We start from the raw sequence: 566,659 nt of genomic DNA on the forward strand, positions 1-566,659 counted from the left end.
TGCTTTCAATGGTGATCTTTTCGTACGGAGTGAGCTAAACGATGTAATCGTGTCCTGATTTTTAACCAAAAATAGACAGCTGATATTTATGTTAAGAAACACCAGGTAGAACTCCAGTACTCTGTTCTTCAAGAATTTTTCCAAAGTCTAAAAGTCGAATAGTAGATAAGCCTACCAAAGGCTTCAATCTTCAAACACATTCCGTTCCCAAAGAAAAATGCAGTATCTTAGGTGGATCGATTTTTTCGTCTTGCTCTGTGTGATCTTCTCCAACCAGAAGAACTCATACACCTTACGAACCGTTGCTGACATACAACGTTTACGAAGGGGTAGAACAGTGCGAGCGGAACACACAAGCTGGCTTTTCAAATCGATTCCTTCTGCAACCCCCTTTGGTTTCGGTTTGCGGCGATGCCGAAGGAATGATGCTTTCCCAATGCACCCATACATACATCCACAACAGCACAGTGTACCGAGTGTGGTGAACCGAAGTACGGCCCACAGTGCCCAAGACATTCCCGGTTTTTCACCGTAGCAGGTCCAACGGCACCAACACAACCGTACGGGGTTGATCTTTCTTCCGTCTAGTTCTGGCTTGTGCAAACACGCCGTTTCGACTCCTGCGGGAGTGAGTGTGCGATCGTGAGCTGAGTATTATTGCGTGTGTTGGTGTACTGATGCCAGGTTGCGTGTCAGTGCTCCGAAACCTGAGTGGTTTGTGGCGTTCGGCGAGAGGAAAGGAACGATTGTCTTTTGCTGTGAGAAAATATTTTCTCCAGCCTGCGGTTCAGTAGTGGTCCGAATACGAAGGTGTTGAAATACCGAACGAACGACGTTGTGCACGCGGAGCTACGTTTTGTGCAATTTTTGCGTCCTGCAGATCTGACCGTGATTCGTCAAACGTAGTTTTTGAGTTTAAATTTTTACAACAGCAACATTTGCCCTACCGTTGACCCGAGCAAGGGGCATTTATTAGCTATTGCTAGTGAAATAGTGCCACAAAAGATCGATAAATATCGATCCCCGTAAGAAAAAAAGGTGAGCAAGGTTTACTGCAGCGCAAACGAGCGCACGTCGTGTCGCGTTGTGTGGCATAGAGCGTGTTCAATAGCGAGAGACTTCAACGATACGTTAGCCGACGAACTCGTGCGCGCGGTTGTTACATCCGGTGCCTGTAAAGCCTGCGAGCAACGACGGGTAACGGGAGCCGATAAACTAGAAACAGGCTGCACAACTTATCAAGGAACGTCTGTGTAAATAGATTGAATCTAGTTTGGTGGTGTGGAGGGAAAAAAGGTAAATCCGTGAGCCGTGATACGATCTCATTAACCGTTGATGGTGATAATAGCAAGGATAACCTCGATTTCAGTGAATGACAAGCAATAGGAAATTTGTGTTTTGTAGTAAAATTCATATAAATGTGTCACGGTTTGTGTTTTAGCAATGTGTTTTTGGGTTTGGGAAGCAAGTGACAGAACAAACAAAAGTTTGTAAACAGCACAGATGAGGCACAGGAAGGCACGAAATACAAAATACTCGCCCATTCGTTGTACATCGTCTGCCAGGTTGCTGAACCGTGTGCCTGCATAAGGCAACACCAACAGCGGCTGCTAACATACCAACCGAGACTTGTCCGGCGGTCCGAAACGGTCGGCAGGCAAGCGCAGGGAAGTTTGGTGCTGAAATTAAGGAAAATAACCAACAAACAAAAACTCATCGCAGCATCGGTGCAGAAATGCGCCGGGATACGATACGAAACCATGTGCTGCAGGCAAAGTTGCATGCAGCCAGAAATACCAGCATTGGCGAAGAAACGGCCACGTTGGGGCCGCGTTGAATACGGGAAAGAATTTTTTAAAAGGAAATTTTTGTAGCTGCAAATAGGAATTTTAATCACAAAATTTTTCGGATACATTCTGATTTTGCGTACGTTTGATTAAAGTGAAGAGTGAGATTAAATTTATTTTTAGTATTCTTTCCAACGCTCTGCTGCCATCCTTCGGGCACCGGTTTTTTTTTTGTTTAATTTTTTTTTCTCGCAATGTTTTTTGGTCCACCGTTCGTTCTTTTGCTTGCGTCTTTGGTTGCATCTCGAGTTGCTTTCGTTTCGTTTTTCCTTTTCCGTTCCGTTCCGTTGTGTGCTGTGTCGCGCTTTTGGCGCAAGTTATTTGCAGCCGATTGTCACCGAAAGGAAGAACGGACGGGTTAAGGAAGAATAATAAATTGGCCAGACCACGCTCCAAGCCAGTTGGCTTGGTGATACGTGCGTGCAGTAGCAGTAGCACCAGCATCACCAATGTAAAAACAAGATAGAGAAAAAAAACGGGCGAAAGAGAGCGATAGATCGAGAGAGATCGTACGCGTGAGAGTGGTGTATGTGCGTGGTTTGTGTGCAAAATGGGTAACCGCGGCTAGCCAGCATCAGGCAGCACAACAACAAAAAGAAGCAAAATAGTGCGGCTGCTGAAAGTTCCACTTGCTGTTTTCAGGTTTGAAGCTGATGTTGCCGTTGCCCAAGGATGGGTGAATGAGTGGCCAAACCCGATCGGTTTTTGTGTACAGCGACAAAGCAATGCAAATGGATGTGTGAAGTAAGTGGTTGTGCGGTTTCGGTTGCAGCGTTTGTTTAGTGAAAATCGTAGTGTCGTAGAATAGAAGTAAACCCAACCCAAGCAGTAAACCTGCCCGCCGTGGTGGATCGGGAACGTGCATTAAAAAAAAAAAGGTGCCAAATCAAAGAAAAAAAAAAGCATCATCCAACATACAACGGCCGGGTGAGTGTGCGTGCGTGGTTAGTGGTTGAAGTGCCCTCGAGATATGCCCACCCGATTGCCACTAGTGCACGATTGAAGATCACGATCTTCCACGAAAGGGCGGTGGAAAAGTCGAGGTACGATTTGAAACGAAAGGCTAAAAATGATCAGTACCGGATGGCATGGCACCAGCGTGTGCTAGTGTGTGCGTGTGTGTATGTGTGCATTTTTGCTTAAAATGTTGCCATTGTTGAGTGCCGGTAAAGTGTAAGTGTTGTGCTGATAGTGTTCCTTGCAGAAAGTGGTATCAATCGGCAACCAAATGTAAGTGCGAAGAAAGGCTATTCTAGCTAGAAAAGAAAAAAAAGTGCTCAAGTGATTGCGCTCCCATCCACGACATAGTTCGAATGCTGTGTAAATCCGATAAAGTTTGAAAGGAAACCAAAATTGTGCGACACATAATATTCCTTTGCCAATATTAAGCAGTGTGGTTGGTGTAATAACATCTGTGTCACAGAAAGAAAAGTAACACAAACGAGCGCAGACAACAAAAAAAGGTTGAAAATTGTACGAAAAGGTAAATAATTATGTAATTTCTCTTGCAATTGGCACACACGGGGGGAACATGCACACCCTGCGAAGACATGCTGCGATCATGCGAATTGTGTACGGCAACCGTTGACTTCACGCTGGAACGAAAGACTCAACGCACAAAAAATAAGCGACGAACCTTGCAGCAAATCTTTTGCACCACTGCCGTGGTCTGTTTTCATCAACTGATCATTTACTGGGAAAGGACCAACCGGGGTGATAGTTTGCTGCTATTGCTCATACACAACAATGTAACATTAATCCACGGCTTCCGCGGCATCCAAAAATCGCCCTGGGAAAAAGAAACAGTCACTCCACTTACACAAACACTCATCAGGAGCGAATGTAAAAGGCGCTGATGCGCTGACGAACCTGTTTCTTTGATATGTTGTTTTTTTTTGTTTTGTTTTTGGTATACAACCACCACCCATCGGACAGCAAATCTACCTATCTTTTCGATACGACAGCATACAACCGACATGTGCGGTACGTCCTAATCGACGGGCAAGATCGCGCGCGGCTCATGGCGTACATTTCCGCTCGATCGCTACGCCACGTTCAGTTTTGTGCCACGGTGTGCTGGGCATATTTGAGTTCACCTGTGCGCTGCAGCTGATGCTGACAAACGCCAACATTGCCTTTTACTGTTTGGCTCTATTTGTTTAGAGCCTCACTTGCAACCGGGCAGCCCGGGCGGCCTGAAGAAACAGAAGGAAAAAAACAACCCACGAGGTAGAAACCGCAGCGACTGCGGTGGATTTCTCTTGGGTAATCGTAAATTTTATGGTCCATTCGACTCTCCCGGCTATCCGATGCACTTTCCTTCCCATCGATGCACCGCGCTGGCCGTCCGTTGATTGCCGCCCTTCGCTGATTTTAACACCGGTGTGTCCAGAGCGTGCCTAGAGCGAGGGAAGTTTACCAAGCGAAGGCTGCGGCATGTTTGCCCATTGCCCTGACAAACGTCACCCATGTGTTTGTTCGCGCGGCTTCACCTGTATCTTGCGATTGATGCCGGATTGCAAATCCAGTTGGGTTTTTGCTTTCGGTAACTACCGAAAGGGGCGCAAGAAATCATTCGATCGTACACTAATTAGTCAAGTGTTTTGTCCATTTAGCGGGGCAACATTTGCGATGACCCAACATGGTTTAATGAACGGCCAAAAAAGGGCTTTCGCCGGTAGGAGATGCAACAACTTAAGAGACCAATGATTGTGATTTTTGGAGGGAGGGGGGGGGGGGGGGGGGTAGGCTTTGTGGGGAGGGAAACCATTTGAAGATAAAATTGAGCGCTAAATGATATTATGCGCATGGACGAATGGTTCGATGCCGTTCTAATTGCTCGATCGATTTGGAATGATCATTGCTACGTTTTGCCGTCGGTCACTGACGAACGTGAACGAGTTCAATTGCTGAATGAATCATAGTTGTTGGGTGAAGCCCCTGCACTCGCTTGGTTGGGTTTCGAGCGTTATGCTCATACTCATGTGCATGTGCTAGAAAAAACGCATTACATCACCTGGTAGCAAACATGAAAGGTGGCTTGTATAGGAATGTGACAACATCCCTCGGTAAAAATTTTTGATGGAAAATAAACGTTGAGAGTTAGGGAAGGAAAAACGTGAGAAATAAGAAATGCATTTTTACATATATAAAAATTGCTTCCTGGATGATTCTTTATTTAATTCCACGCATCTCAGCATTTTACTGAACGAAATAAAGGAATCAAATGCTCCCCAAAGCTCGGTTATACATACTCGAACCTCAGCGACAGTGAATTATCAACCGCCAATTCACGTCACGGGCCAACTGTTACAAGCATTTTTGATTGTTCTATAATTACATGGTCCAATTCTAGCTTCGCCATGGTGGACGAAATTCCAACCAGACGAACTCCATGCTGTTGCGTCCAGCGGGTCCCAAAACCATTGCCGGAGGGTGCTTGGCCAAATGTGCTCAGTTTCTATTAAGTGCCGGGTGCCTTGTGCTTTGTTCACCTTCCGGTACCACGGGAAAAAAAATTCGACGATCAAGATAATGAAGATCCTTTTTGATGCGTTTCACGGAGGAAACGGACGAGGGTTATATTTCCTCTCGAAACAAAATAATCGATTTCCGAGAAAAAGAAGCAAGGACACGGGTAAGACAATCATTTTCATCGTCCGTACGATTCAGGTGAGGCGTTTCAAACGTATGATCGGATGTGAGAAAGGCATTGTGGAGGATTTGGTAATTTTGTATTGTACAAAATGTCTGTTTCAGTTTTGTATCGCTCGATAGGATGAATGTGCCGGGTGTAATGGATCAAAAACTCAACCGAAGGGAGTGAAGATTATGATTGCAGATCATCACTTAAACGTTAAGACAGTGAGGAATAAACAAAAAAAAAGCACGTTTGATTGCAGTAGAACTACAATTAGTGCCAAATTAGTTCCATTTCAGGTGTTTGCATCATTTTTATACACAAATTGCACTCTTCGCTAGTCCTGCTTCAAGGTTTTTAAGCGGTGCTGCTCAACCCTCATCTTGTTGACGTTTTATCTCCTGCACGAGGATAATTATTTTCTAACATAGGGAAAAAATATGGAACAAAAAAAAAGGTTCAAAATTATTCTTAACGTCTTAACGATTGTTTTTTTTGTAGCTGTTGCTTGACAGTTTGATTTTATCGTCTTCAATGACCCTACCATACCTGATGGCATACACCCACCGTATTCGTGTCGTTAATTTCTAACAACAATTATGTGCATCCTTTCCGGTTTCGATGAATCGTGCACCCGTCGTCGTTGTGGGAATGGAACTTCTATTCAGATCTACGCTATAAAAATTAACTTCGAGTACTCTGTAGCTCTTTTCTTTTAGGTCTCTCTCCTTTTTCTATTTTACATTTTCCAATCGGTTTTTCAATGTACTTGATACCCTCAGGAACATGAATCTTCAACAGAAAATCTGGATAAGCGAAAATCCAGAGGACACTGCGTCATGTGATGGTTCGCTTCAACACACGCTAGAAGATATTTTGTTGCCGTAGGTTTTTATTGTTTCTGCGTAAAAGTATTTTCTAACCATCATCATCTGATCGGATGACGATCGTCCCACCATTCGGTCGGTCAAAACACCTTACTGCAAAAGGGTAAGGTGCGTAGTTTACTAGACCGCGCAAAGGTATTTAACCGTCGAAAGGGTGAAACGAATGAAACTTTTTTTTAATGTATTTTTTGTTATTTTGTGTACGCTTTATTCCTGTTGATTCCACCAACCATCTTCCGTGCGTGAAGGTGTAGTACATTCCATGCGGTCTCGCCTAGACCGCTTGCACCGTGCGGCAACGAAGCACCGCTGGTGTACGATGATGAAGAATTTGTAATATGATGTGCAGGCTCAACGAGGGTTTGTTTTTTTTTTACGATTTATTAACGACGGTCCGACAGCCACCTTCTCCTTGGATTCGCTCGGACCCGACGATGTTGCAACGTGAGCAGCCAACAATTGCCAGAGTAGGGCCACCAGTTCCCTTGGTTCTTGTGGCTTGCTCTTCCCGAGAATTGGGGAAAAGAGGAAAAAAAATTAATTTTCGATTTTACGACCCATTGTGCGCGAGACACAACGTGCATGTGTTTCTTATTTTATACGACCGTTGAAAGGTGGCCTGTCCCCCCCCCCACCGGTTTGCCTGGTTAAGATTAGTACGCTGAGCAGCCACACTCACTATCAATCGATGGCGAACATCTCTCATATCTACTCACTGACAGACAGAGTCTGCATTCGCAAAAGGTCACATCGGAAGGCCACCATAACGTTTGGGACGTGCCGTCGAATAAAGAATTCATCTTTCTTCCAGTTCGGTGGCACACGATTAGAATGCGTCCACCAAAAACCACCGTTCGCAAATGTTAGGCAAATCAAAATCATTAGGAAGCAAAAAGGGTTGCTTTATATGGGCTTTTAGCTAACCGTTCCCATCGTTTCGCTAAAATGTATTCCGGTTTTTACATCGTAAAATGCGTTGTTTATGTCTTTTTGGTTTGAGCAGTGCGGGAGGCATACGGCATTTCGGGGGACACCATTCGTCACGCTCAACATACCGAAAGCATGATGGAACCAATCACCATCAACGGTGCGACCGTTTTGGCATCCGTTTTTTTTTTCACCCATTCGCCACCAAATCATAGGCCTTGATTGCTCAAGGGATAAGGAAAGTTGATGGCGACAAATGCCAACTCAAGCTGGTCGGCACATTTCACCTCACGGTGGATAAAGTTTTATTTTAAATAAATAAAAAAACGATATTTAGCTTGAATAACATGAGCTTTTCGTTCTGATTAGGATCTTTACAGGGTTTTCTAGTAAAGGTGGTAAAGATTAAGAATTTTTTGGGTTTTTTTTAAATGATGTAGATGAAAATTCTTTCAAGCTTTCCCAAGTTTTCTCAAGGATTTCATCTTTACAATCCGATATGACAATTCTGTCGAGAAAGCTTTTATAGCTGAAAATTGGAAAGATTTCAAATCGACCTCTACATATTCAAGTTCAAATTGAAAGGAATACGGCCCTTCAAGGAATAGAATACCAAGGAATAGAGGACCTTTAAGAATTTGTTGCCTTAAAATTTCTATAGAAAACTTTGAGGACATATTGGAGCCATTTCTGGAAATTCAGATTAAGTTGAACTTGAATATTTAAAGGTGGAGCTGGATTATTTCCAACTTTTGCAAGCTTTTGTGAGATGATATAACAGATGTTCCCATCCTCAAAAAATGGGAAGAATTTCGCGTCCCCAGGAAACCCAGAAATAGTTCTAATTTGCAACTTTCAGCTTGAGCTAAGAAACCCTGTAACGTTTTGATTAAATATCTCCAAGTAGACATTTCACATAAATTCCTAACTCCTCATTCAGGTCTCATTCAGGTCTCTCCACTTACTATGTGGTGAAACGTTTTGTTTTTAATGTGCCAAGTTTTGGGTCTCTGGAACAAGAACAATCAAATATTATAAATAGGACGATAAGCAGCACAGAGAGAATATCGTGAAAGGGCAGACTGCCAGTGATTGTTTTTCGTATGCTCCGTATAAGTAGTTCGGTCTTGTGCTACAGAGTTGTGGACAATAGAAACATCCACCATAGCATTCCAGCGCCTCTTGAGCCGATAAGCGGATTTTTTTTTCTTGAAGAGAATTTGTCTGATCTCAAGACAAATGGTTAATACAATAAAGCCTGCACCACCCCCAAAGTGTCGGGCATGGATTTTCTTGTTAGAACAGTTTCCGATGTAGATGTAGAGTATATCACTCGAAGAAAACCGACATGGATCGCTTTCGATTAGTGAAGGAAAATGTTAGAATTTAGCAGTTTCGTGCACGCTTTGTATTGCATTTTGTTGTTTTGTGTGCCTTTTTTGTTGGTACCCCTGTTAGGTGAAACGAATGAAGAACGCGCGTGGTTTTCCTTCTTTCGCTAACGAAATTAAACGAAAACGGGAATCCTTCCTCCACACACACAGACACGGTCCCGGGTTTGTTCGTCTGTTGATCAAACCCCATCAAGTCGATAGATGTTGTCTGGTTGTTTTTGCAACACGATTCTCCTTTCGCCAAACGCGAACGCAAATCTAAAGAAACACGAGGAAATGTTCTGCACATCGGTATCGGTGCGCAGAACAAACCCAGCCAGCTCCGAGCGAAAAAGAACAAACGCCGAACGAGCTGATCGGTACGAACACTACCTACCTCCGTCGTCTTTAGTTGTTTGCCACACCGACCTCCCCTTCATGTCCGATCACCACGATCGTGCGTGGAAGATGCATGCGGAGGAAGACGACCGAGATCTACTCCGAATGCTGTTGTGGCTGCTGCGGGCGGACCCAGCACCCAGCGCAAAACCCTCCGATGCCAAAGGTATAAAATATTACAGTCACATTTGTTATTTACTGTCTGGGATTATATATGTTTATTTATCGCTGCCGCTGCGCCTCACTGCCATATGGCCTATGGCCTGTGCAGCAGGGTTTTGCTAAAAGAAAAAAAAGCGGTTCGTCCAACGCAACGTCGATCGCGACGATCCGTTCATCCGCTCGTTACTACTACTGCCGCTACTACAGTACCACTACTGCTATCGCAATCCTAAGGTTTGCCGCAGCACCTCGACGCCTGGATCGTAGACACCGAGCGCCAAGGGGTGCAACCGCGAAGGGATGTTACCGATTTCGTTTCTTTCGGCTCTCAATTTCCATTTTCACTTCATTGCTTGAATCACAAAACACCCAGACCCACACGGGCGGAATGGTGGTCGAATGGTGTGCGCCGGCACCAGGAAGATGAGATAAGCGGAATGCAACATGACAGATCCCTTCGGTCGTTTACTTCGCGCTTGTTTGACGCTTTGTTTGTGTTTTTTTCTCTCTCTCGTATGGCCCGGTTTGCCGGTTGCGCTGCTGGTGCGCTAGTCCCGTCATCAATCGAGTGCCACCGGTGACATTTCACCACACTGGTACAGATTATCGGATGCCTTGGTGCGGCTCCATCGTAACGGTGTCAATTAATGAAAGATTGCACTCGAAGGCATCGTTCCGGCGAGATGAGGTTTTGGGAGGAGAAGGGGGGTGAGGGTGGGGAGGAGAGGGGACAGTGTTGTTTTATGCTTCTGGCCAATTCCATATCCCTCACAGACACATGCGTGTGCGAAGGTTTGCATCTTCCGAATTCCGGTACGATCGGTTTCATTTCCGGCTACCGATTGACGTGCGACCCTGTGAGCGTGGGCCACCAGCTTGTCTTCAGTTTCATGAGGATGTTGGTGTGTGTGTGTGTGTGTGTGGTTGCCACACAGAACCGGATTAGATGGCGATGTTGAGACCGAAACACGCTGCTGGGGAGAAAGCGTAACGCGCCAACAGCGACGACAAACGACTAAAGTCGGCGTTACGATGACGCTCTTAGCTACGGGGAATGATGAAGATCGTTTGCGTACGGTTCGGCTGCTTCGGTGGTGCCTGCTGCAGGAAGTGATTTATTTCTTGTCGACTTTTTGAAGATCCAATTACGCGATGGCCTGCGGGACGCGACCAACTTAAAGACGGTTGTGGGAAATCCGGTCCAGGAATGTCGCCGTGGGAATGTCACTGTATGCCGAACTTTTCTGCCGTGCAATAGGTACGAAGGGGGGTAATTTTCGGGAATAGACACTTCCCGTCTCTCGAAACGCACACGCAACAGCACATCATTTCCAACAGCGCTACTACCCCAAAAGAAGAGCGTGAGCTAAACGTTTCGACATTGATCCCCACGTTTTAGACTCCATCCATTTATTTTGGACATGCACGCAACGCAAGGTTGATCTATTGCTTTGTTTTCTGACTCGCCCGGGAAAAGATCTATTGCGCCCTACGGTACGGCAGGGAAAGCGCATTCATTTCGATACACCGAGTTGCGAGTTCATTTTTCCCCGTTATTTACCCCCCCGGCCGGCCGGTCGGTGCGATGCGCTAGGGTCCGATCTTTTACTTACGTAGTCAAACGTGGAAAATGTATCACCACCCGAAACTAGACTCAAAAGCTTAGAATTCGGTTTCGGAAGATGTTTATCGCTGGCTGGAGATTTATTTATCCTACCAATTCAAAGTGTTCAACGTGGTCGAGCAAAAAAAAAATGGGTGATCGTGTGTCGCAACAGCAACCAGTCTGCTATCTGTCAACGTACATCTTTCTCATCGGCGTCGGTGTGGCCTCCCGGAAGAAGCTATTTTGATCATTTTTTTCCTTCTCCCCTTTCTCCACCCCAGTGTGTCCTGTGTTTGTTTGGTTTTTGTTTCTGCAAACACTATATCGCACCTCAAATGAGAGCAGAAACTCCACCATACCATTCGTTTTGGGGCAATTTTTCACTTTAATTACGGGAAGGCTATTCAAATTCGTCCGAACGGTATTTTCGACGACACAGAGAATGATGCACGAAGAAATAGAATTATTTATTATGACACATCCTTCTATGCTGCTTTTGAGATATTTTTGTTAAAAATCGCTATTGCTGTAATATAAAAGAAAAACACATTTAGTTCCTCCCTTCTTAATATGCGCGTGTCAGAAAACCTCAGGATGAATTTAGAATTCATTGAAGAATAGTTGAGTTCACTACACTTATCTGGATATTCGCCTCCATATCTTTTCTAGCCCGGTTCTATTCATAATTATTACCTACCAACGAGTCTTCATTAATTTCATAATCTAATTTTAATTCTAAATTCTAAATAAAACATCTAAGATCTCAGTTTAAATCCTATGTTTACTAAAAAGGACTAAAAAAGGATTATTTTGAAGTGATTAAAGACAGATATCTGGTTATGTTGTTGAACAACTTCATTCACTTCCTACTTCCTATCAGCACCATATGGTAAGCTTTCGTTTAATCTTACTTTATTCGAAGGATCATAAATTCCTTTTTTGTAAAGTACATTTTATTTACTGTATGTTTAAATGGTCATTTTTATGTTATGCAAGTTTACGCAAGCCAAATAAAATTTTTATTTAAAGTTTTTTCATATCATTTCTACTATTCGTCCCGGCAGGTGCTAAACGGAAGCTTGCAAAAACATACATAAAAACCTCGTTTGACACCACGACAAAATATCACCCACAGGCAAAGAAAGGTGTTGATAATGTCACAAAATTGCCATCCCTTGTCGACAGCACTTAAAAACTTACTTTTTGCGTATTGAAGGATCTCCCTCCGTAGGGGGAAGGCAAATTACGCTCGAAGGGGAATTTACCTTCAGGATAAGGGGACGGCTACCGAAGGCTACCGATTAGCCTGCTTGTTGTTCACCAAATTGTGTTACTACTGCACCAGACAGGTAGTAGGCATTATGAGAGGAAAAAAGCACACATTTGTACGCCAAAAACGGCACATTAACCTATCACCGGCCGCCGTGTGCTGACATAAAAGCGTTGACGTCGTCACGCCAAAAGAAGCGACAGCTCACTGGACGGTTCAAAGCATCTGGCACTTACACTACCTTTCACCTGCACAATTGCCTAGCAGCACATTCCATCAGTCGGGGTGGAGAGATTTATTCGTGGGAGCGTTGTCGGTGCCACAGACAACACTGTAAGCCGTTGTTTGCCGTTTGGAAGTTGCCGTCCATCTACCATTTGGCTTCCTAAAGTCATTAGGGTGCCTCCACGCTTATGAACCTCCATAATGGTTAGTGGACGAAGCCCAAGCTTCGCTTTGTTTTAATAGGAACAGTCACTGTACACCAGCAAATGCTAGAATAAATTCAATCCTTGATCACCTGATATAGTACGCAGTGGGTAGTATCGCTTCACATAAAGCGTACATTATTTAATCATTTTTCTCTCCAAATTTTTGGAAACAAAGCAACCTCATTTTCGTTGCATGAATCCTGCGTAATGAGCTGTCCAAAAAAACGAACCAAGCAAACGATTGCGATGATCATCCTGTTCGCATTAGAGTTAAGGCCAGAAAGCGGTGGGAAACAAGAGTTGGTTGGCGCGTGTGCTGCTGCTACGGCGGAGCTTGGAATTGAGCTCGGCGAAAGGCTTAGTGAAACACCCTAGAAACACCCTAATGCATTCGCTCTCGGTATACGCAGCCCTACGCTACGTCGTCGCCGGGTTTCGAGTACTGCGCGCCGTGGGCTTCATCAATCTTTTTCGTCCGATCGTCTAAAAACGATCGACACCCATACCATAACATCACTTCGGTGTCTACCCAAAAAAAAAAAACGCATACACACATTCAACAAAGAAAGGCACATTCTTTAGCTCGCATGGTGCGTTATTTTGTTTTATTGATACTCCATTCCACAACTCCTTGAGCTTTCGTTGCTTCCAAGATGTATTGCTTCTTCCTTTTTTTTCTTGGTTTTTCTTCTGCTGTTGTGCAGGGAGATTCTGGTTCTCCGTTAATAAAATCTCTTAATAAAATTTTAATTGTTTCTCTTTCTTTCGCTACCACCTACCACGTCCACCCCCCGGGGGTGGGGGTTGCTGCAACCCCCACAAGTTTCATCCCAAACCGTATGTCGAATTGGGAAGCCCTAGGTTTGTTGTTGCTGTTGTTGCGGCTTGCTGCTTCATCATCATCCTTGCTTCCTGTGTCTTGCCGCACGAGTTTTTGTTTTAGAAAGAGGCTAAAGCTCCCCAAAAATTAATCGCCACGTTCCTCATCTCAAGCGCACTAGTTCGCTTCTTTACACTTATTAGCTTGCTCGTTATCGCTGTCCCGCTCTCTTACAGCTTCAGGCCAAATGCGTCTTTGCTTCGAAAACATTCGCAGTCATATGGTTGTTTTTTGTTGTTGTATGTTGTACCCTATTCGCGTTTGTCGATGCGTTATGTTTCGTTTGAAACATATTTCCAAACCGAGCGAAATCGGAATCGAGACTGTACCGCCCTCCATTCCAATCACTGTTTAAACGATTGAAGTTTTTGTGGTATAAAAAATACTTAAATTTGGTAAAAATGTGTTTGCAGCAATGATTTCTTTTAAAAGAGGTGAAACAGAAAATACTAAAAAAATTCAGTAATAATACTAATGTTGTTGATGATGCAAGTGTAACAAGAAGCTTATGCTACGAATAGTTCATGCTGAAATACAAACACATTCAACCTTAGTGTAACGTCTTCGTACCATCGTATCAGCCGGGAGAAGATTTTTTTTTGTTTGTAGCTGCCAATTTCGCCTTTCGCCCCATCGCCCCACTTTTCGACCAGTGGGTAGGGGGTGCATTTACCAAAAAGCAAACTAGACTCGAGAAGAAACGAGACGAAAGGTTAAAATTTCTTTCGCTAAGGAAAGCGTTCGGCTCCAACGCCTATATTTCTCTTTGCTGTCTCTTATGTGCACTCAAACTCAACAAAAGCGTAAAGTCAGCACGCGGTAAAAGCCACAACACCACCATCAACCGGGCGGGTTAAGAAAAAAAGTACAAAAAAACGGGATAAGAAAAGAAACGGCAAAAGTTTTTTTTGTTGTTACCATAATATGCCAGAGCAGGACAGACTCGAAAATGCTCCAAGATGAAGAGATTCGAGCGTCCATCAAAGTCTTTTATAGAGAAACGTAGACAAAACAGGAAAGGGGTGAAAGGGGGCGAAAAAAGGGTGAGGAGAGGGGGGGTTTGAATTCTTCCCGCAAGCAGCTAATGATGTTTTCCCGACTACTGCCCTCCTTCCTATGGAATGGAATATTTCTTTACTTTTTGTCTATGGTCTCCACTCCATGGGTCTCCACATAATCGCACCGACCATTCGGTCTGTCAATGAATCCCGTCTGGGATCTTCCGGAGTTGGGCTGGGTGGCGATCGTTGTCCCATACGCATAACATGGCCCTTTGCGTTTGTTTTCATTTAATTGTTAAAAAAAATTAAAAAGTTGAACGTGTTTCACATAACACTCTTGGAATCTTTTTTATTCAATTTTTTGCGATTTTTCGATTGATAGAAAATTGTCAATCAATATATGTATAGAACATAAAAGCAACATCAGTGTTATAGAATTTATTTATTGTATGCTTAATTTCCTTTGTGAAACTATAGAAAATAAAAAAAAGTAAACAAATAATTCACCTTACGCACGACCGCTTTGCTTTGTTTGGCCTAAAATTTGTTTTTCGTGTTTCCTTCATATTTTGGCAAGCAAAAAAAAACCTTCACTCACGAGGGTAATGTGTTACGCTGATTGCAAACAAATATTGCTCTACATTGGCATGTTCGAGCTCGGGCAAAAGTGTTTGAGCACTTGAAACCTACTTACGATCGTGTTAATATATAAAAAAAGGGAAGCAAATAAGCGCTCATTCATGTGGCACGATCACAAGGCAACGCCGACACGATCGCGATTTTCCGATATTCGATCGACGGTCGCTGTTGTGGATTGCAATCACTCCTTGCAATCGAATTCCCCCCCACACATATGAAGCAACATAAGACCGTACCGAGAAGGGGCTGGGAGGGATAGGTCTTTCCACCCACCCTTCCATATGGGTTTCCGCCGAAAGGAAAGTGAATGGAGCCCTAATGAACGATATCCAGCCACCCCCCAGGCTGCACCCCCGTTTGCTCGGAAGGCATTCGTTCGGTGGCACTCGTTCGCTTTTAAACGAAATGTTAAATGTTTTAATTCTCGATTTTCGATTTCAATTTCGCCCCTGGTCGGATCGCGTCCAGCCATAAAAGCTGACCGGCAGGCCGGGATCGAAGCTGATGGAGATTCAAATTTCGAAAGCAGCAGCCGTTTTGTTCATTAAAATTAATTTCAACCATTTTCGAACGGCCGCACCAAACTGGACGGTTCACTCGGCAAGGGAGTGAAGGAAGGTGAGGTGACGTGCGGTTCACTAGGGCTAAATATTCCTCTTTTGCCTTTGTGCAATTTGCCCGTCCATCAAATGCCCGTTTAGCAATCGGTACCGATTGCTCTCTCTCTCTCTCTCTTTCTCTCTCTGTCTTGCTGTGACCTCATCCGGAGTTGCCGAACCAAACTCCCGCCTTGAAGAAGCTAGGAGTGAGCAATGGTGAAGGAGATAGTGAAAAAAAAACCAAGAAGGAATGTAATTGTTGCCGGTGGCCTTCCACCTTCCAGCGATTGGGGGGGTTGGGGGATGGGTTTTTTTGGTGGGTTGGGGAGGGAAATAAAAATATCTCTAATGTGTATCATTCGACGATGGGCATTCGCAAATGAATGACGATCGATCATTGGCGCATTTGAAGGGAATGTAACGCCGGGATGGTTTTTTTTTGCGGGAGGAAACAATGTTCGAGAAAGTGTTAAAATGATACTTTCCACCCGGGGGGAAGTCTGTGTGTGCGTGTTGGTGTGTGTGTTTTGAAAAAAAATCTCGCCATTTCCTCACACGTGTGTGTGTGGGTCTGTGTGCACACGTTGGAACAGTGGGACGCACGAAAAAAAACCCTGGCGACCGTAATGATGGCCTTCGTGGCTGGCGCTAATGGAACGCATGATGGAAGTGAAATTCTTCCTCACCACGTCTAATGACACCGTTTGCTGTGTCGAGTTTGTTGGCTACTAGGCAAGGATCGTAAGGAACCCTTTTTATTTCTCATTTTGCCAGAAACTGACCGGCTGCACCATTGTTACACCACCAACCAAACAATCCCCATGCACGTGCACCCGTGGTCACGATCTTGCGGTTTAGGGTTACGAACACCAGAACGTGCAGGACCGCCCTTTCAACCAGGGGGGACTGCAATTCAGACATTTCTCCTACAAAACCCCCTCCGCTGACGGACCGAATCGGTAAAACGGTTTATTGAAATTAAATAGCTTCTTTTGTGATACAGTTGAGACCCTTCAGAAGAACGATCGTAAATCGACTTCTTGCCAAAGGGGCAGCCTCCCAACAAAAAAAACTTCCATTGTTGTCCCGCAGACAGGGCTAAACCCATCTACCATCGCTAGCTGGTCCGAAATTCATTTACCAAAATGGAAGTCTGGCTGCCGCATCCAACAAACCCTATCATTGCAACTAGACAGTCGAACGGTACCTTGCCGGACCTTGTCGACTAAAGTTCCAAGTGGACTTCCAAAAAAAAAAAAAAAACAACAAGCCCCCGAATTAAACTATTCCTGATTGTAGCCTAACGACTAAGGCGTACAATGTGTTTTTGCTCTAGATATATCCGCAGCAAAACAAGGATAAAAAGAGAAGACAAGAAATGGGTGTTAAAACCGTCGTTTCTTTTTTTTCGGGTAACCCGTACGTACTATAGTTGCGCCATACGAACGTTAGCTGGAAACGCTTGAAACGCCGGGTAGCAGTGGCTGTATTAGAAAGCCAAGCGAAAAGCCCACCACCACCACCAACCCGCGTGCAACCCGTGCGCGTTGGTAATTACGAAATAAAATAAGTATAAATTATATGTTTTTAATATAGAGTTGATTAGTCAGCAGATTTTCAATCAAAATTACTTTTCCACCGCTGCTGCGTGCCGCGGAGCACGGACCCTTCCGCGCCGCCGAGTAGCTCATCTTCGTTCTTTCCAAATAATGAAACGTTAAGGCTTACAGAAAAGAAGCGCCCGCCGACTTCTGTGCTCCCAATTCCTTTCTCGTGTGTCTGTGAGTGCGTTCCTTTATTCATCATTTCCTTCCGCGCCGTGCGTTGTTTTTCGATTGTTCGTTTTGAAAACTCGAAACGGTTCTTAGCATAGGTTGGGATTTTCCATGCCATTTTAATAGATAAAAGTGTTACAATAAGAAACTATTAAACTAAACCGTTTCATGTGATGCAAAAATCATCTCCAAGAGATAATCGTATGCCTTTTTGTTACATCGAAGTAAAAGAAAAGAAGCTTTTTTTCTTCCTTTTGCATTTCGATCATTTGTAGTTTTTCGGGAATACTTGTAACGTTACTACCTTTTGTTGCGTTCGCTTTTCCTGCTGGAATTTAATCAACTTTTTGTGCTAAAATAATTCGTTCATTCTTTTTACCTTCAATATCGAAAAGCCACACTTTTTTTTAAAAGCATGATTGAGTGTAGTTTCAAAAACAGCGGTTATCAACGGCAAGGAAAACTTTTCGCCCAATTTTCGCCGAACCACGCCGAAGGTGACGCGAGACGAATCACCATCGGAAGAAGGAAAATGCTTTGTTACGATAATCGAACGGCCGCACCGGGTGTAAGCAATTTTCTCGCATGAGTCTCTGAATTCATCGAAACCAAACGCCATGATCGTGCAGAACAGGAACATCTCATACACGGTTTGGTTCATCCACATTCTTCTTAGATTCATCGTTTCGCCCATGTCAGGTTCGATCGAGCGATTGGCTTGCACTGGGTCTCACCGTGCGATCATTCCTACCGTTCCGTCGAACGACGAAAGACTTCAATGCTGGTGACGACAAGGAACCTTTAAATAAAAAGGCACAAACCAAGCGCATTTGCAACAATTTTCCTTTCTTTATTACCAATCGCTCATGGGAAATGTGCTTTTCGGACGTAATTGGCAACCGTGACTATTTCATTGTGTGTGCATTAATGTGCACAGAAAAGGGATCTTTGGATGTTATCCGAAAAAAAAAATCCTCCCGAACAAGTGCACACAAGCTTATCACATCGGCTGATGGTGGCGGAGATCGGAGGTTTAATGGCAGACACCACTTTCCTTTGGTGATGTTTTTCTCTTTTATTATTTTTTTTTTTTTGGACAAATTGCATTCATATGCACCCACCAGATGGATAGGACTTCAATGGAAGGACCGAGATTGTGTCGTTTTTTTTCATTCTCCTTTTATTGTCTCCCCATTCACTTCGGTTGGGTCAACTCTTAACTGCATCTTTTTTGCTCATCATCATCAGTGCAATTTTCCGGCACCATTCTCCTTGCCGGGAATCACTTTTTAGGGCTGTAAACTACATATTTGCTCATCTTTACGATTTTTTTTTTAGCTCCGCTGATTCTCTGGAGCTTTATTTCGTGTCCATTTTCTTCGGCCAAGGGTAGGCAGCCGATGAAAATCTTTAATTTACCCCGTGCCCGCAGAAGGGAACGGGTTTACAGATGGGATTTATTTTATTTCGTGGGATGCATCCATTCGGCTGGGATGCATTCCGGGCGGTGATAAATTGGCCAAATGTTCAGAAGTGAGAAAAACCATTCAGCCGCAGATGATCGCGATTGCATAAATGGAGGCGAATAGTAATTTATTTATTTTTTTCACAACAATGCGAACCATTCCGCGTTTGTGCAGACAGACGCGTTGATCCGAACGTTCTTACTGCCTTTGCCGTAAGTTGATTGCGAAAAGAGGATGCCACAGGATGACTTCTCTAGAAAGTATCCGCACTGGGCCGCTAACTTGTCAAAAGCAACAACAAAAAACACATTGCGGAACAATTTGCTCTGGAAATTGGGAAATAACGAGCACAAAGTGTGAAATTTCTTTTCCCATGGTACCCAACAATGCACCGAAATTTTTATTGTGGGACGTATCACGCCTTTCGAGTGTGACTTTAATTAACCAACGACAGTGTTGATGGGCAAAAGTGTGTTTTCAAACTTGCAAGGCTCCAGCGCAGAATTGCACGACCGATCAACAGTATTTTGTGCAGCGAATAAATAACTGGTCAGAACATATTCGCGTTGCGTCATCGATCCACTTCATCCGACAGGGATTCTCTACCAGGGTCACCTTTAGCATCAACATCGGACGCGAAACAAAAACAAACTTTCCCCTCTTCCTTCCCGCCTTCCACGCGGGCACTTCTTCCAACACTTGAAGAGCGATCTCGAGATGATCGCGGAGCTGCATTTTGCGCGAAGCCAAGTGAGCGATCGTGAGTTTGCTGCCTGTCGTTTGTCGTGTTGTTCCGTGAACCGTTTTTTGCTGCTCTTCCTTTTTTTTAATGCAATGACCTGATGCTTGATGGGAGGCAGTTTTTTGCATTGTTTTCGGTAATCATTTCATCCCCGTAAGCCCAACGAAAGCCGCCAGATGATGAACTATCATCATAATCGGTAAAAAAAAGGGGAAGACACCCCAAGCACGTGGCTGCGGCAAGGTGCAGGGCATGGCAAAATAACTGTCAATTTAGCAATTAACGAAGCGCACCAACAAAATACAAACACTCACAGAAGCACGGACGGACACAGAGCCTCCAACGTCCATATCCTAAAGGGCACTCACTCGGGAATCGCGAGTCAGTTCGAACGTCATCCACTTCGGTAAAGATAAAGTGATGCAGCGAAGATAAACAGTGGTTGCGGGTGGTGACAAGGATATGCGGGTGGTGGGAAAGGGGTTGGGGCGGGATGAGTGATGACGGTTTGTCACACCGCACGAACGATAATGACCGCTAGAGGGCAAAATATCAATCTCAAAATAATAAACATCGCGGCTACGGCAAAACGAAATTACCGGTGCCCATCCGTAATCAAGCTGCTCCGGGGTGTCTGCTGCCTGGGCTGGATGGAATGAGATGACATGATTGAGCCGGACTTGCGACTTGTGCACATTGGGCTGGAGCTTCGAAATCTCATCAAGGCGCATCGGTCCGAAAGATATGATGAACGAAGTAGCGACAGTAGCGATTCCATTCCATCAATTCGTCGACGACAAATAGCGTTGGCAAATGGGTCAACCGGGATGAAGCTTTCGGGCGGACTTTTGTTGGATCGTTTTGAAGCGAAGCAGTCGAAACTACAGGAAATCTCACGTTGATTACTTAGTTCCTGCTTTCCGCAGTTCCTGATGCTAAAGATGGTGTGTGTTTTAATGGAAAAGATATTCGAAAGCTTTCTAACTTTAAGGTATTTTTAGCGAGAAGGAAGAAAAACCAAACTAACTATGAAATATTTTGCGTAAATGAAAATTTTTTCATAGTAGACAACCCAGTATTTCCAATATAAAACTATGAATGAAACCATTCTAAGGCAGATGTACAAAGGTTGCTACTAAGCATTGCAAACGTACGGTTAGTGAAGAAAGCACTGTCCATGTTTTGTCCATGTTCAGCACACGCACACACGAATAGCGGAAACTGGAAAATAGCTAACCAGCACAGGCATGTACAAGCGGGAATCGCATTAGTATGCGCCCGGTTCTCGACCAAGGTCTCCAAGAAAGCTTTGCCAAAGCGCTCGGCGAAGAGAAATGAGCTCCGGTCATCCATTTCGATTATAATTATGATCGTTATTAGTCATCCGCCTTGCCGTACAGCCGCATCAGCAGCAGCAAACCTGGCACACAAAGCGGTTTCGTTCGGCTTCAAGCGAGTTGCTGCTCCAAGGCAGCCTGTGTCTCCACGTTCGTTCGCATCCACCACGCGCCTTCCGCTCTTCCGCCCGAAAATCTGCTTGCGGTGCTTTAAAGGCGGGGCCCAAATCGGGAGCCAGCAGCCGACGGCTCGTTCCTTGCGCTGGGGGCAGCCATTTTAGCCGCCATCACCCATTGTGGTGGCCGGGTTCGTGTCGCGCGCGCTGTCGTTGAGGGTCCGCGCACAGATAAGACGAAAATACGGCAAGTTGAAAAATGCTTTTCCTCGCACCCGTTACCCCCCCAAAAACGGACACGCACACACACACGCGTGCAGCTTCTGATGCCGGTGCGTTTTACGATCGCGCGAATCATTCGGCATTCGTTGGTTTGGGGCGTTGAGGCGAAAACCCTGCGCGAAAGGTAAAGTCACACAGGCACCAAAAGGGTACGGCGCGCGGGCCGGTCGGTCGATACCGTTCGACAAAAAACCCACCTTCCTTAAGCCGCTAGCCGTTCGCGAGATCTCGAACAAACAGAAACCATAAACACCCCTTAAAATATGAATAAATTTAAATTATACTCCTGCTTAGCATTCCATTCCGCCAAGCAGACGAGCGACGCACTCACCCGGCCCCGCGGGTGAAGGGGGGTTTTTTAACCTATTCCGGGGTTTGTTGTGTTTTTTTTTTTCTTCTTGCTTGCTGTCAAACGATCGTTCTTGCACGGTATCCATCGGTAGCATTTATAGCTTGACGCAAGGCTGCAAGTCGCGTTCTGCAATAGAAGAAGATGCTGAAGGGTGCTTTTCATGGGGTAGCTCGGACTCTCCCAATCATCCACACATTCTGGATTGTTGAGGACGGAAAATACGAGAATTGACCAGGATCTAAAAAAGAGAGAGATAGAGAGTGAGAGAGAGAGAAGAAGAAAAAATCAACACTCCCACCTTCCAACGGGAGACCTCTTGAGCGTAGCAGCCACGGTGGCTAATGTGTGCTAATATTGAGAATAGGTAAGAGGATAGACGATCGTTACGATGATGATGATGATGATGATGCTCATAAGAATTGTCTCGAATGACAATGTCCAAGCAGCAGAAGTGGTTGTCTGTGGTGACTGTGGATTAGCGTTGAACACCCTGAATATAGAATTACAATGCCAAACGTGTGTACAGAGTGCGCCTAGAAGTCGTTTGACAAACATGCGCTTCAAACAAAGAACATACGAACTTGTCGCATACCACGAACAACGGCCAGCGTAAAGCAAAGTGCTACGTATGTAAATGTTATAGCTACCAGAGGGTAGAATACTAAGTAAGATAGTAATATCTCTTCAATTATTCTGCCGGCACAATCAAACGGAATCAGTCGGAACATGTCTGTCAACCGTTTTGGCTGCGGTTCGATACAAACATGTAGAGTTCAGTTCTCTCTCTCTCTCTTCTCCTACCGAAGGATTCTATCGTACGTGACTTCCTTTACGACTAGAACTCATGTTTCGACACTTCCTTACACAGTTCAAACGAGCATAGGAATTTAAATGAGAACAGACGAATACTGTATTTGAAATCAATGGTTGTGTTCTTAGCTGCTCTAAAGGATCAAAATCCGCAAATATTGTCTATAACCCTATCCACTATCGGTGGGTGATTCCAGCGCGCTAATTGTACCCCCTGAGTAGCGCATTCAAGTTCGACCACGGGATCATTCTCCCCAAATGATGCAAATGAAGCGAAAGTCATCTCACGACCGACCGACGTTGGTTCGCAAGAATGGCATAAATAGCAACAAAAAATAACAGGCAAAAACACGGCCAAAGAAAGACTGCCTGGTGCTGGCACACAGTCCTATAGGGGTTTTGTTTCGAAGCTGTGGAAACGATCTCACGATTAGCGGCCCCCGCAGGGGGAATAGAGTTAGTAATGTGGTGCAAAATGATTTCGAATAGCTGCCCATATCTTTCCGAACGGTTGGACTACGGTCCGACACGGGACCGAGAACTATAGCTTCGCATTTGGCATTTCGCCCAGAAGATGGACCCATTCTTCTTGGCGTTCTGTCTCATCCGGAGCGTTCCTATTGCTTTCCCATTTTTATCTTTCATGGTTTTGCGTTTATTTTTTCATTCTATTAAGCTATATCACGATCACCGTACGGAACATTGCCGGTGAACCTCTTCACCATTTGCTATGGTGTGTCCGTTTTTGACCCCTTTTGGAAAACTGGTCGTATCTTGTTGTGAAACGATCGTGATTAGACCGAGAGCAATCGCGCGAGTGTTTCGATGTTCGCCCATTTCACTATAATGAGACGAAATTTATTCATCACAGCAGTGGCCAGATTGCAACACCGATGAGAACCAAAAACGGTGGAGACAGTTGCTGGGGAAAATTGTTGCAGCCCATCGGCAAGGCAGAAGAATTATAGCGGGAGTTACGCTCATAATTCAGCTATGCGTGTGGCGTACGATGAATGATTGTCAAGGTTATAGCTAACTTCAACAGACATGACTTGTGCATTGATATTAACTTTTTTTTTGCCTAACGGCTTGATCGCAGTAAAGTGCCAATATTAAATCTATTTTTAAAAAATCTAATAAACCACAACTAATTTATTTTTTTACCCTTTTTATGTTACTCCTATCTGTCTCATAGGTACAGCATAGTAACCCTTGTGAACAATGGACCAGCGGGGTGGTCATAGTACAGTGTACCGTAGTGACTGCGTGCAACAGGAGCTTCGGTGATGATTTTCTTCGTGAAATCTCACACCTCCCAAGACTACCGACAGGTGACAGGTGCAGGAGCTGCACCTGCAGCAGGACTCCGCAGGGACAGTAGAGCTGCGGAGGTGCGGTAACCCTACCGCTTCTTGCTGAAACAAGTGAAACAAAACCCCCATTACAGTGCAGTGCACCCAAATACACCTACACACATACACACAACCAAACAACACACACACATCCATTCGGCCAAATTATGGCAGAATGTAACAGCAGGCACGGTTACAGTAGCTGCAGTAATCGACACAGAAAGATGTCCTTGCTTTGGCTATTACTGATGATATGTGCCTTCAGTGGGGACAGTGGTGGAGGAGGTGGCCCGGGTACCTTCATACGGATGGCAGGGGCGGAACATGTGCGAGAGCTTGAAGTGTCGGAGGGCGTACCGATTGGACATCAGATCGGTTTCATCGGGGAGTTTGTGCACGATGAGAGCGGTGACAGTGGACCACCGTACCTGATCGTGCCGGTACCGGGTAGTGCGGTCGATACGGATCTAGCCATCGACCATACGACGGGCGAAATTCGCACCAAGGTGGCGCTGGATCGTGAAAACCGGTCGTCCTACTCGCTGGTGGCCATTCCCCTGAGCGGCGAGAACGTTCGCGTGGTGGTGCGAGTTCTGGACGAGAACGATAATGCACCCACCTTTCCGACGCCGATAATGAGCATCGAGTTCCCGGAGAACACGCCCCGGGATGTGAAGCGTACGCTAAATCCGGCCCGTGATGCTGACCTCGGGCGTTACAATACGCAGCGTTACAGCATCGTTTCGGGGAACGTTAACAACGCGTTCCGGTTATCTTCCCACCGGGAACGGGACGGAGTGCTCTATCTCGATCTGCAGATCAATGGCTTCCTGGATCGGGAAACGACACCGGCCTACAGTCTGGTGGTGGAAGCGCTTGATGGTGGTAGTCCACCGCTGCGCGGTCAGATGACGGTCAACATTACCATTCAGGATGTCAACGACAATCAGCCAATTTTCAACCAGAGTCGATATTTTGCGACCGTGCCAGAAAATGCAACGCTCGGCACTACGGTGCTGCAGGTATACGCCACCGATCAGGACGCGGGCGAAAACGGTCAGGTTGAGTACGCGATCAACAGGCGGCAAAGTGATAAAGAGCAGATGTTTCGCATCGATCCCGGCACCGGTCTTATCTCCGTCAACAAACCGCTCGACTTCGAGACGCGCGAACTGCACGAACTGGTCGTGGTGGCAAAGGATCGTGGCATGCAACCGCTCGAAACGACGGCATTCGTATCGATACGGGTGACGGACGTGAACGACAATCAACCCATCATCAACGTCATCTTTCTGAGCGATGACGCGACGCCGAAGATATCCGAGTCGGCCCAACCGGGTGAATTTGTTGCACGGATCTCGGTTAACGATCCGGACTCGCGCACCGAGTACTCTAACGTCAATGTGACACTGTCCGGTGGCGAAGGACACTTCGGGCTGACAACGCGCGACAACATCATCTATCTCGTGATCGTTTCGTTGCCGCTGGATCGTGAAATTAAACCGAACTACACGCTGAGCGTTATCGCGACAGATACCGGCAATCCACCGCTCCATGCTGCCAAGGACATATTCCTGACCGTCACGGACATTAATGACAATGCGCCAGAGTTTGAGAAGGACGTGTATCACGCGAATGTCATGGAGGTAGCAGACCCGGGTACGTCCGTTATCCAGGTGACGGCTGTCGATAGGGACGAGGGCAACAATTCGGCCATTGTCTACTCGTTGCTGGACACGCCGGACACGCATTCGCACTGGTTTCAGATCGATAGTCACTCGGGATTGATCACGACAAGGGCGCACATTGACTGTGAAACCGACCCGGTACCACAGCTGATAGTGATGGCTCAAGACAACGGGCGGCCACCGCTATCCTCGACCGGTACCGTGCTCGTTACCATACACGACGTTAACGACAACGAGCCAATCTTCGACCAGAGCTTCTACAACGTATCTGTTGCTGAGAACGAATCCAAAGGACGCTGCATTCTGAAGGTAAGTGAATATCTTGAAGTATTACTAGAATGTTGGGAAACATTTCCTCTTGGTCGAAACTGCTAAGAGTCGTCCACAAAATTCCCCATTCCAATATTTAGCATCCACCAAATATCTGTAGCATCTCACACGTGATCTCTCCATAAGAACTCTGGGATATTACGACCACTCTTTCCATACTCCTGAAGATCAGCTCGTTGTGTGCTTTGATTGCACACCTACATGCGTACAGAAACGCATCAACAAACACGATGATAATGACTGACCACGGCTGATGGTGCCCGATGGCAGGACCGGAGCTACTGGTTGTTGTTCCGAGCGATTCCGTTACTACTCGTTCACCCCCCAAGGCTGTGGGTTTCTGCAGATTGTTTACTCGTTCCGTATCCACCATACGCGTACACGATCGTCATCAGGTTTGCCTTCTTCGACGACCGCTGGTCCAATGTCCTGGCCGTTGTCTGATGGCTTCGGGGCAACATTTAGATCTTCGCTTCATCTCTACCATGTTACGTCAATTTGACCAGCGCGTCGAGAGCGATCGCGGTCGATTTTGATGAATTGGTTCTTATCGTGCAAATTTGATGGCCCATTGCGCACTATCGTGCGATAAAATTAACATGATCAACTTAATCTTCTTTCGTTAAGCTAACATGAAAGCAAGTTGAACCGCCTTGGGGAAGGACGGGTTTGGCGGGGGATAAGTTGTTATTAGATATAGTATTTTTATAGCAGCTCTTCACTGAACGCTGCTATAATTGATTGATCCATGAAGCTCGATCGATTTACCGAATGTTTGCATGAAGTCTCTTGACCAACCCACTGAACTTTGAAATTCCGATCTACTAGCACCGCTAGATCGTACAGTTTTTCCTACATAACGATTTGAAGAACAACACAACCGTTGAGAAAGAAGAAGCCAAAATAAGACCTTAGAAGATTGTTTTACTCATGATCTTTCTCTCCTTCTTTCTCTCGCTCTCTCTTTCTCATTCTCTCTGTGTATCTGTATCGATGTACAAGCTTGTAGACAGTATGATTGAGCTAGATGAGGTATAGCAACAGACATAATGTAAATGTGTTAATGCTGCGAGCGAACGAGGAGAGAAAGCGATATCTCAACCTTTGGTAAATGTGTTAGTGAAGGATGTATAATTTGTGTGTGTCTGTGTGTTTTTTTTCATCTTTCCCTACAACCCAAACATCATCCCCCAGGTGGGGGATACAAAAACACATACACAAACATGCAACGATCATGCTACTGATCGTATACTAACACAAGCGCAACATTCAATAGGGGTTGGTGAGAATGGTGAAAGAGGGTTTCTAGCCTGGTGCCTAAAGATCGCTGGGAAGAGAGAAACTCGTTTCTTTTTTTTCCCTCATCCCTCCAAAAGCGCAGTTATTCGTTCGGGCAGTTTGCTCTCGGAACATTCCCTTCACACTTGGTTTACACGGTTCGGCACCAGGAAAAATTCTACTCTCGTGGCCACCGGCGAGATTGGTATCGGTCTCCTTCCTCCCCATAAGCCCGCCGTCCTCCGTCTTTCACATGTTCCCCATCATTCCATTCCTATTACTGCCCCTTTCCACTATTCGCCAGCTTTTCCAAACCCTGCTCCATGCATCACGCTCATGCTGGATACAAACACTATCAAACGAGGGAAGGATTGACCTCAGCCACCGTGTCCCAATCTAGACCCGTGGTACGGTTTCTGTGTGTGTGTGTGTATTGCTCTGCCGGAGCTTTTTAATGGTACGTCCACCAGGTTAGTTCTCGCTCTGTCTCCCATTCGTGATCGCGCTCGCGTTGGCATGTAGCATCGACATCAGATGGTCCGATGGGAATGGCGCGCAACGAAGGGGAAATGCGGGTGGGGGATGTAAGGAAGCCCAGGAATGGGAAGAGAAACGAAGCGGCCATCTATCCCGCGATGTGCTGCGATGTGCCACCTCACATACCGGAGGATTCCGGAACCCCCGATACAGGAAAAATTACCTTTTATAACAAAACCCCAAGCAAACGTGTAGCACGTTATTTCGTTCAGCTCTTTTACGCTCTGCCTTCCTTTTGCCCGAGCGCAGACTGCTCGTGTTCGTGTTCGTTTTCTCCCGCAAACCAAACTCATGCTCTGTGCCTTTTTTTTTTCTTTTCCAATTTTTTTTGTTGTATTTGGCTGTTTTGTTGGCCTTCTCATGTTTTCTCGTTTGCTCGCTTGGGACCCTTCACTCCATTCTTCGGGGCGCACTCCATTCTGTCCACAGCGGCAAAACCGAAGAAACCGTCCTGCGAGCACCTTGCCCGCCTTCAACAAGATGCGTTGGTTCTTTTTTTTTTTGCCTTCATTCTTCTGTGGGCTTTTGAATTGTTGTTCACATTTTTTCGTTTTGTTTCCTTGCCACCGCTTCGTTTCCCTTTTTGTGTTGATACACTACGCGCACGGGCAGTGTTTGAAAAGCGAAAAAAGGGCAACGAAGCGACGGGACCGTATACATGGGGACGAAACTTTTCTTTGCCGTCGGGGTGCTGGGCACTGGGTACCGAGCGCTGAAGGCTACTGATCGCTCGAGACAGTTCATCTCTTCATTGCCCTCTGGTACAGAGGTGTGACAATGCATTCGAGCACGCAAATCGAGAAATAGATAATGGAACGGTCTTTGCAGCAAAGCTCACATTTTTATTATTAAAATTCTTTAACTTTTATTAAGCTTACCTTTAAATACAAGATATCTTATTTTATTTGAGCTTCAAAGTGAAGAAAAACTATTGTGCACATGTTTCTTCTTCCTAATAACGAATCACGGATACAATAGACGACAGCAGTCATTATCGAGGGCACACGTTTTTGTGGGAAAACACCCAGCAACAGTTAATCTGCTGCAAAAATTGGACAACCATTGGGGAATGGGGTAAACCATCTAGGAAAAACGATAGCGAAGAGATGACAAAATGTGAAATTTTTGCTTCCTCACATACCATCACGCGGTCGCATACGTTCGCTACTCAGTCACACCTTGCGACCAGCCGAGAGGCTTACGGATTCCTTTTTCTGTTCCTCTATTGCGAACGCACCGAATGTCACCAAAAAAATCCTCCCCATTCCCAGCACTTGGGGACGATCGAGGTACAGCATCAGGGAGTGGAATGAAGCTTGTGCGAGCAGAGTTGAAGCCGGGATCAAGGAGTCCGTTTCAAGATTGGTGGAGTCCGATTTATTTAGTCCTGTGTGTGTTCTCATTCTGTGCCCAGTTTTTCGTTTGTTTTGTTCTTACACGTCTCTTCCTGTGGTTTGCTTTTATGATTCTGATTTCTCGTTTATTTCGTCGTTTCATCGAGCGAGCCTCGTCTCGTCGTTTGCGATTGATGCCACTACGTCCTATCCGATCCGCGCAGCATGGATGAAGGTGAAGCGAAGTTGCACAACATTTCGTTTGTTTCGACAAACCTCCAAAAAGGTTGTCCCATAGGATTCAGAAACCCCTGGCGCAAGAGGATGAAGTGCGCGGTAGCAGAACACAGAAAACGCAAGAACAAATGGAACTCACTGCCAGAGCCACAGAAAAAAAAACAAATATATATATTCTATATATACATATATATGGAAAATACATACACTTCAGAGGCCCGATGATTGGCAGTAAAACTGTTCGGGCTAATGATGCTTGACTTTTCCTTTTCGTCAACCCGGCAAACTGTGTGTCGCGGCGACGAAAGATTTCCAGCAGTTGTGGACGAGGGCTGGCAACCTGCAGGACACACATAAATATAACTATATGTGTGTGTGTGCATGTATCCGGGAGATTGCAGGCATCCGCGAGACCGGGATATGGTGACATGAAGATATGAAAGGGACTCCTGCCGAACCCATGTCATCCCATGCAGTCCAGTGTTTTTCGCTTTTGTTTGCCACATTCAGCGCTGTGGCCGGTTGCGATTATCATACCTTATTCGTTGCCTCGATTTGAAAGGTGAAAATTGGCCACCAATCACCAGTTCAAGCAGTCACACACACACACGCTGATCCGTTGACCACGTCCGGGTGCAGGCGTGAAAATGGAACGCAGCTCAGAAGGACCTCACAGCAATTCGATCCCTAAGCGTACATGAGGAAGCGCGAATGAACATTTTAATGATGGAGATGAGACAAATAACAGAGAGAGACAGAGAGAGAGAGAGAGAGAGAGAGAGAGAGAGAAATCATACAAAAACCAATAAGTGAGGGGTTCATTCATTTCTAATGCCAATGCAACTATGCAGTAGATGCAGTGTCACGCAGAACCAAAAAAATAAAAAATAAAACAACCATGTGACACCTACGCAGCGTACAATTCTATTTGTTGGCCTTGTTAACGAGCCTCACACCGGGGATGGAAAATTCTTCCCTCGGCATTCTACTTTGTAGCCCACGTGGTGTGCACGGTTCGCCTAGCGGGTGCGCACCAACAGTTTGGCGGTTCGTCGCTTACGGACGAAAACGAAAGACATCATCGCACACGGTTACGGTACAGGCGAATGTGTAGACGCCCCCGGTTCAACGGATTCAGGCCATCGATCACCATCGTCCGTTTTTGTGTCGTGTTTGGCTGTTCGTGTGTTCCGTACCCTGCTACCTTACTCCCCTTCGCCCTGCTGCTAGGATCCCAACTGCCAGCAACCCTGGGCCTGGCTAAACTGTACCTTGTTGCGTCTGCACGGTCTTTCAGTGGGGTTTGTGCACCGTTTCAGCTAGTGCTCCAATGATGCATCCTTGTAGTGCGGCGCTGTACGCCCATATTGAATGTTTTTTTCGTTTGTACAAAGCACAACTACACCGCATCACCACTCTAGAGGGTTGGAATGTACCTGATGATTTGCTCCCTGTCGGAGAGTATTTCTAACATCGAACAGTTCACCGCGCCACAGACTTAATCCCAATGGTCGTAGAAATGGGACTACACGGATGGTACCGTAAACCAAAGAAGGTATTCCGGTAACACATCTTTCATCCCGATTTCCTGAATTCTCACTTCAGTAGGAGTAGTTTTAAAACTGTATTTAACCACAGCAGTACAAACGTACGGATTATGATTCAATCATACCTGAAGTATTGCAAAACAATATTTGTATCTTTGATCGTGTACGCGAATAAAGCGAAACGAAACAAGTTCACCATCAAGACCGCCGAACATCGCCTGTGCCGCCCAATATGGGCAAGACGGCCGATGATCGTAGAGCAGGACGAATTATGAAGTGATCTGGAATACTTCCCAGTGCAGTCCAGACGCACCGAACCGATAGCGATTTCATTTATTATTCCATCGGGCAAACCGTGGCCCATGTTGGCCGTTTCCCGATTTGCGTCTGAATGACAGCTCTCGATGACATATTTTGGTATCGGTACATTTCAACGACATTGTTGTCGTTTCCCATGGGCTAGGCAGCATCCAGTGCCGTTCTTAAGGCGATCCGATTTTGATCTTCGCTCTCTCACCCTTCCCGGTTTTGCACTCGGACCAACCCCTCGCACGGCTCGGCAGGGGGCATCGAGCAAAAGGAGCAAGGCAACAACGAACGAAAAAAAAACAAGCTTGCACACACCAAGCTGACAGGACGAACGAGACGTTTGTGGAGCGAGAAGGAAAAGGGCCGCAAATGCTGACGACAACCCCAAAGATGACGACGACGCCGGTGACTGGGTTGGGTGGGATTTTAATTGAGCGTAACCCCACGGGTTCCACCGCAGTACCGTGCTGCTGCACAGAATCTCGAAGCGTTTGGGAAGGGGTTGCATGTACAACTTATCCCAATGGTGGTTCGCTCGCTGTTCGCCCAGTTTTGCTTCAACCGTTCGAAGCGCGGACCTGATTACAATCGAGCGATAGGGCGCTGAGACGCGTATCCATGAACATCCGAGCCACAGTCGCGTCAACTATCGGGAGGGTGGTTGTAAAGAAAAACTTTCCAGACCCATGATAGCACAGCAAAAACGAGGATATAGATTCTGTGGCGATCTGAAAATAGCACAGCGAAGAAAAAAAAATACCTTCAATGAGTCAGGCGACCCTAGGCTTTACAAGGAAGTATTCAACCCGATGAACGAATACATCGGGTCGAATCAAAGCTACAAATGTGGCCTTTTAAATGACACAACAACCACCAGCCCGGTACCCTGTGCTCGAATGATCGCGCGAATCTCGACCACGATCCTAGCGAGCGGTGATCGATGAAGGCGACAACGATGTCAATCTGTTGTGCAGGACGCTGTTGATAAAATAGTTGACATGCCGACGATCGGTCGATCGACACACGAACGTGTACGGTCGCCTGGTACTCGGAACGGTGTAAAGATGAAAATGTGGAAGAGTTATTCGCCAGCACCGGTCCGAGTCCGGTTTGGAAGATGACATTGAAATTGTCAGCGGGATGCGTCGCAGACCCACATCGCACACGCAGCGATCCTAGAATCGATTCGATCGGTGCATTCGAACGTTCAACGAAGCAACGACCACTAAGCCCAGCATCGGTGCCACCACGCGGTGAAATAAGTCGATATATCCGAGAGATAAATTTATAATCATTTATCCATCATCTTCGGGATTTGATGCCTGTTGACGGTCGATCGATCGATCGATCGATCGATCGGGGCCAACAATTTGTGGTCACCCAACACGAAACCCTGTCAGACGACGGAGGGAAGACCTTCGGCAGACGTGCGCCTTTGCTGTTAATCACTCACAAACCGACCTCTACAATAGATTTCAATGCAATAGAGTCGGTGGTCGTGCAAAGGAAATTGATACGTTGCTGTGCTGCAATCCGAGAGCCGTGCTATCGCAGACCGGGTGTAGTTCAACAAACTTCGATTGAGTTGCATTCAATTTTCGGTACGATCGGAATATCTATTGACATTGCCATGAGTGTGTGAATTATTTCATCAAACTCTATTTGTTGCAAATAAGCGAATGATTTTTTTAATCACAAAACTTTCATTATCCAACTAGGATCATCGGCATAAAAAAGGAGAGCGGAAATTTAAACGAACGTAACGAATGTTTTAAAAATGTTTCGCACACACACACACACAGAGGACTACACATTGTTAGCCGTCCGTTTCTCTGTTCGGAAATCAACATACCAAAACAGGGTTCGTCGCTTCTACAGCGTTTCGTCTCTTGAGTGACTTTGACATGCAAAGAAGCAACAAAACGATACCGACAGGCGGCATTGAAAGCAAACCAACCTCGCCGTCGTCTTGTTCATTATCGTATTTTTACCATCACCATTTACACAGAAAGTTTGCAATTTCCCAGGGAAAATTTGCCTTCGAAAAAAAAAAAATCTGTACTGTCGTACAAAAAAAAACACAATCCCAACCATTTTGTTGAAAGCAGCACCATCGTTAGGGTTTGCGATCGAGTTTCCAGGAAACAAGGGGAGAGATCGCCAACGAAACGAACCGTTTTGTGGTAGTGCAGCCACGTCCGTGAGCCCAGGAGTCCAATTAAACGTAAATTGCAATTCGAAAATGAATTCACGAAACTGCACGCGCGCACACGACGAACCGAAACCGCAGAAGAATGGGATTTGTCGGGATGGACACAAAAGAACAGCCACCGAATCCTTTTTCGTTCTTTTTTTTTGGTTTGTTGCTTCAATTCCACCATTTTTCGGCCGCCTCGGAGCAGAGATTAGACGTGGTAGATAATGGGTACCCCTCCTCGAAGGGCCTGGTCCCAGGCAGTCCAGCGCTGGGCAAAACCGATCAAATCACACGCTCGTCAAGCTGGCGGACAATGCAAACCCCGCGAAAACGCTTACAGGGGCGGTACGATGCAAGAACTCCATTCAAAAACGTCCAGCATTCGGTTTCCGCCCGCACTTTTACGCGGTTTATCGCGTGTATTTTTCGCCCCGAAAAGGACCTTCGAGCACAGGAGGCACACACGGGGACGGTTCGGAGGAGATATGACGACGTACGGACCTTCAAGCCACTGGTGCACTGTCCGCGGTGACGGTGACGATAATTTATTTACTTTTGGCAGCGAAACCTATCACGAGCAAACGAAAAATTTGAATACATCCATGGGAAGATCGTGTACGGTGAATGGGGTTTCCATCGCCATCCATCCGGGCCCGGAACGTTCTCCTTAGCGTCGGGGGACGTATATTTTGGGACTGTCAACAGAAATCGAACCAAGGCGAAACACGGTTCCGCCAGCCAGTAGAATCAAAAGCATGTGTGCACAGTTGCTCGAAATTGATTGGTATTTTGCGTTACCCGGTGCAAGGAAGAATCAAGACGACCGCGCACCCAATGCTTGCCGTTCCCGTGTGTGTTTGCCCGTCAATTGACAAACAATCGAAATGATTTGACTTGCAACGGTAACCACGAAGGCAGGGATTCTACCCAAACGATCCTTTCGTTTTTTTCTGCTCCGCTAAAAAACGCTCACAAACGGGTGTCGGATCTTCGACGCTACAAAACCTCCAAAATCCAGACGAATTACGCAAATATTTTTGTGACCCCTTCCTCCCTCTGTCTGTTTGTAGGTTCGTTTATCTGTTGGTTTGCTCCCGTTTTTAACCGCCCGAAGGTATTTTCTACTTTGATTTGTTTTGCTTTTGTTTTTGGACCAGCGAGACCAGGCCCGGGCCTAATAGAGCATTCGAAGGGTCGATGCTGCCATTTGCATGCAGACTAGCGAGTTCCGTGCTTTCAATTGAAATTGTATTTCGTCAGGATGCCAAAAACCAAAATTTCCATACGTATCAAGCGGCTCGGATCTTGCGATTTACTAAGCCGCTAGTAAAGACAATGTTGAACTTTCCATGCCCGATGATCAAAAAGATGTTGCCCCTTGCACGTCAGCAAGCTGCAGCAGCCACAGCATCACGTACGGTAACGATGCTGGAAACGAAATTGTACAATCGTACGCAAATCAAACGTACTTGCGGCAGAACGACATTTTTTGGCAACAAAACCGCTCCGCTCTTTGACGTGCATCCTGTTGTGCATCCTGATTGCATGGTTCCCATTAACATACGATGGATGGGAAAACAACGGTTTGCCACCAGCGACGATAATGCCATGAAAATGAATTATTTTACATTATTCAAATAAAAATAAAATTTTTGTGAATGATTTTTTTTTGTTGGTTAAACATGCTTCATTTGATTAGTGATAGTAGACTCAATGTAAGCTCAGAATGATTAATCCAAACGTCTGATTGTTCGCAATCGATCGCCAAGTTTTCATTGCTCCGACCAAGTACTCTTCATATCAGGCAACTAAAAATCGGTTTTGCACCGGTGTGTTGCGGTATGTTCTCGATCCTTTTGTAGCACTCTGATGCACCGATCGCCATTTATTTATTTAGTATTTATAACGTTTCTGCTGTAGTTTTTCCAGCACGATCGAAAATATTGATGTGTCTTCTTTTTTTTTTGGCAAAGCTCCAATGTTTGAGCACGCCTTTGACTGACTCGTACGTTTGCGTTCGATTTACGATTGACGTTGAAGATAGATTTCACAAAACCCCATTCCCATTCTGCTTCATCAAGTTGGGTACGTTTATATACGTATATATGTATTTATTTCTGTTTCACGATTTTTTTTTATTCGTATACTGCTCGTGGCTTTTTGGCTTATGTCAACCGCGCTGTAGAACTTTGCTTTCGTTTCCGGTTCGATTCTTCCCCCCCGCCATCAGTTCCACGGTTTCTCGCGAATTTGGATGTCACATTTTTTTTTTGGTGTTGTTGTTCTACCATCGCTCTTGGCCAAAATGAACTGCATACGCTGCATACAGCCAACCGCCGTCACGATAGGTCGTATCGTGTTCGTTGCCTTCTCGCACTTCCCACACGGGTTTTTTTTGGCGTATTGCGAGCGTACATTTCCTTTCGATAATTTTGCTTATTATGCTACATTCGCGAGATGTCAACCTGGACTGAACGATTTCGATGCCGATCTGTCCCCATCACGGGGACCCGCGTAACAGCGATCTGCAGGCGTTTATCCTGAAACATTTGCTCACCACACGTACGTCTGATCTCCGCAACTTGGAATTTCTTGGGGTTCCTTCGCTTTGTGACTCCTCTCGGGTGTAAGTTTTTTTTTCCATTTGTTTTAGTATGTTTGTTTTGTTTTATTTCCACCATGCCCGATCGAGGACGACTTTCGGTTTGTGGTGCGCCATTTTTTTATTTTTTTTGCTGTTGTGGCTTTAAACCACCAACTCTTATTTTCCTGTCGCGCGCAAATCACCATTTTGCGGCACATTTTTGTACACTTGAATGCATCGCTGCAATGTCGCAATTGCGTACAATTTGGCGAACGGTAGTTACATTCAAATTGTGTATCGTACGCTAGAAACTGCGTACAAATATTCGTAAAGATGCTGCAGTATATTTTCCAGCGCAAATTAGACAATTTTTAATGGAACAAGTTCGGCTGAATTGTTTTGCGTTTTTAAGGGAAGAATTTAAAGCCGTGTTGAGTTGAATAGTGCACATTTTAGGTTCACGACACAGCAGTAGAGGTACAGACACCAAAGCCTGTGAACCGAATGTAGGAACAAAACAAAATTGAATCAATCGTTCGCATCAACTGGAAGCACCTAATAAAACCATAATACAACCCGTTAAGCCGTGCAAGAATAAAGCTAAAAACGAAATGTATTTGCGGCCAATTTCAGAAACATGTCCCATGCAAAAGTCGATCAACTCGATGGTATGACAGCTGTGTGTGTGCGAAACAAAAACAAAAACATTGCTCATTTCGACGAAACATTTTTGAAATTGTTTCCAGTAAATTTTCCACTCGCATGCCACACATTCTTTGCGGCTAACAATGCGACCCTTTTTGGCCAGTTGCAAAACGTAGCTCCCGGTGCGGATTAAAGCCATTCGTCCTGTTTTAAGTACGTGATAATTTTAATCGGCCCTAGCCGAACTTCTTCCTTTAAAAAAAAAACTGAAGCGCCCAGAAGCGATGAGATTATAGGTAGTGTAATCGATTGCGTAATACGTTCGATCGCTCACGTAATGGTTTGTCGTGTAGATCGGGAAAAAGATCGTGGAGCAAAATTAAAATAGCTCCAAGCGACGAACACAACCGTACGCGTCGTACGCGCAACAAATACGTACGCGCGCGCCCTCGTACACATACGCATCAGCGAGCGCACACACGCACACACACGCACTGGGTAAAGTAACCAATAAAAATAATTACAATAAAGCAGCAGCATATCGGCTTCTGCTATCGAAATCGAAATGACTCATTAAAGCTCTGTTTATAATTCACCCGAGGAGAAAACCCAGCGGTTGTCCATCCGATCCCAATCCGATACGATCGAACATGATCGCGGAAAGGTGAGAATGGTCGCGGAACATGGAAACGGTGGGGACGAAGAAATAGCCACCGCCACTCGGTAACAGGTAGCGATCGCAGGACGTGCAGGGCTGAAGAAAAGCAATGTGCGATAGCGATCGAAATCTTGCGTATGATTTCCGCATGTGTATAATTTGACAATCGTCAAGTAATCATCAAATTCTGCTTTGATACGCCATTGGTTCGCTCCTGCTGTTACTGTTCATCACCGCAGCCAGCGGTGTGCGGCGAGGGAGATGAAAGATATCGATCGCGAGTATAAACAGAGTGCAGCCTACTGCGTGTACTCGCACGATTGCGTACGGATTGTTCTGACAGCTCGTCTCGCGAGGATATGCATGTGTGGCGAACTGCGTTTTTTGTTTTGCGCGAGTTTTTCTCAAAACTTTTTTTCTTTCTGCCGTCTGGACCCTTTGCCGTATCAAGAGGGTTCGGTTTTTTTTTTTGGTTTGTTAACTCATCAAGGAGCAAACAGGGGAATGATTTCAGGCATGAACGTGGCTGACGATCGACTCCGGGCCATTTTCGTTCCTTCGCGCCATCTCGAGTTCCTCGCGGCTTTCCACACACGGTTAGTTTGCCTGGGGATTCGGCTCCGCGGCTACGCATTATGTTGCTCATCCCGCCAGGTCCGTTTTTGGTGCGTGTTCGGGCATGCCTGATACGTTACCCGGCACGGAATGATATTTCTCCATCAAGGGTTCCGCTACCCTAGTTCCGCTTCTCATTTGCTCTGTCCTACCGAAACCGATCTTTGGCCATTACCTTTGGCGACGTATCCCTGCAGGCAATACGCTCTCGCGCGGCTGCTTCGGCTCGGTTTAGAATGAAATCACCGCGTGAAACGTAAACTAAGAAGCAAAGAAGTAATAACTACAGGAAAAAAAAACATGTAATTTTAATATACATCCTCACTCTCATTTTAAACCATTATCTGATCGGACAGTGTGTCCGTGAGCATTCACATGTTTGCTCCTATCTATTGCTTCTTGTGTTCTGATTACAGGTTGAAGATGATTCTTCGATCCCCATGTACCGATCTTCAATCGAAACACACATCTTAATGATGAACAAGGCTCGTTGAGCAGCAGATGCATTTGCTCCTTTTTGGGGGGAGGGGAAAGAGATATTTAAATATAAAAAAAAACTGTAACACGAGCACCAGTGTCGTGAAAAACATTGTATTTTATTACGAGCGACAATTGATTTTAAGACACACGCTTTACAAGAATACTGCAAGAAACACACCAACAAAAGCTGATTCCACACTAAAACAATTGTAATACGCACTCTGACGCATCAAATAGCTGCGCCAGTTTTGCACGAAGTTCAAGTTCGTCGCCTTCGCTTGAATCTAAGTCTTTCGTGTGCTTTCTTTTCCATGCCAGATCACGTTTCGCAGCGCACTACGAAACCGCGTTTCAGATCGTGTGTTCAGTTTGGTGTTTTTTTTTTTGTTGTTGTTGCTTCGATTCTCTTTCTATCTCTTCTTTTTCAATCTTCATCCCACAACGTCTGGATGTACATGGTACACCATCAACGACTCACTGCCGAACAATGTGCCGAGTTCGAGTTCCATTCGACCCGGCGCGCTTTTCACGTTCGGTTCGCATCATTCCAGCCTTTTGTTAAGGTTTCGACCGAAAAATATCTGTGTGAGTGTTTTAGCCTTTATGTGTGTGTGTGCGTATCGTAAACCTAGTAATCACCTGGCCGTACGATGCTTGGCGAACAGAGAGTGTAAGCAATCAGGACGAAATGGAAGAGAAAATTAAAACCTAAGCAACTGAATTCCGACCCGAAAGACAGTCGACTCATGCTCCAGTCGTTTGGTCGGGGGTCACCTATCATTCTTCTGATTTCCTCTAAATGTTCCCGGGATAGGTACGATTCTTTTTTAAACGCTTTTGTGCCTCGTATACAAAACAGCATTCCCTCAGACAAGCTCTTAAAAAACAAACAATATCGCCAAATTTGTCACATGACTTTGTTCTTTCATACATTGACCCACAATTTCTAAATATTTATTTCTAACGGTACTGAATTTTGACATTTTTTTAAACAGTTCTTAACATTTTTTCCATGTCGCTGAAGTTAATTGATTTTATGTGGATTAATTTTAATAAGTAAAATAAACACACACTCAGAGAGAAAGAGAGATTAGTAATCGATGCCCCAAGAAAACAAACGATTCCAATCGCACCAAATACCTTTTACAAATTTCCGCATGTCCGAAGTTTCCATGTCGACACGTGCTCTATTACCGGCGTTTGTGTTTAGTTTTGCGTCGGTGTTGCCTATCAAACTCATCCATCTATCGATCGGCATTTTTGGGCCGAGGGGCAATGCTGCACGGGAAGCGAATGGGGACGAGGGATAATTTCTGTTTAATTTGCGCCAACGTTTTGGTCCAGCCACGTTAAACGTGTTGGTAATAACTGTAAATGATCGACCCCAGGACCAGGAAGGGTAATTTCCAATCCACTATTGAAAAGTTGGGTCGAACGGAGCATAGCAAGCGGAATGAAGCTGGGAATGGTAGTGTACAAGAAGTAATAAATCATCGTATCGCCAGCACCACCGTAGCGGCTGACACGAGCACCACGATCGTACCGAAAACTCGAGAAGATCACCTTTCAGGATGCCCAACGAAAAAAAAAAGCTTGGAAAATGCACGCAAAAACACATCCTAGGTCGCGTCTTGGACGGTGTGGCGAACTAACGACTTTTTTGGACGATTTGAAACGAAAAATTGCACGCCTGTCGGCCGTAACCGTACGGTTCTGCTTCAAACGCGATTCACCTACTTTAGCAGGTCGGAAGTGTTGAAGCCAATTTTTGGAACGAGCCCGGATCCGCGAGAGACACATTTTTTCCGCATATTTCCAGCATAAGACCTTGAGAAGCGGCCGAGCAACTTTAACGAATCATCCTAGACAAGAGAAGGCGTACCGTTGCGTACGTTCATTGGGCACTCGAACCCAGTTTCGTCGGTGTGTTTGGCGTGAGAAATGAATTTTCTAGACCCCCCCCCCCCCCCTTCTTTCCTTCCAATGCTTTTCACCACGGGCACAACGTTTGAATGAACAACGGTCCGCTTGCGAAGTTGCGAACCTTTCGGCATCATAATTTACTCCGAACCATCCGTGACGTATGTTAAGAAAGGTCCGATACGCCATCTCATCGGTGCACAAGGAAAACTTCCAAAAAAAAACCTGTATCTGTGTAAGGAATGGGAAGTCTTTGCTGGCTAAAATGGAACTAAAAAATTCCTTCCAAATTCACACTCGTTCCGTACACTTGCATGGACGCGGTATAATTATGAAGCTTTTACCAAGTCACGACAAACCGTGCCACTGCGGTTTCGATCACATTCCTTTTATAAAGTAACGCTTTTTTCCCAAAAAAACATGTCCCATGTCGTCGATGGCATTCCGCTCGTTTGCTAGGCTCTAGCGTGCATGTTAGGGAATGAGTAACTGTTTTGACAATTATATCATTCCTACCTTTTTGGTGTACCTTCACGCGCTTCTAAGACGGTTGTACAGTTCATCTGGCCGATCCTCGGAACCAATCGGAATCGATGATCGTTTATTATCTTGCTGCATTCAATTGCGTAAGTTTGTGACAGCTACATACTCTTATACCTAGCGTATTGCAAAAGTGTATAATTAAAATAAACCATCACATGCGTTGGATTACTTTTTTGCACCTTCGTTCGCATCCTCGGGGACAACAGCTTCCAGGTGGACATATTTATCTAAATTAAACATAGCACGATCGGAGCCTACATCAAATACCTCATTTGCATACCTTACGAGATGCATTAGGGAGTGCACTCTTCCATTCACACTTCTTGGTCTTAGGGCGAGTGTGGAGTGAAAAAAAGTGAAAACCCATTTGCTCGTACTGGGAACATCACTAGCGAAAGAATTACGTGTGAATTTTAACTACCTGCAAAATCCTAGAAGACACCAAAGTCAAAGTCCCATCGGGGGAAAAAAAAACTAGCAACTCGCCATTCACTTGCCATCTTTTTAGCGTGCCAGCTACCGAAACTTGAGCCGCACACATGTGCAGCAGCAGCAACAGGCATGAAATGGCAGAAGTATAAATAATGAACACTTTCTATCGCCGACAAGCAACTCGGCGGCTAGTAGTGGCGCGCGATCCTTTGCGGGCGCACCAGGGGCCTACCAGCTGACAATCTGCGACAGCCCTCCGGGGGCCTACCAGTGTCCAACAAGTGGCGGTTTGCCGAGATCAACAAGTAGAAAGTCGACTTTGTCATCGTCGCCTTGCCAAGTTCCCGGTTTGACCGCACGAAGATCATCCGTTCGCTGTACGAAAACCCCAATCGCTCCCATCCCCTTTCGTTGGATGTGGTTTGCCGTTGGTCTACACGGTGGTTTTGCAAATGCCGATTTTATCCAAAGTTCCTGCGAAGTTGTGCCACCATATGTAAACCTCATCCCTCCCTTCGTGTGGCGCGATGGGATGGCGGAAGAAGTATTCGCTTGTCGTCTGTTGGCGATTTGTCGTCCCAGCACCGCCAGAAAAACAACAAGAAAAAAAACCGGTCCGGTGGTTTTAGTTTTTCCTGAGGACGGTTCCTGATTTATTCAGCCTTATGTTAATATGATTACGCCATACACACCGCACACCGTTTTCGCTCTCTTTCGCAACGGAGCAGCCACATAACGTGCGGGAAGGATTCGTGGACCAGTACGATTGCCTCCAGCACACGACCGTTACCAAAATAGTCAAATCGCAATGATGGACTCCCCATCAACGGCAAAGTTCTGCGGTGGCCGTAGTTGTCCGTACCGTCCGTTTTGAAAATTCCTATCCCTATTTGTGGGCGAAAGTGCTTTCCATTTTTAAAAAGCTTGCGAAGCACCCCCTCCAGAGAGTTCATGCTCGTGTGCTTGTTCATATTATCATATACCTCCAGTATGCTCACCGCGGGAAACATAATACCTGCCAGTGTGCCGTCTCGGAGCCTAGCTTTGCACTTCCCATTCTGGTGTCCGTCCGTTTCCATCGGTCGAAACCACTGCACTGAACGCACCAGAGTGCCTTAACACCTTTACACGTTAATTATCCGATCGATGATAATGTGTCGGACAAGGATTTGAATTCGCTTTCTAATGCTCGGCAGAACTATCCTGTGGAACGCGTGTGGAACCTGTTGCGCCTGTTCATGCAATTATCGGTACGGTCGTCCAGAAAGAGAAAGTCCCGCCAGCACACGCTCTTTCAAACTGGTGTAACAATGTTGTAAACCATAAAAGGTATTGGACGACTCTACGGTACGGGATAGAGATGACAACAGAATAAAGCTGCATTGTCATAGACGTAAATGTCGATTCCTTGATGATTTTGAACTCCAAGTTAAAGGTTGCTGTAGCTATGAAAGGGATAATTATTGAAGATAGAGGCATGTTTTATAGCGATTAAACGTTTATTGAAAAAGATTACTAAAAGATGTTTAGCTACATGAATTGATTTTTGGTGATGAAACTACAAAACAATAGCAAGACAAGAACAAATCGATAAATCATCCGACATCCGACAATCACATCCGACATCGAACAAAACAGTTGTAGACTTTTTTTTAAATAATTAGATTTTAAATATACAGAATTACACATTTCAACTTCCTCTATAACTGCAATCCACCCTTAGCAAATCATCTCCCTTCACTCAAATGAAATGGTCACGATGACAGGGCGGACAGTCGTCGGCCTTTCAACAGCATCACCCGGCACATTACGAATCACTTCCGCTGGCCCATTTCTCATTCGAACAATGTCGTCCAAAAATGTTTTCCTCCCATGCCACTTTCTACCCGTTCGCAAAACTCTCCAGGCAGGGTGGGGAAAGAAATAAATGTCTCAAAAATGGTACAGTTCACTTCTTTTTTTTTTGGTTTTGCTCCCAAACCCCCCTTTAACTTCCAAGTTTCCATTCTTACGGGAAGTTCATGGGAAAGCAGCGGAAACTGTTGGCATTTTTGATGATTGGCTTTGTCACATTGTCAGCTACCCCTGAAACACCCCGGCACAGTGCAATGGACGTCCACGTGAAATCTATTGACGATCTTTGATCATACCAGGCCCGGGAGCGTGGGGTGTTACTTGACACTCTATAAGTTTTTCTACGTTATTAGCCGCCTAGAGACGCCAACCACCTTTCACCAGGTTTTTTGTCGGCTTTCTTCCAGCTACTGGTTTTTTCTTTTTTTTCCTTCCAAATTTATGTCGGAAGCGACGGGAAATTGTTTTCACCTCTCCCTTGCTTATTTTCTCGATCGAACCGCACACACTAAACAGCCGAATGTGCGCGGAAGGTCTCCAAACGTTATGATGGATAGCCGCACGGATAGGTGCACCGCTGTGTTAATTAGAAACGCGCATGTTTATACTTCAATTAAAACCGTTCGTTCAAACGTGTGACCGCACGTCCCAGCACGCTCTGTATGGTATGGCTATCAAAGGCCCCAGTTCGGTCCTGGGAACTTCTGGCGTGTGCTGATTGATGTTCTGGCGCGTTTCTGTTTTTTTTGTGTGTGGTAGAAAGCGTACAGAGTTTTCAAATCGTTTCGGGCGTACATTCATTAGAGCGATGCGTGTTCATTTCTGTCTTTGCCGTACAGAAATGGCGCCCATTTCACAGACGAATTAAATAATTTAACGATAAAAATCATCTTTTAATGCAAACGCGCAGCAGTGCAGCAATCTAGCGAGTGACAGAGAGAATCACACAACAAACAAAAAATAAAAAATAAAAACCCCTCAATCTCAACTGCGACAACTGCACCGAAACCATTGGAGCAGGATCGTACTGGAAGGGATTTTATTGCATCCTGCTGTGTGTAGCCGGCACTCGCATTCTGCCAAGTGAAAGCCTACCGGTCTTGAATGGTCGGTGAAAAGTTCGGCAAACAGTTTTTGGGAAATCAATCCAACCAAAAACCCCCGAAGCGCAAGAAGCAAGTTCATCAGTGCGGCCAGTTCCAGTACGTAAGGTTTGTGCGTTTGTGAAGCCTCGAATGTTGCGCCCGTTTGCTTTAAGCCGAAAAATCAAATAAACCGACCGACTTCCGTTCGCGAATTTTACATTCCCGTGAATGCCTTCTTCAACCTTCCCAGGCGCTTGGCGGTAGGAAGCGAAGCCGGGGGCGGGTGAGTTTTATGTCCTTTTTTAGTGCATCAAACCGAGGCTGGGTAGCAAAATACACGGAAGCACCGGCAATACCACAATCAACACAATGCGAGAAGGGCAAGAAGGGATTATAAAGGAATGGCGTTTGTGGAACGGTCCAGAATGACCCGACCCGACATTTCGGCTTGACTGATTTCGAATTTACCCATCAGCCGCATTTTGGGGGGAGGAGGGAGGTTTGGGGGTTCCCTATCCGAACCAGCAATAGGGACGCGCGATCGCGATCTCGCGATCGCAAACCATCGGCAACCGTTCGCAGCTTGCCGATGGCAAAGATAAAAACGGCGCGCTGCCCGCTGGCGGTAGCGTATAGCCGTCCGTACAGCGCAGACCCGAAGGGTTTATTCGAAACCCGCCGATTGTCCGCCATCTCTTACGCAGCACTGACTCCGTTTTATTGTGGTGCCGTTTTTTTTTCTCCTGCCGGTTTTTCATTTCACCCTTTCTTGCAAACATAACCCTAGATTATGGCGCTCTTTTTGCCTATTTCATTCTTTCGATGGCCTTTTACCTTGGCATTGGCATTAACTTTCCTTCGACGTGAGGGTTTTGTTGGAAGCGCTGTCTGTGTGTGTGTGTTTTTTCTTCTTCTTAGTGCTCTTTCTTCAGCTATTGAGCTATCCAGGTCATACGGGCCGAAAAACAATCGGAAGATGGACCTTTACTGGGTTGAGCGATCATCTCCGTTGATCTGTTCGCTGCGTGCTTTTTCGAAATAGCATCACATTAAACTTGTCATCACGCGCTGCCCGGAAGGAATGTACCCGGAGCCAAAATGGCGTTGACGTTTCACATCAAAACGGGGCGGACACCACGACAATGTCCATGATTTCGATCATCATGATGCTGCCACTTTTATTCGAAGCGGAAAACGGGAAGCTCACTCAGGGAATGGAAACAAGCGTACGAACCGAGGATCTTTTTGGGGAAGCGAGAAATGGGGACGAGATTGCTACTGATTTAGAGATCCCCACCAAGCAGACCAATGATCCGTAGTTACAAGGCCCCAAAAATGTTAATTAATTAAATTTTAATATAAATAAAACAAGTCGACTGTAATAAAAGTTGCGTTACAAGAAGAACAAATAAAAAGCACACGCGGCATTCACCTGTGCCTTTGGCAGAGCACATTGTCGTTATAGCCATTTACAATTTCCCGGCCAAGATTGCAAATTTAAAGTGGATTTACTTAAATTGTTGCCCACTGGATTAGGCAAGAGTCGGTGAATTGTTCGGGACAGGATTGTTTGTCTCCACTTTTGGTCCCAAAGATGCCCGTCCATAGCCAGCTAATTAAGCTAATTTTATGTCGAAAGAGAACTTATTGCCACCCTCCTTCTGGTCTCTCTATCCCTCTGCCGGCAAACGTTCGCCTAACCCCTTAATGGTGGGATTGGGAACGGATCTGGAAACGAGCGTCAGCGAATAAATGTCATCGATCGACATTGAAATGGTATGTTACTGGGGATGCGGCGTGTTCTTTTTTTTTTTGGTTTAGTTTCAAGCTGTTTGCCTGGCCAGATAATAGAGGCAAAGGGGTAAAATAATACCAGTATAGAAGAGAAGAGCTTGTACCCGAAGTGCTTCCTTTCTTCGCGTACGAAACAACCGAGCGACCGAGTCGTAAAGTTGTCATTTGGTTTATCCGTCGTATACGTGTACCTGGTTTTTTTTTAACGTTATGCCTGTGTTAAACGTTTAACAGGCACTTATCCAAATAATCAAATCCCTCACCAATTGGCCATTGACGTCGCACCGAGCCAAGCTAGATGTGAGAACCGGAGGGCACATAAATCATTGGCATTTATTCGAAAAATTGCATTAATAAATACCGTCCCGGTGCCGGTACTGTTGACTGGCGACGCATCACCGGCTGGCAACGATTGTCCTCCTCGCCGTACACGCTTCGAAGGTATCTGAGATCATCTCTAAGCGGGCGACGGATGGATCTTAATTCTCACCGTCACAAGAATCCCACGACGTAGCAACGCCGAAATGAGGAAAAAAAGCAATACTTGCGACTCGCGGGTATATTTCACCCCCCCACATTCTACCCCTGCACCTGCCCACCACCCCACCCCAGAACGGTTCCAATCTGCCCAACAATGGTGCGCAATTTTTGGCGGGTATTAAGAAAATTGTTTCCTTCTTTCGGTTAATTAATATCGACAAAAGCGCGAGATCGAGGTAGCCGCAATCTTGCCGGTACGATCGCGATCTGTTAATGGATACATGGTTGGACTACGGCATTTTGGGTTTTTGGTTCCCGTGATGGCTCTCTTCGACCGTGCGGCTCCCATTCCCAAACTAACGATTATCGATCCGAATTCTCAGGTCGCGGGGAGAGGGGTGGGGGGCGGTAAGAGCGCCTACTGGAAGAAAGGAAGATAGTACAATGAGTGGAGGGAGCGAAGCACCAAAGAAAAAAAAACACAGCCCCCGTACCGTAGCTCGCAAGATCCATCAGTCAGTAACTCAAACACCATTACCAACGACACGAGAAACCCTCGATGGCTGACCGCCTATATCTCAATCCCACTCAGCCAGCCGAGCCCGACATTCGACTGGCCGGTAATTTCACAATTCTCACTTAAGTGTTAAAAAATCTTTCCATAATTTTACCCCTTTGGCATGGCGTCTTCCGACTAGCGTTCTGGCCGGGTCCATGTCGAAGGGACCTGACGGCGACGACGGTTGCGCCAGAAAGCGTGTCATTATGGCGAAAATAATCCAACGGAATGTTTTTTTTTTGTTTCTTCTCCCCGTTCCTGTTCCCGTCCATTGCCTGCGTTCATCCGTTCAACCGCAAGCCGATGGGGAGGATCATCGACACTGGCCTCGAACAGATTTCATTAACAATTTTCATTGCTTGTCAAGTTCGATCATACCGCTCCCATGGTTATTTCGAGCGCTTGGACGGAACTTGCGCCTTTTCGGTGCACGAAATCCAACGCAACCATGCTCCACAGTTCGAAAGAGGAGATGAATGAAAACAAGAACAAGAAGGAGTTCGAAAATCAGTTAGAATCTTCACGTTACGTGGTATTATAGGCACAAAACATTTTCTCATTATTTGCCAGGCGCTTTTCTTTGTGACTCATCAATTGTTTCCATTGTACAAAAAAATCTGAACGTTTGACAGAACAGAGATTTCGAGTTCCAGTATGACAGTTGAGACAATTGTGGGTTTCCTATCAAGTTGAAGTAAAATCTGTAGATGTGAAATTTATAGATGGTCTGCTTATTTAAATCTGACTTCCAGCAATACCAGCAACAATTAAAAAACAAAACTTTGAAATAAATGGAACTCTGCAGTTAAGTGGAAGTTGCTGCCTTTTAAAGGTGCCTTAAGATCCTCAGAAATTTGGATTCTTTTCTAATTGATCTGAATGCCTAAAGGATATTTCCCTTTTTGTTGAGCTTTTGCAAGTGACAGCTTTCCGATATGACGGACGAGAAAGCTTTGAACATAATCAAAATATTTTTCAACAAGATCCAAAAACGTAGGAAACAACTTCATATAATCTCGACGCAGTTCACTTCAACTGGAAACTGAAACTGGATTCAATAATGAATCCAAACCATGAAGAATTTGTCATTTTCAGTAGTTTCTTCAAGGTTTTTGTCTTTTGCCATTGAATATTTTGCGATGGGTTGTTCGTTGATAGTACAATGTTACATGTTGACGCATGTCCATCGATATGGCACATAGATAACAGCCTGCGAAACAGTCTCTTAATGCGGTAAGGCATTTAATATGACGCCGCTTCACTAAACATAGACTCAAACTCACGGACGGTTCGACCAAAGCAAACTCGTCCCAAAACGACTAGAATAGGATCGTGATCTGCGGATTGGCCACACATATAGTGCTCGGTTCTCTGACCCCGCGGTCGTATCGCGCCGTTTCCGATGAGTCCGGACGACAAGAAAATCGATTTTGAGCCTATCAGTGCGCGTTGAATAATAATTGAAAAAACGAGGGGGGAAAAACGTACAAACTTCCACGCATGGAACCGATCCCGTACTCATCAGGACCGTTCCTGGGTTGCTGGCGGCTTTTCGTTGACGAAGAAAAAAAAGGCAATCGTAAAGTACTCGTGTGATTTCCTGCAGATTGCATCGATCTTATACATTAACGGGAAACTCATTCCCTATCGCAACTCGATCCTGTACTGTGGGTCCAGGCCGCAAAGAGCTCCTTTTTAATTTTCTTCACCCCTTTCTACTGACCGCTCGGTGGCAACCATCGACCAGCTCCGGTCAGCTCTCAGGTGTCGTGATCGTGATCTCACGAACAAAAACACTAAAAAAACGAAGATGGCTAGAAGGTTTCGGTGGGCGGATTTCGGACTTAATCATGCTGGAACATTATCAGCCGAAGCGCGCACAGATACCAAACCGATAGTGCGTTCGTTTGCGAAATGAGCGTTCATTTCCCCCCGTGCATCCTTCGCGCGGTAAGGACAGGATCGTGAATGGGAAGCACATTGCTACGGTGGCTCTTCCGAGGTGTTGATCTTTCCCTCAAGGCATGGGCTGTTTGGTTTTGATGTATCCACCTGGTTGCTACCATCGGTGCGTACCAACGGGTACAATCGGTTCGTCAACTGGAACGGACGTTGCGATGCCGGACCGCTTTTAATGGAGGGACAATACAAGGGTATCATGCTGGGTTAGGCTTGTATAATGTTTACCTTCGATAATTTCCTTTCCATCGTTTTGGGGTCGAATCCGATTCCAAAACACAGTGGGACGGGAAATGCATCTTGACCGACTACCAAAGGCCAACCGAGTCGATCGAGATTTTTTTTTGTTCTTCTTTAAAACGCATTTTTGTACACAGTTTGCTACTTATGATCGGTAATCGATCGAGCTGCCTAGTGCGTACAGCCAATCTCTGTGCGCTCCGATCCCACAAATGAAGCTGCTCATAATCTTCTAGCAAATGGGCTTCACCCGGTACCCTGCGTTTTCCATTACCGGTTCTAGCGCTGGTAAGGAATGTGGCATCCGGCAGCCAGGATGGTAAGGCTTACATGGTGCGGGATAAGTGCGCTACATGTTATCATAAAATTAATATTTTTCCTTCACTCGCTCATTCCTTCCTGCACTGTGGGGATGGTAACGTAAGTGCGTCACGATCAGCTCCATTTCGCTCATCTTGCGGCCCTGACTCATAATCATATCGCCGGTCCGCCAGAGCCTGCCCTGGCCTTATTCATCCATTATCCTTCTTGCTCCGCACCATTTCCTTTTTGTTTTTATCGATTAGCCATCCAATAAAGTATAATATTAAAACTTTATAATGATGAAGAATTATTTTGCACTTTTATTTTGTCTGCCTTTTTTTTTCTTTCTTTCTCCCGTTTGGCTCCACCTGTGCACGACTGCTGCGTTAATTTCCTTTGGTCCCCGATCCACGATTCTGCTGCATCGGCGGGTGTGTGTGTGTGTGTGTGCGTTTTTTTTCGGAAGGCAGTACAGTGGCATTGGCGCAAAGCCTTCATTAAAGCATTGCACCACCGTTCGGTACAGGAAAAGGGCGTACTGTGAGGAGAAGCTTATAAGTACTGCCCGGGCTCGATATTACATTCTCCATCTGCACTTTCTGCTGCACTCGCACTTCAATTGGCGCAACCGGCGATGATCGCATCTGATTGCAATGGCGGCAGCAGTTTCGCGTTGATGGGCTTTTTTTTCTTGCTCCTCATTTTTCCCCGAAGGAGGAGGAGGCCCTGAAAAACGTGCAATGCTTCTTGATAATTCTGTCGTCCCATCAAACACATCGCTTTTTCTCTTTCGTTTCATGTGCCTTTTTTTTTGTTTTTGGTTGTTGCTGCTCTTTGTTTTGCTCCTCTGTATCATAATGTTTTGGGAGGCCGCGTTTTTTTTTGTGTAATGTTTCTGCGGGCTCTTTCTTACATTGGCATATGTCGTGTCGTTTTCTCGACATTTTGCAAACGAAAAAGCCCCTGAACAAGTGGAAGCAACAGCGGCGGGTAATACGAATGATCTTGCGCTTGGTTCCATCCCTCTCACCAACATGGCGCTGGCATCGGTCCGATGCCTGATACTGATAAACGTAGCTGAAGCATGGCGAATTCCCTTCGTGTCAAAAGGTGCGAATGTGCGCGAACTGAACCATAACCGACGCGAAGGAAATCGCGCAAGGTGCACGACACAGGCATGACCTCTGAACTACTTCGCCGGCAAATTCTTCATGGCGGAAGTGTAAATGAAACACTTTTTCGTTTTGTTTGGGCGATATACTCTAAAACATTAGTTCTGGTTTAGAATTCAGTTAAGTCACAAACTGGAAATGAAAATGGAAATCAGACAAAGAAACATCGAAAAAAAGGAAATGTTCAAACACCTCCATCCATGTATCATGGACGACAATTTGATTCGCCATCTTTGTTGGAGAGCAAAAATTCACACAACCTTGTCGCTATTGTTTCACCTGCAAGTGCAAACACACTTCAGACGAATCACAAACACATGCGAAGCTCATTCTGCTTTCCTTCGCCAGGGCCAGGAACGTTTTAACCACCCAAGGGAAAAAAGGTGGACCGTCACCCCATATCTGTACAATGCTGCAAGTTCGTAGTTTTCCTTCTTATTTTCTCATTGTCTACCGGTGGCTCCCAACTTCTCGCACATGAAATAAAACAGCCTGCGCAAAGAGCCAATCATATTCAATGAGTATTAATTGCACAGGATGAAATATTAAATATTTCGCAGCGCCTTGCAGCACCGGCGCGAAAAAGCGGGGAAAGATCGCAACTCCGATCACATTGCAATGGACGATCACATTCAGTGTGACAGAGCCATCACAATCATGCACCTAAACGAAGAGAGAGGGAGAGAGAAAGAGAGAGAGAGAGATTGTAAGATAATGGCATGGACACAAAAACTGACGAGCAACAAAGAAAATTACCCAGAACGCGAGGTGTAGCAAGGGCTGATAGGGCGAGAGTGGGTGTTTTAAAAAACAATATGGTGGCCGCTTGATAGTCGCCATCATTGGCGGATGAAGAGACGATGCACGACAGTTAATGAAGATATCGCAGAATGCGCTCAATTTGAAGCGATCCCGTCCATCATTGGCCGGCAGGATCGTGCATACACCGCTTTGGGGTCCAGGCAGTCGGAAGGCGTTGGATAGATTAGCCACAGATAGTCGTCCATCACCGTAATCGACCGTTCTCATAGCAAAGGGCTGTTCGATAGATCATGCAACTGCAAGCCAAATAAGCGGCCGCAAAAGAGGATGATCATAATCTGCGGCACTTGTTCGCATGTTGGGTATGTTATTGCTAGCAAACATCATCTAGGCAATGGTGAGGAATCTTGTCCAGGTGCCACTGAACCGCACGAAACTCTGGGAGTTTTAAGCACTTTTTAATGGGTCGAGAATTTCCATCAAACACTTGATTGTCGGCTAAGTTTAATACGCTATTTACTAAATTAACTTCGGAAATGAGAATATTTCAGACCTGATAACAAGATTTCCCAGAGTGGGCAAAACCTTGGAAATCCTAATTACATGTAAGTGATATGATTATTTCTGAGTCTGGAACGGGACTTAAATCAAATATACTTAATTTCCTGAAGTTTTCATGTGCTGTCAACACTGCTGTTGAGCATAATTCATTAAACTATCCAATTGCTATCCTCAAGCTTTGCCCTGAAAAGAACTGAAAATCGAACGAAAAGAGCCCAATGGAAGGGCATGACTTTAGTGGAAAAAAGGAAAGAAATTCACTTACATATCTTATCGAATATCAGCCCGAGGTCAGCTTGACTGCTGATAACAACACTAGCGTAAGCTCCGCTATTCTACCCGTCTGCAACAGGTGCTCACCAAGTGCGACGTTGATAAGCTTCCGTTCATACGGTTCCTGTTAATACAACCGACCACATCGGAGTTAACGACAACGGCAAAGTGCTTCTTTTGACCAGTTTACCTTTGTTCGACTGAACCCATGAAGATGCGCGCTCATTTGGTTGCGGTATCGTTCCTGGTCGTGGTACTTGCACTGCAAACCACCCAGGTCGAGGCAGACATCTATTCGGAAATGGCGACCTGTGCGTGCCCCCTACTTTACCGACCAATCTGTGCGAGTAACAACGAGACCTTCTCTAACGAATGTGTCTTAAAGTGTGCCATCGATACACCCACCGGTCGTTCGATCGGGCTGCATAAAGTGAAGGAAGGTAGCTGCAATGAGGAGTTCTAGCATTTGTTAACGTATGGACCGTAAACTGTTGCAACACAGCTAACAAATGTTGTAAAACCAATTTCTTCAAATACACCTGTCTGTGAATGTTGTTTTAAATGCAACCAAGTGTTTTATATTTATTACCAGCGTATGAGCAGCTAATGCGTCACCGAATGTTTCCATTAGATTCTTATCACTGATAAAACTCAAATCAAGTACAGTTTTATGATAGATCAGAAGCGACAAGTACTTTGACAGCTTGTGAGCGCGTGGCATTGACAGGCACTTGGAGCGAAATATTCTTTGGAGAAAGAAATAACAAACAAAGAAATGCTTTATGCTTTGCTACATGTAAAACCTTGAACTTCATTCAGATCAACGCATTTTAGCCAATAAAGTGATGAGTGATATAAGTTTGTGGTGAGTAATTGTTTTCATAAAGAAACGGAATTAAACGTCAAGCATTATCTCAAACCTTTCACAGGTTTCTTTCTTATCGTGCATGATTAAAACTGTATCGAAATCTCTGATTTGTAACGCACGTCATCTTGGATTTACCGAGATGTGTAAGCAGCACTAAGCATGATGATACACAATCAGCTTCTAAACGCTGTTTAGTCCATACAATACTTGCACTAACCCCTATCTGCGCCATCGCACAACACCTGTTTGCCGGTATGTGTACGGACAGCACCACTACAATACAAACTTCCAACGAATGGGAAACACATCACCAGCGAGCTTTGTTACCGTGATAACACCCATATCAGTTGGCAGTTTTTTTATTTATCAGCCACAAAAGCGCATTCGACTGATTCATTGCGTTGTGCGATTTCTACTACAGCTGACGAAATAGTTGTTCTTGTGCCTGCAGCTTGTGTTTTCTGAGCTTCTTTCGCGTGACTATCGGCAAAACCCCGTACAAAAACATAAAGCAAGATGCGATTCTGGAGTGTTGTGATGCTGTTGGTGGCCGCAGTACTGCTTCTTGGTGGTGAGGGCGTCTACGCAAGACGTTCCGCTGATGGAGTATGCGCCTGTCCGCGCATATACGATCCGGTGTGTGGCACTGACCTTAGCACGTACGCCAACCGTTGCCTGCTGGACTGTAAGGCCGAAGAATTGGCTGGCCGGTCGATTAATTTGAGAATTTTGCGCCACGGTGCCTGTGACGAACCGATCGAAGAGCCCATGGAGGAACAACCGGAGGAGTGATTTGGTCCAAGAAAGTGGTCTATCTGGACAACTCAACATCTGAGTGTTATCATTATGGGATAAAATCAAACTTTTATCAATCAATAAAGGTCTTATAGTAAATCATTCATTTCACCGTGTACAATGTTGTTGGGAAAATGTCTTGGAAAATGCAAGTAAATCTCTTTTTTGTCTACCTGATATGCAACGACATAATGTAGCTACTCTTGTTTTGTTGAAACTGTTCAATACATCCACTTGTTTATCAGGTAATTTTCCTATCGCAATCGTAATCTTCCTCTTCTGGATAGCCGGGCTCGTCTAATCCTCGGCGGAATGTCTTCGAGAGCTCTCCAGTGCAAACCGAACCAACGTTAAGCACTTCACTATTTCACCTGGAACACACATATTAGCAATGTCTGCATGTACGGAACGGGCAGGAAATGCAATCATTATACTACCACCGCTGTCACTGGTTCAATCAGTGATTGGCTCTGATCGAACATGACATTTGCACACCATTCCGATGCATAAAGTGAATACCTCGTCGCATCTTTGATGTCGATATTGCTCATGATGAGCTGATCCTGTTCCTTGTTCCTCCATCTCCCCAAAGTTCCCTCCGTCTCCGGTACTTCGCCAAAACTGAAGATACAAGTTTGCAAAGCGTACGATCGTACTGCAATGGAATGTGTGCAAAAACCTAGCGTGCGCACGTACGAGCTAGCAGGCAGTGTGCACCGCAGAGCCTCACCATGTTGCTCGCACACGGATGAGTCTTTAATAAAATCATCCCCTATCTTGCTCCGTTTGCTACATTCCTGATGGCAAATTAAAAGCCATCGCATCCAATACAAGAAAAAAGCATCCATAACCCTCGGTGGGAATCGTTGGGGATGAAATCACCACGTAATGTTGCCTATATTTATTACACCGTTCGGCATCGATCGGTTGTTCTATAGACGATGGTGTTCGATCTACTGCCGGTTGCGGTTTAAAAACGCTAAAAGTCTAACCCGAAAGAGATGAGAGGCAGGAAAGCGCGGCACGCGGAACAAATATCGTCCGGGCGGAGTGAGGATTATTGGTTATTAATGCAACGATACTGTGCCCGGGCTGTGCTAGAACCGCCGCTGAGTTGAATCAATGTTGGTGATTAGTTAAGTTGGTTGAAAAATTAAAATTGTACTTTCTATCAAACTGCATCGTTCGTAGAATCGTCTGTTTTTGCCTTCTTACTTAGTCTCTTCGCTGTTTTCACATTAATACTGGTGTCTTCATTTTAGTATTTTAGTGAAGATTTGTTGAGTGAATTTTAAGTTTGAATATGCTTCAAACACAGCATGTTTATTCGATGGACTTACAGACTTCTAGATTAAAATTCCATCACTAAAATGTTTTTGTCATCAGGCTTTACAGTTAGATAACTTCCTTTTAGAACATAGCACGGGTAAATCTTCCTATTACAGAAAATTCTCGCAGCTGTGCAAATCTCTGTAAAGCGACTGTGCCGCCATTTGCTTTACCATCCATTTGACCAGCCAGTCTTCACCAACCAAGGGTGCGGTGCGTTTTGTAATTATTTTTTTTTCTTAAATTTTGTCGATGATTATTAAATACACTCCCGTACCCGCTAGCCCTAGCCCGTCCAGTTCGGTCATGCATTCACTTGATCGCCACCCATTTCCGCTCGAAGACGACGAATCATGTTCGCTCCTCCCTGCTGTTGCTGCTCTGTACCAACCATCGATCGCAAAGTGATTACAGTGATCGCGTTCGCTGATCATTCCTCCCCGGTATCCCCGGTATCGGGGCAGTGCTTGCAGGAATCGTAGAAAGCGTCCAAAACGGTGGAGCAAGACAACGCAGCGAAAGGCACGGAATGAATGGAAAGCCGCTGAAAACGGGAACTCACTCACGCAATCTCGCAATGGCTGGTGCTCGGGTTTTATTATCAAATAATTATCTATTTCTTACCATTCCTTTCCACAATGTTCTACACACGTTGCCACGGCAGTTATCCCTTCCATCGAGAGAAGAAAAGAGAAATAAGCGACACAAATACAGGGATGCAGTCATACCTGTATGGGCGATCATTTTTATTCACATGCGACCGGGGCACACAGGATTTTAGCGTAGCAATTCGTCTCCAACTCCATCTGGGTACTATCGGGCAAAGAACTCGTGATGTGAAGCTTCCTCGTCAACGTGAATCACATTTTCAGTGCGATCGAACATACGTTTTCCTCCCCTCGTTTTTGCACCGGGAAACCAGAAATTGAGTTCATTCTTAAAACGCGTGTGGATCTCCGAACCGTGCACGCCATAGCGTCTCATCCCGCTCAAGTCGTTCCGTAATTAGATACGCGCATAAGCGTATTTGGCAGAGAGTTTTGTGAATTTTCCTGCAAACTGTATAATTACTGCTACTATTCACCTCTAACAATGGGAGGTGAAATTCAGTACCTTTTGCGATTGTTTCTGTCTTGATGGGAGACATCAAACGGTTGAGATATGCGATGTATATTTATGGAAAGATTTAGAAGCACCAAAAAATTTCATCGTTTTTTTTTCAAAGAGCATTAAAAACATAAAGTTTACAGTATTTTTTGGTAGACGTAAATATAATTTAATATTTTGTGGACCTCAACTTATGGACATACAACTTATAACAACATGGCGGACGTTTATAGTTGAAAAAAGCGATTGAACTGGAATATGAAGAAGTAAATCTGGAATCTTCCTTTGACGTTTATGAAAACTGTTTGACGTTTATGAAAAAATTTTGACGTTTATGAAAAATCTTTGACGTTTATGAATTTTTTTTTGACGTTTATGAAAACTCTTTGACGTTTATGAATTTTTTTTGACGTTTATAAAAATCTGTTGTGACTTAATTTATACTAAATTTTCTTCTCTTTCTTATTTTTCCTTGCAGGTATGTAACCGATGACATCTAAACCACTTGGCAATCTTGGCGACTATGTTCAAATAAGTATAGATAACCCTTTATAACGATTCGATTACATGTAACTTATAAATGTTATTTCAACGCTGCCAAACTGGATGAAGAAAAATAACCAAAACCTCAATTGTTCATAAACAATTATGATCGTAGGGCATACGGGGATATGCCAGGGAATCCGATAGAAGAGAAGCACAAAACTTCTCTTGTGTACAAACGGTGTACAAAATTATATAAAGATAAAATGCATCGGAACCATAATAAGAAAATAATAATCACATCCAGCAGTTGCAGCAGCAGTTGGCCCCGGCTAAAGCTAACAAGTCCAGAAATCGGCAAAACGGTAGAACCACAGAAGTGGCCATCTCCGTCATGGGGAAGGGAACATGCAAAGGAAAGTTCATCATCTTTCGTCCATATCTTTTGATGGATCATGATGAATCTCTCGTACGCTGTACTCCGCTTCCTCGCGCTGCCTTCCTTTTCCCCCCCTGGTGGTGATTGCTTGATGTTTGCGGCTTGTCGCCAACTCCAGATGAACCCCCTCCGTCCCCCTTCCCTTCCCTCATGGTATATCATGGTTTTCCGCCATTGCAACTGTACACGCCACGCAATAAACGTGGCGCATCCTATGGAAATCGAACCCGATCCGCTTTTGTTCCCCATTCTACCAGTGTGCGGGAATCGAACAGGATCGTCCTGCCCGGACCACTGTTCGGTTGATTGTACTCTCATATGTATATAAAGCTTTTATTTTTTTTTTTTGGCTTGTTCTTTCCATCGGCGCCTTTACCTATCATCATCATTCCCGATACGCGGATCCTTGCGCAAACGTGTACGCAAGCAACAAAAAAAAACGAAGCAACTCGTACACATGCACGGAAAGGAAAAGGATACCGCTCGTGCAGCAACAGTTGCAAACAGCATTTCCTTTCCGTACCGCATGCATGCAACGCAGCAATCAAGAAATTCGAATCTTCCGTCCGAAGCAAATTTAGCGAACCGAGCAACAACCGGGGGAACAGGGGCGAAGCAATTTTCCACCACAATTTGCTTCCACACTTGGCTCCGTTTCCCTTCGGGGCAAACTCGTGGATGAAATGATCCCGGGGCACCCTTCGGGCCGAATAGGATCGGGCCCAATGGTGTCGAATGACCTGTCCGCAGGGCATTCTTTTCACCACCGCAAAACGCGGGCGCGCGCACACTCGCAAAGAACAACAAATTCGCAACAAACCGAAGAAGATCGTGCCAGATGATGCACGGATGCATCTCATGGAAGGAATGTTCGTTTTCCGCTCGGCCATCGTTTGACCGTCTGCGGTGATGGATCCGGTCACGATGGTGGTATTGCGGGACAGGCGGGACGACCGGCAGCCAAAGTGCATTATGATTGCGATGCTATCTCATTTGCGGATGATTTTCATTCAAGCCGTGTTTTTTTTTGTTATTTTTGTTTTGCTGTTCCTGGTGCTGTTTTGTTTTTGTTTACCCGCTCTACATCTCCCAATCAACCAGCAAGTAGTTTTTCCGTCCCCATGTTTGTTCCGTCCGTCGCAATTGCAACCACCATTCCTGGTCCGGTGTGCGGAGCGGAATCGATCCGATGCGATGTGTTTGCTGCTGCTGAAGTTTTTCGCTGATTGAAGGTTTGCCGGGATGAAGATTAGGGTGCATTTTCGCTCCGTTTTTCATGAAAGCCACAAATGCAACCCGACCGGACACACTAAAACCAATCTGCCCCCCTGCACCAACGTACCCCGGGACGATGTTGTACGGTTCGCGCCCTCACCAACCCCAAAACCCCCCCCAAAAACCCCGTATTGCGAGACGGTCAGATCGAGCGCGTAATGATGAATTTGACGGCCCCTGGTTCGTTGTGTCCGGTGCATTTGCGATGTGGTAAAGTATATGCTTTTTTATTATCCATTGGCTCCATCCATGAAGCAACAACAACCGGGCAGCGAGGATGATCATCGCACCGCAACCGGAGGTCCTTTTTTTGCGTTTCCTTCCCCCGCGGTATGGCTTACGTCTGTTCTGCCATGAACCAAACCAAAAAAAAAGAAGCAATATAAGCTCATAGTTGGCAATTATTTTGGGCAATCTTTTCTGCAACCCGGTTCCTTCCTTACAAATCTTCCCGCCAAGCGGCCAAACGGCCAAGTGCCATTACGTGACCACTTTCACGACTCCCGTAACCTCCTGCGATGTTAATAACTAAAGGTTCAGCCAATGAGCAGAGCAACAACAAAAAAACTCCCCGGCAAAAAAGGAGTAACACACTCGCATCCAAACTCCACCTCGAGAATGCACCCCGATAAGCAAAGATGCATTACTTCCCCGGGAATGGATGATAGCTTCGCTTCAAATTTCGTAGCTTCCCAAACAACGACAGAAAAACGTTGAGTAAGAGAAGCAACAACAAAAAAGCATGATAAAAGACCAGAAAAGAAAGCGCTACATTCGGTCGGTTTTTTTTTATTTTGAGCCCCGCCGAAGCAGTTGATTCCAGAACGGCAGATAAATCATTTTCCAACTACCAAACCAAATGGGAGAAAAGCCCCGTAAAAATCGTACCAAACACGCAAAAGTACGAATGGCCACCGGATAGAGCGCTTCCTATAAATCACGGCATCCATCGAAACTTGCCCTGCCATCGTACTGGCAGGGCAACCCAGAAGCAACCTTTAAGCTGAGTAAAGCTTCATAAATTTTCATTTCTGTGTGTTGTTGTGTTTTTTATTTTTATTCTACAATGTTGTTAAAAATATTAACTTTTACTCCCGATACATTTTGCACTGTTATTGTTCGGTTCGGTTAAACGCTAAAAGTTCATGTTTTTATTACTTTATTTAAAGAAGGGAGAAAAAATATTCTGTGCAAAGTATTCTTTTTCCCATGGGGCTGTCGAACATTTACGGCTGCAGAATGGATGGACGGATAAAACTGCATTCCAATGCGTTATATGCGTCACTCGTTAGTCATGCTCGATGCTGACTGCAAGCATCATGCATTATGTGGGCGAACTTTGCCCGAAAGTGCATCGAACTGCCACGATGTATGTGCAACCATTTCTTTTCCTAGTCAAACATCTTTTTTTATAATTTCTTAAAACTTAAAATCATAAAACAAAGCTAAAAGAATGTGCAGGGAGATGAATATTCCTCAAAATTGTCATCACCTGGTGGGATAAGTGTATAAATGCGAAAAGAAATGTGAAGTCGAGAAAACAAAAGCTAAAAAAAAAATTAAGAAACACAATAGCAATAACAATAAGAAATATGAGAAGTTTCGAAAAAACACAACAAAAAAAACCACACAATCAAACAGACGACATCGACAGCGCAAAAACGTTGACGATGGATTCAAATGTAGCAAGAAAAGAAGAGAAACAACGAAATAGCAAACGCACACAAACAGAGAGAAGAAAAAAACAGAATCGGTATGACTGAAATATGTAATGGGCAGGAGGTGGCTGCGATCAGCCCTCAAGAATAAAATAAAACGACAACCTCGCCTCCGAGTCGCGGTCTCGCGGGACATTGGATCAAACGAAACCTCCCTTCGGAGACGCATCGAATGTATCGACGAGCACCTTCAACCACGCGGGGAAAATGGTATTGCAAAGCGGGGAAGGGAAGGCGAATGTACCGTGCGGAAAGCGAAAGCTTACGTTAACATTCTCAATAATCTTACATTTGTCGCTCAACCGTTGATGGTGGGGCTTGCATGATTGCTGGTCGGACGGGCAGGATCGCCAAAAATGGAGGATCATCGAAATAAAGCCCTCCAAGGCGACGGGATATCGGGAATCGGATGGAGGAGTGCGCGCATTTGTGTGTGTGTGTTTGTCTCTTAAACATTTTCGACCATGTTTGTCGCCAACATTCCTACAGCCTAACCTTGCTGCAGTCGTGTACTCTGTCCTCACATCAACGATTACCGTCCACATATGCAAACGTTTATCGCGCAACTTCGATCGCGCGACTTTCCTCGGTTAAATGTCGTTGCATTCAATCCTCATTCCATTCGAACGGTCGATTGTTTTTATTATTTTTTTTGCTTGCTTTGTTGCGCTGTTGTAACGGAAGGTTTACTCTTGTTTAAAGGCTCTTTAAGCGAAATGGTAAATTAAGCATCACGCAGATGAATCGCGATCGACACATCACGGTGGAAAACGAAAAAAAAATGGCTACAAAAGACGTGGAATGCGCGTGCCGAACAATCACCGTCCAGTTTGGAAGGATTTTCGAAGCAGCGGCTCCAGAGATTCAGATCAATCCTCAAAAAGGAACCCGAAGGATTTGGCTTGAGTGACGCTTGCCCGCGTTGTGTTTTTTTTTTCGCTGTCGACATTAAATGTCCTTTTTGGCTTCTGGTTTAGAGATTTCCGATGTTTACGGCGTGAACGGCTTTACCGTTCACACCATAAACCAACATCCGGCAAGGGGGATTCATTCATCCATCCATCACATCCCAAATCGTGCCCTGGAACGTACATATCCCAAACCGTCACCACACCATCAAACGCAGTCGGAAAGCGACCAAATACCTTTTACGGCACATCGATCTCGTTTAATGCGAAACGTTTTTCGCGCGGTTTTTGGGGTGATTTGCGCTGTAGACATTCGGCTGTATCTCCCTGGGTTCCTTTCTCTTGAACGGTTCGGTCGCTACCGAAAATCCTACATCTACCTGTTATGCTTCGGCTGCGTTATTCGTTGCCTACGGGGCTGGTACCGCAATCCACAAAACGGTCCAATCGAGCGATCGATTTGCCGCTACCTAAAGCCAAAGCACATTTTTGGGTGAACTTTTCGGCAGTGACATTATTTATTTCATATATACATATAAATTAATGTAAATGTGCTTACCGCCGTGTAGTGCGGTGTCTCCTCAATCCTCAAAATCGAACCAACCCTTCGACGAAGACGTTTCTTTTTTTTTTCTTCAAGCGAATTTTGCCATCTGTTCGCTGTTCGCGCCCTATCTGATTGTTGATGGAGTTTGCTGCCTGCACACTCGTCGAGCTCGTTGATGGGGTTTCGTGTGACCTGCATTCAAAAAGGACTTTCGTGGATCAGATTTTTGCATAGACCCCTCCTCCCCTCTGGAGTCCGTTTCTTCAAGTCAAGTCAAGAGTCTTCAAGAAAACGCCGGGAAACGGACAATATGCAGATAAAGTGAAGCAAAACGCTTAAAATGCTTTACCAACTCGTGAAGGTTAAACCACCACGCTCGATGATACCAGACATAGATACGGGGGTTTTTCTTTCTTTCTTTCTTTTTCTGGCAAGAAATTCCTCCCACCAACTGATGCCCGTTTTGCACGAGCTGTCAGCCGTGCTGGACGCTATTTGCAGGACGTACTTAACCGTTAATTGGATTAAGGAGCGTCTGCCGAAACCGCATTCGGTTCGGAGTGGCTTACGATCGACAGCATCCTTTTTGTTACACAAGGACAGATTGGACGAACACCATACACATACACCAAATGCTGGAATGATGCATACTGCCTACCTCGACCAGTCGCGGTTCCGTCTTATCGAATGCAACAAAATTGAGCTACGATTTACGACATTCACAAAACATCCATGCCCTCCCTGTTTTTCTTTTTTTTTGCGTTTTACTTTTTGCGATCGCGAGTCCTTCGCCTCGAGACTTCGCGAGTGCCAACATTAAAACTGTTCGGTTGAATGAAGGCAACAACAACTAAAAAAAAAGCGCGCGGAGTAAACCCGCTCCACAATATCACCGCGGCACAGAACGCCGCAGCCGTTAGCGCTTGCCGTACGTATGGGGATGGGCTCAGTTTCCGAAAATTTAATTTATGAAATGAAATGAGTAGATAAGGCTTCGGTTGAAATAAATCTTGTCACCCCGACAGACTTGCGCTCCCGTGTCCCGGTACACGCCACCGCCCCCCCCCCCGGGTTCGGTTTCGCCATCGGCCTTGCATATGGTGTTTGTTGGTGTAAAAAAATCTGCCATGTTTTTTGCACTTCCCTCTTTGTGTCCCCGATTTGGTGTCGATCCTTCCTTGCTGCATCATACACTCATACCTGCGCAATACGGATCAGAAGGGAAGGAGTGGAGTGGTTTAGAGGTCGAGGGGGACATGCAGTCATCCACTGAGGGTGCGCTTTTTTGAGCAGGACCTCTTGCGCACACCTTTGCACCTTGCTGCAAACCGTCTACGTTCCGCAGGACGCTTCCCACCGCAAAAAAGGTATCGATTTTTCTCACCCAAATGGAAAGGGAAGCGAAATTAATGTGGCGTTGTTCGTTTGATTGCGAGGTGGAAATGGCGATCAATTAATCTGAAGCGAGTTCATATATCGTACAACTAACCCAAAAGGTTCCGGGTTGGTCTGCCCAGTTCTCGTTTGCTCGGAAGGGGTTTTTTTGCAACGAAAAAAACAAGCTGATCGGCTGAGAAAGACATTCTTCCACAGGTTTTTTGGGGTCGTACAGTGTGCAGCAAAAATCTCTCTTATTCCTCCACCGACCCCTCCCTTCCACGTAAGTGTGTTTCGCAACTAAAGACGTCGCTGTCGCTCGATGCCTCAACAAAACATTCCTTTTTGTAAATCCGGGGCTGTACTGACCCTTTTCTTCGACCAGAATTGGAAATTAACACTCCGTTTTGCTGATCTACGAAATGGTATGGTTTTCGCCCTGATTTGTGACCCGATCGAAGATTACGGTACGCCCCTGGTGAGGGAAATGAATTCTCACCCCGCCTCCCCTTTTTTCCTTCTCCTCGATTCCTTTCGAGCGTCGGATCGAGCACTTTGCCAGATGTTGTGTTTTTTTGTTTTGTTTTGGCAACATCTTTGCACTAGAAAATTGACTTAATTGGGTGAAATGTGAAGCATCACTGTACGTACGGTACATTGAAACCCACCCCAAACCGAAAAATGTTCTGTTCTAGTGCGGGAGCTGTCTTAGTACGTCCATCGTGTACCACCACCGTGCATAAATCATCGCTGTTTCCATTATTACTTACCCATTACCTACATCAAACAGAAGCCGCTTCAATTCATCTAAATTAAAAGCTCAAACGCAAACAAACATAAAACAAAACCCCAAAAAAACATCCCCCCAAATGCTACTGAGAACAAAGAAACACAGGTGCAATATAAGGCTGACTGTCTGTCTAGCTTCTGCTTACTCGTGTTACGAGTTCCTTCGAGCGGGAAAATTTGAGTATGCATCTGCTGGTTCGGCTAAGAAGAAGTAACAAAAAAAGTAGTGAAAAAAAAAGAACAGACGAACAGTCCATTGCTATAATATATTTCAAATGGATTCTCACCAACGATTTGTACGAAACTCCGCTAGCTTCGAAGATTCATTTTTCGAATTAAGTTTCATTTGCATCGGGGAATATGTGCATCCCACACTAATTTGCACATTTATAATCTACCGTTCGGTTCAATTCGATTATATCGAAGCATTCGCAAACTTTGATCCACCGAGAGCATGATCATGTTTCCATCGCACTCGAATGGATTGGTCGAATTGTCTTACCAGGCATTGATTTAAGCAGCAAAAAAAAACTCCACCCTCAAGCCGCTGTATTTGATATCTTTCACCCACAACCAGCACGGGCATGTGAATGAGTGCCCGAACGTTGCCTCCCGTTCACTTGATCATCAAAGAACCGAACTCCGGGATACGTATGGCAATAAACATAAAACCCTTTCACACGTTTCTATCCCTCGCTGCCGTTGGCTGCCGGTTGCTTCGAGGTTTATAAATGCGCCAACCGTTGGAAGTGATGGTAGAATCACTCCCATCTATCCAAACACAGGCGAAACTACGGTCGGCCAGACTAGAAAACAGGCGAAAAATAAAAGCAAGTTGATGGCAGCAAACAAAAAAAAACGTACTACTCAGACATTGTTTGTTTTGCTGCATGAAAAGACAAACGGTCCAATAGCGAAGGGAGAAAGGGGAAGAGTGAAGAGGGGAGGAAGGTGAAGGGAACCGGGTGGGGATCGTGTGTGCGTTAAGTAGTGAATTTTATGAGCACCCTCAAAACGGTGCAGTCTGAATAGCCGTGCGCCAGCATGGCAGGCCGGTTACGATCACGGTACGATTCGTTTCGTCGCTTTAACCGGCACCCAAGTCTTTTATACCGACGAGCGTGATAGCATAGAACAATGCTCGGAATTTCCAACAAACGACGTTCACTTCGGGATGTTTTTTTTCTTCTTGATTTTTTTTTTTGGTTTCTAATGCCTCGTCCGGCAAGTACGATGGTCAGCTTCTTTTTTTTTGCGCGCCCGCGCGGCAGACGCGCATACACACATAAGCACCCTAAACTCTATCAAAAACCGCCCCTCGTTCATAGGCTGGTGGATGGTTCGCGTAGAAATTGAGCGAAAGGCAGGAGAAAAAGGAACAGCATTAGACGCGTTTTAGGTCAATCAACAAAACGATTTCTTCGTCTGTTCCATTCTTTCGCTGCGAGAACACCATCCGTTCCTCCCTCCCAAAAAAAAAAACGCACACGCAGGAAAGGAAAGTCTTCCCGAAAGAAAAAAAAACTACAAAACACATCGGAAACCGGCCAGGGAGTATGGCCACGAAAGTCACTGCGCAGTTTTATGAGCCATCCAATGATGGAATGAGCCATCGCAGCCCAGGTGACCAACAGGACGGGACAAGCCCATCGTCGTGCAGGCGTCTGGCGTCCCATCACACAAAAAAGGCTGCCCCTTGATGGTTTGTGCGGTCCGGCACACCGCATAGACGAAGAAGCCTTTTAATGTATCACACGGGAATAATGGCGATAGTGATGTTATTAAAATATAATTAGCTCACAATGCCAACCCATTAATCATTCTTCTGCTGGCGTGCTTCGGTTTCGGTGAAATGAACCACTTCGTTCCCGCCACCCACCGGCAGCTAGAGCGGTGGCGTTGTCCACCGGGTCCCGGTTTGGCCTTTTTTAATCGCTGCTCCAAATACCAAAACCTTCGCGCGGGATCTCGACCTCGCGCGGATAAAACTCCACTTTTCACGCTCGACCTTCTCAATAATCGTGGAATGACGGGGTCATGTGTGCAAGTGCAACGTCAAGGTGCCGTATAGACGACCGTGTACGATCGAGAGAGTTGGAATTAATGCAAAAGAAGCTTTGATTACCGGCACTACTACTTAAAATATTTGTTCAAAACGCTTCCGTCACAAATAACACAAATACTTCGCATTTTTTAAATAAATGATTACAAACAGAACCTTCTGAAGTTTATCTCAAATGAATCAAAAATACAAAAAAGTGGTCCACGTGTCCACCTAAGGAAACAGATGGAAGAAAACAAAGCAATTCCGAGAATGAAAAAAAAATCACTCAATCTCCCGCAATCGATCCATCTCGATATCGTGGCGCGGTTTTACGATCGCTCATCAGCTTCTCTAATTGAGCAACGTTAGCAACTGTCCACCCAATTAAAGACTGTCTCAAATATGGCGCAGAACGAGTTGCAAAACTTGCACGTTCCTTACCGTTGCCACATTCCTCTCCGTCACGAAACCTTTGCCGTTGGAATTTCTCGCAACCTGAAGCGACAGTGTTCGTGTTCGGGATTTTACACAAACTTACTGCTGGAAGGTTGCTCATTTCGGTTCGATTTGAACGATACTCTCATGTGCTTTCATTCTCAACCTCTCTAATCTTTAAACCTTGCCTAAAACTATATCTTTGTTCAATCTCGCGGATTTCAGATAAGTTTCATTCCGGGTTTGGACGCTGTTGAAAATAGTAATCGCTTTGTTTGTGGTGTGGGTAGACGTAGAAGTGATTTTGAGGAGATTAACCAGTCCGTTATTTGTATAAACAATTTTCTTATCACAATTGTTCTATCCTCAGAAGTAAGGACGATCGTGAAAGAATGAAAATCGATGATAGATGCGAGTGGAAAATTGAGTTCAAAATACGCGAATAGCAAAATTTTGTGACCGATTTTTCAAACTCCCAACCCATCATAAGGGAAAGTCACAGTCGACACAGCACACTACGTAGGAACGTTAGAACCAGAATTGGGACTATTGCACTGCTCACACAACGGGACGAACCATACGAACTGGTTCGGGTCGGTGGTTGAGTCACCCAAAAAAAAAAAGAAGGGAAGGAAATAAAACGTAAATTTACTGTCCAGATAACTGCTCGCAGCCTCCAACGGATTTAATGAGCGAATGAAAACTAATCGAGGGAAGCAGCTGATGATGCTGAGTGTGAGAGAGAGAGAACGCAATAGCGCGAATATGCTGAAGGCCACCGCGCGCTGGTAGATCTCCCGGATGATGGGAAGTGAGCTGAAATGGACCCGATCTCCAGAGCACAAATCGTATCCACGCAAATGTCCGTCAACAACTGGGTCCTGATGTGAAGGAACAGAAGAAAAAAAAAACTGCGTCGCAGGCGCCTTTTGGAGACGAATGACGTACGTCGGGCGGACACGAGAGTCGGTGGAATATATTTATTTAATTAGAATACGCAGGAGAGTTCATTACGATACTCTTTTTTTACCATTAATTATAACATTTATGCGTGTTTTTTTTGTTGCTCCCTTTCCTTCTGGGTAGTTGATATTTATTTCACATTCTTTCGCGTTGACTCCGTTTCGATCGATTGCACTAGAACGCGTATCGAATGGTTTTTTTTGCCTTGTGTGAAAAGCTTCCCCCTAATAAGCTGGCCTAATTTTGTCCACCCGGTACGCCCTTAAAAATCGTCAGCTCGGAAGTAATAGGGTCGAGTTTTCCAGGGTTGCTCAATCTGGTACGAAAGTGAGACAAAGGTTGTGACCTTTGCAGCAGTGGTCAAACACACACACACACACACGCCCATTCATTCACGTTCACAGCTTTCAATGCATTGGCTAGTAGGTCGATTTTCCACTTAAAATACTTAATTCGAAACGATCCACCAGTGTACGATCTGATCTGCGGGTGAAACTGAAACATTCCTCATTCCGCTTATTGGTGTGTGTGCGTGGTGGACGACCTGTTTCCCGGTTAAATTGCACATGTGCAGGAAGCGCTTAGGCAAACCAATCGGACTCCAAAATAGCCCACCGAAACGTTTCCCACCGCCACCCCCCAATCCCGAAGTTCCCGAAGCGAAACTGTGGCCCAACCGTGCAGTCCAAGTGTAGTCGGTGCAGGTTTCGAGATTAATTGATTTACCACAAGATTTAGATAACCGTTTTAATTACAATTAGATAAGCTTCGTTCGACGTTTCGAGAAGCGTTCGCAGGGCTAGATCTCGAAGCGCCTGGTTACGGGCGTTGAATGCTGCGATGGAAAAAAAAGCCAATGGCAAAGCGTACCCCGCCTGTTCGGGGTCTTCACGTACTTCACTGGCCGTATCTCCATCGCCGAGCGTCGAAAATGTCAACCCGAGCTGTCGTCTCTGCTGTCTTCTAGTAGGAAAAGAGGGCTTCCCCAAACCCATCTCCTCTCAGGTGTGGACCGAGGATGCTGTGGATCTCACCGTAGCACGAAGGCACTCCTATACCGAAAGCGATCTCTTTCGTTTTGCACCCTTCAGCGTACGGGATCGTGTTTTGTTGGAAACTTTCGTTAAATATTCCCTTAACGCAAAGCAGGGACAGCAAAAGCTCCACAGCAGGGCGATGGCGGACGTTCTTGATTATCCTTTCGTTATGTCTTTTCTCCTTCATTTTATTTCTCGCTTGTAAGTGTGTGCTTTTTTTCTTTCTTTCTTTCTCTCCGTGCGTTTCGATCTGTCTATTGAATTGCCTTATTTCTACTGTCGGTTTTTTTTTTGCACTCCACTGCTTTTTGCTCACTGCTTCTTTAACATCCAGCGTTCCAGGGCAGAAGCGCGTCAGCATCTACATAATACGTGAACGCGAATATATACATAAATTTATTTGGATTGCAAATGAATACTGCAAAAAAGATCGGCGTATGATAACAACCGTCGGCGCGTCGTCGGTTTGGAATTGTCGGCCGAAGAACGGCCCTCGCTGCTCAGGGTTCGCCCGGCTCGGGGCTCAACCGTTTTTCATTCATGCACTCATGCCTCATTGAATGTTGGCTGATGCTGCAATTGGTCCACGAAAACCGTCAGCACCAAATCGCCATACTCGCTAACCCACCCCGTTGGTGGTGAAGGGAAATGAAATTGTTACACACACACACTGCACAAGAAGTGTCATCCGTCGCATGCAGAAGCGGCAGTAGCAAACCGTACCGACACGTATGTTAGGCATTTGTGGGTTTATGCTTCTGGGAGGCTGAGCGCACCGAAAAGCTTTGGCAATTTTTGCGATGACCGGATCGTGTGGTGGTGGGTGGATTAAAGCACTAGCTGCACCGGTGTGGGCTGAAAACCAGAAAATTGCTACCAAACGGTGCTGTGGAGTCGTGGAAATGAAACGGTACAGTACGCGGCCTATGAAATTAGGTCGCAATGTCAATTCATTATTTTTCTTGTGAATAATCGTGAATTCTACCATCGGTAATATCAACTTCAGACATTATTTCTATAAGAATCCTTGATTTTTAAAGCAAAGAATTCCCTACAAACGACCAAAAATGTCTCCGCCTAAAATGCGTACAAAAATACTTAGAAATATGTCCCAGAGATTTCTCCAGATTTTTCATACACCCATGGAAAATGCGTCCGAATGCAAAAATGCATCCGCTGGCTTTGCTCCTGCTTAAGCTTGAGTGTTGCACGCGTAATCGCAAACCCGATCACCACCAATGCTAAACGTGGCTACGAGGTCTTGCTGTTTCGTCATCTACCAATCCACCTTCTGTTTGTCCCCGCTTTTTCGGGGACACACAGATGCACGGCGAGAATCTCGAGGCAAGGATCTCGAGGTGCAGATAACGTGTTGCGATCGCATAAGATCGTGTTAGCCCTCCAGCAAGCACAACACCGTTCAGCAGGCACCTCGCGAATGGCACCTCGTTGCTTCCGTTGCTCTCCCACAACGTGCCGTCATCCCACTGCAACCGAGCGAACCATCTTGGGTCGCAAATTGATTTATGATCCCATCGAATTAATCTTCACTTCGAATTTAAATGATAAAAACCCATGCACCTGATTTGATTAAAACCATCCGATAGGACGGTTGGTTGGTTAAATTTGCGAAATGCGATACACTGTTCGGGTGGCAAGTCGTTCCGTTCTAACCGATTGTGAGACGCATGAAAAATGCACCACAGCATCCCAAAACTTACTGTCGAAAGGTGCAGCAATACTGTCGATTGTTGGCGGTATACCATTTGGTGTCATCATCAAATATGCCGTTGTCAATGGCAGCGGTTTGTGTTTAGTGTATAAAGAAAAGAAAAACCGATACACAACCAAAAAAAAACCTTAAGCCATTGGAGAAAAATCACACGTCCAAAAGCAAAACATGCCACTCGCTGGCACACCAAATCAGGAGAAAGGACTTTTGCGATCCTTGCTTTACCACTCGTTTAAATCTTCGTGTGTACGCCTGTGTATGCGTATGTGTACATATGATTCACTGTCACCCTCACGTGTCCGATCGTTATCCGCACCGGAATGCCTGGATCACCAGGATCGGATAATATGCGGTAGCGAGACACATCGGCACAGAAACGCATCTTTCAGAAAATCATTAAAAATAAAGGATGAAGGCTCATTTCTCTTCACAGCCAAGAAGGCAAACCATTTTAGAGTGGTTGTTTTTTTTCGCTTGCACATTTGTCGTTTCTGTTTTTTTTGTTTGTTGTTTTGGTTTTGCTTTAGCGAATTTTTGGAAGATGATTTTCGTCTTGTCTCACCACCTCATTCGTTGGCTTGATTTGTTCGAACTGTATTTTAGTTTGGTAGTTTTTTTCTGCTCTCCGTCTCCCTCTCTCTCTCTCTCTCTTTTGCTGCAATCACCATTACCCAGCTACTGGCCGTGTGCCGGTAAGGGAAAATATATATATTTTCGAGATAATAATGAAAATATGTAAGCAACAGCGTTACGGACAGTGAAACTTAAAGATTTTGGCTTGTCGGTTCTGCTGTCCGTTTTTGCACAAAAGTCACATCATATGGCCCTCGGAGTCTAATCGCCCAAGCTCGCCGGAGCATTAAATCAAGACGCCAGGAAGGACATCAACGCTTCGGGAAGGCGAGACTGGTCGAAAGTTCCAACATCCACCGCTGGCTGGAGTGCAGTGCAGTCATAAAAGATAACAGGCCGGGATAAGACAAGAAAACACGAATTACGAATATGGGTATTTTATGTGACTCTCCATCTTCATCTCTGAGCGTTGGCAGTAACCTGGGACACACACACACTCATACTACATCCAATGCAGGACTTCCACAATCCAAGATTCGATGAAAGGGGAGAATAAACACCAATTGGGCATTACTCTTTTACTTCGCCCATTTCTGTTTCGCCCTCATCGCAATATGTATAGTTCCACGGTTATTTTTTTTTGTGCCATTTCAAATCGGGTAGCATGGGTGGGTTCTGGATTTTTACTTTCGCCTTTCTCCAACTCGTAACACATCTACCGAACGGCAGTGATTGTTAAGGACATTTGCGAAGGATTAATTTTATTGACTACTGCGGTGGTATTAAACGTAAACTCGACCATAATCGTTACGGGTAAGATCTTAACCGACCACAGTGAATGTTCACACGGCCATCCAACTATTCTGCCACTGTCCAACACAAATCTGGAACGCAACTGGACGAGAAATTCGAGGAAGACACTGTTGTCCATTCGTTCAAAGATCAGTCACTCATTATCGTATGCGCGTCATATGTAAATATAATACAAAACTCTCTCGTCCACTAACGTATTGAGTGAAAAGTTTAGCCTCTGTCGCTAGAATACAATGTTTGCCTTTGGTATTAGCACAATTTAACGACGGATGTATTAAAGGAAAATACGATCGCTTTACGATCAATCGAATGAAATCCATTTCATTTCAATAACGCTTACTTATGGCACCCACATAAAGTAACAAGTGGAACAGCCGAACCAACCCGTACGGGAAAGTTGGCAACTTCAGCTCAACTAGCGCAACTGGATGCGCACATGGAACGCACGCGGGACCGATTTCACGGACGGTTCCATGGAATAATTATTATTAATTTAATTCCACATTAGGCCGCACCCGAAACCTTCCACCGCGCCACGATCCTCAACCGGTAATGGCCGATGAGGAACTGGTCGAAGATCAAAGAAAGCGTACCGACGATACAGTGCTCGATCAATCTTTCATCTAAGACACACGGACGTCGGTTGCGCCAATTGCGCCACGTTTGCGATAATCAATGGAAACACGTGTACAGTTGCCCGAGCGCTTAGAATTAATGATGGCCGAACCGGCGGCCCATTACCGTAGCCATAAGGGAATGGGCAGGATTTAGATTTGTTTCAAAAAGTCGGCATTCTAACCTATCGTTTCGTTCATTTGTTCTTCCCTTTTTCTCGATCATCGGCTGGGATCGATTCGGCCCGTAATTACAGGTATCGGCTACCGATCCGGACTGTGGCGTTAACGCAATGGTGAACTACACCCTCGGCGAGGGATATAAGAAGAACAGCGAGTTCGAGATCCGACCGAGCACCGGTGAGGTGTGCATTGCTAGCGAGCTGGACTACGAGACGCGCAATTCCTACGAGTTTCCCATCATAGCAACGGACCGAGGTATGTGACAACTGGGATATCTTCAACGTTTGCCGTAGTCCGTACATGCTGCTAACGGGTGGCACTGAAATGTGATTTCTTTCTGCTTGTCTTCTCGTTCCACAGGAGGTCTCAGTACGACCGCCATGGTAAAAATTCAGCTAACCGATGTTAACGACAATCGGCCGACGTTTTACCCTCGCGAGTATAACGTATCATTGCGTGAGTCAATGCCGACGAATTCGCTCTTATCTACGCCGGTTGTTGTGGTTGTGGCCACCGATTCGGATTCGGGTAGCTTCGGTACGATCAGCTATCGCATCGTGGCTGGTAATGAGGCCGGCATCTTTCGTATGGATCGTTTGACGGGGGAAATCTTTGTCACGCGCCCAAACATGCTTTCGAGTCGGACACAGCCGTACCATCGGCTAAACATCTCCGCCAGCGATGGCGGTGGTCTTCGCTCCACGCATGACGCGGAGGTGTTCATTAGCGTCATTGATGCCACGCAGCGACCGCCAATCTTTGACAAACCGCGCTACACTTACTACGTCAAGGAAGATGTGAAACGGAACACAGTTGTTGGTACGGTATCGGCAACAAGCAGCAACTCAGGTAAGTCACTCAGGACGCTGCCTTATAGTGTACAATGTGAAGCTAATAGGCAACGAAACGTTAACCATCGTAGGAAATCGCGGATCACTTCGATACTTCATCTACTCCGGAGATCCTGACGGATTCTTCGCCATTGATCCGGTATCGGGAAACATTCGGGTGGCGAATGCTTTAGATCATGAAACCAAACCCCAGGTGCTGCTAAACATCCAAGCGACAAGTGGCGATCCACCGGCATACGGTCACACGCAGGTCAATATCGACATCGAGGACGTGAATGATAATCCACCAGAGTTCGAATCGAATACAGTGCGCATCTCTGTTCCGGAGAATGTGGAGATCGGTTCACCGCTGTACGAAGCGAACGCGCAGGATAAAGATTCTGGCATGAGCGGTGTCATAACGTACATGTTGGCGGGACAAGGAAATGCACAGAGTGGTGGCAGGACCAGTTTATTCAGCATTGATAGCCGTAGTGGACATCTAACCTTGGCGCGTCCTCTCGACTATGAGTCCATGCAACGGCACTCGCTAGTAGTCACGGCATCCGACTCTGGAACTCCATCTCTTTCCACCAACCTTACCATTCTGGTGGAGGTACAGGACGTAAACGATAATGCACCCATTTTCGAGAGGAACGAATATGCCATCACGGTAATCGAATCAACACCCAGCAATTCACAGGTAATCCAAAGGAACGACATGTTCTGGGAGTTTGTATTACATACTTTTCCCTTCCACAGATCCTTCAAGTCAGTGCAACAGACGCCGACACGGGTAATAATGCCCGGCTGACGTACAAAATTCTTGGCGAGGATCACCAGCGTACTGGCAAGTCTACGCAACCTGCGTCACCTGACGAGCCGGTAGCGGAAATTTTTGGTATCTTCCCCAACAGCGGTTGGATCTATCTCCGGACAAGGCTTGATCGAGAAGTGAAGGAGCGATACAACATCACTGTGATAGTGAGCGATAATGGTGTGCCGACTCTTACAGCGACCGCTCATGTAATCGTCACCGTTCTGGATGCCAACGATAACAGTCCCATTTTTGCGAAGAGTTTGTACGAGTTTGAAATCGAGGAGAATATGCGTCGCGGTGCCATGATCGGTACCGTCTCGGCTTCAGATTCCGATGCGGGCATTAATGCTGTTGTGCGATACAGTCTCATACCGAGTAATACTAGCTTCCAGGTTAATCCCGTCTCAGGTAAGCTGTAAAGTGAAATATTCCCTTTGAAACATCGTACTAATGGGTATTGAACTATGTACTATTCCAGGTGAAATAACTACAAGGGATTCGCTTGATCGAGAAATAAAAGCTTCCTACGATCTGGTGGTAGAGGCACGTGATCAAGGTACTCCCTATCGAAGCTCACGAGTTTCGGTCCAAATACAAATACTTGACGTCAATGACAATGCTCCCGATATTGTCGACCCGCAAGAGGATGTCGTTAGTGTACGCGAGGAACAACCTATTGGAACCGAAGTAGTTAAAGTTCGAGCAATCGATCGCGACCATGGGCAGAATGCTTCGATCAGTTACTCCATTCTCAAGGGCCGTGATTCTGACGGGTACGGTATGTTCTCCATCGATCCGATGAGTGGTGTGATACGTACTAAAACGTCGTTGGATCACGAGGAGAAAACAATCTACCGATTAGCGGTAGCCGCTACTGACAACGGAAAGCCACCTAAGCAAACGGTTCGTCTGCTTCGGATCGAGGTGCTAGATCTCAACGATAACCGGCCTACGTTTACCAGTTCCAGTTTAGTGTTTAGAGTAAGTATAAAATAACAAAAAATCATTTGTAGATTCTCATGAATTTATCGTTGTTTTTTTCCATATCTATAGTTACGCGAAGATGTCGGTGTTGGACACATCATTGGATCGATCAGTGGCAACGAACAATCAGATATGGAAAATCTCATTTCGAGCAGCAACGATTTGCACATTACCTACACACTCACCCCGCTAACAAACGATGTAACCGAAGGTGCTTTCGATATCGATCGTAACACTGGCAAGTTGGTCGTCGCTAGACAGCTCGACCGAGAGCAGCAGAGCGAGTATCGTATGGAGATACGCGCACTAGACACGAGCGCTAGCAACAATCCTCAGAGTTCCGCCGTCACGGTGAAGATAGAAATAGCCGACGTGAACGACAATCCTCCGAAATGGCCCAGCGATCCGATCAATGTCTACGTCTCAGAGGACACCCCGGTTGGAGCAATCGTGTATAATTTCACTGTACAGGATAACGATACCGGTACCAATGCGGAAATTAAATATAACCTCTCCAAATCAGCCCATCCTGCTCAGAAAGAGTATTTCGCCATCGACTCGCTAACGGGATCACTCACCTTACTGGCACCACTTGATCATGAGGATATTCAAGAGTTCCTGTTGATCGTGCAAGCGACCGATCAATCATCAAACGTTACCGAGCGCCTTACCACTTCGGCCACGGCGCGCATCATGGTAACTGATGTCAATGACAACTCGCCAAAGTTTGTGATCCCACAAACGGCAGACGGTGTGGTGTACATTAGCGATTCGTTAGAAATTGATCAAATCGTATCGCATGTGGTCGCTATAGACCGTGATAGCGGTGAAAATGGTCATATCGCGTACACCTTCGTCGGTGGCAACGAAGATGAACGTTTCACGATCGATTCGAACTCCGGCATTATCCGGCTAGCCAAACCCTTCAGCAGCAACTTCATCATGGACAGTGGAAAACGAAACTCCGTGAGTGGCAAGTATCAATTAGTAATATCTGCCAGCGATCACGGTTCACCACGATCGCGAGAAGCCAAGATTACGTTACAAATCGTTATCCAGAACATGACGAACAATCCGCCGCGTTTTGTCGAACCAGTGTATTACGTCAACATAACGGAAAATGTTCCGAGCGGTAGTTTTGTGGTACGCGTTTCGGCCAGATCCCACTCGGATGCTGGTTCCGGTGGTTCGCTCAATCTTACGTACGAAATACCGAAAGGCATCGGCGACGATCACTTTGCGGTTGATCCGGTTCGTGGAATCGTCACGACACGTGGCACATTTGATCGGGAATCTAAGGACATCTACACCATACCAATCTACGTGACGGAAGGTGGTCGTTTTAAGAAAGCATCTACAGCTTCCGTTTCCAGCCAGGAGATGGCACAGTTCGATGTAGCTACTCTTGTGGTGCGCATTACTGACGTGAACGATCACGCACCGGAGTTTGTGCAAGGTTCATGCTATCCACTGGCAGTTCCCGAAAACAGTGAACTCTCGGTTATACACACCGTTGCTGCTACCGATGCGGACGATGGGTTGAACGGTGAAATTACTTACAGTATCTCAGGTAAGTGAAGCATCTTTCAAGAAAATTTTCATAAAAGTGTGAAATAAGCTCACATTACTTAATCTTGACATCTTGCTCTATCCCTCGCACAGGAGGAAACATGGGCAACAAGTTCAGTATCGACCTACACACCGGTACCCTGACGGCTCGTCCACTAGATCGTGAAGTACACGCGAGATACGTACTGCAAATTACGGCGCAGGATCGCGGATCACCCGTATCTCATCAGGGACACTGCAACATCACCATACGCGTGGAGGATGAAAATGATAACGATCCTAAATTTGAGCTGCAGAAATACATCGCTACGATCGATGAAGACGCTCAAATTGGAACTACAGTGCTCACTGTGAAAGCTATCGATGCAGACGTCGGCATTAATGCTCGTATCGTATACTCACTGGCCAATGTTACCGAATGGCTGTTTAATATCGATAGCAAAACTGGAGTCATCACTACTGCTGGGTAAGTACACTCTATACACCTTAGGAGTCTTTGAGCAATTTCTTCCAAAACATCAAGCAAATGTGACAAAACGCTCCGTTTTTTTTTCTACTACAGACTTTTCGATCGAGAGCGCCAAAATGTGTACAACTTTATGGTAGTAGCAATGGATGGCGGACGGTACAATGCACGCTCGCAAAACGTTCCCGTCCAGGTCATCATAGCAGATGTGAACGACAATAAACCCGTGTTTGATAAGTATCCGTTTCGGGAGCAAATCGGTGCACTGGTACAACCGGGACAAACGCTCTTGCACATCTCAGCTACCGATAGCGACCAAGGTAGCAATGGTGAAATCGTCTACAGTCTGAACGAAAACGCAAGCACTGGCAAGTTCCGCATCAATCCTACGACGGGTGCCTTAAGCGCAACCCAAAGTTTGGCCAGCGAAAATGGTCGCTTGCTGCACATTGAGGTTACGGCACGTGACAAGGGCAATCCACCGCAGATAGCGACCGGGCTAATCGAACTGCGTGTCGGTGAAGTGCAGCAGGAGCTACCGATGCTGCGATTCCAAAACAGTTCCTACCGCGTAACGCTTTCCGAGAACACACCTGTCGGTCAGCCGGTATTGCAGCTCAGTGCCGTACGCAGCGATGGTCGAAGACAGAAGATCATCTACAGCTTCGGTTCGGGTAACGAGGACGGTACATTTTCGATCGATGCCGTAACTGGCGAGATTAGAATTCGAAACTCGCAAAACCTCGACTACGAACGTTTCAATCGTCTCAAGAGCGAGGGCATTGAACTGGTCGCTGTAGCTCGTACCGATGGTACACCGCTACTGTACGGCTACACGTCGATAGTCGTGGAACTGCAGGATGAAAATGACAATGCGCCACGGTTCACACAACAACAGTACGCGGCCTCCGTCTGGGAGAGCAACAGCAAGGGCACGTTCGTGATCAAGGTCGGTGCGTTTGATTCAGATCAGGGAGCGAACGCACGCATTCTCTATCACATCGTGGATGGAAATCACGACAATGCGTTTATCATTGAACCGGCATTTAGCGGAATCGTCAAGACGAACATCGTGCTCGATAGGGAGATACGCGACAAGTACAAGCTGAAGGTGATTGCCACCGACGAAGGCGTACCGCAGATGACGGGAACGGCTACGATCAACGTGAACGTCGTGGATGTCAACGACAACCAGCCAACCTTTCCACCGAACACCGTCATCAGCGTCAGTGAAGGTAAGGCAATGCACATTCCCCCATCCACATTACGCGATCGTACATGCGGGGTCAGGAATTTAACTGATTACTGATTCTATTTTTAGGAACAAGTGTCGGAACGGTACTGACAACGATCACAGCTAATGATGTGGATACCAATCCACCATTGACGTACAGTTTCGCGGAACTGAACGATGACGATGCCACAAGCTACTTCGCGATCGATCGCTACAGTGGGAAAATTATTCTAATACGCCCGCTAGACTACGAGGAACGGCACGAGTTTCTGCTACGACTGCTCGCTTCCGATTCGGCCCATGTTGCTCGCACCACACTGACGGTGCGCGTTGCCGACGTGAACGATAATGCGCCGGTGTTCCAGCAGATCACCTATCACGCTATGCTTTCCGGTAAATATACGTTCCATACGACGCAACTGTCAGGTAATGAAGAAGCTGTTCTAAAATACACACTCCACTACTTTTCTTCCACCAGATCCAACAGATGGTAGCAACACGAACGTGATGATTCTTTCCGTCAATGCAACCGATGCGGATAGTGAACCGAACGCGATCGTTCGCTACTCGATCGTCTCACCCAAAGGATCAGTCACCAGCGGGTTCACTATCGACGAATCAACTGGCCAGTTGTTTGCAAATATTAGCCAACTGTCAACGAGTGGTGTCGGTGGCACACTCTATCTTACCGTGAGAGCAACCGATTCTGGTCAACCCGCGCTATCCGCCACCACTACGGTGCGATTGGAAATGAAATCGAAAGGCAAAGCGAATCCACAGTACGTGCAGAGTCAGTACCGGGTATCAGTAAACGAAGAAGCAATGCCTGGAACAACAGTCGTCAATTTGATCCCCAAGTCCATACTGCAGCAACAGTCCGGTGTAGAGTCGGCAATAGCATTTGAAATTATCGACGGTAACGAAGATTCCGTGTTCGATGTAACGTACCCCGATGGTGCTATTGTGCTGGTCGATCGGCTGGACCGTGAGCGTGTGGACTATTACGAGCTGAAGCTGGTAACTGTGGAGCCCGGTACGAGGCACATTAACAGACCCGATGCAAATCTCAGCACGATGGTGCGCGTCATAGTTACGGTGGAGGATGCGAATGATAATGCGCCCGAATTTCAACCGGGCAATTACGAGGCAACGATCGGTGAGTTGGCACCGATCAAGCACTCCATCGCCAAGCTGTCCGCACTCGATGCCGATCAGTCCGGGTCGCCCAGCTCGGAAGTGATCTATCAGATAATATCCGGTAACGACAGTGGCATGTTTTCCATCGATCTGGTATCTGGATTGCTGTACACCAACAAATACCTGGACTACGATCACGGCCAAACGCAGTACAATCTCGTGATACGGGCGTGCGATAGCCATTCGGCACCACGTTGCTCCGTACATCCATTCTCAATCGCGCTAACGGACGAGAACGATAATGAACCACAGTTCCCAGTGCCTGAATATCTGGAGTTCGTGGGCGAAAATGAACCAATTGGTATCAGTATTTTCACTGCCCGTGCCACCGATATGGACCGTGGACCGTTCGGTATCGTAAACTACACAATCGACAGCGTACTGTCCGGGTCGTATTCCGGACTGGACGATAGTTGGAAGCTGTTCAAGGTAGATCCAACGAGTGGCGTCGTCAATTCGAATGCCGTGTTCGACTATGAAGAAAAGAACCGCTATGCTTTCGCACTGCGTGCCACCGATACGGGTGGCAAATCCAAGACGGTACGTGTGAAGATAGTGATCGAAAGCAGGGATGAGTTCAGTCCACAGTTTACGGAGCGTACGTACCGTTTCGTTATCAAGACACCAGAATCAGGCCAATTGCCCGTGGGCTATGTGGTGGGCCATGTGACGGCGACAGATCGTGATCGTGGACCGGACGGACGTATCGTTTACCAGCTCACGACTCAACATCCGTACTTTAAGATGAACCGTACAACGGGTGCCATCCTCATCAAGAAACGGCTAGACAACGTAGCGACAATGTTGGATGCGGGCCGTGACATCAGTCTAGTCGTGACGGCCGGTTCCGGCAGACAGGGATCGCTCACCAACATGACGGTGGTTGAGATTGCGGTCGATGCGTTGGGACATCTGAAGGGTAACGAGTTGGGCAATGGGGCTGGCATTGGTGGTAGCTATGAAAACTCTCAGTCGGTGTCTGCTGGTGGCGGATTCGCGAACTGGGCAGTCGGGCTTGTCATCTCGCTGCTGCTTATCATAATCGGTGTCGCGTCTGTGTTTCTCTTCCTGCACATGCGTAACCGTCAGCAGAAACATGTCAACAAGACCGGGCTTAGTTCCGAATCGGTCGGCCACTCGAACAACTACGTCGATCCAAGTGCGTTCGATACAATCCCCATCCGTGGATCGTCCAGTGGTGCAGCAGGTGCTGGCCAGTTCGCACCACCGAAGTATGATGAAATACCTCCGTACGGTGCAAGCTCTAACTCGGGTGCCGCCACCACGTCCGAGCTGTCCGGCTCGGAACAGTCGGGCTCGAGTGGGCGCGGTTCTGCCGAGGACGATGGTGAGGATGAGGAAATTCGCATGATCAACGAAGGTGGTCCGCTGCAGCGCGATGGTCTACAGCTCGACGGTCGCCTATCGGACGTGTCGGTACAAAACACGCAGGAGTACCTGGCACGACTCGGCATCGTTGACAATGGTACCACCGGGAATGCGTCCAACTCGTCGCGCCGCTGCTCGGAAAGTATGGGACTGGGTAGCTCCAAAGATGCCATGCTACATACGCTACCGATCGATACGCTGCACATGTTCCACGACGACGAACACCACCGGGAATCCGACCTTACCAATCTGATCTATGCTAAGCTGAACGACGTCACCAACAACAGTGATCGAGCGAGCAGCGTTGATGAGACGGTTACGAATGCGGGCAGCATCGGTGCGACGGTCGATCACGTCATGATGGGCGGTTACGGTGATGTACCGGTCGTGGGCAATCAGCAGGGTATCTCGATGAATGGGTCGCTCAGCTCGATCGTGCACAGCGAGGAGGAGCTAACGGGTAGCTACAACTGGGACTATCTGCTCGATTGGGGCCCCCAGTATCAACCGTTGGCGCATGTATTTTCGGAAATTGCCCGCCTCAAGGATGACACACTGTCCGTGCAGAGTGGCAATAGTGGAACGTCCAGTGCCAAGAGCAAAAACTCATTACATCACACGGTAAAAACGCTTCCACCGCCACTGCTGACGAATGTGGCACCACGGTCGATCAATGTGCCCGTCTTTGCCGGCCGTAACAATCCCGGCAATCATCATGGCGGTGCACCCAACCAGTACCTGTTGCCCCGCTCACCCATTAGTCATGATTCGGCTGCCGGCTTCAGTACCTCCTCCGCCATGTCGCCCAGCTTCTCGCCGTCGCTTTCACCGCTCGCGACACGCTCACCCTCCATCTCGCCGCACGTCGTGTCGACGGGTATGCCTACCTCCCACCATATGGTTTCGCTGCCACGACCTCCACAGCAACGAGGGCCCGCTGGACAGAGGAAACCGTACTGAAACCCTCGTTCCCTGTCCTTCGGCACCAAATTTCTTTCCCTTTTCGGATGGCTGTGTAGGTCTAAGGTCCCTTTCCAAATCAAACGCATCCAATGTCCACGGAACGGAACGCAACTGAACGCTAAACGTCTTGTAAATAAGTATTAGTCAGACGTCTGACTGTCCAATAGCTAGTACAGACAAACGTTCGGGATGAAGTACCGATGCCGTAGTGTACGTAAACGAAACACATTTTAGTGTATGTGTGTGTGTATTCTTCAACAACGATTGTAGTAAATTTCTATTCGCCTAAAGTTCATCTCTCGGTGCGATTCAAAACCACCTTCAAACCAGGATGTGACAGGTATTAGACTGTATATAGTTAGTGCTAAGTGTGTAAGATGAATGTTCACGAAAACGAATGAAAAAACGTAAAGCCGCATCCGTTTCTTTGTCCGTCCATCCCAAAATCATACCGTTGTAAACGCGTTTAGGCGTAATTGTACAGATTTTAGTAGCATCGCTTACAGTACTGTAAATACTCTCAAGTGAAAAGTAACTTGGCAAACGGGTGGGGCAGCCAAAAGCACCCACTGGGCGCTATTTGTAAATGCCAGAGAAACTTAGTGGTAGTGAAAACCTGTTCGCAAAACGATGGCGTACGCACAGTAGTAGATAGGGGAAGTATTAGGATTAACATCTCGATTCGCATTGAAAGGTTCGCTTTCAAACGAATCACACAAGACTGCAAGGCTTTAGGGCTGTATCCCAATTTTAAGTAAAACCGGCAACACACATTTTTTTTTAATTATTGTTAACGTGTAGTGAACGGTTTTGTGGTTTCAGCTGAATGTGGCTGGAAAACCAGAGCCGCGTGTCGTCTGCATTTACTCACCCCGCCTCGGGGAATATCGGTCACGAGCGGGAAAAGGATGAAAATTTTTAAGTGTTTTTCTTTTTTGTTTGTTTTACCCTTTTTTAACCAAGCAGCCACTTGTGTGGTTCCACTGGTAGGCAAGCACTAGACTATTTTTTTACGTTTCGTTTTGTGTACAGATGAACAACCGCGAACTACCTAATGTGTAACGTTAAGGACACCAAATTTGACGCACAAACAGTGTGAGTCATTTTTTTTCTTCTCTTTTCTTTTCTTCGATGCAACTTCAGAACGCTATGGCCTTCACATTGTTTTCCCTCTTTAAAGAAATAGTCAGTGTTCGCGCGTCCGCGAGTGGGTTTTTAGTACCAACAACACTAAAAACCACCAGGCGTCTCCATCGTGGATCACTACATGCTGGCATGCTAGTATTCGTACTTTTTAACGATCGTACGATCGAAAGGCAAATTTTAACCCCCGTTACAAAACAAAACAATAAAAAAACACATACATCACCAAGCCACAAACAAGCAAACTGCGCAACTGCCATATATTAGAGAATGAAAGGTGGAAGTAGCTGTATGTAGGAGCGTTTAGAGGCGACAGTGTTTTATAAATGCAAGAATGTGTCTATATAGGTGTATTTTAGGTGAAATAAAAATATGTTTTATACTGAAAAATAAACACCTTGTACCGCTGATTAGTACATCCGAACCCACGCGACATGGTTTAGCTTTTATTTTCCCCTCCGCAAAACAGTATACTCGCGTGTAGATTACGCCTAGCGAGTGTGGGATAGCGAGTATACGAAAAACGGCATTATATATATAACCAAAAAACCATCCTAAGTGCTGGAAACAGGTGTCGATACTTCTACGTTTAAAATCACAGAATTGGGGAAGGATAATTTCCGCTTGCCGTTAACATCCTGCTCACACTGGTCGTCGGACGTGACGTCGTCGTCCTTGTAGTACGCATCGATGTCGGAAATCTTCAACTCGTTCCGGGACAGATGCTCTACCACGGCTGCAGCATAGCAATCCCCTAGCAAATTGTTCGTCGTCCGAATACGATCCCTGCAGGAAGGAGAGAATAAATCTTATCATCCACAAAGGAAAAGAAATTGCTTTGAACAAAACAAAAAAACGTACACAAACCAATCGATGGCAAACAGCACCGTGGCATTGTTGATCGGTGCATCGATCGCGGATAGCGCGATCAGCAGCAGTACAAGCGCTGCCGATGGAATACTGGCCGAACTCATAGAGGCGGCTGTTGAGGTTAGGATGACAGTTACCACCTGCCCGACGTTCAGCGCCATGTTGCTCATCTGAGCGATAAAGATGGAGGCGACCGCAATAAATAGGGCCGTCCCGTCCATATTAATATTACAGCCAATCGGAAGCACAAACCGCGTGATGCGCGAATCAATCTTCAGCCGCTCGTTCATGCAGCGAAACGTTAGTGGTAAGGCTGCGGCCGTCGATGCCGTTGCAAAGCCGGTCAAGATTGGTTGAACCAGCCCCAGATAGAAGCGGAACGGATTTTTACGCAAAAACACAAAGTAAATCGCCTGCAGGATGATCCACTGGTACAGAAATACGCCGAGCGCAATGGTAAAGATAAACCAGGCGAGCTGCGTCATTACGAAACCGATATCGTCCACGCTCAAGATTTTGCCAGCGATCACACTGCTGATCCCGATCGGTGTAAGCCACATCACACCGGTCACCATCTTCATAATGACGTCGAAAATGGCGGAGAAAAATTGTACCACCACATACCCTTTCCGACCGATCGTTCCTAGCAGTGTGCCGAACACTAAGCAGAAGAAAACAATCCCAAGCGAGTTAGTGCCGGAACGGTACTCGACGATTCGTGTCCATTCTACATTTTGCTCCGACCAGTCGACAAGATTCACGGATGTGGACGTAACTGGAGTAGAGGTTTGTGACAGCTCTGTACCATTTCCCAGCATTCCCGAGGGTTCTTTTGGGACGTACACGGTGTGGGCTTGTTGTAGTGCTGCCTGGAAAATATTGTCCGGAAAAATATTCCTAATATGGTGAAGATAAAAAATGAAGTTGTAAGTGAGTAGCCTTGGAACTTTTCGAATATCTTGCGCTTACCGTCCAAGATCCAGCACACTATCCATGAGGCTCACCGTTTTCGCTTTACTAAGGGAAGTATCTCTCAGCAAATCGGTATGTAAAACATCTTCCGTCGTTGGATTGCCCGGATGTATAATGAGTGCCAGCGTTGTTCCAAGGATGGCATTCAGCAGCGAAGTCGTCAGAAAGTAGACAAAGGTGCGCAGCGCAATTTTGCCGTTTAGTTTCGCATTTAAGCTGGAAGATCCGCTAATAAGACTCGCGATGACTAGTGGAAGAATCATCAGTTTTAGTACACGCATAAACAACTCCCCCGGATAGGCGATCAGCATCAGCGAGTCACTTGAGAGACCTAACGGTCGAAACGTAAATCCTGCGAAAAGCGAGCAAAACAAAGAAAAATGCTGTCAAAGGAAGCCATGTTTTCTTTGCGGAAATACATTTTTGTAACGATGAAGTTGCTTGAATCCAAGCAACTGAGCAGGCTGAATACTCTATAACGACTTCGTTCTGTTCAGACGCGTTTTGGTAGTTGCTCGGTGAAGGATCCTGTAAAGAAGTGTATCGAGAATTTCGAATCCCGTTCCTTGTTGTCGCAAAGTAAACACTCAAAATGTTGTCTCTCTTCGCTAGAAGATGTTTGGGAACCGTGGGATTCCGAGTACTTCCCAAGCCGTGTAATTATTCTACGCAAATTGGAGAAAACCGAGCTGACGTAAGTAAAGGAAGAGTCAAGAAGAGCTTCATGTAGTTGTTTGACCAAATTTAAACATTGTTAAACATCGCAGAAAGGGCTAGTTCTTGGACTTTACGAGCAAGAAATCGACACCGAGGAGCCTCGCCTTTCCCCGACCGCCATTCATTTCGATGCGAAAACCGATGGGCAACTTTTGAACCTCATCAAAGAGTAAGTGGATGATATATGCCTTCTTGGATTGAACAAATGTTCACATGGGAGGGAATTATCTTCGTCTTTGGTTAGATGCAACTTGAAGGGAAAGTTGGGCAGCGTTAAGGTGTTCAACAATCTCGACCCGGAAATCGGTTCCATTGCCGTCGTCGGTTTGGGCATCGAGGGTGCCGGCTTTAACGAGCTCGAAATAATAGACGAAGGTATGGAGAATGTGCGCATTGCTGCCGGTATCGGTGCGAAACAGCTAGCGAACGAAGGCTGCACCCAGATTTACGTGGATCCGATGGACTATCCGGAACAGGCGGCGGAAGGCAGCGGTCTGGCAACATGGCGTTATCAGGCCAACAAAACGAAGAAGGATCGTAAAGCCATACCGAAGCTCGATCTGTACGATTCGGCCGAGGTGGATGCGTGGACGCGCGGTCTGTTCAAGGCGGACGCCCAAAACTTAGCCCGCAGCCTGTCCGATGGTCCCGGCAACCAGATCACACCGACGTCATTCGCGCAGGCCGCGGTCGATGCGCTCTGCCCGTGCGGTGTAAACATCGAGGTGCGCAACAAAGATTGGGCGGAGGCGAAAAACATGTCCTGCTTTCTGTCCGTCGCCCGAAGCTCGTGTGAGCCACCGATCTTTCTCGAGATCAGCTACTGCGGTGACGATAAGTCGGGCCGTCCGATTCTGCTCGCCGGCAAGGGCATGACGTTTAATAGTGGCGGACTTTGCTTGAAGCATCCGGAAGATATGGCCAAATATCGGGCGAGTATGGCTGGTGCTGCTACGGTCGTTGCTACGATCCGTGCCGCTGCTGCGTTGTCATTGCCGGTCAATTTGGTTGGATTGATTCCGTTGTGCGAGAACATGCCGTCGGGTATGGCATTTAAGCCGGGCGATGTTATTACGGCCATGAACGGGAAGACGGTCGCAATCCACGATACGAACAATGCTGGTCGCCTGATGTTGGCTGACGCTTTCATCTACGGACAGACCACCTTTAAGCCGAAAATTGTTGTCGACGTAGCAACACTTTCGGATGGTATCATCCATGCGCTTGGTGGAGCGGCGAGTGGTGTTTTCTCAAACTCGGACTTCTTGTGGTCCCAGGTACAGAAAGCGGGCGCGATTAGTGGAGATCGTGTATGGCGTATGCCACTGTGGCAGTACTACACGCACAAAGTCACCGGTAAGTTAGAGCCTGCCTTATATTGTGGATTGAGATTCTAACATTCGCCTGTTTTGGTTCTCGTTTCCAGAGTACAGCAACGTAGACATCAGCAATGCAGGTCGTGGCAAGGGAAGTGCCTGTTTGGGAGCAGCTTTTCTGAAGGAGTTCGTCCCGTGCGTCGATTGGGTACATATGGATATTACCGGTGTTGGCATGCTGAAGCGTGGAGCCGGTATTCCGTATCTGGAAAACGATCGCATGACAGGCCGTCCCACACGAACACTCATCCAGTTTCTTTACCAACTGGCTTGTCCCGAGCAGCAGAAGCAAAGCCTTATCGAGAAGAAGGTTGGAATGTAAGTCGGAGAAATTCGATACTACTTACTAGAATGTTCAGGCGATCAGTAAACATCAAAATGCTAGCAAAAAATTGTATTCCACCCAGCTCCCAATAAAACTCACCTCTTCAAAAACCCTTACTCACCTATTATAACACCCAACAGTACGCCACTGAGCGTGATGAGTATAAGTTTGTTGTCCGCCAAAACGCGACTCCAGTTTGCACGATGGTCGGTCATTTTGAGTAGCGTATCTTCCCGACTCAGGTTGCCCGCTTCTTGTTTCAAAAAGCTCTGCTGACTTTGTGCCATCTCGTGCACCAAACACATCCGCGGAAGACGTTTGTTGTGTCTTAAACAAAAGGTTTGAATAATCGTTAGTTTATGCCGGGGCGGACATGTGATCGTTATCTCATGATTCGTAACAACAACAAAAAAACAGCCTCATGTGCGATAACTTGGGTCGGTCATGTGTACAACTACTGCTTAATCTACTGCGTAACCTATTTGCATCTCAGCAAATGTCCTTAACGAATTGAATTAATCAAAGTGACGCGCCATTGCTGGATATAAAGCAATCGCTCAATTGAAACCGTGCAGCTGCACGAAACCATCAGTCAAGAATCGGCTGTTTGCAGGTTCGTCTTATTTAGATGAGGCCTCCCGATATCAACGCCAACGAAGGTCAGCAATCAAGATGGGTACACGATTCATTTATTCCCTTCATTGCGCTTATGTAAATTGTGCTATTGCTAGTGCACTTCACCTTTCGCCAGCCCAGTTTCCATTGCAATCGAGTGCCGAGTAATGCCTGGGGTGCATCATATGTATAATGGCATCATGCTTCGTAACGGTTGGTCTCTGTGTGTGTTTTTTTCTTTTGCGAGCCTTTCCGATTCGATATCGATTTTCTTTTGCGTATTAGCAGCTCTTCTTTTTATAATTGATGGCGAGTCGTCCCGTGGATGCACCAAGGCAGCATACCAACGTAAGGAACGTAATACCGACAAGTAAAGGGCGCTAATAACCTCCGCCTGCGACCGAGTCAATGCTCCCCTCGCTCTAAGTGCATTTGCAAGAGCTATGAATAGGGAACACGTTATGCCGTTTGAGTAAACGTCGCGTCGTATGTGCAACCAACACAACTCGTTTACTTTTCATCAACATAACATCCTTTTTTTTGTATTATTATTATTGAAGAGTCATTTCAAATTTGAACATTTATAAGCACACACGATTTGAACGATATGCTAACGCATTATGCAACGAGTGATAGTACTGATAGTTAAAGCAAGCTAAATGAATTGTGTAACAAAGCGTTTACGACCCATTACATGGACGGTTTTTGCCTTGTACCGCATGGGAGTGTTAATTCTTTACGATCAATTTAGCAATCTTTGCTAGTTGAAACCAACATTAACCATATCATCTTTCGCCAGGCACACAAACACCAAGTGTCCGGAAGTCGTAACAATTTAAATCAATTTTCAAGTGACTCTCCTGGTGTCATACACCATGCGCCTCCATTCCATCGCGAAACGTGATGATTGATGGGGTTTTTTGCAAGAAGTTTTTGCGTTTTGGCTTAATCTTTAACAAGAAAAGTTCGCTTGCTGGGGCTTAACTTTGTGAAACAATGTTTTCGGTTCAAGGGTACTGGAAACTATTTTCGGGCATCACCTTGTTAGCTTCGCACCAGTTCACTTCCACGGGTAGCCACAATCAGGTCGCCGTTGCCCTCGAATCAGGGTAAAGTTTCGTTGTTTACGCCACTACAACAACTGCACGAACCGCGGCGACATTCGCAATCGCCTTTGATAATCCTTTTAGTGTGAAGACTGACCGACAACAACCAACAACAACCGTTTGCCATTACAGGCCGCGTCAAACTGTTAGCACGGTGCGCTGCGAAGGTGGGAGCCCCAGTTTCCCAGTTGCTTCTGTACTGAGCAGCTAACGAACCACACACACAGCGCACACTGCACAGCAACAATACGTCCAACCTGGTTCGGATGCACAAGCAAATTAAACGCAAAGAAAGCCCGAACCGAACCGTCGACCCCTAGGCGGATATTTTCAAGCACATGCCTCTCTTGCGTGCACGTGAAAGAAATGCAACAACGACAACAGCCAGTCTGCCCCAGTAGACGATACGGACAGATTTCTATTAATACGACCATTTCTTCGCAATTTAAAAATTTGTGAATTAGTTATCGTTTAATCTTGTAGTTTTTGAGAAAAGTATTACAGTAATTGCTCCAGTTTTTGGCAGGTGTATAGTTACAGACAATTTATGCACAAATGCGTTATAAATTGAAGACAAATGCAATTGATATTCTTCAAATACGAAGTTTAGCAGCCTGTAGATAAATATTTACTTAGATATCGCAATTTCCCAGCATGAAAACGTCAAAATCTTGCTGGCCGAAACAGGCAGCATAAAATTACTTTTTTAACCACCTTGAAGCAACAAAATCATCCAAATTAGAGTGAAAAAGTGTTTCAAATTTAATTTTGTTACCAACGTTTACGTTTATGCGGTTATTTTTTTTTATATTGCACATAAAACGCGAAATATTGCACGAAAATGAATAACCAGAAAGAGACTGCGAAAGTTTATGAACCGAAATAACATCGCTTTCAAACACAAAGATAGCATATCATAATAGTTGCACTAAACTGTTGAAAACTGGAACAGTTACTCTAAATTACCATTTGTTTACATTCGGCAGCGTTGTTTTTAGTGTTTTTTCAGCAATTGAGATCCACGTCGATTGTCGCAAACGACCATCACGAAAAAGAACTCTTTGCTGAATGTTGGTACTAAGAGAACATACTTCGGAAGAGGTAACACTAATCCTGGTGCGCATCGTGCGCTATAAAAATTAATATGTGATTATAGATGGCGCTAAAAGCAGTACAGAGAAAGAGTTTCAAACAATAACCAATAGATGGCGCACCAATGTGGCATTTAAAATAGTTTATTTTAGCGTCGTATAGATGTCGCTAGTAGATAGATATTTCGAAACTGTGAAGAGAAAAATGCCAGCTCGTGCTTTGGATGCTCTCCTGTTACCCCGTCACAACATGCTTAGCAATTGTCGCGTTTGCGAAGGAGATTTTTCAAATTTAACGATTTTATTTATTTTTTAACATTTTTTTATTCTTTTTTTTATTTAAAGCATTACTTGAGTGAAAAGAAACACATTGCAACCAATTGGCATTAAAATAAATCAATTTAATTTTTTTTGCAAAATTTCTCAAAAAAATCGTAAGGGGTAAGCCTTATGAAATTTTCGAGTTGAAAATTTTTTAAATTTTTTTTTCTGATTTTTTATTGTTTTTCTAATTGAAAGCATTATTTGAGTGAAAAGAAACACATTGCAACAAATTTGCATGAAAATATATCACATTTATAAATTTTGCTAAATTGCTCAAAAATGAGGAAAATTTTACATTTTCTCAAACAGGGTAAGGAACTTGGTTCCTCGAATAACTTCTGGCACAGACATCTGAGAGCATGGCTGTCCAAGAAGAAAATGTAGCCATAGATGCCATCTATTGACCACAGGTTAAAGATTGGCGATCCGTTGGATACCGACCGAGTTATAGGCAAAACTTGATGCAGAAATGAGCCTTGGTAAATTTAATTTTTTTAATTTTTTTATTTTTTTTATTATTTTTCACTCTTTTTTTTATTTAAAGCATTACTTGAGTGAAAAGAAACACATTGCAACCGATTGGCAGTAAAATAAATCAATTTAATTTTTTTTGCAAAATTTCCCAAAAAAATCGTAAGGGGTAAGCCTTATGAAATTTTCGAGTTGAAAATTTTGAAAAATTTTTTTCTGATTTTTTATTGTTTTTCTAATTTAAAGCATTATTTGAGTGAAAAGAAACACATTGCAACAAATTTGCTTGAAAATATATCACATTTATAAATTTTGCTAAATTGCTCAAAAATGAGGAAAATTTTACATTTTCTCAAACAGGGTAAGGAACTTGGTTCCTCGAATAACTTCTGGCAGAGACATCTGAGAGCATGGCTGTCCAAGAAGAAAATGTAGCCATAGATGCCATCTATCGACCACAGGTTAAAGATTGGCGATCCGTTGGATACCGACCGAGTTATAGGCAAAACTTGATGCAAAAATGAGCCTTGGTAAATTTTAATTTTTTGAATTTTTTGATTTTTTATTATTTTTCACTCTTTTTTTTATTTAAAGCATTACTCGAGTGAAAAGAAACACATTGCAACCGATTGGCAGTAAAATAAATCAATTTAATTTTTTTTGCAAAATTTCCCAAAAAAATCGTAAGGGGTAAGCCTTATGAAATTTTCGAGTTGAAAATTTTTTTTAAATTTTTTTCTGATTTTTTATTATTTTTTGAGTTTAAAGCATTATTTGAGTGAAAAGAAACACATTGCAACAAATTTGCATGAAAATATATCACATTTATAAATTTTGCTAAATTGCTCAAAAATGAGGAAAATTTTACATTTTCTCAAACAGGGTAAGGAACTTGGTTCCTCGAATAACTCTTGACATAGACATCTGAGAGCATGGCTGTCCAAGAAGAAAATGTAGCCATAGATGCCATCTATCGACCACAGGTTAAAGATTGGCGATCCGTTGGATACCGACCGAGTTATAGGCAAAACTTGGTGCAAAAATGAGGAAAATTTTACATTTTCTCAAACAGGGTAAGGAACTTGGTTCCTCGAATAACTCTTGACACAGACATCTGAAGGCATGTCCGTCCAAGAAGAAAATGTAGCCATAGGTGCCATCTATCGACCACAGGTTAAAGATTGGCGATCCGTTGGATACCGACCGAGTTATAGGCAAAACTTGATGCAAAAATGAGCCTTGGTAAATTTTAATTTTTTGAATTTTTTGATTTTTTATTATTTTTCACTCTTTTTTTTATTTAAAGCATTACTTGAGTGAAAAGAAACACATTGCAACCGATTGGCAGTAAAATAAATCAAATTAATTTTTTTTGCAAAATTTCCCAAAAAAATCGTAAGGGGTAAGCCTTATGAAATTTTCGAGTTGAAAATTTTTAAAAAATTTTTTTTCTGATTTTTTATTGTTTTTGTAATTTAAAGCATTATTTGAGTGAAAAGAAACACATTGCAACAAATTTGCATGAAAATATATCACATTTATAAATTTTGCTAAATTGCTCAAAAATGAGGAAAATTTTACATTTTCTCAAACAGGGTAAGGAACTTGGTTCCTCGAATAACTCTTGACACAGACATCTGAGAGCATGGCTGTCCAAGAAGAAAATGTAGCCATAGATGCCATCTATCGACCACAGGTTAAAGATTGGCGATCCGTTGGATACCGACCGAGTTATAGGCAAAACTTGATGCAAAAATGAGCCTTGGTAAATTTTAATTTTTTGAATTTTTTGATTTTTTATTATTTTTCACTCTTTTTTTTATTTACAGCATTACTTGAGTGAAAAGAAACACATTGCAACCGATTGGCAGTAAAATAAATCAATTTAATTTTTTTTGCAAAATTTCCCAAAAAAATCGTAAGGGATAAGCCTTACGAAATTTTCGAGTTGAAAATTTTTTTTAATTTTTTTCTGATTTTTTATTATTTTTTGAGTTTAAAGCATTATTTGAGTGAAAAGAAACACATTGCAACAAATTTGCATGAAAATATATCACATTTATAAATTTTGCTAAATTGCTCAAAAATGAGGAAAATTTTACATTTTCTCAAACAGGGTAAGGAACTTGGTTCCTCGAATAACTTCTGGCACAGACATCTGAGAGCACGGCTGTCCAAGAAGAAAATGTAGCCATAGATGCCATCTATCGACCACAGGTTAAAGATTGGCGATCCGTTGGATACCGACCGAGTTATAGGCAAAACTTGGTGCAAAAATGAGGAAAATTTTACATTTTCTCAAACAGGGTAAGGAACTTGGTTCCTCGAATAACTCTTGACACAGACATCTGAGAGCATGTCCGTCCAAGAAGAAAATGTAGCCATAGATGCCATCTATCGACCACAGGTTAAAGATTGGCGATCCGTTGGATACCGACCGAGTTATAGGCAAAACTTGATGCAAAAATGAGCCTTGGTATATTTTAATTTTTTGAATTTTTTGTTTTTTTATTATTTTTCATTTTTTTTTATTTAAAGCATTACTTGAGTGAAAAGAAACACATTGCAACCGATTGGCAGTAAAATAAATCAATTTAATTTTTTTGCAAAATTTCCCAAAAAAATCGTAAGGGGTAAGCCTTATGAAATTTTCGAGTTGAAAATTTTTAAAAAAAATTTTTCTGATTTTTTATTGTTTTTGTAATTTAAAGCATTATTTGACTGAAAAGAAACACATTGCAACAAATTTGCATGAAAATATATCACATTTATAAATTTTGCTAAATTGCTCAAAAATGAGGAAAATTTTACATTTTCTCAAACAGGGTAAGGAACTTGGTTCCTCGAATAACTTCTGGCACAGACATCTGAGAGCACGGCTGTCCAAGAAGAAAATGTAGCCATAGATGCCATCTATCGACCACAAGTTAAAGATTGGCGATCCGTTGGATACCGACCGAGTTATAGGCAAAACTTGGTGCAAAAATGAGGAAAATTTTACATTTTCTCAAACAGGGTAAGGAACTTGGTTCCTCGAATAACTTCTGGCACAGACATCTGAGAGCACGGCTGTCCAAGAAGAAAATGTAGCCATAGATGCCATCTATCGACCACAGGTTAAAGATTGGCGATCCGTTGGATACCGACCGAGTTATAGGCAAAACTTGGTGCAAAAATGAGGAAAATTTTACATTTTCTCAAACAGGGTAAGGAACTTGGTTCCTCGAATAACTTCTGGCACAGACATCTGAGAGCACGGCTGTCCAAGAAGAAAATGTAGCCATAGGTGCCATCTATCGACCACAGGTTAAAGATTGGCGATCCGTTGGATACCGACCGAGTTATAGGCAAAACTTGATGCAAAAATGAGCCTTGGTAAATTTTAATTTTTTTAATTTTTTGATTTTTTTATTATTTTTCACTCTTTTTTTTATTTAAAGCATTACTTGAGTGAAAAGAAACACATTGCAACCGATTGGCAGTAAAATAAATCAATTTAATTTTTTTTGCAAAATTTCCCAAAAAAATCGTAAGGGGTAAGCCTTATGAAATTTTCGAGTTGAAAATTTTTTAAATTTTTTTTTCTGATATCTAATGTTTTTCTAATTTAAAGCATTTTGTGAGTGAAACACATTGCAACAAATTTGCATGAAAATATATCACATTTATAAATTTTGCTAAATTGCTCAAAAATGAGGCAAATTTTACATTTTCTCAAACAGGGTAAGGAACTTGGATCCTCGAATAACTCTTAACACAGACATCTGAGAGCATGGCTGTCCAAGAAGAAAATGTAGCCATAGATGCCATCTATCGACCACAGGTTAAAGATTGGCGATCCGTTGGATACCGACCGAGTTATAGGCAAAACTTGATGCAAAAATGAGCCTTGGTAAATTTTAATTTTTTGAATTTTTTGATTTTTTTATTATTTTTAACTCTTTTTTTTATTTACAGCATTACTTGAGTGAAAAGAAACACATTGCAACCGATTGGCAGTAAAATAAATCAATTTAATTTTTTTTGCAAAATTTCCCAAAAAAATCGTAAGGGGTAAGCCTTATGAAATTTTCGAGTTGAAAATTTTTAAAAAAAATTTTTCTGATTTTTTATTGTTTTTGTAATTTAAAGCATTACTTGAGTGAAAAGAAACACATTGCAACAAATTTGCATGAAAATATATCACATTTATAAATTTTGCTAAATTGCTCAAAAATGAGGAAAATTTTACATTTTCTCAAACAGGGTAAGGAACTTGGTTCCTCGAATAACTCTTGACATAGACATCTGAGAGCATGACTGTCCAAGAAGAAAATGTAGCCATAGATGCCATCTATCGACCGAGTTATAGGCAAAACTTGGTGCAAAAATGAGGAAAATTTTACATTTTCTCAAACAGGGTAAGGAACTTGGTTCCTCGAATAACTCTTGACACAGACATCTGAAGGCATGTCCGTCCAAGAAGAAAATGTAGCCATAGGTGCCATCTATTGACCACAGGTTAAAGATTGGCGATCCGTTGGATACCGACCGAGTTATAGGCAAAACTTGATGCAAAAATGAGCCTTGGTAAATTTTAATTTTTTGAATTTTTTGATTTTTTATTATTTTTCACTCTTTTTTTATTTAAAGCATTACTTGAGTGAAAAGAAACACATTGCAACCGATTGGCAGTAAAATAAATCAATTTAATTTTTTTTGCAAAATTTCCCAAAAAAATCGTAAGGGGTAAGCCTTATGAAATTTTCGAGTTGAAAATTTTTTAAAATTTTTTTCTGATTTTTTATTGTTTTTCTAATTTAAAGCATTATTTGAGTGAAAAGAAACACATTGCAACAAATTTGCATGAAAATATATCACATTTATAAATTTTGCTAAATTGCTCAAAAATGAGAAAAATTTTACATTTTCTCAAACAGGGTAAGGAACTTGGATCCTCGAATAACTCTTGACACAGACATCTGAGAGCATGGCTGTCCAAGAAGAAAATGTAGCCATAGATGCCATCTATCGACCACAGGTTAAAGATTGGCGATCCGTTGGATACCGACCGAGTTATAGGCAAAACTTGATGCAAAAATGAGCCTTGGTAAATTTTAATTTTTTGAATTTTTTGATTTTTTTATTATTTTTCACTCTTTTTTTTATTTAAAGCATTACTTGAGTGAAAAGAAACACATTGCAACCGATTGGCAGTAAAATAAATCAATTTAATTTTTTTGCAAAATTTCCCAAAAAAATCGTAAGGGGTAAGCCTTATGAAATTTTCGAGTTGAAAAATTTTTTAAAATTTTTTTTCTGATTTTTTATTGTTTTTGTAATTTAAAGCATTATTTGAGTGAAAAGAAACACATTGCAACAAATTTGCATGAAAATATATCACATTTATAAATTTTGCTAAATTGCTCAAAAATGAGGAAAATTTTACATTTTCTCAAACAGGGTAAGGAACTTGGATCCTCGAATAACTCTTGACACAGACATCTGAGAGCATGGCTGTCCAAGAAGAAAATGTAGCCATAGATGCCATCTATCGACCACAGGTTAAAGATTGGCGATCCGTTGGATACCGACCGAGTTATAGGCAAAACTTGATGCAAAAATGAGCCTTGGTAAATTTTAATTTTTTGAATTTTTTGATTTTTTTATTATTTTTCACTCTTTTTTTTATTTAAAGCATTACTTGAGTGAAAAGAAACACATTGCAACCGATTGGCAGTAAAATAAATCAATTTAATTTTTTTGCAAAATTTCCCAAAAAAATCGTAAGGGGTAAGCCTTATGAAATTTTCGAGTTGAAAATTTTTTAAAATTTTTTTTCTGATTTTTTATTGTTTTTCTAATTTAAAGCATTATTTGAGTGAAAAGAAACACATTGCAACAAATTTGCATGAAAATATATCACATTTATAAATTTTGCTAAATTGCTCAAAAATGAGGAAAATTTTACATTTTCTCAAACAGGGTAAGGAACTTGGTTCCTCGAATAACTCTTGACATAGACATCTGAGAGCATGGCTGTCCAAGAAGAAAATGTAGCCATAGATGCCATCTATCGACCACAGGTTAAAGATTGGCGATCCGTTGGATACCGACCGAGTTATAGGCAAAACTTGATGCAAAAATGAGCCTTGGTAAATTTTAATTTTTTGAATTTTTTTATTTTTTTATTATTTTTCACTCTTTTTTTTATTTAAAGCATTACTTGAGTGAAAAGAAACACATTGCAACCGATTGGCAGTAAAATAAATCAATTTAATTTTTTTTGCAAAATTTCCCAAAAAAATCGTAAGGGGTAAGCCTTACGAAATTTTCGAGTTGAAAATTTTTTTTAAATTTTTTTCTGATTTTTTATTATTTTTTGAGTTTAAAGCATTATTTGAGTGAAAAGAAACACATTGCAACAAATTTGCATGAAAATATATCACATTTATAAATTTTGCTAAATTGCTCAAAAATGAGGAAAATTTTACATTTTCTCAAACAGGGTAAGGAACTTGGTTCCTCGAATAACTCTTGACATAGACATCTGAGTGCATGGACTGTCCAAGAAGAAAATGTAGCCATTGGTGCCATCTATCGACCACAGGTTAAAGATTGGCGATCCGTTGGATACCGACCGAGTTATAGGCAAAACTTGATGCAAAAATGAGCCTTGGTAAATTTTAATTTTTTTAATTTTTTGATTTTTTTATTATTTTTCACTCTTTTTTTTATTTGAAGCATTACTTGAGTGAAAAGAAACACATTGCAACCGATTGGCAGTAAAATAAATCAATTTAATTTTTTTTGCAAAATTTCTCAAAAAAATCGTAAGGGGTAAGCCTTATGAAATTTTCGAGTTGAAAATTTTTTAAAATTTTTTTTCTGATTTTTTATTGTTTTTCTAATTGAAAGCATTATTTGAGTGAAAAGAAACACATTGCAACAAATTTGCATGAAAATATATCACATTTATAAATTTTGCTAAATTGCTCAAAAATGAGGAAAATTTTACATTTTCTCAAACAGGGTAAGGAACTTGGTTCCTCGAATAACTTCTGGCACAGACATCTGAGAGCACGGCTGTCCAAGAAGAAAATGTAGCCATAGATGCCATCTATCGACCACAGGTTAAAGATTGGCGATCCATTGGATACCGACCGAGTTATAGGCAAAACTTGGTGCAAAAATGAGGAAAATTTTACATTTTCTCAAACAGGGCAAGGAACTTGGTTCCTCGAATAACTCTTGACACAGACATCTGAGAGCACGGCTGTCCAAGAAGAAAATGTAGCCATAGGTGCCATCTATCGACCACAGGTTAAAGATTGGCGATCCGTTGGATACCGACCGAGTTATAGGCAAAACTTGATGCAAAAATGAGCCTTGGTAAATTTTAATTTTTTTAATTTTTTGATTTTTTATTATTTTTCACTCTTTTTTTTATTTAAAGCATTACTTGAGTGAAAAGAAACACATTGCAACCGATTGGCAGTAAAATAAATCAATTTAATTTTTTTTGCAAAATTTCTCAAAAAAATCGTAAGGGGTAAGCCTTATAAAATTTTCGAGTTGAAAATTTTTTAAAATTTTTTTTCTGATTTTTTATTGTTTTTCTAATTTAAAGCATTATTTGAGTGAAAAGAAACACATTGCAACAAATTTGCATGAAAATATATCACATTTATAAATTTTGCTAAATTGCTCAAAATTGAGGAAAATTTTACATTTTCTCAAACAGGGTAAGGAACTTGGTTCCTCGAATAACTTCTGGCACAGACATCTGAGAGCACGGCTGTCCAAGAAGAAAATGTAGCCATAGATGCCATCTATCGACCACAGGTTAAAGATTGGCGATCCGTTGGATACCGACCGAGTTATAGGCAAAACTTGGTGCAAAAATGAGGAAAATTTTACATTTTCTCAAACAGGGTAAGGAACTTGGTTCCTCGAATAACTTCCGGCACGGGCACCCGAGATCATGGCTGTCCAAGAAGAAAATGTAGCCATAGGTGCCATCTATCGACCACAGGTTAAAGATTGGCGATCCGTTGGATACCGACCGAGTTATAGGCAAAACTTGATGCAAAACTTGGTAAATTTTAATTTTTTGAATTTTTTGATTTTTTTATTATTTTTCACTCTTTTTTTTATTTAAAGCATTACTTGAGTGAAAAGAAACACATTGCAACCGATTGGCAGTAAAATAAATCAATTTAATTTTTTTGCAAAATTTCCCAAAAAAATCGTAAGGGGTAAGCCTTATGAAATTTTCGAGTTGAAAATTTTTAAAAAATTTTTTTCTGATTTTTTATTATTTTTTGAGTTTAAAGCATTATTTGAGTGAAAAGAAACACATTGCAACAAATTTGCATGAAAATATATCACATTTATAAATTTTGCTAAATTGCTCAAAAATGAGGAAAATTTTACATTTTCTCAAACAGGGTAAGGAACTTGGTTCCTCGAATAACTTCTGGCACAGACATCTGAGAGTACGGCTGTCCAAGAAGAAAATGTAGCCATAGGTGCCATCTATCGACCACAGGTTAAAGATTGGCGATCCGTTGGATACCGACCGAGTTAAAGGCAAAACTTGATGCAAAAATGAGCCTTGGTATATTTTAATTTTTTGAATTTTTTGTTTTTTTATTATTTTTCATTTTTTTTTTTATTTAAAGCATTACTTGAGTGAAAAGAAACACATTGCAACCGATTGGCAGTAAAATAAATCAATTTCATTTTTTTGCAAAATTTCCCAAAAAAATCGTAAGGGGTAAGCCTTATGAAATTTTCGAGTTGAAAATTTTTAAAAAAATTTTTTCTGATTTTTTATTGTTTTTGTAATTTAAAGCATTATTTGACTGAAAAGAAACACATTGCAACAAATTTGCATGAAAATATATCACATTTATAAATTTTGCTAAATTGCTCAAAAATGAGGAAAATTTTACATTTTCTCAAACAGGGTAAGGAACTTGGTTCCTCGAATAACTTCTGGCACAGACATCTGAGAGCACGGCTGTCCAAGAAGAAAATGTAGCCATAGATGCCATCTATCGACCACAAGTTAAAGATTGGCGATCCGTTGGATACCGACCGAGTTATAGGCAAAACTTGGTGCAAAAATGAGGAAAATTTTACATTTTCTCAAACAGGGTAAGGAACTTGGTTCCTCGAATAACTTCTGGCACAGACATCTGAGAGCACGGCTGTCCAAGAAGAAAATGTAGCCATAGATGCCATCTATCGACCACAGGTTAAAGATTGGCGATCCGTTGGATACCGACCGAGTTATAGGCAAAACTTGGTGCAAAAATGAGGAAAATTTTACATTTTCTCAAACAGGGTAAGGAACTTGGTTCCTCGAATAACTTCTGGCACAGACATCTGAGAGCACGGCTGTCCAAGAAGAAAATGTAGCCATAGGTGCCATCTATCGACCACAGGTTAAAGATTGGCGATCCGTTGGATACCGACCGAGTTATAGGCAAAACTTGATGCAAAAATGAGCCTTGGTAAATTTTAATTTTTTTAATTTTTTGATTTTTTTATTATTTTTCACTCTTTTTTTTATTTAAAGCATTACTTGAGTGAAAAGAAACACATTGCAACCGATTGGCAGTAAAATAAATCAATTTAATTTTTTTTGCAAAATTTCCCAAAAAAATCGTAAGGGGTAAGCCTTATGAAATTTTCGAGTTGAAAATTTTTTAAATTTTTTTTTCTGATATCTAATGTTTTTCTAATTTAAAGCATTTTGTGAGTGAAAAGAAACACATTGCAACAAATTTGCATGAAAATATATCACATTTATAAATTTTGCTAAATTGCTCAAAAATGAGGAAAATTTTACATTTTCTCAAACAGGGTAAGGAACTTGGTTCCTCGAATAACTCTTGACATAGACATCTGAGAGCATGACTGTCCAAGAAGAAAATGTAGCCATAGATGCCATCTATCGACCGAGTTATAGGCAAAACTTGGTGCAAAAATGAGGAAAATTTTACATTTTCTCAAACAGGGTAAGGAACTTGGTTCCTCGAATAACTCTTGACACAGACATCTGAAGGCATGTCCGTCCAAGAAGAAAATGTAGCCATAGGTGCCATCTATTGACCACAGGTTAAAGATTGGCGATCCGTTGGATACCGACCGAGTTATAGGCAAAACTTGATGCAAAAATGAGCCTTGGTAAATTTTAATTTTTTGAATTTTTTGATTTTTTATTATTTTTCACTCTTTTTTTTATTTAAAGCATTACTTGAGTGAAAAGAAACACATTGCAACCGATTGGCAGTAAAATAAATCAATTTAATTTTTTTTGCAAAATTTCCCAAAAAAATCGTAAGGGGTAAGCCTTATGAAATTTTCGAGTTGAAAATTTTTTAAATTTTTTTTCTGATTTTTTATTGTTTTTCTAATTTAAAGCATTATTTGAGTGAAAAGAAACACATTGCAACAAATTTGCATGAAAATATATCACATTTATAAATTTTGCTAAATTGCTCAAAAATGAGAAAAATTTTACATTTTCTCAAACAGGGTAAGGAACTTGGATCCTCGAATAACTCTTGACACAGACATCTGAGAGCATGGCTGTCCAAGAAGAAAATGTAGCCATAGATGCCATCTATCGACCACAGGTTAAAGATTGGCGATCCGTTGGATACCGACCGAGTTATAGGCAAAACTTGATGCAAAAATGAGCCTTGGTAAATTTTAATTTTTTTAATTTTTTGATTTTTTTATTATTTTTCACTCTTTTTTTTATTTAAAGCATTACTTGAGTGAAAAGAAACACATTGCAACCGATTGGCAGTAAAATAAATCAATTTAATTTTTTTGCAAAATTTCCCAAAAAAAATCGTAAGGGGTAAGCCTTATGAAATTTTCGAGTTGAAAAATTTTTTAAAATTTTTTTTCTGATTTTTTATTGTTTTTGTAATTTAAAGCATTATTTGAGTGAAAAGAAACACATTGCAACAAATTTGCATGAAAATATATCACATTTATAAATTTTGCTAAATTGCTCAAAAATGAGGAAAATTTTACATTTTCTCAAACAGGGTAAGGAACTTGGATCCTCGAATAACTCTTGACACAGACATCTGAGAGCATGGCTGTCCAAGAAGAAAATGTAGCCATAGGTGCCATCTATCGACCACAGGTTAAAGATTGGCGATCCGTTGGATACCGACCGAGTTATAGGCAAAACTTGATGCAAAAATGAGCCTTGGTAAATTTTAATTTTTTGAATTTTTTGATTTTTTTATTATTTTTCACTTTTTTTTATTTAAAGCATTACTTGAGTGAAAAGAAACACATTGCAACCGATTGGCAGTAAAATAAATCAATTTAATTTTTTTTGCAAAATTTCCCAAAAAAATCGTAAGGGGTAAGCCTTATGAAATTTTCGAGTTGAAAATTTTTTAAAATTTTTTTTCTGATTTTTTATTGTTTTTCTAATTTAAAGCATTATTTGAGTGAAAAGAAACACATTGCAACAAATTTGCATGAAAATATATCACATTTATAAATTTTGCTAAATTGCTCAAAAATGAGGAAAATTTTACATTTTCTCAAACAGGGTAAGGAACTTGGTTCCTCGAATAACTTCTGGCACAGACATCTGAGAGCACGGCTGTCCAAGAAGAAAATGTAGCCATAGATGCCATCTATCGACCACAGGTTAAAGATTGGCGATCCGTTGGATACCGACCGAGTTATAGGCAAAACTTGGTGCAAAAATGAGGAGAATTTTACATTTTCTCAAACAGGGTAAGGAACTTGGTTCCTCGAATAACTCTTGACACAGACATCTGAAGACATGTCCGTCCAAGAAGAAAATGTAGCCATAGGTGCCATCTATTGACCACAGGTAAAATAAATCAATTTAATTTTTTTTGCAAAATTTCCCAAAAAAATCGTAAGGGGTAAGCCTTATGAAATTTTCGAGTTGAAAATTTTTAAAAAAAATTTTTCTGATTTTTTATTGTTTTTGTAATTTAAAGCATTATTTGAGTGAAAAGAAACACATTGCAACAAATTTGCATGAAAATATATCACATTTATAAATTTTGCTAAATTGCATTTTCTCAAACAGGGTAAGGAACTTGGTTCCTCGAATAACTCTTGACATAGACATCTGAGAGCATGGCTGTCCAAGAAGAAAATGTAGCCATAGATGCCATCTATCGACCACAGGTTAAAGATTGGCGATCCGTTGGATACCGACCGAGTTATAGGCAAAACTTGATGCAAAAATGAGCCTTGGTAAATTTTAATTTTTTGAATTTTTTGATTTTTTATTATTTTTCACTCTTTTTTTTATTTAAAGCATTACTTGAGTGAAAAGAAACACATTGCAACCGATTGGCAGTAAAATAAATCAATTTAATTTTTTTTGCAAAATTTCCCAAAAAAATCGTAAGGGGTAAGCCTTACGAAATTTTCGAGTTGAAAATTTTTTAAAATTTTTTTTCTGATTTTTTATTGTTTTTGTAATTTAAAGCATTATTTGAGTGAAAAGAAACACATTGCAACAAATTTGCATGAAAATATATCACATTTATAAATTTTGCTAAATTGCTCAAAAATGAGGAAAATTTTACATTTTCTCAAACAGGGTAAGGAACTTGGTTCCTCGAATAACTTCTGGCACAGACATCTGAGAGCACGGCTGTCCAAGAAGAAAATGTAGCCATAGATGCCATCTATCGACCACAGGTTAAAGATTGGCGATCCGTTGGATACCGACCGAGTTATAGGCAAAACTTGGTGCAAAAATGAGGAAAATTTTACATTTTCTCAAACAGGGTAAGGAACTTGGTTCCTCGAATAACTTCTGGCACAGACATCTGAGAGCACGGCTGTCCAAGAAGAAAATGTAGCCATAGATGCCATCTATCGACCACAGGTTAAAGATTGGCGATCCGTTGGATACCGACCGAGTTATAGGCAAAACTTGGTGCAAAAATGAGGAAAATTTTACATTTTCTCAAACAGGGTAAGGAACTTGGTTCCTCGAATAACTTCTGGCACAGACATCTGAGAGCATGGCTGTCCAAGAAGAAAATGTAGCCATTGATGCCATCTATCGACCACAGGTTAAAGATTGGCGATCCGTTGGATACCGACCGAGTTATAGCCAAAACTTGGCACAAAAATGAGCCTTGTGAAATTTTTAAAATTTTATAATGTTTTATTTTTTTATTATTTTTGTTCTTTTTTTTTATTCAAAGCATTATTTGAGTGAAAAGAAACATTTATATTCTCTTAAACCAAATCATCGTGACAAATACGAATTAAATCCAGTAAACAGTGTCTGTTTTTAGTATTTTATTTTTTTTTTATTTTATTTTAGTATTTATTTTTACAATATCATACCATAAACAAATTATTGTTCTAAATTATTGTTTAGATCAAAAGTGTTTGAAGCAAGGATTATCCACTGTCCATTAGGCTTCATCTTTTTGCACCAAGAGGGCGCTACAGTGGCCCCTGGTCAAACGTTGAACTGTCAGAATTGTCACAACATACCAAAAGTGCAAAAAAGAAATAAATTTTCTCCTCGGTACCCAAGTGCTTGTGAAGTGATTATGAAAAGCTAAAACATTCAGACCCCTGCTAGATGCGTTCGATAGAGAAAACGTGAATTGTTTCTTTCTGCTTGTCGCGCCGTGCAATCGCGATGGAAGGCGACATGTTGGCGATATACAATTTCAACGAAAACGAGATGCCCGACGTAAGTATCGTATGCCAGCACCCCTCTATCTCGTCTCGCACGTACCAATCGATCGATCGATTGCGTCGCTTCTTTGGTTGTGTGTTGAAGAAAGCAAGTATCACCACAAAAAAACTGTGCCACAAGCATAAGCGAAATTGGTTCTGTGCGAAGGTGTCACTTTCTTTCCAAACAACACGCAAGGGAAGCTAGTGGATTAATTGTTGAATAAGTGCTTGTGTCGTGTGCATAACTATGTTTGGACAATAATTTTCTACTACCCCATTTCCACTAGTTTGATGTAAGTGACCCGCAAGCAATGCAAGCAGCCCACACATTAATTACCCATCCAGAAAGGGGTAGCATGAACTGCAACGCGGGATGGATTGTCGACCATCAAAAAGCACTGCCAACAGAAGCGACTGATTGGTCTGGCTAAACCATGCGCAATTATTATTACAAACTTTCCCCCGCCACTTGACTACCGAGCAGGAAATGTGCCAATCTGTACCCGTGGTTTCGATCGCAGGATGAACACAGAACTGCCAGGATAGCGAAGGAAGAAAGGACACCGTGCCCGCTTGCTACGATCCGTCCATTTTCTCTCTTTCCTACTGTTTCTCATGTTTCGTTTTATAATCAACCATCAATGTAATCATTCCTTCATACTGCTCACGCTCATTTCCGATTCCTCCCTCCGGTGTAGTGTGTTAAAAGATAATTGTCATCCGAGATTATCGTATCGACCACACTCGTATTGATGGTGATTTCCTTTCATTGAGCCAAGTAGTTTCAATTCTGTTGAACCTACCTAACATGCACTGGAACAATGATCTGCTAAGCAGCAAAATAATCATATTGCACCCTTTCGATCATTTCGTAGTCACGCCACATACACACCATGTTCAATGTTTCTTTCACAGGGGAACAATGCATTAGAATTTCCCGATCTAGATTTTATTTATGCGGATGCGGATACTCATGCAAATGAAATTGCGGAACTGTACAGCTATACCGAGCAAACAGAATTTCAGCACAATGTTAAGGTAATTCTATTTTTTGCGACCCTTAAATCACGCGAATACTAAAGATTGTTTCTTTTTCCAACAGGCATTTGAAGACCAAATGGAGCTATACAAATTGCCACCGAGCTGGCAGAAGCTGTCGGAAAGTGAACAGAATGGCATCATACTGAAGCTACTCGATCAGCTTGACATGTCGAAAAAGGGTCAACGCATGAAGGCCGCCCGTTGCATATTGTACCTTGCGCAAGGATGCTGGGTAGAGGTTCAATCGGATCAGGAGCAACAGGCGTGGGCACGGAAGAACGTTATGATGTTGTACAGTGCCGGAGTGTTTGGGGCATTTGTGGAACTGTTGAATTTGGAGATTGAGTAAGTATGCGGCATGCGTTCACGAACAAGCTTAACCACAACACGCGCTTTATTTGCAGCAATTCCTCCACAGCCAACCTGGCTTTGCGCAAAATAGCAGTGTCACTGGCCGATTCGATTGATTTGCGTGTGATTTTATCCGTGCTGTACATTATCACCGAGGTGATGAGAGCGGAAAAGGAGAGCAAAAATCAAGAATACTCTTTGCTGGTATCGAATTTCGTAACTGAAATAAGTAAGCCACGGCAACTTTTACTTCGGGTACCGAGATGCCCCTTACGTACGATTATTCAATCTCTCGTTCTAGCTTATCCGATCGGCGATGAACTGCTGTCCGTAAAACTGCTCGGGATGGTCACACACTTCTGCTCTGGCATGGCGCCACATTTTCCAATGAAAAAGGTATTACTGTTACTGTGGAAAATATCTCTAGTGTCCTTGGGAGGCATGGATACGCTAAAAGGTCTGAAAGGTAAGCGACGACGTAATGCTGCAACACACATAGCACAATGCAATGATGCTAATTCGGGCGTACTGTTCTTACACTGGTTGCAGATAAATATCGAAGTGCGGCTGGCCTTTCCCAGAACCGGGAGGACACACTAGAGATATCAAAGGTGATGCGTGCGAGTTCGCCACCTATCACGGCACCATCAAATGATGACAATCAGAACGCCAAGCGTAGCAGACCATCCCGAAGAGTATGTACGAACCCTAGTCAAACGCAAGAGGTAGTGAAGCTTTCTTGAGTCTCATCTTGATTTCTTTTTCTTCCCTCCTCTTTATACTTCCCTGGTCTCTTTTTTTATAAGTTTTATTTGTTTTTTTTTCACTTATTCTTTGCCCCTCCCTTTTTCTATTAATATCTACCACCACTTTAGTATTTTACTTACTAACTTTCTTACTTACATACTTCTGCCCAAAATATTTTTCGAAACTTCTCACCCTTTTTCTCTAATAATCTATCTGTCTCACGCTGTCGTTTGGCAAACAAATGTCTTTGTTGAATTTTTCATCGTCCAAACATATACCTTTTTTTTCCTTATTCTTTCCTCTTAACTTGCAACTGTTTCTCACTGTTGACTGCTCTCTCTCTCTCTATATATTACTGCCAAACTGTTAAACTTTTTTTTATGTTCCCCAAGTGCTGCAAGGTTTTTTTTCATATTTGCAATCTTTACTCTCTTTTTTGGTTTCTTGTATAATTTCTTCTTCTATTAGCTCGTTTTCCACTTCAACTAAACTTTTCATCTCTACTGTCAAAATTGTTTTTTCTCTCTTTTTCTCTACACTATATCTGCTATACTGCTGAAACTTGTTTGGCCGCAAACTTTTCCTATTCTCTACAAGCGATGAATATAATTGATTTGTTTAACTTTTTTTTGCAAGATACAAGCTTCGGAAGATCTCTAAACACACTCAAAATACATTTCCGTGCGATCAGAATGCAAATGCAAAGATAAGGGAAAACTGTACCACATCGCGGGTGCGCACTGTCTGTGCGTGTGCAGACCATTTGCTGCGTAACGTAACGCGTAACGCTACCGACAGATAAACATTTGTTTTGCAAATTCAAACAATCTCCATGTGTAGCTCCATCAGAACTGTGTTGTCCCTTTAACAGGCGAATCAAGCAAATCCTGCCTACCACTGGACACTGTTGGTTCTCGTCCGAGAGATTAGTTCTACACCTGTAACCGGTGGTGTGTTTTATCTGCCGCTCAAAAAAAACTCACCAAGCGTATGAAGCGTGTCACGCGGACACCGCGGATACGGTAGAGGGATTTCGTTTTAATGCGCTGCTTACGGCACTATTGCCCCGAACACCGATGCCATATTTTTATTTTGCGTTCAGTACTACCCCCGATTTGATTTTGATTTCTTCTCATTTGTTAAGTTGTGTCTTTCTCTTTCCAAGAACTCAGGAGAGCTAAATGCTACCACTTCGCCGCCACATATCGTAATCACTGTAATCGAAATGTGACCTACAAGAATGTAAAAAAAAGCATCCCTAGCACACACACACACGAACATATACGAACATAAAACATCACACATCATGTTTGTTGTCGATCGAATTTAATCCCCACACTCGCGGAGTGTATCGCCATGTGTTTGTTTTAGTATTCGTCCTTTGCCTTGTATTGTGTAGTTGTTGTGCGTAGCGAATGTTAACACTTAATGATCGTGCACAAACGGGGAATATTATGCGCGTGTGGTTAACATGTAACGCGTGTTCGTTTTTGTCTATTTGCTACCATTTCTGCTAAGCTATCGATTGTTCCTTAAACCGTTGTTCGTTTTGCGATTTGCTTAGCTTTGTTGTAGAAGATGAACCCGCGGCTCTATACAGTAATGAACGTGTTGCGCTGATCTGTTTCATGTGAACCACGCCGTTTGCCATTTGCCTGATATTCCTATCTGTGCCACTGTATCTTTAGGTGTTCCGTCGTGTTTCTTGTTGTTAGTGCTACTGGTAGTATCATAGCGGTGCTTTGGCCTTGCTGTACAACTAACTATCACATGTAAATAGAACGCATTTCAGTTACTTCAGTCCTTCTCTCTCTCTCTCTATCTCTTTATCTCGGCTTTTCCACACTGGCAAAATGCTTTTTAATCGAACGTGCGTAAAATAGTGCACGCATTTTGTTTTTTTGTTTATTGTTGTAGTTTGATGTTCGTTTGAGTTGTGTTCCTTTCGTTATTTGTCACTTTTCAAACTACGGTTAGACAACGTGTTTTCATCTCCTCGCTCAAAACATTGTTCGTCGTTTCGATCATCCGTTTCTTTTTAGTTTCCGAAGCTATTCGTCTTTAGTTTCAAACATGCATAATTCGAGACTATCCTGACTGCCTGATACGATGATAGATCGCGTTTATAAGTGAAAGAATTAAGAGTAAAATATTTTTGATGAAGATTTATTTTTCTCTTTCTGTTTTTGTTATTTCTTATTAAACATAAACAAATTTTTGAATGTTTTTTGTTCTGAGAGCGAACTAAATTTCTCCTGATTCTCCTGAATAACTTTATCAAAGCGATGATGCTAATAATATTCTAACGTATCGTGTTATGACATAGTAACCATTAACTCTGAAGCCTCCCATTCCTTCGACACTCCCGTCTTCGTCTCTATGCTTTATCACGTCCATCTTCATGCACTATAGAATCCGCCAGGAATCCGACTCTGTTAAACGTACATTCCCTTTCACAAGATGGTTGGTTCATTATCTGCTTCTCAAAACACCCACTTTACACACGTACACGTAAATACACGCGACCATGATCATTACCATTGCATTACCATCAGCATTAGAGAGAGAAAAAAAAGAAACCATTCATCTGTCACCAGTCAGCATCTCTCTTAGTCCATGTTTCGAATTGCATTCCCGAACGAATTCACCTACGGACGTATCTAATTGCTTTCCTTCGTTGCTTTTCCGCGATCCGGACCCGGCCCAATCCAGAGCTTGATCAAGCAAAGCTCTCTGGACGAGCAGGAACAGTTGGGGCTGGAGATGGAAACAGCGGCAACCGAAAACGAGGAAGACATTTCCGATTACTTTCGCCAGTACGAGGATCCAATAAATGGTGCCAATCCAGCCGCGGCAGCTGGAGAGGAGGGTGCCGTACCAGCGACGGCTGCCGGCGAAAATGGTGAACCGAAGGATGGCGAATGTTCACCACCGCCGGCAGAACCTGTGGAAGAACCCCCGCAAGAGATTACGAATCGTTTGCCCTGGGCACCGAAGATTCGGCGTAAGGATATTGACGTGTTTCTCAACAATTCGCGTAGCAAATTTATCGGTTACACGCTGAAGGATGATCATGAAACAATAGCTGGACTGCCGCAGCCAATACAAGAAGGGTTCAAAACGTTGACAAAGGTAACAGCGATACATTAAGTTCTTGCCAAATACATGACAATAATGCTCTTCCGTTCATTTCTTTCAGCATATGTATGTGAGTCTTGCGGACGTACAGATACGCCGCGAGGAGGAAATAAACCGCAATCCGCTCTCTACGTCCGAAGGCGAAATACCGCTAACTCCAACGGAAATATTGTACCAAGCATTGCTACCCAATTTGTCCCAGTACATGATATCGCTGCTAAAGATCCTGTTGGCCGCCGCTCCCACTTCAAAAGCCAAAACCGAAAGCATTAACATTATGGCCGACGTACTTCCGGAAGATATGCCGTAAGTATCTCTCTCTCTCGTTCGGTATCGATTTTTACTTACTTCTCCCAACAGTATGACCGTACTGCAATCCTCGAAGCTGGGTATCGACGTGAGCCGGCATAAAGAAATCACGGTAAAGGCCGTGTCCGCCATCCTGCTGCTTTATCTGAAGCACTTTAAAATCAACCACATCTATCAGTTCGAGTTCATCTCCCAACATCTGGTGTTTGCCAACTGTATTCCACTGGTGCTGAAGTTCTTCAACCAGGACATCATGGGGTACGTCGGTGCAAACAATGGTATTCCGATAATCGATTTCCCATCGTGCGTGATTGGCGAGCAGCCGGAACTAACGTCCGAGTCGATGCTGGTCGGTGACTCCGGTACCTACTCGTGGCGCAACGTGTTCTCGTGCATCAATCTGCTTCGCATTCTCAACAAGCTGACCAAATGGAAGCACTCGCGCATTATGATGCTGGTCGTGTTCAAATCGGCACCGATACTGAAGCGCACGCTTAAGGTGCGCCACGCGCTGATGCAGCTGTATGTGCTGAAGCTGCTGAAAATGCAAACCAAGTACCTGGGCCGACAGTGGCGCAAGTCGAACATGAAGACGATCAGCGCTATCTATGCGAAGGTACGCCACCGGCTAAACGACGACTGGGCATTTGGCAATGATTTGGATGCGCGGCCGTGGGATTTTCAGGCGGACGAATGCGCACTCAAGAGCGGTGTGGATCGGTTCAACAATCGGCGCTATCTGCAGGTCAACAATGGCATCCTGGCCGGTATCGAAGGTCTCGACTATGATGATCCGATCGAAGGTATCGGTGGTATCGGGGGTGGCATCGGGGTAGCCGGTCTGGGCGGTGGTGTAGGTGGCGATGGGCTGAATGGTGGTGGTGCCGGTGGATCGCTCGGTGGGTGTGTTAATGGTGGTGCTGGCGGTGCTGGAGGTGCCGGCGTTGCCTCAGGATTGGGCCCATCAGAGCGTGGCAACGCTTGCTACGGCGGACTCGCCCGTAAACCGGAAGAAATCGAACTGAGCGAGGAATTCAAACAGAACTACGAGCTCTGGTTGCAGCAGGAGGTATATAACAACAACATCGACTGGGACGCACTGCTTTCCGTGGACGACTTTTCCTAGGCCGGATGTGCGCGAGCGCAAGTATTTGTGTGTGTTTGTGCGTCCCCCCAAAGTGAATGTATGTACTCCTTTGAACTACAATAAGAATAAAGCTAACACCCCATAGTGCACAACTGTTAATTTAAAGGAACGTCCCCAGCTCGGTTTTCTTCTTTCGCTCGCCAAGCTATAAGACATCCGAAACACATTTAACTGTACAGAATGTATCATGTTTCTCTTTATTGACTTCAACTTCGAACGTCGGTGCACCGCACATCCCGCAATTATAGCACTTTTCTGCAGCGTGTTTGATTTAGTTCTTGGGTTTGTAGTTGTTGTGGCGGGTGGTTGGTAGAATTATACATGCATTTTGTGTGTCTGTTGTGTGCCATCTTGCCTGTACCAGTGGTACACCCGCTGTGCACTAAACACGCACGCCATGCGCAACTTGAACGATGCTTCCATTTTCTGTCGTGTAAAAAGATTCCAACGCACTGGGCCAATTGGTGAAAAACGGCTAGCAGCTACCACCCGATGCCGCACAAATGCTGTTCTGCATTCACTCCATAAGTTGCAACGTTATTTTGTTTCTGTTTTAATAATTATTCTCCATATGTTGTGTGTTCTAATTAAGGAAAAATGGTTGGTTTTGTATCGTCGTATGTGTGTGATTGTGTGTAATGAAGGTTTTGTTTTTTTGTTGCTTCTAGTTACTACTAGCACCGGAGGAGCCTTGTTTACTGTTAATGCCAATAAGAATGTTTTGTTAACTCCGCGATTTATAAATACGTGTCGCTTGCGTCTTTTAGGTCTATTTATTTTCGATTTATTTCAACCGAGCGCTCTCCAACGGATGTGGGGTGTAATGCGTAGCATCATCAATTGCACACTATTGCAAATTTAAACGGCATGGTAATTAAAAGGATCTCATGGTGTTGAACCTTTCGCGGCCTCGGAACTGTGGGTTTTCGATTTTTCCTCTAATCTGGACTGAACCCGCCCGTACTAAGGACTAACTATCCAGGCTGCTTGATAGTAACGTAGTAAGTCTAGAAAAGCCTACGTCTGGATCTCTAAAACGCCTCATCGCAACGCTCGCACTGCATTCAGTAGTGTGAAGAAATCACACGCCATCCAACAGAGATGATACTCTCCCAAAAAACAACGGTTACGGGGAATTGGTTTACAAAAGGTGTCACATTAAACAACAACGAATAGAGCACGGAAAGTGTTGGATAGTACTTCTTTTGTTTTCCCTGTTTGTTTTACTTTACACAGTTTTTTTTTTGTTTCACCTAAATGTTGCCCACCATCGTTCTTAACTATATCCTCCAAATATGCAGCTTAGCGCACACAAAACATAAAGCTTTGAAAATGGTTTCAAAATGTTCAGATAATTTCTGCAAACCTTACTATAGTACAAAACTTGCAACTTGCATTTTGGGATCCTGTTCACTTATGTGTGTGTGTTTGTGTGTATCTGTGCACTGATTGACTGATCAAATTGTTAAATTAATTTAACCTAATATTCGTCTACCTTCCCAGCGTCCCATAGTACGGTATTGAGTTTTGTTTGATAGCTTTTCTTTCCTATGTATTAGCAACCATACCGCTCATCCAATCCGTTTCCATCACCTTACAAATTGTTTGCCGAAATGGAATTGATCGAGTTCGATCGTGGAGGCCGCACCCGAACATACGAGGCATTGGATCGTAACGATCAATTTTATTTCAAATTTTGCAAAATGAAATACATTCATATGCAAAACACCAGTAATCAAGCAAACGATCGTTAGTTTAACAAACGATTGACAAAACAAGTGAATACCGAACGTGGTAAGACATGTTTCATGTTCCATTTGCAAACAGCTCGCGTTAGTTGATACGTACGACTAAATACTTCTTGGTGGCACGCGTACACGAGACAAAATAAGACAAAACGGATCACATCTAGTAAAGAGTTGGATCACAAATGCAACAGAATTCATAAAATAAATAGCACTAGGCAGCTAGTGAACAGTATTGTTTTTTTTTTGTGTCGTCTATCGAAAGAATTTGTCACATGAACCAATGTTATGAAATAGGAAATTGAAGTGCACAAAGGTATTAGATATCGCTCGTCAGCAGTTGCACGATTCTGATCATCCGGAGCGTGATGTTGCATTCGTTATATTTTTGTTTGTCTTCTTTTCTTTGTTTGTTCGTCAATGGTGAGTTGAGTTCACAATTATTCTCCGCCAAGCGTACTTGGTACTTTACTGCGATCTGTGTTGCCAGTTGTTTGGTTTATCCGTTTTAGGTTTAGGTTGATAGGCTTGGCATGAGTGCCGCGTGTTACATATGATGGTATGCTTTATTTTGGGGGGTGGCGGCTCGTTGCTAGTAGTATAGAGTGAATATTAATATTACTATTATATTATCATTTCACCGCGTAGACTCAAATAAAATATCTGCTTTCTACACATCCCAATTAAACTAAACCGACCGGTGCCAGGAACCCCCGCTCATTCTGCACAATCTCTCCAACAATCTCAATCAATCTGATCCTGCAGCACATCATAATTTATCCTTCCACATTTGTTTACCTTAACTGCTCCATCAGCCACAATGCTTTCATGTGTGAGTTTTGTTCGTTTCTGCAGATGATCTTCTGTGTGTGTTGGTTTTTTTTTTTGTTTGATTTTTTTGTCCTTTTTGTCGTTTCTACATTTTTTTGTTTTGTTTTGTTGTGTGTATGTGTGTGTGTTTTTTTTCTTCCTTTAAATATAATGCTTTACTGTTTTCTGGTATGCCATAACTAGTTTGGAATCGGTCTTACTTCCTATCAATTTGCTCATCAGCTTTATCATACCGGCCGGCATTATCTTCACCACCGGCTTCAACATAACGATAATTACCATTATACAATTTTTCATGCAGCAGTTTTCACACGCATTCTTCAACAGTCCATTTGCTGGAAAGAGGGATACAAACAAACTGATCATTCGGAAAGAAAGATGCGAACGAAAAGAGACACTTACCTGCTGAATAACATCACTTGCTCACAGCACAGCAGCCGCTGTTCTGCCTATTGGTTTCGTTTTGCGTTGGTCTAATGTTTTGCTGCGGTCCGGCACCCTCGTTCTTGGGTAACTTTTTAGCTGATGATGAAGGTAATAATAGCAAGATGGACGATTAGAAACATTAAAGCTAAAGCATGACAACGTATCCAAGCTACGGCAGGTTGCAAATAGGATTAAATCAAACCTATGGTTGATATTTCTGGGGTCAGTGCAAACGAACCGGAATCATCCGGAACAGACAAACGAGCAACGGAACAGTATCGCGGGATCAAACTCTATGACGCCAATTGTGGCAAACAAATTAAGCGAAACCTTAGTAGTAACCTAGACCTAGAATAATCGATCAACCCTTTTGCAAACAGCGCACGAAGAGTTTTTACACTGTTTTTACGCTTCCTTGCACACCACCGTCAACAAGTGTTGATGGAGTGGCCAAACAACCATTCAGTTTGGTATGCAACTCACCACCAAAAGTAGGACCAATATTAACGAATGTTGTGTGTTCAAATTGAACTTTAAGACTGGAGTTAAAAATCTACTAGAATTCTCTCTCTCTCTCTCTCTCTCTCTCTTCTTGGTTTTTAACGACCGTACTGGTCACGTCGGCCATTTCTGGCTTACTAGACTTATTTTTACCACGTAGCCGGATAGTGAGCCCTTGCCACGGGGAGACGGTCCGGATGGGATTTGAACCCGGTCCTGCCGTGTGGACCGGCGCCGTTTATCACATGCACCACCGGGCCGCCCTAGTTAGAAATCTACTAGAGTTAATTACCGTCAAAAATCAATGTGTTTGAAGGAAACTGAAACATTTATAACGACTTTCTATAGTCTATAGTCTAGTGTTAAAAGTGGCATATTGTAAATTACGTTGTCTGAACAATTAAAAAGAAACCCGAAAGGCTGGCAACTGAAAACTAACTAGACCGCTGAAGCTGTCCGCTTACCTATTGCAAGGAATATATCATTCACATTGACGGCCGTCTTGGCGGATGTTTCCATAAATAGTAGCCCATTGTCGTCCGCGTATTGCTTGGCTTCCTCGTAGTCTACTACACGACTGTTCGCCAGATCGGCCTTGTTACCGGCTAATGCAATCACAATGTTTGGCGATGCCTGGACAGATGAAAAGAGCATACGTGGCCGCGTTGTAAATGCACAGATTCCGTGGGATTGAGACGCACACACACAAACTGTGTGTTATCGCTGGCGGTCTTACCTGTCTTTGAAGCTCCTTGACCCACGTTTTGGCCCTCGCAAAGCTATCACTGTTTTGAATATCGTACACCACGATCGCGGCCTGTGCACCTCGGTAGTACATGGGCGCCAAACTGTGATACCTGCAACGGTTGCACACAAAACGAAGGAAAAAACATAAATACATGAAGAAACCGTGCTTCAGCCCATTCCTTACCTTTCCTGTCCAGCAGTGTCCCAAATCTCGAACTTCACTGTCGTATCATCGATGCAGAGGGTTTGTGTGAGGAAAGCGGCACCGATCGTACTTTCCTGGTATTCGTGGAATTGGCCCTTGACGAAGCGTAACACCAGCGATGATTTGCCGACCGCTGATTCGCCCAGCAGGACGAGCTTGAACTGACAGATTTTATTCTGTGTGGCACCGTTTGGGCGCTGCGCTGCGCCACCGGCTCGCGGACTCGATGCCATCGATTCGATAGGACGAAACGCTACGCTAACCGATATTACAGATCCTTCCCTTTAGAACCTTTAGTACACTGGAGCTGCCCAAGGGTGGGTAATCAACTGAGCCACTGGAAATTCACACACTGTACTTAGTAACCGCGTGCAACAAGCGTCGAACCGTGCGTATTGTATTCGTGTGGTAGGATAACTTTATCCTACGAACTTTCTGCTGAAATGGAAAGAACAATAAACTCATGAGTGCGTACAAATTTTGGCAATTGGATCCATGTATGTCTGATTCTTCTTCGATATTTCACATAGTAGGCCGGAATGTATCTTTTTCCCCCACAAATCATTGAATATTGTACCTAGTGCGTTTTACGCATTCTCACCACACATACACACAATAAGCACACATTCGCACACAGCCATGAAGCATGGCTAGCGTGAATTTTAATCAGTGACTCATAATGAGCATACGAAAATGTGTGACACACACAAACAGCAAACGAAGCAACATTAGCTTTTATTTCCTTTTTGCAGACATCTTTGCTACGTCGGAACAAAGTCGATGAGCGTATTGGACTACAAATATGTTATTTTTTACACAAAGAAAAACTCCACAATTATGATCAGCATAGCATCGAAAATTAGCGGTGCTATCGGTCGTATGTTAGCCGGCCAGGATAAGGGAACGAGAGTGACCCCGCAAAAGACAAAGAGAAAAAGAAATTAAAACATGCACACGGTTCTTCTTTTTGTTTTCTGTTGTTTTTTTGCAAAGGACTGATTGCTAATCTAATTTTTCTCTACCATGCTAATGAAACCGTCACAACCGCGTTTATGCAGCACCTGTATACACCTGTGTCGGAAAATCCGTACATAACAGTGCAATGAATAGTCTCAAAAATTCGTCACTTTTGCTAAGGCGCACTTGTGTTGCACACCACAAACCAACCGCTCCACGATCACGGCCAACTTTGTCGACCCTTGGTCGAGGTTTTAAAGACTGATATAACGCCACTGATAAACGGTTGTATAATAACACGTAGCTCTTCATTCGTTCGTTGCGGTTCGCAGCACACTAGAATTGACTTAAATATAATACCCATCAATGTGAACCTTCGCAGCCCATACGTTATTGTACCGGACGAAGGATCTTCATCCATGCATTTCTAGTCCATGCCAAAACGCGATACACTTAACCGTGATGGATGCGTCAGAAACAAAGAACGGTCCAGAGTTCGCGCACGCACACACACAACCACCCACACGCAAGCAGACACAATTACGCAGCCACCAACGCATACACAAGGCACAATGTTTACAGTCAATATTTACGTTTACTACCCTTACTCATCCATCCCCCTACCGGTTACGATCAAAGAAGGAAAACGTTCTCGTGTAATGGAGAAAATTTTCGCAATCGCAATACTTCCCCAAGGTGCTACGCAATACGATTTGTCTACACATTAAAAGAAAACAGGAAATCAAAATCCGGAAGCTTCTGTACGCCCACTGAGCAGCATCAATCGATTGCCGGGGCTTGTGGATATTCTTGTGTTTTTGCTCAAAGTGCTTATCGTGCAACTAGCACACACTAGCGCTGGAATGTGTGTAGCTATTACCGTCGGGCGGGTTGCATTTTTCCCACATATGCGTACATAACCGTCCCTAGCAACAGCATAGAAACATACGAAAGGGGCGTTCTAGTAGGCTGCTCTGCTCGTCGCGAAACACAACTCAACCACATTTCAGGTGACGGCGAGATGATGAACGATGACTATTCGCACACACTGTTCGCAGCAACATGAAACGTCATCTTCATCACATGACGGAGGGCCGTAAAATTGTATCCCCGAAGCGAACGCAACGGTCTATCGCGGCACACAATCACGATCAATTATCGTCTGCCTTTATGCAGAATCCACGGTGATAAATATGCTCGCTTGAGTCTTCTAAACTTTTCCTAATTGTTGGTGGAAATCTATCATACGGGTTGATGTTACTGGTGAGGAAATTATTACCACCAGCTGACCAAGGCGGTGGAGAGAAATATGCTTGCTACTGCTAAACGGCACGTCGCTACGTCAAGGCCTACGGAAGATGGTGAAACTTTCAACGTGCAAGTTCGGTCTCGCGTCAACGTCCAACCAGCACCAAACCGTTTGTGTACTACACGGCCAACCCGAACGCCTACAAACAAAAGCAGAAGGGCATGATCGCGAACCATCGACGGAGGGGTTGCTGCGTAGTGTGTGACTGCTGCACCACCATCTAGTCGCACTCGTATGCAGGCACATGTGTCCCTTGTTTCGCTGGGCCCAGCCACAATCAGACCACTACGTTTTCCATCGATAATTTAATAAAGCAGAACCGCGACATTGTCGTCATCGTCTTGCACATTCATTCATGTTTCTCCCCGTCGTTCTTTTGGTGCTTCTTCTACCATTGCTTTGTCTTGTTCTATTCGTTCTTCTTCCGCTGACTGTAAAATTTAATGGAACCTGCTATGTTTCGCTCCGTCTTCCTGCACAATGCCACACTCTTATTCAAGGCCAGTTTTTCGTATCGAGCGTTATCGTTTTGTATCCATTCTTAACATTACTAGTGGCGTTCGGACACCGCTAGTAGCTGAAAGAAACATAAAAAACCTGATCACAAAACAAGCGGATTTTCAGAGATACTTGTTCTTCCTGCTGACACGTATACACGTAAACTGATTCCTATTGCGTTTCAGCTACCTTTTGCACAAAGCGACCACCTTTTTTCATCTTCTTCAATTTCCTTATCAAATTTTATCGCGCCTACTACTGAGTTGTGTTGCTGTTTTGCTTCTCGAAAGCTCGCATAAGATGATCACTTCCTCCCCGAATGCACTTTTAATCTATGCAGTGCAGAGACACTCTCTTTTGCTCTTGTGCTGGTTGCAGGGTGCATCAGCGCCCTATACGGCCATAGTGTTATGGCGCTTTATTGCTGAGTCTGCTTGCTCTGCACACTACCGTATCGATCGCAGCGTAATAAAGTAAGCTGGCTCCGTTACTATAGGTGATACAGGGTGTCGAGATTACTAGCGTTGCCGTAGTGTTAGTATACACTTGTTTCCGACATCCATTCCATTTGGACCTGCACCTCCAGTGACAGATAGAGCCTCTCTCTCACTCATACACTTGCTCGCGAGGCTATCTCAGCCTGTGGTTCTCTCAATTACTGCCAGATTTTGTCACCATGACCGTGGTTCAGTCTGTTGCTGTTTACGACACACAACATCACCTGTTTCGTGCTCTTTGTCCAGGCTACTAATTGCGATGCCCTACAACGGCCTTTACAGGAGCTGGCAAAAGAATCGGGTATCAATGACGCGAAACCTGAATGTTTCCGTTCTGTTCGGGAAAACCCCTGTTTGCCCTCTTTTGTTCTCCTGCTCTTATACGCATGCAAATACGTTCTCATTCGCTCTCTCGCACTCGCGCACGCACACACTCTACGTTTTTGCTCTCACTCTCCATCTCTTTCGGTACTGTTTATCCCAAGCAGGATTTTTTTTTGTTACAAAAATCCAGCCGAGATAGAAACTGCCGCACCCCTACTACAAAGATGGACCCATTTCTTTGCGACACTCGGTTGCTTTGTTCCTGCATTAATTTGTCCCACTTGTATCCAAAAAGCGTTCAATTTCCTTTTCCGTACTGTATCTCCTCCGCCATCGCGACGCTTAATCCAGAGGATCATCGATCAGCTTCAAATTTTCACACTGCGAATACTTGATGCTTACGCTATGATGGTGATTCTACGCACTATACGCACACTGACTTTGCATCCGAATGACTATGTTTCGTCGGTTGTGTTAATGCGAAAAAAATTGTACTTGAGAGCTGATGCGACGGCGACGACATACGCCAATTATCGCCGTCGGGCGGGGATGAGTAACACACTTCCAGAAGACGCACGGACACGTAAGCACACTATCTACGACAAACAATCCATTTAACTCGTTCCCCCTTTTCGACACTATGCAAAACACATTCCAATAGGATTCACACCAGAACCATACCACAAAAACCCAACTCTAACCGTGCAATTCAATGCTGTACGATGCAACAACCTTTAAATCAGCAACACGCACCTTTTCTTTTCGTCACGATGGTAAATTGTAGCAAAAATTGGTAATGAAAAAATTGGATCTTTGCGAAGAAAATTATGACGACTGAATTCTCTCACGCACTCACACACCCAGCAAACCAGTCGAGCAGCTGCTCGAACTTTAAGGCCTGTTTACACGAGCAGAATTATCACCAGCGCAAACAGCATCGTGCGTGCAAATACAATACTTTCTTTCATTTATCAAAGAACAGCAAGACAAAAGTAACCAATCAATAAAAAAAAAGATGGTTCATTGTTTCATCTACAATTATATCGTTAAAATATCGTGTCACTCTCACAATTAATCAAACCACATTTGAAGAAAATAAGGAATTCGTTGTCGGTGTAGCTGTGCATTAAGATTCTTCATTCGAGCATTTTTGACCATGCACACTGGGTATGTCGCACTTATTATGGACAAAGCGAAAAATGGAAAATTACATTAAAAGATCCTAAATTTATCTACAAACTTTTATAATATAACTTAATAACCAATTATTTAATGTAGGCTTCATCTGTAAAATCTATTTTATTCTTTTAAATCCAAAATAAAGAGCAACGAAACCGTAAAAATTTGAAACGGCAGTTGATGAAAATGTTGGGAAATATTATAGCAACGATTGTATAGCTATGCAAGGAGAACAACGAGCAACGAAAACTGTTGCTTGAGGCGCATTGTGTACGCAAATTTGAGATTCTTAACATTTCTAATCTTTCAGTTATGCTGTAGCTAATGTTTAAAGTAATGAAATGCTGAAATAACACAGTCAGTCACAGTCACACAGCCAGTCATAAAATCTATTGCTTGGCTTGACTAGCTAATAGTCCACTCTTGCATGTAGAGGCTGGTCCATATGAACGCCAAGATGTACAAGTTCCTGGAACCGGCTTAGGCTCATAAGATCATCATCATTGCTATCATTGTTCTTCGATGAAATAGTGCCGTGTTTGAAGCTTACGATGAATGGTAATGTATTTAGCGGCACTCTGCGTCTTCGCAGCAATGATCTGCTTACTGAACGACAATCTGTAAAGCAAGGTTTTTGAAAGTACTTATATTGAACAGTCACGAATTTCTTATGTGTTCGATAAAATACTTGTCATGACAGAAATGGTAGAATTCCCCATACTCTAGCCCACTGAGGAAGCTTAATACAAAAGCGTAGCAGTTATGGGTATTCTCTTGATACATTTCTCTACTCCACGAAGGATCGCATGAAATCTTCTCCAAAACCTCATCCCAACGATCATGCCACGATTCAGGTACGCTAGCAATCACAAGGCACTGGTCCCAATCGTCTGTGAGGAGTTTATTACTTTTGGGTGGTATTTTTGTTAAACCGTTAACGTCGAATTCTACTATGGTGCCGTTGGAGGATGTTAACCCAATGTGGAGATTGGTTTGGTTTTGAAAGGAGCTTGAAGAAAAATAAAACATACTTATTACATGCCGTATTCAAATAAAGGTTCCTGTCTTACCTTAGGAAGTCTCCCACGGAAGGTCGCAGTACAATGGAGCATGGATATTGGCATGCTCTGACAAATGGACAAGGTAGTCTACGTGAAGGAAAAAAATGCATATTAATATATTTAATACTTTGAACGTACACTTCCGAAATACGCTTACTTACGTGATCGGTGTGCTGTCCAGATTTTCACCCACAGATTTGCCACACAACGGGCACTGGGTTAAAATATCGTATGAGAATATCGTTTGATTGCAGTGGCGAACACACATCAAATCTTGGCTATAGATCATCTTTCTAATGGGAGAAATTTAAAAACAATAAATTAAATATAAATATTGCTGATTCCTACCACAGAAAGTGTGCAAATATGTTAACTTTGCAAATTACAACATCAACCTCAAACCTGGTTGGGGAAATTCATTTTGTTCGCCCAACACTTTCCAATAGTTTGTGCATTGTTTTCCTGTCGAAACTATTTTTGTTCTGTGGCATGTTGTACGCACCGATGGATTAGAAAAATAGCTGACACAAACGATCGTTGCTCATCCTTATTCCTGTGTATTGCATACCGGCAATAAGCGGTCACCATGCAACAAGGATATAATTGCATGTTTCAACATAATAAAGCGCACTTCAGTTCCGGGACAATCCAACGAAACCATGTGCTCTACATCATTGGAGTTGTTGAAAGCTTAACCTGCAGCAGGGGAAAACTTTCCCCCGTATAGATCTAAATAGCTCCTGCTGGATCAGCTGAAATTGGTTGTTATTTCGGTAACCGTTGGCAACCGAACGGATAGTTACGTGTGGTATGTGTTTTGGTCCCAGGCGACAGCGTTAGTCACACCGCCCGGACATGCTTTAACTTGTGGCCGGGGGGTGTGTTGGACGCAACGAAAACTATCGTACGAAATAGTACTTCCTCTTCATACCTTCGTACACGCATCAACCAGCGTGTAAGAGGGTCGGAAGGCAACGACTCTCTGTTTATGAACCGTAAATAGTATTTGGTGGGTCGTGCTAGAACGTGGTTCTCAAATGTGGAACAAAGTTTTAGTTCTTCGTTCTGCTTTGATGGTGTTCCTTCAAACATAGTTGCACTGGATTGTAAAATGTCTAAAAAGAAATAGTGAATCCAGCGGTCCGTGCTTGTGTGATCTACGAAAGATAAAGTGTGCTAGGAAAGATACAATTCCTGTGTACTTTTGCCGAATATTGGGTGTCATATTGTAGGGTGTCAAAAAAGTGTCCCGAATCCGTGCAGCAAATGGATAAAACAATGCGAAGAAAGTTTTTCAATGGCTCTAATAGGATGATAAGCCAAACTAACAGTTCTACCGAAAGGACACAGTGCGGGTGGTTGTTACCTGTATTAGCGCTGTGCCTAATTTCCGGTTCTCTGATGCACCTGACCGAAGCAGGCTTTGCCTGTCTTAGTAATCCGTGCGTTTATGGAGTGTGTATCGATGATCTAAATAGGTAATCATCCCAACCTACTCAGTGCTGTACAACCTGCAACATTTAATAAGTATCGCTCACGAATTGGAGTCAAAGTTCGAAGCAGGCTATTGGTTCCAATTCGTTGTTCCGCCCTTTGGCTCATTAAATATCGATCAATAGAAACTCGATTAATGGTACTGGCTAGAAGCTCACGTACGTGTAACACATGCTCGTTACTTAAACCGGACACTTGGTGTAGACGGTGGTGAAGGTTCAAAGTAATTCACCGCATATCCTGCCACTCACAATTACTGACACGCTTTCGAGTGGAACCGTTGTAAACGCACCTGCAGTCGCTGTATAATCGATATTGATAGTTCCCAAAAGTTAATGGTATAATTTACATCTTAACGCCATACCACCTGCCAACCCGTGTTGGCTAACTGCAAAGACCTAGGCCTTCCATTACATCCCATAATACAGGGTTATCTACCAACCACAGGAGGGAATGAATTATGCGCAAGATTTTATTAAAACTTCCCCATGCGGGGGTTTGAAGAAATAGGCAAAAACGTTCGCTTTTACGTTTGTTTGTTTGTTTGTTTGTCCGCCTCAATGGGGGCAGACAAATTTGTCGCGTAACCAGGAGATATGTTTACGATTGTATCAACAGCCTAAATGTTGATGGAATGGAATTATGTTTACCACCATAGCATTCCAGTAGAATCATTGATTGTCTCTTCGTTTTTTTTTCTTCAGCACATATTCCTGCTATTGTATCGACGGGTATACCGGTGTACATTGCCAGACGAACTGGGATGAATGTTGGTCTAATCCCTGTCTTAATGGAGGTATCTGCATCGATGGTGTCGCTTCCTACAATTGCACCTGTCCCGAAGGCTTCCTAGGTAATGTTGCTCAGTGTTAGAAACCAATTTTGAACCAAACTCTAAAACAACTTTGATGATTTTTTCCCTGCACAGGATTAAACTGTGAAGAAAACTTCAACGAATGCCAATCGAACCCCTGCCAGAATGGTGGCCTATGCCATGATAAGGATAATGCTTTCTACTGTACCTGTGCGCTCGGCTATGAAGGAGAATTTTGCGAGCTGGACATAGCTGTTTGTGATACCGGTGATCGGTGTCACAATGGTGCTGCTTGCATTGAAGGGCCCGGACTAGAATTCTCCTGCCGCTGCACAGAAGGATACGAAGGACGGTTGTGTGATGCTGAGATCAACGAATGTGCATCGTCTCCATGCCAGAATGGCGCTATTTGCATCGACAAGTTCGCTTCGTATATTTGTGCGTGTCCTATGGGTTTCAGTGGAACAAACTGCGAAGAAGAGATAATGGTCTGCGCTACCTCACCTTGCGCCAATCAAGCTTTATGTCTGATGGAAGAAGATTCGCCTACGTGCTACTGTGTGCCAGACTATCACGGCGAACGGTGCGAGTTACAGTACGACGAATGTCAGCTAGGACCAGAACCACGCTGTGTAAACGGTGCAACATGCGTCGATGGTGTGGATGATTATTTCTGTACCTGTGCGCCTAACTTTACCGGCGAAAACTGTGAGTGTCTCATACTGGATGAGGACGGTCAGATCGAACTGGACTGTAACTATACGGCACCCTTTACCAGTACCTCCGGAGAAATTACGGACAGTGCTTACTTCACGTCTACCATGGAATCATTTCCGTTTTCGACCGATAGAATTTGGAAAGTGACTGATACATCGTTAGAACGAAGCACGAGCTATCCCGTGTTTACACCTACCGTTGTGGGTGAATTTACGGATCCCTCCATGGAAGTGACATACAACGGAACATCCGTACAAGTATCTCCTACCATCTCAGGAAGTGATCCATATACTACAACTTCTGTTGGTGAAAGCGTTACAGACAATAACGCAGTTTCACGTGGTACTGTATCTCCAGATGAAGATAAAGTTACAAAACCAAGTATTGATCCTGGCGAAACTGACGCTACGAAAGATAAAGCGTCTACTCCAACTATTACGATGCCGGAAAATGGGACAACAGTATCTGCAGTAGAGGAAACACCGTCACTAATACCAGGCATTCCACAAGATAGTACTCAGGATATTTCCAGTGTGGACTATACAACTGCTAAACCACCGTCTAAATATCCTAGCACTGATGATGGTTCAACAGCTTCCGAATTTGTAACAACACCAGTGGACACATTATTTACAACTTCCGATCTACCCCGAGTGTCCACACTTACTCCCGAGTTGAGCTCATTCTTTACAGAATCACCAACAAATCGATCAACTACACCATTACAGGGTGAAGATCAAGTTACAGACACACCAACGTTCACAACGAATGGCATAAGCGTGCATCAAACGACACCCACCCCACTTACATCTATTGCCGATGACACATCTCGGGAATCTCCTGGAACCACATCTGCAGCTTCCAATGTACCACCCGTAACAACACGATCGCCGGAAGTGATTCAAGAGTGTGACGATACCGTATGCGCTAACGGAGGAACTTGCGCCATGACTCCGAACGGCATCCGTTGTCATTGCGATTTTCGCTACGCAGGACCGTTCTGTGATGTGCCGGTAAGCATCCAGAACGCTGCGTTTTCGAAGGAATCTTTTCTACGTCACATCATCTACCGTCGCAACAATTCGATCGATCCTGCCTACCAATCTGTCGATACTCTCAAACAGTTGGCTTCCATGGCGGTACGATTCAAAGCTAAGCTAACATCTCGCGAAGGATTAATTTTACTGGCAACGGCGGAAGGTGACGATGGGAATCATTATGTGGCACTTTTCCTGCACAAAGGTCTGCTACAGTTTCAGTTCTCTTGCGGATTGCAAACGATGCTTTTGAGTGAAATCGAAGGCACCGTCAACAATGGATATGAACTAAATGTTAAAGTGCAGTAAGTCTATGCGTGACCAAAGCTTCTGGCGAACGAGAACATGGCTCTTACCGTTCCCATTACTTTTTTTCTTCTAAGGTTAAATTTCAACGATCGCTACAGCCATTGTAATGCGTCGCTGCACGTAAACGAAACACTGGCAATGAGTGGCGAACAACCGACCTGGCTCGGAACTGTTCTCAGTACGAGACAGCAAAAGGGACAGGAAGGACTCTACGGAATTGCTGCTTTAGCTTCAATCAAGCAGAGCTGGCTCCATTTGGGTGGACGTCCCATTAAAACGATGTACACCTTGAGCCATAACATATCGCGATATCACGGTTTTACCGGATGCGTTTACGATCTGGAAATCAATGGCGCTCCAGTGGCCATCTTTGAGTAAGCGTTCAAAACACTTCACCACATCCAGCATTTTCGGAGATATGTAACGATTTCATTTAAATTACAGCAATGCAGAAGATGCGTACAAAATTTACGAATGTACCTCGCTGGCCTGCCTTTCCAGTCCCTGTCGCAATGGAGCGATCTGTGTAGAAGCGGAAGGCTACAGTTTAACGGGACGTTATGTGCCCACCATGACGCAACCAGACACTGTCGGTGCGTGGAGTTGCAAGTGCTCTTTCGGCTATATGGGCAAAACTTGCGAACATTCCGTGTGCGATAACAACCCTTGTCGGTTTGGTGGCACGTGTGTAACGTTTCCGGAAAGTGGATACCTGTGTCTCTGCCCGTATGGAAAGCATGGCCATTTTTGTGAGCACGATTTGGATATCTTACAGCCATCGTTCTTCGGTAGCTTCAAGGGCATTTCTTCCTACGTCGCATACCCAATCGCATTTCCGGTGGAAGATCGGTTTGAGTTTAGCTTTAAGATTATTCCAACAACAACGGCACAAATTTCGCTGCTTGCATTCATTGGCCAACCGTATGATCATCACGATCAAAGTGATCATTTTTCAGTCAGCTTCATACAAGGTTAGTTGCCGATGTTAGCGTATGTAGATAGAGAAGGATTCTTCTTCGAAATTGTTATTAATAATTGACGTTTTTTTAAAGGATTCATCCTCGTAACATGGAATTTGGGAAGTGGTCCGCGAAGAATATTCACGCAGCAACCGATACAAGTACAATCTTCCCGTCCAACCACGATCCATGCGGGCAGAAACGGTCGCACCGCTTGGCTGTCGATCGACGGAAAGGTGAACATTTCCGGCAACTCGCCAGGAAGCAGCAGAAAGCTTAACGTTTCACCACAGCTCTACATCGGTGGCCACGAAGGCGTTAACTTTTCCAGCTTACCGCACGATTTGCCGCTTCACTCCGGGTTTCAAGGGTGTTTGTTCGATATAAGGCTTGTGGCAGGACCGGTGCATATACCACTTCAACATATCGGTGGTATGCGTGGCAGAAGCGTTGGTCAGTGTGGTACAAAGGAGTGCCATCGGCATGCTTGCCAGAACAATGGTGCCTGTCTGCAGCATGGTTCCACGTTCACTTGCATCTGCCAGGAGGACTGGAATGGGATACTGTGTTCACAGAAGGTGAATCCCTGCGATGAAAGCGTCAGCAAGTGCGCATCGGATGCTACATGCTTTCCGCTGGTGTCCGGTTACGAGTGCGATTGTCCCTTCGGTAAGGTGGGCAAACGGTGCGAGTCTAATCTGAAGTATCTCAGTGACGTTTCGTTTTCCGGTCGTCGATCGTATCTCGCGTTACGGTGGCCCAACATTGGCACCGGAGACTGGATTGCTTCCTACCGGGAGAATGAAGTACGCTACGAAAAGATCGTTCAACATTCGCACATCATCCCGCACAACCATTCGATCTTGCTGAAATCCATCCGAGAGCTGGACAAGATTAACGATGTGCTAAAGGTACTTCCAGAGTCGAACGATACCGAACAATACGCGGGCCATTCGGTGCTTCCCCGCTCGGAAAACTACCGACAGTTGAGAATTAGACAGCTGACCATAGAGCTACAGGTGCGTCCACTATCGGAGAAAGGTCTCATTCTCTTCGTCCGTACTTTCGATTCCAATGCACAGGAACAGGGATTTATAAGCATAAGTTTGCAGGGTGGCGTGGTGGAATATCGAATATCTTCTACCCGCACGCAAACGGCGGTTGTGCGAAGTAACCATGTGCTTGCTACCGGTGAGTGGCATTTTATTCGCATTGTCAAGTATGGGAAACGGTTAACATTATGGGTCGAAGGAAAAAGTACCTCCATTATCGGTTCTGTTCGAGAGGAGTATGTGAGTCTTACGAAGAAACTATATCTGGGCGGGTTGCCGGATCTCTCGACGCTACCCTACGATGCCATATCTGGCTACCCCGTGTCTTTTCGCGGTTGTATCAGACACGTTAATTTGAACGGGACGCGCATCACGCTTAACGACAGCTCGATCGTGGCATCGCGGAACATCAACGATTGCGATGGTACACCTTGCGGTGGAGACATATGTGCGCATGGTGGACTTTGCTGGCTGGATGAACACTCCCAGCCACGGTGCAAGTGTCCCGAGTACTCGAAGGGTGTTAATTGCGAGATTCAAGAATCCTGCGAAGTTGTGCAGTGCCGAAATAATGGACAATGCTTAAAGAACGGTCGCTGCAGTTGCGGAGTAGGATGGACGGGTCACTATTGCGAGATTGCTACCACAAAGTATTCATCGCTTGGGTTTAACGATCGCAGCTACATCCTGATTCCATCGCAGAAAATTAAAATGAAGGACAAACGTAATGATGATAGTACCAGCATGGTTGGAAAGCTGCCATTTGGGTTACAAATTTCGTTCAACATTTCCACATTAGAAGACGGTATGCTTGCGTGGACTACTGACGAGGCAGACAGGTACTTTGGTATCGGCATCCGTGATGGGTTCCTTGTCGTCGTTAGTAACATGCTAAAAGAGGAGCCTACCAGTGTGGCGAGTGGTGGCGGACCTTGGAAAGCATTTGTGGCCGATGGCGATTGGCACAATGTGTTGCTCGAGACAAAATCACATCAACTTCTGCTATTCGTTGATGGTTACGAGCTAATCGCTGGTAAGCTCATCCCTAACTTCCGAACTATGCACTCGCAAGCATATGACAAGCCCGTTTTAAGTGAGGAAATCACATATTTAGGTTCGTTCGTATCTACAATGTAGAAAGTGTTGGGAAAGTGATACTCATGATGATCTCCGTTTCGTTTCCACAGGTGGATTTCCCGATGAGAATGTTTACAACCGCACACTGGGAAACTTTGCCACATCGTTCAAGGGATGCATCCAGCACATTCTGCTAGGAAACCAACTGGACGAGCTGGATTATGCTGACTACGATGGAGCCAACATCAATGAGTGTGCCGTGTAAGCGTCCATCGGAATGCAGTGTGTGCATGTAGTTAAAGTGAAACCCATTAGCAATCATCAAACAACTTCTACGTAGTCTAATTTTACCTCATTCCTAATCGGAGAATTTGAATCGTTCAAATTGCCACACATGTACAGCAAAAATCGTACACATTTTTTCCCTCAGAACCGATTTCTCCGCTCGAAACGGTTAACGACCGAAGGCGAGCCATTCAGCATTGGCATAGAACACATTTCCGAACACAATGTTTGTCAATCACTGAGCTAATGTATGAACATATATAGAATAATAAAGAAAAAACAGGAGACGAAGATGCTTACTGTTTCACAGATTCCGTTATTGTTCTTTTACTAACTTTACTGCTGTTTCGAATGTGTGCATCTGCACAAGAAATTTCTTTTCCTAGACAACACGGCAACCAAACGTTTGCTAACACAAACCGCTGTCAAATTGACTAGATGTATGTAAACAAACGTCCCCCCCCCCCCGCTCTGTTCTCTTCGAGCCCACCTGTTCGCCTTGAACCGTTCGCGTGGTACATTTTTGCAGTGTTACTCAACTGTAATTTTGAAGAATTCGTAAATTTATGAATCAACAATTCAATTACAAATTACAAAAGCACTAGGATGTATGATTGGGTTTACTGCATCTAATGATTTATTTCTTACTAGCAAACTATCATCATGGTGTCTGATTACAAATCCTGACCGTGAGCAAAACTGAGGCCTTCGTATAATAAATAGTCGCCACATAACATACAGAGTATCGCTGCCTGATGTGTCTGACAGACACGCTTTCAATTCAAATCTTTTCCACGTGTGGCCCGGTTAAGGGCTACACGCTATGCATGGAAGACCCTTCACGTCTGAGAAACGCACTAGATTACGCGTCAAAGCGTAATGCATTCTTTCCTACCAACTACAGCTAGAGAACGCTATCTGGGGTAAACAACATATGGGAGCTACAAACGCATCACTGTACAACGGAACTAACGATCGCAAAGTGTATGTATTCGCAGGTAATGTATTCGGATATATATGTATATTCGGGTACGTTTTGATCCGCGGTATTAGCAAAAACAGTAAACATATCTTTACTAAGCTGAATCAGCAATAGCGGCCGTTCGGAAGGGATCTCCTCCCTTAACGATGCGAATTAAGAAACAATCAACTGTAAGCAAAATGCCGCAATTAGTCTTATAAATGTAACTTATTTTTATACAAATACAGGCGCAAGCTAACAGAGTACTATCTGCCGGCCATATTGCTAACAAGGGACTGTAACCATTCAGCAGTCGGTTCTATCCCCTGGTTTTGCTGGTATTCATCGCTCTCGTTTACCCTAATTCGTCCATAAACTACGGACATGCAGAATCAATGTTTCAGATCTCCCGTGTATGTGAACGTAGGCAAAGCATTCATTCGGCTTGCACATTTTCATTCCTGCTTAACTCTAAGGAGTAAGGAAATGCCACCGCCCCAATGCCCACGCACGATGGCACTAATATACTCTGCGGAGCAAAAACCTCATTGCTGTGTTGAATAAATCGCACGCTTTGCTTGAGAAACAGGCACGAGTTGTTTTTAAGTTTGTAGGACAACACATTATGCCTACGATCACCTTGACGGGGACGATCGAATTCTATCCTACACCGAGAATATCGTGCACAGGCTAAGCCTAACGCCTACAGCTAATGTTGATGCGTACACTAACGAGCATAATTATCATCCGTTTGCTTCATTCCACCTGGCGTATGATTTGACTGAAAGCTATAAAAAAAGCTGAGGTTAGTACGCATCTATCGCTTGCTCCCAGACGCAACAACATTTTTCATTTCTGTTTTTGCAATGCTGAAGATACCTCACTTCCCTACCATATCTATAATCGATGTTGAATTCAACATGCTTATCCTAATGAGCTAATTATTGTCTCTCACTTACGGTTGGGTTTCAATAAAAAAAAGTATATAATTAGTTTCCAAAACAGCGTTCCAACGAAGCGCTTTTACACTCCACCATCGGCCACTGTAAGCGGATGTGCCGATAAACGCTCAGATACACAATTTCATCCATAGTTCATTAGCATTGCACAGAAGTTGGGGAAAAAATTATCCTCTACTACTTACACAGAAATAATTACATTTTGTTTAACGCACACGTTAATCCTTGCGATGACTCTTGATTGGTTGCTTTAAATTGCCGTGACTTTGGTCTTTTCGCAAGCTCAGAGACGTTTTCGTTTTGCACCGAACGCGACGACGTTCGATGATGTTCTGTGGGGTTCTACTAACTACGGAAAAAGGTAAAAGATTTCTCTGACGGTTTCAGTGTGGATGTTGTTCGCAGGATGAGTTCTCCTTTGCGTTATGCGACTGTGTTCCGGTGCCATCCATTTATTTATAGGTTGTGATTTGATATGTTATTTAGCAGTAGAGGGTCATGGAAACGGGGAAACTGTACTGTATCGAATGTTGCTATATCTTCGGGGTTTTGTTCTGTTTTTTTTGTCATAATCTCTCTTTAATTGGGAAATTAAAAAAAACCCTACCGAACGGAAGCGTTCACGGAATAAAGTACCGAGTGTGTTCCACCAGGTGGAGCAAAGTCAAAATGTAATAAAATAGTAAAATTCCATTACATTACATACGACACACAAACACTATGCCCCGAACGTATGGTTCGATCCCACAATCCTTCGTTAAGCAAACACTTTTAAATAATACATTTAAGTTTTACGAAACAATTCAAACCTTAATCGAACGCATGTGCACTTTTACGAGAATACGGCAGATCCATGTACACGCCTGACCTTACACACATACCCGTGTTCGTTAAGTACGCAACAAACACAAACTGGTCTAACAAATCTACCGAAGGGTGTGGCAGCATGTTTTCGACGTTATAACGAATAAATAGCAACTAATGTAGAGCCGTTCAGCTTTGAGGAGTGTGCCTCGAGGGCATCAGCAGCACAATTAAGAAATCGTTATACCATAGGTAATGAGCGGCACCATCGCAAAACGATACATATTGTAATGCACTTGGACGATACGGCTTTTGGTTCACTTTTGCGTTATAAGCGGCAGCTGCGGAGCACCGAAACAGGCCACGACGTACAAGATGCCGAAGAACAGATTCAGCTTGGCCGTTTGACGGGGCACCTTCTGCACGGTGCTTTCATTGCGAAACTGTCGCTCCAACGCGAATGCCTGCTTGAACGTTACCATTGGCAACAGAAACAGAACGGAGTATTTCATACCGAGCACCACAAAGATCACGTACGGCGTAAAGAGTAGCACGGCGTACAGAACGTACGAACACGTTCTGCCGATCAGGATGGCCAACGTGACAATGCCGACCCGCTTGTCCGACTCAGCATCCCGTGTATTGTTGCTGTGCAGAATTGCTTCCGTGTTGAGCGCGAGCGGAATGGCGTAGAAAATAGTAGCCCATTCGATGTACCCTGTTTGCGCCATGTAGGAAAATAGCACGGAGATGGGACCAAAAATGACCAGGATGAGCACATCACCGAGTCCAATGTACTTTAGGCCGATGCCACCGGTGTACAAGAAACTGGATGATAGTCCACCAAAGTATACCAGGGCAAGATGTTCCAGCTTAGCGGGCGATAGATATACAAGGAATCCGAATCCTAAGCACCCGGCTAAATATAGCAACACGCCTAAGGTGACGACCTAAAGCAAAGTGAAAACAGCTCTGTAGTCAACAATTTAACCAGCACAGAAAAAAAGCCCTTTTGATATTTACCTCATCCTTACTGAGAATATGATCAACCAACGTTCGGTCGTCTGCCTTGCGATCGTCGATACCTTTCACGTAGTCATAATACGTATTGACTAGATTTCCGGCACAGTGTACGGTCATCACCGTTAGCGCGGTGCAAAAGAACGTCCATAAGTTGAAAGTTTCATATCCCCGCACACGTAATGCGAGCGTTGCGCCGAGTAGTGTTGGCATCAAACTGGCCGACAGTGACCATGGTCGTAGAGCGGATAGGTAGGTTTTAACTTTCATTAACGGTGCTGTAATGTAACGAACGAAAAGGGAAAGATCCATTAGCTTACAGAACAACGGCTCGCATATGTACATACCTTTGATATGTGGTCTATCGCCCCGTATATTCGCGGCCACGTCTAGGTTGAAATCGAAGAGGTCGTCAAGTTTTGTACGATTAACGAAATCGGTCAATGTGCCATCGTTCGCTGCCATCGTACCGCTTTGTTTATCTTCGGTTGATTATTAATTTCGAGTCCCGCGGCACTCGAAACGGTATCCTTTACGTTCCCTTCCGTCCGGCGTTCTCGAGCGTCCCGAATGCCGTGCAGTCTAATTATAACCGGCAAAGAGCGTGACTTAATGTACTGTTTCTCTGCTCGCTGTTACGAAGACGTGCATCTGCACATCGTCATGCTACACCAGCGGAGGTGCTTCGCGTCAGCACTCAGTGCTGTTTGCCCATCCAGTTTCGGCGATCCACGTCGCGTGTAGTTACTGGAATCGTGGCCGTGTGCAAGAGTTTTGCATATTGTAAATACTTGGCACTATTAAGCTTACGTTTTCACTGCTCTGCTCACACGCTGTGTAGCCGATTGGCCGATACGTACTAAACAAACGGTGTATCTATATAGAGTGCGTGTTTTATCGCAGTGTACCGTTTCGGGTGCAGAAGTTTCACAGGACTTTGGTACAACTGGGGCACTGCGTCTGGCAAGAGGGTGGGAGCGGTCGTTTCCGTATGGCCTACCGTGCCAGCTGTGTTCAGTTTTCGAGATTGCTTTGAAGTTACCGCACCCCGGCCAGCTTAGATTTAAGATTTTTGGAACTTTTTCTCAAAAAAGTTGCTACTGCTGGCCAAAACCTGTCACTTCTTCCTCTTGTCACGTCATCCACTTTATGCACCGTGGGCTGAGATCTGGCCATCCCGCAGACATATCATGAAACGATTTTTTTTCTTCAACTAAAAACATTGAATCGTTTGGATCGTTTCATGTAAAAATGTTGGGACGATTCGTTGCGACTTTTTTTTATTTTAAAACCTTTCTTTTCTTTGCTGGACTTTACATTCGCTTCACAAACCCATTTAGTGAAGAAGAAAGCATACAAAAATCATTGAAAACTATAGTAATTTTACCCCGCAAACAGTCAGCGAAATGCAAATGATTTCACTCATGCTTGGTTTTAAGCTGCAAACAAAGAATATAAACAAATGAAACAAGAAAAAATTAAAACAATGCATGAAAAATAGAAACTTTTAAATAAAGTTGTCACAGCTGACATCCCACTGTGTTTCCATACCGACCGGTGTAACGGAATCGTAACGTGCGTAACGCTTCTTGTTGCAGTAGACCGTGCACCAGACAGATGCGTAAACGCATTTCATCAGATGCATACTGAATGTTTTAATTATGCTGCACAATCATACATGATTTAAATAAAACATTTATTTGAACATTTCAGCTAACAAAATTCTTTCATTTACATCAATGAATTGCACCTCTATTATCGGTTTCGATTACCGTTGAGTTAATAAATGTGATTACTATTTTACATTACTGTATTCCAATTGCTTTCCAATACAATCTACTGTTGACATTCTTATGCAGCGCAACATAAATATTTGGCAGAACATCCCCTACACACCTTCGCGTCTGGCACTCATGTCATTGTCAGAGCTCTGCCTACGCCGGTGCATACGCAGTTTCAGTGCGCTTTTGCTGCTGCCGGCGGTGATACCTGTGCTTGTCTCCTTGTGCGTGTAAACGGAGAGATAAAAGCTAGTGCCGTGATTCAACAGCATAACGAATCAGTGCCGCCAAGATGTCGGGCACAATATTAGAGAATCTAAGCGGCAAAAAGTTAAGCATTTTAGTGGCATCCCTTCTCTTTCTGCAATTCCTCTGTTTCCTGCTGGGTGGTCTCATTGGTAAGTAAAGCATCGGTCGTGGAAACGGCGTCGTCTGCAAACACACTCATCCTCCCACATAAGTACAACGTGGATCGAAAATCTGGCGGCCGAACAAAGGGACAGAGAAACGCGAAAATTTAACCCAATCAAAAGCAGATTCCTATTTCCGTATAAATGCTAGTTGCCGGTGCAGTTGGCATGCATTAAAAAGTAGCAATTGGTAGAGAAAAAACAAACAATTTCCAGTGTGCGTACAAACTAGAATGTGGAAAAATGTTCTTTTATAAATATCGCACAAATTTGAACAGAATGAAATGACTCCATATTTCTTTTCTTATACCCCAGCATCTGGCTTGATGAAGCAGAAGCGTTCTAGATTTTCTTTGTTTATTTAACCATCCCTTCAGAGCCGCGTCTGCGTTGGACAGTGCGCCAGCATGTGCGTGATTGCATGCGTTATAACAAATACCCTCTCCCTGTCTCTCTCTGCTCTGTGTATGTGTAGGTGTGCATTTTTTGTAATCGTTTTCCCCCATTTACCCATTCACAGCACCGGTTCCGGCAAGTGTGCAGACCATACTTGCCACTATTTGTAAAGATATTCCCGGTTCGCACAACGATACCTCAGTATGGTTGTACTCGCGGGGGGAAGATCGTTGCCAAAGCTTGGACCATTTCGATATCGAAAGTGACGACATGAAGATGGCCAATCAGATAGTGTTCGTCTTCCAAATGCCTCTGCCCCGCGAAGGCCGCCAGCTAGACTATTCCCGATGGCAGCAAAATTTGATAGGCGTGCTGCAGACGGACATAGCGTACGATGCGAACGTGCTGCACAAACCGCACACCAAGATCACTGTCGATGCACGGCTGGCATACCGGAACAAAGGTGATGCTGATCAGGACTGGAAGTACCTGGCATCGTCGCTGGAGGAGCGAGATCTGGACTGTACGGCGAACAATGTGACCGATGACTATCTGTACAACTGCGACACGATTCCACTTTTCGAGCTAGGTTCGCTGCATCACGATTTTTACCTGCTAAACGTACGCCTGCCGGTCGATAGCGAGCGTCGCATGAATTTGGACATTGGACATATTAAAGATTTGCACCTGTCCGTGATCTACCAGAACGGCGGGTTTACGAAGGTTTGGGTATCGCTAAAGACGGTGTTCCTTCCCTTCATCGTTCTCATCATGGCATGGTTCTGGCAGCGTGTCCATCTACTGCACCGAAAACCTGCCCTGCTAGAAGAGATGCTTCTGGCGCTGGGATGTGCACTTACATTTTTGAACATGCCGTTCGAATATTTCACACTTTTCTTCGATATGCCGTTTATGCTGCTTCTAAGCGACATACGCCAAGGAGTGTTTTACGCTACGCTGCTATCGTTCTGGCTTGTATTTGCCGGCGAACACATGCTGGTGAGTTCGTTATTACTTCCTATCGATTCCACCAGTTGGATGAATATAATGCGAAACTTTTCCTTCACAGATTCAAGAGACGGGCGAGAAATCGGGTCTTAAGACGTACTGGAAGCATCTAAGCGCAGTAGCTGTTGGATGTGTGTCCCTATTTTTGTTCGACATGTGCGAGCGAGGCGTACAACTGCGGAATCCATTTTACTCGATTTGGGTATCTAAGATTGGTGCGAACGTTGCTGTAAGTTTTACCTACTCCTTTCGCTGGCATCTGGGGCTACGATTCACGTTGATTTGCTTTTGCGTTCCAGCTTGGGTTCATCATTTTGGCAGGCATCTCAGCAGGACTGTACTTCTTCTTTCTCTGCTACATGATCTGGAAAGTGTTTTGCAACATCAACATCAAGCGCACATCGCTCCCGTCAATGTCATCCGCCCGCCGTCTACACTATGAGGGCATCATCTATCGCTTCCAGTTCCTGATGCTGGCGACCTTACTGTGCGCTGCTATGACCGTTATCGGTTTTATCATTGGGCAGGTTTCCGAGGGACGCTGGAAATGGGATGAAAATATCGATCTGGAATTTACGTCCGCTTTCTTTACCGGCGTGTACGGCATGTGGAACATTTACATCTTTGCCTTGATTGTGCTGTACGCTCCCAGCCACAAAAAGTGGCCCACCAACGAAACTACCGGTAAATACGCTGGAAGCACCGAATGTTTCTTTTTTCTTTAACGACGATAGTTTTGTTTTACTTTTCTTACAGAAAACATTATGAGCGAAGAGATAGAATTCAGCAATCTGCCATCCGATTCGAATCCAAGCGAAATTTCTTCTCTCACGCAATTTGCTCGAAAGGCAGCTCAGGACTAAACAGGAGACATGCCAAACGAGAATATTCACCGCCTACTAACCTGGCTTGTGGAACACTGTTTCAAAGCTGCTGGATCGCTTGGTTAGATTGAGTCGCCCCATCCCAGTACAATTCAAGGGGATTGCATTTATTCTACCAGCATTTTTGAAAGTACGATTTTAACGGATTTTTACACAACGATTCGAAAACTCCATGGCAACACGCAGCAAAATGTATCTGTAGTAGGTGTTTGTCTCAACGTCAACAGTATTAGCATCACAGTATCAGAATGTTTACCGGTGTACGAGTAAGGTAAAGGAAACATAAACACCTGCTCTTACCACCGCGACATTTACTAGATTATAGTGCGTTTTACATCTTTTCTCATATTTAACGTCTTGATCTTCCCGGTAGTGAATAAAATATGGACATTTTTTGTGTAATTCCAAACGTTTCACATAGTCTCTTTCGAAAGAAATCCACAGACCATACAACGGGTTTTCTGTTATCATAAGAAAATATATTTCGTTCCTTAAATATCCTTAACATAATTGGACATTGTACGATGTTGTTGCGTCATGCATTTCTTGTTTTTTGTTTTTGTTTACGTGGCCCACGGCCATTATTTTTGCTCTTGAGATACATGTTTAAAAATGGATGATGTTAATGTTCCTTACCGACTATAAAAAAGTAACAGATTCAACATGTGTGTTCGAGGATACTTCGACTACTCATTGAAAGCGGTAGCACAACGATTCGATTTAGTTTTGTTTCAATAATGTTCGGTCTAAGACCGTTTTGCGTTTTGATCTTCGTCATTCACCCGAAGCTGTCCCAAAATGTATTGGCACGTCTACATCTAATACTACGAGAAACTTGCTGTAGCTACTCCACGATTTGCTTACAGCGTTGTAGTCCTTCTTCGGAGGTTTTTTTTTCAGATTCTAATCCCCGTTCGGCATTAACAATTTGTGAAACTAAAATTTAAAATCATCCCAGACCTTTTTGTTCGAGATAAAATTAATATACGATAAAACAATAATACATCTTAGAGAAGTACAAAACGAATAAAAAAAAGACATTCTCGTGGGCAAAATTATTCAACACCGCACGATTCCGATCCTCGCACATCGTGGGCGCACAACGGTTGCCACTTTTCATTCGAACGTAGGAGCATATTTGTATAGTACAATTATACGTGCCATGCTCAGGGAGCGGATGCCTTTTGTAAGTAGTAAATAATAGGTCATGAACCGTTTAATTGTTTATCTCTTATTTTTTGTTGTTGTATAAGCACCATCTTGTTATAGCGGAGAGATTCGCTCTACCTTGCCGGTATACTAGTTAATAATATTACGTACAGCAACGAAGGCGTTGCGACGGACCTCTTCTCATCCTGTGAGTTTTAGGTAATACTTTTGCTTCACCAGCCATGGGTTTTGCCAACCGATCCGCATGGGGTTGTAGTGGAATAGGAGTATTAAAACATCCATATATTATCTATAAATCGTTGCGCAATCCCAGCACCTCGTACAGCGCAACACTCAGAGAGGACCAGTTTTCAATCACGTCTTACTGTTCATGGTAACGTTAGTAATGTCTTTCACAATCATCTCGGCCACCTGCCAAGCCAGCTCTTCCTGTGCCTTATCTTCCGGCAAATTGACAAGCTTTCGAACGGCTTTCTTGATTCGATTACGATTCCAACGATCATCTCCCGACGGCGGTTCCGCGATATCAAAATCTCGCTCGTAACGACCCAATGCATCGATCCGACCGAATGTTAGACCAGCAACAGGCGAGCTGCGTCGCCACAAAAGATCCGGATTATACAGTTGACGGGAATCGATCTGCATGATATCGCCACCAGCTCCACCACCTCCTGAGCCGCCATTCATTCCACCACCGGAAGTCCCACTGGCGGCGGCGGCAGCAAGTGCAACGGCCACCAAGTGCTTGCGGTTTCGCTGGTAGTTAGTATCGGACATGGCCAACAGAGTGTTTTGCGAAGAAATAAACGCGACCGCGTTTCCGCGTCCGCGTCCACCTGCCGCACTGCAATCACTCGTTACGTCGGAAAGCGTTTTCCGATGGCCACGTTTACCACCCCCGGTCACACCGCTCCGTTGTTCTGCCGTACGTCCACCCGGAAGTATTCCACTAACATCGTTGCTCGTGCTCGTCTTCACCTTGCCGAGCAGTTCGCTTATAAACCGACAGTAAAGTGGAGATTTGATAAATCCCGCAAAGTAACGCTGCTCGAGAAAGTGCTCAATAATTCGCACCGGAAGCTCGAAACATTCGGCCACAATGGTCGGATCCGCTGAGCAGATATGTTCTTCGAGCAGAAAGCGTATCTTGTCGCTTAAGCAAAGCGAACTGGTGGCCTGTAGGGAAAAGTATTTCTCATACAGGACGACGGCATCCTTTTGTGCTTGGACTTGATTTTCGAACGAACGCTTGAAGTGTACCGCACCCACATAGAACTCTAAATAGTGGCGCTTGTTTTGCTGCTCTAGGTGCTCCATAAAGTAGAACAGCGCCATTTCGCTTCCCAGAATGTCTCTCAGCGTAAGGTTATCGCTCGTCAGAACCTCCAGCGTGTACTTGCAGTAGAAGGAGCTCTCCAGGAATGGATTCAAATAGTTTTGTTCCAGCATCTCTAGCAGGAAGTTTTGAGCTTCGTTAAAGATAATCTCACTGCATGTCCCACTACTGCACAGCGCCAGCGAGATGTTAGACAAGATGGTCGCCGGCATTTCAATGTAGTGCGGTGAATTTGTGACCAAATATTTCCTATATATTCTCACGGCGTCCGAGTTGATGAGCGAGTTAAAGGGCCGGCTAACGGTCGGCGTTGTTAGTGCGTTTGCCTTCGTCATCGATGAAGCGGTCGTTGCAGTCTCCATCGCAGATCCTTTTCCAGCTTCGCAAATTTGTGTTTTTTCATCATCAGTTAACGACTGTCGCATGACCGTTATATCACAGACTTCGAGGTGTTTGCCTTTAGACTCTTTACCAACCTGATCCTGTTCCAGTATCGCCACGCCATCGTCGGACCCATCATCTTTGATGTCCACTTCCTCTAGCACTTCCAACGGTGTGGGTGGCGGTACCGGTGTACAACTTTGCGACGTACGAGAATCGAGTTCCCGTACATCGTCGGCCGACTGTGAGTCTTCGAAGGCATTTTCAGAGAACGAGTTCGTCGATAACGAATCACAGTCTATGCTAAAGTACGATAGACTATCGTATCCATCGGAGGAAACACTTCGGTGCAATCTACCATGAGCATGAGCAGAACCACCGGCCGGTCTTAGCACGCCTCGCGCACTTTCCGTTGCTGCCGCCTTGAAACTTTCCACCTCTAGCCAAAACTTAATCAACGAAAGAGCATTTTTCGATTCTAAAAACTGAACAAAGTAGCAGATGCAGCTCTGCTCCACCAGAATATCAATCATACGGCGCGAAAGTTTCGACACACGAATGGCAGTATCTGCGAAAGAGGTAAACCAACCGATTCATGATCAATTATTTACATACGCACACTTTTACACAAACTCATTACGCAGCACCATCATTTCTCATACCTCGTTTCTCGAAGCAATGCCGTTCCGCTAGTCTTAGCGCCTCCTCATCGGTTTCAGGTGATTTTGCACTATCGATGACATCATCAGATGTTCTGAGTGATGATGGTACCGTCGTTGGATCATTGTTTAGTATCGATGCTAAGGACGACTCATTGCTGTTGCCATTTGTGATAGATTTTCTTCGACCTGTAAAATGAATGCAAACGTGCATAAATCAGTACACTACCATGGATTCGCGTTTATACGTCAGTCCACTGGGTTTCCCCCATCTGCATCGAGGGGAAATCAAACGAGATGGAACATAAATAGCAACAATCCGCCCATTTCTCCCATATCGCGTTCCCTTCGCCCTAACAACTAGGTACATGGAGAAAGTTTGATCGTTGGAAAGCGTTGAGCTTCTGCAGACAACTTCCTCCTCTCGTGCCTGGTTTACCCTAGTACCGCCCTAGTACCAAACAATCTAAGTAACTACCGATGCACTGAACCACTTGCAGCAAATAAAAAGTAGTACAGGTTTGCTTGAAAGGAATGTCGCATTTGCTTTAGCAACGACAAACACAAACCTGTCTTCTTCAGAAATTGTAACATTCTGGTCGATTTCTGATCCGCCAGCGGGAGATGATACTACACTTGCACACGCACACGGCTTAATTCACTCGGCCTGGCTCATATGCCAGGCATTTCGTGTTATTTTGTTGTTCAATTTTTAATCTCCGCAGTTGGACTGTTTTCGATATCGGTCATGGTGGTGCTACACTGTTGCTGAAGTGGATGAAACGCAAGCAAACATGAAAATAAAGCAATGTCAAACGTCTTCGTGTGAATCGGTTGGCAAATGTCAATCTTGTCTAGATGCGAACTGTCAGGGCAGGTGGGAAAAGTAAAACATAAATAAACACAACCGTTCGTTTGCCGTTTTTTGCACCTCACTAAAAAAAATGTTGTGCAATCGGTTGCACAAAGCTGTATTTACACGCCTGAGGACACGTTTTCCAAGCACAGTTCGGCACTGCAGACTTATCCACAACTCTGATGGAACTATCAGCGAAAAACGGATTCGCAATATCGGGATACTGGCACACATCGATGCCGGCAAAACGACGACAACTGAACGGATGTTGTACTATTCCGGTCGCACTGATATGCTGGGCGAGGTAAAGTTAGGCAATACAGTAACGGACTTTTTGCTACAGGAACGCGAGCGAGGCATTACGATATGTAGCGCAGCAGTGAGCTTTAACTGGAAGGAGCATCGAATCAATCTGCTCGACACGCCTGGCCATATAGATTTTACGATGGAAGTTGAACAGTCGCTCGGAGCAGTTGACGGTACCATCGTTATCCTAGATGGATCAGCCGGTGTAGAAGCGCAAACCGTTACCGTGTGGGGTCAAGCCGATCGTCATCGATTGCCGCGCTTAATTTTTGTTAACAAAATGGACAAAGAGAGTGCCGATTACGATGCCTGTTTGCTGGACGTGAAGCAAAAGCTGTCCACTGTACCTGTGCCACTTCAAATGCCTATAAAAGAACGAGGAAAATTGGTGGGTAAGATATCGATAGAGATTGTTTTAGTACGTGCATAAAACCTTACCGTTTTCTTTCGCTTCGTAGGTGTAATCGATGTTCTTTCTTCGAGCCAGATAATCTGGGATGGTCAAAATAAGGGCCGATCCTACAAAGCTATTCCAATCACCGATGCAGATCTGCACGATCAAATTCAAGAGAAGTTGTACGAGCTAATAGATCTACTGTCGGGTATGGACGATAGTCTTGCACAAGCTATCATTGAAGCGAATAGTTTCGAAAACATTAAACTGAACCTTGTCCTAGACGCCATTCGAAATTGTACGTTGAAGCAGGTTAGTAGCACATCGTGTAACAAACATTGCGAATACTTATTTAACAAATCTCTCTTATAGCAAATCGTCCCCGTGCTGTTGGGATCATCGTACAAAAATGTTGGAGTGCAACTGCTGATGGACAGCGTGTTGAATTTTTTGCCTGCTCCAAGTGAACGAAACCAGATATATGACTGCTTCGGGTATGTAGCAACTATTACAATGAAAACCGTAAAAAAAATGATGCTATTCAACGCTTTTAGGACTGATTTTGTCGGAAAGGTGTTTAAGGTAACGCACGATAAGCAACGTGGTCCAATCACGATGATTCGCGCATTTCGAGGATTGGCGAAAAAAGGTTCAAGATTTATTACAGCCACGGGAAGTTCGGAGACGATACAACGCATCTATGAACCGCTTGCTGACGAGTACCGGGAAATTGACTCCTTTGGAGTAGGCAATATAGGACTCTGTGCTGGACCTAAATCGACCGTTACGGGCGACTTGGTGGTAGCAAACGCGGCTGCTTTAAAAAAAGCACTAAAGCGGCTCTCCTTGGTGGGGGATTCCACCGAAGAGACTGCAGACGACGAGCTGTTACTGGCCTCAAAGCTAGGCTTACAAACAACCATCCCGGATGCAGTTTACTTTTGCTCGATAGAACCCCCATCGTCAGGACAACAAACGGCATTAGATAATGCGCTGCGTGAAATTCAACGGGAAGATCCAAGCCTACGAATTCGATACGATGAAGCGACCGGACAGACTGTGCTGGGAGGCATGGGGCAACTGCATTTAGAAATTGTTAAATCTCGCATTTTGACTGAGTATCGAATCGATGCTGACCTGGGACCGCTTCAGATCGCCTACAAGGAAACGCTCGAGGAGCCCAGCCGTGGACATTGGGTTGCGGAAAAGGAAATTGCTGGCAGTAAACAATCTGTACACATGGATATGACCATTTATCCGCATGCTGTTGAGAGTAATGTGGAGCGCTTTGTACTGGATAATTCTGCCGAAGCGCAAGAAACGCTGAAACTTATTCGTCCAAGACAAATGACATATTTTCGTAAAGGAGCCCTCGGTGCCCTACAGCGAGGTCCAAAGCTGGGTGGGCAGTTGGCAAATTGCGCTATAAAATTGCATGCGCTTACGATCGGAAGAGGCACTGCTGATCCCTTTATTATGGCTGCCGCTGCTCAATGCATAAGTAATATATTGAAAAATGCGCCCTGCCGTCTTCTGGAACCGGACATGTTTCTGGAGATTGTAACACCAAGCGAATATCTGCCACCGATCCTAGCTGACTTAAGTCGAAGAAGGGCGCGTATAGAAGATGTGGCCCAGCGTGGAGCAGCAAATAAGGTTGTAAAGGTTAATGCACCGCTTGCGGAATTGGGGGATTATTCTACAGTACTTCGAACGATAAGTTCCGGAACGGCGAGCGTTTCGATGGAACCGAATGGTCATTCTCCCATGAATGAATTCGACGAATCGCAAGCAATGAGGCGAGCATTAGGATTAGAATAAAGGACGTAACAAATGTAAATATTTGGTTTAAATGGTAGGTCACGTTTGTTTCGTTCTTAACACAATTTACAAGGAAAATCCCATAGCTACTGTACCGTGTCTCACTGGTCATTATGCTTGCTCCAACTTTACATCTAGCTTTTCACGTTCTTTTTCGGTACCCTCGTAAATAGCTTGCTGTTGCAGTGCTTGTTGCAACTGTGCGGTATCGAACTTTTGCTTGGACCAATTGTACCGACACGGAAACCAATAGCCAATCGTCGTCGCCATAAACGTTCCAAATCCGATGTGTGTGGAAAGTTGTGGACGGGAAGTTTTTAGGAATGCCAAAAATCCGACTCCCATTCCAATGCTGATGCCATACAGAAAGCTGTTCCGAAAGCACGGTATGGTGCTTACATCTCGTCCAAAAATGATCAAAGACTGTAATCGATGGTACACAGGTCATTAGTTTATTAGTTCGCCAAAGTTCATCAGCTGATTACCCGTTCCGATGGTGGATCTATGTCGATATCTTCTGCTGGATGTACGCGACTTTCGGCCATCGTTGCTCGATTAGACAGATTTTGATGAACGCTTTATTACTTTAACGATATCGATCGTTTTCGTCTATTCATTTACCCGTAAAATGCCCGGTTTTGCAAAATCAGAATGAAAACAAATTGCTGTTATGAAATCAATTTGACAGCATGCAGCGCGCCAGTTGTCAATTTGGTAAAAGGCGATTTTTTTGACAACATGCCCGTCATGATGCAACCTCTCCCATTCTCATTTTGATGTGTGCGCTGAGAATAAAATTATCTTCTATCGGTAGAAGCATCCTCCGCCGAGGCGATACGTCGGAAAACTTAATTTCGTGTATGAATTTGCAGTGAAAATCGAAGTAAGAAGCAGAAAGGAGTTCACATTTCGTTAATTGCCCTCGACCAACAGTGTGCTCTCGTGTGATAACACAGAACGAAGCACGGAATGTACGTGTGCATGTGATTAGGCGTTTAGTGTGCTCGTCGTGCTTTGCGTTAATTACGCGTGCAAGAAACCTCTACCGCCGGAGCTGTAGCCTGCCGTTGCTGATGGTGCTTGTTGAAGGCCAATCGCACTTCTCTACGGCCAAAACGCAGTAAAGCCTGCTCCAGACCAGTTCCTGGCCTAACTGCAGTATCCATGTGCGGTATGTTCAAGTCAGGTTCGAAACTGACGAAATCTTAGCGTGGTTCGTAAAGTAGACGGCGCACGGGTACAGTTGGGGGAAAAACAACACACTCTGCAAGCAAATGATAAATGCCAACTTTTACATATAAGGTAAGTTTTCACATTGAAACTAATTTCTCGGCCTCGTAAGAAAACGGGCTGTGTAAGAATGTGTTCTGAGTGTGGCGTCTTTTTGCTATTTGGAAAAATGTGTCCATTCTTCGCAATGGACGGTTCCGAAAGGTGGGTGGAATATTTTCAAACCACTTCTAGTCGATCCACCGTTCTCATTCACTTGCGCTAGATTTCGATGCGGTTGTCAGTGGTGTTTTTCGTTCGTCGTGGCTGTACCACCTTTGAACGTTTTGTGGGCAGACGGGGTGGATAGGTGCAGCGAAGGGAGGGCGCAGAAGTGGCAAAGAGTTGATGTAACGAATTTCACACACACTTGCAAAGGAATGGCGAATCGTGCACGCACACAATCGCACCGCACGATCGTGTACGGATAAGGGCCGCTACCATCTGATGCAAGCAAAATAAAAGAACAAGAAAAATAACTTTCACGCGCCATTTTGTTTTTTCCCGGTTTTGCGGCGCGCAAGGTAGCAACTTTTATTTGGTGGAGACCAAGTCCGATCGGATGCATGCGTAATAAATAGAAAGATAATAATAGTCATAATGAGCAAGGAAGCAACGGGTGTGGAAGCTGGATGAAACGCAAAAGGGTGTAGAGGGGAAGGGGGAAGGGGGGTGTATTATTTCACCGCATCCCACAGCACCCTCTGATGAACCGTTCGTGCTTGAAGAATACTGTTGGAATTAGCTGTAGCGCACTCTTGGATCAACAATTTCTTACTCAACGGGGATAGTGCAACGTTGGTTCGATGTATGTGCATCTGTATTTGTGTGTTGTGTGTATGTGCATCCAAAACAGAACCATTTGCCAGGAGCAAATCGCTACGGAATCTCGTCAGCATGAGAAAAGGTATCGCCGTATTTGGCTTTTTTTCTGAAACATTGGCTTGGCCGATTACCCGATAACCGCGTATGTCATGGCAGTTTGTTATGTAAATTAGATTCTGCCTTTGTGTGAAGTGAAAAGATTGCATCCTCCATGTGCTAAACCCCGCAATCAAGATTAGAACAGCTCCGAAACCCTCACTCTGTAAACAAAAGCGCTTCATTTGTGTGTATGTTCTAGCAAAAGTAAGAAAAGTCCTGTTGCCAGTGTCGCGGTTTAAATCACCCAACTAATTGAAACGTTGTACAAAACTATGGAGTATATAGTTTGCTTTCGACATTGGCGTGAGGTGTGCCAAGTGCCTGTCGCCGCCGCCACCGTGGCAAATGGACAACATTAGGCAGCGCCCTAGAATGTGTGTGATTAGATATTTGATTATTTGTGTACACATTGTATGCCACACCACTGTAGTTTCTGGTGATAAAACCACGATTCGACACGAATTGGCATCCAACGGCGAACGGAAGAGCTTTTTTGTCCATCGACGCTGAATAGCTGATGGTTGCAGATTATTCGGACAGCGTGCGTCTTCTTTTGCCTCTTGGATAAAACGCATTTTTGTTGGCTACAAATTTCCTACGCGAACCAATGTTGCGCGTAGTAAGAAAACGAGCAAAAACAGTATGATACGGACATGGTTCGACAGCATTCGTTGAGTCACTTGAGCAAATGAAAGAGGAAAAAATAAGATTGACACACCGAATTGCATGTGTGTCGGTCAAAATTGTCAAACTCTTAATATATTTTTATAACGCCGGGTAGAGCGTCAAAGCGGCCACAAATCGGGGGGTGTCCCTTGAAGAAAAGGAAAAGAAAAGAAATCAAAAGATGATAACAGAATTATGCAAAGCAGGTATCACAGGCAGCAGTATTCTAGATAGTCGAAATTGAATGTTTCTACGCTTGCAGCAAATTTCGTTTTCATTCGACAAGGCATGCTTCTCGGTGTACGAAGTATTCCCGGACGTCACAGCAATGGCGTTACTGACAGTTCGCACTGTTCGCGTACGAGCGTGTGTGCGTGCTGGCGCACCCAACGCTTGAGCGTGTGTTGGTAGGATCTACGAAAACCCAGAGCAAATTCGCTGCCGCTCTGCTGGCCTTCGTTGTCATCTTTTCCGCAGTCGTCATCCGTCTTGAAAAGAAAAGAGCAGAGTGGCCAGCAGTAGCAGCAGCAGCAGCTTTTCGTCCGGCTGTTCGTGCAACCGAGACGCGTCGCGTATGCGAAGAAGAAAAGTCCCATTTTGTGCTCGCTCCGTGTGTCACCCGGTTTTAGCAGTTTGGGAATGGTGAAGACAACGTTTTGGAAATGTATTTTGCTTTGTGCTCTAAAGGTGCCAGTGTTAGCAGCAAGACATAATACTAGATGTGCTAGCGTCTACAATGCGTCTCTTCACGGCATTGTGCATTTCACAAAGGTGAGCTCCGGATTTGATTGAAATGCCCAGCCAGCATATTACCTTGTGGCCACAGTGTATTTTGTTGCTTTATGTACGATCAAGTGTCGGATGCGTGTGATTATTTGCCATCGGTTATAATAAACGTAATAATATTCGTGCTAGTTTACACATCCCATGTTCACGAGCGATGGTATAGTGGTGGAGTGTGTGTGCGCCAGCGGATTGTGTGGAAGAGAAAGAGGTATTTCCAGTCTGGCGGGCTTTATAGAAATTTATGCTCTGCGTGTGTTAGGATGTTCGAATGTGCGTGAAAATAATGTTGAAACTGTGAAGGACACAATTACACGGTTTAGCACACTCCCCAAACCCCCTTTTTGGGCATTATTTGTCCATGAACATTTTAATAAGTTTTTATTAGGCATATATGCCGTTTTCCCATTTTGCGACTCGAATTATTCCCCCTCCTCTTCGCAGTGTGACCCGCGCGCTGATTCGATCGGTTCCGATACGTTCAAATCGGTTTTTTTTCTTTCTTACTTTTTTTTTGTCCCTCAATGCCCCCTCGGTTTGTCGCGCAGAGGAACTACTTCGTTTTCTCATGACGCGTACTGTACCTCTTCGCATACAAATATGAGACGAAAAGGTGTGTGCGTGTAGTGGTGCAAGCGGGAAATATCGCGCGGGAGCGTGGACTGATTTTTGTTACACCACTACACTGACGGCTGTGTGCACTGTGCACCGTACGGTGCGTGTGTGCACACAGCCTGATGGTGTGATTCTAGCGCGTTGGTTATCCATTTCCTTCCTTTTTCGCGATACGCTTTATCGTTTTTGTGCATCTGTTTTGTTGGATGGCGTTTTTGTCCGGTTAAGGAAGGCAAATCACAAAACCGGTGGTACGATGGTGTGAAGTGCATTTCTGTGTGAGTAGTGTGACTCCGATGTGTGTGTGTGTGTGTGTTTGTGATATCTCTCGCAGTTGGAATGTAAAGCAAAAAAAACACCCTTAAATAATAAGGAAATGATCATCCACGCAATTACTAAAAGCACTTTATAATGAAGTGAACGTGAAACAAATTTGCATTATTAGTAATCGGAATTAGTATGCTAAATAGAGATGTTAAAATGTTGACAAAGCATCAGGGAAAAGCCCCTGGGGGTGATCGTTAATACCAATCGTAGACAGGCTTTTTCATGTTTTGTGTGGTGTTCTCTCTACATGTGTGTGGTCCAAATCTCTCCCCCAATCTTTTCCGAGCTGAAAACGGTTTCAACAAACTAGTAAAGAGACAACGGTCGTGTGCGTGTCCGTGCGTGTGTGTGCGTGTGTCTTGTCACTAACACATTCAGCTGCATACACACGAACACCACGCTATACCTACTCGGGGTGAAAACGTAATCGTAGTTCGTTATATGCATGTATGAGTGTGTGAGAGAGATACTTACGCACACACGGCACGGCAAGCATATTTTTCGTGACGCGCTGGTGTTTACCGCCTTGGCCTGGTTGGAGGCCAGAGGACGTTGATGGTGTTGGCCTCCTTCTCGACTTTGCGGTATTTGGTCCAATTGGAGGTGAACATTCTGGTTGTGTGGTGTGTGAGTTTTTGCATGAGTACAAGGAGAAAGACTTAAAGAATGGGAAGAAGTATTGGCTTGATTTGGCGTGTGCTTGCCTGGCCCCCGCCGTGTATGTCCCTATCATTGGATGTATGTTGGGGGCAGTGCTTATGCTGCAAGTTGCAGTTGAGTTGTGTCTAATCATTGATAACAATTTTGCACGATACATCCGTGCGTAAGTGTATGTCCATCTTCTTCCTAAATGAAAGAATTCCTTTCTTACACTGTCGTTGAAAATGTTCTTTGCTTTTTAACAAACCCTTTGTCGTCATAGTAACAAGTAACACGAACTTCATCTGGTGGAGTACGTTGTATATGAGAGTATGAATCTAGTTTTAAGATGTAGGTCATAAGAAAGTGAGAAAAAAAATACTTGCTACGCTGTCATCCAACGTCTAGGCTCGATTTTCTTATAAGCATCCTTTATCCTAGCCTCGCGTATTATACGCATATTGGTAATGTTGTGCTGTTTGTTGCAAAATGTTAAATCAATATGCGTAACACAAAAACAAAGCATAAACGGTTCAAAAAACTAAGCATCGTAGTATTTTTATTTATTTTGCGTGAGAGACTACTAGATCGTGTAATCCGCGCCTTTTTCTGGTTAACTGTGAAACCAACGTTATTACGAATGTGTGCGAACAAACTTTTCACACTCGTCGTATGGGTGTGTGGCAATCTGTGGCGTTTGTGTGCGTGTTACAGGAGCGTGCGAGCGAGCGAGTTTGTTACGGAAGAAGTGAGAGCGATGTTGAGGCTCAATGTATAAATCTCGTATAAGTTGTACTTTGTTATGCCACTTTTAATTTAGTGGAAGGGGGGATACATCGTTTAAATGATACAAGCAGCATACTGCGTTGTGATCGAGAGCGGTCCACGCATGGGGGAAAAGGACCAACGTAGCATCAAAAACTGACCGTAGATTAGATATGTTTTTTTTTGCGAATGCAGTATTATCTCTGTTTCTCGCAACAGTATATACAGTGCAAAGTTATGTTTTTGTGTGTTGGATCCGTTATTCCACCGAATGTAGTAAAGAGGTTTTCCTTTCTGCTGGATGACAAGTGCGTTTAACAGCACAGTTTTCCCGATTTATGCTAGGAGAAATAGTACTCTTTCCTTTTGTTTTTCTACGCTGTGGAACTTCAACTCACTCTTCATTATTTTCAATCATTTAATGCAAAGTATAGTAATATCGAATGAAATTGTATATCATAGTTCTGAACTCTTGCATTGGATATCAAGCACAAATTCAAAAAAAAAGTTATTTATAATTTTAGTTACACATGCCAACGTTCTGAAAATATGAAATGTTCCAAAAAAGCCCCCAGAGACCCTTTGTCATATCGAGAACAAATTTAATGATTGTGTAATATTTGTTGTCTGTTCGCCATCCACTATCAGGGAGGAAAAATGAACGGTTTTGCTCCAAAGATTTTTTTTTGTATAAATAGTGTATCGGCTCACAGACGAAAATTAGAGACGATCGCCCCCAACGATGCGCACCACCCAAAAATGCACATAAAAATGCACCGCTCTCCCAAGTTGACTGAAGTTGCAACTACCAAACACCCACCTACACGACGCCTTCACCTTCCATAGCGGTGTTTTTGTTCACCTAAAACCGCGCTTCTTCTGGCCTGGCTGCTAGTGCAGGACATGATGAACAAATAATGCAGTAAATACCGGTTCAATGGTTTTTGTGTGCTGTGTTTTTGTGGAAAGATGAAGAGAAGAGAGAAGGTTCTTGTGCTCTCAAAAAAGTCACCACCAACCGAATTTATGCTTCCCCTTGTGATATGTAGAAAAGGTGTACGCATAATAGCAATGTTTAGAAATTGTACGAAAAAAACATCAAATGCAAATGTCGCTGAAAGAACGTGTACATTGTGCTATCAAAATTGCAAACTTTTAACGTAGTCAATGTTGAAATAACCCTTTTACTCTCCCTTTATTTTATGCTCAACTCGCCCGGAAGCGGAAAAGGATGATTTTACTCGTAAATTCTTGTTTTACTGTGACCGGATACACAGATGCGCAAGTGCGCAGGCCCACAATGACATTCCCGGGAGTCATCTCCGACGTGTACTACTACTACTACTACACTACCTACCCCTATTTATTGTTGTGTGTGCAAGAAAGACAACAGCACCCGGCAAAAAGAGGGAAAGAAACGCTCTTGTGTAAATCGAAGCAAACGATTCGCATTCGAACAGATGTTTCGCTCTTATTTCGCTCACAAAATTAAAGATAATTGAATACAGGATGCCGCTCATCACAATTCGATGATAAAAACCCAATGTGTGTTTATGATGCGTTCTCTTTGGTTGATAAAGAGAAAACAGTGCGTCTATGTGTGAGCGCCACAGTACTGGTTACTATGTTCGGCTAGTCAATGAGAGCCGCAAGAGAACGCAACGAAGAAACAAAGAAACATTATTTTCCTTCCAAATGTTGTTAATCGAGTAACATAGGGGATAAGCATGTTTGCTGTGATGCAAAACTCTGCAAACGTTGGTGTTATTCTTTGTGTTAATCGGTACAGTTTTGCGGTAAATTAGTTGCACTAACGTAAGCTTTCTTTTTCTTCCTTTTCGACAGCATTTATCAGTGCGTTTTGTTCATTTATCGCCGTGCAAATGATTATAAAACAGCTCCATCATCATTGGGAAGGACTGCAGATATATTTGAATAGTGAAAGCATTGGCAAAAGTGTAAAAGAAAAAACAAACATTGGTACAGTTAGTGTTTAGGCGAGTAAAACCGAAAAAGAAAAAAAAAACGCGTGCAACCAACGGTAGTGTGAAGCTGTGTCTCTGTGTATGTGTGTGTATGTGTGCATCCCATTTTACGCATGAAGTGGGTGAAAAAGATTTGAGTGCTTTTCCTCAGCAATAGTGAGTTATAGCGTTGCGACAGCATTTTGGTTGGGATTTAACAATTTCAGCGAAGGAAGCAAAAAAACAGGAAACAAAATAAAAGAAAAATGAACCCATCATGAAGCGCGGGAGAACGGAAGAGATACAATTTGGGCAACCGCGGGTTCAGCCACCGACGGGTCAGCAGCGTATTATCACGACAACACAACCGCATAATGTCGCCAGCAGTACTGGCACGACGATACAGTATCAGATACCGCCGAACGTCATCAAGACGTCCACACCGCCAGAATCGGTCAATTCAGTGACGAATTTGAGCAGCCAACAGCAGCAGCAGCAACAAACGACCCAGCTAGTGCCACCTCAACAAGCTACTAGTGTACAGTACACGACCTGTAAGTAGAATCGAAGTTGTATTTTTAATTATGAAAAGCATATAAATTACTAACATCCACACACCATCTGTGCTCTGTTTCCTTTCGTTGACAGCTTACAATACGACGCTTGGAAGCAACTTGGTAAAAGCGCAGCAGGCGACAAATCCGCAACAACAAATACACGTAGTGAACGCGTCGAATCAGGTACGCGGCCAAAGCCACAAAAACGCGGTGGTAAATGCAACGGCGGTCGCAACGAACGCGGTTACTCCGAACAATAACATTTCTGTAAGCAGTGGTACCGGTAGCGTTACCGGTGGAGGAGTACAGCAGGTGATCACCACCAGTATGTCGCCGGGCGTTCTACCCGGCAGTGGGAGTGCGGCGCAAGGCCCACCGCCTCCTCCACCGCAGGGCCAAGCGCAGCTGCAACGGCTAAAGGTCGAGGATGCGCTCAGCTATCTCGATCAGGTGAAATACCGTTTCGGCAATCAGCCGCAGGTGTACAACGATTTTCTCGACATCATGAAAGAGTTCAAATCGCAAAGTATCGACACGCCGGGCGTTATACAGCGCGTGTCGAATTTGTTCCGCGGCCATCCGGAGCTGATAGTTGGATTCAACACGTTCCTGCCTCCGGGGTACAAGATCGAGGTGCAGGCAAACGATCAAGGCTGCTATCTGTTCCAGGTGTCGGTGTCCGTACAACCAACGGCAACGTCCGGTGCCTCGGTAGCACCGCAACCTTCACCACATAAATACAACACAATCTTCCAGGGTGGCGGTCAAATAGTGCAATCGACCGGAAGCGGTGGAACGGCAGCGGGAGGTTCGAACGTAGTAACTGCTAGTACGGGCGGGAACGCCGGGGGCGGTAGTGGCGGTGGTACGACGACAACCGGTGCCGTAAATCTTATGGCGTATGGCGGTGGTCATGCAGCCACGGCAGCACCAGGCGCTAGCGTACCCGTGCACGGTGGAACGTCCCTGCAGCAGCCCACGGGTGGATCGGTTGGTGGTAATGCCAGTCCGGCCACTGCCCAGAACGCGCAATCACTTACGACCACGACGACAACGGCGGGCGGTGGAGGAGTAGGAGCCGGATCAGGTCCACAGGTGGCACAAAACTTTTCCTCACGCGGCGATCATCACCGGGAACGGACGATATCGACCGGATCGGCCGCAAGCAATGCGAGTCTTCCTGCAGGCGTAACCGCATCGTCGACAGCCGGGGCAACGGTTGTGACGGCGGTGGATGCCTCATCGGCGGGTGGTACGATCGTGACGGGCGGCCAGCAACAATCACAAGCCACACCGTCGAGTATACATCGAATATTAACGCAGCAGATTATATCGCAACAGCAACAGCAAACCGGTGCTGCCGGCATTGGTAGCATGGTCCCGACCGGTCTCGTATCCGCACCGACCCAAGTACAGCATCATCAGCAAACGACCTTGCAGCAGGTGCAGCCACCACCGGAAGCCCAGACGGCAACCGTCACCACAACGGTGGTACCTACGCCGACCGCTACCGCGAACCAACCGGTCGAATTCAATCATGCCATTACGTACGTGAATAAAATCAAAAACCGATTCCACACGCAGCCAGAAAAGTACAAACGGTTTCTCGAGATTCTGCACACGTACCAAAAGGAGCAGAAAACGTACAAAGAGGGCGCCCAGAGCGGTTGCCTGTCGAACGCGAAGCAGCTTACCGAGGCGGAAGTGTACACGCAAGTCGCGCAACTGTTCGACAATCAGGAGGATTTGTTGCGCGAGTTTGGTCAATTTTTACCGGACGCGACAAGCCACCACAATCAGGCCGCGATGCAGCAGCACCATATGGCGTCGGGCAAGAGCAACTCGCACAATTTGGTGGTGAACGCATCGATGCACGATCATCAACATGCGCAACAGCAGCAGCAACAGCAGCAGTTAGGAGGTGGTGGTGGTGGTGGTGGACCAACGGCAGGCACGACCACAATCGTTGGTCTCGCGAGCGGTACAGCTGTGCCGGTTGTGCACGGTGGCAGCGGCAAGAAGTTGGGCAGCTCCAGTATCGGGAGCGTTGGTGCTGGTGGCGGTCTTGCAAATTTGAAGTTGTACAACAGTATGCAACCTTCGAACATGTCCCGTTTGCAGCAGGATCGTGATTATTCCACAATGGGAACAGACAGCGTGGGAATGCATGGTGCAGGTGTCGGCGGGGCTTTGACTCCGGGAGGTGGTGGTGGTATCCCCGTCGGCAGTACAATAAGAACCGCTGGCGGAAGCATGATCAGTACCAGTGCCGTCATGGTGGAGAAAGATCGTAACCATCATATGGGTAACGTAGGACCTGGTAGTGGTGCTGGATCCCTTGGTACTGGTGGTCTGAACGCTAAATATATTCACGGTGCGGGCATGTCCGCATTGAATGCTACCGGCGGACTTGTGAGCGGAAATGTACTACCGCCAGGTGGACCTAGTGTCGTTTCGAATGTAATGGCAAGCTTAGTCCCGGGCAGTGTTGGCAGTGGTGGCGGTGGTGTAAATGCAATCAAACGTTCTCCATCCTACGCGTCGCAGATTGGATTTGTAGGATCCGGTGGCCCTTCCGGGCACGGCAACAACATGAGTTCGGCGCGTGATCGTGGGGACGGTACGGGACCACCGCCTATTAAGCGACACAAACCGATCTGCCGCGATGTATCACTGGCGGAAGCGTCCAAGTACGGTACGCTGAACGATTACGCGTTCTTTGACAAGGTGCGGAAAGCGTTGCGCAGTCCGGACGTGTACGAAGATTTCCTGCGCTGTCTAACGCTGTACAATCAAGAGATTGTTTCGAAATCGGAATTGCAAACACTGATCACACCTTTCCTCAGCCGGTTTCCGGATCTGCTGAAGTGGTTCCAGGACTTCCTCGGTCCATCGTCCGGTACCGGTGGTGCCGGTGCGAACGAGTGCATACCACTAACGGCAGCAGCAGCGGCCGCCGCTCGCCAGGATCGGGATCGCACGCAAAGCGAACTGGCAGCGGATGTGGATTTGTCCACGTGCAAACGGTTCGGTGCTAGCTACTGTGCCCTGCCGAAATCGCACGAAGGTGTTAAGTGTTCCGGCCGGACGAGCCTTTGCCGGGATGTGCTGAACGACACGTGGGTATCCTTCCCGACCTGGGCCGAAGATTCCACGTTCGTAACGTCGCGCAAAACGCAGTACGAAGAGTTCATCTATCGATGCGAAGACGAGCGCTTCGAGCTGGACGTGGTGATCGAATCGAACAGTGCCACCATACGCGTGCTAGAAGGCGTGCAGAAAAAGCTGACGCGTATGTCACAGGACGAAGTGAGTCGTTTCCGGTTAGACGATTGTCTCGGTGGAACGTCATCCACGATACATCAGCGAGCGCTCAGACGAATTTATGGCGACAAAGCGGCAGACATTATACAGGGTCTGAAGAAAAATCCTTCCGTCGCGGTGCCGGTGGTTTTGCGACGAATGAAAGCCAAGGAGGAGGAATGGCGAGAAGCACAAAAGGTAATGAGCACGTGCGAGAGAGAGAGAGCAAGAGAAATTATTTTCCCTTGGCTTTTTTTTCTATTATAAAATTTCTAACATTATACAATTGCGCCCTTTTTCCACTTTTGACAGAGTTTCAACAAGCAATGGCGAGAGCAGAATGAAAAATACTATCTAAAGTCGTTGGACCATCAAGGTATCAACTTCAAACAAACGGACATCAAAGCCCTCCGATCGAAAAGTTTGTTCAATGAAATTGAGACACTTTTTGATGAGGTGAGTTACATGAAGGTAAACACGATCGTCCCCAGTTTTTTTTTCTTATGATTTTCTGTTTTGTCATCTTATTGTCGTTTTGTCGTTAAACTGTATACGGGGCCCGGAGGGGTAGAATGTTGACGAAAATTTGCAAGTTTTTCTTTTTTGTATTGTGTTGTGTTGTGTTGCATAGAGGTTGAAAGAGAAGAAGAGAAGAAAGTAGGAGTAGAATAACAACGATGTAATGTGCAATTGAGATGCAAACTAAAATATTTTGCTTCTAATTTATGCAGCGCCATGAACAGAACGACGATTCGGCTACGGTCCCGCAGGCCAGCGGACCGCATATGACAATACCGTACAAAGACAAGACAATACTGGAGGATGCAGCGAATTTGCTCATACACCACGTGAAGCGTCAGACGGGCATTCAAAAGCAAGAGAAAGCCCGAATAAAGCACATACTGCGACAGTTTGTGCCGGATCTATTTTTCGCTCCACGGCAACAACTTAGCGAAGACGAACGTGAAGAAGGTAAGGTGTCTTTGGATAACTCAGCGTTTATTGTACAGTGAATTGTCCCGCAACTAGTAACTATTCTTATTGTCCTTTTTTTCGCGCCAGACGATAAAGATACCGAAATGGAGCAGGATGAGGAAGTTAGCAGCGCGGGCAAATCATCTACCACCAGCGTTAAGAAAACTTCATGTACTGGTTCCAGCTTTTCTGGCAGTAATACAACGAGTAGTTTCAATCCATCCAGTAATGCATCCGCCGGAGGCTCGGGTGCTTCTTCCGAACCGTCAGCTACAGTTGCAGTAGAATCCGAAGGTGGCTCATCTAAAGATAGAGAAAGTAGTAAAGGTGGAGATGATACCACGACAGCAAAGGCGTCTTCTATCGGGTCAACCTCCTCCTCGGAGCTGCTATCACCAACGCCAACCGTTTCCACATCGTCACCGTTGTCCACGACGCGACCCGGTTCCGAAAGCTCCGGCGATAATAACACTTCAAAGGCGGACAGCAATGGTAACAGCAATGTTGGTACCGGTGGAAATGACGATAGTACTGCGGATAAATCGACAACAATAAAGATGGAAATTAAGGAAGAAAACGATGCATCTGCGATGCAGGATACGAGTGCAGCAACAGGTTCGACCACTGCTGGAACATCATCACCGCAGCAACAGCCACTGAGTCCACCACTGCCACCGCACGCCGTAAGCAAACATATCGTACGTAGCATGGCAAATGTTTCCTGTCGTGTGTAAACACCAATAGTTTTTACTCATTTTTATTTTGGTTTGTGTGGCTTTTTTTCTTCTTTTTTGCTCAACTTTTAGGAAGAAGCATACACGTTATTTTTCACCAACAACAGCTGGTACCTGTTCCTGAGGTTGCACGCGATACTGTGCGAACGATTGCGTACGATTTACGAGCGCGCGCAAATAATCGCCGCCGAGGAACGTGCGTACGAAAGCACGCGCAACAACAGCACCGCCACCGCGCTGCGATTAAAAACGAAGAGTGAAATTCGTATCGAGGATTACTACAACACGTTTTTGGAAATGTTGAAAAATCTGCTCGATGGTAATATGGAGTCGAGCAGCTACGAGGACACGCTGCGCGAGATGTTTGGCATACACGCTTATATCGCATTTACGCTCGATCGGGTGTGTAGTGTTGCTTCTTTTTCTTTCTTGAAACAATTTAAGGGCAAAATAAGAATCGTTTTTTTTCTCTACATTTCTCTACATTTTCGTGCAATTTGTAGGTTGTACAAAACGCTGTACGGCAGTTGCAACATTGCGTTACAGAGCGAGGAGCACTGGAGTGTGTGGAGCTGTTCCAGGGCGAACAAAGACGGGGTGGTGCGGGTGGCCTTTGCCGAACGGCTAACCGTCGTATCCCCACCGAGCTCGCGTACCAACGGAAAGCGGAAACGGCACTACAAGATGAAAATTGTTTCAAAATCTACATTGTAAGTAAACCAGCTCTTTTGTGAAGCTTAATTGGACGCAGAGTAATTCAATTTGATTGATCGTGTGTTTGTTTTTCAGTACAAAATCGATTGTCGGGTAACAATCGAACTGCTGGATACCGAATCGGATGACACGGCTACTAATTTCGCCAACGCGCAAGCCTACGGTTCATATGTGAATCGTCTCTCAAACCCCGCTGCCACTGGTACCGGAAGTGATAGTGGCGGAGGTGGTGGTGGTGGCGGTGGTGGTGGCGGAACTGGTAGTGGTGGCGCAGTTAGTGGAAGTGCGGGTGTCGGTGGAAGTGGTGGTGTGGTTGGTAGTGGTGGTAGTAGCAGTGGAGTTACGGAAACTGGTGTATCATTGAACACGAACAGCAGTAATAGTGCGAACAGTAGTAATCTCAACAACGCTCCCACCGGAACCAACACTAGCAGCAGTAGTAACACCGGCGGCGGCACAACAAGTGCCGAAGTCAAAACCGAAACTCCCGACGAGGAGCTGGTAAGTAGCAAATGTTTGAACGCTTTTATCTAAATCCGCAACAGCGTGTGCGCGCAAAATTGATGAGCGACAGGAAATTATGGTTTTCTGTGAAGTTGATTGTCGTTTTCCTGCCCTTCCCCTTTTAATTATGTGTGTGTGTGCTGAAAAATTTGTTTGTTGCACTTAAAAACAACTAATTTTGCCTAGTGTGAAGGTTTAAGCGGGTACCCATGGTGGGTGGGAAGAGTGTGGATGGCGGATTGGTGGGAACGCCAAGTGAAAAATGTACGCTTTTTTGTGTAAATATTTTTGTAACAACTGTTTTCTACGCAATTTCATACACGCTTAAATTGTAAACATTTTTGTTTGTTTTTTTTTAATTGTTTTATTTAACATTCATCATTTGGGTTTCGTTTCTATATTCGTTCTATTTGTCTTTCCCTCGTACACTGTAAGCACTCTACGATAGTGGTTTACTTACTTTTAAAATGTCCGATACACACACACTAAAGTTTATTCATTGATTTTTTTTTTTACTTTCGTATTTTATGTTCGTGTTTGTCGTGTCACATTGATATTGAGCAAAACCCTTGTGTTTTATGTTTGTTTTGTTTTAATTATCTACAAACAAACCTCTTTTCCATCCCCCCTCCGCTCGTTTTGCGTTTGTTACGATTGAAGATACATCTTTTGATAGTCAGAGGCGAGCCACCAATTTGCCATCGGTTAAAAGAACAGTTCAAAAAAAAGGCAGCAATAAAAATAACAGTTCAATTTCTCTACACCGCAATCACGCGTACATTACAATAATTGACTGTTTTTCTTCCAAATACGTTTGACTAATTTAAGCTTTTTTTCTTCATTACCTCTTCTTCTCTTTTTTAATCATTCTTTTTTCTGTGCCAGGTCAAACAAAATGTTTAAATGTCATTGCAAATTGAACCAAGCTTACATACACAAATGCGTTGCGCACAAAGTTGCGCGTATCAAATGCGATCTTAACGGGACGAACGTGACCAGAACCCCCTACCAACTTGTGTACCACTACCAAAAAACCTCGTGTTACTACTACTTCTTCTACTATCGCATACTGTATCCGTTCTAATCATGAATCCATCATTCGATCAGCATTCATTTTGAGCAGTTTAATAGTTAGGTATATATCGTGCAAGAACGAAACAGGAACAACCCAGACTTAGGAAGTTTATCTGTGGTCTTTCGAATCGATCAAATTCGCTTGAGCAGTGCTCATGTTTGCTGAAAGCTGTAGAAATTTCAGCACAATAGCGAAACCAAATTGGAAGATTCAGGTTTACCGTTCATGTTTAACGATCATACCGGGTGTGTGATGTTTTATTTATTTGATTGTTTTCTTCGACACATCCTTATGCTGCGTTTCTTAGATGATGCATTATGTTTACTTAATTGTTAACGAAAGGTGCACCGAAAAGGCAACCAGCCAGATGTGACTAAGTAGAGACAAATCAGTTCCTTATTACCAACCTTCTCGGAGCATATACGTGCGTCGAAAAGGGAATCGGGGCACGCTTGAGAGGTATTGTAAAGGTGTGAAAAAGATGTCTATTTTTGGTTAATGAAAGTAGGAAACAGCACAACAACTCTGTACAAGAAAAAGGAATCGTCAATCAAAGACGAACAAAGGTCCTTAGACCGACATATGTGAGGCAATATCATTCATTCGTTTGCTACTCATGCAGATGTTTTGATTACACCAAGCCACAGGAGTCCTTTGTGGAGCTTCTAATGTTTAGCGGGCAAGCCCCAGGGGACTGTGATTTTGTCTTGGAACATTCATTATATGTTAAAATTTAAGAAAGCAAAGCCCCATTAGAACAGACAGGTTGTGTTGCAGTGATCGTCCTTTTACGACGTTTTATGGGAAGAAATCAAGTCGAAAGGTTCTTACAATTGAACGCTTTCATTTCTTTCTAATAGCAATACTTTAATGCGCAGACAGATTTGCACACAAGAGTTAAGGGAGACGAACAGTGATGTATAAATGATGCGAATCTGTTAATGTTGCCATATGGAAACAATATGTTCCTCCGTAGAACAGAAGGATCTTAGCGAGAGAGGTATATGATTGCTGCTGGATAGCTTAAGTTGACCCAGACCTAGAAAGAGAATGTGAGGCAAAGGTGGCGACAGTAGGAAGTTTAGTTCTTTAGAAAGCTGAGTAGAAGAGTTTGAATCTGAGAGATGTATAATAATTATGTAAAGAAATAAAACGCTTACAGCGCTATTACACAAAGGCAGATCGAAAAGATTGTGAATAAGTAGAATCGTATCAATCGTAAGATAAAACAATCTCTGTACAATATTTGATGCAGATAATATTTTAATTTATAAAACACAGAAGAAGGAGACTGAGCGAGGAATAATATAAACTTAGTAATTTGTAAATAGTAGCTGAGTTGTTTACTTCTTAACTCTATTTGGACAAAATGTATTGTAGGATATGATGGAGCATATGGGTCGCGCAGTTATAAACAGTATTTTGCATAAATGTACACACGTACTTTCACGATTCAGTTTAAAAGAAAGAAAGTAATAGAAGAAGGATACGCTGTGCCATGGTTTGATGATCACGTGGCACAGCTTTATGACACACTAAATTAAGGTTCGCGAACATTCATGCTAATTCATCCTAAACACACAGCATGATAAAAACGACTTCGAAAAAAGAGGATACATTTCTTCCGTAATTTTAATGTGCAAATCGGCGACAAAGTGCAGCGCGCCCCAACGGAGATGGAAGTGTAAAGGAATAACCATTTAAATCTATATGAACAAAATGCAATCTAATCATCTACGTCTAAAAAGAGTAAGGAACGGAGGAAGTTGTATCTGATTGAATGTTACAACCAAACTTGAATGAACAATAAGAAAAGAAAACTTGCAAATATTACTTGCATATTAAACAAATATCAATCGTTTTTTTTACTCTTCACATGCGTGTTTTCTCGACTCGCATTGTACTATGGTTAAAATCATAACACCCGAAATCATAACGCGGAGCTTAGAGCTGCAAAATTTCGTTGCAATTTATTTTGTTTTTCCTTTTTTTTGTTTAAAATTATCTTCCCTATTGATTAGACTTGTTCAGTTGTTCATATTAGCAAATTTGAACATTTTGGTAATGCTTTTCTTTTGGGTAGGAATGATTTATTTTTTTCAAATCGTTCGAGAAAAGTAATTTTTTCTTAGACGCACACAACACACACCTACTGATAACGAGCACAGAATGACCACATCAAAGGGCTGTTCACAGAGGGAGAAAAAAAGGAGATCGGAAGGGGATAGAGAGAGAGAGAGTGTGCGAAATGGTTTGGGCCACTTAATCATTTTTGCAAATAGGTATGTTGACAATTTCTCACCAACACACAACTTCTTTAGTGTTTTTATATAAAGTAGATTTATCCTCGATGCGTTCTTTTCTACCTACATTTATCTAATTTATCATTATTGCTTGCACTGTTTCGTTTGACTATTTTGTATCATATTGTATTCTCGGTTGATTGTTTTTATGGGCAAGACTGTCTTGGCACTTGTAGAGAGACGCATTTTCCCAATTTCTTTTTATACTGTCCCCTTGATTTTGCAAAATTTTATTCAACTTTTGGGTACTGTTTGTGTATTATTATTTTCCCTTTTCAAATAGCTTGTAGCTTTAAAATGAAGTGTGCTTTTTCTCTCTTTAATTTTGTGTGGTATTTGTATCTACAGTTCTTAGGTAGTGTTGTACAATATACGTCGGTTACATTTATTATTATTAAAATCGTGTTTATTTAAAGATTCGGAATAGACTAATAACTTACTCGTGGAATTATTTTGCGCTACGTTAATAGCGCCTTATTTACCGTGATATGGGAAACAAATTAATAGAATTTAATGTTGCGTTAAAATTAAGATTTAGATCAAAGAATAAAATAAGTATTCCGTTTTTTTTTCTTAACTAATTTTATGTTTGACCTGGTACGAAGAAAAAGAAAATGTCTATCTTGTTCTCTGGGGAAACTTCCACAACAATTATCTCCTCTTATCCTTAACCGTGTTTGTGATCTCATATTCAAAACAGAGTCAACCTTCTTCTTCGTGTGGTGGTTGGGTATGAAATTATACTTTTTGCTTTGATATCTTGCTCTGGGTTTACGAAATGATGCATGTCTGTGTTTTTACTTTTTGATACATTTTGTTGCATAAAATTTGCAATTCTCACTATATGCTTCATTTTGCTTTATTTTATTTCTTTCTTATGAAGAGTTTATGCTTTTTTAATACACTGTTTGTGGTTGCGTATCGCTTTTTCCATCTTGTTTCGTTATCCTGTTTGATCTGTGACAGCTTACCTGAAAGTCCCCGATAGTATCGTGCTTCCTTTTTGAAAATTAATTTATATATTGATATCGCATATCATAATAGGCATTTAAACCGTCGTCACCATTGGGACGATGGTCTCCACCTGCTGTTTGCTCCTCCCCCAACCCCTCTCACATCTGCTTCCACAGACAGCCAAGCAATTAATGCGTCTCCATTTTCTTTGTTCTTTTTTCTCTATTTCTTCTATTATCGTGATTGGTTTCGGGGTTTTTGTTTTTGGTTATTGTTCGGAACCTTGTCACGGCATATCCAGAAATTGCGACCATTAACGGGCGCTGTACGTAAGGCTATGTTTCTACAACGTAATGCGAAGCAGCGAAGAAAAAATACCGAACGAACGGTTTCGGTGACAATCGATGGGAAATCGGTACCGATGGTGGAGCTACAATGTAGCGACGCAGAGGAAGTAACCGCAGACGATACCATCTCATCGACAGAGAACAAAAATGCATCGCCCGTATCAAACGCAATCGCAATTACGAACGCGTTGCAAAGTGCTGTCTCGCACAACTCGAAACCACTCACCTACAGTGGTAAGGAAGGAGATTCCATCCGGAAGGAAAATGATGGTCGTGATGTATCAAGCCCAAGAAAGTTGCAAAACGATGAGAATGTTGCGGCTGCTAGTACGACAACGGCGAAAGGAGAATTGAACCTTCTATCACAATCCATCACCCTTGCAACGATGAAGGATAATGGCGGAAGTATCACCACTGGTGGTAACAATAACAACAATGCGCACAATATAAATAACAACAATAGTGGCGGTAACAATAATCCGCTTTGGTTTGGTAGTGGTAGCTTGAAGAAGCCACCACCATCATCGGAACGCCATCTGCCGAGCATGAATGGTGCGGATCGCAATCTGCTGTATATCGACGATAGCGAGCAGATAAAAGTGACCCGCACAGGAAAAGCATCTCAAGGGCAGAAGAAAAATTTTACCATGTATTGGCACGGATCGCTAACGCGTTCGAGAAAGGTAAGCGTGTTGGGAAGCGAAGTAAATTTGTAATTGTCAAAAAGATATTAATTTGGGTGCGTTTTGCTCGATTCCAGAGTCACTGTCGAGTTACTACACGAATGGACCAGCGATTTAAGCGTGTCGTTAATCGGTGGTTAGATCAGCATGTTACTGACACGCAACGGACATCGTGCGTGGATTGGCTGCTCGGTAAGCGACAAGATCTAGTAAAGAGTACTACCTCCGTTATCGTTCAAGACAACGGGTTAAGCCGTGCTCCGTACGCACCATATAATAGATATAAGGTGAATCCAATAGAAATGGACTAGCGTTAGAGTGAGGACAGCAGCGGTACCAGTTATGGTGCTATTGAGGAAGTACTGGAGTAGTGTGACCGTTGTATCAATGAAAGAATGTTTTACTACAAAACTACTAAGGAAAAAGTGTAATGGCGCGGGCTAATCTGAAAAAAAAGATGCCAGTTCTATGTGCCGCATTGTTAATTAAGTTAATTAAATTAATTTAAAGCCCCCCCATTTGAACATGTGTACCTATAAGTATGACAATGTGCCTCTTAAGTCAAAATATTAGAGATAATGAACGAGTGGAGAAACTTTAATAATACTGTTTTATTTAATGTCTATGCTTAGTTTCTTTAAGTACTTTTTTATTTGTGTGGGGCCTCCACGCACTGTACCAATCTCTGTGTGTGTGTACAATTGTTGTGTTGGCCATAGCCTTTAAAAGGAATAGCGTTATGTGAGGGATTGTGGATCAGCATAAGGAATAAGTTGAAGTTATTGGTTTGCTTCAGGAACAACACATGTCGTGAACAAAAGACCCTTGTTGTCCACACTCCAGAGCGCAGGATAGAGCAATAGTGAATTTCTATTTTATATTTTATTTGATTCATATTGTTAAGCTTGTTGTAAAGCAGGAAATGTAAATAGCAAACATCGCGTTTTGTATTCCTTATCGTATAGGAAAAAAAAACTACACAAATGTATTGTGTTGACAAAGTGAACGTTTGATCATCCTTAGGCCAGAACAGATAGTAAAGAATCGTGGTTTATGAAAATTATCAATCTTTTGCCGTCCAACTGTTTCCAACGAGAAGAAATAATGCAATATAATCTAACTCAAATGTGAAAATGTAAAGTTTATATTTGGAAAGTAAATATGGATGAAATGTTCGAAATCATTTTAACCAAATGCCGGAATAGCAGCATAACACACTCAACCATAATAGTGCAAGAGAGGACTTCTGAATATCGTTCACAAAAAGTTGGCTGCAACGCGAAGGACAAACATTGTGGTGTGTGATAAGACTTTTTCCCCCTTAACGATTAACACCAAGGTGCAAATGAGAATCGTAAAATAAATCTGTAATACTGATGTGCTGATGAACAAAGTACAGCACTGCAAATGAACGCATTTACGAACGTTGAGATTTTTATTTGGACACATTCGAAAATACGACACAGAAGACGGAGAAACATTCGTATTAAAAATAACATAGTGATAGCGTCATGAGTAAAGGCCTTCGATTACAAAGTATCCTGTGAAACCGAACTTACCAGGCTGGGTCGGCCGATGTCTTTCGATTGAGGACAGTTGTCTTAGAGGTGTATATGAGTACTTTGAGTGACGTGGTGGCCATTATAAATACTCACAGGTCTGCTAAGCTTCCAAAGCAGCTCCTTGATGATCCGATGCGATCAGTGGATCTTCCATTCCCAATTCCCAAATAAACTCTTCTACAAATGATACATCTTACATCAACATAAGACGACAGAAGATAAATAGTTTGTTCTTCGAAAGGCGTTTGTTCCGTATTTTATTTTTCTATATAAAAGAAGCCGCCATATATTTGATCTAATATGCATAAAATTGGTAAAAACTCGTTTCTTAAGTATAGCGTTGCGCTAGGTTTTGCAGTTAGAAATCGGTTGTATACGATAAAAGAAATCTCATTAGATCCGCTGCTAAGGAAAACACAGCTTACGCGAACTCTCAACCAACTACTTACTATCAATATTGATAACTAAACAGATAACAAACATAGCAGAGGAAGGGATAAAAAACATATTGCGGGGTAGGGGTTTCCTTGCGTGCAAAATTTTAAAGATAAGCCGCACAAGCAAAAGAGTAAACAATTAACACGGCGTGCGTGTGTGTAAGTGTGATGATTATCGTAAAACGCGCGACGATCCACTTCAACCACGAGATCATTCATCGTTTCCTTTTTTTCTGACTCCCTTTGATGAACGACGAAGATTGTTTTCGCTGTTAAAACAGGGGCATGTTTCGGAATGTTTTGGGTCCCCGGGATCGTTTTTAGCTTTCGCTCTCTTTCTCTCTCTATCTCCCGCTTTCTATCCGTCTCATGGCAACACAAGCTGCCATCATGTGGATGCGTGTTGTTTTTCGAACATTAGCCAAATAAAGTTAAATGCAGAATATACACGGAAAGAAAAACGGGCCTTGGCTGCTAACGTTGTGCAAAATAATCGAGTTAATTGAGATACGTCGTCGTGAACGGAACTAGAAAGTACAGCTTTTTCGTGTCTATTCACATAACGAAAACAGGGGTATTGACGCATTTGAACTAAAAACAAAATAAAGATTCATAGATTTGAACAGATCAACTGATAGTAGCTACGTTTCGCGCCAATCATTGTCCGAAGGAGTACTCCAATTGTAGTGCATAAGCATAAAGCAGCATTCATCAACAGAAAAAGCTCATTATTTTGCTGCCGATACGCGAATAAGATAATTACATCTTTCGGTTCGATGTACTCTTGTTCCTGTTTTTTGTTTTTTGCTGCACCATTATTTTCGGTTTCAATGGTGGTCTGTCTGGACCCCCAGCAAAGAAGTACGCGATAATTCGATGGGAAAGCGATAGCAGGTCCAGTTATCGCGCTCTTTTGTTGCTTCCCATTGATTACGCATACATCTGCAGCAGCATCGCTTCTATCTGGCAGCGTGGATCAGTTACATATGGAATATTATTTTTAGCTCCTCGGCGTTAGTGCGGTTGCCGCTCGTCAGCGCCAGTCAGATGCACCGGACAGCGGAAGCTTTGACCGCTGGCAGCCGTCTCCAGACCTTCGCCCGCGTACGATAAGAGCGGAGAAATTTCGCAATCAAACGATGCGTCGGCAGCATCAAGCACTTCGGTTGCGCCCGCATTGATAAGCCACTTCCGGTGCAATCGATAGATGTCGCCCCGCACACTGGAAGGACAATCGATGCCAGCCGTGTCAGCATTCTTGAGGGCACTGAACTCTTCCCCCCGGCGGCCCTCCAATGCCACAAACCGTTCCGCTAGCGGAAATACGTCAAAGATGAACTTTTCCATCTTGATGCCGTTCGGTGTGGTGGGCTTGATCCGATCGCCGGTAGCCGGATCGACGTACGGTATCTTCTTCTTCGCCACGTGCAGCGGCATTGTCGTGTCGGCAATCCGTCGTAGAAAGTCAGTCGTGAAGAAGTGATTGCAAATGTTGCCCGCGTTGAACGTTAGCTTCCCATCGCTTGGATTGCGCCGGTTGGCCGTTTCGCTGGAAAGCTCACTGTATTCGACCACCTGGTACTTTCCCTTTACCTCACACACCACACCGACCGCTTCGTCCGGTTCTACCTTCTCGATCACCTTCACGCCACAGTCGGCACCTTTGCGGATGCAGTACCCGATGAAAACCGGATCTGCCACTTTAATTAGAATGTTGTCCACGCTATGGGCATGCAGGTACAGTACGCCCGCTCGCTCCAGCTCGTCGAGAATGCCTTCGTCCTTGAGGGCGCGATAGATACCGCCGTTACCGTCCGGTGCAGTGGCCAATTTCCATTTCTCGTCCAGCAGTATGCGGCCTTCGAAATCCACGCACGGCACACTACGCTGGCGGAACAACCGTATCTGATCCGCCGGGAGCCCAAAGTACTGATTCTCCTTGAAGTAGTCGAGCGTTTCCGTGTGCGTATGCTCGCTGGTCATTATGTACCAATTGATGCGACCCTCGCCCCCGGCCAACTGTTGCAGCTTCCGGATACGTTCCGCTTGCAGCTGGAATAGCGATTTACCTGACGGCAGGTTAACATTGTACGTGCCTTTCGGGGCGGTCGAACCAAGCCGGGTTCCTTGCCCACCGGCCAACAATATTACGCCCACCCTTCCCTGGCGGATCTGCTCCAGCCCAGCTTGCCGTAAGTCGTTCAGTTCGGTCTCCGAAGCCTCGGCCACCGATAGATAACGTTCTCTGGCGAGTGGTTTTAGCAGTTCGTTTAAATCCTCCTTCGTCGACGTGGCGGTTGCCATGGCGCAACGGAATGCTTCATCCAGCGAAGCACAATCGACGCTATCGGACAGCGAATCTAACAATCCGGCCCGTTGCTGCTCCGTCAGTTCGCCCCAGAACGTTAGCAGATGACCCTGGTGCCATTTGGCCAGTTGGCCTGCAATCGTGGCGTACCTTTCACCCATCCCGTACAAATACTTTCACACGCTCACACACGCAATGCGGATCTCTGCGACCGTTTCGTTGCACAATGAATGCCACACTACAATGAAACCACCATCGAAAGACTGCCGTTGCAGGGAACGCGACCACTTTCCGAACGGACCAGTTTTTGTGTGAGGCTTTCAAGAGGCCTTTTTGAAGGGTGGTGGGAGGTTGAACGGGAACACGGAAGCAATGATGACGAGACTCGGTTGCTATCTCAACATGACCAGGACGCCTGCTCTGTTTCACTCACGCCAACATAACACAGCACTATGCAGCGATTGTATCTGGGTGGGTGGGGAGGTGCCCGTGAATGTAAACAAGTTTCTGGTCGGCTAGCTCAGTGCCGATTTGCTTTGCCGCCTGAGTTGCACAACAGACTGTCGGTTCGATCCAGTTTAGTGAAAGGGCAACTAGCAGCAGCAGCGCTACCACGAACTGGATTTGGGTTCCGTATTACTTCGCAATGGAATACTCATTGTGAACTATGATTTTAGCATATTTTTATCATGGGAGACACGTTTACCAACACACACTTTTGACAGCCCCGCTGATAACGGTTTTGACAGTTCGTCCACTCAACACACAGTGGAGCGCGGAAAAAATCTCCAATTGGTGTAATATTTTTTTTGAAATCCGGGAAACTTTAAAAAATAGAAGAAAACGAATTTCGTACTTTTTAAAAACCACACTAACGACAACTAAAAACATACATTAATATCTTTGTTATTAAATAACGTTTATTGCCAATAGTAATAATCAATGAAAACTGTACGTCTCGCAGTATTTAGCCAGCTTTAATCTTAATGAAATGAAAACGAACTGGCTCACGTGGGCCCATAAGGGTACGATAGCAGAATAGCAGCAATTCACTTCTTATTGCCCTTCTTTTTTCCACTTGCGGCAGGAGCAGCCACAGGTATGCCGGTGAGAGTGGCCAGTTTTTGCTTTAGCGACAGCAGCAACGATACCTCCGGTTGCCAGATGGATTTATCCGAGTTGGATTCTTTCAACTTACGTACCTTACTACCTTGCTGTGCAATTTCTTCTTCTAATGCTTTTACATCTGCTGAAACGGGCGCCGTTCCGGGTGTAGCGGCCTTGGTCGCCGTTTGTTTCGAAACATTGTTTGCAGCAGCTTTTGGGGATTTCTTTTCTCCCGGAGCTACCGAAGCACTTTCCGATGTACGTGGTTGACTTAGGGATTGTAATTGCTTCTTGAGCCCGAGCAGAATGTCCACTTCCGGTTGCCACACAGAACGTTCGGCGCCACTCGATTTGATCTTGCGCACTTTGGCTGCCTGTTCGTCGACCGCTTTTTGGGCGTCTTTCAGCGAGGTAAAACTAGGTGCCGATGATGCTGGACTTACGGGCACGGGAGTTTTACCCGTTTGTTGCTGCGGTTGCTGTCCAGCATACTTCTGCTTCAGTTCCTCGATACGGGCATCCTCGATCTTGGTGAACAGTACGGCCGGCTTACCGATCCGATGACCGGTCGGTAGAAGAGTTCGAATAAGCGGTTTGCTGTAGGATTATAACCAGAAGAAACATTAACACAAATGCTTGCAATCCAATTCCTTCGTATTTACACGTACTCGGAGTTAATGAATCCACCACGAACATTAAGCTGACTGTACATATTTCTAGCCGTCGTAGGCATGAAAGGAAATATAAGCGTAGCCAGCAAACCTGTCAAATAGGGAGAAAAAATCCGTATAAGAAACATAACGAGCAGAGGAGATGTAAAAATGTCCACACTCACAGGCAAAGTTGCAGCACAGGGCAATGACCGTGCCGGCACGGGCCTTCTGATCATCCGTTCCCTTCACCTTAACCCACGGTTCCTCGGACTGCATCAACTGATTGCCGTAGCGAGAAATTTGCAGCAGATGCCGGATGCCGTCACGCATGCGAGCCTTCTCCATCTGGTTGACGTATCCCTTCAGCTCGCGATTTATTAGCGCCAGCAGTGTATAGTCCTCTTCGAGCAGGGTCATCGTCGGTATGGTGGAGTCGAAGAATTTCTCACAGAACACCAGCGCACGATTGAAAAAGTTGCCCAAATTCTTGAGCAGCTCGCTGTTGTTGCGTGCCTGTAGATCGCTCCAGCTAAAGGACGAATCTTGGCCCTCGGGCCGTGCAGCACCGAGATAGAAGCGCCACACATCAGCCGGAATGCCCGTATCTTGTGCATCGTTACCGAACACGCCTATACCGCGACTCTTGCTAAATTTCCCATCCTCGTAGTTGAGATACTCCGTGGCCATGATGTGCGACACGAGGGTGTATCCTTTGTCTGCTGCCAGCAACGATGCCGGAAACATAACCGAATGGAACGGCACGTTGTCCTTCGCCATAAACTGATACAGATCGACCTTCACACCGGTGTTGGTCGTGTCCGGTTGCCACCACTGTTTCCATTCCTTGCAGTAGCGACTAGTGATGGAAATGTATCCGATTGGGGCATCGAACCACACGTAGAACACCTTGTTTTCGTATCCCTCGAGCGGGACCGGAATGCCCCATTTAAGATCGCGCGTAATGCAGCGAGATTTCAGCCCTTCCTTCAACCAGGCCCGCGTTATCACCCGCGCATTGTGTGTCCATCCGGACTCGGATCGGTCCACCCATTCCCGCAGCGCTGGTTCGATCTTCGGGAGATCGAGGAAAAATTGGCTCGAATCGCGAATAACGGGCGAAGAGTTGCACATCTTACAGCGCGGTCGGAGCAGTTCTATCGCGTTTACCAGCTTGCCACACCCATCGCACTGGTCGCCGCGTGCATCTTCATACCCACAGCCAGGATGGGGACAGGTTCCTTCCACGAATCGATCCGCCAGATATCGATCACACCGCTGGCAGAGCAATTGTTCCACCGATCGTGTTTCGATGTATCCGGTGGCGTACAGTTCCTTGAATATTTCCTGCACGATACGCGTCTGCTCGGCGGTGGTCGTACGTCCGAAGTAATCGAACCCGATTCCAAACCATCTGTAGATCGAGTTGTGAATATCGAAATACTTATCACAAATCTGTCTCGGGGTGAGATTTTCGGCAAGCGCTTTTGTTTCCGTTGCCGTACCGTACTCATCCGTACCACCGATGTAAAGCGTGTTGTAGCCGCAGAGTCGTGAGTAGCGGGCGAAGATATCAGCCGAAAGAACACATCCGACAATGTTTCCCAAATGCGGAACGTTGTTCACGTACGGTAGAGCAGAGGTGATGAGATTGTTTTTCTGACCCGGCTTTGGCAGTACAATTCTCGGTTCATCGCGAACCGCACGATCGTCCACGTCGCCAAATGCTGCTCGTGCCGCTTCTATCTCTTCCCGCTGCACCGTTTCGGCAATGTTAGCGGACGTGTCAGCAAGCAGCTCACCTTCGAAATCGGCAATTTGCGGATTGAGCACGATGTGATGCAATCCACCGTAACGATTGCTGTACTGAAGCGACGCAAAGCTTAGATCCTTCAGCGGTAGTACGGCCAGCGCTGATTGAACCTCGGGCAGGGCCGAAATCTGACGATACCAGCGCAGCAAATTGTCGATATTAACCGCACCCTTGAGCGTACCGTCTGGAGCGAGCAGGCTCCATACGGCTACATCGGCACTGTTGATTTTATCGCCCGTCAAAAACGTGCTACTGCTGAGACAATCGTCCAGCATTTTTACCAGCGTGTTCAGGATTGGTTTCGTGTTCGGGTCGGCCCTTGTACCGACAGCCATGTTGTGGGTTAAAGCCGGTGCCAACCGCTTCGACGACCATTCAAGCCACTCGTCTCGCTGTACCACCTTCGATGCATCATCACCTGGCAGCAGATATTTGGCCGCCACGTCCGTGGAAAACAGCTGCACCCCACTGTTTAATTGCAGGATGGGCAGATGTTTCATATCTCCCAGGGCAGGGTCTGGGGAAGATGGAACAAAGCAGACACAGTTGAGCTGAACCTCTGATCAATGTGGCTAGACTCTTTCCTACTACATACCACCGAGCGTAACATGCTTAACCTCCACGTTGGTTTTGGCCAAATTTGCACAAATTAGCAGCTTCAACCCGAAAGGGTTACCGGTGTTAGTGTAGATAATCATGTCGTAAATACACTTCCTACGAACAAATGGAGCAGCGAAATCGAACGATTATTCACCAAGATTGTACTTTTTGTTGCAAAATTCCGCAAGCGAAATTGAAAAACCCCAGATAGAGAAAATCCCAATCCCGTAGAACGATTGTTAACTGTCAAAACACGAGGTGGCAATTGTTTTACGCCGGCGCTTTCCCAATGAGCAGAGTGTAGCATTAGCCAGTGGTCTATTTAAAACCAAGCGAAAATCTGTGCAACGTTCTATCGAAAAACCATGTTCAGTCTCCGCAATGAAGAACACAAATGTTGTGTTTATTGAATCTTTTGAAAAGAGTCATTCATATGAATCTTCAGTGAAGAGTCGTTCGAATCGTGAGCCGACTACTAAAATAATAAAAGAATTCTCATGAATTGGAACGAATCCTCAATGATTCACTGCCAACAGACTTATTGTTTCTGATTTCCCGAAACTCCTGAGACTGTCCCGAAATTGTAAGGATTCATGATTCAATGAGGATTCATGAATCTTCGGAGTAGGAATAGGAATGTTGAACAAAAGGAAAATTCGATATTCTTTACTGAAAAATCCCATAGTGCAAACAAAACCAATTTGCTTGAAAAAATATTGGCTTTAGAAGTTTTATCTGAACGAAGGTATGATTGTATTTGTTTTTATTTTTGACGAAAAATAATGACATTTTACTGCGATAATAACAACACAATGCACAATCTAAACAAAACAAGCGGAGATAGATTAAATATCTCATATTGGAGGTGAATAATCGATAAATACTCAGCTAAACGATCATCAATCAATTGAAACAGCCAAAGTGTCGACGACGAGAACGCTAGCTCGTGATTGCGTTCTTAAAATACGCAAATCTCGGAAAATTTCTTCTCGAAATATCTGTACAGCAGCTTGCCAAAATGGGAGAACGTAAAGGACAAAATTTGTATTATCCTCCGGATTACGATCCTAAAGCCGGTGGACTAAACAAATGGCAAGGCACGCACGCATTGCGGGAACGCGCCCGCAAAATCCATCTCGGTATCTTGATTATCCGATTCGAGATGCCGTACAACATTTGGTGCGATGGATGCAAGAACCACATCGGCATGGGCGTGCGATATAACGCTGAGAAGAAGAAGGTCGGCATGTACTACTCCACGCCTGTGTACCAGTTCCGAATGAAATGCCACCTGTGTGACAATCACTTCGAGATCAAAACTGATCCACAAAATCTCGATTACGAGATTGTGTCCGGTGCGAGACGACAGGAAAATCGGTGGGATCCGACACAAAATGAGCAGATCGTACCGGAAACGAAGGAAGTTCAACGTAAGCTGTTCGATGATGCTATGTACAAGTTGGAACATGGAGCGAAAGACACGAAGGCGGCCGAAGAGGCCAAACCCGTTCTAGGACGACTGTTTCAACGTAACGATTCCGTTTGGCGCGATGATTTCGAAGCAAACAGCCGTCTTAGAGCGCAATTTAGGGTATGTAGAATGGTGGTTAGTTTTGGTTCATAGCATATCTATCATGTTTTACATTTCCATCGTTAATTTCGATTACAGACACGGAAAAAGGAGCTGAAACTTCAAGAGGAAAAGGATAACGCATTGCTAGTACGATCCAGTCTTGCCGTAGCATTGCTTCCAGAAAGTGACAACGATCGACGTATGGCACAGCTAATGCGATTACACTCATCAAAAACGGTACATGAAAAGGACAAAGAACGGCGCAATGCTATCCTTAATCGTCCCGTGCTACCTTCGACTTCGTCGAACAAATCCGCAACGGTTACCAAGCTCACCGGTACTAAGCTGGAACCAAAGAGTTTGGGTATCGTAAAACGGTCAGCTACAAGCACTGGAAAGGAATTTACCGACCATTCGACGGAAGAAAAACGGCCCAAGGTGACAACGACTGAAATTCCGGAAAACAATGGTGAAGAAACGAAACCAACTAAGACTGAGGACGAAACCCGTCCTCAGCTGCTGCTGTGCAATTATGGATCCGGATCTAGCGATAGTGATTAAGACAAAACTACAAATAAATATAAGAATGGGTCAGCTTTTTTATACATCAGTCAATTTGAGTTACCATTTTATCGCACTTAAGTTTACAAAATAACATCTGATCGATATTTTCTGCAACTATCAATTTGACTTGACATTTCTGTGGCTGTCAAAATCAGCTTATGCGCGCGCGCATGTGTTTGTGTATGTCGATAGGGTTAATTTATGTGTGTGTATGTGCAAGTACAACAAAAAGTCACACGGCCTGTTCGCAGAAGTGAAAGACAGACAATATTCATAGCAAGGGTCAAACACAACAAGGGACACGATATTTTAACCCTTTCAACTCACTATTCCACCGTGAATAACATACGATTACTCACCAAGTGTTACGGGGTTTAGCCTTTTTATAAGATTTCTATCGTCAGCCTGTTACGTTCGGAATATGCTGCATGACGGCTTGCGGGTTTTACATAATTAAGGCAGTGTTTCGTGGTCCTGAATGTTGGTTTTAAGTGTTTCACGATATCGTCACGATAGAAGCAGGTTAGTGGGTATGTGTTTTAGTCAGCACAATTAAAAAGCTTTAGTGCGAGAACGATAAGCGGATAGAAACAGTGAAACAGGTCACAATAAACACCAGCCAGCGTGATGGTCTGTATAGCAACAGAAACACACCACAGCAAGCGAGGAAGAAAAATTCAATTGATTTTCTCCACGGCGAAGGTGCGAACCCATTGCCAGTGTGTGGTGGTGGTGCCTAGGTAATAAATTCGGGAACCAACCTAAAAACCCCCTGGTGACGGATCATATCTTGATGGTGGAATCATGCAGTAGTAGCAACGCGTCCCAGAACAACAGTACTGTTCCACATAACGTCACGAGTGGTCATTTGGATATCGGAAGGGTGACCATTTCTGAGTGCGGCTTCATTATACGGCAAATCTAGTGCTCCGTTGTTCGGTACAGTGTGTTTGGTTATGTTGTTTGCAATCTGGTGTCATTCCATAATGGTGTTCTGCGTTCATTGGTAAAGGTCCGGATGCAAACGTAAAGAAAATATTCAACGCCCCGTTCCAGCTCAGGTTACCCACCGTCAACGTCCATGAAAGTAGCGCTTTAGCGCCATCTCCGATCGTTCGAGAGAGGACGCAAAAAAAAGCAATCAGTGTTGAGTGTGAGAAAGTTAAGCTAGTTTGCGTTCGTGTAGTGTTCGAAAGTGGCCCTTTTTTTCTTCCCTCATGTAAAGGGCAGCACGTTCGTGCGTTTTGCGTGTTTTTGTGTGCATATTCTGTCTGTGTACGAGTTTTTTTTATACTTTGGTGCCAGTGAAATTGTGTTCCTTTGCGTAAGTTTTCTGTGCATCATCTCTCCCCTCAACACACCCACCCCCTACGGTTACACACACACACCCGCGTCTGTGGCATTGTCGTGGCAGATAGGCGAAATGGCGCTCTCATCCGATCCGTACGAGCAGAAGCTGTATCACATGTTCCAGTCCCATAGTACCGGCGATGGTACCGGTGGACTTGATCGCGATTCCTTGATCAAGCTGTGCCGCACACTGGAGCTGAAGGAGCGTGGCCATCTGCTGGTCAAGTGTTTGATGACCGGTTGTAAGACGCACGTCAGCTTCCGCGAATTTCGTGAAGGGCTTCTGCACATCCTTGGTGGAAACGAAGAATCGATCGCAGCAGCCAGCAGCGGCGAAGTGGACGGTACGTCGCCTACGATGATGATGGCGTCCAACAATAGGGCGGAAGAAGCATACGAAGTAGCAGCAGGTATGAATCGATATCGACCGGGATTTGCTCTAACAATTACCATTCTTCTCCTGCAGCATACAAGTGCTCCGACCCGTCGTTTTTTTGAACCCTGAATTCCCGTTGTATTTCGTCCGGGGCATTACTGGGGATTTCCAGCATGCAAATAACGCCATCCCCATACCCGCCATTGAAAGTTGTTAGCAACCCAAGGCAGGAAAACAAAAACATGAGCGCGAAGAGATCTAATTACGGTTGGCCGCCATAATTAACGCTTAAGCTCTAGCCGCCCGGCTTCTCTGTACGCTCCCTTAAATAATATGGGAGCCAAAGGCAAAGATCGTTCAACTTTATACGTTCCGCTTTCAGTCGTACGGAGAAGATGCTGGAAGAAATTCCTCCCAACGGTGGATGCATTTTTTCCCTTCCGGATACACAAACCGAAACGTGCGTAAATTTGGCGTCTTCAGCAGACGATGTGGTTCATAGCAACCGATCGAAGAAACGATTGCAAAGCTAGACTGTCTCTGTTTGTTATTTTTCATTGATTTGTCTTGCAAAAATCCGATAAAAGGCATTAGATTAGATAAAGCACATTACGTCCGGTGTACAATTCATCATGGTATCATTTTCTACAAAACATTGTGTTCGTGTCCGTGCTAAATCAATATTTTGAGTGATGGGGAGGCTCTAGAGAGATATTTATGACTGATTAGCTTACAACAAACTGCATTTGTTCCATTGTTTAATACCTTTGGTTTGGAGGGAAAATCATTTTCCTTTTTATGGTGACAAAATCACGAAAATAATCGAATTCGATTGACATGCTGGTAGTATTAAGCATCGCCCAGAAGCTAAAAGTCGACCATTAGACACTTTTAAATTATTTGCGCAAAGTGGGATTCAAAAAGATGCTCGAAGTTTGTGTGTTCCACCAATTAGCACCAACATTACTGCTAAACCATCTGCGAAATCTTAAACAAACGGATCCCATTTCTTAACCGGGTGGTGAATGTGGATGCGAAATGGGTCAAATACGACAATATTGTGCGAAAACGATTGTGGCTAAGCGAGGTGAAGTAACACAAATGGTGGTGGTCTGTCCAGGAATAAAAGTCAGACAGTTTATATTGAGTATTTGGATGGACTTGAAGGGAATAATTTATTACGAGTTGCTTCAGATCTCAACTGTAAACAACTTTGAAGCTAGCGATGACCAGAGCGAAACGGCCAGAATTGACCTACAGAAGAGGTGGTGTGTGTCATCAGGACAACCAAGAAAAAATTGAAACGAAAAGAAGAAAAAAAATTGAGAATGAATCGTCCTAATGTTTTGATCGATGATCATTTGAAGATTTAAATTATCCATTGCTGCTTTCAGGAACGGCCCAGTTGTGATTTGAACCCAACCCAGGAGCGTGTCGTTGAAACATGCATGCGTTTGACCGGTCCAGCAGGAACGCTTCCGGTAAAAGAAAATACAGAAGCAAAACCAACGATCGATGGGCAGCATAGTAGATTCTTATCACGTTTTTACTACGACCCGTGTCGCAGTACGACCACTTCCGCCCTATGTCAGGTGCCCAATTATTTCATTCTTTCTGTGGCTTCGGTCGGCAATGGTTTATGGCTTCATGGGAAGGGCCGCTCTGGGGAGTTTTTGCTTGCCCACCGATGGGTGCGGATACACGAAGGTGAAGGTGTTCACGCGTTCAGGAAAGGGAGCTAATTTAACTAAAAACGCCACATACGGAAAAAAACCGCGATGAAATAGAATGTTTGGTGAGTTCGGGACCTTCTGTGGTTGGTGTGAAGGTAGAATCGTTATCGCTGTTGTAGCCGAGCCTAGTTTCTTGGCGGTGAACCCACGGAATATCGATCGATTGCACCTTTTGTCCTGTTCTCCATAGGGAACGTTTCGTTCAGTAAGGACGCTTTGTCTAAAGGTGGGCGCAAAGTTAGGCATTAGGTCAACACATTTAACGCCATTCCAATGCCCCTGGTCGGTCGATTAATGATGCAGATGAAGGATGTGATGTATCGTAAAAAAGGTAAAAAGCAATGGCGGATTACTATAAAAACGCTTTAAAATTGCTATTGTTTTCATTACTTTAGAGCAATATTTTTACTCCGCATTCACGTAAGACGCGTAAACAATGTTTCGAAAAGTGTTTTCGCTCACCTTTGGCGTGCCGTGTTACGTCAAGTTCCCTGTCACTAATGTGGTTTGGGAGGGTTGTTGATCGTGGTACATTCCTCGCATATTTTGCTGTGTGAAGCGGAACATGCTCAATATTGTAATAGCGACAAATATCTCAGATGATTGATAGTCAAACGACTATCGGTTTGAGACCGTTAAAAATTAATGAAATGGGTTTTAGGGGCTAAAATTTAAATTCATTTCACAACCGACATTAACGCATTCCAACCAAATGCATTTCATCCATTGTGATTTAGTTTTTTAGTTTAAAAATTCAAGAAAACGTTCCTTATCCACTTCAAAAGTATGCATATTACTCGATTTTCCACCGTTGGTCTCATGCTTAAACCCCCGTTTGTAGATTAAATCAGTTTGTTTTTCTATTTTTCCTGTAGACTTTTTGTAGCCATCATAAAGCTCGCAATAACGGTGACAAACACACCGTCACCGTGCCACCGTACTGTGGTGCTGGCGTGTTTTGCGCATTGTGCAAATACGTTTACAATCCATCCGAACATCCCGAATGGTGTTGGGGGTTTGTACCGAGCTAATCAACCCTCCCTACCTATGGCTGTATTTCATGTGTTGACTGTTCCGCGGTAGCAAATCGCAGCAAAAAAACAAGCGAAAAATACAACATGAGTCCAACAAACGATCGAACAATCAGACATAAATGCGTTGGTTTTTGTCTTTGGTACATCGACTCAATCGAGCATTGAGTCAAATACCGGGTGTACCACATAAACGAAGTTTTTTCGCATAACTTTAAGGTATGTGACTAGTGTTGGATCAAGTAGCTCTTTTACAAGAGCGGAGCGCACCGCTCTCGCTCTCTAAACTGTGTTGAGGTAGCTCCGCACGGAGCGCTGCACACAGGAGCGATTGTGCGATGCGCACAATGTTATAGGTAAAACTTGGTGCAAAAATGAGCCTTAGTAAATTTTCATTTTTTTGAATTTTTTGATTTTTTTATTATTTTTCACTCATTTTTTACTTAAAGCATTACTTGAGTGAAAAGAAACACATTGCAACCAATTGGCATTAAAATAAATCAATTTTATTTTTTTTGCAAAATTTCACAAAAAAATCGTAAGGGGTAAGCCTTATGAAATTTTCGAGTTGAAAATTTTTTCAAATTTTTTTTCTGATTTTTTATTATTTTTTTAATTTAAAGCATTATTTGAGTGAAAAGAAACACATTGGCACAAATTTGGATGAAAATATATCACATTTATAAATTTTGCTAATTGCTCAAAAATGAGGAAAATTTAACATTTTCTCAAACAGGGTATGGAACTTGGTTCCTCGAATAACTCTTGACACAGGCATCTGAGGGCATGGCCGTCCAAGAAGAAAATGTAGCCATTGATGCCATCTATCGACCACAGGTTAAAGATTGGCGATCCGTTGGATGCCGACCGAGTTATAGGCAAAACTTGGTGCAAAAATGAGGAAAATTTTACATTTTCTCAAACAGGGTAAGGAACTTGGTTCCTCGAATGACTTCCGGCACGGACACCTGAGAGCATGGCTGTCAAAGAAGAAAATGTAGCCATTGGTGCCATCTATCGACCACAGGTTAAAGATTGGCGATCCGTTGAATACCGACCGAGTTATAGGCAAAACTTGGTGCAAAAATGAGGAAAATTTTACATTTTCTCAAACAGGGTAAGGAACTTGGTTCCTCGAATGACTTCCGGCACGGACACCTGAGAGCATGGCTGTCCAAGAAGAAAATGTAGCCATTGGTGCCATCTATCGACCACAGGTTAAAGATTGGCGATCCGTTGGATACCGACCGAGTTATAGGTAAAACTTGGTGCAAAAATGAGCCTTAGTAAATTTTCATTTTTTTGAATTTTTTGATTTTTTTATTATTTTTCACTCTTTTTTTTATTTAAAACATTACTTGAGTGAAAAGAAACACATTGCAACCAATTGGCATTAAAATAAATCAATTTTATTTTTTTTGCAAAATTTCCCAAAAAAATCGTAAGGGGTAAGCCTTATGAAATTTTCGAATTGAAAATTTTTTCAAATTTTTTTTTCTGATTTTTTATTATTTTTTTAATTTAAAGCATTATTTGAGTGAAAAGAAACACATTGGCACAAATTTGGATGAAAATATATCACATTTATAAATTTTGCTAAATTGCTCAAAAATGAGGAAAATTTTACATTTTCTCAACAGGGTATGGAACTTGTTTCCTCGAATAACTTCCGGCACGGACACCTGAGAGCATGGCTGTCCAAGAAAAAAATTTAGCCATTGGTGCCATCTATCGACCACAGGTTAAAGATTGGCGATCCGTTGGATACCGACCGAGTTATAGGCAAAACTTGCTGCAAAAATGAGCCTTAGTAAAATTTCATTTTTTTGAATTTTTTGATTTTTTTATTATTTTTCACCCTTTTTTTTATTTAAAGCATTACTTGAGTGAAAAGAAACACATTGCAACCAATTGGCATTAAAATAAATCAATTTTATTTTTTTTGCAAAATTTCCCAAAAAAATCGTAAGGGGTAAGCCTTATGAAATTTTCGAGTTGAAAATTTTTTCAAATTTTTTTTCTGATTTTTTATTATTTTTTTAATTTAAAGCATTATTTGAGTGAAAAGAAACACATTGGCACAAATTTGGATGAAAATATATCACATTTATAAATTTTGCTAAATTGCTCAAAAATGAGGAAAATTTTACATTTTCTCAAACAGGGTAAGGAACTTGGTTCCTCGAATGACTTCCGGCACGGACACCTGAGAGCATGGCTGTCCAAGAAGAAAATGTAGCCATTGGTGCCATCTATCGACCACAGGTTAAAGATTGGCGATCCGTTGAATACCGACCGAGTTATAGGCAAAATTTGGTGCAAAAATGAGGAAAATTTTACATTTTCTCAAACAGGGTAAGGAACTTGGTTCCTCGAATGACTTCCGGCACGGACACCTGAGAACATGGCTGTCCAAGAAGAAAATGTAGCCATTGGTGCCATCTATCGACCACAGGTTAAAGATTGGCGATCCGTTGGATACCGACCGAGTTATAGGTAAAACTTGGTGCCAAATGAGCCTTAGTAAATTTTCATTTTTTTGAATTTTTTGATTTTTTTTATTATTTTTCACTCTTTTTTTTATTTAAAACATTACTTGAGTGAAAAGAAACACATTGCAACCAATTGGCAGTAAAATAAATCAATTTTATTTTTTTTGCAAAATTTCCCAAAAAAATCGTAAGGGGTAAGCCTTATGAAATTTTCGAGTTGAAAATTTTTTCAAATTTTTTTTCTGATTTTTTATTATTTTTTTAATTTAAAGCATTATTTGAGTGAAAAGAAACACATTGGCACAAATTTGGATGAAAATATATCACATTTATAAATTTTGCTAAATTGCTCAAAAATGAGGAAAATTTAACATTTTCTCAAACAGGGTATGGAACTTGGTTCCTCGAATAACTCTTGACACAGGCATCTGAGGGCATGGCCGTCCAAGAAGAAAATGTAGCCATTGATGCCATCTATCGACCACAGGTTAAAGATTGGCGATCCGTTGGATTCCGACCGAGATATATGCAAAAGTTGGTGCAAAAATGAGCCTTATGAAATTTTCAATTTTTTGAATTTTTTGATTTTTTTATTATTTTTCACTCTTTTTTTTATTTAAAACATTACTTGAGTGAAAAGAAACACATTGCAACCAATTGGCATTAAAATAAATCAATTTTATTTTTTTTGCAAAATTTCCCAAAAAAATCGTAAGGGGTAAGCCTTATGAAATTTTCGAGTTGAAAAATTTTTTAAAACTTTTTTCGGATTTTTTATTATTTTTTTAATTTAAAGCATTATTTGAGTAAAAAGAAACACATTGCAACAAATTTGGATGAAAATATATCACATTTATAAATTTTGCTGAATTGCTCAAAAATGAGGAAAATAACTTCCGGCACGGACACCTAAGAGCATAGCGGTCTAAGAAGAAAATGTAGCCATAGCTGCCATCTATCGATCACAGTTTAAAGATTGGTGATCCGTTGGATACCGATCGAGTTATAGGCGAAATTTGGTGCAAAAATGAGCCTAGGAGATTGGTAAATTTATAGATTTTTTTAATTTTTTTTATTCTTTTTTTCTTTTAAAGCATTATTTGAGTGAAAAGAATCTTATTATAACAATTTCGCATGAAAATAAAACAAATTTTTAAGTTTTGCTAAATTGCCCAAAAAAATGGCAAGGGGTAAGCCTTATGAAATTTTCGAGTTAAAAATATTTTTTTTATTTTTTATTTTTTTTAAAATTTAAAGCGTTATTTGAGTGACAAGAAACTTATTTCAACCGATTCGCATTAAACAAAATCAATTTAAAAATTTTTGCAAAATTTCCCAAAAAACCTAGGGCTATGGCCTTAGGAAATTTTCAAATGGAAGCGCATCGCACAATCGCTCCTGTGTGTAGCGCTCCTTGTGGTGCGAAACTTCGCTTCTGGGAGCGCATCGCACAATCGCTCTGGGCTGTGCGGGAGCGCACACAATAATATGAGCGGAGCGATTGAGGTACCTCTTTCGCTCTTGACCCAACATTATATGTGACTGTATTAGAAACGTCAGTCCAGTAGAATATTCTCCTTGAACAACTTTATACATTAACATGCAAAAATTGTTTAAAAATTCAACAAGAAGTCCCCAATTGTACAAAGTTACATCAATTCTACAAAATAAACAAACTTTAAGGGATCATTTGGTAAAGATTGAACAAACGGATTGGCTGGATGAAGTTGAACTTGATCTAATTTATATTACCAACCTACATAATGCAACAAGTAGCACAATAATCAATAAACCACAACGTGCGATTGAATGGGAACTGTAACACAAACAACACGCCAACCGTTAAGCATATGCGAACGCCATAAATTTTATGTTTGTATGTAAGAAACGCCATAGCGCAAGGTTCCACCTTTCCACTTGTTAAGGCAAGTTTATTAGTTGGGTTTGGTTAAGATCGTAAATTAAGCTGACAGGTTAGTGCTGTAATTAAACTATCTTTCTCCCAATATAACTTCACATTCTGATGAGTTGATCATTAAACATCATTCCGTTGTATGTTACTAAATTGCTTGTTTGTTCTTTTAGGACACTCGAAAGAGAGGTACACGCTGTACCTGCCCGGGGGGGTGTTGTAGAAGAATCTGCCCCAACCCCCAACGCGATCTGTGTTTGATCGATGGTGATAACTGTGAAAAGTTGAACCTTACCACGCTTCAACCCACAAACGGTTTTGTATGTCTTATGACCTTACTTACTTGCCTCAAAGACATTCGAATGAAACAGCGACGGAAAAGTTTGTCAAAGGTTTTACGCGCGTATTAATATTTCACTGCGCTGGGAGCAGTGCACGAAAAACTTTCCTACAACCTTGAGGCTTGAGGTTTTATTTTTACAATCATGCGGACGAAGAAGAACAAAACCACACACCCATACTTTCGGGAAACAGTATTTTATGCGACGATGTAGAAACAGGTCTCTTAATAATTGCATTATGTTTTGTCTTTGGTTTGGGTTTCCCTTCGTGTCCACACATAGCGAGAGAGAGAGAGGGAGAGAAAGAAAGAGAGAGATAGGGCTGAGAAAATGGGTGTACAATAAAATGAATTGAAAATGTAAAATTATTTTCCTCCCGCTGTGCTTGTGAGTGCTTGGGAAAAGCGTGAAGTACGGTGAAAAATTAATTATTTGTGTGAAGCGTGTAAATACGGTTCGGTTTTTGTTTTGGAACATTAGTGCTTTTGTGACCACACGCACCATCATCGTACGTAACATTTGTGTAATAGTGATAATGCCGTACATGCAGACCGATTTTGTTTAAAAGCGAAGATTTAAGCGATGATGATGTAAGAAAGAAGGTACAGGCAAAGGTTTTCTTTAAAGATATTTTCCATATTTTAAGACAATTCAAATGTGTCCCGCTTTGAAAGACATAGCTAAGGTTGAAAATGGTTTCATTTTTCTCGTTGTGTTTCACTTATAAATGAAGTATTTTTACGTTCTCTTCGCTAACAGGTCATGTACCATAAATCTCGCGTATGCTCTTGGCTGCATGCTTGGTGGACTGGAAACACAATAGTAATTGAATAATATTAATGAAGCGCAATTTATTGTGTTGACGCTTAGTTGTTCTGGTGCTTCTGCTGAAAGCAGGCATTCCTAATAAGTAACTTCAACACGATCACTTCATGCTTTGATATATTTTTTTTCGATCAAATGTAGCACGTATTGAGCAGATCAGGATGAGTGTTGGAACAGGGAACAACGAATAAAAAAGAACACGCATAAACAATGTCATTACCCCAATCAACACCTTCTCAGGCGTGCGAGCGCGCGCTTGTGTGTACGTGAGTTCTATTGCTTCTATTGCAGCCAGCCTGTCTTCGCCGGGTAAGCCAGCACCTTCCTTGTCCTGGGTCGAGAAAACGATAGTGCTGGTTTTTTTTTTCTTAGTAACCCGCCCAACTTTGTTTTTTGTTCGTTGTGTTATGTTTTGTTGTTTGTTTCTTCGGCTGACTGCAGCAACTCACACTGATGCACCACGCGTTAGGTCGGCAAAGATACTAAACTAGTACGAAGTGTTCCTTCCACACGGACCATATCGTGCTTGCTGTTTATTACTATAGTGGCATCACGTTGAATATGACGCACTAAAAAGCAGTGTCCGTGTCCGTGCACGCACCAACACTGTGATGCCCCAACCCAACCGAACGCAACCGAGTCGTATGAACCGAACCGACCATAGACAGACAGCCCAACCAGTTAGGCCAGTCATCAGTCAATCAGTCTGCTAGGTTGTCCGCATGGTAGCGGCAGTGCGCGTTCGAAGGAGGCACATACTCCTGTGTGGAATAGCGGCCACTGTTTAGTAAGCAAGTTCGGGTCTTTTGTTCGAACATATCGCACCAGCGTGGCGTGAAGAGTGAGAGTTTTACCGTACGCACGCGATGAGCCGTCCAAAGATCCAACGAGGTTCAGGCTGATGCGTGAACGCGAATCGCGCGTCGTAATCCATTCGACCTTCCGGGGGGTTGTTTCGATAGAGGGAAAGGAAATGTGTGTTTTTGAGCTGTAAATAAACAGAGAGCGAGAGAACCGAAACACAGGCTGTGTTTCAGGCAAGCAGGTGCTATTATGGAATGGTGCTTAAACGTGGGTTTCTGTTAACAAGCAAACGCACCACGACTTGTGTCGGGTTTCGTCATCGCTTCTAGTCCGACTGGTTTGGTCGATCGCCTGTGCCTGTGCAAAAGGAGGAGAAACATTTTCTAGTCGATCTGTCAAAATGATTATTATACTATGTAATGTTGATCAATCTTTTTCGCACTTGTGGTACATTTTAATTGATTTGTGCTTTCCGTTTTGTTTTCTTCCAATTGTGTTGCAGACTCCGATCATCCAGATCAGCAGCAGGAGCAGCAGGAACAATTTGTGGTCCAACAGATGGATTCATACTCCTCACCAGGTCACTCGACAGTTTCTGGAAAACGTAATCACATCGATGGCAATGCTAACGGAAGCGCTGGTAGTAATAGCACATCGGGAGTTTCATCCACATCCGGCTCGCCATCATTCCATATTACGGGGAACAATGTGTCAAATGGCAGCAGCAGTAGCAGCAGCACTAGCAACACCCATAAACACCGAGCTCAGCGAACATCGACTTCGAAAAACGTACAACGTAAGGTGGAAACACTAGAGCACAACCTTACCAAAGCGAACGAGAAGCAGAACGTAAGCCTCTCGTCGTTAATCGGTCAAGCGAAGCCACAGCACGACAAGAAGAAGTTGTGCGATGATGGCGTTCCAGTCGATGATAATGAATGCATGAATCATCCAAACCGTACGACGAAACTTGTACGGAACGATGTCGGAAAGCTACCACCACCGGAAGAAGCCGCGTTAGATGACTTTTCCGATCGGGAAGTATCACCAAAGTTTGTCGTCGGTACAAAGAAGTACGGTCGCCGGTCAAGGCCACGGGAGGATGTGAACGGACTCGATTCATCGTCACTTTCCTCCAATTCGGATAATGAATCGGTCACGGTGAAATCAGTAGCGGAGCAATCGACAACGAAAAAGTCAGCGGCAGAGAAAGAGGGCGTAATCGTGGAACAGATTTCTGGTAGAACGCGACAAAGCTTCATCACCGCAACCGGGACCGTGGCCTCGTCGAAAGTGCAACGTTCCGCCTCTCAAAGTGACATCCATGGTTCCAAACGGCGTCGACCAGTAGTCGGAAGTGCGGGTGTACATCGGTTAAAACGATGTGCCTCGCTACCGACACACCGGCAGCGTCCAACGGTGGAAAGCAAACGGAACACCACCACGGTTACGATACGCGAGCAGCTACACATGGATGATGAGCGAATCGATCAGAAGATCTACTTCATGAACCTTTCGGAGAATCTTCGTGAGATTTGGAACTCGCTGCTGCTTGACTGCGATCGTCGGCAAGGAGACCTGCTCAATCAAGCACAACTGGAAGAGGTGTGCGAGCGCGTAGGTCTGCAGAAAGTGCCAGCCCGGTTGGCTGCCCAGGAAGTGTTTAACAAGCTGTCGTTGCAGCCGAGCGAGGGTATCGGATTTGAGGATTTTATTGCCCTGCTCGAAAGCAATACCGATCTGCTGCCAATGAGTGAAACCAAGGAACTGCAGCTAGGCGATTGCGGTGGTTCCACAGCCGCTTCGTCCGTTGTTACGGCGGAAGAAAGCACTTTCACACTTACATTGCCCCCGGGTACGTTTGATTGGCTTTGGCCAATAATTCTTCCTTCTTGTTTAAGGTGGATTGCGTGTTTTACCTTTTCCTCTACTTTTGATTGGGTGCTGACCCGTGTAGATTGGACATCGGAAATAGGATCGCTGGCAGCTTCAATCATCATCGATCTGTGGGAATCAGCTGGTATAGAAACTCCAGCCAATTTGTTACACGAGCTGGGCTTCAATCGGGATGTCATACATGTTGCGGATTTGGTGCAGGCGCTCGAGGAGGAACATCAGCGGCTTCTTAGTGGACACATGAACAGCAGTACCATCAGCAACATCAGCAATAACCCGTTCGATGATGCTGCACTCATCGTGCGAGTGAGTAAAATGTTTTGAAAATTGAATAACACAAAACTTGCAATGATTTTGGTGTCGGCACACAAGCGATTGTCATATGAAAATGTTTACGTTTGCTCTCTGAAGCCTTTGCGCAAAACCGGATGACGCATGCGTAGGTGAATGTAGTCAAACATTCGTACCGTTGCATCAAACCCACACATCTTCACTTGTTCGCTAATTGATCATAACCCGTGAGTGTCAATTTCCCATGTAAGCATTGGATGTACATGTTGGTAGTTATGAATATTCATCAACCAGTTGGCCTTCCTTCGGCGGCTGTATGCAACAACTCTATCCGATGGAACTCGGGTAAACCATATTCCGAAAAAAACGCTTTGAATTTCTTAATGCTTTATTTATAATGAATCAATTTAAAAAAAAACGTTAGCTTATTCTCCTCATATGAAATTTTCGATGCTTAGAGATGCTGCTTTTCTAATACCGTGAAAGTTATCTTATTTACTATCGTTTACAATTGTGACTAATGTGTGTTAACAAGATAAGAAAAGATAAGATGAAGCCGAAACTGTTGCCATTCTGGTTGTTGCAATGGACTTTATCTCATGCGAAAACAGCTTGCACCTTTTCTTAATGGATTTTCCTTTAGCTATCAGGCTATGGGTTTTTTGAGATTGGCTTCAATACGATTACGAATTTTAGTGATAATATAGGTGTTTTGTTTTTTATGAGCACAAATAAAGAGAGACACGCAATGATGGTCATCGTTCGTAATCGTCGTTTCGCCGTCATCGATTGATAAAAGTTTTCACCTTTATGTTTCCTCTCCTAACCATTCGCACCGTAGGCCTCGCTGGTACTGCACAAGGCAGAGGTGACTGCACTGCGTCAAGCGTTCCATCAGCTGGTGGAAGAGAACAAGAAGCTGTACGCCGACAACAAGGAGGTCAACCATCGGGCGCTGGTTCTTGCGCAGGAAGTGGATGAACGGCACAATTCGCTTGAAAACTCAACCCGCACGAAAATCCGGCTTCTGGAGCAGCGTCATCACGAAACGGTCAAAGAGCTTACCTCACAACTGGCCTTCGAGCGGGAACAACTATCGCACGCGAATGCGATGCTCGAAAAACGTATTCAAACGCTGGAGGCTGAGGAAGGAAAGCTGAAGTCGGAAATGTCCCGGCTGTCGGAGGAAAATGATGAACTGCGACAAGATCAGGAGAATCTTACGAAAGAGATTACCGATCTGTTGGAGAAAAATATCAAGCTCAACCGGGACATAGCCGAGCTGGAGGAAAACAATCGTAACGATTATGCGGACGACGATGATTGTGGCTTCGTGCGCAAAGACAGCGAAGAGGTGCTGGACTTGATCGATCGGATATCGTTGCTGCAGAACGAAAATACGGGTCTGCGCGATAAGAACGATGAGCTAAGTGCTGAGATTGAAATGCTTACCGTTGAGCTCGGGAAGTTTAAGCTCAAGCGAACCACTGTGGTGGTGGACGATTTAAGTGCAGCATCTGGCGATGGTCCGGCCAGTTCGGCCGCTATCAAACGGCGCGGTGATTCACCGAGCAAGACGAGACTGTCCGACGAAAGTCCCCGGCTGGGCAAATTTCGCCGATGCAGCAACGAGAACGACATCGAATCGGACTCTTCGTCCGGCGATTGGATGGCCTTGCATTCGGAACTTGGGCAGAGCATCCGGGGCGCTGAGGATACGGGCGCTATGCCTGCTAGCTGTGCAGAGCTGACTGGTGCATCGTCAGGAATTTCAAGCATGAACGAATCGTCATTGAGCCGTGACGATGAAATCAAAGCACTGCGCACGAGAATCGAAGAGCTGGAAGCACAGCTGCGCGAAGCGAAAAAAGAAATCAATGTGCCGGAAAAAGTACTTGCCGTGCAGGAGAATGTCGCTGCTACGTCTGGCACGGTGCCCTCCCCGGCCGATAAGCCGTCCAAGGATGAGGAATGCAAAAAGCTGACGGCACGCTGCGAGGAGCTCGAATCCAGTTTGGAACAGATGCGCAAAGAGTACGAAGACTGTGAGGATTACTGGCAGGCGAAGGTGAACGATGAGCGCATACTGTACGAGGAAGAGCAACGTATAAACGATGAAAAGTTCACGGAGCTGCTCAAGAAGGTGGCCGAATACGAGGAGCAGTTTGCGGGCAATTCGAAACTGGAAAAGGACGGCCGGCTGTCACCGATCGATGAAAAGGATGGCTTAGAGCAGCAGTATCTCGAACTGGAGGCCGATTTTGAGCAGGCACAGATGGCACTGGAGGAACGGACGGCCGAAGTAGACAAACTGCGCAGAAGAATACAGGACATGGAACAGATGCACAAATATCCTTCGGAGATGTTGCTGTAAGTGGGTTAAGGAAGAGGCGGTACGGGGGTTGGTGAGAGTGTTTCATAAATTCTTTTCTCCTTTCTTTTCGATACACAACGAGCAGTTCTCCTTCGCCGCGTGTTGAAACACCGGAGGTAGAGGATCGTCCAGCCAGCTCCCCAATAAGCTATCTGTGGAATCAAAGTACAATCCAGCGACCGGTTCGTGATTATCAAAATCCCAATTGGCGTCCGCCGGCGGTCATCCATGCAGTTTCGGAATGTGCTACTGCAGTTGATGACAAGTGCTCGGTAGAGGTGATGTCTGCCGTGCTAACTTCCGATCTGGCGATCGAAAAGGACGGTAGTGAATGTGTGGGTTCATCTACCGAAGTCGATGATATAGTGGCGACGAATTTCGATCGAATTATTTCACCGATCCAGAAACCAACAGCTGCTGTTGCGATCTTCGATGGCGAAAGCTCCGATGGGAAAGAAGACATCAATCAACACTGCACAACCGTGGCCGTGTTGGATCAAGTCGATGCGTCCGACGCATGTTCAGTTAGATCAGCGCGCAGTACGCACAGTCTCGCTTCAACGCACAGCATGTAAGTTAAACACGCTTCGGCAAGCTGTTGAACCTTGAGAAATTGATGTTGTTTTTTTCTGTTTTTATGATGCACAATTAATCGATTTTTTGCATAACACAACTCCTACTCCTACTGCCTTGCAGCCAACATTCTATCGCTAATTCAGAGGGAAGTGCCAGTGGAATGCAGACGAAGCATATGCGCTTAATGCAGCTACAGTTGCAGGATGAAATTAAAGATCTTACCCACGAACGCGACTGTCTAATGATGGAGCTGCAGCAGCTAAAGGAAGCCAAATCGGTTTTGGCTCGATCGTACGCAAAAACGGCCTCACATCCTAATCAGATACAAAAAATACAGAACCTGGAACAGAAGAATCGTCATCTGCAGCTAATGGTTAAACAGCAGCAGCAATACTCTGAGTCCATATTGCATCGTAAGATCTTCAGAGTCTAACTAAACTCAAAGCAATGGCAATTGACAATGCGATTTTTCTATGCTGTTCTTATCTATTTACAGAAATCTGGCAGCAGCAACGGAGCGAAATAAATGATCTACGTAATCGGCTGGAAGCGCAATGCATTGTCATATCGGATCAGGCGGCTCGGCTAGCCAACAACGATATACTAGTCAAAGACATGTATGCCGAAAATTCCCAGCTTATGTTGCAGGTACAGCGGCTCGAGCATCAATGCAATCGTGCCAACTGGATGCAACAGTACAGCCAGTCAAACTCGTCCTCGGGAAGTCACCACGGGTTGAGTGGTGGTATTATGCCGGGCCTACCGTAGCGTCGTTTGCTAACTGTCGCCGTACACCAGTAAACGGGGTAGTAAGGATAAAAATGGAGCCTATGTTTTGATGTTTTTTTTGTAAATCAGTCAGTATGTTTGTTATGGGCCGTTAAGATTTTGCCATTTTTCAGTGTTTGTATTTTTGGTCCCCGCTGTATCCTTTCCTGTACGGCCTAAATGTGGGAAGGTTAAATGCGTATATCGATAGTCTCGTCATTTTTATACGGTTGTTTCTATAAATATGATCGAAGCCCGCTATTTTATACTATTCTCTGTATTGTTTCCCCATATTTCCCATCGTATCTTTCACGAATACTTTTCTCTCGGTTTAGTTTTTAGTGCAGCAACAAGCAGACAGGTAGTTGGGCATGATGTTTAGAAAGGACACAACAAAACAAACTGAATGTATCGAATTTTAATGCCTACAAGAGTTGTGTGTATAGCGGAATGTGTAATAATCATGTTGTATGCCATTCACTAATTGGTAAATTGTACCATTTTATGGTTCTCCATTTTAACTGTGTTGTAAGATAAGCGCTAACTAATATATACGTACAAAGGTTGTTTTTTTGTTTGCGCACCGTGCGTGATATTTGACGTCGCGAATGGGGTTCTATTTATTGAATGTGTTAGGTACGTGAGGTGTAATTGTTTGTAGTTGTGCTTATTGTAAATGAAGAAATGAACCTGTGTGCTGTAACGAACCTAAACATACAGCTACCAATGCTGCAAAGTAATAGTACTAAATCCGTATATTATCGGGTAGGAAAGACATTATGAACACGTAATTGTTACTAAAGATCTGTGATTTGTAGTGGAAAGCAAAACCGACCTGTAGCCGGAAAGCACACACACACACGCGCAGCGAGCAGCCTGTTACACGAAGCTTCTATAATTCGTCAGGAATTGTATAATGTTGGAATTTTCGTTTGTACAGCACTGATTCGTGTATGGTGTGCAACGTTGCCTTAAGTTTTGCTTTGTAACTTCTGCTATTGCATCTAATGTAAACTTTCAACATGAGGCACTGATATGTTTTTTATCAACACGATCACGCGACAATCCTAGCCCATAAAGCTAGGTGGCAGCTGAAATACAAGCTAGAGTTTACGAAAGATAATATCAGTTCGTGTTAGATTATGAAATAATCTTAGGCTAGCACTTAACTAGCAGCACGCGCTAGTAATATTGCATGAAAGGAAAAACGAAAAAGACATGAGAAAATGTGTAAAAGAATAATAGGCTGATTTTAGTTTAGGTGTAGTGGATGTAAAGAATTATACAAACAAGAAAGAAAGAAAAACACCTAATCAACATAAAACAAACAGAGGATGGGATAACAGACTTGTAATTGAAAATTTCATACGTACATTGCATACAGCAACAGATATTCGTTACACCGAACAGTAACAGTTAAAGTAAAAGATAAATAACTCAAACTCTAACGAGTGGTCCTAAAACTCCCAATACCATCATTCTAAAACGTAAATACTAAAGCAGGAAACAAGTGGCACAATTAATGATGCATACAGTACTAAATGGCTAACAGAAAGTCAGACCGTTTGTTACAGCATAATTCTAATCGCATAGCTATACTCTGAACCATATTGTGAGGCGGTTCAGTAGAAATTGTAGAAAACAACTGAAATATTTATTAAAGATCCTGTAATGGCTTGAGAGACCATATCTTGAGTTAAGGAAGACGGGGAACACTACACAGAAGGTGGTTTGTTACAATTTTCGTCGGTAGTTACCGGAATAAACGGATAATTGAATTTTATTATCGTTTAAACTCCAGTCAAAGAAGATACAATTCGAAATGGTAGATTATCGATCGACTGTTAAACTGCAACTAAAACGTTATCATCCGATGGTATTCAAACGATTAGCTAACACAAATAATTTATTCTATTTTACACTAATCGAGAAAGAAGAATGAGATAATGTTCCTCAAAAGCAGAAAAAAGACAAACATCAGTCGAGTTTTCCATTTCGCCAATATTTTTGTCGGGTTTAATTTTATTTCTCTTTCTGTATAATTCTGCATTACTGATCTTTACTAATTACAGCACTAAGAATAAAATATTTTAAACCTAGCATTTTTTTTTAACCATCATCCATTCGGCGGAAAGAAACCAAATACAGCATATACAGCACGTATAACATAAGAAAATGGTACCAACAAGAAGCGGGTTAACCGTCCGCTGATGATGTTGCTTCGTTCTCAACGGGATCTCTACAGATACATGCCGTTAACGAGAAAATCGGCATCGTGCGCGTAGGATGATTTGCCCGGACGACGAATTCTTCGACGGGCGACACGCATCCGGCAGCTCAGCAGAATACCCATGGCCGCGGTCAGCAACACACCGAGGGTAAGGGACAACATAGCACCACCGGGACGGTCGGCATAACCATCGTGATCCGCGAACTCGATCTCGAGCTCCTTGTGCAGCGCCTTTAGATGCTCGTGCACGATCGGATCACTGCCAGTATGGTGGCCGGTGCCAATTTCGTGATCGGCCTGATTAGCCGCTTTATCTTTTTTGATAGTTTTGGTTTTTTTCTTCTTTTTCTGTTCCGTCTGTTCACTAGCACTGTCCGCATCCGAACCCGTACCGGCTTGCTTACCATGGTCATGATCGTGTTTGTGATGCTTTCGAACCTTTTTCTTCGGTGGTTCCGTTTGGGTAGGTGGTTGCGAATGCTCATCCGCACCGGCTACGTTCGTCGATTCTGGGTAAGTATCGTCATATGCATCTTCTTCGTACTCTGTCCCACCATCCGATGGAACGCTGGCAGGTGGCTTATGTTTTGCTCCACCTTGAGCTGCGCCAGCTGCAGAAGGCAATGATTCGTGGTTTGGGGATGGTTCTTTCATTGAGGTTTCAAGCCCAGCACGATTCGCTGAGCCGTCGCTAGCAGACGGAGTACCTGGCGGTGTTGGTGTTCCCGCCAACGCTGCCTGTGATCCCATTGTCCACTGACCAGCCGATGGGGGTGGTTGGTTTAATGCCGTTTGTTGCAATGTAATCGAGGAGGACGATGATGCATCCGCTCCGTTGGAAGTGGATTGCATGTCTGCGATCGAAGGATGTTTCTGCTGGACTGGCGGTTGTATGTATTGTTCCCTTGGAGGAACTCCATCACTGCCACTAGGTAAACCATCGCCCGGTTGTAATGGCCAGTTGGAGGCCCGCATATTGTTACTTCCCATCCACTGGGAAGGAAGAACGGATTTATACGGTGGCATCTGCTGTGGCGTTTGTTCGGCTGGAAACTGTGGTAACGGTTGTTGAGGATAGCCATTACTTCCGGCCATAGTCAGATATGACTTTCCACCACCACCTCGTATGACGGAGGAGGATGGCATGTAGCTCGATTCTGGTAGTGTTTCCTGATATTGCTGAGAAGGTGGTAACAGGTTGTTAACTGCCGATAGCTGCAACCCGCCCTTATGGTTAAAGATATGACTATCGGCGGAATCTGAAATCGAGTTAACAAAGAAAGTGTTGAAAATAATGGTCAGAATTGAACCTTAAAAATCTTGAAAACAATTTCTCAAAAATTTACTTCTTCTTTCGTGCTTCTGAGTGCAAAACATCTTCTCTTGAACGAAACTTACCGACATAGTTCGGCTCATTGATGGCTGGACGAGGCCAAGGTTTGGGAGCCGTCATCGGATCTTCGCGATTGCGGTGCATCTGCTGCTGCTGTTCCAATGACAACCCGAATCGATTGGGCGGCTGTTGGTAATCCAGGGGTTGATACATACGTTGGTCGAGTGGAAGCATTCCTTGTGCACCCATCCCGATCGGATTGTTCCCGCTGGTACCGCCACGTACCGAGGGTATCATCATGACGGGTTGATTCACCAAACCCCCGGTCATACTCGCCCTTCCGTGTCCCGAACCCTGCTCTCTGCCTTGCATCGTCGGTGAGGATATGATCGGAGCGGAACTCTTCTGCGGACATTCGGCGCCTTCATCGCTACCGTCCTCACACTGCGGGATGCCATCGCACACGTTGTACACCGCGATACATTCCCCAGAATGGCAAGGAAATTCGAAATGACCACACTGTTGCGCGGGCATCCCAAGCTTTGGTGTACTGGCGCTGGGCGTAGTCAGTATTTCTCCAAGCCGAACGCCCAACGGTGGCAAAGGCGTTGTGGATGAAGCGGGTGCAAAATTTGTGCCCTGCAGCTTACCGTTGCCACCGTCCTTCAAGCTGACCAGTTCCATTTCGTGTTGGGAGAGCAGTTTCGTAACACCACTGCTGGGGGCCGGTTGTGCGGCTAGCGATTGTATCTGTGCTGCTAGCGGTGCAGGTGGTGGAGGCGGTTGTTCAACAGGAGGCGGAGGCGGCGGCATGGACAGAACTGCGCTGGTGTAGTTCGAGTGGCGTGTAAACTTACAGCGGAAGTTTTCCGGCGGGCCACACTGGAAGAGGAAACACGTACCCGGACTCTGTGGACAGGTGTGAATGAAACGTGCATGGGAACGGATAATACAACATTAGAACAAAGCAACATTTAGGAAGGTGTAACGGTAAGTGAATTGACTGGATGCCGTTCCAGCCGCCCATCTGCAATTGAGTTTCAGTTGTGAAAATGTTTGAGAAGCGAATGGAGAGGAAGTTTTATATTTACACATAATAAAACCAGTGTATATTTGGCGCTGAGCAAGAAGAACTGGTGGGTTTGTGCTTGTAACGTGTGACGTTTTCTCACCTTACCAGCGTCAATGTAACACCTGCGTTCAGGTTCTTTCCTTATTCCTTTTTTTTTGTTCTTTTGGTGAATGAATGATTCAACCCCATTGTTTCAAATTAATGGACGAGGGTGGATGAGATCATTTAGGTGAGCTTTAACCTCTTTGCCCTCATAAAACTTTGAGGTTTTGAAAGACTATTCTTGATCCCGAAGATCTCTCAATGAATAACTGAAAACATATCATCAAACTTTACAGTTTGTTGGAACATTACTTACTTTTTCTTCGAACACGAATACGTCGCAATTTTCCGTTTCGCAGCACAGCCGTAGACACTGTTCGCGCGAATTCAGATCGGCATCGTCGAGAAAGCGTGCACCCATCGATCGCGATTCTTCCGTGCGTATGATGGTGTTAAGATGCACATCGAACCGGACTGAAAAAATGTTGTGTTGAGTATGCAAAAAGCGTCAAAACTCTTTGGTTCCCTGCCGGTTGGGAGCGGTCACTTACCTAAGCACGTTTCGATATTCATACGCTTCGCGACCGGAAACGTTCCCTCCGGTAGTGCAACCGTTGCACGGTACGGAACGATGGTGGCCAGCAGGAACAGAAGCGAAAGAATGGTGGAAGCCATCTTTCCTGTGGTGGTAATTAAGTTAAATTGCCTCCGGGTTAGCTCCATGACGGATTGTTTGTTCTACGCGTAGTGTGATATTTTTTTCCGCCCTGTTTTTTCGGCTGTCCGCTGTGTGGTTTATGGGATGCGTTTTTCTAAAATGATTAAGTAAATGATAGCACCATTCCTTTTAACGGTAAGCATTAATAGATGCACACCAAAACCACCGTGTTCGATTGCTTGTTGTCTTCTGGTGAACTTTCCGTGACATCTGTGACGGCCACTTCGCGTATGGTTTAAGTTTTCGAGTGGATTCGAGTTTTCCACCAGGAAAATTGTACAATGTTTACACCTTGCGCTCTACCAGAGATAAAGCGTAAGGGAACAACTTTTAAAATGTATCTTCTTCACCGTAATAATAGAAGATTTTCACTATCACAATCACTGTTACCCTAGCGAAATAGCGCCAATTAAAATGACGACCCAAAAGCGACGACACGAAAGGAAAACGCTTGCATGGATGTATCCACGAGTTTCTGTTAGTGACAGTGTCCTGAGCTCTCTACTGAAGGAAAAATCAATAGCAATTGCTCGGTTTTTACGCACACAACCTACTATTCCGCTCCCCAATGACTCCATTCCCTCCCCCCCCAAACAGATTACTCCAGTAGATCTCCTCAAAAACACAAAACATTCGTCAAGTTGGGGGAGCATTTTTTTTAACGAAACCATTTTACCATAACCGGGGGGATGCAAAAGGTTTTCCGCCGAAAAGCTCCCGTAATGCAACTTGTTAACAAAGCTCTCGGTACACGCACGTAATGAAAGAGCGTTAATGCGCCGGCGCCATTTTTGACGTACCCCAAAAACTGAAAACGGGGAAACTGTGCGCTGGATATACAGTCCGGTACACTAACAGTAACAAAACGGCAGACAAAACATGAGCATCTAGCATCTTCATCGGTGTGCGTGAATGTGCTGCTTCTCACCATATTAACAGCCGGGTGTTGCCGTGAGCGACAGTTGCACAGTTCGCGCTTGCTAGATTATTCTTGGCTCACTAGAACGGTGTCGTCGCCTTCTCTGGTCCAGTGTCCGTTTGTTTCCTTCAGTTTCCTATCTATTGTTCGGTCGGTGAGAGGTGCGTCAGTGCGTTTTTGGGGGATTGCTTTCTTTTCTGGTGATAAAATACATATTATATCTTACTCTAGTGAGTGGCTAACTTCAAACGCCATAGCTCTTCTTTCTTTCGCTACACTTCATCCAGTAGTTTCAGTGTGCGTTCATTTAGTTTATGGTTTATGTGCAAAAAAAGCATTAGTTGATCTATTACACAAGGATAATAAGTGATAGAAAACTACAAGAAAACCGCGAGCTCTCTTCTCACCAGAAGCAGATAAAACATCCGACGGAAAAGCTTCTAACGGAAAGGTAAGTCTTTAATCGCACGTCTTTTATCACTTGAACTATAATCTTATAAAAAGAAACAACGAGATTATGGATGTACACTGTATAACTTTGCTCAAACAGCTTCTTTGAGCTTTACATGTCGTCGTTTGCTTGCGGATGCACGAAAGCACGTGCAAAACAGCGCAGGTACAAAATGGCGATGAAATCACATCTTTGCTCTGCAACAGTTTGGCTACTCGAGCGTAAAGTGTGCATTTGTAGTTAGTTGAGGCAAATGTAGCAAATGGTTGGCAGCAAAATTATGCAGTCGCCCCCCCAGACATTTTGCGTCGTGTTTACATCCGAGGCATTTTGTCTATGTAAAGAAAATCTGCAAGATTTTCCGCCTGTTAAAAGGAGTAATGAAAGCAAGAGAGAGAGAGAGAGAGAGAGACTAAGAGATTAAATGCGTTATCGCAATACGCCACGAAGTAGATTAAAATTGTTTACAGCCATTGAGAGGCAAGTCGAGACTTGTGTGAAATGTCATCTTTCACCTGCAATTTTTTTCACTTCTCAGCAGGTGTCATAAGATTGTGTGTGGGCATTTTTTCTAGTTAAAAAATTCCTAAAAGAATATCATTTACAACAGCCTAGACTTGTATCATATTTACACCAAATCCCAAAATGTTTATTGCGCTTTTTTTCTTCTTGGCGTAACGATCTACTAGATCATGCTTGGGTCATAGCTGGCTTACGAGATATCATTTTACTATCGGTGGGAACGGTCCGGATGAGCTTTGGTAACGGTTCTGTAGTGTGAAAAAATAAACAGTGAATTTTTCTAAGATAAATGCTTTAGTCACTAGCATTCCGCAGCATTGGAACATTTACTATAATGTAGGAAATATTTTTATAATTCCACAAAACGTCCATGTTATACCAAAATTACATCTGAACAAAGTTTCATTTAGTATAATTATGCTATCAACTCCCCTTGTACCAGCCTGCTGAAGCCTCCACTTCCGGCAGAATGTTGGCAATGTCACCAGACGCCTAATTTATGCAATTAGGCGTTGAACGGGTCACTCATTTGCTCCCCTTTTTCCCGCTGTTATCGATCAATCTTGTGAAACATTTCACAGTTCATTACGCAAAACCATATCATGCAAAGTGGGACCGTTCAAAATCGGCAAGATTGTGCCACTTTGGTTTAATTAATTAGAACATGTTAAAGCATTATGGTAACGGGGTTTTATTGCTTTTTGTTTTGTTTTTTGCTTAAACAGTATGTTTAATTGATTTTGCTTCGATCTTTACATCACTTCGACGAAGGAAATTTAACAAATTATTGTTAAATTAGTTTCACTACCCTGCTTACGTGTTTTAGTATGTTTTTCTTGAGTGTTATTATGATTGTTTCGCAAAAGCAGCTTCAGGTGCGTCAGGTGTGTTATCCCATAGCGTTCAATCTAACAGAGTGGTTGCCTTTGCTCGTTTCGATGTTTTAATCGAGTTTAGGAAAAGTTCCAAAATTTTCCGTCCATCCTTAGGACATGTTCGTAGAGGCACTTTCCAGTGCTTTGCATCACTTTTCGGAAAAAGACCTTTCGATCGATCCACAGCGACACGCATAAAATCAATTTCAATATGATAGGTTTGAGCTATTTTCTAACGTGATTTGCAATTAACCTAAAAACCTGATCCCTTGTGTGCCAGTGGAAAGGTATGGGGATATACAAAACACAATTGTTCTACCCAAAATCCCATACTACCGAATTCGAAAAAAAACCCTTTCAGAATGTACGCTCTGAAGTGGTCTGGAATGAAGTGTTGGCGTTTTTGCATTTGTGGTGAGAATAAAACAAAAATGTCACCTCCATAAACAAAAGGACTAAAAATCGTCTAGCGTCTGTTTCAGTGTAAATTTACACTTTTTCGTTTCATTACGCTTCGTAATGATATGGCGTATTTTTTTAATGAGACCGAACCACTCCACCCTTAAAAATATAGAGAATTCGTTTTTTTTTTCCTTCTCAAATGTGCATGCAATCTAAAGGGTAACAAAAAATATAACACACGCTTAGGGCTGTATACGGTTGCTACCAACCAGGAAGAACTCAAGGAAACACATATTCACACGATTTCGCTAACGTCTATCCACGGTGGGTGGTGCAATTGCTGCAGACAAAGTGTTACCGTCCGGTTATGTATGTGTGTTGGACGCGATATCAATTTGTAGCCAAACGGCAGTCCCAAACCGATGGGCCCTACAAGCCCCTTCCCGGTGTGGTGCCGGTGGTGGAAGACCTTAAATGATTGTAAATATTCTGTTGCCTTCGTTGCGTTGCAACCGCAAGTTGCATACCCGGGTCCTTCAGTGTCTGACGATGAATCAGCATGAGGCCCATAACAGATTGTCTGGTGGACTCTTTGGACGCAGACAAGCCGCGAGTATGCGATAAGTTGGAAAGCAAATAAATATGCAAACGCTCCGTAATGTTGAGAATAGAGATGTGCAAAGTGAGTAAGAGTGAGTGGTTTTTTATTCTTTTTTTATTTAAAGCATTACTTGAGTGAAAAGAAACTTTTTTCAACCAATTGGCATTAAAATAAATCAATTTTATTTTTTTTTTCAAAATTTCCCAAAAAAATCGTAAGGGGTAAGCCTTATGAAATTTTCGAGTTGAAATTTTTTTTTAAATTTTTTTCTGATTTTTTATTCTTTTTTTAATTTAAAGCATTATTTGAATGAAAAGAAACACATTGCAACAAATTCGCATTCAAATATATCACATTTATAAATTTTGCTAAATTGTTCAAAAATGAGGAAAATTTTACATTTTCTCAAACAGGGTAAGGGACTTGGTTCCTCGAATAACTTCCGGCATGGGCACCTGAGAACATGGCTGTCGAAGAGGAAAATGTAGTCAATGGTGCCATTTATCGACCACAGTTTAAAGATTGGCGATCCGTTGGATACCGACCGAGTTATAGGCAAAACTTGTTGCAAAAATGAGGAAAATTTTACATTTTCTCAAACAGGGTAAGGAACTTGGTTCCTCGAATAACTTCTGGCACAGACATCTGAGAGCATGGCTGTCCAAGAAGAAAATGTAGCCATGGCTGTCATCTATCGACCACAGTTTAAAGATTGGCGATCCGTTGTATACCGACCAAGTTATAGGCAAAACTTGGTGCAAAAATGAGCCTTATGAAATTTTCAATTTTTTATATTTTTTTTTTAATTTTTCACTTTTTTTTTATTTAAAGCATTACTTGAGTGTAAAGAAACACATTGCAACCAATTGGCATTAAAATAAATCAATTTTATTTTTTTTTCAAAATTTCCCATAAAAAATCTTAAGGGGTAAACCTTATGAAATTTTCGAGTTGAAAATTTTTTTAAATTTTTTTTCTGATTTTTTATTATTTTTTTAATTTAAAGCATTATTTGAGTGAAAAGAAACACATTGCAACAAATTCGCATTAAAATAAATCATTTTTTTTAATTTTGCTGAATTGCTCAAAAATGAGGAAAATTTTACATTTTATCAAACAGGGTAAGGAACTTGGTTCCTCGAATAACTTCTGGCACAGACATCTGAGAGCATGGCTGTCCAAGAAGAAAATGTAGCCATAGATGCCATCTATCGACCACAGGTTAAAGATTGGCGATCCGTTGGATACCGACCGAGTTATAGGCAAAACTTGTTGCAAAAATGAGGAAAATTTTACATTTTCTCAACAGGGTAAGGAACTTGGTTCCTCGAATAACTTCCGGTACAGGCACCTGAGAGGATGGCTGTCCAAGAAGAAAATGTAGCCATTGGTGCCATCTATCGACCACAGGTTAAAGATTGGCGATCCGTTGGATACCGTCCGAGTTATAGGCAAAACTTGGTACAAAAATGAGCCTTGTGAAATTTTTAATTTTTTGTATTTTTTTATAATTTTTTATTCTTTTTTTCACAACTTGATTATCATTGTTCGTACGAATCGAAAGCATTTTTTGCTATTTGTGAAGTAAAATGCAATAAACTTTCATTATGCCGGTAGACAGTGGTCTGTGCCACTGTCCAAACCGACTTGGAACTGAACAACAGTGAATTGCTGAAGGCAGAAGCAGAACGTTCGTAAATTGTTGTTATTTCCCCCAGGATTTGCATGTAAATGTCTCTAGGAAAAAGTCGTTTCTGCTAGCCGTGCAAGTGTTGCTAAAGGTCTATCAAGGCGCCCCGTTTTGCACCATGTAAACGTACGTGAATGCTAACTCTCGCTGGACATACGGGCAAGTCATCACCCCCCATGTATAGTAATTAGAGTGGGGGATTGTAGGCCTCGAGTCTAACATTTCTCGCCTATGCCTTGGGGGGAGAAAAACAAAACATACGCCACAGTACAATCGATTCGGAACGGAAATTTGTTTACCGACCGAGAATTAAACAAAGCACAAAACCATCAAGGAAAATTCTACCAAGCATAACCACATACCAAACGAGCTATCTGCCTCGACGAAGCATAAATAATGTTGCTTTGGAAAATGGCAAACCGGGGTTGGGGGTAAAGGAATGAAAGATATGTTGCACGCGTAATGGCCACGAACACGCGGTGATGAACTTTCAAATCTATTTGGCATTTAGTTTTACGCCGGCCAGGCGCTTAAGACGCGAGGCCATTCGAATGTTTTAGTCGATGGGTCGATCGGTAGCTAGGGTTTGCCCAAAAATTGGTGACCATCAACGATGCTCCAATGCTACTGACATTTGCGTGTGAACAGATTGATCAAGGTGCTAAATTTATTTCCCAGTCACGATAAATGTTAACTCGGCGATGGCTATTAAATTAAAGATTTTATGGGTTTTATTACTGTGCTAACATAGGCTTTTGGTTCTGTTCAATATTCCATAATAATGAAACCATTCCTGAGTTCTTTTCTAGTTAAAATGGAATATGTAGAGTTTTTTCTATGTGAAACAGTTTCATTGTAAAGCTTTTTTGTCTCACACACTTGTAAAGCTTTCCAACATGGCGGTTGTGTCAGATGAGAAAGCTTTATACAGGATCAAATTTATGTTGAACATAATCCAGAAAGTGAGATGGATTCCTTATCTATATTAACTATCTGAAAGAATAGCAGAAATAGTTCAAAAGAAAAGATTTTGCGTGTGAAAGACATGTTTAAAAGTTCATCAATTTATGCTCCCTTATCCATCGCACACAACTTAAATTCGTCATCTATGACACAAAAGCTCAAGGACAAACGGTGTTCAACAATGTCATATCGTAGCTTGCGTTGCTGTTGCTGACAGCTGACACTAATGTGATCGAAATGTGTCACACTGCAGCTAATCGAATGATCCAACAAAATAGAATACGAAAAATTCGAGCCACGCTACAAATATCTTGCTGTTGCAGATGTTGCTGCTACCAAATTATGGTCCAACCTTTCTTCCTTGTAGCGAAATTTGCGGTTCACAGCCAAAAAGCTTTGCGAAAGGAAAGATCGTGGAAGCCGCACAAGTGACGTGTGCGGGGCATCGATGGAGGCGCCCGATGATTTGTCGGTTTGATCGGTTTGAATCCTCGAAATGAGTTGTCTGTTGTGTGCCGACATGACACGAAGCCCGGTATAAGCTGGCCAGCTTCGTGTCGATGAGCGGCATTTAAGAAGGTGTGGAATGTTAAGCAAAGCCGGCAAAAGACCATCTTCCAAATCCCTTCACTGACAGGGAAATCTTCCCTGTGCGCCATTCGACGGGAATTACGCAAAGCACTGGGTGGCGGCGAATGCGATAAACGGAAAGCCGAAAGCCGATTGTTTGTTTGCATACGCGTTCGGTTTCGGAACAGACGCCATAATATATACGGCCGTAGGTGATCCGGTGTGACGATGTGTCGAGGTCATGCGTTGGTTACGATCGGGCTATTTCCGTGCTAATCGCCTTACCGCACACGTATTTCCAGACGGAGAGTGAGAATTAAAATAGCCACCCTGGCCAACGTGTGGGTGGGAATGCGTTGGGAGTAAATTGTTTTAAAAAAAACATTTAAGCATTTGGGAACGTTGAGGTATGGAACGTTTGAAGCAGTGTGTTGATTATTTGTTGTAATTTTATTGTAACTATCTGCAAAGATATGAGTTTCCGGTGTACTAGAGATAGAAATACATCTCCGGTTTCGTCTTGTACACATTCTTCCATTTCCTCTTGAGTGGCACCTGGCCCGACGACGGGAGCAATTTAAGGGCCATTGCACCGTATGCAAATTGCATCTAACGCACAGCGCTGTGTCGATCAATTTACGATGCAAATTAGAATTTATAATCTACTTTCGGGAAGCGGTACAGTGACGGTCGTCTCGTTGAACGGGATGTCTCGTCGAACAACTCGCTGGTGCCGTCGAGCTATCGTACTCTGCTGCTAAAGTGCTTCGCCGCTCGTTGACACTATCTGGTCGTGTTTGTCGGCGCTGTAAATATGGATAAGGTAGCGACAACAACAACAAAAAAGTAAGAAATGGAAAATACATCACAAACCTGCTTCCCAATGGTACCAATGGGAATGCCCTGGAAAGCCAACCCGGATAAACTTTTGTGCATTGTGAATCCGGACGATGGTGGGCTGAACTGGGGACAAATATTTGTCTTCCTTGGAAGAAGTCGGGAATCAACTAACGCCACCCTTGGCACCGCTGGCCATCGCAGATGGATCTTTTCCAGTTGTGGCGCCACCACAACTCGAGTGACACATATAAATCCTCCTCGAGGATGTTCTTTCTCTCGCGCGGTTCGGCACGACGTGATATGATTTCAACATTCGCTTCTACCGGTGACGGTGGTCAGCCAGTGGCCTTTTTCGGAACGAATGGTTTTGCCAATTTTTCAGCTGTCTTTTATTAGATTTTTTTCTCTCCTCCGCCGAATTCGTGCTATTTGTTGTTGTTTAAGGAAGGGCGTGTTTCAGCGGAAGGCTTTTTGTTCCTTTTCCCATGTCCCTAATGTATTGCGTAATATCAATCTGTGTTCCGTTTACGAGATTTCTGTGTGATTGTATCCACCTATTAGTCATTCAATCATTCGGAAGGCAAGAATAACTATCTGATTGGAGGTTAAAGCGCGTTCTGAGTTTCTACACTAAAGTATAGGAAATTCTGCTCTAAATTTAAATTTAATTTGAATTGTTTGAAGACAAAACGGAAAAGACAAAATAGCTGATATTTATTTTAAAAAAAATTATCACTTAAAGAAATTGGACAAAGACTCGATACGTTGGGAAAACAGTACGAAACTTCTTGGAAGATTTCAAATACCAACTATTAACACCAATCTTTACTTACTTAAACGTTGTGGTACCTAGAGTCTCCCGGGAGCTTGTTGGAGAGATCTGCGGAAAGAATCAGAATGCTTCTCGACACGGAGCTTTGCTGCCCTAATTTCTTGTAAAATGCTTACAAGATAGCCAAGAGCTTTGGATGTAGCTCCATCCATAATCCAGCAGCGTAGAAAAATGTTGTTTTTCAACACGATAATGGCATTCAAGATATTCAAGGCTTGCGGGCATACAAGAAAAATGGAACTCTAAAGCTCAAAAAAGCAGTCTTGGGTGTTTTGGGAAGATTTTGTTTTTGATCGAAAGTATGTCTTCAAGTCTTCTCTTCAAGTTGTAGAAGGAGCTAGACAATCAATTCAATTTCTAAAACATGGCTGATGTAAATAGACACCAAATTTGAAGAAATATTCAAAGGTTTCGTTTACAAAAATTAATAATTCTCATGCCTTTCACCAACCAGATGTGTTTGGTGTAGATTTGAGATTTATAAGAACAGTTTTTTCTGCGTTTTTAATTTTTTTAGCCATGTGATACAAACTAGAATTCGAACAAATTGAACGTCATCACCGACTGGTGGTGAAATATGCAGCAAAGAAAATATCACCCTTCATCACTTGTTCATTCATACCCGGCTACGACATTGAGCCAGTTTTCTTTCCCATTGCCCACATTTTTTTTTTGTAAGCCATAATGCATTGGTTCATCTTGTTTTCTTTTGTACATGATGCAATTACACTACCGAGCTCGGGAGGGATCGGTTCGAAATGCCAAAGAAGGTCGAACATGCCAAGGAACCAGCAAATTCAATACAGCAACAGCAAAGAACCATTAAATGCTTCCCAATCAACCGATCGCGCAAAACGTTTGTTGCTGCTTGGCAACGGTTGCTGTGTGCCAACCACCAGCCAAATGCAAAACCCCTCATGCCGTGGCCGTGTGGCCCACTGAAGACGATACACTTCAAGGTTTCTGTTTATGAAAATCGACTCTTGTTTTGTTTTTTTTTTTGTGTCTGCGTGTTTTTTCAATCCACCGATCCTTATGCCGATCGAGTCGTCGGTCGGGTGATGGAAGACCCAGAGGTAGAAATTGCATCACGAGCGAACGTCGCGTGCACGCTTCGCTGATTTTCCATCACGAGCCAAACCGCATGGGCACCTTTCGTCATTCGTAAAGCCCCGTGGCGTGCAAACCGGCAAACGAATTCGAAAGGTTAGCGATGGTTCAGTTTTCGACGGGCCCCAGTTGCGCGACTCGCAACTGGACGGTTGCATAGTATATGTATATCTCCTGGATGGCAAACCTACTCTCTCTCTCCAGCGTGATCTACGGTTGAGAACGTTCCGCTGTAAAGTGGGGACAGCTTTCTTATCCCGACGGGAATTAGCCACCAGCATAATTCACACAATGGATGGACAAATGGAAAACAAAAAGGCAAACAGGAGACGACAAAGCCGATCAAAACAGGGCTGAGAGTCTCATTAGTCGCTTAAGCCATCAATCATATAGTGTGGACCAGTCTTCGGATTGCAATAATGATCCCGGGAATCGGGCCAAAACAAGACAGATCGTGACACTGTACGTCAGCTGTGTTGGGAGCTTTTCCACGTTCGTGTACCCATTACCGTTTTGGTGACGCAATTCGTGATGGGTTTTAATTTTCGGGTGAATTTTATCTGAATCTGTAAGAAATAATGGCTCGGTTTGTGATCGATGCTGTTACCGAAGAGAAGTGAATCTTGCCGTAGGTATGAACACTTCTTGTCATGCGATTTCACTGTACGGGAGGACAGACATTCTGCAACGATTCCAATTTGCCCGTACCAAATCGAGGTGAAAAACAAGATAACAAGACCTCAATTGTGTGGGGAAAATCGCTAAACAAACAAAAAAGACCTGTTCTTCTGCTACGCACAGCCCTATCGCCCCCGGTCGTTGATAGGCACGGTGTAATCACGGTCGCTTTTCCCTTACGCGCTTAGGCACAGGCTGCTTAATGGTGTAATTGAAGTTATTATCATATCAACAAGAGTATGGCGGGAACCGGGTTCGGAATCGGATCACGGACCCCGCGTCCACTAATGGTTTGCGTCCGTTTGGAAAGGTTGTGTACGCGTTTACACCCGGTACTGGTCCAATGCTGCTGGTGCGTGCGTTAAAGAACTCATCACCACAAGCGCAAGCCTCAAAATGGTTACCCCATGTTCCGCCATGTTTGCGTCGTTCGCTTCCCGGAAGATCAAGTTAAGGTTAATAAACGATTCTGTATTTTTTTTCGCTTCTCTTTTCCTCTTCCTTTTATTACACGTGGAGTACGTGGACGTGGTGGCTGCGTACTGTAAGCAAGGCTGATTTGCCGCAAGGAAACGGGAAGAAAGCAAGCTGTTAATGTCTTGTGTATCTTCCTTTCAACCCTCCCGATGCAACCCCAATACTCTGGTGCTGGTGGTGGTGCTTACCGGGTAGAATTGATTCGATGCCGCCGAAGGGCCTCATCAAAACCCTCATCGTCATCGCGATCCGCCACGGATCCATGCACTTGGATTGAATCGGACTCCTCATACCGCCCCGGTATGTTGGCGCAGTGTCCGCAGTTCCGAATCATTTAAAGCCCAACAAATCTCCTCACCAGGCCGTCGCCCTCACACCTACCGATTGGGCTGGTCTGTTGTTGCCGTTCAAAACCGCCGCTAGAACCCATGCGGTGTGGGAAAACATCATCTTTAACTAGTTCTTGTGGCGGTGTACACCGTAGAACCACACTTTCAGAGAGCGATGGTTTCTGAGCGCGTGTACGAGACTTTTTTTTCACCTCTTCCACAAGTTTTACTACCCATCCGCTTAGCGGTAGTCGCGGTTGTTTGTTGCTCCACTTGCATAAAGATGTAATTAACGATGGGCTTTGGGAAAACAGAGCTGTTGTGTTAGTAGCGTACGGACAGCAAAAAAAAAGGGAACGAACAAATAGAGGGAACTCCGTGCTACCTCCTTGGAGGGCAAAACCCGATGCTCGGATGTCTTGGCAGGATGGAGATCTTGCGATTGCCCTGGGAAGCGACCGTCCCGAAACACAATGTTTCTACAGCGGGTGCTGTGCAAAACCTCGCCGCGACCCACGGTGGAATTGTTTATGAGTCATCGGTCATCGTGATACATTGAGATTAATTGCCCCGAGCTCTTTGTGACGGTGAAATTGTGTGGTAAATTTTGCAATCGTAAAAATTGAAATTCATCCCCTTTTCGGGAGGAACTGTTTTTGTTGGAGTGAAACGGATGCACTGCAAAGTACTTATGGGATTTGTACACGAATTGGCGAATAATGAATGTAGTGTGTAAAGCTGGTGGATGATAAACGTGTGATCTTATACAACTTATCTTAAATTGTGGTCTAATTAAATACGCATTTATTTGATGAAGTGTTCCGATGGTTTACTTTCCTGCGGTTGCATATCATCCAAGTGGAAAGCTTAACGCAACTCCAATCTGGCCCAACCTTAGCTAGAATAATATGCTCTTGTTTAATGACGAACTGACGACAATGGGATAGCAAAGTGAGGTGTTATGACTGCGGAATTCCACCCAAAAACACACAACCCCCCGGTTGCTCCGGTTAGCGACGCAGCTCCGGCAATTCCTAGCGAGCATGGAACCATGACAAGTTGGGTTGGATCGTCAACGCACGATGGTTGTCCAATATTTACTGTGTTTTTTTGTTGGTGTCTCCGCAACAAACCGCACACGAACGCTCCGTGGGCATGAAATTCCTAACCAAAACGGTTCGGCAGAATGTGTTTGTTCAGCAGTTTCTTTGTGTTTTGTATTTCACATCACTGCTTGCAGGAAATGTTTACCATTTGTTCTCAGCTGAAGGCGATAGCAAAAGCATGGCGAAAAGATTGTGCTTAGGTATTCTGATTTCGATGCATATTTCCGATAGAATTGTTGATGCTATAGTTGACTGCATGTTTGAACTGCATTTGCTCTGGTGCAGTGGTCGGCAAACATCTTGGAGCAAAGTAACAAATATCATAGATAGTTGGGGATATCCTTATGGATATAAATAGAGCCAAGCTGTGAAATTTTGTATTTAACTTTCGAATATGTGTTAAAAAATCAAAGTGCACATGCACTGCACGAGATGCAGGCGGTACTTTCGGGCCAATCGGGTCTTTTGGGAACGTTGATATACTTCTTCTCCAACATTCTTATCAAGCCGCACATACCGATGCAACAAGAATCGACCCATTTCCATCGTGGACAGTTATCAAGCAGCAATATACAAACAACTCCAATTAAAAATGTGTGATGGCACGTGCCCGTTCCGATTTCTTACAGACAGCAGTATATTGTCTCTGTTGTTACGCCAAGCTGTGGCAATTTGGGCAGCATTATTGAAATGCATTTTTGGGTTTTATTGAAGTCATTGCCGTATAGAACTCTTCGATATTAAGTGCGTTTCTTACTCTTTAAAGCACTGTCGAGCATACCGGGTGTGTGTGTTCGAAGAATGTGTTATCGACAGGTAGCGCAATATACCGGCCTTGTCCGAAGAGTTTCGAGCTTTCTCAGTCGGCAGATGCATCGAAGTGTAACGCCCCTCCGAGCCTATCGCCGTTGTACAAGACGTTCGATATCGGTTTCGTATGTGCTGTTGCATATCTTCATATTTGCCGTTTTAGCTATGCCCCCTGCAGGTGGAGGCAGCTACAAGACATTTCCCGGGTGGGTCGAACGACGCCACCTTCTTCCACACACGCATACTCGAGCATTTTTGGGTTATATATTGCCTAGGCATGGCTCTGGCATGGAGGTTTAGGCTTTTTGTACAGTTTTCTTCATTCTAGCTTCGTTGCGATCGCTTTTGTTTCGTGTAATTGGATTACCTCACTATCCGGCAGGTATTTGTGCGGTGTGGCGTTTCTTTATCGGAGTGCATCTATCCGGCCACACCGCTGCAGGTTGTGTCATCGCAAGGTCCGCCGAGGTGGAAAGGAATGAATGAATTGTTGCAGCCACGGCACGCTGGTTTGCAGAAAGTTGCTTCCGCTGTTACACATGTTCGAATGACGTTAGTTCCCTTGCCTGCAATGAAGTATTTTATTGTTTACGAAATACTTTTATAATCGAAGATCAACAAGGATCAGACAGTTTGTTTTTTTGCTTTCCCACAACCCGGCATAGTATATGTGCTTTTGTGTATATTTTTTTATTTCTCCATTTACAATTTGCACCCCAATTCTTGACTCCCCATATTGGGTTCCTCGCGCAGACACAATTCCTCTCATTGATTGTGCGAGCGAGAGCGACCATTTTATTTCTCTCATATGTACTCCCCACTAGTGAAGATGCGTTCATCCCTTATATTACACCCCCCCCCCCCCCTGGGCTTCCCCTTCCACACACCCTGCAACTGCGTCTGCAACGCGTACTCTTTGTATGGCATGAAAACATATTTTCTTCGACATCACCCTGCAGAGAGCATTGATTGATCTCTCTATTTCTCTCTCTCTCTTTCTCTTTCTCTCCCCCATTTGCGGTTCTCTTTGTGGGGAGACTTCAACGCAGTATTTCTCGCACATATACTCTCGTTCGCACTTTCGGATGGGTTGCTTCGATCCCAGCAGCTCCCGGTTCATTCATTTGTTTTCTGCTGTTCGCGAGATTTAGTAAGCGCACGCACGCCAGCCGTCCGGACAGTATCTCGGTATCCGTTATTTGTGGTTAGCCTCTATCCCAGGTCCGGTTCTATTTTGTTTTTTTTTTTATCTTTTTGCACCACCGTGTGCGTGTGTGTTCTCTTTTTCGCTACGTTTCTTCGTTTGTCGGTGGTGATTTGTTGGTTTTTTGTTTGTTTGTTCCGTGAAATTCATCCAGTGTGCAGCGAGAAGAAGAAGCTGAAGCATATCATCTGTCTGCGTGTGGCCAGCTATCACTCCAGGTCCCGAAGTGGAGGGTTGTGTGTGGGTTTTTTTGTGTTTCTGTAGTGTAGTTGCCAGATTGGTGTGCCAAAGGTGAGCAAAATCTATTAAAAATCTCATACCGCACTTGCACGGCGATGCCGCAAAGTCTGTCTGTCCGGTCCCATCAGTGTTCTCAGTGCGAGTAAGAGCTTTTACACGGGGTGCGTAAGTCAACATCCTGGTGCCGGCAGCGACCAGACCATTCCGACCTATATAACAAACGGTGTCTGCCCAAGAGATTGCTGAGTGTGTAATAGAAGCTGTGTAGTAATGGTGCTGAAGTTCCACCAGACGTGCGTGTGTGAATACAACGCTGCTGCGCTCTTCGCATGTTGCCAGTGTTACCAACCCCGTACTGTACCTCAAGGGGTGGGTTTCAGATAAAACACTCCACACCACTACTTCCTCTCGATACGTTCGATTCGATAGCGCAGTAAAACGCGGAGAGTATACAGCGGAGAAAAGGCAAGAAGAAATAAAACATTCGGTCTTACATTGTACCACTAGAGATGTTCGTGCATCAGCAACAACAACAACAACAACCTTCGGCAGCATCAACACCCATCAGTTGAAACCCCCAAAGCGAGAAATAATCGCATCTTGGGGTGAGAGCAGTTGGTGTGCGAACGAGAAAGCGCTACCTTTCCCCTGACGGTTAGTGGTAGTGGTAGTTCATCGAAGGTGCAAAAGGCACAAGAATTTCGCTGCGTGAATATGTTTTTAAGCTGGGGCTCTGCTCACCTAGTGTGTACGTGTGCGTATATGTTTTGCGTACAAACCCTGCGAGATCCACCAAATTTGGCTGCGTGCGGCGCCCCCAGCTGTCCTGCAGGAATGTGGCGCAAGGTGTGCCGTGAAACCGAACCTCCGAAGGGCACCGTCAGCTAAGTAGAAGACAGAAAAAAAAACAATCAGCTGTCACCGTTCAGCAAAGGTGGGAAAAGATGACAAAGGACGAGTTACGCGCAACCCTCGCCCAACCCTTGTTCCATTGTTCGCGTTCGCCTAGTGATGTGAAGTTTGCTGTTGTTGTTTGTTGCTATTGTTGTTGCTTTCGAGTGATCAAAGAAGAACCTCAACCCCCTCAGCCGCAACGGTCAGAGAGCTGCTCCGAAGCCAACAGTGTACGCATCTACCGGAGGAGAAAGCAGCGAAGCTTGTCCGTCGGTTTCCTTTCGGTGGGCCAACTCAGATTCCCTTGCTTGGTGGACCGAAGGGGGGAAGTCGGAAGGAAGGAAGGAAAAAGAGGGGGGAGCGTGTTATTGTGTGGAGTGTGTTTTGTTGTGTGTTAGCCCGTGTTGCGTTACGATGGTGACGAGCAGAAAGAAGAAGAGCAAGCCGAGAGTGGGACTCCATGTGTGTATGTTGAGGGTTTCTCCCCCTTGTGCACGTCCGTGTGCCTGTGCGTTCATATGTGTGCGGTGCGATCGCGAATCACGCCAAGACGGCCGCACGGTGAAAAGATCTTTGTGCCTCGATGCTTTTCGTGTGTCTTGCATCCCGGTCGCGCAAACTGGCTGCTTTCAACCGCTCATTGGACTGTTGTTGATTCCAGGCTTCTGGCCACCCTCTTCTGAACGTGGAGCAAACTCCAGTCACTCCCAGAATCAAGCTTTCGTCGTTTGCTTTTCTATTTCGTGCTAGTGGTGCTGTTTGCTCTTCTGCTCGTTTCTGTGGGGGCAGTACGGTGGATCAAGTCAAATTCCGGTTTCCCGTCTTCCATAAACAGGAACCAGCGGGCCTCTCGTCCAGCAATGTGATGTCTAACCTGTTGGAAGGAAATAAGTAGGCTCCGTTGCGTTTCCGTTCCGCTAGTGACAGAGTTTTGCAGTATTTGCTTTGGTGGACAAAAATGTAGAAATACCCAAACAAAAAAAAAAGGAATGCAAAATTGCAACCGTTTGCACGATCGGAGAAAGGCCAAGAAATAAACCAATCCAAATCAGCAGAAACATCTAATGTTGAGACATTTCGGCACATCCAGCCAGAGTCAACATTAATCTTTCAGACGCCCTCGATCCGTCCGAATGGAAATGAGATACTCGACGTCCGCTCGAGATGCGAATTCAGGTTGATTAAGGGTTGGGGTTTTTTTTTTATTTGCAGCTGCATGACCTGAATGTTTGGACAGTATTTTTGGGTTTTCTGGGCCCTTCTCTCACAACTTTTGCCCGTTGAATGGACAACCATCCCAAGGACAGACATACTGTAGGAGATCTCCCGCCCGTTGACTTTTGCAATCTACGATCAATATGTTGGACTTGGATTTTGCTTCGACACGTTTCTCTGTTTTGGGGAATGATTTATTATGTTTCCACATCTTTTTGTTGTTGTGTAGCTATGCATAAAGTTTGCAAGTTTGTTTTCTTCTTTCCTTTCAAACTGTTCATAAAACTCTATCAACTATTTCTATTTGAAATACAGAAGAAATACTTTACTCCTTGCAAGAATTATTCCAACTTGCTACAGCGCCGAATTGAGCTGTGAAACGTTTGTCATGAAGTTTGTTAGCGTTTATCTTCACGAAATTATGCTGGCTGCAATGGAACGAACTCCGTATCTTGGGCTTGATCCGCTATCCTGAAACTGGGTCAGCCGACGCAACTCTTGACTCGGGGGCCCGTTTCATACCCGGAGTTCTGTGTTGTTTTGTTTGTTTCCCGATGGTTTGACGGTGTCTTTATCTACAGACGGTTCCAAACAACCAGCATTAAACTTTACAACCTTGCTGAATTCGCCATGTGAGACAAACACCAGTACCACCAACAATCCCGAGTAAAAGCGCACCGAATAGCGCGATTTAGTGTGGGGAATGTTTCACTCGGTCAGGCGCTTAAGTTGGGCATTATTCCCTTTTGGAAAAAAAAACACTGGACGAGGAAATGGTGCAACTGAATGGCGAGGCGGGGGGCAAATAATTAAAGACAATCCAACACTTTCCGCATACTGGCCTAGCTGCCGGTGCCGCCCGGAGCGTCAATCGAAAAAGGGGAAAATTGCAATCGAAAGCGATTTCAAACTATATTCGGGGGACAGCCAGTCAGGCAAGGCGAAGAACAAAATCAATCGCACCAGTGGACAGCGACGAAAGTTGATCGAATGGCGAATAAAAAAAGCGCCACGAGAATTGGTGAAATTGTTATGCTTTCTTGCATATTGTAATTGATTTGTTTCGGATTCCAGTACAGGAAATAGTTTTATATTGGTGTAATGTGTCTTTATAACGAGATAAATAACACTTTTTATTACTAGTTTTGTTCTGGTGTTCTCAAAATGCCGTGGCTTCATGCAAAACGATGCGATGCAACTTTCGTAAATGTAAACATTTTGTTTGGTTGATCAGCCGCATGTGGTAAACATGGTTTGAAGTGCAACATAGATTCTCTCATAATCGGAAAAAAGAGCATGCCATATGGTATTGTTTGTATGTTTGTACCAGAGTTTTGTTTATAGTTTTAAAGACCTGAAATACCCACGCAATACTAATCAAATTATTATTTCCAAAAACACAGTAGTTTCGTGATCTGCCTTTCCGATCTGCCGCCTTGTTTCTTCCTCCATTTCATTAGAGCTCGAAGTCCCCGTTGGCATTGATAGAAAACAATCTCAAGCACAAACCAAAGAAAGCTGGCAACTACTCCACTGATGTACAGATACCAAACAATTGAAAGATCACCCACTGTAAAGGCCTTCATGACAAACACTTCCCTCTTGTATTGCGAGGCGAGGTTAGTTTTGTTTCTGTAATACTGATCAAACAAACCTGACTCAAAGAATGCATGAATGAAGAATGGAAACATCTCGCGTATGAGAGATTTGTTATAGAAGTAGTACAACAGATGAAAGTTGTAAAACGTTGTTTCAGCGATTCGATAATTTCGGTTATATGCCTCAAGAGCAAACCGATCGATATGACGCATATTTTCTATCAAGAGATTAGTGATATGCTTATTATCACGACTAGTGAATGTGTAGCACATGCCCTCCGTGTGTTCGTTGTCACTTGTTGTTCGAAGGCTCAAATAATTTTTAAAATGTGTTTCCTCTGGGAATATACAATTGTTGCGTATGTCTATTGCGGAATCGATCTCTGGGTGGTAACGCGTAAAGGAAAGGTAAGAGATGATTAGCGACTGGTAGGAGGACACGATCACAATAGAAAGTAGACAGTAGTTGGTGATGATCTGGTTCTCAAACCAGCCTCCATACTTTAGTGACGGACCACCCAGAATGCACATGATCATCTCGACGACGACTTCCAAAAAAGTCAGTTTACTTAGAAATTCACCGAATAGTGAGAGTACCGTAGCCAGAACGAAAATCAAGACGAATAGTGCGATCCAGCTGTAGTAGTCAAACGGATCGATTAGTACCGCGATCACTGATTTTGGTTTGCTACGTGGAACTAGTATACTGACAAAGGTACTCCCAATAGCAATCATTTTGTCCGTGCCTTGGAAAGGTAATCCAATATTCACAACACCATAGTCCGTGTCAGTATCCAGTGTTGGTGCTAACTGGAATGATGCATTTCGCCGTCGAGCTATTGTCTCTCCGAGATAGGCGTCAAAAGAGATGACCTCTTGATTGCCATCAGGAACCGCTAGACGTAGCCTACGTCCGTAAAGATTCATCAGATCATTCGGAACGCGTATGTTAAGCGGATCGAGCTGTATGGTTTGGTTGGTGAAGAAATTCTTGTGGTAGATCTCAATTGCCATCCGGTTGTACAGAATGTGGTACGCCTTGTCGAGAATGTAACTATTTCCTCTGTTGAGATCATCCATGAATACGTTTTCCTCCAACTTTGTGTGGAATATAATGTACCGACCACCAAAATAGATAGGAGTTGTCGGCTGCATAAAGAAGAGTATTATTAGTTTTTGGCACATCACATTTTTATGGTTAGTCAGCTACCCTTAATCTCTCATATCCTCGAACCATCACAACCGCACAACGGCGATTCTCGAAAGTCCAGTATGTCAATCCTGTGGCTTCAGAGGATATGATTTTAGGCGGATCGTTTAGCTTCAATATAGCGGTCAAAATGTCCTCGGAAAGCGGTTCAGGATTATAGTTGAGAATGAACATTCTTTTGTGGCGCCAAGTTGGACACCACTGATTTTGAAGTTCAATGAATGCTCGCAAAATGAAGCTTATATCCGAATGTGGAGGAGTTAGTAGTGGAAATGGGTGTGTTGTATTTCCATCGACAACATAAATGGGGAAAAAAGCGAAATACACAATCACGCACAGTACAAGCAGAGGAGACATGATGAAAGCCATTCTAACTCAACAACTGACTTATGTTTGGGTTAGCTCAAACAACTATCGCTGAAATGTGTCTCATATGTGTTGGAAATCGCAGATGGAGCATTTAATGTAAATTTTTCATAAATTAAGAATAAATGAAGTTTCATTAGAGCTGCTGAAAATTTAATGGAATTGATGAAACTCAGCTTTCAACTCTCAACATCACAACAGTAGGAATGCATGATATACCCAGATATTCCATTTTTAATGAACTTGATAAACGAATGTTTCACTCAATGTTTTATACTAACACAAAACAAAAGAAGAAAGTGTCTATTACTTCACTAATGTACCAATAGCAGTGTCCACTATTGTTTGTATGTGTTTATTCCAGTTTTGCTTGTATTATCAATATCCCCAAACAAACATCGTTAAAAGTAGAGAATGGTACTTGAATTATTTCCAAAACTGAAGTCTCTTTGTGATCTGCCATGCGTTACTAAAACTTTGCGTCTTTTGCCAGTTTTTGAAAGATTGAAAACTTCGTTGGCAATGGTACAAACCAATTTCTAACATAAACCAAAGAAAGCTGGCAGCTACTCCACTGATGTACAGATACCAAACAATTGAAAGATCACCTACTGTAAAGGCCTTCATGACAAACACTTCTTGTTTGTAGTGCAAGGCGAGGCTAGTTTTTTTCCTGTAATACTGATCAAATAAACCTGACTCAAAGAATGCATGAATGAAGAATGGAAACATCTCACGTATGAGAGATTTGTTGAAAAAATAATACAACAGATGAAAGTTGTAAAACGTTGTTTCAGCGATTCGATAATTTCGGTTATATGCCTCAAGAGCAAATAGATCGATATGACGCATATTTTCTATCAAGAGGTCAGTGATATGCTTACTGTCGCGACTATTGAACATATAGCACATGCCCTCCGTATGTTCGTTGTCATCTGTTGTTTCCATATCCAAGTAATTGCCGAATACTGTTTCGAGTGGAAAGATACAATTATTACGTATTTCTGCCAATGAATCGATCTCTGGGTGGTAACGCGTAAAGGAAAGGTAAGAGATGATTAGCGACTGGTAGGAGGACACGATCACAATAGAAAGTAAACAGTAGTTGGTGATGATCTGGTTCTCAAACCAACCTCCATACTTGAGCGACGGACCACCCAGAATGCACATGATCATCTCGACGACGACTTCCAAAAAAGTCAATTTACTTAGAAATTCACCGAATAGTGAGAGTACCGCAGCCAGAACGAAAATCAGGACGAAGAGTGCGATCCAGCTGTAGTAGTCAAACGGATCGATTAGTACCGCGATCACTGATTTTGGTTTGCTACGTGGAACTAGTACGCTGATAAATGTACTCCCAATAGCAATCATTTTGTCCGTACCCTGGAGAGGCATTCCAATATTTACTATAGCATAGTCCGTGTCGGTATCCAGCGTACGTGCTAATTCGAACGATGCATTTCGCCGCCGAGCTATCGTCTCTCCGAGATAGGCGTCAAAAGAGATGACTTCTTGATTGCCATCAGGAACCGATAGACGAAGCCTACGTCCGTAAAGATTCATCAGATCATTCGGAACGCGTATGTTAAGCGGATCGAGCTGTATGGTTTGGTTGGTGAAGAAATTCTTGTGGTAGATCTCAATTGCCGTCCGGTTGTACAGAATGTGATACGCCTTGTCGAGAATGTAACCATTTCCACTGTTGAGATCGTCCATGAACACATTTTCCTCCAACTTTGCGTGGAATATAAAGTATCGACCACCGAAATAGACAGGAGTTGCCGGCTGCATAAAGAAGAGTATTATTAGTTGTTGTATATATACTTTCACAGCTTAGCTAATTACTATTAATCTCTCATATCCTCGAACCATCACAACCGCACAACGGCGATTCTCGAAAGTCCAATATGTCCAGCCGTTGGGTTCAGAGGATATGATTTTAGGCGGATCGTTTAGCTTCAATATAGCGGTCAAAATGTCCTCGGAAAGCGGTTCAGGATTGTAGTTGAGAATGAACATTCGTTTGTGGCGCCACGTTGGACACCACTGGTTTTGAAGTTCAATGAATGCTCGCAAAATGAAGCTTATATCCGAATGTGGAGGAGTTAGTAGTGGAAATGGGTCTGTTGTATTTCCATCGACAACATAAATGGGGAAAAAAGCGAAATACACAATCGCGCACAGTACAAGCACAGGAGACATGATGAAAGCCATTCTAACTCAACAACTGACTTATGTTTGGGTTAGCTCAAACAACTATCGCTGAAATGTGTCTCATATGTGTTGGAAATCGCAGATGGAGCATTTAATGTAAATTTTTCATAAATTAAGAATAAATGAAGTTTTATTAGAGCTGCTGAAAGTTTAATGGAATTGATGAAACTCAGCTTTCAACTCTGAACATCACAACAGTAGGAATGCATGATATCCCCAGATATTCCATTTTTAATGAACTTGAAAACCAAACTTTGCAATCACACTTGAAAGTTCTTGGGAAATCGTTACTCGAATGTATCTAATAATGAAAAGCAATTTTTCACCAAAGTCCTGCCAGCTGTCGTTTCCGGAGCGACAACAGATGTGTGCAGTCTGTTCGGTACCTTCACGTACACTTGCTGCGGTCATGCAACGTACTATACCTTCACATTTCCGAGGGCAGTATGTTTGAAGCAAAAATTGATGGTTTTCTTTTCAATGCTGCCAAAATAAAACGTGACTCAGCGCAACGTCACGTACCCGATTTCCTTCGTCATTTGAGCTGGTGAAAATAAGTATTCTGTGCTAATATGCAGCTCTGAGTTACGAATTGCTGTAATAAAAAACGATACAGGTCGCTAACACGGGCCATACTTTGCATCGATTATTGATTGTGTTAAGATCATTCATAGATACTGTGCAATGAAATGTCTCCACATATGAATGCATCTCTTCCTGTAACGATTATGCAGTCGAGAATAATATCAACAGTCGGTTTCTCAACAAACTGCTGTTATTTGTATTTTTAGAACAAAATTTTCAATTCATTACTTCTCTCTTCTCTCGCAGCTCGAGTCTGTTTCAATTGACTATTTTAAAACATTTGCATATGCTGCACTAAGAGGTTACATATTTTTACATCCAAGTACTATATCGGTACATCGTTTCACCTTTGAAAGTATTGTGCAATACCAGGGCCTTTGTGCGCTAATCGAAGATCGTGTCGTCACCGTCCATCTTTCGGCCGTGTTCCGTACGACGGAAGTGGCAGCGAGATGGAACGAAAGGCATGGTTGCGTCAAATGTACGGAAAGCGAAAAGCTTTTCCAACGACTGGCGACGCTTTTGACCATTTAAACCTCAGCAATGCGCAATGCGAAGAGTCGCCGGATGAGCACAAAGGATGTAGCGTCAGCCCCCATCACGACAAGCTCCCGTGACCAGGTTGTAACGTAATCTTTGTGAATCGATCTCGAAATCACGATGCGTGGCGACTTCTCGCACTCGGTTACCATCCCCCGTAACTGCCCTTGGCGGTGACTCCCGTCTGCTTTCTATACCTCTTTGCCACGCGTTTGGAGCTCCGTGTTGAACGATGATTTTAAGAAAATTAGCCGTGCGATGCCATACTTAAGGACGCATAAGCTTCATGCGCACATCGTTTCACTGCCTTTGTTGCAAATGTGACTCGCTGGGTGGTGTCTCTGTACGCTTTGTGGAGAACGAGGATATGGTTTTTTTTTTGGTGGAGTATCATCCAAAAAAGGTTGAGGGTTTTTTATGAATTTTGGCAAGAAGTCATTATACCTCGTGCCTGGAAATGGCTGCTTTCTTTGTGCGTGATTCGTTTCGAGGATGCTGGAGAAAGGTGGCATGTCACACTTATTGTAAAAATATGTTTATTTTTTTATGGATTCCTTTCATTTACCTTTGGAGGTTTGAGTGTATGCAGTCCATTAGCCTAAATAAAATTCCTTTTATGGTGGCTTATTACTGCGAGTTGCTTCACCGCTACAAAAAGCTATATTTTACAGGCATCTCGTTTAGGAGGTGTTCTCACATCGGGACGACAAAACGGCACTTGAAGTGAAGGCCGTTCGGATGGATGAAACTGAACCGATTGAACATTTCGGCTGCACTTCACGTGCCATCACGAGATTTTTCATCAAGTCGATTTTCTACGGATTTGGCCTTGATTTGCCAATTGAAAAACGAAACAGAATTCTTCCTCGTTTTGTTCAACGGAAGTGTGTTGGCATGATTTTAATTTAAATCAATTCGTCTAGCATAGATTGCGTTGATAATTGTTTTTGTTTTGCTGGTCAGTTTCTCTGCACGGTATGATCCGAAGGAAGAGGAAGGCAATCCAACATTTACAATAAAAATACATAATTGCTATAATCTGAAAAGGAGACTTAATTCTTGGATGTTTCGATCAACCATCGACTGAGTTAAATTAATTAATTATGCATTGATATTGTATTTTACTCAACAAATAAAATTCTATTTCTAGCTTTCTAGAATTAATGTTCCCAAAAAAATATATAACATCTTCTAAATTTCTATCTTTTTTTGTCTTTTCTTTTACAGATCAGATTCGTCGAGTTGAGCGGAAATTGTTGACTACTAATTGTATCTTAACGGTAAGGCTTATGCATAACTGAAAGATTACATTTTTCCTTATTATCGCATAACTGTGAGTGTTCAAGGTATTACTGCAAATCTAAGTTCCGTATGGTGATACGATCACATATTTGTGGATGTTTCGATAAGATTGGATAGTTTAGGATAGAAGAAGTGGTGGTAGCGAGCTGGTAGAAAATAGAATGTGACTGTGTGCAGAGCATTTTCGTACGTCACAATGATTAAACCAAGCGTAATGTTGGGGGAGAGTTGTTTTCCTCTGCTACTGATAACGTTAGTAACAGTACACGTAGGAGCATTGCTCGATTATTAATTCGCTCATCTATCTTATCAACGTCGTATTTCTGGTAGAAAGTGTCTGGTGGTCTATATTTCGAACGACCACGATATATGAAAGAGTTCCTGTTGCTTGCATGTTGTTTCGGGTTCAAGTGGCAAAGTTTCTGGATTCTGGCCTTGTAATTGTGATGTTTTCTGGTATTCTGATATTGTGAATGAAAAGCAAAAACAAGGTAAATAAGGAACTTCATCTTGTTAAAGGAATTGTTTGTAATTGTACTGTAACTCAGTTGAATTGGGTCATGCTCGAGATTATAAAGGTTGCCAAGAAGCAAAACCGATAGGCAGGTTGGGGTTTATTATTCTACTGGCTGGCGCTTTGCCGCTTTTAAGCACTTCGTTTATTTATCGATAAAGACTAAATCAGATAAGCCGCGTTGAAGTGTGACTTAACGATAAGCTGGTGTAAAATAATCCGATCGTTACCAATCACAATTATAAGTACGATGGAATTTATGCTTGAATGATGAGAACCAAATACCTTCTCCTGCTGAAGATAGAGTGTGGTGTGGAACTAATATGTATATTTTATAGCCAAAATTAAAATAAATATTTGTTCATATAAAATTAGAAAGCATAATAATGACAGTAATTATAAATGGTTGAGAATTACAAAACTTTCACTACAATTCCAAGGCTAATACTGGGAAAAGTTCTCACATACTTTTGTAAAAGGAGAAATTTGCTTTGGAGTTCAAGTGTTTTTTTTCACAACATACAAATGCTTTTCATTGTCACGCGCATTAGCAATTGTTTTGTACGCCTTTGTGTTGTATTTGAAATTTCCTCTTTTTGTATTGCAAACACATGGGTAAGTGATGAATGACTGAGATTGTGCATTTGCTGACGTTAAACAGTTGCAATATTGCCATATGCTGCTCCTAAGGTCATCAAAGGTCGTGCGGTGGTGGGAGAAATGTGCAGTTATAATGGCTGTGAATTGCATTCTTCTGCAAACTATGTTTTCGAGGTGGAAGATGACTGTCACCTTGTATCCTGAAGTCGTCGACTTCCAGGCACGCTTGTTTGTGGTGAGAAAAACGAATGTGAATGGTTCATTTGTTTGGCATGAAAGTTTGTTTACAACTCAACGAGTTTAACCGAGATACTAGGCACAACACAGTGTACACAAGTTGAGAAGAGACTAACATTTGCTGCAGTAACCCCGTCACAACATGCTTAGCAATTGTCGCGTTTGCGAACGCGACGCCTTAGAAGATTTTGAAATTTATAGATTTTTTTTAATTTTTTTATTCTTTTTTTTATTTAAAGCATTATTTGAGTGTAAAGAAACTTATTTCAATCAATTGGCATTAAAATAAATCAATTTATAAATTTTTGCAAAATTACTTAAAAAAAACTAAGGCTATAGCCTTAGAAAATTTTCACATTTTTAGAATTTTTTTTTATTTTTTATTATTTTTTGTTCTTTTTTCTATTTGAAGCATTATTTGAGTGAAAAGAAACTTATTGTAGCAATTTCGCATGAAAATAAAACAAATTTTAAAATTTTGCTAAATTGCTCAAAAAATGGCAAGGGGTAAGCCTTATGAAATTTTCGAGTTAAAAATATTTTTTTATTATTTTTTATTCTTTTTTTTACTTAAAGCATTATTTTAATGAAAAGAAACTTATTCCAACAAGTCCGCATTAAAATACAACAATTTCTTAATTTTTTCTAAATTACTCAAAAATAACCAATTGTTCGCAAACGCGACAATTGCTAAGCGTTTAGTGACGCGGTTAGAAAATGCATTGTTTATGTTTTGCTTAAAGATCCATTTTACTGGAGCATCCCGTGTGATCAGATGTTATTTCGTTCCCTTTTTGTGCGTTGTAAACCGTTTTATCATTTTATGGTGAAACTTTTGAACCAGAGATGAAGATTGTTCTCTCAAGTAGGATACGATGGTGATAAATGTTTGTGACAATAACAATGGAAATGGTCTGTAATTTGCATACTTTAGTATATTGATATTAATCCCACGGAGTGTACAGCACATCCCCATCGGCCATTCTTTGTGTCGTGAGATATGAACAATATTTTTGTTTGTTAATGAATAACGTCGTATGGACCTGGTGGAGTTTGTGTTCATGTGATTGCTAATTGCTGTCCATGATTTTTATAGTGTGGCTACTGTTTGGTTTTTTTGCATCGCTGTGACACTGTGTGGAAGGATAACTAGCCAAGAATGAAGGGCAAATCTTCCGAAATGACATGGGAGATTTATAGTATTATTTATAGCTTATCGCATGACGGCCACATCGGTAGGCTACAATAAATCTGGGTAATTTGTTCAGCCTATGCTAGACATTACATCCTGATGGATCGCTAGTCTGTGTGACTTCATCTAACAATGCTCTGAAAATGGAACCACCATAGATGCGTTCTTTAATAGAAGATAATAATGTGGGAGGTGATTTGCGGGATACGTCATTTATCATCTTTTAGGATGAAATATACGTTGGAGTCTTTGGCTGTAGTATTCTTAACAGTAGCTTATCTCGACCGTAGGATGGTGTATAATTAGCATTGAAATGCCTCTTTGACGCATACAGAAGATCAAATAATGTAGCATAATATGCGTCACAAATGATTTAGAATTTATCCACAATTTTTAATGGTCAATGTCAATATTTAATGTACCGGAGAACGCATTACCACGATCTACTCTCTATTCGTGTTTGTTGGTAAATTAGGCTAATAAAGTTGGTAACGAAAAGTGTTCCTGTCAATAATCACTGAAGTTCATTTATGAATGTGTTTAGCATCATGCAATATTTCGAATGCTTTCAAGATAAAAAAAACCTCACAGACATTCTCGTGATACGCGGTAAACGTTGCTGCGCTAAAATTGAGCGCGCTTTTGTAACATTAATTACCACTGTCCAGTGAGTGAGTTAAATATTTACTCGTTACTGGTTTGCGGGAGTTTGTCGATATGGTAAAGAAAAAAAGTTCGCGACAAGGAACTGACATCGTTAGCGGAGTGTGAAAAGCCACATCGAAACCAACCGACTCTGCAAAAGGTAGCATGCGGCAGGATTTATTTCACACTCGGGAGCTACTGATGATGCAATAAATTTGCCACACGCAATTGTGCTATTATGTTGTGTAGCGATCTATTGAGAGGAGTGCGTCGTTCGAGGATATTAGTGAAATATTTTTCACGCTATTACTGCACCTTTTTGGGTGTACGGTTAAACCACATCAACTGAAGATGTTGCCACTTATTGCACATTTTTTCTGTGTTCCACCTTTTGAGAGGGAAAATATAGTTCAAGTACAGACGAAGCTTCAAATGCTTTCGCAGCACATGGACTAGATGGCGGTAAGTCCGTAGCATTGCCAACATGCAATGGAGGAGTACACATCGAATGACGTAACGAAACATTGGAGGTGCTTTTTTTTCTTGTCCTCCAATTAGGACGCAAGTCGCGTTCGCCGTGGAGGGCTCAACTTGCGAATGTCGATAGAGCCCTCTAGCCTCCCGGAGGGAGTTCACCGATCGTTGTCGATCGCCGGGGCAAGATCTGATGCGACTTCAATAACCGGTTTCTACGATCGGCGGGACCCCATTGATCGGAGTGGGATAAAAAGAAACGCGAAGTCGTCTGCCAGTAGTGGGAGCCTACGGAAAGTGTGCAGCAGACGGGAAGGCTCCTGCTTGTGGCTCTGGGCCAGGGTTTCACGTTTCAGGTCGTCACGCGAGCGTCGTTAGTAGGTGACATCATTCTCTGGTTCAGCTTTCGCACCGACATTCTGGCACGTATTACTGTAGAGGATACTTGGGCAAACCAGCGTCAGCTGTTGAACGGTTTCTTTTCCACCAGAACTTAATACGATTCCATTCTCCTCTCTGGAACGGTGCTTCCCAAGATGGCATGGCAGGTACCTTCATTCGCATTATACGCACGGCAGAATGTAATTTTTCTCAACTCAATGTTCTTCAAAACCAAATCTTGAATGATTAACGAAAACTTTTGGAGCTAAGCTCGATACATAACGAAGCAACTTTGGATTATTGATTAAGATGAAGTACTCAATATCCAACGGAAGGTAATTTTTTGCGCCATGAAAATATACGATTCTTGGAAACAACTAGCGTTCTTTTTTGTTGACTTTACTTGCCATGAGCACTTCTATGAAAGAGTCTTAGCTCATCCGCTTTTATACAACTTTTTTTTTGCGGTAAAATTATGCGTAATGAATGAGGCACACCAAACTCAATGTACTGTTTATTTTCTGAACATAAACCATTCTTCCGCAATAGCAAACAAAGTTGAATTCTTGGAAACAAAGAAGATTTTTTCTTTATGCAAATGTGCTACGCACAAGCTTTACTGCTAGCTTTTAATGTATTTTGTCACTCCTCGTGGCGTTTCATCCCGGTGCGTTATGATCCAATTAAATATTGTCAAGTCTATGGCGCGTCAAAGAACCGGAACAAGCGCGCGAAGTGGCATAAAAAATCCTCTAATTATACTTGATTAAAATGGTCTGCGTTGGATGCGTTGCGCTAGACCGCTTTCCTCTTCAGGCAACCATATTCCGTGTTTTCAGACAATGCTTTATGGACCAACTCCATAAAGTGCTTCCGGTAACACCGGTTCCGTTGCTCGCCGACCTGTGAAAAGCCTGTGTTTGTGTGCAGCTGTATTAAGGGTGCAACGCTTTTGTACGACCCTGACTTGATCTCTACATGTGTTGGCGTTCTTCCATATGTAGATTTCAAGCCATTGCAGAAATAAATTTAACTGCTGGTGAACGTAGACAGTTGCGTGTTGGATGTACTACTGTCAGAATTTTACTTTCGCTGGATAAAACTTATTTATACTTTCAATAGTACCTATACATGTGTTTATTAGCTCGATATAGCATTACCTTCATGTCTAATTGGCGGGGAATGGAATCGAAAAGTTTACACCTGAAGCGCACTCAATCTGTGTGTTATGGTTCATTGCACCATTAAAGGGTGATTTACAAAATCCCAGACATTAGTGGTGCTGGTGAAACTTTATGAAACACCAGTAGTAATTCTATTCAATTATGGATTATATCACGCAAATAGTCGATTTTGTTTGCATAAGAACTCCTGTACAAGCAAAAACAATAATCCAGCAAGAGCGTGTTATTTGACAAAAAACAAAATGGCTTTACTTCGTGTGATTGTCAGTTCCATAAACAACATCAATAATTTATTTTTAATTACAATCACACAACTTTTCCTGCACGCACATCCCCAACAAAGACGATGGCAAGGGAAAATGGCCAGCAAACGTTGGGTAAACAAACGAATCGTTTGAAGAAGATGCACTGCAACAAAATAAATGCAAAAGAATATCAAATTTTAAGCTATTAAGTATCCATTCCCTTCTCAAGTTGCTTGCACAATGAGATAGTGAGCAATGCTTGAAATTCTTCAATAGTCTTTTTCAAGAAAGAAGAAAAGATTTTCAGATTTGTGTTGTCCTAGTTCCATAATTGGATCAGACACAATTTGAGACTGCTCTTTGCAGGTATTATGTTAATAATTTACCCTTAAGAAACCTCTCAAGTTTGCCAACTTTTTATAACAGTTTTTCGTTGCGTTTGTCAAAGAAGGTGCTTTGCACTGGACCATTTTTGAATATGAATGCAAAGGGAATAAACCACCCGTTCAATGCAGGTTATTCTTGTGGCTTGTAAGCTCGCGAAAAAAAGGCGCCCTCACTTCTGTTTCAGCTCAACCCTACATAGGATCGAATGGAACTGTCCATCATGGTTGGTTTGCCGTCAAATGGGTGCTCATTTCACATTCAATTAACTCGACGGTCGTTACGCACGATTCCCTTTGGTGTAAAAGCGAAGCCAAGCTGCAGCAACAGCGGGGACTGGTTATGTTGATCGAATTATGCGGCTCTAAGGAGCCACCAGCTTGTGGATGGAGGATGTGCACACACACAAGAAAACGCTGTCCGTGGTATCTATCGAGGGAGATATGGTTTAATGCTGGAAAATGCTGTGCTGTTATGTATCTTTATGGTTATAAATGTGTACACGTTAACGATGTTCGAATCGTGTAAAACGAGATGGGAAGCTTTTTTTTTGGTTTTGACCAACGTAAAGTCATCAGCGTGGTGTGGATCTGGTTTCGATTTCGCACGGAGTTGTGATGGTTTCGTAAACTGTCTTCCATTGCAATCCATGGGTGCAGGACGCTGCTCTGCTGTGAGTGAAAATAATTAATGCAATTGGCGATCGCGATCGTCACGACGACGTGACGTTGATGGAAAACAAATGTTTAGAACATTGAAGAAACTGCAATGGGAGAAGATGCACATTCACTTCCACCGGTCTGGCACCGTTGACGTCAGCATTCGTTTAATATATCGATTAACGATCTGGGAATGCGCATTTCGTTCATTGCAGATGCAAAGGATGCGTTTATATAGCGACATTTTCCAGTGACGTACAGTGTCTAACATAAAATAAAGACGAAAGAATCTCCAGAGATCTAAAAACTCCAGATATTCGTCCAGAGACCTCCAGAAATTCCTGAATTTCTGGAACCAAACCATTGCAAACCATTGAAATAAAAACAGCATAGTTAAGTCTCTTGGCTGAACAGTGCTGATCAGGTCTATAAAATGGAACATTGTGTATTGTTTTTATCGCTTCCGTTGTTTGCTGCTCAGTAAAATGAAACTGGCCATGGAAGCGGCACAGGTGTACAGTTATGTTACGTTGTGCAAGAGGACAATAGGAGAGTTCCTTCGCAAGTTCATCATCATTTCAAAGAAGTCGGCGCTTTTGCATACAATGAAAGAAGAGGAATTACTTAGCACAACAATCTATTGCCCCCGATGCTGTGGGACATGCACTCATGTTACAGTTCATAATCTGACAAAAGGGTGTGTACCACATAGATGCGACAGCGTGAGGTGGCATGCTTTACTAATGAAAATAGAGCAAAATACAAGAGAACATCACTGTCAAGTTTCCTCCTCCAGTCTTCCCAGTCCGGACGTCTATTACTTCGCATCCAAACCATGGGCAAGGAGAGTATTGGAATTACAACCAGGTAGCAAACAGAGAAGCACATGTTTTTGTGTACAATCTGCAGAAACGGTAAAAAGCTGCTAAACGGATGCCACTAGTGGTGGAAAGTGGAGCATAGCAGCATACCGGCGTGGTCTTGGAACGATGAATTGCGAACCTGATTCTAACCGATCGGAATTTGCATGCGAGATAGAGCACTTGAAGTTCCGTCTACTGGTGGTTTGATAATAATAAAATATCGATCATTATTATAGTGCACAACGAACCGACCCCAACGACAGGATAGTATAGTGTGTGATACTTGATCCATGAGACGTGGTGGAGAAAGGGCAACCCAAGCAAGATGGAGCAATGTATACATCCGATGCTGTCGTTCCACATTTAGCTCGTCACTCATAAAGACAACGGCACAAGAATGCAGTACTGTTGGCAGTGAGCATCAAACAATCAAGCTTTTCCGCATTGGCAATGATTGCAAAATAAAAAGCACACCTCCCTATGGCGACACAGAAACTCTGGCTCTTGGGTTCCTTCCCCAGCGCACAGTGTGGCAGGAGGTCTCTCGTCAAAATGTCGCGGCTTAATGGCTCCCTACCAGACAACTAGGAAGTTGGAGCTCATTGTTCTGATGATGGATTCATGCAAAAGAAAGGTTGATGCTACGAACATACGTGATTACATACGTTTACATTGAGTAAAACAAGAGCGAACTGGGCTTCAAAGCAGACTTCCGGTGGAGAAGGTGCATTAGGGAGACATTAAATATTGTTTCCCGGTACGGTTCGAAAATGATGAAGATGAGGATGATGGTGTGTAGCATCATGTATAACACTGCACGTCGCAAGAAATAGTATTTCTGGTTTGCTAGTATTTATTTACAACTTTCCGTTAATTTTTGTTGTTTACTGACGCAATTTTTCATAACCTCATTTGACAGCAGTGACTCTGTAAATTGGTCCTGCAGCTTAAAAACATTCTCCTGATCAGTTTGCTTGTTTAGACAACCTTTCGTCATGCTGATTTCCATTATCAATTTCTAAACATTGTGCTGCCATTTACACACATGGATGATTCAATAAATTGTTACAAGCCGTATTGCACTGTCATTTGCCATGGATGCGACATATTACGTGGCTGGTACGACAAGTAAATACATATCGTTGAGGAAACGATCGCTGATTGACGCTTCGATAGGCCACCAAAGTGATGGTTCTCAAATTTTGAAACTACATCGAATCCGACCGACGGATGAGGAAATGATAAGAAGAGTGTAATAAAGCATTTGCTGCGTAATGGAAACACATTGCTCTTTCTTATAAATAGCATATCTGCCGTTTTCTTCAACCGCATGTGATTCATACGGCACGCATCGTTTAATGGAGAACCGGTGTTATCACGTATCACGGTGCCTGTTCTTGCCTGTAATGATTAAATCCTAAAATCATCTTGACATGAAACGGGAACTGCTACTTTACATCTCGCTCACTCCTGCTATCTTTCTGGCAAATGTATAACAGATAGCAACGAAAAGGCTAACGATCACTGTTTCACACCTTTCCGAATCGTTTCGATCAGTCAATCACGCGACTCTAGGTGTCTGTGATATTGTAATGACGCTCGAACGAAGATCTTTTCGAGAAGAGAAATGGAAAATCCTGTCCAGTAACTATCCCAGCCCCACACCACAACGACCACAGGCGGTGGTCAAGTTCGGTGCGTTTGAAAAATCTGCCGCCAAAACGATGCCGACTTAAGTAGGGACATGATAAATAAGGCTTAATTACATTATCCCCGACGTGTGTGTATGTGTGTGTGTGTGTGTGTGTGTGTGTGTGTGTGTGTGTGTGTGTGTGTGAGTGCTTAACTAGACAGGAGAGAGGCCGAAACACTCACACACACACACAATGTGACAACGAAGCGCATCACGCTTTGAGCTATCAATTTAACGCTTAGTGTTATTAATTTATTAAATCCCACGTTTTCTTTCTTCTATCTACTTACAGACTGCCTTACGGTACGTGGAATATAGCTGGAAGGAGAATCGGGAAAAAGGGAGGAAACAACTTTTAAAGTTCGTCAATTTCGTGGCGAACAATCTCATCACCTCGGGCGATTAGAAGACGAGGATCCGGCACAGGTCTCACAGGCGACGTTCCGACCGACACAGATCATGCAGTGTAGCGTTGAAACCATGAACGATTGCGAGCGATCCCCCGGCCGCACTGGACTGCGCGTCAACTTTACCGAGAAGGGCGAGGTCAAGGAGCGCCGGGAGAAGTTCCTCACAGCAAAGTACGGTTCGCACCAGATGAGTCTGATCCGGAAACGGCTAGCGGTGGAGATGTGGCTGTACGACGAGCTGCAGAAACTGTTCGATCCTCCCGTAAGTCGCCGGGCGCGTCGATTAATTCCACAGCCAGGCCTTTCTGCCGGCAACGGTTGTTAATTAATACGTTTAACTTTTTGGTTCTGCTCTTGTCTTCTTTCCGGTTCTGTTTGGTTTGATACCTTTCCCGCAACCCGCAACGAGCACAGACAGAAGCAATCGACGTGGACATCGACGAGATTCTAGACATGGACACCGATGACATAAGAAGATCGCATTTGTTCGTAAGTATAATGGAAAACAGCACATCGTGATCCTCCTGACGTGTCCGTCCATTGCATGTGGAAAGGTCCAAAAATAATTCTTCTTTTGATTGGGAGGAGAAAAAAAAAAGAAACGATCTAACGATCTGCGGTCCGTACCGTACACATCCGGGCGAACCAATCGCTGCTGTTTCTGAAGATTATATTTTTAAATCCTATATCGTAACAATCGGATTTTGTGCTACCGGTTAAAAACCGTCCATGATGTTGCTGATGGTTGTATCAGGGGCACGGTATTACCCACCACCACCATCTGGTGGGTAGCGATGCTCGTCGGTGGTATAGACCGAAGGAAAATCTCATAAAATCGCAACCGACAAGAAATAATGAATAAGAGGTATTCGAGCTATGAAATCATTTTTTTTGTTCTCTCGTCGGCAGTTTAAACGTTTTGGGTTTTTTTCGTTTGCTACTGCTCAATATGGGTAGCTAAAAGATATGCGGAACTAAGACAACTCCTACCCACGGTATATGACATTAAAGGAGAGTTTGAAAATAGGAATGTACTATAGAAAGGTCGTTTGGATTGCTTTAGGAAGTGTCAGACTCCCAACATCTTTGGCACATGATGTTGACCTGTTTGGATGAAAGAGTGCTAATTGTCTTGAAATCGAAACTTTTTGCAATAAAATTATACTTTCGATGCAATACTATTATTAAAAGATACGGTTTCTTCAGATTTTTGTCGGGAACATTTGCGATTGTTTCACCTATTGCAGAACAGTTTCAGGTTGTTCGTTTGATGACTAAATTCATTTGCATTCTCTAGGTCAGAATTGATGGTGATTTGAGAGTAAAAACTCAGCCCCAATCGATTTCGACTGTTATGGGTTTGTGAAGGCTGTCTGGCCGAACGTGAATCGTAACCGATTCACTAATTCAGTGAACTAATTAATTGCACAATCTTTTCCCATTCGCTACCCAAAACACATGCCAGACGCACAACACCTACCGTAACTCCGTCGTCGTTTTTTTGCCTTATAATTAATTTACATATCCGTTTGCCTTTCTATCTTGCAGAGCCTGCTTTCCGCATGCAAACGACCACCGCAAGACATATCGGTAAGTTGTTTTGGTTTTTATGCATTACTTTCCATCAAAACACGAGTCGTTTTTGGATGTGTTGCTGTACTAAAATCTTGCTTTTTCCATTATCTTATTTTTTAATCTTATTTTTGTTTAAATTTCAAATATTACTAATTTTGAATCGTCTGTTTTATTTATGTTTCGAAGAAAAAAAAATTTCTCCTATAAATGAATGATTTGCTACATTTTTAATTGCATCTCTCTATGTATTTTTTTCCTCAAATTCTCTTTACAGAAATTCATTAGCGATCTTTTGGATAGGGCCAAAACACTCTGAGCTGGACTGGTCATTTCAGTTTAAATGTAGCGTTTAATTAATTTAATGTATTATCATTTAACGACGTCACCAACCTACCATTGCTGCTACCATGGCACAAAAAAAAACCCCGAGATTCCGAGGTCCTCCATCCATCTGTTTCTGTGATTCTGGCACAAAGCGTCACGTTACGGGGCTGCCGGTCCGACCGATCTAAGCTTTATTAGCGTGCGTTTTAGCAACAGTTACACGATTACATCAACATTGTGTAAGTGCATAAAATGTTAGCGAGACAAAAAACAAAAACAAAACTCGCCCCCGAACGTTGTGTTTCGTACATTGTATTGAAACTGTTTGGGCAATAGGGAGGATACATTATGGAACAGTTAAAAACGCACGATACACGTCTTTCGTTTTACAAGATACAAACCAGTTTAGGGACAAGGGTGTGTGTGTATGTGTAGGAACGGTATTAAACGATACAAAAAGTACAGCTTCATGCATCAGGCAGCATAAGAAAAAAAAATGAAACGCAACCAGAAGCAACGGTAGGATAAAAGTGTGGGTGAAGAGAAAGATTTAATTTTTCTCCAAAGAATACTTTAAACAAGCAACAAGCATAGACATAACCACAGCACGTGGGACAGATGTAAGGGAAACGTATGCTCGGACAGTTACGATACAAAAGCTAAAACTCTACTATAAAGAAGGAAAAAAAAACAAACAATAATAATGATCATAGACGATGATGTAGGAACAGAATACAAATTATGATGTAAGTTTAAAAGTAGTAATCGTAATCGTAATCGTTTTTTTTTGTATTTGGGTTAAGTTTACATCTAGCATTTAGTTTACTAAGGTTGTTAAGGAACCCTTTTTTTATTGTAAGATTCTCACGTTCGAGTTTTAATCCTTCGAAATCAAAATACAAAAATGTTCCGACACTTTTAATGGTACACTGCCAATTATCAGACCTTCAGAAGAACCAACTGCTCGGCAAGTAGCGGAAGAAGCGGACGCATGTTTTCCACGTCGTTGAGCTAAATCACGAGTTGGTTCAGGGTAGCATTTTGATTCTGTTTTTTGCGTTTATTGCTCAGTGAAAAGAAGACGAAATGTATTACATTTGCGTAAATTTATTATCACTTTTATTATTCTTACTTATTCGCTTTTTATTCGTTCAAATCTCAGTCAATAAAAATGATTAGTTACATCAATTCCGATAATAAAAGAACACCAACGTTCATTCTAATAAGAGTATGTCGTACTGTTGTCCCTTTTGTGCAGGTTATCTATGATCATAAATGTTGATCTATTGTTACTTATTCAACTTACAAATACTTTCGATCACTCTTCTGTGTTCGATAGTAACGTAATACTAATAGCCAATAGAAGCATGATCATGATCATTAATAACGTGCAAAAATTAGACAACTGTATAAAATACTATGGTGGAACACGAACGATGATTTAACGGTTCATTTGAATTTTTGACAATGACGTTTAGTAGTGACATACTAACAGCCAATTGACGATGATTTCAACGAATGGAAAGCGAGATAAAAAGGAAAGGATTCAATGCTGTATGATGTGATAATACATTTGCGTTGATAAGCATTTTCTTGTTTTGACTGTAGAACAACAACAAAGCAGAACTAAAATGGTAATACAATGTGGTGTGTCCTTTTTGGGCCAAAGCTTGAGCTTTAGTTTTCCAGTAATTTATCATGCGCAAGTAACTCCCGTGCACTGGCTCAGTAACACACTAACCCCCGGGAAAATAAATTATCGCAACATATTGGTTGTTCTGCAACACTTACTCTCACGCTCAAGGTATGCAAGTGGGTGGTGTTTCTATGTTTCATTCAGATAGACTTGCGACCAGAACAGACATAAACACACTCTTAAGTAAACTGTCGTTAGCACATTACAACATCTAATGCTTACACTAGGCAACTCAAATTGCTCAATCAACAATGTAACATGGAAGTATTATGCTGCAATGATGTAAAAAGTGTTGATAATGCAAGATGTTCAGTTGAGTATCAACGAGTTTGTGCACACGGAACGTATTCTAAGTAGAAACAAGATCGTTTAAACACAGTGATAAACCGAAACACGAGCGCCAGAATGTTTAGAGTAATGAAAACGAAATATAAAGAAATATGTTGGGACAAAACTTTTGAATGATAACGACAAAGCGATTCATTTTGAAAAAAAAACAAACACACAAACAAAATATTCAACATACACAAAATGTAGAAAGATCGCTGGATCAGACATAGTGGCGACAGCTTCATACTGACACGATGATTTAACGCAGAGCGCAATGTAGTAAGATTGTACTTTACTGGCATTAGCGTTGATTTTAGTACCGCCAAACATACGACACACGTGGCAGAAGTTTCATATCCTGTGTTTGCTCTCATACATATTATTCACCACAAGAACAGTCGCATACTCTCATCTTCATATCACATCATATCTTAAGAAAGCTGTTACACTATACTATTTGTTCGCGTTCGGACGTTAACCGTGCTGGGGGATGATTGTAGCTTTTTCTTGTCGCAATCTTAACTATACATCTAGAAAATCTTAACCATTACTCAAGTGTGTTGTTTCCTAGAATAATTTTCTTTCTGTAAGGCATGTGCACACCTAAATACACACGCGTGAACTATGTGTTTGTCCAGTAGAAACGATCGTGCAGACGATCACATAGCAGCGCATCAACCAAAATCAACGTGAGGTCGAACTCCTAAAGCAATCCTGCCGTGTGTTTAACGATGGTAGTTTACATTTTGTGAAACAGTGTAACAAAAAATGAAATAAAAGAGGAATTTAAACGATGTAGCGTCCGTCTACATTCGGATGTATTGCATATTATGCTTGGTTTTTTTTTCTCTCAACTGCATTACACCATTAGATTCTTCTGTCACGATCGCACGTAAATTGCAGTAGAACTCTAGCAGATGTGGACAAAAAGTGCGTAACATTGTATGTGCTAGAGTGCTTTAAAAAAGTGAGTTGCACGAGTAAAGGTTGTGTAGAAGAAAGATACATTTTGCGTCTATGTGTGTTCGCGTTCACCCGAATCGGAAAAGCAACAACGCCGCAAAACGCTAGTTATGCAAAACGTGCTTTGTGAACGAATACTTATTTCCTGTAGGGAATCCAAAACCGACTTGCAATCCTAATAAATGCACCGATCTTCCAATCTTTGGATGTTTGTGCTACGACTGGTCAATAGTGCGATCCTAGAAAAGACAGCCAATTTAGTTAGAGTAGGAAAGTTTAGCGCTATGTCCAGCAGCCAATATGCATCCTAACCACACATGTATGGACGAGTTGCGTAGATAAGGGACAGGACATGTAATAAACATTTACAGAAATGTGTTTGCTGCAGGCAGTTGTTCAATTCCAACATCCGAAACGATACGATGTTATGTTTGAAGAATGTAGCAGAGGTGTAATTATTTTCCCTTTTTTATTTCCTTTCAAATGCTTTCAAACGAAGCAGTTACTACTCTGGATAATGTTGTTATTTTAGATGATTTAAATAATTCATTTAACTACCAACTCGTTACGGTTGTTTACACCATGCACTATGGTTAACTTTCGCTTCTAGAACGTGTCTTTTGTCCTTATGCATAATTTGTAAGGAAAATAAGGGTGCAAATGCTTATCTATGATGAAATGCGTAAACGAATAAAATGCTTTTTTCCTTCAAACAACTAATCTTATTAATGCATTTGCCACAGACCTTCCCTCACAAATCAATTCCGAAGCGCCGATCCGTCCTCTAATGGCGCACTTTGGCTTGGCTGGTCACCAGAAAGACCATTACTGGTCAGCAGCTCATTTTCTATATTTGCTAGCACATTCTGATATTCAGTTATCTGCAGCGCCTCCCATTCTGCCTTGAAAGCAGCCTTCGGGTCTTGTGGCATGGCTACGGCGGCACCGGACATCTGATCCTGCATCGATTGCGTTTGATCGGCCGCTACGAGAGAAGACAAATAAATTAGTTTTTATTGCGCAGGCACATATCGTATATAGCACAGTAAATTACCATTGTTTTCACCAAGCACAAGTGTATAGATACTTCGCAGACCAAAAACGTTCAGAAAGTACCACGATGCGGACGATACCCAGGCAGCATCGAGTGAGGCAAGCTCGATACCTCTTTGTAACATCGGCTTGAAGCGAAGAGTTAGCGGGAATGGAACCTTCGTAGTGACAAACCCGGAAAACATCCAGTTAATCCATCCACCGATCACGATCATGGGCAACACGTTGATAAAATTTCCCTTCACCAGATCCGATAACATTGCGGTCGAGTTCGGGCTCGGTGGTGCTCGTTTCTGCGTCTTGAAGTAACCCGTATCTTCGTTGTTGAAGTAGTGCCGACGCATGGCAAACGATTGCTGCGTTAGGTATTTGCCATTTTCTCGTAGTAGCCGTGCCCGGATCATTGCTTGGCTGTCCTGGATCTGGGTAAGTTCTACCTTTTTCTGAGACGATATCAGAATGGAAAAATAATGTCGGATGATACCGACGAGAAAAGTGATTACAACGATGGGCAAAAACACCCAGCCACGAATGTTAGGATCAATCAGCAGCTCAGCCATCGTGCACAAAACGTTTTTTGCACGATAAATATACTGTTTCCGCAAGGAAATGCTAGCGAGCCAGAACTATTTCACACCAAATTTTCCAACTATGTGCCTTTGACAGATTAGACCATTTGACAGCCAACGTGAGTTGGTTGGTCGTTTCATCGAAAGTTTTTAACCTAGCTCGATTTTTCCCTTCCCGCCATCTTCGCTTTCGTTTCTTTCTATCGCTCATAGACCACAACAACACCACTTTTAGCTTGCTAACAAAATTTATTTATTGTGTATCTTCTGTAGTTCCTCCATTGCTTTTCTCGACTCGGTTACGATTTTCCATGAGAAAGTTCGCTAAATATTGCACTGGATCCTGGGGCCTTTCCTTGGCTAATACTTTCAATCCCTGCAGCAGGATAGGAATCACCGTCTGGTCCAAATACTGTCTGGTAGGCAGCGATTGTAGGTTCCCGGCTGGTTTTCGGCCATTATCTGCAGTCGATCCTTTATTGTCTCTCTCCATTGTGATAAGTTTAGTCCACGGTGCTTAGATATGGTGGAAAATCCTTTTGAACGTTTAGTTTCTTCGCGCTTGCCAGTGATTTGTTTACCGAGACGAGCTTCTTGGAATTGCTTACAAAGACGAAGAATTTTGACAACCGGTACATTTCGTTGACAACGTCGATGCATACTGCGATGTCAATGGTTGTGTTTGTAAACAATAGAAGGGAATTGATCAGCAAAAGAAAGCAGCATTCGCAAAAGTCTGGAGCTATTGATAAAATCAATTTGAACATGCAACCCGCCGAGAAAACTAAGCAAAAGCTACTTCCTGAACGTGGTCAACCACTGGCCACGGTTGGTATTCTTCAAAGTCTTGCACCGTGCATTAAATTTAACCGAAACCGCAAATAACCCAGCTATTCTTTCGATCCTTACAGATTGAAAACAAAAGTGCCATTACCTGTGCTTTTTGCGATAAAACCTTCAAATTTCAAGCGACACTTCGACAGCACGAAAAAGTTCACTACGGTATTAAGCAGCACGAATGTGAGACATGCCATCGCCGATTTTTGCACAAAAGCACCCTAAAGTGTCACCTTCGAGTGCACACGGGTGAAAAGCCGTACAAGTGCCCGCACTGTCCTAAAACATTCCGTGGACAAACAGCACTAAACTGCCATGTCTTTCGGCACACGAACGAGGGTGCTAAATGCCCCCTTTGTGAGAAGGTATTTGCCACGAGTTCGATTGTGAAACAACATCTAAAACAGGTGCATACGAATGAACGATCGAACGTATGCAATCTATGCGGTGCGACTTACAAACATCTGAAGAGTTTAAGAATACATATACGGAACCACCAGAAGCGGGTGTGTCCAGAGTGTGATGTAGAATTTAACAGTGTGTACGCTATGTTAAAGCATCGAAAGCATTCACATATCAAAGAAAATCTTCCATTCAAATGCGAACACTGTGATCGAGCATTTGAGCATCGTTCCAAGCTTGCTTCGCACGAAAACCTGAGAGGGCGACCGTTTCAGTGTGAACTATGTTGCCATAGCTTCAACAAACAGGTCTACTTGACCAATCACCAGCGTCGTATCCATTGGAGGGAAATGGGTCTGGAGCGGTTAAGAGTGGCCGAACCTCAGAACGGGTGGAACCGAAAAGGCGTCCCAAAACCAAAACGTGCAAAGACATCACCGAAAAGTGCTGAGACGGAAGATCTTCACAGCGATTATGGTTTAGTTGAGGACGAAAATGAAAAACAAAACGATCCGGCAATCAAGGAAGAACCGGTTACAGTAGTTAAAGAAGAATTGGATCAGTCTGTACGGGAAAGGACCGATGGATGTCATAAAAATGAAATTCAACTAGATCAAGCATATTTAGATGTAATGATCAAACAAGAAGATTTTGCGAATGAATCAGTACATAAAAATGAAGATAAATCGAACAACATGGTAAGAAGGGTCGGTACACCAGTCTTTTATAAAACATTAACAATTCCTTCTATTCCTTAGGCTGATGCGAACAATTCAGCTGACCAACCTATTAAAGTTTTAAAAGCTAGATACAATACATATGATGATTTTTGTTGTTCGTTGTGTGGAATTCTTTGCGATGGAGCAGCTGGTTTGCGGCATCATGAATGTGAACCTGTCCCAAAGAAACAACTTAGTTCAAAGGTGGGTGTCCCTACGTTGTGACGATTATATTGATCTATTTAACAGACCATTGGTATTTTTCTTTCACTGTGCAGAAACCGTTAATATGTGAAGAATGTGGAAATGTGTATGCATCGTTCGCAACCCTTTCCGTTCATCGTGTCAAACACCACCGCAGTGCCCGTTTTCAGTGTGATCAGTGCTGCCGATCCTTTGGCTTTCGTTGCTTCCTTGAGAAACATATACGAACGGAACATGAGCATGAGCGTATGCCATGTAAATTGTGCGATAAAACATTTAAATACGCTCAAGATTTAAAAGTGCACATGCAACATCACGACGATCCCAGACCGTTCAAGTGCGATCAATGTGCTTCTGTATTTCGGTTTCCTGGTGCACTGAGGTCGCATAAATTTTTGCACCAAATGAGGCTACCGTTCATGTGTGATACATGCGGGAAGCAGTTTCGTTTTGCAAATAGTCTACGTGTTCACAAACGACTGCATACCGGTGTAAAGCAATTTAAATGTGATATTTGTAAAAGAGAATTCTCGACCAAAGCTCCCCTGTTGCGACACAAGAAAATACACGATAGCGGCAGAGAGATGGCATGTGTGGTTTGCGGCATGGTGTATTACAAAAAGGTCGATCTAGAAATACATCAAAGCAAAGAACATCCCGATCATGCGTCCGTGGGCAAAGTGAAACCAATCTATAGCTGTGAGCGTTGTGGTAAAGAATTCACCAAGAAAAGCAATCTGAAAGCCCATTCGTACACACACGAGGAAGTGTATCGGTTTTCCTGTAAGTTGTGCAATCAATCCTTCAAACAACATGCAGGATTACGAAACCACACAGTCAATAATCACAAACCAGCAAAAGTGCCTACATCGGCGGAACTGATCGATCGAATCGAAAATTTGCAGCCAAATTGAAATACGTACGCAACTGCTTCAAAGTACGCAGCCTTCTCACGTTTGCAGCTTGACATCTGTCACTGTAAAGTAAACAAACGTGCAGTTGCTGCCGGATACACCAACAAAACGACGGGTGCATTTGCTGCGTAAATCGAACACAAAATGCCGAAAATATTCACCCCAACGAATCAGATCCGGCTTACAAATGTGGCCGTGGTTCGAATGAAGAAGGGAGGAAAACGCTTCGAGATAGCGTGCTACAAAAACAAAGTGCTCTCATGGCGATCCGGTGCGGAGAAGGATTTGGACGAAGTGCTGCAAACGTTAGCAGTGTTTAACAACGTCTCGAAGGGAGAAGTGGCGAAAAAGGAAGAACTGCAGAAAGCGTTCGGCAAAGATGATGTCACTGAGATTTGTAAGGAAATTCTGGCCAAAGGGGAACTGCAGGTGTCGGAAAAGGAACGACAAGATCAGTTAGATTCCATGTTTAAGGAGATAGCGACGACCGTTGCGGATAAGTGCGTAAATCCGGAAACGAAACGACCCTATCCGGTGTCGATCATAGAAAAATCGATGAAGGATATCCATTACTCCATCAAGCCACACCGAAACGCCAAACAGCAAGCGCTGGATGTAATCCGACTGCTCAAGGACACTATTCCACTTGAACGGGCCAAGATGCGGCTGAAGGTGGCCCTGCCGGCAAAGGAAGCGAAACGCCTGAAGGAGCGAATTGCGAAGCTAAGCTCGACGGTGACCGAAGGAGAAGAGTGGGAAGGCGATCGGCTTATGCTGACGTGCCTCATCGATCCGGGACACTTCCGAGAGATGGATGAAATAATTCGAACCGAAACGAAAGGTGCAGGCGCGTTAGAAGTGCTGAATCTTAAGGAAATCAAAGAAGGCGAAGAGGTTCTGGAATGATGTGCCGATGCTCCGTTTGCTAGGTTTGGTTGCTGCTGTTTGGTTGGTGGTGGATATGATCCACGTTATTTATTTTTAATAAAAAAAATCCATCCAACAAGGAGGAAAGCCATACAATTTCGCGTTGATAGTAAATAGTTTTGTCGTTTATTTCTAGGTAATATAAAATGCAGGTGGCCTCAATGTATGCGTTTTTGGTTAGCGAATTAGTGTCTACGAACATTACGCTCACGGTTTGGTGTAAATTGAAAAATCACGCAAACTACTTTTCCTTATCGGAATATTCGTGCAAGAGCTGTGTATAAAGACGGGTAAATACACGAAGCCTCAGTGAAGCTGGTAGAATATTGAGCGTCGCGGTCTGCGAAGAAAAGGTATGTGCATTTAAGTTTTAGAAAAAGGGCACTCGAATGAAATGTTCCCTAAAATCTTACCTGTATACCGTGTGACCAATGACCGGTGGTTTGATCCACTTTCGAGATACAGTACCCGGCGTACCGGATCATATCGCTCACTTTAACCAGTCGTATTGAGAAAGAGTTTTTCTTTCCATCGGTTGGCGTTAGGTACTCGGTCATACTCGTATGCACGTACCCGGGTGAGACGGTTTGACATTCTATCCCGTACGGGGCAACTTCTTCACGCAATGCCAAGGAAAAGCTTGTCATGTAAGCCTTCGTCGCTGCATAAACCGCCAGATAAGGTGTCGGAGCGAGCGATGATAAGGAAGAAATGTTTATGATAAGTCCACGGTGGCGCTTTTTCATTGCTGGCAGTGAAATGTTGCACAGGATTGTTGCGGCCCCGACGTTAATATTGATTAGATCCCACAGCAATCGTTTCTCCATCCGATCCAGCTGTATCGGCTTTTCGTTGATAACGCCCACATTATTAACTGCAAAAAAAGGGATTAATCACGGTGCCTACTGCGATGGTTACTATAGGTTCAGCTCACCTAAGATACCGATATCTAATGTACTCAGTTCCTTCTCAAGCCGTTCATAGATTTGCTCTCCTTGCGAAAAATCCGCCACCAGTATTTTGGTCTCCGTACCGTGTTTGGCCGTAATTTCCTCTGCTACACGTTTCAATTTCGCTTCATTGCGGGCGATGAGCAACACCTTCATGCCTTGGCTAGCCAAATAGTGTGCATAACCTTTCCCGATTCCGTCCGAGCTACCCGTAATTACTGAAAGAACGAAACAACCGATCGTTAATTACAAATATGTACAAACACAAACAGTGAACGTGTTAGCCTCACTCACCTGCCCATGGTCCGTAAGTTTTGGACAACGATTGTTGGCCACCCAAAAACAACTTTTTGAAACTTCCGAACAGTAGCAACAGCGGTGTACGCAGATTGTCATACAGCCAGCAGATTGTACTGTACACCCCGACGACTGTGATCAGCTGTTGTAGTACCATTCCGCAGCAAATACCGTAACCAAGCTACTCGCGATTCAAAACACAACTGATGATGATTTAGGATTCTGGCATGCATATGCGATGCTGACGCAATGGATGGACCGGCTAATGTTCGCCTAAACGTTTATCGGTTTCGTCTTCTACACGATTCGTTGCCTTCGTTAATGATGACGCACTGTGCGCGCCGCGTACTGTGCGGCTAAGCAGTAGAAATCCGGTTTTAGGGAATTTGCTGCGTATGGCAGCGTTATCAAGTTTATGTTATGCATGGTAGTGTTCGTTAGTGTTAGTGGTAGTGTTTGTTAACGTCTGTTAGAACGTTAAAATAATCATTTTCAAAGTAGACAAGGGAGGCAAATTGGTGCAGGTTGCATGGTTGAATTTGATAATGCCAGGTTAAAAGCTTTCTCATACTTCTATATACGACACATGGTGCTGTGAATTGTTGAGCTATTGCGAACGGTTAGCTGATTGAAATGAACATTTGCCGCTAGTTTTCTGCTTTATATTTCTCTTTATCGGAACTATTTTTCTAATAATAAACGAAATACTTTCATGGTGTCTTCTGTCTTTCTACTATCTCTTTCTAGGATGCTCTCTTTTTAAATTTTTAGAATTTTTTAATTTTTTTTCTTTTTTTTATTTAAAGCATTATTTGAGTGAAAAGAAATTTATTTCAACAAATTCGCATTAAAATAAATCATCTTTTTTAATTTTGCTAAATTGCTCAAAAATGAGGAAAATTTTACATTTTCTCAAACAGGGTAAGGAACATGGTTCCTCGAATAACTTCCGGCACGGACACCTGAGAGCATGGCCGTCCAAAAAGAAAATGTAGCTATTGGTGCCATCTATCGATCACAGTTTAAAGATTGGCGATCCGTTAGATACCGACCGAGTTATAGGCAAAACTTGGCGCAAAAATGATCCTTAGTAAATTTTCATTTTTTTTGAATTTTTTGATTTTTTTAGTATTTTTCACTCTTTTTTTTATTTAAAGCATTACTTCAGTGAAAAGAAACACATTGCAACCGATTGGGACTAAAATAAATCAATTTTATTTTTTTTTGCAAAATTTCCCAAAAAAATCGTAAGGGGTAAGCCTTATGAAATTTTCGAGTTGAAAATTTTTTTAAATTTTTTTTCTGATTTTTTATTATTTTTTTAATTTAAAGCATTATTTGAGTGAAAAGAAACACATTGCAACAAATTTGGATGAAAATATATCACATTTATAAATTTTGCTACATTGCTCAAAAATGAGGAAAATAACTTCCGGCACGGACACCTGAGAGCATGGCCGTCCAAGAAGAAAATGTAGCCATTGGTGCCATCTATCGATCACAGTTTAAAGATTGGTGATCCGTTGGATACCGACCGAGTTATAGGCAAAACTCGGTGAAAAAATTATGAAAATTTTACATTTTCTCAAACAGGGTAAGGAACTTGGTTCCGCGAATAACTTCCGGCACGGACACCTGAGAGCATGGCCGTCCAAGAAGAAAATGTAGCCATAGGTGCCATCTATCGATCACAGTTTAAAGATTGGTGATCCGTTAGATACCGACCGAGTTATAGGCAAAACTTGGTGCAAAAATGAGGAAAATTTTACATTTTCTCAAACAGGGTAAGGAACTTGGTTCCGCGAATAACTTCCAGCACGGACACCTGAGAGCATGGCCGTCCAAGAAGAAAATGTAGCCATTGGTGTCATCTATCGACCACAGGTTAAAGATTGGCGATCCGTTGGATACCGACCAAGTTATAGGCAAAACTTGGCGCAAAAATGAGCCTTAGTAAATTTTCATTTTTTTGAATTTTTTGATTTTTTTATTATTTTTCACTCTTTTTTTTATTTAAAGCATTACTTGAGTGAAAAGAAACACATTGCAACCGATTGGGACTAAAATAAATCAATTTCATTTTTTTTTCAAAATTTCCCAAAAAAAATCGTAAGGGGTAAGCCTTATGAAATTTTCGAGTTGAAAATTTTTAAAATTTTTTTTTCTGATTTTTTATTATTTTTTTAATTTAAAGCATTATTTGAGTGAAAAGAAACACATTGCAACAAATTTGGATGAAAATATATCACATTTATAAATTTTGCTACATTGCTCAAAAATGAGGAAAATAACTTCCGGCACAGACACCTGAGAGCATCGCGGTCTAAGAAGAAAATGTAGCCATTGGTGCCATCTATCGATCACAGTTTAAAGATTGGCGATCCGTTAGATACCGACCGAGTTATAGGCAAAACTTGGTGCAAAAATGAGGAAAATTTTACATTTTCCCAACAAGGTATAGAACTTGGTCCCTCGAATAACTTCCGGCACAGACATCTGCGAGCATGGCCGTCCAAGAAGAAAATGTAGCCATTGGTGCCATCTATCGACCACAGGTTAAAGATTGGCGATACGTTGGATACCGACCGAGTTATAGGCAAAACTTGCTGCAAAAATTAGCCTTAGTAAATTTAAATTTTTTTGAATTTTTTGATTTTTTTATTATTTTTCACTCTTTTTTTTATTTAAAGCATTACTTGAGTGAAAAGAAACACATTGCAACCGATTGGCATTAAAATAAATCAATTTCATTTTTTTTGCAAAATTTCCCAAAAAAATCGTAAGGGGTAAGCTTTATGAAATTTTCGAGTTGAAAATTTTTAAAAAAAAATTTTCTGATTTTTTATTATTTTTTTAATTTAAAGCATTATTTGAGTGAAAAGAAACACATTGCAACAAATTTGGATGAAAATATATCACATTTATGAATTTTGCTACATTGCTCAAAAATGAGGAAAATAACTTCCGGCACGGACACCTGAGAGCATGGCCGTCCAAGAAGAAAATGTAGCCATTGGTGCCATCTATCGATCACAGTTTAAAGATTGGTGATCCGTTAGATACCGACCGAGTTATAGGCAAAACTTGGTGCAAAAACGAGGAAAATTTTACATTTTCTCAAACAGGGTAAGGAACTTGGTTCCGCGAATAACTTCCGGCACGGACACCTGAGAGCATGGCCGTCCAAGAAGAAAATGTAGCTATTGGTGCCATCTATTGACCACAGGTTAAAGATTGGCGATCCGTTAGATACCGACCAAGTTATAGGCAAAACTTGGCGCAAAAATGAGCCTTAGTAAATTTTCATTTTTTTGAATTTTTTGATTTTTTTATTATTTTTCACTCTTTTTTATTTAAAGCATTACTTGAGTGAAAAGAAACACATTGCAACCGATTGGGACTAAAATAAATCAATTTCATTTTTTTTTTCAAAATTTCCCAAAAAAATCGTAAGAGGTAAGCCTTATGAAATTTTCGAGTTGAAAATTTTTAAAAATTTTTTTTCTGATTTTTTATTATTTTTTTAATTTAAAGCATTATTTGAGTGAAAAGAAACACATTGCAACAAATTTGGATGAAAATATATCACATTTATAAATTTTGCTACATTGCTCAAAAATGAGGAAAATAACTTCCGGCACAGATACCTGAGAGCATCGCGGTCTAAGAAGAAAATGTAGCCATAGGTGCCATCTATCGATCACAGTTTAAAGATTGGCGATCCGTTAGATACCGACCGAGTTATAGGCAAAACTTGGTGCAAAAATGAGGAAAATTTTACATTTTCCCAACAAGGTATAGAACTTGGTCCCTCGAATAACTTCCGGCACAGACATCTGCGAGCATGGCCGTCCAAGAAGAAAATGTAGCCATTGGTGCCATCTATCGATCACAGTTTAAAGATTGGCGTTCCGTTAGATACCGACCGAGTTATAGGCAAAACTTGGTGCAAAAATGAGGAAAATTTTACATTTTCTCAAACAGGGTAAGGAACTTGGTTCCGCGAATAACTTCCGGCACGGACACCTGAGAGCATGGCCGTCCAAGAAGAAAATGTAGCTATTGGTGCCATCTATTGACCACAGGTTAAAGATTGGCGATCCGTTAGATACCGACCAAGTTATAGGCAAAACTTGGCGCAAAAATGAGCCTTAGTAAATTTTCATTTTTTTGAATTTTTTGATTTTTTTATTATTTTTCACTCTTTTTTATTTAAAGCATTACTTGAGTGAAAAGAAACACATTGCAACCGATTGGGACTAAAATAAATCAATTTCATTTTTTTTTCAAAATTTCCCAAAAAAATCGTAAGAGGTAAGCCTTATGAAATTTTCGAGTTGAAAATTTTTAAAAATTTTTTTTCTGATTTTTTATTATTTTTTTAATTTAAAGCATTATTTGAGTGAAAAGAAACACATTGCAACAAATTTGGATGAAAATATATCACATTTATAAATTTTGCTACATTGCTCAAAAATGAGGAAAATAACTTCCGGCACAGATACCTGAGAGCATCGCGGTCTAAGAAGAAAATGTAGCCATAGGTGCCATCTATCGATCACAGTTTAAAGATTGGCGATCCGTTAGATACCGACCGAGTTATAGGCAAAACTTGGTGCAAAAATGAGGAAAATTTTACATTTTCCCAACAAGGTATAGAACTTGGTCCCTCGAATAACTTCCGGCACAGACATCTGCGAGCATGGCCGTCCAAGAAGAAAATGTAGCCATTGGTGCCATCTATCGATCACAGTTTAAAGATTGGCGTTCCGTTAGATACCGACCGAGTTATAGGCAAAACTTGGTGCAAAAATGAGGAAAATTTTACATTTTCTCAAACAGGGTAAGGAACTTGGTTCCGCGAATAACTTCCGGCACGGACACCTGAGAGCATGGCCGTCCAAGAAGAAAATGTAGCTATTGGTGCCATCTATTGACCACAGGTTAAAGATTGGCGATCCGTTAGATACCGACCAAGTTATAGGCAAAACTTTGCGCAAAAATGAGCCTTAGTAAATTTTCATTTTTTTGAATTTTTTGATTTTTTATTATTTTTCACTCTTTTTTTTATTTAAAGCATTACTTGAGTGAAAAGAAACACATTGCAACCGATTGGGACTAAAATAAATCAATTTCATTTTTTTTTCAAAATTTCCCAAAAAAATCGTAAGGGGTAAGCCTTATGAAATTTTCGAGTTGAAAATTTTTAAAAATTTTTTTTCTGATTTTTTATTATTTTTTTAATTTAAAGCATTATTTGAGTGAAAAGAAACACATTGCAACAAATTTGGATGAAAATATATCACATTTATGAATTTTGCTACATTGCTCAAAAATGAGGAAAAAAACTTCCGGCACGGACACCTGAGAGCATGGCCGTCCAAGAAGAAAATGTAGCCATTGGTGCCATCTATCGATCACAGTTTAAAGATTGGTGATCCGTTAGATACCGACCGAGTTATAGGCAAAACTTGGTGCAAAAATGAGGAAAATTTTACATTTTCTCAAACAGGGTAAGGAACTTGGTTCCGCGAATAACTTCCGGCACGGACACCTGAGAGCATGGCCGTCCAAGAAGAAAATGTAGCTATTGGTGTCATCTATTGACCACAGGTTAAAGATTGGCGATCCGTTGTATACCGACCGAGTTATAGGCAAAACTTGGTGCAAAAATGACGAAAATTTTACATTTTCTCAAACAGGGTAAGGAACTTGGTTCCTCGAATAACTTCCGGCACGGACACCTGAGAGCATGGCCGTCCAAGAAGAAAATGTAGCCATTGGTGCCATCTATCGACCACAGGTTAAAGATTGGCGATCCGTTGGATACCGACCGAGTTATAGGCAAAACTTGCTGCAAAAATGAGCCTTAGTAAATTTTCATTTTTTTGAATTTTTTGATTTTTTTATTATTTTTCACTCTTTTTTTTATTTAAAGCATTACTTGAGTGAAAAGAAACACATTGCAACCGATTGGGACTAAAATAAATCAATTTCATTTTTTTTGCAAAATTTCCCAAAAAATCGTAAGGGGTAAGCCTTATGAAATTTTCGAGTTGAAAATTTTTTTAAATTTTTTTTCTGATTTTTTATTATTTTTTTAATTTAAAGCATTATTTGAGTGAAAAGAAACACATTGCAACAAATTTGGATGAAAATATATCACATTTATGAATTTTGCTACATTGCTCAAAAATGAGGAAAATAACTTCCGGCACGGACACCTGAGAGCATGGCCGTCCAAGAAGAAAATGTAGCCATTGGTGCCATCTATCGATCACAGTTTAAAGATTGGTGATCCGTTAGATACCGACTGAGTTATAGGCAAAACTTTGTGCAAAAATGAGGAAAATTTTACATTTTCTCAAACAGGGTAAGGAACTTGGTTCCGCGAATAACTTCCGGCACGGACACCTGAGAGCATGGCTGTCCAAGAAGAAAATGTAGCCATTGATGCCATCTATCGACCACAGTTTAAAGATTGGCGATCCGTTGTATACCGACCGAGTTATAGGCAAAACTTGGTGCAAAAATGAGGAAAATTTTACATTTTCTCAAACAGGGTAAGGAACTTGGTTCCGCGAATAACTTCCGGCACAGACACCTGAGAGCATGGCCGTCCAAGAAGAAAATGTAGCTATTGGTGCTATCTATTGACCACAGGTTAAAGATTGGCGATCCGTTGTATACCGACCGAGTTATAGGCAAAACTTGGTGCAAAAATGAGGAAAATTTTACATTTTCCCAACAAGGTATAGAACTTGGTCCCTCGAATAACTTCCGGCACAGACATCTGCGAGCATGGCCGTCCAAGAAGAAAATGTAGCCATTGGTGCCATCTATCGATCACAGTTTAAAGATTGGCGTTCCGTTAGATACCGACCGAGTTATAGGCAAAACTTGGTGCAAAAATGAGGAAAATTTTACATTTTCTCAAACAGGGTAAGGAACTTGGTTCCGCGAATAACTTCCGGCACGGACACCTGAGAGCATGGCCGTCCAAGAAGAAAATGTAGCTATTGGTGCCATCTATTGACCACAGGTTAAAGATTGGCGATCCGTTAGATACCGACCAAGTTATAGGCAAAACTTGGCGCAAAAATGAGCCTTAGTAAATTTTCATTTTTTTGAATTTTTTGATTTTTTGATTATTTTTCACTCTTTTTTTTATTTAAAGCATTACTTGAGTGAAAAGAAACACATTGCAACCGATTGGGACTAAAATAAATCAATTTCATTTTTTTTTCAAAATTTCCCAAAAAAATCGTAAGGGGTAAGCCTTATGAAATTTTCGAGTTGAAAATTTTTAAAAAAATTTTTCTGATTTTTTATTATTTTTTTAATTTAAAGCATTATTTGAGTGAAAAGAAACACATTGCAACAAATTTGGATGAAAATATATCACATTTATAAATTTTGCTACATTGCTCAAAAATGAGGAAAATAACTTCCGGCACAGACACCTGAGAGCATCGCGGTCTAAGAAGAAAATGTAGCCATAGGTGCCATCTATCGATCATAGTTTAAAGATTGGCGATCCGTTAGATACCGACTGAGTTATAGGCAAAACTTGGTGCAAAAATGAGGAAAATTTTACATTTTCCCAACAAGGTATAGAACTTGGTCCCTCGAATAACTTCCGGCACGGACACCTGAGAGCATGGCCGTCCAAGAAGAAAATATAGCCATTGGTGCCATCTATCGACCACAGGTTAAAGATTGGCGTTCCGTTAGATACCGACCGAGTTATAGGCAAAACTTGGTGCAAAAATGAGGAAAATTTTACATTTTCTCAAACAGGGTAAGGAACTTGTTTCCTCGAATAACTTCCGGCACAGACACCTGAGAGCATCGCGGTCTAAGAAGAAAATGTAGCCATTGGTGTCATCTATCGATCACAATTTAAAGATTGGCGATCCGTTAGATACCGACCGAGTTATAGGCAAAACTTGGTGCAAAAATGAGGAAAATTTTACATTTTCTCAAACAGGGTAAGGAACTTGGTTCCTCGAATAACTTCCGGCACGGACACCTGAGAGCATGACCGTCCAAGAAGAAAATGTAGCCATTGGTGCCATCTATCGACCACAGGTTAAAGATTGGCGATCCGTTGGATACCGACCGAGTTATAGGCAAAACTTGCTGCAAAAATGAGCCTTAGTAAATTTTTGATTTTTTGAATTTTTTGATTTTTTTATTATTTTTCACTCTTTTTTTTATTTAAAGCATTACTTGAGTGAAAAGAAACACATTGCAACCGATTGGGACTAAAATAAATCAATTTCATTTTTTTTGCAAAATTTCCCAAAAAAATCGTAAGGGGTAAGCCTTATGAAATTTTCGAGTTGAAAATTTTTTTTCTGATTTTTTATTATTTTTTTAATTTAAAGCATTATTTGAGTGAAAAGAAACACATTGCAACAAATTTGGATGAAAATATATCACATTTATGAATTTTGCTACATTGCTCAAAAATGAGGAAAATAACTTCCGGCACGGACACCTGAGAGCATGGCCGTCCAAGAAGAAAATGTAGCCATTGGTGCCATCTATCGACCACAGGTTAAAGATTGGCGATCCGTTAGATACCGACCGAGTTATAGGCAAAACATGGTGCAAAAATGAGGAAAATTTTACATTTTCTCAAACAGGGTAAGGAACTTGGTTCCGCGAATAACTTCCGGCACGGACACCTGAGAGCATGGCCGTTCAAGAAGAAAATGTAGCTATTGGTGCCATCTATTGACCACAGGTTAAAGATTGGCGATCCGTTGTATACCGACCGAGTTATAGGCAAAACTTGGTGCAAAAATGAGGAAAATTTTACATTTTCTCAAACAGGGTAAGGAACTTGGTTCCTCGAATATCTTCCGGCACGGACACCTGAGAGCATGGCTGTCCAAGAAGAAAATGTAGCCATTGGTGCCATCTATCGACCACAGGTTAAAGATTGGCGATCCGTTGGATACCGACCGAGTTATAGGCAAAACTTGATGCAAAAATGACCCTTAGTAAATGTTTATTTTTTTGAATTTTTTGATTTTTTTTGTTATTTTTCACTCTTTTTTTAATTTAAAGCATTACTTGAGTGAAAAGAAACACATTGCAACCAATTGGCATTAAACTAAATCAATTTTATTTTTTTTCAAAATTTCCCAAAAAAATCGTAAGGGGTAAGCCTTATGAAATTTTCGAGTTGAAAATTTTTAAAAAATTTTTTTCTGATTTTTTATTATTTTTTTAATTTAAAGCATTATTTGAGTGAAAAGAAACACATTGCAACAAATTTGGATGAAAATATATCACATTTATGAATTTTGCTACATTGCTCAAAAATGAGGAAAATAACTTCCGGCACGGACACCTGAGAGCATGGCCGTCCAAGAAGAAAATGTAGCCATTGATGCCATCTATCGACCACAGTTTAAAGATTGGCGATCCGTTAGATACCGACCGAGTTATAGGCAAAACTTGGTGCAAAAATGAGGAAAATTTTACATTTTCTCAAACAGGGTAAGGAACTTGGTTCCTCGAATATCTTCCGGCACGGACACCTGAGAGCATGGCTGTCCAAGAAGAAAATGTAGCCATTGGTGCCATCTATCGACCACAGGTTAAAGATTGGCGATCCGTTGGATACCGACCGAGTTATAGGCAAAACTTGGTGCAAAAATGGGGAAAATTTTACATTTTTTTTGAATTTTTTGATTTTTTTATTATTTTTCACTTTTTTTTATTTAAAGCATTACTTGAGTGAAAAGAAACACATTGCAACCAATTGGCATTAAACTAAATCAATTTTATTTTTTTTTCAAAATTTCCCAAAAAAATCGTAAGGGGTAAGCCTTATGAAATTTTCGAGTTGAAATTTTTTTTAAAATTTTTTTCGGCTTTTTTATTATTTTTTTAATTTAAAGCATTATTTGAGTGAAAAGAAACACATTGCAAAAAATTTGGATGAAAATATATCACATTTATAAATTGTGTTGAATTGCTCAAAAATGAGGAAAATAACTTCCGGCACGGACACCTGAGAGCATGGCTGTCCAAGAAGAAAATGTAGCCATTGGTGCCATCTATCGACCACAGGTTAAAGATTGGCGATCCGTTAGATACCGACCGAGTTATAGCCAAAACTTGGCGCAAAAATGAGCGTTGTGAAATTTTTAATTTTTTTTTATAATTTTTATTCTGTTTTTTATTTAAAGCATTATTTGAGTGAAAAGAAACTTTTTTCAACCAATTGCCATTAAAATAAATCAATTTATAACACATGCTGCATGATTATACTAATGAGTGAGTAAACGAGAAAAGAGTGGCTCAAACTCCTCGTGGTGAGTGCACGATACTCTTTCAATATAACGTTTCAACTCATTATCTCACTCCTACTCACTTTGCACATCTCTAATTTTGCCGCGGAAAACGGACAGTTTTATCATTTTAAGTAACAGTAAAGCATCCCCCAAAGAGAATATCCCACTTAAGAATTGTCGCTAGAAATGACCGTGAGCTGGATTGGTTTTGCAATAAGAAAGATGATTAGCAGTACCGTTCGGAAATCGCGCTACACGTGCATCGGACTGTAGTCGTGCTTCATTTCCTATATTCCTGCAGGATAAAGGTCAACCGATTCGTACCTGAATGGATGCTGCCTCATTGAGGTAGTAATTATATTTATTTCTCACGCGTTTCAAGGTGCTGCCGTACTGTGTGTTTGCAAACAGTGCGGTGCCAAGAAGCACGATACAGCAATCAGATAGAATGATCGCTATCTAATAATTACCATGGTTGGATATCGATTCCGTGTTAATACACAACGTGTGCATTCGCTGTGGCTGCTAGATTAGTTAGCTCTCAGCATTCCGAACAGACGCAGGTGTATCGCACTCAAATGTTGTTCATTTATCCAATTCTAGCCCTTATTGGAGCTTACTGTTCTATTTGCTGGCTGTACGATAATCTCCGAACACCGATATCCCTTGTCGTATACGGGCTACTGGAGACGCTTTTGCCAAAACGAAAATTCAGAGCAAAATACGGAGAATGGGCTGGTAAGTTGCTTCAACCATGGTAATAATTAACCTTCAAAATTCATCCATACATTTACCTATGCGTTGTACTCATCCAGTTATCACCGGTGCATCGGATGGAATCGGAAAGGGCTACGCCGAATATCTTGCACAAAATCACATGGACATTGTTTTGATAGCTAGAAACGAGGAAAAACTAACTCGAGTGGCCAACGAAATCAGCAAAAAGTACTCGGTGAGAACGAAGGTACTGGTGGCAGACTTTTCCGAGGGTCCAACAATATACGATCATCTTGCGAAAGAGCTTCTACCACTGGACGTTGGCATCCTGGTGAATAATGTAGGTGTGTCCTATGAGCGTGCCATGTGTATGGACGAACTGTCAAAGAAAAGCGTATGGGATCTTCTTACCGTGAATGTGGCCTCGGTTACGATGCTCTGCCATATGTTGGTGCCATCGATGAAACAACGTCGCCGTGGGTTGATCGTCAACATTTCATCACTCTCGGCCGCAGCACCGGCCCCGTATCTAACCGTTTACTCAGCAGCCAAGGTTTACGTCCGCAACTTCTCCATGGCGCTGCGTGAAGAGTTACGCCCGCATCACGTACAAGTACAAACCGTCCTGCCAGGCTTTGTGGAAACGAATATGACCGCATTCGTTGCCAACGAGTATAAAGGACAGCAAGTGGCTAAACATCTTGTGCAGGTGGAACACTATGTGCGATACGCTGGATTCACGATTGGCAAAACGGACCGTACTTGTGGCTATTGGACACACGGTTTACAGTACGCTGGTCTTAAGCTCGTACCGGAATGCATCCGTATCTTTGTGCTGAAGACAATTTACAACAATTTGCGAAAGCCACATGGCGTTCACAAAGTTGATTAAAATGTAAATCTCACTCTCCAAAGAAAAACAAACGCACATTTTTATCCAATGCAAGATCAGTGTGATCTACAGCGTGGGAAAGTCGGATCGTCTAAGATAACACCTCATCCGACGGAAAAAATTGTCGCATGGACAAAAGAGATGAAGAGATTCGTGGCTTTCGATATTGGTGACGAAAAAGGAGTTATGCCGCCTTATCGAACGACAATTCTATGTTAAAAAATATTGTGATATTATTAAGCAATAAAGTCCGTAACAAAATCGGTTTTGAATGTTAAAGAAAACCCGCCTTTTATCGACAAATCTTCGGTAAAAAATATGCGAAGTTTGCATAAGCTTTCACTATACGAGTGAGGATTATTAGTCTTATCGCACCTTTTTCTGCTTCTTAACGTAAAAAACATTCCGTGCTCGCTTGTTAACTAGTCCCATTATGAACACTCGCGCAAACTCTGGCAACAGATAGAGGCCTGCTGTCTGTAGACCGTGTGACCAGTGGCCGGAAGTCATGTCGACCTTACCGATCGTGCATCCCGCGTACCGCATGAAACTATCAACATCGACCAAATATTTCTGCATCCGTGTGTCCTTCATATCCTTTACCAAGAAGTCCGTCATGTTGGTGTGCACAAACGAGGGGCACACGGTTTGAACCTCGACGCCGAACGGACGTAGCTCTTCCTGCAGTGCCACGGAGAAGCTCGTCATGTAAGCTTTCGATGCGGCATACGTCGCCAAACAGGGCGATGGGCAGACTGACGCGATTGAGGACACGTTCACAATGAGGCCACGTTGGCGACGCTTCATCGAGGGAGCTAGGATGTTGCAGAGCAGTGTTGCAGCGCCCACATTTACATTGATCAAGTCCCAAAGCGCAGTCTGCGGTATTTCGTCTACGTACTTGGGTGTATCGTGGGAAACGCCAACATTGTTTACTGTTGCAAACGAATTAGTGCGCAAATGTTATTGCTTACGCTTACAAAATTGAGCAAAACAAAATAAATGCTTACCCAGGATACCTATATCCAGCGGAACGAGCGCTTTTTCGAGATGGGGATAGATTTCGGGACCTTTGGAGAAATCGGCCACAACAATTTTCGTTTCCACAGCGTGTTTCGCGCTGATTTCGGCTGCCACTTTTGCGAGTTTGGCTTCATTGCGAGCTACCAGCACAATCGACATGCCCTGCCGGGCGAGATAATGTGCGTAACCCTTACCAATACCATCCGATGCACCGGTGATAACTACAACGAAAGAACGATTGGAACAGTTAAATCAAATAAACACAACAATGAATGAGCCATACTTACCGGCCCATTTGCCGTATCGTTGAGAGAGCTTCTGACGGAATATTAACTGTTTAAGGCTTTTCAGTAGTAGAAGTACAGGAGTACGAAGATTTTCGTACAACCAAACACCACCAACGTACAGTCCGAGCCAGGTTAGGAATGAGCAGAACATCTTGACGATAGAAGTTATTGCAGCCTACTAAGGTAGTGTAAAGTGTAAATGTGTAGACTGAGTTTGCTATATTTATCTAACGCACAATCGACCGAAACCGATAAGAAAAATACAACTCATAACGAGAAAGCTAGAAATACACGACAGCATATCGCGATGACGCGATACGATATCTTGATAAGGTTTACCACGCATGCCCACCGTTTAACCAACGCGGCATTGCATTTAGCTCCACGTAATGTGTCTTTTGCTTTAACGAATCACGCTGAGTGAGCTTATTTCATGTGATAAAACTACGGAAGGATGTGTGCCTACAGACAATCTATGCATATTTCTTCACATTTGCTGCATTTTTTGCGTGAAAAAGAGAATAAAGCTTAAAGCGCTTCCGCCATCAGGTTGTAGTTAAAATCTTTATTAAAGACAGTTTGTTTTTGTTTCGTTTTTCATTCCTGTTCCGACAACTTACGCAACTAAAAGTGGGTGAAGCATTAATTAAATTAATCGTCTCTGTTAGTACAGCTGCCACCCTGCTCAGTGTCTTTGCATCCTATAAACAATGACCATTACAGGTGGGCCGAATGTTTTGAGACAACAGTTCGGTGCTGATGAGTTAATTCGGCTTAATTCTATGCTCAGTCATTTTCGTACGCTGAAACTAACTTACTGCGCTACTGCGCGATGCAACGCTGATGCATTCGGCAGGTAGCGAGGTTTCAAAGGAAACGAGCAAGCATAAGAAGATGGATTGGATGGCAAATAGGGAAAAGGGAATTGGGACAATGGGCGACACAAAGTTTTGTGTGTATCTCTTACTTGCTAATTCTAAATCCTAGGTTCGTGCTGCATCGTGTACGTACGCACATTGTTTTTTTTTTTGCAGTTTGTGAATGTGTGTGAGTGATTTCCCTACCATCGTCGTTGGGCTTTCGTTAAAATGTTATAGCTTACTTAGATCTCTAATTGCAGTCACAGATGTTTTGAATTATAGTAGCTCACTGAATATAAATAGGGCTATGCTCAAACCAAAATACCGTGATTTGATGGAGCAAAAGTAGACGAAGGAAAGGAAACGTTTGTAGATGACAGGATAAAAAGGGTAAAGCATTCCGAGAGAATTGCTTCTTCAGTTCAGTCAACGGTACATACTACATGGTGACTCCTGCCGCACCCCGACGTTCGGATGCTGTCCGTTCCATCTGCTGATGTTGGTGTATCATGCGCTGCTTTTTGAACTCTCGCTGCAGCAGATACACGAGTGCACCGATCAGTATCACAGCCAAGCAGGCGGATATTAGAAGGCCCGTTGCATCAAACGCTCCACCGGAACCGCCCGAAGATCTGCGTTGCGAGTTGACCGTTTTCGAACCGATACCAATCACACCATTTCCTGCCCCATCCGCAGCAGCATCGTTCTCCGATAGATCCTGTCCATACTCGTCCAGCTCGTCGATTAGTCCGGTCCCTTCGTCCGTTTCGGTTCGCTGTTCGTTCAAGAGCCGTGCATAGTTGCCGGCATTTTTCGTACCGGGAGCACGCTGATTAGGCACCTGCTGTAACGTCGACAGTTCATCACTCTTCTCCACACCGGTTGCCTTCTTTTGACTGTCCGCTTCAACAGCGGGAAGTTCACGTACTTCAGCCGGTACACCCGTATCCTCTTCCACGTCATTGTGCTGTTCGGCTGCTAGTAGGTCCCGTTCGTCGTCGGTACCTTTCAGCACCAAACTACTTTTATCCACCATGTTGAACTGTCGGACACGCGCATTACGGCCATTTGCTGGCCACCATTCGGAGGCGGGTACGGGAGCTGCACCACCCTTTCCAGGCAGTGCCAACCGGGCCCGTACCGTCAGTGTGTCTGGTTGGAAGGTACAGACCACCACGAATCGGCGCGTACTGTGCGTCAAAATGCCCAGATTCTCCTGCACGGTGATGTACGTCTCAACGGTCAGATCCCGTGTGCTCACCTTGCTGCCACACTTATCATGATCAATGCGCATCGTATACGATTCCTGCGGGCTGGAAGCGTCCCCTTGTATGCCACAGTTGCCATTTTCCGCTGCAATACGGCCACCAAAGTATGGTCCCGTTTCTACCTCGATTTCGGACGCGTGCGGCAAACACTGAGTCGCATGGGCCGAAACTAAAATAATTCGAAAAAAGTACGTTACCATTTAAGTGAATGTGTGGAACTTTGCAGGGGACTAGGTACTACACTTATGCGAAAAAAAAACATATCACTTACAGCCCTTCGTTGGAATGATGATCGTTTGGCCATGGTTAACGGCCGGCGATGCCGCATTATGGTCACCTTCTTCGCCCTCATCAGCCCGTCCACTAGCACGCTGTTCGCTCTTCTTTGCTTGAGGTTTCACGTGGAACGAGTACTTGGTTGCCATGCGGAGATTCTTCACTAACAGCGAGTACTGTTTGCTTTTCCTGGCGAAACGGAAATATCAATTTTATTACATCTTCTCTCTTCCCATATGTCCCATCCCGCTGATGGATTTACTTACCCACTCACACCTGACTCATCTGTGACGATTTTGGACCGGCATCGATGAGGTCCCCAGTTCTGCAGCTCACAGTAGAACACGTTGAACGATCGTGGACCACGCGAGGTGGAGGAAAGTTTAACCGAGCGTCCCTTATAGCCTGCAGGCCGTCCGTCATCATCTTCATCCCCGTGTACGCTCTCTACCTCCCAGGTAAGGTTCACGGATTTGTAGTCCGGTTCGCCGGAAAGTGATCGAATCTCTGCAACAAAAAAACATGCCAAACGGCAAAGAAAATGCGTTAGTAAGTTTGAAGTGCTAGCTGTTGGCCAAAAAGGTGTGAAATCTTATAGATACTTTGTGTTTGGACAGTGTAGTGCCTACGTTTCGCGTTCCACTTCGAACAATCCATCTTCCTCTACAGGAACTTCAAGGTGTGTGGATCCCAAATTCGACCTATTTGTTAGCTTTATGACACGACACGGGCAAAGCAAAATAGGTTTATGGTATTGTGTTGTGTTTTGGTGTGTATCGTAGGTCGAAATATCGTAAGTCGTTCGCCAAAAACAAAACAAATAGCGTCCCGTTCTATTTCCCCCACGAACGGCAATAAACCATTATGACCCGTCGAATTGCAGTGATCGATCGTTAAAGAGATTTATGCGATCCACTAGAAACATGTTCAAAATCTCGATCGTACTATATGTCCGTAGGCACCGTGGAACATGGGATATGCAAACGAGTCATGGCAAGAAGAGAGAAACACGATCAACGTATCAACTGTCTGCAAATAACTGATCAAATCGGAATTGAAGATTTCATCTGCTAGAGATCCTCCGTCCTCCGATGCTTGATGGTTGGTACGGGAAGTACAGGTCACACAAGACGCCTATCGACCCGACATACTCACTGATAATCGGTTTGGCAACCGGTTCGATCGAAGGCACTGACGCATCAAAGAGAAAATTAAGATCTACGATGCTTTTTCCTTCTCGGTATGGTCATGCAGCGTGCTTAAGGCAACAGGCCATCATGAATAGTTCGTTATCGTTGTACTTAAGATTTATTTTTGAGGTCAACTGTAGTATGGCCTTTTGAGAGGGGTTAATCCATACCCTTCTCGTCTATGTTTGTTTAGTTCAAGCATTTTTAAATAAATCTTTTAAAAACGATTTTCTTTACACTCCTTCAATTCAACAATAAAAATCCATATATTTACCGTTATCAGCTTGCGTTTCAACCGTTATCAAATGTTTTCCCCAATTAGCGGTATCACTCTTATATGAAGGAAAATGTGGTAATTTATTAGCCTTACACCCACTAACAAGTGGCATTTACAGAAACAAACATTCTCCATCTTGTTCCATTGTGTCACTAGCCTGACTTAGCATACTGACATACTTTCTCGTTCCTATTCTACTACCAGAGTGGTACACGCTACACGTTTAATAGTTTCAGCATAATGACCTTGGGCAATGGAGCAACCGTTAGTTTTCGGGGTTCATTACACAACAATAGGATGCTCTTCCCGTGGGAGGACAGCAGCTACCTCTTTGGAAGACGAATTATTTTCTCCATTTTGTGCCCTTTTGTGCGAACAAGACGCCGAGCTAATCACTTCACAAATTTCTCCCACAACGCGGTTCAAATTAGGGAAGTCATGTTGGAAAACATGTTTGCTCACCCATTCAGTCCGTTGGATATGTTAGGTTGTTATTCCAGTTATGTTATTCGAGGAACCAAGTTCCATACACTGACTGGTATCGCATAAGCAGTCGGTAAAGCTAAACCACTGGTTTGGTTTTAACGACCATTAAAATTATCTACTCGAAATGGTATCGCCAACGCTTTCCATCCACCAGTCGTTAAAATGTAAACGACCATTAAGATTACAGATCGAGTAGTTAAACCATCTGTCACATTTGTTGTGTAATCTCGGCGTTGTTTACTAATTGCAACAGCTGTTTGCAACTGCAAGTCGCCAAAATTTGTAGTTAACATGTTAAATTCCTTATTTTTCCTGGATGAAAGTCATGAAGCGAACACAAATCTAGCTGCACACCGTAGGCAATTGCGGAAATAGCTAGATCCGCTTAAATCCGTCCGGAAGACGGAGCGGGCTATGGCTTACAGCAGGGATGAGCAACCTTTTAGAGCTTCGGGCAGTGGATTACAGGGGCGAGCAACTTGTTAGAGCTTCGGACCACATTCAAAATCAAAACTGGTTGGCTGGCCAAATTGCATGATGCATTGATAAAGAAATGATTGTAGTAAAGCTCTTTTTATGCGGTCTGTTTCGAACTACACGCATTGCTGGATTGTTGAAAAGTGAATTAGCATTTGAAATCCTTTTTTTCTTATTTTTAATGTTGTTTTAATCGGTTATTTTTCATTTTTAATTCTTAATAACATTTCATAAAATGAAGCTATTTGCTTGCAACTAGATTGCAATTAAAAATTAAAATTAAAAATTTTACTTTTTAAATATGGTCTACCATTTGCCACACGGTTGTAATGAATTTTTCGACAGCAGCATAGGTCGACAGCAGCATAACAGCTGTGCCAAATGTCTGCCCCGGTGGTGAAATAAAAACCGAAAAACAAATATAAATATATTAATTATTTAATTATTTTGATTCAAAAATACCTTTGCAATTCTCTTTTTAAACATTACATTGCCCTTACAAGACACCAAGCTCTCTAATCTTCTCAAAAAGTGCACTCTGTACCGTTTACCTACTGGGTGGAGGCAGTAGATAAATTTATCGACGATTATGGTCCAGTGGTTTCGTTCGCGATGCAAATTAAAGACTTTTTTAACGACTGCTCGACTTTTTCCTCACGATTTGTCCGGTTACCATGACAATTGTTTACACCGTTTTACAGGTTGTCAATTTTTCTGCGTTGCGATTGCAATCCGCCATGACAGTCTTTTAATTCGTCGATAAATTTAAAGACTGGTGGTTAATGTGTTTGGCGATACCTGTCACTGGCTGGTATCGGCAAAGCAGTCGTTAAAAACAGTGGAATCAATTCCACTGGTTTTACTATATCGACCAATAACTTTATCTACTCGAAATGGCATCGCGAACGCTTTTCACTTTCGGGTCGATAAAATCAAAGCAACCAATATGTATCTACCCATCTAGTAGTTACGCTAGTTGTGAAATCTAGAGTTTGCAATTATACATGTTTACATTTTACGACGCTAGTTGGTTGAAGAAAACGTGTAATGATTCGGAAAAGTGCATTAAAATCAGTTAAATGTTTTATTTTTCATGAGTGATAGTGATAATCTTGGGAAAAATCTGGCAGGACACCGTAGGCAAATGCGCAAACGGCTAGACTCGCTTCAATCATCGTATAGGGCGCAATAAATAGGCATTGTGCCTGTGAACAGTTGCGGATCAAGCTTCTCGGAGGCCCAAAGCTAAATGGAAGTTGGGGCCCCAAAACTGAAGATGGTAGCACTGTTGATAAATTTAAATCAACGAGGTTTATTTGGCATTCGTCGACTATATCCGTTCGCGAAAAGCCAAATTTTGGCAATACTGACCGCCTAGTGAACTAATTTCAAAAGTGCTGACCGGGCGATGGGAGTAATTTTTTGAGGCATTAACTCTCTCCTCCCTCCCCCAAAAAATACGATGACATACGCATCCCCAAGCATCTTCTCAGTTTTCGTTCTTACGGTTACGCTCTAAGCTATACGGTTAGCTTAATCTGCCCCTGACCAGAACCAATTCGTTTGAAACTTGAGCTCGAGGATTCTTCAAGACGGAGGTCCCACGCTGCCGCTTGGTCCGCTTGTACGAAAACCCGCTTTTGCCTGTGAACCTTCGGTAGTCGCTTAGAATGAATGGTGAAACAACTGACCTTATCGTTGGAACATACTCATTTCCTTGACTATTAAAACGTTAAATAAACCTGTGAACAATTTTTTGTTTGTTTTAGCAGCAAAATCTACCCGTGGTCGCTTTATAAGTATAACATATTTTTTAATTAAATATAAATTTAATTAATTACGTTGAAATTTCCATCCTTCCAATAGCATGGCACATAAATAATTCTTTTAAAACAAATTCAGCTCTCGAATCTCCACGTGAAATGAGCTTTCCACTGTGTATCTACTGGGTCGAAGCAGTAGATATTTATTTCGATTGCAGTGGAAAAAATATTTCTTTCCCGATACAAATTCGCCATTTTTTTATCTACTGCTCGACGTTTTCCTTACTATTTGTACGGTTGCCATGACTATTGTTCCCACCGTTTTACGGGTTGAAAAATGTGATGCGTTGCGATAGCAATCCGCCATGACAGTCAAGTTATTGGTCGATATGTTATTCCACTGGTGGAAAGATTGCTTCGCGATGAGTACCACTGTTTGAGAAAATGTAAAATTTTCCTCATTTTTGAGCAATTCAGCAAAATTTTTAAATGTGATATATTTTCATGCGAATTTGTTGCAATGTGTTTCTTTTCACTCAAATAATGCTTTAAATTAAAAAAATTAAAAAAAATTAGAAAATTTTTTTTAAAAAATTTTCAACTCGAAAATTTCATAAGGCTTACCCCTTACGTTTTTTTGGGAAATTTTGCAAAAAAATAAAATTGATTTATTTTAATGCCAATTGGTTGCAATGTGTTTCTTTTCACTCAAGTAATGCTTTAAATAAAAAAAGAGTCAAAAATAATAAAAAAATAAAAAAAATTAAAAAAATGAAAATTTACCAAGGCTCATTTTTGCACCAAGTTTTGCCTATAACTCGGTCGGTATCCAACGGATCGCCAATCTTTAACCTGTGGTCGATAGATGGCACCAATGGCTACATTTTCTTCTTGGACAGCCATGCCCTCAGATGTCTGTGCCAGAAGTTATTCGAGGAACAAAGTTCCTTACCCTGTTTGAAAAAATGTAAAATTTTCCTCATTTTTGAGCAATTCAGCAAAATTTTTAAATGTGATATATTTTCATGCGAATTTGTTGCAATGTGTTTCTTTTCACTCAAATAATGCTTTAAATTAAAAAAATAAAAAAAAATTAGAAAAATTTTTTTAAAAAATTTTCAACTCGAAAATTTCATAAGGCTTACCCCTTACGTTTTTTTGGGAAATTTTGCAAAAAAATAAAATTGATTTATTTTAATGCCAATTGGTTGCAATGTGTTTCTTTTCACTCAAGTAATGCTTTAAATAAAAAAAGAGTCAAAAATAATAAAAAAATAAAAAAAATAAAAAAAATGAAAATTTACCAAGGCTCATTTTTGCACCAAGTTTTGCCTATAACTCGGTCGGTATCCAACGGATTGCCAATCTTTAACCTGTGGTCGATAGATGGCACCAATGGCTACATTTTCTTCTTGGACGGCCATGCCCTCAGATGTCTGTGCCAGAAGTTATTCGAGGAACCAAGTTCCATACACTGTTTGAGAAAATGTAAAATTTTCCTCATTTTTGCACCAAGTTTTGCTTATAACTCGGTCGGTATCTAACGGATCGCCAATCTTTTACCTGTGGTCGATAGATGGCACCAATGGCTACATTTTCTTCTTAGACAGCCATGCTCTCAGGTGTCCGTGCCGGAAGTTATTCGAGGAACCATGTTCCTTACCCTGTTTGAGAAAATGTAAAATTTTTCTCATTTTTGCACCAAGTTTTGCCTATAACTCGGTCGGTATCCAACGGATCGAGAATCTTTAAACTGTGGCCGATAGATGGCACCTATGGCTACATTTTCTTCTTAGACGGCCATGCTCTCAGGTGCCCGTGCCAGAAGTTATTCGAGGAACCAAGTTCCTTACCCTGTTGAGAAAATGTAAAAATTGTACTCATTTTTGAGCAATTTAGCAAAATTTATAAATGTGATATAATTTAATGGGAATTTGTTGCAATACGTTTCTTTTCACTTAAATAGTGCTTTAAATTAAAAAAAAAATAAAAAATCAGAAAAAAAATTTTAAAAAATTTTCAACTCGAAAATTTCATAAGGCTTACCCCTTGCGTTTTTTTGGGAAATTTTGAAAAAAAATTAAATTGGTTTATTTTAATGCCAATTGGTTGCAATGTGTTTCTTTTCACTCAAATAATGCTTTAAATAAAAAAATAATAAAAAATAATTTAAACAATTTTAAAAATCTATAAATTTTAAATTTAAAAAAAAATTACAAAAAAATTTTTTTGTTCCATTCCATCAGTTGAAAAATTGCATTCTCTTTGCTTATGAACTACACGCTAGTGACATGTAATGTAACCCAGATACCGTGAAAAATACGTTATCATTCAAATTTGGGGCAACTGTTAGTACCTTCGGGGCAACTTCCTTATGTTGGTCACTACACTGGTTAGAAGTAGCAATACGGTGAATTACATGATCGCAGTGGGGCAGACGGTACATTACCTGCTATTCGAATGATCCCAAAAAAAAGGAAAACAAAAAACCCTCCACAGACGCACTTCAATCAACCATCAAATTTCCTCACTTTCATGCATCGATCGCGTCTGCTTGACGATACGCCCTCTAGTTCCCACGTGCTTTACAACCCACAAAGTGCCAATTTCCCATTAGTGGTAATATCGACACAGACCGGCACTCACCCACTCAAATCCCCAGTTCCGATCAGTTGGTCAGCCGGGGATGATTGCCATTTTTTTCTTTCTTTTCCTGATCAATTTTCGTTTTGTATGTCAGCACCGGCCACCTCAAGCCCATGTCTCGTGTGCACTTTAGTTTAGGTTTGTAACCGATATCTTCTCACCTTATTACTTGCAGTGCGCGCACCGAAGAAGAAAGACCCCGGTCACCTGGTTAGAGATCGGTGTCAGGGTTTTTCTTTTCTTGCTTTTCGGGGAACATTATCGGTGGTCACGGAAGTGATTCATTAGAAAGAGGTTAGACATAAGTTCTTCAGAGTCCTATACAAAAAAATCCCTTCCACGCCGCTTCGGTCTACACGATCACGATCATAAGCGAATCACAACAAGATGATCACTTTCGGATGCTCGATTTTGCGAGCTGATTTGAAATAAAATGGATACCTGATAAAGCAAAATTACACAGTACAGCCTACGGCGACCTACATCCGGAGCGGTTGGGAAGAAGCGATCGAAACTTGCCGAAAAGAATGCTTTGCTCTGGAGTATGGCGGAGGGCCAAAGGTAGAAAGATAATTGCCCTCGTAGTCTGCCGGCAACGAGATGTTCCCGCCCTCGGAATAAACTTTCAATCTCACCGATTGCGTTTGCGAATTAAAGCGGCAAAAGGTTGATCTTTTGATAAGGTGCGTACTACTGTGGACGTTGGAACACTTTCACCGAATGAGATGGACTTTTGTGGTATTGTAATATTTCTGCAAGTAGAGCACTCATTTCACTGCTGCTGCTGCTGCTAGTGTTGCTGTCAAAGGATCGTTAAAAGAATGTCCCCATAAACAGGAACTTTGAGCAATTTAAACCATGCCATTTCTTACCGGTGATAACTCATGTTACCTAATGACAAACACTTGCAAACTAAACCCCACACAAATTCTTCAATATTTGCCAGAAAGATCGCTCAATGGTTTCCAGCGTTAGTGAAGATTGCTGAAACACTTTGACATTTCGTCCGGAAAGCCAACGATCTCCAGAGGAGCTTATTCCGATGACCCGTTTCCGTATGGTAGCGCCATAGCCGAGAACTGGCTTCCGACCGACCGACCGATAGTCAGCCAACCAGATCAACTCAGCCGGGTGGATTATTCAGGGCACGTTCAAGGCTCGAACCCGGCGTGGCGGGTTAGTTGGCCATCGCTCGATCCGCGAGACTGGTACAACAGCCAGGAACGACTCAATTAGTAACATTAACCTATATCTACGCCGCGCGTGCATTTGCGAACGGTGGCAGCGAAACGGGATGAGAGCGTGAATAGGCCTCCACCAGCGAACCTGGTTGTGGCTTAGAAGCAACAGAAAGAAGAAAAAAAACTGCTATTCATTTCCTACCCATTTCCTTCCCGTTGCTCGCACAGAAACAGGAGTTGCAATGGGAGACTGCGCTTGTTTGTTTCAGCGCGGTTCGAAGTTGCATTTATACTTGCTGTTGCTGGCTCACCAACAGTTGAGCAGCAGCTCCGGTGGCCACCGAGGTTAAAGGTCCAACCGGATCTCGAACCTCGCGGAGGCATTAGCAACAGAATGGTAAAGCTCAACCCCCCGAACCGAGCAGCTGAGTACGAAATGGTTCGACATGGAAATCGAGGTTGAGAGTGCATCTCATTAGACTACTGGTTCGACCGATCGCCAAGACCCGAGGGTTCCTCTCCTTTGGCACGGAGCGTCTTCCTGCGAACCACCTCAGTGTCTCGAGTGTCGAAACCATTAATCAACGTCTAGCAAACGACACGACGAGAGGTGAACATTTTCCCAGCCTCGTTGGAAATCGACGTTTTGTGGTTCCGTCACATAGAGCGAATAGCGCTTCCTTCCTCATCTTCGAGATGACCTCGTGAAGTCGTTCAAGAATTGCATCCGGAATCTGCCAAATGCGAATCGTTCAAAGCGATCGCACGATTCACCCTTTTTCTGTTTTGCGAAGCCGTACCGCATCAGATATTGCGCCCTTTTCGGAGAAGAACGTTGATTTCAAAGATTTGCAATACTCGATCGTACATTATTTATATTCCCATTGTGGTCTATTTCAATGCAGTCGCACGATCACTCGTACAGCAGCACAAAAATTGGTTCATTTCGGAAGCATTCTCTCTTTCTTGCTGTCCATCATTCTAGGTAACGTGCCATCTAAGATGGTTTCGTCGCCGTATCCACTGGATGTAAAGGCAGAGTTGATTCATCTCTCCATTCGCTAAGCATACTCATATTTATGCACTTTCGCGTCGTGTGGTTCAAACCACACACTGCATTGTTTTGCGTTACCTTCCGTTTCTTCTGCTGGATCGGCACATTGTGTTCTGCTGGATGCATATTTCAGACCCCACTCGTGGGAGGTCCGTTTGCTTGAACAATCGATGCTAATTATCAGACCGACCCGCGAGTCTACAGCTACCGGGGTTGGTGTAAATTCACACCGTACACCGAGGGCCATCCGCGGTCGGTCGATGGCAGCGGTGTTTGTATGCCCTGTAATACATCCCACTCGTGGTTCGCGGGTGGAGATTGTACTTCGTAGATTTATTGATACGTCAGGCGGCCTGAATGAGTCGTTTATATGGCCGTGTGTTCTCTGGATGGATCATTGCACTCGCCATGCTAAACACCGTTTGTTTCAACGACTTTCACGTCGATGAAGCAACAGTACATCATGGAGAAGAGAGAAAAAAAGTGATGTGTTCACAGAGAAACAAAGCAGCACATAACAACATCATGAATATTTCTTCAGTAGTTTGTTACGTATGGTTAATTTATTATAACCAGTGCAAACCATCCAGCCTTGCATTCGGTATAGTATCTCTGTGAATGCGTACTTTAACCCTTTTGGTTAGCGTAACTCTTCACTTCTTAATCCTGGAATATCTTCACAAGAAATGACAAGTAACCCTGATCAAATTCAGGTGTCTATTTAATACATCTTGCATGAGCTGTGATACGGTCAAAGAACAGGAGTGCGTTTGCGTGCCTTCCGGCCGTTATTTAATTAAACATCGTTGATGCATGGCAACACACGGCCGTTAGTGTTGAGTAGTCGTCTAGTCGACTTATTCCTTTAAGATTTGTTCATTTCAGGTACAAATAGAGCATCTAAAGAACAGACACTAATAATTTCATCCACTATTCTAGTATATTATAGAGTTGTTTCCTTTTTATATGATGGGATTGATCGTGATCTTTCATCCAAAATGAATCCTTTCTGTCGTTTAGGTTCGTCCATATGTTTGCTTTTCTCCCGACGAGTAATGATCAATGATGACGCGTGAAAAAGGAAAAGCAATGTGGAATACTAGAATGGCGGATGGAGTTTCGTGGATGGTTTTTTGAGTATAAGAAGTCATGAGGTATTTTGTGCTTCGAGTATCAAACAGGGAAATTAAGAAGCTCGTAAAAGTTGGGCTTCGAAGTTAACTCATCACTGTGAACAACCGAAATGATCCATTTGACACAACACAGAACACACACCGTTCATTAATAATGCAACGAGCCCCACCTTCAATTGCTGTCTTACGTCAACGAACCAAGACCGTCGTTTGCGTGAGGCTACCGACACTAATGACGATAGTAATGACGGTTTGATGTATCAGAACTCAGCAACATTCTCCAGACGCATCGTTACTTCTTCAGTTTTTGCACCCGGACGTTCAGCTGTTGTTCGCTCGCTATAGTCAGCACTTTGTCTTCGCTTTAGCCCTGAGCGCCACCATCGCTCACGGGGGAACCCACCGCACCAAGACCATATCCGACCCAATTCATCTAACAAAGCGGACACCTGATGCCGGAGGTGCATTACGTTTGAACTGGGCAACAAACTGTGTAACTGTGCAGAGTCTGGCTTGAGGCACTTTGGGGATGAAAGCACAGCCCGGTTGCAGCAGATTCACCCGAGACCCGCGCCCAGGATCATTAATGCCGGGTGGAGGTGTAGTAGCGAGGGTATTAGAAAAGGTTGTACGTTGTTGCTCTGAGGCTCTGTTTGGCATGGTTTTAGCATGCACAATTATTATCCCATCCGTTCTTCCGGCCGTTTCGCATCGCTTATTGTGGAGCACGATCCGGATGGTATGATAAGACAGATCGGCCACGATCAGCAGACGATGAAACGACGAGAGGAGTGCCATAATACAATCACATGCAAGATTACAATCCTCACCGGCTGCGATATCGTGGTGGATCCGCACCGAGATTCTCAGCAGATCTAGGTAAACGATCTGTCAACCTCATTGTGTTGATTTTCCACTCGCCTGGTTCAACCGAACAACAACAAAAAACGACATGTTTTCTGTGTTTTTTTGTTTTGTTTGGTGAAATGTTGCTAATGCGACTTAATTATTCATTTTTTTATTACTCTCACACAACTCCACACTCCTCCTGTTGTTGGTATACAATTTTAAAACAAACAGAAAGCTGTTAATCTCTTTGGTGAGATGCAGCGGACTCGCCCCAAAGAACATACTTTTACTTTGCACCAGTTCTGCGAAAGATACAGCCGACTGAACTCAATCTCAAACGACCAGTGTTCCAATTTTCAAATCCTCACACGCATTTTGAATTTCCCTCCATTTTCTACAATGTCCAGCGCAGCGCAAACCCTTCGACTCCACTTGGCGAGCGTGAAAACGAAGCGAAAGGCGTGGATGCCTTTGACGGCTATAATTAATTGATGTATTATGTATACAGGGGTCCGTCGTACGGAGCCTCTACCACGGCCATGGTCAACGGGTAACCATGCTCCAGCACCCGATGGATAGGTAACTTCTTCAAGCAGGTCAATCACAGACCCTTTTCACTCTCGAGTAGATGCGGAGGAATTGAGTCCGCGCCCAACCAAACTGGTTCCGTGCGATGGCGTTCGAGCCAAACCCGCGAGGGACACACGGCTGGAATCCGAGCGATAAGGCGAGGAGGCGTGTAAATTATTATTTTATTCCGCATTAACTTCACTCGCTGTACATTGCCCTGGCATCGAAATCCGATCGCGAGACTTGGGCAAAAAGGTCGAAAAATATGGCCCGCTCTTTTGCGTGTGTTGCGTGTCACATCCTCGTGACGTGCCGGTATACGACGTGCCGAATACGATTATGGCTATGGCTGTGTCCCGTTTGGGTCAACGACGCTTGTCACTGAGTTTGCGTGCGCAACGAGTACATGCTGATTCGCAGTTTAACGGCCGAGATGCATCATTGGATGGCGTACATTATTGGAAACGGTGAAGTTGTTTTGCAGCCAGTTCTGCAAGTCTAGTTCCACTTTCTAGGACTATAATCCTCGATCTTTTCGCCCGGAGCATCACGTTTCGTACGTTGCTTTGTCGCGCCTGGAGGCGGAATTTCTAGTTGAATTTTAATTAAACTTCAGTTTCCTAAGCTATTCAGCCGGATCCCTGTGCTCTCTGGGGCAGGGGCGAGCTTTATGGGCGGCAAAACAACCCATCCCTATCGGTGCAGTTAGCAATCACACGGTATGTGGTGGTGATGATGCTGGTACAACCAAACGTCACCAGACAGCATAATGGATGGTAATGGATGCGTATTCGAGCCCGTAATCGAATCATGCAATAGAGAGAAGCACTGCTTCGCTGTGCCCAGCGTTGTGGAACGTGCCCGTCGTCTGACTGGGCGCTGTGCAGTCAGTCCGCTTCGTTCGTGGTATTTTACGAAACGGTTACGCCAGGCGATACGATCAGGATGACACACTCGGACACTCGCTTGGTTGTGTGCTGCTGGACACCTGGATGATATCTCTATTTTTCCGGTTCCATGGAATGGAGGTTTCCTGTAAATCATGGAAAGAACCATGTGGACCTCGCTCGGCTGGTTTTTGGAACACGGCCACGGTGGCCTCCACACATCATACGGCTGGCAGAATTGGGAAGCGATATACTTTCTAGCGTCACCGAAGCTGTGTGGAAGTTCGTGCGCGACTTTACGATTAACATTTATCAATTCCTACAAATCGCATTTGGAAGTTTATTTTTTCGCTTTCAAACCAGTTTGAGCGAACAAATTCTGTGTTCTCTGCCTGTTAATTCGGTGACACGCGAAGTCTGGAACACTGTCGGTGTCCTAGTTTAATATAAAAAAGAACTTATATTGGAGTAAAAACGTTAGAAGAAGAAGACAAGGTTGATTTTCAATAAGACCAGAATTGGGACCAAACAGTTAAGATGGATTTTTCGTGCAGAGTTCAATCCTGAACTTCTTCTGCGATCGTTCTTTGGGATGATTCTCCTACCTACCTCCCTATCGTAAACGTAACGCCGGAAGCATTACCACTCTATAATGTACGTACTAGCTAGGCCAACCTCTCATATCCCACCTCCCATCCTGTCACAAAACATAAAAAGGACTTTTAACAGGTTTTGTCATGCTAATGGACCTGCTCGATACTTTTTATTGGTCGTTATGTTATCGAGATGAGAATAACAAATCTTTTTAGTAAGTCAATTCATAGCGAATGAGTCGTTATTAGAAGTCAGCTCGTTTAACGACTCATTACGGAATCATAAAAAACCCAGCATAAACGTATAAGTCATTTATAAGCCTATAATCTTATAAAATTTCCAAATTTTTAGATTTTTTTCTATTTTTTTCTGAATTTTTATTCTTTTTTTTTTTGTTTAAAACATTATTTGAGTGAAAAGAAACACATTGCAACCAATTGACATTAAAATAAATCAATTTTATTTTTTTTGCAAAATTTCCCAAAAAAAACGTAAGGGGTAAGCCTTATGAAATTTTCGAGTTGAAATTTTTTTAAAATTTTTTTCTGATTTTTTATTATTTTTTTTTAATTTAAAGCATTATTTGAGTGAAAAGAAACTTATTGCAACAAATTCGCAATAAAATATATCACATTTATAAATTTAGCTGAATTGCTCAAAAATGAGGAAAATTTTACATTTTCTCAAACAGGAACGAGGAACTTGGTTCCTCGAATAACTTCTGGCACAGACATATGAGAGCATGGCTGTCCAAGAAGAAAATGTAGCCATTGATGCCATCTATCGATCAAAGGTTAAAGATTGGCGATCCGTTGAATACCGACCGAGTTATAGGCAAAACTTGGTGCAAAAATGAGCCTTAGTAAATTTTCATTTTTTTGAATTTTTTGATTTTTTTTATTATTTTTCGCTCTTTTTTTTATTTAAAGCATTACTTGAGTGAAAAGAAACACATTGCAACCAATTGGCATTAAAATAAATCAATTTTAATTTTTTTGCAAAATTTCTCAAAAAAATCGTAAGGGGTAAGCCTTATGAAATTTTCGAGTTGAAAATTTTTTTAAAATTTTTTTCTGATTTTTTATTATTTTTTTAATTTAAAGCATTATTTGAGTGAAAAGAAACACATTCCAACAAATTTGGATGAAAATATATCACATTTATAAATTTTGCTGAATTGCTCAAAAATGAGGAAAATTTTACATTTTCTCAAACAGGGTAAGGAACTTGGTTCCTCGAACAACTTCTGGCACAGACATCTGAGGGCATGGCCGTCCAAGAAGAAAATGTAGCCATTGGTGCCATCTATCGACCACAGGTTAAAGATTGGCGATCCGTTGGATACCGACCGAGTTATAGGCAAAACTTGGTGCAAAAATGAGCCTTATTAAATTTTAATTTTTTTGAATTTTTTGATTTTTTTATTATTTTTTACTCTTTTTTTTATTTAAAGCATTACTTGAGTGAAAAGAAACACATTGCAACCAATTGGCATTAAAATAAATCAATTTAAATTTTTTTGCAAAATTTCTCAAAAAAATCGTAAGCCTTATGAAATTTTCGAGTTGAAAATTTTTAAAAATTTTTTTTCTGATTTTTTATTATTTTTTTAATTTAAAGCATTATTTGAGTGAAAAGAAACACATTCCAACAAATTTGGATGAAAATATATCACATTTATAAATTTTGCTGAATTGCTCAAAAATGAGGAAAATTTTACATTTTCTCAAACAGGGTAAGGAACTTGGTTCCTCGAATAACTTGCGGCACGAACATTAGAGGGCATGGCTGTCCAAGAAGAAAATGTAGTCATTGGTGCCATCTACCGACCAGAGTTTAAAGATTGGCGATCCGCATTAAAATACATCAATTTATAACACATGTTACATGATTATACTAATGAATGAATAAAAGAAAAAAGAGTCGCTAAAACTCCTCGTGGTGAGTGAACGAAACTCGTTCAATACAACGTTTCACTACTCACTCACTCAAACGTTTCTCAACTCACTATCTCACTCTTACTCACTTTGCACATCTCTTTGATGTTATTTAAAATTATTATTACGTTATAATTGAGTAATCCCTTAGATGCATCGTGTTTTCCAATAATTATATTTTTCAAACCGAACTATACCAAACCCTAAAAACAGTATGGTATGAGAAAGTTAGACACCATCGACCCTAGAACACCGTGGCACCATGAAGCGTTTGAACTTGAGACATTAATCGGAACCCTCTTTTCAACAGCCTCAAATCCCCCCAGTAGAAGCAGGGTGAAGAAAATTAGAAACAACCCAAGAAACGATGCTGATTTCAGTTCCGGTCGATGACTAGAACACCTCGACAACATGGTGTTCTTGGCGGTGCTGCTGATTCTTTTGTGTTTTTTTTTTCGAAAAAGAAAAAGAAAACAAATGTTCTTCGGATGTCGGCCCCGTCTGGCTCGGATGGGTCGGAAAAATGGCCAAAAGAATGAAAAAATAAATAAAAGAATTACAAACAAAAACGAAGGCACAGGCACCATGCTGATCGCTGATGTGGTAGATTCTGCTCGCGCGAGTCTGGCGTAACACAATTATGTTTCGCCAAAGTTTATTGCTTCAGCTGCTTGGCTCGTGAGCAACAACTGACCGTGAATGATCGGCACATGCGTTGTGGTTCTGGTTGCGCCAAATTGCCACATGCCAATTGCACGTTGCAGAATAAAACAAAAACAGCAGGAAACAGCGAGAGAGAGAAAGTTCATTGAATTACACCGTCGGTGAACATTTTCCCCCAACCCCTACATTCGAAGATGGGGCGAAGTTTTAGGCTTTGTTTGATATGTCTCTATACGTTGGGCGGGGTGGCAAAGATTTTCACACCCGATTCATCCGTGTTTCCCCCCAAAACATCTCACTTCCTCGCCCCTCTTGCCATGTTTGCGATCGCTACGGTCGATAGAGTGGCATTTCCCATTGCCATCTGCTGTGGTCGAGTGCCTTTTTGAAGCGTACTTCGGCAACTCCTCAAGTAAACTAGACTATACTCTATTGCTGAGTGTACGTAGCTAAGGCACAGCTACCTGCCCCCGCGTACCGCCGTGATGTGATCATATCGTATCAAATTACACGATGAAAAGCGAAACTACAGAATATCGTTCACCGGTAATGAGTCTCACCAAAGTTTACGATGCCCGCTTCTAGCTCGTTTTATGATGGTTAAACGTGATCATCGTGCCCATCATGGGCACTTCATCACGCAGCATAGATCAACATCGTTCCGTGGAAATGTGGAAATGAAGAGCCAGAAACGATCACGTAGCCGGTAGAAGATTGTTGGATTGAAACGATCTGTTTCGTGGACTATCTCTTGGGATCGTTTACTTGGAATGTACTCAGCGCGAAGGTTAGGAAAGCAGCAAGCAGCAGGAAAAACTAGCTACAAAAGACCCAACTTCCGGCCCAGCACAAGTCATCATGGTCCGATCGGACTGGCATCAATTATCCGAGAGTTCTCGAATATCTTTTCAGCTCAGCGTGTAAGGTGTTTTAGTGGGCAAACTCTCGATCAACAACTCTTAGCGGCGTAAGTACAGAAACGCACTCACACCATACGTATGAGGCAGAGGTTCTTCGCGTACGATGACCCAAAACGCGAAAAATTACGGTAGGATAGTTGGTGAACCGAAAGCCTAAAACTGGCGGAATAATTGTCCGGACCAATAACCAAACCAATTTCCATATCTCAACCCTATTACTCTCGACCAAGTGTGTGTTTACCCGTTGGTCACCACATTTGCATTATTTCCCGGTGCGGGAACACACCGAATACAGGTCAACGTGAGATAAACGGCTGGAAGTAGTTTGTTTGTTTTTTTCTTCTCTTTCGTTTGCCAAACAGCAGCCTGGGAAGAGAACCGATAGATCGCACATCAGCTAGAAAACTAAACTCGGCCACCACTCGGAAATAGGTCTTCGTCAGCAAACGCAATCGACCAATCATCTCTAGCAGCGCTTCTTCCCACAACAAACACACGTTTCAGACAGCAAAAAGGTGGACAGGCCGAACTTATGGACACGCATCCATTTTGCTGGCCTTCCGACATCATCCCAGCTTGAAGCAGCCTCCAAAGATCAGGTCGGGTAAACGGTTACAAAAGATGAGAAAATGAGCTCCCATTAGTGAAGATTTTCGATCAAAACGTGCCAAAAACACAGTGTGGGGAAACAAATACACCGAAACGGTAGAAGCGTCAGCTAAAGGAGAAAAAAAATACGAACAGAACCGGTACCGCTGTACGGCCATATCGCCCAATTTCAGTTGGGTTTTGCTGCGGTATTTGGATTGGTTTTAATTATAAATCTTAAATACCTTCCCGATCGCGGTTCGAAATTCAGCGATCGACTAGCGAATGCGTGGTGCCCGATCGGCCATGAAAAGGAAGCGACTCATCGCGGTTCATTTCGCAGCACTGAAGCAACGTGAGCTACCGTTGAGGGAGGAAGGAAAGTGGCAGCGAACGGGCCACAAAGGTACCGAAATCAAAATTGCGCCATTTAACGTACGGCTGATGCCGGAAGAACCGGCCGAAGGGTGCCCAGAATTGATCGTTTACTTGTACGGCACGATTATACTTAACGGGTCGTGTGAGGCGTTTTAAGATGAACCGCAGATCGATCCATTTCACAGCATCGTATCACAAGAAGTGAAACCACCGTTTGGTCACAAAAGTTCCCCCCAACGTTGAGAAAAGGATAGGTGACTAAGGGCACGTGAAGTTGTGCCTTGCGTGAAGGGCCGTTGATTAACCGAAAAATTAATACCAATTCGTGCTGGGGAAGGTTTTTTTGCGCCACCCTTCGGTAATGTTTATCCATTCTTTCTTGCTTAGTTGTTGGAGAAAACAAACCCTTCTATTGAATGGTGAACCGAACCGTCACATTGTGTGTGCAGCCCCTTTTCACGAGTGTGATGACCATCTGTTTGCGGTGCGTTACACTGATTGCTTTCTTTTTGGGTCACGCTACCGCCGTACGGTAATGATTGGATTCGGAATTTCGGTAGGACATCGCCATAAATGTCTATTCGGTCGATTTCTAACTGACAGTATGCTTTCTCGCACGATCTATTACCTTACAATTATACGGTAATTAAGACATCTTAAGGAAATTAATCTTTTGAGAAGAGTATATCACGTGAATCTTTTGAGAAGAATCACTCGAAAAATGACTCGATTTTTAAAATGGCTCATGAATCTCTGAAGATTAGGCACATTCTACAACTTTCCGAATTCTAATTTTGGATTCCAAAAATGGAGATCTTCAATAGCTCGTTCTTACATCCACATTCTAACATAAATCATAAACCCAAATAAAAAATCATGTTCGAAATTTTAAATTTGAATTATTTTCAACTTTGACTTAAAAAAAACTCAATATACTGATGAAGTGATGAAGTTCCTATCGAACACCTAAGACGAAAAAGGAAAGGAATTACTACAACCTGTTTCGTGCACAAATTTGATTGAATTACGATACGTTTGTAATATGAATGTCACAGGAAGAAACAGATCAGTTGTACATCAATCATTATGGTTAAAGACAACAAGAGCCTGTGCTCTATAACGCTTGACTGGTGGTTGATCGCAAAACCCATCTGAAATGGCAGCTTAGTTGAGCAAATGCAACGACATCAATCATGCAACCAACCAAACAAACAAACAAACAAACAGACAGAAACACTCACAGTCGTCGCATCAACCGTCCGCCTCATCCATCCCGCTTTCGAGTTGCAATTAAAGACGACACCCTCCGTGACGGCTGGTGCACTAATAACTGTAATCTGTCACACTTATGCTGCATGTGCAGTTTGTCGCCTTTCGTCCACTTGCGTCGCGGTATGTGGTGTGCGTGAGAGCACGTATGCGTGGTTACCATTATTCAGCATCCACCAAAGACCAAACAGAACACAGATGATCATGGTACGATCATGTCTTTTTTTTACGCGAATGCGGAAAGAGACAAGCGACATGCGGGAAGGTACCTTGTGTATCAGGTGACGTGCACCAGCTAATTGTAGATAATTGAGTTTGTACCATTACTTGGGAAGACGGAACATTGCGCAATTGCTGCCATTGTAGCATACTTTTTCGTCCATTGTGCTCCAAAAAAAAGCGTTTATCCACAAATAGTGAAGATGCGGGAGAAGAAAGGGAGCGATTTCCCATTTCTTTCCTACTCCAAGCTCAGATCACCCAAGCAGATACTTCAGGGGGGGAAAAAACACTGCGCCGTTCGGTCTATTGCGATCGTGATCTTGGGTAAGTGTGTGTTTTTTTTTTAAAAGGGCGAAGAATTCAATTTTCTTCATGCGTGTCGAATGCCATACGGCAGCAGCTCGAATACCGTTGCATGAGAAATCACCCGGCACTTCTCGCACCCCAGAGGTGCGTGCATAAACATTGGAGTACTTGGGCAGAAAAAAAATACTTAAAAAAGATAAAACACGGACGGTCTCGTGGCACGCCGACAGATAAGTTGCGCGAAGAAGTTAAATCCAAACCCTCGAGAACTTGCCCACCGGGGTGTAATACCACACGGGAAAAGGGCACACGTGGGGAGGGATGGAAAATCGCCATCAAAAAGGTTCACGACCAACCGCCCAACTCCGTGCCGTCGCTAATCTGTCGAGTGGAGTGAAGTTCTTTCACTTCAAATGGAATGGAAACAAGTTTCTACACACGATCACCACCCACCGGGGGCTCACACACTTGCATTTTGCCGACAGTTGTTGAAGCTGTTCTCCACCTTCACAAGACCTCAAAAATATGATTTGCTTCTTGCTGGCTGCTTTCTAAACCCATCATTGCAGAAGAAGTCTTTTAATGAAAAAACAAATCCATTAAATGTGCTCTTTCGTGTGTAACACATATTCGCCGCAAGTTTCTGAAACAACAAACAGCGTCTTTGGAGATGTACAAGTGGCCAACGAAACAAGTGCAACCTTTGTGCCTGCGGTGCAGTAATTATTGTTCTGGTTGCCTTCTGCTACCGTACTCTGCCCAAGATTCGCGATGCAGATCATCCGCAGCATATGCAAAACATGTAACTGCTCCACAATCACACCATCATTAGTGCGTACGGGATGAATGAGTACGTGTGTGCCTGTGTGGGACTTGTGACTGGCGCATAATTGCGGTTACGCAACCGGCAAACGGCTGGGTAAATGCATCATCAACCGTCGCGCATCGGATGAAATGTTCTCGGTACCGCTACGCTGAGGTAATAACGTACGCCATGGGGTCATGACACAACGGGGTTTTTCGCTCTCCCGCTTCTCTGGCAAAAAAAAACGGAGGGAAGAATGCAAAAACTGAAACGTAACGAACGCTAATTTGCGTAACATCCAAACCCCAGCCCTGCCCCAAAAACTCCCGAATGGCCACTTTAAATCAGCCACCAGACAGCACACAAAACAAGACAACTTTACTTATTGCTGCCTTTACACGCTTATGGTTACGGTTGCAATTTACGGCAGATTTGGCAAGACAAATCATCATACAGCATCTACCATAGAGGGCAGGGGGACCTTCTTCCTTCTTCTCACCTTTTTGGAACCAGCGTTGGAAGCTAATGAACACAATACAATCGTACCCTCCGCCAGGCAAAACATGGGACCCTGTCACGGAGGGCGGATCTGCACGAGTTTTCATTCCCTTTGGGAGGCACACAACAAAAAAAATGAGGCTTCTATTATTCCTGGCAAACAAGACCTATTTTGCGTAATTACTAACCCAAATCTCACTCCCGGAAAGGTTACGGTTGCGGTTGCGTACTTCACGTACATTTGTGCGTATATGCAATCATCATCCAACGGGGAGGGAACAGAAAAAAAAAACAGTTCGAAAGCTCAACAGAGTATCGTCGGCCAAGTAACAAATTTGCAGACGCACGCGTGCGATGCTTTTAACTGTTGGGAAGGTTAAGAAGGAACGTTACAACTTTCTAACTGTTCATCAAAGATCAAAAAGATCACCAAAGAGTTCAATAAATCAAAGAGATTCGTGAATATTTGAACATTTAATGATCTCCATAATATAGACAATCAGATTCCACAAAAAATACATATATAAACCTTAAGGAAATAATTAAAATATTAACTCAAAACATACGTTTAACAATTGAAAAGCTTCCCGCAAGCTAGCCTTCAAGAAGACGTCGGTAAAAAATCTTTTGTAGAACATACTAAAGAACACAAGATGAAAGAATAATAACACTTGGCGGGACAATTCTTCTGAGTCAAGCTAAACCGCCCTTCTCCGCCAGTGTCAGTAAATAGATCGAGCAACAATGTGTCTGTTGTGATTGCGATTGTTTCGCCTGTTACTGTCTGGTAATTAAACTGCGTGTGAAACAGTTCCGCTTAGTCCCGTTGATTTAAACGCGCAGCACGCCCTTTTCGCTATGCTGAAGGTGCAACATTCTTTCCACCAGCTATATAATACACGATCGCAGCCTCCTTTTATTCCCTCACCCACCCTCGCTGCTCCCCTTCATCCACTTTACTTAAAAAGAAAGAGAAGAAAAAAAATCAAACCAATGAAAATTAAATTTTACGAAACAAAAAGAACCCAAAAAATCTCATCAAACTAGTTCAACTAGCCGTTAGCGACCGACCGGGTGTGTGTGTGCGAAGGTGTGTATAATTACGACAAATTATTTCACCACCGGATCGCGCCCAACCCTTGGTTGCACAAAAGATGCTCGGATCGTAACTGTGAAGCTGAGAACGGAAGGGAGTACGGTACGAGCTACGTAACGCATTCCAGATTAAATGTGTAAAAGTGTAAGAACGGCTTCACGGCTTGTTGTTTGTGGCACCAGCAAACTACCGGTTCACAATGGGCGCATCAACGCCATTTTTTTTTTTTGGCAATGTTAAGATGGCACAACTCTTTGCAACACACAAAGAAAATGCTTTACGAAAAGCAACGCAAGATAAAGGGGAATTCCATCAAATGAAATCTCTTTCGTTTTGTGCATTTTTTTTTCTTCTCAGGAACGTTCATTTGCTTATTTTCATTTCAATTTCCACCGGTAGAAGATAGAAGATTGATGCAGTCAGGTGTGAAATTTTGATTAATACGTTTTGCACCTTTTCTCGCACCGTGTGCTATGTGATTGTGGCAGATGCACAGTTGAATGAACACGTGTTTTCGTCGATCGGCATACGGTTCCACCTTCAAAAAAAAAGCCTAATTTACATTTACTAAGCCAATATGCTTTTGCCGAACCGAAAGAAGATTGAGTTTCCGCGGATGACTTTTACCAATCGATTTCCACCTCAATGGTTTGCTTGTGTTTTTTTCCTGCAAGCTTTTACTTCGTGTTAAGTAAAACACCTTCCATCCTCGCCTTCCAGTGGTAAAGGAACTTGCTCGATTTAATGCCTTTTTTGCCGAAGAATGCATAATTTGAATTAATGTTTCCCTGCCACTGATTGCTGGTTTCTCGAAAACCGATCCCAGGGTGCGTAATTGAATCATGGCGACGGGCTTTCGGGTGTTCCCCGTTGTCTGCCGGTAATCTAACGGCGATTGTAAAGTGGATAGAATTTTTCCGGCAAACCCCCGAGGAAACGCACGCCGCCATTGTACTGAGACTAATGACGATGCATTCCACACCAGTCCATCTGCAATCTACTATCCAAAAACCCCATTCCGGAAGGGCTATGTATAAAAAGGCTGAGAACATTTCACCTCCCGTGTTGCCCGCTTTCGTGTCCCCAGTGTTTCCCCGAGGGGAGAATTTACAACAAAAAAAAACACCGGAAAAACACAAAGAAGAGGCAAAAGGTCGTTCGAGAAGAATGGGGCAGGAAAAACAAACCTTCACCGATCCGATTAATTCTCCCTACTCTCCGGGAAAAAAAACAACCGGAAGGAAAGAACGATTCTACGGGCGTGTATTAGCGCATTGTTGTCCGCTAATTGTGACACTGACCGACGCTGACAATGGGCAGATTTTATTTAATGTTTTCACCCGGAGGGAACGCAGCAGAAAAGCAACCGTTCAATGACACTAAACAACGGTGGCATTAGAAAAAAAAGCCGAAGTTTACGTGTCCATCATGTTGCCAGTTGATTTTTGATCAACCAGACAGAACTGTCCGGAAAATTAATTCTAAAATGTTGAACGCCAGAGCTTGGAAATGTCATATTTTTCTCACACTAAATGAATCTTGTCTTTGATCGCGTTCTACAATTACCCATTCAAGCCATCATCTTCATTTCGGTTGTGTTACATCCCGTTAGCTTAAGAATAGCAACAACTCATTAGCGAGATATCAAATGGTTTGGAAAATGAATCGGTTTGATACCTAATAGCCGCTTCCTTTTTTTTTATTTTGAAGGATTATCTGCTTGAGATGAGCTTAATGGAAAATCACAATGATTATTGGCTACTTTGTGTATGATTATACCTAATCCAGCAACTAGATATGCAGTACTTTCCGCAGACGGATGCTTAGCCTTTTACCTGAAGTTTAATTGATACCTTTCCATATCCATTCGATGCTCTCGATTGTTAGAGTCTTATGAATGGATTGCAATTAAAGCCTTTTTTTTTGTTTGTGAGATGCCTTGTACGGATTTCCATAGATTAACTCTAAACAAGGCTCTCTGAACATCGACCCATACCCTTCCGAATGGTTTTAATCTATCGGAAAACAACAACGAAAAAACTTTACACGAACTCCAACATTTTCAAGGGCTTTCCTCTGTGTACCTTGAGCAACAAGGTTATGATGCAATGGAACTCAGAATAAAGAGAAATCGTAATGATCGGACGAGTTAAATCGAGGTTAGGTACTTACCGAAACCTTGAGCGTCCTCTTGACCGGAAACTGTCCGAGATGCCAGCGCTACCAGAGCAACCAGTAGTAGATGGGCTACCGTCTTAGAGGGTAAGTTGGGTCGACGAGCGCACCGATGCTCCTTGCTCTCGTTGCTCATCCACTCAGCGTTCAATGAGTAGAACAACATTTTTGGAGGGCAGACAATCTTCACCAGTAAGCACTTATTTCTTCACTGTAAACTCTGCACCGGAACGATCTGTGTCAATTGGCGTGGCAGAGGGCAGAGATTTGAGTAGTGTTTACCACTTTACCCCACACGGGCACACTTGCTTTGCCAGGGCTCGTCGTCTAGATCGTTGGCCTGCTGCCCATCGCTTTCGCGGTCCAGTGTGACGAGATTCTTGTCTAACGGGCTCAAGTGCAAAGATACCGGCACACCACACACAGAGACAGCACCAGCACCTGATCTAGTTCAATGGACTCGATCCATCCAGCATTGAACCGACGTGTGACGACGAGTTGATTATTTTATAGCATACCTCTATCGAAGCATACACACTTGCATCCTTTTTTGCTTCCTCGATACCACAAAACAAAAGAACGAATCAACACGAGCTCGCTTTTTTTATACTTTTCTCACTATTCTATCGCTTCACATAATCACACTAGCTGAAACCAATGCTACTGCCACACTCGCTTCCGTTCTGTTGCCGAACAAAACAGCCTTCTAGCAAGCGAACAAAACGAACGACTTCAACGGTGGTATACGCAACGAACCCGCCCAAAGATGGGAGCACAACAACCGACCGGTAATCAGTAATCGAACTGTTCCACTGGTTTGTGGCCTCTTCCTGCCCTGTGGTCTTCCTTTGTCACTAACGTTCTAGAACGGGAACGGTCGTCCGGGGTCCGGAATTAGCGTTAAACACACACACACAAACACACACGCACAGCAGCCGAGCGAAAGGGAGAAGATTTTTGATCCAACGAACAGCGAAGGCTGCACGAGATCTTCGGGGTGGCGTCTCTGGGTGGGAGCCAACGTAACCGATACACTGCTCCAGCAGGAACGCAGGAACGCTGTCAGCAAACAAATTGCACCCGTCGTTCGTTTGCCTGATCGCTGCCCTGTTGGGTGTTCCTCTTCGCCGCAGTACCGTGACTTGTCCCGGTGTACAAACGAGCGCCCACGAGCGAACGACGAGAGCCGTTAGAATCCGGCCTTTGGCAGTGAAAGATTCAGCAGCGACAACAACTGGTAGAGGGAACCGTCCGATCGAACGTTCATATTGCAACTAAACTCGCCCAGCTGCGCAGACCTTGCGTGGAGACCATCAAGCGGCGAACATGCGCGCGCGCGCCTGCATCATGTTCACTTCCGTCGACTTGCGTGCGTTTTTTCTCCATTTTCTCACTTTTCCAACCATGCTAAGTATCCACCGTGGGTCAATTTTCTCTTGCTCTCTCGTTGTGACCGTTCATTTTCTCTCATGCTTTGAATACTTTGAATCGTGGTTCATACCATTATTGATGCGTTTCGTGTAAGTTGTTTTCTTAAATTGTTTCTTTCTTTACTAAATCCTACCTACTGATGTGAAGGTTTCATTAGGATAACAACAAAAGTCCAAAGTCTTTACAAAAAAGCTTTGCTTCAATAATTGATGTCTTCTTTATGTTCCTACTTTCAATAACTCATCCGCAAGCACTTCTTACTCGAAGGAAAATGATCTCCAAATAGACCTTTTCTTGACAGACGATCACTTTGCAAGTACGGCCAATATAAAAGCCATTTATTTTCAACGCTTTTCCACTCCACTCCTGGCGTTTTTCTGCTTCCTTTTTCGCAATCTATTCACTCGTCCGCGATAGAGCTGCAGAAGCGCGGAATCACTCACAGCAATTACAGAATTGCTTCTAAGCTGACCGGTCGAGTGTTCGAGCATCATCAGTAATCCACTGTGGCCCAAGTAGGCCCAACCCTGTTGAGTTTATGATTGATATGATTTTAACTCTGCGAACCGTTCCAGCCATCAAATCAGCTGCTGCATGATCGAGCAGATCGATTACAGCGTGATTGCTGGAAGATATTCTGTGTACTTTAAGCGCCCCATGCAATTGTTGATTATTCCAGCACGAACAGCAGAGTGAACTGACCAACAATTGAATATGAGCATTATAGAGAAAGTATTCAACATCAGTTTCATACAATTTACTAAAAATGATTCTGTATAAATAAACACGAAAATTGTCATGTTTTGTGTAAAACGTTTAAAAATGCATTTGTTGAAAGTTTGTATTCGATTTGAAACCTTTTTCAGCGCAACTAAGCATGAGAGCAGTAACGCTCTGTCTATACGAGAGGAATTGTATAATTTACCACATTTTAAGATATACCAGAAATCGCCTAATTTTACAGGGTTTTCGAGCTCCAATTCCTAGGTAAAATTGGTGCCATTTCTGTATCTTGAACTTCAACAAAAAGGTAACTAGTTGTAACACGTCATCTAAAAGCTCCTGGAATAAAATTAAAAACACATTTTTAGTACAAAAAGACCTAAGTTTCCACTGCTATACCACTTCAACTTGAAAAGAATCAAGAAATGGTTTCAACTTAATATTAAATTTTGGAAACCCTGCTATATGTATTTTGTGCGTTCGATTTATATTCTTAAAACAATGTTTTATACAAGCAACAAAGTGAATTGAAGGTGGCAAACTTTCATTTTTCCTCTATTTTGCCAACAATTATAAACAGCCGGTCCATCAACTTTGAGCATGATGACAAGTGCACCATACCGAACCGACCGTAATCGTAGGCGTTAAATTAAATAGAACGTAAACTTTAATTAATTCACCATATTGCGATTTTCTGCAGCCCTATCGGTGTGGCTGCGAGAGCGAAAGCTTTCCCTTCAGCAGGATTTGAAAGTCATCAAGCATCAACGATAATGTTCAAAACAAAACCGATAAACCCGGCAGTTACCCGGGGAAAAAAAATGGTAACTGCGCGTAAACGGTTTCCCTGTCAAGGAAAGCGCAAAAGCATTTTTCACGCTACACTGCACTAATGCACACACATTTGTCTTTAAGATTCTTTCATTTTCAATTTTCTTTTACATCTGTATATTAGCCGCACGTTCCAACTCGATCGCTTCACCGCTTCACTAAACGATATGCGTCGACCTTGTGGTTGTTGGTGCAAACAAACAATATTCAATACATTTGTGACCCAAATTTAGATGACATCATAATTACCATCAACAGCAATCGAACGAGTGAAAATTTCCACCATTATTTCCCACTATACGGCAATAATTCAGTTGTTTTTTTACGACATTTCTACATATTTTCTTTCACCATCACTGAAGGACGTTATTGAAAATTGAAACTCCCCCAAAAATGGCTACGACGCGGTACAACGGGAAAATGTTCCCACATGGTCAACTCCCACCTCTGCAGCTTCATCTTCCTTCCCTTGTTCCAACCACGGTCACACTCCCTTCTCCCCACTGCCACGGTCAATTTTCGATGTAATTAAGAATTATGTATGCCAATGCGATCTCATCGTTCGGCGTCTCGCCGATCGGCGTTGGATCAATTTTCACTTTCGACAAAACCATGCTTCACTTTTACTTCACCGAATCCATCAAACGCCGGCGACTGTTCCGAATTGTTGAAATTGATCGTATCCCCCCACTTGGATGCGGCGGCGGCCACTGCCAAACCTTTGCTTACACTTTACCCTGTTGAACGAGTGGCAGGAAAAACTCTATTAAAAGCCTGTTGGCGGCACATGATGCTAAAGAAATGCAACCATCATTCGGTGGCCAGCAGCAATTCGATCGGTCAGTCGGTTAGCCGAAATGAGCTCGATGAGAAGCTGCGGTGGGAACCGGACGGATCCCAAACAAAACAAAAACTCTTCTGACAAACGATTGTTCGATATGTTATCACTTTCACGGACACACGCGTTTGCGTTGGTTGGTTTGGCCACACTTTCGACCTATTTTCTGGAGGTCCGAAAATTGAACATTTTTCGGATGCGAACACATTCCGGCACGATACAAAGCAAGTGGTTTGTTTTTTTTTGTTGTGTCTATTCTTCGTTTGTTTATCGTGCTCTGTTGCGCGTTGTTTTTTGTTATTTTGTTATCGTGGAAGGTTTTCACTTTCGATGAAATTAGTTGACAGCAAACGGAATTACTATTAATAGCGTCGGAAATAATTAGTCTAGTTGTAAATAGATGTGTTAATAAACTCGATTTCTCTTCTACACATGTAGTTGTCTCTTGTTTTCGTTGAAAATACTCGCACAATCCATTTTTGCAAAGGTAGTTATCGTCTGCTGGAATACACTGATTAATGTTAGTTCACTAAGGGTCGTATTTATTCGCGTACGCGTGTTTGCGGCACGACCATTTTTTGGTTCCTTCAGCATTTAGTGTTCGTCGCTCCGTACGTTTCCAGATGGCCCATAAGCACCTGCTGCAAATGACCACGCTGGGTGCGTTCCTCGGTGATCTGCAGCTTCACCTGTGCCATATCTTGCTGCAGTTGACGGACACTGATGAACAGTTGGCGCAAGGTTGGGGTCATTTCATCGAACTCAACACCTGACCGATCCGGCCGAAGAAGGATAAACCAAACAGGAGAAAGCCGACGGAAGGGTCGAACCGGAATAAACCATAAATAAAAAGAAGAACGAGAAAAAGGGAACAAAATATAAAACGATACAAACTAATCTTGCGGAAACACAACAAGGCACGCTTTACTACAAAAGGTTCAACTACACTTTAAGGCACGGCATCACAATGTTTTTTCTTGGAAAAACAAACTATCATATTACAAAAGCATTAATCCAGCACACCGTAAAGGAGAAAAATATGAACTGAAAACCAGCATAACGGGACAAAAGCAGTACATAATCAAAAACACAACTCAAAAGCTCCAGCAAAACTGACCCCATTATTGTACGAATGATTCAAAAAAACCAAAAACCATGCCCGATGCCGCCAAAAGAGGACAAAATCGGGTCAGTTCATGCCGGAGAGGTCCTCTACGTCGGCATCGGTTTTATGTTTAATTTGTTCACCAGCCTTCACGATGCATTTCTTTGAAGGTGCGCCCGGGCCCGGGCGGCCTGCCGTAGGCGTAATTATTCACACTTTTAGATTTAGATCGGCCCTTCAGTGTGGCCGCGACGACAGAAGCATCCGTCAGGCAGTTTGCTTAGCCATTGTTTTATGATTTTGGGTGAATAGTTGGGGAGGAACACACACACACACTAAACGACACCAAGAGACAGAGAGAAATGTAGTGTTCTCACAGCAACAGGGAGCCACCGTTCTTTTCGACCTCGAAACGAAATTACCCATTCATGAGCTATCTTTTTGCTGATAAAATAAAACGCTACCGCATTCAACCCATAAAAATAGAATTGAAACACATTAATTATACGTACGATGGTGAGCAGGGAAGAAAATTAGTGTGCAAACACGACTTTGCATAATCAGTTCTATGACACCTCGGTAGGTTATGCACTAGACAGTGAGATAAATCAATTTCTGTTTCCATTTTACAACGTTTCCTCATTTTCCTCGTCAATCATATCAATCATTGGTGTCGATCCTCTGTGTTACCAGTTGGCTGACGTAATAGAACGTTACTTCTCCCTTGCAATGACGCTAACAACACTGAAAATTGCTCCCGAAATCACGTCAGAGCACACAGGGCATAAAAATCTTAATTGACCAACCACAACCATTGGACCACAAACATTTCCGCGGTGCGCTGTATGAAATAAAGCGCAAGCAATATTTGTTACCGCTTTGGACAGCCGACGATGATCGCCCAGGCGTGGCAGCGATTCACTAAGATTGCAGCGGCCGAAAAAATCGAAAACAATAAGACTGCTCTACACACTGCTCCCCCCAAAAAGACGCCCATTTGTTTTACTGATGCTTAGGCCGAAAAGAAAAAAAAGGGAAAAGATTTATTTTTGTCCACCATGCCATAAAACACCAAAACACAGGCCAACTTAATCTTTTGTGAACACTTTTTCCTTCATGCATTTTTGCATTTCTATAGAGACAAGTTTCTTTTTGCTTTTGGGTCGACATTCTCTTTCGTCACTTCCACCCAGTCACTTTTTTTTCATTCAACTTTTAAAACAACCACACATTTGCTTTACACTGTTGGTGAAGATCTACTCGTCCGCCCTAATGGCCGTACCGTTGTAGAACTGCGTATGTCAGATATGCACATCACACTGCCCTTTCTTTCACAGAATTGCAATTGTGTTCCTGTCGCCTTTTCAATAGTGAAATAATCAAAGGGATTTCATTAATTTGGAAACGAATTTAAGATGATCTAAAAACATTTATCAATAAAGCTCATCAAGCAATCAGAAAGCAATAATAAATCTACATTTCTCAGCACATTTAGCTGCCTACAGGCATATACAGAGACTTTTTGCGAATAGAACATTTTACAATAATAAAAGAACACATCCTTTACTTCATCTAATATCACAACATTTTGTTATACTTCCCTCAAGAGGTGATGAGATTAAATTTACTAGTGATAAATGAAAGACCACTATATAGCAGACGTCTAACGATCAATGCTCTAACATGCTGTTCATGTGCTGTGTTGTATAGGTAGCGTATCTATTGTTTTATTTATTATCATCAATTTAACCGAAGGTTAGTTATCTGCCTTCCGCTGAATTTGGAAACCACGTCCTCAACCGATCCTACCCTTTAGGGCTAATTCTATATTGTATATATCCACAACAAGCAACACGGAGTATATGCAGTTTAACTGCTCAGTAGCTCTATTTTGCTAATTAGCGCCAATGAACCCAAACGGCCAATGGCGTTGCAAAAAAACAAACAAACAAAAACTGCCTTATATAAGGTAGGCCAATTTCGATGTAAGTAATAGTGGTATATGAGTGTATCAATTCCAAGTTTGCAAGCCTTGGCAAGCTGACGGATTAATAAAGCAAGCCCTTGCATAGAACACGACCCTTCGAGGATAGCACAGATCATTGCAACACAACTAATCAACAACAAAGATCCTATCAGTTCACACACACACATACACACATACACTACTATGTTAAATCGTTTACCCTGTACAACGTTCGGTTTTAAATATAGCGTATAAAATAGTGCATGATTGATGTGTATAGGGTCCTTGCAATGAGGATACTCCTACAGACGGATAGTATTGGTCGTTCACTATTACACAGTTGAATAAATGTGATCCAATTTAAGGAATATCCTTCGCTACGCGACAGGATAACAGCCTAAGTGTAAGTCAGTTCCATACGGCAACACATTTTGACATGGCACGAACGAAAAGCTTGTTACTGCTATACAGTGTATACTTCTGCTAGATGACTACAAAATCTAACGTCCCTATCGGTGATGCTGCCAGTAAAACATCCACAGCTTGTTGCAGCATGACACCGAGTTGCGCGACATGTCGTCGCGTAAGTTATCTTCCTGCATTGCCGAACCTCGTGTCCCTTCAGCATCGTTTTCTAAATCGTCACCGTTTAGCTGTGGCGTCGAACGGCGCAGTTGTGATATTTTTGAATTTCTCTTCAAACCTTGTGCCGTCTCGAACGATCGGTTCAAGCGGCGATCGTACAGCGACGAACTAGTACCGGTGGACGCGTGTCCCATTGGCAGATAGTCACCGATGTATTCGCCACCTTCCGGTGCGGGCGGCGGTGGACTGGTGTCTCTATCGGAAACGACCGCATCCAGTTCGCGACTCGTAGTCCGATGCCGGTGCCGATGGTGATGTGGCGCATGATGATGGTGCTGATAATACGAATGGTTTAAACTTGGTGCACCCGGGACCTGATTCGCATTCATCCACACGGTTTGTTGTTTCGATACGCGCGACAGCAGCGGTGTGTTAGTGTTCGAGTTCATGAAAATGTTATCGTAGTTCGAGCCCGATCGAGCGATCGGATTATGATAGGCTGTGGATGGTGATGCAGTCTTAAACGTGTTAATATTGCGCGCTCCACCATTTGCATTGCGACCAGACTCTTCCGAATGGGAGCGCCACTCGGTACTTCCGTAGCCACCGATCGAATACCTAGCGCGTTGGTTCTGTTGCTGGTGCAGTAGTTGCTGGTGCTGCTGTGACGGCTGAACACCGTTTGCTGTGTTGAGCGTCGCGATGGATGCAGCGTAAAGATTGAAACTGTTCGGACTGGCTTCCCGCCAGATGTGTGACGAGTTAATGCTGTTCGTCGATGTATGTGTCCTGCTGTTCTTGATACCGCCACCACTCGGCAGGTAGGATGAAAGTGAGGAGCACGTGAAAGGTAGTTGAGGATTGGACGAGGAAAAGTGTTTGCTTGTTTTTAACTTTCCTCCACGGATTGGTAAACACGGTGTCCACGGTAGCAGTGCTGTATGATGTTTTTTTAAGGAACGACGAGGTCAAATTGAGGGAATATGTATGTATGAAGGAATTTCAGGATGGAACGATCCGTTATAGATAGCAATTTCGTTTGATTGTGCCGTTATATTTTACATACAATCAATGGCACGAAAAAACGACGAGCGTCGTATGATAAGGACGCACCGTCGTACAGTTATGAGAGGATAGGAATGATAGAGCAGATAGGCAAAAAGGGAAAAGAAAGAAGACATAATACGATAATACAGTTTAGCCTTCAATTCTCAGATCTCATATCATGTGACTTCCAAAAGAAGCAATGCAAATCATTAGACATTTCTTGCCAAGCTTTGAGAGACAATTAAACACCATAAATTAAAAAAAAAGATGCAACATTTATAAACCAAATTGCATGCTCAATTAGCGTTGTAATAACGAAGTGATGAGATTAAAGTAGCAAAACTTGGTGAAAATAAATACACAGAAATTATAATGCGTATTAAATTAGGAGATCTCACTTTTTTCCTTCATATCGCTTGAATCGTTACAGTGAACCACTCCCACCATATCAACAACAACAAAAAAACGCTAAATTTTACCGTAAATGCGTGCGATGATTAAGCAACTGATGTTGATTATTCAGTGGTCGTAGAACCGTTAGCCCACCCCGTACTTATGGTAATATTATATCTGCAAAGTTCTTTTCAGTTAACCAACCTTTAGCTATACGCTGCAATGCGTGAAGAAAAGATTTTATCGCAACAAGTGTTCCACAAAACGCTGGGTTACATTTTAAGGCTGCAGCGTTATGACGAACTTTAATATTAACCACCCCATTAAAACACCGAGTGCGATTAATAAATAGCCAATTATTAGGAGACAGGTATTGATGGATCACTCAAATCTACGTTAACAAATACATAAATATTAAAAGCAACAAAACAAGCATAAACAGCTACGATTTAGAAAAAAATGCATTCTCTTACCTGAGTGCATCGTATTGCGTGAGGTGCTCTGGTAAGCGGCACAATATGCTTCAATGACGCGAAGAACTAATGCATCCTCCTCATAGGTGGGTGACACCTTCGAGCTGGAGCTGAAAGACAAACTGTGATGCACGCTATCGGAAGTGTTCAAAATAGTACTTCCTCCACCGCTGTTGCCACCACCGACACAGCTGGCCGCAGCACCTCCGATGCTTCCAGTAATGCTCGCCGTCGCACTGCGTCCTCCTCCCGTACCGCCTGCACCAGCACCACCAGCACTGCTGACGGCTACCGAGCTCAAAAATGCTGGACGCAATGAAGGTGCCGGTCTTAGGTTTGTAATATTCCAATTAGCTAAAAATGAAACAAACGATCTTCAGTTATCTTATGGACAAGCAGCATCACCTTTAAGTACCTTTTTCCGAAAAACCTTTTTGGTTTAGTGCCGCTTGATTTGCTTCGTGACGATTTAAGTTCAGGGAGTTCGGGGAAGCTAACAGACTTGGATTCGGTTGATGTTGCTTTAGTTGCTGTTGTTGGAGCTGTTGTTGCTGCTGAACTTGATTGTAACTCAGATGGTGGTTGAACGATTGGCTGCGTTTGTGTTGCGACATGTGCTGCACGATGCTGGACGTTCCGCTCCGAGACGGGTGGCTGTTTCCGGTTGTTGAGGGCGGTGGTGACATCTGTGTGGTAAATCAAGCACATTGATTAACGGTCAGGCTCTGGTCGGAATGTTTTATCGAATCGCATAAGCGCTCAATCACAAATCCATTTATCATTCACATTGAACCGACCGACAGCACGAGAAATTATGTATATACAGGAAGATTTTACTATGCTTAGAACTGAGCAGATGATACACACAACATTTTAAATAATAAGCTATGAAGTGCAGTGGATGGAACAGTGCTCGTAAAGCTAAAGTGAAGTGCGAATTATTAGTGCATTCTGCATTTATTTCGCTGTCACTATGAAAATGACATTATACTGATGGGAATGCTCGCTCACAGGGCTCAGGCAGGGTGCTTTGGCTAAACTTTATGTACAACAGCAATGATCGTAAACACAAACACACAAACACACGCACACACAAGCAAGCAAATCCGCATTCCTGATGATTCTGCCACATGTAACCATAACAAATCTAGTAAGGTACATTCAATACACTTTACTAGTACACATTTGCCAACAAACATCCAAACACTTGTCTGCAATATAGAACCTTTGCGAGAAATTTACTACTGTACTAAATGAGAAGAACGCAAGCAAAATAAGATGAGAAGGTAGAAAAAAGAACAAACAAATACAGAAAACACAACAAAGAAAACACAAATCAAAAAGCCAACTAAACCAAACAGAAGAAACACTCTTGCCTGAACCCAGAGCGGCTCCATCATTAGACGAAATATTGGGACGACGTAACAGAGCATCGCCATCACAAGGAATGTCGCCCGCTTGGCCGGTCGAGGAATTGCTACTTTTAGTACTACTAATCTTACTATCATCACCGATAAATGGAAACCGTGGTGGCAACGGCCGTGACAGTTGCCCAGAAGCCGGTGGCAATTTCAGCGACTCGTTACTCGTGACGACAAATATCGGTAACTTTTCCTTCTTCCACCAGTGTGCATAGAGGCCCGTTTTGTAAGTGATCTTATCAGCCGTTTTCTCCCCATACGGAGGAACAGTCGATTGTGTAAGTACGCGTCGCATAGCGGCTGCCGAAGAGCGATCATACAGATTCACTACTATACGGCTCCGGCCGGAATAATGACGCGGTTCTTCACTTGTATCGTCATCTCTATCCAACGATGAGAATGATGATAACATTCGATCTTCACTACGACTTCGCACCGTCCGATCGTGTCCTGCATGTTCGTGTAGCAGCGAATATCTGTTCGCTTCCTCGGACGGTTCCACATCTACCGATGTACTGTCCTCTCTTGAGACAGTGGATTTATTCTTCACCGAACCTTGCCGCCGACTATGAGACTGAGAATTATCATGAGGATGCTGATCATTAGGGTGATCGTATTGCCCACTATCAGTGAAATCGAACTCACTCTCACGAACGAGCGCAAATCGACCCAAGTTGTGACTGGAGCGGGATTGTCTCAAGGCAAAGGAGTGCGAACAGCATCGATTAACGCTCGCAAACATATCACTCGCAGGAACGCCATCGACAACATCTTCGCGAGTTTCTCGGTCGCGTAGCATCCCGTGAACAACATCGTTCTGTGCATGGTCAGCGTCCTCGTCCAGCGTACGCTGCTCTGCATAATCACAAAGAAGAAAATCACCGGAAAATTTAGCGGGCCCATCTGGCGACGAGATAGTACAACTACCGGCCATACCTGAATCACTCGAATGAGGACTGTGGCCCCGTGAATAGAAACTACAGAATCGACACTTATGCTCCGAACAATCAGGACAAACTGGCTGACATCCAACCGATATGTGCTCTGAATCGTCTTCTCGACGGTTTTTACCGGGTTTGTCGTGCTTTGCTCTATCTCCACCCGGCATGTTGTTGTTGGAATCGAGAGCCTTTGCTGATAGCGGAGAAGTGGCTTTTCTGGACAATTCCACGTACTGATAACTTAAGCAACGTCTGGCAGTTGAGGTTGGACCATCCGTAACACCTTGGCCTACCCTTGGATCCGACCCTTTGCTCGTATCATGCGAATCGTCCTTGTCTTTTCTACGATGATTTGGATTTAGCACAAGTTTTTTGTCAGAATTTATTGAATGCTTACGGAATGGTGATTGCTCCCGAGATAAACATCCTAGCACAGTTTTGTCGTGCACCGATCGGCCATCTACACCGACGGATACCGATGTCGTGGCGGTTGTGGGAAAGTTGTACAGCAATTCGGCCGTCACCGGGTCGGGTGCGGGTACAATGGCGGGTATGTCTAGCGAACTGGAATGTACACTGTTACGGTCGTTACTGCCCGCGCCATTACCTGCGCCGTTGGATGTCGTCGTGGGTCCTTCTCCAACCTGGCATTCGTCCTTCCACGAAGGAATGTATATTTCGGTCACGGACGAATTGTTGAATCGATTACCAACGAAATATGTCGGCATGCTGTGGCGTTCCTCGGTCACCGTTTTCTGCTGCAACGAGTGTTTTATCTGCATTGACTCGTCGAGATTAAGCAAATTTTCGCAAGCCATTCGTCCATGGGCAGCTCTATGTTCGAAGCTAGACAATTGCGACTGTTCAGAGCATTGCTGTTTCAGATCACCCAAAAGCAATCTAGCCGTGGATGTATGGATTCCCGATGATCGTCCAGCGTTTGATCGAGCGCTGTCATGCGCACCGCCACTATTGAGTGACTCGCGATCATTTAGGCGCAGGAATGGTACAGCAGCGGAACCAATCATTTCTGAACTACGCGTTCTACCGCTTTCGCAAACGGTTTCTTCCTCCTCCTCTTCCGGTAGACTATCTTCGTCTTTTTCGGAGTTGAGCGACGAAGTTTTCCGTCCATCGTTTCTATACGTGAAAGAACCACCCTCTGTAGAGTGTGGTTCCCCGTAACTTTCATACACTGTGCTTCCTTCACAACTACTATCCGGATTCGGTTTACTTTTGCCAGCAAAAAATGTTATCGTTTCGTACGCATCGTCATCCTCTTCTACAAAATCCACCGCATTCTGGCGCTCAAAATTTGATCGACTTCGGGAACAAGAAGATGACGCACACGATGAGGACTCTGAATCACTGGAATCATATGTATGGTGTGTAAATGGGCTGTTCTGCTCTTTGCCATCGTGTTCTGTCGCTTCTTCCTTCCTGTTCTGCGACTGTTCTGTGGCACTAGGCTCAATTTCACCTTGTTCGGGGACCACAACACGTGCTGCAGCTTCCTTTTCACGTCGTTGCATTCGTACTGTAGTTTTATGGCGTCGTCGTCTCATTACGACCTCTCTCCGCTCATAGGTTCGTGTTATTTGAGGGTACAGTAAAGCCTGAACGACATATCGTGACAGTTCGCCTGCTCGGAAGAGGCGTCGGAAATAGGTAGTCAGCTCGGCATAGGGAGCGGTAGGCGGATAGTTCGCTGGGGGAAGTGTTGCTTCAAAGTCGGCCCCATACATTCGATACCACTGACCACCGCCATCATATGCACATACCGATACGCGAGTACTGTAGCCACGAGAATCGAGTGCTAACTGTTTACTGCTCTATTGGCACAAACGGACATATTTATTTGTTCGAAAACAATCATTGCGGGAAGTGAAAGAAAGAATTGCCACACGCCACCAGGCACGGGTTAAAAATAGGATAGTGTTTTTAAAAGATAGTTAAACAAGAGAAAGAAAAAGAAAATAAAATTTAAACGATATAATCCAGCCTCCATTAGGATAATTCAATATGTACCAGTTACGTTTATGAAAATGTTTTCATACAAAAAAGTCCACAAAATTCACTTCACAAAAGAGCACCACGTTCCCACATTCACACATATCCATAGAAATGTAACATCCAAATAAATGATCATACTTACATGGGGTGGAGGTTGAGGAATATTCACTGCCGAGCTGCTAACGTTACGTTTCATGTCCAACGCTCCTGTACTGCTCTGTTCGATCACACCAGACTTGGGGCTAAGCAGTTCCACCCACCGGTTGGCCTCACTGGGACCTTGGCACACGGCAACGATACGATCAATCAATGTACCGCTGATTTCAAACGCATTCTTTATCTGATCTGTATCCTCCAAACGATTCACAGTTATTCCCGTCAACGGAAGTTTTCCTTCGTACTTGAAAGCACTCATCCGTTGGCTTACGCTTAATATTAGCAGCGTCTGCGGGAACAGCACCAAGTATCGATCCTTGTGTTCCGGACCGACAGCTACACTCCCCATGTGTATGATGTCACCGAGCGAACTCAATTCTGCACCCTGCCAACCGCGTACCGGCCCGGTCAATATCTGTAGCTCTAGCTCCTTCTGCCGCCGTGTAGCCGAACAGGACGAGGCAATGTCCTTGTACACGGCAATACTTCGCTGGGTATCACCCCTATCCGGGTGTCCGCTCTCCATGTGTCTTTCGAGTTCCTGCAGTATAGCGGCGTACTTGTCTAGACGCCGGAAGGGCTTAGACAGACCTGTAGTAAGAACCAGTAGACCCGGTTTGGCCGCACCTTGTTTTTCCATGAACACATTCAGTTCCTCCCTGGTGTGTGGTAGCCAAGCAGAAACCATACAAAATTAGAATGTCAAATCCTCGCCGTAGTTTAACTATTAAATGACGTGTTCAACTCTTACCGAAACTTATCAACTATTACTATGGCACGGGGATGGGCGGCACAATAAAACTGGTGTATTTTCTTCATCGTTGGAGCTTTCGATAAGAACACTTTCCCCACACGATCATTGCAGTCCTCCAGCGTTTGCAAAAACTCCTCATGCATTTCAACCACCTCGAGAAAGTTGCACATTAGCTGTGTATATTCGTTGGAAGAGAGTCTACAAAAAACAATGAAAAGTTTTAGAAAAGTGCGTAAAGTAGCTGTATTAACGTAGATATGCAAGCACGACATACATCTGGCTGGCTTCCAGGGGTTCCAGAAAGTTTTCTGCCAATCCCCGCAACTCGGCAACATGAGCTTTTTCACTTTCCAGCAAATCACGGAAGACAACCGATCGGAACGCCTGTATTTCCTCCGGAGGACGTATTGTTTCGGACAGTGGCAATGGTCCTGCCGGATACATAAAAAACATTTTTATAATATCTATGTTGTTGGTTAGTGAACAATATTCGCCCCAAAACCACAAACTTACCAACGTATTCCTTCACATAATTGCTTGGAAACCATCCCGTCTTGTCGCCCAACGTTCCTTCCCACCAGCCACCTTCCTCACGCTGTGTTAATGTTATGATATCGCCCTTTTTAAAACACAGCTCATCGTTGTTCGAACCCTTGAAAGAGTACTGTGCCTGTACGGTAATTATTGAAGCGTCCATGCTGAAATGCGTTGTTCGTTCTGCAAATAAATCAAATACATTTTTCGATCAAAACAAATCAACAAATTCGCACGACAAGTTGCTGTTGCCACTTGAATATAGTTTCTTATTCCAAATCGATTTCTAATGCCAATTCTCCCAAATGTGTATGGGTACACGTTTAAACCCTATCCTTTCTTTTGCAGATAAATCAGTCATGTGCAGATCGACAGATCGAATTCCACAAACTTAAAAATAGTCGCCTTGTATGTCTTACGGCTCAATGCTTGTTGCATATATGTACGGAAAAGGATGACGACCAGTAGCACATCATATACATGGCATTTACAATTTTCCATTTCTTACCAACAGCTCAGTATGACGCACGCACGTGGTTAAACCGAGGATAAACATTTGACACCCTGCTGTCTAAAATCGGTTAAAAATGGCTTAAAAAATAAACGAATGGTTTTAAATTTTACGATCGAACGTTCTTTCTCAAAGCACCTATGCTATCGCGATCGTTATTATGACTCATAACCAGTTACTCCGCCACAAATTACAATAACTGATCATTTATCGTAGTTCGATGTGTTTTTTGTATTATTTATTCAAGTCATCAAACCCATGCTCATTTCTTCTATCAAAAGTTCCTTCTTGTAGATCTTATTCTTTATTTTACATCGTTAAATTCAAATGCCCTTTCCAAAGAGGGATGAATGGAGGCGCATGACACCTTGCCATGACATATAACTTTCGAAAACAGCATTTCCGTTTCCTGTTGATTTTCGATCGAGAATCCATTTGGGATCTTGCGCTAACGACACTTTAAATATTGTTGATACAATAAGTTGATGTGAGTGTATGAGCTGAGGCGTGGTTCTATATCACGCTGCACAAAATTGTGTAATACAAGTGGTTTGTGATTATTGTGAAAATACGAACAGGTATATCAATATCATCACCATAATGATGTACCAAAGCAGAACAACATAATTTTGATGCATCGTCATGATCAGTGTGTTTGTCTGTTAGTTGATTGTTACAGAAAAATTGTTTCCGAAGCAAAACAAACGATCACACGAGCCGCTGGATCATCAATCTTCATAGGCTACAAAAGGAGGGCTGTTGCATTGCTGATTCATCTGCCGGGTCCTGCGCACGCTATCAAAGTTTCTGCAGCTTGCAAAAATTCTATAATTATTCTTCGGCTTTTGGCTCGCGATCACACGACTTCCCCCAGGAGATGATATTATAAACGAGCTCGGCGAACAGATTACGGCACTGTTTCTCGCTTTCTAAAGTATCTGCAATAAGTGGAACGAAATCGATATTTGATATATCCATCCAAATGTACCGTGTCGTGCACCGTCCGTCTACTTACGCTTCGGACAACACTGCGTAGACGTAGCGTTCAACGAAGGGCCAAAAACAATGAAACAACCACCAACACCAAACAGTGATCAGATGTACGAATGGGAAATCAACACAATACGCACACTACGCGGACAAGCAAAGGTGAGAGAATTTGTTTTCCGAGGGAAGGTGTTGTTTGGAGGCAAATAAATGTCTCGTCCACGGTAAAGATTATTATATCCAATGGAAATCGCAACAGAATACTGATGATTCTACACGCGTGCTAAGCACAGCACAACCGATTCGTCCCACTGCTAGACGGTGATAGGACATAACGAGAACTGCCAAAAACCATCCGCCCCAAAAGCCCCCAGAAAACGGTGCTCGCGGGATGCGTTATTTTCGAGTCAAATTTATTTGGCAAAACATATTCGAGAAAATAGTTCCTTAGTCTCCGCACGCCCTAGCTGACAACACAAGTGACAGCACCCGTCGCTTCCATAATGGCATTGAGGCATTAGTGAGAAACCACGCCACGGCACAGCATCAACTCGAGAAGCTTGTCGCCACTCAGGGAACGAAGATACATAATGCTGACATGGTTTAAAAAAAATACTACAAAGTGAGCTCTTTTACTACAACATGCACGTCATAGGAAGGGACAACAGAGCCAGTTTTACACAAATCCTTCACGATGCAGATAAATGTTGCTTCCTAAGCTTTATATACCTGCATTTCGTACGTTGCAATTTAAAACGATTTCTAATCGATTCACATTACCATGTGAATTGTGCGAAAATCACATCTAAAGAGCTAAATAACTCATCCCACTCTTAGTGAACACTGGCAATCGTCCAAACCCGGGGGAGATTTGAAAATTAGTCCTATAAACAATTCATCCACAAAAACCGACGATCCGTTGCTGGCGGCAATACGCTGGGTGTGGATTTATTGTACGCGCACATTTGCTGACACACGTGGAGCAAATGTGTGTTCGCCTATGGTACAACAGCAAATAGAAGGGTAATTCCGTTCCGCTGTTCGCGAAGTGTGAAATGCGTCCTTAGTGAGCGATAGACCGTTCCTTCCAGTAACGATGAAAATAGCGAGTACGAATACAAATTCTTTTAATCTACAAACTTACAAATATTTAGACAAAGTTTGGTTTGGTTTTTTTGTGGGTGGCCATCTATCCTTCACGCGGATTGTATGACATGTCGTTTACAACAGGTGTTTTCATTTTACTGAGGATACGAAACACATAGAGGGTTTTAGAAGATATTAAATGCTCACACCCTTGGTTAAATATAGAGAACAAACATTTGCATTTTGTCTAGCAAAACAGAATACTTTTACACAGATGAGTTACGACTAGCATTCTTCCCGCTCGGGATTACCCCGAACCCAAACCGTTCGATAGTATGTTCTTTTTTCTCTTGTCCAACACTCGCCCTGTTTGTGTTCAAGCGAAAGTGTTTATCGCATAAGCGCGTTTAAAGTGGATCGACGGGATTGATGATTTCACAGCAACACGGCAGAGAAATTATTATCCTGCACGATCGCACGAAAGGGCAATAAACCAGCACTCAGTGTTCGAGCTGTGAATTTCAAGTCTTGGATTCACGTGCATTTCCCATCCGGGTGGACGCTTCGTCGTGAGTCGTAGACATCTTGACTCGTACGGTGGGGCATTTTTGTAGCCCCCAACATTGATCTCCGAACGATTGCGTCGACCCCCGTGTTCTGCCGTTTCCGTGCTTATTGCGGCAAAGATATATCTCTGGTGGTGTTCAAAAGATTCATTCGACTCTCGATCGTTACTATAAATAGAAAAATAAATTTCATGGCGACACAGCAAATGTCCAATGCCGTCCGGCAACGACACCGAGAAACAACAACGATGATACGATCGCATGTTCGTCTGATCTTCACCTAGAACGAACACAGCATCATCGCATCGAATGGCCCCTATTTTTTCCAACGATCAATGCTATAATCTTGTTCGTTTTTGCACTTATCATCGATACACCTTTTTGCTTGGTTAATCATTCGAATCGTAACATGGGACGCTGCTTCTTATCGAAGGCTTTCGATCGTACGGTGCTAGAGAGAGAGATTGAGAGACAAAGTGAACCAAATGTGTTCCAAACAGGGGGACACTTTTGCTTGGCCTTAGACATTTAGGGTCCCCTGCCGTAAAGCAAAGCAAGCATAAAATATTCCTATACCCAGATTTATAATTAGCATCACTTACATGGGAAGAGGAAAAGTGAAAAATCTCCTTCAGTCAGTACGCTTTGCCACCGGCCACAACACCACAATCGTCGCCACAGCCTTCACCACCAAGGGACAAGATCACTGGCACCCAAAAATATTTTCTTTCCCCGTTTCTCTGCCACGCACGTTACACGATCTGTCCGACCATGCCCCCTGCTGTTCGTCGGTCGCCTTTACTTCCCCTTTTTTCTTAACCCGTTTTTGTTATGTTTCTTTCGCTCCCGGAAAACGGCGATCCGACAATTGCTGGTTCCGATGGGACTCCACACGCACTGGAGCGCACTTGTGCTTTTTTTCTCTTTCCTTCAGATGACGTGCGAAACGCACAAACTGCACGCCTTTGGGGACACTTTATAGAATTTTCAGGATTCTTTTGTTTTATGCGTATCACAGGCTAAACAAAGCCGAGCTTCACCGCCGAGCACAACCAAAACGGGACAGGAAAAACGCCCACCCGGGGTCACCGATAACCTCCGCTGCCGTTTTTTTATACTCCGGGGGACACACGGACAATAAAACGGAAAAAGAAAAGAACGTACCGCGTCGGCTAGGCACTAACTTTCATCTTTCCGCAAAGGGCGACATTTTACACGGAGACATTTCACACGAACACGGAGAAAAGTACGACACCGCGCGCCGTCTTTCGGTACCAAAAACCGACGAGCGACAGAAATTCTTTTGCTTTGCTTTGTGATTAATTTCTGCCCAGCTGCCTGTCAGATGCTGGCAGTGTTGCCAATGCCGGTTGCCATTCTTTCCAGATGCTGTTGACAGCTCGCGTTCATCTTGAAACAATTTGTTTATTTTCTTCCTCGCTAGCAGTAGTAAAAACTTCACGATGACCGCGATCGACAAAATACAGGCTTTGGATCACATTGAACGGGAACTGATCCTTTGCTTACAAAGTGCCGGTAAGTAAAACACAACAGACAAGCAACGAAAACGCTTCGAAAGATATTCAAACCTTTCCCTTTGCAGGAGCGGCACTGATGGAACTGAGCAAGGAAAAGACCAGCCAAAAAGCAACGGAAACAAACGTTAACCAGTTCCTTAAGTCGCTCAACAACGTAGAGACCAAACTGTCGGAGCAGATCAACTATCTCACGCAAGTGTCGACCGGGCAACCGCACGAAGGTTCCGGGTACGCATCGGCCAAGGTGCTGCAAATGGCGTGGCATCGCATTCAACACGTCAAGTCGCGCATCAAGGATCTGGAAGAATGCAAAATGCGCTACATACAGGCTAACCGAATGCAGAGTAACCGTGTTGGCCAGAACGCCTCATCCACTACGGCTGGTGTTATGCTTTAATGGTAAAGGAAAAACACAAAATTCGATCTAAATTATATTCAATAAAACCTGTATTTCATTCCTTTGCATCGTCGCTAACAGCAGCAGGATTTGCTTCGTTCGGTTCCCCTATACCAAAGAATTTGTTCGCCAGTACGTGTCGCACACACTGCAGTAACACGTTTCGTTCGTGTCGTATATCCGAGTCGAGCAATTTCTCCAACATAGTATTTTGGTTCGATCGTCGAAGCTTGGAATAGTCCAACAGTGGACGATTGGGTTGCGGCATCTTTTTCCCTTTAAACTTGTGCCCCTGTTTAGAGTTGTGCTGTCTAGTGGCGTTCGCTTTTGAAGATGAGCCAGCCAGAATACTTTTCTCCGGCGTTTGTGGAGTAGTAACGTCGGGGACATCTGCTGCTTGTTGCTTGGGAACAGTTGTGACGCTTGTGCTTACAGGATTATCTTGAGTATCAATTGCAGGCTGTTCCAACAGATCCGAACGAAGGTTTTTGTCAGTGTTGTTAGCCTCTTCATCATCAATTATTTCACCTTCGCTGAGTACATTTTCCGGCTGTACTACGGAATCGTTGATTAGATTGTTCGTATTAACTGTATTAACGATTTCTTCTTCTACATCTGATTCATTTTCACTACCGGATCCGTAGTCCCCGAGCATAGCAAGGGCACTCGCTGACGGATCTTTATAATCCTTTAACGTGGAAGTTCCTTTGAAAGGGATCCTACCCGTGTTTTCCTCAGCTATCGTTACCGCTACTGAAGCAGCTGATCTTTTTCTTCGCTTTGACCGTTTATTATTCCTCCCTTTCGAAGCCATCTCTCTCCATGGACCGTTTTCACGAGATTCGCATTTTGTGTCTAAATGTCGGTTCGGAAACCGATCCTTGCTCTCCTCAATACGTTCACCACGATTGAACCGTGCTTCCTGTGCATGCTGGCGCAGAATCACGTTCTGTTTTGTAGGATAACGCTTCCGGCGTTCTTCTTTCCACTGTTCAATCTCTTCCGATGATGGGCCAACGGAATCCTTTGCCTTTGCATCGTTCTGATGCGCCTGACGGTCGTGCCGCTTCATAATCATCGGATGCCCAACGAACTTACAGCCGGGCACGCTACACGGTGCGTGGTTCGATATGTGCTGCTGGTACTCTACTTCTGAACGGCAATTTACATCGCATCCTTCGCACCACAGCTTCCAGTCCAGAACAAGCAACTCGGGTTTAACCTCCTTATCAAATCCATTGTTTGGTGGCCGTATCGATTGATTTTTTCCACCAGCACTTGCATGCTTGAATCTAGGACGATAGTTGTTTTGAAAACCGCCTGGTTGCATTTGCTGATTGTTACCGCGGTCCGTTGAAGTCCACCCTGCCGGTCGTTTCCGTGAGTTTGCCAGGAACCGGGGTGGAACGGTAGAACCACGTGGTCCATACATCGGCGGCGGTTGTTTATCCCGCGTTAAAAGCATTCCGTGTGGTGTGGAGAAATGAGGATTCAGATGACGGCTAAAATTATCCAGGCCTTTCTGTACTTCTTCCTTAAATTTTGGTGGTGGTAAAAGAAACTTTTCCTCCGCCATAGCTATCTAAAATACGTCGATGATCCGCAGCAGACTTGTTTACAATGTTCTGCTTCTTACCCAGCAGTGTTGCCAAAAAGCATGTTTAGTTGTTACTTTTTTTCGAATAAGTTTTTATTTCTAGTTTCAAGAAAGTGTTTTATTTGTATGCCAATTTCTCTTGTTTTAACGTTTTCTATTGTTTCATTGTAATAAATTAAGTTTATTGCTTTTTGCTGAATATTTTTCAATTCGTGACACATTCGGTTGTCATTCTATTCTGACAGCAAGCTTCAACTGCGGGTAAAAGAAGCAGTGTGCAGACAACAGAGCGCAAGTTGTTTACGCGTAAATAGTGTGTGAAATATTCAGCTAAATATCTGTGCTAGTGCAGGAAAAGTATTATCTCTGTTCGCTGAAAGTTTTGCAAGTGCATTATCTCGCAATGCCCGACATCGAAGAACAGGTCGAAACAAAACCCGTCCTAGAACCGGCGATGGTTGCGGATGATGCAGCAGCAGCGAAACAACCGGATAAGGAGCGTTTGTCAAGAAGCGCCAGTCCGCCAGCTAACCGATTGAAATCTGTCGTCACCCGAATGAAGGACACGATAGAGGAAGGCGAACTGACTTCAGATCGTTCTCGCTCTAGATCACGTTCTCGTTCCCGATCACACTCCGACATCGATAGGAAATATGATTCCCGCAGTAAAAGGTACGAAAGACATCGACGTAGCCGTTCCAGAAGACGTACCCGGTCACGCTCACGGTCTAGGTCCCGGTCGCGTTCACGTTCCAGGAGTCGATCTCGTCGTTACGGCGGGAACCGAAGACGGCGCCGGTCTTATTCTAATTCGCGTTCCCGCTCCTATTCGCGATCCCGATCAAGATCTCGTTCACGTGATCGACGCCGCAATATCCGCAGGGACAATGAAACAGGCAGAGCGAGGGAAACTACAAAGGGTCATGATCAACGCCCAAGACCCGAACGCAAGGAGGAAGGTGACGAGTCATTGCTTCGCAATGAAAAACCAGCCATCCGCAAAACGGTGGACCTGTTGACATCCAAAACGGGAGGAGCGTACATTCCACCGGCCAAGTTGCGTATGATGCAGGCGGAAATTACGGACAAATCTTCGGCAGCCTATCAGCGCATTTCGTGGGAAGCATTAAAGAAGTCCATTCATGGGTTTATCAACAAGGTGAACGTGGACAACATTGGTGTGATTACGCGAGAGCTGTTGCGTGAAAATATAATCCGCGGACGTGGGTTGCTCTGCCGGTCCATCACTCAAGCGCAGGCAGCATCCCCGACCTTCACACACGTGTACGCAGCATTGGTGGCTATCATAAACTCCAAGTTTCCCAACATTGGAGAACTGCTGCTGCAGCGCTTGGTCATACAATTCAAGCGTGGGTTCCGACGCAACGACAAATCCATTTGCCTTTCGGCATCCCGCTTCGTAGCGCACTTGGTCAATCAACGCGTCGCTCATGAGATTCTTGCACTGGAAATTTTAACGCTGCTCGTTGAAAATCCTACCGACGATTCGGTGGAGGTAGCGATCGCATTCCTGAAGGAGGTCGGCCAAAAGCTGACGGAAGTTTCGGGAAAAGGCATTAATGCGATCTTTGAAATGCTAAAAAATATTCTACACGAAGGGAAGCTGGACAAGCGCGTTCAGTACATGATCGAGGTGGTGTTTCAAATTCGAAAAGATGGATTTAAAGACCATGCCGCTGTAGTCGATGCGCTCGAGCTAGTGGAAGAAGATGATCAGTTTACCCATCTCATCATGTTGGACGAAGCAACCGATACACAGGACATACTAAGTATGTAATCTTTGTGATATCTGTTTCGACTAGAACTAGTAGATTAAATGAAACGTTTTTATTTCTCTCATTTTATTTCAGATGTTTTCAAGGTGGATGCGGAGTATGAAGCAAACGAGGCAAAATATAAAGACATCAGTCGAGAAATTCTCGGCAGCGATGGAGAGGACGACGATGATGGTGATAAAAGTGACTCATCGAGCGGCGAAAGCGATTCTGGCGACGATGAAGGCGGCAGCGACTCCGATGAAGGGGATGATGGTAAGAAAAAACAGGACACCATCATCGATAACACGGAGACAAATCTAATTGCCTTGAGACGGACGATCTATCTGACGATCCACTCCAGTCTCGATTACGAAGAATGCGCGCACAAGCTGATGAAGATGGAGCTGAAGCCGGGCCAGGAGCAGGAACTCTGTCACATGTTTCTCGACTGCTGTGCCGAGCAGAGGACGTACGAAAAGTTTTACGGTCTACTTGCGCAACGGTTCTGCATGATAAACAAAATCTATATCGCACCGTTCGAGCAGATCTTTCAAGACACGTACACAACGACGCACCGATTGGACACGAATCGGTTGCGCAATGTGAGCAAATTTTTTGCCCATCTACTGTTTACCGACTCCATCGGCTGGGATGTATTGCAATGCATTCGTCTTAACGAAGAGGACACCACCAGCTCGAGCCGCATATTCATTAAAATTCTTTTCCAAGAGCTCGCCGAGTATATGGGATTGTTTAAGCTGAACGCCCGGCTCAAGGATCCAACACTGCAGGGACCATTTTCCGGTCTGTTTCCGAGAGACAACCCGAAGAACACCCGGTTTGCCATCAATTACTTCACATCGATTGGGCTTGGCGGGTTGACGGATGAGTTGCGTGAATTTTTGAAGCATGCACCGAAACCAATCGTTCAGCCATTGCCTGCACCGGTTGCATCGAGCGGTTCAAGTGACTCCGAATCCAGCAGCTCAGATTCGGATTCCGACAGCTCGTCATCGGATTCATCCTCTTCGTCCAGTGATTCCAGCAGCAGCAGCAGCAGCTCAGAATCGGAGGAAGAATCGAGCAAAAGGAAGCAAAGAAAGAACAAAGAGAAGGAAAATGCTTCGAGGAAACAGAAAAAATCAGAGAAGCAAAAACAAACTGATCAGAAATCAAACAATAAACGTGACGATCGCACAGATAGGAGAAAACAGCAAGAGGAAAAAGGTGATGTGACACGCGATAAATATGATCGTTCGAGAAAGAGCGAAAGACATCCCAACGAGAATGAAAACCGGCAGCACCGGCAGCGTGGTGGTGAGGACGATGATTACAATCGCAGCAGGGAACAACAATTTTCTAGACATCATCGTGATGAAGCGGTTCCAGACAAACGTCGTGAACGGGATCGTGACCGTGATCGCCAACTGGATCGCACACGTGATCGTGAATCCAAGAGAGATCCCGATCGCCGTGAACGGGATCACCGTGATCATCGTGGGCGCCGTTGAATGTGCATTCGCGTATGTACAACTGCTGTAATGTAATTGGTTTAGAAATAAATGTTTTTCCAAGTGTGATTTGCGTATTAACGCCTTTCTATTTCTTCTTCTTAATTAGTTTGTTACTTTTAGCATAGTGTTTTACCATTCCCGGTGTTTCTATTGTAGTAACTATATAGTTCAACAAAATTATCTTTCAACGAAAATGGGTAACAAGCGTAAGGTCGAAAGTACAAGACGTGGTTGCGTTGCTAAATTACGATACGAAAGAATATCATCAAACAGAAATATTTACATAAACAAGATTAAAAATTACGTGGTGATTGTGTCCAGCTGCTGTATAAAAGCTTTACAAGCATTTTCGACACATACATATACAAAAACACACGTAGGATATAATATATCAACTAAGAGATGGAGAAAACGCTTTTTTGCCAGTTTCCGGGACCCGTTTACCAGAATGGACACCATCCTATGTAGCACTGGCAGAGATTTTCGTTGCTCGTGGCTTGTTGAATCAACAAATCAATCTGCCGGTTGACGGCTACTGGTTCTGCTTTGCCAAAATCCTTGCCGGTCAATTTGTCCTTCACGCGGTCCACAATCGCACGTGCTTTCTTGTTCGTTACATCGACTGGATTTTGTAGCGCCGGGAAATTACCATCCGGGGCATCACCACCGGCAGGAACAGCTTTGCCAGATGCGCTAGGAATGGCAGGAATGGCAGCAGCTCCACTGCCGGAAGCAACGTTCACCATGGCTGATGCTTGACCAACCCCACCCGCCCCCGTTGCTCCAGTAGTTCCTGCATTTAGCTCGTTTAAACGTGCGTCTCTTCGGGCGCTATAGCTAAGAAGCGAATCCTCGTGTATGCTCTCCGATCCACTGTCCATTTCGCCCGCATTCTTTGAACGACGCAACCGGTCCGAATCCAGCAGACGCCAATTAAGCAGCGGATCGTACACGAATGCTTCAAGCACCGCCATCAGACTGTCTTTGTTGCGTCGCAACACGTGCATAACGCTTTCACAAGTGCGCCGATACGTTCCTTCGATCCCGGTCACCTCCATTGCGTTGATTAGCATTCGCGTCAATCGGAAAGGAATCTTCTCCGGGAATTTCTCTCGCGTCATAGCAACCTAAAGAAGGAAGAATGATGGAAAAAGAATATTATTAGTGTCTGCCATTTACGTCCCCAAACTTCAGACCAGAGGTACTTACCTCAAAACAATCGCCGAAATCAATATGAAGAATTTTGCCACTCAGCCGATCCAACATCAAGTTCGACGGGTGGCGATCGCCCAGTCCCAAAATGTAACCCACCATTGACATTACCGCCAGCGACCGGATGTAGTTGGTACGCCGATCAAACCACTGCTCGGAGGACGGACTTTTCAGCCAGAGCAATTTTGCCAAATCGTCACCCTTCGTCTGTTCGAGCGCATGCTCAAACACCTCCACCTTCTGCATCACCGTCAAGTGATCGTAATCCGGTGCCATACGCAGCATGATCCGGTGCTCGATGTTCAGCATCAGTTTCTTCGAATCGCGATAGTCGCGGATCAGCTTGTGCAGTGTGTCACAGTGCGGTACCCAACCGATCAGACCGGAGTTAGTGCTCAGCGGTATGACCGCATACCGCTGTATCGTTAGGTTGCGCCGGAACGTGTCGCGATCGTTCAGTAGCAGCGTGTTTACCAGCCCGAACAGCTGCATCACACGCTCATCCTGGCGCAAATCTTCGTGACCTTTCAATAGGAACATGTAGTTCTTGCCATTCGAACCACGGATGCACAGCTTCCTTGGGCGCTGTTTCGAGCTGATGATCGTCAGGTTCGTTTCGATGCTTGCGATACAGATCAATTGTTGACCGGGTGTATAACTGCCCGGGACTGCCAGTTCCAGGTTGCGACAGGCAAGCAGCTTCGGGCTGACGTATTGAAGCTCCAGCGAGGTAAGCTGCACCAGTTGACGCGAAATGCGCCGAAACACGTGGTAGTAAAGATCCCACGCTTGGTTTAAATCACGCACGTTTTTAGTACTCTGTCAATGAACAAGCATTATTCGCATTAGCAAATCGTACACGGAATTCAGAAGACACGATAGGACTCACCTTGTAGTTTCTACACCACTCCTGTGCTTCGGACAAATCACGCCCATACGCCTGATTGAAGGAGGACTCTTTCAAAGTTTGCGGACCACGCTGTAGCATCGCGTGCAAAGGTTCCAGTGTCGCAAACATGCCATCAATATTCTGTTCACCGAAGTACAGCCGAGACGCTTCCTCCAGCCCTTCGTGCCACTGTTCGTGCCAAAGAATGGCCACTCGAATCAGCTCCTCGCTGATCAGCAGCACCTGGTTGACCAGCGTATTTGAATGTTCACACATGTTGTTCAATATTTTGTGTGCTGCCTGCTTGCGCGTACCCGGTGCCGACTTTGACGCGACCGTAAGCGGATACACGAGTGCCTGCGGGTGCGTTTTGCCAATCTCCGTCAGCAGATAGTTGATCAGCTGCCCGACCAGGTTGCGCGGTGTGTCGATACGTGCGATCAGCTGTGGTATCACCTGGAGCCACGTGTTTTTATCGATTACTCGCATCCCTTCGACCAGCGCTTCGTAAACCTCCTCGTACTGGGCGTGATCAAACCAAAGGGTGAGCAAGCGCAGCGTGTCCTGCAACGAATTGCCCTGCGAGAGATTGATCGACTGGAAGAAACCTCGCACAGCCGGCACAGCGTAATGCTTGATCAGTGTCCGTTCCGCGGCACTGCCCGGATTTTTGGTGTATTCTTCTTGCTGCTTCTTTGCCTGCACTACTTCAAAGTTCATGTACGCCCAATTGTGCCACGCCTTGTACCAGTTCGGATCGTGCTTCGTGGCTCTGCTGTAGCACACGAGAATCCCATTCACCAGGTGTTCCTTCAACAGATTCCCACCGGTCGAGCTGCTCTGCCACAAACCGAGCTTCAGGAAACAGCGGGCCAACAGCCGTCTGTTCTCATCCTTCAAATCGTCCTGCCCACCAGCGCCGCTACTAGCGGTGAATGCCTGTGGGCTGAAAGACGCCACAAAGCGGTTCAGGTGATCGTAAGCTTCCTTCACGTACCCCGCCATATGTAGATGTTTCGTGTAGGCGAACGTTACGTGCGGTTTATCAATCGGCAGTGCCTCGCCCAGATTCTGCATCGGATCGTACTCCAGCAGCATGACAAGCGTCTTTTCCGACAGCTTCAACGAACCATTCTTGCGGCACAACGAGGCAAACTTCAGCCACGTACGGATGTCTTCCTTCGGCGACAGCACTAACGAATGCACCTGTATTACGCGCTGCCAGTCCTCGACGAGCCGCTGTCCGCCGAGCAGTCGATCCCACCACATTGACTTGATCGTTTCGCGCCGCTCCGGGATAAGCTTGTACTGGATCACTTCCTCCAGTTCAGCCAGCATCTGCACGCACACCATCGCACCGTACGCACGCTCGTACGACTCACCAGCCATTGCGGTCAGTTCCGTGTCGAGCAGATCGCGCGTCGAATCGATCAAACTTTGCGCCAGCTCGTACTGCTCATTGTGTACTGCCAGCACAGCGCGATAGAATGCGCCGTCCTGTGTGTCCTCTGGAATGCAGCGCACGAACCGATGCATTCCTTCCCAGTCCTGCAAACCCCAGGCGGCAGCAGCCGCTAACCGGCCCGCCTTGCTTTGTCCCTCCGATCCGAGGGTATCCCAGTTTTCCGTCGTTACAGTATTTAGCGCGGACCATTCACCCAACGCTTCCAGACAACGCATCTCACCGAGCCGGGACTCCAGATCGCTCGGGTTGGACTTCAGCTTTTCGGAGTAGAGCGTCAGTGCCTGATCCCAGCTGTGCAGCTTTTCGTACCATCGCACCTGCACCTTCATCTCCTCGGCACTGGAACGATGGCGTCCGGCATACTCTAGTAACCCTTCGGCCGCTTCCTTCTGCTGCAGCTTGTTGTTTATTAGGATCAGCGACTCAAACAGTGACTGATGGTGTTCCTCCGTCTGATGGAATTCTTCCTCTGTGTAGTGGAGGGCTTTCGCGTACGCACGACATTCCATCGCTCGTTCGCCCAAAATCTTCGAATCGATCTTGAGCGGATAGTTTTCGCAGTGTTCCATAAATTCCGCCAAATTCAGCACTGTTTGCGTAATTTCCGGCAAGTCCTGTACCATCAGCGCTTGCGTAAGACTGTGCGCAAGGTCCTGCTTCAACTTATCGGACAGATCCGACCAGCACGACACGAACGCGGCATTGAACAGATCCTTCAGCAGTTGCGGATAGTTCTGAGCCAACGTAGCGCACGACCGTAGCGCCGGGTTTTTCGACTCCTTCAGCAGAATGATGCTTAGCCGCCGTAACCATTCCAACCAATCGTCCTTGGAGACGCGCCGATTCGCTTTAAACATTGCCTCCAGATCGGACATCGATACGGGGAACTTTTTGATCGTGCTATCGCTCGGTAGCGATATTTCCCGATTCCGATTCCTCGCCTGCCGTATGCGGAACTCGTCGTCCATCGCAAGCGTACTGTTGTTCTGCAGCTTGGTCAGCAGCTTCGTGTATTCGACCGATGGTATCTTGTGCTTAATCATGACCCGATTCACCAGCGGCACAAACACCAGATATTTGCGCCCCAGCTGTATCATTATCGAGCAGAGCGTCGTCAGTGCCACCGGTCTTAGTTCGGGGTAGTTGTCGAGTACGCGAACCAGCGGATGTACGATGCGGGAAGAAAAGTCTGTAAAATCTAGCACCTCTGCAAGATAATTGATCGTTTGCAGTGCTGTAATGGAAACGTTTAGCGGAATGTCAAGCGGTTCGAACAGCTTCACAATCGCCGGTATTATCAGGTGCAGGTAGTCGTCCAGATTGTTGCCAAAGTTGCGCATCGCACCGAGCAGTTTCACCGTAACGGCGCGGTCCTTCGAGGTGTCGTGCAACAGAACGCGCAATATTTGCGGCATTAGCTGAGGTAGATACACTTTAAATTCGCATCCAAGCGCAATGGCAATCTTTTCTACCAAATTAATGATGGTCGGCTGCAACGATGCGGCCGAGGTTGTTGATGGTTGTGAACCACCGCCCTGACCACCACCGCTACCGGTGGTCCAGAACGTCTTTATCAGTTCGAATATATCATCCATAAAGCCAATAATGTGTTGCTTCACGATCGATATCAACGTCGAGAGCTGTTGAAACAGGTACTCCTTAAGGCTCATCTCGGCTGTTACGATGTTCCGCAGCAGACAGGGTAGCACCTGCGAGAGGTACGGCACTCCCTTTATACCGAGACTGGTAAACGTGAACGTGATTGCCTGCACAACGCTGAGATGGTGATTCGATAGCGTTGGATCACGCAGAATTTTCATCAGTGTCGATATGACCACCGCCGGATAGTACTCGTCTAGCTGCGTGCTCATATTAATCAGCATTTCCGACGTGGACAAATCCGTCGGTTCGTCACTTTTCGTGTCGACGGAAATGAGAATGTTTGCACTCGTCTGACTATCGATCAACCCTCGGTTCATCTTGTGCTTGTAAGGATCGAGTGCGCCAAGCAGTCCCAGCACGCGTATCGTTTCCCGGCGCACATACAGCTGCTGTTCGGTTTTCAGAAAGTTGATCAGTATATCGATCAGGTTCGGATACTTATTATACGGCACCACGACTTGACCCGTTGCACTAACGAGCTGCCCAAATGTCCACAGTGCAACAGCTCGCTTTTCCGTTGAACCCGCATCACTCAGCATGTCGAGCAGAAGCTGCAGCAGCTCGTCTGACCACTTTTGCAGCACATGATGGCCGCCTATTACTTCGGCCAAATCTCCAATGGCGCGCAGTACGTTCAACACGACGCTCGGATTCTGATCTGGTTCCTTTAGCTTTGGCACGAGTATCGTCAGTATCGGTCGCATGTAAGATGCTACCAACCGTGGCGTACTGACGATCAGGTGATCCAACATTCGCGCGCTCTGCTCCTTATTGCGACTAACGCCCGAATGTTCCAATTCCGTCAGCAGCTGGACCATCGTTTTACGAAGGCTTGGCATTACGTACGCTGGATTGATCGTCGACAGTCTGCCAATAATGATGATCGCAAGCTCGCGTATTTCAAACACCTCATCGTGGATGGTAACCAGCAGCGAGCTAAGAAACCACGGTTGCGCAAGCTGCGTATCGAAGCTTTCGTCCAGTGACTTAAGCACCCGCAGGCGCACTGCCGGATCAACGTCCGTGATGCCGACGACTAAAATTTTCTCCAACACCGAGCTAAGCGTTTGCGTTAGCGTTTCAGACACGTCGTTTCCGTTACTGTCGGCTGCCTGAAGCGCCAGCTTTAACAATAGCGTACATGTGTGCACGGCCTCAATGCGGATCTCTTGCTGTTCGCTGTTAAGGAAGTGATCGGCACAGCGCTGCACAAACTGTAGCAAGCTGCATCCTTCGAAGCTGAATGTACCAAGCGTTTGCAAAGCCAAAACGATCGTAGCCGTATCGTGGACTTGCTGCTGCAGCGGTTGGGGCTGAGGTTGCTGTTCTAGAGTGCTTAAAAAGGCTGGCGAAACTACCGAGTGGGACTTGGGAACGATAAACTGTGGCAGCGGACGGTTCATTAGCACATACGACAGTATCTTCAGCAAACCGGCAGTAATTTCGAGCTGTGCTTGCGGCACTGTTTCGCACAGCTCCCTTAGGCAAACTATCAACGCCGGGCTTAAGCCGGTTGACAGCATGGGGGCTATAATTTCCTTGATTTCATGGGTTATGCCACCTTTTAAAGCGTGCCCTAGCAGCATAACACACATGAACACCGACGGATCGACTGTGGTTTTCCGCTTGCTCGGCGTATCCTTCGGTGGGAGGGCGCTGCTAATCAACTCCATGATGCGTTTCGTGTTTGGCTCGATTTCCTTCTCCACCGCCACAGCAATGTAGCCGAGCGATATAAATGCAGCATTGCGTTCCTTTTCCTTGCTGCGCAGTAACGTTAGCAAGTAGTTAACCACTGTGCGCAGATGAAGCCTCACAAACTCCTCCCGATTGAACGCTGCCAAGCGGGGGAAAATGGCTAACAGGGTTTGAATAACGTACGGAGACTTCGAACTACGCTGATCTAGCACCGCCTGGCAAATGGTATCGTACTTTTCCCTCACCAACGCTCTGTACAGTGCCGACTCCTGCACACTGTTGTTCTGGCGGAAAAACTTTAGATCCGTCACGACATCGTAATAGCGCGAGCTGTAGCTAACAGAACCGTGCCCCGAATGGTTGCCGAGTTTCTCCATGAAGGGCACACGGATACGTGGCAGGAATCCACGCCCATCGTCTTCACGCTGGCCACGAATCGAACATTTCTGATCGACGTTTAAACTATCAAGCTGCACGTACTTTTTCTCCCAAGCCGCGTGCGAACAGCGCAGAATTTCTTTGAAAACAATCAGCGCACCATGTACACGATCATCGCGGTTTAAATTCTTTTCGCGGCCCACCGTATCCCGCAGGCATTCGAATGCCTGATCGTAGCAATTCATATGCCACTGGGTATTATTGTTTTGCTTCGTTCCTTCACGTTGCGACGTTAGGATGAGCACTGCCCTCAGTGCTTGACCAGCTCCTTCCCGGATGGCCGCCTTGGGATCCTTTATTGCGACGAATATATGATCAAAGAAGCTTCCGACTTGTTGGTAAAAAAAAGTTGGCATTGCAACAGCTAACTCGCGCAACACCAGCACCGCGGCCTGTCGCTTGTTTTCTACTCGGTCCTCCGACAGCCATTCGAGCGCACGTTTGATGTCGAATTCGAACGAACTGGCACCGTTTGAGCCGGGCAAAAGGGCCAACTTTACTAGCACCTTCGCAGCCAGCTCCATCACGCAAACGTCGCTAACGGGCAACAAATTCCGTAGATTATTCGAGTATCGGGAAATTTTGTTCGTTGTATTCACGACGTCGCCGTTGATGAGGCACTCTGCAATCAAAAAGGTTCACGGTAATAAGTGCAAGCTTAAAACAATCCGCTTGAAAACCAATAGTTACCAATGGCCAATATTCCTCCCTTCTTTTCGTTGTTATCCGGGCTGGTGAGCATCTCGAAGATATGATGATTAAAATCCTCGAAAAACATATCGTCCGGAGTTTCGCGAAGTTCTGTCTTGACGTACAGCGACAGATCCTTGATCGCTTTGTTTTGCACATCCTTGTTGCGGGACTTGAGCCCGTTAACAAATTGTAACACTTTTACCATCGACATGATTAATGCGTTTTTTTTTTATTTTACAAATACACTTGCGGGCAGCTAAATTACCCAGTAATGATGTTTTTTTGTGATACTATTTCTTATGTTTCTGGTTGTTTTAACGCACGAAGCATTAATCCTTCCAAGCACTGATCAACGGTCGTGATCCTACTTTGGAAGCTTATGTTTATGTTTTTATCCGCATGAAAACAACATAAACTACACACCGCACTCATACAATCGCACCTTCGTAAGTATACACACACGCACATTAACACACACGAGAGCGAAAACACACACAATCATCACCATCGCACGTCAGTGCCACCGTCGCACGTCGGCTGCAGTCACGCAACGCACTTGCACATTAGCGGCGAAGAAGACCAATTACGACGATCGGAATCGCGTAAAACTATATCGCTCCATCGGTAACCGCTTTCCGTGCGGCTAATAACTGCAGCAAACCATACTTACGATCTACATTCGCCGGTCTGCAGTACAATTTGTTCGAAAATTCACTTTCTCCGCTGCACCGACGTGCGAAATTTTCTCCATGGTAGACTGTCAAGATGGCTACTTGACAGCTTGCTCACCGTTGACAGTTAAGCTCGCATTCCTGAAGCACAAACATCAGCCGCAAACAAAAATACGCACAACAATTGGTTTGTTTGGTCGCGAGAAATTCTAAACCCCGTTCGGACGTTGTATAATACGAGCGCGTTCGCAGAAGATCCGATTAAACGCCGACTTTAAAGAAGTGGTACGGCTTCCGAAGGTTAGCGTGCTTGAGTGTGCAAAAAAGGCGGATAATCGTTTTCAACACTGATGGTAGTTGTTTGTTGTATAGAGGCCTACTTTGGCAGGACAGGTGGACAGGCTGTGTGCAGTAGCTGTGGGCCAGACAGAATGGGACCCAAAAAAGGAATTTTCATGACCGTTTAATCGGATTTCGAGGACCGCTGTGTTAGCTCAAACGTATCGACAACAAGCGTTATTGATCGTTCAGTTGCCGAGCTGCGGAGTAATAGCCCAGGACGGAAGAAACAGCTTAATAGTGGCGAAACTACGACCATCGAGAATGGCACTGAACGGGTTTTTAGAATTCTTTCAACGAGAGAAAACGTTTCGACCAAAGAAACGATTCACTCAGGGCACGATCCGGTACTCGCTACACAAGCAAGCCAATGCCAGCCTCCAGTCCGGTATCAATTTGAAGGAGGTGGTAAGACTACCGGCTGGTGAGAACATGAACGATTGGCTTGCCGTTCATGTGGTGGATTTCTTCAATCGGATTAATCTCATCTACGGCACTATATCGGAGTACTGCAACGAAACCACCTGCCCGACCATGAGCGGTGGAGCAAAGTACGAGTACCTATGGGCAGACGGAGAAACCTACAAGAAACCCGTACAGTTGCCGGCCCCTCGGTACATTGAACTGCTGATGGATTGGGTAGAAAATCAGATTAATAACGAGACACTCTTCCCTGTGTCGACCGACGTGCCATTTCCGAAAACGTTTCCGAGTTTGTGCAAAAAAATTCTTACCCGCCTGTTTCGGGTGTTTGTGCACGTGTACATTCATCATTTTGATAGGATTTTCAGTATTGGCGCGGTAAGTAATTGTAGCGTTAAATGATGTAAGACTTTAAAAATACCATACGCTTGCCATTTTCCTCATTGCCGTAGGAAGCGCACGTAAACACCTGCTATAAACATTTCTACTACTTCGTGACCGAATTCGACCTGATGTCAGCAAAAGAGCTCGAGCCTCTCGCAGTGATGACGGCGCAAATGTGCAAAGACTAACCGGTAAGCAGCACCAGGTACGGAACATAGGAATGTATTCGAACAGCTAAGCAAACACGCAAAGAGATAGGCACGATGTCTCATGCTGAAGTGGTGAACAGCAAATAAACAAACAAATCAAATGCTACGCAATGCAAACAAAAGAAACACCCTTCCGAGGGACACACATACACACACAAGCATAAGGCGGGGATGGCCGTGAAATGGATTTAAGTGACGCCTCATTAACACAAAGAAATAAAGTGCAAACAAAAAGCTGAAAACAATAATTGGTAAAGATTTTAACAGATTTTAATAAAAATCAATGATTGTAAAATATCTATAAAAAAAGCTCACATCGCCCTTGGTTTGATTCAACTCTAATGTAGATGTTGAAACTATTGCCGTAGAATTTAACCAATTGAACGTGCAGTTTTGCTCGGGTACTTGCGGTACAGTATGATTTTCCTTCAATTTGTGGCTCGCATTAACGAAAAATTTATTACTTGAATGATACACTATGGCGCAGGCAGTCACAGATGCAATACTACCAACACTTTCCTCGCAAATGAAATGGGCAACACACGGGTTGCTTTGCACAGATATTATGTTCGGGTAGTGCTGGCCAGGGAAGCAGTGGGTGATTATAAACTCTATGTAAACCACATTTTGTACAACGCACAGTGTACAACGGTTCGCCCGTTTTGCTTAGCAGCTATATTGATGACTTCCTTTCTAACTATGTAAGACCCTTTAGTCCCCTGTCCAGCCGTATGGTGTAGCTCTCCGCTGTAACTTTCTTCTTTGTTGTTGCATACCGTTAATGCTATTCTCTCGCAGGTTTCGTTTTTCCAGTCCAGTTCTAAGAATGTGTCGGAATTTGAAAGGAAATGCTTACTTTGATCGCCTTCAATGTCTTCTACTGGTTCACCAGCTTCTACGCATCTAGCCCACAATCAACCCACACCCGAGTCGGAATTGATTTTTAGTGTGATTCAGCATACCGCTGAGCGCAAAGGTGAAAGGTAAAGGTTGTAACTTCTTCTCTAGGACGGCTCCGACTGTCCAATTGCTGTCCACCATACCCCGGAACACAAGGTCCGACTTTGGCAGGTCCACTTGGTAGCCAATGGTGGCAACAGATTCCTGCATTCGGAAGTTGGTTTCTACTTCCGCTCCAATTTGTAGCTGCTCGCTGGCACGTTGATAATAGCAAAGATGTACTCCTGCCGCACCAACCGTGCCGGACCATGTGTACAGATCGGTTGCATACCTTTCAAACATAAGTAGGGAAACTTTGGTTAAAAATAATACACGACGAGCGTCAAAACAAAACCAATTCACCTGGCGGCGGCAGACATTAGAGCAATTTGTCCACCGGGAACTGCCGGCCCGTACTGGTAAGCGAACTCTCCTCCCATTGCCAAATGGTTCGTAATGGCCTGCAGGTAGTGTGCGACCATAACACCCGAGTTGTTAATGATATTTGGATTGCCGACGGTGAGCGAGGTCGTATAGTTCGGTCCCTTATAATCTGTCGTAAGTTGTGCTGCCGTTACTTTGCTGCTTTGGATCTAAAAGAAAGAAGGAAATGAATCCCTTTTCCACTACTTCTGGACGGCTTTCGTCTTACCTGAGATGCGAATTTGCACCGAACATTCGGTGTTACTTGATGAATGATGTTTGCGTTTAGATTGCCCGATGGATCAATATCACCGAGCACAACGGGAAATGCTTCCGTTGGGGATAGTTGTTTGGTGCCGACGTACATCGCACCGAAACGATAACCGCTAGTATTCGAGGAGTTCAGATTAATCGTATGTGAGACTTGAAAGTGGTTGCTTAAGCCCTTGTTTATCATCAGTTTGGCTCCTTCAAAGTTTGTTGGCATCACATCTAGCATTAAGTTCCAGTACATTGTAAATTGTAGCATGCGGCATGAGCAGCATGCACGCGAGCAGGCGCATGAAAGAAAAAAGAAAGAAAAAAACATAAACCATGTAAACGCAACTGTCAATATTCGGTGATTATGCAACACACGGCATGAGCATTTTGGGAAATCACCCAAAGCACGGAAGCTACCCTACTTACCTTTGCATTTCCTGTGTAGTTCTTCCATTGTTCCTGGATTTTCTAATGGTTTTGCATCACCTGATGCTTTATCCGGCGCACCGGCTCCATCACCGATCGAAGAGAGCGTTTCTGTAGGCATCGGAGGCGGCAGACCGCCGGGACCAGCAATCGGTTTTGAGGAGGCCAACACGTTACCCATGCTGCGGTTCTTTCGGGGTCTTTTGAGCAGCTAAGTCGAACACACAGTGGCACTAACTGGAGCTTTTTGCACGATTTCACGAAATTGGAGCAGTTTTTTCGTACTTTACGTGTGGGAAAACTCGTGTGTTCCTTTCGTGCGCTGATTTTTGACGTGCGATAAAACGTCAAAATGCTATTGACGGCAGAAACCTGGCTACACCACCCATTTACGCCACCATCGTGGCTTGAAACTTTTCAATAACGGTAAACCGATACAAAATAAATCTCTACGGTTTTCGATACATTTGGTACGAAATAAAAACACAGTTTCTAACCACCAGAGTATCATAAATATGCATTTTATGGTCAGTTATCCGCTGTTGTACCAAACGCTTTGGCTGAATCAATATAATGTTGCTTTTTGCAAAGGAAGAAAGGTGTTTGGATAGACCTTAGCGACTTATGAGTTTACCCAACGTAAAGGTACTCTGACAACGGTAGTTTTTGACATATCATTCTCATTTGACCAATGTAAATCCACTCTGCGGAAAGAAGATACCAACGCAACACCAATTTATTCATTTCATGGTGATATCCGTCTTCAATCGTCGCGAATATCGTTTATTTTCCATTATCGTTCATTCTGCACGGAAAGTAAAAGGTCATTTGAACAGTTGTGCGTGTGAAGAGCAGTTTAAAGCCAGACCGTCGCCTCCACGTCCCTAACTGCGTTGGAGTATTTATAAGTGCGCTATGAAACGAAGTCTAGGTTGATGAAGTGATTGAAGCCCAGTGAATGTAGGTAAATTGCACCTTGCTTCAATGGATTGTTGACGCGTCATAGTATGCCCTGTGCCCTGCCTCCCTCGTTTGTGTGTCATCAAATCGATTAATTTCCAAATGAAGTAAGATAGCGAAAGAAAACGTCCTTCGTCAGACGGTCATCGAAGAAGAGTTGGTGTGATATTGAAAGGAAGAAAGAAAATATCAAACTTTTCAACATCATTTCGAACAGTCTGGTGTGAGTTTCGTAAAGCACGATACCGTGAAGAGTGAAGACTAAAACGATTAGATCGCATATTCTTACTACCGTTTCGTGCAGAACAGTGCCAGTGAAACGAAAGTTGCCAAGAGCAATAGTTTTGTGCGAAGAACTGCCAGCAACGTAATGGAGCTAACACCAGAAGAGGTAAATTTTTCTCCCCATCATGTACCTATAATATGAAAACGTTTCTCGGGGCTCACTGATCCCCGCACCCTGAAGGACATCCCTGTAAACAGTCGTCCATTGTCCTTGCGCTTCTGGATTGGTCTAGAGAAACAAGAAATGGCGATGGAATTAGCCTATTTTGTGGTGCGTCCGAATGCTTTCAGGTGGTGCTATATCATGGGAAATGTTTACACCACCAGCTTATCATTGATTTTCATTTTGTGACCTGCCCAACACGAAACAAAGAACCGGATCACATTACCATCGATGAGGATGCTTTGCTTTTATGCTAGCACTACCACCAATACTAAAGCGCTACACCGATGCCACCACATATGCGACACGCTGCGTCTCGTGGATCCCGTGCCTGGTTACGGCGGTGTTAAGATAGAATAATCCAAAAATACAAAAGAAAACAAGCACCAGCTACGCGATCGCTAGTTATACGATCTCTTGCGGCGTGATCAATTTAAGCGAACTTTGCTGCTAGCAAAATGCTTCAGCGAACTGCTTCTGACTAAGATCTGCTGTATTTTTTTTAAATTCAAACAGTATCCATACACACGTTCAACAAAGCAAAATTTTCATTGTCGGCCATCAGTAGGCGGTTAATGAGTGTGTGCCGTGCGTACTCAGTCAAGGCTGCGCATCACTAACCCGGAACAAAGATCAAGATGGAAAATGTGCCCGGAGGAAAATCATTCGGAATATTAAAAAATGAGGTCTCGCTTTTGCTTCTATATTGGTATAAATTGGTTGTGCGGATGCTGCGTACACAAGAATGTGTTTTTCGTATTGTGAGACGTTTCTTATTGCGACGGAAAAATCCACACAACTGTGTCAAATGTGTTTTTTTCCACAATAGAAGCAAAAGATGGACATGTATTCACAAGCGGGAAGACAGAAGGATCTTGTTTACATCATTGCTTGTTTGCTTCTAGAAGAACCTACAATACGTAGCAAGAAAAGATTGAACGTTTGTTATCAAATTGCACAGAACCACGTGACAGACGTTCTAGAAGTGGGAATAATTCTCGAATGTATGAATTGTTACTGAAATTGTTATCATTTTTATTTCTCTTTTTACCCCATAGATACGGGCACGAAGGCTAAGAAAGCTAGGTGCGAAAAATACCAGGAATGTGTCCAACAACAATGCACCATCCTCCACGGAAACGGATAACAGTTCCACATCCGATGCCACTACCAGTAGCACTACTCCTGCCACAGCACCAGCAGCCCCAGAAGAAGCAGCGACGTTAGAAAATGTAGCAGATTCTCAACAGATGCCAACGAGCGCCCCTATCGTTTCGGATAAATCGGAAACGATGGAAAGTAGTAGCGGCGACAATGTCGGTAGCACCAGTAGTCTTAATAGCAGTACCACCACCACAACCGACCCTAAGGCTGATATGATTCTTCCGAATACGATCGAAGCTTCGCTAATGCTGGGCCTGGAAGTGGCAGAACAATCTCAACAGCAGCAAAAACTGCGTTCTATTCATGTGGCCGTTCCAGCGACAACGACGAACGCAACGACACGGAAGAAGGCAATGCCGGCGGCAGTGGCGTCGGTGGTTCCTACGACAACGACAACCACCCCGAACGCATGGTCTTTTAAAAAGCGATCCTCGTCCGATCACAACACTACGAAACCGGACGGCGACCATCACATTGGCATGGATCTTGAGTCGAAAGCGCAATGCGAACAGGACAGTCGTGTGTCGGCTCAGGACGAGCTGCTACAGATCATGTTGCGCATTATGAAGATAAACAGCAAAGCGCGTTACTCCAATTCCCGATTTACGATCGAATCGGTCATACTGGAGAATGCGCTTGAAATGCTCGAGCGGCAGCGATACGCGGAGTTTTGTGCGGATGTGATCACCGAGGTGATTAAAGGCATCTACTACGGCAAGCTGATCGAGTCGCATAGCGACGATAGCGATGCTGGACGCTTGTCGGACAGTTGGAGCACGATCCCGAGCAAAAAGGTGAAACCTATCATGCTGGACGAGGTAGTCATTGGTCGTGGGCGCGGTGGAAGCAGTGGAGCAATGGCTGCAGGCAGCACCGCCACACCGATGGACATCGATATCGAGATGCAGCCGGAAGACGATGCGCCAGCATACTGTTCGTCGAAACCTTCGATGAAAGCGTTCGCTAACAATCGCGTAGCGGCATTGGAGTACCTTATCGGTTGCTATCTGCGCTCGAATGAGGAACTCTACAGCTACACGAAGGTGAAGAAAAGCAAAAAAATGTATCTCGCCGAAACATTGCCCGATGTGGTAGCGGTGATACGGCAGCATACGCTGAAGTACGCAATACTGGTACTGAAAAATACCTTCCAAAGCTTCTGCCAACCGGGTACCAGCAGCAGTAGCGGTGGTGGTGTTGAGAGTGGCAGCAGTAGCACGATTACTAGCAGCAAAACACCAGCCACCGGTACTGGTAGCACCGCATTGGAGAAATCACCCTTGCTGACGCTCATGTACGAGAACAAAGTGTCGGCCGATTTCATGTCCAACCTGATGGCCGAAAGCCGCAAATCGGACGGCGAGGAAGACTTTCGCGTAATCTTTAACGCGGTACTGGACGATCTGTTCATCGATATGCAGAACGCGATCTGCAACGAAAACATTGTGGCAGATCCGTTGAATCGATTGAAAGAGTTGATTGAAACGCGCGTGGATAATGCGCACCCAATCTGTTTGCTGATCGTGGAGCACAAGATCTTCCTGACGGCGTTTACTCCGGACAAGCACTTTGCACGTGAAATATCGAAGGTATCGTTTCTGGCACCGTTCCTGTCGCTGTCCGTGCTGCTGGACGAAAATCCCAAATTTGCCAGCCATCACTTTTCGGATAACGTGTGCGATCGTACGCTGGCCAACTCGTTCCATTCGATTTTGAGCAACACGCGCAAGGTGCTGCACTCGATCTTTCTAGTGCTGCTGTCGAATCAGTACAGTCGCTTCGAGATGCTCAACTACATCGCAGCCATACTGAAATCGAATGCGAAGCGCATTCAGTACAATGCGGACGATCGTTTTCTGGCCAAAGACGGGTTCATGCTAAACTTCATGTCCGTGCTGCAGTTGCTTTCGGTGAAGATTAACCTATCGCGCATCGACCCACTTTACCCGCATCATCCAGAAAGTTTGGTCGAGATCGAGGATGAAACGAAACTTAAGTTCTCCTCCCAAGAGTACGCCGACTGGCTTGCGACGCTTAAGGACGTGAAGGATTGGGAGCAGCACAAATTTGTTACGCACTGCTGGTTTCTGACGCTGCACGCGCACCATCTCGGCATTATCCCGGCGATCCAGCGCTATAATAAGCTGCTGCGTGCCACTAAGGAGCTGCAGCGCATGGTAGACGAGCTGAATGCCACTAAATCGCAGTGGGAAAATACGCCCCTTGCGCGCCGCAACAAGCAGGTGCGTGATCGGTGCGTTAGCCAGATGAATAAGCTGTCAAAGGCAAAGCTAAGCTGCGATATTGCCATCATTGATCCAAACGTGTTGAGCGCTTGCATGCAGTTCTACTCGACCGTTTGCGAGTATATGCTGTATCAGATCGAGAACCGTCCGATCGAAGGACCGTTCACTAATCAGCAGCATCCATCAACGCTGGTGGCGAGCGATAACTTTTCCGCCCTGCCCGAATGGTACATCGAGGATATTGCTGACTTTATACTCTTCTGCATGCAGTACGTATAGTGTAAATGGAAGCAAAATTTAAATGGAAGCAATAATTAATTCTCATTTCTCTCGCCGAACACAGACACAGCATCAGCGTGATCGATTATGTCGACAATTCAATCATCACCTGGATCTTGACGCTGGTATGTGCACCGCAGCTGATCAAGAATCCCTACATCACTGCCAAACTGATAGAGGTCCTGTTCGTTACTTCTCCAACCATACAGACCACCTCGCAAAGGCTGTATCTTCAGGTAAGTCAACAGAAGACAGTGTCTGCTAGTCGGAGAATTTTTCGCCCGGTTCTTTTGGCAGATTATCACATTTCCGCCCTTTTCTTTTTGGCAGATTATCAATCATGAACTTGCTCAGACAGCATTAGTAAGTGCACTTATGAAGTTTTATACGGATATCGAAACGACGGGACAAAGTACTGAATTTTATGACAAATTTACGATAAGGTGCGTAACAGCAACACAAGCACACGAGTATTTCAATCTAATACTAAATGGTGTTTTATGTTCCTTCTATAGGTATCACATAAGTCATCTGTTTAAGGGTCTCTGGGAGAGCGCAATGCATCGGCAGGCGTTTGTGAACGAATCAAAAAGTGGCAAACAGTTCGTGAAGTTTGTAAACTTCTTCCTCAACGACACGACCTATCTGCTGGACGAGTGTTTGGAGTATCTGAAGCGCATCCACGAAACGCAGGTACTGATGATGGATGATGCCGGTTGGAATGCACTGACCCAGGAAGCGCAACAGAGCCGGCAGCGACAGTTAGTGCAGGACGAACGCCAGTGCCGATCGTATCTGACGCTGGCACGGGAAACGGTCGACATGTTCCACTACATGACGATCGATATCAAGGAACCGTTTCTGCGCCCCGAGCTCATCGATCGGTTGAGCTCGATGCTGAACTACAACCTGCACCAGCTGTGCGGTCCGAAATGCAACGATCTGCGCGTTCGCCATCCGCACAAGTACGGGTGGGAACCGAGACGGCTGTTGGGTCAGCTGGTTGACATATATCTGCATCTGAGCTGTGATGAGTTTGCGGCCGCCCTGGCAGCCGATGAACGTTCGTTTGAGAAGCAATTCTTCGAGGATGCGGCAAACCGCGTGGAACGGATCGGCATTCGTTCACACCGGGACGTGGACGAGTTTCGTAAGCTGATCCAGAAGGCGGCGGAAATTTATGTGAAAAATCAGGAGAATGCCGATGAGTTTGCAGAGGCACCGGATGATTTTAAGGACCCGCTCATGGATACACTGATGACGGATCCGGTCGTGCTGCCGTCCGGTACGATAATGGACCGTGCGATCATTACGCGGCATCTGCTAAACAGCAGCACCGATCCATTCAACCGCCAGCCGCTAACAGAAGACATGCTAAAGCCGGGTAAGTTGTGGCACCATGGTTTCATACACTTGGCAGAGCACTGAATGCTCATTGGTTTGTTTTCCCCCTCACTTCACAGCAACTGATCTGAAGGAACGCATCCAGCTGTGGATCAAAGAGTACCGGGCACAGAAGAAGTCTAGCTAAATCGTTTCAATTCCTCGTACGATGATGATGGCAACTCGTGAAACTTACTTCTTCTTCACCCTCCCTCCCTTCCTCCGTGTGTAGCCGACTACTATGTTTAATAAAAACAAACCCCGTACTCGATGATTCTGACGAATTGAATGTGTGGTGGCAGAAATAAAAAAAAATCAACAAAAGGACAAATTCTTCTACCGGCTGATAATGGAACTCGATATCCTTTCGTCAAGTAAAACCTATCTACTTTATTGATGCAATGATTCTCATTCGCCTAACATTGTTGTATTGCGTGCGTGATTAAAGGAAATATATTAGAACTTTAACTTAACATGTGACTTGGTTTAGTAAAGGCTAAAGGAAAATTAAATACAAATCGGTGCTGCTGTTTGGAAATAATTTTCACAAAAACAGCGCATCATGAGGATTATACATATACCCTATATAAATAACATTTAAATAATATCAATTACCTATTCATCGTTCGCTTGCCTCAATTTTTCTCTCAAAGATTTCATTCTACGCGCTATGCCAGGCAACAACAGAATGGCCAACATGTCTCCTTGCTTGTTTGTGTTGTTCTCGTCAACCATTTCTTCAACGTATCGTCTTGGCGGTTTCGTATGAACATAATAGTTAAACCGTCCTAGCCACACATCATCAACATTCGCCGGTGCACAGATTTTGCTTTTCAGGAACATCACGTAACCTCCGTTATGTGGATATGGTGGAAAGGTGGCGAAATACAGATGCAATACTTTCTCCGCCAGGGACAGCCGGTAGTAATCGTACGTTGGTTCATTTGGTCCGTATCGGAATTTGCCTACGTGTGCAAGGGCTGCAAGCAATGCTTTCCTTCCTTTACCACCGGCCGACAGTCCCAACAGCTGGCAGGCATATTTATCGCGTATCGGGACCGTAAAGAGATCCGCACAGTCCGGGTTGAGGTTAATTGTTAGTTGATTCTGTTGAAAAACGTTACACTGAGGCCAGGTGGTGGGAATGTTGCTGTAACGAATCGATTGTATATCGACCAAGCTGACGAAAACCATATGCAAGTTGAAATGGCAAAACCGGGGAGTTGAGGGAGTAGCAAATAATGTTTGCCGTTTTGGATTTCTTCTTGTTTCGATTGTAATGTGTGTTCCAATGCGTGAAGGGCCGGCGGTACATAGTTCCGCTTTTGCTGGTCGGTTAAATCTGCAACAATCAATAAGAACTAGAATTTATTTCTGTGAGCATAATTTGCCTTTGTATCTTCATACTTACCCTCCAGTGAATACGAGTGGTACGATACAGTTAGAATGAATCCTTCCCATAACGAGGGAAAATTTTAAGCGTTGTTGATCATTTTAATAGCACTGTAAATGCTGCCTCGGACAAACTGTTTGAAGTACACCAAACAAAAACATTAATTATGACCATCACAGATCCCATTATCCTTCCACTTTTTGACATTCTTCACGTAGTCCTACATTTGTTTACAAATGTGCATGCCGCACCACTCTGTGATATCTGTGGCGTTTTTGTGCTACAATTGATCTGCATATGCGGTAGACAAAAAATGTAATGATTTGTGTAAACAGTTGGCACCACAAGCCATTCGACAAAATCCGTGTTTGACCATTGTGCCAGTCGAAATGTTACCACAATACGAGCGGCTCGTGGATCCCGATGTGGTGGGTGATACTGGTACCGGTAGCGGTCTGCGGAAAAGCACATTTCGTATCCGCTTCGGTAAACTGGCCGTTGCGACGGTTATGCTACCGGTTGCGGGGTTTCTTTTCTGCGTCATCTGGTCACTGCTGTACAATTTCGAGCAAGCGAATGCGACGCACTGCCTAGTGTACAATTTCCTGCCCTCGCTATCGGCTGCGATCGGCAATTACCAGCCACAACGATTCGTTTGGCAGTTTTCGGTGCTTTTTCACGCTCCCTTCCGGTACGCGATCGCATTCCTATACAAAAACCATCATCTAACGCTACTGTCTCGGAAGCATCGCAAGGAATGGGCCTATCTGGCGTGTATTCTAAACATCATCGAGTTAAGCTCGCTGGTAGGTTTGAGCTTGTGGACCTCCAGCAACAACTATGGTGAGTAGTTAGTAGCCCGAGCAATGTCAACCTTTCAATTAACCTCCATTTAACTATGTGACTTCACACTACCAATGTTTCATGTTTTCTCTTTCTTTTTTTGTCTTCCAGAAATTCATAAATTTTGTTTCAGTGCCTTTGTGATATGTTCCATAGTTTACATGCATCTGGTGGTGCTCATCAATCGGCTTACGCGTGCCGACGAGATGCTGACGCTGGCGGAGCGAAAATCCTTACGCTTTAAGCGCCGACTGCTGGTGGTGAATGTGGCTTCCATTCTGTTCGCGGTGTACTTTTTCGTGCGCCACAATAGTCATTGCGAACCGGGTATCTATTCGCTGTTTGCGTTGAGCGAGTACGTGTTCGTGTACTCCAACATCGGCTTCCACATGACGGCCTACTGGGACTTTATCAAAGCAAACGTGTACTTCCACTGGCGCACCGGCATCCACTTCAGTTCCGTTTAAAGATGGACACGTCATCGAACAGTGTGTGTGTGATCTCCGTGCTTTCGTAGGTACGCCGGTTGCTGGAGCCTAACATATATGATCTTATAAGATAAGATAGCAGCAATACGCTTGTACATATAAATCCGCTCCATAAGTTACGCTTTTACGTAGAATTGTTCGCTTTTATTTTTGCTTAACGATTTTCGGGTTTGCTTACTTTTGTAAGGACCGGAAAACATAACGGACCAGCGTGTCGGACACCGTAAAACAATGTACATATGTTTAAAAACGTTCGTAAAATAAATTGCATCAACACAATAGTTGGAATATGATTCCGCAATAAAATAATAACAAAACATTAACAATTATACCTACTGCCGTTTGATGATCCTTTCCCTTCACTTGCCAATGTGAAATTCTTGCTCGATCTTATCGGCTATCATCTTGGCTATCGAAAGCGAACTCGTCGCCCCGGGCGAAGGAGCATTGCGGCAGTGAAGAATGTTTTTCGAAAGGGCCGAATTTCCCTTCCCATGGTCAAACACAAAATCGTCCACCAGGTTACCATCGTTGTCGAGTGCTTGGGCACGTACACCGGCCGGTCCGCGCGCTACATCGTACTCGTGTATGTCCGGTATAAACTTTTGCAACTCTCGCACCTGCAACGGTATTAGCGCTGATCGGGCAATCTCCATTATGCCGGCACCGACAAACTTGGAAGCCATTTTAATAAATCCCGGAAAGCGAAGCGCATCGATCAATTCCGGCACATTGATGTCTGACCACTTGTAGCCTTCACGCCGGAAGGCAAGCACAGCGTTCGGACCCAACCACACACTTCCATCCATCCGTGGAGTAAAATGTACACCAAGAAACGGAAATCGAGGATCGGGCACTGGATAAATGTTACCCCGCACCATATGGCACTTGTCCTTATTGAGCAGCAGATACTCCCCCCGGAATGGGACGATTTTGGGCACGGACGGACAGCCCGTCATTTCCGCCAGCTTGTCCGATTGTAATCCGCCACAGGTCAGAATGTTGCGGGCACGTATTTCATCGCCCTTCTCACTGCGCACAACGATCGGATAGTCGACGTTGTCGGATGCTTCCGCAAACTTTGCCACCTTAAAGTTCACGTACACATCTCCACCGGCGGCTTTGAAATCGCGCGAATAATACTGCGTTACAAGGCTCCAATCGACGATGCCCGTATGCGGGGACCAGATCGCTTTCAGTCCCTCGCAGTAAGGTTCGATCTCTTTGATCTTGGCCTGATCAACCATCTGCACATCTGGTACATTATTGGCAAGCGAACGTTGATAAAGGTCCTACGGGAAAACAATAAATTCGATTTACTATCGCACTCGAGCGTTCTCGTTAACGATCGCACTAAATAAGGTGGGGTTGCAGTGTTTTGTTGGCCTACTTTTGCCCAAAAACAATCACTAACAACACTTCCACCTGTAATCGTTGGTCACTCACACAAATGCATCGCTTGCTACGATAACAATTGTTGCCCTTGGATGCGTTTTGTGTTTCCATTGGTTTTACACCCCAGGGGCGTTCGCTTTACTTACATTCAATCGTTCCACTTCGACCGGATTTGTGGCCACAATTAGTTTGCCAACTTTCTTGTACGGTACGTTCTTTTCGTCCAAATACTTGTAGCTTAAATGCAGTCCCTCTACGCATAATTTCGCCTTCAGGGAACCTGGTTTGTAGTAAATGCCTGCATGGATCACGCCACTGTTGTGACCGCTCTGGTGAAAGGCCAGCTTTGGTTCCTTTTCCACGATCGCGATCCGCAGTGTCGGATGTCGTAGCAAAATTTCACGGGCCGATGCAGTACCAACGATACCTCCACCGACTACTACAATGTCGTAGTTTCTGCGGAGAAGTAATATTAAGAATGTTTCGATCAATTTTCTATTATCGGACAGTCAATTACACTGTGCAGTTGATTCACTCACCTATTCACATCGGCAGAATAGGCTCTGCAGAAGGTGCCTGCTATCGTTCGCGATACTATTTTTCTAGACAACATCATTTTTCCAACATTCACTTAAGTTATTTTGGAAGAAAATATAAGCTAACTGCTTTTAGGTGTAGCCTACGGGAACACACAGGCACGAGAAACAGCAAAACAATGCTGTGCACGGCGAGGACCGACTAAAATAAAATCTTTCCCTAGCCAGAATCCACTTCTTGTCCGTACGCGAAGAGAAGACGGATGAATGACCTTGTTGTTGACATTGTTTTCATTTGCGAAACACAAGACTTAAGCCTACAGCACACGGTGTTTACCCGTGTCTGCAAGAAATCGAAAAATGTATACATTGCAAACCGTTCGTAAAATAGAATATTTAATTTAAATATGTGTTGCTTTCATTGAACCTTTATTTAAATTTTTAAATAAATTGTAAATTACACAGAAATAAAATTCCACTCAGCAGCTTAACCGCTGTTTCCACCAAGTGAAAGCGACATTCCAATATTGTACATCTGGCTAAAGCTTCACTTCTAGTGCTTGAGCTAACTTTCGCAAAGCTCGCCCAAGTTTCACATTTGCTACTTCGAAGCTTCACCACCAACAGCGCTGCCGTTGTGCTAATACATGATGACGGTGGCATGGAATTTTTTAGTACAGCTAAATGCTAAAATTCAATCCAAACTTCGAACCGGTAACATTTGCCTTTATTGAATTCCGATTACATAACATCCAATCCGAGTATATGCTTTTGAGGAAGCTGATGCTTACGTGGAAAACATCCCCAAGTTAGAAACTATCGACTAAAGTCTATTGCGAAGTAGGCCAGAATTTGTTCTTCCCTTGCTTCAGCCGGCGAAATCGTTGCGTGAGAAAAGAACGCAGGGGTTGGCTCCGATCTGACAATTTGCAAAAGCGTTGCGTTTTCTATTCCTCATCCCACCGTACCCTCATCATATCCGTTACCATCGAGGGGGTGCTTGCGTGTGCGGTAGAATGCGATCACGCCGGTTTTTTTCTACGCGCTTTCAGTCAACTTCCGTCTAATGTTTTCCCGCTAGCGGTGTGTTGTTTTCCATGTTTTTTTTCACAGATTTGTTATTAGATGGTTATTGTACAATAATTACAAGAAGAACTACTCGCTTATTTCTTCGATTCTTTGTAAATTAATTATTTTTTTACCCATTTTCAAAGATAGCTTCTCTCCCAAGCATGCGCCGTCATTTGAGCGGAAAGACTATCATGCAAACGCACCTGTCATTTGATGCTAGAGAGATGTTTTATTCTTCATTTTTAATAGAGCGCTTTATGCGAATTTTAGTCGTTAATAAAAAAACGCCCATCTAATCTTCCCAAATCGGGGCTTTTTTCGAGAAAATTTCCACAATCGGCGTTCGGTTTTATTAACACGTTTTGCAACGCGGGCAATGCTGCTCTTTTCGCCCTGGACGCCCAGCAGCAGCACATGGCTTGGCTTGCGTTTTCTTCCGACGTTTTGTAGGTAAGCATCGAGGGGCTTGGCTTGGCTTGGCTTCGTATGGCTGCGTTGCCTGCTGCTGCCGTGCTAATGGATCGATTTAGGCTTCCTGTGCCTGGAGAGAGAGGAAAAAGAAAGCAACAAGAATGGGACAACCAAACGCGTGGAAAGGGAACACACATTTAACAGGCACAGGCAGCGCGCACATAGCAATGTCAGGCCAAACCGACAGAACTGCCGCACAAGAAACCCATGTGTGAGGTATAAAATCCGGGGGTACACCAAGGAAAAATAAGCCCGCTCGTCCGGTCCGGTCATATTATATTGCACTTGGGCCATGTTTTTGCACCCGATTTTCCCTATCGCTGGTGAGAATTTGTTGGGGGTTTTTTTCTGTTGTACAATGAGATTGCCTTTCAACGTGGAATTACGCCTATTTACACACACCCCGAGTGTGCTATGTACAACGACCGTTCCGTTGTGCGCATGTGTTCGGCTGTAAAAACCAGCCCAGCACACACGCGCGCATGTTCCTTTTTTTCCCTTCGCCACTATACATAAAGCGATGGTGCGTGTGGCTTTGCTGGTGTGCGTGTTTTGGGCTCATGTAAAGTATGCTTTCTCCCGCCGCGATACATCCCCTCCACGTTTCAACATCTCTCGTAAGCATGAGAATTCCGATCCCGGTATACAATACCCGTCATGATGATGATGATGATGATGACGATGGTTCTACTCAAATCGGCAAATTGGTAACGGTTGTACGATGACGATGAGATAGAGTGGTGTACACCGGAGAGTATCATCGCATGCTTTTCTTTTCTCAGCGCAGTAGGCATAAAGATCGAAACCGGCGTTTTATGTTGCAATGAGGTGACGATGATGCTCTATATGCGTCACTACGTCAAATTGGATTTTGCACTGGTACTCAAGCGAAACATTCGATGTAAGGCACTATTTAACACACACGTTGCCGTATCAATTCCACAATGATTATTGAAACATTTCAGTAAAAAAAAGAAAAAAAACTTATTTTTATTTTTTGTCTCCCCGCGGTTACTTTGAGTCACGGATGACTCTGGGTCCCTCAAAGCGTCCCAACAACACTCCGTTTTGTTCTATTAGAAATGGTGCGCCAGCTGCAAACTTGCGGCACGCGCTTCACAAATATCTGCCGGTGCTACGTAGCACACATCTTTAGGTAAGCTCAGAAGACCAACCTTTCGAATAAACAGCTGCAACTCGTAACACTGGGTGTGACAATTGTGGACAGGGATGCAATACAGGATCATTCAAATGCTTCCGTTGTCTAGGGAACGTGGCTTTGTCCTTCATTCCCGTTGCACAGAAAAGCTTCAACACACACACGTACCATGGTACACACCGTGTGTTGGGCTGTTACTATGGTAACGCTGCGGTTTTTGCCGCTATTGAACGATGATTTTTCTTTTCTCTTCGAATCGATAACGATAACTTCATAACTTCCCTTAATTAGATTTCCCCCCCATTAAACTACACACACACACATACACAAGCCCACATTATCTGGTGACGAAATTAGATGATTTGTTTAACAAATTAAAACTTGACACTAGATTACAATTTATATTTCATACAATCACACTACAAAGGACACATTCCCCATGCCTAACTTTTGAGCCACGTTGTTTTATTTCTAACTTCCATTAATTAGAGTCGTGCGGTACGAAAAACCAAGTGGGATGTATAAATAACTAAATTATAATTTCTTTATTTAACACTAATCACCCACGTGTTTATTAACAAAATTACCCTTGGGAGCTTTGCTTCAGAGGTTTTCCTCCTCATAATCAAAGCTGAACTGCTTGGTTTGCCACTCCTGCCTGGATGGTTATATGTATTTTTTATTGATTTGCACATTAGCCGCATAGTTCAGTTCGGTCCAGTCAAGATTTGAACACAAGCACGAATGTTGTATCAAGATGTGCTCCTTACCAATTATGATATATTGGCGCACATTAACCGAACTAGGGCAACGTGAGGCAAAAGCAATAATTCAACTATTGTTTTGGTACCGAATTTTGTTGTAGTTAGATATACTAAAGCGTTTTCTGTGTCTATATTATTTGTCAATTATACTTTTAACGTTCGTTAGCAATAAAAATCCACACATGAAATGTAATCATTAAAAAAACCGGAAGTCCAGGTGTTTCCAGGCAAAGGAAACACGTTTCATCAAGAAGAAAAACCCTACCATTCACCCTTTCACCCCCCCATTGTTGCATAATGCACCCTTGTGTGTATGTGTACGTGTGTGTGCGCACGCATTTATGTTCTTCCCAAAATCCCATAGTGTTCCTTTAACTCTCTCCCATTCAAAACCATTTATCATACACATTATCATGTGTGTCAGTGTTTTTTGTTTTTCTTTATTTTTCGCATCTCTCATGACGAATTTCGCCACGAACGACCTTAAACGTACACCATAATCATAGTATTTTCTGTCCGAAAACATTTAATTAAAAGATAGTTCTGGAGGGGTATAATCCGTTTTTTTTCTCGTTTGTTTTGTTTTTGTTTGTTTTTGCTCCGGGGTGTGTTGTACCGCGCGCGCATGTGACCCCGAAGGAAGTGGGGGGCGAGATATTTTCATTCCCACCCCCAACAACGCTTCGTTTGACATTGCACATCATTATTCATCATTGGAAAATTACAGCTTTGTTTTCTAATGTTGTCTGGAAAAAAGAAGGAAACTCTCTCTCCCTCTATCGGTTTTTGCTTGCTTGCTTCTGCTAGTATCATTTGGAGAGCGCAACAAAAAAATCCAATGATTGAAAATCTAAAATAACCGAAAAGAAAAACATTCTCCCGCTCGTTCTTGAAGGAAAAACATGCCGCTTAGTACACGTTTTTCTGTGCTCACATTGGAGTGTGGCTCTACCTTTCTCTGGCTAACATCCTTCCACTGTCTCTCTGTCTTCCTTTCCGGTTAATAACTGTTTTGCTTAATGCGATCCTCTGTTTCCGGTTTATTGTGTTCGCATGGTTTACGCATGCAAAGAACTACTACCTTTTTCGTCTATTTACTTTCTCTATTTGCAATTATAACGTCAGGGGGGGTTACACCTTGCTCCAGTATCGTCTGATTGTCCACCTGTCCCGTCCGTCCGTCCGTCCGTCCGTCCCTTCGTTCGTATGTCGTCCTCTGTCCTTTCGCACGTACACGCGTTTGCCTATATGTCTAGGTTCTGGATCAGTCTGAGTCAGTGTTTTATTATCATTAACTCTTCTTCTGCGCCATACACAGTCGAATTTATAGTCACGGTACCTTCCTTTCTTAGGATGCGTGTGCAGGGTTAGACACTTGTGAGAAATGGAGTTTGTGGTAGGGGTAAGTGGTGATGATGCACCGGTACTGGTTAGAGTCCCCGTGACACTCACACCTCTCTCTCTCGCTCTCTCCTCAAGTCCCTGCGCGAATTGTTCCGATACACGAATCTAAATTGAGATGAGATCCATCACAAGTCTCACACGCGATCTCTGCACACCTTCAAAACTTGTTTGTTTGTTTTTTTGTTTGTTTGCTTGCTTGTTACTACTTTCTGTTTTTGTGTGGATATATATATCTCATAATAATAATGCTGTTGTGTTTTATGCTTTGTCTGACCACTGTACACAGCTTCCTTACTACGGCACACGCTTTTTCCACCCACACACACCACACTACGACGGCGGTGCGTGTGTTTGGGTGGCAAGCGCGACTTTACTTTGCAATAACTCCTATGCAATGTTAAATGTATTGTTTTGACCCATTTCTTTAATGACTAATGTACCCTTCTCCTATCTTCTGACCTTTCTGTTGTTTACCATTCTGGCTTGTTTATGCGCTTGCACCGCATGCACCGGGGGATGAGGGGGCCTATCCTCGACTCTATACACAAACCCAAACGAAAAAACACACCATATCCTTTTGCTGAAAACACCAGTGTGCGCTACTTACTCCATTACGTTGTGATAGGGATGAGCCGAAGTGACCTTCTCGGTTGGGTGCATGTGACCTGCGCGCGCGATTTGTGGGTAGGTTGCTTGGATTGCTTAGACTACAAACTGCAGCGAACCGTGAAAATCTTAAGATGCTCTTTCTCTCACTTACTCGCCTTTTCTCTCTTTTACGCTTTTCTATCGCTTCCTTCATATCCTCGTGGTGGTTGTACTACACATCACACACTACTGCCAAATACTTGTGGAGCGTCTTTCACTCTCCCTGGGGTGTAAGTGTATGCTGCGAAAGAGCATACACTGTGTTTCTCTCCTCGTAGTAGTAGTAGTAGTAGTAGTAGCCGGCTCCCATGTCCTTTTTGGCGATGTTTTACCCATGCTTGGATCCTTTTCCGGGTACGGAGACAGAGAGAGAGAGTGTAGCAACAAAATACGCAACCGTAGTGGTGATGATTGGTGGAGGATGTCCGGAATTCGCGTAGGTGTGAGCGAACATTTCGTAACTTCTTCATGCATTTTTCGCACAAACGAGATTTTCGATCTGGCGCTATTGATTTGCGAGTGAGTGGATGATGATTTTTGATGTGTTCTCTTTTCTCGCCGCCCTTCTGCGTGAACAACCACAGGAAAGGTAAGTAGATGTGGGGGTGGTTGGAGAATTCTTCCTCTGGTGTATTCGGCAGTTTTGCCTACTATTGTTTTTTTCCATCTGTTCTATTTCTTACGCTCTCACTGTCGCCGCCTTTTTGCTTAAGTTACGGTTCCCGTTCGTTCTCTCTCGCTATCCAACTGTCTGTGTCGTCCTGTGTGTGTATGTGGGTGTGTGTGTGTGCTTTGTGTGTGTGTGAGTTCGCGTTTTTTGTAGGTTTTCCTCTGCTTCATTTTTTATAAAATATATACACAAACAAACTTTACAATCGTTTTCATCGATGCATATACTTCTTCCTTGCAGCTCCACTAACGCAAATTCAAAATAATAAATCACCTATTACTAGAGTTATTTTGTTTTTTTTTTTTGTTTTTTGTTAGTCTCACTCTCACATATGCACTTTCATTCATTACGCGTCCTCATCATCTTCCTCCCCCTCGACATCATCACCCTCCTCCTCTTCCTCATCTGTAGATTTTTTGCAAACGCAATGTAAAAGAGAAGAAAAAGAAAAAAGAAGAAAAGAAATGGTGTGAAAACAGCACACCAGTAGGGAATTAGTTCATTGTTCTATCGTGTTCTATATGTGGCGGCAGCGTTTTCTGTATCCTATTTATCCGTCAGTCAGTCGAAGGGCAAACACAATTTGTAGTAAACATGCTTCAACAAAGTAAGCGATGCTTTGCTTCTCCCTTTTGCACAAAAGCTCTCGCACAGTATGCGCACACTGTGATCGGGCGGTTTTGTTGTTTGTGTGTTTGTGTGTGTAATATTTGGCGCGAAATGCTGAAGGAGAAAATTCCAGCGTAGGTTGGATCGAATTCAGACAAGCTAATACATAATTGGTTACATTATTGTGTCCTTGTGTCGTCCTGCTGCTACTAAGTATGATTTTTTTTGGCCACCACCGATTGAAAACCACTTCCATAGAAATGGTTATGGGCATAACTTACCTTCCGCTTCAATGTCTTCCTCATCACCGTATGGAAGGTCGTATTCTTCATCCTCTCCCTCCAACTCCTCTCCTTCATCTTCCACTTCTTCCTCTTCCTCGCCGGCACCGTTTTCGTCCTTCTTTACTTTTTTCGTTTCGGCGGTTTTCTCCTGTATAGAGTAAATAGTGAGCGGAAACAAATGGAGAATTTAGTTATATGGCCGTAAGAGCTCTCTCGTTTGAAATATAGCAATAAATTACTGCTGTTCAAAACTTGATTAGCATTTCTTCCCGTCCACTTTTATGTAGGGAAATCTTATCTTCTATTCCTGTGTACTAAAATTCATATCGATGTGCTTTAGCGGTTATCCCAAGGGCAAGAAAGGACTACTAGAGGGCACCACTATGAAATGGGCGGAAGGAATAAAGGGGCAAGGGTAGGGCGAGGGACAATTCTTCCCAGCTATTATCATCCTTACCCACATAGGGTATGCAGCACCCACGCGCAAACTCGCTCACTTTTTCTGCGAACTAGACCCCTCAAATTATGGCTAGCGGTGGAGAAATAACTGCCCCACTACAATGTATACGTTTAGACGAACTTGCTTCAGCATTCCTAACCATCAACGAACTCATATTTTTCACTTCATTTAACAAGCTCCTATTCAGGAATCGCCTTTATGGCAATAGGGAAGGACGGCATCGAACACACCACCTGGGTTACGGAAAATTGAGAATGGGAAAACCGTTCGAGAAGAAATCCATAATATTTTTCTACCCCTTCATCCCATACAGGCACGCATACAAACACAGATCACATCCCATTCCCATCAGGGGGAATATTACTATGCGGTGCGCGCACGATGTAACCAAATGGGCCAAAACTTTGACACATTCGTGCATCTTCTCTTTTGCACCTTTCCTACCTACATGCTTGTTTTTTTTTATTTTGCTCTTCTGGACAAAACCGGTCATTCTCCTTCTATCTAATTATGTGTAGAAAGAGTGAGTAAGATTGTATGCGTGTGCGTGCGTACGTGTGTGTATGAATGTAAGGATGTGTGTAGGACGCGTTAACGCGCGAGAAAAGTTTGTTTACCTTTCCACTAACACACGCACACTACGCTATTGGGGCAAACGCTTCAAAGCAGTACAGCTGCGTTTGTAGTGATGTTGCCAATGATCGTACAACACCAACACTAATTAACGCCTTTCCCGGTGAATGGACAATACATGGCACGCTACGCGCACTAATTCATTGAATGGCTTTGGATTTTTACGACGAGTACGGTAAGATTACTACTTGTTCTATCAATTAATGAAAACAAATGTAAATTTCTAATTTGATATTATTGTTTGCGCGTTTTTCGAAAAACGACAGGTGCAATGTAAAGTCGAATTTCTTCGTTGTGCTAGGGGATTTTTTTTTAAACCAAGCATAAAACCCGTACACCAAGAGACCGTTGGAGACTCGAACGAACACGGTTGTATAGGTGCGATAAGCGGTTGATGAAACTCCACGCGTTTGCTTATGCTGCTTTTGCTACCGACCGGCGTCTGATGGTGTCGCTGTGTTGGTGAAACCCATCAACGATATCTCGCAGCACCAGCGCGCACGCATACGCCGTGCTCACGTACATAACAGTTTCGCTCTCAAAAGGCGACGCCGTTGCCGGGCTCGCTAAGCGTAACCATCATCGTCGTCATCATCATCATCATCATCGCCATCGTCGTCATCTGCTCTGTCCGCTTTCATGGAAGCGGCATTTTCGATCGAGCATGAGTACATAACGCGAAAAGGCGACGGCGTCATCTTGCAGAGCGAGCGAACGAGAGACCCTTTTGATATGCGGTGGGAGCAAACAAGCGGAAGATAGAGAAGGCGGCACACTTTACCAATTCTATACCACAATTCTAAGATCTTTCCTTTCTAAAATTGCGCTCCGCACACTGCCATTTTCTTGAATTAAAATTGGTGCATGAAAATAGAAACTACTATATTTCCATCATTTTACACCTTCGGGTGCCTACTCAACCAATGACCACCGGGGGTAGTACCCCCGTGAACCTATATGTCGGTGACGATTCATACGCGAGAGAAATGTGTATGTGTGCGTGCGTGTGTCAGAAATGCCGGCGTATATCTGGTAGCCATGTTTGCGCGCGTTCTACAACACCTAGCAAGGCAGAGACAGCGCACACACCTTGCCATCCATCTTTTGCAAGGTCATTTCCATTTCTGTGCACCTGTACGCGGACCGCAAATTCGGTCCACTTTTCTTGGCGCATATACGGGTGAAAACTAGGTTAATCAGAATTAGTCATATTCTCCGATGTACAATAATTGCCCGATGCAAACAGTGCCGCTTCCTGACGCTCATCCGTAGCGCTGAAAATGTTCTGGGAGAGAGGCGGCTGTAACAACAGGGCGAGACTACTTTCTGCTTCATCGTGTCAAAAATAGATTATTTCAAATTCACTATATTTCTCTCCGTTTCAGAACCGCCAGAACGACGTTTTAGTAGTGGCAAACCTTTTATTCCAAGTGCAAGTATGTTGCCCCCCCTTTCCTCAACACGCACACACACACACACATACTCTCGCTCTCTCTCTCTCATTGTTATACGATGACATTTAATTATTAATGCTTGCGTTTTATACTGCTTCATTATTTGATCTTCGCACATCCCACAATCAATGCTACCATGATGCAAAATAGAGTAAAATAATCAAACATTTTCATCCCCACACACACACACATGCTTACTATATGCTGTGTAAAAGGCGCCATAGCAGATGAAGGAGACTACTACGATTGGATCTACACGCTTGACATGGATTTTTTATGCTCTTGGAGGTACGTGGTGTACGCGGCGCGTTTGTACACACGGACGCATGCATGTTTGTGTGAGGCGTACGTCATTCTTCGCGGAAGGTAAGCGCGCGCGCGTGTGTGCGTTTGTGAGTGTGCCGTATGTAAAATGCCGGCCGGTACATCTATGCAACACCCTGGGTTTGGCATGCATTATGCTGCATGTTGTTACTTTGGAAAAAAAGCCGTAAAAATTATGTCAACCATAAGAGGAACAAAACACCTTAAACCCCTTAATGCTATCACACACTACAGGGGAGGTGCGCGCGCTTTTCATAAATTATGTTCAAAAGCACTTTATTGACAGGACGCCATCACGTACACTCTCGAGAGCTGCATCGTTTTGTGTTTCCATACCCCGGGCGTGTAAATTCAATACAAATCTCGAAACATGAATCGATCGACGCTTACAAATTACAAGCATCCGAGCAGAGAGCGCGCTTGTATGCGGCTTGAGTCTTTGCTTTCTTCCATCTGCGCCACTCTTTATCAAGGGCTGATCATCGCGTGCTTACAAATGGTTTTTTTTGAGAGGTGTATACACTGTACGCAAGCAAGCAGTGGTGATGGGGAGGAGGTACGCCGCTACTCCACTGACTCCCATTCACAAATACCACGCATAGTACAGTGTGCGCGCGTGCACACGTTCAGACACATACGCACACACACACACGCGCGCGCGCGCGAACCCACATTCACACAAACGTACACACGTAGCGTTGAAAATATTTCCAAGCGTTGACCGGACACCCCATGTGTACGAGGAAAGGTGGTGAACTACTGTGTGTGCGCGCACACGGAAGAGCTTCGGTTGAATTCGCACTAAATCACGGATGATGAAGAATGGAGCGTGGTCGCGCGCGGGTCGATTCGATTTATGCAGCAGTACAAGTGGAACGCGGAGTGTAGACCGAGGGGTAGGAGAAGGGGGCAGGGAGGGGTGGGCGGACTTGTGGAAGGTGATGGGGGTGTATGATGGTAGTACTCACGTCGGCGGGCCGCTTGACTCCTTTCACCTCCTTGGTTTCTGCCTTTTCCTCCGCAGCGGCAACGTTCTCCACCTCAACTTCACTGTTTTTGTCTGCAGAACTCATTTTAGCTTTGCTTTTGGTTTGCGGGGTAGCGGTATTGGGTTGGTTTTCTTTTTTTTGGGACAGAACCACTTTGGACTTTTCTTTGACTTCCGACCGGTCTGCGCTACTGTCGACGGCTTCCTCACGATGTGTGATCGGGTTCACTGGCGCTTGCAAACTGACAAGGAGTCCGCTGTCAAGGAGTCCGTTGGCTGCACGCGGAATTATGTGCGTTCCTGTCTCTATTGCTGTCCCACTCTGACTGCTGCTGCTGAAACTAGTCTTCCGGCACTCTGGTACGGGCGTCTCGCTTTCGCTTGTGGCTTTACAGCTAGCACGGGCTGTTTTTCTACTCGTGGAGACTCGGAACCACCGATGCTTACGCACTGACCGTTAAAATTCGACTGTGATGCTGCGAATGACAGAGAGCGCGACAAGCAATGACAGCACGCCGCACGACCGAGGGCTTTCCATTGGCGTGGGGGCATTTTTGGATCGCCGTTTTAGCGTGCTAGAGGCTACACCGTTTGGCGAAATTAATCTCTCGTGACAAAAGGTTCAAATTGCAATTAAATGACACCCCATTTGGGTGGTTTTGCACGAAATCATCAATTTCTTTTTACTCGAAGGAGGGATGCATGAGTAGGATGTATGAGAAATTTGACTTGCCGTCATGAGAATTAAAGCTACCAAAGCTATGCTCGAAGCACGCGGTGGACGCCGGATTTGAGCTGTGAGTTTATAACGTCGGGTTGAAGGCTCTCGCAGGGGTAAAGTGTGCCGTTTGTGAGCATTTCTTTCGCTTCTATAGAGTTGCGAGCGGTTTGGTGTAGGGAAACAATCATGGTAGTAAAGCGTGAGAAGACAACCTCACTCGTTGTGGACAGTATTCGATCTTCGTTGGCATATATTTAAAGCGCCAAGCGGAATAATGACGTTGAGCTAATCAATCCAAACTACCAAGCCGCATTGTTCGGAAATGCATGGTAAAGAACGATTGATGAAGCGCTACAGCGTGTTAGCATGTGATCTGCTCAGTATCAATGAAATTCCCCGGTTTTGATTGATTAATGCAAGCGATTTGTAACACTATAGCACATATTACAGCTATTAAACCGAATGAGGTTGGTGGCGCTGTACGATCTCTAGGAAAATCAAACAGGTCAGCATTGTCGCGTGATTTATGGTAAAGTTGTTATGCTTTCGTAATCTATGAAAGATCACAGCCGATCTGCCCATCTGTATAAAGCACGCGTTGTGAGACTGTTTCGCGCCAAATACAGCTGTTGTTGTTTGAAGCCGATAAAGCTGAACAATAATTGATACTTTCCATTTGCCGGGATTATGGCCGATGGCGTTATCAATATTGGACGAACATTGCGTTCGCTACACACAAAGTACGTTAGTGCGCATACCGCACTGGAAATGAAGGGGACGAGACATGTGGCATAAACAAATGTGTATTTTCCACCAAACACGAATGCAATGTTTTCATGCAGGTGATATTAAATGGCACCATCAAAAGTGTGAAGATCGTTTGCAATCCTTTTTTTGAACGACAAAAGAAAGAAGAGATATTAATGCTGCACAGGTTAGCAAAAATGACCTTTCGCCAGAGAAAGATCTGCACACGAAAATAAACAATGTAAATTTGCGACCAGTTTATTAACGAATTCATGTAAGCATGCAAAGCATCTGAAGCTTCGTACATTAGCGCCCTCTGGTGGACATGTACAAAAACAATGCAAATGTTGGAGCTTTAAGCTGCAATGTAAGCATAAAAGCACAAACTATTACAAAACGCAAGAACTTTTCTGCTGATTTCACAGCAAAAAATTTGAATTATGTAATAGTAAAGAGGCAAGTGAATGATTCACAAGGATGTTTCATTAAATCATTGTTGTTTGGTTAGTTTACAATTTGAATAGAAATGAAGCATTTTGTGGGTCGTTTCTCACCTAATTGGCATCCACCAAAAATGTATTGCTGAATTGCATTATAGATCATATTACATTCACACGCATAATAACCGATATTTAGTGTGTGCTATTGGTTAGTTATTATGCCTTTCTTCGTCAAACACTACCAAAACACTACTTTCTCTGCGCTATGTGTATAAACATTCGTATGAAGGAATCGAAAGAGATGCGATTTTTTGCAAAACATGAGAAAAAGCTCTTGATCGTACCCGCATCGCGGATTGTCTCGGAGAAGAGACAGACAGAGAAAGAAAGAGAGAGAGAGAGAGAGCCGCATGTGATTCGGAATACTACTGACCTACTAAAAAGAAAGCTTCTCGCGATCGCGATCATGTTCGCACCAGCTGTCAGTTTGGTCTGACAGTGTTCCGGTTCCCGTCTTGGCAAGTTCGGTTTTAAACCAAACCCCATGTGTGTGTTGCGTGTGTGTATGTTTGCTCTGCTTTCTCTCTCGTTCCGCGTGCGTCCGTCGACGAGATCGTACGGGAAGGTGGCAAATTGGGTATGCACCTTGCCCGGCCGGAGACTGGGGAGGTTCAACGTGCGGACTGACGCAGCTCGCTTCGTGAGAGGCACTGTGTGACGGATTTTTATTACGGACCGACGACGATGACGGCGGTTTTGCCGGACGGTGTGGATCTACGCTAGACCAGTCCCATCGAAGCAACCGTACGAGCTGCAAGGTGAAAGACTTTCGTCGGTGTTCCGTTGCAGTTTATCGAGCTGCCTACTAACAGGTGTATTGAACAGGAAACACACCATTGCCTACAATACAGTTTATTGAACAACTTTAACATCCGCTATCATAGTTATGCAAAGCTCAGTTATTTATGTTTGAAGTGAAATGTACAAAAGTGCGTTTCAAATTGAATCAGTTTAACAAAAAAGATTGTACGCAAACTCACCACATAGTTTTCAAGTTTAAATGTGCATCGTGGTATAAAAAAGCATATAATAATACTTGTGTGCAGTTTTACTTAAAACGCTAGAAACCGTTTCCCGCAAATCCCGCAATCTCACCTGCCTGTGCCGTAGAAAGCAAAAGAAAGGAAAAGGAGAAAGTTGAGCAAGTTGAGCTGTTTGTGGTTGTGCTGTTATATTTGTTTTAAGCGTTTGCCCTCACTGGCGATTAAATAAGTTCGATCAAATCCATGTTCGGCTAGTCACAGCTACAACAGGCCCGTTCGTATCACCCGATCGCCACCATGGGTGGCAACGGAGTGCTGTGTTACTGCTACCGGTGGCAACAACGGCTACTGGCCGGATGAGCGATGAAAAGCGATCAGATGTGTGTGGTGCGCGAATTTTCCTTCCATACCAACCGTGTGCAGTAAGTGTTAATGAATAATTACACTAATTGTGGCCATTTAAGGTGACGAAAAACGGTACCGGTTGTCGGCCAGGCTTGATTGTGTCGTCTGAAAAGTGTCTCACATCGAAGCAGCTTCCAGAAAAGGCAAAGAAAACGAGGCTGCCGCAACGTGCTGCCGTTGGGAAGAATTCCGGAAGATTATCTGTCACCTGGACAAGAGGGAAAGACTTGGTGGGGTGGTAGAAGCGTAACAGGCACACACACAGGACAATCTTGGCCGGTTTGTTTAGTTTGCTCACTGAGCTGGAAACTGGAATCGAACGGGATCGTAGATGCAACTGGGGCTACGGCAAAGCTTGATCGTACAGGCGTTTATCGTGGACACTAGCAAACGGTCACCACAAGTACAGGAATTGTGTTAGTGTGGTGACTAAAATAAACCGAGCACATTACACAAGTGAATAGTTTACAACCCAAACTATAGTTTGTACCATCATTCAACATTGCACGACCAGGACAAGAGACAAACGATGGCGGTTCATTGCGATCGTGTACCTAGCGTAAGTATGACTAAATGTTGCAGATTAGACTTTCAAATCACATTTTATGTTTATACAAATCTTCTGCCTAGTGAATGGCTTAAGAAGTGTTGCAATTTGCAATTCTTCCCTAAATCCCCGCTTTGTTTTCATGAAAACCGAAGTATTCGAATAAGTTCTTACATACGCTAGCAAAGCAATAAAGCTTGACACATTTTTCTTCGAAACTCCTTATCTAATTCAATGCACTCCAAGCACTTTATATCACTCTGACGTCCTTTTATGTTTTGAATAAAAATAATTTACAACTTCACTTCAGACAATAGACATACATATGTAAATAAGATTAATCATCTAATCGCCTATTTGCTTGCGGATTCTTTTTTTTCTCGTAATTGCTTTAAACTTTGCAAAACGAAGAACCACTGAGATCAACCGAGAACGCATGTTTGCTCTACATATGTTTTATTGTCGCTTTTGCATATGACATGCATATTGAAGAGAGGGTTCGTGGCCTGATTTTCAGTCCGCGCATTGAAGTCTTTTGAAGCCGCAGCACCACACATATATCGATCATCGTGCAATGATCGTAAATAAAGCAGTTTAAGGGAACTTGTTTGTGTTTTTGCAATTCTAAGTGAAACGATTTGTAACTGTAATTGTATCATTTTAATCATATCACATGTAAGAGACTGTAAAACATAGCACCTTTCCAAAACAGAGACCCAGACAATCGGATCAAGAGAAAGTGATTTTTGTGTGTTTGTTTTTTTGTTTTGTTTTTGCTTTATAAAGTGCATCGCTTTACGATTCCTTTCGTTCATTCGGCACCTTTTTGTCGGGCACCGTTGTTCCGGGTGTGAGAAACCATTCGGGAAGGGTTGTCTATTTCGGGTAAAAAAAGGAAGCTAAAAACAAACCGGTTTAATCTTGGTTCAGGTTCCTCCAGTGAAACAGTTATGTTGTCCATAATCTTGACCGAAAAAAAAACACACACACACACACACAAGAATGTAAGTAAACAATGTGCCATGTTCTGGTGAGGCCATTGGCCGCATAATGAGAGGATGAGGACAGGGGCGCGCAAGGGCTGATGATATGCTGCACATTGAAACCCGCCTTTCGGACGGCGATGGTTTTTATTCAGGTTTTATTGACCTTCCACTGCCACTTGTTGGTGTGGCATTATCTGCACCGTCCGGGCCGGGACCATTCGTACGAGTTGTCGTTTTTGATTTTCCATTTCGTCGCCGTCAGATTCGATTTCTACTTTTACTCTCGTTTCATGTTCGATTAGAGATGGGTGTTTCGATATATGAAAAGAAGGAAAAAAAAACATACGACTTTCGCTTTCTGCGGTCAACCATCCCCGGCCGGGTGTCGTTCTCACCGATCCGTATTGCGGTCCGATCTGATCGTTTTGATCCACCGGTTCACCGGGCGGTGGACCACATGTACGTGCGTGAAGGATGTGAAAGCGCATTTGCACAAGGTCACCAGGTAACGTAGTTTCCTGATTCGTGAATTGCCGTGAAAGTCCCACAGCCGATCCCGTGCACGAGCGAGCTCGTAAAAAAGCTTCGTGGGAGGCCTGTGTCGTGCGGGACGATGAGGAGCGTCTGATGTAGTTGTGAAAGTTTTTGCGCATATGTATTGTAAACGTGTGTACTGTGCGAACATCGGTATCAAACCACCAAATCAAGCAATGTTCAATTAATTTAAAAAGGCTTGGGATGTGACACGCATACGCAAGGTGGCTTGTTGTCATTGTTTAACAGCGTATTTGGTTTTCGTACGGTTGCTCCTCAGAACGTCATGCATTTGGTGCATGAAATACGTGTGTGAAATATCACTAAAAGGTAGACGATTACTTCCTTTCTCCAAATATCGTGCGTTGGGCGATGGGGAGGAGGATATATGAACTACAGAAAGTCCCACGTGACTCGCATATCAATGATTGTGAAGCCAAGGTGCATCTTGGCCGATCGTCTGTTATTGCGAAGCAGCAAAAGAATGACCTTAATCCGGAGTGGTGCAACAGATGGCGCATATATAGAGCACTGGGACCATTCGTTTGCTTAGAATGCATAATTTAGAACGGAACTCGTGTGAGTCCATGGGTGGATGCCACGCATTTACATAATTGTGCGAAAGTGGAACATCGCTAGACACTTGAGAGCTAGTAATTAAGTAGGTACGGTAATATTAAGCATATTTTTTCAATGTTTGCCATTGATAGCTTTACAGAAAGTACGAACAAAATTTTGTATTTTTTTCCTTTTGGTTGGCAACATCTAGTCGGTGTAATATCCGGTAAATTAAAGGAAGGAATCCCCCAATTTATCGTTTTTAAACAAGTTTTCACCAGTTTGACATCAAAAATAAAAAACTTTGAAATATTTAAAAATTTCATAAGGCTCATTTTTGCACCAACTTTTGCCTATAACTCGATCGGTATCCAACGAATCGCCAATCTTTAACCTGTGGTCGATAGATGGCACCAATGGCTACATTTTCTTCTAGGACGGCCATGCTCTCAGGTGCCCGTGCCAGAAGTTATTCGAGGAACCAAGTTCCTTACCCTGTTGAGAAAATGTAAAATTTTCCTCATTTTTGAGCAATTTAGCAAAATTTTTAAATGTGATATATTTTAATGCAAATTAGTTGCAATGTGTTTCTTTTCACTCAAATAATGCTTTAAATTAAAAAAATAATAAAAAATCAGAAAAAAATTTTAAAAAAATTTTCAACTCGAAAATTTCATAAGGCTTACCCCTTACGATTTTTTTGGGAAATTTTGCAAAAAAAAATGAAATTGATTTATTTTAATGCCAATTGGTTGCAATGTGTTTCTGTTCACTCAAGTAATGCTTTAAATACAAAAAAGAGTGAAAAATAATAAAAAAAATCAAAAAATTCAAAAAAATTAAAATTTACTAAGGCTCATTTTTGCACCAAGTTTTGCCTATAACTCGGTCGGTATCCAACGGATCGCCAATCTTTAAACTGTGATCGATAGATGGCATCAATGGCTACATTTTCTTCTTAGACGGCCATGCCCTCAGATGTCCGTGCCAGAAGTTATTCGGGGAACCAAGTTCCTTACCCTGTTTGAGAAAATGTAAAATTTTTCTCATTTTTGCACCAAGTTTTGCCTATAACTCGGCCGGTATCCAACGGATCGCCAATCTTTAACCTGTGGTCGATAGATGGCACCTATGACTACATTTTCTTCTTGGACGGCCATGCTCTCAGGTGTCCGTGCCGGAAGTTATCGAGGAACCAAGTTCCTTACCCTGTTTGAGAAAATGTAAAATTTTCCTCATTTTTACACCAAGTTTTGCCTATAACTCGGTCGGTATCTAACGGATCGCCAATCTTTAAACTGTGATCGATAGATGGCACCAATGGCTACATTTTCTTCGTGGACGGCCATGCTCTCAGGTGTCCGTGCCGGAAGTTATTCGAGGAACCAAGTTCCTTACCCTGTTTGAGAAAATGTAAAATTTTCCTCATTTTTGCACCAAGTTTTGCCTATAACTCGGTCGGTATCTAACGGATCACCAATCTTTAAACTGTGATCGATAGATGGCACCTATGGCTACATTTTCTTCTTAGACCGCCATGCTCTCAGGTGTATGTGCCGGAAGTTATTTTCCTCATTTTTGAGCAATGTAGCAAAATTTATAAATGTGATATATTTTCATCCAAATTTGTTGCAATGTGTTTCTTTTCACTCAAATAATGCTTTAAATTAAAAAAATTATAAAAAATCAGAAAAAAATTTTCAACTCGATAATTTCATAAGGCTTACCCCTTACGATTTTTTTGGGAAATTTTGCAAAAAAAATGAAATTGATTTATTTTAGTCCCAATCGGTTGCAATGTGTTTCTTTTCACTCAAGTAATGCTTTAAATAAAAAAAAGAGTCAAAAATAATAAAAAATCAAAAAATTCAAAAAAAATGAAAATTTACTAAGGCTCATTTTTGCGCCAAGTTTTGCCTATAACTCGGTCGGTATCTAACGGATCGCCAATCTTTAAACTGTGATCGATAGATGGCACCAATGGCTACATTTTCTTCTTGGACGGCCATGCTCTCAGGTGTCCGTGTCGGAAGTTATTCGAGGAACCATGTTCCTTACCCTGTTTGAGAAAATGTAAAATTTTCCTCATTTTTGCACCAAGTTTTGCCTATAACTCGGTCGGTATCCAACGGATCGCCAATCTTTAACCTGTGGTCGATAGATGGCACCAATGGCTACATTTTCTTTTTAGACGGCCGTGCTCTCAGGTGCCCGTGCCGGAAGTTATTCGAGGAACCAAGTTCCTTACCCTGTTGAGAAAATGTAAAATTTTCCTCATTTTTGCACCAAGTTTTGCCTATAACTCGGTCGGTATCCAACGGATCACCAATCTTTAAACTGTGGTCGATAGATGGCACCAATGGCTACATTTTCTTCTTAGACGGCCATGCCCTCAGGTGCCCGTGCCGGAAGTTATTCGTGGAACCAAGTTCCTTACCCTGTTTGAGAAAATGTAAAATTTTCCTCATTTTTGAGCAATTTAGCAAAATTTATAAATGTGATATATTTTCATGCAAATTTGTTGCAATGTGTTTCTTTTTCACTCAAACAATGCTTTAAATTAAAAAAGAATAAGAAATCAGAAAAAAATTTTAAAAAAAATTTCAACTCGAAAATTTCATAAGGCTTACCCCTTACGTTTTTTTTGGGAAATTTTGCAAAAAAAATAAAATTGATTTATTTTAATGCCAATTGGTTGCACTAAGTTTCTTGTCACTCAAATAATGTTTTAAACAAAAAAAAAGAATAAAAAGTTATAAAAAATACAAAAAATTATAAAAATTTGAAAATTTCATAAGGCCTTATAAATGACTTATACGTTTATGCCGGTTTTTTATGATTCCGTAATGAGTCGTTAAACGATTAGGAGTCATCCTAATAACGACTCATTCACTCTGAGTTGACTCACTAAAAAGAGTTGTTATTCTCATCTCTAGTGGAATCTCTGCAGATATATTTACCAATCAACAAATTTCTGTTACCGCTGGGCCTTAACAAAAAAAATAACACCTCTCGGAAGTGACGAATATTAGGTTGGAAAACAGCACTCAAAAGTATATGATGCAATCAACCAAAAAGTAAACGTGATTATCCTGTTTGTTTACCATTTGCCTTAGCTTGATTTACGTCGTTTTGGGTGTCGTTTCTATCCTAATCGATTTCCTAGGGAAATATTGGCTAACTTCGTAAATATGTTACGCGATTACAGTTTAAACACATGACACAATCTTTTACATGTACAAAATCCTTCCCATTTTGTCTTTCTTTCCCTAAAAAAATACATCAACGGAAGCTGAGAATGTGACTCAGCTTAACCTTTCACTTTTCCCTCGAGAGTTTCCTGCTTTGCGTCCATACACAACCACACAAACCACAGTGACATTAACACCTTCGACAGTGTGATACGTGCGACACTCACAGAAACGATGAAATGGTCAGAAAAAGTAAAAGTACCTAAACAATGTGTGAGTGTGGCTATTTTTCTATCAGATAGCAAACGCGAGTTTCGCACCGTATGTCACGCGCAACTTCCCCCGAAAAAAAAACCGGCGTTTGATCACGTGATCGCGACACGGATCGGCTTAAAACGGAGAGGTGAAAGTGACTATGAAAACAAAAGACTACCAAGTTAGCAGAGGGCATGATAACAACATTACCATAATGGAATAATGGTAGCTTAAAACGATACGTCCGTGCCCTGATTAATGTTTACATTAATGCACATAAATACATAAAGGAAATTCATTTGAAAAAGCAGCTTATCAATTATGTCTTTCGGTGCATAATCCGGCAGACTTGCACTAAGAAAATTTCAATTAATTAAGTTTCTGTTTTCTGTTTTCTCGTTTCACAGTGGCAAACACGTGGTTTGCTTGCCTGGTGCATCTTTTCGACCATTTTGATGCTTCTGCTGCTTCCGCTGGTATCGATAGCCGAGAGCTATGGGTACGATTCAGCTTCATCTTGCGATCCGACGCGTGCATCCCGCCGTGGCCGTTCCCAGCTATTGAAAACCATTCCGTGCGATTTGAGCGTCCAGGCGTACTGCAATCTGCCCGGTTCAGCATATCCGTGGCATGCCGTTCGCCGGTTCGTGCATGAAAACCAGGGTCTTATGCGCCGTATGTACGGTGATGTGCGACACATTTCGGTGCTTAAAGAAGAGTTTGAAAACAACGAAATCGATATTGATGATATCGATCGTGCCACCGAACGATATACGCGTCCGGCCGAACATGATGGTGCCGGTGCCGGTAGAGGCGGCAAGCGGATGAAGTATTTGCGGCCATCATCGCTACAGTACGATGCGGGACCGGGTCACTATCCGCGCGATAAGTCCAATGAGATCCCAATCAATGAGCCACATTTCCGTCCCACCCAGATGAAGACGACAACCATGACACCTAGTAGCAGTAGCACCATTGCCACCAGTACAACCACGGGCACTAAAGCGACAATTACAGCAGTGGAGCCGAATCTTATCTCTACCACGGACAAGAGTGTTCCTTCAACTACTGCAAGCAGTGCCGGTACGAGTACTACCGTTGAATCACCTCCACCGAAACAGGCAAGTGATGCATCTGCCGGACAAACGAATCTACCAACACAAACTACTTTGGATCTGCAGGAATCAAGCCCTTCCGACGCTGGTAAAGCCGACCAACAGGTAGCTACTACCATCAGAACGGCAGAGACCGAAACGCTTCTTGGTGGAGGTGCAACAGATGCAATACACGGCGTATCGCCCAACAACAATACCATTCAACCATCGGATACTGAAGCAATCGATATGGACGCTCTCTCATCGCTGGCTAAGCTGGAAACGAATGAATCATTGCAAACGACCTACAGCTCTGGTAGTAAAGGCGTTCAGGGGACAGTTGACAAAATATCATCTACGTTGAAACTCGCCTCGTCCAACACTATCAAAAAGGCAGAAGATATCGATAGTAAGGATCTGTCTGTCACGGAAAGTGGCTCCAAGGTAGCAGAGGTTGAGTCCACTATTAGCAGTTATCCAAACGATCGTCAAGACACTGGTCCGGTAGTAGCGGATGATGTTGCTGCAGATGATCCATCACCAAGCAGTAGTAAAACCGTCGCAGAACCATTGATACAACACGATGCTGTAGGGTCTGCAACGAGCAACAATGCACAACAACAGAAAATACGATTCGAAAGCATTAAACCACACCCCGGGACGGTCAGCGGAACGAAAAAAACTAACCCCGAAGGGCAGCTATTTCAAGATGTCGCCCAGAAGGAACCGCCAGTCGTTAACGGTCGTGGAGTGTAAGTAAATTTCTAGCCCTAACGCTCTGTCTTATTTCTAGCTGATCGATTTGTTTCCCCATACCATTTGCTTCCAGTAACGCCTGCCCAGTGAAGGAAGAGGTGGTCGCACCATTCTGGGCTAACAATACCCGTGGGGAAGTGTTGGCACTGCTGAACTTGTATCCCTTCGAGCAGTACGTGCATTGGGAGAAGTGTACGCATGAATTGAAGCAGATGTACTGCCGGGAGGGTTGTCGTTGCGAGCAGCAGTATCGATTGCATCGGCTGCTCGCTTACGATCCACACAACGAGTGCCGTGGCATCTTTTCCGATTGGTTCCGGTTTCCGTCTTGCTGCATCTGCAAGTGTTACGATATGCCATTTGATTTTCGCGTTACCTCGCGCAGTCCGCGCTCGCTGACCAAGGAGTCGATCGAACTGGTGGAGGATGAACTGCAGAACGCCATCTACGAACATGCGGCAGACGAGTGGTACAGGCCGAAGGAAAATGATTTTGATTAAACGTTTTGCATATGAGCACCGTGTGTGTGTGTGCGCGCCCACGCATCCAAAGGCTAGTGATATAAATGTGTGTATTGTTTTGTTTTTATGGTTGTTTCGCTGTATTTCTATTCTCTCATATTCTATTCGCGTTCCGTTCGGACTAAGGATATTAAGGATGTTTGGATAGCCGAGAAGAAAAACATTCTGCAATAAATTTAACATTTGAACGAAATATTGTTTGTTTTTCTCATGGGTTTAGTATATTTCTGTAGCAATTGGAAACTACGGTTATCAGGCCAGGCAAATGTAGGAAATAAAAAATATATAATAATATTTTTATTGATGTTTTTAATCGTATCATTTATATATAGATCACTGTATACAATATTTAATTTAAAAAAAAGATACTAGGTCATTGATTGATTCTGTTCCGCGCTGGATTGCATTACGTATCCCTTAGGTGGGGAAAAAACAGACAAACAATTTATTTCTAACATTGGAAGTAAAACTCCATCTGGTGTTATTTTTGCTCCGCGTATTGCTTGTTTCCCTTTTGTTGTTTTTTTATTTTTAGTTTTTGTTACATACCTATTATATATACCATTTCTTGCAGTAGCTGCACTCAAAACGAATACACTCAAAATATATACTTTGATTATCGTGTGTTTAGTGATGATTGAATCAAAATAGAATGAATAACAACAAAACAATCGATATACTACTAACTATTAGGATGATACATGTAATAAGCACAAAATAAAAACAACCAACATCTTTTGTTACAGCATCAAACATAATGGAAAGAGGATTCACTTATTTAATGAAGGCGAAGATTTAATTCTTTTGGAGTTTACAAATGCTTCTTGAGGGCTTGAGAATTCGATTTTATGCCAGTGCAAAAAACGGAAGGTGGCCAATTTTTTTTGAGAAGATTTAAAGAACACGAACTATATTGCGCAATGTAGAAACAGATGCCTTTAGGTAGAACGAAAACAATGCTTCTCGAAATTTTTTGAACATTAATTGGGATATTTTTTTCCATCCAGAATCATCTACTCATCCCGGTTGCTAATCCCATTAAGCTTTCGCTTTGCAATGCCTTTGAGTGTTTTAAATGCACGTTTTGTAGAGGAAGAAACAAGCGATGAACAAGACAGCCTAGTGTTAATAATAGATATCATGATGAGAAAACAACAATCAGATAAATGCGTATATTCGTTGCATGTATAATGCCAACAAGGATATCTGCTTGTTTGTGATCGAATGGTTGAGGTAGTAACATATCATAAGTTGTACATAGCGGATATACTTAGCTCACACTATAGACTTGTTCGTATTTAGGTATAGAACCTTTGTTGGTCCTGTTGGCTGTTTTTAGATTGCCTTTACTTTAATAGCCAGTCCTGCTATGCAGACAAACGTAAACACCATGAACAAACAATACACGAGAAATATAAAAATAATATTAGTGATTGTTTGTGTATGAATGCAATTCCTCGATGTGCTAAATTCTCATGCAAGTGTTAATAGTTTCAGGATATTGAATAATTCATCCATTTTCAGCATTTGAACTGAAGTTTTCAACTTATTTTTTTCTTCTATAACACACTTTTTCTTTAACGCTTTTGATAAATGGAAGACGTACGAAATTGCAAATAAACGACCAATTGTTTTGACACATTCGAATGAGTTCAAAATGTTCCTTCCAACGATAATAATTACATGACTGTACAATTATAACAAGATCAACCTTTGTATTTTCCAAATGTAACTGTTAAAAGTTTGTGTTTAGCCTTAAATTGTGCATCGATTTTAATATATTTCATCCATTCGGTTAATAGCAATAAATGCGTTCACTTCGCGGGAACGTATCAAATCTTATGCATTTGAATTGTTCTATGCTAATAATAGATAGTTTTGGAAGACTTATTTATACTTTCATATCTTTAACATTCATTGCGCAATAAAACGACAACAAAGAATATACGGACTATATAAAATGTAAACAAAATACCAAGGACAATCATAACGACAACGGTGGGTCCACGAGTGAAAAATATGTTGCTCTATTCTGGATGCCGGAAGTGAGTTCTACAGATGATTCATCCACTAGGTAAACTAATGCTCTGCTAGTATAAATGCGCCCCTCCATTCACATGGTTACGTACAGAAGTAGTTGATATACGTTGTTGTAATAATTTGAATTGGAAATTGTGAGATTCTGTTCAAGATTTTTTTTTTTAGCTGAATTAAACATGCCGAAATAGTGACGAAATGTATTGAGAGCCGTTATCACCGTGTCGCTTAAGTATCAATAAACATTATTAGCAAAACCTTTTGCCTAAACAAAATATAATCGCACATCGCTTACACATCGTGCTGCCGATGTCTAAAAGTTTGTGATGATGAAGTGTTTCATTACATAAATAACTGCGGGACCGGGATCTCTTTCGAAAGGTGTGGTACCGCTACTGCTTGCTGTACTAGTTCCTGTCCAAGACGTTTCATTCATAATGTAAATATATTGCACAGTACTCTACACCAACCTTCTTTTCATCTTGTTTCCCAGTTTTTGATTTTTCTTCAGGTCGTAAAGTCTAAACAGCGTTTAGTGGTGTGTGTGTGTTTTTTTTATACAATACCTTATTAATCGTTGATACGGATCGTTGCGTATCGTTTAGGCCAATCGTTCATCTTCGTCGGGACGAAGATAGCTTACCGATGGTCACAACGGTGACGGAATCGATACCCAAAGAATTTTCTTTTGCTCGCTATCCACGGCTGCTTTGATCTGCGTACACATGTGTGTAATATTTACTCCGGAAATAACAACTGTCGAAGAACAGATCGTTGGTTAAGTTACGTCCATTTTCGTCTGGAAAGTGTGTCGCAATGAAACTCACCCGATATAAACTGTCGATATTCCGATTCCATCTTGAGCGTATGCTCGTACATTTCCTTGGCCGCTTTGGCCGAGATTTTGTCCGTTGAATAGCGCGAGTCTTTAATCTCCTTGATTTGCTTGGCCGATTTGAAGCGCAACAGCAGCACGATCGGATATATTTGAGCGCGCTGCAATCGCTCTACTGCCGCCATGCTCACGTTCAGTATGCAGTGACATTGCTGTGGGAGAAACAAAACAATCCTAGGTCATACGCCACAAACAAAGACAAAAAAAAAACCCTACGCTACCTTATTGTCCCGCACGGCTTGCATACTCGTGTACTCAAATATACCATTGCTGCGCAGCTTATAGTCCGCGATCGAATTGTTTTGAATCGCCAGCTCCATTTCGTCCTTGATGCATTTCTTCTGGCTTTCCTGCAGGACGGCAAAATCTTCTGGGAAATCCACGCACAACTTATCGATGACAAACTCGGACAGTGGACCCAATATTATCACTGGTCGGTAGGTATCTAATGTAAATGATGTAAATGATGTTTACCACGGTGCCTTAAACAATTCACAGTAAAAAGTAATACTCACATTCCAACCGTTCAACACGTTGGTAGCTGCTTAATCCATCGTCACTTAATGAACCCGAATCGAGATACAGGCTCAGGTGCGTATTGCTAAAGCTGGCCAATTCTTTTGAATCACGTGACGAGCTTCGTTGTGGTTTGATGCGTTTGAAGAAAGATCTTCGAGCCGATGTCGAACCTCGTCGAGCCGTCGTATCGACATCACCCGGGTCTCCAAGCAGTCGCAGCTCTTCCTCGACTCTGTAAAAGGAACGGTTCGAGTATATTACAGCGTTTCCAGCTTAGAATTTACATCGTTCGCCGCACGCACTTTAGCTTGTTGGGAATGATACCGCATTGCCTCTTGTGGCCGTATTCGTCAAGCTTCCAGGCACGCCATTTGCCCGGAATTCCACCGAACATAGTATTGTCGACGAACAGCACCTCGTCTTTCGTAAAAGACAGTTCCGAATCTCCCTGATCGCAGTTACGATCAAACCCGACCCTGATGTACAGTGCATCGCCCGGTTTATCTTTGATTTGATTGAACTCTGTAAAGAAAACGCCACCGTTGGGCAATTAGAAATAGAATCGCGAGCCGCAGCAAATAACGAACAGTTTGTGGACTTACTTTGAATGTTGTACAATACGAGCACCTTCACATGATCGGCCGGTTTCGCGATCTCGAGAGCCGCATGCTCCGCAGTTGACCGACGCATATCCGTACCGTTAAACTCTAGTATCTGATCGCCCACCAGCAGTCCCGCCTGGTCAGCGATTGAATCCTTCTGGACACCGTGCACAAAGATACCGTATGCATTGCCCCCAACTAACGTAATTCCCAGGTTGGAAGTTTTACGTGTTTCGATGTAAATTTCACGAGGCTGTTCCTTGTAGAGATTGCCCTGTCCAGGCACACCGGAGCTACCGACGGCTACGGAACCATCTTCCTCGTCATCGTGCAGTTGCGTTTGATGCTCAAGACTATCGCTGAATTCTTGTGCCTTCACGAGTGATGACGTTTTAGCGGTGGTCATTGTACCGGTCATAGAGTTGACGGCAGCCGTATTTACGGCCGCAATTAACGACCGTCCCATGGAGCGTGGGGAATTCTGCGGCGTCGGTGATCCCGAACGTGCAAGATTGTCTTCGCTCGTGGTTAAGTTGCTGTACACTACCGGGTTGTAGAGCACCAGCATGGTAATGGAGTTGCCACACTGACGGAGCACGTGTGCCGCTAGTTCGTACGTCGCCTTGCGCAGATTTATCCCACACACCTCCAGCAGCTGATCGCCAATGTGCAAGCCAACCTTGCTGGCCAAACTATTCTCACCCACGTTCGACACGAACACGCCGCCTCCGTTGCGTCGGCAGAAAATTTTTATACCTAACGACATTTCGCTTTTATCGATTTGCACTAACCGGAGTTCGCCCAAGTTTGGTTTGGATTGTCCGTAGTCTTGGAGAGAGCTCCGTTTGTTCGAACCGGAAACACCACCACCGGATGGTACGTGACCGGGCTTCAGCACTTGTACCTCGAACGTTGGAATCGGTGAAGCACGTTCAGAGCTGCTGCAATCAATGGAACCGTTGCTAATCTTTATGCCACTGCCGCGGCTCGTCACACTCTGGTTCGAAGGTATGCGAAACCCTCCCTGATGATGATGGTGGTGATGATGATGGTGATGGTTACTATTGCTCGTTAGGTGACTTTTGTTTCGCGGAAACGTTCCGCCTTCGTAGCCACCCGCATACCCGGATATAGGAACATCCTCCTTAGACGATTGAATCTGACTGTATCGGTACGAATAGTCCATGGAAGCACCGTGCGAGTGATGGCCGATTGTGGCCGGTCCGGTTGGACCGCTTCCTCCGCTACCCGACTGGAACGCCATCATCGCGTCGTTAGCACCGCTACCCCCTCCACCGCCACCGCCACCGCTGCCTCCTCCCGGCTGATGATGGTTGCGCATAAAGGGATGCGGATACGAGCCGGGAAATATGGTTGCACCATAACCGGCTGTCGCAGCTGGGTGTAGTGTGTGGCCGCTGCGATTCGAAGACGAGCCACCTCCTGACGTGCCACTGTTACCAATTAGCTGTTTGCGCATGTGAGACAGTGGCAGGGTGTTAGTGTTACCCGGACCAACACTACCAACGATTCCTTGAATGCCTCCGCTACTTGTTGGACCCATGTTCGCGGACATGCCGCTCATTGTTGCACCGCCACCACCGACGCCACCGTGCATACCACCGAGCGAAAGGGTTTCTGTGTCAATACTCTCATTGTCGCTCGAGTACTTAGACAGCGATTTCGTAATCTTTGAGGTCATGAAAAATTCGGTCGTTTTCGACGTTGGTATGCCGAGTGTTCCGGCAGTACCGGCATAATAAACCGGCGGGCTTTTCGACAGCGAATGCGAAGCGCTGGCAGAATCGATCGAATGATTACTCTTTTGCGAAGAGGAAGTTGGAATTGGAATGAAATCGAGCGAGTTTTGTTGCTGGTGTGGCGGTAACAGTAGCTGCTGCTGCTGCTGTTGCTGCAACGGCTGTTTGCTCATCGCCGAAAGGTTTAAGCTGAAACGATGTTTGTTCAAATTCAGTCCACCCCCATCGTGGTGCCGATCGTCGTACGTCGATGATCGTGGAAAGGGTGCACCGCCGGTGTGCGATTTCCCCATCGTACCAGTGGCCGGTGTGTTTCCAATGGTTCCACCAACCATACCGGCGACGGTCGCATCTCCGTACTTCAGCGCAAGCAGGCGCTGTATATCCATAGGCATTACGGGATTTGAGTTGCGTTTGCTTGAGCCAGGGAGTGTTCCCTGTCCACTGTTGGAAGCTGCACCCGGTAGCATAGCACCTCCGGGACCTACAACAACTCCACCACCGACACCGCCCGAACCTCCGCTACCGGCAATGCCTTGCGGCGACAGTGGCCCTCCAGTGAGCTTGTCCGGCTGAAAGTTGGTTGGAATCGTGTTCGCTTCATTCATTACGGCAGCAAAATAGTTGTTATTGTCCAGATCGCCCCCTCGTGGAATGGTCAGCTGTGGTCTTATCTTTTTCTTCTGCACTATCGTGCCCGGATGCGTTTCGTTGATGTGGATCGTCATGTTCACCCGTGGCCACGTGCCGCGCGGCACGTCCGATTGATTGTGTGGATCGTTTTTGTTACGACGCTTCGACCGTTTCCCGTCCCGCGACTGTTCGTCACTGTCCAGCACGGAATCGAGAGCCGCGATCGCATCGTGCTCTTGGCTACCGCCCGGCCCACCTGCCTCCTTGCTGTGGTTGCTGATTGCCATCTTGTCCTTAATTTTCTGAATAAACTCCGTCAACTTGGAGGCCGATTTCGTAGACGATGGCGTACTAGCGGCCACGGAGTTCGGTGTGCTCGAGGAGGGCTGGTACGATGAGGAAGGCATCGCCGACGGAAGGAAGTGATTGTTATTGTCAAACTCCAGGCTCAGCCGATGGTTCATCATCGTCATCGCGTTAGCACTCGTGTTCACACTGCTTGTATTGGTGGTGTGCTGGCTGCCGAACGTCGACAGGGAATTGTCTGTCTGTGTGCAGCTGGTAGTGTTGCGGATGTGTTTCAACCGTGGCTGGTAGAAACTAGCGTAACTTGGATGATTTTCCAGCATTTCCTTGATAACAATCAGATTAAGGCTGCTGTTACGCATATCGTTTATGTAGGCGTGTACATCGTTTATGTTTTTGATGCTCTCCATTGGCTTGTTGTTGATCGACAAAATTCGATCTCCCACCGCCAATCGACTATCCTTGGCTGCGATTGAATTGGGCTCCAGCTTCGCTATGTATAGCCCCAGCTCGAGACACAGCCCATGGTTTCGATTCGTGCTGGTAAACGGGATCTGCACCGGCAGCAAACGTTTCGTTGGTCTCTTCACCGTAATGATGCACTGCGGCACGCTGTTACGGATCGTGCGATAGATCATCCGCCTCGAGAAAGTGCTACAGTCGTGGTTGTTTATTTGGCATATGATATCGTTCGGTTTCAGTTTGCCGGCAAAGATTGAATCGTGCTCCACGGCCGCTACGTACGGGCCGCAGAGATTCTTCGCGTTGCTATGATCGCTGCCATAACTGTGATCGAGATCGCCACTGATCGTTAGACCCCAGTCGGAGGAATTGCTCAGCAACGGGGAAGTATCGATTTCGACCATCTCCACGTCATACTGTTGCAATGATTCTAGGTTGTAGATCGAGCTAAAGCTGCTGTAGTGCGAGTTGCGATGGCTGTTACTATTGTTCATCGATACCAGCGAAGCGTTCGGTGTTGTTGGCGTACCAGAACCAGCCCCGTTCGCCTGTGACTGACCGCCGCCCGGCAGATTGGACGGGGTTTGTCCGCTTGAACCGGCATTATTGTTAATACTGTCGCGTGTTACCTGCTCCAGCTGATCGGTGAGCAGTTCAATCTTTTTGTGCGCATCATCCTTGTCACGTATCGCTGCCAGCAGCTTCGACGTGGCCGTGTCCCGCTCTTTCCGGATTTCATCGCACAAATTTCGTACACTGTCACGCTCCTGTACGATCTTTTCCCTTTCCGATATCGCCCAATCGCGCCGTTGCTTGGCCACCTCCGTGTCGTGGACGGCCTTCGCTATTTCTGCCTTTGCCTTGTCGAGCGCTTTTTTCAAACGTTCGATCTCTTGGTTGGCGGTTTCCAAATTCTCCGAAACAATACTGAACTTATCCTTGCTGTCGGACAATTCCTTGTTCCAGCTGCTTTCGTTCGAAAGCTGCTGATACTCTTGGCGTGTTTTTAGTAGCTCTATTTTCTCTTTCAACGCTACCGTTTCCTTCAGCTTGCCCTGCACCTCCCGCTCTAATGCTTCGTTCTTATCGTAAAGCTTTTGGTTTTCCTTCAGCACACTGCCCCGCTCTGATAGAACGGTTTCGAGCTCCAATTCCGTCGCCTTCAGCAGCTCCTTGTACTTGTTGCGTTCTTTTTTCAATTCCTCGCACAACTTTATGCAGTGCGCTGGATCTTTCGTGATTTCCTCATACCGATGCCGCAGCGTGTCGTACTTCTGCTTCAACCCACTGTACTCGTGGTAGCTGTTGAAAAAGTCTCCCTTTCCTTCGAGTTCTTTCTTCAGCAGCTGAAAATCGTGCTCCAAGCGTTGCTTTTCGCTCGAAACCGTCTTCAGCTGGGATACCACATCGCGATACTTGGTCTTGAGATACTCGAACTGCATCAGATGTTCGTACTCCGGCGCGCTACCGTTCGAGCTTGAAAAGCCTGAAAATACATTGTGTCCTACAGATAGGGGAAAGGTTTAGGGACACTTGCATGCATGCCATCCACCGTCACGACTTACCACCATCATCACTATTGTTTTCACTCGATGCCATTTTGGTGCAAAACAAATAGTTCCGTTCGAAAGGCCAGGTTCCGTTCTAGTGCATTATCGTTTTATTCCGTCGCTTCAATACTGTCGAGTTGTGAGTGAGTGATATCCTTGGTGGTCCTAAAAAGCAACAAAGTGAAGACATTATTTGATGAATCATCATATTCGTATCTGCATCCATAATTCAGCCGAAATGATGAGAAGCAATGTGGACAAGACGCCCTGAAAGTGTTTTGAACGATCGAATCGATCGGATCGACGAAGAAGTGTTGCTTCAAGTTTCCATGTGTTTCCATGGGGCAAAAGTAAAAGATCAATAAACATTCTAGGTATCTGATTAAAAATTTTAGGGAAACCCAGAAATATTTGCCACATCCCTAGTTTGATCGCAACAACAGTGGAACAACTTCAAGAATGATTTGGCTTTCGTGATGTACTCATATTGTTGTTTTATTGCAGTGAAATAATCGTCAACGCTTGGATCTCGCTTCAGTTGTCGAATAAATCTTTCGCAACCATCAACAGAACTGGTAAAACTGATTCCATGTTTTGTTGCTACGTTATGTGAAATTTGGGGCAGGCTACTACTGTGCGCTTTGCTCCATAACAAGCAGACCAATGGTTCGGTATTGAGTTGATGTAATGAGATCGAATTTCGTCTGGATGCAAAGCATCACACCGCACTCCTCGGCACTTACTCGGTATAAGTTTTAACCAGGCGATAATTTGGTTCCAAGCGATTCGTGCTAGATTTACGCAACGAAGATCACATTTTGCACTAAACGTTGAAAGTTACGATTCGCACCCGCAACACAATAAATGTAGGTGAAATGCTCGAGAAAGTGTAGGCCGGATGAAGATTTTTACCTGGAGCTCCACTTCGTGTATGAGTGACGGATGAAATGTCATTCTGGTCGAGAGCGTACGAGAGCTCACTGTCGGATGCGCCCTGGCACACCGTAATCCACCAAAAAAGGGAAAACACAAATATGTTTGCAACGAAAAAGTGCTGCACCGGTTATCCGTGCATTACCGTAATGCGTTTCAGCACTGGATAGAAAACTGTATGCAGCCTGGAAACACTAGTACTTACGTCTATGGGATCGTAAATAATCCATCCATTTGCAGCATTGCAGTACACACTTGCTTTACACTTCGATCGACACACGAGAAGAATACAACAATTGCCTAGCTGGCAATCAATGGGCGATGAACGTAGGTAAGCTATTGGTTCGCATTGGTCGTTCGCGAAGGGAGCACATTTTACACACAAAAAGTAACACAATAGAACGACAGGACACGCACAACAAAACAACGATCGCGAGAAGCAGCGAAAAAAGCTTAAATTTGGTGTCTGTGTCGTTTTCGCTAGGTAGAACACTTGCACACTGTAATCGGCGCATGACGACGTCCATCTGAATGACATGTGCAAGCCCAGAATTATTTAATTTATGCTTCTTTTGACAGAACTATAATTTGAAATTGAACAGCCGAAATAAGGAAGGTTCTAGCTGGGTAAAATAAAAAAATACAACATATGGAAATACGTAAAAGTTTTAATTATTACTGTTTTCCTTGAAATATTGTGTATCCGACGTTTCTGTCGGGGGTGACCCCGCCACTACATGCTTAGCAATTGTCGCGTTTGCGAACGCGACAAAAGTAACTCAATTTTGCGATTCTGGCGCGACTTCAAGGTTGTTCAACTTTTCTCGTGCAAGGTTTGTTTACGTTTTTAATCGAGCCGGTAACGAGAAAATAATCTTGAATTAAATGAAATTAATTCCATTAATTCTATTTAAATTTTGCTATAATAGTTATTTTTTTATTTTTTATCATTTTTCATATATCATATATCATATCTTTTTTTATTTAAAGCATTATTTGAGTGAAAAGAAACTTTTTTCAACCAATTGGCATTAAAATAAATCAATTTAATTTTTTTTGCAAAATTTCTCAAAAAAAACGTAAGGGGTAAGCCTTATGAAATTTTCGAGTTGAAATTTTTTAAAATTTTTTTTCTGATTTTTTATTATTTTTTTAATTTAAAGCATTATTTGAGTGAAAAGAAACACATTGCAACTAATTCGCATTAAAATATATCACATTTAAAAATTTTGCTAAATTGCTCAAAAATGAGGAAAATTTTACATTTTCTCAACAGGGTAAGGAACTTGGTTCCTCGAATAACTTCTGGCACGGGCACCTGAGAGCATGGCCGTCTAAGAAGAAAATGTAGCCATCGGTGCCATCTATCGACCACAGTTTAAAGATTGGCGATCCGTTGGATACCGACCGAGTTATAGGCAAAACTTGGTGCAAAAATGAGAAAATTTTTACATTTTCTCAAACAGGGTATGGAACTTGCTTCCTCGAATAACTTCCGGCACGGACACCTGAGAGCATGGCTGTCCAAGAAGAAAATGTAGCCATTGATGCCATCTATCGATCACAGGTTAAAGATTGGCGATCCGTTGGATACCGACCGAGTTATAGGCAAAACTTGATGCAAAAATGAGAAAAATTTTACATTTTCTCAAACAGGGTATGGAACTTGCTTCCTCGAATAACTTCCGGCACGGACACCTGAGAGCATGGCTGTCCAAGAAGAAAATGTAGCCATTAATGCCATCTATCGATCACAGGTTAAAGATTGGTGATCCGTTGGATACCGACCGAGTTATAGGCAAAACTAGCTGCAAAAATGAGCCTTAGTAAATTTTAATTTTTTTGAATTTTTTGATTTCTTTATTATTTTTCACTCTTTTTTTTTATTTAAAGCATTACTTGAGTGAAAAGAAACACATTGCAAGCAATTGGCATTAAAATAAATCAATTTCATTTTTTTTGCAAAATTTCCCAAAAAAAACGTAAGGGGTAAGCCTTATGAAATTTTCGAGTTGAAAATTTTTTTAAAATTTTTTTCTGATTTTTTATTATTTTTTTAATTTAAAGCATTATTTGAGTGAAAAGAAACACATTGCAACTAATTCGCATTAAAATATATCACATTTAAAAATTTTGCTAAATTGCTCAAAAATGAGGAAAATTTTACATTTTCTCAACAGGGTAAGGAACTTTGTTCCTCGAATAACTTCTGGCACGGGCACCTGAGAGCATGGCCGTCTAAGAAGAAAATGTAGCCATAGGTGCCATCTACCGACTACAGTTTAAAGATTGGCGATCCGTTGGATACCGACCGAGTTATAGGCAAAACTTGGTGCAAAAATGAGAAAATTTTACATTTTCTCAAACAGGGTATGGAACTTGTTTCCTCGAATAACTTCCGGCACGGACACCTGAGAGCATGGCTGTCCAAGAAGAAAATGTAGCCATTGATGCCATCTATCGATCACAGGTTAAAGATTGGCGATCCGTTGGATACCGACCGAGTTATAGGCAAAACTTGCTGCAAAAATGAGCCTTAGTAAATTTTAATTTTTTGAATTTTTTGATTTTTTTATTATTTTTCACTCTTTTTTTATTTAAAGCATTACTTGAGTGAAAAGAAACACATTGCAAGCAATTGGCATTAAAATAAATCAATTTCATTTTTTTTTGCAAAATTTCCCAAAAAAAACGTAAGGGGTAAGCCTTATGAAATTTTCGAGTTGAAAATTTTTAAAAAATTTTTTTCCGATTTTTTATTATTTTTTTAATTTAAAGCATTATTTGAGTGAAAAGAAACACATTGCAACTAATTCGCATTAAAATATATCACATTTAAAAATTTTGCTAAATTGCTCAAAAATGAGAAAAATTTTACATTTTCTCAAACAGGGTAAGGAACTTTGTTCCTCGAATAACTTCCGGCACAGACATCTGCGAGCATGGCCGTCTAAGAAGAAAATGTAGCCATTGGTGCCATCTATCGACCACAGGTTAAAGATTGGCGATCTGTTGGATACCGACCGAGTTATAGGCAAAACTTGGTGCAAAAATGAGGAAAATTTTACATTTTCTCAAACAGGGTAAGGAACTTGGTTCCTCGAATAACTTCTGGCACAGACATCTGAGAGCATGGCTGTCCAAGAAGAAAATGTAGCCATTGATGCCATCTATCGATCACAGGTTAAAGATTGGCGATCCGTTGGATACCGACCGAGTTATAGGCAAAACTTGCTGCAAAAATGAGCCTTAGTAAATTTTAATTTTTTTGAATTTTTTGATTTTTTTATTATTTTTCACTCTTTTTTTTATTTAAAGCATTACTTGAGTGAAAAGAAACACATTGCAAGCAATTGGCATTAAAATAAATCAATTTCATTTTTTTTGCAAAATTTCCCAAAAAAAACGTAAGGGGTAAGCCTTATGAAATTTTCGAGTTGAAAATTTTTTTAAAATTTTTTTCTGATTTTTTATTATTTTTTTAATTTAAAGCATTATTTGAGTGAAAAGAAACACATTGCAACTAATTCGCATTAAAATATATCACATTTAAAAATTTTGCTAAATTGCTCAAAAATGAGGAAAATTTTACATTTTCTCAACAGGGTAAGGAACTTGGTTCCTCGAATAACTTCTGGCACGGGCACCTGAGAGCATGGCCGTCTAAGAAGAAAATGTAGCCATAGGTGCCATCTATCGACTACAGTTTAAAGATTGGCGATCCGTTGGATACCGACCGAGTTATAGGCAAAACTTGGTGCAAAAATGAGAAAATTTTTACATTTTCTCAAACAGGGTATGGAACTTGTTTCCTCGAATAACTTCCGGCACGGACACCTGAGAGCATGGCTGTCCAAGAAGAAAATGTAGCCATTGATGCCATCTATCGATCACAGGTTAAAGATTGGCGATCCGTTGGATACCGACCGAGTTATAGGCAAAACTTGCTGCAAAAATGAGCCTTAGTAAATTTTAATTTTTTTGAATTTTTTGATTTTTTTATTATTTTTCACTCTTTTTTTTATTTAAAGCATTACTTGAGTGAAAAGAAACACATTGCAAGCAATTGGCATTAAAATAAATCAATTTCATTTTTTTTGCAAAATTTCCCAAAAAAAACGTAAGGGGTAAGCCTTATGAAATTTTCGAGTTGAAAATTTTTAAAAATTTTTTTTCCGATTTTTTATTATTTTTTTAATTTAAAGCATTATTTGAGTGAAAAGAAACACATTGCAACTAATTCGCATTAAAATATATCACATTTAAAAATTTTGCTAAATTGCTCAAAAATGAGGAAAATTTTACATTTTCTCAACAGGGTAAGGAACTTGGTTCCTCGAATAACTTCTGGCACGGGCACCTGAGAGCATGGCCGTCTAAGAAGAAAATGTAGCCATAGGTGCCATCTATCGACCACAGTTTAAAGATTGGCGATCCGTTGGATACCGACCGAGTTATAGGCAAAACTTGGTGCAAAAATGAGAAAAATTTTACATTTTCTCAAACAGGGTATGGAACTTGTTTCCTCGAATAACTTCCGGCACGGACACCTGAGAGCATGGCTGTCCAAGAAGAAAATGTAGCCATTGATGCCATCTATCGATCACAGGTTAAAGATTGGCGATCCGTTGGATACCGACCGAGTTATAGGCAAAACTTGCTGCAAAAATGAGCCTTAGTAAATTTTAATTTTTTTGAATTTTTTGTTTTTTTTATTATTTTTCACTCTTTTTTTTATTTAAAGCATTAGTTGAGTGAAAAGAAACACATTGCAAGCAATTGGCATTAAAATAAATCAATTTCATTTTTTTTGCAAAATTTCCCAAAAAAACGTAAGGGGTAAGCCTTATGAAATTTTCGAGTTGAAAATTTTTTTTCCGATTTTTTATTATTTTTTTAATTTAAAGCATTATTTGAGTGAAAAGAAACACATTGCAACTAATTCGCATTAAAATATATTACATTTAAAAATTTTGCTAAATTGCTCAAAAATGAGGAAAATTTTACATTTTCTCAACAGGGTAAGGAACTTGGTTCCTCGAATAACTTCTGGCACGGGCACCTGAGAGCATGGCCGTCTAAGAAGAAAATGTAGCCATAGGTGCCATCTATCGACCACAGTTTAAAGATTGGCGATCCGTTGGATACCGACCGAGTTATAGGCAAAACTTGGTGCAAAAATGAGAAAAATTTTATATTTTCTCAAACAGGGTATGGAACTTGTTTCCTCGAATAACTTCCGGCACGGACACCTGAGAGCATGGCTGTCCAAGAAGAAAATGTAGCCATTAATGCCATCTATCGATCACAGGTTAAAGATTGGCGATCCGTTGGATACCGACCGAGTTATAGGCAAAACTTGCTGCAAAAATGAGCCTTAGTAAATTTTAATTTTTTTGAATTTTTTGATTTTTTTTATTATTTTTCACTCTTTTTTTTATTTAAAGCATTAGTTGAGTGAAAAGAAACACATTGCAAGCAATTGGCATTAAAATAAATCAATTTCATTTTTTTTGCAAAATTTCCCAAAAAAAACGTAAGGGGTAAGCCTTATGAAATTTTCGAGTTGAAAATTTTTAAAAATTTTTTTTCCGATTTTTTATTATTTTTTTAATTTAAAGCATTATTTGAGTGAAAAGAAACACATTGCAACTAATTCGCATTAAAATATATCACATTTAAAAATTTTGCTAAATTGCTCAAAAATGAGGAAAATTTTACATTTTCTCAAACAGGGTAAGGAACTTGGTTCCTCGAATAACTTCTGGCACGGGCACCTGAGAGCATGGCCGTCTAAGAAGAAAATGTAGCCATAGGTGCCATCTATCGACCACAGTTTAAAGATTGGCGATCCGTTGGATACCGACCGAGTTATAGGCAAAACTTGGTGCAAAAATGAGAAAATTTTTACATTTTCTCAAACAGGGTATGGAACTTGTTTCCTCGAATAACTTCCGGCACGGACACCTGAGAGCATGGCTGTCCAAGAAGAAAATGTAGCCATTGATGCCATCTATCGATCACAGGTTAAAGATTGGCGATCCGTTGGATACCGACCGAGTTATAGGCAAAACTTGCTGCAAAAATGAGCCTTAGTAAATTTTAATTTTTTTGAATTTTTTGATTTTTTTATTATTTTTCACTCTTTTTTTTTATTTAAAGCATTACTTGAGTGAAAAGAAACACATTGCAAGCAATTGGCATTAAAATAAATCAATTTCATTTTTTTTGCAAAATTTCCCAAAAAAAACGTAAGGGGTAAGCCTTATGAAATTTTCGAGTTGAAAATTTTTTTAAAATTTTTTTCTGATTTTTTATTATTTTTTTAATTTAAAGCATTATTTGAGTGAAAAGAAACACATTGCAACTAATTCGCATTAAAATATATCACATTTAAAAATTTTGCTAAATTGCTCAAAAATGAGGAAAATTTTACATTTTCTCAAACAGGGTATGGAACTTGCTTCCTCGAATAACTTCCGGCACGGACACCTGAGAGCATGGCTGTCCAAGAAGAAAATGTAGCCATTGATGTTATCTATCGATCACAGGTTAAAGATTGGTGATCCGTTGGATACCGACCGAGTTATAGGCAAAACTTGCTGCAAAAATGAGCCTTAGTAAATTTTAATTTTTTTGAATTTTTTGATTTTTTTATTATTTTTCACTCTTTTTTTTATTTAAAGCATTACTTGAGTGAAAAGAAACACATTGCAACCAATTGGCATTAAAATAAATCAATTTCATTTTTTTTGCAAAATTTCCCAAAAAAAACGTAAGGGGTAAGCCTTATGAAATTTTCGAGTTGAAAATTTTTTAAAAATTTTTTTCCGATTTTTTATTATTTTTTTAATTTAAAGCATTATTTGAGTGAAAAGAAACACATTGCAACTAATTCGCATTAAAATATATCACATTTAAAAATTTTGCTAAATTGCTCAAAAATGAGGAAAATTTTACATTTTCTCAACAGGGTATGGAACTTGCTTCCTCGAATAACTTCCGGCACGGACACCTGAGAGCATGGCTGTCCAAGAAGAAAATGTAGCCATTGATGTTATCTATCGATCACAGGTTAAAGATTGGTGATCCGTTGGATACCGACCGAGTTATAGGCAAAACTTGCTGCAAAAATGAGCCTTAGTAAATTTAAATTTCTTTGAATTTTTTGATTTTTTTATTATTTTTCACTCTTTTTTTTATTTAAAGCATTACTTGAGTGAAAAGAAACACATTGCAACCAATTGGCATTAAAATAAATCAATTTCATTTTTTTTGCAAAATTTCCCAAAAAAAAACGTAAGGGGTAAGCCTTATGAAATTTTCGAGTTGAAAATTTTTTAAAAATTTTTTTCCGATTTTTTATTATTTTTTTAATTTAAAGCATTATTTGAGTGAAAAGAAACACATTGCAACTAATTCGCATTAAAATATATCACATTTAAAAATTTTGCTAAATTGCTCAAAAATGAGGAAAATTTTACATTTTCTCAACAGGGTAAGGAACTTGGTTCCTCGAATAACTTCTGGCACGGGCACCTGAGAGCATGGCCGTCTAAGAAGAAAATGTAGCCATAGGTGCCATCTATCGACCACAGTTTAAAGATTGGCGATCCGTTGGATACCGACCGAGTTATAGGCAAAACTTGGTGCAAAAATGAGAAAAATTTTACATTTTCTCAAACAGGGTATGGAACTTGTTTCCTCGAATAACTTCCGGCACGGACACCTGAGAGCATGGCTGTCCAAGAAGAAAATGTAGCCATTGATGCCATCTATCGATCACAGGTTAAAGATTGGCGATCCGTTGGATACCGACCGAGTTATAGGCAAAACTTGCTGCAAAAATGAGCCTTAGTAAATTTTAATTTTTTTGAATTTTTTGATTTTTTTATTATTTTTCACTCTTTTTTTTTTATTTAAAGCATTACTTGAGTGAAAAGAAACACATTGCAAGCAATTGGCATTAAAATAAATCAATTTCATTTTTTTTGCAAAATTTCCCAAAAAAAACGTAAGGGGTAAGCCTTATGAAATTTTCGAGTTGAAAATTTTTTAAAATTTTTTTTCCGATTTTTTATTATTTTTTTAATTTAAAGCATTATTTGAGTGAAAAGAAACACATTGCAACTAATTCGCATTAAAATATATCACATTTAAAAATTTTGCTAAATTGCTCAAAAATGAGGAAAATTTTACATTTTCTCAAACAGGGTATGGAACTTGTTTCCTCGAATAACTTCCGGCACGGACACCTGAGAGCATGGCTGTCCAAGAAGAAAATGTAGCCATTGATGCCATCTATCGATCACAGGTTAAAGATTGGCGATCCGTTGGATACCGACCGAGTTATAGGCAAAACTTGCTGCAAAAATGAGCCTTAGTAAATTTTAATTTTTTTGAATTTTTTGATTTTTTTATTATTTTTCACTCTTTTTTTTATTTAAAGCATTACTTGAGTGAAAAGAAACACATTGCAAGCAATTGGCATTAAAATAAATCAATTTTATTTTTTTTTGCAAAATTTCCCAAAAAAAACGTAAGGGGTAAGCCTTATGAAATTTTCGAGTTGAAAATTTTTAAAATTTTTTTTTCGATTTTTTATTATTTTTTTAATTTAAAGCATTATTTGAGTGAAAAGAAACACATTGCAACTAATTCGCATTAAAATATATCACATTTAAAAATTTTGCTAAATTGCTCAAAAATGAGGAAAATTTTACATTTTCTCAACAGGGTAAGGAACTTGGTTCCTCGAATAACTTCTGGCACGGGCACCTGAGAGCATGGCCGTCTAAGAAGAAAATGTAGCCATAGGTGCCATCTATCGACCACAGTTTAAAGATTGGCGATCCGTTGGATACCGACCGAGTTATAGGCAAAACTTGGTGCAAAAATGAGAAAAATTTTATATTTTCTCAAACAGGGTATGGAACTTGTTTCCTCGAATAACTTCCGGCACGGACACCTGAGAGCATGGCTGTCCAAGAAGAAAATGTAGCCATTGATGCCATCTATCGATCACAGGTTAAAGATTGGCGATCCGTTGGATACCGACCGAGTTATAGGCAAAACTTGCTGCAAAAATGAGCCTTAGTAAATTTTAATTTTTTTGAATTTTTTGATTTTTTTATTATTTTTCACTCTTTTTTTTATTTAAAGCATTACTTGAGTGAAAAGAAACACATTGCAAGCAATTGGCATTAAAATAAATCAATTTCATTTTTTTTGCAAAATTTCCCAAAAAAACGTAAGGGATAAGCCTTATGAAATTTTCGAGTTGAAAATTTTTTTTCCGATTTTTTATTATTTTTTTAATTTAAAGCATTATTTGAGTGAAAAGAAACACATTGCAACTAATTCGCATTAAAATATATCACATTTAAAAATTTTGCTAAATTGCTCAAAAATGAGGAAAATTTTACATTTTCTCAACAGGGTAAGGAACTTGGTTCCTCGAATAACTTCTGGCACGGGCACCTGAGAGCATGGCCGTCTAAGAAGAAAATGTAGCCATAGGTGCCATCTATCGACCACAGTTTAAAGATTGGCGATCCGTTGGATACCGACCGAGTTATAGGCAAAACTTGGTGCAAAAATGAGAAAAATTTTACATTTTCTCAAACAGGGTATGGAACTTGCTTCCTCGAATAACTTCCGGCACGGACACCTGAGAGCATGGCTGTCCAAGAAGAAAATGTAGCCATTGATGCCATCTATCGATCACAGGTTAAAGATTGGCGATCCGTTGGATACCGACCGAGTTATAGGCAAAACTTGCTGCAAAAATGAGCCTTAGTAAATTTTAATTTTTTTGAATTTTTTGATTTTTTTATTATTTTTCACTCTTTTTTTTATTTAAAGCATTACTTGAGTGAAAAGAAACACATTGCAAGCAATTGGCATTAAAATAAATCAATTTCATTTTTTTTGCAAAATTTCCCAAAAAAAAACGTAAGGGGTAAGCCTTATAAAATTTTCGAGTTGAAAATTTTTAAAAAATTTTTTTCTGATTTTTTATTATTTTTTTAATTTAAAGCATTATTTGAGTGAAAAGAAACACATTGCAACTAATTCGCATTAAAATATATCACATTTAAAAATTTTGCTAAATTGCTCAAAAATGAGGAAAATTTTACATTTTCTCAACAGGGTAAGGAACTTGGTTCCTCGAATAACTTCTGGCACGGGCACCTGAGAGCATGGCCGTCTAAGAAGAAAATGTAGCCATAGGTGCCATCTATCGACCACAGTTTAAAGATTGGCGATCCGTTGGATACCGACCGAGTTATAGGCAAAACTTGGTGCAAAAATGAGAAAAATTTTACATTTTCTCAAACAGGGTATGGAACTTGTTTCCTCGAATAACTTCCGGCACGGACACCTGAGAGCATGGCTGTCCAAGAAGAAAATGTAGCCATTGATGCCATCTATCGATCACAGGTTAAAGATTGGCGATCCGTTGGATACCGACCGAGTTATAGGCAAAACTTGCTGCAAAAATGAGCCTTAGTAAATTTTAATTTTTTTGAAGTTTTTGATTTTTTTATTATTTTTCACTCTTTTTTTTATTTAAAGCATTACTTGAGTGAAAAGAAACACATTGCAAGCAATTGGCATTAAAATAAATCAATTTCATTTTTTTTGCAAAATTTCCCAAAAAAAACGTAAGGGGTAAGCCTTATGAAATTTTCGAGTTGAAAATTTTTAAAAATTTTTTTTCCGATTTTTTATTATTTTTTTAATTTAAAGCATTATTTGAGTGAAAAGAAACACATTGCAACTAATTCGCATTAAAATATATCACATTTAAAAATTTTGCTAAATTGCTCAAAAATGAGGAAAATTTTACATTTTGTCAACAGGGTAAGGAACTTGGTTCCTCGAATAACTTCTGGCACGGGCACCTGAGAGCATGGCCGTCTAAGAAGAAAATGTAGCCATAGGTGCCATCTATCGACCACAGTTTAAAGATTGGCGATCCGTTCGATACCGACCGAGTTATAGGCAAAACTTGGTGCAAAAATGAGAAAAATTTTACATTTTCTCAAACAGGGTATGGAACTTGCTTCCTCGAATAACTTCCGGCACGGACACCTGAGAGCATGGCTGTCCAAGAAGAAAATGTAGCCATTGATGCCATCCATCGATCACAGGTTAAAGATTGGCGATCCGTTGGATACCGACCGAGTTATAGGCAAAACTTGCTGCAAAAATGAGCCTTAGTAAATTTTAATTTTTTTGAATTTTTTGATTTTTTTATTATTTTTCACTCTTTTTTTTATTTAAAGCATTACTTGAGTGAAAAGAAACACATTGCAAGCAATTGGCATTAAAATAAATCAATTTCATTTTTTTTGCAAAATTTCCCAAAAAAAACGTAAGGGGTAAGCCTTATGAAATTTTCGAGTTGAAAATTTTTAAAAATTTTTTTTCCGATTTTTTATTATTTTTTTAATTTAAAGCATTATTTGAGTGAAAAGAAACACATTGCAACTAATTCGCATTAAAATATATCACATTTAAAAATTTTGCTAAATTGCTCAAAAATGAGGAAAATTTTACATTTTCTCAACAGGGTAAGGAACTTGGTTCCTCGAATAACTTCTGGCACGGGCACCTGAGAGCATGGCCGTCTAAGAAGAAAATGTAGCCATAGGTGCCATCTATCGACCACAGTTTAAAGATTGGCGATCCGTTGGATACCGACCGAGTTATAGGCAAAACTTGGTGCAAAAATGAGAAAAAATTTATATTTTCTCAAACAGGGTATGGAACTTGTTTCCTCGAATAACTTCCGGCACGGACACCTGAGAGCATGGCTGTCCAAGAAGAAAATGTAGCCATTGATGCCATCTATCGATCACAGGTTAAAGATTGGCGATCCGTTGGATACCGACCGAGTTATAGGCAAAACTTGCTGCAAAAATGAGCCTTAGTAAATTTTAATTTTTTTGAATTTTTTGATTTTTTTATTATTTTTCACTCTTTTTTTTATTTAAAGCATTACTTGAGTAAAAAGAAACACATTGCAAGCAATTGGCATTAAAATAAAACAATTTCATTTTTTTTGCAAAATTTCCCAAAAAAAACGTAAGGGGTAAGCCTTATGAAATTTTCGAGTTGAAAATTTTTTTAAAATTTTTTTCTGATTTTTTATTATTTTTTTAATTTAAAGCATTATTTGAGTGAAAAGAAACACATTGCAACTAATTCGCATTAAAATATATCACATTTAAAAATTTTGCTAAATTGCTCAAAAATGAGGAAAATTTTACATTTTCTCAACAGGGTAAGGAACTTGGTTCCTCGAATAACTTCTGGCACGGGCACCTGAGAGCATGGCCGTCTAAGAAGAAAATGTAGCCATAGGTGCCATCTATCGACCACAGTTTAAAGATTGGCGATCCGTTGGATACCGACCGAGTTATAGGCAAAACTTGGTGCAAAAATGAGAAAAATTTTACATTTTCTCAAACAGGGTATGGAACTTGCTTCCTCGAATAACTTCCGGCACGGACACCTGAGAGCATGGCTGTCCAAGAAGAAAATGTAGCCATTGATGCCATCTATCGATCACAGGTTAAAGATTGGCGATCCGTTGGATACCGACCGAGTTATAGGCAAAACTTGCTGCAAAAATGAGCCTTAGTAAATTTTAATTTTTTTGAATTTTTTGATTTTTTTATTATTTTTCACTCTTTTTTTTATTTAAAGCATTACTTGAGTGAAAAGAAACACATTGCAAGCAATTGGCATTAAAATAAATCAATTTCATTTTTTTTGCAAAATTTCCCAAAAAAAACGTAAGGGGTAAGCCTTATAAAATTTTCGAGTTGAAAATTTTTAAAAAATTTTTTTCTGATTTTTTATTATTTTTTTAATTTAAAGCATTATTTGAGTGAAAAGAAACACATTGCAACTAATTCGCATTAAAATATATCACATTTAAAAATTTTGCTAAATTGCTCAAAAATGAGGAAAATTTTACATTTTCTCAACAGGGTAAGGAACTTGTTTCCTCGAATAACTTCCGCCACGGACACCTGAGAGCATGGCTGTCCAAGAAGAAAATGTAGCCATTGATGCCATCTATCGATCACAGGTTAAAGATTGGCGATCCGTTGGATACCGACCGAGTTATAGGCAAAACTTGGTGCAAAAATGAGAAAAATTTTACATTTTCTCAAACAGGGTATGGAACTTGCTTCCTCGAATAACTTCCGGCACGGACACCTGAGAGCATGGCTGTCCAAGAAGAAAATGTAGCCATTGATGCCATCTATCGATCACAGGTTAAAGATTGGCGATCCGTTGGATACCGACCGAGTTATAGGCAAAACTTGCTGCAAAAATGAGCCTTAGTAAATTTTAATTTTTTTGAATTTTTTGATTTTTTTATTATTTTTCACTCTTTTTTTTTATTAAAAGCATTACTTGAGTGAAAAGAAACACATTGCAAGCAATTGGCATTAAAATAATCAATTTCATTTTTTTTGCAAAATTTCCCAAAAAAAACGTAAGGGGTAAGCCTTATGAAATTTTCGAGTTGAAAATTTTTAAAAATTTTTTTTCCGATTTTTTATTATTTTTTTAATTTAAAGCATTATTTGAGTGAAAAGAAACACATTGCAACTAATTCGCATTAAAATATATCACATTTAAAAATTTTGCTAAATTGCTCAAAAATGAGGAAAATTTTACATTTTCTCAACAGGGTAAGGAACTTGGTTCCTCGAATAACTTCTGGCACGGGCACCTGAGAGCATGGCCGTCTAAGAAGAAAATGTAGCCATAGGTGCCATCTATCGACCACAGTTTAAAGATTGGCGATCCGTTGGATACCGACCGAGTTATAGGCAAAACTTGGTGCAAAAATGAGAAAAATTTTATATTTTCTCAAACAGGGTATGGAACTTGTTTCCTCGAATAACTTCCGGCACGGACACCTGAGAGCATGGCTGTCCAAGAAGAAAATGTAGCCATTGATGCCATCTATCGATCACAGGTTAAAGATTGGCGATCCGTTGGATACCGACCGAGTTATAGGCAAAACTTGCTGCAAAAATGAGCCTTAGTAAATTTTAATTTTTTTGAATTTTTTGATTTTTTTATTATTTTTTACTCTTTTTTTTATTTAAAGCATTACTTGAGTGAAAAGAAACACATTGCAAGCAATTGGCATTAAAATAAATCAATTTCATTTTTTTTGCAAAATTTCCCAAAAAAAACGTAAGGGGTAAGCCTTATGAAATTTTCGAGTTGAAAATTTTTAAAATTTTTTTTCCGATTTTTTATTATTTTTTTAATTTAAAGCATTATTTGAGTGAAAAGAAACACATTGCAACTAATTCGCATTAAAATATATCACATTTAAAAATTTTGCTAAATTGCTCAAAAATGAGGAAAATTTTACATTTTCTCAACAGGGTAAGGAACTTGGTTCCTCGAATAACTTCTGGCACGGGCACCTGAGAGCATGGCCGTCTAAGAAGAAAATGTAGCCATAGGTGCCATCTATCGACCACAGTTTAAAGATTGGCGATCCGTTGGATACCGACCGAGTTATAGGCAAAACTTGGTGCAAAAATGAGAAAAATTTTACATTTTCTCAAACAGGGTATGGAACTTGTTTCCTCGAATAACTTCCGGCACGGACACCTGAGAGCATGGCTGTCCAAAAAGAAAATGTAGCCATTGATGCCATCTATCGATCACAGGTTAAAGATTGGCGATCCGTTGGATACCGACCGAGTTATAGGCAAAACTTGCTGCAAAAATGAGCCTTAGTAAATTTAAATTTCTTTGAATTTTTTGATTTTTTTATTATTTTTCACTCTTTTTTTTATTTAAAGCATTACTTGAGTGAAAAGAAACACATTGCAAGCAATTGGCATTAAAATAAATCAATTTCATTTTTTTTGCAAAATTTCCCAAAAAAAACGTAAGGGGTAAGCCTTATGAAATTTTCGAGTTGAAAATTTTTTAAAAATTTTTTTCCGATTTTTTATTATTTTTTTAATTTAAAGCATTATTTGAGTGAAAAGAAACACATTGCAACTAATTCGCATTAAAATATATCACATTTAAAAATTTTGCTAAATTGCTCAAAAATGAGGAAAATTTTACATTTTCTCAACAGGGTAAGGAACTTGGTTCCTCGAATAACTTCTGGCACGGGCACCTGAGAGCATGGCCGTCTAAGAAGAAAATGTAGCCATAGGTGCCATCTATCGACCACAGTTTAAAGATTGGCGATCCGTTGGATACCGACCGAGTTATAGGCAAAACTTGGTGCAAAAATGAGGAAAATTTTACATTTTCTCAACAGGGTAAGGAACTTGGTTCCTCGAATAACTTCTGGCACGGGCACCTGAGAGCATGGCCGTCCAAGAAGAAAATGTAGCCATTGATGCCATCTATCGATCACAGGTTAAAGATTGGCGATCCGTTGGATACCGACCGAGTTATAGGCAAAACTTGCTGCAAAAATGAGCCTTAGTAAATTTTAATTTTTTTGATTTTTTTGATTTTTTTATTATTTTTCACTCTTTTTTTATTTAAAGCATTACTTGAGTGAAAAGAAACACATTGCAAGCAATTGGCATTAAAATAAATCAATTTCATTTTTTTTGCAAAATTTCCCAAAAAAAACGTAAGGGGTAAGCCTTATGAAATTTTCGAGTTGAAATTTTTTAAAATTTTTTTTTCCGATTTTTTATTATTTTTTTAATTTAAAGCATTATTTGAGTGAAAAGAAACACATTGCAACTAATTCGCATTAAAATATATCACATTTAAAAATTTTGCTAAATTGCTCAAAAATGAGAAAAATTTTACATTTTCTCAAACAGGGTAAGGAACTTCCTTCCTCGAATAACTTCCGGCACGGACACCTGAGAGCATGGCTGTCCAAGAAGAAAATGTAGCCATTGATGCCATCTATCGATCACAGGTTAAAGATTGGCGATCCGTTGGATACCGACCGAGTTATAGGCAAAACTTGCTGCAAAAATGAGAAAAATTTTATATTTTCTCAAACAGGGTATGGAACTTGTTTCCTCGAATAACTTCCGGCACGGACACCTGAGAGCATGGCTGTCCAAGAAGAAAATGTAGCCATTGATGCCATCTATCGATCACAGGTTAAAGATTGGCGATCCGTTGGATACCGACCGAGTTATAGGCAAAACTTGCTGCAAAAATGAGCCTTAGTAAATTTTAATTTTTTTGAATTTTTTGATTTTTTTATTATTTTTCACTCTTTTTTTTATTTAAAGCATTACTTGAGTGAAAAGAAACACATTGCAAGCAATTGGCATTAAAATAAATCAATTTCATTTTTTTTGCAAAATTTCCCAAAAAAAACGTAAGGGGTAAGCCTTATAAAATTTTCGAGTTGAAAATTTTTTAAAATTTTTTTCTGATTTTTTATTATTTTTTTAATTTAAAGCATTATTTGAGTGAAAAGAAACACATTGCAACTAATTCGCATTAAAATATATCACATTTAAAAATTTTGCTAAATTGCTCAAAAATGAGGAAAATTTTACATTTTCTCAACAGGGTAAGGAACTTGGTTCCTCGAATAACTTCTGGCACGGGCACCTGAGAGCATGACCGTCTAAGAAGAAAATGTAGCCATAGGTGCCATCTATCGACCACAGTTTAAAGATTGGCGATCCGTTGGATACCGACCGAGTTATAGGCAAAACTTGGTGCAAAAATGAGAAAAATTTTACATTTTCTCAAACAGGGTATGGAACTTGTTTCCTCGAATAACTTCCGGCACGGACACCTGAGAGCATGGCTGTCCAAGAAGAAAATGTAGCCATTGATGCCATCTATCGATCACAGGTTAAAGATTGGCGATCCGTTGGATACCGACCGAGTTATAGGCAAAACTTGCTGCAAAAATGAGCCTTAGTAAATTTAAATTTCTTTGAATTTTTTGATTTTTTTATTATTTTTCACTCTTTTTTTTATTTAAAGCATTACTTGAGTGAAAAGAAACACATTGCAAGCAATTGGCATTAAAATAAATCAATTTCATTTTTTTTGCAAAATTTCCCAAAAAAAACGTAAGGGGTAAGCCTTATGAAATTTTCGAGTTGAAAATTTTTTAAAATTTTTTTTCCGATTTTTTATTATTTTTTTAATTTAAAGCATTATTTGAGTGAAAAGAAACACATTGCAACTAATTCGCATTAAAATATATCACATTTAAAAATTTTGCTAAATTGCTCAAAAATGAGGAAAATTTTACATTTTCTCAACAGGGTAAGGAACTTGGTTCCTCGAATAACTTCTGGCACGGGCACCTGAGAGCATGGCCGTCTGAGAAGAAAATGTAGCCATAGGTGCCATCTATCGACCACAGTTTAAAGATTGGCGATCCGTTGGATACCGACCGAGTTATAGGCAAAACTTGGTGCAAAAATGAGAAAATTTTTACATTTTCTCAAACAGGGTATGGAACTTGTTTCCTCGAATAACTTCCGGCACGGACACCTGAGAGCATGGCTGTCCAAGAAGAAAATGTAGCCATTGATGCCATCTATCGATCACAGGTTAAAGATTGGCGATCCGTTGGATACCGACCGAGTTATAGGCAAAACTTGCTGCAAAAATGAGCCTTAGTAAATTTTAATTTTTTTGAATTTTTTGATTTTTTTATTATTTTTCACTCTTTTTTTTATTAAAAGCATTACTTGAGTGAAAAGAAACACATTGCAAGCAATTGGCATTAAAATAAATCAATTTCATTTTTTTTGCAATATTTCCCAAAAAAACGTAAGGGGTAAGCCTTATGAAATTTTCGAGTTGAAAATTTTTTAAAAATTTTTTTCTGATTTTTTATTATTTTTTTAATTTAAAGCATTATTTGAGTGAAAAGAAACACATTGCAACTAATTCGCATTAAAATATATCACATTTAAAAATTTTGCTAAATTGCTCAAAAATGAGAAAAATTTTACATTTTCTCAACAGGGTAAGGAACTTGGTTCCTCGAATAACTTCTGGCACGGGCACCTGAGAGCATGGCCGTCTAAGAAGAAAATGTAGCCATAGGTGCCATCTATCGACCACAGTTTAAAGATTGGCGATCCGTTGGATACCGACCGAGTTATAGGCAAAACTTGCTGCAAAAATGAGCCTTAGTAAATTTTAATTTTTTTGAATTTTTTGATTTTTTTTATTATTTTTCACTCTTTTTTTTATTTAAAGCATTACTTGAGTGAAAAGAAACACATTGCAAGCAATTGGCATTAAAATAAATCAATTTCATTTTTTTTGCAATATTTCCCAAAAAAACGTAAGGGGTAAGCCTTATGAAATTTTCGAGTTGAAAATTTTTTAAAAATTTTTTTCTGATTTTTTATTATTTTTTTAATTTAAAGCATTATTTGAGTGAAAAGAAACACATTGCAACTAATTCGCATTAAAATATATCACATTTAAAAATTTTGCTAAATTGCTCAAAAATGAGAAAAATTTTACATTTTCTCAACAGGGTAAGGAACTTGGTTCCTCGAATAACTTCTGGCACGGGCACCTGAGAGCATGGCCGTCTAAGAAGAAAATGTAGCCATAGGTGCCATCTATCGACCACAGTTTAAAGATTGGCGATCCGTTGGATACCGACCGAGTTATAGGCAAAACTTGGTGCAAAAATGAGAAAATTTTTACATTTTCTCAAACAGGGTATGGAACTTGTTTCCTCGAATAACTTCCGGCACGGACACCTGAGAGCATGGCTGTCCAAGAAGAAAATGTAGCCATTGATGCCATCTATCGATCACAGATTAAAGATTGGCGATCCGTTGGATACCGACCGAGTTATAGGCAAAACTTGCTGCAAAAATGAGCCTTAGTAAATTTTAATTTTTTTGAATTTTTTGATTTTTTTTATTATTTTTCACTCTTTTTTTTATTTAAAGCATTACTTGAGTGAAAAGAAACACATTGCAAGCAATTGGCATTAAAATAAATCAATTTCATTTTTTTTGCAATATTTCCCAAAAAAACGTAAGGGGTAAGCCTTATGAAATTTTCGAGTTGAAAATTTTTTAAAAATTTTTTTCTGATTTTTTATTATTTTTTTAATTTAAAGCATTATTTGAGTGAAAAGAAACACATTGCAACTAATTCGCATTAAAATATATCACATTTAAAAATTTTGCTAAATTGCTCAAAAATGAGAAAAATTTTACATTTTCTCAACAGGGTAAGGAACTTGGTTCCTCGAATAACTTCTGGCACGGGCACCTGAGAGCATGGCCGTCTAAGAAGAAAATGTAGCCATAGGTGCCATCTATCGACCACAGTTTAAAGATTGGCGATCCGTTGGATACCGACCGAGTTATAGGCAAAACTTGCTGCAAAAATGAGCCTTAGTAAATTTTAATTTTTTTGAATTTTTTGATTTTTTTTATTATTTTTCACTCTTTTTTTTATTTAAAGCATTACTTGAGTGAAAAGAAACACATTGCAAGCAATTGGCATTAAAATAAATCAATTTCATTTTTTTTGCAATATTTCCCAAAAAAACGTAAGGGGTAAGCCTTATGAAATTTTCGAGTTGAAAATTTTTTAAAAATTTTTTTCTGATTTTTTATTATTTTTTTAATTTAAAGCATTATTTGAGTGAAAAGAAACACATTGCAACTAATTCGCATTAAAATATATCACATTTAAAAATTTTGCTAAATTGCTCAAAAATGAGAAAAATTTTACATTTTCTCAACAGGGTAAGGAACTTGGTTCCTCGAATAACTTCTGGCACGGGCACCTGAGAGCATGGCCGTCTAAGAAGAAAATGTAGCCATAGGTGCCATCTATCGACCACAGTTTAAAGATTGGCGATCCGTTGGATACCGACCGAGTTATAGGCAAAACTTGGTGCAAAAATGAGAAAATTTTTACATTTTCTCAAACAGGGTATGGAACTTGTTTCCTCGAATAACTTCCGGCACGGACACCTGAGAGCATGGCTGTCCAAGAAGAAAATGTAGCCATTGATGCCATCTATCGATCACAGGTTAAAGATTGGCGATCCGTTGGATACCGACCGAGTTATAGGCAAAACTTGCTGCAAAAATGAGCCTTAGTAAATTTTAATTTTTTTGAATTTTTTGATTTTTTTATTATTTTTCACTCTTTTTTTTATTTAAAGCATTACTTGAGTGAAAAGAAACACATTGCAAGCAATTGGCATTAAAATAAATCAATTTCATTTTTTTTGCAAAATTTCCCAAGAAAAACGTAAGGGGTAAGCCTTATGAAATTTTCGAGTTGAAAATTTTTTTAAAATTTTTTTCTGATTTTTTATTATTTTTTTAATTTAAAGCATTATTTGAGTGAAAAGAAACACATTGCAACTAATTCGCATTAAAATATATCACATTTAAAAATTTTGCTAACTTGCTGAAAAATGAGGAAAATTTTACATTTTCTCAACAGGGTAAGGAACTTGGTTCCTCGAATAACTTCTGGCACGGGCACCTGAGAGCATGGCCGTCTAAGAAGAAAATGTAGCCATAGGTGCCATCTATCGACCACAGTTTAAAGATTGGCGATTCGTTGGATACCGACCGAGTTATAGGCAAAACTTGGTGCAAAAATGAGAAAAAATTTACATTTTCTCAAACAGGGTATGGAACTTGTTTCCTCGAATAACTTCCGGCACGGACACCTGAGAGCATGGCTGTCCAAGAAGAAAATGTAGCCATTGATGCCATCTATCGATCACAGATTAAAGATTGGCGATCCGTTGGATACCGACCGAGTTATAGGCAAAACTTGCTGCAAAAATGAGCCTTAGTAAATTTTAATTTTTTTGAATTTTTTGATTTTTTTATTATTTTTCACTCTTTTTTTTATTTAAAGCATTACTTGAGTGAAAAGAAACACATTGCAAGCAATTGGCATTAAAATAAATCAATTTCATTTTTTTTGCAATATTTCCCAAAAAAAACGTAAGGGGTAAGCCTTATGAAATTTTCGAGTTGAAAATTTTTTAAAATTTTTTTTCTGATTTTTTATTATTTTTTTAATTTAAAGCATTATTTGAGTGAAAAGAAACACATTGCAACTAATTCGCATTAAAATATATCACATTTAAAAATTTTGCTAAATTGCTCAAAAATGAGAAAAATTGTACATTTTCTCAACAGGGTAAGGAACTTGTTTCCTCGAATAACTTCCGGCACGGACACCTGAGAGCATGGCTGTCCAAGAAGAAAATGTAGCCATTGATGCCATCTATCGATCACAGATTAAAGATTGGCGATCCGTTGGATACCGACCGAGTTATAGGCAAAACTTGCTGCAAAAATGAGCCTTAGTAAATTTTAATTTTTTTGAATTTTTTGATTTTTTTATTATTTTTCACTCTTTTTTTTATTTAAAGCATTACTTGAGTGAAAAGAAACACATTGCAAGCAATTGGCATTAAAATAAATCAATTTCATTTTTTTTGCAATATTTCCCAAAAAAAACGTAAGGGGTAAGCCTTATGAAATTTTCGAGTTGAAAATTTTTTAAAATTTTTTTTCTGATTTTTTATTATTTTTTTAATTTAAAGCATTATTTGAGTGAAAAGAAACACATTGCAACTAATTCGCATTAAAATATATCACATTTAAAAATTTTGCTAAATTGCTCAAAAATGAGGAAAATTTTACATTTTCTCAACAGGGTAAGGAACTTGGTTCCTCGAATAACTTCTGGCACGGGCACCTGAGAGCATGGCCGTCTAAGAAGAAAATGTAGCCATAGGTGCCATCTATCGACCACAGTTTAAAGATTGGCGATCCGTTGGATACCGACCGAGTTATAGGCAAAACTTGGTGCAAAAATGAGAAAAATTTTACATTTTCTCAAACAGGGTATGGAACTTGTTTCCTCGAATAACTTCCGGCACGGACACCTGAGAGCATGGCTGTCCAAGAAGAAAATGTAGCCATTGATGCCATCTATCGATCACAGATTAAAGATTGGCGATCCGTTGGATACCGACCGAGTTATAGGCAAAACTTGCTGCAAAAATGAGCCTTAGTAAATTTTAATTTTTTTGAATTTTTTGATTTTTTTTATTATTTTTCACTCTTTTTTTTATTTAAAGCATTACTTGAGTGAAAAGAAACACATTGCAAGCAATTGGCATTAAAATAAATCAATTTCATTTTTTTTGCAATATTTCCCAAAAAAACGTAAGGGGTAAGCCTTATGAAATTTTCGAGTTGAAAATTTTTTAAAAATTTTTTTCTGATTTTTTATTATTTTTTTAATTTAAAGCATTATTTGAGTGAAAAGAAACACATTGCAACTAATTCGCATTAAAATATATCACATTTAAAAATTTTGCTAAATTGCTCAAAAATGAGAAAAATTTTACATTTTCTCAACAGGGTAAGGAACTTGGTTCCTCGAATAACTTCTGGCACGGGCACCTGAGAGCATGGCCGTCTAAGAAGAAAATGTAGCCATAGGTGCCATCTATCGACCACAGTTTAAAGATTGGCGATCCGTTGGATACCGACCGAGTTATAGGCAAAACTTGGTGCAAAAATGAGGAAAATTTTACATTTTCTCAACAGGGTAAGAAACTTGGTTCCTCGAATAACTTCTGGCACGGACACCTGAGAGCATGGCCGTCTAAGAAGAAAATGTAGCCATAGGTGCCATCTATCGACCACAGTTTAAAGATTGGCGATCCGTTGGATACCGACCGAGTTATAGGCAAAACTTGGTGCAAAAATGAGCCTTAGTAAATTTTAATTGTTAATGTTGCGAAACTTCGTATTTGGAGAAGATCTTTTGGTTTTTACGTTTTTACGCAAAACTTCATGGACTTATTTCGAATACCGAAGTGGAACAAACGATTAGGTTGGTTTTGAATTTAGTTTTATTGGTTTTTTCGTGTGAACCGTTCTATTTCGTACATTTGCTCATTTCGTTTAAATATAAAAATTATTTTCCCACAGTACCATCGTTACTACTGACGCCTACGGATCCTCTTCTTGTCCTTCTGCTAAGGACTGCGCTATTCTTAGAGGACATTAACCGAACGGATTTACATAATGATGGGATGGGGAAAGTTCGGTCAATCGTGTCAGCCCCCGGGCTCGACGACATGCACACTTAATACACTCGTCTGCTTCATGGGTGCAAAAGTACATAAAAAAGAACCTCCAACGTACTGCGCCTAGCGCGCAAAAATAAGACATGAAAAAATGAACCACCTGGAGGGCGAACGATGATAGGGCGATTGTAAGCTACAAGGAAGTCCTCTGGTGTCCTATGATGTTGCCGTATCCGTTTCTCGATTGAACGGATAGCATGGAAAGATGCTAGTTGTAACACGCTGAAGAATTTAACCTGTACGGACTTGCTACACCGAATGCATTAGCCAACTCTTTCATTTAAGCTATTAGTAAACTACGTTAATTGTAATAAAGAGGGCGTTAAGTTGTCGGTAAAACAGATTTTCCTACGTGCACTCGGCTTTAACTGAACAACACTCGTTTCCGGTGCAGGTTTTTGTTTTCGAAGCAAATGCAGAATTGCTCATTGGCCCTGTTCTAGTTTCCGCCGTCTTACACTGTAAACCAACGTAGCCCTTGAATCTTCCATGTTCGTGACATGCGGCCATAATCGTTTCGAGCTTCCCTAGTCCCGAATGCTTATGTTTGGATTGTGCAAATGTCTGTTTTCATTTATCTTTCTATCCTAATAAGAGCGATTTCACATTACACCGCCATTGGTAAACTAATAGGCAAACCAAAAATGTATATATGATGAAAATGCCTCGATAAACACAACGACCGACGGCGATGACGATGATGGTGCTGGTGATGATGCTGTGGTGTTGTTGGCTGCTGATACTGTTGGAGTTCGTCGAGCTATGGGAGGGCCGGAGGATGATCAACTGGCGCGCGTTCAGTTCTCGCTCTTGCCAGTTCGCCGTAGCAGCGCTGCCGCTAGATCCTTCTTCAACGTCGCCTGCTGATTTGTGTCGGCCAGCGACTGAATACTTCGCAGCCCGTTTACGATGTCCTTCGTTTTGCCGAAGTAAATCTCGTTTAGCGTGTTACGTATCTTATTCTCCATGTCTTCGACAATACGGCCGATGTTGGCAATATGCGGGCTGGATTCGCTCACAGGGGCATCTTGTTCGATCTGCAAATGAAACACAGCGGCGGGGCCATTAATAAAACATTTCGCGACATAACTTGGTATCGCGTTCAGTGTTGTACAACAACCAAACCATATGCATTACGGCACTGACCGACGCATCGTCCGCAAAGTGAAAGTAAACCAGCGGCTTATGAATAAACAACGCTACGAATGCGTGCAATGACAATACGGCATTATCATCCGGATGGTGCGCAGTCTGCTGCAGCAAACAAAAATGCGACACTCATTCAATCTCATCCTTCTGTTTTCCCTCGCTTTGTCTCTTTCTGTTTCGCTTCTCTCCGTACACGTACACGGTGGGTCACACAAGTGACCGATGATGCGATCATTCACGCTGCTGTTAGGCGCCTATCACACACTTAAGGTTCGTTCACACGTGAACGCAGTTTAAAATTAACTTCTGCGCTTCAACCAGACATCAAAGCCAAACTAGGACGCCGTACAACCCCGCCGTATGCTATTGTGCTATCGGGTGCGCATCTTACCTGTCTGGTGAGGCTTCCACCAAGGTTGATCGTACCGGAGCCCTGTCTGTTAGTCTGCAGCCACAGCATAGCGGTCGACGTTAGCTTGTAGTGCGCCGTTCGCCCGGAACTCTTTTCCTGCACCTCGACGACATGTATTGAATCCCAGCAACCCTTCGTCTTCTGGTTGCCTTCGCCGGCTTTTTTGATCAGAATCACACCAGCAAATCCATGATCAAGATCCCACAGGTAGGCTGACGACACGCCGCCCTCGTAGTACATCTCGCGGTACTGATCGAACGCAAGGTTTGCTTCGATTTCCAGCTTGCGGAGCCGTTCCGATGGCATCGAACCATCTTCCAGTGGCGGATCGTACGTGTTCGACCAGGGCGAACGGTAGGAGTCACCGTCGCGATTGTAATCACACAGCAGATAGTCTTTGCCCGTTTCCTTATCCTTCGCTATCTTCAGCGGTTGATCCACGGATGTCAGCAGATCCTCACATAGTGCCGGTGCCAAATCGATCAGATCGATAAGATTCTTCTCAATCTGTTGTGGAGGAAGGCGCCGCATCAGATCCAGGGCACAATCCATTTGTTGATCCGTCTGCGAAGATCATGCAAAAGCCCACGATCGAACGAGAAAGAAAACATTTTCCAAAGCGTAAATATGATATGGATATCAGCGCGACTTGCTTCGAGTGACTTTCGTGAAAGCGCCCCGCCCTGCCTTCGCTACGGGGTTTGCAGTACTTACCATACTGTATGCGTCACTTCCGTATCACAGACTCTTTCGAACGAAGATGATTAGCTAAATACACGTAAACACGCTCGCACCACCAATCCCACTCAGAGGCACAAGCAACGGAAAAAATCGAGGACAGGTACAGTTCTTCTAGGTCAGACAGTGTGTTCTGCACGATTCTATCTAAGAATTTAGCTCAAACAGTCACGATATTTCCGTGTGCGAAGATGAAGAAATCACGCAACTTGCAGATCAGTTCACTTTTATTTTCACACCGCTGAGCTATCGGCGACGTGCGTGTAATCTGTTTTCCGCAATACTCTCTGGCCAGTTCCGATAAAGCACCCGAACCAGAGAAAGTAAAGCACGATAAAAGGAAAAAAATGAAAATAAGGAAATATTTTGACGTGACTAATGATTGCGAAGGCAACAACGACAGAGATGAACACCGACGATTCCTAGCATACGGGGAGGGTTGACCCGTGTAAAATATGGGATTGCAATCGTTCTTGGCGACCACAGAACACTTAAGCAATGTATAAATTACAAAAAATGCACCAAAATTGTTGCACTTCTCTAATTTCCACTAACCAAATTGTGTTTCTTTTCCTCGAATATGCAGCTCTTTTGCTTGACAGTGAAATGACAGCTAGTGATGACAGTTGCTGCTCACGTCAAAGTGGCAAAACAGAAGTACAGTGGGCGTGCGCTTCGCAAATTTGGTTAAAAAAATTTCAAAATTTTGCAAACTTGCATAGGAAAAATTAGTGAATGCGTAGTGATTGTAAAAGTTTACTAAATAACTATTAACATGTGTGTTTTGTGTTGTAAATTGAAAGGCAATTATACGCAAAGTAAGAACGAGTTCTTGGGGTTACATGTACCTACTTTAGTGATAAATAACGTTCCCAGTACGACGAGAGATCGAAACGAAACCCATGACTTATGTTTACAATAATTTGTATATTTGTTTCTGGTTTGACCTTATACCGCTTCGATGTTGCATATTTTATTACACGTTTAGTATGATTTGATCATTTGTTTATAGAAATAAAAACAACAGACACAACGAGTAACTTGATATCGCACTACACCGGCCATATCGTTGCGTAGGATTTTTGGGAACGATGCATGTCTTTTTTTCTGATTTACCTAAAACTTTTAGCGAGTTTTGATTGTTTATGAAAAATAAATATATTAAAGCTACACAAGAGCACAGTCCATACGGTTGGCTGCTCCACAGAGCCTAACATCGATTCATTACTAAATTGGTTTGTCCTTGCAAAATGTTATTTGACTCGGGGGGGTTACAAAAGTTTTAGGCTGTTTCTATGCTCCCGCCACGTCGTCGGGGAGGTGGGAAAGCGAGCGGATAGAGAGACATCGATTTTCCGTTTGGCTGCGTCTGGTGATCTGGTGAAGCTACCGGTTGACGATTCAGGATGCAACCGGAGTACACTAAAACTAACAGTTAACAATGTTATTTTCTTCTAAAAATATTACTTTATCCTCTAAAGGTTTTTGGTGGTCTACTAGTGCAACACTAGTGATACCGTAGTATCAGTTTCAGCTCGCCTCTCTGCCTGGAAATGGTACGTTACGAGACTGGATAGTAACTAGTAGCAGTTGAACTGATTCCAATTAATCCCATCAGGATTATCACATTAGCGGGAAACAGTGGTAAGGACCTGACCACATGGCCCCGTTCGTTAGATGTTTAAAGAATGGCACAGATCCTTCCACGATTGTGATCGATATGTCGCCGACTGTTGGCAGTGTTGCGTCCTGCTCCACTGTTCGGTCCGCTGCGCCCAGCACTGGAACCGGAATGCGTCGTCCCATTGATTGATTTCAACTCGAGAAATTCGTAGGCCCCTCCATTAGTCGTTGCTAACCGGACGCTCGTTTGCTCCCGTTGTAAACGATGCATTATGATCCGGTACACACCGATGATGTCACTGCGCGGTCCGTTTGTTACCGCGCGCGCTATCATGTCTCCGGTGATACCGAGAGCCTTCATAAGGCGGCGTGTTTCCATTTCCAGCGGATGTAAATGTCGATTACCCTCGGAGGAAACGGTCGTTGTCGGGTACATCATAAACCGACCATGTTCCTCGTCAATCGTTCGATGCAGTTTTTCGCGCAGATCTATCATACGATTGGGCCGTGATGCATTATCGGGCCCCGTTAAACTTTCCGCCGACACTAACTCCATGGGACCGATGCGTTTCTTCAGTGTTCGGCCGAAGGAAAATCGACGCGTTTTTCTCTCCTGACTGGCGCCACTTTCCTTACGGTTCCCATTAATTCCGCCAGCCGGGTCGTTGGTGAGTTGATTATTGTAGTTATTCGCACCGTTAGCGTTATTGTTATCATTATTATTATTTGACACATCGTTGGATAGATCCTTGCTAAAATGGGAATGATGCAGATGGTGCTCGGTGACAAATGTGGTGTCCGTCGCATCAGCCGTGCCCCGTGGATCCGGCTTGAGCGGATGCAGATAGTTTTCCTCCAGCACACTTGCCGCCCGCTTGGTGCTGCAAGCGATCGTACGCAAATTGGGAATCTCGGGAGGATTGGCTAGGCGCTCGTCTCGTGAGGACGATGATTTCGTCGAGGAGGACGTTATTGTTTGGTGCCGATGGTGCTGATGATGATGATTACGGTGACGCTGATTGTTGTTGGCAGCACTAAGGTTGTTATCACGACTGGATGCGTTTGATTCGGGCGAGGAGAGGCGATCGCGAGGCGCAGGAAAAAACCAGAACAGCTTTTTCCGCCTTCGTCTAGGAACATTGTTGGGGTTTCGAATTTGGCCGACGGTGGTTTGATGATGTTGGTTCACCCTTCCCAGGCGACTGGCATGATCCTGTGCATATCGGAACCACTGGCAGTCCAACAGCTGCTCGATCGTGGGTCGTCGCGATGGTGTATGAACTAGAATTCGTTCTGAAATAATAAAAAAAGCGAAGCTTAGTATTGCGTTACAAGACGGTACTAAAGCTATCAGACTACTCACGAATTACACGACAACATGGCACACTCAGGCTTGTGGAGATGACGAATTCCCCTTTAAGCACGGCCGTCCGTAACAGTGGTACTGTTGGCGCTTTGAAGGGCATGCAGCCCTCCAGCATGAAGTAGAGCAATATTCCAAGTGCCCAGATGTCGACCGGTCCTCCGATGTAGTGATCATCGCTGAACAGCTCCGGTGCGGCGTACGGTGGTGAACCACAAAACGTATCCAAATGTTGCCACGGTCCGTTTACCAGCTGAGTACTGAAGCCAAAATCGGCCAGCTTGATGCGTTCTTCGCTCACTAGTAACACATTCTCCGCCTTGATATCACGATGCACGAAACCTAAACTATGCTGCAGAGAGGAAAGTGAGGATCGCATTAACACATGTTGCCATCGTCCCGACGGCATTTTGGTTCCATCTTACCAGATGCTTCACAGCCAGTAGCAGTTGTTGGAAAAGCAGTGCAGCGTGCGGTTCCTTGAGCGGACCAACCTCCGTGATGCGATTGTAAAGTTCACCGCCTTGCACCCATTCGCTGATCAGATGAATCTTTCCCAATGTTTCTATCACTTCGAACAGTCTGCAAGTGATATGACAAAATGCGCATCATTAGTAAGCCCTTTTTTAACGCTGGTCGCTGGTTTCGGAAGGAAATTAGTGCTTACCTTAGAATAAATGGATGGTAAACACACTCAAGCGTGCTTACCTCGCGCGACAACATGCGAAGTGCCTTAGCATCTAAACGACTGGTGTCCACTACCTTGATAGCGACTTTATCTGCAGTGACAACATCGTGCCATGGGAGGAGAAAATTAAGACACGTTCCGGTCCACCGTCATATTGCCGTAGGACGCAGTAAAGTTCGTAATAGTGGTAAAAAATGGGGAAAAGAATAGTGAGGATACAAGTGAAAAGAGCGCTCAAAATCTGTTCATTTCATGTTAAATCACAATTATGGCATTCTTCCTGGGACGTTTTCATTATCCTTTTCCTCCTGGCGGCATATGGCTTTCCCTGAACGGGAGGGTTAACGATTCTCATTAGGCAGTATGCTGCCCTTAAGGACTGAGGGGATGATGATGGTGAAAGGAAGAAACACTCGGTGGTATCGGGGCTTCATCATCGCCCAAGGGAAACTACAAATGAAATAATCACCTTTGGTTAATTGATGAACAGCGAGCTTGACACGCGAGAAGTTGCCTCGTCCGATATCGCCACAGAACCGGTACAGGCCGATGCGTCTGCCTAGCGCTACCTGCCAATGCCGTCGTCCATTCCAGAAGTCGCAATGGGGAAGAAACCATTTATGCAGAATACGGTTCAACCACCACCCACCGGCAGGACATCCGGGAAGGAACAATTACGAGCGTGGAGAGGGAAAGAAAGGTAGAAAGAAGGTAAATTTTTAAACGAAATTAATACACATTCTCTGCCGAAGTCAGTATCGAGTTAAGGATTGAACAAGGGTAAAGGATCCTGTATGACGGACAAGTTGTTTATCGATGAGTGATTGATGAATAGGTGTTGGAATTCGTTACTCGTCGGAATAGACGAAGAAGAAAGGTGAATACTAAATGTGTTTGTGATTTTGATGGCACAGTAATTGAATGGTTGATAGGAAGGCTAGTGATTTTAGTGATACTGCACCGAGATTGGGTGGGTAGAAAAGTTATTCATCTATTAAACCAAGTGGATTTAGATGTGAAAGAGGGACAACAGAAATAGTTCTTTTTCACATGCTGTGCTCACATTCGGTAGGTATTTCCTTTCCTAAAGTTTTGAAGTTTGTGCTTTCGGACCAGAACCCAGCTACACAGCGTACAGCTTTGTAATTATGCAGCAATAATGATGCTAGTTCCACTCATACTTTCTTTCGTGCATTGGCTGGTAAATATTCATAGGCCAAGAGCCAACGTTCTAGCTTTAGACGTGAGGACTAGTAAACGTTCGATCGAGGCCAAAATGGGCAGAAAGTTAAGTAGCTAAACCTTGAATAACAACAAAAGTCGTCTAAGAACGTTGGTTCATGCTGGGATTCAGGCCACTCAACCTTTGGACTTGGACGCCGGCTCTTGGGTAAGTTGCAAGTTTTATGATATTTTATGGTATGAAATCGGAATAAATTTGAAGCAAAAAGGTATAAAAATTAAGTTACACGTAGTATACCAAACATGAGAATAGATGTATTCAGTATCTGGCATGAAGCTGTTTCACGTGTTCGGTTGGGTCATTGGAGTTTATAGTTCCAAGATTTGATATGCGATGTGTTAAGCTTCTTTGTAAAAGAACGAGTTATTAATGCCCGAAAGTAAATTCAGAGCTTAGTGTACCAGAGTTTCTGCTCTGGAATTTACTTCCAATACGCCTCAGGAAAGGTGTACTTCTTGTACACCTTACGAAAAAAACGAAATGGGGAAACCCCATGTAATGCTAATTTTCTTTCTACGTAGTGACACGTGTCCCCTAGTTTGCTACCAGTTGTGTGTAGATTGGAAAGCGAAAATAAAGTGTGTCGATTAACGCGCTCACCGAATATTACGCAATGCAGTCACAATCGTGACAAGAGTGTCGAGCCACCAGTCTAAGCTAATGGAAGCTAAGGTGTTGGAAATTATGGACGTTGTGCAAAACCATCCTCCAACTCTGCTGCCGTTGGGGCTACGGCTTCCGGAAGCAATACCTCATCGTGCAATTTGCGAGCACCCTTCCACAAGCTCTCGTGCGGAAGTAACTCGTTAGACATTATTTGATCCGATAAGAAACTCTCTTCCCGGGTTGTGTTTGTTCGCACAAACGCGACCACATAAACCCAACCTGTGGTAAGTGGGCGTCTTGAGGGGCGTCCTGGAGAGGATCCTTGATGAGCAGTTAACGCCACCATTACCGTGCGGCCTTCCGCAGTTGTTGTCAGCCGGGTGGTCAGCCCGGTTAGTGGCGCTTTGTTTGGAAATTAATAATCACCCAATCTCGATGGTGTTGGCTGGTGTCAAGATGTGGATGGCGCGTGGCACGCGTGAGTGATTGATGAATATCGCTGTTTGGACAATGGAAATGGTGAGACAGGTTACCTCTTGTGAACACCGGGGGTCATTCTGTAGGGCGGTTGTGTAGCGCTGATAGATTGGAGTTTTTGGCGTCGGTACTGCTGATGCTAGAATGCCTTGTTCCACTGGTGGTCATAAAACAAGAAAAAGGAAAGAAAAAGAAAGTCAACCACCATTGGCAGAGAAAGATAAGAAAAGAAAGAAACAAAGTGCGTATTTAATTAGGAGGAAAGACGACGGAGTATGGCACTCCATGGTAATTAAGTGCAGGATAAATATTTGATCCGACAGCAGCGGAATCGTTCGTCATTCCGATGGGCAATGTAATAACACTAATTAGCTAGGATGTCCATCATTTGCCCCATAAGTCCAAACGTTTAGCTAATCGAAGTTGGAATCAAATTGGTCACGGAAATGGTGGCATTGGACGTTTTATCACTGACGAGAAAAAAAAACCCAACAAACAACACGAACCACCCAAAACACGGTCCACAGCAAGGGAAACTTACTAATACTTACTGATACATCTTTTAATTTGGCAGATTGCTGCTGAGCACTGTGTTTAAAGATAAAAACACAGTAAAAGTTGACATGATGCTTTGCCACACGAGATCATTTGCTCATTTTCCCCTAGGCTTGTCGGGTTGAAGGGTATTTTTTCTGAAATGTAAATAAAAAGATCTTTATTATACGAGATATAATATAATTTACGGAGTACGAAACGCACAAAAATATATATAGAAATAGAATTGAAAATGGATCTTATTTTGGAAATCTATAAGAACTCTATACGTGATCACTATCTTTATTTAGTAATGAACCAAAATATCGAACTTTGCCGACCACTGAACTTAATTTCATGATCCATCTAATGGCGCCGAAACGTGATCGATCGATGGGGGAGCCATGGGCAGTTCAAAGAATTGAATCATGCCGATTAGCACCGTGCTAAGATTATAAATCAATTATGAGTTTTATAAATATCACCAACGTCTCCATTGCTGCGTAGAACGACTTCGGCAAAAACAAAAATACAATTGCTGGGGAAGTGTTTGCTGAAGCTGGAACGCCACAAAACAAGGACGAAGCAGCGTGCATTCTAATCCAAACCGTTCGTTTTGTGTACATTTAATATTTAACAAAGTATTAAAAATAGCACCCAGAGAGAGAGACACGACTCTTTCGCGGAAGGTGTTAATTTAAGCTACTTCGTCGTCGGATTAGTAACCGTTCTGGCGATCACTAGTGTTTGCGGCTTATTTTGTATATCTGTTTGGCTGTTTCCGTTGTTGTCGCAAGCGAGCGAACACACAAGGACACAATGGTGTTGTTTGCGTGATGCCGTTTAATGAAATTTCTTTACAGCACCCCGGTCCGGTATATCCTTCCCTGAAGTTTGGGTTTTAATCGATCAAACGACCGGTAGACGGCTGATGGGAAAATGTGCATCAATGGATCTCAAACGTACACGCAGAGCTGGTGGAAGTTCACCGAAAGGTATCTAAATCCAGTTCCATGGCAGGTCGGCAAACAGTTTAACTCCCATTTGCACGTGGAGTTGAATGGAAGAGCGCGGAGTAGCCGTCACGTTATCATACGAACGGAGTTCGGTGTGGCGAATCGCCTATCTAACGGGGTGGAAGAAGGACCGTTACAAAGCAATACACTTCACACATTCTGCCACACCGATTCAAACACCCTTGCGCCTTCCAACATTACGCGAACAATGGATCCACTTGGGCGCGAATCAAAGTCAATTATCATGTTCTCAGCCGTGCGCGTGAGCCGCCTTTAGAATAGGGTGCTAAAGAATTTCACATTTTTTATTGATTCGTCTCGGTACCACGAAACGATGGATCCCATTAGACCGTCGATGATGGTGGTCCCGAAAATTTGTCCAGACCTCCTTCCCGATGGGCCATTTATGGGCCTGTATATCCTTTTTATCATTATGGTAAGGGCCTCAACAAACGGGGTTGAATTCTTTCCAATCGTCGTCCAAGAACTCCCAGCGATCGAGGATGAAGCTCAGGCATTTTTGAGTAGCCCACTGGTTCCTCGATTATGATGGCACGGAAAGTGATACGTTTATGGTATTATCCCTCAGCACCTATAAATGATTGATTAGTTAATGGAAAACGATCGCTTTGCAATAGTAAACACGTCTAGGAAAAGCACCCTCCAAAAAACAGGGAAACAAGAGGAGTTGGAGTATGTGGTCGGTCCCAACTGTGCCAAGAGCTCACGACATACAGTGTCGCTACTAATCGTCCTTAACATAATCCCAAGGTTCAAGGTTGTTTGAGTTCAAGACCTTACGCCATCGTGTTTGTTTGCCTTAGCCGGTGTTCGATACGAGGAAGGAAGTCAAGCATTCGTATTGATTCTTCTTCCGGTGGTGAAAAAAAGGAGGTGTGTCAGTTTGTTTGTTTGTTTGGTCGGAACAAAACGGCGGACATACTGTTCTAGGATAATGCTAGGGTTTTAGGATAATAATGCTATATATCATATCTCTCCGAAATACGCATTTATGTTTTGATGTGGTTTCAATTATCAGCTCTTATTCTACTCCACGAAACCTAAATGAAATCAAAGGAATAAATAAATTCAATTAATATAAGGTTTTGCTTTCAACCAAAATCACCATACAGTCTAATCCCCGGAGTTGCTCATTTCCTTCCATTATGGTGAGTTTTGAAGCAAGAAAAAGCCCGCCCCACTGGCAACAAACTTCATTGGATCAATCTTTACAGAACCAAAAAAACCGTTTGCCTCTGAAGCATGGAGAGACGAGCTTTTGGGCAAACAGTACAAAACCCGGAGCTGTAGGTATAAAATCAGTTTTATTTGAAATCGATATTCTAGCCCAGGTGAGGGTGTTGTTGGAAAGCACTGTATGTATGTGGGTCTCTTTTACACGAGACTCTACGGCGTTTGGTACAACTCACCGGCCCCATCCTCACAGTAAGCGCCTGAAAGGTTGTGCAGCACTGGCAAAAAGGTGAAGAAAAAAGCCCATTTGAGGCTTACGAAAATGTTCGTAAATTAAACATAAATATAGACACTCTCCCGGGGGTGTCCTGCAGGCACACACGTTCCGACAATCACATTAAACGAAAGGTCATGTTCTACCCTTATGTAAGTCGGAAAAGCCCCCCCACAGGGGGAATGATATAACTTTCCAAAGCTATCCCAAAATCAATCATTCCACCAAGATGGATGAGTTTTTAATTTTGTTGTGTAGCGCGGCATATACATAGGCTATCTTCTTTTAAAATGTTTCTTTCGGGCGAAATTTTGGACAAGCCGACACCCGGTGCCGGTATTACATCGCTATCCTGAGGTGCCTAGGTGCCTGAGGTGTACGATAAGGAAAAGCTTACCGTGTACCCGTATCTGATATGGACCGGTTCCATTGCCCAACCCAACACCGTACAGAGAAAGAGCATGGCGTGAAATTATAATCAATATTCGCGTCACCACTATCTCAACTTGGCCGGAGAGTTCACAAGAATCGGCCACAAACACTTGGGCGTAAGTAGCTCTAGGTAAGTTGAGTAAGTGACCGTCCGTCAAGTCACAGATAAGACGGTGCAAAGGGAAAGAAAAAAAAAAACCAACACGCCATCAGGGACGGTGACGCGTGTGTCAAGCCCGGAATCAAGATTTACACGAGGTTTCGACACAATGCCGCTCAGCATAAATGTGTGACTCGAGCTTGCCAGGTTTCGGGCGAGGTTTTATTCGTTTGTTTAGCGTTTTGTGTACGGTCACTTCCAATGTTCCAAGACCGCGCCACACTGGGAAGGCTTTCTATTTTTGCCCACTCGTACAATTCTTAATGTCTGGAGGACGTTCTGATTTACGCGCAGAACGCATCTTCGTTCCGTGATACGTATCTAGCACCGCAAAACCGTATTGTTTGTCTGGTTGAATTTTTACTATCCCCTCGGCCATATCTTTACCTTCCCATCCGTTGACCTTTGCTCTCCTCCAGACCCACGAAACCAATTGCTCCATCATGTCCACCGCATACTGGGCGTCGAGAGTGTTTTCCATCGTGCTCAATGTCAGCAAATTGAGACGTTGTTGGTACAATTGAATTAAAAAATAGCCGCGTCCGCCATACCTACTGCTGCAGATGTTCCCCTTCTAGCGACCTGCCCTCCTGAGAAGTATCGGACACTGTTGGATCAAAGAAGCGACAGTTGGACAGTGCAAGTGCGGGCTTGATGCAACCTTGCTCACGGTAGCTTACTATTATTGCATTCACCAATGGAATTGGGACTCATTCGAGGGGAGAGCCATAAATTATCGATCAATTAATGTGTCCAGCGTGTATCGATCGGAACGCCACGCTGCAGGAACAGAACGGGTAGCATTTGAACGTTTGAAAAGTTTTCAAACAATCTGAAGAACTGTTCAAACTGTGTCAAACACAAGGAGATATAGCGCCATCGGTTACTACTAGTTTTGTTTGTGATGTAGTGAAGTGGCAACACACTTAGTGGTGGGATTTAACACTAGAACTACCGGAGATGAGAGGAGATGAACCTTTTTTCCCCTAAAAACTTACTATTGGAAAGGAAGCAAAGAAACAGTTTCGACTATTTTAAATAAACTTTTTTCAAACTGGAGGAAATAAACGTTAGGTTATTGTGGTTGGACCTTTGGCTCTATCGCAATTATTGGTAGTTCCCCACACCTAGTTCCACGCACATACCATATCATGATAAATGCATTTTGCTCGCTTTTGATAACACTTATTTCTGTTCCGTGCACACGCAATACGTTGTACAATTTGCTCTATGTTTTTTTCGAAAGCTATTACTCATGATAAATTAATGAATTTTCATCATGATTTTGATCTGACCGAGCAACTACAGCGGAACGCCGATTATCCGTGCTCTTCAGGACTCAGCCTTTGCCGAATAAGCGAATATCACGGATAATAAGCACAACTTTTTTTATTGATGAATATTAGTGTTTAGTGTTTAATAGGTGGACTTTTTTTCCTAAAGCAAGATGTTATTTTCCTCAGTTACGGCGTTGCTATATAAATCGTTCTGTTTGGTCGAACTTGAGCAAATTGTATCATTCCCTACTGAAGCTTTTATTCCTTGTCCCGATAATGGCAAGTTACTTTGCAGTTAATATATCCATTAATCTTTGGAACTCTAATTTCCGAGCTGCACGGATGATGCGACAGCCGAATAAAAGGTACCCGGATAATCGGCGCTCCATTGTACTTCCATCGGAACCTTTGTTTTTGTAGATCTTAGTATTATTTGCATCATATCGTAATTTAACGATAACAGCTAAATAATCGTGTCTTATAGAAACGATACGATTCTAAAAAAGCAAAGAAACAAAGTCTAATAGATCTAGTGTCTAATTATTGTAGCAAAACAAGATGAGTTTCCCATCTGCATTTCATTTGTGCATCCAGCGGGTTGGTAAACTTTTATCCAACTAAGTTAAATACCGAACTCGAATCGGATGATAACTTTGACAAGGCGTGTGCACGAAGATGATCATCAAATTAGGTTTTTACCACCTCCCCCGTATTAGCTGGTTCGCGAAGATCTTTATTAGTTTGTAGAATGTCTTTTCCCCTGGGTGAATAGTAATTTCCTTCCCGTCGTTTGTACGCGTTGGAACAAATTTGATGCGACACTTGATGCTTTTAATGTTGTTATAAATAGTTTTCATTCCGCACCGCGATGTTGATGCGAACGGCAAGAAACAGCACGAATTGGAGCGTGTGGTACGTGAAGCGGAAACTTAAGTGAAATGTCACTAACTAAATTTTTTCTTATTTTTTTTTTCCGTTAGCAAGTATACTCGCGGACGTTGAAGGGGTGAATGGGAATAGACGAAGCGGGGAAACAAATTTCTCGAAACTAGCAGGCCCTTCCCGTTGTTGTGTAACAGTTCCTTCCTCACAGGCATGAGTGAAATGATGGGTGAAATGTATTGAATCTTCGCCTTTTCTGGTTCGCCTTTATGTTTGGAACGTGCCCGTGTTTGTTTACGCGAAGGATGATGCTCTGTGCCATGTGTACTTAGTATACATTCGCAGACATTCAAGACACCATACTCATCCTAAAGGGCAATTTGTGTCGATGCGGCAGTAGCTCCGTTGATGAGAGATTTGTTTTTCACAGCACTTGGGTACGACGGAAGGAAGCGTGGATTTAATCGCCTTAGGGCGATCATCGTCATCATCATCGTCACAGGGTATCGCTTTTGTTATCGAAGTGTACGCTTCGGGGAATCGACGTAAGACCCCTGTCATGGTCTTGCGAAGATACGAAACAGCAGTTGAAGAAAGCGAAACTCTAGTACGCGCGGGATGTTGGGCAGCATTTCCTGAGTAGGAGAGGAAACTATCCTTCAGGGCCATAATTCCATGAAGAATCCATAAAAATATGCATCTTTCTCATCTTGTTGAGCAAAAAAAAAAATGGCGAAAACGTATCATAACGACCAAATGTTTGCGTCGATTGCGAAAGCAGCAACTTGTTTGCCTAGCTGGTATGTGCTCTGGATCTGGATTCTAGTTTTCGCACACGGGTTTCGGAACGGTCAAATTATCATAATCATTCCGGGCAGCCACTTTAGCTGCTTTGCGCCCGTACTGAACAATATTATTTGCATTATCATCACCGTCATCGTCACTATTATTATCGTCCGTATCATAACATAGCAGAATGTGGGGGAAGATTTTGCAATTAAAACCAATTGCAAATGGGGTGGAAAATGGAAAAAAAAGGACAAACAAAAACAAACCTCACGAAATGGGTACCCAGACGACCTTGGCCGGATGTGATCATCTTGGGTATTGGGGATTGGCAATTGTATTATGAAAATGTGTATATACACATTTGGTAGCAGATTGCATACAAATGGCTACTAGTGGACACTCAAAGTCAATGCATTTGAACCGACAGAGTTGGTCGTGACATTGGACCAAAGGAAAGCTCACACTGCCTTGGCGTGGTCAAGGACTATCGCCCTAAGGTTCATGTTCACTGCGTTGACAAAATGGTCCAGTAGCACGAATGCGCTCCCGGTAGATTCGGCCTGCACGGAATCCTTGGGTAAATTACAATCATAAAGTGCAGATCGTGTTGGCTTCGGCATGGTTACGGTGTCTTGCATGCACTGTGAAGCGAATGTGAAGAGTCGTACCTGCTGGCAAGGGTTTGGAGGAGTTGAGCCAGAGCTAAATCAAAAACATATGTTACCGTCAACAGACAATTCTGGTGTCTGACCAGCTGTTTTCCGTTTGCTGTATGTAAATTCTCCCTACAGTACTTATTGAGTAAGTACACTCCACAATATCGAATTGTTGTCCAAAAGAGAGAGATGCAGAAAAAACTGATTTAATGTAGAGGTTCTAGAAATGTTTTAAGTGTGTTTGCTTTCCTCGTCATTTCAACAAATAACGACGGTGCCATAACGGTGGAGCAATTCGTGGCCTAGTGGCGCGGGGATAGACATTGCACACCCCCCGGGGGGTGGAGAGAGAAGATCCATCGGGTATGCAAATTGTATAATTTAAACCAATCGTTGCGTTTCTTTGCTTCGATGAAATTGTAGACGATTGCTGTATAAATATGTAATCATAAGGAAACCCGGGATCGCACAAAGGAGCAAAGTTTGTCTGGAGCATTCCGCCCTGGTTCGACAATCTGAACCATTGATAAACACTTGAATTTATTAGGAGTTAAGTTGAGGTGTAATTCTTACAAGAAAAACAACTAAATAAGGATTGTTTTCTGTTTCCTATTGCGGATTGTTACAATCCACAGTATAATCTGTTAAAATGTATTTTTTACTTACCATCAACATTATGTTGGGTTTTGTAACTTACCTTTTTGTAATTATATGTTTCTCTGCGATACTTTTTTTACTGAATCCTGATCGCGATCGTGTGTGATATTCTCGTTGATTTCCGGATATATATTTCTTCACAAACACACAGCACTATTTTGGACTTTCAATATCCAGCAAATCACCTGTAGTACGCAAAATTTAAAACATTAAAAAAAGCTTTAAATTATATTCTTATTATAATGCAAAGCGAATACGATCGGGTTGAAAATGTCATGGTAACGCACGTTTTCACTTTTAACTGAACAAAATCGCACGTGTACACACACGTATACGCACACGCACGCTGTTGCTGTGTCAGCGATCTTTTATTTGTCAACAGAACCATGCACAATCCGCACTTGCCGGTGCTATATAAAGGCAAACAATACCAAAACAGGAAAACAGAAAAAAGACACACACACACAGACACATATTAGGGATTTAAAGAAAGACACGAAAACTACCCTCCCCCGCCCTCCCCCTTTTGTTCACGGACCCTCGCGTTTTGGGGGGAGCTGCAAGGTCGCGAAAAATGGTTCTGTTTTGGAAATGATCAAGTGACCAATTCGTTTCACTTTTCGTCGCGCATCGCATTGTGTTGCGAAGCTTTTGAAATATCTTTTTTTTTGCAACGGTTGAAAAATCGAGGTGTGTACTCAGGTCAGGACGGATGCACTGTTTTTACCACTGGAGACCAAAGGGGGAGACCATTCGAACAATCCCCATGCCGTTTCGGTGCGATATCTCACCCGATGATGATGAAATGTTTTCCCGCCTGGTGTATTGTAGGGTGAAGGGAAAAAACGAAACCTTTTTCCTACCTCAAACATCCTACAAAAGGCTTTAATAAAAAACACACACACTGTTGCACTTGTTTTCAGTTCATTTTTAGCAATCAACAACGAACAATAACTCGGCAAGGCACAGCCTACTACCAGAAATGCGGAGAAAAGAGCACGCAAAAGCAATAACAAAAAAGTGAATTGATTTAAAGTGGACAAACACACAACGAGATGAAGTTACACACACACAAAAAAAAATGCTGTTGTCACACGGCAAATGGGAAAATGGGCACGCAATGAAGAAATAACAGCGGTACCACACGGTACGGCCAAATGTGTGACACATTACTATCGGTCACCAACAGAGGAAGCATATCGGATGCTGCATCTGCTGACACTGCTGGCTCTGATGCATCTCTATGCTCAGAGAGAGTTTGAGGGGAAAAAATTCACAAAGCACACAACGACAGCCGGAGAGAATATGGCGAGACCGAACTGTGGTAGAATAAATTTTCCCTTGTTTGCTGCGAAAAAAAAAATGCGAAACAGTAAGTGGGGTTTTCGCCAACCAAACAAACCAAACAGCACGGCAAGATGACAGAGTGAATTGTGTTTTGCGAAAACAAAAAAAAAAAAACACTTTGATACACATTACGCATACTTTGATCTACTAACAAACATTCGCCGATAGCAGCAAATTGAAGAAAAAAGTTTATGTACGAGAGCCGGACAGATCTGCGCTGCGAGAGATGATGTTGCTGCAAGAAGGAAAAGACACAAGCGGCCGGGCATTTGTTTGCGATGAAGAGCAAAGTTGAACCAAAAAAAAAAAGAGGAAAAAAAGTAAACGGAATTGCATCTGTGGCGGGAAGCATAATGGAATCGAATGCGGGGACAGGGATGTAGACAGAGTGTAGAGAGCAAAACTGGATCATCCTCATCCGGTGTCTCAACATCTTGCCGGTCGATTGAAGATCATGTCATCAGGCGCGCGAGAAGAGTGGCAAGCGAGGAACATTATATTGAATTACCGATCGTCAAGCATCGGTATCGTCAAGAAGATTGGGTAAGATAAGACCGCACTAGCTTAGTATTGCTGTATTACGGAGGAGGATTAAAAATCACTTAAAACCACGGTTTCCCATCCACCTAGGGCCGCGGACACTATTCTTGGCCGGAGCATTTGCGCCTTATCTCTGCACAAACATCAACACACTCGCACACACGCCGTCCGTTTCCTTTCTAGTGGCGCTTGTCTTTTATGCGATCTCGTACTCTCCCTTCGCTTATCATGGGTACCGTTTTTTTTTGGGGTCGATGTATAGCATCTCACCGAAAGGGCAGACAAAGCGACAGCGAAGGGAAGGCGCACAGGGGGAGAAATGTCCGCGAAACAGAACAACACAGTTCGTTGTTGGTTTTTTTTCTTCTTTCTTCTGTTGGCACACAATGCGTATCGTTCTTCTTTGGTGGCACAGAGAACTGTGAAAACGCGCCAACACACACACGCACACACCTTTTCTCTGTTTCACTGTACCGAGAGTTTTGCAGGTTCCGGAGATGTGCCTTAGCGTTGTGTGGTAGCAAATGGATGCCAAAAACCCACCCAGCACGGACCGGCGACCGAAGCGAACTGGTTGCGACTCGCGAGAATCAAGCACACCGTTCGCATCGCTTGTCCTTGCCAACTGGGTTTGAAAATACGCGCGTACACCAATCTGCTCGGGTTTTTTGGCGCGGGGGGTTCGTCTCTCGGGCAAACGCGCGCGCACTCTATCGCTATCTGAAACGATCTCTGTTATGGCTAGACGAACTCTCACTATGCTTCCTCTCTCTCTCTTGAGTTGGAGCAGCTTTGGGGCCGGTTTTAGGAACATCTTCCGGCCGGTTGGTTTTTCTCGTACGGCGAGAGCTTCCTGACGCCCCGACGCATGCTGTGGCCTGATAACCGATGGTGTGGTTCGCCGTTCGAATGTGCTGGCTGATTGGAGAGACCAGGTCCCTTGGTCCTATACATCCTTTATCGAAGCAACTGCAATTTTCCATAACAATCAACCCAACCTTATCGGGGGAGTATCGTGCGTACGGACGATGCATCAAAATTTGGGAATCTAAAGTACCTCTACTCTTTAAGCCTTTTCTTCAAGAAAGGAGAAATGGAGGTTTTTTGTTTCTTACCAAATCCTCCCTGTCCTGCGGTGTTGTACTGTATACATACATTTTTATATTTCTCAATTATTTTCCGCACGATACCTTGATAAAGCTCTCATCAAAAAAAACATTGTCAGCATGGCATGTTTGGCCGTATCGTATCAACGTGTATTCAATTAGTGCTCCACACCTTGCATGCTGTTACGGTCGTTTCGCAAAAAACCGGCGCTACCGAGAGACGATTCTATCGAGCATAGCAATCATCAGTCGCACTTAATCTCGGACCCCTTGGCCCTTCTCATTCTCTTCTGCCTCCTTCAAAGGAGTGCTCCATACCGAAAAAAGGACTTCCTTTCGTCCACATACACACACACGGATATGTTAAATTACGTGTGAAAAGTTTTTGTTATGTTTTCGTTAATTTTTTCACTCATGCAAAGCATTAGGAAAATATCGGTCCATTTGGCACATACCGGTGGTCATTCATGGGTCAGGTCGGTTCCCATTCCCTAGTACCACAGTACGTAAGGTAGCGTGCAGTTGGAATTTGTTTTTCCACCCGGCCAGCCAGCCAGCAGTGGCACGCGCAACGCGGAAGTGCAACGGAAATGCAAATCACGGCAAGCTATTCGACTAAACGGTACAAATGTGGTGAAGGTTGGGCTTACAACAACACGGTGGTGTCCTGGTACACATGCATGACACAACACTAACGTGCCATTATGCTATTATACACCATTCGGAATCGGAAGTTGTGGCATTCATGTTTCGCATAAAATAAATCGTTAAATAGAATACCACGCGTGGTACAGTGTTTCGTCGATCCGACTGCACCGGTATGAGCAGTCTGTGCGCTTTATTGTACGAGAGATCGTGCCGGTATGAGAATGGGGGAGCGGTTTTTGGGAGAGTGTTCCTTGCGAGGACAGCAAACATTTCTTAGCAGAAAAGACACACATTCAATTCGCCATTACCATCAAGAGCATCGGGCGTATTATAAAGCAGCGGTTTACAGGGAATGAAAGCTGATGCTATTATTGGCATGTGAATCGTATATGGCGCATAAATCACGTTCTTCTACTACTTGTATGACTGCTGCTGCTGCTACTAGCGGCATTACCACTAGCCGTCGTGAAGGAGGTGCTACATCCATCGTCAACATCCGGTTGCTGTCGTTGGCGAATTCGCTGTAGTAAATTTTCCTTCCATTCTTCTTCCGGTACTCCACGGGCCCAGTCGGGTACGGCGGTGGTGGGCAGTTTTATTCCGGCCATCACGTTCACTATCTGTAAAGGTACACAATACACCACAGAGAGACAGAGACAGAGAGAGAGCGGGTATGGGAAACAGCATTAAAAAATCGTACCCAAAAAACCGGGAACAGAGGTGAAACTGGTAATGAAAAACGTGTCTCATCGGTTCGAGCTATTTGATGACGATTCCTTTGGGAGCATTGTGATGTTCCGGGGGTGGTCTAGTTGGCCTTGAGTACCGGAACCGGAAAGGGTAATGTTTTTTTTTTTTTGGTAGGATGCAATAAATTCTTGTCTTGAAACTGTTGGCATATGGGAGCAAAGGAAACAAACACGTCTTCTGTGGACAGTGTGTCCCATGGGTTGATCGAAATGAAAATGAATAATCCAAATTGCACGCGCTGTTTCGGAGGTATAGGACTATGTTCCAAGACCGAAACGAATGAAAAGCACGTACGTAGCCTGTGGAAGTGGATGTCTTAAGATAATCAATAGACTGTTTCTTGAAGTTTCTTCCGAATACCCTGGATAGTGATTCCAGAACCAATTATGAGTGTCATGGAATCGAAACCGTAGTCCGTATTATGTAATACATTTTATCCTGGTGCTGGAAACCTTTCCCAACAGCTAAGAGACTTGTAATACGTGTCTTTCGACAAGGTTATTCATGTTAGTTAACAAACAAACATGATTTGGTGATGGAAGGTAATTAAATCATTCAAATTGTGACAACGAAAAGAAAGTTGTATTGATGTTTAACTCAATTTAATAACTTTTCAGTTGTCGAATGTATCGTTCGCCTTCTTAACTTGAACTGTTTTCATCTTACCTCCGCTGCTTTTGAAGAATCGAGCTCAATGCTTAGTTCATTGGGTCTTGGAGCGTTCCATACGTCGACATTCAGAAATTCCGCATTAATGATACTACCAGCATCGACTCCAGCGTGTTCACCTTCTCCGGTACCAGGTTCTAGATCTTCCTCCATCAAAGATGTTCTTCGATTCGTGTGGTTCTGTTCGTCCATATTCAACGGTTGATAACCGGCATAACCATTTGCGTCTACGAACGATTCATTGTCGCTTTCATCTTCACTCATCGGTTCCAGATGAACGGTATTATTTTCGTCCATTGTAAAATTACTATCATCTTCCGGTTGGCCAGGTAAATCAGGAAGTCCCATTTTCTGCAATGATAAAACGCAAAAAAGTACATTAAAGAACAATGTGAATGGAAGGAAATCAAAGTAGCTCCTACAATCAACGCATTGATCAAGCAGGCTTTCGTTTGTGTTAATAATCCATTACTCGTTTAACCTATAACATCGTACAAGCATTTTGTGCCGCACCATAATGTTACCAAAAATATTGTACGTTCTGCAAGAAGCTGGAACAACTGGTGAGAGCTATAGAATATTGTTTTCGTGAAGCTTCGATAAAATATCTCTTTTTTACATTTCAGTCTCTATGGAAGAAATAATGCTCAGGGTGGAAAGACTAGACGAACGAAAATCGACATCGGAGGATGATTGTTCTCGATTATCAGCGTTCCTGAAGGCGCTCGATCAGGGCACGCAGTTCGGTTTCATCGTTGGCGATAGAAAGCGACGAATGTACAAGCTTGGTGTCAACTATTTGCGCTTCGAAAATTATAAGTTCAACATTAAGTTACGAATGTTGAGCGAAGACATCGCAATTCATGGCTTACACAAAATTCTTTCGAATGTGGAAAATGTTTTACAATCGGATGTCAGCAATGACAGCTCAGACGATGGTGATGGTGCTGCGTACGATTCTGATGATGAGCGTACACCGACGCCTAAAAAGAAAATTATGAGGAATACTCAAAACATTTCGAAACAGCGCAAGAAAAGAATCTTTAAGGCTGGAGCTACACCAAAAAAGCTGCCTGCACGATCAAAATATAATAAACGTTGAACCATTGTAAATTAGGCCTTCTTATTTATTTGCTATATGTATAATAACGGGGGTATATTCCACATCATAGCAACATGGTTGTCATGGTGAAAACCCGCAACAGCAGTATGCTATTGCAATTAAATAGTCGATGGGTATAGGTTTCCAACATGTCGTCGGATAGCGAGAAAAGTAAGTAATGTCGAAATAAAAATAAAACTAAACAGACTAAATGGAAACATTTTATATATAGTTATACAGGTCCAGCTATCAAACATCGAGCGAAACTATCGCACATTGCAGTCACAGTACAACTGGAAACCAATGTCGGAAACGTTTGAAAAGTTTAGAGAAAAATTTCCACTACAATATGACGATAAGGCTGGCCTTATTCATCGCACCGAGAGACTGAACTACATCAAATCTTCTCAACCAAAACTGGCCCAGGAGGTAAAAATACCTCTAAAACGATACGGTTCTTCCGACGAAACGCGTAACATTGCGCAACCAGCCGAATCGTTCCGCTTCGGACAAGTTTGCAACAAATCGGTAGACCGTCCCAAAGGAGTTATTTACACAAACGCCAAAGGATTTGCCAGGTTAGTGGATCCTTATCTGACCACAACCATGAAAGATATTGTACCGCACGTGAAACATCAACACGATACGGTCACATTTTGGAATTGGGCCGAACGAGAGGAACGCAAACGGATTCCGAAAGCAACGGACACTCTACAACCGCGAATGGTAATTCCGGTGTTTAAAAGGAAACTTCACTATGGTTTCGTCAGTGAAATGCAGGCAAACTACGTGAAGCCTGTTGAGTTGGAGTTTCGATTGGATCCCACTATCACCCGTCCGATTGTATTAGATCCAACCGACCACACGGAAACTGCCACGGAAAGTTCTATGTATGGAGACACTAAAAACTGCGCCATGATACTGAAACAGAGAAAATACGAGTAAAAGAGCCCGAATTACCTTTCCGTGAGATGTGTAGCGAGACCAAATTGATGTATTTTCATCCAAAGGGAAAATAAACAAAAACTTTGCAATAAACAACTAGCATATGACGTTTCAGTATGTCAGCTGACTGACAGTTGCGCATTTTGGATTCAACCCTCGAGTGACACGGGTATGCTTTCTTTCGTGGAGTTATCTTCAGCGACGTTTTTGCTTAATTTCATTTATTACATCAAAGGTGAACTTTAGGTGCCTCAAATAGTAGGATTGTTAATTCACGACCCAACAACACGACTGGTTTGGGTTCACATTCCTAGCGTCAATCAGCCAAATACAGCACTTTAGTCGAAGCATCGCGCTTGGAGCGTTTTTTTGCATGTATCGCTGAAGGCGTTTTCATCCAGATGAAGCTTCCGGTGCAAATCTTCCGGCACATCAACGTATGTGCGGTCAAGTCCTGCGGTAAAAATGAATTCACGCAGCTTCTCAACATTCACAGCATCATCTGCACTCGACCATATTGTGAACGTTACGTCGTTCGTGTCCTTTAAGTCGCAGTATAAACGAATCATGTTCTTCACGCTGTTCGCCACAATTCCTGCTCTCACGGGGAACGTGATGGGGTTACCAGCCTTATCGATAGCGTTTGTGCGAATCGCATCGATCATAGCATCAACCTGGGGGTTCGTGTACAAGCCATCCGTAAAGTCCGCACCCCATCGAGTGGTCCATCCGATTGATAGTGTAGCTTTACCGAGACGTCTAGCAGCGGCAAAGAAGCGAGTCGAATCCACTGGAATAGTAGCAGTATTGTCTACTGGTCCTGGTAAAATGTCTGCATTGATCCACGTGGCAAATGAGGTCATGTCATAGTTGGTACGAATGATATCGATGGAACCCTCGAAGGCTCCAATGGATTTAAAATCCAACTTTACTCCTTTCACTTTGGAGGTGTCTTTTACGACGTCCCGGTTGTACTGTAAAATGCGGGTAAGGAACGTTTCGAGTGAAATGTCCGATTCCGTAGCAGGTGGATGAGCCATGATTGGAATTTCATGTTCTTTGTTCACGTCGTCCTTCAGGTATCCGAGCGAAATGTCCGCTTCGACGAACTGAATGTCACCTGTAATAAAATTTCATGTTAGTCCAAACTTTCTTCGATATTCAACACAAAAGATGTTGCCACCTACTTGCCAGAACACGGGTTAGAAATTCAGCATCATTTACTGCATGTGCCCAAGTTACCTTTGTAAGATTTGCCTTAGCTTCTGCACCGGAGTTTGCAGTGGATAGCACTGCAAGTAAAGATAATTGTTAGGCAAACGCGATTTCAAATTGGTGTTTGGACGACGGCCATAAACTTAGCACCCTTATGATAATGGAGCTAAAACAGCTTACCCAAAAGTGTACAGAACAACAGTGAAGGTAACATTTTCAATATTCTTTCAACCGTATTCACGCGAAGCAAGACGACGACAAGACACCAATAAATCTTTGTAACACGGATCACTCATGGCTAATCGAGTTATTCTTATCTACTTAATGTGCCTTTATTGCTCTCGGAAGCTGATAAAGGGCAAGGGGTGTTACTTACTTGTGGGAAATTAGAACTAGATTAGGTGTGTACGGATTATCTGTTACACAAGAAGAAACGAGCAGCTGGAATAGGGAGGAAGAATGTAAACAAACTGTTTGTTGTTATTTGAGATGATTTGTCAAATCTTTGCTTTGACATTCCACAAAGGTAGACCCAATCGACAAAAACCAAGGTGTGTTAAGAATTGAGAGAATGTTGAACGGCTAGCAAGTGTGCACTAATAAGGTTTTCGGTCGAGGGTTGTGTGATAAAGCAAGCATTTTGTTATCAATGCGGTAAGTTGAGTGTATAATTGCTTGAAACAAATATAAATGAAGCTATAAGAATACTTTGAAGACAACATGTGTAAGCAAATAATTTTTTATTGCCTGTGCAAGTCTGGTAAAAGAATTCCGTCTGATATTTCCATCTCCTTTGTATTATCCAAGCATGGAATTATCTAGGAAATTTAAATTCTAAAGGAGATTGTATTAGTTAGTAGAAATAGTCATCCTTTATTTCCCTATATTCGTCGAGTCCTTTCTTATGTCCTTTTATGACAATTTACTTAAATTGTTCTAGCCTAGATGGTTTCAAACCATATCAAGATAGGATTTAATCCATGGAGGAATGTTCTGTGCGATTAAACTGAAGGTAAAGTAAATATTGATTAGAATGCACATCGTATCGATGGAACGAGTGACAATCGGTAAACTTTTCACGGAGCTACTGACTGCTCATCTGATTTGAATATTTCACACAGTAATGTGGAATGATTTAGAAGGACCTTGGAAAACCGGTAGCCATCTACGGCGAAACGGTCACATTAGGGAATGTTTATAATCAGGGAAAGGAAGCCTGACGGACCGGGAAACGGTCAGGTTCAGGGAAAGAAAGCCTGATCGACCGGGAAACGGTTCGGAAAATCGACAAGCGTTGACGATGGAATGATATGGACGTTGTTCAAGTGCCCTAATTCAACGCAGATCCTGTCCCGATTTGTCTGTCGTGTGACCTCGTGAAATGAAATGCATCTGCAATTCTGCCAGTTTGATGAATAATAAATAATGCACCATTCGTCTCTGAGCTCATGAACCCCCCCTTCCCCGCGCTTGCAACCACCACACTTCCCCCCCACCCACATTAAACCGCAATGCGCGCAATGAGTTTCGGGTATTATCGCAGCCAAACTCGCTGGACACGTGCGTGTGTGCAATCCATTCGATTCGCGATGTGATGGAGATTGACCCTGTGACAGGAAGTAAGTCGGACCGAACGATGGGCATGGAACGTTCCACGCACTGCACTCGACACTTGCATCAGGCACCGAAAAGCTCCCATGACAGCTTGGTGACGTTGTGGTGACACGCGGCTGGGCATTAGATATTCATTAGTCTGTGAAATAATGTAGCTTATACGAGTGCGAGGGCATTTCCAGCGATGGTTGCACACGAATGGCGGCATGGGAATGTCGTTTGAAATTTCACGTTTGCGTACTGAAGGGCATCAGTCAGTCCGATGTGTATGCATTTCGCATTCGCAAATCAAATTTATGGCCATAATGAATGAGATTAATGGTGTGATTTGATATTGTGACTTAGGTACGTTTTTATTCACGCGGCCCACGGTACGGGATTAGTTCCGCAAGCTCTATACATCGCGGTGGGGATTGCGTATTGTGATACAAAAATTAAATCCCTTCCCTCCGGCAGGGTATCTCTCTCTCTATGGCGAGCGTAACAATTGGCGAATTAAGTTGAATGGGAGCGATTTTAACTTTATTTAATGCTTCATTTTCTACCTTTTTTGTACCTAAGGATGTTGGAAACTAGTGGTGCGATTTGTAATTAGATTTGCTGAACAGTATTTACCTTGGTTATGCACTACTGGGGAATTTGTGGAAATAGAGTCAAATAAGGAAACAATAGAAATAGACACATTTTTCTTACTCATATGAAGGTCCATTCTGAAGATGATCAGATGCCTATTTTAGTCATCCACATTCGCATTAGCTTCAATTAGTGCCAATACTCCTGAGACGGGACAAGGGACATGGGAGAAAGGCAAAATATCTCACGCCTGATTTTGCAATCATGCTGCACATCTGGGATGAATGATGAAAGTGCACTTTCTTGTATGCAATTATGTTGCTTATACCGTGCATATTTAGTGCTATATTCGCTTACTTCGCTTGATCGTATCATTTACCAGGTCTGCCATTTAAGGGAATCGAGAACTTGGCCGATGCTTAATCTAAATGCATCGGGGTAGTCCGGCCCGTGTCGGTTGCAATTACAGCCAACGCCGAAGCGTCAGTTACCGCTGCTGGACAACACATGTTTGTCACAAATTTGTAGCTGGATGTAATGCCATGAGATCGTGGCGCGTTTGTAACGTGGTGAAGTGGGTATTGTGATATATTATCGCAATTACTGGTTGCATTTCCGCTTGCCGCTAACATGTTGATGCATAAATGCAGTACGGTGCTTATTAGTTAGTCGAAACGTGTTCGATGGAGTGACGAGAAATCGTGAGATGGAAATAATGGGCATGATACGGCTTTTGAGTGGACGTGATCGGTGAAGATGAAGTCAGCATAATTGGCTGGTGGAATTAATTTCTGGCAGCAATTGCCAAACACTGTTTGCCGAAAACAAACCACGAAAGTTGAATTATGTTTCTTAGGTGGATTTTAAGGATGAAAGTGGGGACAATTTTTGAAAAGAGACTTTATTGAAAAATTGACAACAGAACCGTACTCTGGAGAACCTGTTCTGCTTTGGATAAACAAAGTCAAAGGAAGTAATGGCAGGCCAATGGATCCCTTGAGGTTGTAGTGCCACAAAAGAAGAAAGCTTCACAAAAAAAGACTCTCTCCCCTTCGTCTCAACTTTACAGATCGGATATGAATTCACGCCGCAACAAATCATACGGTATTATTAATTACATGACAAACTACCTGTCTTTTTAAGGCTTTCATCTATACAATATATCTTGTTCAGTGGCCATCATCTAGGATGAAAGTTACATATCCTTTCCCGCCGCTGCCTAATAGCCAACAAATCATTGCCCCATCATGGTGTGCGTATGTGGTAACTTTTCACCCTCCAACTCCACCAACTCCAATTTATCATTCGAACCAACGAAACTTCCAAACTCTCTGTCCCACTTTTCCTCCATTTTCGGGGAAGCCAAGCTTTTCTTTTCGCACACAAACGGCAAACTTGTACCCGTAGTTTGCTTCCTAGTGGACGGCTTACTTTTTGATGGCGCTTTTCCTTCTGCAGCTGTGATTTATGCACTCAATCCATTGCCACATAATTTTCACCTGCCTCTAGTTATTTCTACATTTGTAAATGCTTATTAGGAAGTTTTCGTACCGTTTCCATCCCGCGTTCCCTCTGTGTTCTTCCCCCCGCCGCCCCGGGGGGAGCGATGTGTTTTGTTTGGGGGTAAGAAAACTTGCGCTAATGGAAGTCGGCAGTACGCGGCAGGGCGGGTACGGTACCGTGAGATTAGAACTCGAAGCATGAGATGAGGATTCGTTGGCAGTATAAGGGTGTGAAGATCTATTGCGTTTTATTTGGAAGTTTATTTAACCTCCCCACGAGCGTGTGTGCGAGCATTGGTTGCGTTACGTTGAGATTTGAAGGACGGGGAAGTTTTTCCATCTGACTGAATCGGAAACGATGGGTCTTTCTTCGGGTGGCTGGGTAATGGATGAAGGACGTTCTCATTATGCACATGCTGCTGCTTACCTCCGTACCGCCGTACCGATGTGGGGGAAAAGTTTTAATTAATTCGAATTTATCTGTATGATTACGTCAAAAGTCTTCCTGGAAGGGATTCGCATGTGTGTGTGTGTACCTAGTTCCCGAATTTCGGGAAGTGCAATGCTGTGAATATTTCGGGGTCGACTTCAGCACTTTTCGAACGGAAAATTAGTTAGTCAAGGCAGCTTTTGCGTGCTTGTTAAGCTTTATTATACTAATGAAGGCATCATTCAGGTCGAAAAACAAAAATAGACCCCTTCGCTCGCGATTTCCATCAGGAACAGATCGTTCCGGATATGCGCAATAGTTCCAGGCTTCGTCTTCAATAGTTTGTTATGATGGGCGATGGGGATGTTTTAAAGAAATACAAATAACTTGTTAAAATAGTGTCCATAAACAATTCAAAGATAGGTTAAACTTTTCTTCGCATAATGAAGCAATTTCAAACTCCACCACTAACAGGGAAACTTTTGCTCACAGCTTCTGTTGTGTGAAGCCACCGAGCGAACCACTCGACGCTAAACTGGATGGTACAAACTTGCACACAAATAAACAACGAGATTGTGGACCAACAAAAAAGAAAAGAAGCTATCACGGAATATCTATGCAAATCGTTCCCGGACCGGTTAACCGTAGCAGGTAAAGCTATTGAGTGTACAACACTTTCTTCGCTTAATCTGGCTCGTGCTATGGGAAGCATTTTTTAAAAGGTACAAAAAAGTGGAAGTTATCAATACTTTGCACAACACACCGCTTCCCGAATGCTCTCAAGTGTTGAGTAAAAGTGAAATCTCATCGCGCCATCTTTCTACGGGCGATTCTTGAAAAGCTTAGGCTCTAGCATTTCCTTCTGACCTTCGCAACGTACACAGCTGTAGCGTTGGCTCGGATGCAAATGAGATGGACACGGTGGGGATAAAGTTGGTCCACTCCTAATCGACGATATTACCGAAGTTCAAATTTGAAAAAAAGAAATACACCACACACCAATAGCTAAAGCGATGTAATGGAGGAAGGCAAAAAAACATAACTTCTACCAAACTACGAAAACCGAATCCTAGAAGTTGTCCATTCTTTAGCTAACCGGCCTTCGGCTGAAACCTGAAATGAGCGATTGAGAGATGAAAAAACCGTTGGTCAAAGGGCACGAGCTTCGGGAGGAAGAAAAACTTTTACCTTACACTGGTAAAAGGGCATTTGGTAAATTTCTCCTGGGGAAGGAGAACAAACAAATTGGAGCAAAAAAAAAAACAAACAAACAAAAAATGCTAGATGTAGAGTAATGTGAGCACAGTTTGGAGCTTTTTTTTTACAGCTGTCTATCTCAAGTGTTGGGGAATTTTCAAAAACTGAGCAAATCTTGTATGCAGAGCACTCCGGTTTTACCGTTGGTAGGAAAATTAGTTTAATCATAAACGTGAATGGTTTATCGAGCAAAGTTTTATTCGACTACTTCGTGCTCCTTTTACACGGCCTGTATCTTTCAACCTTTGGCCCACCTTTCCCATCCCGGTACAAACCGTTATTTGATGGTTGCTTTGAAGTGTGCGAGACACTGGAGACGCTTTTTTTCATATGCTTTGAAGCCCAACCGTAAGTGCAGCCAGTAGTTGAATGGTTGGCGGAGAAAAATGTTGCAGGGGAGAACTGATATCCGGCGGTGTTCTGAGAAAATACACCGCGTCAGGGATGATTGAAGATCCTTTAGGGGCAATCGTGCAGAAAGCAACGAACATTCGAATCGATCGGGTTTGATGTTTGATTTGCTTTCGCACACGCCTTCGTAGTGCTTGTCTGGTTCTTGGGCAGGTCATCCGTGTCAGAGCACAACTTAAGTGTTACAATTGCAGCCGAGGGTTTTCACCTTGTTTGGTAGCTTTTTTTGTTTGCTTTTGCCTGGTGCCTTTAAGATGTTTCTACCGTACGGTGAAATCGCCGACAGAATCCTTGATGCTGTCGACCAGTGTTTCCCAAACAGTAAGTTCCTTACCCTGTTTGAGAAAATGTAAAATTTTCCTCATTTTTGAGCAATTTAGCAAAATTTATAAATGTGATATATTTTCAAGCAAATTTGTTGCAATGTGTTTCTTTTCACTCAAATAATGCTTTAAATTAGAAAAACAATAAAAAATCAGAAAAAAATTTTAAAAAATTTTCAACTCGAAAATTTCATAAGGCTTACCCCTTACGATTTTTTTTGGGAAATTTTGCAAAAAAATTAAATTGATTTATTTTACTGCCAATCGGTTACAATGTGTTTCTTTTCACTCAAGTAATGCTTTAAATAAAAAAAAGAGTGAAAAATAATAATAAAAATCAAAAAATTAAAAAAAAATAAAACTAAGGCTCATTTTTGCATCAAGTTTTGCCTATAACTCGGTCGGTATCCAACGGATCGCCAATCTTTAACATGTGGTCGATAGATGACATCTATGGCTACATTTTCTTCTTGGACAGCCAAGCCCTCAGATGTCCGTGCCAGAAGTTATTCGGGGAACCAAGTTCCTTACCCTGTTTGAGAAAACGTAAAATTTTCCTCATTTTTGCACCAAGTTTTGCCTATAACTCGGTCGCTATCCAACGGATCGCCAATCTTTAACCTGTGGTCGATAGATGGCACCAATGGCTACATTTTCTTCTTAGACGGCCATGCCCTCAGATGTCTGTGCCAGAAGTTATTCGAGGAACCAATTTCCTTACCCTGTTTGAGAAAATGTAAAATTTTCCTCATTTTTGAGCAATTTAGCAAAATTTATAAATGTGATATATTTTCATGCAAATTTGTTGCAATGTGTTTCTTTTCACTCAAATAATGCTTTAAATTAAAAAAATAATAAAAAATCAGAAAAAAATTTCAAAAAAATTTTCAACTCCAAAATTTCATAAGGCTTACCCCTTACGTTTTTTTTGGGAAATTTTGCAAAAAAAAATGAAATTGATTTATTTTAATGCCAATTGATTGCAATGTGTTTCTTTTCACTCAAGTAATGCTTTAAATAAAAAAAAAGAGTGAAAAATAATAAAAAAAATCAAAAAATTAAAAAAAATAAAACTAAGGCTCATTTTTGCATCAAGTTTTGCCTATAACTCGGTCGCTATCCAACGGATCGCCAATCTTTAACCTGTGGTCGATAGATGACATCTATGGCTACATTTTCTTCTTGGACAGCCAAGCCCTCAGATGTCCGTGCCAGAAGTTATTCGGGGAACCAAGTTCCTTACCCTGTTTGAGAAAACGTAAAATTTTCCTCATTTTTGCACCAAGTTTTGCCTATAACTCGGTCGGTATCCAACGGATCGCCAATCTTTAACCTGTGGTCGATAGATGGCACCAATGGCTACATTTTCTTCTTAGACGGCCATGCCCTCAGATGTCTGTGCCAGAAGTTATTCGAGGAACCAATTTCCTTACCCTGTTTGAGAAAATGTAAAATTTTCCTCATTTTTGAGCAATTTAGCAAAATTTATAAATGTGATATATTTTCATGCAAATTTGTTGCAATGTGTTTCTTTTCACTCAAATAATGCTTTAAATTAAAAAAATAATAAAAAATCAGAAAAAAATTTCAAAAAAATTTTCAACTCCAAAATTTCATAAGGCTTACCCCTTACGTTTTTTTTGGGAAATTTTGCAAAAAAAATGAAATTGATTTATTTTAATGCCAATTGATTGCAATGTGTTTCTTTTCACTCAAGTAATGCTTTAAATAAAAAAAAGAGTGAAAAATAATAATAAAAATCAAAAAATTAAAAAAAAATAAAACTAAGGCTCATTTTTGCATCAAGTTTTGCCTATAACTCGGTCGGTATCCAACGGATCGCCAATCTTTAACATGTGGTCGATAGATGACATCTATGGCTACATTTTCTTCTTGGACAGCCAAGCCCTCAGATGTCCGTGTCAGAAGTTATTCGGGGAACCAAGTTCCTTACCCTGTTTGAGAAAACGTAAAATTTTCCTCATTTTTGCACCAAGTTTTGCCTATAACTCGGTCGCTATCCAACGGATCGCCAATCTTTAACCTGTGGTCGATAGATGGCACCAATGGCTACATTTTCTTCTTAGACGGCCATGCCCTCAGATGTCTGTGCCAGAAGTTATTCGAGGAACCAAGTTCCTTACCCTGTTTGAGAAAATGTAAAATTTTCCTCATTTTTGAGCAATTTAGCAAAATTTATAAATGTGATATATTTTCATGCAAATTTGTTGCAATGTGTTTCTTTTCACTCAAATAATGCTTTAAATTAAAAAAATAATAAAAAATCAGAAAAAAATTTCAAAAAAATTTTCAACTCCAAAATTTCATAAGGCTTACCCCTTACGTTTTTTTTGGGGAAATTTTGCAAAAAAAATGAAATTGATTTATTTTAATGCCAATTGATTGCAATGTGTTTCTTTTCACTCAAGTAATGCTTTAAATAAAAAAAAGAGTGAAAAATAATAATAAAAATCAAAAAATTAAAAAAAAAATAAAACTAAGGCTCATTTTTGCATCAAGTTTTGCCTATAACTCGGTCGGTATCCAACGGATCGCCAATCTTTAACATGTGGTCGATAGATAACATCTATGGCTACATTTTCTTCTTGGACAGCCAAGCCCTCAGATGTCCGTGCCAGAAGTTATTCGGGGAACCAAGTTCCTTACCCTGTTTGAGAAAACGTAAAATTTTCCTCATTTTTGCACCAAGTTTTGCCTATAACTCGGTCGCTATCCAACGGATCGCCAATCTTTAACATGTGGTCGATAGATGACATCGATGGCTACATTTTCTTCTTGGACAGCCATGCTCTCAGGTGTCCGTGCCGGAAGATTCGAGGAACCAAGTTCCTTACCCTGTTTGAGAAAATGTAAAATTTTCCTCATTTTTGAGCAATGTAGCAAAATTTATAAATGTGATATATTTTCATACAAATTTGTTGCAATGTGTTTCTTTTCACTCAAATAATGCTTTAAATTAAAAAAATAATAAAAAATCAGAAAAAAATTTCAAAAAAATTTTCAACTCCAAAATTTCATAAGGCTTACCCCTTACGTTTTTTTTGGGAAATTTTGCAAAAAAAATGAAATTGATTTATTTTAATGCCAATTGATTGCAATGTGTTTCTTTTCACTCAAATAATGCTTTAAATAAAAAAAAGAGTGAAAAATAATAATAAAAATCAAAAAATTAAAAAAAAAATAAAACTAAGGCTCATTTTTGCATCAAGTTTTGCCTATAACTCGGTCGGTATCCAACGGATCGCCAATCTTTAACATGTGGTCGATAGATGACATCTATGGCTACATTTTCTTCTTGGACAGCCAAGCCCTCAGATGTCCGTGCCAGAAGTTATTCGGGGAACCAAGTTCCTTACCCTGTTTGAGAAAACGTAAAATTTTCCTCATTTTTGCACCAAGTTTTGCCTATAACTCGGTCGCTATCCAACGGATCGCCAATCTTTAACCTGTGGTCGATAGATGACACCAATGGCTACATTTTCTTCTTAGACGGCCATGCCCTCAGATGTCTGTGCCAGAAGTTATTCGAGGAACCAAGTTCCTTACCCTGTTTGAGAAAATGTAAAATTTTCCTCATTTTTGAGCAATTTAGCAAAATTTATAAATGTGATATATTTTCATGCAAATTTGTTGCAATGTGTTTCTTTTCACTCAAATAATGCTTTAAATTAAAAAATAATAAAAAATCAGAAAAAAATTTCAAAAAAAATTTCAACTCCAAAATTTCATAAGGCTTACACCCCTTACGTTTTTTTTGGGGAAATCTTGCAAAAAAAATGAAATTGATTTATTTTAATGCCAATTGATTGCAATGTGTTTCTTTTCACTCAAGTAATGCTTTAAATAAAAAAAAGAGTGAAAAATAATAATAAAAATCAAAAAACTAAAAAAAAACAAAACTAAGGCTCATTTTTGCATCAAGTTTTGCCTATAACTCGGTCGGTATCCAACGGATCGCCAATCTTTAACCTGTGGTCGATAGATGACATCTATGGCTACATTTTCTTCTTGGACAGCCAAGCCCTCAGATGTCCGTGCCAGAAGTTATTCGGGGAACCAAGTTCCTTACCCTGTTTGAGAAAATGTAAAATTTTCCTCATTTTTGCACCAAGTTTTGCCTATAACTCGGTCGCTATCCAACGGATCGCCAATCTTTAACCTGTGGTCGATAGATGGCACCAATGGCTACATTTTCTTCTTAGACGGCCATGCTCTCAGATGTCTGTGCCGGAAGTTATTCGAGGAACCAAGTTCCTTACCCTGTTTGAGAAAATGTAAAATTTTCCTCATTTTTGAGCAATTTAGCAAAATTTATAAATGTGATATATTTTCATGCAAATTTGTTGCAATGTGTTTCTTTTCACTCAAATAATGCTTTAAATTAAAAAAATAATAAAAAATCAGAAAAAAATTTCAAAAAAAATTTCAACTCCAAAATTTCATAAGGCTTACCCCTTACGTTTTTTTTGGGAAATTTTGCAAAAAAAATGAAATTGATTTATTTTAATGCCAATTGATTGCAATGTGTTTCTTTTCACTCAAGTAATGCTTTAAATAAAAAAAAGAGTGAAAAATAATAATAAAAATCAAAAAATTAAAAAAAAATAAAACTAGGGCTCATTTTTGCATCAATTTTTGCCTATAACTCGGTCGGTATCCAACGGATCGCCAATCTTTAACATGTGGTCGATAGATGACATCTATGGCTACATTTTCTTCTTGGACAGCCAAGCCGTCAGATGTCCGTGCCAGAAGTTATTCGGGGAACCAAGTTCCTTACCCTGTTTGAGAAAACGTAAAATTTTCCTCATTTTTGCACCAAGTTTTGCCTATAACTCGGTCGCTATCCAACGGATCGCCAATCTTTAACCTGTGGTCGATAGATGGCACCAATGGCTACATTTTCTTCTTAGACGGCCATGCTCTCAGATGTCTGTGCCGGAAGTTATTCGAGGAACCAAGTTCCTTACCCTGTTTGAGAAAATGTAAAATTTTCCTCATTTTTGAGCAATTTAGCAAAATTTATAAATGTGATATATTTTCATACAAAATTGTTGCAATGTGTTTCTTTTCACTCAAATAATGCTTTAAATTAAAAAAATAATAAAAAATCAGAAAAAAATTTCTAAAAAAATTTTCAACTCCAAAATTTCATAAGGCTTACCCCTTACGTTTTTTTTGGGAAATTTTGCAAAAAAAATGAAATTGATTTATTTTAATGCCAATTGATTGCAATGTGTTTCTTTTCACTCAAGTAATGCTTTAAATAAAAAAAGAGTGAAAAATAATAATAAAAATCAAAAAATTAAAAAAAAAATAAAACTAAGGCTCATTTTTGCATCAAGTTTTGCCTATAACTCGGTCGGTATCCAACGGATCGCCAATCTTTAACATGTGGTCGATAGATGACATCTATGGCTACATTTTCTTCTTGGACAGCCAAGCCCTCAGATGTCCGTGCCAGAAGTTATTCGGGGAACCAAGTTCCTTACCCTGTTTGAGAAAACGTAAAATTTTCCTCATTTTTGCATCAAGTTTTGCCTATAACTCGGTCGCTATCCAACGGATCGCCAATCTTTAACCTGTGGTCGATAGATGGCACCAATGGCTACATTTTCTTCTTAGACGGCCATGCCCTCAGATGTCTGTGCCAGAAGTTATTCGAGGAACCAAGTTCCTTACCCTGTTTGAGAAAATGTAAAATTTTCCTCATTTTTGAGCAATTTAGCAAAATTTATAAATGTGATATATTTTCATGCAAATTTGTTGCAATGTGTTTCTTTTCACTCAAATAATGCTTTAAATTAAAAAAATAATAAAAAATCAGAAAAAAAATTCAAAAAAATTTTCAACTCCAAAATTTCATAAGGCTTACCCCTTACGTTTTTTTTGGGGAAATTTTGCAAAAAAAATGAAATTGATTTATTTTAATGCCAATTGATTGCAATGTGTTTCTTTTCACTCAAGTAATGCTTTAAATAAAAAAAAGAGTGAAAAATAATAATAAAAATCAAAAAATAAAAAAAAAATAAAACTAAGGCTCATTTTTGCATCAAGTTTTGCCTATAACTCGGTCGGTATCCAACGGATCGCCAATCTTTAACCTGTGGTCGATAGATGACATCTATGGCTACATTTTCTTCTTGGACAGCCAAGCCCTCAGATGTCCGTGCCAGAAGTTATTCGGGGAACCAAGTTCCTTACCCTGTTTGAGAAAACGTAAAATTTTCCTCATTTTTGCACCAAGTTTTGCCTATAACTCGGTCGCTATCCAACGGATCGCCAATCTTTAACCTGTGGTCGATAGATGGCACCAATGGCTACATTTTCTTCTTAGACGGCCATGCCCTCAGATGTCTGTGCCAGAAGTTATTCGAGGAACCAAGTTCCTTACCCTGTTTGAGAAAATGTAAAATTTTCCTCATTTTTGAGCAATTTAGCAAAATTTATAAATGTGATATATTTTCATGCAAATTTGTTGCAATGTGTTTCTTTTCACTCAAATAATGCTTTAAATTAAAAAAATAATAAAAAATCAGAAAAAAATTTTCAACTCCAAAATTTCATAAGGCTTACCCCTTACGTTTTTTTTGGGAAATTTTGCAAAAAAAAATGAAATTGATTTATTTTAATGCCAATTGATTGCAATGTGTTTCTTTTCACTCAAGTAATGCTTTAAATAAAAAAAAAGAGTGAAAAATAATAAAAAAAATCAAAAAATTAAAAAAAATAAAACTAAGGCTCATTTTTGCATCAAGTTTTGCCTATAACTCGGTCGCTATCCAACGGATCGCCAATCTTTAACCTGTGGTCGATAGATGACATCTATGGCTACATTTTCTTCTTGGACAGCCAAGCCCTCAGATGTCCGTGCCAGAAGTTATTCGGGGAACCAAGTTCCTTACCCTGTTTGAGAAAACGTAAAATTTGCCTCATTTTTGCACCAAGTTTTGCCTATAACTCGGTCGCTATCCAACGGATCGCCAATCTTTAACCTGTGGTCGATAGATGGCACCAATGGCTACATTTTCTTCTTAGACGGCCATGCTCTCAGATGTCTGTGCCGGAAGTTATTCGAGGAACCAAGTTCCTTACCCTGTTTGAGAAAATGTAAAATTTTCCTCATTTTTGAGCAATTTAGCAAAATTTATAAATGTGATATATTTTCATGCAAATTTGTTGCAATGTGTTTCTTTTCACTCAAATAATGCTTTAAATTAAAAAAATAATAAAAAATCAGAAAAAAATTTCAAAAAAATTTTCAACTCCAAAATTTCATAAGGCTTACCCCTTACGTTTTTTTTGGGAAATTTTGCAAAAAAAATGAAATTGATTTATTTTAATGCCAATTGATTGCAATGTGTTTCTTTTCACTCAAGTAATGCTTTAAATAAAAAAAAGAGTGAAAAATAATAATAAAAATCAAAAAATTAAAAAAAAATAAAACTAAGGCTCATTTTTGCATCAAGTTTTGCCTATAACTCGGTCGGTATCCAACGGATCGCCAATCTTTAACATGTGGTCGATAGATGACATCTATGGCTACATTTTCTTCTTGGACAGCCAAGCCCTCAGATGTCCGTGCCAGAAGTTATTCGGGGAACCAAGTTCCTTACCCTGTTTGAGAAAACGTAAAATTTGCCTCATTTTTGCACCAAGTTTTGCCTATAACTCGGTCGCTATCCAACGGATCGCCAATCTTTAACCTGTGGTCGATAGATGGCACCAATGGCTACATTTTCTTCTTAGACGGCCATGCCCTCAGATGTCTGTGCCAGAAGTTATTCGAGGAACCAAGTTCCTTACCCTGTTTGAGAAAATGTAAAATTTTCCTCATTTTTGAGCAATTTAGCAAAATTTATAAATGTGATATATTTTCATGCAAATTTGTTGCAATGTGTTTCTTTTCACTCAAATAATGCTTTAAATTAAAAAAATAATAAAAAATCAGAAAAAAATTTCAAAAAAAATTTCAACTCCAAAATTTCATAAGGCTTACCCCTTACGTTTTTTTTGGGGAAATTTTGCAAAAAAAATGAAATTGATTTATTTTAATGCCAATTGATTGCAATGTGTTTCTTTTCACTCAAGTAATGCTTTAAATAAAAAAAGAGTGAAAAATAATAATAAAAATCAAAAAATTAAAAAAAAATAAAACTAAGGCTCATTTTTGCATCAAGTTTTGCCTATAACTCGGTCGGTATCCAACGGACCGCCAATCTTTAACATGTGGTCGATAGATGACATCTATGGCTACATTTTCTTCTTGGACAGCCAAGCCCTCAGATGTCCGTGCCAGAAGTTATTCGGGGAACCAAGTTCCTTACCCTGTTTGAGAAAACGTAAAATTTTCCTCATTTTTGCACCAAGTTTTGCCTATAACTCGGTCGCTATCCAACGGATCGCCAATCTTTAACCTGTGGTCGATAGATGGCACCAATGGCTACATTTTCTTCTTAGACGGCCATGCTCTCAGATGTCTGTGCCGGAAGTTATTCGAGGAACCAAGTTCCTTACCCTGTTTGAGAAAATGTAAAATTTTCCTCATTTTTGAGCAATTTAGCAAAATTTATAAATGTGATATATTTTCATACAAATTTGTTGCAATGTGTTTCTTTTCACTCAAATAATGCTTTAAATTAAAAGAATAATAAAAAATCAGAAAAAAAATTTCAAAAAATTTTCAACTCGAAAATTTGATAAGGCTTACCCCTTACGTTTTTTTTGGGAAATTTTGCAAAAAAAATGAAATTGATTTATTTTAATGCCAATTGATTGCAATGTGTTTCTTTTCACTCAAGTTATGCTTTAAATAAAAAATTAATAAAAATTAATGAAAAATAAAAAACATCTAAAATCTTGAAAATTTCCTTAGGTTATAGCCTTTTAAATGAATTATACGTTTATGCCGGGTTTTTTATGATTCCAAAATACGTCGTTGAACGAGCTGACTCCTAATAACGTCTCATTCACTCTGAGTTGACTCACTTAAAAGAGTTGTTTTTCTCATCTCTAAACTAAACCTGTACATCGTAGACTACAATTTGATTAGGGCCTATTGGAAAAATAAAAATTTTAAACATTTGAAATAGCTTATGATCATCTGAAACACACCGCTCTCTAAAATTCTTCACCTATTAGTTAACGTTACTGTGCACTTTGGGAACCACTGCTGAAGACAAACTTTTCAACCGAATGGTTCTTGCCTTGAAAAGGACTTTCGTGGTCGTTTGTACAGTAAGACGGTATTACTGAAATGTCTACCACACTGTGTGTTGGACAGTTAAAGCCAATGACAAAGTTGGTGACACACTGTGGTGAGTTTGATTGGGATTATTGTGTTACACGTTCTCGAAAGTTTGCTCCTTTTGATGGTTTTGTTTTGAATGCTTAAAGTTGCACAATAGAGAGTTTTATTAGTTTTGTATGATAATTATTGCTCATCAAACTGGAGACGCAAGCGAAACGATTCGTACATTTTGTCGTCTAATCGTTATTAAATTTCGAAACTTTGGACTACAAAAATAACTTGCCAATTTGCCAAAAGAAGAGCTTTAAATGGAAGCTTTATGTAACATCTGTAAATAAAGCAACACTTACAGGCGACGACAGGGGCTCAGATTTTGTTAGCATTAGAATGCAAAACTTTAAATTAAATTAGGTTACGGAAGCATGCGGCGGCCAGGTGACAAATTGGTATTCTGATTTTCTGAGCAACACACCACCAACAGCTTGCCAGGCATCCGATGGGTGTCGTCGGTGATGATTATTGACACAAAAACCAAACGGTACCATTCTCAGCCCGGTGGCGTCCGAAGAAAAGACACCACATTCCTTCGAGCAGGTGGATGAACATCGCCATGAACAGAAGGTGACGATCGTATCGGCAAGGTGGAAAGGTTATTTGAATATTTATTTACCCACACACACTTTCCACGCTGCAGGACGGAAAATCTACCTTTGGTCCAATAATCCTCAATCCCAGCAGAGGATGAACAATGTATTCGCTTTTTTTTATTTGCTTTTATCGACGGGTGCCGTCCAGTGGTGGCGATGAGAATTCCGAGAAGAATTTATAATAAAGAACTCAAATGGATTTCGATCTTCATCTTGCGCACCATTTACTCGAGCAGGTTAGTATTTGCTCAAGCTTTCCACCTCATCAACAATGTTATTCGTTTGGTTGAACAGTAGTGGTTGAACAGCAGAACCACCCAGTACCAAGGTAAAAGGATAACCAACTGACAAATAGAAGGATGAGATTTGAACAAAACTCGACAACAGACAGGTGGTGCTTGGTGGCTCCATGTGAACTCGTGGATGATAGAACAAAAAATGGCTCTGTACAGTGTTTGCACTGTCTTGACGGATAAAGGTTAGGTGTGGAATTGAGCTGGTAAATATTAAATCTGAGCTAGTTAGTTATTGGTCGAAAGGTTTGCGGAAATGGGAAACCTCATAAAAGTGTTCACAATTGATTGCTGCTTCCAAGAAACAATCAATTAAAATTCTATGGAATTATATTGTATTGGATTGTGATTGTCCAGAAATTATATGCTCTGTGCAATAATTAATCCTTTAAAAACTATTCGCAAAACATCCTTAATTTGTTTTTAATACCTCTTTTGTTTGAAATCACATAAACTCACTTACGCTCAACATAATGAAAAGTTTTCTAACTAGAGCTAACTAAGCAAAATCATTGTAACTTTTATACAACGGCTTTGTCTTAAAGTTAGATAAAGTCGGTGTTGCCTTTTGTTGTCGACTTTTGCACCAAGTTCTTTGTTTCGTCGCTTCGAGTTGTTGTCAAAGTTTGGTGCAGTTTTGCTTTTCCGAATGACTGTCGATAAGTGACACAGTGGAGTTAATCCGATAAGATGCGAACGGGGATCGATAGAAACAATGCAGTTGGAAGTTGCATTTATCGCCTGTATGTTAGAATTACAGGAGTTTTTATAAAAAGTCATCAGGATGGAGTAAGAATATTTAAGTTTTTATTTTTTTAAATCTAAGAATTTATCGTTCTTTAATTTTGTTTCCCTCTGGAATCGAGAACTAAACATCAAGAATCGTCGTTCAATCAATTCCCTGAACATCACACCACAACCAAAAAAAAGGGACATCAGACTACCGCAGTTCCTTCGGGGGAAAACATAATTCTTTACCCAATTAACGGAAGCGTTGGGTATGGAACCGAAGACGTTAGAACGACGTCCCATGAGCTCCCTCTCGTCATAATTTAATATCGTCCGGAATAAATCTACATTCAGTTTTTAATTTAGTTAGCAAAACAAATTATCACCTTGCGTCGGTTGGGGCCTTTTCGTTGCGATGCGGGATTCTCCTATCAAATAGCGACTGGGAATTCGAAGGCTACCACTCAAAACTGACCCCTGAAGCTGCCCTGACGCCCATAAAAGCTTTTGGAGAAGCTTTTACAGAAGGGTTTTTGGTGGTTCCACTTTTTGAAGTAGTTTGAAGCCTACCCGTCCATTTTTGGTTGGCTACCAATTTTACCATCTGCCATTTACAGTCCCCGGCAGAACCCTTTAGGCTGGGTAGGTTTTAATTAAAAATAACACCATAATTAAAACATCGCCATTTTTGTGCCTGGTTCTGATGGTTTCCGGGAATGTTTGACCATTTTTCGCTTGCGCTATCTGTCGTTTTTGGGAAGATTTTCTTGATATACATATATATTTTTGTTTCTTTGTTGTTTTCTCACCCCACCCCCGGGTGTCAATGGTTAACTGGTGCTGTAGATGGTCTCTCGAGCTATCATCGACATCGCAAGGGAAATACAACCGCATTCATCTTCCGCTTTCGTTTTGGGGCGTTTTGGTCTACAAAAACGAAAAAAAAAAAAGATTTCCCGCTTGTGCTGCTGTAATTGGCTAGCAGAACTGTTGTGACAATTCTCTGCCAACCTCTCTCGGGGGCAGTTTCTGTCGGTTGCACACAAATATCCTTAAACCATTGAGCCCTTGTTGAGTGTTCCAGTGGGTACGATACGAAGAATGAAATGTATTTAGTTGAAGCCAGAAAAAATTGATCCTAATATACACAACCGAGCACGTTCCTTTGGGGCTTGAAAAAAAAAAGCTCTATCTCTCGCTCTCTCTCTTCTGAACAAAGACCGGTGGTGATGAATGATGCGCATAATAAGCATAACGCTTGCACGTTAAACCGCCAACAGGTGTTGTGTCTAGTTTAATTGTATTTAGACAGATAAAAGTAAGCTAGCTTATTTGGGGAAAAATGGGAAAATGAGCCAAAAAGGAAGGTGAATTTTCGAGGCTACTCGTGACGTTTGAACATTTTCCTTGAAACATAGCTGTTAAGGCAAGGATAAACATGGGATTATTATTTTCTTTCCGTCGTTGGCGTTGTTGTTTAGTGCCATGGGAAACAAAAGCCGCAAGCAATGCGGTATTATTTTGTACTTTAATCATTATTCTGTTTAAGTTTAAGCTGTACTTGACTGAATGTTAAATTCGACAAATGTTTGTGATATATTTAAAAACAAATTTTTTATTCTAAATATGCTTTCTGTTTTTTGTGTATGAATGTTTTTATTAATCTTAAATAATAAAAGGATACATTTAAAAAAATATATATACATACCTGTATTATTGTCACTGAGATGGGAATATTAGTTCATGAGAAAACTGAGAGCTTTCCGATCCTTCTTTCAAAAAAGTAAGGTGTCAACAATTGCTTACGAACACAAATTAACAGCAGCAAATAGCCCCACATAACATATTTTCACAAAATTTTGACAATATTCACTAATTCACTAGTGCATTGCACTTCACTTAATAGAAGCCACATATCAATCAGATTCGTTTTAGTCTCATTTCGATAGTGTCGAACCGGTTTACCGTTTCAATAGGTAAAATTGTCGTAACTACCGAGCGAATAGGATTAACACGGATAGGGCTAAACCTATATGCCCCAAATCGTGATCCGATTGCATTCCTGTGTGGATACCCACCTAGGGTGCACGGGTCTAAAAGCCGTACAGAAATGATCCTATGTTCTGTAGTGCTGGAGCCCTTGAAAGCTGAAGCTTCCCTTTCATGTGGTTCATTTTGTGTCCACTGCATGCTTTATCGATGTCGGAAGTGTCGGAAGACTGCCGATTGAAATGGCACCCGTTCGCCGGATGATGGAACATTGCGATGGAAACGTGAACGTAAACGTGTAACGATGGGTCACGTTGAAGCTCATACGTGTGATGTCGCTCACGGGGACAGCTATCGGAAGGTAAGCTTCATCAATCTAGGGAGGCGCCCGGGTATTGAGGAATGATTCGAAACGATTCCACGATGATGCCGATCGCTGTTGTTGAAGCTTCTGAAGCTGATGGAAATGGAAGGCACGGAAAAAATGTAATAAACGCTACAAAGATCCGCTTACTTACGGGTAACCGGCAAATCGCCATTACCAACGTTGCGTTGCAACGTGGACACGATTTTTCATCGCCGATTTCTGACAGCTGGATCATGACGAACTGGAACCCATTTTTCGCGAATAAACCACTCCACTCCAACAGCGAGAACGAGTCTGCAACTAGAAACAAAACAAAAAAAAATGTAGTGAAACAAGTTATCAACTTTAAATTGGAATATAAATGAGAATTTATGCTGTACTGGACATTGGAGATCAGTTGCTCTACGTTGCCGGGGTTAGGGGGAAAAAAGGAATGGAAGATATGTGGTAGGAAACAACTTAGTTTTGGTGACGTGAAAAAAAGAAGCTTTCCTGAATTGCAAATAGTGTCCTGGTTTTGTTTTTGTGTCGCTACGAACCGGCCCTAATATGACGTTATCTGGAGGCAGGACTACTAACAAGCACAACCGAACTGCATGACGGTTTCAGCTACTAACCATTCTGACATCTTTGTCAGCTTTGCACTACACCTTCAAACAAGGACTTTCGCTACAAATATGAGTTTTGCGTCGTGTTTTTTGTTCTCTTCAGCATATCATGTTGTTGTGTGAAGCAAAAAAAAGTGATGACGTGCAACGAAACAGCTGCATACTGACATAGTCTTAATTGAAGAAAAAAAGTGTCCTCCACAAACCGTGAGTTCCGGCAAAGAGGGTTGTTTAAAACTTAAAACAAAAGCACACGATTTATCTTCCCTTGGATAACCTTCACCTTTTTTCCTCGATTTCAAGGTCTGTGTGAGGCCATTGGGTGGTGTAAAAATGATTAAAAATGTAATGCTGATAATGTTATAAAGGTAGAGGAAACACGTTAATTACACATGGACATTGTTCATTTTCCCGACAGCAAAGTATTGCCTCGTGAGAGCTTTTCCACCGGTGAAATTCCAATACAAATTGTACCGCTCATTCGTATGCAGTTTGCATGCGTAAATTTTCGGAATAACTAACCAAACACGTGTGTTTGCTGTCGATTGCAAACGACCATTGGAATGTATAAGTGGCTTTTCCGAGAAATGTTTTACATATTTGTAATGAAATTAGCGCGATACACACGTCCTTGCGCATACTTTTCAGTGACATTTTTGTGTTATACAGCAAATGGTGGGCTGGAAATTGATGCTGTTGATTAGTAATTAAAATGGTTTTGTTTAAAAAATACCTTTAAAGTGTAAATATCAGTTGAAATTGTAAATGAGAGATTAAGAAAATGCTTATCGTTTAGATCCTTGGATCAAAGCTCTCTTCACTGTAACAAAATCTCGTTTCGCAGTGGAGCTAAACGGGGTACATATGATACGCCATCTTCCCACATAACGACGTCGTATACTAACCATCTTCAACCGAGTATTGTCTGAGTGTGACAATTGTGAAGAGTAAAAGCGAAAGTTACGTCGTGCCCATCCGCAGCAATTTACAGGACGGCCAATTTGGTGGCTTTTCCCTCATATTGCAGATACCGATATAGTAATTTTGAACTGCTGTTCGTCTGCCTTGTTGCTCCCTTTCATTCGTATCGTCTGTGCCGGGTCACCCTACGGGTGGAACGAACAATTTTTATTGTCAAATCCGGATGCTCCGGATGGTTGTTCGTTAGGATAGTTAGTGTTGGCAGGATTTTGCTCAACGCTTTTTGCCGTACTGCGTACTAGCAGGGACTGCGGATGAAAGTGACCGGTCGCAATGCTGTAACAAGCACCAGCTGGAACGGTTTAACCTTCGCCCATGACGAATAAGGTCTCTGGTAAGGGCTGGTAACGTACCGGCTTCTGCCGAAAGAATGACATTCCGAGCATATGCTTCTCGCTTTTGGGAGAGCATGACGTAAGAAGTCATCAAAGGTCTGCCACAGCAAGACGGATGAAGTTCGGATGGCATAATGCGGTTCGGAACAAAGCCCCGGGCGGGGAAAGTATTTGTGCAACTTTTGGGCAAAAGCAGAGAGCAAAAGGCTTTGCTTCGTTTGCTTGTCTGGAAAGTTCTGAGCGGATGTTCTTTAAAGGATTCGGAAGCTTCCATTGTCAGAATTGCCATAGTTTTCGTTTTTGTCTGAGTTTATCGGTGTCAATTAAGCTTTAGTACAACTGTCGTCTTGACAAAGTACAGAATGTAAAGGCATCAAACAGAGTAGAAACTGCTACCAAATCAAACTTTGTGTTGAATATATGTAAACTTAAATTAATATTATTTCGGTCCTTATGTGGATTAAGGTTCCTAGATACATCGTCACTCAACTTTATGCACTTGGGAGTGCTTTCGGTTGTCCCTAAAGGACATTAGATAAGGATTCAATCATTTGTCGGTTTAGGTTGCTGTTGGAAACTCTAATTCATAGCAAATCCGTCCGTCGATTCTTGTCTTCTATTATTTCAGTCTTCCTGTGCAATGTTCGAACGACAGAAGGTGTCGTTATAAGAACGGAAATGGTCAAGGACGTGTCAAGAAGGACAAGAAGCAAAAGATGATGAATAAATTTTCATTACTTTCGCTGCCGTTTTTCGTACGAGTTCTAAACTGGTGTTAGCATTGGTTGTGAAAGCCACAACCACATGGAAAGAGACACTCTTCCTGCCAGCAGCTTTGCAGAAGGGAGTGCTTTAGTAAAGTGCGATGCTTTCTATTAAATGGTTAAGTATGCGGTTGCTCAAAGCGTCATGGTGTGTGACATCGTCTTGTTTCGGCGTGAGGAGAAGATTGGCTGAGCAAATAGTGGAAATCGTATTAAAATATGCTTGGTGCTGCTCATTCGCACCACTTTGCACTTGTTACGAGCGATAAATCGAATTAATTACTAATGCAAATTAAATGGGCGTAGAATGATTCTAATTGCACTGGTGCTAGCAAATTATCAAATTACAGACCGATGGGTAATAGTTGAGTCGGTACTTAAAAGAATAGTTTAATTTAAAGCTTTCTAAGCAATTACCTTTTGAAACGATTCATGTATCTTTAAGCTGATAAAAATCACAGAGTATTTAATCTCAGTTTAATCTTTTTATTTTGAGTAAAATATTCATATCTTTTCGTAAGGTTTCTCATGACTCTTCCTCTCGTGATAAGTTTAGAAGTTGCTCAGGATTTAAAGTTTTAGTATTGAAGTTCTCCAATACCTTTCATCAAATTAAAAACACACAGATGATGGTGTGAAGCGAAAGCACAGCAATCGAGTGCGAAGAATCCTTACGAGAAGGTACGACCTACCTATAGAGCGTAAATACTTCCTTTGTCATTAGGTCACTGCAAATGGTGGTTCGCAGCAGCAAGAACACTCCACTATCGATGCCGCACTGAAGTGCAGTAAGTGAATTTCGGTCCAATTTCAGTTGGGCAAACCACATGGAACCACAATGACTCTCTGCTTGATATTGTGTGGAGATAGCATCCTTTCCAATTCGGATGCGGGTGGTTCAACCTCATGATGGTCAAACCTCCTGCACGGTGCTACAAGAAGAACGTGGTCCATTCCAGCCAACCGTGAGTAATCTCTTAATTATCTTTTATGGTCCCCGTTGGAGCGTTTTAACCATAATTATGAGCATGAGGATGAAGGTGCACTAGATTAGAACGCCGTGGTCCGCACATTCATCGGGGAGCATTATATTTGGACCCCGGTTCGATGGGTTTGTGGGCAGTGGGAAATTCTATTTTTAAGGATCTAACCTTTTCGTGTGTGTGTGTGTGCACGACCCATGGGACACATTTTTGGGAATATGGCAATAATGCAAAAACTCGAACAATTACCATGGCCGCGTGGACCGTAAGTCCACCGTGTCGGATGTCATACTTCGGTGCATCCGCATTTGCGCGAATCGGCCCACACGCTGTGTGTTGGCAGGTGAATTGTAACAGTCATGTACCGAATCCCGAGTGGAGCATAGTAAATGCGTTTGAACACTGAACGAAATTGCCCAGCGAGTGACCATCCCCAACACCGATTAATGAACACATTTGACGGGTTTTTGGAGCGGTTGTACTACTTCTATTGAACAAGCGGGAGTCTGGGTGAAAGAAACGAAAACACCGTTACTAATTAATGTCAACTTGCATGCATTCGAACGTGCGAAATCCCTGCTAAAATGGAATACATTTTGCTAATAGGTTTATGCAGGCTTCCATTGTATCGTGGAGAGGAGTTAGTAAGTGAAGTAAGTTTTACTGTATTAAGGGTTGAATTTGAAAGGAAGGTGAAATACTGCCACGTAGTAGAATCCTTTTCATTCGTAGGTTTTAAGCTTTACGATAATTAGTCGTAATGGAAACGTCTGATGTTAAGATATCTCATTAAACTCTACATTGCTACCGGGCAATGTCGCTGCGAACACTTACCATCAATTAATTTGTTATCATCCTCTTGGATGAAACAATTTTCTTCATGAGATAACCATTTTCTTTGCCCAGTTGCTAATCTTAATCTTGGAGTGTAAAACAAAGGTTTTACCAGAGCCTGGTAAGTGTCGCAATGAAAAGCAATGTGGATTAATTGATGTCCCGTGTAATACTAATGCCACTTTGAGATAGCAAATCTAATCGTGGTAAACTATTGTGAAGTAAATCGGTAGTGGAAACCATACCCATCCAAACAATGATGTTAGTGATGTGTCTTTCAATAGATGAAAGTCAAGAAGAAACAACAACATTGTTCACCTGTTTCGATTAAAAGCCCTCCATAAGGCAGTTAGCGAACAAATCTGCGATCTCCTTTTTTCGCAAAGTTTAACATTATTCAATTAATTGAATTAGATTCCTGTACGCACAGTCTTCGGCACGTTTCCAGTGGGAATTACATCGATGGGGAATTCATTAAACGAATCGATGAAGAGTAAATTAATATTTCTATGCTATGGCAGACGGAAACCTTGGTGCTCCTTGGTGCGTTGAAGCGTTCAAGTGGAAAGTGATCTGCGCGTAGCATACCTTCGATTTTTAAAGTTGCTGTCACATTACAACAACAAAAAAGGAAAGAATAAACAAGAAACAACACACAAAAAAGTACGGTCGAAGAAGTTCAATAAAATTGCTTCTCATCAACCCGCGTGGCTGCGTGGTGGTGCGAGGCTGGTGCTTCCGGTTCATTGGTCGAATGGTTGGCGCTGTTGCGGAATAAGGTAATTTGCAATGGCTCAACCCCGTGCGAAAGGATGGGTGAAGCGAAGTGTGTTTTTTTCCACAATTTCGTTTACAGCAACTTTTCCACTTCGATTTTTATCTTTCTTCACCATCGTTGGCATGGTTGCGTAAGGGACCATCCGAGTACCGCGTCTGATAAGCTTCTTAGCGAGTGAGAGAGATTAATTTACATTATTTTTCAATCAACAGCGTGGCCCTTCTTTGCCTTCTTTTATGGGTGACCGTGTTAATGGGTTTAACATTTTCTCTCTTGCATGGTAGATGTTAGGGTAAGATAAGTTATTGCTTCAGTAAATTTGATACAAGACACATTTTGTTTGATCGTTTTGTTGATCGGTTAGTGTAAATAGCAATACGTAAGAAATGGAAAAAATTGAACTTATTTGGTCAAAAATGAGAATATTGTTGGTATGTTCAAAAACAGTAAATATATTACTGTCACTGTCTGGAAGGAAGATCATTCTGCAGAGGAAAGAAGATGAAAACAAATGTTGGTTGATTAGTTTTGCTATCTTTCAATAATGCTTCGGGTCTTTTGGGGAAGAAGATAGTGGGAAGTTCATTTTTATGAAGATAGATTAGAAAAAGTGGAATATGGCAAGTGAAGATCTTCATACAATATGATTGATGATAGAAATATCAAGCTGAAGTGAACCTTAACTATCAGAGTTGTTCAATATAATTTCTCTAGCAATTCTTGTACCAAATATTTCACAAGCTTACAGATGGTAGGACTAGAATTTAAATTAACAATGGTTAAATATTTCCCTTAGACGCAACGACGCAGCATATGGTCCTCATTTATGTTACTAAATAATTTGCGTTTCACTATCTTTTCCATCACTTTTATTTGCTTAGTCTACTCGCTCAAATGATACATCTTATCGCCAACCAAACGCAGGAAGAATGCAAGTTTTATGTTTTCAAACGATACTCTCTGTTTACTTGCGCTAAAATACATTGTCACTTAACGAAATGCAATTAATCCGTTTTAGCCTGTTAGGGTGCAGTAACATTCTTTACTATCAGCACAAGAAAAAGGAAATTCCGAGCTGCAAGATCGCGCTCGAGCACTTTACTCCGTTAAAATGCGATGTTTTTGTTTGTGCAAAGAATTATCGCTTGCTCCCAGTTCGAGCCGAAGCCCATTAAGCGCTGGAAGACCCAACTAAAGGAAGCTAAAATGCAACCCCATGGCTGGTGGTTCCATGCTGTGCGATGGCCATGTCGTGCTGTCATCGCCAGTGGAGCTTTGCTCTCCACCAGCGCTGATTAGCATTTATTTGTTGCACAAAGTGTCCTTGGGAAACTTTGAAGAGGGAGAGTTTTCGTTTTTCCAAGAGGAAGTGTGTTGGGAACAAAATTGCAACGATGTTAATTTGCGTCCTTTTGACGTCCACGATCGTTTCAACATTCACTCGCATTCACGTGCTCTTGCCTCTACTTAATCTTACACACTTTTTGCCAATTTGAGACTAGTGTTTAGCGTAGTTCTTTAGGGTTGTTTTTGTAGGATGGTAAGCAAACGAGAAGGAAGGTTAGATGGACTACACAGTACCATTTTCAACCATTCCAGGGTTATGCTGCAACAGATTTACCAAATCCAGGTTTCCGCACGCTAAACCCAGAAGTACATTCATTAGCTGTACACTTAGGTACGAATGCGTTTGGTCCAGTTCCTGGTATTCGGGGGAACTCTTTGACGGAGATAAATGTTAAACATCATTCCTTTTCCATCACCCTCGACTGCCGGAAGTTCCTTCACAGCAAAGTCCAGTGAACATTGAACAATACCCAACCGTCGTGCGCCGTCCAAGTCAGAGAATGAGGTTATGTTCGGCTATGTTTACTCTCCAATGCCTGTTTGCCTTTCTCTGCATGATGAATAATTTATTAGAAATTTAAATTTCCTCCACCATCATCTCCTGAGAACAACTTCCTCTTGTCGATGTCTGTAGTGGTTACTTTAGCGCCTCGCATTGCAAAGCCATTATAGTTATTCTCCAGTGGCCCACCAAAAACATGATGGTGTGAATCACGGCAAAAAGCAGCGCAAATAGTTGAACATAACTATTCAAATACATACGCAAAGTTGTTGATTTCGTATAGTTCGTTACTGGGACCGCGCTGACCGGATATTAATGATGGTCTAACCTCAAATTCCGAATCATTTCAGAAGGGGGGTGGGAGGTCTGGAAACCGCAATGTACATGCCGTGGTTGAAAATAGTTTAATAAAGCAATCTTTCGATAATCATAAGGAGCTACATAGGGAGCAAACTCCCCGGAACTCCATGGTACTTGTACCTGAACTTTGGAACGTTTCTTCAAAATTGAAGAAGCGAAATTCAAATCAGGGCTACATTATCTTAACCACGTAGGACAAAGCCTTGTAGAACTCCTTCCTACTCCTTCAAATACATCATACTTACTCGATGATCCGGACCCGGTACTAATGGAACCACGACCACGTTTCCAAGGATGCGGTTGCTGTTTATTGGGAGTTCCGTTAAGGCTACAGGAGGAAGGAAAACCATCACCACCTCCCATTACACCACCCATCACTCCACCGGGAATGATGGTGGTACCGGGGGCCGGTTCCAGCCCCGAACCGAAGTACTGCGAGGGATTGAAGTTGAAGTTGCTGATGGAGTTGGAGAAGTGATGGTTGTGCGATGCAATGAGGTTGCTTTTTGCCGAGCCGGAGTACTGGTTGATATTGCACGAGCTGGCATGATGACCCACTCCTCCACCGCCAGGCGTGTGATACTTGCCTCCCAATCCGGAGAAGTGGCCCGCGAGTGGCAAGTCTCCATTCGTCCCGATCGTATTGTACTTCGCAGGAAGATTGAGTGCGTCGTAGTTGGGAATGTAGCCAGCAGTGACCGTGTCCGGATGGTGGTGATGCTGATGGTACAGATACAACTGTCCCGTGGCATCCATCGCTTCCTTCAACGGCACGTCAGATCCGGTCTCCCCGAATCGATCCTCTCCGTTCTGGTAGTAGTAGTGGTGATGTAGATAATTATCATCGAAGTAGTAAGGCGGATATGGCTTCGTGCCGGCCGGATCATTTCCATTCGGATGCGATGCGGCCGTGTTACCGTTCATCAGGTCCACCATCATAACCGGAAGCGGGTCGTTCAGTTTCGACTTACCGTCGACAGGCATGCCCAATGAGCCGGAAGTTGTTTTACCGTTTGTCGACGATTTGGCGGATTTCAGTGTTGACTTTAGTGTTCCACTCAACGAACCGTTTGTGTTTGAGGCAAAGTTGAACAGATCCGGCTGATTCATGCTGCCGACCAGACCGTCGACTTCACGTCCGTAGCTGATGTTGGCTGGGTTAGAGGGTTGGGCAGTTGGTTCGTACATCGACTGCTGGTCTGTGTGTGTCGGATCCGGTCCGGATGCAACAGGTTGCACCACACAACCGTATCCGTAGGATGGACGTCGGTTCAGTGGAGGTGGCGGAGGAGGTATCATGTCTTCACTGTAGGAATCGTCCTGCAAGCAAAAAGGATATGATGTTGCTCAACAAACACAACAAATTCTTTGCATAACTGATATTGGGTTGCGCAAATGAACGTTAAACTGTGTGGAGCGAGTGGTTGGAATTTAGCTTCAGTTGAGGCATCATTCCTGTTTGAAATGTCTTGATTATTGATTGGAAATATGGCCGAGTATCGTTTTCCGAACATAATACTCAATAGAACTATTTTAAATGAAATATTATGTCTAACGTCATACTGAAGGAATGAGTAATTTCCCGAGTGCTTATCGTTCCACAAATAACACCGGAAATGCATTTAGGATGCATCGTAATAGACTATGCATTCAACCTCAACAAAAAAAAGTGTAGAACAATTCCGTAATCACATAATAAATGGCTTCGAGCGTGAAGGGAACTCATTTTTCTCGCTGATCCCTCCTGCAACCGTCAGCTTCCCAGCGCTGTAGCTGCAGCTGTTGAGTTTCGCGAACGTGAATGACAAACTGGTAGCTCTGGCACATTTAACGCATCTGTACTCTCCGGGTTCGAGCACACTTCCCACATCGACCACGATTCCCAAAGACCGGAGATGCAACTAATGGTAATGCCCCGGTGGTGGAAAACCACAAAACAGACCGGAAAAGCACAACAACGGTGATCCGTAACGCTCGGAGCTTTTTTCCCTACCTCGGCACTTTGCGATGGCAGCAGAGAAATGATCTGACTACGCCAGATGGAGCGGATATTTATGACGTTGGGCCATAATGGAAATGAGGAGAATAAATGCCTTCCGAGCAGGGAAATGAAATGGTACAACGAGACCACGGCGTAGGCCGTGTCGTGTTGTTCTGTCTATCCATCCAGCAGGAGAAGAGGTGTACTCCAATTCTTGTAATGTTTTGTGTCTTTCCCACGATTCTCTTTTCGTTCTACTTTTCATGTCACCATTTCTGGCTTGCCTAAAACACAGGCTTGCCTCAGTTGTCATTTTTCATGTGTCTTTTCGTTGTTTTGTTTTGTAATTTCCCCGCTTTTTGCTGTTCTTCCGTTGTTCTTAGGCTATCAGTTAACAAGCTTTCAAATTCGCGAGAGATCTTTGTCCAACTTTTTGACTCTCTTCCATCCCAGAACGGCTTGTTCGGTTTGGTCTTATTTTAAGATTAAATTTGTGTGTGATTGCTGATGAAGAAAAATGGCAAATCTCTGGTTGAAAGGATAATGCAGCATGAAAAACCCCAAACTAGACAATGCTAACGAGGTCCCAACAAAAAATGCTTAAAATATGGTTCAGAAAACGTAGAAAAACGCAGTGAAAGATCATCAATTGAGTAGATCTACGAAAAACAAAGTGTTGTAGCATGTTGCTTTGGTTCTCTTTTTTTGCTTTCAGTTTCATTCTCGTTGTTAATAATGAGCTTAGAAAAGTAGAGAAACATTAAGAGAGTGAATTTTATTTACAACGCTCGCAGTGAAGCTTATTAAAACTAAATGTTCAATTACCTTAATGAAGTGAAGAAAAAATCTCATTTTTCATCAATCTTAATTGGAAGTTGCCAGAAACCATTCGGAAGGTTGCATACTTTCAACAAATCCTTCATCATATGAAAGTTAATTAAAATAACGAATAGCATATTTACCTTTCTTTTCATTCTTGTGGTTTTTCAAGCTTTCGTAAGTACCAAAGCTTTTTAGAAAGCTTTGCCGACGGTTTCAATCACAAAGACCCTTAAGGTCACGTTTGAAGTACATCCGGTCAATACTAAACACATTTTAGTACAGCTGCTCGAAATAATGCCAGTGGATAAAATTGGAGAACTCTACAGTTCTATTTCCTACACCTTCTGGAATTTTGGTTTTACATCAATCGTCCTATTTACTTCAAGACATTTGATCGAAAGTGTGCACGAGTAGCAAATTGTGATTGCAAAGCCGTAACCATTTTGTTTTTTTCGCGTCGTTTCTCCTTCCTTGGGTTGTGTAAGAACAGGGACTGTTTTATGTTTACTTGCTCGCTGAACTGTTTCGTGACCCGGTCTGGTGGAAGTGCATTTTATGGCGTTCAATAAAAAGCCCATGAAACAAATATTGCACTGGCTGGGGTGAAGATATAGGAATATGGCGATTCCGTGTAACATAATATTTGTGGAAGGAAATGGCATGAACCAACACCATACAACATTTTGCCTCAACGTTCCAATTGGACAAAGATTACTCAGAATTGGGTGTTCATCATGAGAAATAGTTAGCCATTTCTGGTTCTAGGAATCAAATTTGCTTCTTGGACAAGGTAAACGATTGTTTATGATCCGGAACTAGGCTCCTTCCTTCCACAGTTGTGGATTTCCCAAAGTGCATAATTGCGATGAAAACTTTTCTGGGAAACTTATGCATTTGGGAGAGCAACGTTTTAAATGAACATATCAGCCAACGAAATTATGATGAGTTTTGGGCTGTAAATAAAACAACTACTTTAATATTGTTCAACCAATAAAAGGAATTGCTGGCTAAATATTAAACTAATGGAGTTGTTTTAGAAGCTTCTGTAAAAGTTGGTTTTTCTTGAATCAGAATGAAATCATTCCGTTTTTAAGCTTTTTACAATATGTTTAAGCTCTTTGCTAGGAACCTAGTTCAATTAAAGGTTTAAAAAACAGTATTCTTGTTATCGATTTTACAACTACACACATGCACATGGGAGAAATGAGTAGAAATGCTTTTAACTTTTGCTTTAAAAACAGACTGTCGAAAGACATTAAAAATTCCATTAACGGCGACAAAGCAACTACCGTGGATGTGCGATATTATTCAAAAGGATATAAATGGAATGCAAAATGTTGCATAAAAAGCGAACTTCAGTTTTTTTTAATCTCTACCTCGGTTAAAGGTATGCGAATCTATCCACTTCACGTTTTACTGTTCCTTATCTTCGTTGAGTTAGTAGTGAATTGCACAAAGTTTATATTTTGTGCTGGGAATTGTAGCGACCTAGACTAGAAAAACTTTCATCTTACCCCGAAGCGTTGTTGTTGACCTATGGAACATGCATGCTATTATAAATGTTTGGTGTTCCGTGTGGATTAGAGAAAAGATTATACTGAACTACGGATGAAGGATCAAGGAATTAATCAAACAAGTTTGAAACATAATCAATCTCAATGTTATGGATTAAAATTCGCACTACCGTTCTGATAATGGATGTATATTCCATACCAAAAAAAAAACAAATTGTTTTATTAGAAAATAAATAATTTATTACAGCCCAACAAATACAGGCAGGGCAGATAAAACCTTTTCCCCAAAATGAGTATCTTTTCTTGATCAATAAATCTGGATTGTCCCAAAGTGCCATGAAACTCTAAGGAGGTCCTTGGTTCCTTGGAACTGGGATAAGGCTTCAGTATGGAAACAATTTCACCGATACTATCGGAATGCAACAGCTACGGCCAGCTGGGGCGTGAAAATGGAGTGCCAATTTGCAAACGGAATTCCCCATCTCTTCATCCCGAAAACTTCGAAGCTCCTCACACCTTGTACAAAGGCTCTCCCGAGTACGTTTTCTCAATTGAATCCTTCTTAGTCCCGGAATCCCGGTCGCTGTAACTCGCTCTGCCGCTTAGTTCTTGGAACTCAGCAAAACAAGAATTTGCAATTTCGTTTCCTCCGTTCGCTCTTCATTGGAGAAGGGACATTCCATAAATAATACTCCGAAACCATGGCCGCAAAATGGTATGGTCAATAAATTTTGTCTATGCCGGGATAGAGCTCACCGGGAGAACTCGGGTATTGCAATCGAACGGTCGGTTGGATAAGCGTCCAATAATTTATGACCGGAAGTAGCCATCGACGACATTCACTCATGGGAAGGACGTGCCACGGAGGATGAGAACATCGTTTGGTTTTGATCGCAGACCTTAAAAAAAGGGAAAGTGCTTCGTTTTTCAGATCTGTTTTGCTTTCCGAAGCGATAAAGTTTTGTTTTCCTTTCTACTTTTGCTTTGCAGGAGATAAATAACTCCTCCTACATCGTTCCGCATGGATGTCGGGTTACATGTGCGTCTAGATTTAGAGGATAAGAGAACTAGAACCGGTTTTAGGAGGAGTCTTGCGTGATAAAGCCTGTGCAGGTCATGTGTTTATAGTTTTACTTTTTCCGATAGGGCTTGACAGCTGTCACCTTTGCCGGAAGTAGAAAAATGGATCCTTTACACAAATGATGGGAAAATGGTGAATATATTCATAGTTCATCAAGTTTCGAATCTATTGCGAAGGTTTTGTGAATGCCCATATGGAGTTGGTTGATATAGATAATTGATTGAAAAATTGTATTAGAAAAGTTGTTTGAAATAGTCTCTAAGAAATAATGCTGAAATATATCAGCCAAATATTTCCATAACGAAGCGTTCTACGCTATTTTCTGGAAAACACCCTCAATCACACGGACACATCAAACGAAGCAAGATGTAGATGACGTGCGAGCTTACCTCGGCATAATTATCGCCCCGAGGATACGATCCATGCTGGCAGTCAAATGAAAGTACGTTGGCCGCCACCTTGCACGCGTTTCCGGCGACTTTTCCGGATCCAGCTGGGAGTAAAGGAGGGGGTGGTGTGGGAGTTGGAGTTGAAACGGACGACGTCGGCACGGATGCACCCGTTATACTCGAGTGCCGTTGCATCGCTGTGGTCGCTAGGCTCAAGTCACCAGTTGATGTGGTCAGATGCTAAAAGCGAAGTAAATAAGAGAAGGAAAAGATGGGTTAATTGTACATTTGAACTATTTTCACAATGTAAAAAACTTTAAGTTGTGACTTTTGGAGTTGTGTTCCTGCGAGTATCGGACGCCTTTTTCGTTATGTTGCGTTGTGGTTGTGGTGTTGATGAGTTGAGGAGAGTTTAAACAGCAGTAAACGAGTGTCTGTTGGCGTGAGATTGTCGTAGGAAGTCCTACATGAGAGTGTGTCGAAAATGACACGCATTGCACACGACTGAACTCTGGAAAGCGTATGGCAAGGTCGTTTATTTTAGTCACGAATCGTCAACGGTGATGGTGATGCTAATGGAACCCGAAACAACCCAGAAAATGATGCAAAATGCAGCCTCCAACCGTTTCAGTTAAACGGCCAAATTGAAGAGTTCCTAAAGGGGATTCTCTTCTTCGTAGCGCTGGCTGAGTGACATGCTGGTTGAGTTTTCATTAGCAAATTAGTTTTCTCGAGCCTTTTGTCGTCATTACGCCTCAGAAATCGTTGACGAAGAGCGTCCTAGCGTCGATCTGTCGGCATTTGTTGTTTCGAAGCTGGTACGGAGAAAGCTAATTGTTTCTGTCATTGTTGAAATTTATTATCATCCGTTAATGCTACTGCTGCCACACTTGAAACAGTTGAAAATAGGCCGTTTAGCTTCGGGTTTGTTGAATTCAAAGCAATTCTCTAGTCACTTCAATATTGTTGGGATGTTTTGGATGCTCTCTTGTACTCCTGGAATCGTGTATCGGAAGATGTAGGGTACTGTCTAATGTTTTGGTGTTATCCACGTCTATTCGCGCATATTGGGGTTCTTCTGGGAGATGAAGCATGTTGTTACAGTAAGTCATAAAGCCTGAAGGAATATCCTCCGAGCTTTCATCTCGAACGGTTTCACATCGAACGGTCGTTCGTTCAAAGCAGGTAAGTAAGCGTAATGTAAGCAATTTTACGGCCTCTTCAAAGTCTTCCGCAATTGCTCTAGGCAGTGTGGTCGCAAAGTCTTTACGCGTTCTAAGATCGTACGCATATCGTTTAAGAAGTGAAGCGTCAAAAACATGAGAAAGATGCCGATAACATTCCGCAGTTCCCAGATGATCAATACGACCACACGAAACACACACAATCGGATGAAAGGAAAATCACAGTCAAAACGAAATACAACGAAACGAATAAACACTTACCAACTTTCCCATGGAGCCAAACTTCTTCTGACGGTCCTTTTCCAGTCGCAGTAAAATCTGTGCGTTCTGCTCGCACGTGTAGGTGTGCTGGCGAGGATTTTTCCTGTCCAGGCTGTACTGATATAATGGCCTTAATGGATTCGGTATTATCTGTAAATATTTGATTCGGTGAAAATCGAAACAGAACGACATGAGCCCACGAGAAGAGCGTAAAGAATAATGTGTTGTGGAGAGGGGACGGCTAATAAGAACAGGGCTTTTGAGTAGGGAGTGTGAAAAAAGGAACAGAATGAAGCGCATGAAATCGGAGAAGCGACTAAAATTGGTTTCGAAATAGCCCTATCAAACAGATAAAATGGTCAGAGTAATGTGAGGTAACTTGGCATAATGTAATGGGTCTCCGTTGTTGAGGGCATCCGACCCCGTTCCATCGGGGACTGGAGAGTAATCTTAGATTCGGTGCCCAAAGCTTCACATCACAGGAAGGCAACCAAACTTTGGGATGGCATTCGACAAACACACCAAACTGAGAACTAATTGGGAGGAACATGCCAGCAAAAGTCATGGAATGATAGACTAGGAAACCGTATTAGTGACACTTTCACACGTCCTCACATTCTGTTCGATAAAAGTGTTGGATGGGACGAATGCTTGTGATTCGAAGAGTAAAGCACCATCGTTGTGTGTGTCCACACCAAAAAGCCTAAGCCGAGAGAACGGACTGGCTGCAAATATCTGTTTGATATGTGAATGGTACCATTAGGCATGGTTATTGGTCAATTTGTGTAATTGTGAGCTAGATTTCGAGCATTGAAGGCTGATCTTGTGAGGTTTTGAAGCGATAGCAAGTAGTCAAAAGCATCCGTATTTGCCTTCATCATACGATGGTCAGCACTGATAGCCTGAAGAGTTTGAGAGTAATTTAGTCGTTGAGAATTGATCTTCGTGATGCTTTTGGTCTTTAAAGTGTATACCTCTTATTGCAGAATGAAACGGACATAGGCTACAGTTCTTGAGGGAAAGATTCCATATCATTTGCACTCACTGTTTGATGTAAGTGTAGAAAGTAAATTTACTTTACCAATTTAATATTAAACATTTTTGAGGTTACTGTTTCTTACGAGTACCTTCCAAACAAAGGTCTTCATAAAACCAATTTTTCATTCACTGTACTCTTCAGTACTCTTGAAAGTAAACATAAAAGGAAACTGTTTCAATATTAAATGAATTCCGCTGTTTGAACAATTGCTTAAAGCAGAAAGAGAAAAAGCAAACACTAACAGCAGGCAGTAATTACTTCCAATAAATGTTTGTAGTCCAAGAATAACTTTTCCGACGAGTTTGTTGACAATCTCTAGGGAAGGAAATACCTCAGAGAGGATTTCAAACAACCAAACCACTTTTGACAGCTCCTTCTGTGTTATCAACTTGACCTGTGAAAATCGCCATTAAAGGTTAACGTCTATTTTAGGCAGTTTTCACACCGACAGAATCTGAAATGCAAAGGAATCGGTCTAATAGACGTCCTTGAGGAAGCAATAACGGCACTCAACACTCCTCAGAACGTTGAAAGATGGGTTTTCAATTTGGATCTGAGACGATAAGACGAAATGTTTAATCTAGCTTATTCCATTTCTTATCCCCCAACAAAGCGTGGCTTTGAAGACTTCCAAGCCATTGGCGCCGGTAACTTGAAATCTTGCTTCGTGCGCGTGCTCTTCAATTCCATTTTCATTTTTCTTCGTTTTTTGTATATCCCGAAAAAATATAAACATTTCTTCCATGCTCCAGTGCTTGTTCTTTGCTCCGGCTCATCAATAGCATCTGGAAGGGCATTATCGACGTAATATTTCGCCCTCGGTAACTTCTCATTCTTATTTTCTGCAGAAGCTGCTTGCCCGGAAGTATGATGATAATGTGATTAAGAAAATTAATTACAAACTCCCACACGTCTGCTGACGGCAAAAGAAGTCATCAGGTCAAATTCAATGTCTAGGCTCCCCACCATTCAGCGTGTTAGGGACGTTCTTCTTGGTGGTCAATGTCGGAGTGTCAAGACGTTGGTCGATCTGTTATATAAATGATATTGACCCGGACGGAAACGATTATCGACTAAAAATAGAAGAATCTGTGAAATTACTTTGTGCCGTCGAATGAAATCTTCCCACGATTAAGAAGATTAGAAAACGATTTTGTGACAGGGATTTTTTGTTCATGTTCAGAGACACATTAATTTTTATATCCCAAGAAGCTTGAGGTGTTTATGACCCCGTGAAAGATTAAACAATAGATTAGTTGGAATGTCTTAATGGAAGTTGTTTTCACGGTGGTAATGATGTGACTCGGACGACGGAAAGTTTAGAATTGGTTCAAGTCTAACACTGGGCAGTATTTCTGATTAAAGATTTTTTCCATCTCAGTATGAGTTATTATAAAAATAATCATAAATCACTGGATCTCGTTTGTCCCGAAGGCCAGAAAAATAATAGCCTCTGCCACAAGCTGCATCTACATCTCTCAGCAATCCTGGAGGGAAACCAGCTGGAAAGTTGTCAGCTTTAAGCCTCTTCTATTGTAAAAAATGGTATCAAAGCGAACGTCAATGATTAACAAACCATATCGGTCATTTCCCGACCCACCTCATGCAAACTCAGCCCCACCTAACGTTTCGTAAAAATGGATGAAAGCAGAAAATGTAGAGGAATGGGACGGAAAACAACGAAAGAGAAGGAAATTCCTGTAATAATGACTCACTTACCTCCGTTTCCGCGTCGCAGCTGCACAGTGACAGCGTGCTCAATCCGCCCGGTCCTCGTTTGAGGCTGTTCCGACTCCCGACCGGGTCCTGATGGTTGCTGTTGGTGGCATTTTTCAATATCGAACCTCCACCACCGGCGCGCGTCAACGTGGCTGTTGCGGCTACCGTGGCGGAGATGGGGTAGATGGACTGAGTCGGTAGGACATTGTGGGCTTGTGCCTGCTGCTGCGGCTGCTGCTGCTGCTGATGGTGTTGATGCTGATGCACACGATAGTGAGTGTGATGCTTGTGGCGATGGTTCTGCTGGTGCTGCTGATGCTGCTGATGTGGTTGCGAAGGATGCTGGTAGTCGGATTGCGACGAAGAGCAGGTTGAGTAGCTATCGTTGTCATGGTGCTGCTGCTGTGCGGGAAGTTGTCGAGAGTACTCGCGCAGCTTCTGCTGGTGAAGTAGGACCTGCGATTTTATCATGTGATCGGTGTTATTTACATTTAAATTGGATTTGCCACCGTAGCTGTTGCGGAGCGTGTGGAAGCGTTTAAAATCGTCACTGAGCGAGGCTTCCGTTTTGACGGTGGGTGCTAAATTTGTCCCCGGAGGTCGGCCACTGCTGCCGGTTTCGTGAGTGTGCGGCGTTTGTTCCGCTGGGAGACCATGCGACGTCGATTGGGAGGTGCTACTGCTGGAGGTTTTCGACCAGCTCTTGGCTAGACCGGAACCGGCGCCGGATCTCGTACAGGTCGTTCCGGTCTGTTGTTGCTGCGGATGATGACTAAAGTTAGTGCCGGTACGATCCGCTCCGTACTCCACCGGGCCATTAGAGCTTCGGTCCAGAGTGCTTGTGTTTGATTTTTTCAATCGCTGATGATGACTATTGTTGCGTTTCAACGAGCCGCCCGAGCTATTGCTGGTCGCACGGCCATGTTCGGTTGTGTTCGATCCCGTGGAGTGCAGTACCGATGGGGATTGCACTGATTGCGGATCGATCTTGCCGTTGTGTTTGTGCAGATAGCTCTGTTTGGTGCGATTAATATCGGTCATTTTGTGATGACTCGGATAGGCTGGTTTGCTGGTGGAACGCCGGTCAATGTGATGTGTTTGATGCTGTATACCAACGTTTCGCTGGTACAACACTTCAGTTCAATCGTTTTACGCTTGGCACCATTCGAAGACTTGGATTACTTTCTATCATAATTTGATTGGACTCAAACGCATGATATTTATGTAGAACACAATTTCCAGAACTCACTGAACATTCACTGAACAGCATTCCTATTTAAGACCCAAAATATTACAAATTATTCGATGGCAAAATTGAAGCTTTTGAAGACTGGATAAAAGCATGAAGAATATTAAGTTGTTATGGTATTCAACTCTTTTTACATACTTTTATCAGCAACCACAAAAGCGAGCAAGAACTGGTCACATAACTGTTATCTTCATACAGCCAATCTTCGTACAATTTAAAGCTCTCGGCTAACAGTAAAACGAAGGTCGGAAGAAACGGAGCAAAAAACCGATGGAAACCCCTTCCGGCGGTCAGTTGTTTATCGTGGAAATGGAAGGAAAACGTGGAAATAGCTAGCAACGTACGAACGGATTAACTTCCAGGTGCATCGGATTGCTAAGTGTTACCGTTGCTAAGGAAAAGGTTAAAAACATCCCGGGGAGATAGCGGAGAATGGGCAATCCGGTTGGGCAGACCTTTCCAGATAAAATAGCAACTTTGAGCAATGTGCATTGACTTGTGAATATTTTACATTCACAGACATTTCTTTCCTGGAGAAAAAAATCTGCATGTGAATGTGGTTCTTCAGTGTTAACGTAACGATTCGGTGTTGGTCGCTTAGAACTTGTGTCTCATCATGATCATTTCGTACAAGAAATGGTTTCACAGTGTCCCTTAGTTCAATCGAATATTCTGCTCTACTTCCCTTCGTTCACCTTTTTCCCGAAAAATTCTTCTCTTATGGTTCGGCAACATTACTTCAATTATCCTTTCAACCAAAGATCATTCGTGTTTGGTGTTTGGGGCAATGGTTCGGGTTTTGCCTCAATCCTTCCCAGCCCAACGGTCAAAGATAACCAGAAAATCCTTATTTGTGTTGCCATGGAAAGTTCCGTTCCCTGCTTTTGCCCATGTTGATGCCATTCTTTTAGTGCAATCGGCTTGAGAAAAGTTTTTCCTTATTTGTAGTAGGACGTCTGGGAAAGGATGCTTTGCTGTTGGAACATTCTTTGCTCAGTGATTGTGGGCTTTGGTCAAGAGTATCATAGGTAAAGGCTCCGGTTGAATTGATGTCGAAATGTTACGAGAAGTACTCTTTCCATTCCAATTGATTTCCCACAGGGTCATGGTGGAATTCATGGGCAACTTGTAATGTATGGAGAAAGAAACTTGTTGAAGATTTATGCAATAATCGCCGGAAAATATATTTCCGGTGTTGGTGATGTGTGTATGATAGTGTTTGTCTGAATATTGATGATTGGTTTGCGCTTGTCGTGGGTATGGCAATAGTTTATTCAGCACGATGCGTGTGAATATATTTACTTAGGACAATGTGTTTGGGCACGAAACAATGCGTTGGATTATGCCAATTATAATCGATAGATCAAACAGTATCAAAGGAAAACTGTTGTCCAATGAGAACTGTTCAAGAAGGCGTTACTCTGACATTTATTGGACAGTTCTTGAGAGTTATTTCACCCATCACACAAATTGAGGATATTGAATAAATGTTCCAATTAAATGAACATGTTCGGGGAACGAGTAATAATTTGAAAATTAAATTCAGAGTAACATTAATGATCACGGTTCATGAAATTGTGAAAACATCGAAATGAAATTGTTTCATGAAATCGAAATGTTATTATGCGTTGTTCCTGTTTTTGCGTAATAATCCTCTCTGATGACTATAATTTTTGTACAACGTGTTTCTCTTCATAACTTGTGGTTGATATGTTCATTAAGCTTGTAAAACAATCGTAGACATGCTATCGGAGGATGTTTGCGGTTAATACCGGGTGGAAAAGGCATGTTTTGATAGGTAGAATGAACTCGTACTCGATGGTTAATTGTAAAATAGCACACACGATGAATGATGTTAAATGAGGCTTTGTGATTTCCCATCCATAAAAAGAGAGGAGGAAAAAAAGAAATATTCCAATCATATTTGCTGTAATTGCTTTCGTGCTTGATGGTTATAAATCTGTTTCGTTTCGGCTCATCAAAAGTGGCCATAACTAATGGGGTTCGTTTCATGTCACGGGAGGTAATTGATATGTATAGTGATTGTGATTTATTTATGTTACTAATAATGTGTTTTTAAATCGAAATCATGTTTTCTATAGCTTAAAGGTAAAACATGTTCATGGCCAATCAGATGAGATCTGTTTACAAAAAAAAGGTAGAAGCAGAAAGGCGGAAATTACATCGAGTCTTCTCCATTGCTAAGCTACGATTCGAGCGTGTTTGAAAGCCTCTAATCCAACTTACTTAATAGTTTAACAGCTCATTGATTAGCCGAATTAAAAAGATAAACATTCACCTTCAAAATCCAATCTACAAAAGACGAATTGGTAGAAGTAACTTTGAGGCAGAGTGTGTATGTTTCCCTTTGTTTCTGTCCCTCTAACCATCCCTCCATCCCTTCATGCTCGCCAGCTAAGTGTGCTTGTTCGTTTTAATCATGATTCCAAACATTTGGACCAAATTCGGTGGAATGATTTATCCTATTAAGACTGTTACCGAATCAAGCGAGCAAATATCGTCCCACGGCCCACAGCCCACGTACGAACGTTGCAAAGAAACACAGATGGAATCAATGAAAAGAGAAGAAATGCTAGGTGAGGAAACCACGATAATGTATTTATGCTGCCGATGCTTATGCTGAGGCGGTCGATGTTCCAGCTCGTGCCTGAGCTAGGTTAAGGGTGCTAAGGATCATCGACAACGGTAAAGGCTGCTAAGCGCTCGACTGATGGGCAACACGGGCTAACGAGCACACTTGAGATACGCTTCAAGCTAATAGTGGTAGCCATGGTGCGGTGCTTAAAGCTCGTACCGATGATGTTGCTGTGAGCGAGCAGCATTACGTCCCTTTTTCCCTTTTCCATCCTTTCGAGCGTTTGTTGGTGCCCGTTCGAGTGCTATTTTTGTGTCCCATTTTTTCTTCCAGCGATATGTTTTCCTTTGCCTATATGTGCTCTCATCAGTGACCATGTGATTAACGCTGGTTTTGTATCGTGATAGCGACCCAGCGAACAAGCAACAATGAGTGGTGAAGTCACTCATGCGTGTGGGTGAGCTGGTGTGAGTTTCACCAATTAATGAAGAAGTATAATTTTACCAATAAATGTTATCATTGAGTGAGTTCATTAGCCCGAGCAAAAGGGACGAAAGGTTATGGTTTGGTCCTATATTTGTGATGTTACGAAGACTGCTGTACCTTTGCCTTTAGCGATGGAGACGCCTGGTACTTCATGATTAGTTAGATTTCACAAGATAAAGTACGGATGAAGTTGGTATTTTGTTCTACAATTTAGTATAATAATTAAGAGAACTTGGTTTGTGTAGCTTGGTACAAGAGAAACGTAGTGATGGCCGCTTTATTTCTATTAATTTTGATACTCTGTGGCTATGTTTTGCATATAGAATTTAAACTCAATTTAACAACCAACAATATCATGAATAGGATTCCAGCTGATTGCTCTGGTAGCGAATCTGTTGGGCTCGATATTCACTATCATGATCGATAATTTGATTTATCCATCAGGATTTCCTCAGGATACCGAAGCTTTCGATTGCAATTTTCACATTCGCTCACAGCCACCGTTTCATCGTCATTTCCACACACAGCTTCCGACTTACATAAGCCACACAATCACGAATTCCGGTAAAACGGGCCTAAATCAATAGCGTTTTGCCTCCATTATTCGGTAGGGCATGTTAAGTATTGCGGACGTGCCTCGAATGGAGCAGTATTTGACTTTCCGAAGGGAAGTTTAGCGAATTTATTCATCGTGCAGTGAATGTCTCGGTGCGTGACTGGCGGGTTTTGTACTTTGTTGCCCGTGAAAGGATCAAATGGGATGAAACACGGAATTCCTTTCGATCGGGAAACAAATCACTTTCGCCCGGTGGGTTTGGCGTATGGCGGTCGTGGCAATGGATTTGCCCGTGGATATGAATATATGTGGCGATAAAAACTGTATGCTACCTGGCTTTCTTCGCCCTCTAATCACAGGCGAATCGAAAAAGATTAATCTTTTTTTTGCCGTTGGAAAAGAATCGTTTCGTTAAATGGTCAAAAAGTTTTGTTGAAGTGGTTGAGGGAGAGCTTTCAAAATATGTATTAAGATGCATTTGTTACAATTTACTCAGTAGTTGACGTTATTTTTTCACTTCATAATAATTTATTTATTTTACGCTAGAAAAGCGACTTAAAATACTATTTTTTGTGTCTCACTGTTGACTCTTTCGCATTAAATTGTCTAGAGCTTCAACAGCAAATTCATATAAGTTCAATCGATGGATAATCGATAAGAACATCAACCTAGACTTTTCTTTTTTTATCCACGATAATTAAAACTCAGGAAGGATTAGAAACTGTCCCGTCATCACCATCTTATCTCGATCGGATCCAATCCAGCCCGAACAGAACAGCCGTACCGAACTCATTAACATCGAAGGGTCCTTGCCGGACTTGGACAGTTGGGTGATTTGCTTGTGTGAATACGCAAATGAAGGTTACGCCTCGTTTGAAGCCTTTTAAAGCTAACCAGCCTCGCATGTTCTCTTTAAAAAAACAGAGAGACAATTTTGACGCACAGGATCCTTTTTACTCGCTTAGTTCATTAGGGAGAATATGTTCGTTTCCTTGTTCAAAGCTTCCCGAAAAAGCAAGGCTTGTACGTTGGGTCAAAATGTGAAAAGTGAATAAATATTCTTTCGCATCAATTAGTTACGCAAATGAGTCTCCCACACTGGACCATCCCTGGACGGATGCTAAAACGATGAGACTCGAAACCTTTTAACTCTCGTTTGATGGTTTCGGAACGTTGAGTGATATCTAAAAGCTGTATGATTTTTTCCTCATGTTTGATGTACATATTTGTTGAAGCAAAAAAACAAGTGAACGGCCATAGGTCTCGCGGGAAGAATCTCTTTCAGCGTGATTACGAGGTCGGCCGGTGCTGCTAAAAGTGACAATAAATTGAATGTAGGTTAATTAATCAAATTGCTATCCTGACCAGTTCTGACAGCTGCCAAACTCGTATCAAAGCCCGAATAGGACCGGCGAGGGACAGTTGTCTGGGGTCCGGGGGACGACGTTCAGAGGCTACAAAATCGGTGTCTATGATAAAGCATCCAAATAAGAGCGTCGATCAATAAAATGCCGATGCCAGAAAAGAAGGGCAGAAAAACAGCAACTCTGTGTGTATGTGTTAGATGCATCGATAATAGGGTATTGGCGGCCATTAGACCTAGTGTCGGAATCACCATCATGTGCGCCCACCATGTGGTGTGACTGTGAGCGTAAATTGATTTATGATTTATTCATCAAGCATAGCACAGACCGGCTGCAAACACTAGCCCAAAACACTTGGCCGCCGGTACCCGTAACCTGGGAGCGATGCCCTCGCAAAACAACTAATCCAATAACCATAACATCAACCACAGACATAGCAACATCCTCTCAAATATCCGCACGATGTTGTCTGATAAACAGAATAACATTCTTTCGTACGCCTAACATGTGTATGGATGTTGTTAAAGTGTGTAACTGTTATCTAGAATCGATTGCAACACAGAAAAACAGCATGTAGGATATGTTGAAAATGGATTTTGATAGTGAGAAGCTCTTCCACCTACACTGTAGTTAAGTATAGTATAAAAATTGAAGATTTTTTCAATTGAAAATTTTTGTCTTATTTTTCTAACACTTCAATATTGAATATTAAATTCAATTGAACTCGTAATCCCAAGCAGACGTTCGGTACGATGCATGCTAAAAATGCATCCTATAATCGATTATTAGAAACGCTCGATTGAACCAATTGCCTCCCTTCGAGGATAGCTCCTCCGGTGTGCTAGATCTTATTCAAACTCTTCGGGCGATTGCGAAAAAGCGATCGTAAAAAAAGGAAAATTTTGAGCTACGAATCCTGTCTGGAATTTATAATCCTGTGACCGTAAAAAGGATGCCGAGTGGCATACTCGAGCAGCTCAAGATGCTTCTCTCTCTCATTCGTAACTACTGGCCGGAAGGGCGAAAGGGCTTCCACTTGAATGGATTATTTTATTATGCCTTATTGCGCTAAATAAATTTAAATTGAACAAATTGAAATTTCCGAACGAAGAAAAAAAAATCATGAAGAGGTGTATTGGTGCTTTCCCATTAAACTGGAGCTGTTGATTGCAAACCACGGTGAATAGTTGCTTATTGGGTTGATGTTAGGACAGTGCATCATCCAGAAGTACAGATTTTGAATACTTTATATCTTAGACATTTATTTAAACACAATCTTAACACATTTAAAGAAATTATACCTCGAGGATTTTTAGTGAGTACATTGAAATTATTTAACAATTTTTGTTAAGCAAAGCGTTGCCTTGCAGGAGATTGAAACCGATGTATAACACATTCTTCTCCTTCTTTAGATACATGTTAGATTGATTGATTGCCTTGGACAGGGGTTTCAAACTGTGTTTGCAAGAGATGTTGATGGGTTATGATGAAATGTAAAGCTAAATGTCGATTTTTACATGTGAAAAATAGCATACAAAATGCTTTGTCTATCCGAAAAAACAAGGATATCACGTGTAAAGGGAAAAGCTCATGAATATGTGTAGCTTATCCCTACGGTGGTATGTTTCCCTATTGTGAGTTATGCTCGATGAAGCGTTCACATGATGTCAAAAATCGAACATTGCAAGTTATGTGTTATCAATATACTCTGCCTATATTATGCAAAGTATGCTTCACATGTGTGTGGGAGTTTTTGCAAGCGTTGCAAGAAAATCTTTTCATGTTTGCTGACTAACTGCTGTCCAGCAGTTTGCTGTAGTTCGACCTCTCTTACCACGGTGTCGGATGGTTCAGTGTTGCTGTTGTTTTGGCTTTTGGGATCGGAACTTTTCTTGTTGCTTGCCGACGATTTTTCTCCCTTTATTCCAATTCGATCGAATTTCCCTGGAGGAAGCGGATATCCGGGGATGGCCTTGTACGTGGGGGGAGTCTTTCTACACGCGTCTGCTTCCAAAAAGCGGTCATTCATCGTTGTTGACTAGCTGGGAGAGGCTTGTGTTCGGTAAAGGAGAAACCCAACACACAGAAAAGTAGCCAAACTTTGGCAGCAAACCATCGAATCCCATCAATAATGAATTTTTGACCATATATCTTTCCATTCCGATCTCGTAAAGCGTTAGGCTGGGATGGACAAGTGACTCGTCGTTTCTAATCGTCATCTGGAATGGATGTTGGATGTGTTTTCTTTTTTTCGTTGACGAATGTTACGTTTTGGGACTCTTTTTCTCGTTCTCAATCTCGGAGTATGAGTGTTTCGCTGTGGAAATTGGTGGAAACCCTCACAACTCCCATCACAGACCGATGTCTGTTTGTACTATAAATGGTCGAAACAGAAACTGTTCGAGGAGAAACTGTTGTCACATGGTGGTTACGAATTTATAGCGCAAAACATGGATGTAAAGATGTCCCTCGAGGGTGTTCCGATAAGGATATGAGAGCTCAGAAGCATCCGGACGGGGAACTGAACATCGTTCGTTGTTTGGTTTGGGGATTGTCAATTAGTCCTTAAATTCATGTTGGTCGATAGAAAATTTCCTGTGAATCAGTTGCAGTGAAGGGCTTCTCTGATTTATTGAAAGCATGCTGTCCAATTTGTTTGTTTGTTGAATGTTTGTGATGATAATTGATGGGCTTTTAAGTGGAATGATTAGTAAAGGAATTTTTATTTTTAATCAGCAGAGTCAATAGTTAACCTTGATTCTGAAATCATTTGAACTAATGTGTTTTCTTTATACTTATAACTTTGTTAGCTACCTTTTCAGGCTACAAAACCCCAAAAACCCATTTCAAATCAAAAGATCATCTCCCAACAAATGCACAGTATATGGCCGTGTACGCAACCGAGGATTGATTCTTTGATCCGATCAACCATTTCAGCATAAATCGATGGCAATAGAAGTAAAAACGAGACACATGTTGTGATTTTTCATCATCTTTGTACCCTCACGATTGGAGGGAAATAAAAGGCCGTTGGGGAGAAAAAAGGGAAAAATGCTGTTGTTTGCATGGGTATCCTTTTTAGCATCTCACTGTCAAACTGTCAACCCCGAAGTGATGTGAAGGGATGTTTGCATGCGATTCAAAGGAAATAGGCAGAGATGCCATTTGATAGATAGGAATGATACGCATAGGGATGGAAAACCGAATTCGGTAACGCATTGAAATGTAGAAAAGGAGGAAAAACAGAAAGATACTTTAAATCTCCCCAAAAACAAGTCTTAGCTCATGATCTTTGCGGCTTAGGGATTTGCTTAAAGAACCTTCTGCAATCATGTACCATGCTACAAAGTTGCTCATTGATTAGCATTTAAGACATTTCAATCTACACGAATCGATGCTTTATGATTCAAAATCTGTCTCCTCCGAATCAAAGACAGGGAAACAATTGTTTGCACAGATTTGTCCGACTTCATCATGCGTTTCTGTTCCACAACAATGGTTTCCCTCGTACAGCACGTACGCTAAAGGCAAAGATTGTGTCTATTTGACCAAATGGTCGACTTCCAGGGTTCGGGCACAGAAACTCGTTTATGAGACGAAATAAATTAAAGAACATCTCCTCTGAGATTGCCATGAATCTCGGACATGAAAGGCCGTAGAAGCACGAATAGAAAAACGATCCCTTGATTGCTCCTAGAGGGAAGGAGGTAAACCGGGAAAGGGTGGAAAGAACAAGCGATCTAGAAAAACGTAGACTGAAATTAAATTAACCTTTTTTGGCCACAGCTTCTCCTGGGTTGGCTTTTCGCTCAGGAGACTTCGGTCGGTCTGAAACACACATTTGCTAAAGCCCTTTCATATGAACTTGTCTCTCTTGAGTAAAGCATCTCATGTGTGATTGAAGTTCATATGTTTGTGTTACAATGTGTGTTTGGGCAGTAAAGTGAATTTGTGTTCATTGGCGATAGAACACTGTTTCCATTTTTAGTTGGGTAGAATTGCGAATGGTCTTTATTTGTTTCTATTTTTCGTAACAAGTCCCCTCGGTAAAATAAAATATTTAAATACAAAAATTTCAAATGTACAATAAATTCTTCTCATTCCGATCAATTCCGATTATTGTGAATAAGAGATTAGTCCATGAAACTGGACCTTTATTTGGTAGGAAACTCATGTAATGCAGCTGCTTCGCAGCAATTTTTATAAAATTGAATCGTATTCTTTCGATGAAAAACCCATGACAATTCCGTCATCGGTTTCTCACTCAGTTATGCACAAAAAAAGTCAATTCGAAATGGATTGAAACTGTAGCAGATGATGAAAGCTACAAGCTAAGCTTCAATTTGTTCTCCCAGCACTTATCGCCAGTGTTTGCTCAAAGCATCAACTCGAGCAGACAATATTCCTTCCGTTCATTCACTTGTTCTGGTACGGTACGGGCCAACAAAAAAGACCCGCAAAGTCCGTAATAAAGCAAAAGGTTCCCAATCTGAGCATGATGCATTTCGCTACAAAATACAGCATTCACATCCGCAACATAAAGAACAGCAAACCGAAACGACTGACAATCGATGATATGTATTCACATGGTGCTGTGCAGTAGCTTGGGCAAAACGAAACGAATAAAATCACGGCAGAATCTTTACGGGCTGCATGAAAGATATTTTGCCTTTTCGACGAAAACGTCACGTCTTGTTCTTTGGACTACTTCTGACTCTCATTCAAAGTCATACTGATGACGTTGACGTTATGCTGTGTCTGTTGTAGTTTGTTTTGTTTTTTTTTTGTATCTGTCTTTCTGTATTTTATTCTACTCGTTTTGCTTGTTTCAGTCCTTGAAACTGATATTATTATGTTTTTTTATGTTTCATAGTGAATCTTTTTCTAGGATCATACTGCTTAAAGCTACATGCTCTGCGCTCTGTGACCATGACATATCTTCTTTTGTGTTTATCATTTTTTTCTACCACCACCATTCTGTTTCTGCTTGTTATTTCCAGAAGTCATTTCATTTTAATGTTCCACCGCTCGATGTGATGGGTTGGGATTTGTTGTTATCGTCGAGTTCGGAAGGCTTTGACTTGTGTTTTATGCTCACCATTTTTGCATTCGTCTCGTCGAGCGGTTGCCTTTTCATTCGCAAACACACACATATGTGTCTCCGTAACGCTTTGGACGCAGCTGCCCACTGTAGGCAACCCTTTAGGGACCCACATATTGATCCACGTTGGATGTCCCTCGTGGACGTTGCCTTCTGTCGATGCAGATGGAAAAATTTCAATAAACCCGCTCACCCAACGGTGAAATGAAATGTGAGCCCATGTTGCCAAGTGGGTGAGCGTGTGTGTGAGAACACCGTTGGGTTCTGAGTGTGAGATTGAGCAATTGAGACGAGAAAGGACAAAGACAGGCAGCACTTGGAAGGCACTGGGAATGTAATAAAGTTGAAGATATTTGTTCACAATTTAAAGTACGTGACTGGTTCGTTGACCAACGGTGAAGAGGAAGGAGAAGGTGGAGGACGTGTGGGTCACTCGAGCTGAGTCGCATGTTTGCACTTATGAAGATGGATAGGCAAATAAAGGATGGAAAAGCGTGAATGAAAGCTTTAAATGTGTGAAGTAAAGAGCTAAAAGAAAAGCCGTAGGAGGACCGAAGGAGTTTGAATAGAACAAGTAATAAAGGAAAAGCTCCGACAAGAAACACATCACCACCAAAGAAAGCTATCGTGAGGGTTGTCAGTTACTGAGCTGAATGACGATTGAAATCCAATTTTGAGCAATGACTTTATTAAGCCAGTGTCGGAAAAGGGCAGATGTTGCATGGTTTTGGAAATGTTTTCCCTTTTTCTGCTGCATTTGAAGCTTCAATGGAAATGGTGGAAAATAGAGCAGAAGTAACTCCAATTACTGGAGTTGAAGCTATTGGTATGTCAGGAGTGTTCCATAATAAATGACAAAAAGCAATTCTGTAACATGAAATTGAATTGTTCCATTGAAACTGCTTTTTTATTCGTGTGGATCAAAGCGTTTTGCTTGTTTAGGTGCTCAAAGACCATAAAACGACACATCGAGTGGGAATATTGCATTAGTCTTCTTCACGATGTCTTCATGCTCTCTTGTACGGCAGATTACCTATTGTTCGAGCAAGAGCAGGAGATATTTAATGCCTGTTTTGAGAAAAGTAAACGACAAAAACATGGAAGCTGACGAATCATAAAATCCCATTCATAATATTCCAAGGATCACCTTACAAGACGTGTAACGTACGAGGGCTCCCGTAAATGACAAAGTGATGGTTCTTTTTTCAACAGTTTAAAGACGGGCTGCCAAAAGCATGAATGGAAATAGAAGGAAACCATCAAACAGTCTCGCTTACACTGATTAGGACCTTCTGCCGATGGTAGTACCTGAGTGAAAGTAGGGCAAAAGCGGTCTCGGTTGGAGTGTTTTACGTAACAAAGTTCGGTAGCAAAAAGAAAAGCACAAGAACAATGTGGAAAAAGCGTGGAGCTTGTGCGTTTGTCAACATGAAACAGGGGAAGCGGCCTTGAGAGTTGTTGGGAGTTTAAAAATTACAGTTCGTCCAAAGTTTATCTTCCTCTTCAAAGGGCGGAAAACCGAGACACGCTGGTACTACAACACATCTTGGGTGAACATTCGAACACTTTCCCGTGGAAGGTAAAGGTAGGTGAAAGAAGAAATTAATTTGTTAATGCAACACATTGAATGCTTTGGGTACGTTGAAGGCGTCGACCGGGTTGATGATGAAGGTCGAATTGAAAAGTTTAGACATCGTTCTTTCGATCATGCCCGGCCGCCTGTACAAGCAACATTCTCCTGAGGATTAGTTGTTCACATTTGGCTTTCTGTTTGAAGGTGATTGAGAAAGCAAATGGATGAGCTGGATTAGGATGTCCTCCTGACAGGTTGCAGTGTAAAACCATGAATAATTGATGTAAAGGAAAAGGTGTTGGCACATGCGTTATGCTGGGTTGCAAAAAATGTGCTTCGAAACCTTGTTAATCAGATTGTTTCAAGAGAAGCATTAATCGTCTCGAGTAAAAGTAATTCTTTACTGTCAATTTTCATCATTCGATCAATTTGTTTTGCAGTGTGTAATAATTATATTTTTATATTTTAATACATAATTTTAAAATAATTTTCCGACATCGCAATCATGTGCTTTTTGCTGTGAACGTATGAATGAAAACTTTCTTCCATAAAAGTACTTCTCCACAAAAGTTGCTAATGAAGACACTTTGTTGGCGCGAAGTGCCATTATAACGAAATTATGTCGTTAAGTACGCGCTCATAACTTTCTCACACTTCATTTATTGAGATTCTTCTGCAGGTTGATAATGATCTACTACTGCGTCTTCGGTTACTTCGAACACGAGGGAAACATGCTCCGAGGATGGAAGTTTAGCATATTGGAGCAGTTTGCATAAAGCACTCAGGCTTTCCAACATTCTGCACACGTGTTCGCTCTCATAATGCATGTTCGCATGTTGCTTGATCTGTCACGAATCATGTTCGCCGATGGCAAGCACTTCTTCGTGACATGAATCATTGTCGCGTTTCCGAGGTCCTCCCATCCACTTCATGATCCTTTTCATTGTTCTGGTCGTGTTCTTGCCAAGTGTCTGGTGCCTTTCTCCCTGAACCTCTTAGACAATCGTGAGTAGATGCTTCCGTCTCCTTTTCGTAACTAACGAGCATTGTTTTAAAGCTCATAAATCAAACCGTTTAACAAAAGGTACGAGAGGAAGATGGTTGAGAATGGTCGCGCATACTGTTATCGCAAACATTCCCCACAAAATGTGCGTATTTCCGGTCGGGTATGAGCCAGGACTAGAAGAACATTCCCTTGCAAGTTGGAGGGTGTAGAGTGGCCATGCATGTCATAACGAGCTGATCGATGTTAAGCGTATTGTCGTAGCTACAATGTGGTTTTTAAGGCATTGTTTTTGTATAAATAAAGGCTACGCACAGAGCGAAACAAAAGCTCTTCTTGGAAAGCTGAAATGACTGCATGAAAATGTCACCTTTCAATGTCAAAAGATCATCTTCATACAGCATAAAATGGGTTGTAATGCATTCTGTGCAGTGAAATGAAGATAACAAAATGAACTTCTTCCACATTATAAAAGGCTTCTTTGCGGGATGTGTCATGGTTTGCACATTTGTTGGTTTTGTTAGAGTTGCTACCGAGTTCCCAGCCGTTATGGTCGTTTCTTTTCTTCACTTCTCGAGCACCATGCAAAGGCCCATCTGTAAGAACAAAGGATGGTTCTAGATGTGCGTACCCTATTACATGGAAACAACCCCTAAAAGGCTTTACATGGGAGCTTTTGTTTCGGCACATGGTAGCCCAATAAACACTCTTTCTCTGCACATGATTGGAATGTACCAGCAATAGAAGCAACTTTTTTGCTACATTCGTCTTTTAACAATCCGGACATATGTATGGAGTCATCGAAGTGATAGTCAAGTTCAAGGCGTTTCTTGGTAGACGACGGAAAAGAAGGTCCAAAAAGGCCGGTTGGCCTTGAAACATAATAGGCTCATAATGGTCCCCTATTATTCATGGATCTTGACGAGTACTGTTGGGGAAAAACGCTGTTGTCGAGAAATCGGGAAGAATTGTAGCCAGAGTTCGTTTCCGATCGAATAGAAATGTGAGGTTGTCGGGATGAGAGAAGAGCCATATAAGCTTGGTTATAAATTTCACTTATGGTTGACATAAATAACCAACACCAAACTTGCGACGTGATATCGACAACACCTTGAGAAAGGTTAAACGAAAGTGTGTTGGTGCGTATTCGAATTTCCCTTTTTTGGCAAAAGTTATTGCCAACATCGCATCTTTGTTCTCGAAGCAGGAAGCAAAACTTCGAGCTTTTCGTTTGCGATAAGCACATTTCGTATCGAACTGAACACGCACACGTATGTCGATGTCAGAAAAAGGTGAAGAAATAGCCATATCGTGTGAAGTAAATGCCCGTTAACGTATCCTTTTTTTCCCCTCGCCTTTTGAAGCATCGGAAGGGTGAAAAAAGGGAAAACTTTTAACAGCACACTTTTTGTCGTTGCGTGCTGATGATGTGAAGGGTGCTGTTTTTATTATGTATTGTTTGTTTTTTTTTTGCATGTTGGCTGAGCGTTGAAGGTTAAAGGCTGACAAGGACTGATAGGATACGACAGCCCATCCTCCAGGGAAGTATGTCATGAATGGTAATGATTATGCTGGGGAACTTTTCTTTAAGGGAAGGTCTTTAACTTTAAAGAGAGACTTTAACTGTATGAAGGAGGGAAATATTCCTTGAAACTATTACAAATTCGAAGATGGAATCCGGTATCACTTGCACGTAGGAGGAAATGAATATTCTAAAAATCTTTTTTAGTAATGTTTGATGAGTATTGTTTGTCTCTAGTCTCAGTGATCTTGGTTTATCGTTTAGTATTCACGAATGGTTCATCGTTTTCTATTTAAGATAATTGATGATCCTGCGTCCGTTCATCCTTCAGCGCAGGACAGCTAAAAGCGCCATCATTCGATGACTTTAACCCGGACGGTTCAACACATTCAGTACGAACACATTTTACCAATTCATCGTTCACCGCCACATCAGCAAAAAAAAATGGTTTGAGGTTTGATAAATGGCTCGATGCTTACAGCTCCAGGGTCTGAGATATTGTTTCGCATTTCTTTTCTTCACAGAACTCGACGAGCAATGGTTTAAGCGTTCCGGGGCAGCTTCATCACCTCGTGAAGGATTATGGCGTGGGCACAACGCAAAAGGGCCCGACGTGTTAGTGCCGAGAGGTCTCATTAAGGGCGTATCGTTAAGGTTTTCGGCGTAGGTAGTCTAATAAGGGTGATTTTTCTAGCTCCACACACATGTTTGACAATGCTCCACCAAACCCGGAAAGGATGGTTCAATGAAATGTTTGTTTTTCCTTCTGCTGCGTGGTAAACAATCGTGGTAAATAATTGGGTAGTGACTGTGTGCTCATTAGGCTAGTTGTGATGGATGGTTATCTTAAGACGCACCTATGTTAGAAAATTGATTCACCATAGTTATTTTTCTGATTGCTTTTATGAATAATAAACCAGCAGCAAGAAGCAATGTACTCGTCATTTTCATGAGCAAAACTTTTGTCAAACTGTTTCATAATATTTCATCGTACGCAAACTACGCCCAGTGGAACGTTGAAGAAAAGTTCTTGAAACCCATTAAATTATATGCTTGAATGATAGCCTCAGAGAGTTCAAACAATTTAACTCCTAGGGACTGCGAGTGAACATGGTGAGTTGTTTGTTTTCGTTGGGCAATAGGCATTTCCAAGTTAAAATGAGAACAGTTAAGAAAAACAGAACCTTTCAACAAGTGCACATAAAACAACAAGGTTTACGAAGGGTGAAAAGTTTGAAGTTCTGTGTCCTGAGTCGGGCAAAAAGCAGTTTGCTTCCAGTTGTAGAGAGATTTCTTTGTAAAACAACATCCACAGCCGGCATGCTGTCAGAAGAAAAACGGACAAAATAAACTCGCATTACTGCTGGGATCATCTTACGCTGAAGCATAATTGAGGGGTTGGAGAGTGGTTTTGTGTTGTGTTCTTGTGATTTTATTTTTACAAAATACGCTCGGCTGATGATGTCAGCTGGTTTGCCTTTTGTTGTCATGTGTGTGGGTGTGTGTGTGGTTCTGCTTTGTTCCCATCCTGTCCTTTTTAAAGCGCTGTCAGCTATTAAGCTACTTTCGGCAATGTCTCACCATTCTGTCGGCGTAACTTTATTTGCAGTAAACTTTAGAGAAATCAGCTACCAGACAAGGAAATATAACGCCAACGATGAGCAGACTGGCAGATATTAAATTTCCATCGTATGTGCAAAAGGTCCCGAACAGCATTATTCCACCATCATCACACAATCCACTTCGCATCGTTTAGTGTGGGCAAATGGTGTTGGGTTCGCTTAGCTTTTATTACTCGTGGGATCACGATCGCCCAAGGGGGAATGAAAAGAAACCTGAGAAATACTGTTTAAGACTTGTTTTTTTCGAGAGTTTTCTTCTACTACCCACTGCTTACACTATGAAGCGCTTCATTCATCACAATTTAAGTGTACCGTGGAGAGGGCGAGAGGTTTGTATTGTTTGGAAGAGAGTTTATCGAACGAATCAAAAACCAACTTTAGCAGGTTGGAAAGCATTATCTTAACCAGTAGCTACTACTAGTACTTAAAATTGTATATTTTGCTTCGTTATTACACTTCTTGAAGCTCGTAAGCATTAATAACGAGTTCTGACACATCGTGCAAGTGCATTTTCACTAGTTTTTGATGTCTTTAGTCCTCTCTTCGTACAGTTTCGTTCCTTCATTAACATGCAAAATATTCCTTCCATGCTTGAAGGCAGAGCCGTAAATTAATTCATAAACTAAGCCCGAGTTACAGGGCGATGCAGATTATCGCGATTATAATCATCATAATCATGGGCTTAAATATTGTAAACGTAATGCTGTGTAACTGCTATTGCTGTTAATCATATTCCAAGAATCCTTTTTTATTACCTTATAAAAAAATATTGAAACTATTAAAAATATGAAAAGAGACAACAAAAAGCTTACCAAAAGTCGATAATTTACAGATACACTAAAGTTTCTATCCATCGTTCGCTTTCAAGTTGGTTTAAACTTTCCACAAACCGATTGAAATTACATTCCAACAAAGATTTGAGCAGCTTAATGAATGTGGTTTCGATGCCACTACACTCCATGAACACAAATCCTCATTGTAAGTAACGCGGTAAAATGCTTCAAAACTACACGTAACTTTGACGTAAGAATAATTTGAAAACACAAAACGTTTGAAGAACGTTCTCCACTTTCCGCACTGATGGCCGGTGCTAAACTGGAGCGATTCTGAATATATTTCATGTAAAGTATACCGTCGGGAAGAGAAGAGAGTTAACAAGCCCAGATTCTCTCGAATACAAGCCTTCGTGCTTTTCCGAAAGCACAACTGACAGCATTGCCTTAAGGTTCGGAAATCCGAAGTTTGACGTTTGGTGTTTTCCCCTACTAACACTGGGGAAAATGGGGAAACTGTTTTCCATACCGGCTTGTGACAGCAAATCAGCTACACACAAACACCACTACATACATTTTCCCGCCGGGGGTATATGAAAGCTTTCCATTCAATGTTTCTTCCATAACCGTGCATCGCTCGTAGCGGAGTAGGTCACTGGACAATGATGAGAGGTATGATATATGCTTTTTTCCCTTTTTCTGAACTCTGAATGTGTATTTGTGAATTCCCCCCGGGGGGATAGGGTCGAATGTCAAAAGTTTGTTCGGTTGATAAAGATGATGCAATGAACCATATAGAAGTGAATGAACTCTGCTGATCGTTAGGTTAAGTGGACGATTCGATAGACGATTAGATTCATTTGTTCGATTTTATTTAATCACGTACATACATACAGACAGGCACACATATATACACACAGGTAGCATAATATAAACCGTTGTGATAGCATCTTGTGTCTTGAAGCTTGTCTTTTTGGTCAGCTATGTGTAGGTTGCTTCATCCTTAACTTTGCCATGAATAATCGTCCAGATGCGAGTTGAAGTCAGGAGGAATTCGTTACCATATCGTTCACTAACCCTAACCGGGGGGGTGAATCGTCATCAATATTTATTGACCTTCGTTAATGGAAGGTCATTTCTATTAGCAACCCTTACTTTGTTTGCTTTTTTATTGATAAGCAAACTTATCGTAACAAATGCCATCATAAGAACCTATCTAAATTACGGGTCTTTACTGTATCTGGAGAATGTTCTTCTAAAGAAGTCTTGTTGTTGTGCTTTTGCTCTTCCAGTGTAGTATCTCCATTTTGTAGAGGATAGTTCATATTTTAATCCGATATGAGAATGAGATTTTGCTTTTACCTCTGTATGCCCGTATCAGCCATTTTTATGACGATTCTCATCGCATACCATTATTAGAGATTCTCCCTTAAATGCTCACGATATTGATCGGTTATCTATGGGTTTTCAAAAGTTTAAGTGTTTGGTATTTAGAGAGGTGTAAAGGTATCTCAACGTCGGGCGAAAGGGACAATTTCTACGGTACATTGATTTTGAATAGCGTATCCAAGCGGCAGGTGGCACGATGACAAGCTTCTTGAGGAATATAACATCCACAGGGTGCAGTTTAGCAATCATCGTAAGTATAACGAAGATCACCTCACACAAAAAATGCCAAAAAAAATAAAACCTTCTTTCAATTTTCCTACAATCCGTTGAATGGATGTGACGGTTGTGGTTTGGTTCTTTAAAAAAAACGCATTCAAGCGATAAATGTACTCAGAACATCACAAAAAAACGCCTCACCTTGTCACGGGAGTAGCTTTAAACGCGCACAAATCGTAAAGCTTTTGCGAGAATTTGCCATTCACGCTCAACAAACTGAATAATCGCTGTTCTTGTGTACGAAGGAGATACGGCAGATAGAATCAAATACCCATTCCGACTGCAATAGAACAGCAGGAATCAAATTTGGCACTGGCAAGCAAGCATAAAACGGATTCTGGGAAGAAAAACACATTTGAAGCGCGTTCGGATGGAAATGAGAAGGGCATGAAAGGTTTTTGAAGGTTTTTTTTTGCTGCTTCTTCGTCACTGTTCACTGTGGAATGAGATGGTTACGATATGTACGATTGATCAAAGTAAGGAATGTCTGCACTGGACAGCATACATACCATCGGTCCTAATTGAAAGTGATTCACACCCGGCCAGATAAATGGGTGTGAAATGTTTCCTTGGGGAGTTTTCAATCAAAATGTATTGCTGTATATATGGGAAGGAGCAAGCATTCAATGAAATGTTTCTTGAACTGTTCTTTTAATACATCAATTTACGGATTTTTTTTTACGCTCTACATATGTATTTTGAGGTGGTTTCCAGCACAGTAATCATGTGGCTAGAGCAAAAGAAAAAAAATATTGTGACCGAAAACATCACACAAAAGCGCCAACTTAGCGGAAGAGCATGACAGTAGGACAATCGCCAAAAAGATATGTTTAAGATATGAAAAAGAGAAAAACCTCTGCTTGACTGGTGCAGCAAGCATAACCAGCATCGAATTTTTTTTCCCTAGAGTCGTTCTGTTATAACGGAAACCCCAACGCATCACCGGACCGGGGCAGTGCTGATCCACGAAATAATGGTGTCTTCCTTGTTTTGGGGCGAGAATTTTCATTCCCTTTTTGGTCATTTTTGTGGTGTTGCCATCCACAGTAAAGCTGTTTGTTTGTTGTTTTGCCGACGTGAGTGTGTGTGTTTTTGTACGTGTTGCGTCGCAGTGAACAGATTTCCTCCGTAGGGAAGATGTCGTGCAGATGTCATCGTGCCAGATTTGGTGAAGACTTTCTTAGTTCAAACACCCAAAGAAATGGAACATGTTTGTGTGTGTTGTGGTTTGTGACCAACACGTAGCCTTTTCACACGCCACCCAGGGCACGTTGCATTTGTGTTTTTTTTTGCGCACGCAAACGTGGCTATCGTCACGGAATCACAATCGGAAAACGGAAATGTTTGCCGAGAAGACAAAAGTGTTTGCCGCGCGAGTGGGCAAGAAAACAATAGAAACACAGGCACATTTGCAAATGGCAGCACATGAATGGAGCATGGCAAAACGCAGAAAATGCGAGAAAAGGTTTAAGCATCGTGTTTGTTCTGAAGCATAAATTTGCATAATAACGTATGTAGCAAAATGTGTATTTTATTCATGATTTATAAAAAAAAGTCAATGTGAAGCCGGCCTGATATAGAGAATTTTTTGTTGTTGTTCTACTGCAATTTTCAATGTACTGTACATGGCAAGCGGTAAGGTTTAACATCATTTGAAGCAGAAAAAAAACAATATGCATTGAGCGCGTAGAGAAGGAAACAATCAATTTGAATCGTGCTGTGTTGAGCTGTGGCTTGTGAGCTTGTGTATTTACCGTTTCGCTTCAAATGTGGAAGGACGCTTAAAGAGAGAATATCAAACAAAAAAAAAAAACCGGACAACCCAACACGTTGGACGCATTGTTTCGTGGCTAACGAATGTATGTTTTGCGGATTGGCTGTTTACCATTCGTTAACGGTACGGTGGCGAACAATGATTTTAATCACTCGTTGTGCTAAGCCAAATTGTGGAAGAAACTTTCTCTATAACAAAGGAAAGGTGTTTGTTTATTTTATATTTATGAACTACTGCTTAAGCTTTTGTGTGAAACATTTGAATTCGATGCCAAAATCAGGCTTCAATAATATTTCTTATATTATTCTTTTATAGAACGGCATGTCCGTATTTCTTATGTGCTATAGAAATGAGTATAGAAATCATTACATCCATTGCTTCTTGATATAGTATGCCAAACGTATGCCGTATCATTGTTTTGAACATGTAAATACAATTCCGGAATATCTAACAACCATGACATAAACAAAATTTTGATATCAAAGCTGTGAAATAAAAATTGACAAATCCGGCCGAAAAGCCTTCCTCAGAAGCGCATGATTTGTGATACAGCAAAATACGGTGCATGAAATTCAATTTCGGAGCAGAATTACTGCGAAAATAAGATTACCGCTGCCTGCCATACCGTCGATCGTGGTTCATGCACCGTGCAAAACTCGTCACAGGCCTTCTGCTTTCGTAGAATGAATCTGACATCGAAGCAATGGTTAAGAATGTCAAGAACGAAAACGTGACAATTCTATTTCGTTCCACTTCACGCCCCAGCTGATCCTACCGCCTGAAGGGGGAAAGAAGCGAACGAACGCCACCTTCTGCTGTGGCGCTTATTTGGGTTTCATATTGCAATCGGTTCAACAAATGACTGTCGGCGCCATCACCTTGGTAAAGCAGATATTGCCAAATTTTCACCTTCTTTTTGGAGTTTTCCCGATAAGCCTGGTTTTTTTCTTCTTTACAGTTAAGCTTAAAGTGGTTTCAACGGATGTTTTTGCTTGCTCTAGGATTCTTTTTTCTGAGGTACTAGGAATTTTCTTCATAATTTAGACTCTAGGTGCAAGCATTTGAGTTTCAGAGTTAAAACACCTTGATCTTTATCATCATTGCGTCTTCGACCACTCTTGGAATCACCAGGCGCCTCCTTCAAATTTCAAACACCAGGCGCCTCCATTGACTTTGAGATACTAGGCGCTTCCATTGACTTTGAGATACCAGGCGCCTCCATCCAATTTCAAACACCAGGCGCCTCCATTACATTTCAAACACTAGGCGCCTCCATTAACTTTGAGAGGAGGTGACTTCATTGACTTTGAGATACCAGGCGCCTCCATCAAATTTGAAACACCAGGAGCCTCCATTACAATTCAAACACTAGGCGCCTCCATTAACTTTGAGGGGAGGTGACTTCATTGACTTATAGATACCAGGCGCCTTCTTCGACTTTGAGATACCAGGCGCCTTCATTGACTCTGAGATACCAGGCGTCTCCATTACATTTCAAACACCAGGCGCCTCCATTGACTTTGAGAGGAGGTGGCTTCATTGACTTTGAGATACCAGGCGCCTCTTTTAACTTTTAGACACAGGGTTGTATCATCGTTTTTCGGTATCCACCGCCATGCAACTCGGTCGATTTTTAAACACCATCAAGTTTCGAATACATCGACTTTTAACTGGCCGTTTTCCATCGGATTGTAATGCTTCCTCTATAGAATTTCTTACATTTCGATAAAAACGAATAAACGTATACTTTACCCACCCAAGTGATAAACACACTTTGACTTTTGACAGGTTCGAAATTGGAATGCATAGTAGGCTCATCAAGTTGATACCCAAATCGAATCGTACAAGGCATCATACATGTTCCAACATGTGATGGAGAATAATGCTTATTATTACATAGGGATTTCAATGTTATTATCATAAAATGTGATGATCGAGGTATGTACATCCATAACAGTTGACAGCATGCTAGACGAGTAGCACATGATTTTACATGACAAGTAATTGATAGGGTGGAATTCAAGGTGAAGCAGTAATATGGTGATGAAAGTAAGAAAATATATTTATTTTTCATATTTGAAATATCCCAAAAAATATTCATATTATAAATGAACATTTTACTGTTCATATCAAATTAAACAACTTTTCCATTCTTTATTGTTGTGTATAAAAGTCAATGAAGTTTGTTTACACAAGAATAACAATATAGTGGTATAAACCGACAGTTTGCTGGTTTCGTCAAGTTTCAGCAACTGTCGTATTGTGAGTGCCGGTGGCACTCAGTGGGCACTCAGAGAAAAGGTTATAAAAGGAAAAACAAATAAACAAAATCCCTCTTCTTCGCTTAAAAATCCCGCCAATCGTACGGTAACTATTAGAAAGAAAATTCAGCATCCGAATTCCGCAAGTTTGTTCATGGTGCCGTGACCAGGATACGCCGAATTGCTGGTTATTAATTTGCGGATTCTCGCGACCTGTTTTTTCCTACGCATAACGCAAATTTTATCGCGACACAACACTCCCGTTTTTTCGTTACCGCTGACGAAGCTATTTCCATCGTGTCTGATCATGCCAGCGTCTGCCGTCATTCTATCGTCCCGAAGGGCAATTTTGCTGGTCTCATTAGATCGCCACGAGAAGTTCCTCCTTGATTTTCTCCCGGAACGAGACGCTATCGAGATCGAAACGCGCATAACAAAATTCGACCAGCTGTCCATTGACTTGGAGAAAATCCAAGGTCAGCTAGAGGATTTGGCAATCACCGAAGAAGAAATTGCGCACAATGCCGCTTTACGCGATGATTTTGAGCCGCGCTTGATACGCGCACATTCCCAGCTAAAGGCTAAAAGGGTGCATATTCCTCGAAGCATTAGTTCCACACCAAACGCGGGCCCGAGCCCCCTAGTAGGCATTAAACTTCCCACCATCGCGCTTCCCGAATACGATGGTGATTACATGCAGTGGCTAACGTATAGGGACACTTTTGAGGGCTTAATACATGATAACCCCGAGCTACCGCCGATCCAAAAGTTCCACTATTTGCGCGCATCCTTAAAGGGAGAAGCCGCTAAGGTTATTGAATCCATCACCATCAGTGCCGCAAACTATGAAATAGCATGGAAAATACTGACGGAGCGTTACTCTAACGAGTACCTGTTAAAAAAGCGTCATTTGCAAGCCTTATTCGGAATGGCCACCATGAAACGGGAAAGTGCCTCAACCCTTCACCATCTTGTCGATGATTTCGAGCGGCACAAGAAAACGCTAAACCACTTGGGTGAAAACACAGATGCTTGGAGTAGCGTATTAGAACATTTGCTATGCACAAAATTGCCTACAACAACGTTGCGCGATTGGGAGGAATTTGCATCAACAAATGAAAATCCAAGCTACGAAGGCTTGGTGCAATTTTTGCAACGCCGAATGCGAGTGCTCGAAACTCTGATGGTAAACAATACCGACGCGCCCTCTAGCGGAAATCACACGCACTTCACACATAAACAATCGAATCTCACTCGGCTGGCTAGTTTTCCGTCTACCTCTCACGAAGCACGTAGGTGCATAATATGCCAGCAAGAGCATAGCATCACGAAATGTCCGCGATTCATGACTATGGGTCCGGAAGAACGATATCGACAGGTCATGTCCAATAAACTATGTTTAAATTGTTTGCGGGACAACCACCGAGCGCGCGATTGCTCCTCGCAATACAAATGCAGACACTGTCACTCAGCACACCATACACTGTTACACAACGTACACAACGCACAAGGAGCACTTCCCACTGCAAACACCATGCCAGCTGCGCGAAATGCTCCGGTAAGCCATCCACAGAACAAAGACGATCACGCCACAAACACCCAAAGACACCACGTAGCAGCACACGCAAGCCAGCAAACATATGATCATGTTTTTCTGCAAACTGCCGTGGTACACGTTGCTGATTCACATGGTACTCTGCATCCAGTGCGAGCACTATTGGATAGTGCCTCGCAGCCTGATTTGATGAGCACCAAGCTTGCTCAGAGGTTAGCGTTGAAACTTGATACGGTCAACGTAACGCTCATCGGTGCGGGTCACTCTTCCACCCCGGTGCGGAAATCGGTGCGTGCGAATATTTCCTCCCGAACGGGCCAATATCAGCTGAATGCTGATTTCTTGATTGTGGACAATTTGATTGGGGATTTGCCAGCACATGATGTGCGCACCGTCGAGTGGCAAATTCCGTCGAATTTTATGCTTGCCGACCCCCAGTTTAATAAGTCGGCACCGCTCGATCTTATCCTCGGTGCCCGGCATTATCATGCATTTTTCCAGAGCGGGGCGCAATATAAAATTTCGTATAACCTTCCTGTCCTCATTGAAAGTGTGTTCGGCTGGATCGTGACCGGCTCAGCATCAGCATGTAATAACAACACCGAAACTTCCAACGCATCTTCCGTCGTCTGCATGAGCACGCTTGAGGAATCACTCGAGCGATTCTGGAAAGTGGAAGAATTACAAATAAGAGATGGTTACTCCCCCGAAGAAAGGTATTGCGAAAAATTATACCAAGATACAACACAACGAGACGATACTGGTCGTTATATTGTTCGTTTACCAAAGCAGCCTGACTTTGAAGAAAAGCTGGGTCTTTCGAAATTATCAGCTCTACGACGTTTTACAATGCTCGAAAGGCGCCTAGAACGCGATCCTCATGTTAAAGCGGCATACCATGAATTCATGCATGAATATTTGGAGCTAGGGCACATGTCGCTGATACAAGCTCCAGCTGACGACGAATCAGCATATTATCTGCCGCATCATCCCGTATTCAAACCTTCGAGCACAACAACAAAAACCAGGGTGGTGTTTGATGGATCAGCGAAAACATCATCTGGATACTCGCTCAACGAAGCGCTATGTGTCGGCCCTGCAGTGCAGGATGATTTGTTGGATATCATCCTACGATTCCGCACGTATAAGGTGGCGGTTGTTGGAGACATTGCTAAAATGTACCGCCAAATACTACTGCATCCAGACGATAGGAAGTATGCCCGCATTTGTTTCCGGTTTGATGCGCATTCACCGATCCAGTATTACGAGCTGAACACCGTAACCTATGGGTTGTCCCCATCATCCTTCCTTGCAACTCGAACCTTGCAGCAGCTTGCAATCGATGAGGGAACCACATATCCTGTTGCCGCATCCGCTCTGAAGAGCAATTTCTACGTGGACGACTTCATAGGCGGTGCGGATTCGATCGAAAGTGCTCGGCGTCTACGAGTAGAGTTAGATGAATTACTTTCAAGGGGTGGTTTTGAATTACGGAAGTGGACTTCAAACCGATTAGAGGTGCTTACCGGTCTAACTGCGGATCAGATCGGCACACAGTCAGCGCTACAGTTTATACCCGACGAAACGGTAAAGACTCTTGGAGTTTCGTGGGAGCCAGAACATGATGTTCTATCATTCGAGTCCGCAATCGACACCGACACAGCAAGTCCTACTAAAAGAAGCATCCTCTCTAACATAGCCCGCATGTTCGATCCGCTTGGCCTGATTTCTCCCATAGTCGTACGAGCCAAAATCTTGATGCAGGAGCTGTGGTTGCAGAAAGCTGGTTGGGACGATCTTGTTCCTGATTCTATCTGCAAGAAATGGAAAAATATTCAGCAAGATTGGCCACTCATATCCGGGTTTAAGATCGATCGCTATGCGCTGTTACCTGGTAGTAAATTGCAGTTACACACCTTCTGTGACGCATCTGAAGCAGCTTACGGGGCCTGCATTTATGTTCGTTGCGAAAGTGAGCAAGGGGAAGTTCGCACCACTTTACTTTCATCCAAGTCGCGAGTGGCACCACTTAAGCGTGTCACACTACCTCGACTGGAACTGTGTGCTGCAGTATTAGGCGCTCATCTTTACGATCGAGTCAAGAAGGCGATGGGACTACACGCAGCAGAAGTATTCTTTTGGTCCGATTCTACCGTCACGTTAAAGTGGATCAGCGCCTCACCTAACACGTGGGCAACGTTCGTAGGCAACCGAGTATCGGAGGTGCAGCATTATACTCATCCTCGTCAGTGGAGGCATGTTCCCGGCTCAACTAACCCTGCCGATCTGGTCTCACGCGGCATGTCAGCAGCAGATTTCCTGCAGAGCAAGCTGTGGAGTTGCGGTCCGGAATGGCTAGCACTACCCGCATCCAACTGGCCCAACTGTAATCCTGAACCAGCTGAAGATACGAATCTCGAAATTCGTCAGGTGAGTGCTGCCTATGTAAACACCATCACTAACCCTTGGTTTACGCTGTGTTCCAGCTACACGCGATTGTTACGCATCGTTGCATACTGCATTCGCTTCACACGTAACACTAAGGAGAAGGCACGCACTCAACGAACACCAACACACTTCGCATCACCTTTAGTCATCACTCCCGAATACATGAAAGCTGCTAAAACCGTGCTATGTCGTTTAGCACAGCAAGACGCATTTTCAGCGGAGCTACGGCAATTGACAAGGGATGAAGCAATAGGAAGACATCACCGAACCAACGATATACTCCCCGGCCGATTGGTTATACTACTGGATGAATCCTTACCAACAACCCGATGGCCCCTAGCACGCATCGTTGCAATTCATCCTGGAGAGGACCAGCTCACACGTGTGGTAAAACTACAAACGGTAAAAGGGATCATCACTCGTCCGATCAACAAAATCTGCTTACTGCCGTTAGCGGATGGTGAAACCACATGCTAGTTCCTTTCGCCTTTGTTATGACATTCTGTCATGGGGGGGAGTATGTTTACACAAGAATAACAATATAGTGGTATAAACCGACAGTTTGCTGGTTTCGTCAAGTTTCAGCAACTGTCGTATTGTGAGTGCCGGTGGCACTCAGTGGGCACTCAGAGAAAAGGTTATAAAAGGAAAAACAAATAAACAAAATCCCTCTTCTTCGCGTAAAAATCCCGCCAATCGTACGGTAACTATTCTCGAAAGAAAATTCAGCATCCGAATTCCGCAAGTTTGTTCAAAGTTCCCATTACACATTAGGGTGTAGAGTGTGTGACTTCATTTTTATTTACATTAAATTACAATAGCTGCGGCAGCTCACTGTTGAACCTGTGGCGCACATGAACCGAACAAGTACCATCTGTTGACCGTCCAAGTCAAACATCAGTGCACCCCGTTATACAATGAATAGGTGACCCTTGAAAGGTGGGAACCCGCAAAATCGGCACAACGTGAGCGTATGCGTTGCAACAGAGCTAATAGACGTTTCATTACAAACGCCAATGCGTAACCATCGGTTCATTTCCCGTCATTTACAATCTTACACTAGCGAACAACGGTGTAGCCCATAGGAGGGTCCATTGGTTGCATTAGGTAGCCGCCCATACTCGGTAATATGTGTAACGAGCCCACGTTACGTCCCTCCCCCCTCCCCACGCCCACGTGGAACGCTTACGTTAGTTCTGTTTTTGCTGCTTTTATTATGCTTTCTTTCGTTTTGTGCACTTTTTACTTACAAACTCACAAAACCAACCGTTCGTTAACGATGAATCTCGATGCTTGGAAATCGGACACAGCTCTCTGCTCAGCGTCCAGCAAAACATATGCGTCTGTTGTGTGGTGGTTGAGAAAAACTAGCTGATACAGCTGAATGTTGCGTACGGTTGGGCAGACCGAACGATCCTCAAACGATAACACGCAATCTCGACACACTCCGGCGACACGGGTCCAAAAAACGGGATGTAGAAACGGCAGCCGGCAATAATCGTAAAATTTTATTATTCGAATTTTGCGCGAAACCCATATAATGCCTTTATTCGTTTTGGGCTTCGTTTTGGGGTACGGTGGAGGGGAAAATGTGCCGGTGAGCATGTAGGAATGGAAAAATGCGTACCAAGAGTGTGTGTCAGCTGATTCGATGCGACCAGATACCAGATTTCCTCCCGGTGCATTAATGTCGAAAAACATCCCATGAGTACAGGAGCTATACACGCTGTATGTGCGCCTTTTTTTTTCTTCTCTCCCATGTTTGATATTTTGGCCCTATCAAACTAGGACAGAAAATTCAACCAAAGTAGAAGCGGCTGTGCAGCAAATGTGAGTGGGAAAATTCAGCTCAACGCAGCTGCAGGTTTGGTTGATTAACCAGGACTAAATATGATAACTTTTTGCGGTTACGCGTTACACATCTCGATTGTCGAGTTTGTACGGCAAAATGAAATAAGCGTGTGGATTCTATAGGAAAAGTTTTGGAAATGGAAAATCGTTTTTTTTTATCCAGCATGGAAATACAGGCACAGGGAACAGATGAACTTTTGCTGCCAATTGAAGTTTTGCTGCCAGAAAAATAATTGCTATCAAACGCACGGTTGAGAACCGTCTGGAGAGTGAAAGTTTTGTGAAAATTTTCTGCTAAACTTTTACAACTGAATACCAGTTTTGTTACTATGCAAAATGTTGTCAAAAGCAGATATGGCATGCTTTTACTTGTTGGAGCGATTTTTAGGAGTAAAATGTTATTTTTTTATTTAAAATTTAATTCAAAATGTTATTATTGTGATTTATATTTCTGTCCAAATTTTATTCGATTCTTTGCAAGTTAAATAAGTTAAAAGTTGGGGAGCGATCTGGTGGTGTAACTGATAAACGGCGCCGGTTCTACACGGCAGGACTGAAATCAAATCCCACCCGGAAGATAATCTCGTAGCGAGGACTGACGGTTCAGTTTCGTGATAAAAACAAGTTCAGTAAGGCTGAAATGGTCGGCATGAAAGGGTTCAAGTTCACACTGCAAAATAATTATTTTTTGTCAATTTTATTTAGTACTGAATTTCATAGAAAGAAATGAAATGAAATGAATAAAATTATCGGCTTAACCGAAGATTCGATTTTACTTCGGTGAATCATAAAACCGAAGGATTTATTATCAACAAATTGAAACTCGTTGGCACGAACTTCTGCTAAAATTTTTTACATTTTTTGTTGCTAATACCAATGCATTACGAGCATTTGAATTGGATTTAAGGAGAGAGAGAAAAAACTAATTACATTTTTCTCCCACAACTGGTCAGCTGACAAGGTATTAGAAAACAGTAGCGGGCAGCAAAACAATAAATAGAGGAAGGAAGTAAAAAAAAAACAAACGATAAGAAAAAGGTCACAACGGTTAAATTCGTTATGCTTTCGGATAAGCTGCCATCCCGCGAGGGACATTTTAATTGCCAGCCAGTAGAGTGTGGGCGTTTTTGGCATCGTCTCGTAATAGATGATGGCGTTCCTTCTCCCACCACGGTGCAAAAGTTTGGGGGAATGGCAACACTGTGGCCGAAAAAGGTTTATAATTTATTATTGCAGAGACAACAGGGCACAAATCTGAACAGCGCTTAATTACGACCATGTTGTTATGATCAAGCTTTTTTTTCTTTTTTGGTTTGGTTTCACTTTTAATGGGCACCAGGCTGAGGCATAATCGGTCCGTTGATGGTGTACAGACGTTGCAATGTTTTTTCGATACACGAGCAAAAGAAGGAAAACATTTTTTAACAACACTACCGTACATTAACAGATGTATTTCGTACAGAACAAGTAGTAAAAATAGGTTAAAAAAATGGAACAAAATGGATAAAAATGAAGTGCTAATGAGCGTTGAAAAATTCTTTGAAAGTACAATTTCTTTCACACAACTTTCAACGACTTGTTTACATGAAGCGACAGTAAAATATTTTTGAGATAATAACATTTTAAACAAATAATTTACGAAATCAACCTTACTAATTACTATTTTACACGCTTTATACGGTTTGTATTGTTTTTTTTTTACTTATGCGAAATAAATATCTTCAAGAGGAAAAAGGGAAAACAAGCAACGGCCCCTTTTTAAGAGCCAAAGATTATCGTAATATCCTCCAGCAACTCAAGCATCACGGTTGTGCCTCGAGTGGGTGCTTAGCATTTCAGGATATCAGCAGAGAATGCGCACGAAGGTTAATGGAAATACAAGTTGCTTCGAGTGCCAGAGCATTTTCTAATGGGTGTATTAATAATACCTGATCGGAAACACCATCACTAGTAGCAGCAGCAGCAGCAGCAGCATTTTGAACCGTCCAGTTCGATCGATAATGTAACGAGAGTGCTTCAGTTAAGCTCTACCTGTGCATGTGTGCTAAAGTATCGTTGATTTTCATAATCTAACGAAAGCTTTCTATATCGTTCAACATTTAGTATTTAGTAGTAAATGACTAAATGATTTCATCTTGTACAGGAATGCCGGTATGGGTTGTTGTTTATATGATAATTTTATATTAAATATTCTATAACAGAAATTACACAAAGTAAAGACTTAGAATATTAAATATTGTATACTAATACTATTTGTTAGTATTTGTTAGAATTTATTATAATAAAACGAGAATGAAATATGCACTTCAAAATTGTTAAAAAAGAATTTTATTTCAACTACAGTTGTGCATTTACTTCCACATAAAATATCGTCCTTTAGAGCTATACTTACCGTTTCTCGGAAACGTCTAATGTAATTGGTTGTCGTACGACATTTCCTTTCCGGTCGTACAGGTTAAATAACCCGAAAAGCGAGTAATCATCAGAATCAATACACTTATGGTAACTTTGTTCCAACAGCTAAACTTAGCCACCGGAATGTTCGACTTTTTGTCGATTGAAACGAGTTTTATCGCCGAAATTGTGTGCTCGAGACACGAAAATTTTGAGCGGAAATTTATTCGCCAGAATCGTCTACATGTTTCCGGTTGGCGGTGTTTACATTTGATTGTATGATTGTACATTTGTCATTGGAAAATGACAAAAGGACGAGATCACGATCATGAATGTTAAATTTTGTATGTATGTTATCAAACATTTATGCTTGAACAGCTTTTTCCCGAGGCAATATATTTCATCAGACACTTCGCGGATTTTTCATTCAGTAAAAGGAGCAAATATTCGTTGGTTAAACAGAGGGTAAAAATTATTACTGTTTAATATTTAATTTTATAAATTATATCCATCTTCATACTTCTCAAATTACACATGGAAAGGTGAAAAGGCACAACGTTCCTTTCCCTCTTTATATGTGATTTACGAACCGACACAAATTTCATCCCCTTACGGCAGTATGAACCCCCATGTCGTTGTGTCAGAATGTAATGAGGCGAATGAATCGTTCGCTCAGTACAGTTCCGTGAAGTTCATTCGTTTGTAAGTTTCATACCACGACCGCCATTTCCTTCGGAGGTTTTCCTCCCTTAAAACTGGTTGAGATTTTTCTCTCTGTCTTCTCCTTCCTCCCATCAGAACCACCATCATCACGGAAGTAGTTTTGCGAAGCCTGCAGCACGAATTCAATCGGTTGTTTGTGCTACCTTCTCTGCTAAAAAGGGTTCTGTCAAGGAAATAAACGAATCTGGCTGTGAGGCACAAATAATTGCCCGAAATGGTAACTTGCTGAGAGTGTAATGATACGTTGGAGAAGAAGGCCCGGTACGTACTTCTGTGGAATGAAGCGAACTTCTGAACTTTATTCACTGAAAGTCACGTTCAAAGCACGACAAAGGCAATGATCCATTACTGGTACCAAGTGCCGGAAGTGGCATCTCGTAGGCTGTTTTTCGCCGTGTCTAGTAAAATAAATCCGAAAGACGTGCTGGAATGCGTTTCCGTCTTTTGTCCGGTTTCGGATCTTGGCACACTTGAGCCGTGTTTTATGGTTCGGTGAAATGCGTGACGACTGAAAGTCGGGTGTCGCTTTACCTTCCTGACAGTTGGACGCTTTAAGGAAATTTTGTATGAAAAGTATCGATTTCCATGCTCTTATTTTGCATCACAAAGGAATGAATGTAGATTCTCGTTTTTTTTGCCAAGTTGAACTCAAAAATTTATAAGAATTTTTAATTTCATGAAGCAACACGTGACAAAAACATTGAAGACCCAAAGTCTTCCTTTGTCCTTTTTCGATTTTTTTTACAAGTTTGCGAATATTCATTCCGGACATATCATCGTACGACGTGAGTTAAGCATAAAGTATTCCAACTTTTTGTGACAACTGCACATTGTGGTGAAGTACAGATTGAATTTATGATGGCACAGGTACCAAACTTTGACTCTTTGGTTGAACTGAAGCACGACAACATCAGTAAGGCTGATGCTGAAGTGTGATGGAAATTAATAACAAAAGTTTTCGTTGCTTGCGACAATATATTCATTGCCTACCGTGGATGGGCACAATGGACAAGCAATCTGGTGGATGCTCATAACAAATCATTGTCTTTTTTTGTTTTGAAATTAGTTCATGGCGCAAAATCAACATTTTACGAAGATTTTTGTTTTGTTTTGAAGATTAATGGATGGATACAGTTCATTCGCAACTTGAACTCACACGATGGGCGTGGTGATGACTGTTGAATGTTGTCACAGGCAGTACTATTTGACAAAGGCCTGTTGAAGGCCTTATCAGACTCAAGTAAATATTGAACAATCATTAGAGGCGAGTGATAGATTTAGCTGAAACTTAAATATATATTTTTTATTTATTATGTTTGTTTGCATACACGCGAGAGAAAGAAACACTCAATGTGAGTTGAGTAAAAGGTATTTGATTAAAAAAATAAAAATAGCCCTTAATGTGGACATGCATGAGCTACATTTCCTAGGGTTATTTTTAGCCTTCGTGAGGTGGGTTTTTCTTTTAAATTTTCTTTCACTTTCAAATTTATCTTCAGACATGGTATTCATAAACCTACCGTACCCGTAACGCTATGTTAAGAATGAAATGCTCAATCCCCGTCAAAGACAACTTTGGAATTACGCTTTTTACGCCATCCGGCAATAATCTCCTGCACTTCATCCAAGCTGCGTCCCTTGGTTTCGGGAATGTACAGAAAAACGAACCCAAACGTCAGCCCGGTGCTGACGGTAAACACCCAGAACGGCAGATACGCCCCAACATTGTCGAGCGCGACCTGGAACAACTTCACCACGGCGAAGATGACGGCACCGCTCAATATCCCAAACAGTGCGTTCGCGTAGGCACGAATGTTTTTGGGAAATATTTCACTCAGAATCGCAAACGGTACAGTCGCCAGACCGAATGCGTACGATATGACGAACAGCACAAGCCCGACGAATGAAATCCAACCGAAGCGTGCCACATCGACGTCTGCCGCGTCAAGCGTAAAGTAGATGGCTCCCAGCAACAGTCCGAGAAAGCTACCGGCCGCGGACCACAGCAGCAGCGGACGACGGCCAACACGATCGACCAGAAACACCGGAAATAGCACGGTTACCATTTGTACGACACCGAGCACGATGGACATTTCGGCATCGGTGAGATCGCTGGAAATCTGCGAAAAGATGGTCTGTGCGTAGCTGAGGATGGCCTGCATACCGGACAGCTGTATACCGACGGCAAGAATCAGCACGATGATGAGGTTGTTGCGATAAGCCGGTAGAAACAGTTCTCTCATCGAACCGCGCTCGCTGACAGTCCGTTCGATGGATTTTCGCGTACAGGCGAGCTCTTCGTCTACGGACGAGTTTCTTCGCAACCATTGGAGGCTTCTCTGTGCTTCCTCGTTGCGTCCCTTACCGAGCAGATAGTGCGGTGATTCCGGCATCCACACGAAGGTGAAAAGAAACACAACCGGTCCAAGCATTGAAAGCCAGGCAAGTGTCTCAAAGCCCACGTACGGACCGACGGAATATTCGTACAAAATACCCAGTTTGGCCATTACCGTGATGAGTGAAGCAGCTGCACCACGTACCCGGTCGGAGGTGATCTCGCCTATGTAGACGGGCGCAACACCGTACGCAATGCCGTACGAAACGCCGAACAGAAAGCGGGCAATGTAGAGCAATACTGACGTTCGTGCTAATGCGATCATAATCCATCCGGCAATCACGGGAAGAGCGCTGGCGATAAATGGCCACTTGCGACCAAATCGGTCGATGGTGAGTCCGGCGAGAACCATACCGAAGATGCCTCCAATTGCTTGAATCGAAACGATCCACGAACCAGCATCAGCCGTAATCGATACCGGCGGGTTTGGTTCCGTCAGTAGCTTTGGCAGGGCCGGCGAAGACCATGCGTTCGAGCATACGACCATGAATATGCACAGAGTAGCTGAAAAAATTTAAGAAACTGTATAATAAGGAAAAATGTTGGGAAATTGTGTACCAAACTTACCCGAAAGTGAGGCTAAATATTCATTTCTATACCGCAACAGGCGCACAAACCAGCTTGAAGTTGTCATGGTGAGGAACTGAGATGAACTGAAACCAGGGTTGCTAAAGCATTTCAAGTGGAGATGACGTTTTTAGCCAAACAAAAACAAAACTTATCGTCGAGTGTACCGTATCATTAGGCGTTACCCAAGTAGAAATTGTCAAGCGAAATATAGGCCCGAGGGGGTGAGAAGGGTAAAAATTTGCTCGAATCGTGAGATGGAAGAATCTTTGCCGTAAGTAAGAGCAGGACGACGATAAAAGTCTATGATGGTGTTGGTGAACGTCAGCCATCCTATGGCGGCATTTTCAAAACAAAAACAAATCGTATGTCCTAACGAATATACGCTGAACGTATATTCATATTTCCTGCGTGTTTTGAGTGTTTTGTGGCTCCCATTTTGGTGAAAAAGTGTTTAATAATGTGTAATAAAAAATGTTTAGAGAAAAGTAGAGTGTTATTCTAACATGCTGAAGTTATTTTGGGACAGTTTTGAAAGGAATCAGAAGCAGATAAGTTAGCGCCAGTTCAGAAGGACTAGGTAAGTTGCATTTTTTTTCTTTGTGTGCTGTGTTTTATTATATTCATATAATAAACCACACGACAACGAGCGTTTAATTGAACATATAATTTTGCTATGTTTCAGCAAATGGGATAGCCGGACGTTAAAGCGGAAGTACAGGAGTGTTCTAGGGGAATAGATTTACGAAACGGAGTGTTCGTAGACGAACGACAATTGGAATCAAGCCGGGACGGAAGAAGAGGGTAAATATACTGAGACTCATAGTTCAAATATGCTAAAGATTTGGGATTGTCTCTTAAAACTAATAGTTTAACTGTAATTGAAAGATATGTTGTTTTTAACTCTATTATTAATGCTATTTGTTTTCTTTGCTTAGGAGTATAAAACCACCATTCAATGTGCCGCTACGAGTTGATAAACAGTTGATAACTGTTGTAGGATGTCTGTTGAAGGCTTGTAAAGTGTTCTTGGATAATGTTTTCGGTAAGTATTATAGCAGTGCAAGATAATCATTTGCCTACTTTATCGTAATGTCTTTTCTTCTTGGCTCGTTTTAGGTCCACCCGAAATAGTTTGTAGGAAACCCACTCACTATTGCGACATCCGACTGATTAGTTTGCATTTGGCTCGATCAATGAGCTGGCTATGCTCCTATACGCATCGTGCCGAACGGATAGTTGATGAGCAACGTCCTGGGAGGACATGAGCCTAACTTCTTCTAACGGTTGCACATTAGCGTTAATATTAAAGAATTAGCATAATTGTTTAGTCAAACAGCTTAATTAGCTCTCTACGCAAGCGTATGTGTCGTCAATTTAAACAAAAATAGTGAACGCGTAGATTACCTTTCGCAGGATAGTCATGTAGAAGTGAACAGATATGATGTAGGTAACTAAAGTTTCGCTATAAAGGATAGTGTTTTGTAAACTGCCCTCAACGTATTAGTCAGATTTTTGTAAAAAGAATATAACTATACTATAAGCTAGAACAGTATCGGTTCATTACGCCACATATATGTAGAATAACAGAGTTTAAGAACTAGATAAGGCATGCCGAAACTTCGCCAGGTTGAAAAAAACATGCGCGTATATTTTAGTTAAAATAATGGTGATTACGTATAGGGCATAGTAAGGAGTTGTCCTTTCCTACAAAAAATGTAAAGCTTTAAAAAATAAGATACGTTACGTATTGTACCGAAGGCATTGTTTAAAGCGATAAGAAACTGTCTACAGATTCGTAAGATCAATAAATTACAAAATCAAATCTAATTTACATAATCGGTTTATCATTGTAATACCCAAACAAAAGAAAAGCTATCACGAACATAAACAATAAAAAACGATTTCGGCGTTCCACCGTCTAGAAAGCACCAAACACATTTGTTTTGACGCCAGCCGCAGATCGATAAAAAAGATCATGTGAATAGCAGCGATCCCGTTACAACCATGGACCATGCCTGAAACCTCGGTGAGTAAAGAAATTTTCTCTAATTAAAAAATATATGTTCTCTTCCTATCTCATTCGCAGACGCAAATCTAAAAATAGATCGGATATCTACAACAGTCGCGCGCGCTGTTGTAAGGAATTAGAAGCAAGCAAGAAGGATAGGATCACACATAACCTCTTTTTTTCGCCTACGGTAAGGCCGGCTGACAAGTAGGTGTAAATGTGTTCGTGTCGCCATGATTTCTCTTGTGTGCGTGCCATCCCACCTCCGGATAAGCTGCCGATCCGCAAAGTCCATTGAAAAAAGCCAAAAAACTGCTCGATATTTCTACTTGGGTATGGTCAGATAATGAGCACTTTATTACGGTTGGCAAGATGATGCGCAAGACCCAGAAGCAAGAGCGAGAACGATAGTAAATACGATAACGATAGCTGGGATGGTTATTGGTGAAATAAAGACTAGCCTTAAAAAGTACACGCTGTCGATTAGATTGTTGTCATATGTCTACCCGTAATGTTCTCGGAGTGGTTTCTTTGCATTCCTAGTTACCTTGATAGTAGATGTAGAGTGCAATTGCTGCTAATGTTTAACGTCTAGAGCAAAGTGGGTATAATATACAGGTGGGCTTATCCCTAATGCTTTGACAACTGCGCTGTAAAAAAATACAAAAAAGATTTGACAGATCGCGTTACGGTCATTTGAGCATGTGTGTGAAAAAGCGTACCTCGTGTACAGAGTGACCAGATTATTTTCTACGATACGTGTGGTTTGCATACAAAAGATATTGCCATGAAAAATGAATTAGGACATGCATTTATGGCTTCTTGACCAATATTAAGGAAAATCTGTGATTTTCGGAAGGATTCATGAAACATCGGTAGTTTCAGGGTGCTCGTCTGTGAATCGGTAGGGTTATCAAAAATCGGTAGTTCTGGTCACACTGGTTGTGTGTATCGTTGTGGAGGTGTAAAGGTACGCATGGAAACCGTAACGCGAAACGTCAAACGGGTATTTAAAAATGGCCTGCTGAAAAGAGCTATAAGCCCACCTGTATATTATACCCACTTTGGTCTAGAGCGAGCGTAGACATGTAAACATTGCGAAGTTCAATCTTCTACAAGGTTATTCTCTTTTATACGAGATGTATCTTTAGGCGAAAGATTGCAAAAGATAAGATAAAATGTTTGCTAAAAATTATATCTTAAATTGAGGTTATGAGAGATTTCTCCTCAGGGTTTTGAGGTCAAATACTTCTATATGCTAAGACTATTTTCTAATCGGGTTTTCAAGATTTTTTTCTTTTGTGATAAATTCACGATAGATGGTCCATTTAAAACAGTAATAATTTGAGTATGAAATGAACCGTATCACAGCATGTGTTTTGTGTGTATTTATTTAATAACTGTTGAGAGTCCTTCGACCACTGAAAAGACCTTAATGCGTCCGACGATCGTTATCCACCTTATAGGAACCAAGCCTCGGAAAGTCCCTAAAGTCATGGTTATTGCATCTTCAGATCTTATTTTCTTTAATAAACGAGAAAATGAAAATTGATCTGTAATAAAGATCAAGTGACTAAAGAAGTTGTTATATTTCAAATGCTCTCGACGAGATCCTCTCACTTGTTATCTTGCTTAGTTAAACTTTCAATTTCGCATGATTTTGAAGGCTTTTGATTTTAACCCCAGTTCATCATTTACCTCAAAAAAGAGATTTTGCGGTCTGGAAAATTTCGTCCTAAAGCAATAGTAGGAGAACTAGCGATTAAACAGCATCAAATGCATTCATGTGTGAAGAAGAAGCAAATACTAATGAAAAGTTCATCTATTGCAAAAAAAGCAACCATAACGCACATGCAAAAACCCCCTCTACGCACGATGCTTTACATAAACCGTGCATTGTACATAAACACTTCGCATCGTGGAAAACCTCATAAAAAGACAACCATCCGAGCGGAAACTATCATTTTGTCGAACAATCGGCTAGACCAACTGGAAGGCGCTTGAAAACATCGATGTTTCTAGTGCTTGTTTGTGCGCCGATGGGAAGCTTCAGCTTCAGATACCGATGGCACTTATTTTGTAGCTATTTTCTCTTCCGTTCACTTCCGTTCCCAGAAAGTCTTCCGGTATTGCAGCATCTTCATATGCAGCATCTTCTGCTGTTGCGTTGCGAAACATTCCGTTTGCAAACTAAAGCGAGCATTTTGTCGACGAAACGCGAACGGCGAAAACCGAGGCAACCCGAGGCCGGAGATGTGTAAATTCTCCCGGGGGTAGGAAAAAGCATATTTGCAATTCCAATTTTGCTTTTATGAATTGTGCTTAGCGAACCGTCGAGGCGTGTCTTGGCTCACCAGCATGGCAGCGTTCGATGATAGCCGTGGGCCATTCCGTGTGAGGAATCTTACATCCGGCGCAGAGCAACAGACGCCAGGGGACGGACAAGGGGGCTTCCGGTTTTTGTGAAAATGAAGCAAGAAAAGCGATAGGCAAAAGGTCGTTAATGAAAGCGAATGATCACAATTGATTGATGACTCCACGCTGGCACATTCCGGCACGGGGGCCGATTTGCTTCGGGCGCATCAGCCGAAGCAACGTTAAGGTGCGTGTGGTCGTGATGGAACGTTGAGGTAATCCTCCGGTACACGCTTCTTGATCTCGTACATATTACACAGTGTTCGATTTCCCTGGAGAAATATTGAGTAATTTATTTTAATCTGTATGCCGCTCCACATTCGATTGAGGGCAGCACTGTCTGCATGTCGTATGCGAAAGCTGTACTATCCAAATGCAAATCATTCCCCAGGGCTGGGAGGCTTATTGCACGTCTGCTTTTTGCTGGTTTGTTTATGATTTTATTCAAAGCCAATGAACAGATGTTGGCAGAGTGTATCATAAGAATTTTTTTTGTGGAAGTCTATTTTAAAAATATGTTGGAAACAAGGTGCTATCTTTCGTATATGGGGAAGATTTATGTATTTAAAAATCATTTCCCAACCCTAAATCACTGCTATTTATCTTAAACTAAATCTCGAACTCTCTTTAAAATAAATATCAACCAAAATATTGATTCTGACTGACAATAAGTTACATTTTTTATGTCTGATTAGAAAAATAATATATAATCTATAATATTTACGATCGTATCCATCTCAAAGGAACGAATTCGTTGCACAAATAAGCTGTTTAAATTTACCAAAAAAAAACCTGACTAAAATCCTCCTTTTTTAAAATTTTACAGACTTCACGTCTTTCGTCGTGCCACGCTGTTTTGGCCCCGATTGTCGCTCCATATCGAACCGTTCAGCTGCAATCAATGGGGATATTGTATTTTTAACATTTCATCCTGCGGTTTGCGCTTTACCCTTGTCACCACACTTTACGGCGGCACCATTTTCATGAGATGAAGACAAACACACAGACACAGACACAAACATACGTATAAATAAATGTTTCTCCCTTCGATCCGATCGGTACTGAATGGTAAATGCTGCTTGAAACATTCGGTACTGCGTCGTGTGAAAACTCGAACCGATTTTGTCACTTGCACTTTACCCGTCGCTGGTTTTTGGTGAGCTTGTACGTGTGCGGGTGGAGTTTTGGCATAGGTTTTCGACGCTTCGGTGCCATCGTGGAAATTGGAGTAAGAAGCAACAAAAAAAGAAGACAGACACAAAATGAAGCCAACTCGAAATGTGTTTTCGATGTGCTGACGATCGCAAAAAAAAAACCGGTACGATGGAAATCGAAAAATTGACCTTAATCCGGTAAACGGAACCCACGGTGCCACAAAGTCGTGCTGAGGCGGGAACGATAGAAAACCGTACGATAGGATTTATCACGGTGCAGTGAAATGGTTAACATGGGGCGAGCTTGCATTTGGAAAACACCAATTGCTAATCGAATAAAGTCGATAAGTTAAAGAAGAATGAAATGAGGGAAATCAAGCGAAAAGGGGGTGGGGTGGGGGGGGAGGTTATGTCATACGCGCCCCCAAAAGGGTAACGATGTGTGTATTTGTTAAATCACCACAAACGGGCACATTTGTTCATTTGAGCTGAAGTTTTGCTGCATTTCTGGTTTGGATCTTTGCTGTGTGAATGAGATAAAAAAAGCCTGGGAAATGCAATTATCTTTCCACTTGATGATCTATTCATTTCAGTGGATGTGGACAGTAAAAATCGTTCAAAAATCGATTTCGTAGTGTAAAAAACAGATAACATTATCATTTATTTATCTTGTCCTAGCACGTAATCGTTCTGATGGGCACGAATCGGTTCGTTAAGCTGTATTCAATATACAGTTCAGTTGGGAAAAATAAAATTAAATAATGAGAAATTTTCTTTATAGCCTTTAAAAAATGGAGAAACTTTGTTGTAAACATCTTCTCATGAGAAAAATACTCTGGCACTATAAACCACCGGAAGCCTCTAGTGTGTTTGTGAGGCTGTCTATGAGTTCGCCTTACTCAGCTCAAAGATGTATAGGTTCATGTTTACATTTGTTTCCTGGCCATACAGATACATATCGTGAGGAATGTCAACAGCGGTCGTTTGATATGTTTGTTTTGACGTATACAACAAACATCCCTTCATTGTACACAAAGTCTATATTCTCATTATAAATGCAAATTGATTATCAAGTGATTTATACGTTGAATCGTTTTTCTTGAGTAGGAGAATCTCATGTTAGTTTCTTAAGTAAAGTTTATGTAGCAACATTTGTGCCAAGTTTTAAGTGATACTCTAAAACAATTATGATAATATTTTTATCGGAGAAATTAAATTGACATGACTTCAAGGTACTAAAGGAAATTACCTTGGAATAAATGTGAATTCTTCGACCTTTGTTGATTGCCATGATAAGATTAACTAAAACGAAGTACACCTTGATCAATTTAAGAGCTCCATCAATAGCCCCATATTCTTGGATTGGTTTTCGGTTCTTTTTTGTCACTCCATACATCCCACACAGTTTTCCTCCGCAGAAGCTAGTGCACAATCATGCCACAAAGTACAACAATAATCCCCTCAAAATATAAATATTAGTACCATTCCACACGCTTCTATTCCGTGAACTGAAGAATCAAGGAAAATGGACAATTGTACCTCCTTAGCAGTGTTTGCCCGATAAATGCTGCAGTAACATGGCGAGTCCTCGAAAACATTCCTGTCACGTTCGCGACCCACATACATTATTCATCCGTCCCAAAAGTAAAAGTAAAAATCCCACTGACCCGCGGGACAACGACGAGATTAAAGCATCTCCGGTGTCTACGGTGATGGTGTGAGGGATCTTTGTGTCCTATTTATCAGATGGGGGAGGCGAGGTTGTTTATAATTTTGCCTCCCATCAATGTCACGGCCAGCGTGACAATGGCATTCCTAGTGGAGGGGTTTTTGGCCGCATTCGAAAAGCCCTCGAGCTCCCAATAGGGTCCGTTGTCAGAAGAGATTTTCGAACTCAGACACGGGAAAATTGAAGTGTCATTTTTCTCCATTTTCTCCACTCATTATTGTTGGCGTTACTTTTTGTGACATTAGGCACTGGGCAAGCATTATTCTTGAGCTGTTCTGTTCTGTTTCGCTTTCCTTTCGAGAACATTTTTCAGGCTCACAGGATTTGCCACACAATGTGGTCTCGGAGAGTGAAAACATTCCAAAATGTTCCATTCCACAACTGTGTTTTCGATGTTGAGCTGCAAGAAGGCAAAAAAGGCTGCAAAACAATGACGAAGCACATAATCGGTGGCAATTTGTCATAAGAATACCACCATTCGTGGGCATGGAGGAAGATTTTGGTGAAGATTTTCTGTAATGAGTGATTTCATATTATCAACAGATAAGGCCACGGGATTCCTGGAAACAGCTTTAAGTTTCCGGATTTCTTTTAATCTGTTAAATACTTGAAGCTTTTAATTATTCTACTGAGAAATTGAGTTGTGTTGCATCTTCGAATTATTTCATAAATGCTTCATAAATAAGAACTTATCATACTTTAATTGCTGGTAGTTGGACGAGAGTGATACTTTAAGGTTAAATATTTATCTCTCTTCCTCCTTCTCGAACAGAATCCACCTCGTCCATAAAGAGTTCAGAGATGCATTAACTAGATATCTTTGCTCCATAACCCAGGTCAGATCGAGATCAGTTGTTTTTACCGGTGATTAACATGCCATTCGTTTATGGAAAGGGTTCTTGTGAGCATATAAATCCTGGCTCGTTCGGTTGGGACACTAAACCAAACCACCTGAACGCAGGTGAGTCGTCGAATTCCCCAAGGACATCTAAGCTTTAGAAGCTTCAGAAGCTCTGTTACAACTATGAGCTGGGTTTTTGCATGGGATTGAAAATATCCACCATTCACATGGAACCAAAACACTGCACTCTCGGTCGGAGACATCCTCCAACGCTTTTTCCCTCTATCACAACATCCTTTTGCAACGCAGATCTTGGTATTAGTACGACACGAAGGTTGCCACTAGAAGCTCACCCTCGGTGGAACTATTCCATTTTCCGGCAACGATGAATTGAAAGTGTCCAACGGGGAATCATATTTCAGACGCTCCAACCGGGCAGATAATAATTTAAAATATTACATGCACCATTACCGCAATGCACGAGAGGCGGATGACGATGGGAAGGTTGGAATGGTTGACGAAGGCGGTACGCTTCCTTCTCATACTCTCATCGGAAACAGTAAGCTCTGCACTAAAAAGAATTACAAATTGCTGCTTGAAAAACTACTCACCATCGTTTATGACCGAGTAAACGGAAGCGAAACTATGGAAAAATGTTTTTTCCACGCTTTTCCGGGGAAGGTTTTCATTTTGTTCCCTTTAAATAGATTTGGTTACCATTTTCTCTCTTCTTTTTTGTTATTGGGTTTTGTTCTGCTGTTTGAAAATATAATATTATTCTTCATGGTGAATTGAATCTCTCTTTTTCGAACGTTTACGATGTGCATTCTGAAGTTTTAGATTAGTTCTGGGAAATAGATCGAACTAATGCTACAGAGTTGCACTAGAATTAGTTCTTTAAGAGATTTCTAGAATAATCTGCAATATGTAAGTGAAACTAATAGCTGACGTCCTTATGACGACGTCTCCACAAAGGCCTTTAAAAGAATTCTTTTCAATTTAACCGATGGCGTTTCAATATCATCTGCAGCAGCTTCCGATAGACAACTCAAAGGACCTATGAACCCCTTCATGAACTCGACTAGTTATCCTCAGTTGCAAGACACACGCTTGTTATGACACCGGCATTATCTTCAACCCTGATGGAAAAAGGTATTGATTGAAGCGAAAGCTTGATTAATGATGATCCAACGTGAGCTGACAAGCTGTTGGAGTGTTTTTTGATGAGAAATTACTGGAGGCTTGTAACTGTTAAAGCTAACTGATGTGAAAGCTTCACCATGTGTTAAATATTGCAAGATTTATTTTCAATCAAGAAGAAACACATGGAACTCATTTATCATAATTGTTTCAGGCAATGTATGAACAACTTAGTTCTCGTCTGCCTTTCAACATCCTTCTAATATACCAAAGTACTTTACTTTAAGGAAGGTTGGTAGACTTTCGCCAAGTGAACTTTAATTAAACGTTCATTCAGATACGAATTGCTTTATTATTCAATTAAACCATACTCATGTGCCATCAAACGAACGATTGTACAGTCTAATTCCCTAGATGTAGAAGATAATTCCAACTTTCTCTCTCTCCATCTGTTGTTTATTGGCAAACATTGTGCTACTGATGATGAAACACGATTGTAGTGAGATGTATCATTTGATATTTGCCGATTGCACGCACAATCTGTATCACCATCGTAATGGCGTTTTAGCACATTCAAGTACATATGCCAACCCACACACTGACAACTTTGTGCTGCATCGATCAAAGGACAACTCTCGACACTCAACGCATTGCGTTCGGCACGGACTAACACACAGTAAAGGTCTTTGGTACGCGCTGTCTGCTGTGAAGTGTCACTTAACCGCAGCAAACGAGCCTGTCGCTGTCAAGTTAATAACTAGCAAATCCACTTTGGCTCTACACAATCCGTCCTGATTATCACATTCCTTTCGTCCCAGTCGGCCCACCACCACCACTGATGGGGGGGGGGGGGGAGGGGGGGGGATTCCCAAGCAGTCATAAGCCATCACTTCATCACTCCCACGAATGGCGTTACTTTCGAAACGGTGTTAAACGTGTCGCTTTCATCCTTTTCCAGCGCTTCAAGGCAGAATTTGATTGATCGTTTTTATTCGTGTACCCTTAGGCCTCCCGGCGGACCGGTTTAATCGATTGGGCGGGTGTGAGAAAATATTTTGGCAAGCCGCGTGGGTCGCGTGTCTTGTGGCAATGCGTCATGTTTCGATCGACCCACGGGAATGCATCCTACATCCCTTCCCGCTATGGATTGTTTTGTGCTGTTTAGTTACTCTTTCTACGAACGGGAACGGGAATCCCTTTCCCGGTAACAGGATACGTGACATATGATAACGAGGAAATATAGCAATTGATGGTAAGTTCGTGACAATTATGTGCCTTGGAACACTTCAAATAAAAATTGATTGTAGTTTGAACGATTTTCTTTATTGGGCTAATGTTTGTTTTGAAAGTTTTTTTTTCCTTTATATTTGTTTGCATCATCTTGTTATAAACTCATATGTCCATAAAATTTAGTTGAATATTGCCTTTTTAAATGGTACATAATATTCAGGTTTTTATGATGAGTATTTTTAGCACAAATATGAAATGATAACATTTCCTCAACATCAGCACTTTTTCTGGATCACAAAGACGATTCAGATTCCCTTAAAGACCCCATTTTATTTGAGTGCTAAATATTATGGTAGAATCAGCTTCCCAGAATAGCACACTTTCACACTTTCTCCCCGGGGAAAATCATGTTTGTTGATCACCATCTCAAAAGCAAATACTTTCGCTTGATGTAATTGCTGCGGCAGAAAAGCTGCGGGAACAATGTCGTACTCTAAGCTTTGCGGTGGTTATTTTGGAAATTTATATTTGGAATTATATTTGGAAGGATAGCATGGACTGACTATCCTGCTATGTGGTAAAATAAGTCTTGATACGGCCAGGCCGTTCTAACTGAGCAAAAAAAAAAAATTACTTGCAATTGCAGGAATATTTGCCCGTAGGACAAATAAAGGTGGGTAATCGTACCAGACTTATCTGCGACATACTTCGCTCAAGCAACTACCTCAAAGGACTGCACCGACTCACCGACGAAGTTGTTAATGAAACTTCCCGACTATGTCGCAATGATGCTGAGTGCACTGGTGGCTTTAGACGTAGCATTTCATCCTCAAGCTCGTTCGAAGCATCAGAAGCGCTGGTGTAGTGTGAAAAACCTCCGCACAAAGTGGTTGTACCTACGAAGCCCGCCAGCTTTATGAACCTTTAAGAGCTCGTTCAGCATCAATTGTTGCTTGGCCAGGCGTGCTTGTTTACCAACGCTTTCCCATTCCGTCGAAACCAGTGAACATCGCTTAAGCACACGTTTGCGTTAGTTTATTACCATCCCGTGACCCGTTCAACCTTGCTTCGTTGGGTTTTTTTGCTGAAACATTACATGTTTGTCTGTGTAAGAAGAGAGAAGGTTCTGCACCTTGTTTTCTAGCCGTGTGATGAAAACCTTAAAGATAGTCCCAACAGCAAGCGAGAAGACAAGCTTATCGTTCTACTACCACAAGTTGCACTGCTTGGTTTACATCACAACATTTCTTATGTAATTGAAAACTATATCAGTTTGACGTGAGTTGCATCTCAGATGGGGTTTGAGAGTTGTTTTATATCCGCCGTTAGTAGAGAGGATTTTTTTTCTTCAAAGACAACAAAACACCCCAAACCGTTCGTTGCGCTCGGAGCCCGCAGCTCCACATGGCAACGAATCAGCCACAAGGAAGTTAAGAGAATGAACCCTTCAGAAAATATGCATGAAAGTCGGTAAACAAGCAGAAATGTATGCTGCTATGGATTAAAAATTCTATTACGATCAACAAAAGCAAAACCACATGCAATCATAAGCTTTTAGATTGCTCTGCTCGCCATGCAGATGTGGCGATCTTGCTTCGGTGCACTATTGCAACATGCCAAAAAGCTTCCAAGTTTGGTCGAATCAAAAAGACGGTGAAGTGGTGAATGGTAAAGTGCATATTTTGCACACTTCTGAGTGGTGCCTAATATTTGGGAGGATATTAAGTAACATGTTTTTTTTTGCAAAACAAGGGATTTAGAGTATGCATTCTTTGTGAAGAAAGTCTCAACCATTCGGAAAATTTCAGTTCACATTTCAGGCACTAAAAGAATGTAGAATTAAAAATTGTATAAAAATAAAATATTTTAACTCTCCTCATAAAGGTAGATGAGTGACCGCATTACACTCGACAGAATCAATATTTAATGACCATCCAATTGGGAAATCAAACATCATCTTGCCGAAAGCTGGTTGATAATACGCCCGGCCATTTTATCAGCATTTTCACATCGAACTCGTTAATAGCCACAGACACATTTTCCACTTGGGATCAATAATACGTGACAGACGGTACGGTGCGGGAAACGGGCACGCATATGCACACGTTGTAATGTTTTACGGCAAGAGTGATTCCCGACCATCATTAAATCCGACAGCGTTCGGTCATAATAGCGGTGGAAGATTAATATCAAAAGCTGTTGACAAAACGCATAAAGGGAGAAATAAAAATCCAATTACCAAGGCCGCTAAAGCGATTTACGCCGAGTGTCGACAAAACGGGCTGCTAAATGGTTGCACCATGGTCGTTAAGCTATCGTGATTTAAATGGTGACTCGATGGCGCGCGCTGTATCTCCATGTAGTCCATGTGGGGAATGCGGTGTATCACTTTATTGTTTCATGTAAATTGACTTTACAAACCGAGGATAGATTGATGTGATGGAATAGGCCTTTTTGGTTAGCGTTTAGCACATTCGCAGGAATCGACTTTTCTTTATTAGGAATATCATTATCATGCGGTCATGTGGAATGAACCGTGTCCCCGTGTGTACGTGTGTTATTTAATGTACCCAACAAAGCGCAAAATATTTGTATTTACATGCAAATGTGTACTTTAAATGTTGCACAGCATCCGTGTGATTAAAATATCTGTTGATCAACCGCTTCCCGGTGTGTGTGTAAAACACATTTGCCAACAGAACGTACCACATTTTAAAGCTGGCAAACATGCAACACTGTTTTCGGGATGAAATGACTTGCGAAAAGCGCCATAAAAAAAATTGAAACACATTTTCAAACCCCCCCTTCCCCCCACACTATTCGTCGGAAAACCCTAACGACAGATTTATGTCTTCCGGCTTTCTGAACTATCTTCCACAGCCGTAAAAGCTCAACGTTTTATGCTTACGATAGCATAAACGCGGAACGATTTTACTTTGCGCATTTTGCTTCGTTTTTTCCTTTACAAACGATGTTTTCTATTTCGCGAAACGTTATAAATCTTTGAATGTAGCTTCCGTTTCCGTGGTGTAGCTAATGTTGCACCGTCAGTGACTGGTGTGGTTGGTGAGTTATTTAGAGGTGAGTAAAAAATGTATTTTGATTTTTTAGACTTTAATCAAACTTTTGGTTTCAATCATTTTTAACATTGCCGATGAACGATGGGCTGAACGAATGAAAATGATTTTAATGAAGCTTTTTTCCTTCTAAAGGAATTATTTGTTTTTAATTCCAAGTTATGTACAATATGTTAAAATAACTAATTTGAACTTAATTTCAATTATGTCTTCATATCAGAAAGAATGGCAGCCTTTAAATATTGTTTTATGCCTACTATTGCTTTTTTTCTGCATGGAAGAGAACGTCTTCGTTGTATATTTCATCCAAGATGAGTTAAACAAGTTCAAATAGAGCAATTTTAAACCGCCTGTTTGTCTACGAGTACCGAGCCTGCTTTGAAAGCTGCAACTATTGAAGATGAAAATTCAATCATCATTCAATTGGGTGCATCCGTCTCCCTGTACATTAGTTGTGTTTTCTCATTTTCTTTTTCATTTGTTAGATGAACAGTAGAATCAAACAAATGTTTCAAACCCAACAACTGCGGGTAGTTCTTTGATGCATTTTCCCGGGACTGAAGTTATGTGTATAGCATTTCTTAGAACGTCTTGGTAGTACCGCTGCTTTGGATTGAAATGAGAAATTCCAACAAGAATTCAATTCCCATTAATCAGTTTCCCTTTCGTGAACAGTGCGGAGTTTGCAACGTTGTTACGGGTAGAATCATTTTAATGATCTCTCACAGAACAAAGTTTCGATTGGCAATCATAGATGAAATGCATTCGATAGAAAAGCAATTGTCTGGAAGTATTGGTACAATGCGTTTCCTAGTAAATTAATTAATTTCGGTACAAACAAATGGAAGGAATGGTAACCACTTGAGAATGGTTTTATAAAACAAAGCTTTCTTTTTGAGTGCATTATTTCAATTAACTTTCGTTTAATATTGGTAAAAGTTTTTATTTTTATTTCATACTACGATTTTATGAAATTTTTTAATAAAAAAATCTATAAAAAGGCATCGTTAAAATCGTGCCACGTTTGTTCCTGGAGAACTGTGCTTTAATTATAATCCATACCAGCATCGTGTCGTTCATGCTGGCCGTTTCTTCGTGCTCAGTACAAAATGATTCATTTGCACTCGTTGTTGTGTCATAAAGTATATTTTAATGAAATTTAACATGTCACACACGAGCCACGAGGTACGGGCGTGATGTAATAAAACAAATGATTTCACCGTACAAGCTTCGGGAAGGGTTTTACTTTTTCCACTACAACAGTACGCTGCCATCCGTTGCAGTTGATGTATTTGTTTCTGGTTTTTGGTTACCGGATTCTGCTTCGTTTTTTTTTTTGAGGGGGCCATCACTGCCTTCCGTTGCCATGTCGTTAAGGTGATGGAATGTTGGTTTTATCCTTCACCGACCGTACAGTTATGAGTGTTGATATGCGACTCTGAAGGATTGAAATTGACTTTAACTGCTGGAATGTAAAATACAAAAACCACCAGCATATAACAAATGCGTCCGACGAAAGGGGGGAAGGGAAAGACGGTAAAATGGAGGAAACGAAAAGCCATGTTCTCATAGCATGGTCGCTGTCGCTTTCAATCGTATGTGTGCATTTCACACATTTCAGCACGGGTACCTTGTAACACTGGTTCCTGGTTCCACCGTTCAAAACCGTGCATACGGTATTTTGATGAAGGTATGGTTTTTTGTCAAGATTTTTTTTTTGGCCCCATCTTTGGCATTGTGCAGTATGAAATGGGGTTCGGGTTATGGTTTTGTGCATGATGAAAAATGTTTCCATGTTTTGTTTGCTTTTGGCTTTTATTTAATTTATTGCCGTCAAACTCGTGACGACCGACTCCTGGACGGGTGGTACCGAGATCAAGTTTTTGCAGGAGAAAAAAAAACCCTATACATATAACGTTTACCGAAGTGGAATGATCGATACTAACAAGCAAATATGGGGATGAGAAAATGAATTTGCAAGATTGTTTGTGAAAGGTTTTAACTTGTTTCTTTTGTGAGCTTTTGCAAGGTGAAACCGATTCTGTGCAAAGCTTTCCGTTACTTACACATTTTCAAAGCTTTGTACGGAATCAATGTTATTTTCAACAAAATTGAGAAAGTGTGAAAAAAAAGAAATAAAAAAACGTTAATACTTAAAATTGAAGAAATGGAGACGCATGGTCAAATAAGAAATGGAGACGCATGGTCTTTCACGAATGAAGCGCAAACACCCCAAAGCACAAGAACCAAAGTTTAATTCAAGATACCAACCATGTTACTATTCATGCAAATTTAGTTAGCGGAGTTAAAATAAAGCTCCCCGTTAAATAACTTTATTTACATATGATGTCATAAATTAAAACAGCTTATTGAGAAATGGCAGCGTAATCTCAGCCACATATTAATTGTTCTAAAATATGGTTCCGAAGAACCGTTAGGTAAATGATATCTCCATTCATGTTCAAGACCTCTGCCAGTGTCTGCATGTTGAAGGTTTCATAATCTTATTTCCCATTTCATTTCAATTCTAACCAATTTTCATGACTTCCGGGGTTAGTATGTGGTTACCATAAGTTCTCTTCTACGCAAGACTAGCAGATGTTTGAGGTTATGGTCCATTGCTACGCTTAGTGCTTTTTACTGCAAACATAAAGTAGACAAAATTAACACCGAACTCAAAATTTTGTCTTCGAATGAAGCGAAGGAGTATCATATGAACTATTTGCCTTTGCCATTCGCTGGGAAGTAATAACTAACTTTAAAAATTGAAATGTTTGACTCATTTTATCACATTGATTTTAAAGAGGTTCCCTTCTTCATCACTGTGTATTTAATGTTTTATCTTATTTTATAAAGAATTGAAAAGAGCCATTGTTTCACAAATTTGTCACCGAAAGGAACGTTTCCGGTCAGACTCGCCGCGAAACGAAGGTCGTGTCCTTCCACCCAACTACCCACGATGAGTAGTGAAATATCATCCCAAGGCACGACAGCATGACAAATGAATGGCAATTAGGAAGTTTTTCGTTATCTGGAATTATTTTATCGTTGACTGTTGTCGGTTATACGATGGTACATCTTTGCGTGAGTTATTATTTAATAAGATGTACTTAACAGCATTTATTTTGAGTCACATTACAGTAAAGAAAAATAAAATAATAAGTTTATTTCCTTTTCATTAAATAATTTGTTTCCCTCAATTGTTATCAAATGAATTTATTGCTATATCAACTGATGTTTTTTTCACAACATGTTGCTGTCCAAACTCATGGTGCCGGTTGGTCTGAACTTGTTACACCAAAATTTATTAACTACAAAACCACAACGAATGTCGCAGCGTCACCGGGTCATACAGGAGCCAGTTTACATAATGAGATAATTTAATTAGCAACATTTTGGTTTGCTGATGATGAACCGATTGGTTTGGTTGCTGATCACCATATCAAATCAACGAACTGTGAAAAATGTATCGATACCGTTCATTATAATTAATGCGCGGTCAATAGTGATTTTGCTGCTGGTACCATCAATTTTATCCGGGGTCGATCGCATCACCAGCCAGTAGATTCCGAGATGGGTTTTAGTCATTAATTTAAACAGCTGTTGGTAGACATAAATCAATACGTTTTGGTTATTTTATTTGCGTTGTTTCAAGGAGAAAGCATAATAAAAATTTTAAAATATTTAAATCATAATGTTATTTTATCATCCTTCCTTGGAAAATACATTTTGTGGCATATTTTAACAGCTTTTAAAAACGTTAAAAAATGACTTGCTTTCGGCACATTCAGCCATCAGCATATCATGGTCTAATAAAATAAATGTTAAACCAATTATTGTTGTCTTTCGTATTCCCGCAACAAGTGCATCAAAACGGGATATGAAAAACTATCTACAACCACTGTTGATTGCCGATTTATGCGTCGGAAAGACTTTTTATGGCACTGAATTTAGATTGAGTGTGGAAATGCTAGCTCCCAATAACAGTTTTAGCATATAAAAACAATATCCAACTAGTTTTTGTGCATTGCAACATGGAAGGCTGAAGCTATATTAGTTGCAAAATTAATTGTTGCTTTGTTATGACAGCAATGCGAATCTGTCCAGATGGAAATAACACTTTTATCAGGAAGCATATTTAGTAAGCTCCTCTTTGAACGTTAGTTTTTTTTTAATATTTTGCACAATTTTATTTCCATGACTTTTTATGAGCGTTTAAAAATCGCATAAATCTCAAGAAAAAAGTATTAAAGTTAATACAAAAAAATCAATAGCTTCAACTAAGTAACTGGCTGGCAAATCCTAAGGAAAACATGACAGAGTCAAGTAGGAATCGTTTGTGTCAAGATGCAATCCAACACCAGGTGCAACGTATCATCGATTGACATTCGTCGAGCGGCCAGATGAAATATTTCCCGTCGTTACAGCAAATGTAAATATTATTTTATAACCCAAGGGAATCAATTTGTTTCACGTACATGAGGAGGTCGTAGAGATACGGAACGAAACGATATTCCTCCTTAAAAGGCAAAGCAGCGGATGAATGTGGCATTGGTTTCAAGGAAAAGCTGTCTTACTGGAAGCAATCGAGGAAGCAATATGGCCAATATAGAATCGGTATCGCATTTCTTCAATCCCTTACTACTGTGATCTCGGGAGAGAGAGAGAGTTGCTTGGAGTCTTCTCATTCTTCCAAATAGTGAAACGAATCGTTGTGAAGCTTTCTTTTTAGACATCAATCGTACTCGCGGAACCGTCTTGTTTGCACTTCAATTGGCATATCTGTTGAATTTTTATCACCAATTCACCGTGCAGGAGATCTTTGGAATAATATTTGCTTCCTGTTGAGGCTCTCGTAGGATTTCTAAGGGAAGAGAAGGCGAAACGGTATTATCACCCTTTTTTCTGTGTGGTCTTTAACAATATCCTCAAGAATAAAAACTAACTGACTATACAAATAACACTTTGTTAGGAGGGTTTTTCGGTAAATAAGAACCTTAGAACGGAACACTTTCCATACACATAAAGTCATTGGAAGTAAATGAGTCGTATCATCGTTATTGCCATCAGTGTTTGGTGTGTCAGCTTCACTGAAGTCAATTGATTTCAATACAAAGTATCCAGAGCCACGATGCGAAGCTATTAAACGATTTAGTCGTGTTTGAACCTGGAAATTGCTCCATTACCATTTCACACTCAAGCGGATCAATTATAGACTGTTATGTTGTACAGGAGATGCTCACGATCAGGATCAAAACCTGGAAATAGAACTCATTTTATGCAGTAACTCACGATACAATCATCAGAAATTGCATTCTGTTGCTCAATGTGTGGAAATTGATTTTTGAATGCTTGGTGGCAGGTCTATTACTCTGTGGCCACGTTTGATGGCTAATTGCAAAACCTCAACACAAATGGATTGAAAATGGAATACTCCACTATGTTACCAGCATAACAGATTAGTCCTGCGTAGTAATATCAATGTCGAAGCTCATTCGCAGAAATCTCGAAATCGCTCTACCATTTGACAAACAGTAAACGACCGAACGCTGGAAATGTTTTCGTATAACCAAACAACTGCTAACCATTTTGTCCAGATCAAACGAAAGTGGTGAAGTATTTGTTGTGTTACAATTTACTTTTCATGAAGGTTCATTGTAATCATAGTCCACAAAAACTTGGAAATGTTCTAAACACAAAAGCACAAAATACAGAAATAAAATCACTTGTCTGATACACAATTTTATGCAAATGAAACATTCATTTAAAAAGGGCCAAGATGAAACAAAATGGATTTATGAAAGGTACTGATTGCAACTCTACTCCGCTGTCAGAGCGTTAGTTTAATATTAGATATTTTCACATTTATGATTGAAAGTGAGCGCAAAATAAAATTGCCAAATCCGATTGAACCGTTTTCAATGGACTGCTAACTACGAAACGACACATTTAGAAATGCATTCAGACCAACTTCCAGCCCTGCAATTCTCGAAGCTATCAGCCAACCGTGACACAAATCGGTGGCAAAATCGGTTGACATTAATGAGACACACGAAGGATAAAATAACACATCTGGCCGGAAAGCTCAAGAGGAGGGAAAAAGCAAGAGGGAATTGGAGCAATCGCCGTTTTCACATTTTGTAAATCACGACCAAACGAGGTCGGTTTCATGTGCTGAGTATAAATAATTTATTCTGCTAAAGAACGTGATGGGAATGATGTTTCCCAGAGTGCGGTATTGACAACAGTTATAGAGGTGATTTTAGTAGTGAAGTTATGTAGCTTTACACCAACCAAAGCAATTTGAGAGATGAGCGGTAATTACTGGAGACTCAGTTCTAAATTCGTAGTTCGACTTTTATGTCAAGTGAAGTATAATTTCCTTTAAAAATTGTCTATCAGTGTGGAAAGGAAAACACAAATCATTTGAACTTCTTCAGAGTTCATTTTGATTGCTATTTCCAATGTATCGTTATCGATTTGGATGCTTTTTGGAATCGAAAATATTCAGCAAACTGTGAAATCAGCTTCAAACATATTCCTTCTTTTGCTTTCTTCTGTCTCGTATGAAAAATCGTGACTTTCGCTTTACTTTTCCCAAAGCCCTTTGCGATGTTGCCTTTCTAATGTTAAGCTATTTATGAAAGGTTGTTTGAGGCGAAGATTGAGAAAAATGCTTACACATACAAGAGGGATATTAAGGGTTAAATGGGTTAATGGATTTATGATGAAAACTTTTCGTCCAGTAATGCTAGCCATGGCAATATGGATGAGATTTCTGCTCTCTTCTGCTGAAGAATCGATTTGAGGAGTAACCTAACAAACAAACGAATAACCATACTTTTGATTGCAATCAATACTTTATGCACATTTTTCAATTGTTGTTCAGACATTACCCATAAGTTGAGTTCCGTTTTTGTTGTCTTGAGGACATTCACCGCAAAGTTATGTCTTCGAAGCACCCGACGCCACACACGCATTGTGCCCTTGTAGGTAATATCAAACGGTATCAATTTACGACTATGGACGGAATGCTTCCATAACCCTTGTCTTCCATCGGGTTTTATCCTTGTTGCGTGCTTTTGAGAACAAAACAACGAAACTATCCCGGAAAACTGCCGACCCGAAGAAAACGATCTCTCTGCGGCACAGGGTCTTGAGTAGTTGTCGATGCCTTGTTGCCCAAGGAAGGCGGACAGGTTTTGGCTCTTGAACAAATAACCATAAAATGTAAACAAAATTATCTCTACAGCTTCCATCGTTTTCGTTCTACCTTCAGAAGCGTATTGTTTGGCCACGACTATTACATGTGCTCGAAGAAAGGTTGAGAGCCTTGAGAAGGATATAGTTATAGACGTCTTGAACGATGCTTATGGAAGACTTTAGACGCTTCTTGGTAGAACTCGGGTTGTTCGCAGCATTGTAGAACAAGCAGCTTTTTGCTAATGCGTACATTCAGTGTTTTCTCATCAGAACGTTGCAACTCATAAACATTCCCCGTAAAGGCCTTTCGATTTTAAGCAATACGAACTAAACAAGTATTTAAATGAATTTCAACACCTTCCCATAACATAAAACATTGAATGTTAGCAGGTGATCAATTTGGGATGGTTTTATGAGTGATATTTATTGCACGACTCTTCGAATGATTAAAGAAATTTATCGTTTGCACTTACGATTGCAGGTTACAAGAGAAGACACTAAATAATAAATAAAACATTTTAATCTAAACTTCTACATGAACTTGCACTAAACAGATTCAAAACTTTGACAATCCTGCCCTTGGCTCTTTGCTGAATCCGAATGAGAGAGTTCTTCACAGCTTCATCTGAGAGAACAGTGAGATCGTTCGTTCGCGTGTGCGAGAGTGAGATGATGTGCGTCGTTAGCTGTAGTGAGAATGAGATGAATGCTCATGCTTTAAATATGTTTACAGTCGTGAGCTTCTCTCACCGCATATCGCGCATAAGTGAGAGATTTGATGCTGGTGACCAGCACATCATTCATTCATTTGTGTCTCCAACATAAATCTCGGAAGCAATCGTAGAACGATCAGTTATAAATGTTGGTAAAAGTTATGCTTCAAAAGCATATGGAAAGGACACGTGGAGTAAACGAACAACAAACATGCATCAAGTGAGAATAGTCAAACAAATATATTAATATTATTTTACTCTTTAATTCGTCTTCTTGGTCGTGTTGGTCCCATTGCAATTCTAACTTCCACCGAAGCTTCGATAATTCTTGTAAAGTCTGTTGAATTTAAGACGAGTGAGTTGTGTCCTTTTTGACGACGGCATAAAAACGAAACGCTCGATCAACGCGAAATCGCTTCTTGTTAATCGAATTTTAATGACCTCAGTATCACTGATGCTCATCGCTAGTGATTTCCTCAAGCATTGACATTTTTTTACCGCGGCATAAACATGAACATGTGACAACTTCCCATCAACCCCGTTTCCTTCATGCCTTGAGGTCATGTTGGTGAGGTCGTTTAGAGGCGCTGCCAAGGCAAGGCGTTTAAAGTTGCGTGAATTTTTCGCGAAAAGCACTAAGGAGGACACTCCACAACACAACAACAGCGAAATGTAAAATCTACCCTGGCTCTACTTATCGTGATAGTGGAGGCGCGAATATGGCCGCACAAGATACAGATAAAATTCAAATTTATGCTCCACTCCAACTAATGAAAAAGGCATCACAACAGGACCCGTTCCTTCCTATTTCACGACAAGAACCTTCTAGCAGTGGCGTGGGTGGGTGTGTACGTGTTTGTTGTTCCAGTTCGATTGTCTTCCGGTCAGCAACGAACCAGCAACGGCATCGGGGATGGGATCGATCCGTTACGGTATGGTGTTTTTCCTTTTTCCTGCGCATTCGCCGGTGCTCTTTCTACGATTCTTGACCCACCGCACTGCCGGCCCCAAACCGCAACGTGGCTACGAAAGAGATAACAAAAGTTGGTTGACATAAATTCTCCATCCTTCCTATCCTTTCAAATCCAAACACACTCAACTGTGGGCTACTGGTGGCGCTTAACTACGCTTTTCCGACCTGAACACTGAGGTTCACATTGTGAATTTTACGTTTCTCTCCTATTGGTTGGAACTGGTAGGAAAAATACTCGGGCGATCTGTGCGTTTTGGTGGAAATTACGACGCAATCCATCGGCTGTGGCTGCTTTTACAACTTGTTGTGATGAACTGGAAATGGACGGTTTCCCCTCAAAGCTTGTTGGATTCGCTATTTCGAAGGATATCGAAGCATTAGGTCGTAAAATGATTCTTAATCCATTTGCAAACAATATGTGGCGCGATTTCACATTTTTCCATTTGCTTGCATTGAAAGAGGAACATAATTCCTTAGTTTAACATTCATCCATTCCTAACTCCATAGACATCACGCTGTAAACTCCCGAGAAACAGGTCGGATGGAGTTCTAAAGTTCGTCACCCGAAACATTCTCATTAGTAGTTTGAATTGAAAAAGAGACACATTTTCTCGACATTTAAACGCCTCTGGATGTGGCCTACCACATCCCTCCAATTCACAAACGTGGAGTTCCGTGGTTAGTGGAGGAAAAGCTTGTTTTAACTTGCACTACATCGTGTTGAACATTTCATCCGGTGGATCCATCAGTATTGCCTATTTTGGATCACCTTTTAGATATTGCCTCGAGTTGTAGAGAAGAACGAAGCAGCGAAGTTTCTCAGCCAGAACAAGGAAGACTGCGTCTTGCAATGGCGCCCTCAGGGAGGTTTGGGAGATTGACGAATGCACATCGAACAAGCGAGTTTTAACGAACGAAATTGGATCAATGAAATATGCATCGTTCGATGAACAGACAGCGTAATTCGATCGAAGGTAAGAAGGGTTTGAGTCCCAAGAAACGATGTATGAAGTTCTAAATTAATTTGCAATAGAGTTTCGATTATTATCGATTCTTCTTCACAAGGCATAGATGATTTTGTTGGACTTTATTCCGACTCTATTTCATCAGTCTGTTGTACGATAATGGTGTATGATGATAAATAGGATAAAATCCCATTTGACCTACAAACAGAAGCAAGTGAATTTATTTTTAAACAATAAAGTTTAGGAAATTTTGATAAAAGGACATTGTTTCTATTATTATTCCATGCAATTTATCCAAAATCATAAATTGATTCGATAATAGCTGTGCTTTGCAAAAACATAATTTACCGTTTCTAAACAAAAGTGAACCCAACACTTTAGTCGATAAATATTATCCCTCCCTGAGCTGCAATTAACACGCCCGGAACGAACGATCCAAAACTCTAGTCTAAGCAAATCGTTCGACCCAAAACAAACCGGATCCCGGAGTGAAGCATATTGTGCTGACGAGCGTTTCATTATTTTGCGCTGTAAATGCCACACTATTTCGAAAAACCGTTCAACTTTCCCGGCCAAAAACTAAAGAGACGCTTAATTTATGCTCATGAATATTAAACCGATCAATTTCCCCCAAACCGGGTTTGCCTATTGCTAGACTGTAGTAGTAACTGTTTGCTAACTTAGTCGCTGGTTGATGCCTGATCAGCTGGAAACTAAATCAAACTGTGTGTTCAGTCAACTCAAACCATCTCGTGCTCGACAGGAAGTCTCCGCCCGTTGGACTGGTGAGTGATCCATCTGAAAGTTAAACGGCTAAACGATTGCTTCGGTAAGGGATATCGTCGGAATGATGCGTTAACAATCAACACGTTAGCAAATCCCATAAGGATGCGTTCCCAAAAACCGAACCTTTCCATGTGCCAGACAAACATGTGAAAGATTAAGATAACATTCCCTTGTGGGACAATTGATGATAGGAGGAAGTTTAGACAGTTTATCAATCATTGAATAGAACGAAGAAAAAGGAATAACTTTGTGAATAAAGTTGGAGGGAAAGGTTAAGGAGATGTAATTGACACAGTGCACTTAAACAATAATTGAAAGGAACAAATTTGCATGAAAATATATCACATTTATAAATTTTGCTAAATGGCTCAAAAATGAGGAAAATTTTACATTTTCTCAAACATGGTAAGGAACTTGGTTCCTCGAAGAAGTTTTTTTTTTTTTTTTTTAAGAACAAAAAATGGTGAGATTTATTAATCCAATTATAGAGTTATAAATGTACATGAACATAGTTTGTACTGTATAGGTTTACTACAACTCGGTATTTACGCTATAGTGTGAATTTTAGTTCTTTGAAGTTTTGAAAACTATGAGCTAAAGTAATTTAACGAATAAAGAATTGGTATGAGAACAATTATAAGGTGGAAAGTGAATCTTTCATGATTTGACCTGCGTCAAAATATCAAAACCTTAGGACTATCTTACAACTACTTAAAATATTAAATATTATAATTAACCTATTACTAAAAAGAATTATTACGTTGTTTACAAAAAGAGATCTCGTATAAGAGTAGAACTGGATTGCATGCTGCTATTTATAAGGCGATCCAAATTTGTACTTATCCTGTCGCTGATCATTGGTATTTGCGCTAATTTGTGGAGATCGTTGGTGCCGTATCTAACAGGTAAATTGAGGATCATTTTGAGGAACTTATTTTGCACTCTTTGTACAACAAGCATATTTGCTGAAGAACATGTTCCCCATGCGTTGGATCCATATAATAGCGCAGGCAATTCCTCGAAGAAGAAAATGTAGCCATTGGTGCCATCTATCGATCACAGGTTAAAGATTGGCAATCCGTTGGATACCGACCGAGTTATAGGCAAAACTTGGTGCAAAAATGAGCCTTAGTAAATTTTAATTTTTTTGAATTTTTTTTATTTTTTTATTATTTTTCACTCTTTTTTTTATTTAAAGCATTACTCGAGTGAAAAGAAACACATTGCAACCAATTGGCATTAAAATAAATCAATTTTATTTTTTTTTTTGCAAAATTTCCCAAAAAAAACGTAAGGGGTAAGCCTTATGAAATTTTCGAGTTGAAAATTTTTTTAAAATTTTTTTCTGATTTTTTATTATTTTTTGAATTTAAAGCATTATTTGAGTGAAAAGAAACAAATTGCAACAAATTTGCATGAAAATATATCACATTTATAAATTTTGGTGGTAAAAATAAGTCTAGTAAGTCTGAAATGGCCGGCGTGAGCTGTAAGGTCGTTAAACCCAAGAAGAGAGAGAGAGAACTAAATATTAATGGTTTTTTAGAATAATTTATTTATTTTTTTATGAAATACGGACACTCAATTTAGCAAAATTTCTTCTTGGTCTTTGTAAATCGACCACATCTTAATTTAAAACTATCAAGAATAAGAAAATCGATAGGACAAAGGAAAACTCACACTACATCTTTTCTTGGAAAATCTTCGAAAACCGCCTTCATTTTTATGTATCGCTTTCCTTTCCAGCAGCAAAACTAAAACTATTTGCTCCGTTGAACTTGCTTCACAAAACCCGTGTCTCTGTGACGGGGGTTAACCCCAGCACCAAATCCCAGGGGTCGATTAATTTAACTTATGAGTTTTCCATTTCCATCCATTCGCTTGCTTAAAACCTTGTTTACCAGTCCTGACCCGATGGTCGAACTACTGATTGTCTTTTGTGGGGTACCAGTCCTACACAGGATACGCAAGAATTCCATTCCGAAGCGTGTACCATTAAAACCCGAGCTACATAAACCAAGGGGGTTGGCGAACGTGGTTTAGTGGTAAGGGCGCTTGGGCCTCACACAACTGCACCGGTGGCGATTCCCATTAATATCCAGTCGCCTCCGTACGCAAGATTGAATATCCCAGCTACAAACAGGATAGATAAAGTCAAGGAAAGCTAGAAATGGCCAGCCAAGACCAACTGAGGCTGTGGTGCCAAAAAAGCGAGGGCAACCGTATGATGTGAGACAGTAGACACTATTTTCCTCTCGATTAAATTTAACCTTTCCCTGTCCACTGGCGTTTGGCTGTGGATAGATAATTTCATTTTACAAGTGTCCCGAAGGACAATAAAGAGCGGTGTGATTAGAAGATTCTCCAGCGCCCAGAACTGCATTTTAACTCCGTCGAGCTGGAACGGTACGCCAGTTAATGGGACAGTTTGTGCTTTTGGATGTAGTTTTAATTAGTTTTATGGCATGTAAGCCCTCGAATGGCTAGAGAGAGGGAGAGAGAGATTGTTACCAGATGCCAGAATGCCAGATTGTTTGGCAAATGGGACATTATCGTGTCCAATAGTTTTCAACACATTTAAAAAAGGACTTGTGTCCGCTGGAATTGCTAAAAGCACTTAAATCCTCATCAACTACTTCATCGTTTATGTCTTCAAATGATGAATGTGTTTATTTTAATTCAGTTTCATTTCAAGTGTGATTGTCCAACTATCGGAATTTACTTTAATATTAAGGTGGCGATAGCTAAACATTGCCATTTTACATTTCAAAAGGATCCTTACTTCTTCCATTACTTCCTCGTCCGACACTAGCACTAGCTCTATTGGTCCCATGGGCATGTAAGGTCCGGCTACGTTGTAATCTTGCTGCTGCTCCTGCTCCGTAACAGTATCCTGCCGAATTGACAACTCTGTCGATTCTGCCAGGCAAGATTCTATTGGCCCAGATTCATCGCTAGGCTTCATTTGTTCTGAGCTGTTGGTTTCGACGCTTGCTTCCGGTTCATTAGTCGCCGGGGAACCGTACCGAGTGTGCAGCATGTCCAGTTTCGTCGTGAGACTACTTCCGCGTCGGATTGTTTGATTCATTTGTCTCAGCAATTTCTGACTTTCGTTCTCGAGCCGTTCAAGCCGCTCGGTCCGTGCCGATGTGTACTCACGTTCTTTGTCTGTGAGGCAGGACAGGTCTACCTTGTCGTTCGTCTGTGCCACACCTGAGCATCCAGCTACGGGAGATGATTCCGATTGCCGGGCCATGAACCCATTGTGGATCTCGTCGATCTGTGCCGCTATTTCGGTTCCCCGATGGACCGTTTTCGAAAGCCTATTGCGGAACTCCTTCGCCTCGCGCTCAAGCCGCTCCAACCGCTCGGCACGTCTTTGCAGGTATTTCTGTTCATCCTCACTCAGCGCTACCTGTTCGTCGGTCTTGTCTACACTGCTGCTCGTTCCCTCGTTCGCTGCTGTCTGTGGAACTTCCGCAGGGGATGCCGACGGTGTTGGTGACGAGTATCGGTCCAACCTGGAATTGAGCTCAGCCATTCTTTGCAAACGTGCTTCCCGTTTCCGCTGGAACAGTTCCTCACTCGACAGTTCCCTATCGGCGTCGAAGTGTGACGATGCATCCGGTCCTTCGAAGCGTTCCTGCGTAACCGAGGATTCGGCACGTTCGTCCATTACTGCCAACTCCAAACATTCCAGCTCCTCCTCACTCAGCTCACTTGCACTTTCGTTCTCGCTGTACTCACCCTCGGCATTATCATTCCCTGTGCCGGTTCGCTCAAAGTCCTGCTCGTCGTCCTCACCATCTTCGTCATCTTCTTCCACTTCCTGTCCCGCCTCGGCAAGATTCATCAATCGAAGAAACATATCCTGGGCCGATTCCGGCTGACCCGCATCATTGTGCCTTTTCTTGCCCTTTTTCGAGGCCGACCGACGCTTCTTTCGCAATACCACAGGAATTTCCTCCGGTTCCGGGCCTGCTTCATCTTCCTCGTACGGGAAGATGGGCAAGTCTTCGATCTTTTCATTGCAAAATCGGTTCGCTCGTTCGACATTCTCCAACGATTTCATATCGGACTCGCTGTGTACCTTCCGCAGCACACTTGCGACGGCAAGATGGTAGATATTCGACACCGAACTACCAACAAAACATTTATCCAATCGCCCAACTATCTGGCTCCATTTGTCCGCCTCCAACCCTTCACTGTAGACCGGCGATTGCTGATTAGCCAAACATTCTACTCCGAGTTTCCCAAGCACTCATCTCTTTCGCTGTGGCCAGTGTACTCCATATTAGCAGTCCTAAGCTTCCGAGAATAGTTCATACACTTTTATATGTTCCTCTACTCGTGTATTTAATTTTGCATAGTACAATCCAATTACCATTACGCCATAAAGTTAGTTTAGATTAGTTAGTACAGAAAACGTCCATTTCATGACATCAAAGCACATTTTTAATTCTCAACTCAACTCTCAAAACTGTGTCAAAAGTGGAACAGCTCAGTGCTCATCACCGAAGCCAAAACTTTCCACATCACATGCTGGCGATGCAATAGGCAGGACCTAGTGCTAGTGCTATCTAAAGTGACCTATTCTATCTACCCCAATTTCGTTTCGTGCGACTCGTGTGCAACGGAATCCATCTGCAATTCTGGCTGCTTGATGAATAATAAATAATGCACAATTCGCTTCGAGCTTGCGTTCCATTGCCCTACTGCTTGACCACATTGACCGCAATGCGCTCTGATTTTCGGCCACTATCGGGAGCTCCCGTTTTGAAGTCAAAGCACTTGCAACCCGGAATCCGGGGTGTCGTCGTGCGGGGAAGATGAGTGAAGCTGATTCATTGAAACCGTATGCACGGCCGTCTGGGTCCCTTCATTGTACGGTGACATGTGACGCGAGACTAGACGTTAGAAATTCATAAAGCTGTGAAATAATTCACGGTACGTGCGATCGCCACGTCCCAGCTATCGTCATGTCCGTGTACACGGGCACGGGCAAATGTAGTTTAAAATTTTACATTCGTTTACCGAAGGCAAGCTGTCAACGGGGTCAGAATGCAATCGGTGGGATTTAACGGTGACTTTCGCATAAATAAATCACCAGTTCGTAAATCAGATTTATGACCACAATGAATAGGATTAATGGAACAGTTTCATGTGTGTCTTTTCCTTTTGTGTCCAACAATTTTGGGACACAGATTGTTGCTGTCCAAAGGTGCATTTGATAAGAGATTAATGCAAAAATAGATATACTCAAAAACTGTCTACGGAAAGTATTGGTGCTAATGGCTACACATCGGTGAATGTCTATAGAAAAAACAGTAAGTTCCCATTTTGTTATATTTTTAGGTTATTTCTTGAGTCAGGTAACATTTACTCTAATGTTATCATACATTAGAATACATTGGAATACGTTGGAATCATTTTCCTACTCTTCTGATGATTAGCTTTATTGATGAACAGCCTTTTCTTTGCCAATCAGACTTATTATGACGATAAAATAAAGAAATCAATGAAAATTACATATAAAAATGAACATATCTATTCACTTTTGCTAATAACCTAACCCACCTATTCTCATCGCATTCATAAAGATGTAATGGTACTTCTAGCATCAAAAGAATGTCCTAAAACGAATCGGAGCTTTTGGTGGGTTTTTTTCCCTTGTGGAGGTTGTCCCTTCCGTTAGCAACATCGTTGATGACAAACGTTGAATAGAAAGACCGCCCATTATGCTGCGGTCATGGTGACTTTCGTAGGAAGTCATTCTCGTTATCTTTCCTTTTTGGGCGACCAAAATTTCATTTAGCAGAGCAGGCCTGTTGCCACACAAACACAAACCGTTCTGGTTCAATGGCATCGTAATGATAATTTCTGCAAAATATCATTTCATCTTTCAACGGGGCTAATGAGTACCTTGATATGGTATGATGATGAACACTAATGGACACCGGATATTTTAACTAGAAGCTGCAGATTGATATCGTTATCGGAATGTGATTGTGATTTTTTTTTGATAATTTATTTGCACAAATGTATATTTTGCAGAAGGTTTATTAATGATATTTATAATTTTAAATAATAATCAAGCACAAACCTAAAGCATATATCAATTGTTCTCGCTGTGATGAATACTGATTTCATTATGAATACGTCCTGATGCGACTATTCGCTCTACTTATTTGCAGATCCAAACTGGTAACTGGATAATGCAAGTGACGTGTAATTGCTGCTGACAAGTGAGTATTTAATTTCCATTATTTCAACGGATTTGTAGAAACTTCCTGGTAAGGTAACAGACAGGCATCCAGTAACCCGTCCGCTTATTGCATTTGCACATTCATCAGTGACTTCACGGAAGACTTAAGCACGTATTCACGATGGAAATTTCATGTACGAGATTAGACGTTAGACGGACATAATATATTAACGGCTAACTCGGACTATCAAAAATTATATCGACTTATCGTGATGATTATATACATTTTCATGCTAAATTGTGTTGGAAATTTTAGCATCATAACCTTTCAACTTGCAATTTTTTTGTTAGAAGAAACATGCCATTTTTACATAAAATGGTTGGTACATTGTATGTTGTATATGGTTCTATAAATAACTGCCCGAAATGAACAAAGTTTATTTAATCCTAATCGTGTATGTTCCTACATCTGTTCAAATGTAATTCATGGCAAAACTCGTTTGAGAAACTTTTCTTGTTTAATTTGTGCCGTGTGTACACTGAAGGATAAGGTGTGGCCCATACCCTCTCATTATGCACATACTTGCACACACTTGAGCATATGTAGGGTGGAAAAGTTTTAATTCATTCCATTTTCCAAGCATGGGTAAAAGTACAACCACCAAAAGTACCTATTTGCTCTAGATTGATTTTGTTTGATTAGTGGTTACAAAAAGTACACAAAGTTATACTAAATATTATAGCTTTCTCGAGTTTTTTTAAGTTGGCCAAATTATCATGAACTAAATAGAACAAAGTGTAATGTAAACTATTAATAAGAAAAAATGGTAATTTTAATGATGTTTTATCCAAACATTAAAAAACTAGAGCGCACTATAAATGAGCAAACGATAGAAGAAAAGTGAGCACCACATGCAAACTTTTCACTGTGGATTTGTTCTTTTCACCTTAAATTTTTTTTTGGACATTCTTTGCAAGGGAAAACTTCAACTCTATCATATTCGACAGGAATGCAAATGAGTTGGTCACTGAAGAGAAAGTTACTCCAGTCCTTAATCGACGTTATTACCCGAACCCGAAGCGTTCTGCACGAATACAAACAAAGCTGGTAGTAGAACTTTTAACGAAACTTACCCCTCCCAAAAAAAAAGGGAAAACATAAGTGTGAGCGTGAAAAACGACGCACGTCAAAAATGGTGAAACTTTTCCTTCTTTGCACATTACGACGCATCATTCGAACAGGCAAACAGTGTTGAACGCCGGAGTGTGTAGTGGAGTGCCAGTTCGTTGGCAGTAAATGGTAGTACTGCTTTTGTCTTTATCTTCATGCCTTAGCATTTTCAAGTGCAGCAGAATCTTCAACAGTGAGCAAATCTTGTATGCAGAACGCTCCACTTCACCATTCGGTTGGGAAAAAAATTAGTTTAATCATAAACGTGAAACTTTTATCAAACGGTACCCATTTTCCATGCTCCATATTCCTTCGCATCAATTGCTTTTGTGCTGTGGAAGTGTTTGGAAGATAGTGCCTTTATCCACTGATTGTGTGCGTGAAATTCTAGGTATGGACACTGCAAAAGCATTGATCACAGGGATAGAGGGATAGAGACTAGAATGGCCAGTAAGTCTTCGATTTGATCTAGTTTTTTTTCTTCTTATCAATCGCTTTATCCTTCACCCGGACGATACCTCAAGCATTGCCCGTGCCAAAGGACATCTTAAACATAACCATTGAAGATAGGTGCTCGTCTTATTTCTCCCCTGACCTCAACACGTTTGCCAACCATCTCCTGCAAAAAACCCCATACAAAACCACGTCAGCTCATTGCGCACTGTAGACGAACTTTTTGAAGCAATGAATGGTTCCAAAAATAGACGCTCCTGGAGTGGATTTTCTTCAGCATCTTCAGCATCGTTACCAATCTCGACCAAAGATCAAGCAGGGCAGGCGGGACAATAAAACGCTACGATGGTCGGTGGTGGTGTGACAAACTTGGCAAGCGTGTGCCTGATTGGGATTATTGTATATTGCTTAACACACTTTGAGTCGTTTTGTTGCAAATGAGAAATAACAGTGGCAAACAATTTTCCATAAGACGGTCCCGTTGGGTAGCATTGTCGAGTTGGTACAATAATTGTTTAAGGAAACACACTTCTCGTATATCCAAAAAAAAAACAAAATGGACACCATCCACTTGCCATCCGTTGTTGTTGACCTGTAGGACGGGATGAAGGACAAAGTTTTCCCATTTCGATTATATCTGTCCCATCCTTTGGGGAATTACAGTGATGGGACTCACAACGAATTGATCCCCGGGTTTTTGCTACCTAATCATTATTAGCGACGTAAAGAAAAGCATTAGCTAAGTTTTTCGCAAAGTAGCGTCCGAAAGAGACGGACCCGGACGGACGGATGGATGGGGCTGGATGTTTCTCTAATTTGCTTTAATGAAATGAGTGTCATTTGAATGATGTTTCCTAAGCGTTGTGTGATTGGAATACTAAAGCTAACATTTTGTTAGCGGAGTGTAGAGTTTGCCTAAACTTTTGTCCTTGATTTTACTTACCATTTGTTATTTATTACACTTAAACTTATTGGAACTTTGCTAGATTGATATTTTCAAAGGTTGATTGTTTTTTCAGGCGATATAAAAGAGAAACTCATCCAATGAATTTTGTATAAAACTTTAATATATTGTCACCAAAACCATGTTCATTTTAACTCAACCCAAATTAGTAAATCATGACCACAGATTTTCAACAAACATGAATATCATGCTTTTCTTGACGCAACGGGAAAAATCGGGAAAAATAGGTAACCAGATTCCTCACAGCACCTGATGCTCGATTCGCCCTAAGTTGCCGGATGATGTTGATGATTGACACAAAACTCTACAACTTCACTCGGAACTTGCTGATAAAGCTTAGAACTGACTGCCACAACAGACTGAAGCGAACCATGCTGACACTTCAAACGAATGAAGATTGATGAAGCAGAGCGTAAGAATGTCTGGTGAAGGATTTTGGAATAATTTCTCATCTTTTTCGCACGTATCATTTCATCTTCCCAGATATTCAGCTTTAGGTGTTGCCCTGTTTCTGTTAACTTCTGACCAAACGACTCCAACAATGGAATTGTGACAACATTTCAGTGGAGAATTTGGAATATAAAAAGTCAACAAATTCTGATTATTTTGCTACGAGTATAAGAAATGGTTAGGACATTGAGGATTTGAGGATTTTTCATTTCATAATTACACTAAAATTACTATCTGACTTATCTACGTATATTAGAGACTTTACGTATATATTAGAGCAATATTAATCATTAGACTAATAATAATAAACAACATTACACATTTATTCTGCTTAGTAATGAATGCGAAACACGGCTAAAGATTAATGCTTATTATAATTCACTTCAAACCCATTTACCATTTCCCATTTCAATAAGTTTTCTTCACCAAACGATCAGTGCGCGAAGTCTAAATTGCAACCTTTATAGCTCTCCACGATAGGCGTAATTCATTCGGCCGGTCTCATAAAAGTCTCGAATTTGCTTCCAGCTCAGACGAGTTGCAGGAAGCTTTTAACAAACAATAAATCTTTCACCGTCTAATTATAAACTTCACAATACGCTCTTTACCGACGTCGAACAGATGTAAGCTTAGGTGATGCATATTTTCAGCACAACAAAACAACTTACAAGGCAGGTACAGAGAGAAGTTAAGAGCATGAATAATAATATGCGTTTTGTTATATTTTTCTCTTTTAATGTGAAAATATTCGAATGCGAAAAAAATAAATAAAATCACGTGATTTGTTGATCTGGAAGGCTAAAATTCTCTGTCTGATTGCTCAATCAGTAGATGAGTTTGTTTTTTCATCTGTTTAATCACAACCGTCCTAATCTTCTCTACATTAGTCGTTTGCATTTTCTCATTTATTTCAGCACTTTTCCTTTGGCCGTTTTCTCACTGTTTGCGGGTCGACTACTCTCTTGGCGTGGTTAGTCCGAACCGAAGGATTACGTTTTGCCGGAATGCGTTCGTTTGGCTACCGCAATACTCTCATATTTAGTCTAATTGGTGGCCTTTTCGCTTTGATTATAAATAGACAAAATCAATTCGGAGCGTTTATCGTCATGCTCGAGACTTGATGTTCGTTGATTTTGTGTTTGTTAGTCGTTTTCTTACGAAGCGATACGATAAGGTAACTGCGAAAGTTTTGATCGTAGTTCGAGCTTATGAAATCGCAAACAAAATAAAATTGTCCCAGATAGATTTAAACCCCAGTTTACATTAAAGATTTTAACATAAAAGTTTTCTGACTAAAGAGAATTGAAAGTTAATCATTTTTCAATAATTTACAATATAGAAAAACCAAATTTCAAAATCTAAATATCTTTTTACAACAACTCACTAAACCAAACGAAAACTTCAAAACGATCTTACTTCTAGTGCGCAATCGTAACGATCTTCAGACGATCGTAAGGCGCGCGCGCAGCTTCACGTCATTCGCTTGTTTGGTTGGGCCGACGCTAACACGATGCAGGAAAATCGACGGTAAGCAACATCCCCAACCTTTCTCCCTGTTCTATTCCTACTCAAAGACAACGAGTAAAAATTTTAACGGTGTCGGCGAGTTTGTCGGTCAACTGTACGGCGGTCGACCAAAAATAGCTCAGTCTAAACGATCGCTGCCTCTTGAAAAGACATCTTTGCGCTTTGTTCGTGTTGAATATTTTTTTTTTGCATCTGGTTAGTAGCCGGGGGTGATTTTCCATCAATTATTCCCATTGTGTGTACGGTTTTCCTACGATTGTATGGTGTTGATGCAGTAGTTTATATTTACATTCTCCCTTAAAATGGACGCTTTTTGTTCGATTGTGTACGAGACATTACTTATTTTCATCATTACTTACAAGAAATGAAAACATCTGAATCAAGTGTGATGGCGACGCAGTAGCGAAAGAAAATCGGAAAATCGTTAATTGTGTGTCATGATTGTTTCGCGATCGTCTGCTTTGTGTGTGTGTGTCTTAGCGGGTTTACTTATTGTGCGGTGACATGAAAAATTGTGCTTCTCTCTCTCTTTCTCACTCTCTTACTTTTTCTCTGTATTTTTTTCTATTCCTTCCCTATCATGCGTGTAACTGTGTGCAGAGTTTGTACTGCGTGGTGAAAAATGGGGGGCGTACAGTCGGCCAACGATGGCCGGGAAATCCAAACATCCGAAAGAGAATCCACACCCATCCACACACTTCCAAATGCTGCACTGCCGGAAAATGAAGCCGCAATGAAAACAGATGATGATGAAGTACATGATACAAATCCACCCATGGATGACCCTGAGCAAAATGACGATGAGCAGCGTGCACGCGATAGTGACGCTGCGAACGATAGCGATGATAGCATGACGGCAAAGTGTAGAGCACGGAAGATGACAACCGAGTTGGCAAATTTCCGCCGTAACCTGCAGCAGAAGCGACAGCTGCACCAATCGAAGCTGGTGGCCGTGAAGGATGAGCTGGAGCATCTGCGGAAAGCGTTGGCTGAGGAGAAAAGCCGCAACCGAGCACTGATCAAGTACGTTCAGCAGCAAGAGCATCAGCTAGCAAAGCAGACACACGGCACGGAAGCATCCACCGCGTCACCGTTGTGCGATGTGAGACGGGAAGCGTTGGAGATCGTAGCACACGGTGAGAACGCATTGGAACCGGCCGAACGGCGAGTGAACGCGGAAGCTGTGGTAGATGAATCGCGAGATCAGAGTTCATCGGCCCGCGGACAAAGCGTCGAACGATCGGACGACGAACGGCTGGCGCTGAAGAGAGAGCTGGCTGAGTCACAGCACGCGTTACAGTGCACAACCGGTGAGCTGCTAGAGCTGCGCCACGAGTTGGCTCAGTTGAAGACGCAGCTTCGCGCACAACAGGACGAAGCATCGGCGGAGAGCGCGCGACAAAGTGCAGCAGCTCGGACACTGAAAGCGGAACTGGCCGAGACGCAGTTCCGACTGCAGATATCCCAGGCGGAGGCACTATCGCTGCAAACCGATGTTGATCAGCTGCGGAATCAGGTGAAATCTCTCAAGGACGTTATTAAGGCTGGGAAGGAAATTATCGCGATACGGGAGGATCAAGTAGAGCAGGTAAGAAATACCAGTGACATCCATAACTCAGTGATCAGTGTGAGAAGAAATATTTAGTGATGTTAGGAAAGTTATTGATCGTAGTTTAAAAACATCTCTATATAGAACGATCTACACAAAAAGATCTTCGTCAACGATCTCCAAGATTTTTGTTGTGGTTGAATGCATCATCACATTGGGAAGCACGCGGCACAAACAAGTTTTTGTGTACATTTGCGCCAAATAGTTGTGTGTTCGGCAGGTGTGGAAGATGTTTTGAACTTGGAACCGTGGTAGACTTGATGCTTATGCACCACGCAGACGCCGCAAGACGTTGCCAAACGACACATGGCAATGTGAAGGTCGCGCGACGGGTTCGCACTACTTCGCTCTTGCGTTCTTTCTGGCTCGCTAATTATCCGGTCTCTCGCGTCTGATGATGGCGACGGGTTTCAGGTGATCTTGCTCGCACGCTTGCACACATGATCGATGGACGCATTGATCTTCGTGCGGGCTCGTATACGATACCGGCTGGCTGACCTTTGCCGATGTTGCCCTAAATGGACATGAATGAACATTACGGTTGGCTCCAGCATCAATTACCGGAAGAATGAATGAGCTTGGGAAGGGAGTATTGCTGTTACGACTGGAGTTTTGCGGAAGACTTCAGTAGTAACTTTGAGTGGTTTTGTTGTCTACGATACACAGCATCTTAACTCATAAAATGAAAGATCTTTTGATAATAACACTCTTATTTATTGTGGCTCGTTATAAAGTCACAGAATACTTTAACGTTTTCTGGTTCAAAAAGTTACTCATTTCATAACATGTTTGAACCACGTTCATAAGCTGATGAATCATGGTTTGAAAATAATATTGACCGTCCCAACCCCCTCTCGGTGAGCTATCTCAATTTCACAATCATTCCACTAGAATAATCATGATGAACGGATAGAATTAACAATCGCAGGAAATGTGTTTTTAATTTACCAATGACTCACACGAACACGAACACTCTTTTCGCCGTCCACAGCTGAAAGGAAAACTGCGCCAGATTGAGGACACTTTGCAGGAGCGCGAATTGCAGATTATGTCCGACGATCTGCGTCGGGAGTATGATCGACAGCTGACAAACATTCGCAACCTAAGAGATCTGTACGAAGAGCGCGAACGTGTTTCGAGAATGGAGCGTGACAATTTGGTCCGCCAGTTGGACCTGAAGAAGAACGAACTAGCGACCGAGCAGGAAAAGTAAGTACCAAACCCGACACCCACAGACACAATGTCTGCTACGGCAAGATTTGTGTGCACAGGCAGGATGGAGCGTCGGAAAAATTATACTGCGCCATACCAGCACCGGTCAGTGTGTGGTTGCGGATATTTTTATTCTCTACGCCAAACAACAAAAAAAGACAATTTATTTGTCCGTTTTATTGCGCTTTTGTCTACATGGCGTATTCCGCGACACAGACAGATTCTGTGCCGGTAATCCTTTATTATACATTCCCCTTTTTGTTGCAGAAATAAAAATCTGGAAGCATTGATGGAAAGTTTGCAGACGGATCTTACCCGTTTGCGGACGGAACTGGAGCAGACGCAGGAGAAGCTGTCCCAATCGCAAGCCGAATCGAAGCAACTGCAGCTCGAAATGGGAGTTGTCAATCAGTTCATTTCAAAGTTCCTGCTCGGCATGAGCCGTAAGCCGACGGTGAGCGATGTCAATATCGACAAGTTGGCCGCAGTGCTGGAAGAAAACCGAGATCTGTTGATCGAGATGACGAAAGACGAAGCGGAAACCATCGACACTGGAGCGTTCCTTCCGCGGGCTCTCTACGATCTAATCACGGAAGTGGACGAAGCGAACGAACAGATCGAAACCGATGGTGCGGAACAGGACGAGCCGGATGCGAGCGGTGGCGAAGAGGAGTTTACTGATGTACAGAAGGCATCCCCAGAACAGATTGCTGACAAGTTGCCAAAAGTCTGGCGGGTGTTGATTGAGCTGGTGAACCATCAGGAACGAGCTCAACCGGTTCCGTTTGTGGTAAGCAAAGCGAAAGGCGTGATGAATACCTTAGCACATAGCTACGACGTGGCTCACGGTAGGATAACGATGATGATGATGCTATTTGATGTTCTTTGCAGGAAGGGGGAGAGAGTGAAGAATGTCTCAAGTCGGTACAGACGCGAAATGGACCGAAAACGGTCGTTAGTGTTAGTAAGACGTATATCAAGCTGAAAGATTTGATACTGGAGAAGAAGTCCCTCAAGAAGGAAACCAACCGATTGCGGACGCTGAACTCGCACCTCGAGCGGAGGCTCGACTCGCAGGAGAAACGTCTCAGTGCTGTGAGTTTGGAACTGACAAAGACTTGGCATCTGGTGGGAAAAATGCAGGTAAGTCGTATTGATTCGTTCGGTTTGGGTTTGTTATTTTCACGAAACTCAAAATTTGCCTCTAAAGCAAGTTCATAAATCTCAGGAATGGTCTTAAAACTAATCGTTACTTTTTCCCATTTCTTTCCTCCACAACAGCGCCAGCATCGTCAGTTACATACTCAGGAGCAAATATTACGTTATCATCTGCAGCAAAAGCGTCGGCTGCTCAGCGAGCTCAAGGAAGAGCTTGAGTACTGCCGATTGAAATGGTCGGCCGCACGAGCAAAAAATATCGAATCCGAAGATCAGTGGAAGTCCCTGAAGGCAGATTTTGCCGCACGCCGAAAGCAAGACTCGCTCAACAACTCGGGAGAGAGTGGCTACAGTGACGAACAGCCGTCCGATGAGGAAGAGGTCGTGAATCGGAAGTCAAGTTTGGCTAATCAGCAATCGCCGGTCTACAGTGAAGGGTTGGAGGCGGACAAATGGAACCAGATGGTTGGTCGATTGGATAAATGTTTTGTTGGTAGTTCGGTGTCGAATATCTACCATCTTGCCGTCGCAAGTGTGTTGCGAAAGGCACACAGCGAGTCCGATATGAAATCGTTGGAGAATGTCGAACGAGCGAACCGATTTTGCAATGAAAAGATCGAAGACTTGCCCATCTTCCCGTACGAGGAAGATGAAGCAGGCCCGGAACCGGAGGAAATTCCTGTGGTATTGCGAAAGAAGCGTCGGTCGGCCTCGAAAAAGGGCAAGAAAAGGCACAATGATGCGGGTCAGCCGGAATCGGCCCAGGATATGTTTCTTCGATTGATGAATCTTGCCGAGGCGGGACAGGAAGTGGAGGAAGATGATGAAGATGGTGAGGACGACGAGCAGGACTTTGAGCGAACCGGGACAGGGAATGATAATGCCGAGGGTGAGTACAGCGAGAACGAAAGTGCAAGTGAGCTGAGTGAGGAGGAGCTGGAATGTTTGGAGTTGGCAGTAATGGACGAACGTGCCGAATCCTCGGTTACGCAGGAACGCTTCGAAGGACCGGATGCATCGTCACACTTCGACGCCGATAGGGAACTGTCGAGTGAGGAACTGTTCCAACGGAAACGGGAAGCACGTTTGCAAAGAATGGCTGAGCTCAATTCCAGGTTGGACCGATACTCGTCACCAACGCCGTCGGCATCCCCTGCGGAAGTTCCACAGACGGCAGCGAACGAGGGAACGAGTAGCAGCGTAGACAAGACCGAAGAACAGGTAGTGCTGAGTGAGGATGAACAGAAATACCTGCAAAGACGTGCCGAGCGGTTGGAGCGGCTTGAGCGCGAGGCGAAGGAGTTCCGCAATAGGCTTTCGAAAACGGTCCATCGGGGAACCGAAATAGCGGCACAGATCGACGAGATCCACAATGGGTTCATGGCCCGGCAATCGGAATCATCTCCCGTAGCTGGATGCTCAGGTGTGGCACAGACGAACGACAAGGTAGACCTGTCCTGCTTCACAGACAAGGAACGTGAGTACACATCGGCACGGACCGAGCGGCTTGAACGGCTCGAGAACGAAAGTCAGAAATTGCTGAGACAAATGAATCAAACAATCCGACGCGGAAGTAGTCTCACGACGAAACTGGACATGCTGCACACTCGGTACGGTTCCCCGGCGACTAATGAACCGGAAGCAAGCGTCGAAACCAACAGCTCAGAACAAATGAAGCCTAGCGATGAATCTGGGCCAATAGAATCTTGCCAGGCAGAATCGACAGAGTTGTCAGTTCGGCAGGATACTGTTACGGAGCAGGAGCAGCAGCAAGATTACACCGTAGCCGGACCTTACATGCCCATGGGACCAATAGAGCTAGTGCTAGTGTCGGACGAGGAAGTAATGCAAGAAGTAAGGAACCTTTTGGAAGATGAAAACGCTTCACTGCACGATTCGGAAACTTCTAACGAAAATCCTGAGCAATCTTAGAATGGGATTACTAGCGATCCCAAAGCCACCTACCTCGTACGAAAAGACATCCACATCTGATTGCCAGGTTACTACTAATAACGTGTAGACAGAGCCAGAGGAAAAGAGATTCAGGGACAGAGGTCGTATCTGTTGGCGACGAAGAAGCGATTAAAGGTGATTAAAGGGGAACAGAGGTTGAAGAAAAGCTTTCTGCGAAAAGTGTTTCGCATGTGTTAATTACACAAAAATGAATACAAAAAAGTGAATTAATTTTAAGTTCAATTATTTCCACTTCAATAAACCACATGTATTATTTCTATTGTAATTACATGGCTTTCTTTTTACCGGTAAAAATTCAAATGCATCACGGAACGAGTAATATGGAATAGAAAAAAGGTGAGGAAATTCTAACAGTTTTATTCGCCAGTTGTGTTTGGCGGTGATGTGATCTTTTGCTCACGGATTGTAGTATCCGGCTTCATTGCCGGAAACAGTAACACCTCCTTGATGTTGTTAGTGTCTGTCAGCAACATTGCCAGTCGATCGATGCCCATACCCCATCCGCCGGTCGGTGGTAAACCATACTCCAGCGCGGTACAGAAGTTCTCGTCCACCAGCTGTGCTTCGTCATCTCCGGCCGCTCGGTTGGCGGCCTGTTGCGCAAACTGCTGTCGCTGTACAGCCGGATCGTTCAGCTCGGTGTACGCGTTGCAGATTTCTTTCCCCATGACAAACAATTCAAAGCGTTCCGTCAAGCCCGGCTGAGTGCGGTGGGACTTTGCCAGCGGGCTCATCATTTGTGGATGGTCACAAAGAAACGTGGGATTGTGACAGTTTGCTTCCAGCATCTTTCCAACTAGTTTATCCAACAAACGGGAAGCTGTACGCGGCGATTCGCATTCGACGCTATGTTGAATACATAAGTCATCCAAAAATTTGCCTGCTTCCGGTGTGTCCAGTTGATTGGCGGGTGGGAATTCAACACCCAATTCTGCTTCCAGCGAACTTATCATAGAGATGCGCTTGAACGGTGGCGTAAAATCTATCTCGACCTCAGCTCCTTGGCAATCCTGCGGGTGGTACTTTATTTTGAAGGAACCATGAATAGCGTGTACCATACTGGACAAGAGTGTTTCCGTAATTTCCATGATATCGTTATAATCTGCGTACGCCATGTAGAACTCGCATGTCGTAAACTCGGGATTGTGCGTCGGATCCATGCCTTCGTTGCGAAACTGTCGCCCTATTTCGTAGACACGATCGAATCCTCCAACGGTCAACATTTTCAAGTGCAGCTCCGGAGCTATGCGAAGAAAGAGATCCATCTTGAGATCGTTATGGTGCGTGGCGAACGGTGTGGCCGCAGCACCACTGGCAATCATATTCATCATGGGCGTTTCCACCTCCAGAAACCCGCGATCGTCGAGAAATCGCCGTATGAAGCTAATGATCTTAGCCCGTGTCACGAAAATGGAACGCACGTTGTTGTTTATCATCAGATCGAGATAGCGTTGGCGGAATCGGGTCTCCTTATTCTTCAGACCGTAATGCTGGTGCGGCAGCATGTGGAGACACGGTGCCAGCAGCTTTATTTGCTTGGCCATAATCGAAATAGTTCCCGTTTTCGATTTACCAGGAGCACCTGTGATTCCAATAATGTCACCACGTCGCAATACTGAAGTTTCATCGATAAACTGCTGTTCGCTATGAAACAACTTTGCATTGGCCAAAACCTGGAGCAGCATCCCTTCTCCCTTAATGTCTAAAAAGATGAGATGTGCGCTTGATTCACGAATGGCATGTATTCGACCGGCCATCTGAACGTTAACATCATGCACCAAAGTTCCAGATCGGAGATTATTATATTTTTCGATGAAATCACCAATCGAAATTGTCACCAAGAACTTGTGCGGGTACGGATCTGTTTCCGGGCGTCTTTTCAACTCACTAATCTCAATACTTCGCAGCATAAAATATTGATTAGGTGATATTTTAAAACTCTTCTCGCTTTCCTTCGTTTCCCGCTTGCCACGAATCATGTTTGTACCGGGTATAGTTGTCTTTATCGTCAAACGACGCGGGTATGCTCGCTAAAATGGAATAAGAAGAGCAATATATTGCATCATCCACAACATTCGAACAGCCACGCACAGTGTAAATAATTGTGAAATGGACGGGAAAGTTATACACTTTTGGTTTGCTTTTCTACAATTCAACAGTAGAACAATTGGCTCTTCTACGCACGTGGAAAGGAAGAACGCGGACTAAATTTAGCCACATTGTGTTTAACCGCCAAAATAACACGCAAACACTGGTGAGTTACATACGAGAACAGCTTCTGGCTGGTGATACGAAACATACCTCTTTCTTCGATAGTTTTGCGTAGCCGATCAAGATGCACAAACTGTTTTTACTGTCAGCACTTAATTAAGAATAAAAGTGGATTGAAACTCCGCAACAAACCACACGCCGCACTGGTAACTTCACGGAAAACGATACCAATGCTGCGAGTGAGACGAGATGACATTAAGTGAGATATCAGTTGCTCACTAGACACAACTCACTCACGAGCTGTCACCCACCAACGGTTTTTTTTTAATGCAATTAGTTTTAGATCACTTTCAGAGTTCGTTTGTTTCAAAAAATTATATTCAAATTCTGTATTCAAACGTACTGTAATTATCGTTGCACATTCTAATTCGCTCAACACATTATTTTGCGATAAAATTGAAATTCTTATGTCCTTTAAATTCATACCCAGGGAGTGTTATCTTAATCTTTCACATGTTTGTCTGGCACATGGAAAGGTTCGGTTTTTGGGAACGCATCCTTATGGGATTTGCCAACGTGTTGATTGTTAACGCATCATTCCGACGATATCCCTTACGGAAGCAATCGTTTAGTCGTTTAACTTTCAGATGGATCACTCATCAGTCCAACGGGCGGAGACTTCCTGTCGAGCACGAGTTGGTTTGAGTTGACTGAACACACAGTTTGATTTAGTTTCCAGCTGATCAGGCATCAACCACCGACTAAGTTAGCAAACAGTTACTACTACAGTCTAGCAATAGGCAAACCCGGTTTGGGGGAAATTGATCGGTTTAATATTCATGAGCATAAATTAAGCGTCTCGTTAGTTTTTGGCCGGGAAAGTTGAACGGTTTTCCGAAATAGTGTGGCATTTACAGCGGAAAATAATGAAACGCTCGTCAGCACAATATGCTTCACTCCGGGATCCGGTTTGTTTTGGGTCGAACGATTTGCTTAGACGAGAGTTTTGGATCGTTCGTTCCGGGCGTGTTAATTGCAGCTCAGGGAGGGATAATATTTATTGACCAAAGTGTTGGGTTCACTTTTGTTTAGAAACGTTAAATTATGTTTTTGCAAAGCACAGCTATTATCGAATCAATTTATGATTTTGGATAAATCGCATGGAATAATAATCGAAACAAAGTACATTTATCAAAATTTCCTAAACTTCATTGTTTGAAATAAATTCACTCGCTTCTGTTTGCAGGTCAAATGGTATTTTATCCTATTTATCATCATTTACCATTATCATACAACAGACTGATGAAATAGAGTCGGAATAAAGTCCAACAAAATCATCTACGACTTGCGAAGAAGAATCGATAATGATCGAAACTCTATTGCAAATTAATTTAGAACTTCATACATCGTTTCTTGGGGCTCAAACCCTTCTTACCTTCGATCGAATTACGCTGTCTGTTCATCGAACGATGCATATTTCATTGATCCAATTTCGTTCGTTAAAACTCGCTTGTTCGATGTGCATTCGTCAAACTCCCAAACCTCCCTGAGGGCGCCATTGCAAGACGCAGTCTTCCTTGTTCCGGCTGAGAAACTTCGCTGCTTCGTTCTTCTCTACAACTCGAGGCAATATCTAAAAGGTGATCCAAAGTAGGCAATACTGATGAATCTACCGGATGGAGTGTTCAACACGATGTAGTGCAAGTTAAAACAAGCTTTTCCTCCATTAACCACGGAACTCCACGTTTGTGAATTGGAGGGATGTGGTAGGCCACATCCAGAGGCGTTTAAATGTCGAGAAAATGTGTCTCTTTTTCAATTCAAACTACTACTGAGAATGTTTCGGGTGACGAACCTTAGAACTCTATCCGATCTGTTTCTCGGGAGTTTACAGCGTGATGTCTGTGGAGTTCGGAATGGATGAATGTTAAATTAAGGAATTATGTTGCTTCTTCAATGCAAGCAATTGGAAAAATGTGCTTAATCGCTCCACATATGGTTTGCAAATGGATTAAGAATCATTTTACGACCTAATGCTTCGACATCCTTCGATATATCTAGCGAATCCCACAAGCTTTGAGAGGAAACCGTTCATTTCCAGTTCATCACAACAAGTTGTAAAAACAGCCACAGCCGATGGATTGCGTCGTAATTTCCACCAAAACGCACAGATCGACCGAGTATTTTTCCTTCCAGATCCAACCAATAGGAGAGAAACGTAAAATTCACAATGTGAACCTCAGTGTTCAGGTCGGAAAAGCGTAGTTAAGCGCCACCAGTAGCCGACAGTTGAGTGTGTTTGGATTCGAAAGGATAGGAGGAAGGATGGAGAATTTATGTCAACCAACTTTTGTTATCTCTTTCGTAGCCACGTTGCGGTTTGGGGCCGGCAGTGCGGTGGGTCAAGAATCGTAGAAAGAGCACCGGCGAATGCGCAGGAAAAAGGAAAACCACCATACCGTAACGGATCGATCCCATCCCCGATGCCAAACTGGTTCGTTGCTGACCGGAAGACAATCGAACTGGAACAACAAACACGTACACACCCACCCACACCACTGCTAGAAGGTTCTTGTCGTGAAATAGGAAGGAACGGGTCCTGTTGTGATGCCTTTTTCATTAGTTGGAGTGGAGCATAAATTTGAATTTTATCTGTATCTTGTGCGGCCATATTCGCGCCTCCTGTATCACGGTAAGTAGAGGTAGGGTAGATTTTACATTTCGTTGTTGTTGTGTTGTGGAGTGTCCTCCTTAGTGCTTTTCGCGAAAAATTCACGCAACTTTAAAGCAACCTTCCCTAGACGGAGCCTCTAAACGACCTCACCAACATGACCTTAAGGCATGAAGGAAACGGGGTGGATGGGAAGTTGTCACATGTTCATGTTTATGCCGCGGTAAAAAAATGTCAATGCTTGAGGAAATCACTAGCGATGAGCATCAGTGATACTGAGGTCATTAAAATTCGATTAACAAGAAGCGATTTCGCGTTGATCGAGCGTTTCGTTTTTATGCCGTCGTCAAAAAGGACACAACTCACTCGTCTTAAATTCAACAGATTTCACAAGAATTATCGAAGCTTCGGTGGAAGTTAGAATTGCAATGGAAATCCACTTCCAAACATATTGTAAGGAAGACGAATTGAAGTGTAAATGAATATTAAAATATGTGTTTGACTATTCTCACTTGATGCATGTTTGTTGTTCGTTTACTCCACGTGGCCTTTCCATATGCTTTTGAAGCATAACTTTTACCAACATTAACAACTGATCGTTCTACGATTGTTTCCGAGATTTATGTTGGAGACACAAATGAATGAATGATGTGCTAGTCACCAGCACCAAATCTCTCACTTATGCGCGATATGCGGTGAGAGAAGCTCACGACTGTAAACATACCTGAAGCATGAGCATTCATCTCATTCTCACTACAGTTAACGACGCACATCATCTCACTCTCGCACACGCGGACGAACGATCTCACTGTTCTCTCAGATGAAGCTGTGAAGAACCCGCTCTCTCTCTCATTCAGATTCAGTAAAGAGATCAAGCCAATGGCAGGATTGTCAAAGTTTAGTTATGTTTAATGCAAGTTCATGTAGAAGTTTAGATTAAAATGTTTTATTTATTATTTAGTGTCTTCTCTTGTAAACTGCAATCGTAAGTGCAACAATAAATTTCTTCAATCATTCGAAGAGTCGTACAATAAGACTCATAAAACCATCCCAAATTGATCACCTGCTAACATCCAATGTTTTATGTTATGGGAAGGTGTTGAAATTCATTTAAATGCTTGTTTAGTTCGTATTGCTTAAAGTCGAAAGGCCTTTACGGGGAATGTTTATGAGTTGCAACGTTCTGATGAGAAAACACTGAATGTACGCATTAGCAGAGGGCTGCTTGTTCTACAATGCTGCGAACAACCCGAGTTCTACCAAGAAGCGTCTAAAGTCTTCCATAAGCATCGTTCAAGACGTCTATAACTATATCCTTCTCAAGGCTCTCAACCTTTCTTCGAGCACATGTAATAGTCGTGGCCAAACAATAGGCATCTGAAGGTAGAACGAAAACGATGGAAGCTGTAGAGATAATTTTGTTTACATTTTATGGTTATTTGTTCAAGAGCCAAAACCTGTCCGCCTTCCTTCGGCAAGAAGGCATCGACAACTACTCAAGACCTTGTGCCGCAGAGAGATCGTTTTCTTCGGGTCGGCTCTTTTCCGGGATAGTTTCGTTGTTTTGTTCTCAAAAGCACGCAACAAGGATAAAACCCGATGGAAGACAAGGGTTATGGAAGCATTCCGTCCATAGTCGTAAATTGATACCGTTTGATATTACCTAAAAGGGCACAATGCGTGTGTGGTGTCGGGTGCTTCGAAGACATAACTTTGCGGTGAATGTCCTCAAGACAACAAAAACGGAATTCAACTTATGGGTAATGTCTGAACAACAATTGAAAAATGTGCATAAAGTATTGATTGCAATCAAAAGTACGGTTATTCGTTTGTTTGTTAGGTTACTCCTCAAATCGATTCTTCAGCAGAAGAGAGCAGAAATCTCATCCATATTGCCATGGCTAGCATTACTGGACGAAAAGTTTTCATCATAAATCCATTAACCCATTTAACCCTTAATATCCCTCTTGTATGTGTAAGCATTTTTCTCCATATTCGCCTCAAACAACCTTTCATAAATAGCTTAATATTAGAAAGGCAACTTCGCTGAGGGATTTAGGAGAAGTAAAGCGAAAGTCACGATTTTTCATACGAAACAGAAGAAAGCAAAACAAGGAATATGTTTGAAACTGATTTCACAGTTTGTTGAATATTTTCGATTCCAAAAAAAGAATCAAAATCGATAACGATACATTGGAAGGAGCAATCGATGGGGAATATTTGAAAAAGTTAAAATGATTTGTGTTTCCCTTTCCACACGAATAGACAATTTTTAAAGGAAATTATACTTCACTTGACATAAAAGTCGAACTATGAATTTAGAACTGAGTCTCCAGTAATTACCGCTCATCTCTCAAATTGCTTTGGTTGGTGTAAAGCTACATAACTTCACTACTAAAATTACTTTTATAACTGTTGTCCGCACAGCACAGTGGGAAACATCATTCCCATCACGTTCTTTAGCAGAATAAATTATTTATACCCAGCACATAAAACCGACCTCGTTTGGTCGTGATTTACAAAATGTGAAAACGGCGATTGCTCCAATTCCCTTTTGCTTTTCCCCACCTCTTGAGCTTTCCAGCCAGATGTGTTATTTTATCCTTCGTGTGTCTCATTAATGTCAACCAATTTTGCCACCGATTTGTGTCACGGTTGGCTGAAAGCTTCGAGAATTGCAGGGCTGGAAGTTGGACTGAATGCATTTCTAAAAGTGTCGTTTCGTAGTTAGCAGTCCATTGAAAACGGTTCAATCGGATTTGGCAATTTTATTTTGCGCTCACTTTCAATCATAAATGTGAAAATCTCTAATATTAAACTAACGCTCTGACATCGGATTAGAGTTGCAATCAGTACCTTTCATAAATCCATTTTGTTTTATCTTGATCCTTTTTTGAATGAATGTTTAATTTGCATAAAATTGTGTGTCAGACAAGTGATTTTATTTCAGTACTTTGGGCATTTGTTTTTAGACCTTTTCCAAGTTTTTGTGGACTATGATTACAATGAACCTTCATGAAAAGTAAATTGATACACAACAAGTACTTCACCGCTTTCGTTTGATCTGGACAAAATGGTTGGCAGTTGTTTGGTTATACGAAAACATTTCCATCGTTCGGTCGTTTACTGTTTGTCAAATGGTACAGCGATTTCGAGATTTCTGCAAATGAGCTTCGATACTGATATTTCTACGCAGGACTAATCTGTTATGCTGGCAACATAGTGGAGTATTCCATTTCCAATCCATTTGCGTTGAGGTTTTGCAATTAGCCATCAAACGCGGCCACAGAGTAATAGACCTGCCACCAAGCATTCAAAAATCAATTTCCATACATTGAGCAACAGAATGCATTTCTGATGATTGTATCGTGAGTAAGTGCATAAAATGACTTCTATTTCCAGGTTTTGATCCTGATCGTGAGCATCTCCTGTACAACATAACAGTCTATAATTGATCCGCTTGACTGTGAAACGGTAATGGAGCAATTTCCAGGTTCAAACACGACTAAATCGTTTAATAGCTTCACATCGTGGTTCTTTGTATTGAAATCAATTGACTTCAGTGAAGCTGACACAACAAACACTGATGGCAATAACGATGATACGACTCATTTACTTCCAATGACTTTATGCGTATGGAAAGTGTTCCTTTCCAAGGTTCTTATTTACCGAAAAACCTTCCTAACAAAGTGTTATTTGTATAGTCAGTTAGTTTTTATTCTTGAGGATATTGTTAAAGACCACACAGAAAAAAAGGGTGATAATACCGTTTCGCCTTCTCTTCCCATGGAAATCCCACGGGAACCTCAACAGGAAGCAAATATTATTCCAAAGATCTCCTTCACGGTGAATTCGTGATAAAAATTCAACAGATATGCCAATTGAAGTGCAAACAAGACGATTCCGCGAGTACGATTGATGTCTAAAAAGAAAGCTTCACAGCGATTCGTTTCACTATTTGGAAGAATGAGAAGACTCCAAGCAACTCTCTCTCTCCCGAGGTCACAGTAGTAAGGGATTGAAGAAATGCGATACCGATTCTATATTGGCCATATTGCTTCCTCCATTGCTTCCAGTAAGACATCTTTTCCTTGAAACCAATGCCACATTCATCCGCTGCTTTGCCTTTTAAGGAGGAATATCGTTCTGTTCGGTATCTCTACGTCCTCCTCATGTACGTGAAACAAATTGATTCCCTTGGGTTATAAAATAATATTTACATTTGCTGTAACGACGGGAAATATTTCATCTTGCTACAAGTGGGTTGCCAGTCCGGTGACATCTTGCACCTGGTGCAGGATTGCATCCTGACGCGAACATTTGCGCTACGATGATCCGTAGTCGTTGGCCATGATTGCCATCGTGTGCGTTAAGTGAACGATGTGATTTCCATAAACGTTGAAGATTTCCTTGGCTATCGTGCTATCTTTTTATACAACAGCGAAAATCCCATCATCCAGTTCCGCTACGTGGGGAACAGTTTAACGTGACAAGACGAGACGTTTTGCCCGGAACGGAATGTTCAAATTACATTCAGAGCAGTAGTAAAATTATTGCCCTAGGAAAGAGCGTTAAATTTGCAGCAAGCAAACATTTACGTAGTCTGTGAGAGTCTCGCAAAGGTTGGATGCAATTGTGTGGAAAACGGAAGGAAATTCACTTTACGAAGGCTGCATTTGCTGTAGATAAACGTTCTGCATAAAACACATTCGTTTAGATAAAGTTCATAATGTTTTAGGTAATATTTTACTCTATTTATAGTTTAATGCTTTTCATCTAAAAACAAAACGATTTAAAAATAATAAATTAACAACACAATATATTATACTTTTCAACTAACGTTGGTTGTTTGTGACGTTATCAATCGAGTTTTTTGTACACATATCAGAGAATGTTTTCGAACATAAAACATATGAAACGAACCGATTTTATTATTTACCTATGAATGGCCGGCTTTGAACTGATTCCATAGCATAGAAGAGTAAAGCACAGTTGAAATGCGTTTTTTATTTCTATTTCTAAAAAAACAATCTAAATTTAATCCCAACTTTCATGTGCAATATTTTCTACAACTACGACCCATTCACAAATGTTCGGGTGCAACACGATAAAAGGAGTTTGCAATCATTCACAGCATAGCACTGCAAAAAAAAAAAACTTTGAACTTCAGTTATTTATAATTGCTGTTAGGCCGGTTTTTGTTTGCCATGGTGCCATTCACCCTTTGGGTGGTTGGAAAAACGTTTAGCAAAAAGCTGTCCAATACCATTCATCATAAACCTAATGCACAATAAAATCACTCGGTTTTTAGAGCAGATTCGGTTGCAAAAGCGTATTGTGCGAAACTGTTTTTCCCCCATCCCGAAGATCGCCATTGTGCAACTGTCAATTAATAAAGTATATATTTTGCATACAAAAAGAGTTGAAAATATTCTGGTGGAACAGTAGCATTGGCACAGAGAGAAAGAGAGAGAGACAGGCCAAAAGGGAAGTTGGAAAGAAATTTTTACACCATAACAAGATGGAATATTTGTAGTCGAAAGCTGGTGCAGCAAACGGCGAATGAAAATGTTTTCATTTATTAAAAAAAAATATTTATTTCAATACGGGTTTGTTTTTGCAGGCATCCATTGATGATGATGCGCTTTACTGTTGCATCTGCACATTGAGTAAAAATAGTAGCACGAGTTGTGAAAAGCCTCAAAGCACAACGTGTTACTGAAGCCTTGTAGAAGGATTAGTTGAATAAAAACACCTTCCATTTTTGGTAGAGTTAAAATATTTTTGAAATTTATAGAAAAATGCACATAAAAGGAGTCCTTGTGACTCTTTCTTTTCAAAATCCTTTCACACGATTTTAAAAATTTTATGAAAAGCGTTTGCTAATTAGCAGGATTTTCAGAATGAAGAAATTCATCGTTGTCCCATGTTTGCTTTATTTCACTGTACAAAAAAAAAAACCAGAATCCTCGGAAAAGAGTCATCGTTCCTTATCACTTGACCGCCGAGGAATAGATCTTTGTTATCAACGCCGAGCGCAACAAAACGTAAAGACATGCCATCGCATTCGGCAACGAGTCAGCGACCAAAGCAAACGAACTAGCTCAGCGAAAAATAATTCCAGATAAGGAAAACTTCCTAATTGCCGTTCATTTGTCATGCTGTCGTTTAAAGGGATGTCGGTAGCTGTCCGTAAGGGAAGGACATGACCGCGCCACTTTTCCTGCGACTCGGGTCGGAAAACTTTCCTTTGGCTGTAAATTTGTCAAAGCAAAAAAAAAATAGAAACCTCGAAACACACTTTCCAGTTCGTTGTTAAATAAGATAAAGCATACCAACAGACGAGTGGACTATTGAAGGTTGATTTGGTTACCGCTTTTTTGTGGTACTGGTTTCGTATCATTCGTGTTCGTGTTGTTGCGTTGAAGGTTATGTTTTCTTTCTCTTTGGCAACAATTTTCTCACCAAGTGTGCAAAATAAAATCTGCCAAATCATTAATTTTTTCACATTAATACTTGTTTCGTAATGAGAGCATCATAAATCTTGTTCAAGAAGATCAGTTCACCGCATTGGTGCGGGTACGGGTACCCACGGCAGAAAGACAGAGAATCCAATGACAGACGTTAAAAACAATAAACAAAATGAGCCAGTTTGGGAATGGCAAGCAACCGTGACAGTGGAAAAGTGTTATTCCCTTTCCTGGCCCCGCACATGCCTTTTGTTTTGCTATGGACGATTTGTAAATTCGTAATTTGTCGGCAAGCTTTTCACTGATTACACTGGCATTGGAAGAAAAAAATATCTTTCGCCAGTGTTCGCCGAATGATTTTAGTTTGATGAAGGTTATGGTTTTTTTTTATTTTTGCAATTGCTATTTAGGCGTTTGCGTAAGAAAAGAAAAAATATGATTGATAGCAACGGTTAAGGCAGCCTTTTTACATTTATTCGAATTTTCACGGATGGTTGAGTAAAAGCTTTCACTAATCATTATTCGTTTTAATGATGGTGGAATCTTTTTTCTGTACAGGGAAAAAGAGGAAAAAAGACATTTTTTTTAAACCGGAAGAGGAATGTTGTATCACAATTTCAGTGAAAATTCTTATGCATTTCTTTTTCAAGAATCCTCTGGAAGGAGAAATGGCACAATTTGTCGCTATCTTTCACAGCTTCCTTCAGATAAGAAATTTCAAATTTCCATAAGCAAATGATTTCTATTTATTGGTTGCAAAGCACAATTACAGGGTGTACCATAGGGTTGAGAATACCCACTCTTTTCAGAGAGTTGAAACAGAGTGAAAGAGTGGATATAAGGATTTGAAACTTTTACTCACTCTTTTGAGCGTCATAAAAATATTACTCTAAACTAATCCGTTACTTACTCATTTGCGTTTTTACTCACTCACTCTCTCTGTCAACTAATGACTCTCTCCTTGGCGTTTTTACTCACTCATTCTCTCTGCCGACTAATGACTCACTCTTTTGTGTTTGAGTGAGTAAGTGTTTTGTTACTCTTTTTGGATTTAAATCACTCTACTGATACCTAATCACTGAGCTTTTTATTTTGCTGCAATTTCGTATAAAGCTAATTAATTTGAATGTAACTATTTAAAATTTTGTATTAACCCCTTATGCTGAGTTGAAACCATAAACTCGTTTGCAGATCTCCAGTGTACCATAAGGGCGATTATTATTGAGAAGCTTTTGAATTTTTGTTAGAAAAGAAACCAATCTTTCTAAAGGACGGAGGACAGAGAGGACAAAGTTTGGCATTACAGTTTGCCATCAAAGCAAAATTTTAAATATAAACGATCGTTGCTTTTTTCTTGCTTCATAAAATAAAGTGCTTCTTGGAATTGAGATGTTTTAGTTTGTTCATATTATACAAACTTTCAAATACAAGCTAGGGCAGTAGGGCAGTTTCAGCAACATGCTGACATGGACACAGGCCCTAGGTAAATATATTTATTATTCATCGAGCCAGTTGCATAAAAAAACCAAGCAAGGGCTAAGCAGTTTGAAACTACTTCTACCGATTGATTCCGAGAGTTTGCAAAAGTTCCCTAAAAAGACATCAGAAAAGTTAAAAAGAGAAGTGCACTTTGGCTTAGCGCCAGTTAATCTGTTATATCGTTTCGTACGAAGACAATCCAGAGTGCCATATAACGGGGAATGAATTTATGTAACTTTATAAAAAGTTATACAACGTTACACATTACACAAACCATTGAAGTATTACACTACATCATGGAATGAATTTTTCAAATTGCTGGTTCAACATCAATGTGTCACTATCGTAAAAAGTATAATATTATTTGCAGCTTAAACCCGTTTCTACAAAGAAACTATCACTCGTAGAAAGCGAAAGAGAAAAGAATTCCAATGCCACCGGATCGGATTCCAACACTCGCCGTTCATTGTTACCTCGGATGAAGTGCCTGAGCTGATGCTGAGGGATTTTTCAATCAGATTTTTCTTTGTATCACATGAACCGGACAGTTTACGATGGTCGTAACAAATCGAATCCAACGTACGTAACATTCATTCCCGCCATTTTGTGTAAAGGCGCTTAGACAGTGGCTTTGGAAAGCTAAGAAGCCATATGGAAGAAACACTCCGGGCTCCGGGGAGGGTGGCACAAAAAAGGCATAAAAATAGCTTTGTCCTTGAAATGAATCGGTTGGCCTGTTTCAGAAGTGATTGCATTTGCCAACGTACAAAATGCTACATGCATTTTGCTGGTACCGATGGTTTGTTGCTCCTTCCTAAGCACCCGGGCCATTTTCTGCAAAGACCTTCCGGTAATGCAGTAGTGAAAAGAAAAGCTCACAAACTTGTTGCCTAGGAGTTGTGAAAATGGCTTTACAATGCACCAAGGCACACAGTTGTCGAGTCGGTTGTGCAACTCAATTTCAAGTCCTGCTCCCTCTTAAGTTGCATAGGGGAAGAAAAAATAACTGTAGAAATAATGCTACGCCGTAGCTCCGGTCACAACCGGAACGGAAGCGAATTGTATCGCCAGATGTATGCCGGTTTGCAACAAATTCACTGCTTATGGGTCATAACGCTTTTGAATAAATTGAACTAACGAAGCGTGGAACAAAGCAGACGAACATGAACACGTTTCCCTCCATCTTTCCACCATTTTCCCGTTGCGTTCTCGTCCATGGGTGGCCATACAAAACACGGTAGGTCATATTTCTCGCACAAAACTAATTATCCTCTCCATGGCGGAGGCACTTATGAAGCTATAATACAAGTTTTCGTGTGCTGAAATGTGGGATTGCCGCAAAAGGAAACGGGAATGGTCAGAAAGAATGAATGAAAATTATGACTCTAACGCAATGGAACATTGATATTAGTAGTAATAAATTCCATCCCCTACAAAAGGGAAGGGTAATTAATTCTCAATGTTTAAATTTCAATGAACTTAATGAACAGCGAAGGAAACGCGTTTCCCCCGAAAGAAAATTTCAAACGGGGGTTTAATAAGTTGAAAAATTACTATTACTTGTTTGAAGAAAGATGCTTTTAAGCGCTGTGAAAGGGTTTGAAGTCATGGAAATAAATGGTTCAATTGTTTGAGATACTTTATTTGTGTTGTTTGTAATTTTTTTTTGTGTTTGGTTTTGTTTAAGGGGAAAAACCGTTACAGAGTTCACTGGTAATTAATTTTTTCGATGCCATTGCAATACCAAAACCCCATCATTTTCTGTCAAACAAAAAAAAACACAACGCCATACTGTCATAATTCGTTCGTGTATAAAACACTCCACCTAAAAAGATTCAGACCCCAAACAGAAAAAAAAGGATCGACAAATTGCCTCCCGAAAAACCGTTACAAATACTGCATACGATGTCAGCAGTATCAGCAGCAGTAAAATGGCCACAGCCGAGACAGATGCGGGAGAGAAAACGACATACATTACACGGGCGTATTGTATGTAAAACCATTAATTTTATTACACCCTTACAAACGGCACTGTCCCTTTTAGCATGGCGGCCATGGGACGGTGGGTGAATAGATATTATTAAAATATATTTCATGTCGCAACGGACACGAAACAAATGAATCATTTGTGCTGATGGGTTTGAAACGCACAAATACGATTAAAATGGATGGTAAAGTGCCCGGACGTTTGTGCATCTCATCGGTCGGTTAGGTGATCGGTCCCTTTGGATCATGTTCGTTTTGCAAAGGGGATGTGTAAGGCATATAAAAACGGAACGTAATTCGAAGTTGTGTTTTATGTTTTATCTGTTTTTATATTCGGTTGTTTTCCTTAGTTCAGCACAAACATGTACCAAAAAAAAAAAGAAAAATTCGATCTGTCCACGGGTTGAGTTATGGCCGAATCAATCAAAATCAATTCAATTCAGTATCAGTTTTTTAATTAAAGGTTCAATTTGTTAACAATAAAATGGCAGATACAGTAAATGGTATTGCAAGCTCAAAAAAAAAAGAAAAACTGCAGTCACTGAACGGGTTTGGAACGGTCATCATTTATCGTGGTTTATCCAAGCCTTATGCGGATACTTTTATTGTTCGTTTGATATTAACAAATTCAATCCATCGTTGTAAGTTTTACGTAGAGATGGGGACAGAGCATAGAATGTGAAAAAAAACAACAAAAAAGTTTAAAATAAGGAAAAGCGATGCAGCGAGAATGCCACAAACCTCGGTTCTAATTGAAACAAGTTGAGTAATTTACGGGTTCTTTCGGGAGCGAAAGTTTTCCGATTGATTGAAATACTTGTCACCGACGGACATTTACTGGAACCGGTACCAGGAACGTTACCCCAGAAAAGTCCATTTTCCAGTCGTGTTTTGATGTCCAAACTCCAGCTGAGAAAATTCTTCGATTTCGGTCAGTTTCGTTGGAGCAAATGGGGAAATTAATTTTCTGCTTCGCTTAATCCAACAATGAATGGTGGTTTTCTACGAGAATTTGTAGCCAACGGTTTAATTAAATAGTTTCGTTAGATTGAAAGATAGTTGGATTGTACGATCGAGATAAATCTTTTTTAAGCGTAAAATAAAAATTCTATCCAATTATTTTAATTGAATCATAATATTAATGTTATCCTAATATTATAACAAAATGAATAGAAATTGACACTTAAATCCTTCGCATTTCGTGTCGAACTAAACCGTGGTTCATTGTGCTCCGTCTAGACCGAATGGATTAATGGAGATTGAATAGCAATTAGTGTGGAATTTCTTATTCATCAGAATCCCCCCATTCACAAGCTCCACAACGCCGTCCAAAAACACTAGCACAAAAGCTAACTTTAGCTGGTACATTAGCCTCCATCAATGGGACAGCTGCTGCCAAAAATCATTGTGGATCGAACAAAAGAAGCACATCTTTATGAAGATGTGTCCAGAGAGTGAATGCACTTGGTGAGCGATTTTTCATGGAACGTTTGTAGCTTCGATAGCCACCTAGCTAATCGAAAAGAGAATGTAATCAAACTTTCGTTTTGGGGTTATTGTACCCTTTTTTGGGGAGGGAAAATATTAGAAGAAAAGCATAATGTTTGCAAATATGTTCGATAACAATAACATACAATTTCTGGCCGTCTGAAGCAAACCTGTTAGAGTGCAACACGGCATATTTTACATTACCTGGTGAAGGGTGCTCTGTTCCTTAAACTATTCACCACGGGATAAACATCGGAATGCGACAAGCTCGTACCTATTAACCGCACCACATAATGCTGTCAACAAATTAAATTCCCAAAATAAGCTGAACCAACCTAACCGTACTAGCTACCGAATCTATTTAACCACAAGCTTTACCGAATATGTGGCTGGCGATGTATCGTGGAAAACGCACCTGTACACACCCGCATTGGGAAAGTGTATTGTAACGCACCCTATTAGGTGGGAAAAACGACTGCTTTTGGCAAATTCACGTTGGTGGGTTTTGTAGAGTTAAGCAATTTTAAACCCGAGGAAGATTTGAGCGCAGCACGCCAAGCACATGGGACCATTTTCGCGTGGTAAACTAAATTGACTAGATAATGAATTTTGTGATGCAAATTGGACGCCAGACACATTATTTGGAAGAAAATTAATAATGTATGAAAATATGGTATGGTTTCTAGAATCTGAAAACTCCAGAAGTGTTTGTAAATCAATTTAACAGATATGATTTATACTGTCTACTTTTAAACAATTTGGCTCCACTACCTCTGGTGGTTGGATCTTTAATTTTTTTCCATATGCATAGTGCTTTGGAAGGCTGAATAACTTTGGAATTTAAAGTCAAAATCGACCTGGTGTGCTTTGTTGTATAATAATTACTTGACTTTTTCATTGAATAAAAATTGTTTGCTTTTAAATACAATTTTTGTTCTTCCCAAAAAGTTTGTTTATAACAAAATGAATGTCAAGGCATAAGAACAATTTAAAAAAAATTAAATAATAAGGCTTTAAAGATTTTTTTCTAATTTCATGACAGCAATATTCATCATTACACTCTCTGTCATGCCTTATTATCGTTGTTTGGTTTGATGATGTTTTTGTGTAGTTATTCTGTAAACATTTTTGACCTACTGAAAGAATGTTTATTGGTCTCTGGAGTGTTACTTCATGGGTATTCAGCAGAAAGATAACGCAGTGCAACCGAAAGGATGGCACTAAAAACGAAACGATACGATAATGAGGAAGATTTATCTCCCAAAGGAAAGAGGCACATTAATTACTGCACTTTGCTACATCATTAAGGGAGTTGGTCATTTAATGATAGTGTTTTATAAAAACTTAATTCTCTACAGTGCTTAAAAAAATCACTATAATTAAAGATGAAGTAGTTAAAATAGCTTCTGCAAAAAATATTACTCCACCAACTAATATGACAGGCCAGTTTCATGATAAAAATTTTTCAGTAACATTTTTCTCAAAGGAAATTGTATGTTCAATTGATCATGTACATCTCCCGGTCTTCCTTTATGAACTCACATCGTCGACTAGTGATTTGTCAAAACTAGAAACTGAAACCGTTTATCATATCTCTGAGCTGAGTTGGGAAAAGGCACACAGACAAATGCGTCCACCATCTACAACACTTTCACAAAAATAGAACAGACTCAACGAAGATCTGACTCTACATCCTCGTCCTCCCACTGAAGTCTGGCTGAAGCTGCATGCAAAGTTCATAAATCGACAATAAAATAACTTACCATTTTCGTTCGCCGGAAAAGCGCACAATTTCACCTCGGCAGTGGCAGCACAATTGGAAATTCTAGTTCCGTACGTGGTCACCGAAGCGTGTGGCAGTGTGAATAGTGACAATCGTACCAGGAACCAGGATAGCATTTGCCGTAGGAAAAGATTTCGACTTACCATTGTGTGTGTGCCTGATTGTGTAGAACTCGATGGAGCGATGGAGTTGAGCGCTGGAATAAGACGACGAGAAATAAGGGACGTTTTAGAATTTATTCTACAGCTGATGAATAGCCTCCATAAGGGGGAGTTATTTCTTTTCCCTGAATGATGTGTAAGTTGGAAATGATTAAGGAGTGTGACGTATGGGAGATCTGTTCCCATGCATATCAATCAGATAATCTTGGCGAGAGTAAAAGCTTTCACAAGCGGCTTAATGCGCTACAAAAAAAGGGACTCCCGGAATAATCCGGCGATTCTGGAATGTGGAATATTAAGCCATTTGTTTCGTGTCCTGTCACGCTGGCGGGATGGTTTTGTGTTTTGAAATGAATCCTAACACGTGTTTGCAATTTTGCAAACATAAAAGATAAGAAATGTTCTTTTCGTTAGCGTTCCACTGCATCGATTTGTTAGAAAACTTCTTACCACACACGGAACGCAACTTACAGCGAACATCAACGTCACTCAAATTCCATAAAGCAAAACATACAACAAACATGCAGGCAATATTCCGGGAGAAAGCGTACTTCCACTATTCTGTTACTCGGAACATGGCGTAATAAACTGCCATCAACGTGCGTCGTGTCGCGTTCACCATGGCTCCAGAGTGAAGGGAGAAATTGTTGGTAAACATGCAAACATCCATAGCAAGGAACAATCGATGGTGAACGAGCTCTTGAAGGTTCATAAAGCATGGTTACAGCATGTACCCATCTCGTAGCTACGAGCTACACATTGTCCCGAAAAAGCCGCATCCCAACGACCTGGGTCGGGAACGATTTTCTGATGGTGCCGTGACACAATACAGTTTCTCGGTACAAGCTGTATGCTCTTGTTGGTTGCTCACGTTGCTTGTCAAGCTACCTTTCCGACGAAGCGTTGAGTACATCTTACGTCAGTTTACCGTCGGCATCGCGACATATGCAGGAAGTTTCATTTGCACCTTCACCACTGCGCCAGAAGTGCTCATAATGTTGGGTCGTCTTAATGAAGAACCGTATCCTTAACCCTGTGGGTGGATGAGAGAGCACCGACGGCAGCGTCGTTAACGTCGTCGGCTTAGCGCTTTCAAACGGTGCTTGGATAAACATGAATGCTACTCACGTGGCTAGTCGATGAGAACAACTCACACTTCATTGACTTTTTTTTTCTTCTTCCACTGAGTGGAGGAGGTGTTAGCACCTTCTTCTTAACGCTAGTGGCACTCTGGAGAGGATGTCAGATTTGCCACTTTATTGAAGCTTTCACACTGTTTATGGGATTTCATTAAGTGAAGCTTGTCAGATTTAGCATACTTCATGTTTGTTCGTTTTGCACGTTACGCAAGAGGTGTAACGCATGTGATATTATAAGAATAATGAATTTCTTATATGTTTTCTATATTATTTTCATAAAGTTTTTTTTTCTTCAAAATTTTATTATATTTAGTTTTTTTAACTTTATTTATAGCAGTTGTAATGTATTTGAATGGATAAGCAACAACTGTTGTAAAAGCTTTTCCAATGTCTTCCAGCTAAACCGCAGAAGCAGTAAATCTCAATCTTGAAATCATTCCCCGGAACGATGGCTTGAACGTGACTTTTCTTTCAAGTAGTATGTGGCCGATCGGGAGAAATAGATCGGCAAGCTATTTACTTCCAATGAAACGACTTGCGACTTCTTAATCGTGCAGGTAACGCTCAACGGTAACGCTGATGTGTTACAGATGAAAATGCCATAACAATCGTTTTCCAATCGTAATTCCTAAGCGTCGAACGTTTAGTGAGATAGAAATGTCGCGATGCGTGATGAAGCGAACATTCTCCATTTAATGAGTTGAAAATCGATAATGAATCGAAATATTGGATAACTTAATAGAAAGTCTTCGTCAACGTTGTGATTATATTCAGAGAAGGAAAAAGAGAATAGTATAAAAGTATACTTATAATAGTAATAGTATGAAAGTAATAGTATTTTTTCATTTGAAATAAGTTACTTTAAAGTACTGACAAAAATATGTAAAAGTTTTAAAGACCGATTTAAATATTTCCCGAAGGAAGATTTTTGTTGGTAAAGCATTTTCGGCCAACAGTAACCGAAATATTCTCTCTTACCAACCTAAACGATTAAATCGTTCTGTTTGCAAGGCCTAAGGGTAACGTGAGAACCAAACTACCATAACGATCAGTCAAATAACGTCACAGAGCTCTGGAGAGGATGGAAGCGACACGTTTAACACCGTTTCGAAAGTAACGCCATTCGTGGGAGTGATGAAGTGATGGCTTATGACTGCTTGGGAATCCACCCCATCAGTGGTGGTGGTGAGCCGACTGGGACGAAAGGAATGTGATAATCAGGACGGATTGTGTAGAGCCAAAGTGGATTTGCTAGTTATTAACTTGACAGCGACAGGTTCGTTTGCTGCGGTTAAGTGACACTTCACAGCAGACAGCGCCTACAAAGACCTTTACTGTGTGTTAGTCCGTGCCGAACGCAATGCTTTGAGTGTCAAGAGTTGTCCTTTGATCGATGCAGCACAAAGTTGTCAGTGTGTGGGTTGGCATATGTACTTGAATGTGCTAAAACGCCATTACGATGGTGATACAGATGGTGCGTGCAATCGGCAAATATCAAATGATACATCTCACTACAATCGTGTTTCATCATCAGTAGCACAATGTTTGCCAATAAACAACAGATGGAGAGAGAGAAAGTTGGAACTATCTTCTACATCTAGGGAATTAGACTGTACAATCGTTCGTTTGATGGCACATGAGTATGGTTTAATTGAATAATAAAGCAATTCGTATCTGAATGAACGTTTAATTAAGGTTCACTTGGCGAAAGTCTACCAACCTTCCTTAAAGTAAAGTACTTTTGTATATAAGAAGGTTGTTGAAAGACAGACGAGAACTAATTTGTTCTTATATTGCCTGAAACAATTATGATAAATGAGTTCCATGTGTTTCTTCTTGATTGAAAATAAATCTTGCAATATTTAACACATGGTGAAGCTTTCACATCAGTTAGCTTTAACAGTTACTAGCCTCCAGTAATTTCTCATCAAAAAACACTCCAACAGCTTGTCAGCTCACGTTGGAACTCATCATTAATCAAGCTTTCGCTTCAATCAATACCTTTTTCCATCAGGGTTGAAGATAATGCCGGTGTCATAACAAGCGTGTGTCTTGTAACTGAGGGTAACTGATGAAGTTCATGAAGGGGTTCATAGGTCCTTTGAGTTGTCTGTCGTTCCGGAACCTGCAGCACCAGATGATATTGAAACGCCATCGGTTAAATTGAAAAGGATTCTTTTAAAGGCCGCTGTGGAGACTCGTTATAAGGACGTCAGATTGTAGTTTCACTTACATATTGCAGGTTTTTCTAAAAATTATCTTAAGGAACTAATTCTAGTGCAGCTCTAGACCATTGTTTCGATCTATTTCCCAGAACTAATCTAAAACTTCAGAATGCACATCGTAAACATTCGAAAAAGAGAGATTCAGTTCACCATGAAGAATAATATTATATTTACAAACAGCAGAACAAAACCCAATATCAAAAAAGAACAGAGAAAATGGTAACCAAATCTATTTAAAGGAAACAAAATGAAAACTTTGCCCGGAAAAGCGTGGGAAAAACATTTTTCCATAGTTTCGCTTCCGTTTGCTCGGTCATAAACGATGGCGAGTAGTTTTTCAAGCAGCAATTTGTAATTCTTTTTAGTGCAGAGCTTACTGTTTCCGATGCGGGTATGAGAAGGAAGCGTACCGCCTGCGTCAACCATTCCAACCTTTCCCATCGCCTCTCGTACATTGCGGTAATGGTGCATGTAATATTTTAAATTATTATCTGCCCGGTTGGAGCGTCTGAAATATGATTCCCCGTTGGACACTTTCAATTCATCGTTGCCGGAAAATGGAATAGTTCCACCGAGGGTGAGCTTCTAGTGGCAACCTTTTGTGTCGTACTAACACCAAGATCTGCGTTGCAAAAGGATGTTGTGATAGAGGGAAAAAGCATTGGGGGATGTCTCCGACCGAGAGTGCAGTGTTTTGGTTCCATGTGAATGGTGGATATTTTCAATCCCATGCAAAAACCCAGCTCATAGTTGTAACAGAGCTTCTGAAGCTTCTGAAGCTTAGATGTCCTTGGGGAATTCGACGACTCACCTGCGTTCAGGTGGTTTGGTTTAGTGTCCCAAACGAACGAGCCAGGATTTATATGCTCACAAGAACCCTTTCCATAAACGAATGGCATGTTAATCACCGGTAAAAACAACTGATCTCGATCTGACCTGGGTTATGGAGCAAAGATATCTAGTTAATGCATCTCTGAACTCTTTATGGACGATAAGAACTCTGTTCGTAAAGGAGGAAGAGAGATAAATATTTAACCTTAAAGTATCACTATCGTCCAACTACCAGCAATTAAAGTATGATAAGTTCTTATTTATGAAGCATTTATGAAATAATTCGAAGATGCAACACAACTCAATTTCTCGGTAAAATAATTAAAAGCTTCAAGTATTTAACAGATTAAAGGAAATCCGAAAACTTAAGGGGTTACCAGGCATCCGGTGGCCTTATCTGTTGATAATATGAAATCACTCATTACAGAAAATCTTCACCAAAATCTTCCTCCATGCCCACGAATGGTGGTATTCTTATGACAAATTGCCACCGATTATGTGCTTCGTCATTGTTTTGCAGCCTTTTTTGCCTTCTTGCAGCTCAACATCGAAAACACAGTTGTGGAATGGAACATTTTGGAATGTTTTCACTCTCCGAGACCACATTGTGTGGCAAATCCTGTGAGCCTGAAAAATGTTCTCGGAAGGAAAGCGAAACAGAACAGCTCAAGAATAATGCTTGCCCAGTGCCTAATGTCACAAAAAGTAACGCCAACAATAATGAGTGGTGAAAATGGAGAAAAATGACACTTCAATTTTCCCGTGTCTGAGTTCGAAAATCTCTTCTGACAACGGGCCCTATTGGGAGCTCGAGGGCTTTCCGAATGCGGCCAAAAACCCCTCCACTAGGAATGCCATTGTCACGCTGGCCGTGACATTGATGGGAGGCAAAATTATAAACAATCTCACCTCCGCCATCTGATAAATAGGATACAAAGATCCCTCGCACCATCACCGTAGACCGGAGATGCTTTAATCTCGTCGTTGTCCCGCGGGTCAGTGGGATTTTTACTTTTACTTTTGGGACGGATGAATAATGTATGTGGGTCGCGAACGTGACAGGAATGTTTTCGAGGATTCGCCATGTTACTGCAGCGTTTATCGGGCAAACACTGCTAAGGAGGTACAATTGTCATTTTCCTTGATTCTTCAATTCACTGCATGTGCGTTGGTAGCAGCATGTGGAATAGGGAGTAATATTTATATTTGGGGGATTATTGTTGTACTTGATGGTGCGATGATTGTGCGAAGGAAACCAGCAAGACACCAACCAGCCCTAAATGAATAGAAGGACGTTCAATTCATGGAAGCATTAAATTGATCAAGGTGTACTTATTACACATCGGTTGGTCTAATACGGTCGATTGTATTGGAAGTAGTAATTCACCAAGTAATAGGAAGGTATACGGTTTGCACGTGAAAGGCATGTAAGCTGTGTTATCATCGAATCTGTTGGCTTTTACAAATGGAAGAGATGGTTCCGATATAAGCTCTGTGTGTAGATGAGTCGTAATCTTTCAGCCGGCTAGAGTAAGACGTCTTAATACCAGATCATATTGTGTTAAGATTTGCAAAGTCATCAAGTATGTTAGGACGAGAGGTTGGTCTTACCATGAAACAATCAGTTATTTTATTGGGAAACACAACAAGGACTCAGTGAGCGTCGAATCTTGAGTTGTGCAAACGTCTCTACACTGAATTGGGTATTTTCAATACTATTTATAAATGATCAATTATTTATAATGAAGTTAAAGTAAATAATTTTCTTCTGATGAAAATTAATTCTAAAAGTTTGATTGAATCAAAGTCATTGACAGAAAGGTTCTGTGGAAAAGAAAGTCCCTCAGTCGTTATCTTGAGTTTCGTTAGTATTTATATGAATGATACCATCAAGTCTATTGTGGCATTTAGACCAACATAGGATGATTTGATTCGAAGAAAAGATAAGCTTAAATTAAATTTATGAACGAGATTAAGGAGTAGAAATACTAACATGACAAAGTTATAGCAACTGCTATAACACTTTCGCAGCAACTCTAATGCTAATGAAACTTTCCTTCTCACTAATGAAAATTGGCACACTCTACTGTGGAACGAGTGAAACATATTTTCAAGCTTATCTTATCTCCGAAATCGCTACTTTGCACGCTCAACATAAAATGGACGGAACAACATAAACAACTGGTTTTATACATAAATTTCTTTCCACCACCATTTGGGATGGTCCATTTCGTACCGAGGCTTTCTCAAGTTTGCTTTTAAAAACAAAATGTTTACCATTCTGCTTCTGTTCACCGTAGCACAAACAGATACGCTTTTAAGTTACCATAAATATCGCTATAATCGCCTTAACTGCCCCCGGCTTTCGATATCTTGAAAGTCTTGCTGTATCTTCTAATGTTAAGCCCGTCCGGTAATCATCACCTTTGCAGCATCGTTTCGGTAATTTCCGAAGGTCAATTGATATTCGAACCAATGCCATCACAAAATGGTAAATATGCAAACACCACTCAGCCATGGTAGCTCTCGGGAGTTCTGAGATCTTCGCACGCAGGATGTTTGTTTTAAGGCAGCTTTTAGCATTATCCCATCCGCCTTGACGGGGTTTCCCTGGGTGGAAATAGATGATTATTGAAAACTAGTTCGTGACACGAAATTTGAGTTAAAAATGGCTTCCAACCGAGTACCAGTATGGAAAGGTCTCTACCGTACAGGCTCACTTCTAACGTCTCCCGTGTCGTTTAACTTACAGAGCAGGAAGATATTCGAGCTCCTGCGTCGATTCATGATGGTATAAATTACCAGCAGACGCCCTGTGATACGGCTTAATAATCAATTTGCATCTATAATGTGTACACAGCAAAACGCACATATGGAGCGGCCGCTTCCCAGTCGCTAAAGCGCAGTCACAGACGCGCCATAAAATCGTTTCACACTCTACGCGTAACATTGCCGCATGTTGCTTCGAGACGAAGGCGTATGCTGGGTAAACAACTATCTGCCCATCTTTGGCAAGGAGGGGTTTGAATACATAAGCATCAGCACCCGTAATCACCCATGCGTTTGAAACCCTCTCCTCCCCGTTGACCAGACGGGTTTTCCGGCCAAGATATTTGTGGTCGGCCGAGAAGATTTGCAAACAGTAGTTTGCGCTCGATGTCGGTGAGGACAAGCAACGGCATCGCACAAAAGGTTGGGCAAGTTGGGCAATGATGTTGTTTGTTTTCGATGTGATGACATGCGAGTGTCGGTACGGTCAGGGATGTGTTTCACAAACAAGTGTTGGGCCAATCAATATCGTGATTGAAAATGAGATCTTTACAGCAAGCTGCAGTTGCTTGCTGGGAGAAGGTTAGCTAATCATGGCTAATTACTGTATCTTCGTGGAATGAACTAATATGTAAAGTGTGTAAGTTATGAGTTTTACATTCTTTTTCGTTTTACAGAATCCAGCATAAATAGTATTGAAAACAGATTAATTTTATTCTAATACAAATCGGGTTTCTTCGTACGATTGAATATGTAGTAGGGCAGAGTTTATCAAGATTATTTAAGTGTATTCCCCTATGGTAATCGATTACGTGTGATGCCTTTCTTACTGTGAGCTATCTGTCTTATGAAACGCCAAGATATTGAACGATTGAAATGGAGTCCATATGGTATTACAATAGAATTCAACTCAACATTCCAATATCATGCCGTGAGAGAGAAGTCGAACAAGTCAAGAGATCCTGCAACCAAAGCTCATCAATCAACATCAAGATGAGACGATTCTTTATTAAGTGTTCTATTGTAGATCAGTTCCTTTGACGCGTTCTTTCCCATCCCGGAAATAAATAATAAGGTCGATAAAGATGTTTGCCGTGGCTTTGTTTTCTTTTTCTTTTCGTTCATCTTGGAACATTGCGAGTAATAATGGGATGTAAGTGCACTTTCTGAAGGCTAAATTGGAATTGCAAATAATCTTTCTTTTTTTCTCCGACTTTTTCCACTACCTTTCACCTGAATAAACTTTTTGATGTGGAATGTTTGAAGCTTAATAAATAAGGAATGAAAGATTGAGTAAGTAAAATATAAGTGATTTTGAAAAATGTGTTTAATTCCATTGAGAGGACGTGATAAGTGAGTTATAAAAGGAATCGTATTAAAGTGTAAGCAATATTTTGTACAGCATTACCCTTTCCATTCCAACTCCAGGTTTGTAATCGAACAACTTCAGGCACATGGTTTGAGCTTTCCCCAGCGCGACTAACAACAAAATCATTACACAAACTGTGAGGTTAATCTTTTACCAACCATAAAATTCAATGTATGCCACCGGGAAATCCAAAAGCCTGCGGTACACAGTCACTCTCGAATGATTGTATTCGTTACCACTCTGGCGCGGTTTTTGTGTGTGGCTGCTTTTACCAACAAATCAGCTCTCGGTGGCTAAAGTTATCAAATTCACCAACTCGCTCAGCCTTCCCCCCGGTCTGGTCTCTGGTGGGCTGAAGCAAATCGTTTCCAAATGCTGCGGTAAACGAGTATTACGATATCTGAGGTAAGGCATAACAATAATACTGTTAGCCAACGGGCGATACAATGGTCGGGAAAGGTAAATACGTGTTTGTTGGTAGGTTTCAGCACGTTTCTTCCTTGTTCATGTGGGTTTGTTATTATTATTATTTTTTTTTGGGAAAGGTTTTTGTTGACCGACTTCATACCATGTGCTAGGTCTTTCCAAATTCGATAGGTATGAAATTTCGTGTCATGAATTAGTAAGCGGATTGTGGAGGAAGCAAAATAGCAAGCAACAGCCGTTCACATCAACGATTGTTTCTGTTAACGTTAACGAGCGTTGGAGTTATCCACATATTGACCATTACATTTACGAAAGCTTTATCGATTTATAATGATAAATTTAAAGCATGCATTACACATCTTTGAGGTTAGTAACGCTTAAATAAAATAAATTTAATAAACGAGGTTAAAGAACTGATTTTGTTCAGCAACTGAAAATGTCATCATAGTTCAGACTTTCAATGTTTAATGTTTTTCGCGTTGTACTACGTTTGTAACTTCAAATTACCATAATTTGATTTGCGCTTTTTGGCACAAACGTGAACTTAAATTCATTCCTTTGTGATGTAAAATAAGAGCATGGAAATCGATACTTTTCATACAAAATTTCCTTAAAGCGGCCAACTGTCAGGAAGGTAAAGCGACACCCGACTTTCAGTCGTCACGCATTTCACCGAACCATAAAACACGGCTCAAGTGTGCCAAGATCCGAAACCGGACAAAAGACGGAAACGCATTCCAGCACGTCTTTCGGATTTATTTTACTAGACACGGCGAAAAACAGCCTACGAGATGCCACTTCCGGCACTTGGTACCAGTAATGGATCATTGCCTTTGTCGTGCTTTGAACGTGACTTTCAGTGAATAAAGTTCAGATGTTCGCTTCATTCCACAGAAGTACGTACCGGGCCTTCTTCTCCAACGTATCATTACACTCTCAGCAAGTTACCATTTCGGGCAATTATTTGTGCCTCACAGCCAGATTCGTTTATTTCCTTGACAGAACCCTTTTTAGCAGAGAAGGTAGCACAAACAACCGATTGAATTCGTGCTGCAGGCTTCTCAAAACTACTTCCGGGAAGATGGTGGTTCTGATGTGAGAAAGGAGAAGACAGAGCGAAAAATCTCAACCAATTTTAAGGGAGGAAAACCTCCGAAGGAAATGGCGGTCGTGGTATGAAACTAACAAACGAATGAACTTCATGGAACTGTACTGAGCGAACGATTCATTCGCCTCATTACATTCTGACACAACGACATGGGGGTTCATACTGCCTGTAAGGGGATGAAATTTGTGTCGATTTGTAAATAGCAAAGACAAAGGGGAAGAGACATTTTAGAGAAACACCTTTTCACCATTCTAGGCACGATCACAAAGCTTTAAGAGCAATTATTTGGCACACTTAAAAAAAACAAATGATGGCCAATGTTAACATTTTACAACCTGTTGTTCACATTGCAAAATAAACATACAATTTCGATCAGTATGAATGTGTAATCTGAACGAAAGAAATTGTTTGCATCCCACGAAAAAGATCGGATGAAACCGACGCCATAAATCAACTGATAAAATGAAATTCTTCAGAACTCCGTAAAAGAAGACAAACCAAAGCTTTTGCATTGTGAATTTGTGCTCATTGCTTGTCGTTATTTTTTCTTTTGGGGTGGAAGAATGAACATTTACCCTGTTACGAGGTCGTTTTGCAAACACAAAGCATTGTTCCCTCGCACGATAACCCCCTTCCGGATGTAAAACGTGAAAACGACGAGTCGGAAACATGTCGACAGTTTCTAAGAATTAATTTCCGCTTACATCACATCCAGCAAACTGCAATCTCGCACACACGGATCGTTTGTTTTTTGGCCAAAATCAACCCCCCCCCCCCCAAACCCCCGACGGACCCAGTTCACTCGCAGTGGCTGAATTGGGCCAATGAAACAAACGAGTTTGACAGGCGATCAACAACCAAAAAAAAAAGCCACCGCAAGAAATGTTTGCTGCAAAAGTACATTCCATTTGCCCGCTTGTGTGTTTGCGACGTATGATGTAATTGTATGTATGCATGGTACGTGGTAACGGATATTTCTTCATCGTCAAATACCTTACACAGGTATCAACACGGATCGAGAAACAGTATTTGATTTCGACGCTCGCAAAGGTGGTGTTTGCTTATTTCTTCTCCAGCAGTAGCGAGCGTGAAAAACGTGTGAGCGTTACGCAATTTCATTTGGCACCTCCGTTTCCCGGCGTTGCCGGAAAAGCGGAAAACCGGCAAAAGGATATTGAGATGCTGCTGCTAAAAGTCTTCTTCCATGTCGATATGATTGCTACGTGTGGGAATGGGTAAGCGATAGAATGGAGAGAGAAAAAAAAGACAACGGAACGACAAACGGTAAACAAGATTGTAAGGAGCACGTGACCGAAATAAAACCTAATTTTAGCAGATGTAAGATTAGAAGGCATTTATTTTTGTTTTTTTTTGTTCACGGCAAAAAAGGTATGAACGATTTTGTCTGGAAGAGTACGCACACGAATAAATTGTTTAACGTTGTGTCGCGCTTTGCTTTGTGGCGAGCGTGTACGTGTCACACCGAACGAGTGTTCGTCTGCTTTATTGCATACTTACACACATATTCTCTTATTGTTTAAAAAAATATGTTCGCTCGTAGAATCTTTACGACAAAATTAACCGAAAGATTGGTGTGAGTTCCATTTTTTTCATTGTGTTTAAAATGTTAAAACAATTTCTTTGGCCACTTTTTATCCCCTGCAAATACTCTTCGTAAGTACAGAAGGAAAACTCTGGACCTGCTTTGAATGAATTATGAAAATAAAAAGCTCTTCAAAAACTCACCGACATGATACGACATGGAGTGTTTAATTCTCCATCATCTCACTACCGGTAGATTGTTGAAGAGAACATTTTTGGCTTCAATGCGTAAAAAAAATAGCTTCCATGCCACTCAGCTCTCGGCAGCATTGATTTGATATGGAAAAAAGCACCCGAAACCCGAAAGCAATTGAATTGGCGTTTACCTTGTGGGCCACTCTTACCAACGTTTGAGCTTGTGCCTCATACCAGTGCGCTGTGCTAGATAAGATGATAATCTAACAGCTCTTAAATACGACCACTTTCCCAACTAGGGGCATGGTAACGCTGTTTCCGGTTCCCACATTCACTCGAGTAGAATCTTCAATGAAGCTACTTTGTTCATGACTCTGTTCTGATTGCCCATCGGTCCATAAGGTTGTGAAGAGCTCTCTTGACATGCTGAGCAGAGGTTTCGCAGGAGAAAAAACAAAGATTGGTTAAATTGATAGCTGCTATACACGTGGAAAAGTACACTTTAGAAGTTAGGCTCAAGAAAGTGCATGAAGATGGGGTTTTTATCCATGCCAAAAATCATCGGGAATCTTTTTTTTTTTTGGAAATTTTGTTGTTCTTAAGATCGTTATTAGGGGGTGGCCTGGTGGTGCATGTGATAAACGGCGCCAGTCCACACGGCCGGACCGGGTTCAAATCCCATCCGGACCGTCCCCCCGTAGCAAGGACTGACTATCCGGCTACGTGGTAAAATAAGTCTAGTAAGCCAGAAATGGCCGGCGTGACCTGTAAGGTCGTTAAGCCAAGAAGAAGAAGATCGTTATTAAAATTTTACCTTTTTGATTTACCTAAAGGATTTTAATATTCAATCTAAGACTTTTGAAAGGCGTGTCTGTGTGTTAAAAATTATCTTTTTCTCTTGATTTTGATTGGTTTTTCCATAGGTTGAAGATTTGCTAGCAAATACAATTATCTTATTTTACAAGATGTAATTTCTGAGCAAAAAAAAAAATAATATAAAAGTGTGCCATAATAAGAAAACCAAATGCACCTTTCCAAAACTTTTACATTGAGTTGAATTTTCCCTTTGGAAGTGGTCGTTCAGGTTAGCTTTTACCCTTAAATGATTTTTCTGTCAAGTGGAAAGCAAATGTTTGCAAAGAAGTTTTCGAATAAGCATTCATTTAATCAAAAGACCACTTTTTGTTGGTCGGTGTTAGTTGTGTATTTGACTTTACTCCCTGAAAATCACACCACCAGCGAGCAAGATTTCGCTTAAGAACCTTTTTTGTTGTAAGCAAATCAGCTGTTTATGCCGTTCCATGGCGCTACTGGTTTCTTGCTGTGAATTTTGTTGTCTTTGAATTCGTTCCTTCCATTGCGGAATTAACTCGAACCCGGTAGACTTTTTCCTCCGTCAAAAGGTAAAAAGCGCGTAGCACAACGGTTCGTAATTAAGCGCTTTTCAGATTTTACCCTCGATGTCTCTGCAATAATAAATTATGAACCTTTTCTCAGGCTGTTTCGCCTGCAACTTGCCCTTTGCCTCTTTTGGTTTTGTCCCTCGAAGCTTCAACATTATGAGGTGTGCCATCATCCGTTAGAGTGTACTGTTTTGCTTTTCCACCGTGTCAAACCATCCTTTCCGTTGGTGGAAAATCCTTCTCGCAAATGGTTTTATCGGTAGCAATAACGGATTACACTGATGCGACCTTTTTTGTGACTGATTTAGCGGAGCCTCGAGTTTTATGTTCGTTCTTTTTTATTACTTTTTCCACCAAACGCTTTGCGCTCCATACGGCTACCGACCATTTGGCACCGTTATGATTAGTTTTCATGAAAAACTTGGTTGAATAAAACAACACCGATGGTGGACAGGTCTGATCAGTATCGAAATAACCAAGATGGAAAGAATGTTGGGCCTGAAGAGGTTGAAAAATCTGTTGGCCAAATTTTAAATTAAACAATTTATGCTCTGGTTATGGCAAAATCATTCCGATTAGTATTTTTAAAAGAACAATCATAAATATAAAATGAGAAAAATATAATTTGTATAGCTTAAAAGAAGTTGAAAGAAAAAAGAATTGAAAACTAAAGAAACAATAATTTTACTACACATTTTGTGTTAAACTTTTCCGAGCCCGAAAAGTTTTTAAAGTCAGAAAAAAGAAGCTAATAATACAACTTAACAACACAACAAGTATCAAGTTCGGCAAACTACAATTCGATCATCTTGTTTTTGCACCACATTCGCTTCAACCAGAATACATTATCAACAAGCGGTGAACTAGTCGACACGTTTCATCCGTTTTGTCTTTTTTTTGTTGTTGTACTTTTACTTTCACATCCCTAGCGGAGAGTAGAGTGTTTTTTTTTTCTTCTAAAACGACCACCGGAAAGACATCCGTTCGTGTTTTGCAGCAGAACGAATAAAGGCATTATATGGTTTTCGCGTAAAACTGCTATAATAAAATTTTATGATTATTGTCGGGCACCGCTTCGGCATCCGGAGTTTAGGAGGGCAACATGAAGTGCGTCGAGATTGCGTATTATCATTTTTCGATCCCTCACCGTCTCGGTGGTACGTAACATAGGCAACGTTAGTAGCGGCAACAACAGTTAGCTGTTTGTTATCACATCGAACCGGTAGAAACGGGACGCACATGTGTCTTTCGTTGTTTTTTCTTCTTTTTTTTTGTGTGTAAAATCGACCCTCTTCCTGGACGAGATTTACCGATCGAAAGTTGATGGGAATAAAAACATCGTTTGTAATCGTAAGGTGACTTTGGTGGTTCCGCTACAAGCATTACTAGTAACACACATTCGGAACACTATAGGTTTGCAGAACCAATGATAAATTAAAGTAATGAAGTAACCTCTGAATAGTACGCTTAAAACGTGCTGTCGTTTAATAACGTTTATAAATAATGTGTAATTTTTTTTGGAACCGCTATTACTGTTAAGATTTTTATATTGATACAAATAGAATGAACAAAACAAAAATATTGTACTCAATATTTGTTTTTTAACAATAGAATAATGTAAAATATGCGATGGAGACGCCTGGTGTCGCATTTATGATTTGTTGAAATGATGGTTTCATTGAACTAAGAATATCCTTACATGTTCATAATAATTATTTTTTATGAACATAAAAAGAATGAAAACAAATGTCGTCACTTTAACCTATTTGAACAGAAACGATGGAGACGCATGGTGTTTTTAAAAATATGATGGAGACGCCAGGTATCGTATTTATGATTTGTTGAAACGATGGTGTCATTGAACTGAGAATTTGCTTACATGTTCATACTAATTATTTTTTATGAACAGAAACGATGGAGACACATGGTGTTTTTAAAAATGTGATGGAGACGCCTGGTACTTTTCATTTTTTACATAGAAACGCATTACGCTCCAAGTGTAACTCGTACCTCGGCTAGCTTTGCATAGTTTACTATGTAGTGTAAAATCGATTGAAATACAGTGATTATTTGTCAACTGTCGCACCCCCTTTACCATTGGCTTCTTGCAAAAAAGACTGTAGTTTATTTTTCCACCGATTGCAATTGGCGTGTAAGATGTGTGATAGATGTTGCTACTTTCCTGCACAACATGTTTGTTCTGCACCAGAAACTAATCCAAAACGTAAAAAATAGAAGCTTACAATGCCACTTCGCCTCCGCATCTGGCAAGCCCTGTCAAACCACATTACCTGCGGTTGATTCCATTTCGCGTGACAGAAAACTCAAATTGCCTATTGTTTGGCCACGTTACAAAAGACTGGTGGGTGGGGCCACATGTAGTGTAATCTTATTTTCCCAGTAATACTGGTTTGAAATTGAATTCCATGCAGCGTGTTGTTCTTTACCATCGCCGAGATGGAGTTTGGGTTGTCGCAAACGGCATAGCGGGCATGGGTCTGTTGATTTTGGTGTCACGGAAGGCTTATTTGAGCCAGGTTTTCAAATCAAAATTGGTTTCGTTCCGTACAACTCTTGAGGCAACCGAGCAACTTTTGGCCACGGTGCCACTGTTTGTTGCTTTGCAGTTTCATCTCGAAAAAGATGAAACGTGTGCGGTATGTTTGGTTTACGGTTTTGTTGACATTTCATAAGATCATGCTTTGCTTTTTCGTGGATTACGGAAGCTCAAACGTTAAGTAGCGTCTTGGTTGCCAGTACTGGCGCTGCCTTTGGGGTATCTTTGTAAGGTGGTTTCGTTAGCAGTGAACCTGTTTTAAACATGATAGGCATATTTTGCCCATCTGGAGAGATGGATAGTATAATATAATTTGTCATGCAAAAAATCAGTTGGATGATGTTTTCAATTTGATCTACCTTATGGTTCAACACATAATCTGCTTTTTTTGACACTTGTCAATTTTAAATTACGGCTTAACAATCAAAGGCATGAACTATAATTCAACATATACATTTGGATCCCATCTTAATCACAATTCCAAATAACAATATCTAAAAAATTTGAAGTCTAATTTCGATCGTCGAGTTTGAAGATCGTCTTAACCTTATTGATAATATTGATTCTAAATGGAAAAACAAAAATGGCTACAGAATGTTTCCCTTCTAATTCGATTTTGATTCCTTAAGAGGAATAAAAAAATTGTTTTACCATCTCCCAAGCAAGTTAACCAATGCAGCAGACAACGCACATTTGTTTCACATGATGATGTTTTCCATTTGTATTTTGGCCAACTGATTCGCCATTAGAAGTTGCGTACCTTCGTTCTTTACACGCAGCCCTTTCATATTACAACCAACTTCCACATGGTCTCCTTTTCCAATGGCAAACACTTGTACGTTTCAGCAAACATTATCATTTTCGGTTTTGATATAGGTTGTACGTGTGTGGCACGTGACAGAACCACGAACAACGTGCAGACGCTGTTGGGATATACGCATCATGTATTTTGTTTCTATTTTCTTTGTCTGTTTTACTTCATGCGGAATGTTCAGAGAAAGAAGGTATAAAAAAAGAAAAGAAACAAAAAGAAGATAAAACCGTATTAGTTATAATTTTGCTCTGTGGTGAAGATGGTTTACTGCAAAGATCAAGCACTGCAGCAAAAAGAAGCTCCTGATATGATGTAGAAAAGGTGTCAAAAATAATACGAAACAATAATTCATCATAAGGGGAAAAAAAGATTTAAACCACACACATCATAATTAATGTTACGAAGTTAACCAGCTAACATGACGTACGATTGTTAGAACTCGTGTTCTTTTTGAAACATTGTGGGTTTTACTAGGAGCTAGTTAAAGAATTTGCTATTTGCTTTTAAAAAAGCTTCATGTTAAAAATATACGAACGTTTTCTCGAGCACTAGACAGCAGAGCGAAATGGATAATGTTTTCCTCGAACTGTCGCCCGCTGCTTTAGTGAACGTGATTGGTAAAGTGCTTTCGTAAACCTTTTCTCCTTTTCCGTGGTCGTTTACAAAGAAAACAGAAGAAAAGAACGTTGCATTGAAGATGCTAATGTGAAAGGCAGCTTTCCGTCTTTGCGACAAACAATCGCAAGCACTGTTCAAAATCAATGTAGCGTGTAAAATGGCGATTTTCAGTTCAAATATTTTCACACTACACATGCAGCCCAATCACAGCCTAGAACAGTGTCGGTAGACGATGGGCAATGAACAAAGGAGCACATAAATTTATGACCCGCCAAATATCACCGGCAAGCAAAATTTCACTGTGACCATCGCCACCATAAACTGTCCAAACGATGGTCTGCGATTTTCTCAGCAGTGAAAGCTACGATAATGCCTGACACACAAAAGACGCGTAACACGACGGTACGTGTCCATAATGAAGACGCTTCTGCTGCGAATGTGGAGTGAAAAACGTTGGAAAAAAACCTCCCCTTCCCCAACAGCATCAATGCACGCAATCTTATCTGGAGCTCATAAGCGCTCAGGATTTAAGTACAGATATTACATTCTTCATGAATCCAACCAAACTGACTTTTGAAGGTTGACGCCGGTGGTGCTACGGATTCTATTGTGTCTGACAATGGCGCAATTCTTGGAAGCGGCAAATTAGTCGAATCAGATTAGGAAGTACCGTTGGGATGGTAAGCAAATTTCAGGATTTGTTAAAATAAAACAAAATGTAGGTTTTGTTCATCAGTCAGAATGTTTACTAGAAACGTTAGCATTAACCCACGCTAACGAAATCAGCTCCCATTTCGGTATGGAAGTTTAGAGGAGGTTCATAAAAGAAAGGTCCAATTAGGACTAACAAAGCTTACATTCAGGGTAAGCATGGTAAGAATTTACAAGTCAATAACAAGTTAACTGGTTTTTATTATTTCTTTTGTTGGCTAATGAGAGATAATTGTAGCCAAACTGGTCTGGTTCGTATAAAAATTACTTGATGCTTATATACATCCCCGGTGCGAACAACTGTGAAAGAAATATAAATATATGTGGAAATAAAAATAAATAAAAAAATAAAATAATAAAAAATAAATAAGTAAGTAAATAAATAAAAAAATATATAAATAAATAAAAAAATAAATAAATATATAAATAAAAGCACACATAAAAAAAGAAAACTAAAATTTGCCAAAAAGAATATAATAGAATTTGAAAACTTACAAAAAAATCAATCCCAATCAAGCGTATTTCTAATCAACCATTTTATTCAAGTCAAACCAGACGAACTTTTGCTCATTGATCAGAAAGACTAGAAAAGGTTCATTCACTTTCACACGGCTCATCGCATCACGTTTATCACCGGCAAACTTTCAGCGTTCATCTCCACCTTCGTGCAGCCACGTCGCAAAGCGACACGCATACACGAACAGCGACGGTTGGGCAAAAACAAAACACGCACCAAAGTACTCTAACACTAGCAACAGTCACCCAGTGCACCCAGTGACCCACATCCGAAACCGGCATACACCAAACAGCAAACAGTTGGAATCGTTGCAGGAACGTTGAATGAAAAGCTTTTCATGTGGTACGCGAAAGTAAATGTTTAGAAGTAGTCGTGAGGGCGGTCGCTATCGCAATATGTCACGCGTACAACGAAACATTGAACGTCGCTGTCAAAACTTACGGTCGCAAACAATTTTCCCCTGCTTTCGCTAACGGCGAAGAGGAGAAAATGAAACTCGCTGAAAACAACCGACACGAAGCCGAACGGCAATGCTGTCAGTTTTGTGCTTGAACGGAGAGACACGCCGAGCCGATTGTTTTTGTTACAGCATCCGACAGCAAACGTTATCTCCCGCATTGAAGCAACACAAAGTTTTGCCAACTTCTGTTCACATCTCCAGTTTAGCACCGGACATCAGCGTGGATGGGTGAAGCTTTCGGTGACGGTAGCTTCTCGATCCTTAGAGCCGCGCGTTCGAAAATTTCAATTACACATTGTGTGTGTGGTGTAGACACCGTGAAGTACTACTACTACTCGTTACGATCGTCTGTTCGCTGTACAGCTGAAACGGTGTAGAACGGTTAGCTTCGAGTGAAAACGCCTCTAAGTCGATTTTGTGGTAAAAGGCAAGTGTCTGTACGATTGTACTACGGAAAATGTAACGCGCTAACGCTAATCCTCGGTAACCATCCAGATGGCTTTGGTAAAAACGGCTACCCCATAAACCGGAAACCAAACCTTCACGATAATACAACGGCTAGTATAGCAAGACGGGAAACCAATTGTTCATGAAGTTCCGTCGTTCCACCATCTCGGTGGCGTCTCCATTACTCGCTGCAGTGACAGTGCATGGTCAGAGTCCTGGTCGAGCACGTTTCACGGTGGCATCCAGTGAAGTGTACGTGAGAGTAGCGAAGCAATACGGAGAGAAAGCGAGTGAAAGAGAGAGATAGAGAGCGAGAAAGGAAGTTATTTAGTGCACGATTTTACAGAATAATAATTCACCCCCGCAATTGTGCTGTGGAATGTTTGAATGTGTGTGTGTGTGTGGAGTTGTGTAGGTGGATATATCGCCGTTTCCCAACCGTCGATAAGGTAGTTCGGGGAGGAAAAAGGTTTTAGAAAAGCTTAAAAATACATCATCCAACAAGATTTCCGGTGCTACAGTGCGCTCCGTTACACTACAATAACGCAACGTAACGTACGAAGATCTGAACGTCTCCTTTCAAAAGAAAAAAAGTGTCCCACTGTGTAGCGAAATGTGGGGGCATATTTCACCTTACAGTGGGTCATCATAAAAATATTCGCATACATTAAGCTTTATGGACGATTTATAACATGAAGATTCCATATACATTCGCATACACGATCCGACGAAGGTATCGGTTGGAATTGTGAAAGAAAAGCCAGTTCTTCGGTACATCTCGATCATGTGTGTTTTCCTTCTGTATGTGTGTACGCTGTATGTGTGAAGAAGTGACGTGAGTCGTGTCTGTGTCTGTTCGTAAAGCAGAGCCGTTCGATACTGACGCAACGATAAAAGGCGTTAACGGAGTTTTGCCTAAGAATATGCTACCTTACCGTCAGGTTTCCTATATCTCCTTGACAACTGCGTGCTAATGCTCCCGGCCAGGCACTCCGGCAACACAGCACAGAGATTAACGTGTTGACAGTGACGATAATGATGATACGATGGCGGCAACCGTGAGAACTCCGTGACGGCCCGATGGCAAGGGTGGGAAAAAGCCGTCGCAGGATAATAATTATGACGACGTTGACGGTTTGATGCTGACGATGCCGATGCTGATAATCTGCGATGTCTCATAATCATAACACAGTTTACCGAATTAATTCCAAACCGGAGTTTTGGAAAAAGGGCTACCGTACGGCCACAAAGTTTCATCCCGCAAGATAGCGCACAGTGTGAAGTGATCGAAGTGTGGTACGTTTTGTACGGTGACTGTGTTTGCCGGAAAGGAATCTTAAACGTTCGAACGAAGGTAGAATGAGGTTTTTGAAACGAAAGCCTACCTTTTTGCGGGGGGATTTTGATTTTTGGTCCGGAAGTTTAAAGAAAGTTTCTCATTCCACTCCCTGCGTAGTTATTCGTGCGAGTGAAACCAGCCCAAACAATGTCAGTGGAATCCTCACCCGTTAAGCCTTTGCTTTACGACTTATGGTAGCGCTGGTACGAATCTACGTTCACGTTCCGTGAAGGTTTGCCATACCGGTATCGTTTGAGAATCCCTTTCGATTGAGTGGTTTTTGCTCTTGATTTTCTTACCTCGCGAAAAAGGGGCCGAAGCAGAAACTCCCCACATTCTGCGCGTCGTATAATCTCGAAAAGCTCGTCCTAAATTGTGATGAATGAAGTGTTTCATAGTTTGTGCCGACCGGGGCCAACGAGGCCCATAAAACGTAGCTTCCTTAGGTTGTGATCCCACGAGTCATAAAAGTGAAACGAGGCCCAAAAAAACCCCTGCCCCGCTGCTGTAGCTGATGTCGAGAAGTGGATTGTGTGATTATAGAGAAATAATGCTTCGCACGTCGGAAATTTAATATCTTCCTCGTCTGTTTTGGACCGGATTTGGTTCCTGGGATTAGGGTATTTGTTGTTTTTGCTCGACGCATAAAAGTGCGCCAATTGTTAGAAGAACAAAAACGCACACACACAGGGAAAGGGGAATAAATTACACCACATGTTTCAAAAACAAACCAAACAAACAAACGTAAATATAAGGGCGAAAAACAAGACCACAAGCAGAAAACAGCTGTTACGCAAGTTCATATCTAAGAAGCTTGAGGTAAGCGCAGCAAAGTGAAAAAACAAACCCAAAAACATATTGCACCACATCCTTCACACCTTCTCAACCAGTTAGCAGTGTAAATTGATCCCAGGAAGTTGTGTGTGTGTTTTTTTTTCACTCAACACCCTTATCTTGTCCCTTTCTTAAGAGGTAGGCTTTGGTAAAAAAATATAAAAAAAAAACAAAAAAGTTAGCGTTTCCATTTCGTCCTCGAACAGCTCGAACCTACAGGGCGAAGAAAAAACAAAACTTAAAAACTTTTTCAACACCTCGACAATAACCAACTCCACTGTTGGGGAGTTTCCCTGGCTGAAATCAACCACCCCTGTACCTTACTCTCGATTCGGGACTTCGTAACCCACCCGAACAGGAGGAAGGAGTTCTAATGGTGACGAAAACAAATAATAATATTCCGCAAGTTGTTGGGATTTTCGGTCCGCAGTCCAGTGCCGTATTGCAGGGGTGCTGTTTGCTGTAATTCAAAACAACGAATTTAATAAGTTTTGGCGTCTTTTCACCAGCTTGTTTGCTTTTCTTTTTATCGCGTAGTACACGGTTTAAGGGAAACTTTGAAAATAGGAAAGAGAAGTTTAAACAACAGCATCGACTGTATCATATCGGTAGCCGTAGTTATAAGGATCCGGTAAATAGATTAAGGCAAGAACAAGGCTTGAGTTTTACTCTTGACCCGAATCTACACTTCACCGTTTTCGGTCTTGGAAGAGCAAAACAATTAATAGAACTGCGTTTTCTTCATTTAGGTTTTACACTTTTGCATATTAAACAAAATTTTGTGACTTTATTAGATGGACAGTTTTCTAATCTTTCTGTTTTTTTTTCATGTATTTTATGTCTCATCTGTTTTCTCTTCTTTTCTCCTTTCAGTTATTCTCTTTTCTCCTTTTCTCCTTTCGAGTTTTCACTTTTAAAAATTTCTTCTATCTGAACTGTTTCAATTAGTACCATCTATCCAGCAATATGATTATAAAGTTAAAACTCCTTCTTTTCTTGTTATATTAAAGTAAATTTAAGAAGAAGCATTTGTTTTATGTCTAAACATAGCATCAGAATGATTTTTATATTTTGCTTTATAATGCTTTTTTTACAAGGTTGTCTTCTACAAGAAATATTCTTTTAAAACCAATGTGTTCTTTGAAAAACTCAATCACAAAAGCATACTCTAGACAAAGGGTTAACTGACACAACGTTCTTTTGCCGCAAGATATGTGTGCGTATGAGTTTGAGTTGCCATAAATGTGTTTAACGCAATGAACGCTCGGAAAATTTGACGTAGGTAATAACTTTTGCCAAAAAGGGAAATTCGAATACGCACCAACACACTTTCGTTTAACCTTTCTCAAGGTGTTGTCGATATCACGTTGCAAGTTTGGCGTTGGTTATTTATGTCAACCATAAGTGAAATTTATAACCAAGCTTATATTGCTCTTCTCTCATCCCGACAACCTCACATTTCTATTCGATCGGAAACGAACTCTGGCTACAATTCTTCCCGATTTCTCGACAACAGCGTTTTCCCCAACAGTACTCGTCAAGATCCATGAATAATAGGGGACCATTATGAGCCTATTATGTTTCAAGGCCAACCGGCCCTTTTGGACCTTCTTTTCCGTCGTCTACCAAGAAACACCTTGAACTTGAATATCACTTCGGTGACTCCCTACATATGTCCGGATTGTTAAAAGACGAATGTAGCAAAAAAGTTACTTCTATTGCTGGTACATTCCTATCATGTGCAGAGAAAGAGTGTTTATTGGGCTACCATGTGCCGAAACAAAAGCTCCCATGTAAAGCCTTTTAGGGGTTGTTTCCATGTAATATGGTACGCACACCTAGAACCGCCCTTTGTTCTTACAGATGGGCCTTTTCATGGTGCTCGAGAAGTGAAGAAAAGAAACGACCATAACGGCTGGGAACTCGGTAGCAACTCTAATAAAACCAACAAATGTGCAAACCATGACACATCCCGCAAAGCAGCCTTTTATAATGTGAAAAAAGTTCATTTTGTTATCTTTATTTCACTGCACAGAATGCATTACAACCCATTTTATGCTGTATGAAGATGATCTTTTTGACATTGAAAGGTGACATTTTCATGCAGTCATTTCAGCTTTGCAAGAAGAGCTTTTATCTCGCTCTGTGTGTAACCTCCTTATTTATACTAAAACTATGCCTTAAAAACCACATTGTAGCTACGACAAGACGCTTAACATCGATCAGCTCGTTATGACATACATGGCCACTCTACACCCTCCAACTTGCAAGGGAATGTTCTTCTAGTCCTGGTTCATACCCGACCGGAAATACGCACATTTTGCGGGGAATGTTTGCGATAACAGTATGCGCGACCATTCTCAACCATCTTCCTCTCGTACCTTTTGTTAAACGGTTTGATTTATGAGCTTTAAAACAATGCTCGTTAGTTACGAAAAGGAGACGGAAGCATCTACTCACGATTGTCTAAGAGGTTCAGGGAGTAAGGCGCCCGACACTTGGCAAGAACACGACCAGAACAATGAAAGGAATCATGAAGTGGATGGGAGGACCTCGGAAACGCGACAATGATTCATGTCATGAAGAAGTGCTTGCCATCGGCGAACATGAT

The 566,659-nt window shown here is 42.2% G+C and overlaps 52 protein-coding genes and 2 long non-coding RNA genes across 89 annotated transcripts in view; 24 read left to right on the forward strand and 30 right to left on the reverse strand.

Annotated features, from left to right (window-relative positions):
* Window positions 1-213: 213 nt before the first annotated feature.
* Window positions 214-83,287, forward strand: LOC125764649 (protein dachsous). Its single transcript, XM_049429084.1, has 13 exons — window positions 214-1,038; window positions 2,490-3,330; window positions 23,737-25,890; window positions 72,373-72,553; window positions 72,659-73,147; window positions 73,221-73,831; window positions 73,891-74,356; window positions 74,427-74,929; window positions 75,002-76,502; window positions 76,595-76,967; window positions 77,064-78,202; window positions 78,289-78,594; window positions 78,680-83,287. Exons 3-13 carry the CDS (start codon window positions 24,061-24,063, stop codon window positions 81,745-81,747), a joined length of 10,467 nt encoding a protein of 3,488 aa, XP_049285041.1. The 5' UTR covers window positions 214-1,038; window positions 2,490-3,330; window positions 23,737-24,060; the 3' UTR covers window positions 81,748-83,287.
* Window positions 53,504-54,038, forward strand: LOC125764648 (serine protease inhibitor Kazal-type 1-like). Its single transcript, XM_049429083.1, has one exon. The coding sequence runs from the start codon at window positions 53,654-53,656 to the stop codon at window positions 53,927-53,929; it is 276 nt and encodes a 91-aa protein (XP_049285040.1). The 5' UTR covers window positions 53,504-53,653; the 3' UTR covers window positions 53,930-54,038.
* Window positions 83,288-83,303: 16 nt separating the features above from the next.
* Window positions 83,304-89,170, reverse strand: LOC125764645 (excitatory amino acid transporter). The gene is made up of 5 exons (XM_049429080.1): window positions 88,809-89,170; window positions 87,275-87,480; window positions 84,733-85,087; window positions 83,755-84,660; window positions 83,304-83,679 (listed from the first exon to the last, which is right to left on the reverse strand). Exons 2-5 carry the CDS (start codon window positions 87,456-87,458, stop codon window positions 83,448-83,450), a joined length of 1,677 nt encoding a protein of 558 aa, XP_049285037.1. The 5' UTR covers window positions 87,459-87,480; window positions 88,809-89,170; the 3' UTR covers window positions 83,304-83,447.
* Window positions 85,192-87,269, forward strand: LOC125764646 (cytosol aminopeptidase-like). Its single transcript, XM_049429081.1, has 4 exons — window positions 85,192-85,429; window positions 85,503-85,621; window positions 85,697-86,808; window positions 86,879-87,269. Exons 1-4 carry the CDS (start codon window positions 85,328-85,330, stop codon window positions 87,148-87,150), a joined length of 1,605 nt encoding a protein of 534 aa, XP_049285038.1. The 5' UTR covers window positions 85,192-85,327; the 3' UTR covers window positions 87,151-87,269.
* Window positions 89,171-104,242: 15,072 nt separating the features above from the next.
* On the forward strand, window positions 104,243-111,318 carry LOC125763394 (striatin-interacting protein 1 homolog). Of its 3 annotated transcripts, none has more exons than XM_049426547.1 (10): window positions 104,243-104,489; window positions 104,764-104,769; window positions 105,392-105,514; window positions 105,579-105,862; window positions 105,922-106,097; window positions 106,170-106,334; window positions 106,418-106,593; window positions 109,328-109,747; window positions 109,815-110,059; window positions 110,114-111,318. In XM_049426547.1, exons 1-10 carry the CDS (start codon window positions 104,436-104,438, stop codon window positions 111,186-111,188), a joined length of 2,724 nt encoding a protein of 907 aa, XP_049282504.1. In that variant the 5' UTR covers window positions 104,243-104,435; the 3' UTR covers window positions 111,189-111,318. The 3 variants fall into 3 exon arrangements, with proteins under 3 accessions (XP_049282504.1, XP_049282506.1, XP_049282505.1); XM_049426549.1 differs by having other exon boundaries at window positions 106,418-106,563; XM_049426548.1 differs by lacking the exon at window positions 104,764-104,769 and having other exon boundaries at window positions 104,244-104,489.
* Window positions 111,319-111,375: 57 nt separating this feature from the next.
* LOC125763586 (ras-related protein Rab-5B) lies at window positions 111,376-120,119 on the reverse strand. 4 transcript variants are annotated; one of them, XM_049426917.1, is made up of 6 exons: window positions 120,003-120,119; window positions 115,644-116,099; window positions 115,449-115,569; window positions 115,177-115,345; window positions 114,188-114,307; window positions 111,376-114,120 (listed from the first exon to the last, which is right to left on the reverse strand). In XM_049426917.1, exons 2-5 carry the CDS (start codon window positions 115,895-115,897, stop codon window positions 114,201-114,203), a joined length of 651 nt encoding a protein of 216 aa, XP_049282874.1. In that variant the 5' UTR covers window positions 115,898-116,099; window positions 120,003-120,119; the 3' UTR covers window positions 111,376-114,120; window positions 114,188-114,200. The 4 variants fall into 4 exon arrangements, with proteins under 4 accessions (XP_049282874.1, XP_049282875.1, XP_049282877.1 ...); XM_049426918.1 differs by lacking the exon at window positions 120,003-120,119 and adding an exon at window positions 119,652-119,672 and having other exon boundaries at window positions 115,644-116,102; XM_049426920.1 differs by lacking the exon at window positions 120,003-120,119 and adding an exon at window positions 117,901-118,069.
* On the reverse strand, window positions 120,004-129,680 carry LOC125763581 (MKRN2 opposite strand protein). 6 transcript variants are annotated; one of them, XM_049426905.1, is made up of 6 exons: window positions 129,534-129,680; window positions 129,300-129,476; window positions 121,651-121,778; window positions 121,499-121,576; window positions 121,117-121,437; window positions 120,004-121,046 (listed from the first exon to the last, which is right to left on the reverse strand). In XM_049426905.1, the coding sequence occupies exons 2-6, from the start codon at window positions 129,342-129,344 to the stop codon at window positions 120,938-120,940; spliced, it is 681 nt and encodes a 226-aa protein (XP_049282862.1). In that variant the 5' UTR covers window positions 129,345-129,476; window positions 129,534-129,680; the 3' UTR covers window positions 120,004-120,937. The 6 variants fall into 6 exon arrangements, with proteins under 6 accessions (XP_049282862.1, XP_049282864.1, XP_049282868.1 ...); XM_049426907.1 differs by having other exon boundaries at window positions 121,651-121,782; window positions 129,534-129,679; XM_049426911.1 differs by lacking the exon at window positions 129,300-129,476 and having other exon boundaries at window positions 129,534-129,679.
* On the forward strand, window positions 122,511-129,306 carry LOC125763354 (protein eyes shut). The gene is made up of 7 exons (XM_049426411.1): window positions 122,511-122,967; window positions 123,688-123,836; window positions 123,912-125,856; window positions 125,935-126,234; window positions 126,305-126,831; window positions 126,913-128,985; window positions 129,059-129,306. The coding sequence occupies exons 1-7, from the start codon at window positions 122,756-122,758 to the stop codon at window positions 129,211-129,213; spliced, it is 5,361 nt and encodes a 1,786-aa protein (XP_049282368.1). The 5' UTR covers window positions 122,511-122,755; the 3' UTR covers window positions 129,214-129,306.
* A 162-nt stretch (window positions 129,681-129,842) lies between the features above and the next one.
* LOC125763515 (ubiA prenyltransferase domain-containing protein 1 homolog) lies at window positions 129,843-134,375 on the reverse strand. Of its 2 annotated transcripts, none has more exons than XM_049426780.1 (4): window positions 133,838-134,375; window positions 133,325-133,724; window positions 132,981-133,255; window positions 129,843-132,907 (listed from the first exon to the last, which is right to left on the reverse strand). In XM_049426780.1, exons 2-4 carry the CDS (start codon window positions 133,440-133,442, stop codon window positions 132,275-132,277), a joined length of 1,026 nt encoding a protein of 341 aa, XP_049282737.1. In that variant the 5' UTR covers window positions 133,443-133,724; window positions 133,838-134,375; the 3' UTR covers window positions 129,843-132,274. The 2 variants fall into 2 exon arrangements, with proteins under 2 accessions (XP_049282737.1, XP_049282736.1); XM_049426779.1 differs by having other exon boundaries at window positions 133,788-134,375.
* A 419-nt stretch (window positions 134,376-134,794) lies between these two features.
* On the forward strand, window positions 134,795-137,858 carry LOC125763451 (protein wntless). The gene is made up of 5 exons (XM_049426667.1): window positions 134,795-135,156; window positions 135,689-136,563; window positions 136,634-136,801; window positions 136,872-137,256; window positions 137,329-137,858. The coding sequence occupies exons 1-5, from the start codon at window positions 135,051-135,053 to the stop codon at window positions 137,433-137,435; spliced, it is 1,641 nt and encodes a 546-aa protein (XP_049282624.1). The 5' UTR covers window positions 134,795-135,050; the 3' UTR covers window positions 137,436-137,858.
* A 55-nt stretch (window positions 137,859-137,913) lies between these two features.
* Window positions 137,914-141,706, reverse strand: LOC125763413 (A-kinase anchor protein 10, mitochondrial). The gene is made up of 3 exons (XM_049426596.1): window positions 141,572-141,706; window positions 141,006-141,191; window positions 137,914-140,911 (listed from the first exon to the last, which is right to left on the reverse strand). The coding sequence occupies exons 1-3, from the start codon at window positions 141,594-141,596 to the stop codon at window positions 138,981-138,983; spliced, it is 2,142 nt and encodes a 713-aa protein (XP_049282553.1). The 5' UTR covers window positions 141,597-141,706; the 3' UTR covers window positions 137,914-138,980.
* Window positions 141,707-141,774: 68 nt separating this feature from the next.
* LOC125763412 (ribosome-releasing factor 2, mitochondrial) lies at window positions 141,775-144,398 on the forward strand. The gene is made up of 4 exons (XM_049426595.1): window positions 141,775-142,556; window positions 142,623-142,870; window positions 142,931-143,052; window positions 143,113-144,398. The coding sequence occupies exons 1-4, from the start codon at window positions 141,947-141,949 to the stop codon at window positions 144,377-144,379; spliced, it is 2,247 nt and encodes a 748-aa protein (XP_049282552.1). The 5' UTR covers window positions 141,775-141,946; the 3' UTR covers window positions 144,380-144,398.
* A 2-nt stretch (window positions 144,399-144,400) lies between these two features.
* On the reverse strand, window positions 144,401-145,049 carry LOC125763611 (cytochrome c oxidase assembly protein COX20, mitochondrial). The gene is made up of 2 exons (XM_049426959.1): window positions 144,865-145,049; window positions 144,401-144,802 (listed from the first exon to the last, which is right to left on the reverse strand). The coding sequence occupies exons 1-2, from the start codon at window positions 144,922-144,924 to the stop codon at window positions 144,491-144,493; spliced, it is 372 nt and encodes a 123-aa protein (XP_049282916.1). The 5' UTR covers window positions 144,925-145,049; the 3' UTR covers window positions 144,401-144,490.
* Window positions 145,050-145,166: 117 nt separating this feature from the next.
* LOC125763351 (paired amphipathic helix protein Sin3a) lies at window positions 145,167-165,892 on the forward strand. 7 transcript variants are annotated; one of them, XM_049426400.1, is made up of 11 exons: window positions 145,168-145,681; window positions 152,213-152,885; window positions 152,980-156,389; window positions 156,504-156,662; window positions 156,923-157,163; window positions 157,254-157,864; window positions 157,973-158,302; window positions 158,404-158,610; window positions 158,690-159,115; window positions 163,752-164,480; window positions 164,558-165,892. In XM_049426400.1, exons 2-11 carry the CDS (start codon window positions 152,609-152,611, stop codon window positions 164,789-164,791), a joined length of 6,624 nt encoding a protein of 2,207 aa, XP_049282357.1. In that variant the 5' UTR covers window positions 145,168-145,681; window positions 152,213-152,608; the 3' UTR covers window positions 164,792-165,892. The 7 variants fall into 7 exon arrangements, with proteins under 7 accessions (XP_049282364.1, XP_049282357.1, XP_049282363.1 ...); XM_049426406.1 differs by having other exon boundaries at window positions 156,504-156,647; XM_049426402.1 differs by lacking the exon at window positions 145,168-145,681 and adding an exon at window positions 145,712-146,555.
* Window positions 165,893-166,268: 376 nt separating this feature from the next.
* Window positions 166,269-169,532, reverse strand: LOC125763472 (UDP-N-acetylhexosamine pyrophosphorylase-like protein 1). Its single transcript, XM_049426706.1, has one exon. The coding sequence runs from the start codon at window positions 168,946-168,948 to the stop codon at window positions 167,494-167,496; it is 1,455 nt and encodes a 484-aa protein (XP_049282663.1). The 5' UTR covers window positions 168,949-169,532; the 3' UTR covers window positions 166,269-167,493.
* Window positions 169,533-169,685: 153 nt separating this feature from the next.
* Window positions 169,686-173,209, reverse strand: LOC125763383 (methionine--tRNA ligase, cytoplasmic). Its single transcript, XM_049426518.1, has 4 exons — window positions 172,953-173,209; window positions 170,730-172,874; window positions 170,563-170,656; window positions 169,686-170,491 (listed from the first exon to the last, which is right to left on the reverse strand). Exons 1-4 carry the CDS (start codon window positions 173,053-173,055, stop codon window positions 169,837-169,839), a joined length of 2,997 nt encoding a protein of 998 aa, XP_049282475.1. The 5' UTR covers window positions 173,056-173,209; the 3' UTR covers window positions 169,686-169,836.
* Window positions 173,210-173,681: 472 nt separating this feature from the next.
* LOC125763513 (coiled-coil domain-containing protein 130 homolog) lies at window positions 173,682-175,145 on the forward strand. The gene is made up of 2 exons (XM_049426778.1): window positions 173,682-174,548; window positions 174,627-175,145. The coding sequence occupies exons 1-2, from the start codon at window positions 173,976-173,978 to the stop codon at window positions 175,089-175,091; spliced, it is 1,038 nt and encodes a 345-aa protein (XP_049282735.1). The 5' UTR covers window positions 173,682-173,975; the 3' UTR covers window positions 175,092-175,145.
* Window positions 175,146-175,259: 114 nt separating this feature from the next.
* LOC125763360 (blastoderm-specific protein 25D) lies at window positions 175,260-193,646 on the forward strand. Of its 3 annotated transcripts, none has more exons than XM_049426425.1 (7): window positions 175,260-176,854; window positions 186,461-187,813; window positions 187,916-188,160; window positions 188,987-190,515; window positions 190,602-191,090; window positions 191,216-191,508; window positions 191,592-193,646. In XM_049426425.1, exons 1-7 carry the CDS (start codon window positions 176,518-176,520, stop codon window positions 191,861-191,863), a joined length of 4,518 nt encoding a protein of 1,505 aa, XP_049282382.1. In that variant the 5' UTR covers window positions 175,260-176,517; the 3' UTR covers window positions 191,864-193,646. The 3 variants fall into 3 exon arrangements, with proteins under 3 accessions (XP_049282382.1, XP_049282383.1, XP_049282384.1); XM_049426426.1 differs by having other exon boundaries at window positions 175,262-176,854; window positions 190,605-191,090; XM_049426427.1 differs by lacking the exon at window positions 175,260-176,854 and adding an exon at window positions 185,509-186,374.
* A 203-nt stretch (window positions 193,647-193,849) lies between these two features.
* Window positions 193,850-198,042, reverse strand: LOC125763406 (chromodomain-helicase-DNA-binding protein 7). The gene is made up of 5 exons (XM_049426588.1): window positions 197,416-198,042; window positions 197,092-197,352; window positions 196,857-197,014; window positions 195,492-196,335; window positions 193,850-195,352 (listed from the first exon to the last, which is right to left on the reverse strand). Exons 2-5 carry the CDS (start codon window positions 197,261-197,263, stop codon window positions 194,103-194,105), a joined length of 2,424 nt encoding a protein of 807 aa, XP_049282545.1. The 5' UTR covers window positions 197,264-197,352; window positions 197,416-198,042; the 3' UTR covers window positions 193,850-194,102.
* A 157-nt stretch (window positions 198,043-198,199) lies between these two features.
* On the forward strand, window positions 198,200-236,551 carry LOC125763610 (protein phosphatase 1 regulatory subunit 14B). Of its 3 annotated transcripts, none has more exons than XM_049426957.1 (6): window positions 198,200-198,628; window positions 221,730-221,782; window positions 231,168-231,547; window positions 231,700-231,774; window positions 232,834-232,875; window positions 233,135-236,551. In XM_049426957.1, the coding sequence occupies exons 3-6, from the start codon at window positions 231,335-231,337 to the stop codon at window positions 233,174-233,176; spliced, it is 372 nt and encodes a 123-aa protein (XP_049282914.1). In that variant the 5' UTR covers window positions 198,200-198,628; window positions 221,730-221,782; window positions 231,168-231,334; the 3' UTR covers window positions 233,177-236,551. The 3 variants fall into 3 exon arrangements, with proteins under 3 accessions (XP_049282914.1, XP_049282913.1, XP_049282915.1); XM_049426956.1 differs by lacking the exon at window positions 198,200-198,628 and adding an exon at window positions 211,340-211,928; XM_049426958.1 differs by lacking the exon at window positions 198,200-198,628 and adding an exon at window positions 211,340-211,654.
* On the reverse strand, window positions 215,512-219,282 carry LOC125775005 (uncharacterized). The gene is made up of 3 exons (XM_049445385.1): window positions 218,294-219,282; window positions 215,935-216,078; window positions 215,512-215,519 (listed from the first exon to the last, which is right to left on the reverse strand). Exons 1-3 carry the CDS (start codon window positions 218,952-218,954, stop codon window positions 215,512-215,514), a joined length of 813 nt encoding a protein of 270 aa, XP_049301342.1. The 5' UTR covers window positions 218,955-219,282.
* A 72-nt stretch (window positions 236,552-236,623) lies between the features above and the next one.
* Window positions 236,624-237,912, reverse strand: LOC125763563 (ER membrane protein complex subunit 3). Its single transcript, XM_049426867.1, has 2 exons — window positions 237,228-237,912; window positions 236,624-237,158 (listed from the first exon to the last, which is right to left on the reverse strand). The coding sequence occupies exons 1-2, from the start codon at window positions 237,784-237,786 to the stop codon at window positions 236,932-236,934; spliced, it is 786 nt and encodes a 261-aa protein (XP_049282824.1). The 5' UTR covers window positions 237,787-237,912; the 3' UTR covers window positions 236,624-236,931.
* Window positions 237,913-238,504: 592 nt separating this feature from the next.
* Window positions 238,505-240,894, forward strand: LOC125763415 (zinc finger protein 431-like). Its single transcript, XM_049426607.1, has 4 exons — window positions 238,505-238,623; window positions 238,707-239,732; window positions 239,793-239,957; window positions 240,032-240,894. The coding sequence occupies exons 1-4, from the start codon at window positions 238,561-238,563 to the stop codon at window positions 240,869-240,871; spliced, it is 2,094 nt and encodes a 697-aa protein (XP_049282564.1). The 5' UTR covers window positions 238,505-238,560; the 3' UTR covers window positions 240,872-240,894.
* Window positions 240,895-240,973: 79 nt separating this feature from the next.
* On the forward strand, window positions 240,974-241,894 carry LOC125763572 (ribosome maturation protein SBDS). The gene has a single exon (XM_049426885.1). The coding sequence runs from the start codon at window positions 241,016-241,018 to the stop codon at window positions 241,775-241,777; it is 762 nt and encodes a 253-aa protein (XP_049282842.1). The 5' UTR covers window positions 240,974-241,015; the 3' UTR covers window positions 241,778-241,894.
* Window positions 241,895-241,901: 7 nt separating this feature from the next.
* Window positions 241,902-243,535, reverse strand: LOC125763533 (inactive hydroxysteroid dehydrogenase-like protein 1). The gene is made up of 4 exons (XM_049426811.1): window positions 243,043-243,535; window positions 242,733-242,966; window positions 242,212-242,672; window positions 241,902-242,138 (listed from the first exon to the last, which is right to left on the reverse strand). Exons 1-4 carry the CDS (start codon window positions 243,200-243,202, stop codon window positions 242,040-242,042), a joined length of 954 nt encoding a protein of 317 aa, XP_049282768.1. The 5' UTR covers window positions 243,203-243,535; the 3' UTR covers window positions 241,902-242,039.
* A 1,714-nt stretch (window positions 243,536-245,249) lies between these two features.
* Window positions 245,250-380,841, reverse strand: LOC125763639 (uncharacterized). Its single transcript, XR_007418374.1, has 7 exons — window positions 379,428-380,841; window positions 376,578-378,192; window positions 368,784-374,628; window positions 250,029-251,077; window positions 248,410-248,789; window positions 246,693-247,929; window positions 245,250-245,352 (listed from the first exon to the last, which is right to left on the reverse strand). It is a non-coding gene; the product is annotated as an uncharacterized LOC125763639 (long non-coding RNA).
* Window positions 253,894-255,232, forward strand: LOC125763536 (inactive hydroxysteroid dehydrogenase-like protein 1). Its single transcript, XM_049426813.1, has 2 exons — window positions 253,894-254,096; window positions 254,174-255,232. The coding sequence occupies exons 1-2, from the start codon at window positions 253,937-253,939 to the stop codon at window positions 254,965-254,967; spliced, it is 954 nt and encodes a 317-aa protein (XP_049282770.1). The 5' UTR covers window positions 253,894-253,936; the 3' UTR covers window positions 254,968-255,232.
* Window positions 255,233-256,576, reverse strand: LOC125763535 (inactive hydroxysteroid dehydrogenase-like protein 1). Its single transcript, XM_049426812.1, has 3 exons — window positions 256,278-256,576; window positions 255,978-256,211; window positions 255,233-255,902 (listed from the first exon to the last, which is right to left on the reverse strand). The coding sequence occupies exons 1-3, from the start codon at window positions 256,426-256,428 to the stop codon at window positions 255,334-255,336; spliced, it is 954 nt and encodes a 317-aa protein (XP_049282769.1). The 5' UTR covers window positions 256,429-256,576; the 3' UTR covers window positions 255,233-255,333.
* LOC125763361 (rho guanine nucleotide exchange factor 7-like) lies at window positions 256,822-316,646 on the reverse strand. Of its 9 annotated transcripts, XM_049426434.1 has the most exons (10): window positions 301,609-302,345; window positions 297,836-298,039; window positions 297,597-297,753; window positions 297,320-297,520; window positions 296,555-297,227; window positions 292,453-292,723; window positions 292,038-292,391; window positions 258,948-259,188; window positions 258,677-258,870; window positions 256,822-258,574 (listed from the first exon to the last, which is right to left on the reverse strand). In XM_049426434.1, exons 2-10 carry the CDS (start codon window positions 298,017-298,019, stop codon window positions 257,577-257,579), a joined length of 3,273 nt encoding a protein of 1,090 aa, XP_049282391.1. In that variant the 5' UTR covers window positions 298,020-298,039; window positions 301,609-302,345; the 3' UTR covers window positions 256,822-257,576. The 9 variants fall into 9 exon arrangements, 8 of the variants coding, with proteins under 8 accessions (XP_049282391.1, XP_049282392.1, XP_049282388.1 ...); XR_007418342.1 differs by lacking the exons at window positions 256,822-258,574; window positions 258,677-258,870; window positions 258,948-259,188 and adding exons at window positions 287,135-287,237; window positions 289,760-291,061 and having other exon boundaries at window positions 301,609-302,342; XM_049426431.1 differs by lacking the exons at window positions 256,822-258,574; window positions 258,677-258,870; window positions 258,948-259,188 and adding exons at window positions 293,414-294,736; window positions 294,797-296,231 and having other exon boundaries at window positions 292,264-292,391; window positions 301,609-302,348.
* LOC125763609 (mediator of RNA polymerase II transcription subunit 11) lies at window positions 302,385-303,021 on the forward strand. The gene is made up of 2 exons (XM_049426955.1): window positions 302,385-302,542; window positions 302,610-303,021. The coding sequence occupies exons 1-2, from the start codon at window positions 302,470-302,472 to the stop codon at window positions 302,939-302,941; spliced, it is 405 nt and encodes a 134-aa protein (XP_049282912.1). The 5' UTR covers window positions 302,385-302,469; the 3' UTR covers window positions 302,942-303,021.
* Window positions 302,997-304,572, reverse strand: LOC125763464 (nuclear fragile X mental retardation-interacting protein 1). Its single transcript, XM_049426686.1, has one exon. It carries the CDS (start codon window positions 304,515-304,517, stop codon window positions 302,997-302,999), a length of 1,521 nt encoding a protein of 506 aa, XP_049282643.1. The 5' UTR covers window positions 304,518-304,572.
* On the forward strand, window positions 304,816-307,896 carry LOC125763390 (pre-mRNA-splicing factor CWC22 homolog). The gene is made up of 2 exons (XM_049426540.1): window positions 304,816-306,328; window positions 306,410-307,896. The coding sequence occupies exons 1-2, from the start codon at window positions 304,942-304,944 to the stop codon at window positions 307,825-307,827; spliced, it is 2,805 nt and encodes a 934-aa protein (XP_049282497.1). The 5' UTR covers window positions 304,816-304,941; the 3' UTR covers window positions 307,828-307,896.
* On the reverse strand, window positions 307,892-316,650 carry LOC125763344 (serine/threonine-protein kinase Tor). Its single transcript, XM_049426370.1, has 5 exons — window positions 316,558-316,650; window positions 315,885-316,143; window positions 309,932-315,816; window positions 309,040-309,861; window positions 307,892-308,957 (listed from the first exon to the last, which is right to left on the reverse strand). Exons 2-5 carry the CDS (start codon window positions 316,096-316,098, stop codon window positions 308,271-308,273), a joined length of 7,608 nt encoding a protein of 2,535 aa, XP_049282327.1. The 5' UTR covers window positions 316,099-316,143; window positions 316,558-316,650; the 3' UTR covers window positions 307,892-308,270.
* On the forward strand, window positions 316,742-318,161 carry LOC125763583 (MOB kinase activator-like 3). Its single transcript, XM_049426913.1, has 2 exons — window positions 316,742-317,698; window positions 317,773-318,161. Exons 1-2 carry the CDS (start codon window positions 317,162-317,164, stop codon window positions 317,890-317,892), a joined length of 657 nt encoding a protein of 218 aa, XP_049282870.1. The 5' UTR covers window positions 316,742-317,161; the 3' UTR covers window positions 317,893-318,161.
* Window positions 318,346-320,258, reverse strand: LOC125763521 (mitochondrial import receptor subunit TOM40 homolog 1-like). The gene is made up of 4 exons (XM_049426787.1): window positions 319,963-320,258; window positions 319,505-319,767; window positions 319,216-319,445; window positions 318,346-319,144 (listed from the first exon to the last, which is right to left on the reverse strand). Exons 1-4 carry the CDS (start codon window positions 320,141-320,143, stop codon window positions 318,817-318,819), a joined length of 1,002 nt encoding a protein of 333 aa, XP_049282744.1. The 5' UTR covers window positions 320,144-320,258; the 3' UTR covers window positions 318,346-318,816.
* Window positions 320,570-326,915, forward strand: LOC125763368 (ubiquitin conjugation factor E4 B). Its single transcript, XM_049426453.1, has 6 exons — window positions 320,570-321,313; window positions 322,429-325,049; window positions 325,124-325,295; window positions 325,390-325,502; window positions 325,575-326,443; window positions 326,523-326,915. The coding sequence occupies exons 1-6, from the start codon at window positions 321,293-321,295 to the stop codon at window positions 326,588-326,590; spliced, it is 3,864 nt and encodes a 1,287-aa protein (XP_049282410.1). The 5' UTR covers window positions 320,570-321,292; the 3' UTR covers window positions 326,591-326,915.
* LOC125763567 (uncharacterized) lies at window positions 326,808-327,971 on the reverse strand. Its single transcript, XM_049426880.1, has 2 exons — window positions 327,854-327,971; window positions 326,808-327,784 (listed from the first exon to the last, which is right to left on the reverse strand). The coding sequence occupies exons 1-2, from the start codon at window positions 327,901-327,903 to the stop codon at window positions 327,058-327,060; spliced, it is 777 nt and encodes a 258-aa protein (XP_049282837.1). The 5' UTR covers window positions 327,904-327,971; the 3' UTR covers window positions 326,808-327,057.
* On the forward strand, window positions 328,066-329,497 carry LOC125763561 (post-GPI attachment to proteins factor 2-like). Its single transcript, XM_049426864.1, has 2 exons — window positions 328,066-328,678; window positions 328,790-329,497. The coding sequence occupies exons 1-2, from the start codon at window positions 328,225-328,227 to the stop codon at window positions 329,143-329,145; spliced, it is 810 nt and encodes a 269-aa protein (XP_049282821.1). The 5' UTR covers window positions 328,066-328,224; the 3' UTR covers window positions 329,146-329,497.
* On the reverse strand, window positions 329,283-331,460 carry LOC125763484 (L-2-hydroxyglutarate dehydrogenase, mitochondrial). Its single transcript, XM_049426724.1, has 3 exons — window positions 331,101-331,460; window positions 330,708-331,017; window positions 329,283-330,458 (listed from the first exon to the last, which is right to left on the reverse strand). The coding sequence occupies exons 1-3, from the start codon at window positions 331,175-331,177 to the stop codon at window positions 329,526-329,528; spliced, it is 1,320 nt and encodes a 439-aa protein (XP_049282681.1). The 5' UTR covers window positions 331,178-331,460; the 3' UTR covers window positions 329,283-329,525.
* Window positions 337,489-342,530, reverse strand: LOC125763614 (bacchus-like). The gene is made up of 3 exons (XM_049426964.1): window positions 342,017-342,530; window positions 338,175-338,325; window positions 337,489-337,689 (listed from the first exon to the last, which is right to left on the reverse strand). Exons 1-3 carry the CDS (start codon window positions 342,119-342,121, stop codon window positions 337,631-337,633), a joined length of 315 nt encoding a protein of 104 aa, XP_049282921.1. The 5' UTR covers window positions 342,122-342,530; the 3' UTR covers window positions 337,489-337,630.
* Window positions 344,712-353,915, forward strand: LOC125763430 (protein spaetzle 4). Its single transcript, XM_049426634.1, has 3 exons — window positions 344,712-345,951; window positions 351,871-353,309; window positions 353,387-353,915. Exons 1-3 carry the CDS (start codon window positions 345,922-345,924, stop codon window positions 353,811-353,813), a joined length of 1,896 nt encoding a protein of 631 aa, XP_049282591.1. The 5' UTR covers window positions 344,712-345,921; the 3' UTR covers window positions 353,814-353,915.
* LOC125763353 (disks large homolog 5) lies at window positions 354,101-364,023 on the reverse strand. Of its 2 annotated transcripts, none has more exons than XM_049426410.1 (8): window positions 363,737-364,023; window positions 362,614-362,763; window positions 357,888-362,534; window positions 357,588-357,807; window positions 357,282-357,517; window positions 356,988-357,211; window positions 356,699-356,918; window positions 354,101-356,627 (listed from the first exon to the last, which is right to left on the reverse strand). In XM_049426410.1, exons 2-8 carry the CDS (start codon window positions 362,645-362,647, stop codon window positions 356,521-356,523), a joined length of 5,688 nt encoding a protein of 1,895 aa, XP_049282367.1. In that variant the 5' UTR covers window positions 362,648-362,763; window positions 363,737-364,023; the 3' UTR covers window positions 354,101-356,520. The 2 variants fall into 2 exon arrangements, with proteins under 2 accessions (XP_049282367.1, XP_049282366.1); XM_049426409.1 differs by having other exon boundaries at window positions 357,888-362,552; window positions 363,737-364,022.
* Window positions 380,842-386,422: 5,581 nt separating the features above from the next.
* LOC125763558 (F-actin-capping protein subunit beta) lies at window positions 386,423-389,593 on the reverse strand. The gene is made up of 3 exons (XM_049426855.1): window positions 388,953-389,593; window positions 388,218-388,802; window positions 386,423-387,714 (listed from the first exon to the last, which is right to left on the reverse strand). Exons 1-3 carry the CDS (start codon window positions 388,953-388,955, stop codon window positions 387,475-387,477), a joined length of 828 nt encoding a protein of 275 aa, XP_049282812.1. The 5' UTR covers window positions 388,956-389,593; the 3' UTR covers window positions 386,423-387,474.
* Window positions 389,594-389,883: 290 nt separating this feature from the next.
* On the reverse strand, window positions 389,884-402,927 carry LOC125763418 (probable serine/threonine-protein kinase DDB_G0280133). Of its 2 annotated transcripts, none has more exons than XM_049426610.1 (8): window positions 402,888-402,927; window positions 395,528-395,668; window positions 395,033-395,133; window positions 393,120-393,219; window positions 392,630-392,741; window positions 392,388-392,544; window positions 391,963-392,314; window positions 389,884-391,892 (listed from the first exon to the last, which is right to left on the reverse strand). In XM_049426610.1, coding segments are annotated over exons 2-8 (2,058 nt in total). In that variant the 5' UTR covers window positions 395,529-395,668; window positions 402,888-402,927; the 3' UTR covers window positions 389,884-390,657. The 2 variants fall into 2 exon arrangements, with proteins under 2 accessions (XP_049282567.1, XP_049282568.1); XM_049426611.1 differs by having other exon boundaries at window positions 395,518-395,668.
* Window positions 402,928-405,952: 3,025 nt separating this feature from the next.
* On the reverse strand, window positions 405,953-449,326 carry LOC125763377 (uncharacterized). The gene is made up of 7 exons (XM_049426488.1): window positions 448,058-449,326; window positions 445,300-445,449; window positions 443,855-444,094; window positions 438,313-439,387; window positions 430,727-430,875; window positions 407,905-408,258; window positions 405,953-407,108 (listed from the first exon to the last, which is right to left on the reverse strand). The coding sequence occupies exons 1-7, from the start codon at window positions 449,096-449,098 to the stop codon at window positions 406,890-406,892; spliced, it is 3,228 nt and encodes a 1,075-aa protein (XP_049282445.1). The 5' UTR covers window positions 449,099-449,326; the 3' UTR covers window positions 405,953-406,889.
* On the forward strand, window positions 408,329-410,050 carry LOC125763578 (uncharacterized). The gene is made up of 3 exons (XM_049426892.1): window positions 408,329-408,470; window positions 408,534-409,180; window positions 409,242-410,050. The coding sequence occupies exons 2-3, from the start codon at window positions 409,159-409,161 to the stop codon at window positions 409,952-409,954; spliced, it is 735 nt and encodes a 244-aa protein (XP_049282849.1). The 5' UTR covers window positions 408,329-408,470; window positions 408,534-409,158; the 3' UTR covers window positions 409,955-410,050.
* Window positions 410,159-411,705, reverse strand: LOC125763541 (protein FAM151B). Of its 3 annotated transcripts, XM_049426821.1 has the most exons (4): window positions 411,546-411,705; window positions 411,350-411,393; window positions 411,142-411,246; window positions 410,159-411,074 (listed from the first exon to the last, which is right to left on the reverse strand). In XM_049426821.1, the coding sequence occupies exons 2-4, from the start codon at window positions 411,381-411,383 to the stop codon at window positions 410,293-410,295; spliced, it is 921 nt and encodes a 306-aa protein (XP_049282778.1). In that variant the 5' UTR covers window positions 411,384-411,393; window positions 411,546-411,705; the 3' UTR covers window positions 410,159-410,292. The 3 variants fall into 3 exon arrangements, with proteins under 3 accessions (XP_049282778.1, XP_049282779.1, XP_049282777.1); XM_049426822.1 differs by lacking the exon at window positions 411,350-411,393 and having other exon boundaries at window positions 411,546-411,700; XM_049426820.1 differs by lacking the exon at window positions 411,546-411,705 and having other exon boundaries at window positions 411,350-411,526.
* On the reverse strand, window positions 421,149-425,307 carry LOC125763645 (uncharacterized). Of its 2 annotated transcripts, none has more exons than XR_007418384.1 (3): window positions 425,007-425,307; window positions 422,883-423,404; window positions 421,149-421,269 (listed from the first exon to the last, which is right to left on the reverse strand). It is a non-coding gene; the product is annotated as an uncharacterized LOC125763645 (long non-coding RNA). The 2 variants fall into 2 exon arrangements; XR_007418383.1 differs by lacking the exon at window positions 425,007-425,307 and adding an exon at window positions 423,595-425,000.
* Window positions 449,327-452,571: 3,245 nt separating the features above from the next.
* The window catches only part of LOC125763339 (laminin subunit alpha-1), a 272,329-nt gene continuing 158,241 nt past the window's right edge, over window positions 452,572-566,659 (forward strand). The window contains exon 1 of the mRNA XM_049426336.1: window positions 452,572-452,581. The gene's annotated coding sequence lies outside the window, so the exon portion shown is untranslated. The remainder of the gene's footprint in view (window positions 452,582-566,659) is intronic.
* LOC125775006 (uncharacterized) lies at window positions 471,910-475,694 on the forward strand. Its single transcript, XM_049445386.1, has 3 exons — window positions 471,910-472,618; window positions 473,309-475,587; window positions 475,644-475,694. The coding sequence occupies exons 1-3, from the start codon at window positions 471,910-471,912 to the stop codon at window positions 475,692-475,694; spliced, it is 3,039 nt and encodes a 1,012-aa protein (XP_049301343.1).
* Window positions 481,850-483,714, reverse strand: LOC125763476 (facilitated trehalose transporter Tret1-like). The gene is made up of 2 exons (XM_049426713.1): window positions 483,536-483,714; window positions 481,850-483,472 (listed from the first exon to the last, which is right to left on the reverse strand). Exons 1-2 carry the CDS (start codon window positions 483,600-483,602, stop codon window positions 482,127-482,129), a joined length of 1,413 nt encoding a protein of 470 aa, XP_049282670.1. The 5' UTR covers window positions 483,603-483,714; the 3' UTR covers window positions 481,850-482,126.
* LOC125763369 (restin homolog) lies at window positions 518,522-524,718 on the forward strand. Of its 2 annotated transcripts, none has more exons than XM_049426456.1 (6): window positions 518,522-518,542; window positions 519,143-520,130; window positions 521,143-521,360; window positions 521,631-522,153; window positions 522,255-522,506; window positions 522,645-524,718. In XM_049426456.1, the coding sequence occupies exons 2-6, from the start codon at window positions 519,165-519,167 to the stop codon at window positions 524,451-524,453; spliced, it is 3,768 nt and encodes a 1,255-aa protein (XP_049282413.1). In that variant the 5' UTR covers window positions 518,522-518,542; window positions 519,143-519,164; the 3' UTR covers window positions 524,454-524,718. The 2 variants fall into 2 exon arrangements, with proteins under 2 accessions (XP_049282413.1, XP_049282411.1); XM_049426454.1 differs by lacking the exon at window positions 518,522-518,542 and adding an exon at window positions 518,637-518,737.
* On the reverse strand, window positions 524,833-528,007 carry LOC125763454 (lysine--tRNA ligase-like). The gene is made up of 2 exons (XM_049426669.1): window positions 526,797-528,007; window positions 524,833-526,525 (listed from the first exon to the last, which is right to left on the reverse strand). The coding sequence occupies exon 2, from the start codon at window positions 526,472-526,474 to the stop codon at window positions 524,852-524,854; it is 1,623 nt and encodes a 540-aa protein (XP_049282626.1). The 5' UTR covers window positions 526,475-526,525; window positions 526,797-528,007; the 3' UTR covers window positions 524,833-524,851.
* Window positions 540,528-566,659, reverse strand: part of LOC125763388 (rab3 GTPase-activating protein catalytic subunit) — a 356,077-nt gene continuing 329,945 nt past the window's right edge. Inside the window, exon 7 of the transcript XR_007418345.1 lies at window positions 540,528-542,779. The gene's annotated coding sequence lies outside the window, so the exon portion shown is untranslated. The remainder of the gene's footprint in view (window positions 542,780-566,659) is intronic.

This window comes from Anopheles funestus, chromosome 2RL, assembly GCF_943734845.2.
Source record: "Anopheles funestus chromosome 2RL, idAnoFuneDA-416_04, whole genome shotgun sequence".
Lineage (NCBI taxonomy): Eukaryota > Metazoa > Arthropoda > Insecta > Diptera > Culicidae > Anopheles > Anopheles funestus.

Excerpts from the sequence above, each read along its gene's own strand:
- LOC125763558 (XM_049426855.1), bottom strand. Across the intron at positions 387,715-388,217 it reads GTGGAAGCCTCACCAGACAG|ATCGAACAAGATGCCCCTGT; the intron begins GTAAGATGCGCA and ends TTTCATTTGCAG.
- LOC125763413 (XM_049426596.1), bottom strand. The coding sequence starts at position 141,596 with ATGTTACAATTTCTGAAGAAGACAG. Across the intron at positions 141,192-141,571 it reads ACAATTTCTGAAGAAGACAG|GTCGAAGAAAATCTATCACA; the intron begins GTTTGTGTTTGT and ends TTCATTTTACAG. Across the intron at positions 140,912-141,005 it reads GCATTGCTTCGAGAAACGAG|ATACTGCCATTCGTGTGTCG; the intron begins GTATGAGAAATG and ends CCTCTTTCGCAG.
- LOC125763368 (XM_049426453.1), top strand. The coding sequence starts at position 321,293 with ATGGAGCTAACACCAGAAGAG. Across the intron at positions 321,314-322,428 it reads TGGAGCTAACACCAGAAGAG|ATACGGGCACGAAGGCTAAG; the intron begins GTAAATTTTTCT and ends TTTACCCCATAG. Across the intron at positions 325,296-325,389 it reads CGCAAAGGCTGTATCTTCAG|ATTATCAATCATGAACTTGC; the intron begins GTAAGTCAACAG and ends TCTTTTTGGCAG.
- LOC125763515 (XM_049426780.1), bottom strand. The coding sequence starts at position 133,442 with ATGGCAGCGAACGATGGCACATTGACCGATTTCGTTAATCGTACAAAA. Across the intron at positions 133,256-133,324 it reads CGATAGACCACATATCAAAG|CACCGTTAATGAAAGTTAAA; the intron begins GTATGTACATAT and ends GTTACATTACAG. Across the intron at positions 132,908-132,980 it reads ATATTCTCAGTAAGGATGAG|GTCGTCACCTTAGGCGTGTT; the intron begins GTAAATATCAAA and ends ACTTTGCTTTAG.
- LOC125763484 (XM_049426724.1), bottom strand. The coding sequence starts at position 331,177 with ATGATGTTGTCTAGAAAAATAGTATCGCGAACGATAGCAGGCACCTTC. Across the intron at positions 331,018-331,100 it reads TATTCTGCCGATGTGAATAG|AAACTACGACATTGTAGTAG; the intron begins GTGAGTGAATCA and ends ACTTCTCCGCAG. Across the intron at positions 330,459-330,707 it reads TCGAAGTGGAACGATTGAAT|GACCTTTATCAACGTTCGCT; the intron begins GTAAGTAAAGCG and ends GTTTTCCCGTAG.
- LOC125763611 (XM_049426959.1), bottom strand. The coding sequence starts at position 144,924 with ATGGCCGAAAGTCGCGTACATCCAGCAGAAGATATCGACATAGATCCA. Across the intron at positions 144,803-144,864 it reads TAGATCCACCATCGGAACGG|TCTTTGATCATTTTTGGACG; the intron begins GTAATCAGCTGA and ends CATCGATTACAG.
- LOC125763383 (XM_049426518.1), bottom strand. The coding sequence starts at position 173,055 with ATGATTATCTACACTAACACCGGTAACCCTTTCGGGTTGAAGCTGCTA. Across the intron at positions 172,875-172,952 it reads TAAGCATGTTACGCTCGGTG|ACCCTGCCCTGGGAGATATG; the intron begins GTATGTAGTAGG and ends CATCTTCCCCAG. Across the intron at positions 170,657-170,729 it reads CCTGTGCTGCAACTTTGCCT|GTTTGCTGGCTACGCTTATA; the intron begins GTGAGTGTGGAC and ends CCTATTTGACAG.
- LOC125763472 (XM_049426706.1), bottom strand. The coding sequence starts at position 168,948 with ATGGGTGAAAGGTACGCCACGATTGCAGGCCAACTGGCCAAATGGCAC.
- LOC125763454 (XM_049426669.1), bottom strand. The coding sequence starts at position 526,474 with ATGATTCGTGGCAAGCGGGAAACGAAGGAAAGCGAGAAGAGTTTTAAA.
- LOC125763451 (XM_049426667.1), top strand. The coding sequence starts at position 135,051 with ATGTCGGGCACAATATTAGAGAATCTAAGCGGCAAAAAGTTAAGCATT. Across the intron at positions 135,157-135,688 it reads CCTGCTGGGTGGTCTCATTG|CACCGGTTCCGGCAAGTGTG; the intron begins GTAAGTAAAGCA and ends ACCCATTCACAG. Across the intron at positions 137,257-137,328 it reads GCCCACCAACGAAACTACCG|AAAACATTATGAGCGAAGAG; the intron begins GTAAATACGCTG and ends CTTTTCTTACAG.
- LOC125763535 (XM_049426812.1), bottom strand. The coding sequence starts at position 256,428 with ATGTTCTGCTCATTCCTAACCTGGCTCGGACTGTACGTTGGTGGTGTT. Across the intron at positions 256,212-256,277 it reads ACGATACGGCAAATGGGCCG|TTATCACCGGTGCATCGGAT; the intron begins GTAAGTATGGCT and ends CTTTCGTTGTAG. Across the intron at positions 255,903-255,977 it reads GCTGGATATAGGTATCCTGG|TAAACAATGTTGGCGTTTCC; the intron begins GTAAGCATTTAT and ends CGTTTGCAACAG.
- LOC125763361 (XM_049426429.1), bottom strand. The coding sequence starts at position 298,019 with ATGGACGCTTCAATAATTACCGTACAGGCACAGTACTCTTTCAAGGGT. Across the intron at positions 296,232-296,554 it reads TTCCTCAACCTCCACCCCAT|AGCAGTAAACAGTTAGCACT; the intron begins GTAAGTATGATC and ends TTGTGCCAATAG. Across the intron at positions 292,724-293,413 it reads TGGAGCCGCTCTGGGTTCAG|ATGTCACCACCGCCCTCAAC; the intron begins GCAAGAGTGTTT and ends TTTACCACACAG.
- LOC125763567 (XM_049426880.1), bottom strand. The coding sequence starts at position 327,903 with ATGGGAAGGATTCATTCTAACTGTATCGTACCACTCGTATTCACTGGA. Across the intron at positions 327,785-327,853 it reads CCACTCGTATTCACTGGAGG|ATTTAACCGACCAGCAAAAG; the intron begins GTAAGTATGAAG and ends TGATTGTTGCAG.
- LOC125763609 (XM_049426955.1), top strand. The coding sequence starts at position 302,470 with ATGACCGCGATCGACAAAATACAGGCTTTGGATCACATTGAACGGGAA. Across the intron at positions 302,543-302,609 it reads CCTTTGCTTACAAAGTGCCG|GAGCGGCACTGATGGAACTG; the intron begins GTAAGTAAAACA and ends TTCCCTTTGCAG.
- LOC125763406 (XM_049426588.1), bottom strand. The coding sequence starts at position 197,263 with ATGGAGCTAACCCGGAGGCAATTTAACTTAATTACCACCACAGGAAAG. Across the intron at positions 197,015-197,091 it reads GAATATCGAAACGTGCTTAG|TCCGGTTCGATGTGCATCTT; the intron begins GTAAGTGACCGC and ends ACATTTTTTCAG. Across the intron at positions 196,336-196,856 it reads TATTCGTGTTCGAAGAAAAA|AGTCCGGGTACGTGTTTCCT; the intron begins GTAAGTAATGTT and ends ACCTGTCCACAG.
- LOC125763533 (XM_049426811.1), bottom strand. The coding sequence starts at position 243,202 with ATGGTACTACAACAGCTGATCACAGTCGTCGGGGTGTACAGTACAATC. Across the intron at positions 242,673-242,732 it reads ATTAGATATCGGTATCTTAG|TTAATAATGTGGGCGTTATC; the intron begins GTGAGCTGAACC and ends CTTTTTTTGCAG. Across the intron at positions 242,139-242,211 it reads ATTGGTCACACGGTATACAG|ACCGCGACGCTCAATATTCT; the intron begins GTAAGATTTTAG and ends TTTTCTTCGCAG.
- LOC125763430 (XM_049426634.1), top strand. The coding sequence starts at position 345,922 with ATGGCGGTTCATTGCGATCGTGTACCTAGC. Across the intron at positions 345,952-351,870 it reads ATTGCGATCGTGTACCTAGC|TGGCAAACACGTGGTTTGCT; the intron begins GTAAGTATGACT and ends CTCGTTTCACAG. Across the intron at positions 353,310-353,386 it reads GTCGTTAACGGTCGTGGAGT|TAACGCCTGCCCAGTGAAGG; the intron begins GTAAGTAAATTT and ends ATTTGCTTCCAG.
- LOC125763513 (XM_049426778.1), top strand. The coding sequence starts at position 173,976 with ATGGGAGAACGTAAAGGACAAAATTTGTATTATCCTCCGGATTACGAT. Across the intron at positions 174,549-174,626 it reads GTCTTAGAGCGCAATTTAGG|ACACGGAAAAAGGAGCTGAA; the intron begins GTATGTAGAATG and ends TTTCGATTACAG.
- LOC125763418 (XM_049426610.1), bottom strand. Across the intron at positions 393,220-395,032 it reads ACCCCCGGTGTTCACAAGAG|GTAGCGCTAGGCAGACGCAT; the intron begins GTAACCTGTCTC and ends CGGCATTGGCAG. Across the intron at positions 391,893-391,962 it reads GCCATGTTGTCGTGTAATTC|AACGAATTCTAGTTCATACA; the intron begins GTGAGTAGTCTG and ends TTATTATTTCAG.
- LOC125763354 (XM_049426411.1), top strand. The coding sequence starts at position 122,756 with ATGGATAAAACAATGCGAAGAAAGTTTTTCAATGGCTCTAATAGGATG. Across the intron at positions 122,968-123,687 it reads TGTATCGATGATCTAAATAG|CACATATTCCTGCTATTGTA; the intron begins GTAATCATCCCA and ends TTTTTTCTTCAG. Across the intron at positions 128,986-129,058 it reads TGAGGAAATCACATATTTAG|GTGGATTTCCCGATGAGAAT; the intron begins GTTCGTTCGTAT and ends TCGTTTCCACAG.
- LOC125763464 (XM_049426686.1), bottom strand. The coding sequence starts at position 304,517 with ATGGCGGAGGAAAAGTTTCTTTTACCACCACCAAAATTTAAGGAAGAA.
- LOC125763586 (XM_049426917.1), bottom strand. The coding sequence starts at position 115,897 with ATGGCATCGAGTCCGCGAGCCGGTGGCGCAGCGCAGCGCCCAAACGGT. Across the intron at positions 115,570-115,643 it reads GACACTGCTGGACAGGAAAG|GTATCACAGTTTGGCGCCCA; the intron begins GTAAGGAATGGG and ends CAACCGTTGCAG. Across the intron at positions 115,346-115,448 it reads TCAAGGAGCTTCAAAGACAG|GCATCGCCAAACATTGTGAT; the intron begins GTAAGACCGCCA and ends TCATCTGTCCAG.
- LOC125763360 (XM_049426425.1), top strand. The coding sequence starts at position 176,518 with ATGGCGCTCTCATCCGATCCGTACGAGCAGAAGCTGTATCACATGTTC. Across the intron at positions 187,814-187,915 it reads CACACTTACATTGCCCCCGG|ATTGGACATCGGAAATAGGA; the intron begins GTACGTTTGATT and ends TGACCCGTGTAG. Across the intron at positions 188,161-188,986 it reads ATGCTGCACTCATCGTGCGA|GCCTCGCTGGTACTGCACAA; the intron begins GTGAGTAAAATG and ends TTCGCACCGTAG.
- LOC125763572 (XM_049426885.1), top strand. The coding sequence starts at position 241,016 with ATGCCGAAAATATTCACCCCAACGAATCAGATCCGGCTTACAAATGTG.
- LOC125763578 (XM_049426892.1), top strand. The coding sequence starts at position 409,159 with ATGTCGTCGGATAGCGAGAAAA. Across the intron at positions 409,181-409,241 it reads GTCGTCGGATAGCGAGAAAA|TTATACAGGTCCAGCTATCA; the intron begins GTAAGTAATGTC and ends TTTTATATATAG.
- LOC125763394 (XM_049426547.1), top strand. The coding sequence starts at position 104,436 with ATGGAAGGCGACATGTTGGCGATATACAATTTCAACGAAAACGAGATG. Across the intron at positions 105,515-105,578 it reads AATTTCAGCACAATGTTAAG|GCATTTGAAGACCAAATGGA; the intron begins GTAATTCTATTT and ends TTTTTCCAACAG. Across the intron at positions 106,335-106,417 it reads TACGCTAAAAGGTCTGAAAG|ATAAATATCGAAGTGCGGCT; the intron begins GTAAGCGACGAC and ends CACTGGTTGCAG.
- LOC125764648 (XM_049429083.1), top strand. The coding sequence starts at position 53,654 with ATGCGATTCTGGAGTGTTGTGATGCTGTTGGTGGCCGCAGTACTGCTT.
- LOC125763344 (XM_049426370.1), bottom strand. The coding sequence starts at position 316,098 with ATGTCGATGGTAAAAGTGTTACAATTTGTTAACGGGCTCAAGTCCCGC. Across the intron at positions 309,862-309,931 it reads AGTGGTGTAGAAACTACAAG|AGTACTAAAAACGTGCGTGA; the intron begins GTGAGTCCTATC and ends GTTCATTGACAG. Across the intron at positions 308,958-309,039 it reads ATTTCGGCGATTGTTTTGAG|GTTGCTATGACGCGAGAGAA; the intron begins GTAAGTACCTCT and ends TTCCTTCTTTAG.
- LOC125775006 (XM_049445386.1), top strand. The coding sequence starts at position 471,910 with ATGCCAGCGTCTGCCGTCATTCTATCGTCCCGAAGGGCAATTTTGCTG. Across the intron at positions 472,619-473,308 it reads GAAAACGCTAAACCACTTGG|TGCGAGCACTATTGGATAGT; the intron begins GTGAAAACACAG and ends CTCTGCATCCAG. Across the intron at positions 475,588-475,643 it reads CGAATCTCGAAATTCGTCAG|CTACACGCGATTGTTACGCA; the intron begins GTGAGTGCTGCC and ends GCTGTGTTCCAG.
- LOC125764649 (XM_049429084.1), top strand. The coding sequence starts at position 24,061 with ATGGCAGAATGTAACAGCAGGCACGGTTACAGTAGCTGCAGTAATCGA. Across the intron at positions 73,832-73,890 it reads CAACACCCAGCAATTCACAG|ATCCTTCAAGTCAGTGCAAC; the intron begins GTAATCCAAAGG and ends TCCCTTCCACAG. Across the intron at positions 74,357-74,426 it reads CCAGGTTAATCCCGTCTCAG|GTGAAATAACTACAAGGGAT; the intron begins GTAAGCTGTAAA and ends GTACTATTCCAG.
- LOC125763563 (XM_049426867.1), bottom strand. The coding sequence starts at position 237,786 with ATGGCTGAGCTGCTGATTGATCCTAACATTCGTGGCTGGGTGTTTTTG. Across the intron at positions 237,159-237,227 it reads TGTGCTTGGTGAAAACAATG|CGGCCGATCAAACGCAATCG; the intron begins GTAATTTACTGT and ends CTTCTCTCGTAG.
- LOC125763561 (XM_049426864.1), top strand. The coding sequence starts at position 328,225 with ATGTTACCACAATACGAGCGGCTCGTGGATCCCGATGTGGTGGGTGAT. Across the intron at positions 328,679-328,789 it reads GACCTCCAGCAACAACTATG|AAATTCATAAATTTTGTTTC; the intron begins GTGAGTAGTTAG and ends TTTGTCTTCCAG.
- LOC125764645 (XM_049429080.1), bottom strand. The coding sequence starts at position 87,458 with ATGTGTTTGGTGCACGAGATGGCACAAAGTCAGCAGAGCTTTTTGAAA. Across the intron at positions 84,661-84,732 it reads AGTGTGCTGGATCTTGGACG|GAATATTTTTCCGGACAATA; the intron begins GTAAGCGCAAGA and ends TCACCATATTAG. Across the intron at positions 83,680-83,754 it reads TTTGCCATCGATTGGTTTGT|GGATCGTATTCGGACGACGA; the intron begins GTACGTTTTTTT and ends TCCTTCCTGCAG.
- LOC125763351 (XM_049426400.1), top strand. The coding sequence starts at position 152,609 with ATGAAGCGCGGGAGAACGGAAGAGATACAATTTGGGCAACCGCGGGTT. Across the intron at positions 156,390-156,503 it reads AATGGCGAGAAGCACAAAAG|AGTTTCAACAAGCAATGGCG; the intron begins GTAATGAGCACG and ends CACTTTTGACAG. Across the intron at positions 156,663-156,922 it reads ATGAGGTGAGTTACATGAAG|CGCCATGAACAGAACGACGA; the intron begins GTAAACACGATC and ends TAATTTATGCAG.
- LOC125763412 (XM_049426595.1), top strand. The coding sequence starts at position 141,947 with ATGTTGTGCAATCGGTTGCACAAAGCTGTATTTACACGCCTGAGGACA. Across the intron at positions 142,557-142,622 it reads AGAACGAGGAAAATTGGTGG|GTGTAATCGATGTTCTTTCT; the intron begins GTAAGATATCGA and ends TTCGCTTCGTAG. Across the intron at positions 143,053-143,112 it reads CAGATATATGACTGCTTCGG|GACTGATTTTGTCGGAAAGG; the intron begins GTATGTAGCAAC and ends CAACGCTTTTAG.
- LOC125764646 (XM_049429081.1), top strand. The coding sequence starts at position 85,328 with ATGTTGTCTCTCTTCGCTAGAAGATGTTTGGGAACCGTGGGATTCCGA. Across the intron at positions 85,430-85,502 it reads TTGGAGAAAACCGAGCTGAC|AAAGGGCTAGTTCTTGGACT; the intron begins GTAAGTAAAGGA and ends TAAACATCGCAG. Across the intron at positions 86,809-86,878 it reads CTACACGCACAAAGTCACCG|AGTACAGCAACGTAGACATC; the intron begins GTAAGTTAGAGC and ends TCTCGTTTCCAG.
- LOC125763415 (XM_049426607.1), top strand. The coding sequence starts at position 238,561 with ATGCAACCCGCCGAGAAAACTAAGCAAAAGCTACTTCCTGAACGTGGT. Across the intron at positions 239,733-239,792 it reads AAGATAAATCGAACAACATG|GCTGATGCGAACAATTCAGC; the intron begins GTAAGAAGGGTC and ends TCTATTCCTTAG. Across the intron at positions 239,958-240,031 it reads AGAAACAACTTAGTTCAAAG|AAACCGTTAATATGTGAAGA; the intron begins GTGGGTGTCCCT and ends TTCACTGTGCAG.
- LOC125763390 (XM_049426540.1), top strand. The coding sequence starts at position 304,942 with ATGCCCGACATCGAAGAACAGGTCGAAACAAAACCCGTCCTAGAACCG. Across the intron at positions 306,329-306,409 it reads CGATACACAGGACATACTAA|ATGTTTTCAAGGTGGATGCG; the intron begins GTATGTAATCTT and ends ATTTTATTTCAG.
- LOC125763581 (XM_049426905.1), bottom strand. The coding sequence starts at position 129,344 with ATGTGTGGCAATTTGAACGATTCAAATTCTCCGATTAGGAATGAG. Across the intron at positions 121,577-121,650 it reads CTGGACAGCACACCGATCAC|ACTACCTTGTCCATTTGTCA; the intron begins GTAAGTAAGCGT and ends TCCTTCACGTAG. Across the intron at positions 121,047-121,116 it reads TACCATTTCTGTCATGACAA|ATTGTCGTTCAGTAAGCAGA; the intron begins GTATTTTATCGA and ends CTTGCTTTACAG.
- LOC125763377 (XM_049426488.1), bottom strand. The coding sequence starts at position 449,098 with ATGACCGATATTAATCGCACCAAACAGAGCTATCTGCACAAACACAAC. Across the intron at positions 445,450-448,057 it reads GCTGCGACGCGGAAACGGAG|ATAATACCGAATCCATTAAG; the intron begins GTAAGTGAGTCA and ends AAATATTTACAG. Across the intron at positions 408,259-430,726 it reads TGGCGATTTGCCGGTTACCC|AAAATGGGACTTCCTGATTT; the intron begins GTAAGTAAGCGG and ends TTATCATTGCAG.
- LOC125763369 (XM_049426456.1), top strand. The coding sequence starts at position 519,165 with ATGGGGGGCGTACAGTCGGCCAACGATGGCCGGGAAATCCAAACATCC. Across the intron at positions 522,154-522,254 it reads CTCAACCGGTTCCGTTTGTG|GAAGGGGGAGAGAGTGAAGA; the intron begins GTAAGCAAAGCG and ends TGTTCTTTGCAG. Across the intron at positions 522,507-522,644 it reads ATCTGGTGGGAAAAATGCAG|CGCCAGCATCGTCAGTTACA; the intron begins GTAAGTCGTATT and ends CCTCCACAACAG.
- LOC125763521 (XM_049426787.1), bottom strand. The coding sequence starts at position 320,143 with ATGGGTAACGTGTTGGCCTCCTCAAAACCGATTGCTGGTCCCGGCGGT. Across the intron at positions 319,768-319,962 it reads ACTACACAGGAAATGCAAAG|ATGTGATGCCAACAAACTTT; the intron begins GTAAGTAGGGTA and ends ACTTAATGCTAG. Across the intron at positions 319,446-319,504 it reads GGTGCAAATTCGCATCTCAG|ATCCAAAGCAGCAAAGTAAC; the intron begins GTAAGACGAAAG and ends TCTTTCTTTTAG.
- LOC125775005 (XM_049445385.1), bottom strand. The coding sequence starts at position 218,954 with ATGCAGCCGGCAACTCCTGTCTATTTCGGTGGTCGATACTTTATATTC. Across the intron at positions 216,079-218,293 it reads TCCGTCGCTCAAGTATGGAG|GCTGGTTTGAGAACCAGATC; the intron begins GTTGGTTTGAGA and ends TAAAGTATGGAG.
- LOC125763353 (XM_049426409.1), bottom strand. The coding sequence starts at position 362,647 with ATGGCATCGAGTGAAAACAATAGTGATGATGGTG. Across the intron at positions 357,212-357,281 it reads ACGTGTTGAACGGTTGGAAT|ATACCTACCGACCAGTGATA; the intron begins GTGAGTATTACT and ends CATTTACATTAG. Across the intron at positions 356,628-356,698 it reads ATATCGACAGTTTATATCGG|TTGTTATTTCCGGAGTAAAT; the intron begins GTGAGTTTCATT and ends GTTCTTCGACAG.
- LOC125763541 (XM_049426821.1), bottom strand. The coding sequence starts at position 411,383 with ATGTTACCTTCACTGTTGTTCTGTACACTTTTGG. Across the intron at positions 411,247-411,349 it reads GTTGTTCTGTACACTTTTGG|TGCTATCCACTGCAAACTCC; the intron begins GTAAGCTGTTTT and ends CTTTACTTGCAG. Across the intron at positions 411,075-411,141 it reads TCTAACCCGTGTTCTGGCAA|GTGACATTCAGTTCGTCGAA; the intron begins GTAGGTGGCAAC and ends ATTTTATTACAG.
- LOC125763614 (XM_049426964.1), bottom strand. The coding sequence starts at position 342,121 with ATGAGTTCTGCAGACAAAAACAGTGAAGTTGAGGTGGAGAACGTTGCC. Across the intron at positions 338,326-342,016 it reads GAGTCAAGCGGCCCGCCGAC|GAGAAAACCGCCGAAACGAA; the intron begins GTGAGTACTACC and ends TACTCTATACAG. Across the intron at positions 337,690-338,174 it reads GGAAGACATTGAAGCGGAAG|ATGAGGAAGAGGAGGAGGGT; the intron begins GTAAGTTATGCC and ends AAAAATCTACAG.
- LOC125763610 (XM_049426957.1), top strand. The coding sequence starts at position 231,335 with ATGCAGTGTAGCGTTGAAACCATGAACGATTGCGAGCGATCCCCCGGC. Across the intron at positions 231,775-232,833 it reads TAAGAAGATCGCATTTGTTC|AGCCTGCTTTCCGCATGCAA; the intron begins GTAAGTATAATG and ends TCTATCTTGCAG. Across the intron at positions 232,876-233,134 it reads GACCACCGCAAGACATATCG|AAATTCATTAGCGATCTTTT; the intron begins GTAAGTTGTTTT and ends TTCTCTTTACAG.
- LOC125763536 (XM_049426813.1), top strand. The coding sequence starts at position 253,937 with ATGTTGTTCATTTATCCAATTCTAGCCCTTATTGGAGCTTACTGTTCT. Across the intron at positions 254,097-254,173 it reads AAAATACGGAGAATGGGCTG|TTATCACCGGTGCATCGGAT; the intron begins GTAAGTTGCTTC and ends GTACTCATCCAG.
- LOC125763476 (XM_049426713.1), bottom strand. The coding sequence starts at position 483,602 with ATGACAACTTCAAGCTGGTTTGTGCGCCTGTTGCGGTATAGAAATGAA. Across the intron at positions 483,473-483,535 it reads ATATTTAGCCTCACTTTCGG|CTACTCTGTGCATATTCATG; the intron begins GTAAGTTTGGTA and ends AAATTTTTTCAG.
- LOC125763583 (XM_049426913.1), top strand. The coding sequence starts at position 317,162 with ATGGCACTGAACGGGTTTTTAGAATTCTTTCAACGAGAGAAAACGTTT. Across the intron at positions 317,699-317,772 it reads GGATTTTCAGTATTGGCGCG|GAAGCGCACGTAAACACCTG; the intron begins GTAAGTAATTGT and ends TCATTGCCGTAG.